We start from the raw sequence: 461,724 nt of genomic DNA on the forward strand, positions 1-461,724 counted from the left end.
ATACCACTGCCTAGCAAAGGTATATGTCCTTATGAGTTATGAGCTTGTAGCGGCATTCAGAGTTATGGTTGACACAGATCAGCTCAACATTCAATATCACAATTACAGTAAAAGCTGGTGTAATGTTTCTCATATGGATAGCAGCATAAACCTTAGACCCCTAGAGGAGCCCAAACACTGCAACATGGACATTCACTACATTACAGAGAGCAGGATGTTAATATTCATCAATCCAGTGGGCTGTATTTCAAATCCCAAGATGAAGCTTATTAATTATAATACAGATTCAATTAGGGGGGAATGATTAGTGTGTGTTTGAATGATAAAACATGATCATTTCATAAGCTTATATAAAATGTTTTATAATGTGTGGCCAATATGTGTTTTCACTGAAAACTACGTGGAGTTTTCCCACCGCACTGGAAGGTTTTGAGACAAAACAAAACTCACATTCCTCAACTTGGAGCTCATGTTTTACCGAGTTTACTTTTGAGAGAGAAATGTCTTCTTTTTCCCGTGGCGGGTAATGAGGTTGATTTTATTCAGTTTAATATTCATTCAAACTAAACACATGGTTTGTGTCAGTATGAATACATTTCTCTCCACTTGAACGTTGGATCCGCTTTCCAGCCAGACAAAAGAAAAAGCAAGCGAATGTAATTTTAAGGGCCCAGCATGCCGTTCGCCGCGACTGACATCTCTTTTTTTAATTGACCCCGGGTCAAATAGGGACTGGGATAATATTTTGTTAAATTATTCTCATTTCCCTGCGAATCACATTTCCATATATCTCCACTTCATGCCTTATTTATTACCTCCTTACAATTACCATGCAAACGACGTCTTAACTGTCACCCCTTTCTCCCTCTGAACAGTTTAGTAAATATCAAACCATATTTATTATTAATAAACCCACAGCTGAAAACCCCCTTTTTATTTATAAATTATTCACACACTCAAAAGCTTGGGGAGTATGGGCGCCCTCCATTCGATGCCACGGAGGCCAGCATAATTAAGACTATTGGCTCAAACCGATGCTAGTGCATGTATCATCTGTTTGGCCCTCATCTATTTGTCCATCTGTGTGAGCCATAGGAGATCATGCATTTCAATCACAGCATCATGCCTGGTGACAGTCTTTGCACAATGGTTGCTGATTTTATTATCACAGCACAACTGGGTGGAGGCACCCCACTGTTTTACTGCTCACCAGAGCCCCCGCCTTCAGTCACTGATGGTTTCACATGTGCACACTGTGGCCGACAAACACACACACACACACACACACACACGCTCAGAGAAAAACAAAAAGCAGAATCAATTCTCACTACTCTTTATCTCTCACATTCCAGCTCCATCGCACCCTGACATATGTAGAAACAACAAACGTCTATTCCTGCGCACAAACACACACACATTCAGACGCGCTCATTTGCCCATGTGCTCACTCACACTAACCTGGGTTGGCTTCCCAGCTGTGCAAGCTGTTTCTTCCATCAACATGTGTTTACTGGCAGGGGACCCTTATGTTTGCATTACAGGGAGGCAATAAACAGGAAGGCCGGCCCCGGGGTTTGAAAACTACTGTTTGGGTGGGGGGGGGGGACCCTCATGAGGAGTGAGCCCTAATCATTGTGTGCTTCAGCCTTTAATTAAATGCAGTGCGAAATGTCAAAAAGGAAAGACTCTCATTTTGCTGGATGATGTTTTCTGGAATCCGCACACACGCGCTGAAGTCCTCAGTGTCCAGATTTACACACTTTGATGAATTTTTCACAGTCTTGTGGAGCGCAAACCACCTGGTTGAGTTAACAGGGCGCATGTGTGCGTGTCTCTCACTGTTTGTGTGTGAAGGGGGGGATGTGTTAACATTAAATTAAATCGTCGCTTGCTACAATACACATACAAGTGAAAGACTGATTAACCGGATGACTGCAAGGCCTATTATTTTGGTTAATCAATAGATCCTTGAATAACTAATGAACAACATCAAAGAGCGAGCCTATAAACAGCCACAGGCAAGTGATAGACTGCACTGTTTTCATCTCTTTATAAAAGCCTTTCGCTTTTGTTGAAATATGATAATGACTCTGTTCTCTTCTGTTCATTTTAGCGCCCACTGTATGACAATGAACAATGGGCTCATTTTAGATCAAACTGCACCTGATAAAAGTATGTTTTGAGTCAACTTCAAAGAAAATAATTAGGAAAAAAAATCCCAACAAGCTTGTGAACTTTCTCTGGATAAACTATGAAGGTAGGCTTCTTCATAGTCATTTGTAAACTAAACTGAATTAGTGAGTCTGATTTAGGCTGAACAACATAAGTTGTTTGGGTAAACAAAAGACAACAAGTTGTAATTGTTGATTTATTCTTTCACAAGTGTCGAGGTTTTTACAATCAAGTCATCGTTTCACCATTTGGCAAAACATCTGGAGCTGATTCGGCTCTAATGTGACTACTTACACATTCATTTGCCTTAATTAGTTTCCAAATCTGTTGGCTGATGGAGGGAAGCGATTGAACCGGATACCAACTCTCAATAGTTAGATTTCCTTTTCGATCAAAAACTGACCCATGATCGAAGGTTTGGTTTCTCGAACCTCATTCAGAGGGCGGGAGAGTTTCTGTGTAATAATGCATACTGAGAAGTCTGTTAACACTATATATAGGTTAGTGACTCATTATCATTGACAACATTACTTCAGCTCATATTGTCGAGTCTCAGCATGATTAAATCACAGAGCTGTGCTTATAAAGAGAAAATGAAGAGCTTTGGGTTAAGGTTCAGACTTGATGAAAATTAATGTTTATATTGAGCTAGTTTGCCATGAGTGGGGTCGCAATGCAGATTTATATTTAAACGCATTTTTTTTTCTAGATCACAACAGAAAGTACATTTTCCTATAAATGAATAGCACGAATTAATAGAATTCAAGTCTCCGTGTGGGCTGCTCCACCCAAAAATGTTAAGGCAGTCATTTAACTCAGAATAAATGTCTTAAATACCCTCCCCGTGACGCACGATGAGCCAATAGCGGGGCCCCTGGGGGCGGGGGCCGCTGGGCCCCCCCTGGCAAGCATCTGAGGCAGAGGGGCTCCTCCGACTCAGCTCCTGCCAGATTCGGTGTACCCCCCCTACTAGCACCAGATGACTGTCGGTGCGCATTTCCTATTGGCAAGAGGGAGTGAGAAGTAAACAGAGGAGACCGACGGGAGAAGAGTGTGTGTGTGAGAGAGAGGGAGAGAAGGAGTGAGTGTGTTAGAACAGAGTGAGAGACTCCAGCGGAGGGGGCGAGAGGCAACTTCACCGGGGTTTATCACTGCGCACTGTCGAGGAGGAGAGATCGCTCTCGAGCTCAGCATGCTCACGCAGGTTAAAAAGTGGACCGTGGACGATCGCAGCGACTGAAACGCCAGATCCACTAATGGACTGTTAGAGAGCGCAGCGAGAGGGGAAAGCTGTGCCGGCGTGACGGGGAGCGGACCCTGGAAAAGAAGCTGACGCAGTGGGGAAAGTTACCAACTATGGAGACGCATTGTTAACTGAGAGTTTACAAACTGTTCGGACCTTTCAGAGTCGTTTCTTTCAACTGGATGCTATTCTAGACGAATCCCAGTGCGCTCGGCTTGTCCGTCCGGTGATATTCCGGTGCCGCGGTGGACCATAACCAGCTCTAGTCGCATAGACGGAGCGAGTGAATCCTTCCACGCAACACAATCAGCGGCCAGAGCGTCTAAAATGATGGCGTTATACCTCATCTTTTGCCTTATGGTCTCAGGTAAGACGTGCTTTTTTTCTCTCTCTCTTGTTTTGTCCTCATCCAGCACGCAGGTCTGTATCGGTGGAGAGAGGATGGACCGCGCTCCGTGCTGGCGCGCTGCGTCAAGCCATCCAGTGCGCTGTTAACAGGGGGGCAACCGAGATGCTGCAGTGCTACAGTTCACTGCTGTTAATTGCTGGTAAATGTTTAATTAGTTTTGAAAGAGTGATTACATCAGGAGGTTTCCACTGTCTGCAAGCCGACCCGGAGCACCGGAGGATTGTGGCACTGCGTAAATCAGAGGGGTCTGTTTTCTGTTCTGGTTCACATCTCGGATGTGTGAGAGAGACGCTGTCTGTTTTAGTGGTTAGGCACGAGTGTGTGGATGATGGCAAAGTTTAACTTATCAGATTTTTATTTTATTGTTTTCACCCGGGGGGATTTGTTGCTCCGGACTGCGTCCACTCACAGTAAATTCTCCTGGCTGAGATGCTTCAACTAAAAGCGCCGAGATATGAGACGGAGCCGTGCAGAGCTCCGCATCCCTTCTCCCCCCTGAAGTTAGTCAGTGGTCCCCAGATTGATTTCCATTAAAACACTAAAGCGAGAGCTCTGGCCTGATGGAACGACGTGGAAATTATGTCTCCTACTGGTCTGAAGTTTTTCTCTTTTGAGTCGTAATCGATCGTGGTCTCTGTGAACGGTGCGTAAACAGATAAAAGGGTGCACGGTCGAGCACAGTCTCTCGGGTATGTGCGTTTGTGATGGAGCGAGAGAGATGGAGAGAGGGAGAGTGAGGGAGGGAGGGGGGGGAGAAAGGGATAGAGAGAATGAGTGAGAGAGAGGCAGGAGAGGGGGAGCGTTTGTTTTTCGGGAGACAGGCGGAGAAATCACGCACCTGTCTGCCCCCCCACCCCACACACACACACACACACACACACACACACACACACACACTCACCCCCCTGCTGCTTCTTGTTTGCAGAAGTGAGTTGACTACAGGAGTTTGTTTATGAATCTTTATGACAAAAAACAAAACAAATCAAATACTCAGACTACCCAGGATCAATGTAAACCAGATTGTGAGTGTGTTTCATGGAGAAAAAAAAAAAGACACACATTTGAAAAGCAATTAGTGTTTAATCTGACGCACGTCAGGCTTATAAAGGTAGTTTTCACCATATCTGTCTTCTATCTGTCTGATGGCTGTGTAATCGAATTAGTGTGAGATGTGACAGAGGACAGAGGATCTCTGTTTTTTCAGTATAAATCTAATCTTTATGAACAGACCGACTCTCCGAGCAGCTGGTGAAATGTACTTCATTAATTTAGTGCTGTAAAAGAAGCTTTCAGCAATTAACACTGAGCAACTGTTGACTTATCAGCATTTTTCAGAGTTGATAAACTACTGCACGGCATTAACAATTTGAGGGGAAATAATTACATTTAAATGTAAGAGAATACACAACAGTATCGCGCTGACACAGATCTTCTCTGGGAGGGACAAAAGATGGAATAATCCTTTTAGGCTTCATTTTTTTTTATATCTCCATGCTGCCTTTGTAGCCTCCAGACTGAATCACTCGCAGTTTCCCCAGCTTTCCAGATCACAAATGGCAAAGCGTGCTTAGTGGCCATTTGTTGCGAGTGTACGTCTTTACCTTCGGCCCCGGTTCCGCATGGTTTTGTCATTATTCAGAGCTCGGGGGAGGGATATGACACCAGCAGACCTCTGCTCCCTGATAGACTAGCAACAGCTGGATGAGAAGGGGCGGTAGCCAGACAGTGGCATATTTTTCCTGACCCTAACCCTAACACACACACACATGCACACACAACTCCTCTCTCTCTCTCCCGCTCTCTCTCTCTCTCACACACACACACAAATAATGAAAATGGTAACAGCTGCCCTAATTAGAACCTAAGAGACCCTAGACCTCATTTATTGTGCCAGTCTTCCACAGGATAAAAATGTGGCCACAGCACATGGCTCCACTTTGAAATGTGAGTATGGCATATAGCATACATTTGTATGTATGTAGTCTTGTACAACACTGATAATTTACTCTCTCGGAAAGTCCCCTGGGCTCCCGGAGGAATTGGATTCCACACTGCATCAGTATTCTGAGTAATCTTCAGTGAGCTCTTCTTTGGAACCTTTTGCTTTGGGTCGCTTACGTCTCATCGGGCCAAGTTCAAAGGCTGTGAGCTGAGATTACAAGTTTCTCTCCCTTCCTCTTAAGTCGCGTTGCCTGTCATGTCCCACTATAGTGTAACGCTGTGGAAATTTTCCACCTTACTTCTTCTTCTCACAACTCCTTTGCCTGGTCGCAGAATGTGTGACTATGGGACAGGAGGACGCAAGAGCGTAACCGCTTAATGGGCCGGAGGCGGCCGGCAGACTTTCACCAAAGGTTGAAAGCCTGTTCGCGCACACGCACGCTTCTGCAGGGCACGCACGGACACACTAAGCCGAGAAAGTGATAAGCCCTGACCGAGCCCCCTCCTCCCCGCCCCGGCATCCTTCCCTTTCCCATTACCAGAGATTTGTCTGTTCCTCATGCAGTGCAGATGTGTTTGTGGACGCAGTGGCAATGTGGCCCAAGAGGTTGGTTTTGGGGAGCTGTGCATATTTTATGAACTGCCGTTCTGCTGCTCTTTGAATTCTTGTGGAGGGACTCCGGATGGGGAAACAGAGTTTAAGATGAGGAGGGGGAGGGAGGACAGAGGGGGGGGAGTCTGGTTACAGGGACAAGACTCACATGTGTCACCAGTCTCTTGATGATTAAGCTGACAAGTAGCAGGGAAACACTGAGGAAGACCGCTGAGCGTCGTTAACCTTTTCTCCATCTTGTTACACTTGTCTCCCTTCTCTGTCACACTAGCGCGCACACACACACACACACACAAGCTCACACAAACATACTCGTGCTCCCAAATCCCTCCTCCTAGTTTTCCATTTCTCTTCTCTCCCTTCTATCAATTCCGTTTCTTGTGCGCCTCTGATGCAAAGAGATTGAGGGTAAAGTAGGTAAGTGGCAGAAAGTTTGGCGGCAAGAACCCCAGCCAGCCGATGAGGAGAGTTAGATACGAGGTGCACAATAGTGCCGACGCAGCAGAATCCGAACACAGCTGAGTCTCGAACAGAAGTGTCTTGCATTATTTAGGAGACATAGTCATGGCAAAGATATAGATGAATTTTGGCCCACTTTGATTTCCTGTTTGCCTGAGCCCTGTGTAATGGTTTTGCTGGCAGGGGGTTATATTGAACACTGTATCTGATATTTGTAGATTCTCTAGTGGCCACAAATCAAATGTAAAGATCCACACATTTAGCTATATCTTACTTCTTTACATCCAATGTGTATTTTATTTCTCCACCAAACAACTAAAGTTATTGTTTGAAAGTTGTTGTTGAATGTTTGCCTCCAGATTTGAGGTCACGCACACGCACACACAAACAGACAGTAATGAATGATCAACATCTTAAACTATGTCCTGCTCCTTTCCTCATCCTGAAGACGTGTCATGCAAACATCCCATTGTCTTTCTGCCCCTCTTTATAAACAGATATCCTCCCGTTTCCCCCCCTCCCCGCACTTGCTACGTGTACGGAAGGAGAAACTGGAAGGTGAAAGAAAACAATGGCGCTTCATAATGTTGCCTTTCTCTAATCAGCTTTGCCATGCGGGTAAACACAGATAAAGAACTTGGCAGTGTGTCCTGAGGCTTTGTTATCAGCTGTTAGCAACTTAACTGGATGTGTACGCTGGTATGGCTCAACACAGGAAGCGTAAGTGGCCAGGTAGCAAACCGTGCATGGCACTTGGCCTCTTCCAGTATTATTTTTACCCCTTCCCGCCCATCCTCTTTTTGTCTTGGCTTTTCTCCTTGTGTCTGTCTCTGCACATCCTCACCTTGTCTTCCTCTGGGGCAGTCGGGGGATCCGGGGAGGAAATGACAAGGAATGGGACAATGGAGGGGCCGTGTCAGCTTCCTGCCACTGCCTGGAGTCTTCTTCCCCAGTCAGAGCACTTCAGGCTGTATCATCAGCACGCTGACTGGTGGGGACAGCGCAAACATGTTTACTCTTTTGTAATTCTGTATAAACATAGTTAATGTTAAGAATAGAGAAAGGGAGAAAGCGGGATTGTGTGCATGTCATTAAAACAGGCCCCCAAGGGAAACAGTCACGTTTATACAGTAGCAGCTATTTTAAGAAAGACTTGGATTGCATTTATCTCCCCCTAAAATGTAAGTGTCACCTCAGACTAGAGAGATGTATCACCATTTCAAAAGACCCCAAGCCCAACATACAACAGAAAAGAATCGCAGACATACCAGACCACACATTCATTTTTATTTTCCAATCAATTCCTGCCCTGCAAGACAAGAATTTCATATCTCCAGCCGAGACACAGAAACCAACAGCAAATTGAAATTTATCTTCTGCGTTGCAGCAATATCTGTTCCTGTGTTATCTCCAGCAGCCGTGTTCCTTAACCTTATATTAAAGATAGCTCTGTTGGAGACGGATTCTGGCAGCTGAGAAGGGGCTCAGGGAAGAGAAAAGTTCAGTTAGGAAATACCATCAGACATCGTTTATTTAACACAAGAGGCTGATTTATTTTAACTTCTCCTTATACGAAATGTAATTGTCAGTGGGACTCACTAAACAGAAGATCTGACATATTTCTCTGGGTGCACCAGGGCTTATGGCATGTGTGCATCATCCGGAAGTGACTCACGAGGAGCCCACAGACGCAGCACCCTTAACAAACACACATGCACACACATGCACAGAGGTCAAGGGCACACACTGGGGCAGAGGATGATAAGCTAAGATGAGTGTTTGGCATCTTCAGGGCTGTGTGCCCTTTCTGGAGCGATTAGTCAAAGTCCAACTGTCTAATTAATGATGCTCCAGCTCTCAGGACATGTCATCTCCTTAACCAACTCAGGCTAAAAACACATTCAAGGAAACGAGAGATTGCCTGCCTGCTGCTCACTTTATTAGCAATGGAAACAGTGTATACCCTTTTGGGAGCAAGTGCTCCAACTCCTCGTTCCTTGAAGTCCAGCCCCCCTCCCTCTCTCATTCTTCTTTTCATCTCCTCTTCCTGTCAGTTCAAACTGCCTGGAACACCAGGGCTAATACTGTGCTAGTGACTCAACCATTAACCAAAATAGTGGGCTTGCTGTGGTCTCTCTTTCCTCTGCACAATGAAAGCCCAGCTCTGTGTTGTTGTAGGAGGCCGGGTGAAGGGTTGGAGAAAGTGTAGCGGAGTCTTTTATTTCCATTTATTTTTCCCATTTCGGACAGGGCTGAGAAACTCGCCCTGGGGGGTCTGCGATAGAAGGCGGCCAATTTGCTATCAACTGAGGGGTGTCAGTCAAAGCTTATCGATCGGGCTTTTAACTGCGGCTCCCTCCACGGCAAAACATGTTAATGTTATTGAGCTGTGTGGAGACGTGAGGAACAATGTAGCGTGTGGGTGGCTGAGGCGGGCGGTGGGCGGTTGAACCGGTAGGAGGGTAAGGTGTGTCTCTCTCCTGCCGTCTGTTCGGCCAGAGAAAGCCGATGCAGTGGGCCCAGCGTGAGAACAGAGGGGGGAGGGAGAGGGAGAGAGAAAAGAAAGAAAGGGAAGGCAGAGGGGTCAAAGGGATTTACTGCCAGGAGCCTAGCATTTCAGGTAATGGATATGCTTGTATTGGTGTAAACCAAACCTGCTGTTTTTCTTCCAGCGTAGCAGAGGTGAAAAAACAACAAAGGTGTAACTGACTGCAAGTCTGAGGGGGATTAATAGAAAGTTGATATTTCAACACCTCGGGCTAAGCATTAGATCTCAGGTGTACACTTGGACACGCAGAAGGTGGTTGTGTGCGTGCATGCGTGTAGGTGTCGGTGTGTAAGCGTAGTAGAGTTGTGGATAGGGGGTATGTATGAGGTTGAGGTAAGGAAGGTGTATAGTGGGAGGCTTTTCTGCTTCTGCCACATTCCTGCAAAGCTGCAGCAAGGAGGGCATGAACACATGGCTAAGTGCTTCCCAAGCTGGCTGAGGTGAACCTAACACCCCTCCTTGGAGGAAGCAGCCCAACCATTGTTCCAGCACATTGCACCCGTCTGACTGAGGCATCCTAGCGCTGTGCAGATCCCAGGGGGCTGGAGAGAGAACGAAGCAGAGGAGGAGAGGGACTGATTGTTCCCTGCTCAGACTATCCACAGATGGGGCTACGGCACAGGATGCCGGGCTGTTTGCTTTAGAAAGTCCCAGGCGTTTGCTTTGCATTCGTGGTGTATAGAATGCTCTGGGGGATGAAGAGGAGAGGAGAGAGTGCCAGTGGAGACAACAGCAGGAGAAGGGGAAAAAAAAAAGAGAGAGTAGAGCAGAGAGAAAGATAGAAAAAGAGACCTTGCCTAATATGATGTCAGTGTGAATATAGTGTCAGTGCCAAGAAGGGAAGACAGATGATACAGCCATACAATGATAGGGTAGTTGGGCGAGAGCGTGCTCAAGTCCTCCCCTGTTTCCAAACAGAGACATATAGAGCTGGAGATAATGGAGAAGGGAGGGAGAGTAAAGAGAGTAAGCGAGGAAGGGAAAAAAGGAAGGGATGAGATGCAGGGAGCCCGGGCTGCATCCATCATGTGGTTTGGTGCAGAAGCCATTTGTACCTATTGTTCTCCATAATTTGTTTTCTCGGAGCCTGCGACGGGAGGGGTGAAGGGAAGAGACAAAGCTACGGCAGCCATTTATTTTTGCGCTAATTACATAAGTGAGACAGCATAATTAGACGTATAGCTAAATAGACAATAGGCCGAGAGAGAGATGCTCAGAGGCAGATAGACAGGGAGGTGTGGATGAATTCAAATAGATGAGAGGCATTGGATGGCCCTCTCTATTTCACATTCAAGAGTGCGAGGGAACACGTTAAAAGAAGTAAAGGGGATGGAGAGGGATAAAGGGAGAGGAAAAGGGAGAGTAAAGGAGACGGGGCGATAGAAGGGATAAAAGATAAGAGGGAAGGGGAGAAAAGCCCTCTTCACAGACTGCACTTTGAGGTGCGGCCCAATGCTGCTGGAATAGTCACCTCATTTAATACACCTGCTCAGCGGGAGCGGAAAGAGAGATATGAGGAGAAGTCGTAAAAGAAAGAGGAGGAAAGGGCAAAAGAGAAGAGAGGGAAGAGGAGACAGATCTCATCTCGGCTTCTTCAGATCAAAGGCAGAGAGTGGCTACAGAAAGCTGTTTGTTGTGGCTTGTTTGGGAGGGTCTGTGTCTGTGTGGGGTCACGGTTTGACCTGGCCCACGTTTTTTTCTTTTTTTTTTGTTCAGCCGCTATTACACTTCAGCACAGTCTCATGCCAAATCCTGGATGGTATGACAGCCTACAGGGCCTGGGACAGATTTCTCGAGAGAAGCGATGATGAAGCTGCTGGGAAAGCTGACGAGAGGAGAGCGATGGGGGTGAGAAGAGGAGGAAGTTTGCGAAAATCAGCACAGTTCAGAACAAAAAGAGGATTTTACATCTTTTCAACTAACCGAAAAGGACCATGTTCGTTCTAGTCGTGCTGTGTTGCTGAATGTTCTGCGTGTGCTAATGCAGTTGTGCATCTGCTCAGGTTCATGTGGAGGCGGTGCGTGGGTGTGTTGAGCACGTCACCAGTCTTTCAGGACTGTGATACAGGGGAAGATAAATAGGCCCTTAATGAAGCCACTCAATCACAAGCCAGTTAAAACAGCTGACCAAAGATTGAAGGGCAGTCAGGCCTGATTGGAGGCCTATTGAAGCTGGTCGGGGGAAGCTCTTGAGCCGTCACACTTTAGATTAGCCATTCACTGCACTATAGACCTCAGCCTAACTACCCTTCTTTCTCTAAACAGTCCTCTGACACACTATAGTAGCTCAAGTCAACTCCCTGATTGTGCTTGGGAGTTCTTTAAAAGCCAATTTAAACTCAGTCCTTTGTTTAACTCCCCAGGAACTCAAGCTGGGACATATTGTATTGGTTGTGTGTCCGTTTGTGTGTGTGTGTGTGTGTGTGTGTACTCTTTCATTGGGCTGAGGTTGAAGTTTTTTTGTGCGAGCTGTCTTTGAGCATGTGATGTTTTGTTAAAAAAGAACTGGGTGTATCTCAGAACTGGCACCGACTAGTTTTTTTGGGTGAAAGAGAGGGTGCATGAGAGAAATCAATGGCCCAATTCAACCTATTACAGCCATGACTGTTGCTGTAATGGTGTGGAAATGGGCAGCGGTCATGTGGATCCCTTCTATACCTCCGGGCTCAGATCACAACTGAAGCTCCGATTCATTTCCTCCCAGCTTTGATTAAAAAAAAAAAAAAGTACTCTGAGGATTTCAAAGAGCCTCACATGATGGTAACGAGGGAAGGGATCGGCCCGTTTTTGTAAACCGGATGAGACCTCCATTCTGCCAGATTCGCCGAAGGACAAACATAACACTGGGCTGCAATTTTCCTCGACAAATAATGACCCCTCTAGTCCTGTCTCCTTCCACCCTTTGCCTCTTTGATCCCAGGTAATGTGTTAACAAGCAACGGGTTCACGGAATACCCATAACATTACGATGTGTATCCGCGCTGAGGTGTGAGAGCATGTGTGTGTTTGCCCGCGTGTGGCTGTTTTCACACCAATTAATGAATTGCTTTATATGCCTGCTGAGGTGACGATGGCCTGTCTCTAGCAGGGCATTGCATTTTTTTTTTTTCCTGTGTCTTTCTCGACGCATGATGGCCAGGGTCCTCTTCCTCTCCCTCTGTCTCTCTCACGCTAACTCATTAATGAGACCAGTCTAATTAGTGCTTGTGGTTCCATACAGGGGACCCCAGCGACCGCAACGCCATTGTGAGTCGGCCTAATCAGGGGACCGCTCAAAAGACGGAGGGCCCACTGCACCAGTGAGAAAGTTCACACATACAGGGAGACCTGCTTGGATTCACACTCAAATTAGCGTTACGGGTTAATTGGCATAGGAGCACAAAAAAAAGAGAGAGAGAGGAAAGAGCGAGTTTTATTTTCAGATGTGCGACCAGCGAGGTTTAAGATCCCGTTTACCTCTCTCCCTCTGGTCGTGTTCCTCCCGAGGGCAATGCAGAAAAATGATCTTCGCTCTCCTTCATCCCTCTCCTTCACTCCAGATAATTCAATCTCTTCAATATCAAATAATCTCTCCCAATTTTTCAGCCTATTTTAACCTTATCGCTCAAACGGCTACCTCTGGGGGACAAGCCTCGTTCCACCTTGTTAAAAAAGGGGGGAGCAGAAAAGGGGAGAGGTGGCCCAGGAAAGAGGGATGGCAAATAGCTCTCCGAGGAGTGCTTTAAAAGCCTCTGCTTGCCGCTCTCATGGGCCATATGTGAAACAGCGAGCAAATAGATTGAAAGAGAGAAGAATAGCGAGGAGAGGGAGAATACCGAGGAAGACAGAGGGAGACAGAGACAATCTACAGGAGAAGGAGGTGATGCGGGGCGTGGTGTTTAAGGTCTGGGGCTCTAACTTGTGTCCCACAGCACTTAACATGCCCCCAGCCATCTCTCCTGGCAGTTAATTAGAATCCAATAAGGTTGCCGCCTGTTGGTCATTGTTCCTCCAGTGTGTTTACCCTTTGCAGAGGCTCCATTCGCTGCTTAATCTGCCGAGAAGCTGAATGTCAATAGGTCAGGCCAAGACTCCAGAGCCCTGAGAGAGAGGGAGAGACGGAGCAAAGGGGGAAGGAGAGAGGATCATGGGGATGAAGGGAAAGGGGTCATCTCTCTCTCTCCTCTCAATATTTTTCTCCGGCGTTCCTTTCTCGTTGTTGTTTTTTCTCTCCCCCCCTCTCGCGTCTCCTCTTCTCTTCTTTTCTTCTCACTTCTAATCCGTCCTCTTGATTGTTCTAAGCTGCTTTCAGCCAGCCCCTGGGGGGGTTGGGGGGGTTGGAGTCTGTTTTAATTAAGATTTAAAAGACGACTCCCTCAAGAAGGGAGATTTAAGTGCAGGATGGACTGTGCAAAGTAAATGAACGAAGGTAAGGACAGATTGTAAGAGAGGGGATCAGCAAATATCAGAAATCGGTTAAAGGAGAAAGTTAAAAAGCCATTATTTCACACACGCAGATCGCGCATCGCGTCGCACACACCCACACATTCACACAGCACGCAGCCAGACTCCGAGGCGTTCGAGTGGCTAAGCCAAATGGGATTTTTTTTCATTTGTAATCAAGCGGCACAATCTATATAGATCGAGCTCAACTTCCTGTGATTCATACCATATCCTGCGAGGGTGATATGGGATCAGCGGTAGCCAGCAGGCAAGCTGAGGGAGTTATCTCCACATTCTGTCTAATGATCGATCATCTCACTAGATGGGCTTAAGAGCATGTAACGCTCCACTTGTTTATCAGAGCCCCAAACTCATACTAATGAAACTTGAGTAAAAGTCTTAAAGTATCTGATATGAAATGTACTTAAGTATTAAAAGTACAAGTAAAAGGGTAAATTCAACATATATTTACATGTATGTATCACCTGTATACTTGCCGTTGACTTGGCGTTGGCGTTATCAGCGATAGATAAAATAAATTAATTTAGAAATGTGCTGCTTTGGCTCTGATGCAGTCTGCAAAGTCACTAAAGTTATCAAGAAAAAGTAGTGGAGTGAAAAGTACAATATTTGCCTCCAAATGTATTGCAGGTGGAAGTGCAAAGTAACAGAAAATTTAAATACTCAAGTAAACTTCAAGTACTGTTTACTGAATATTACAACATAAAGATATCTGAAATCACCCAGCCCCAGTTTGAAGTTTGCTTCTGTTGTCTTTGTCCTCTGACCAGACACGAGGACTGAAGCTGAACTCATTTCCCTGTGTAATGTGGTTCTATTCGGGTGGCAATGTCACCACAGTGGAAGCTCTAGACGTTCCTGTTAGACACTTAATTAACAGTCTTATCGCACCAGGACAAAAGAAGATTCCTCTGTAGAAGTCTGGCCATCAAAGATACACGCACTATTTACTCCCACCGTGCAAACAATGTGTTACAGACAAGTGTGTGTCCATTTGTGTGTGTGTGTGTGTGTGTGTGTGTGTGTGTGTGTCACTGCGGCCTGAGAAAAGGCGCGTGCTCCGTGTTTGGTAAAACAGTCACATAGCACACATCTGCCCCGACTGTGAACCGTACATTCTTCATCCAGAGTAAAACCCCTAAAGAAAACACACCCCGTGAAACAGACCGCACAATAAAGTGTTTAAGTTCATCAAGCCGCACAGCCACACGGTGCAGCCGGTAAGGTGTTAAAGGCCAGGCGAGGGTCAAGAGCCCAACCCACTGCATTCTCTGCCACGATACATCCCAACACACTGCCACCATATGTCCAGGGTTTCACAGTCAATGAGCCGACCCACCCAGCATGACAAAGACCTATTCACACCCAGTTGACTCTGAGGAAATCTGCAATGCCATGGTATGATTAGGAGAGAATGCGGCACTGGTCCAGCCAGTGGCCGTTAGCATAAAAAAAACAATAGACCAGAAGATGCAGAGACGTAAAAGGAGTGTTAGGGAAAGGAATACGCAGACAAAGAACTTTACAAAGCACTTTGAGCGGATAAACGTAAGCATGATCTTGCCCTCAGCTTGCTGCAGCTCCATCGCTTGCCTCCATCAAAGCCCCTTGAGATTCCCCCGGCACACTCCGCCTCTGTCACTCACAACTCTGTTAATAAGGCCAGCAGTAAACGCCAGGAAAGATATGCGGGGATGAAAGATCCTTCTCTCATGTTCCTTGCTTTGAGGATGTGTTTCCGGGTGTCGAGGGGAGGTGGGGGGGAAATGCAGCTTTATAGAGTAATGCTGCATTTTAATAGAAACAATAAACCCATCCGCTTATAAAATAATATTTTGTGTCCCATATCCTGTTGTGTAGCAGCTCTGGGGACTTTTGGCAGAGTTGGGAAAAAAAAAAAAGCCCCCACCTCCACAAGCACTAAGCTAAAGGTATAGAAGAAGCCAAAGAATAAAAGTGTGGGGAGCTCCGGGGGGAGGGATATATCACACATATATTCTTTCACCGCAGCGATTAATATCCGGGAAAAAAAGGTCAAACTTGACTTGAAACGGTCCAGTATATCACAGTTACATTGGGAGCCCGCATTTCATACATCAATCCCCGCTGTGATGTCTCATCAGCCTGGTCACACAGGAGAGACCCACACTGCACATTATCAAAGATTGATGGGGTGTCCTAGTTAAAGACAGGGGGAGGAGAGATGACGGGTTGAGAAGGGAACTTCTGCGTTACTCTTTCCCTTTCAAGAGGTGTTGACTGTGGGTCGCTTGGCCTTTCACAGCCCAATGCAAATATCACCGACTGTAGTTTGCAAATGTTATGCCGGGCTTCACTTTTGAGTGACCCGAAGCCCTGACCCCGAGATGCAGCGATTTCAGGTCAGTTCCCTCACACAAGACTCAGGAAGCTCGCGATGAGTGCTGAGCCTGCCATCCCCGCCCATCCGCCCTCTTCCTCGTCTTCCCCTGGAACGGAAGACAAAACAAACCGACAGAACAAACAGGCAGATTATCCTAAATCCTTTTTTCTCCAGCACACAACCTAACCATCTCTTATATCCACTGTTCACCGTCATCCTGCCCGTTTCTTGTTCAGAGTGCTTGCTTAATAATTAATTGATTAATTAGCTCGCTCATTAATCATTTATTCATTAATCATGGCCTGATTTTTCTAGAGGAAGCGGCGCAATCTGAAAAAACCCCTGACTTCACATTTCACTCTAATTATGCTCCTTTACTAATCAACGCTTAAGAAATGGAGTTTCAGGAAATTAGTTTTCCCCTTCCCTTCTTTTTCTCAACACAAAGCAGGATGTATTGAGGTCGGCAGGTAACGTTTTTTCCCCCCTCCCTTTCTTGTGTTCTCGAAGCTCTTAGTCATCAGTAATTTTAAAGGACTGATTCAAGTTACAGGCAATCTGATGAGCAGAATAAAAATTTGATGTTAAATTAAAACTCGCCTTTTCTCCACCTCGGGATGAAAAGGGAGCAGGAATTCTGGTCACAGACTAACCACAGACAGTGATTAATAAAATGGCAATTTGAAGGCCGTTTTGTAAGAACAGAGAGGCGGCAGCATTGTGAATCACACACTTATTGTTTCCACTGGATCCATGGCTCTCCTGGGAGAGGAGGTAATTTGTTTAACCACCAGGAGTTATGTTCTCTGGACAGAGAGATGGGGCGATAGGATGGTTCTGAAATACCTTCTGTAATGTGGAGCGAACATTAGAAAGAAAGTGAAGAGACACATTTTAAACAGGTTTAATTAGGAGTGTTTGTGTGCCTTTGTGTTCCTGTTGGATGCAGAGTTCACAACACAGCTCAGCTGCTTTCTCTGAAGGGGCTCTTGTCAGCTGCTGACAAAAAAGAATTATGCATCAAATTAAAGAGAGCTCCAGTGAAATGGAGGCAAGTCGGGCATTAACCTCTAAGCTTTAAAAAGCACACATATTAAGCAACACTAATGAGACTCTCATTGAGCGAGCTCTGTTTTATATTCAAACACGCACACAAAAGCGCAGCTTTGACTTCAATGTGCCATCGCTGCCTCTGAATGAGGTTGTATCTCTTATTCATCTCACCAGCAGCAAACACTGCAGAAGTGAACAATAGTGTAGATGGCCCTCTTACTCTAATGAGATGCATACATTTACAACATTACCACCCTCATTAAAAAATAATAATAATAAAGGGGAAAAAAATATTAATTATGAAACGCACTACTTCCTATCGTTAAGAGCCAAGGGGGTCTCCACCGGGCTCAATTAGGAAGAGTAGGCCGCAAATCCCTAGACTAAATTAATTGACACTCCAGGGCATTAGGCCCAGAGTCCCAGTACAGAATCTATGTAGAGAATTCCTTTGTTTTCATTTCCACCGCCTTTTAGAAAAAGCAAGAGATGGAGGCAGTTTTAACATGATCTCTTCATTGTTTTATGGATTTTGAATCAATTATTTATTTATATATTTATCTGTCTCGTTTACTTGTCACGACTGCGGCGGGGAATGAAAAGGTTTTCTTTTTTTTTTTTTTTCTCCTGTCCCATCTTTGAGAAGCCTTTCTGTCACATGTTGCGTACCATCGCTGTTTTATCCACCGTGTCAGCTGTTGTGCACACACTAAACCGGGGCTTTTGCAAACAGCACAAGAAGTTAATGATTTAAAAGCACAGTAAATTATACTGAAAGCCCTTCCATCCAAACACTGGTGGAAGGGGGGTAGCGGGATGGAGCCGGTGAGGTAAACTGGGATACAGACAGAAAAAGCGACAGAGAAAGAGAGAGACAGAAGCAGGGGGGGGGGACAGAAGAGGGCTGGAACTGTGACACAGATCCAGCCAGCAGCTGTCTTGCAGTGGAAACACCAGGGGGTAAGCAGGAATGACACGAAATGACAAGACTAGCTCAATCAACATCTTGTCAACACTGCTGGCTGATGGGTACAGACAATTTCATACCGCCACCACTGGCTCCCTCCCCTTTTTTTCCCTTTTTTATATGGCTTTTTATTTCCTGTCCTCCTGCCAGCCAGCCAGCCAGCCAGCCAGTCACTTGCTATCTGTCTGCACGGAGTCAGCTCTCAGCTCTTTGGCTCTTGGCTTCAGAGTGGGGGAGCTGTTTTAAAAGCTGCGCTAGAATTATACTCAGAGAGATGCTTCTGCCCACTAGAAACCCTAAAGATACGGGGCTGTGACAGTGAGTGTGCATCTATGTGTGAGAAGACAGTATAAGAATGGGTGTATTTATGGCACATTGTAGGGGCACTGCAGCACCATTCACATGCACTCACACACGCTGACTATGTCACATCAGCACTCTTGGTGCCCCCTCCTCCTGTTCTCCCTCCCTTCTTCCCCTCCTCGTATGCATACCACTTTATTACTCTATCCGCTGCATCTGCTGTAGCAGGTACCCAGGGAGAAACTCTGCCACTGCTCTCCCATGTGATCAGCCTCACTGCTGCCCTGATGTGTGCAGTGCCCTATTCCAGCGGAGAAAAAACCTCGTGGTGACAGCCTCGGAGACAGACTGATTACAGCGTTCCATCAATCCCCTCTCAGGCCCGGCTCCTTTGCAATCGGAAGCTGACAGGAGCCCACTTTTTCCATTTTTACCTTTCCTCAGTTTTTTCCGGTCGTTCTAACATGTAGTGGCTCCTTTTTTTTCCGGTTGTTCCCTCTGCCCTGCTTTCTTGAGTGTTGTGTTGACAAGCTGACACAAACCCCTGTGATTTTCACACCAGGGATGTAGAGAGCGAGAGAAAAGGGACAGGGGGATACGGGAGAGAGGGGAGATGGGAGAGAGAAAGTGCAAGGGAGAGAGGATGGCAAGAGATGACAGCTGACACGGAGTCTGGGAAAGTGGAGTGATGGCAGAAAGAGCCATGGAGAAAGCAAATCAACAATTAGTAACACCTTATATAACTCTCAGAGGGGGCCTGCTAGGCATTGATTTCAGGGATCATGGCTCACTGACTGTAGACGTATGAGTGATAAACAGAGGAATGAGGGGATGGATTGTAGAGGGATGCAGGAATGAGAGGGAATGCCCTGGGTGGCGGGGGTATCAGCAGAGCAGCAGGAGGGGGGGCTGGGTGGATGAGCGGGTCCACTCTCTAAAAAGGGTCTCGGTCTGAGCCAAGATTTTCACAATGGAATAAAGGCTGAAAGGGGAGGCTAGGAGGATTAAACTCCAGCAAAACAGCTCTTAAAAAGCTGTTAGACTGCAATTTGGGCACAAAAAAAACGCAGAATGGGAGAAAAGATAGCGAGAGCGGGCGGGTGGGAGTGCAGCTGGAATGCAACGTGGGAGAGAGAGGCCGGGACGCATTTAGGTGAGCGAGAGGAGGGCCATCTGCAGAGGCGCAAGCTGGAGCCGTTTGCCACGGTCCAAGTCCAAGAAAAACACAGAGGTGATCACACACGAAGAGCATGTGTTGGGTGCCACGCTGCCACAAGTTGGTGGGTGGTATCTGTCTGCTGCTCAGCCCCTTCAAGCCCTCAGAAGTTCTGTAGGAGTCGTGGTAATGAGCTTAGTAGCCAGATCAAACATGAGATGGGTGCAGCGTCCCCTTTGGGACATACTCTTTGGTTCAGCTACCTCAGCACTACTGTCTCTACTTTGTATATAGACACACACAGGAGCACACACACGCACACAGGAAGGGGAAGACAAAAGAGCCTGACTCAAAACAAAGGGATAATAATTCCATACAGAGAGAAATGGAGCTTGCATTTTCCAGCCCGATTTAGAAGCCTTATCTAGACAAGGCACAATGGATGGCATTTGGGGAGAGGGGTTGTTTATTCCAAGCTTGACACTTTTTTGCCAATTGCCTTGTTTTGTGCAGCGTTTTTTTTTTTTTCTCCCCTCCTCATTTTCTCCTCTCTGGCTCTTATTGTGGAAAACTCACACCAGCTGGGTGCAGGATTCTGCCTCCACCGGCATTGGGGCAAAAAAAATAAAATAAAATAAAAAAAATATGCAAGTAGCTATCGGGCGCTATTTTTTAACATTTTGAATTATTACTGCACAGAGCAAATTGTCCAGTCAGGTTGAGAGCACTTATATTTATAGACCCCACAGGACTGGATGTTGCACTCTTTGCTCTGGATGGGAATGAGGACATGGAATGAAATCAGGACTAAAATAGGGACTCTCTGCGAACGCGGCTCGGAGCCTCTTAGAGTGAATGAACATATGCAGTCAAGTGTCATTGTAAAAACACGGGGAAATGGACAGAGTGCATCGGCTGAGCCGCTGTGAACGAGAGAGTCTGATGTTATTTTACGTTTTATTTGAAGGAGCTGACTTTTTGAATGCCGGGTTAAATTGAGTTACAGCCGGGAAGAGTGTTTTTGTTTTTTTGTCAGATTACCAAAATGGCGTAACAGATTATGACTGTGGTGACTTGGGTAGCAAATGCACTGCACTGTGTGAGTTAGATCCACATTTTATCTAAAGGTCATCTGCAGTGCCATTATCTTTCTCAGTCTTTAGCATCATGGCTGGCGCTTACACATCCGCAGCGCACACACACAAACACACACACACACGCAGTGACTGGTTCAATCTAATTCTATCAAGGCAGATGTCCAGCGGTGGACAGATCACTGCTGACATCTGTCCATCTCATCCTGATCCTTCCTGATGTGAGTGTATCCCCATCAGTTCAGATGAAGGAGAGAGAGTGCAGGCAGCGGCGGGGTCGACGCAAAAGCTCTTTAATAGCTTGTGTCCAAGTCGGAGAGAGGCTGTTTTGCACTTAACTCCGACCATGTGACAGAAACAGCAAAGTCACTGTGTCGAAGTAACTGCTAAATGTGCCCTCCGGTGCCTGACAAGTTGCTTTGCCTATTAACACTGCCCCACCCTCCACACTCACATCCACTCACACACGCGCGGACATAAACATACATGGCATATTTTTAGACAACACGCACACACCGAGCTCACACAGGCGGGCAGAAATGCACACACACACACACACACACTCACAAACTTAGCCCTATGTGCATCCAGCGGCGTGAAATGATATTCCATTTTGAGAAATCCGGATTTAAATGTATCAGGCCAAATGTGTTTTGACCTTGTTACTGGGGGATGGAAAAGCAAACGCTCACACACACACGCACACACACACACGCGCTCCCACACACACAGCAAAGGTAAGAAATAGAGTAAATGTTGCATTTTTTTTGCGATGACGACTTGCAGATCTAAATTTTAACTGCCTTTAAAGTAACATTAAGCACGCCACATGCGGCACGACTAATCTGTACATATTTACCTGCGTAACATTCGACGCTACATGGTGGATAAACCGACATCTACTGCAGAGATGTTGGGATTTCAAGGGGATTCAAATCTTTCTTTCCGAATTTGATTCAATCGCAGCCAAAACACAAGCTCCTCATTTTTTGGAGTCTGGTGAAGACGCTGAGAGCTGCAGCATGGTTGGCATTGTGGTGTTTGCACGCACGTGTACGTGCCACTGCAGCACACCAAGAACAAGCTCCTTCACACCCACAGCCTCCCATACTTCTTCTGACTGCCTCTCCTCCACTGTTTCTTTGTCTGGTTCTGTTCCTCCCTCCCTCTCTCCTCGTCAGAAATGTATTCATGTAATTAAGCTGCTAATACACCGTCAAAGAATTGTCTAATTCAGCAAGGAGGAATTAAAGGAATCTGGCATGAGTCATTAGCCAGTCGAGATGTTCTGTTGAGCATTTTCAATAAGGGAGCTGGAGAGCAATGAATCACTCGTATGGTGTGAAGGCATTCGCCACAGCACATACTCTGTGCTCTATATTTGTACGCCGTGGCGTTAATTGCCATATGTGAGCGTGCAAAATTGTACGTGGGTGAGGTGAAGAGAAACAATTCAATGCATGTAATCCATCCGAACAATCATCCAATGCGCTGAATTGTTGCCCCATTGTAAACATTTTGATACTCTGGGCAAGATACTTAAAAATGTTTGCACTGTGGCGAGTACAAAGAGGAAAATCCCCATCTCACTCTGCAAGGGGAGGCATATGAAAACGCTCAACAGCTCATAAAGGCAGAATGTTAGGGACAGGCGGGCAGACTGTAAAAACTGCATTTTTGAAGGTATGATGGGAAAATGCCAGCCTTCGCTAAACGCCTAATAGCCTGAGCTAGGAGACGTTTCACTTCTCATTGACGCTCTTAAATTGGCCTCTTTTGATCCACAGTGCGTGACACACATACAGCCTACCTGTGTGCATCCACAGCTCGATAGGCTTTTCAAACACATTGGTAAAATGATGCACGGGGAGACATTATTGGTTGAGCTAACATGCATTGTTCTCTGTTTCTTTTCTGCTCAACTATCTATTAACTATGTACTTTGGCCCAGATGGAGAGAGAATGGGCGCATTTGAAAATGGCCTTTTTTCCAGGCGGTCGTTGAGAAGCCCCGCAAAAGCCTGAGCCGCGGAGAGCTCACGTTCCTGATGAACTCACTGTTTGGCGGCTTTAATTGTGCTGTTGGGAGACAGAGGCAGGAGGGCGCAAAAGGGAGAGAGGGGAGGCGAGGGGCAGGGTTCAGTCCACGGTGCACCCCGAGATGAAGTGGATAATTGAGTGCGGAATAAACACTGCCAACGAGCTCTGAAGCCCCCCTCTCTCAAAACAGAAAAGAAAAACTGGGGAGAATGGAGCGAGAGAACGAGGGGGAAGAGACGGGCAAAGAGAAAAGGGGTGAGAGAGAGGGAGAGAGAAAATCCCAGCTACCCTCTGGGGGGAAAAGCTGCTATTGAAAAGCTATTAAACTTGCATTTAGCAGGATTGATTGGAAATGAAGAGGCCTATTAAAAGAGAGGGACAAGGGGACAATAGCGCGTCTCTGGCCGCCGTATGTTGCCCTCCTTTCAGCGGCTTTCTTCGCCGGGAGGGGGGGGCAACCCTGTCTGTTTAAGCGCTCCCACCAAGAGAAGCAGTTCAGGGGGGGGCTTAGCACTGCCTGAATAGAACCCTCTTTATCTTCCTCTGTCCCCCTTCCCTTCCATTCTCCACTGAGCAACAAAGAAAGAGAGAAGAAGAATGAGGGAAGGCTTTTTTTTTTTTTAAGTCCTCTTCCCGACTCACACAGACACCCCACTTAGATAACCAACCAACTGCCTCTCCCTCTCCTCCTACCTTCCCCTACGGATTAGTTACCTCTGGAGTGTTGCCATCTTCTTCTGCCAGTAGGGTTTGTAATACTCAATCTTTAGCATAGTGGCACAAACAGTTGGAACCGCGGATCCACATTCACGCTGTGTTTCCTGCATGCGTGTGAAGGCAGGCCAGCCAATCCGGTGAGACTGTTTGCCGTACTTAAACACAGCAGCGGAACGGCGGCAGGTGTCTCTGCTGACTTTCAGCAGGCTCAAACGGATGGGTCCCCCGGGAACTTTAATGGAGTTTTGATTGTTTAACATCCATTTTTACAAAAAAGCGCTCTGAAAGAGTGGCAGATTTTTCTCCCCAGAAGTGTGTTTGCTTCATGTCAGCGAGCACATAACCATATGGCCTTGGGAAAGAGTTAAATAAGTTATGAAGCGCAGCTGACTCTTCCTCTTAGACCGCACATTTATAGAGGAGAAAAATAATATTTTCACACGTGTCAGCCTTGTCTCAGCAAGTGCCATGAAAACAAGAGAGTTAGCAGACCAGTTCATGGGAGTCTGTTCTCTTTCACACTTAACTTTTTACACCCCTTACAGCGCAGGTTTCACTTTCCTCACGCTGCATCTCTGCTGGCTCTGCAGAAACCGGCTGCCATTACAGTCTGCTCGCAGTATTCAGCATTCCTATATAATTTCTTTTTTTTTTGCTATTTTGTGAATTTCAGTCTGAAGTGTCCATCTACCATCATGAAAATCCCAAGAGATGTTATATTCATATCCTGCTCTCTCTCTTTTTCTTCCAGCCGCCACCCAAGCAGCCTACTTCTCCCAGCAGCCTCAGGACCAGGTGGTTGTAGCTGGCCAGTCAGTGACTCTACCCTGCGTCATTGTGGGTTATCGGGGAATGGTACAATGGACCAAAGATGGCCTTGCACTGGGCGGAGAGAGAGACCTTCCAGGTATTATCTCTGACCTCTCTCTTTCTATCCGTCTCTTTTCTCTGCTGCTTCCTGGGTGTTTATTGCTCTCTCTGGCTCAGTCTGTCTTGATGCGATCAATGCTAGGTCTCATTAGAAACCAAGTCTCTCTCTGTCAAACGTTGGAGTTTTACGCAAATGAATGTTTAGAGAACAATGCGCCGCAGACAGGCCGGCTACTGCTGCACATGCCGAACTTTAATTTGTTGCTTAGCATTTTAAGGGTCTTGTAGGAAGGTAGATAATCAATTGGCTTTTGTCACGCACTGACATTTAAATGTGTGGCAGACTAGAGAGAAGGTGGAGATGCTTCCTCTTGACCTTAGCCACCCCATCTTTATTATGTCTGTGTTTAAAGGACAGACTCCTCAGGCAGCAGCCCGCTCACGTGTTGCATTTTCCAGCCTCACGCTGCTCTGCTAACACAACGGCTCAATTCCTGGCCCAGTGAGGTGCTGCTTGCTTTCATTTGTGTCTTACAGAGCCTTGCCACGTTTCTCTCTCCTTTGTTCAAGGCACAAGTCTGTTCATTTTATAGTCCTTTCATTATGTGTTTGTTGTTGGTTGGTTTGTTTGTCTCTGACTCTATTCTCTGTGCTGGCTTCACGCAGGCTGGACGCGCTATTCCTTAATGGGCGACCCGCTATCAGGCGAGCACAGCTTGCTGATCGATTCGGCAGAGTTGGCGGATGACGCGGTGTATGAGTGTCAGGCTACACAGGCGGCACTGCGCTCCCACCGTGCCAAGCTCACTGTACTAGGTAAGATACACAGCTCACGCATGATCCTCACAGCCAGCCCTCGTGCCAAGGCCTGCCGGCTGGCAGCGCTTGGGAACAATCAGGGGAGTGTCTTCATCACAAAACACAGAAGACAAATAAACACATGTGCAATACAGAAAAGATAATTGCTCAAGTTATCATAGAGGGAAAAAAAGTACATCAAAACACTCTTCACCACTCAAAGATAACCCCGTTGTAAATTGCTGGTGAAAGATCATGTCAGGAAAAGTATAATTCAAACAAAGCAAGGCTTAGCCAAGAGATCAAGCTAGAAAAAAAAAAAAAAAAGGAAGCCCCTCTGCTTTCAGTGGCGGTAATCAAGACTGTGGACGTCTTGGATAATGTGATTGCTGCAGTCACAAATGACTTGCGTAGCCGCTTGAAAGTCAGGGTCTGCACAGTTAGCACATTTTACAGTGAGCCACAACATTTGTCAACCGCAAGGCGGTTTTTACATTAACATGATGTGAGTGATCTACTTCTTCACACAGACGTTCAGAGGTGGAGGGGGGGAGAGGGGGTGAGGGGGAGGAGGAGGAGGAGGAGGAGGAGGGCCAGGTCTTGTGGGAATTGGAATCGGCAAAGCACTGCTGTCATCTGGTGGCATGCAAGGGAATATCACTCATTAATTAGTCCTGTCAATTGTCCATACACTTTCAGCTAGTATTACACAGAAACTCAGAGGGAACAGTGATGCGCACATGATGCTGCAGCTTCTGCCACAACACAAAAACTTTCACTCCAGAGGCTGTTCTGTCCTTGAATCCATCCGTTGTCAGTCAGGTGTGTATCTTGAGTTCACTGAGGCGAGCAGTACAGAGAATGTTGCCATGGAAAGGCAAGCAGACTGAGATCACAAGCATAAGCACATTTCTACTAAATGAATAGATTCACAGAGCTCACCTGTGACCATCAGCCCACCTTTCTGCGTGTCGCTTGTCAAGGCAGCACAAAGCAGCTCGGTCATCACATGCCCACACACAGCCATAAAGATGCCCACGTGGAGGCAGCCGAGAAAGTTGGTGAAGCTGTCTTCCTACATTGAATGCACTCTGAAAGACCCAGGCAGGTGGTTCATGAACATTATGTGCATTTCATAAACATATAAATGAAATCAGGTGCGTCGCTCAGGAGCGTGCGGTTTATGTGTGGACATAAGGAGTGTTAAAGAGAGGAGGGGGCTCTTGCTGTGTATGGGTGTGCACATGCCTGTGTGTGTGTGTGTAAATCAATGTGGCCAGATGAGACCAAAGCAATCCTGCACAGTCAAAGGAGTCAACGGCGGGAGTGCAGTCAGGGGAATCGGCATGGAAATTAAAATCACCTAGCACTCGGATTCCATTAGTGTCCGTGCCGCGGCAGCGGAAGGACCTCTGACAATTCAGATACACACAGTGAAATTGGTTCGGTGGAGGGAGCGAGAAAGGCCAGCACAAACCCCATGTTTACGCCTTCTCTTATTGGTTGGGGAGATAGACGCCTTCATCAGGGGTGGCACGCTTGGCTTGCCAGTGGTGCGTGCGAAACCATGCAAATAAATGAACAAATAAGCAATTCAGTTGAAACATCACTCTGCAACAGTAAGAGCAAATAGAGTAATAATGCTAGTCCCAAGAAAGGAAATAAATAAGGTTGAGTCTGTTTTTTTTTTCTAAATGACAACAGTTCTTGGTCTTTCCTCCTGTCTGAAACTGCATCTTGTTAAACAGACACATGGCCATAAGGAGATACTGTTTGCTTCTTTTACTTGTGAGATATATTGATGCTGAGCGGAGAGCGAAAACAAGCTCAACACCAGATACTTCTCTGCGCTGGCCGGGAGCTGTAATGAGCTTTTTTGTTGTTTTGAGTGGTATGTTTGTTCTGCTTTACAGTTCCCCCGTCAGACCCTGTGGTGGAGGGCGGCCCTGTTGTACGTCTTAAGGCCCACACACGACACAACCTCACCTGCAGAGCCTCGGGAGCCAAACCTGCTGCTGAGATCACCTGGTACAGAGATGGAGAGGTCATGGAGTCTGCAGTTTATTCCAAGGTACATTAAGAAGAGATCTATGCCCAGCGTTATCATTCAATCACTAACACCCACACGATATTACAAAACATGACAGCGGGCAGAAATAAATGCAGAGCTATTCAAAACAGAAATATTTTCTCTGAGGGTATAATATTCCTCTTTTCTTTCAGTTTCTCTTTTTATTTTTCTCATCTTTCTTCCGTGGTCTCGCAGTTTTTTTTCCCCCTATCGCCACCCTTCTCTCGCTCACTCTCTGCAGTCCCCCTCCCATTTTCACCCAAGCCTGACCCCCCCCCCCCCCCTCCCAACCACCCCACCTCCTCTTCCACCCCCACCCCCTCTCGCTCGCAAACCCCCTCCACTCCCCCTTTTGCTCGCTAATGCAGCGACACTACAGCATAACTGGAGCATGCCAAAGCTCAGACAGGCATGAGTGTTTCATACAGTAGAGTTTCTGCAGAGAAGAAATCACCCACAACAATGCAGAAACACAATGGGGATGCGCCGGAGCGTAAGCCAGCCACGGCTGGGAAAGTGTCACATTTTTCATGCTCTCTGACCACGCTAAACGACGCTAAACGCCACATTTAAGGAGGCGAGAGCCTGCAGTGAGAAGGGAGGGCAGAGGATTGGAGGAGGGAGGGGGAAAGGGAGAGGAGAGGAGAGGAGAGGAGAGGAATACAGGGGGAGAGAAGAATATAGAGTTATCTGGTGAGATAGCTTTGTGAAAAACAGAGAGAATTTCCAACATTTAGAAGTGAGACCAGGGGGGGGAGAAAGCTTTGTCCGAGTGAGGGGTGGTGACAGGGAGTGATGTGATTTGATCCAGCATAAAAATGCTTTTTGTGTGTCTGGCCGAGGAAGTGAAAGCCTCCGTCCATTGATTTGGCTGCCCAGGGAAAAGGCTTGGCTCGCCCTTGCTCTTTTTCCAAAGATGTGTGACACTTCTTCCTCACTGTCACCACCAAAAAAAAAAAAAACGACACACAGCCACCTTGGCCATCACAGTTTTTTTTTTTCCTCTCTCGTGTGTGTGTGTGTGTGTGAGGGAGAAAGTGAGAGAGCTGTGAGCCATATCCTCAGAATCTACACCTTTCCTCACTTAGGCGTATTGATTTCTGTGAGCAGTAAATAGATTTAAAAGATGATGACAAACAAGGAGCGCTGACGGGGAACACTCTCAGAAATGTGGGAACAGCACAATATCCCCCTGCTGCATCATAAAATATATGATTTAACTGCCATGCCAAAGAACGGGATGGCAATTTTAATGCCTCACACATGAAAAAATAAGACCTGCAGTGTCATAGAGATATTCTATGAGTGGTGCGAGCACAAATAACAAGTGACTTGCTTGTGCAACATTGAGCTGATGTTCAGTTCTACTCAGTTGTAATGGAGTCTCTCTGTAAAAAGTTTGTAAGCCGCTGTTCAGGACTTTCAGCAGCGTCTAACAGCTACACTGTGCATTGTTGTGCAGACACTGATGGAGGATGGGAAGAGGGAGTTGGCTGTCAGTATGCTTCCAATCACCCCTGAGGACAGCGACACCGGGCGCACCTACACCTGCAGGGTTCTTAACCCAGCTGCCCCTGCTGGTCGCCAGACATCGGTCACCATCAACGTCCAGCGTGAGTGTCCCGGCATCTGCCTTCCTTTAAAGGCCGCCAAAATAAAGCACGCTATGTTCAGTAATCTGTAAAAGGACATTTAATCCTGTTGCACCGTTAAAAGGTGGCTGGTGCCAATAAGATTAGTAAATCTGATGAAGAGCTAAGTCGTACATTCGTGTCAGTAACATAAAGGTTTTCCTTTCACAGACCCTCCTTCAGTGACGCTGTCGGTCCAGCCTCAGACTGTGACGGAGGGAGCAAAGGTTCTCTTCATCTGCTCTGCTTCGGCCAATCCTGAAATCACCGGATACAGGTATCCATCCTTCGTTTTAATCTTTCGAAATCCTTGAAAATTTTTGGATTTGAGGGAAAAAGGCCTTGAGAGTTTTTTAAACTAGACATTAATAGATGTGGGTCATTGAAAGTTCTTGAATTTTCTTTATTTTATTATATTTTCTTTACTATTAGTTAGGCTTTGTTCTGCTGTCTGCATGTGTCGCAGTTGCCTTATTTTTGCTAGCGCCACTTGCCTAGAGAAAGTGTGATAGTTAGCCTTGATCTGGGTTTCAAATTATATAATGCTGGGTCCTTGAATATCAGGGAATTAGGCCTGGAAAGTCCTTGAAAAGTCATTGAGTTTGATGTGTAAGAAGATGTGGGAGCCCTGGATCCCAGCAGTCTAAGATGATGACACAATGCAATCACATAACTATTTCATGACATTATATGGTGTGAAAGAGGCAGAACAAGCATGCAAGTGTTTCGTAGATTCATTGGGTTAAATGGGCTGCTTGATTGGCAGCGTTTGATTGTGATTGGCACGAGCTGTGAATCAGCTAATAGCCACTTTGCTACGCATGGCTGACTACCTTCCCTGAACTAATGCGACTGTATAATGTGATTATTCATCTGTCCCAGGTGGTCGAAAGGAGGAGTCCCCATCTCCGAGGCAAACGGGGACAGCCTTGAGGTGACGGTGGACTACTCTTACTTCACAGACCCTGTCTCCTGCGAGGTGTCCAACTCTGTGGGCAGCACCAATGTCAGCACACTGGTCGATGTCCAATGTGAGTTTAACTTTGTGGCTGAGCTGTGTATTTTGAGATTTTAAAAGCAGCCTCTTATTGATTGTAACTGACTGTCTGTGTTGCTTCACCCTAGTTGGCCCCAGACTGCTGTCGGAGCCCAAGCCAATGACGGTGGATATCGGCATGGATGCAGCCTTTACTTGTGCGTGGACTGGAAACCCTCCTCTCACCCTGGCCTGGACGAAGCACGGCTCCAGCGTGGTAAGGCAACAAACACTTGTCATTGCTTTATCCTGGTGGTATGGTGAAGCTTCAACACCATCCCTCAACACCGACCCTCCAGAGAGGGATATTCACACATGGCCTTCAGGCATGAATCCCTCACACTTCCCCCCCCACACACACATTCTTTTTCAGGCTGTATCTTCAACACCTCCTCTCTCCATGCTCCCTGAGGGCTAAAGCCTCTGGCAAAAAAACGTCCGTCCACTGACAGATTCATGCAGCATCATTACTGTACATGACATGCTGTCATAATTCCAACTCAATCAATCGCTCCATCAATCAGCCAGTCAGCCAGTGAGCCAAGGTGTGGTTGAAACTAACAACATTACAACGCGGGCTGCAACTTTCAGAGCAGCGCCTGGTTCTTAGACATTAAAAAGGCCCGGCTGCACTTGAGTATCCATTTCCTCAAAGTCAATTTCGTAGGTGGAACAAATGGGACATTTCCACCTTCACTTTACATCATCCTGGTAAAAATCTTTCAGCGCATGCACACCATCAGCAGGGACATCCCATAGGAGCCTCTCTCCTGGCGACTAATATAATTTCTGAGGCGATGCAGGAGAAAACACCCTCAGTAAAGAATGCTGCAGGAGTGGCGTAAGCGATGCTGTCATCTCAAAGAGTGAGCGCTTTCAGCCCCTCTAAGGGAGGCATTTTTCTAATCCACCCACTGCTACTGTCCCTCACACAGCCAGGAGTAATGGATTAATTGGGTTACTCCATGAGTGTGTTGAAATAAAAAAAAATTGGAGAGAGTGAGAGGGGGGGAGGGGGGGGAGGACGGAGTGGGGGTAAATGGATTAATCACAGCTTGATGGAATGACAGGATCAATGAGCTAAGGACTGAGTGAGTGTAGCAGCTCCAAAGGCTAGGGCCCACTCACACCACAGTACGCTCTGATCTGTCCCCACTGTTTAATTACAACAATCTCCCCAGCAGCACGGTCACTCAGCGGTGGCTGGAGTGCTTTAATGCCGTGATTAAAGCTCTTCACAATGAAATTAAACTCAAACCACCAGCATTTGTTACAATGGTCAGCCCACCTCTGTGCTGCCTCCACAATGAGTGGGCCACTGATAAAGGTCCCGGTCTCCTTTGTCTGCCTTTTTCTCCCTACATCGGCCTCGCTTTCTCTTTCTTGCTCATTCTCTTTCTGACACGCTGCTCACTTGTTCTCTCTGGATTTCTCACTAGGTGCTCAGTAATGGTAACACCTTGCAGCTGAAGGCTGTTACCCAGGAGGATGCTGGAACATACACCTGCAAGGCCATCGTGCCCCGGATTGGAGTTGCAGAAAGAGATGTCACTCTCACTATTAATGGTGAGTGGCTTTTTTTTTCAGAGCTTTTTTTTCCAGAGTATAGATAGAGGAAGTCTTCCCTCTTCCGATGGACCACCACAGGACCTTATTTCAGAAAAAATATGTACAGTAGTTAATGGCAAGAGACAAATATTTTTAATGAGTCTCTTGCCATTTATGACCATAGTACCTGAAGGGGTGGGACTTCTTCTCTCTATACATGGTTGCTTGTTATGTTTGGTGTGATCTGCTGAATGAATAGCATCAAAATTTACTGATCTGATTCTTTGTTACTGGTCAGTATTTCAACCCATCCTTCTGTTTTTTTTCATTATCCACTCTGCTCTCTCTGTCCTTCTTTCTTCTTCACACCAGGCCCTCCTATCATCACAGCGGAAGCCACGCAGCATGCTGTCAAGCACTCCAAGGGCAAGCTGGAGTGTCGGGTGGGAAGCAGCCCGCCGCCTGATAAGATTGTAAGTGAGCCTCTTATTTGTGCTGTGTGTCATTCACTTATGTTTGAGAGCTTCCATACTCCGTGTTCCTCCTATAGCCACACCCACATGAGATAGATCACTCAGCGTAGTTTTATCCCTGACCTCACCTTCACACCTTTGCACCCGCACATCTCCACCTCGAGCGCTAACAAACACGCACACACATACACATATTCACAACTCTAATTGCACAGACGTTGACTGGAGAGAAAGTGGAGTTGTGGGGAGCTGTGGGAGACTGGCTTCCTGCAGGTTTCAGCCAAACCGCATTCAATTAGCGGCCCAAGAGGCATCACTCGGCTGACCCTGTTGAACTGCCGAAGGTACGCTGGGCTGAGAGAGGATAATTAGGGTGTGAGGAGGAGTGAGAGACAGGTGCCCTGCTGGCCCTGTGCTACAGACAGCAGAGAGGAGCCTTATTTCATAGTGCAGCTACCTAACCCTCCTTAGGCTTCACCTGCAGGGCAGACGTGGGAGGCAGCTTAAACATGAGCCTGTGCGCTGTGTCAGCCACGGAGCACCTTAGAGGTCGGCGGAGAGAAAGCAGAACAGAGAGAGAAACTGGTGTTCAGTCAGCGGCAGGCAGGGATCTAAGGATAAACAGCTGCATAGGCCCCTGCTATGTTCACCGGTGAGGAATTCTTCATAGAAAAGCGACTTACTCCCTGTTGCCTATTCTCTTGCTCCTCTCTGCAGGTGTGGACCTTTGGAGACATGAGCCTGTCCTCTGGTTCCTCTGGTCGTTACTCAGTGCAGACGGTAACCAGTGACCACGGGGTCCTTTCTTCTCTGGTGCTGTCCGAGACTCTGGCACAGGATTTCCAGCTGCGCTACAACTGCACTGCTTGGAACCGCTTCGGCACAGGCACAGCCCTGGTCACACTGAAGGAGCAAGGTACGCACTAAGCATGTGCACAATTAGTTGACGAGTGACTAAACGTTACTAACTTCACTAGTTGGTAGCAGAAGTAAAAATAATTAATTAATTAGCGTATACTTTAAGGTTGCTATATAAAAAATTAGCAGCTTTGTTGTTAAAGGAGCAATATGTAAGAATTTAAAACATTCAAAAACTAAAACAGGACTCCACCAAGGACCAACAGTCCCTTTGATTTATCCTCCATGTTGGTGTTGTGGAAATCTGTTGAGTAGTTTTTTTGTTATCCTGCTGACAAACCAACCAACCAACAAATAGACATGGGCCAAAACATAACCTCCTTAGGTAGTGAACTAAAATCATCGACAGAATGTAAAGAAATAACAGTTTTGACATTATGTTAAAGACGTCTATGTCTGAGGTTAGCATGCTAACCAGCTAGCCCCGACTCACATTATCTTGTAATACCACTTTGTACCTCAGAGGGCAACAGTGAGTCACTGTAGCGTCCAGTCTGCCCTGATGGATGACCACTGAGTGATGCCAAACCTACTCTGCTGATATGCTGCCCCCTGTTTGTCTGGAGTATAACTTCAACAGGTGGCCAATTATTACATATTGCACCTTTAACAACACTGATTAACTGTTGCATCTAGGATCCAATATACATGATATTTTTAGATTAAATTGTGCTCAGTTTTGACTGTTTACGGATGGTTTACTTACTTTTAGACTTGTGGACAAGTCTTATAATAAACTTCAGTCTAAACGTCCGGAAAATTAGCCATTCGTACCAACCCTAGCACACACTGACAGGAGTGATAATCCCCCACCAGACCCCTCTGCAGATGCTACAGTGATACTCTCAATCCTAGCTGTGAAAGGGGGCCAGATAAGGTGAAAGCAGTGCTCCTGTCTTGTGCTTATCTTAATTATACTCCCCTAATCGATATGATTTAATCAGCAGATGGTTCCTTTAATGAATATGTTTGCCCCATAACATAGATATTGATTGGGGGACAAAAGTCAATTAGAGGAAGTCACATGTGTTTGCGGTTGGACTCGTATTCTCCATCACTGTCTCGGAGCCAAGTTCAGGCTGAAGCCCCTTTAAGTGATCTTAGAATTAGGCAGTAGTACTACTACTGATGCTACTGGAAGCTTTTGTTGCAGCAGACACCAAAAATAAGGTCCTCTCCAGTAATTTACATCAACGTAGCAGAGTGGGGTCTCCAGAGAAATGGGCAGCGGTATCTCCTGGAATCTCTAATTAGATTACTGTCTGTTGCTTCATTGCATGTCAGGCCTTGTTACCCTTCTTTCAGAGAGATTAGAGACAATAGCCAGGCTGTGGGTTGCCGGATTGCCCGCACGAGCATACGCTGGCAGTGAGCAGGCCAGGGCTTACTGCAGATGAATTTATATAGGCGCTGACGTTTGTGGGATTAGCAAGACAAACGAATGGATCTCTTTTTTCTTTGGCTCTGATCTGAACATTCTCGACACTGACACTTATGCTCTTCCATCTCTCATTTCATCCCTCTCCTTCTTTTGACAACCTTCTACCCCCACCCCCTGTGCCACACTTCTCTTCCATTACTCTTCTTGTTACAGAAGCCCTGCCTATGTTGATAATTGTCGGCGGAGCAGTAGGTGGAGGCTGTGTCCTGCTCATCTGTGTCATCACTCTAGTCTCGCTGTGCTGCAGGCACACAGGCAAAGGTGAGCTCAACGGTCAGTATGGGCAAGAGGGTCTACAGCCAATTCTCCACATCAAACAGATTGAAGTCTTTTTTCATTTGTGAGCAGAAAATCGAGCAGTTTCTGTTCGATTTTTGTGCCGTTTCACCCTGTGTTTAAATAGAACTTCTGATGTAAATGTTACTTCTAGTAAATGTCAAGTTAAGCCCTTTTTATTCTCAATTCCCACAGGCAAAAGGTGCACTCGTCTTTCCAAGAGCGACATCAGAGTTCAGATCGTTCACAGCGATCACAACGCTACACGTGGCAACGATGATGAGGAGGATGTCAAAGAGCCCATGGTAAATTTCTTTGTTCACCGCCTCTGCGTGCCAGATATCTCTCTTGATGGTTAGGGAGCATTCACATCAACACTGTAATGTGATACTCCGATTTTGCTCTGTTCTCATTCAAGTGAGGTCTTGTTCGTCCTAGTAATTCTTCAAAAATGCTTGGTCTTCCCTCAGGCTCCGAACAGCAGCGAGTCTCCAGGGACATCGCGCACAGAACATAGCGACCTCCTGGAAGAGGAGGAGGATGAGAGATCGGACATCAAGGTAAAACTGAAAATACTCGCAGAAACACGCTCAAAATAGCAAGAGTGTATTATTGTCATCTATTATTCTGAACTTTGAAAAGTTCATGATGTAATATTCTCTCTCCCTCTCAAAGGATCCCACCAATGGATACTACAACGTCCGTGGCCACGAGGACCGCCACATCCGCAGCAGTGGATTCTCTGAATATGTCCCCAACACTCGGCCAGTCTACACTCCATCACAGCTGCCCTCCCCCAGCCCCATGTACGGTCAGCACGGCACCCAGCCTCGTGTCTATGACTTCTCCCACCGATACGCAACCACCACAGCGGGCAGAACCGCATACGAACAGCAGCAAGCTGCCCAGCAGCAGCCCGCCCAGTCGGCCAGCATTTATCCCACTGATCCCATCTACAGTGGCTCTGCTTACCTACCTGCTACCTATGGTCGCGCCTTCACCAGCTACGTCAAGCCTGCTTCCTACGAGAAGGTGGATGCGTATGACCAGTCAGATCAGGCCAGCAAGGTGTCGAGCTCGTCTCGTTTCTCTTATGCCTCCTCACAAGTGTCCTCCCAGCAGTCTGACTACGGCCGGCCCTCACAACGTATGCAGACGCACGTTTGATTGGACAAACAAGTTGGGGAAAAGAAGAGTATAGGAGCAGTGAGTAGATAACCATTGTCAGCGCCACATATGTGGCTGGACTAACATGAACAGAGACTTTATTTACTCGGACGGTCCTCCAAGGACGTGTCTGGACAGTGTTTGGAGGGAGTCGTGTGATTTAGGTTATGGGATAACCGACCTTTATTTGTTGTGATGGTTTGAGGGATCTGCAACGATGCTAACTGTGGAGCTCCTGAGCTGGAGAATTCAGCAGATTGTGATGTTCAAGTCAAACTTCTGATTACAGTGTGATACCTCACCAGGTTATCTCTACATGATGACCACCCAAACCTGTGGAGATATTCTGTCGGTGCAAGAGCCAACTAGAAAACAAATCAAACGCATCTCCTGAATTTGGGTGGCCAAAATGACTGGGGTAGCTGTTTACCTGCCTTCCAGAGTTTACTTTTTGTCAACGCTAAATGTCAAACACGACCTCTAAAACACTTCGAAAGACAAACTAAGACATATTTGAGGAAAAAAACAGATATGAACAACCTATCGTTGTCTGTCATTTGGTGTTTTGTTGGCATGCGAAAGGAATTCTAAGCACATTTGTGTCTCTATCATCAACAACCGACTGAGCTATCCACAGAGACAGACAAACTATTCTGCACAACAGGCTAGCTCTACTGACCAACAAGTGCTCCAGGCACTGTACTGTATGAAGAGTCTAATCAGCGGTGGAATACTTCTGGCCTGAGCTGTATTCCTGGAGCTTCTTCTGATAATAACCCTAACATGTTGGACTTATTGGTGGATAAAAAGACGGAGATACGAAGAGAATGTGTCTTGTAGCCTTCATTGTAATGGGGGACTGTATGTTAACTGTGTGTTGTACCAAGATGGACAAGGTAAGGCCATGAAAACCCAAAGACGGTGATAATTTTACAGGGGGGAAACGGGGACTGAGGCTGAGGCTACTTCTGTCCTACCCCTGCTACTGTTTTCTGATTGTAAAATCAAGAGTAGGCTATTACCAGAACAATCAAAAGTGGTGATTTGGAACGATGGCAATCTTGAACTTAAAATAAACTTGAATGCAGCGTCAATTTTTCGGCAGGCTCAGGTGGGGAAAGAAAGTCCTAACGCGGACCACACACTCAAGTTTTACAACTCAATCAAATTGTCTCAATATGTTTACAAGAAACAGTACTACCCTGAAACACTAAGTATCTGTACAAATGGCTGAGCCCATACTTTCTCTCTGTTGCATGCAAATGATGTGTCTAGTGAAATCTTCAGCGTTTATCTTCATGTCCATTTCATGTTTGAGACATTGGTTTTCTTCACTTGGCCCGGTTGCATTCCAACTCCTGGATGTTTCAGTATGGACGCCTGTACTGCCATTTGTCTACGAAGCTGTTACCAGGCAGCCTGACGAGAGAACAAAAGTCACTTAAAGTGAGGAGGCAAACATCATCGCTTGTCTTTATTTTTATATTTTATATAAGCCTTAATGTACAGCGTGTAAGCTGCTCTATTGTAAAGTATCTTTATATACATATGTATCTATCTTGGTTGATTTGTTTGGGTCCACAGATTTTTCTCGTCTATACGTTCGTTCATCAATCATTGAATGCAGTTACTATGCTTTTTTTTTTGGAACACAACTAATTGCCATTTGTTTGTTCATTCTTTTAATAATGTATTAAGAATTTTATTTGCTAAAAATGAGCTACCGTTGCTTGTACCTTTGTACACATATTTATATTTAAATAAAACCATTTCCGATAAAGAACTGGCTGGTGTGAATCTTGAGTTCTCCGCCTGGTGAGGGGAACGGCGACAAACAAAGCGTTCCATGTACCAACAATGATGAATACATAAATTAGCAGCACTGTCTATGTTGATTTTCCTATTCCCCCAGTGGTGCGCTGCTTTTAATGAAGACAGATGAGATGGTAGAACCCCCACTGTACATGTATCCACCTCCCGAAGTCGACATGCCCATCTCGTAGGGTAATAGGATAGAGCTGTGACAAAGGTAGGTATTATTTGACAAAATGAGTTTGTCTTGTCACCTCTGTTCCCCAGGTAGTCATGCTGCTCACGACGGGGAGGAGAATACATGCTCATTACTATTCTACTGTGAGAAGGGACAAGGTCTCACAAGACACGCATTTATTACGCACGACATAACACAAAACGAGACCTCATCAGAGACGAATAATGCAGGTGATGCAATTAGGTACTGAGGAATCAGATGTTTATTGTCATGACTCGTATAAAAACATATACAAACACAAACAGGGAAAGGTTATGAGGTTAGTGTATGAAAATATCTACCATTTAAAAGTTGTTGCCTCCACGCATAGTTATTCAACCTCTAAGACATTAATAACAACAGGTCAGCTGAGCATATCCTCAAAGTTTTCTTCTTAATTTTTCCCCCTTCAATAAATAATACTTCTGCAAATCTTTGGTTTGCTTATCCAGGATACGTTATCTTCAGGATAAGTCAGAAAAAAAAAGGGAAATAGAGTTAAAGAAACCATCCAGTCGAATTTTAGATGTGGTCGTAACCAAAGAGAGGAAACTCTTATGGGGATCAGAACTCATTGCATCGCTCTGACAACTTGTGAAAAACCCCCATTGGTTTACTTCGGCTCTCAGGTGAGTGTGACTGAGGACCCCTAACACCCGGAGCTTTACTTAGAAACCCGTGCAAAAGCCAGCTGGAAATAATCCTCATCCTCCGCTACGAATTTCACACTTTGGCACATCATTCACAGAGCAGGCCAGACCAATAAGCATCTGTAAATATGTAAGAGAAATACTGATCGAGGAGCCCCGTTCAGATCAACAACAACTTAAAACAACTTGAGCACCACTCCAGTCTCACATCAACATTCCTCAGGGATCATGATGGTTTTTTTTTTTTTTTTTTTGCTCGTTTCAGCCCACCAACTACAAATCTGGTATACTTAACATTACTGCTGGCCATTTTCCAAAGCAAACCGTGGGCTTTTAGAGACTGATTAATTCATTTTCTACCTTCCAGGCAGCTTCTGCTTTTCATTCATTTTAGCCGGATATGAAAATGCCCCTGCATAGATTTTAGCAGTCCTTTTTCTCTCTTTCTTTTGTGTTTTGTCTTCTAAACTTGTGTTATCCTCACATGGTAATGCGGATGTCTCTGCAAGTTGATGTTTACACTCAACTGATAAGAACTGAGACTAATGGCTGCCTGGCAGATAGGTAGATTAAATCCTTTAATCAATTTAAGAACCTTTTGCTGTGCTTCGGAAGCTGGTCAGCAGTAATCTATGAGTGTTTTGTGGCAAATGTACTGAAAATAGTGTTATGTTAATAAAACCTCAAATTTATAGCTATCTACAGCATGAGCCCGCTGGCATAGTGCAACATTCACTGCAGCCCAAGAGGATGAAGGCATCTCACTTATTTAGACTCAAAAACACATCTACTTTTCCAATTGTATACGAAAAACACACTTGTAAAACTGTAAAATGTCGGGAAAACAATCCCCAGTAATATGCACTAATCACAGAATATGCATATTTCATTTTGCGTACTCAAGGGAGACATGACATAATTGATCTGGGCGACACACACTGAGCTGATTTACACCTTAAAAAGTAGACAAAATATGAGTTTGTGTGTGTGTGAGCGAGTAAGGAGTGGCAAAGGGGGGGTTGGCAACCAAATAAAGTGCTCTAAGTCATTCATGTGAGTAGCCAGGTCCATGCAGCAGTCTCCTCAGTCTGCTGCTAAATAACTAAATCTTTGAGAGACTTGTCCCGAATCGGACTCAAATGTTCCGTCTCCATTATTTTTAGCACGTTGACGTTGTTCCTGAGTCTCCGTCCCTCCCCGTTCCTCACAGCATCATCAAACCCCGGTCTCCTTCCTGATCCACTCCCTCAGCTTGGTGACCCTGCTGTAGACACCGGGCTTGTTCCGACGAGCACAGCCCTCACCCCAGCTCACGATGCCGGCCTGGAACCACTTCCCACTCTCCTCGAAACACACCAGGGGACCTCCGGAGTCTCCCTGGTGAAGACAGGAGAAAGGTTATTAGATTGGGCTCAGATGTGAGACACGCGATGATTATATCAGACCTTTCGCTGCAGAACATGTCGCAAGGTCTCACCTGGCATGCGTCAACTCCTCCGGCCAGGAATCCACTGCAGAGCATCCTGGAGGTGACTTGGCCCTCCGTGACCGTGTTGCACACCGTGTCGTTGATGATTTTCACCGATGCCTTTTGCAGCACCTGCGCCTTTTGACCTGCAAGAGCAAGACAAAGGGGTCAGCGCTCCGTCACGTGACCTCCGTGTTCGTCACTAACATCAAAGGTGTTAATGGGCTGGATTAGTGTTAGCTAATGAAGGTTTAAGAGGCTTCCCAGGAGAGCCGACGTCTGTCTTGATATATGGATATGGAAGAAGGCTTAATGGAATAGAGCAGATTAGAAAAAGATGAGAGAAAAGGGAGGGAGGGTTGAGCGGAAGAGAAGTATGTCATGATGGGAGAGATAAAGAAATGGGTGGGACATTAAAGGAAAGGAAGAAGACAGGATGGAATGAGAGAGATGAAGGGAAGAAGAAGGAAGCAGGCAGGGATAGAAGATGAAGGACGGAGATGAATAGCTAATTGTGAGAAGGATGGGGGAGGAGTGGGATGTCTTAATTTTGATGTGAGCTGGATATGCAAAAAGGAAAAACACAATCGTAGAGTGGGTCAGCGTTAATTGAGGAATAACGGCAAAATTATTCAAAGCGAGTATAATAATCAGCTACAGTGAGAAACAAACAACAACAAAAAAAAGGCTACAGCTCTACACAAAATCACCAATTCCTGCATAATACCTCCTTCTCGGAGCGCGCCCCAGCCTGTGACCCAGCAGGACATGCCCGCAGGGAAGATGTGGGAGTGAGAGGGTAGGCAGATGGGTTGGATGGTGTTGGCGAACTCCAGCGGCTCGCTGAGCTCCAGCAGCGCAATGTCATAGTCAAAGGTCATCTGATTGTAATCCGGGTGGGAGATGATCCTCTTCAATGGGCGCCGCTGTACGCCATCCTGCTTGTACTGGTCCTGCATGCCGCTGTAGGTCTGCCAGTTGGATGCAATGTGGTTCCTGTGGTAGCATGTATAGCAACATGGAGCAAAGGTTATGTTTCTGTACACGCAAGAGCAGATCAGGAGACAAGTGTGCAAGCCAATACCACCGACACTATAGCCCCGCAACATATACTATATATACGGTTACTACATCTACTAAGTACACTTCTCCAACCTTCTTGACAAGAACAGACTGCTGTAAGCTACCGAGGTTGTATTTGCCACAACATGACTGTATTGGACTGCACTCAATTTTCATGATATTGTTGCCACCCCTGTACAAAAACATGCAAAATGACATACTATTATCATCATACCACTCATGATGATGTATGGCTGTGTAGAAAACATGTGTAGTGGCTTTATTAAGTATTCTGGAGAGTGCTTACAAATTAAATAACGGCGCTGTGTACAGCAAATATCAACACCAACTGTGAGTCTGTGAAAATGAACATATTCCCTGCTCGATAACAATAGAGGGTGGCTCGGGTCTAACAGCATGGTTAGTGCTCCACCTACAGGGCACTCCGATGACTACAGCTCCATTCGTTTCATGGATGAGATGTAAATTTTAGCCCCCCCAAGGTTTTTCTGAATTAACTGCATCATCAGGGGCTAATTTTCAGACTTTTGCAATTTGTATATAAATGGCCCTCTGTTGTGCACAGTTCTACTTCTTTTCCAGCAGAATGCGTATTATGAATATTGCATAATGAGATCCAGTAAAATGTTAAATAATGTGAGGAATAATAAAAAATTAAGGGACACAATAACACTAAAATATATGAGAGCGGATGTGTTTCATGTCCTGCACTGTACATGTGTGTGAGTGCTGTGGATGTTTGAGCTGTGACTCACGCTGGGTTGCTTGTGACAAAGCAGTGGGAAGCTGAAAGGAGCCACTTATTAGATATGATCGAGGCACCGCAGACGTGCCCGTAGGTCAGGAAGTGAAGGCTGACCTGCCAGGGCCACTCCCCCAGCTCAGCGTTCTGCCCTCCCACGATGCGGTTCAGCTTATAGGGCCTGGTCCCACAATCTGGCATTTAACAGAGTATATAATGTAAGGGGAGGGGCGTCAGATGGTTGAATGCAAAACACTAAGTGAGACTGAATCAGAAAAGTAGATTAAGTTGACTTGAAGCCATCATGACACCGGCCTTGGCTGCGAACGCAACTACGAGTCTTTGGAATCCTAATAAGGCACAGTGGCATATTAGCTGATCAAAAAAAGAGAAAGAAAGACAAAAACACAGACACGCCCTGAGGCTTAAATGGAGGAAAAAACTAAAACTTCAGAGATGACAAGAGATGCTTTCAAAGAAGAATGAAATAAATAAAGCAGTCAAGGCCTGAGGCTCTTTTCTAACAGACAGCCCAGCTCGCGGCTCAACGAGCTCTTCTATAATCTATTTGAATGACACTGAAGAGATTAAATCCACTTTCAGCTGTTTTAAAACATTTAAAAAAGCCGAGTCTTGTAAGGGGGAAGGAAAACATTTCTTACCACAGCCGGCCTCGTCCGAGTTATCAGTGCAGTCGTGGACTCGGTCACATTCGGCGTTCACCTTGTTGACGCAGTCGCCGCTCTTGCACTTGAAGCTGAAGTCGGAGCAGATACCCGGAGCTACAGTGGGGGTGGAGACGGGTCCCGAAATCAAAACACATAGCGTATTTCAATCACAGCATTTCTAAGTTTAACCAGTAAAATACTGTGCAATCAGTGAGGCTTCAAAGTGAGACTTGAATGCACAATACATAGTGATTGAGGAGCAGATTGCATTGATTGGGGGTATTGATTGGGGTTGAGGTCTAATATCGCTCTTTAACCACACAAGTGAAAATCAAAAGGAAATGCAAGTGTGCCTTCTGTGTGTGTGTGTGTGTGTGTGTGTGTGTGTGTGTGTGTGTGTGTGTGTGACCAAGTGATTGAGTGAAAGGGAAATTGATAAAGAGCGAAGTAGAGAGGAAATGAGAGAAAGAGCTAAAATAATGTGGACAGTGAAAAATACCTTGCATTAAGAACGCAGCATCTACATAAAACCTAAAACACTCCTCAGCTGTGGATGAAGCTTAATTGCTTAATGGTTTGTGTAACATGCTTCTAAATCACTCTGCTGAGGGTTTTTTTTTTTTTTTTTTAAATGCGAGTCTGGCTGGGAAGAGAATAAAGTGCTGCCACTTACAGGTTTTACAAGAGGCCTCGTCGCTTCCATCTTCGCAGTCCTTCTTCCTGTCACACACAACATCCTGAGGCAAACAAGCCCCGTCACCGCAGCGCCACTCATTCTCCTCGCAACCTGGAGGCGGTGAAACATGGCGATGATGGGGAAATTATAACAAAATAATGATGAAAACTTGAATGAGGAGATGACAGGAAAAGTTTCGGAAGGACATTAGCGATGGAGCCAGAGTGGACATTAGCATCTGTCTCCATTTTTCTTGTGTGTATTACACATGATTAAGTGTCTGCTGAGCAAATTGGGCTAGGCTTCAAACAAACTCCATTACTGATGAAATAATGACCACGCAGTCGGTGACCAGAGCATTAGCAGTGATGTGTCTTTAATGTTAGCACAATTAGCATAGCATTAGATAGGGTTTGTGTCCCCTAAAGAGCGCTTTCAGGCGGGAAAAACTTACTGCACGTTTTCTCATCGCTCCCGTCTCCGCAGTCGTTGACGCGATCGCACACCCAGAGTCTCGGCTTGCACAAACCATTCCCACATGCAAACTGGTCCTTCTCACACTCTGGGGTAACACAAATGGCATGTATTAAACAATGCAACAGAGGAAGGTGATCATATGATATTCAGTGATATGGGAAGTAATTGTTCACTAACACAAATATCACCAGTAGGTCAAACGTTAGACATTTTGGGAAATTTGCTTATTTGCTTTTTTTTTTTATCACTATCATTTCACCTGAAAGGATGGTGCATAGTGAATTTGTGAATTTCAAAGTAAAACAACAAATGTGTTAACCCATTAGCTAATGTTAGACATCAGCTAATGTTAGCATTCCGCCACTTCCTAGCTGACATTACTGTTTGTTTACACCTTTTCACTTTCTGGCTTAAATAAATGTTTATAGAATGAATTCATACATTAATTCAGTAATGTTAGAAGTGGTTGAATGCTAACATTAGCTGTTGTCTAACAGTAGCTAATGGGCTATCAAAATTATAGTTTTACCTTGAATCATGGCCTGTTGTCCCAACACATTTTCACTATCCATAATCTTTTCAGCTGCTGGTCAATCGGGAAACCGTAAAAATTATAAAAATTTGTCAGATTCCCTGTTTATGTTTATAGGAGTTTAAGCTTCCCGCCCTGAGTGTGATGTCAGAGGAAAATGGCTGCTGTGTGAATATGGTCTATCAGGGTGTAAGTTTTTTCTGCTCTCTCTCTACTTTTGTTTTTATTTTCATTGTAGAATTTGTGCTCTGGTCTGAAGGTAACAAAATCTGTCTTCCAACAACTCTACAACACATTATATCTATTTCACTCAATTCTTACAAGAAAGAGTAAAAATGTCAAGTTGTGGTTTTACGGGGGGGGTTGTGTGCAAGACTATTTTTTGGCCGCGGGCCGTCAGTAACTTTCTGGAGCGTGGCAACCTTATGATGAAGATAAGACTCCAGGAAATGACTGCTCCCAGCCAGGAAATAGTCACGTACATCATCCCCCCATAAAACCACAACTCTTCTTTTTTACTCTTCATAGTTTGTTACCTTCAAGCCAGGATAGCCTGGATCCCCCTGTTTCCAGTCTTAATGCTAAGCTAACTGGCTTCTGGCTGTAGCCTTATATTTAACGGGCAGTTATGAGAGTGGTATCGATCTTCACATCCACCTCTTGGCAAGAAGGCAGGTAAGAGTGTTTGCCAAAATGTCAAACTAGAGGAGCAGAGTGGAGGATATAGGAGGTGGGATGAGAAACGAGGAGGGGAGGAAAGACAGTGTAGTTGGGTCCAGGCGGGAACTTACGGCACTTCACCTCGTCGCTCATGTCCCCGCAGTCGTTCCAGCCATCACACTTCAGGTCTTTGTTGATGCAGATGCCACTGGAACAGGCAAACTTGTCGGGGCAAGCTGCTCACAAACCGGAGGAAAGAGGGAGGGAGCAGAGAAAAAAAAGGAGATATAGACGACGATGACAAATTGAGCGAGAGGGAGTGACAGTGTATGTTCGCTACATCCATCATGTTGCCAATGCTTGTCCCTGCTGATCAGAGCAATTATAAATCCATTTCGGTCAAACTGGGAGACAACATAAAGAGCGGAGAGTATTGAAAGTGGAGTGCTCCTGACTGACAGTGGCAAATAAAATGGACCCAATAAACAAGCTCTCTGGTGATTAGTCTAGCTCTTGAGTTTCACTGCCACAGTTTCTAAGCCTCTATCACTAAACAGCTCTATTTGACTGTCAGTCAGCCACTGTCTCGTAGTCTCTCAGTCTGCAGTTACTCCCAGTGTCTTGCTCTGTAATGGCAGGCTATGAGTGTCACTGTCACGTCGCAACATTTCACCCATCTCGCCAAATGTTGTGCAAATGTGGTAGCGAGAGTGACTTTAAACTCACGGTTTGCAGGATCGTAGGCGCTGTACTCTGCACTGAAGCCTTTGTCCGTGTAGGACTCATCGGAGTGGAAGATCACATCCATGGTATTGGTGCTGCTGGTCAGAGCCAAGGAGGACATTTCTCCACAATATCTGGCACACAAGGAAAATCCAGAATGATCACAACTTCTGACAAGTCTGAACGGTCCAGTGTGAAGGATTTAGTGGCAAATTGCGTGAGGTTGCAGATTGCAAGCAACCAAACACCCTTCATCTGACTCTGCTCTACGGTGGCCTCTAAAAATGCAAAAAACGTGAAAGGCCCTCTCTAGAGCCAGTGTTTAATTTGTCCGTTATGGGCTACTGTAGAAATATGGCGTTGCAACATGGCGACCAAGCCCCCAGGAAGAGCTCCAGGCTTTGAAGCCAACTTTTGTAGTGGCCAAACCGTGTAATTACATTGTCGAGTGATGCACTGGGGCCCAAAAAGACTTTTCCCATAAGCTTATATTGTGAAAGAAGCAGCTGTATATATTTTTTTAGCGTCACAAACTCCGCAAAATGACTCGTTTCTCTGTCATAATTTGAGCCATTCGGTCCAATAAAATTTGGAAAGTCTAGAAGAGGCGTAAGATTAAATCATTCTATCTCTATTCAAGTTAGCTGGGCGCTAAACAGGAAGTTAGCTGCCTCGGTCAGTGGAAGTCCTTAGTGCGCACGATCTTTGGGTCCCACAGCACAGAAGAGCCGGGTAGTTTTATACACGGGAAGTCGAGCTTTTCTGGCTTCATGCACCACTGAGCAGTCTTCATAGGAATGAACAAGTCGCCATCTCCAGATTTTAATTGTTGGATCTATGTGGGCTAAAAAAGGCTCATTCTAAGGTAACAAAAACACAAACGATTCTAAGTTACAGGTGATTAAACACTAATGAAAGCATGATTAAATGCTTCTAAATCACTTAAAATACACACTGGACCTTTAAATGAGTTATCTGTGAAGTAAAATCATCTAAAAGGAAAAAAAATTGAAAGGTTCTGAAAGTGAGAGAACCTTAATTGTGTGTAATTGCACAGGAAAACTGCAACAAACTGCAGGTACAGTGGGTCAAAGTTTAACCAAGAAGTCAGTAAATGATTGATGTTTGGTGACGGCCGTCTAGGGTGCCATTTAAATTCAAGTTCAAGTCTCACTTGGTGCCCATAACCTCCACATAGTCTTTGTGACACACACGGATGTCCACCCCAGGCTCCTTCATGCGGAACATGTTGAACCTCAGCCGCACCTTCTTCCCAGCAGGGACCTGCAGCACAGAGGAAGAGGTGATTGGTTCATAACAACCTTGTTTACCATGCATGTCACTCCTCCACCTACACAAAAAGACATGCATCTGTATCCCATGTAAATGCAGGCAGACAAGCTGCAACACGCCTAAACAGGCCGTGGGTGCGCACATGCACGTGTTTGTATACACACACACACACACACACACACACAACAACATACGCACCAGCAAACAAAACCAACACACAAAACACTGCAGCTCAGCTAGAGCTGCGGCAGCAACAGCAGTCTGACAGATGAAGATAGAAGAGGTACTGAACAGCTTGGCTTCTATAGTGCTGCCTCAGCATTCCTCTCATGGCAGGCTGAGGATGGAGGAGGAGGAGGAGGAGGAGAGGAGGAGGTGTGTAGAGGGGTTTCAGGTAGAGGAGGGGGGGCAGTGAGGGAAGCAGTGTTGCAAACCTTGATGGTCCACTTGCAGTCGACGGCAGGAGGATAAAAGCTGGGGTGGAGAGGGGAGGTGAGGGCTCCACTGCTTTGAGAGAGGACGCCACCACAGGCTTTCACTGAAAACATGTGTGCATTATCATTCGAGTACCATCAGAAATAAACAAATCTATGTGAGCTGTTGTAGATATAGTACAGAATGCAGAATGGATGATGTTAAGTGCCGTGAATGTCTTAATTACCGCTAGACTTGGGGACAGACTTATACTCCGCTTCAAATCCAGGCCTCTGGACATCAGTGTCGGTAATCAGGTTAACCAGCATGATGTTACCAGATGACACCACCATCAGAGGGTTGGAGGGTGGCCGCTGACCACACTTCCTGTGAGAGAGATGATCCACAAATCACGTACAATCATAGAATGAAAAAAAGGCGTCTGCAGCCATGAAGCATGAGATGAGTTTTGCTTTTTTCTATAGGATGTGCAACACTTTGGGAGCTCAAATAAAGCTGTAATTCTTTCTAGTCAAAAGCAGTAAAACATCAATTCAGCAAACAAGTTTAAAATGGTTCAAGAAAAAAATAATTTGAAAAGAAATCAATAGATAAGCAGAGAGAGATAGAGAAAGAGATAAATAAGGAGAGATGTGCCAGCGCGAGATAGAAATTGCCTAGGCGGACTTTCAAAGTCAAACATTAGGTACATTAGCAAAAAGTTTCAGCACCGCTGGCGGCCGAGGAATGGAGGTGTGAATGACGCTGCAAGAGCAGCAATACATCTACCTCCAGTAGAATAATGTCATTATAGAGTATTATATTATGGCTCTCATAAACCCCATGTCACCTTGGATAAAGCTGATCGCTCAATAGCTTTATAAAAATTTTATGCATCACTTGGTAACGCATATTTGTTTGGCAATGGTTTCTGAGTTTGAAATTGCCTGCAGCTACAACTGATGTTGCATTCAGGAGCCTGTAGTTTCCGAATCGTAGCCCTCCCCCGTAGAAAAAGTGCAATTACACACAGTGGTGTAGCAGGATTCAGGTTGGCACCCATCATAGATTTGAAAGGAGAGGTCTTTTTGAGCCAACTCAATCTCACTGAGGTCTCAAAAGTTAACAATAAAATGGGACATGCAGCACTAAAGGCTTCAGGGCCAAAAAAAAAAGAGAAAAAGTTGTAATCACAAATCCAGTGAAAGGAATGGAGTGGAAAATGTTTTCCACCCACATCAAAAACAGCTTTTACTCCTAAATCCCTCTGCAACATTTCACTCAAATACAAAGTGATTCCTAGTGCTTGTCCTCTGGGAATCATGTACAGCTGTGTTTCCCCTCTCTCTGATCGTAAAAGCTAAACAAATGAGACAAATGTTGATAGAGAACAAACCCTGGGAGTCAAGGTTCAAGGCAAAATGAGAATGTGATTTGTGTCACATGTCCTACTGTAGGAGCAGAAATGAGTCAATTTATAGGTTTTCTTTGAAATAAAATACCTCTCTGGGGGAGGCATTAGTGTGGGGAACACTGAAAGTAAATAATATGACAGTAAAACCATCCGAAAGATGCGAATATAAAAAGAGCACCGATGTGACCTTGTACAAGGTTTCCCAAACCCTCTAGACATTCACATCCCTTCGACTTACTCTGTGATGGCTTGAGAATCATCCGGGCTCAGAGAGTCATAGATGGCGACAAAGTCATCCGAGCAGTCATCCTCGATGTGGAAGAAGGGGAACTTGACAGATATAACATTGTTCTCTGAAGCTCGGATTTGCCACTGACACCGAGACCTGGGAGGGTAGCCTCTGGGGTAACCTGGTGATGAAAATGTCTTTGCCGTTCCTTCAGCCTCAAGACGGAAGAAACACTCTGCTGGGAATAGAAAGATTGGTTATATCCTCAGGTGAGTATGGGAAGATAACAGCATTTTAGCTTGTAAATTAAAATCAGATCATCATCATGTTCTGTATCTTCTGCTCATTTTCTAAAAACAAATATTGACGGTAATGACTCTATCTGCCTTGGAATCATTTTTGAATTCATGCAAAGCAATGACTTTGCATTACAAATTACACGTGTATATTCCCCCATACTTTATGATATAGCTGTATAAGCACAGATTAATGTAAGGATAGCACAGCTACTATGGTAATTTAATGTCATGTAATGTAGTCTAATCATCCCGAGGTTATAAATCACCAGAGAGTGTCAAAGAAAAGTGTCAGGCACAGTGAGTGACTCGCCCCGGCCTGATACAGGGTTCTCAATCTCTGACTAGAGCAGCACATGTACAGGACTGGCCAGGCCAGCCATTCGTTACAGACTGGCAGGAGGGGTGAGCATCTAGCCAGCTGGAAAATTACAACTGCGAGTGATTGAAATGGGACACGCTGTACTCACTGGCTGTGGGGTTCCTGGCCATACGAGGATCTGTGACTGGAGACAGAGAGGCGGGAGAGAGAGAGAGAGTGGCAGAGACACAAGAGGAAGAGGTAAGAATGGGCTAACGTTTGGAGCCTGATAGAATTTAATGCATGAGCCTAAAATATTTGGGTTGCACATTTTCTGTTCCATTTCCCTGCAGTTACGGGAACTGGTGATGGTGTGTAGCTCTTTCTGCTCCATCTCACCTTGCCCTACAGCAGCAGCCCATACATCTCTGTCTAACTATCTGGGACAGCAACATCAAATCATACCCACAGAAATCATTTTAAAGTGGACCAAAAACCACTGAGTCACAGGGCCAGCGCTTGGCTGGTGGCCAGGATGTGGACAAATGCAACGTGAATGCTGAGAAGACAGAAGGAAGAAAAATGGCTGTCTCAAGCCAGGCCAGGGCCCAGCTAATATCATTAGAGGATCCAAACAGCATAAAATGTGCAATCTCAGATGCAGCACAAGCAGAGAGGTCTGGCTTATCTGTTATCATCTTATCAGCACAACTCAGAGCGAGCTGCTACTATGCAAATAGAAGGCATACAAAATACCAACGCTGATAGGAGATGACAAGAAGCTTTTTCAGATCTGTATTCATAGTGCTTTATCTTTGCTGATTGTTAAATGTCATAATCTGGAGCCAGCTGTAGTAAACCCCTATTTGTCCTCATCTCTCTGCCTCCTGGTGTGACCCCCAACCTGACCCTGGAGGTACCTACCCGAGGCAGTGATTTCAACGATTTGGAAATCCTTGCGGCTCGCTGTGCTACGCATCGCCTTAATGCCATCCTCTAATACCTCCAGCACCCGCTCCTCTGAGAACTCCGGCACAATCTCCAGGTCTTCCACTGGGACGTCAAACTGGGACCAGTAGTAGGCTATCACACCCTCACTGTTGCAAGCAGAAACGAGAGAGCAATGGGGGAGAGGGAGACGATAAAGAGACCATTCTTTAGCAAGTTTCAATACTCAAGCAACATTTAAAAGGGTGACTTCACCATTTTTACACATTAAAGTGTGTTGTGGGTAATGTAGGCAACAGGTTGCGAAAAGCAGTCCATTGGTCTAGCATTGCGCTCCAATCACACTGTTGGACTTTTCAAAGCTTGGCATTACCCACAATGCACCCTAGCCACTGAGTGGCATCATTGGAGGCATTTTATCAGATCACATGCAGCTTCCTCTAGAGCCACAGAAAGCTTTATACTACTCTTTCACAGATGCATTAGCACTCCCCAAGACCCCAAAACACACTTTAGTGTGTAAAATTGGTGGAGTTACCCTTTAAGTACAGTAACAGTAATAACTTGTAAAGTTAATGTTCCCTTATCAGTGTTTTACTATTGTGTTTTTGGATTAATATTACAGCTGCATTAATGAGTATGTTTGATTTTTACTGTTGGCTGGTTTATTCTACAGCAATGCATCATACTCTAATGGATCATCATCGGACTTTGTCTCTCTAAACTCTCTTTAGCTTTGTGACAATTCATTTTCAAGCTAATCCAAGCGTGTTTTTAAAAAGTTTATTTAGCTTGAGAAGTTGGAGAATTCTCATAACATTTCGTCCCTTAGTTCATCAGAAACATTCAAATTTAAAATCAGCAGATTTAGAGTTACATGGTTTTCACTGGACGGGATCTGAAACGTAACTAGTAACTAAAGCTTTCCAACAAATGTAGTGGAGTAAAAAAGTACAATATTTGGCTCAGAGATGTAGTGGAGCAGAAGTATAAAGTAGAAGAAAATGTAGATACTCAAGGAAAATACAACACAAATTTGTATTTAAGTACAGTACTTGAGTAATCGTACTTGGTTACATCCCACCACTGTAAGTTACAAAAGCTAGATCTGACAGTAGCTCCATGCTCTGTCCGAGTTCGCCTCCACACAGGCAGTGAACTGTTGTGTTTTACTGCTGCTGCTCGTACAGAACTTCACACACAGAACTCAGAGCGGTCAGAAGTCAACAGACCACATCTAACTTTGATTTTGCTTGTTCTAAGAAATGCAACACAGTTGAAACTCTGAATCCACAGAGGTCAGTGCAACCAAACTTCCTTCATGCAATATTTAGCTTTCACAGTCTGTTCAGCAGCATAAAAAAATTAGAGGAGCTCTCAAAAGTACCTGAACGCCGTGACCATTGACTTAGTGTAGTATTTTGCCAGGAAGGGATCTCTCTTTAGGTTTTCCCCCAGCTGTGAAGAGAAAATGTATCTTTTAAGTGAAAAGAACACGAACAAGATTTCTGCTTGTCTGCCTAGAGACATAGTACAAATTAGCATGTTAACACAAAGACGGTCTTCCATGAATAGCACACTACAATGGGATTCTCAATTAACCGTCTTGCCTTCAGCTGCAGGGAGCTGCGAATTACGTCAGACGAGGCTGCCGTCGCGCTTGTTGTCTTACGTGCAGGTCACCGCCATATTTTATGCATGTACAGTGTTATCTAACTTAACAGCGACAGTTGTTGTGTAAAGGTTCACACCGAAAATGGAAAAAGAAGGAGCTGCGGAGGATGTATGGGTAAGCAGGAGATTATAGCAGGAGAAAGTGGTCGGTTATCCTAAAATAAAATATAAAGAGCGGTTTACAAATGGCTGAGTCAGCAACAGCAGATATGAACCCATTGGCATTTCACTTAGCCCATCTAGCAGACATGGAGGAGGATTAAATAAACGATTAGACTCCGCAGACAGGTGGTGCTAGACTGGCAACCGCTTAGACAAGATGCCTCCATCTCCGGCCTCGTTGACTACACTCCACCCGTCATGTAAACCTAGATCAGACCCTATCCCTCAAAAGTGGCCCTTTTTGTCGTATGCAAGTGCAAACCGAGTACATCAGACATCTCACCCCACCAATCATCCAGTCATCTAATATTCCAGTCGACCACTTCCACCCTCATCCCCACCTAACACCCTCACTCCTGTAGCTTTTCACTGAGAAAGTGTGCTCTTGATGGGGTTTGAGCGGGGCTTTTTTGTGCCATCAACACGCTGTTAAGTGGTGCTACAAACATATCTCCAATCATAGGAGATGCTGTTGAGGGAATTACTAAGGGAATTGTACAGCGTTTTATTCCGCCCACGCTAATGTGCCTTCAGCAGTTACTGTGCATTGGGAGGGGCTTTTTTTTTTTTTTTTTTAAAAAGAAGCATTTCAACGATGCCAAACAACATCCATAACTAATCCTTAGTGAAAGAAGGGAATCGAGTGTAATACTCTGCTCAAAAAAGCTCACACTACACAATGTAGATGATAGAAAAGAAGCAAAAAAAAAAGGAAAATCATCTTCTTTGGGTGTCAAACTCACAGTTGCCTCCAGTCTGGTTGCCATAGCCTTGAATTGAGGGCTCTCCGTGTTCTCCAGCTTCTGGTCATACTGCTCGCCAACCAACTTCATATGCCCGCTGAAGACAAGCGTTGATGGCCTTTCCTGCTTACTAAGGGTGCTTTTAGAATCAGCATCTTTAACTAGGAGCAGAGAGGCAGATGAGAGTTTAGTGTTTGATCAACAAAATGATATAAGATAGCGGCCTTTGATGAAAGAGGAGACTCAGGGTTTTAAACAGGCCTTGAAGCACTATTTTAAAGTTATACGGTGTGATCTCTTCCCGAGAAGACAGTTTGGCTCTCAGAGCAATTAAAACAGCCAGTTGAATCAAGAGGCTGTTTATCAAGACTTCAGAGGCCTTTTTATCAGACGCATGTGTAAATGACAAGGAAGCTGTGCCATGGACTCTGTGACATTTTTCTCCTTTGCATTATTAAAAAGGAGAAAGTCAGAGCTGTCAAATAGGCTAACACTAATGGGAAATTACAAAGTCCAAACAAGCCACTCTTACACTCTTATATCAAAGAGTTGTGCCTCAACAGCAAGTGGAAGTGATCCACTTTAGAGTTTCTGATGTTCTGCATGTTTTGGCAGTAACTGATGTCGGGAATGTAAATACCCACAATTTCTCATTTAATTATGTCAAGAGGAGGCTTGATTTATGTACAGAAATGTCCGGAGAGTGTCCAGCATCGACTTTAATTTATCCAAAAATCTAAAAGCAGGCTTCAAGTCTCTACTGCATGATATGGTAAAGGAAAGCTTTCAACTGGACTCACAGACAAACAGCCAAATGAGGAACGCTGCGACAGCTGCAAGGATGAGAAACGCCACAAGAACCCCGATCACGATGCCGATCGTCCGCTTTGATGACTTCTTCTCTTTGTTGGTTAGGAAGTCGACCCGCTCATGACGGCCGTTGCGGCCCTGATGCAGAAAGAGAGCGAAACATAGTCAGCAAGTTATAACATGTTTTAAATGGATAGAAATAGAATAGAAAGCTTGTATCCTCATTGTACTGGATACAACAACATGAGGAGCACTGAGGGTAGGAAGACGAAGAAGAAAATATATTAAAAGTCACAGTAAAGGAACATCTATAGCTGATTAATAGTTATATAGGAAATCTAGAATAAAGCTAGTTATCTAGAATGAGAAAGTTATATTCGTGCAGTGTGTATTCATTAAGATGAACACCAATTAAAAGAAGGAAAACTGTAACTTAAAATAGATTACCAAATTATCCTGCAAGGATTAGGTCATTAACAGCAGTTTTTGACCCAACGAGTCACATTTTCTCCTCAGCCCATGCAGAATGAGGAGAATAATGGAGGGTTGTTAGAAGAGCTGCGACTGACGATTATTTTCATTAGTCTGCTTATTATTTTCACAATAAATCATTCAGTATATAAAATGTCATCACAATTCCCCAGAGCCCAAGATGACATCTTGGAATTGATCTTTTGTCCAACCCCAACCCAGAGACTGTGTATTTGGTATCATAAATGACACAGAGAAGAAGCAAATCTTTACATTTAAGAAGCTGGAACCAGACGATTTAACAGACTAATCATTGCAGCTTTATCAGTCAGTTGGGACCTCACCTACAAAATAAATTTGTCTATAGTTAAACATAGATGAGATTTTCTATAGCTGCAATTTAAGAAACAACACTGTAAACATCCTGATGACAGAAAAGAAATGATAAATGCGTTCGCTTAGAATCTAATCAAAGTGTAGACTTTAACGAGCAAACATCTTCATGACATGACACGCTGCCATGAACAGGCTTCGGTGTAATCGAGGAAGTTTGTACTCGGGGCACAGATTCTGTTGCAAAATATACAACAATATTTTTACTTCTCAATATCTAAGCATTAAATAAGCTGCTGTCCCATGACACAAAAATGAGAAAGACAGAAAAAAGTGATGTGAAACGCCTCAAACTGCTGGCAAGTTCAAACAAGCGGCAACTCTATCTTTGCAAAACTGGCAAAACCGGTTCAGTACATGTGTCAGGGCTCCCACACTCAAACCTCCATGTGCACATACATGTAATAAGAAATTGCATAATAAGTGAGGGATAGAGATTATGGGCACTGAGCTTAAGGCTGTGTGTGTGTGTCTGTCGATACTGTATGTGTGTCTGTTGTTGAGCTCTCTCAAGTGGGCGGACTGAGACAAAAGGTTTCAGGCCGGTTAGTAATCAACACACAATGAATTCGGAGCCTGTAGCCCATGAGTGAAGAAGCCCGAGTGCCATTAGGGATGGAGAATCACTTTGGTATTAAATCAATTTGTCAGATGTGCTGCCCCTTAAGATGGGGGCTCAATTACATGAGTCTAGATGATAACTCATGGCAATTAAGGCCTATTCTTACCCGGCTCGGGCTTCCACACATGCTTTCTAATTGGAATCTCTAACAGCAATCATGGGCCAGAATGAGGGGAATCATTAGAGATGGGGTCAGCAAGTGCTCCAGGGTCTCCGTCACCCTGATCACAGCCTAATAAAACCATTACACGCTCTTCATCATATCCCATTCTTCACTCCGAGAAAGAAATACTATCCCATTTTTGAACTATGTGTAGCATTTTTTTTAAATACCAGCTCAGTGTGCTGTGCCATTATTAAACGGGAAGTAGTGTGGTCGGTCTTTCAACGCTGAAAAATTGCCACAACATCATGATTCAAGAAAAAAGAAGTGCTAATGTTTGTCAAGAAAACAATCTGGGCTGCACATCAGGCTCACAACAGCCTGTGAACATAATGGGTGAGGGATGAATTCTGCAGTCTGTTGCTTGCAACACAGTATTTCAGTAAGTAATCTAACCAGTTTGACAAGTGGAAAACAAGTTAACACTACTGTGAGGTGTGGTTTAAGAAAAAAAAGAAGCAGGTTACCCTCCAGCAGTGCCGCTACCATGTAATTTCAACAATGGTCCTTATTAACAATAATTCATTTTCATCAATTTAGATCTGTCAGTATACAAAGCAAAAAATGAATATACTGTAATGTCCCATGCTTCACTACACCTTTAAGGCACTGACACTGTGAGTGTCAGAGAGTCCCTTCATCCATTTTCAACATGTAAGAACTTCTTGTCAAGGTCTGATCGGTTCCATCCAACCAATCACTTGGGGTAAGAGCCACTTAAAGGACCCACCCAAAAAATAAAATTTAATCATTATCTACTCAACCGCATGCCAATGGAAAGACTGGGGAAGTTTTGTAGTCCACTTTTCTGGAGCTTCACTGCAAAACAGCATTGCAGCATTCTTTAAACAACTGAAGTAGATGGGGACTTGTTTTAAAACATAAAAAAATAACAAAATAAAAAATAAAATGTCCCCATACAGCTTGTCTGGTGTAATCCAAGTCTCCAGAAGCCCCAAGATATAAAAACTGATTTCAAAAGATGTTATTTACACTGTAGCTGCTGAGCTAAAAGCATTGGCACGCACCCTGTCTCAAGCGGGTGCACAAGCTCAACAGAGTGTCCTGGGTGTAAATGATGTCTTTCAAAATCAGTTTGGGATCTTGGGGCTTCCAGAGACTTTTGGTTGGATGTTTACATGTTTTAAAAATCTCCCCATCTACTTCAGCTGTTAAGGAGAATGCTGCAACGCTGTTTTGTCTTTCCATCAGCATGGGGGTGACTAGATAATGGCTGAATTTTCATTTTTGGATGAACTTATCCTTATTTGGCAAATGTGTTATTTACGTTCAAACATTATTTGAGTTTATACAATGGTCAATGTATACTTTGTATAGCAGACTATGCTAAGGCTATGCTACTATGTTTCTATGTCTATTATTCTGCTTTTAAATGTTAGAATACAGTTATATTGTTCTAGTTTACCACGAGTGATAATGCACTTGAGCAGAAAGGTTTGAAACCAAATGTTGCTAATAAAATGCTGAGGAATCAGCGGATGTGTGGATCGCTACAGGTTTTTGATGGATATGACATGAACAGATACAGTGCCTTTAGTATGAATAGAGCATCAAGTTGGTAAAGGAAATAAATGCTCATTTAAGTTTCCCTGCCTCCTTGAATCGTGAGTACATTGGGTTTTCACAAGAAGGTTGAATTCAGTGGAACACGAGTCAAAACGATATACTCTGCAGTAGGGCTGTAACGATTCATCGAGTTACTCGAGTTACTCGATTACAAAAATTGGTCGAGGCAAAAACTCTGCCTCGAAGCGTCGTTAAATTCCTATGACGCGCAGGGATCTTGAATGTTCCACACGGACCGTTGTGACTACGGAGAGCCGGAGAGCCTGACGGAGAGCCTCTCCGTACTCTCCGGGCGCGGAGTGTCCGTCACTCCGTCGAGGGGAAACGGAGACGGCAAGGGCTGTGATTGGTCCTCTAAACTCACGTCCTCGCGCTGGTTCTCCAGCAGCCCGGGGGAGATTGCATTGCGTATCCGCCACCACGACGGAGAACTGCGAAGGCTCGAGATGACATGCCAGAGCAGAGTCAGTTTGTGCGCGTTTAAAAAACGTAGATATGATATCTGCTTTCCAGACAGTTGAGACCGACGTGACATGTTCTCTCTCTCTGTCTGTTTGTAAGTGTGTGTGCACGTGTGTTTGTTTACGTCGGTCCGGAGCTCCTCCCTTCGTAAAACAGAGCGGCGGAGAATTGTAGATGCGCGACGATGAAGAAATTATTAATTAAATGAACACGGTCCGGACCGGTTCTATAGGAAAAGTGACCTTAAATGACTTCTGTTGTGATTTGGTGCTGTGTATAACATAACATTATATATAACACAGCATGCGTGCACACACATAGGTTGCTAGGTTACCATAGCAAATAGGCCTATCCCAGAGATTATATATTATTTGTTAGTAGGTGGTTAGAAGGTGCAATCCCTTTTTGTAATGTTGTATAAGACAACACTAAGGCAAAATGGCCGTTACTATTTAAGTTTGTATTGATTCATAGTGTTACATGTTATACATGTTTTACAGTAAGTTGAAACCGTATTGTTATTTAAGGAGGAGTTGGAGTTGTAAGAAATACCTCTGTTTTTTAAAGAAATAAAAGCCAAATGGTTGATCATTTTACAGCCACATCATTTTCGTCATGCATTATTTGTTTTGGTTGTTTAAAAATGCAAAATATATATATATACGATTAATCGATTAATCGATCGATAAAGTGCTAGATTAATCGATTCCAAAAAGAATCGATAGCTACAGCCCTACTCTGCAGACTAAGAGGCCGAAGAATTTTGAGCAGCAACACCGCCTTTGTTTCTCCAATCCCTGGGCTGCTATTCTTTCTCTGTCTAGACTAAACATATTGTGTTACCAGTTCAAGAAAATATCGATATATGTCATGGACACTGCTAAAACATTCAACTGCAGCTCGAACAATTACAAATGTTCAAGGAGAATGAGTGCTGCACTCTTTTATCCAGTTAGTTCTGCAGTGCATTGCTCGGGGCTGCACCTGTTCAAGTAGTTCGTCGACATACTTTGAACATTTTCCAGCAGCAGAGGAGTAAACACATGAGGCTGTCTGTGGTAAGAGCTTTAAAGAGTGCCCCACCTATTTAACACTGCACCCCACCAACACCGTCAGACCAGAGAAATCATCTCGTCGATTTCAGATTTCGTCTTCCTTGTCAAAACCTGGCACCTACATTACCCAGAATGCAACTCAGTCAGCTGAAGATGTGGGCTCTTAATGCTAGGAGCAGCTAATGTAGCCTCGAGACGCTCGCCTCAAGCAGAGATGAAGACAGAGGTCTGGGACACCAACATCTTTCGAACCCTACTTTTCCAGTTTTGTTTGACTTCAAACTTGCAGTCAACTGACGCTGCCTCAGGCGACATCACTTGAGGCAATTTGTCAGACTTCGTGCACCTCCCCCTGGACTCTGCAACAGAAGGCTTTATACACCTTTTTCACAGATGCAGAAGTACTCCCCAAGTCCTGTAAACAGACTTTGATGTGGAAAATCTGTGGAGTTGCCCCCCTCCTGCACGTTTCCAACACTGACCTGTCCTGCCAGCACAAACCACGCCAGTCAAATACGACAGCAATCAAAGCAATTTAGGCTTCAGTGCCCTCATATTTACTTTTAGTGAGCAAACACCTACACACATCTCACCTGACAGTAGCCCTGAGCAGACATTTAGCAGTTAGTCAGCAGCAGGCGGCTGTGTCTGTGGAAAAGCTGCGCTACAGCCTTGTGGCATACCACCACCTCGCTGATAAATGGCAAACAAAAGCTGTGTGAAACTAAACACAACTGAACATAGTTAGATGTTATTAAAGAGTGAACTTGTCCACAGTTTTGTCAGCTGTTCATTTCAGCGTATCATTCAGTTAGGTCAATAATAAAGAGGTGCGACACTAACACCACACTCAGCTTCACTTCAGCTGCTCAGTTTCAACATGGCTGCCCTTAGAAAGTGGCTCGAAAATGCAGCAGAAAAGCAGCAACGGCCTTGCACAAAGAATCATTTACTTCCTCGGCTGAGTCACCACAAAAACAGGGAACAAAGACTTTATTAATCATAGTTTTCCCATCTCATCCAGTATCTATGACTGACCTCATTGTCTGTGAGTAATCAAATATTAACAAAGGAAGAAACTGCTCATTTACCGACGGTGACACAATCTCTGCCAACATTGAGAATCTAAAGGACAGAGGTGTGGCATGACAAATTTGGTACTTAATCTCGATTTGTGTTAAAGTGTGCTGTATTTGGTAAGTGGTTTGAAAGCTATCAAGTTACATTTAAATGTTGTTTTTCTGTGTTTTTTATAACATAATAACATATCCGCCCACATCCTGTTCTATCCTGGATCATCAGTCGTTGAGTTTTTGAGTTAGGTCAGGTACTGTATCGCACGTCTACCATAGAAAAAATAAGAAATCTCAAAGCAATTCAACTTTTGTAGCATATTAAATAGAAACAGAAAGTGCCTTAGTGCACTTATCATGCAGCTGCAAATTCAGATTTGTTTACCTTCACCTCTGAGCCTTTCTTAGAGATTTGATATACAGTACACGACATATTTTAAACCTGAAACACTTACAATGTGTATCTACCGAGTCAGTTTTGTTGAGATATAGGCCTACTATTAGAGCTGCAACAACAGTCATTAGCGGATTAATTAATCCTGGTTCCAGCTTCTGAAATGTAAAGGATTTGCTGCTCATCTGTCATTCAGGACAGCAAATTAAATCTTTGGGTTTTGGACTTTTGACTGGACAAAAGAAGCAATTTGAAGACGTCATTTTAGGCTCTGGGAAACTGTAATGAGCATTTTTTACAACTTATTTTGTTGACATTTTATAGACTAAACAATTAATTGAAAAAATAATCAGCAGATTAATCAATAATGAAAATAATAGATAGTTACAGCACTACACACTACATGCAAAGGCCTACTTCTAACAACACAGAGCTGGAGAATATATTCATGTGCCTGCATGCATGTATAATTTTGCCACCTACAACAACACTTTCACTGGATCTTAATTCATGCCCGTATGCAGCGCTTCATTTCCTTGCCAAATCTCAACCTGCTGCTTGCTTTGTTGGTTCGTGTATTTGTAGTTGTCTTTTAGGAGGATGGGGGTCCAGTAAGAACAATGCCAGGCAATTCGATTGTGTCAAATACCTCAAGCTGTGGGCACCCCCTCACCTCTGACACTTTGATAACAGTCTGTGTCAGTGTCACATTATATTAAGAAAGAATCCTTGAATCCTGTTACTGTTTGCTCACATTCTTAGCACACGTACACACTCCGGTACAGTGCAGTGTGTATTTCCCCGGGGGGTTAGGACTGTTTTCATGAAGCTGTCAAATAAAGGTGGAAGAGAGCTGGTGGATTTCAGCAGCACTGACCGAAGCCTTGTAACCATTAATGAGTCTCTTTGCAGAGTGAAGTTCAACCTTTGGCCGCCTGACACTATTTTCTGCCCACATCCTCTGCTGGTGTTTCACTTGTCTCAAACAAGACTGAATTATGTAGTAACAAGAACTGTATGCTGGGTATTTACATAATGTATGCATGCTCCAGGAGAATTTGACCTATAGGTTAGGAAACATAAGCTTTCGAGAGCTTTTGCATCCTATTATCATCTAAAACACAAGTCTGCTTAAATATTAAACACCAAAAAGTATTGTTTTATTGTGCTTTTAAAGCAGTGAGGAGGCTGTCTTGGTTAATCTAAAATCAATGTTAATCACAATGTTGACTTGTTTATGGCCTTTAAAAGAACAAAATACACCACAATACTTGTTATTCAGTCAATCATAACTCAGTGCATTTCACCAAAAAATATACCAGCAGTTGTTGTTGAGACACACAATAACTACAGCCAGAGGGATTTAAAGGGTAACTCCACCAATTTTACACATCAAAGTGTGTTAACAGGTCCTGAGGAGCACTACTGCATGCATGAAAAAAGTAGTATAAAGCCATCTGTGGCTCCAAAGTTAATAAATATCCTCTAGTGATGTCACTCTGTGGATTAATTGCATTGTGGGTAATGTAGGAGCCAAGTTTTGAAAAGCCTCCTATAACATTGTTGGACTCGTTATGGACAGTTTAAAAACAAAACCTGGCTCCTACATTACCCACAATGCAATTTAGCCGCTGGAGGCAATTTAATAGATTACATGCATCTTAATCTGAAGCCACAAAGAGCTTTATACTAGTTGTTTTTTTTACATATGCATTAGTGCCCCTTAAGACCTGTAAACATACTTTAATGTATCAAATTGGTGGCGTTACCCTTTAAACGAGGCACCACTGCAGCAGATACACAAGCAGATCCTCAGAAATTAATCAGTTTGAGCGTGACTCAGTCGACTGAAGGTACACAGTTCCTCGGTTTGAGAAACTTTTCAATTAATATGATCGGAATTAAGCAAAGTAAATGTCATTTTAATTTTAAATTCAAAAGCGAAACGTAAACAGAATCAGCAATGTAAATACCAACTATTATTAGTGACACAGTACATCTGCCTGAGGTTTACAAGGCCTCTGTGCCTCCTTCTGCATGAGAGAACACAGATCATCTCAACAGTATCTAACCAGATCACAGCCTATGAGATGATGAGTAGCAGGCTGTAAAAATAGCTCACACAGATTTAAGATTTTTTTTCTCCGTATGTGAAGAAATCCAACTAATAAAAATTATCTTTTAAAAGATATACATCAATGTGAAGTCAGCAAATAGCATCAAAGTCTGATGATGTCTTTGGACTGCCTTTGTCACGACTGAGGCATGTAAAAGAGACGGAGCATAACTTGGAAATACAGAGTGAAAAAACATTTTGCAGCATGGAAAAATTATATCAGCCCCATTTAGGACAAACACTACTACTACTTATGTCCATTTCCTTTCTGATGGCAGTGGGCGCAAATAAACACTGTGTCACCATTACAACTTATTTTAACACTAATCAAGTGGTCCTAGTTTGATATTTCATGATTTCATTGAGGGAGGGAGGCCCAGAAACACCCTGATGATCAGATACAGAAACCCTGTCAGAGGTCGAAGGTATGAAGGTTTGAAATGTGTGTTCGTGGAGGCCTGCTCGTGTAAACACACACAACTCCTAAAGGAAACAGGCTGTCAGCGGATCCAGGCCCGAGGCGAACCGACTTTGAACGGGTAGTAAAAAACGGATGTCTTTATGAGGGAATAAACAACACACAGTGTTAACAGACGTGATATTAGACCAAACTTACGTCGTATTCATATCTGGCAGAATGCATCCTCCAAAACGCTCCAAAGGAAGTCCAAAGGACAACTCCTTGACTGTAACGCGTTACTTTTGTACTCCTCCTGTTGCAAAGTTAATTAAAATAAAATCCTGAATTTGTAAGACGTTCAGAGACGGTTTCTGAGAAGTATTTCAGCAGTCGTTAAAACTTCAATCCAAATGTCAGTTGCTCTTCCTTGACACGCAGAAACACACCCGAGACGACCTCTTCCTCACACACCTTTACTTTAAGCCACGCCCCAAATACCTGCTGCAGCTGCAGCGAGGAGTTCAGTGTGCAAAGGCATGCTCCTCCTCTTCATCAGCTGTCTTTCAGTAAAGTGTCCGACCATGACCATTAATTACACCCCCACCCCCGACCCCACCGACAGGTAAGAGGATCAGGGTTTCATTCAGCCACCTGCCGCAGCTCAGTTTGCTGTGGGGATGTATGAGGAAGTTGTATTTATTTTTATACCATGTGTTCCCCCTGCTGACGGTTTGTGGATGTTGCTGCCAAGAACACTGGAAAAAAAAAAAAAAATACACTTCCTACTCATGTCATGTGTCGTATTTTAGAGGGTGGCATTTAGGCAGCGTTTAAGGGAAATGCTTGAGCTAAAACCTCATCTTATTTGTGTAGAAAAATATATGTTTGAATTGTAAATACGTTCAAACTATAGATGACTTTATGAAAACAACACATTTTAACCAACTGAAGGATTTGACATCAAAAAATAATGAAGTGAATTTCCTGATGCTTTATGATACATTCACAGAGATGCTTTACAGAATTAATTACATCTCATATTTATATCGATTGATTGAGTTGTATAATTGTTTCTGAGTGCTCTTTTAAATGAGTCATGTTATGGGCATTGTCAATTTTATTTTCATAACTTTATATTTAGTATTTAGTTACCACTACAATAGGTTTACATGCTTTACTTATGTATAAAAAAGTAAAAGTGTATTCCTCCTCTGTCTGAGACGCTTTGCTTTAGCTCCTGTCTCTTTAAGGCCCCCCCCCACCCCACCCTTCCTGAATACCCAGTCTGCTCTGATTGGTCAGCTCACACACACCTGAGCTAGCACTGCTAAAAACAACAGAGCAGCTGTGCTAAATTAAATCATGTGCCAAACTAGCTGCTAGGCATAAATCATGCAAATGTTTGACATGGTCACGTAGTGTGATGTCACAAAGTCACAGAATTAAAGGCGCGACTACTGGCAAGACGTTTGAGGAGTTTCAGTAGGTGTGGAGTTTGACCTTTATCATCTCATCATGCATAAGAACATAATATAAACCAGTGAAGCAGAGGAAGAACATGAAAAAGCATAATAGGTCTCCACAAAATGAATCAGCACTTCTACATTTAATATGTCATATAAATATATATATATATATATATATATATATATGTATATATATGTATATATATATTATGTTATCCTGTTATTTATTTTTGAAACAATGCTTGTAAGACTTTTCCCTCATGTTTCTATTTATTTTCCTGTCTTTTCTTTTATTTATTGATGTTTCTTGAACTTTTAGTCTTCCATCTTATGTCTCTGTGCTGTTTAAAAACTCTGAAAAACGTTGTAAAAAAAAAGGAGAACAAGAGTTGCTAGTTTTCAGTCACTATAAATGTATTTGTTTATCTGCTATCCTAGTGGTTTTCAACATTTTCTCGCATGGGAGAACCATCTTCCATCCTCTTGAAACTCCTCATCACAGATTTATGATTTCTTACTGAGTTCAACTAAAATCTTAATTTTCCTTCTCCGATTGTTTCATTTGAAAGATTTTAAAAAGTCTGAAGTATCCAGCGTTTCACAGGAAGGGAACAAAAATGGGGAGAGAAGTCAAAAATGAATAAATACACACTCACACATAAAACTAATAAAGTCTCACACGACAACCCTGAGACGACTTCTACCTTCTTGAATGTTCAGTTTTTGTTGAAACTCTTATAGAAAAGTGTTGATTGAACTTTCACAATTTCTCTCTTCTCTGCTCTCATGTGAGTTTAACATTTGTACTCGAGTACACAGAGTGTCCATCCCCTCATCCCTACTGCCCTGCACTGTTTTTTTTAATTTATTATTTTTTTTCATTTATCAAGAAAATAAATAATGAAAAGAAGATAAAAATAAGAAATGCAGACATGCATCCAGCCAATACCCCACCACCCCACCCCACTGGGCCCTTTTGGCCCCCTCTGGCCAAGGCACATTTATTTGTACAGCACCTTTTGTGTGCAAGGCAATTCAAAGTGTTTTAAATATACAAACAATAACAATAAAGAACAAATGGTAAAAACAATAAGACCAAAAGTAGATGGCAAAAACAATAATAGCAAGCAAGCTGCCAAAATGACACAGAATAAAAACAAATAAACAAGACATACAAATTAAACCAAGAAATAAATGTGATTTAAGAGAAAATTAATTAAAAGTAATGTAATACAGCTGGGTCTTTAGCTTAGACTTAAAAGTAGACAGCATAGTCTCCAGCCTTGGCTCAGCTGGCACTTTGTTCCACCTTTGGGCAGCATCGAAGCCAAAAGCAGCTTCGCCGTGTTTGGTTTTGACTCTGGGAGCAGCCAGTACTCCAGAACCAGCCGACCTGAGAGGTCTGGAGGGTTCTGTACTGAGTCAGGAGATCTGACAAGTGTTTTGGACGTGCACCATTCACTGATTTATGGACAAGCAAGCAAATTCTAAAGTTGGTTCTGTGAGAAGTTGGCAATGCAGTGATCCGAGAACTGGAGTAATGTGCTGAGCTTTTTTTGGTCCTGGTTATCACCCTGGCAGCAGCATTCTGGATCAGCCGAAGCTGTCTGATCGCTGATTTAGACCTGTAAACAGCCCATCGCAGTGATCCATCATCCATCATCCGTCATCTGCGGCCCTGCTTGCAGTGCTTTTACACTGAGAATTGACTTCTCAGGATCATCTGAGGCATCTGATAGCCAGCAGTTAAACTTTCAGATGTTTGTACATTAATATATATCTCTATATAACACAATATTATTCATAGCAGGGCGTTTTATACATCTTTAACAGTTTTATCCTCTGTGGCGCAGCCCCAGGTTTTTTCTCCTAGATGACAAACACTTCAGACAGCTGTTCAGCTTGAGGACCAGTCCAAATGTTTTAAAGGGACCACGTGTTATTTTCTCTGGACTCTCCCTTTAAACTGTCGCAGAAACTCAACAAGCGAGCCCCGCCGTGCATTCTCAGCGCACCGCCGCCAGATGTCGCTCTTCCCCAAGCCGAGGCGAGCACGCCGTGAGTAAAGTCTGTGATAAATACCCGCAGAAACAGGGCTTGGTTCTGTCAGACTTCATCCACATAAAATCCCAGGCTGCCATTGGAGAGCCCGTCGGCAAGAGCGAGCAGGACGCAGACGCAGGAGATATCGCAGGAAGCCTCCGACGGACGCAGTGTCAATCACCTCAGCTGATGTAACCGGACAGCGATCGTTGGGAGTCAGTTCATTTTTACAACAGCAACTTCGCCACACACACGCAAAAAAAAGAGGGAGACAAAAGGAGGCGAGAAAATGGGACATACCGCAATACCTATATTGATGGCTGTGTTGTCCTGCTGCGTGCGGGGAAACGTCGAGGTAAGAGCGGCACGATCCGGATCATTTGGAGCGATGGCGCATTGTGATTTTTTTGTGTGTTTCCTTGTGAATCTTTGGGACAAAATGCTGTATTTTAATTCTCTGTGTAATTTTAGTTTGACTTCGTGACGACATTATCACACACGCCACGCACACAGTCGCCTCTATCTCCATATTGCTGACACGCACCCTTATCTGGGCCAGGTTTCATTTGCGAGATGCATCCTCGAGCACCGTCCCGTGTCAACAAGAGTGATGACACACGAGCGTCCGCGCAAAACGCAGTGATGGGGAAGGGATTTGAAATGCAAATGCGGCGATGGTCAGATGGAAGCTCACGCAAACACAGGGAGAGCTCCCGTGAAGATGTGGTTTCGGCTCGCTGCGTCAAGTCTGGGCCTGGAAAATGTTCTGTAGGCCCTTCTGCTCTGACAGCAAATCCCATCTCGTTGCATCCCATCTGGCCTTGTCAGAGGGAGAAATCAGCTTCCATCCATCCTTTTTTTTTTTTTTTTTTTTTTGTTAGAGGAGTGGTGCAGCTCTTAAGCTCTCATGCATATTCAATTGCTGCTCTGTGGCACATTTGGTCCCCATGAAGGAACACTGCACAGATAATAAAACAAGCAGAGAGAGTCACTGTCATTGTCAGATCTCACACAGAGCGTCTATTTCCAAACGCGAGGCCTTGTGATGAAGAAGCTGTTCATCCGAGAGGGCACGACTTTGTTCTATCATTGGACATGCGGCGCCTGAGTGTGATACAGAGTGTACTAATGAGAGACACAGGGTCATCTCTTATTGGCATGTGTCTCCGTCAATAGGTGAGAGAGGAGATGGTGGAAGCCTCTCGCAGAGAGCGACAGATCAATGGGCCACCAGCTGCTCCCCACCTTCCAGCCTCCAGCAGCAGACACACAGTTTGATGGACTCGACCTTTAGTTCTCAATACCTTTTCAGTCATCCATCATCTGCGTTAGAACCGAGGCAGGTTGGAGCAGAGTGGTGGTGGAGGTGCGTGTGAATGTGGAGGAGGAGGAGGAGGTGGGGGTGAGGGGGATGAGTCATGATGTCCCAGCTGGAGCTGTGGCTCAGGTCAAACGTCCTTCACTTCTCCACCTGGAAGCGATGAGCGACCGGGTACGGTATCAGTGCTTCAGGGTCTCCCCCGAGCTCCTAAGAGGATTTGTGAGATGTTTATTTATTAGCCATCTTCCACAGCGAGTCTCGAACAGTCACATAAAGCCTCTCCTTTCATTGTGAAATAATTTCACTTCTCTAAGAGCCTTAGTGGGATTACTGCTATGCTGAGGAACAGGCTTTAGCTTCATACAAGCAGACCTGCCCATGAAGGTTTAGGCTGAAGATTACGCTGTGAGAGGGTTGGCTGGCTGGATTACACTGTGGTATTAGTCTTAATAAAACTGTCAGCTTCCCTTAATTTACTCAACATCCATTCAGCCAAGATGTGCGAGTTGGACAAATTTGTTTTGATCTCTCTTTTGTGGCGTAATATTGAAATTTGTTAGTGCATCGGACTGTAATCACAGTTGTAAATTTAATTTTCCCCGACACTGTTCTGGATTAGTGAGGCCTCAGCGGTTTCTTTTTTTTAGCTGAAATACAAATTCAGCATCATCCCGTGTTGTTGCTGCGATTGGACGGACACATTGATGCCAGGTTGTCACGCATGTCAAGTAGAGGAACGGCTTCCCAGGTGTCTCGGCCTCGACAGCACTCACCTGTGGCAGCGCGCGAAGCGTTCAGCTAATTGACACGCCGAACAAAAGCGTCGTGCATGAGGAGGTGACGGAAGCAGCCACCTTCATGGTAGACTTACATCAGGTAGTCTGACATTCGTGGAGCAGAAAATGGATTCTTAATCTTTGACACTTATCATAACATATACTGTGAGATTTGTCAGCTGTTGAAGATTTTGACGTACAATTTATACTGACTCAGCGATCCATTGAACATATTTGTCCCTTGTAGGTCAGTCACAGTCTCCTTTACCTGGTAATTCTGAGGTTGTCGGTTTCCTGACTTTTTTAAAGTGAATTCAACTTTTAAAATGTACAGAGTGCCGAACAAATATGTTTTCTCACATCATGGAGAATAATTACTGTAGGTCAGGGCGTCTCTGCAGCACTACAGTATTTCATTATAATGCTGTGTTGTCACACATTTGACCTTTTTTAAGAAGAAATTGCAACTTCTTCCAATTCGACTGTTGCACTTAGCCATATTGCGATCTTGACCATTTTGCAATTACATGTGCAACCTTACACAACATACCTCACAGTAGTAGTGTTGTCACGAAACAGGATCGATACGATACCTTAAAAAATATAAATTTTCGATAACATGGGGAGAAACTGGAACAACATTCAGGGCATAAGAGTTTTTTTTATTTTTATTAACTCATTAGAAATGCATTCTAAAACCTACAGCTTTGTTTGAAAACACCTCCTAAAACCTGAGGGTTTTCTGAAAGACGCTCACTAAAACATTTATTTCTCAGCCTCTAATTGGAAATGATTGCCTTTGTTCTAATGTTCATTAACAAATTACAATGCATGTCTTGAGTCACGTCTTGAAAGTGAAAACATCGTCCATCAATCAAACATGCTCACGTCGCATCAGGCTCTAAAGGGAGAAACACGTTGTACTCGCTCTTAATGGGTTAAAAGATAAATATAATATGAATATAAACAAGTGTGTAAATATAACAAGGCTTGTGTATTGAATGTTAAGAACAACAGCATCTGAGTTAATTCACTTCTTGAGGAGGTGGGAACTACAGCGGTACAGATGTCCAGCTGAGAGAGGAGAGTGAATAAATACAGCTAGTACTGAAAAATAAGATCCTCCATCCTATCCAGAATGTTCATATTTGACCATTATTTTCTCGATTTGTTGTTTATAAAGTGTCAGGACATTGAAAAAATGCAGTTTCCTAAAGCTGAAGTTGACAACTTTAGTCCAGTTATCAAGTTTATTAACAAAAAAATGGTAAGAAAACTTCCAAATATTCACATTCTAGAAAGTACAACCAGTGAAAACACTTCAATGACTGTCTGATTATCAAAATGTTGCCATTTAGTTCTCTTTCAATCAACTAACTGCTCAACCAACTAATTGTTACAGAAATAAAAGTATATACATCTAATTATAGAGGTCATTGATTTGCAACATAGTCTCATGAAGCCAGAGATATTAAAGAAACCGAAACTGCTGCAGAAATGATCAGCACAATCTCATATCATCCTTTGGTATCTTGTCATGCTCTTTAAGGTCACACAGATATCTGGATACTGACTCACACAGAGCCAGACTGCAGCCATGAGCTCGGTTTTTGCCATAACAAAACCCACGGGAGAATCTGATTCAAGGAGAGCAACCACATGATTGCTGCGGTTGTGTGCAGCCATATTTGATAAAAGGATGACTAGGGACGACAGGTATGCTCAGCTTTAGTCGACCAGGTCTGTATTTATCAAGATAAATGACTGCAGTGTAAACCTGAGCACTATAGTCCCAATAAGCTGCAGGAGAACAGCCGTGGCACACCCAGAAACCAACGTACTCTATGTACAGGTTTCAGGAAGTACAGGATGTCTGGGCAGGCACGAAGCGTAAAGGGAGGAACGGGGAGGGAGAGAGTAGGGGAGGAAAGAGTAGAAAGCACATTTTAGTATGGCTGAAGATTAAATGAAAATGGTGAGTCACAAAGTCTCTGCGTAACCCCCACCCACCTCCACCACCCCACCCCACCCCACCTCCACCACCAACAGCAATTTCAGGCCTCGTGCTGGAACACAGCCATACAGATTCATGCACCTCCCACCCCCATCTGCCTCTCAATGCAGCAACACAAGAGGATTTGTTTTATAAAAAAATAAAACAAGAAAAAAAAAAGATGAGGACAACCAGATCTCTCTCACACACAAACACAAACACACACACACGTACGCACACACTGCTCCACACTCACTTAATTAATTTTAGAGCCAAGAGATAATCGGGTTCCTCTAATGGATGCCTGTGTGCTCGCTATTCTCTACTATATCCGTGTGCCAGTGGGCATAAAACGCACCGTTTTATTGTATCACATGTTTCCCCCCCTGTTCTCTGTATCTCGCTTCCTTTCCAAGGTTTTCAAGTGCAACACACACACACACACAGGACGTGGATTAAATCCTGCAAAGTCATTGTGAAACGAGAGCTGTACCGGAGGAAAACAGTGCTGTAAACGCGCCTGAGCGATTGAGCTAGAGGTGACAGGCTAATGAGTGATACTAATGCGCCCTTTCGGCCATTCTGCGCCCTGCGTGCCCCGTGTTGTTGTGCGATTCGCGGGGTTATTGAGTCGGGTTTCATTTCCTCTCTCGCTGCCAGTCGTTTCGAGTGTCTGGAGTGGAAATGAAGAAAATATACATTTGTGTTTGTGTCTCCGGCGGGCATGGAGTCTGTCCAGACTTTCTGCTGAAATTAAATTGACATTAATTGCACATTTGCGCGGCGTCCTCCCCATAGGTTCAGGGACGCTCTGTCAAAATGCTGGTTTAAGATGCTTCAATCTTGTCTTCTGGCCTCTCTGAAACACTGTGAGTGATGTGTCTCAGTTGGAAAGAGGAGTAATTCCCACATCAGAGTTTAATAATGTTTGCTTGCAGGGCTCATCACTTTATGTCCTCTCTATAGCCCGTCATGCATAACCCAGTGCACTACATTTGATGAGTTAATTTCTTTGACTTCCCTGACGGCTGTTTCTTAGGAATAACATTACTTCACCTTTCATCATCCGCTCGCTTGAGTGTCAGATACAACATATGTGCAGATTCATGGAGCTCTTGCGGATGAAATTTGATTGCTTGCGCCTGCCTGTAAAAGGCTCATATGGGACTGTGTGGTAGAGATGCGTGCACGCGTCTCCAGCGTGTGTTTGCACGTGTCATGTCCAGTGTCACCTAGAGGGCTCGAGGTACCAGAATAGCCGTCCTGATCGCATCCAGCTGTGGATCCTCTCCAGAGTCTTGCAGGCCAGAGATATCAGTAAGCCTAATGGGTTGGATTTCTGCAGGGAAAAGTTGAAGCATGATGTTTGGTCCTGCTGCAGCCAGTGGGAGGTTTCAGAGGAGCCCCCGCTCATGGAAAAAAAAAAACATCTGCAGTGTGGTGATAACACTTGTCGTCCATGTTCAGGAGGGAAAGAGAGAGAAAACAGATTGCTGGTGGAGGGAGAGAGAGAGAGGGAGCGGGGGATTGCCCTGGCACGGCGGACAATTTGAGAAAGGGCGAAGGAGGAGAGAGAGTGTAAGTGATGTAGAGCATGTAGGATGTTATGTGGGTTGCAGGGTGGAGTGCATGCTAATGGAGGGACCCAGCCCTATTGCTACTCAGCCCGAGCAGCTGGGAGAGCGCAGAGATCCATCTCTGTCATGTACATGTATTCACAGGTGGCCTTGAAATGAGACGGAGGGAGGGTGAGCAGAGGCAAAGAGAAACCCCGTGGCCAGAGCGGAGCGCTGACTTGTATGAAAGCAGGACTGCAAAATCTAATTTCCTTAACGGCCTTGGCTGCAGGGTTTGAGAGAGTGTGGGGTTGTCGGGTCCACTGAGACTGATCAGGCCCGTATTAACATTCTGCAGAAGAACATTGGGAGCTGTAATGGAGAGAAACGGATGTACTTTTTGGCACCTCCTTCATCAAAACACGCAGCTCGATCAGGAGGACTAAAAGCTCATTTCTAACACTTTAATCTAAAGGTGCGGCGGTACGGATTGATGGATGGAAATCACTCACAAACACACAATTAGGTCACATGCTTACGCTCGTAGATTACTCAGAAGTACACACACACACGCAGCACACACTTGCTGCTTTATAAAGATGGCACGCTGCAGAGGTTGCATCAATTATTGAAGGCCGTGGAAAGGTCTGGGCTCTCGCTTGTCGACAGGGCTTTGGCACTTGTCACGCACCCTCTCAACGCTCCGCCGCCAGTCCTCTCTCTCTTCATGCTACCTGGTTTTTATGTCTCCCCCCCCCCCCCACCCCACCCATCCTCTTCCTCCCTCCCCGCCCTCCAGGTCCACTCCACAGCCTCCCTCTTCAGAGCACAAAAGAAAATCCCCACGCCCGTCTCCTCCTTCGCCTCGGCCCCCCTCGTCCCTCCTCTCTGTCTCGGCCCCAGCCTCTTCTGTTCTCCCCCTGCCACATCCCAGAGGCACTCATTACCCCTCCCCTGCCCAGTCTCCCAGACGCTGCTCCTCCATCTGCCTCCGCTGCTTTCAGTGGCCAGTGACATCTTTTCACTTTCCTTGCAATTGTACCTGAATAATTCATGCTCCAAACTCGACCTTCATTGTGTTATTTTTTTATATCCTTTTTTTTATTTATTTTTTTCCATTCTTGATATTTTCAGACATCAGACTCTGCCTGTGTTTATTTGCATCTGCTGGCTCTCTTTTCTCAGTTCAGCTCACTGATGCACCCAAACAAATGTTTTAACATCAGATATTCTTCAGAGGCGGTGGAAAAAATACATTCCTAGACGCATTGTTGTTCTCTTTTATTAGATGTTGTCAGTAATCAAAAACGCAATTCTTGACTTTATGATCACCTGTAACAATTTTGTAGGAGCAGGTTGTACGTTCCTTAGGGCTGAATCAAATGAGTGGTGAAGCATAGCATACATAAACATGTGTCGTTACGGTACAAGGTTAGCTTTTTAGGTTACTTCTTGAGTTTTGGCAAGGATGGTGTGAGCAAAGATGATGATGAATCGGTTTATTTGATTATCGGTCATTACAAATGCAGGGTGTCTTAAAAGTAGCCAGAAGTCACACAGTGAGAAAAAATAATCATGTATAGAAATCTAAAATGTTCCTACGTCCAGACGTCCTCAATAAACATATATAATCTCTCTTTTTGTTTGGTACATTTCTCATTTTATGAGGCTCGTGTTGCGTAATTTGTCTGTTGGTTGTAGCCATTTTGTCTTAATGGATGCCATCAAATTATCTTTTAGGGATTTCCTACATTTCCCAGAATGCTTTTTGACGAATCCCAAGACAGATGGTGTGGTCCTGCTGCGTTCAGCTGTTTGTGTGCGCAGCAAAGTTATTTGATATTGAATGTCGGATATTCAGTGAGTGCTCTTTGGAAACATTTAATAAATTGTTTGGCATGACAAAGGAAGGCAGCGAGTCCTTGGATGTTTTTGTTAAAAACTGACTGAAATGATTAATCGATTACTAAAATAGAAGGCAATTAATTTTCTTTCAATCGTTGAAGCTCTAGTGTCAGAATGTTTCAGGATAGTATTGTATATTGAATGTACAGTTGCAGCAGAGGAGTCTCCAACATACTGTATCCTCCATTCCCCTGAGACAACATGTTCCCACAGCATTTGACTTGATGCTCTGTATTCAGAAACCCCAGTATAAAGTCTCCAAAGGCTGCATGCAGTTGAATCTGCTTCTATTTTATACAATAAATGTACACAGCTGGTGTGCCCGCTGTAAACAACCAGGTTGGTGGAGCTATAGATAACAAGTAGACTCGGGTGCTGCTGCGACCACTGTTAATCATAAACAATAAGATTCGGTGGGTGATGGGGAGAAACAAGTAGTTCTTCATTCTTTTCTCATCTTGGGCTCACCATGCTCGCCAAGGCCAAGCTGTGCTGGTTAACAGCCAATACTCAACCAAGCTCGGCTGACAAATAGGGCACTTCGCATGAGTCCAGCGGTGGCTTGGAAAAGGAACGTAATAAGAGCACAAAGCATAAATGGAGGTCCCAGGCCCCGGTGAGGGGTCTTTTGTACAGATTGTCTCAATGATTAAACCATTTTCCCTTCAGTTGGACAGTCTGTGGAGACTTTATGGCCTGAGGAAATGAGATAACGCTAATATTTAATCTACTGAGTGATTCTGCAGCACAGACTGGCAGCCTGCACAGCCAGCACACATTATCTCAGCAGAGTGGCCCGGTCTAGAATAACACTGAGACGGCTAAAGCAAGACAGGACATGTCAGCCTGACCTGATCTCAGTTATTATTTTTTCTCTGTGTATTTGCGGAAGTGTAAGTGTGCTTTCTAGTGCTGCTGGAAATGTAAAGGGATTGTGTTGAATCTGATGCATACAAACACGAGCTTTTGGATACGAAGGTCGATAAGAAATAACTTAAGGTTGTTAAAACGAAACATTGCAGTGCCTTTAAGATCAGCTTTTGTTAAAAACACAGACTAGAGCAGCAGTTTCACCACCTTGCTACCCAAGTTAACTGAAGGTGAGGTGATTTATCACATGCTTCGCGACTGACAAACAGATTATTCCGATTTGTACACATCCCCCTTTTGTAACTGTGCGTATGAGAGTACTTGAAGGAAGTGTTTGGATGACTGTTGAAGAAGATTTATAGCAAAACGGAAAGATGATCAGTTGTGTTGTAACATGCAGGCTGTTTGGCCCTGAAGCAGACGAATCAGTGGGACATGTGACGAATCGTTAAGTCAGCTACTGATTCACCACACTGAGATTTACCAAGGGCAGCTCCTGAGCAGGAGTGGGATCATTAAAAAGAAACAACATAATACTGTCGCTGACAGTGTAGTAATCAATTATATTAACTATATATACTTTTTTTTTGTTGCTGTTACTAACAACCTTTTTCTTATTTTTTTTTTTCATGTCACATTTTCTCAGATCCCGAATACTTTAAATTGTGGGACCATTTAAATCTGTATAATCATCCTTGTGATTTTGTCGGCCATGTCTGTCCATCCTAGGAGAGGGACTCTTCTCTGTGGCTCTTCCTCAGATTTCTTCCTCTTCTTCCCCCTCTGCTACAAGGTTTCTTTTTCTGGGGAGTTTTTACTTACTCAAATCAAGGCTCTTCGGACAGACTGTAAAGCCCACTGAGGCAATGTGATTGTGATTTTAGGCTACATGAATAAAATAGACTTGACTTGACCAGCAGTCCAAGATATTTGATTTTTAAGAAACATAGGAAAAATATTGCAAATCTTCGCAATTGAGGAGGTAAAATAATTAATTTTGTTTGATAAATCGCTTATAGTATTATTGGTGATCAAAATAGTTGACTAATCATTGAGTTATACTGTAATAATGTTGTTTTCATGTTTAATTTTTAGATCATATATTAGATTACATTTTTTTGTAGCACAAATACTAGTGCCAAGTGTTCGCCTGCTGGCCGAAGGTCAAATACCACCAGGATGTTGTTGTTATTGTTGTTGCCATTGCTGTTTATATTCAGATGATTATTAAATGTAATTGTTGTTTTGTTGTCAGATTTCTTCAATATAATGAGGGACATGTTTAAGTTTTTGCCCAACTCAGGAGGGCCCAGTAGAGCATCAGTGACTTAAGAAACTTGCGATTTTTGGCTGTTAAGCTTCCATGTCTTCTTTCAGACGAGTAAAAATGAAAACGTCCAAAATACACATTTAAGTGTTTATTTTATGTATGCAAATTAGCACATATTTAATTAGACAATGCATATTTTAAGCACAAAAACCACAGAAATAGTCGTCTTCATGGAGGCGATCAACAGAGAAGTTTCATGCAGATTAGTTTCTATTTCAGTTATTTCTAGTTGGGTTTTTTTGCCCTTTTCACCTGTAGTGTCTTGCATCCAACAGACTGCACGGAGGAAAGCTAACCAACCGTTAAGCCGGCGATCAGCGACTTGCCGGGGACAGAAAGTCGAACGAACATGTGGGGACTCTTTCATGTGAGAAAGAGAGAGAGTGAGGCGGACTGATAACAAGCAGGAGAGAGAGAGAGACACTGAGTGACATGCTTGAAATTCTGTGGGGAACCAGTTGCTACGGTAACAGGGAAGGTAGCCGGCTCCTGTGGGTGGTGTTACCATGGTAACCACCCTCGGTGGCCAAGTGATGCTGAGAGGGAGATCGTGGAGGAGAGGGCTTTAAAAAAAAAAATGTGTGTTTACGGGTTGGATGGGAGGAAGTGAGACGGATGAAGAGGACGAGGAGTGAGTGGAAGCTGATGTTAAATGTGAGAGAGCGACACTAGCCGCGCAGCGCACGGTTTCCTCGAGTGTGTCCGTAGCCAAACTTCAGGTTTTTGCGTTTGCTTTGTACGAGCGGCAGGCTGGTCCCAGTGGTCCTCCCAGCGTTAGCTGTTTATCCTGCTGTTCATTAACGCAGCACATGAACAGTAGGCCAAAGATGCTGTGCAGGGCACGATGAGAAACCTGGGAAGAGGTCGTCCCCTCAATATGTCTTTGCAGCTTGTTGGGCTGAAACTGTCCATGCTGGGCTCTTTTATCAGCGGTGGTGTACACTCTGACCTCTCACTGGGAGTTAAAGAGCAGCCTGCTCACACTGTGGTGATACCACATGCCTCTGAATTAAACATGTTGTGAAGTTAACTGTTGTATACCTCCCCTTATACTTAATGTGGTGTGTAATGTAGCTGGTACAGATCCGCCACTAATAAAAACATCAGATCACTTTTAGCTTTCTGGTTACACCCCCACCTCAACAAATATATAATAATGGTAATAATACACAACCACACAGCACTCAGCCCCTGCCTCATGTTCTCCTCGTGAGGCTCACACAACATATACATATATAACCTCAAAGCCTCATTTCCATAAGATGCATCTGCTAGACAGGCTCCCAGGAGGGCTGGCACAATGTGATCAGAATTGTATATGTGCATAAATAAGAGACAGGAGGAAAGAGATATATGAATCTTTTAACCCCCATCTCCCTCCACTACTTGATTTATCACTCTGCTGCTGCATGTGTATGTTCAGTTCAGCGCGGTTTTATTTATTGTACGTGCTTCGATCACAAAGAACAAGACAGCAGAAACAAGACAGAGGATGTCATTAGTTTATCAGTTGCCCATTTACATATTTGTGCTATTAAAGCGCAGAAAGCACCAGAGATCATACGTCATGTGGATGAAGTGAATCCATGCCCCAAAGGACTCGTCATTTCCTGACGAGAATATTAATTTGACAGATGATTTAAAATTTAACTTATAGTTTTCAGTTTCAAGCGATTCAGGATGCTGTTAGCTTCAAGAAAAGCACTGCAGACAGATCTGTAGAGGATTCCCGCACCAACTATCTGCAATATTCAAAAAGTGCACAAAGTGACAGGAAAGTAAAAACTAGAGCCGGGGAGGAGAGCAGTGACACGCGGATCCAAAAGAGAAAAGACTTCAGTGCAGATCGACTGCGAAGACAAAGGCAGCGCGAGGGGCTGGAGAGGCAGCAGAGGCCCGGGGTGCGAGATGAGAAGGAAGCGAGAGGAAGTGTCAGATCTTATTGATGCCGGCTGCCTGCTGTTTGTCGGTGGAGACCGTAGAGAGACAGTCTGTCCTTAAGTGGATCAATTATTACAGTCTTTTAACCTGTACATGCTCTCATTTAGGCCTTGAGATTGCCTTAATCTATTTAGAACATGCTCAAGGACATCGTGTTGTTGCCTTAACACCTCCAGTCTCGTCTCTGCACGCTCCCACTGTAATACAAAGTCATCATCTGTATATGTGTCTAAAATTGAAAATCTTGTTACTTCCTAATCTCCCTAACCTGCAGAAATCGGGATTTGTTTTCAGGGTGAATTGCCAGTTTCAGAGATTCATTTAGATGAGGATTGCTTTATTCATTACACTCAAAGCAGGCAAAAAAACATAGAATGCTGCTTGTATCTTATTGTGCTCTCAGGGTGATTATGATTTAATTGTGCATTTTCATTTCATTTCACTGAAATGTGCTGTTCAACTCATTATCACCAAGAGGTTTCGACCTACGTGGGAGAAAAAGGCAACAATAGCCTGCAGAAAATAATCTCAGTTGTGACGATGCACAAAACGCGCTTGCTAATAGAAATTTGAACCTTCGAGTGCCAGATATGACACCAGCCTTTTTGGATGTATTTACCATATAAATACAGACTTGGAGAGCTTGTTTGCGTTGTGTCAATCACAACCTGTCTGCAGAAAATCCCTGATTCAGTGGCAATTGTGTTGACATTAGGATGTTTCAGATGGACCTGCAGTACTCAAATCTCCGCTAAGCCTTTGATTCCTTAAATCCCCCGAGGTAGCTCTTCAGCTTGAAATCATATCTGCAGTCGCACAGAGTTTGGCATTAACATGTTGGCATTCCCATGTTGTGTTGCTTAACAGTCAAGGAGGTTCAGCGGTGTTACATAACAGGATAAATTCATCAACAGTGCGACCAGAAGACAAAATCATCTCAGTTTGAACACACAGAAGGAACTGGGAAGGAACAAGCAGGAGTCTGATGTTTTCAGACTCTGTTTTTCTGGCTGGCTTCATGAAACATTATTACACAGCTGTTTGTTTCCCACATATCTGCAGGAGGCGGTGGTGGAGTAGAGAGGATTGTGAAAATGACCAACCATGCTTGGTGTTTTTGTCTTTTCTTGACAGAAAATGTCATTATGCTGGGTGACTCAGATGAAGCATTTGTTGAAATGTGGGTGGAACAGAGAGGGCGACGTTCAGCCTACTCTGTGCAGCACAAGTATCACAATCACTCGTCTCATTCCGAATATTGCTTCATACAGCCTTTCCATAGAAATGGGAACACTACACATGAAATCAGTTTTACGTCCGTGGGAGTTTCCTGTTTTGTTCTCGTGATTGCGTTGGACAAGTTTTACCACGGATGCTGCTGAAAGGCAGGATGTTTTAAAAAAAAAAGAAAAGAAAAGAAAAGCTGACAGGAAACATGGCTGTAACAATATTGCCAGCACACTGGAAGTAAAATTCAGGTGTGTGCATTATTGAGTGTAATGCGAAGAGAGAACAGGATACGTGTGAACATGATATTGATGAGGAGTCATGGGAAAGGTGAAGACTCTCTTCCTGTCGCTTCTGTTGAGTCTAGGGCTGCAACCTATTACTTTCATTATCGATGAATCGGCCAATTAGTTTCTCAATTCGTTGATTAATCATTCAGCCTATGAGTACATCTGCAAATTGCTTCTTTTATCCTACTTTCAGTACAAATCCCAGAGCCTCATCATTTACTATCATAAATGACGAATAAAAGCAGCAAATCCTCACATTTCAGAAGCTGGAAGAGGCAAATATTTGACATTTTTGCTTGAAAAATGATGATTATCAGTTTTCAAAATAGTTGTCAATTAATTTTCTCTTTGAATGACTACTTGATTAATCTACTAAATGTTGCAGCTCTGCTCGAGTCTCATGGTTCTATCCTACATTAGGGAAATCCGTTTACAGCTAAGGTTACGCGATCCCAGGAGGAGATAGTGACCTTTTACAGAAGAGAGAAATCACTCTCTTTCCTATTCCCCTGCAGCTTCCTTTCAGAAGAGGCTTAAACCTTAAGAAAGGATATGCCACTCTGGTCTTCTATATACAGTCCCCAGTTGGCACAGCTCTGACTGACACTCCTAACTAACCACAATCACGAAATGGTTGGCACGGTCAGCCTCCAGATCTATGGAGTCTCTTGCAGTGATGCCATCTGACATGCTCTGTATTTTAAGCTATACTTGAAATTAAATCAAATATTGGGAGCTGGTTTTGGCTGCTGTTGCAGACCTAGATGAACCCTGGTGATTATGGGGCCATCTGCTCCCAGTGTGCCCAGCTGGAGGCTGGACCGCTGTAATCTGGACTGATGAGAGAGCCCGACTTAGGGAAGGTCGTGATGTTTGCAAATGCACAGCCAAAAGCCTCTGCCATAATGGTTGTCGAGCGAGTATTGAAACGAGGCATCAAGTTTAATATTCAATAAGTAACCCTATATGTGGTTTACAGTAGGAAGCTATAGAACAATACATAAAACACAATGCAGCATTTTCCGCTCTGGCCATCAGTCTCTGCTCAATAGAAAATTTATGGCTTCAATTAGCTGTTAGTCAGAGATGTATAATAATGAGCGTCAGTGTGCAGCGCTAACCTGCTCTATCCTCCTTTGTCCCCTCTGCATCATGAGAGCCTGGCAGACTAATGTTGCTACTCTCTAATAAGTACATGCCACACCAGGAAGAGGCCTGATGGAGCCTATGAATAATTAACCAACATGATTACAATGATGAATGCTCCCAAATCTATCTGGCCATTTAGCACTGGCCTGGGGAGGGAGGCCAAGCAGCAGAGTGTCGGGTATTGTGTGAAAGCTGTTAGAGAGGAAGAGGGAGACAACAACGCGAGGGATACCAAGGATAGGGTGGCTGGCTGGGGTGGATGGAGCTCAGCCTTGGGAGAAGGTGGAGGGAGGGGCCCCCGAGAGCAGGAAGACTCCCACTATTCAGCCATCTGTGCTGCAGAGAGGCACAAAGACAGGAACGCCTGTTTGTGTGCGCGTGTGTGTTTCAAACGTGCATGGGTTGTGCATCGATGAGGCCTATTTGTACGTGGGTGTGTTCTCTACATGAGTGATGGAAATTTGCCACTCCGCAATGTTAGAGCAGCCCTACTTAACCATGCAGGCTTTTCACACCAGACATGACAAAGCTTGTTGTTTGCACAGGATCGAGCAAGCTGCAGATAGCTTTATTACATGTTTCACCAACATAACCTAATGGGAATTCTGGGTATTTAATGACTTGATGTTTGTAAACTCTCGCAACCCTTGTGGTATTGTGGTATTGCAACCATACATTGTCCTATAAATAATAATTCAAGTGCCACTGATATAATGATAAAATAATAGCATAATCGTGTAAGTACACCGTTTCACTGAGCACTGAATTCTTAAAGGGGCAATATGTAAGAATTGGCGTCCTACCAAATTCAAAACAAATTGGTGGGAGCATATCCAGAATAACCACTAACTGCTGCTATCTGTAGCTAGCATTAGCTACATCATTAGCTCGTTAGCTAACTTAGCCGTGCATCTATCAGTCCAGGCTGGGAGCACAAATTATCAGGCATGTGTTAGTGTCCTAGCACAGGAGCTTTGGGCCGAGGCTAGCTGGTTAGCATGCCAACTTTCAGTCGATATGTCTGCAACACATTACATAGACGTCAACATTTCTTCATATTCTGTCAAAGATTTAACTAAATGTTTAATGTTTTCAAGCAAAATTATCACATATTGCACCTTTTAATATTCAGACATTGGAACTGAAATGTAACAAGTCTGTTAAGCCTTGGTTAACACACATGTAAACACAATGAGCAAACATGTTCAAGGTTGAAGGTATCTTTATTATCCCAAAAGGAACATTTGTTGGACAGCCAACAGTAATCACATTACAATCCGGCAACAATAAAGAAAAACACACAAAAAAAAATACAACAGTAAATACAAAGAAAACATAATCATCAAATCATATCATAACATATTAAGAAGGCCACTGAAAAGGCCAATGGCAGCACAGACAAATGAGTTCTTGAGTCTATTGGTCCTGCATCTTGGCCAAATGTATCTGTGGCCAGATGGAAGCAAACTCTTTGGACAGTGGGTGGCTGAGATCAGCCAAGACTTACTTGGCCTTCTTCAAAGTCCTCACCTTGTACCCTGCAGTCTTTATCTGTTTTTGAGGGTAAGTGATCTGCACCAGCAGAAAAGAGAGAATATGAGTACGGGTGTGACAAAACAAGAATAAAACATTTTCAGTATTGTCGACATTACAACTCCGAACCTTATTGAATAAACATGCGCTGATGTGCTGTCTCGTACACAGTGTCAACACGAAACTCAAGCTTGCTAGCTTGTCATCAGTTACATTGGCAAGATATTTGTACTGTTGCCCAAACAGCCTGCTCAACAGCCTGAACATTAATCATGAGCGATGTATCCTAAAGATGATGACATAAGATTTGTCCATACACCACGCAGAAGAAAGTAAACGTGCCTGCTGTAATTTCATAATTCTAATTCCTATTCTCTGACATATGTTACTCAACATTTTGTCAAGCCTCAGTATAATAGACAAAATTAGGATAAATTGTGGAATTTTACAAGTTGTTTTGTGTTTGTGATGTATGGTTGTTCAATTTGATCGTCACTACATGGTGTATTTTGGTTCGATTGGATATCCCAGATCCCTCTTGCTAAGAAGGGATTAGCTCCTCAGGGGTCTGTTGTCTCGAGTTAATTATCAGGTGTCAAGCAAGCTGCATGTAATAGACCTCTGGCCAGACAGCCTGTGTTTATGTGTTAGGCAGTGTATTTGCAGGTTTACAGGTGCAATATGTAAGAATTTGAGTTGAAAACCTTCACAAAATGTACTAAAATTATCTAACGAATGTGAAGCAATTTAGCGTTGCAGAGATATCTACAGAAGTTAGCATGCTAACCAGCTAGCCCTGGCCTATCCTGGTGTATCCAGCTCCTGTGCTAGCAGTGTGAACAGCAACACTCCGAGCTCCCAGTCCAAGCTAACTGAGCAAACTAGCTGACTGCAGCTACATTTAGCAGCAGTTAGCGGTTACTCTGGTGATACCACCACCCCCCCCCACACACACACACAATTTTTGACACCGACATATTGCACCTTTTTAAGTTGATTTATAGAGCACGACAAAATACGTACCCAAGGGCCTCACACAACATATTCACACATATACCTAACAAATACATTTGCACACATATACCACTATAGAACGGTTTTCATGGAGAAACATGAAATGCTAAAAAAAAAAAAAACAAAGAATCGCAACTGTGTGTGGGGGGAATAAAAAATGCAATCAAAAGCCCCTGTGTGACTGTTCATACATAACATGACATGTTGCTCCCTGCAGCATCTACTTGAAGCCTGTAATGTGTTTTATGGCGTGGCTCTCCACTGTACGGTCTGGCAGCTACTTGTAAAAGGTAACAAATGATGGGTGGGCTCCGCCTCTCCTGCTCTGGCTTGCCTGCCAGGGCCGGGAGATTGCATCATTACAGAGGATGAAGTCATCCTGCAACATAAGGGTGGAACAGGTGCTAAAAATTTAATTAGGACAGGGCTGAAGCTGCTGGAGGAACATGTAAATGTACTGCCCCGGCCCAAACTCAGCTCAACTGACAGAAGTATTTATGCTGCAAGATCATATCTGTTGCAGGCACTTATTTCGAGTGCTCCACTCTGCAGCATAATTTCCTCTACCAGACGGATATCTGTGAAAATATAATTAACCATTATTATATCTGCATCAGCTGTTCCACAACTTCTGCTCCAGTGCACATTGTGCTCTTGTCTCTGTGGGATCACTTAGTTTCCTTGTGATGCTCTCTGTAACGGTGACTCTGGAGGTACACGTGTGATCACAAAGAGACGCAGCACAGTCTGTATGCGGCGGATATGGAGAACTTAGCAGAGCAAAGAAAAATAGGATATCAAGGGAGCAAACGGAGGCAAAGAACCTGGTGAAGAGGCAGAAAGCCAATCGATGCTTAATATCACCAGGTCGTTATTAATGATGCAGCGCTCTCCGCAGTGGGCAGCTGCCAGGCTTCTGGGCTGTCTGCCTGTTCAGCCTCATCAGCACTAGGACATGATATGTGGGACTCAGGACGGTTGAGCAGCACCGTCTCACCCGCCCTCCCTGCCCCCCTCCATGTACTGTACAGAGATGCTTCAGTACACTACAGCATTTCCTCTCTGAGACATTGGTGGAGAGCAGATCTGCAGCCGTTCCTTTACTGGAGAAGAAGCATAATTGTTGACAGATTGTGAAACATTACTGTGAAGCCAACTGGACCAGTGATCATCCTAAGCTCCTGATGGGAATGGGAATGTTCAGAGAGACTTTCACTTCCCGGCACACACCACAGCAGTTTTTAGCAAGAAGTCCAATTGATGTCAAAATGGAAATTGCGCAACACAGAGACACTGAAAAGCTTTCACCGCATGTTTTTTAGTCTGAAGAGAATTACAGCTATAAATTGGAGGTACAAAACATTGGACAAAACAGCTTAATCACGGCATAAGAATGTGTCTCATTCACTGTAGCAGAAGCTATTTTTAGCTGTCAGTGAAAGCCTAATTCTTCCCTACAGAGGACTATTGTCTGTGTCTATTTAATCTGTATCTAGTGAATACAGCCATGTGTTTATGACCTCAGAGCATTGGGAGCATAGCATGTTTTACTGTGTAATTCTTTTTTGTAAACATTACCCGTTACGGTGTTATAATGAATACGTGTTGTAAACCTTCTATACTTACAGTTGAAATGTTGACCGTGTTCAGCATTTTACTTGTGTGTGTTATATCGGGCGGGAATCACAGAGTACCTTACAATACGTTGCACATGGTAACGATACTATCACAATACAGCAGTGATAATCCATACATTGCAAGACAATCATCAAGGCAAAATGCAGGAATTAGGCATTTATTCACCGCACTGTGGTGTCAGTTTCACAGAGTTTGACTGGAAATGAGATGAAACAATGGTAAAGAAGATTGACTGTTACTTGTCCCTTGTGTGCCATCATTCCAATATTAAACAGCCATAAACTACACTAAATTCTTTTTTATCACCTGTACATTAAGTTTACAGAGGTTTAAGGTCAACGTCATGGTGGCGTGGAGGTAAAGGTTAGTAGATCACAGTTAGTCGGTAAGCTTTATCCTGTAAATCCACCCTATATTAGTTTAATTTAGGCTGGACTAAGTGGTAATTGATACAGGGGATAATCTTAGTCTATATGGCACAAAGACAAGAAAATAAAGTCGATGTGTGCAGACATTGTAGTTTCCTTGTTATTGTAAACAACACCGAGCCCAGCAAACACATTAGCTTCCCTGCTCTGTTTCCCTCTCTCGTCCTCAACCTCTGCAGACCTGCTTTTCTAATTGACTGCTATCAGGTAGATTCTGCTCCTGGTCAACCGACCAATTTGTGGTTGAAACGCGATTAGCAACTTGGCAGATCCTCTCCGCCGTCCTGTTGCACAGACCTCCGCACATGGCGCATTAATATTTGTTGTGCAGCAGTTGTGTCCTGGCTGGGCTTTAAGTTGGATGTTGAAGTTGATTTGACAGAAATAGCACTGACACGTGATCCGGGGCCTAAGAATAATAGACATAATGCAATTGCCTCTTCATCGTAAAAGCTATATATTTTAGTGTAATACAGTTACTTATGTCGTGATTGAACATGATCAAATAAACAAAGCAAATTAAGACAGTAAGTTCTTGCAACAAGTACAGTCAACAGCAACATTCACTTGACTGAAATCCAGTTTCTATCGTCAAGACTGCGTTCAAGCACAGTCTTGCCAGATGTTTCCCCGACCCCCGAGTATTGCATTAACTGACTTGCCAAGTCTGTGTATATTTTTATGAAAAACAGGTCCACGATCTGACCAGTCCAACATGACGCACTTCTTAAATAAAGATGTCAGTACCACAGAATTCATTTCTATCCATCAACAGATGCTTCCTAAAAGGATTCTCACCATTTTGGGAAAGAATGAAAAGGACTGACGCATGCTGGCAACAGTTTCTGTTATTGCTGTGAGAGTACAATGAAACGCCTACAAAGACACTGAGTGGCATCCACACACCACTGTGAAGCCAACTGGACCAGTGATCATCCTCAGCTCCTGATGGGAATGGGAATGTTCAGAGACACTTTCACTTCCCGGCACACACCACAGCAGTTTTTAGCAAGAAGTCCAATTGATGTCAAAATGGAAATTGCGCAACACAGAGACACTGAAAAGCTTTCACCACATGTTTTTTAGTCTGAAGAGAATTACAGCTATAAATTGGAGGTACAAAACATGGACAAAACAGCTTAATCACGGCATAAGAATGTGTCTCATTCACTGTAGCAGAAGCTATTTTTAGCTGTCAGTGAAAGCCTAATTCTTCCCTACAGAGGACTATTGTCTGTGTCTATTTAATCTGTATCTAGTGAATACAGCCATGTGTTTATGACCTCAGAGCATTGGGAGCATAGCATGATTTACTGTGTAATTCTTTTTTGTAAACATTACCCGTTACGGTGTTATAATGAATACGTGTTGTAAACCTTCTATACTTACAGTTGAAATGTTGACCGTGTTCAGCATTTTACTTGTGTGTGTTATATCGGGCGGGAATCACAGAGTACCTTACAATACATTGCACATGGTAACGATACTATCACAATACAGCAGTGATAATCCATACATTGCAAGACAATCATCAAGGCAAAATGCAGGAATTAAGCATTTATTCACCGCACTGTGGTGTCAGTTTCACAGAGTTTGACTGGAAATGGGATGAAACAATGGTAAAGAAGATTGACTGTTACTTGTCCATATTCTTGTGTGCCATCATAAATAGCCATACACTACACTAAATTCTTTTTTATCACCTGTACATTAAGTTTACAGAGGTTTAAGGTCAACGTCATGGTGGCGTGGAGGTAAAGGTTAGTAGATCACAGTCAATCAGTGAGCCTCATCCTGTAAATCCACCCTATATTAGTTTAATTTAGGCTGGACTAAGTGGTAATTGATACAGGGGACAATCTTAGTCTATATGGCACAAAGACAAGAAAATAAAGTCGATGTGTGCAGACATTGTAGTTTCCTTGTTATTGTAAACAACACCGAGCCCAGCAAACACATTAGCTTCCCTGCTCTGTTTCCCTCTCTCGTCCTCAACCTCTGCAGACCTGCTTTTCTAATTGACTGCTATCAGGTAGATTCTGCTCCTGGTCAACCGACCAATTTGTGGTTGAAACGCGATTAGCAACTTGGCAGATCCTCTCCGCCGTCCTGTTGCACAGACCTCCGCACATGGCGCATTAATATTTGTTGTGCAGCAGTTGTGTCCTGGCTGGGCTTTAAGTTGGATGTTGAAGTTGATTTGACAGAAATAGCACTGACACGTGATCCGGGGCCTAAGAATAATAGACATAATGCAATTGCCTCTTCATCGTAAAAGCTATATATTTTAGTGTAATACAGTTACTTATGTCGTGATTGAACATGATCAAATAAACAAAGCAAATTAAGACAGTAAGTTCTTGCAACAAGTACAGTCAACAGCAACATTCACTTGACTGAAATCCAGCTTCTATCGTCAAGACTGCGTTCAAGCACAGTCTTGCCAGATGTTTCCCCGACCCCCGAGTATTGCATTAACTGACTGGCCAAGTCCGTGTATATTTTTATGAAAAACAGGTCCACGATCTGACCAGTCCAACATGACGCACTTCTTAAATAAAGATGTCAGTACCACAGAATTCATTTCTATCCATCAACAGATGCTTCCTAAAAGGATTCTCACCATTTTGGGAAAGAATGAAAAGGACTGACGCATGCTGGCAACAGTTTCTGTTATTGCTGTGAGAGTACAATGAAACGCCTACAAAGACACTGAGTGGCATCCACACACCAGAGCAGCGTGGATCCGTCTGACGTCAACCACTGACTAATGTTCATATGAAGAATCATGCACCAAACTGGGTCAAAAACAAGCAGGTGTCCTGCTGCCGTGGAGGAACAAACCAACACGACTGCACATGTTAAAACTGTATATCTTTATCAGGGGTTATCACTGAAGCGAGATCTAATCTGGTCTCAGATCAGCCTGGCCTTGCAGTGCTGGAGGTCAGGGCCTCAGGCTCCTGATGGACTACTATTGATTGGGGGGAACGTGGCGATACAGTTGCAGTCGCTCAGCATTGATTTTCTGCAAGTGCAGTAGTGGAGAGCAGGCAGAAAGAGAGAGCTGGACCAGGGGGAGCTGCCAGGTTATCTTCTCAAATATCCGGAAGTTTTTTTTTTCTTCCTTTTTTTTTTTCCTCGTGGCACTGACCTTCCCCGAGTCAAAGAGATATATCTATTTAGACATTAGCTCAGCAGCCACACCAGACAGACCGTTTCAGCAGCTTCAGCAGGGTTTCCTCGCGCTCATCCAACAACACGCTTAACCAATAAAAAGCTCCATTTCAACTCGGTCAATAACTAACACAGAGTTCAGTTCAGGAGTGGAACATTTCTTACCTATTGTGATTTGACAGATATAACAATTGCGATATGATTCTTGATTTGTGGTTATTTTTCCACCACAATTCTCATTTTCACTGAGAAAACTAATAAAATCATGATGATGTGACATTTGTTGGAGTCTGTAAAGAAAACAAACGTGTTTTCTTACATCTGGAGAACAAGATTTGGAGGCCAGGGTGTCTTTACAGCACTACAGCTCTTCAGTATAATGCTGTTTTTTCACACATTTTACCCTTCAGCAGCCTCAGCCATTTGGATATTGCACTTTGCATTTTGATAATATTTTGATTGATTGTGCTTACTTCAGATTATAAATCATAATAGGGTTATTTCTGGTAATTATTTTCTATTTTTGAATATGTTTTCCATACCTGCTAAGCAGCCATTGTCTCTATTTATCTGCCGGGTCGATCATTAACTTGCAGGGACTTGAAACTTGCCTGAGATGGGTTATCCATCACAGCAGAGATGTCAGCAGGTGACGACAGCAAAAACTTCAGAACTGGCTGCAAAACAGCAACGTGTTAAAGGGGAACTTTGTCAGGAAAGAAAACGCCAGAGACAAACAAGGAGAAGATATGCACAGCAAGGAAAGGGGAAAATATCCATTTTGTAGCGATTAAGAAAGAATTGTGTTAAAAGGAAACATTCTTTTTTTTTACTTTAATATTAGAAAACATGATTGAAGCTCCTTACTCCAAAAGTGGTTGAGACAAAAATAAAAGGTTCACTGTGATGATCACCTCTCTGGAGCTGCTGTTTTAAGCCTCTGCTAAATGATATTCAGACATTATTGAAATGATCCGGAAAACACTGCTGCCTATAAGGTAGAAAAATGCATTCATAAATCTAAAAACACTGCTCTGCTTTGGGAAATGGTCAGCAGTAATCAAAAGTAGATGTGTAATTTGTAAGAAATCTGCTAGGACACGCAGAAACACAAACTCCTCTTAGCATAATTATAATGCACAGACTGCTCAGGGCTTATTATATTTATTGTACGTTTACTCAAAGGGGTTTATATATTTATTTTATTCAGTATGAATTTTAATTAGGGACTTCAAACACTCGAGCTCCGGTCGGCCAAAGCAGGGCTTCCCTTTGATCAGGCGTCACTCGCTCAGATTTTTTTCTCCTCCGTTTCTTCCCTTTGGGCAACTTCCTTCTAATTGGCTCAGCGTCGCTCGTCTTGTCTGTTGTCAGTGGGTCCGTCTCTCTGTCTGTCAGCGCAGATGAAAGGATAGGAGCTATACATAGGTGGCTCCGGGGTTTGGGGTGCCTGTTTGATGAGTTTCGGGGTTGGACGGTACACATCATCGCATGTTCTGTACCATGAATGTTGCTGTCGCGTGGTGCTCTCAGATGCTCATCTTGTACTTGAACAAAGTGAGTCTGCCGGAGCAAACGAGTCACTGTTGCACCAGGGATGACTCAGACATCCACTGGAACATGGAATACTTTGGCACTTTGTCATGATGTTTTTGTTTGTCTGAAAAATGTGTAGATGAAGTCCTTCTCTGTGCTGTTTATAGAGCTTTCTAACCCCTCCTTTATTCCTCCCTGGGCTCGCTCTCTCTGCCTCTGTGCTGTGTGTTAATGTAGTGAAGTGGCCCATCGGTCAATGAGCTTGTATTAACACCTGACTCCGAGCCCTAGCTGCTGTTTGTTCCTCTGTGTGGGGTCCCCTGGGCCCTCCCCAAGGCAGAGGCAACATATCCCGGGATCAATAACAACATCCTAGAAGGCCGCTGGAGTGGGGAAAGGGGGGGCGGGGGGCAGTCTTTTACATACCCTTGCATATGTTTCCTGTACACCTTTCTCCTCATCCACCATCCATTCCTTCTTCTGTCAGCTGTCAGTGCTGTCAGCCAGCAGGGAGCATAGGCCACCAGTCGATAAGTCAGCTTTTTTATTGGCTCCTCATGGGGTTATTTCAACAGTCTTCTATGGAAGACGACTGCCGATATTCTCTTAAAGCTCACAGTTTGCACTCAATTCTCCTGTGCATTAGCTTCCTCTTCCTCCCTCGACATTCTTCTGTTTTTCGATCGTTCTCTCACTCTCAGCCCACCACCCTGGCTTACACTCTCGGTCTAACGTTGGAGAGTGCATTTAGGAATTATCTCTGGTCTGCCCGCCCTGGTTCAGCTTCAAACACGATATGATGTGCCACTGTGTTTGTATCGACTCCTCCTCACCGCTCATGTGTCTCTCTCCCTCCGCTCTCTCTAGGCCCTGTCCATGACCGAGGTGAACGGGCCCGGCCCCCAGGTGGCGGAGCCGCAGATCACCATGTTCTGCGGCCGTCAGCTCCTGCACATGAACCTACAGACGGGCCAGTGGGAGCCAGATCCTCAGGGCCGCCAGGGCTGCTTCAAAGAGCCCAGCGAAATCCTGTCCTACTGTCAGGAGGTAGGGTCCTGAGCCTAACAGAAACATGATGAACACTAGTCTGGATCTATTCAAATCAGAATTACGCTTAATGGCAATGCAGTCCAGAGCTGATTTTAATTTAATAAAGTCTGATACTCTTTTCTTTAATTTGGTTTGTCCAACACCTGTCCTATGCATCTATATATTTAACCATATATAGTGACGTGATGGAGGCCTGTTGGAATATCTCCATATTTCATTTGTGCCTCCATCCACTTTTCCTCCTCGTTGTTACCTGATATGTGTACTCGTTAACATTTACTGTAAGGTAATCAATGGTACACATACTCTCCACACACTCCCCCTTCAGGAATATTCATGTGAAGTAAAGGCAACCAAGCGCCATCTGGAGGTCAAAGTAGTCACACAGCAGCAGCCATGAGCCATGAGCGGACTGTAATGCGATTAGCTGACAGTAGTGTATCTGTTATACAAAAGCCGTCTTTTTATGCTTTGACATTTGTGAAGAAAGCACTTCAGTGTGCATTCAGACTCTACATTGCTGTCCACATTATGTCTTTGTGCTTCAAATTGCTGGCCAAGATTTTAAATTCAAGTCGTCTGATGGGAAAGTAGAAACATTATAGGAAGAATGTTCATTGAAATGAAAGAATGAACCTTCAGTATGCCGTGTCAAATGTCTGACATGGCTCTGTGTAAGTAGTTGGAGAATATGCTGCATGACTCTTTCCCTTGTTAGTCTTCTCCCGACTGACTGTGCTCTTCCCTGATCCCACCCCTCCCAACCGATCCTCAAACCCCCTCTCTAACCAATCGTTCCCTGTCTGCCGCTCCTCTTGTCTCCGATCCCCTCTGTTCTGCCCATCCATCTACCTGTTTCTGTGTCCCTGTCGTCTCTGCATGTACCCGTACGTCCAGATATACCCAGCACTTCCGATCTCACACATAGAGGAGTCGAAAAGACCCGTCACCATCCACAACTGGTGCAAGAAAGGCTGGGGCCACTGCCAGACACATCCCTTCATAGTCCTGCCCTACCGCTGTCTAGGTAAGACCAGCACACCTGACGACCGTGAGGTCAATTACACCACCAAGAATACATAGGTTTAGATTTCCTGTGTCCCTGCAGAGGAAGTACCTCTCCATGTTGTTGTTTCTTGATTTACTGTATACTTCATCTACGAGGGAAATGTGGGGAGACAGACAGTGGGATGACATGCACACAAAATGTCTTGCTTTCTCGCTGAGAGTAATATGAAAAGATTAGTACCATCATGTTATCTCATGTCTGTCTGGTAAACATGAGGCCAGTTAGCTTAGCTCAGCACAATGAGAGGGAATGGGGGGGGGACAGCTAGCCCAGTTCTGTCTAAGGGTAACCAAGTCCACCTGATAACTGCAGAAGGGAAAGAAAGTTCGCTAAAACAATTTTATCTTCCAGTATTTGGACAAATTAAACAATTCACAACACGTTACATATGGCCTGGTTTTATGGTTTCAATCTATTCTATTTAACTTTGAGCAAAATGCCAAAAAGCACGTTTCCCTAGATGCTGAAGTATTTCTTTCCTTGGTTTAGTCATACGTTTAAAGAGATACATTTTTTCTTTAAAGGTCAAACACTTTCATGAGCAACAATTATACTTTTATTGGTTTATCCTTAACAATTACCCTCGAAGTTGGTCATAATATATTGTTAAAAGGGTAGGCCTTATAAGCTGTAGCTTCACCCAACACCTTTCTCAGACTGTATATTCATATGTATATTTATACATATAAACTACTTCTATTCTTTTTCATTATAGACCAATATAAATCCTTCAGTGCAAACAACAGGGTCAGTTTTATGTCATCAACAACACGTCCTTTGGAGATGTTAGAGACTCCTTTAAAACACTACATGTCTGATATCCAAACTAAGCAGTTACATAACACACAGTACATTGAATAAAACAAACAGTGACATAAACCATGATTCTGTGTCAGAACAGAAAAATACATCAATTTGTTTTTCCCCTTTCAGTAAAAGCATTAGTGCCACATATGGCTTCACACTGATTTCATACTTGTACCACCCTTGTGAAAAAAATAGTGTACTTTATTGTATTAGCAGTATATTTTAAGCATAGAAAACTTATTAGAAGTATACTTTTATATTTATGTTCAAAGTACAGCAAAGTAAAACTGAAGTATGTTGATAATTAACTGCAAAGTGTCCTTTCATAGTAATTGTGATAAAGTATAACTGAGCATGCTGTTACTACAGTAAGAATATATTCATGGTGTATTGTTGTGTATCTGCCAGACGCTCACAATACATGTGTATGTACTTTTAACACAAATAAGTTAACTAACCAAGCATGTATATTAGTACATACACGGCGACATACTAAATACTAAGTGTACAAAGTATACTTTAAGCTGTTCCACTTTAGCCCATAAAAGCACACTAAAACACACTTCAAATTGTGCTTTTCTACTATTTAATTACAGCTAGTGCAAAATGAGTTGATCCAAAATAGCAAAGTTTAAGTTAACTCATGATTTACATACTGGAAGTGTACTGATGATTGGTCTGGCTAGAAGTATACTCAAGTATGCTTAGATTTAATATACATAACTCTCTTTGCATCGCTCTCATTATCACAGCTTTCTACTTGTGTTACTGTTAAACCTGCAGACAGGCACGGACACAAAGCAGGATGTGCAGTTTAACAGACACAAAGCAGCATGGACACTTGCAGTATTACAGAGAGGCCATGCCTGCTGAAGCCACTAGGGGGGCAGATAGACCAACAATGAATGAATGAATGAATGAATGAGTAATGAGCAGTGACTCACCTTTGAGTCGTGGAGCATTATTATTTTGCACAGCGCTGAAGAACTGGCTCCAGCTTGTTCGATTTCTACTGTACTGCCTGTTGTGTGGGTGTATGAGTCGCGAAAGAACAGTGTGTAATAACAGTACTGTATGGAGAACAGGTCGGAAATGATTACTACATGTACTGTATTATATGTACTATAAAACCTCTCTTCCATTTTAAGTATGGTTTATTGTTTATCTCTATGTCCTTGACTGTAGCTGCAGTTTGTCTGTACAAAGTGCTCGCACATTACTCATTTATGCTTTCTGTCAGTCTTAATTTATGCAGCCCATCCCCATGTAACCCCTCTCTTCACTATTATACTTGTGTTTCATGTATTTTATGTATGGTGCAGCTTGTATTCTCTTTTCTTCCATATAAAAGCACATTCACATTTAATGTCAAGGTTTAAACGCAGAACTGAGCTCTCAAGTTTGAAAAAATGCCGCTTTTCTTCCGTCCTGCTGCAGAGGGCGAGTACGTGAGCGAGGCCCTGCTGGTGCCCGACCGATGCCGCTTCCTCCACCAGGAGCATATGGATGCTTGTGAGAGCTACGTGTACTGGCACAACATCGCTAAGGAGGTAAGAAGGGCAGATACATGGCATTTGTACAATGTGAGTTTAAGGATTAAGGAAAAAAAGGCTTAAAGTCACGGAAAAGCAGAAGGTTGATTTTTTTTTTTTTTTTATGGGACTTTCCACTGATACATTTTGTAAATGTTTAACTTTTCATGCACCCAATAAACTTTCCAATGCAAAATTAAAACCGCTTTTGTAGCCAGGCCTAACAGAAAATAGCAGGCCAGATCAGACAAGTCTGCACGTTGGTGTGGTGTGCACACACCATACCTTATCAGTAACTGAGGTGTTATTTCCACAGCAGAAAGGTGTCAAGTTCAAGCTAAAGTTCAGTACTCCTTCATATCAGCATTCACATATTATATTCAGAAAGTAAAGTAGAAACTCTCCCGTTATATTTAGAATTTACCGTACTTTGTGCCTAATTAGACACTGTGTTTTAAACTTTGTTGATCTGATTGCCTGCCTCTCAGGAATGTGCTGCAGAAAACCTGGAGCTCCACAGCTATGGGATGCTGTTGCCATGTGGAGACCATTTCCGAGGAGTCGAGTATGTGTGCTGCCCAGGCCGAGGGGGCTCCAGCGGGAAAGGCGAGACAGAGGAAAGAGACGTCGCTGCCGGCGCTCAGACGCTCTCATCCCAGACCAGTGGAAAACTGAATTCTGTGTAAGATGATTCAGCTTGGCCAGATGTTGGAGGACAACACATTGCATGTTTGTAGACGTCAGAGCAATGACCTTTACCACTTTTCCACAGCACCAAAGTGACGGCCCCCACACCGAGCCCCTCTCCTGACACCGACGTGGACGAGGCCGATATGGAAGAGGAGGATGACGAGGTGGTGGAGGAAGAGGACGAGGAGGAGGAGGAAGAAGAGGAGGAAGTTGATGAGGAGGAGGCAGAAGAAGAGGAGGAGGAGGAGGCTATAGCTGTGAAGGATCCAGATGAGTATGAGTACCCGATTGACTCAGGTCCCTACCAGACGTCAGACTATCTGGACTCCCTCTACTACCCGAAAAGCCACAAGCCCACCACCTCTACTCCTCTGATCAAGGGAGACAGCTGTGAGTGTCCTTCCATTATGTGAAATAAGTGCCAGCACATACTGAATGTTTACACCCACCCATGCACCTCATGCACGTATGTGGTATATGCATTCGTCTGACAAGGTCTCAAAAGTGTCTCTTCCTACATGGTGGCTGTATTTGGTGTACACAGTAACCTCCAGGCGTCAGCAGAGTTTATTCTGGTGTGCACAGAAAATGGAACAGTCGACCACTTTACTTAATTTGACTAAGAACAAAATCAGGATGGTAAACCATGATGGTAAACCATGCTGATGCTCTCTGTCTGTGGGATTATTAGTAATCTAGGACAGCGATAACCAATATTTGGAACAGATATACATTTCCAGTAAAAATAAAAATCTTAATAGTTAATAGTTCCTTTGCAGAATCAGATTGCTCAGTGTTTATAAGCTATTACTTGTGATGTGTAACCAATCAGATAGTGTTGTGGGCGGGACATTGAGCGAGACCACAGTGTGATGACTGCAGACAGAGCGGAGCCAAAGTATTGCATTTATTTTCTCTGCAATCGGACACAAAAACCACTGATACAGATAATCAGAAGAGTTATTCCATCCCTAGTACTCACATTTTAAGTAATGTTTGAACGCATGTTTTCTAAACCACAAAGTGGTGCCATCACTTACACAGATGAAATGGGATCAGTAGTTTTCAGCACTTTTTCAATAATCTTCTTAATCTATTTTCCAATATTTATATAGATTAAAGCCCACGGATCAATAGTAATGATTAAACTTGTGTGTTACACAGAATGATGTTATTTTCCCTGGTACTCCATAAAGAATTATCATCACTTTCCACCTAAATTCTCTCCAGAACGAAGCAGATGTAGTTATCCATGGTCCTTTTTAAACATTTTTTAACCATTCCCCGAGTTGTTGTGTAAACTTACCTTCCGTCTCTCTTCCTATTTCCTCCGTGCACACCCTGAGACACACTTTGACCAGGGCTGTTCATTTAATTAGGATATAATTGCTCTCTGGCTCCTGTCACAGTAACAACCTCTGTTTTCTGTCTCTTCCCATCTAGTGACTACGCCTCGGCCCACAGATGGTGTCGATGTTTATTTTGAGAAGCCGGTGGATGACACTGAGCATGCCAACTTCCTGCGTGCCAAAACAGACCTGGAGGAGCGCAGAATGAAGCGCATCAATGAGGTGACTTTCACAGGGCTAAGAACAGGCTAATAGTTTTTTGGCTGTCAGGTCGGACAGTTGAGTCATTAATGTGGATTGAGACTCCCTAGTCTAATTCTCAGAACCACAGGGGCACCGGCCTCTGCATGTTTTACCTGCATTCAGGGAAGCAGAAGTTAGATAGAAATTTCACATTTGACCTGAAAGAAGTGAACTTTAAAACCTCAAATGTCAGTGGTATGATTGTTTATTGTTTATATTTGCACGTATAATCAACCCCCGCATAATTCAAATAGCATGTGATTTCAGTGCTTAGTTCCAGGAGTTAAAGTTATTTTCAACAATCTACCGGTATACTTTGCAGTGGTTGTGCAGGCATGTTTCGCACATGAGTTTATCACGCTGCCTGTCTGACTCCGCGTGTGTGTGTGTTCGTATCTTTGTTCACGATCTAAAAAACAGCTTCTGTAAAAAAAACAACTCTTCTCTGGGTTTCAGATGCGGTATCACACACCACAATTACTGTGTTTTCATCACTGCCATCAAGCCTTCTTGCTCAACAGTTTCGATGGTCACCATGTTGTTACAGATTCACAGTGATGATACGTTTAATGTTCTTTCAACTAGTCAGACAATGTCACAGGTTTTCTTTTGAAACCATACATTCCTCACAACTGCCAGTGTTTAGTTGCGGGCTGATGAAAGATAAACTAACGACAACTATTGTCCCATTTTTTAAGGAACAGTTGTTTGAAAATGTTTTCGAAGTGCACTTCATTGCTTTCTTGCTTGTTTTTCTGTGTTGTCGTCACTGTGATGTGGCCGCGCAACCAGCAGACTCTAGAGAGTCACTTCACCAACAATCTTTGCATTTGATTTAATTTCATGTTTACTTGAATTGCACAACAATTTTCCAGTGCACAGTATCAAGCGTCAACAGCTACTGCTAATGTCCATGGCCTATCCCTTAAAGGGCCTTTAAAGTCTCGACACCCTATCTTTACAGTTCACATTTTGTACAGATATATGTTAATTATGAGATCTAGAAGTGCTGAAGAGTAGGACTTAGTTCTCTTCAGACAGCCAGGCTACTGTTGATCTGAGTTGAGTGGGACCATATCAATCTTTTCATCTAGCTTTCAGCAAAACAGCAAACAAGTGAAATTTACTAAAATGTCAAACTATTGTTTGAAGACAAACATCCAAGTTTTTAAAAACCAAACAATGTAGGAATTTCGAGTGAAGGTGCACCAGTTGATATGCAAAGATAAACATATACACATTCTACAGTTTCAAGAAATTGTACAGTCACATCATGTCGATGCCTCCGTCAGTGTGCAGTTTATACAGGTTGTACTGGCGAACCCTGTTTTATATCGTATTTGTCTCTTTATTTCCTTAGATCATGAAGGAATGGGCAGAGGCAGACAACCAGTCAAAGAATCTGCCAAGGTCAGAGCGACAGGCCCTGAATGAGGTAAGTGTCAACCGTGGCTTTAATTCTGTAGTTTAAATTCTCCTGTGGCAATGTTGCACCACCTTCACTCATCCCTCGTCTTTCCACGTCTAGCACTTCCAATCTGTGCTGCAAACGCTGGAGGAGCAAGTGGCTGGAGAGAGGCAGAGGCTGGTGGAGACTCATCTTGCCAGAGTGGAGGCCATACTCAACAACAACCGCCGCCTGGCCCTGGAGAACTACCTGACTGCAGTACAGTCCGATCCCCCTCGGGTAAGTCCATCATGGAGCACAGAGGGGGAAGCGACATAAAAAGAAAGTTCAAATATATTTTATCTCACTGACTCTGGCCTCTCTCTTCCAACTTCTTCTTCCAGCCGGAGCGCGTGCTGCAGGCCCTGAAGCGATACATGGCCGCAGAGCAGAAGGACCGCAGACACACACTCAGGCATTACCAGCACATTGTGGCTGTCGACCCGCAGAAGGCTGAGCAAATGAAATTCCAGGTGTGTGAGATTTCTGCTTCTGAAATGCTTTCCGCGCACGCCTGTGCTTTTGAGACGCGAGGCTCCTTTTCTGCTGACCGAGAAACGTACAGAACATTGTGTGCTGAAGAGTTGGGACTGAACTCACAGAGGTGAAGCAGCTCCCAATCTTCTTTTCATTACACAGAGATCAAAGCCAGCCTTTGCTAACTTCAAAAGCTGCTTTCGACACAAGAATCCATGAAAAAAATCTATCTGGACTTTCATTTTTCATTAATTTAAGGAACCAAGTCACTGCTTCTCTTTTCACCACTTCAACACACACTCATTGTTTGAACTCTGGTGGCCCTTTCTTAGTAAAAGTTCCACTGTGCAAAAAAGACCAGAATTCAAAACATTAGGATTGGATAGTTTAGTTGATATACCCAATATCAGGTCAAATATGGATATAATACACTGTATGGGGACATATATTATACTAAGATATCAGATACATCTTATTTTTGTCATGTATGAGGCCCAAATATGACCTAATTTCTCCAAACATGTTGTCTTTGACTCTCGTGATCGGAGAGTATCACGATGGATACCATCATGTTTGGATTACATCTTGGAATAATCAGACAATAATATCCTGGATTCTTGTCAAACTTTGTTACAGCTCAACATCACAACACGTACATTAAAAACTGAATATTTGTCACATACAGTATATGCAATTTAAACAGTAGTGAGCAGCGTGAGCAAAATATAGAAAAATGGGGAGAAGTCAGGCAACAGATTAATGAAAACACATTTATATCGTGTCGTAAAAAGCATCCAAAAGTCATACGTTGGTAAAAGTTATTGAGAAAAAGTTAAGTGAAGAAGGCCTTGGCAAGAGAAGGCTCTACCACCTTCAAATGTTTTATTTACTGTATTTTTGGAGCCCGGCGTGACTAGAATGGATGTTTATGATTTGCAGGTGTACACACATCTCCATGTCATTGAGGAGAGGATGAACCAGAGTCTTGCACTGCTTTACAAGGATCCTTCCTTGGCCGAAGAGCTGTACAATGATATCCGTAAGCTCAGCTACTGCTACCCATCATATTATCAGCTTTCAAATCCGCAGACCGCTGTGCGTGAATTCTGGTCACCGCCAGGCTGACTTCTGTTTTTTTTATTTATTTTATGTGTCACCTGCAGAGGAGCTTGTCAAGGCAGAGAGGGGAGACATCAGCGAGCTCATGACCACCTCCTTCTCTGAGACCCGCACTACTGAGGAGCTCCTGCCGGCAGAGAGTGAGGAGGAAAAGGATGATGAAGAGGAAGAGGAGAGAGCCTTCCAGAACAGGCCTTATCCTCCCCGCATTGGTATACATCCACATCCTACTCGTACACACACACGCAAATTCAACATCCATAAGCCTGTCCTAATTATGTAAGTGGCTGCTGTTGTTAATGAGACTTTTCCCTCTTTTTTGCCTAAAGAACTGCAGTCTAATAAGAAAGGTGAGCTGCTGTTTTCATGTTTACAATGATTTCAGAGTTTTGTTTTTCCTACTTTTGCCCACAGCTTAATGTTTAATTCTGTGTCTCCATCTTAAGTGCCTGTAGTTGATGAATATGATTACACTACATCTGAGAGAGGCCCTACTTACGAATATGAAGAAAAGGTAAAATGACGATCGCGTAAAAGGCCGGTCATATTTCACACTCTGTGTCGTTACATTTCCCTGATTCTCACACCTTCCCTCCCTTCTCTTAGATCAACACCTCTGTGGAGCTCAAGCAGGTCGTCAACAAGCTTCCTGAGATTGAGAGAGATGAACTGGTACGAAATTATTTCAAAATCGGTTCCTTTTTCACTTTGTCGCTAAGTGTCTCCCTCATTTAACGTCTCACTGCACAATTCTGTCCACAGCAACCCAATGCATTGGAGACGTTTAACCGCGGCGCCATGGTGGGGCTGCTGGTGGTGGCTGTGGCCATTGCCATGGTGATGGTAATCAGCCTGCTGCTGGTGCGCAGGAAGCCATACGGCACTATCAGCCATGGCATCGTAGAGGTACGACCCCAGACGGGCCTTTTGTTTCAGCCAGTCTTGTCTTAAAGGACCACAGCAGTGCAATGAAAGAGAAAAAAAAAAAAAAAGTGAATATTGTATTAGAGCCTATAGTAACACTGACCAGGTCATAACAGAAACAAACCCATTTCGGTAACACTTCATAATAAGTACACACTATTAAGCATTAGTTCAGCATTATTAAATACTGAATTCTTCATTTATAACGTATGGAAACTCTTTAGTACGTAGTTTATAAACACAGTTAAAAATGATTTACTCATCATTAATAAGCACAGCAGTTATGGATTCGTAAACACTGAATTCATCATTCATAAAGCATGTTTCTGACGTAAATACTCATTAGTATGTGGTTTATAATCACAGTTATAAATGTTTTACTCTTCATTAATAAGCTCACCCACCAGTTATTTAGGATTTGTCAGTGGTTTGTAAGATAATTTAGAGAGTATATGTAAATGATGAACAATCTATTTAGATGTACACGTCTGCATGCTCTTACACGTCCACTATTCAGACATGTACTAATGGTTAGTGAGTATGTTAGTAGATGTTTTATAAAAACTCCATTTCCAATGGATGTCTAATAAACAATTATTAATGCAGGAATTCATGAATTCAGACAGTTACAAAGCACTTACTACTCGTTAATTAGGCATTTTGTGTGAGCTCATCTAAAGTGGGCACTATCTATGCCTTATAAAGCATTTACAAATGAGATTTAAAGGATGGCAATGCCTCAAGACTCACAAAAGTTTTCAGTTATCTTAATAGACCAAGGAGAGACACAACACAAAAGGCTATACAACATATTGCATTGATATTTATTGCAACTTCCCAACATATTGTAAGATAAAATAAATGTAGCACATGATAAAGTAACACAGCAGATTTTACAACATTACAAAAACAAAGTGCGCTGATTCCTTGGAATTAGTCTCAGCCATCTCCCACAGAAGGAGAAATTATTGCTAACAATGGTTACAGTGGCTGCGTATGACTACTTGTATTGTTTGTAAATGTCATGAATCAGTCTTCCAAATGCACCCTCACAGTGTTTCTTTGTGAGCCGTTCAATCCACTCAATCACTGAAAGGTTGTCGGAAAGCAAACTGTCAGTGGGATTTCCCCAAAGCCTCCAGATCTGCCTCTTTGTAGGATCTCCAGCCCCTTCCAAGATGCTGGGTATGGGCTCTAGTTACGGGATCTACATACCACCTGCTGTGGTTGACAGTGTGATGGTTGTACCCTAGTGCAGAGAGTACGCGATAGGCACGCCACTCATCACTGATAATTGTAGCTCCAAGCCTCACATGATGAGCAATCAAGGGGACTAGATGTTTTCCAGATCTTCTCTCCACAAGAGGTAGAATAGGCTTTCTTCGTCCTTGATGATGCCTCACAGCTAACATTTCAACCACCAGCCATTCTTCCTCTCCCATACTGATACAGAAACAAAACAACAAACACAGACATAAACAGATACATTACCAATAACTTGTTTGACTGTATTTGACACTTAATGAAAGTCACTATTATTATAACATACCTTTCTTTTGTGCCGAAAAGGGCTCTCATCGATCACAACAAACTCCCTTCTTCCACCAATCTGCTGGCCTGTACGCCTTCCCATCCTTTCAACTGCTGTGACACAGACCTCCCTTAATTTTTTTGCCATTTTAGTGAGAGTGGTTGAACTGGCTGCAATGGTGTCATCCATTGTATCAATCTGTCTTAATCGGTGAACATTCTAAGGAAGTGCTCCTCTTGCTTCACAACAACAAAGTTCTCAGTGTGGCCCTAGATTAAATAAATAGCTGTAGCAAAAACTTACACAATAGAAATATCCCATGTAGGATACACACAATGTAGGCTATTAGGCTATTTTTTCAGTTTGTGCCAGTACTGTTTTTGTAAATTCAATTTGATTTCACCAACTGTAAAATATGTAAATATATATCAATGTCTGATCCAAAAGAATTTAGATTAGATTGCATTTTATTGTTAACCAGTAGCCTAGATAACATTACTTACTACTTAAATTGCATTTAACCCAAACCTGCCGGCATCAACACAAAAGACAAATCAACACGTAACTGCAAATTAGTTTAAATTTACCTATATAATTATATATTTTTCACCAAGCATATACTATATCCACTGTTCGTCCTCTTTTTCAGTTTCATGTCCTGATGGCATGTTCTGCATTTGACTTTTCTTTTTAGCAGTTTCCTCTTCTGAAGCTACTTTATCAGCTTCAGGGCATTTCTTTTCGAGGTTTCGTCATTAATAAGCTTCTTCACTTGGGTGAAACCGCTCATTGTTTTCTGCCTTTAAAAAAAAATCTTATCTGCTTGGGACCACTTGGGAGTGGGACGTGTACGTTGAGCCTGCAATCCCGTTCTCAGCACGTCATCAACGTGATGTTGCCAGGTGGGAAATATAGGATTATCGTACAGGGGACATAAAATGAGTGTATTTTGAGGGAAATTATTGTGCTGCTGCGCTATAGTCACTCTAGTGTTTAACAGCGTCTAACAGGCACTCACGGCTTTGTGGTGTCAGTACGGAATGGATTCATGGCACCACATCAGCATCGGACCTGACTGGAGCGTCTCGTGGGGTGTCTCAGTTGTTGTCACTGCTCCAATCGCAGAGCTGTCCATTGCTGCCCCCAGTAAACATAAGGAACTCCTTAAAAGTTACAACAGTCAGGTGAAACTCAGTGGGTTTGCCACACAGTGTGCCACTTCAATTGAGGAGGATCCAGGAATAGTGAACACAGTTAAAGCCTTTAAGATTTCCAGAAAGTTGCTTCCCCTGAAAATAAAGTCGGCTATAATGTTAGATTAACACTGATACTGCCAAATTTTTGAAAGATGGAAGACAAAAAAGTTCAGTGTTGAATTGTGACACTGAAATATTTTCTGACTTATACAGAAAGATTTATTTTATTTTTTTCAAAGAAACATTTTATTTGCTGTGATTATAAACCACATACTAATGAGTATTTACGTCAGAAACATGCTTTATGAATGATGAATTCATTGTTTACGAATCCATAACTGCTGTGCTTATTAATGATGAGTAAAACATATTTAACTGTGTTTATAAACTTCGTACTAATGAGTATCCATACGTTATAAATGAAGAATTCAGTATTTATTAATGCTGAACTAATGCTTAACTAATGCTTAATAGTGTGTACTTATTATAAAGTGTTACCAATTGGGGTATACTTTATTAGCGGCAAAATTTGAAAGTAAGTTGACTTTGTAGGTGCTAAACATGTAAAAAAAAAACTGAGAGACCCCGAAGAGCAAAAAATTTGTAGTGCGTAACCCTACTCCCTCAACAAAATCATGGTTGGATGGATGGTGATGATGGTGTAGTCCTTGCTCATGAATTTTGTCTCTAGTGTGTAATAATCAAAGCTCTTTGTCTCGCAGCAGGTCGACCCCATGCTGACGCCAGAAGAACGACAGCTCAACAAAATGCAGAACCACGGCTATGAAAACCCTACCTACAAATTCTTTGAACAGATGAACTGAGGTACTGGGGCTGCCAACAAGTCATGCCTGACCACTTGTTTTGTCCCTCCCCCCACTCTTCCTTACAGTGGTGTCCCAGCTACACTCCCTATGACGGATTTAAGATGTGTTGCAAACATAAAGTAACTGAATAAGTACGGGGTACGTCCCAAACCCATTGTAAATGACCGACGACATCCTATCATCATTACCAGAATGTGAATATTGAGATATGATACGAACTCACATCACCTATTGTAACCTAATACTCCTCTCTGGGTTAGAGTCCGAGCATTGTTCTGTCCATTAGCGATGCCACAGCGTTTCATAATCCTGAAAACCTTCACGTCATAGACAGGAGAACCATCCCAGTGGCATGACTTGACCTATCGCCCCTCACTAGAAAGTTGAACGGTGCATAATGCTTTATAGGATTTATTTTTCAGTAGTAGTCTCTTTGTTCAAATTGTACCACAGTTAGATATAATGTATCTGTGTAGATGAGTGTGAGTGGCAGCCTAGTTATGGTGTAATAATTCTCAATTTAAAACCCACTCAGTGATGAAAGGACAATTAAGCTAATTGTCAAGCTAAACTTACCTCCAGGAGCTACTGTAACATTGGGCAATACCTCTAATATTAAGACATGGACATTAAGTGAGGATGTGGAGGTGTTTACGTTGAATGTGTGAGACTTTAATTTAAAACACGGAAGGCCAAAAAGACCACACTAGTCGATACAGAACTACTGTAAGAGAAAAAATCATGTTTTTGACTTCTGAGGATCAAATTATTTGGCAAAGCATACCAAATATTCCATTTAGCTAATTTAGTCGGTGAATGAGTTTATTTCTTTTGATCTGCTACCTGAAGAACTGTAAAAACAGAATAATCAGAAGTCCGTTCTTTTAATGAAAGCATGACAACTTGGTGTATGATGCTGCTGTACTTCTTTGTGTTGTTCTTGTCATTGCTTTTGAAAAAGTCGGAAATGTCACCGTTCAAACTGGACACTGTAAATAACGTAAGAAATACATGCTACTACTAGATGTAGACATTTCTATGATTAATTTGCATTGATGTAAACGGAATAATACATAAAAATAGTACGTTGTGCTGTTACGAGAAGGAGAAACATTTTCCTAACATGGCTGATTGAAAACGGACTGTTGTAAAAACCAGCACAAGACAACGACACAGTAACTTCTTTCTGAATGTATTTAAGGTAGACGTTGAGATTCCATCTTCTTTTCAGTAAAATGCATCACTCCCCTAGTAGACCGAGTAGTGACGCTCGACACATCCGACAGACACACTACACGCCTGATGCCCCTCTCATCACTTCCTGTAGCAGCCTGTTCATTTTCACAGTTGGCAGGTGTGTGTCAGAGTGGAGGAACTTAAAGCGTATTATACAGGAGGCCACAGCTATAGTAACGTGAAGTGTCAGTGTGTGTATTAAAAACAGACCACACTCGGGCATGATAGTAGTAGAAACATGCTGTATGTCTTTAAATCTGCCAGTTTGACAAATTTGAACTCAACAACATGGAATGTTAGTACTCTATAGATGCTATATTTAAGTTACTCTCTTCATAAAAAGCCTGTCACTGAATGACTCACTGTAGTTTGTCATATTTATGATCAACCTAATGCCCCGTATAGGTAGTTAAAAAAAAAAAGGGATTGCCCCTTGTTTTCTGGCTGATTGTTAACTGCTTAGTGCGTCAGGGTTGATTTCCATTACTTAATTCTATCAGACCATCTTGGTTGAGGAAGGTCACATTGTGGGATGTTGCTTTTCAATCATCAGTCTTAACCTATATGCTATAGTATAGATAATTCATACCAAAATCAGTTCATATTTTATTTATTTCTTACTGGTGGAAGTTTTTCTCTAAAAACCTGCATTTGTCCATTCAGAGGAAAAAGGTCTTTGTTTATAATTTCTTTTCTTCCTTTTTTTTTTTTTTCTTCGACTATCTGAGTTATGATTTAGGATCTAAATTCTAATTTAGGATTAGAATCTTCAGTTTCTCTCGTTAGGCAGGTTAATTGCAGGTTGCGGTTGAGTTATGACGGGTGAAGAGAAGTCATAGCCCTTGTATAATTTGTACAGCTACGTTAGTGAATGAAAACGTCGTATGTTCACAGTTTAAGTCAGTTGATCTTGTAATGATACTACTGAAACCATAGATGAGAATAAGCTTGCCTGTGTTTCCCAAACCACTGAAGGTTTCCTACCAGCATTTAGCAGACTTAGAATGGTGTATACTGTAGTTACTCCAATCACATTTGTACGTACGTCCTCCGTCAAATTCTAGACTTCTTTGTTGGTCTGTCCCCCTTACTTCCCGACAAAAATATAAACAATGTTATTGAGATTTTAATTGCTGCATTATTGCCTTTTACAATGCTGTGTTTTGGATGTAATTATTCTGTATTTTTTATTTATATGTAATAATCAGTTGGATCAAGGGTCATGCTTTTCACCTGTAATGTAATTTTAGAGGCTTGTATGAGAAAACATTGACAAGTTTATAACCGAAATGTGAAACAGAGGTAGACACGAGGCCTCTCTGCCTAATTGACAAGGAGTGGCACTAAGCACAAGTAGAACCAAATGACTCAATTTGTGTATTTGTGAGACACTGATTCTGTCTGCCTGACTTCAATTATACTGCATTGATTCTAGGGATGTTGATAGCATCATCGAGAGAGCTGTTCTTCATTTTCATTCAGACCTTTAACCAAAGACATGCTCCACAAATAAGCAGACAGATATTTCAATTTGGCAACAATGTTCTCTGTTGTGTAACTGTATTTGCAAGCAATCTGAGAAATTAAAACTGGTCAAGCTAATTAATAGTGTAATAAAAACGAATGACCCATAAAATACTGTGTCTGTGCTCATTGAATCACTTCTACACATAGGGATTTTCTCTCTCTGAGACACCGTGTTTACATCATTAGGAAAATTCATTCAGTCATCTCACATGCAGGAGACTGGAGATTGACCATGATGTAATCTGTGTAATGAGCCCTATGATGTCAAAGCCACAGAGGGGAAAAACATCTGTCTTACTCACACTGGAAAATTCTTCTGCTCCTGCATCCACACAGTTGCATTTCTTTGGAAAAAGAAACCTAAAGCACGCTTACAAGACAGTTGGTTTTTGTTAGATTGCAACATAATTGACAGTTGGGTTCATCAGTCAGTAGCCACGTAAGTTTACCTGAGTGCGTAAGATTTGAGTCATGAAAAATCATATTCATCCTGGTGTCAAACATTGACGTAATATATACTTGATAGTAAAACTTTCTACAAGATAAAAATCTTAACCAACATTTACAAACAGTGTCAGATAAGGTTTCCTCTCAGTTCTCAGTATGGAGTTTCAGTGACTCCTTCACCCACAGTGTCATTTCTGTGATGCCAAAATATGCAGTTACTACTTCCTTTGTCAGGAAAAGCAACATGCGATTCAGATCACCTCATTAACCTCAAAGAAACTGAAGACACACAGTACATGTTTCAATGAATTACAGGATACCGCCACCAATTTTACACATCAAAGTGTGCTTACAGGTCTTGGGGAGTGCTACTGCATATGTGAAAACATAGTATAAAGCCTTTTGTGGCTCCAGAGGAAGCTGCATTCAATCTGATAAATTGCCTCCAGTGATGTCACTCAGTGGTTGCATCGTGGGTAATGTAGGCAACAGGCTTTGAAAAGGAAGAACACAAAGGGTGATATCTCTGGTTCAGCAGTCCAACAGTGTTATAGGAGTGGGATGTCAGACCAGTGGACTGCTTTTTCAAAAATGCGGGTGAATTGAAGGGTACCACAGCCTGAGGAAAGAGGCTGCTCTGTAGTCTGGTGGTACAGTGCAGCATGAACAAAAGTTTGCTTTGTTTCATTGAGTCATCTTTTGTCCAAAGGGGCCGCCAGAAACAACACAATTGGAAGTTCTTTGTTATAGCTTTAAGTTGCATTTATTAGGTAGACAGGCTAAAGCATATAATATTCCTAAAGCAATGATACAGAGAAAACCGACCACCACCAGAGACAGGACAGTACTTCCATTTACCCATGATAATCTCTAAATCATTGTAACATTGTTCGTAACTGATGAGTGTTTCCCTTTCAACTTAATGCAGGGCGAGGAGTAATGATTGTATCAACTTCCGTTCATCTCTACATAAATGACTTTAATCAAATCCTGTACTTGATGTTGTGATAAGCATTAATAATTATTATTCAACAGACCCTCTCTAAAACCAACTGCTATTAACGCCTTGACACGATTCCCAAGCAGCAGTTCACAGTCACTTGCGTGGGTAGGCTTCACACTTCCGTCACCCACAAATTACAAAGAAGTATCAAGCCCCAGCCCCTCACTCTGTACAGGTTCACTTCTAAACCACAACCCTAACGGGTAGTCCTTACCCAGATTACTGTGAAAAGACTCTGTGGCTGTACAGTGACAGTTTGTCATTGATGCCTCCAGCGCACATCAGTCATCTTGTTAGCGGTTCCTCTGAAGTCGACTGCTCACGTACCGCCACTGTGGTAATGTAAGACGACTCATATTAACCCAGACTTCTATCACGTTGCAATCTGAGTGTGCGTTTTGTTTAGTTCGGTAACACTTTGATTCATTCAACAAAACAACAATATGAAACCCCTTAGTATGCAGGAATTAAACCCCCTGGTAGGAGGATCAAAGGTCTTATCACATGAGTTTGCTTACCTGAAGAATTAAAAGATCATTGTGAACATCATACGAGATGTGTGGGAGCTGAAGGTCACGCTAATGTAGAATGTGCGTTGACGAGCATGTACCTCAAATACCCCACACAGTTAGACACCTCAGTGAGTCAGCATTGATGCTGGGTAGGGTGTCAGAGGGTGTTCGCTAAACTGACGGTCGGGGGGATAGCAGGTGTTGTGGGGGGACTGACAGTCTTGATATTACTGGTAGGTGAAGCCCTGTGCATCACTTCGGGTTGTCTCCTTCCCATATAGCATAAGATGACATTTAAATGCTGGTATAATGTTAATTTCTCTGAGAGGAATAGATGAGATCAGACTGTCCAGTGGTGTGAGCAATACTTGACGATAACTGTTTGCACAAACAAAGTAGCCCCCAAATGTCAGCTTAAACCTCTGCATATACACACCCACACATACACACAGACTGAGTTATCATGTATGGTCAGCTGTACATTAGAAGACGTCTGTATAGCTGGTGGAAAAAGCCACTAACACATCCACTAAAGATCACTTTATACGAGAAGTGCCACTGTTTCCACCCTGCTAATGCATCAATACAACCAACCTGTGATCACAGCCAATACATGGGAAACCACATTGTGTTTAGCACGATATAAATGACCTATGACTATATAGGTGTCAAACAGTTGTGGAAAAAGTATTCACATCTTTAACCTTGTAAAAGTAGCAATACCACAGTGTGAAAATAAAAAGTCCTCCATTTAAAATCTTAAAAACAAAAGTTAAAACATGTGTTCATTACTTTAAAAGTTGGGGCCAATTTGATGATGTTATATTCTGCTGATTAGTTTGAAGGTACAATTTTCAAAATAGTTAATTGTTGAGTCTCATTACATATTTGTAACACTCTGGGTTTCCAGTCTTGTCAGATTTGGGTTGGTGGCCGGCCCGACCTGCTAACCCAAAGCGTCAGTATTTGACGAGTGGGGAATGTGACTCAACAATCAACTGTCTTTCAAATAGGACCTTAACCCTCCAATAATATCTCTGAATTTAATGTCATTTATATTTAGTATTCATAATCTAAATCTGCAAAGCAACAACTTAATCAAAGTTTTCAAATGAATATATTAATGTGAGGATTGGTGCCTCCTTCATGCGCGCTCTGCCTTTCAAAACCTGCTCTTGATCTGTAGCTTGGATGTCACTCACCACCAACTATGTCTGGGAAAGTGGATCATACTTTATGGAGAAAATGTTTTTTGCTTTTCCCTGATGTCCCTTGGCTGCTCAGCTTTACTTGTTGATAAGTAACTGCTAACTGATGCTAACTGTAGCTGCCATGAGCTAGTTAGCTTAGTTAGCCATGCAGTTTCCTGACTCTGCCCAGACCGGATAGGGAATTGTTCACACAGCTAGCACAGGAGCTTTGCCCTGCTGGAAGAAGGTTTTCAGGTGTTGAGTGACTGTCGGTGCTGAGTGGGGCCAGAGCGGGCACCAGAATAAGGGCCTGGCGAACATGATGCTACAGACGGGAACCCTTTGTGGCCATCATGACAGAGGTGAAGAGGCCAAAGCATACATGGACATAGGAAGCTAAAAAGAGTAGAAGGGAGAGTGACTGAGGCGGACGAGAGCAAATTGTTGGACTAGTAAGTAATATTAGCTGTTGCTCCATCTTGTGTGTAGCACTTTGTTGCACTTGTTGCACTGTTAGTTTTAGTACTTTACTGTCATCATAACAAATGCGCATGTACAGCTGTGAATGTTTAAGACAATAGTGTCTAAGTAAATTGCAGGGGTGCCAAATTGAAAAAAATATCGACTTTTGCATCGAGCCTAGACATATTTGAAAAATATCAAACAGGTCAAAAATGAAAGATGCTTATTACGACCCACATTAACATTTGTTATTAACACTGCAAATATGATAGATCATGAAAATCTAGAGGCACATTCGGCCATATTTCAAGGTAAAACAACAAATTTGATAACTCATTAGCTGATGTTAGCATTCAACAACTTCCTAGCTAACATTACTGTTTGATTCCATGTGTTTTCACAGGTTGCAGGTTAGATAAATGTCTCCAAGATGTGTTGTTATTTCTGAATTAATGAAGCCTTTCCTAATGGTATCATATCAAAACAGTATTGTATAAAACAGTAATTTTAGCTCGAATGTTGTTGATTGCTAACATTAGCTGTTGTCTATAATGGAAGTTAATTGGTTGTCAAACCTGTTGTTTTATCTCGAAATATGGTCCAACATCGCTCCGGATTAAACTATCCATTGTGTTTACAGTTTCTATTCAATCAGGCAGCAGTGAAAGTGCCTTTAGTGCCTAGCCTAGCCATACTACGAGTGTATGACAAAGGTCCGGTAGGCGTGTCGCTGTTACGCTGCAACCATCATGTTGTTTTAGGAACCCGATTCATATCATTTTGGGAGACGTTGATAATCGACCTATTTCAGTCGTTTCAATGTAATTAAATTGACAGTTTCAATCAAAGCATCAACTGAAATAAAACAATAATCAATAAAAATGTATCTAAACAATTAAAAATAACATTTTACCGCAGTAGCACTACTCTATCTTCCTTCTGCTGCTCCCCAATTCATACCAGATGTGACTTCAAAGGGCTTTTGCGATGTGATATGACATGGGCTTAAACTCCCTCGTATTAATCAGATTTCATTGCATCAGAAAATACTGCCATCTGCTCTCCAACTGCAATTTACCAGCAACAATCTATTCCAGCTGTTGAAAGGGAAAGTGCAGAGAGTAGTTTTGGCTAACTGTGTTTGTTGTTTAGTTTTTGTTTCAGTTTTAAACATTGTTTGTTCTCTCTAACCTCAAGGCTTGTGTATTGTGCTGAATATTAACTCTCTTTGAGGGTTTTATCATGTTTTGTTTAATCGTTTTTCCCTATCCAATGGAGCTTTCCATTTTCTTAAATGTTCCATAATTGCACGCTGTCTTTTTCCCCTATTGTTTCATAGTGGCAGAGGAGCTTCACAACAACCTGCATTACACAGACTCTGGGCAACAGTTGCAAAGCTTGCACACACAGCAAAAATACAAAATTAACTTGGAGTTGTGTTTCTGGAAACATGATGAATGTTAGTCCAACATTCAGTCTCTTTTCAGCTCCGTTTTGGTCTCCACCAACTCCTGAGACGAATGTCTGTCTCTTACCTGCTAAACGCCCTATTATGTTCATGGGCTACTTACTAACTTTACCTGTCAGCTGGATTAAAAAATTCTAATTTTCGTATCAATACACAAATATTACATCAAACTATGTTTTATGAATAACATTTTTGAGGATTTCATATTTAAAACAATACTTTTCTTTTAGAGTAAACATAGATTTACTCTAAGGGGTTAAGTTGTCCACCAATAAACCAACCTGAGAGGCTTGGGTCATTTCCTGATGGTGTTGCTTCAGACTTGACTTGAACATATGCCCTGTTTGCATGTCTGTCTGTACTGAACCACGGTCCAGCTGTAGAGTTGACAGTGCACAGCAAATTATGCATTTCAAAAACAGGAAAATATAGCAAATAAAGATAGAATGTAGACTACACAGCAACAGTTGTGTAAGAGACTTTGTCTTGTTTAACACTACAACCAATTAGCTAGCTCGCTAAACTGACAAACTCTCTTTTCACATGACTGCAGTTGTCAATATGACCCGATTTGTTGTGATTTTCACTTTTATAAACATGTTTTCAGTGCCGTGGCGACGGCCATGTCAGGTGGTGGAGGAGGTGTGACTTTCGACTCTCTACGGGTGCAATGGAACATATGACATAAGAGAAGTGAGGATGGAGAAACAGGTGAACTTTAGCAGATTTATTCAAAATGTCTAATCACATTTGTATGGTCAACTTTCAACCTATGTTAGTATTGACATACACTGTAAAATCCAATAAAGTGACTTTTCTTTAAAAAAAAAAAATGGAGGAAACCGATTACCTCAAAATGATCAAGTAGACTAACAGTAATAAGTTGTTAAAACTTTTTAGCTCGTACAACTTCAATATAATTGTGAGGTAATCGGTTTCCTGACTTTTTTAAAGTCAAGTTTTACAATTCACAGTGTATGAATTTATGTATCTGGCTGTTCGTTTGATACAAGAAATGTACGACATTAAACATGCTAAAGTTCACCCGTTTCCGTCCCCACCTCCAAAAAAAACAGTGAACATAATGCAGAGTTTTATAAATACAATACAACAATAGTTTTAAAGCTAGTTTAAACATACATAGTTCTCACTGCTTGATAATTAATAATCTAATGGCCAAAAAAAACTTTAAAGGCAAACAAAGGAATCATAATGTACTCAACCATCGGGGTCGGCTAAACTGACCAGCTCTCTACAGTTGGCCTATTTTTACAGCTTTTCACACCGAGGTCTGACACATCGAAAGGGTGAAGCAGATATTTCTATTTCAATTTCAAGAGAGCGGGTTTCAGCGAAGCCCAGCCCTACATATCGGTACCACCGTCCTTTTGTTTGTATGTTTCCTGTCACAGATCAGAGTCTTTGAAGTGGTTTTTGTTGAAGCGCAGAACAGCCTATTAATGTATTGACCAGTAAGTGATGCTGGAGGGGAGGAAATCTTGTACAGGTATACAGCATCAGTGTGGCACGCATATGTTCCTCTAACCACTGTCCCCGTTTCTCTCCCTCTTTCTCAATCACACACACAAACACACCCACACACATACTGTATGCACAAATAGTTTAATCATTCAGTCAAAGTCTACCTTTCTCAGTTTCAGAAAATGCATTACTGCTACTGCTGTTTCTGTTTAGTTTGTCAACTATATCATATCTATACTGCATGTTCAACAGTTGGAGGATGTTAAATAGTATAACAGCCTCCATGCTTTAAGCAAAAAATAAACAAAACAAAAATAATAAACAATAGCTGGTTTCTGTAAAGTAGAAAGTCACTATTTTATCACAAAAAAACAAACCTTTTAGCACCATAATCAATGAACCAATGAGGGATGGGCTGAAGAGGAGGGACGGTGAAAGACAAAAGAGGAAACCACCGTGTCCCTTACCAAAACCTATACCCAGACAGAGATGTCACTTCACAAGACACCTCACAGTCATGATGCGAGGTAGCTCATCATTCTCCAGGGAGAATATTCACTAAACACCAGGTAAGTGTCTCATTCACACAGCGTGCTGCTTCTTAAGTTTCCGAGACTTGAAACCACAAACAGATACCCTTCTACACTGCTCACCTTTGTTCTTTTTAGCTGTGTTTTCTGTGAACTACTGTAAACACCGACTAACGCGTCGCTATTGATCCTCTGTTGCCCATGGGGACTTTAAGTACAGGCTTCTCTCTTGTGACTCCAATCCTTTACATGTCAGCTGTGGGGAGGCAGACTCTAAGTTCATGTCCTGTCAAAGGATGTGTAAATCTGACATACGCATGCATGGTTTTCCCCCAGTGTAAGCATTGAGATAGCACCGCGACTGCAAGGAGCTCAAAGACCTGCTAACTATGTCACATCTCTGCAAGAGTGCATTGTAGATTTGAGCAGCATCTGGGGGAATTTGATTGTTGCACAAGCCAGTGTGTTACAAAATGAAATATATTTTAAAGATATAAAGGATATGGACAAGCTTGGGACTTAAAGTGTAATAATACAGAATACAATGCTATAGAAGTATTGATTCGTAGGCCAGCAGCCTCAGGAGAGCACACGTCTGTATGCTACAAAACTATATGGCAGACATGTCAGCTGCATTACATTAATGTGAGTAGCAATACTGAAAGTACGATCTAACAGTCATCAACTAAAGGTCATGAATTGGCCCCAGTCGCCAGTGACAGACGGCATCATTTCTGAACTGTCTTTATAAATGAAAAGATACCAATCCGAAGACAAAGGCTTGTATATAAAATGACAACACATCGCACAACCATCACGATTCTGCAAAATCTTCTTACTGACAAATTAAAGGTACACTACGTAGTTTTGGGAAATACATTTTAATCAGAAGCGAAATATCTTCATTGATTAATTTTCTTTTATGCCCAAACAAACTAAATAATCTCTCTTTGTTTTAATGGCTGGAAAAAAAGAAAAAAAAAAAAATGACTTCAAAGGGACAACACGGTTTCATACTGTTTTACTTTGTGTATATGTGGCGGACCCCACCACCTTTCTAGCTTCAGACAGTGTTCTGGGGACCATTTTTTCCTCTGAGAACAGCTTGTTTATTTTATTACAGAAAAGATAAATATTTCTGAGTTGTATTATTACCTCATTGATATTGTGAATATTAAAATTCTGAGTTTGAATTCCTTCTCCAAAACGACATAGTGCCCCTTTAACATGTTGTTAAATGAAGTTTAAATGTATCTTTCACAAAATGCATTGCTGAACGCCACGTGAATCCACCCGCTGAATTACTGTGGTCATAGGGCCACTACTACTGTGACACGATTACACCACTATATATGAATAACAGCTCAATAAAAATAATTTCAACAATAACTATTATTATTATAGTTATTTTTGTTATGTAAATGAAAACGCATACGAATTAAAATGACTACTGTGCAAAATGTATTATTGCACATTGCACAGAACTCATTCTAAGTGGGCATTAAAAAAAACAATTACGTCACTTACTCACTACATTAGTGACACTGGCATAAATTGTGTGATATATAATATAGGCATAATATAACAATTTTAATCAGGCAGCTCGTGGCTTTTGACTGCCGTAATTGTCGTAGTGACAAAAATGGTCAACGTACACGAATGATAGGCCTCGCTGAACTTATGCATGCTTGATTTGCATGATCATTTCCCTGCATGCTCTCAGCACCGTGTGCTCAACATTACGCATTTTGTAACTGCAAAGAGTTTTTAAAGAAATTAAGGAGAGACCTTCAGCTTGCTGTCTGACACTTTAAAATAGAGTAAAAGTGTCTTTCTGATTCCGAAGCCGCTCTGCTGCGGCTCTCACTCTCTTGATGGATAAAATTATTTTGAAATCATTTTGAATTTCTACACTTCGGTGCAAAATTTTCCATTAATTTAATTCAATTGAATTCATTTAATTGACAACGCACAGAGAGAGGGAGGTATACAGCGCGTGCAAATATGCAAGCACATTTAAAGCAAATTCCAGTAACAAGACAACTAAATGTCATTTCGTTTCACATTTACTTTCCATTTACAGTCACCATCAGAGGACCGAATGGGGTTGCGATTGTGCAAAAAAAAATGCAGTACTTGTGACCTCTGCTGCAGAAACCAACCACACACTGTATAATCATAAAACTTCATTATAGACTTCAGACTGTGTGAAGATGACAACGTCTCAGGCATCCGGTAGTTTCGACATACAGTCGCAGCGTTTTCATCCATGTATTCTCAATTTTAGTTGTGAAATTCCAAATATGTCTGTAACACTCGTACATACTTAATATTCCACCCCTGCGCACTCTTGCATTTGATGTTTATCGTGTACAAATACAGTCTTATTGTTGTTGATGTTCAAACTTCACTCATGTTTACTCCTGTGTACAGTCATTAGTCATGGTTTCATATACTGGTAGGGCTTTGTGGCTTCAGAGTGTGTATGAGAGCGACGAATATCAAAGCTTTCACAAAACTGAGCACATTTCCACACATCGAGCACACGTTCAGACACGATATCGGACACAGTTGTGATTGAGAAAAGTTTTTTGTGTATTTGCGAGTCCTAAAAAAAAGAAAGTGTGGGACTATTGTGAAGCTATAAATACTACTGCTTTAAAATGAAAATCATTTTAGAAACTGCTCTGCTACGTGGGCACACTTACTCGACACAATATAAACATATGATGAAATCACCTCCGATACGTTCTGCCCCCTCAACTCTCAGTACAGGTAATGCTGTCTGGAAAGGGTGGAAAAAAAACAGTACAAACCACACAGAACATATTATCTGTTAATCAGAAACCGATCCCTGCTGTTGATTTGAGTGTTTTTCCTACTTACTGTTTAGCATTTCTAGAAATGTCACATATCAGGTAACGACCTGATGGGATCTCTCTTTCTTTTTCTTTGTTCCTTTGACTTTCTCTTCTCAGGCTTTTTATTTCTACAAACTTCAGAAATGATCCGAATCAACAACACCCAATATTTCCACTTCCTGCAGCAGGCAGATGACTTACGTCGTTCAGGGTCACTCTGTGATGCCATAATCTCAGTAAAGAGCCAAACGTTCAGAGCTCATCGGCTGGTACTGGCTTGTGCTAGCAGAAGACTAGCAGAGCAGCTAGCTCTAGGAGATATAGACAGCCCAGTCCAGTGCAGACTAGAGTACTTCTCACCCCGCACCTTCCAGCAAGTTCTGGAGTTCACCTACACACAGACTCTGGAGGTGTCTGTGGACGACCTTCACCTGCTGCTGAGAGCTGCTCAGCTGTTGGAGATGCAGTTGCTGGAGGACCAGTGCCGGAAGCAGCTGGACAATCTCCGCTGCGGAGCCGGAGAAGAAGACGAGAAAAGAGACATCACAGAGGTCAAAGAAGAAAAAGATAGTGCAGAGCAGATAGACCAGAAGCAAAAAGGAAGTCCAGTTCGAGGGGTAAAGCTCGGAGAGACTTCTCCCCAAGTAGATGAGGCAAATGATAGCAATGTCTTGGAAAACATTTCACCCTCTGATCCTGCCAAGAACCACAACAGTCCTCCATCCCCGAGAAAGAAGCCCAGACTGCCCCCTGTGTCAGCACCACCCTACAATAGAGAAAGTGTTATCACCAGGCCTGCCAACAGCAGCTCCTCTTTCTCCTCTCCCTGGACTTTCCCTCCAAACATGTGGAGCTCTGTGAACGCCCTGAGGCGGATAGCAGCAGACTATTCAAACTTAGTTGCAGCTCGCCCCCTCCAGTCCACAAACCAGTCGCCTGTAGCCTACCCATTCTCCATCACCTCTCCACACATGTTCCCCCTATTTGGCTCCCATTTGCAAAGCTCTGTAATGGGCTACTCAGGCTTTCATCCACGTTACACACAAAACCTGTATGCCGGATCCACGGGGATGGGGAGCATAATCAAGCAAGGCCTGTTAAAAAGAAAAAAACCCAGCCAGAGAGAGTTTACTGGGGCCGCTCAGACAGGCGAGCCGAGGTAAGTCAACACTCGGACATGATTTTGGAAACTTCTGTTTTTCTTTTCAGTCACCATCTCCCTGTTTTTCCTCTCACAGACTCATTTAGAATCCCCTAATTTGCTCAGTTGTTCCCTTGCGACAGCTACAGCTACCTGACTCACTGCTGCTTGGGTAGATGCGTGTGATCGAACCTCCTGCACTTTCCAACTAGAGCAGTTTCACCTGTTAACCCTTCCCTGTCAGCCCTAGTCAGTCAAACTCTTTTGTTTTTCTTTTTTTTTTGACAAATCATAATCCTAGTTTTCAGACCAATCACAAAGGAGCAAAGAACATAGAAAACAATCAATAGTACAATGATTTTAAATATTAAATATTTTAATATTAAAACTTTTTATCAGATTAAAACAACAGATCATACTTTGTTCTGATTTTGAATGAATGTTCTACTGTTGTGATAAAAGGATAGTGTGAAACCCACTTGACTTTATTTTTTGGGTGATTTACCTCCTTTTTTCTTATCTATGCATATTGTACAGTGTTCCACACAGTCTAACCAAACAGTGTGTAAAGGGGAGCCCCCTACATTTCTCCCCTCCATTGCAGAATTCAAGATTTTCCACCCACTGAAATGCAGTTTCGGTGTTTAGACTGGCCTCGTCTGTACCACAAGAAATTGTTCAAACACTTCATTATGCTGCTCCTTTAATTCTAACATTAAATGGGAGTTAAATGAGCTTTTCCGCTGAGCAAGCGCTGTAAATACCTTGTGGTTGTGGATGAAGAGGAAGGAAAGGGTGTTCAGGATGTCATCTGTGATAACACATAATATATGCAGACATGTGAGACTTTGACTTGCTATATATTTCTCCAGTGAAGTATGAAAGGAGTTTATTCGTTTTTGTTAAAGGTACAATTTGTGTAATTTTTTTTTGCAACTGTTGCATCAGAAAATGTTTTTTTCCCCAGTTACAGTGACGTACCCAAAGCCGGCACAGAAAGAGTTAAAGACTGCCAACACTGCGGCAGAGGCCTCCTTGGTGATCCAGCGCTGCGGGAGTCAGCCTCCACACCATCAGGTAAGGAAATGATTAAAAGAAAAAGCAGAAAATGTACACTTTTTAATGATCACAGCACGTTGAACCGACTATTTTTACTATACAGTGAGATTAAGGCTATAGCAGTGGATATCCTGTGTGGAACTGATCAATTTCACATGATAGTAAGTTCTTGTCGTGACCCCTAACCTCGGCAGACTCCAGCTACGTAGCTACGCAATGGAAAGTGATTAAGAGAGTTGTGGTTTTGAAAGCATGGTGCAGCAGGAGCAGTGGTGTGGTTACTAGATACAGCTCGATACACGCAGTACAGTATGTACTGCATGTAACGGTGGTTTTTGTCCTATGTCAAAAGAAAACAATCATTATTATATAGTATATGAAATATAATTTGTATACAGTGAATAAAAGCCACTGTAGTAATACAAAAATAAAACAACACTTTGCGTGTGTGTGTGTGTGATATTTCACCTTCTACAATCAAGCTGATAAACATGGTTTATCTGATGTTTAATGTCTCTGCTCAGTGGAACATGATGTTCATGTTTCAAGAGATTAGGTTATCATGAAAGTACACTGCTGACAACTTAGGCAATGTACTGTTAGTACAGAATGATACTACTCACACACCTCTTGAGAATCTCTCTCTCTCTCTAATATATAATTACATGAAATGTGTAACAGCACAGTGACTTAATTAAGTCCCTGCCTTCAGTGGCTTACTCTTACTGAAATAACATCGCTGTCTGCTAATAAAGGCAATGGAAATGAAGACATGTATGTATGTTAGAAGGTCTTTTACAGTGAGAAGTGAAGAAAAAAAATGGACAGGAAATGTGCTAATGACAACCGGTCTCAGTAGGTTGTGTTTAGAGTGGTGAGTGTTCAATTGTTGTGGTTTTTTCTCATTCTCTTGATTTCCCCTACTACAGTCCCCCCTCCTCAAACACCTCTTATTTCAGCATCCTGTCTATACTATGAGGCCACACGGTTTTGACTTTAGAAACCCTAAAAAATATACGGTATTGAAAGGCTTCACGGTTGGTACCTTAACCTCAAAATCACACCTTTCTAATTTTTAAAAAAATCACCTAGATGTGAAGCTGCAGACAAGAGACATGTGCAGAGTGACAGGAAAGTAAGCTTGTAGAAACTGAGTTTATTGTCTTGAAACAGGATGCAGACCAAAAATAGACTTGTGCCTCAGACAGGCGATTAAAGTCAGGTATATCTGATGTGCTTTTGCAATGAAATGTGATGACTGGTGTTATGTCAAGTATTATAATCCTTATTAAAACTGCCCTGTATGATATTATTGATTAATCTGCTGATTAGTTTCTGATTGAAATGATTAATGATTCGTATTATAAAGTGAAGAGTGAAACATGCAGAGCTCAAGGTGACAAATGTCCTATTTCATCCAACAGACAACAGTCCAACAATTCAAGCCCAAACAATATTTAACTTTTACCAATAAAAAACTGAAAACCAGAAAAGCGTAACACTAAAGAAGGACCTAGGAATTAAATTATTAAGGGAGACACTTTAAGCTTTTTTTCCCTCCCTCGGTATGTTTTATAGGTTCCTGTGCATGTAAAAGATTTTGAAAGTAAAAAGCCTCTCTCCCACACAAAACACTGCTCCTGAAACGCCACGTCAGTCGCACCTTTAATTCTGTTGACATCACACTACATTACGGAGTCACAAATTTGCATAATCAGTGCTTATATTCACAGTAGAAGTGAAGCTAACTGGGGGCTAAAAACACGACAGAGCCGACCGGAGACGCAGTGAGCGGCGCTGGCTCAGGCGTGTGTGAGCTGAACAATCAGAGCTGCTAAAACAGAGCGTTTCAGACAGAGGGGGGACACAGTGCTGCATTAAAGCATGTAAACCTATTCTAGTAACCAAAATAAAATCATGGACCGGAAAATGTGCATAATACTCCTTTATCTCCTTTAATCAATCTTCAAATAATTTGCCTATTGGTTTTCTGTTGATCGCTCAACAAAATGATCACAATCCTACAAATGGAGAGAATACGGCCCCACAACACTGAAGCATCCTGTCAATTTTTGGGCGTATAGTCCATTTATTGACTTGACTATCTCAAAGATAAATAGTCATTAACTATACTCTACTCATGAGAGACTTTGCAACATCATGATAATGGCTTCCAAATAAGTAATACTGTATGTACAGAATGTCTGGCAGCTTGGGGTGGAGTAGCAGAGACAGAGACACCATTCAACACTGTACCATCAAAATGATTTTGAAGCTGTTACTTTAAGGTGAAAAAGTCACATATTGTTGCTTTATTGTGTTTGTCTATAAGGAATTAAGTATGAAAGTAAACACAACAAAAACATTTGACATAACGTGAGTGAAAGGAAAACTAGAAAGGCAGAAAACATTGAATGAACGCGACGGTTCTATATTTTTCTGGTTGTCACATGAATTGAGCCGCGGCACCTTTAACTTGTAAAGTAGTGTTTCTGTGAGCAGTCAGGCCCCTCTGCCCACCACAAATTCACACCTTCCCCTGTTTTCCACATCTTGTTTGTTTGCGCAGGTGAGACTTGTGCAGGGTGTCGGTTCTGTGGAAAAGGAGCCGTTTCACAGCATGAACCACAATCCCATCGACAAGAACACAGAGGGGAAAAACCCTACCAGTGCCAACATTGTCCCAAGAAGTTCAGTCTGAAACATCAACTGGATACGCACCACCGAGTTCACACCGGTAGGAAGAATATTTAATCGGCAGTGCAGGAAAAAATGTTTTTTGAGTCTATTCACTCAGATTGTAAATAGTTTGTCATAAATAATTGGAATTTTTTTGTATATAAGTTATTATCTGTTCTCACTCAAAGACGTTGCCATGTTGTCATTGGTTGGACGTCACACGTTAGGATCTGAGACTACCCACAATTGTGGCTAATAATCGTAGCTTTATATTGCGGGACATTAGAGCAAAAAACAAATAATCAGGCGTATTTCAATTTTCAAAAAGTGAATAATTTTGTCTTAAATGCAGTCACATGGTGAAGTCGGATAAACACGGCCATCGGGTAAAAAGAGCCAGATAAGTACAAAGCATTTTTAAAAAGCCAATAACATTAAACAGGGCAAAAGTCACAATAGTAGAATTGGTTGGAGGTGTACTTGTTTCTAAAGGCAGGCAGGTGTGAGCATAATATAGCAACGGAAGTGAATTATGACTAATTTTCATTTTACCATTTACAAGGAAGCACATACTTGCGTCGCTGCCGAACATTTCCAAAGCAGACTGTTGTGTTTTCGGCTTTTGACCATCTTCCAGGCAGGTGATGGTTTACACTCATTGTAATACTATGAACCTCACCTTACAGAAACTTGAAACTTGCACACTTGAAACTTCCGTGAGATAGAGACAGTAAACGTGTCTGCTTTTACTGCTTGTTAAGCTACATTATTTCTGCAGGGTCATGCAATGCAGAGCGTGCCATGACAGCTGTGTTACCATGCGTCAGTAACATTGAGCAAAATACTTACTGGAACTGCCTGTCAAGCAGTTTTCTCTGCAAATTGGATGTTACAGCATGTGTTTTAAAAATAAAAATGATTTGCAGCAGTATCAATCATACGAGCGTGTGTGTGTGTGTGTGTGTGTGTGTGTAGCTTAAGAAATTGCAACAAAAACATAATTATACTATCTTGTATTGCAAAATGGCAGTTAATCATGAATCTTATTTAACTTTTCAAACTTTCTCTCATTCAGAGATTTTCCAAAGCTGTTGTTTTAAACAATTGACTATTGAGTTTTAACATCTATATTTAATGTTTAATGTTTATCTCAAGGGTGTAGGTTTGTTTTTCAACATTGGGGGAGACACATATGAAGCAGGGAGCCTGGGTGTCGTCCCCCCTGGAAATCTTGAGCGTCACACACGTCATTTCTTGCATTCTGGTGAATTTTCATGCACCAATTTGTGCCTTTTCCCACATCAATTTATAGTAGAAATATTTTTTTCATGTAAAGGAAAACACAAAATTGTAACATAACAAAATACAATGGGACACAATGCAGTAAGGCTCTCAAATATTTATTCTCCTGTGGACCAACTTTTCTTATTTAATGTTAACCCTGCTGACTCAACTCACATGTAGGCATGCTTTACTCTCCCGTCCTCTTTCGTGTCTTTTGTTTCAATCAATCAATCAATCAATCAATCAACTTTATTTATATAGCACATTTTTAAAAACCACAAGGGTAGCCAAAGTGCTGTACATTGAGACATAAAATAATTTAAAAGTTAAGTTAGAAGCACAAAAGAGACGAACATGAAACATGAACATGAAAAAACACGTAAAAAAAAGCGGTTTGGAGCGGTAACCTCTTTAAAATGTGGCACCTATTCAATGATAATGACTTATTTTGAGTCATTTATAAACCCCTCTAATTTAAAGACTTATATGAGTTTCAGCAAGATTTCTGCTCATGTTTGAAACTTTCTGCGCCCCCAAAACATACCCGAGATATCTGTGATCTGGAGTGACTTTGAGAAATGATGTACATCTCAATTATGTAATGAAGCTGACTGAAAAACAAGAATACATTTTCGTCGTTAACATTATTCAAAAATATTACAGAATGAGACCTTTTTAAAGCCTCTAATGCCTCTGACTAGTTCTCGAAAACAACAACCTTCGGCTTCACACAAGCCATGACCTACTTTACCGGAGCTATTGTTGTGTCTATGAGTTGTGCTCTGGCAGTTTATCGAAATAGTCCTCTACTTCCCCCTATGCCTATGTTTTATCAAAGTAATGAATGTTTTTGTTACGTCAACATGCAACCAAAGAGAAGAGCTGACATGCAGGACGGACATGTGACTGTTTCAAGAGAGATCTGGCTGATTAAAGTACGAGACCCTCTCTCACAACTCTTTCTCCTCCTCCATTGTCTTCCTTCCTGTTCTCTCTACTTCAAGGAGAGAAGCCCTTCGAGTGTCGTCTCTGTGGTCAGCGCTCCCGGGACTACTCGGCCATGATCAAGCACCTGCGAACTCACAGCGGGGCAGCGCCTTACCAGTGCACGCTGTGCCTGGAGTTCTGCAACAGCCTCGTCGCCATGCAGAGACACATCAAGAGCCACCCAGTGCAGGATTTCCCCCCTAACTGGAGCATCAACAACACCTACCTGTACACCTCACACATCTGAGCCAGCCCTCAGACAGCTCCGTCCACACAAAGTTCTCATAGCTTTTGTTTGTGCCTCTCGTGTGTTATCATTACATTTGAGCAACAAAGGAAAGCATCTGTTTTTCCGAAGGACAAATTACGGATGATGTTTGATAAACACTTACCACTGTTTGGAAGTCATAATTACACATGAGAGGCACAAACTGGGGCTGTATGTTGCGATAGCTTCTATACAAACTGCTCTGTGATCACATTCAGAACTATGGAACAGCACTAATTTCCAATGAAATATGAGAAATGTGCACATTTGGTCATATACGTGCATTAAAGCCACAACACCAGCTCATCCCCATCGAATGACGCAGGTTTCTTCCCTCTCACTTTCACAATTATTGGATCACTTGTGTAAACTTTGTAAGTTTGACCAAGGTTTATAGCGCCCTCATGAGGGCAACCACTGTAACAATTATTCTTCTTTCCTGAAGCGGTGCTCACAAATGCACAACAATGTGTAGATGTGAGCGCTGGCTGAGATGTTGTGTTTGCAGCTGAACAAAAGTGGATTTTTTAAGTGCTGGTGCATATAAACAGTCTATATTTATTGATCCAGATTGAAAAGATTCTAAATCAGTGATGTCTTAAGTATCTATTTCATCCTTTAAAGAGTGACTTTGTCCTGATACTCTGTTATTTTACTCTCAAAACAAGAAGGAGTGGGAGAGTTTTCTCTGGTGTAAACGAAGATGTCCTTGAGCCTTGGCACTGCTTGTGAGACAAAAGGCAGCCAAATCCGATATGGTAACATCGGAAAAGTTTAGGGAGGACTGTGTTTACTTTACACTGAAAACAAGGAAGGTCATGGACGACCGGGCAGCTCATTAATCTGCCCTAGCTCACTGGGATGAGAGAGCTTTTGCAGACAGCTAGTGACAAACAACAGTCCTGTGTGTGCTTACATATTTTATTCCTCCATTAATGGATTTTATTGCACTGTAAGTCACTGGGGCCGGGCTGCCTAACTCTCTGTTTGAAGTTCAATGGCATGGTTATACTGAATAAATGTGGCCAAAAAGTAAACACCATGTAATATCTATAGCAACTGCCATACCTCTCTAAAAGCGCAGCACAAGTTATAAAACCGTGAAGTCATCATATGTATGTATGTCTGCTGTATTTAACCATTGCTTCCCAGATGGAGCTTTCAGACCGTTTTCACTGAAAGCTTTTTGTTGATTTGTACAGCATTATCTTAATATGAATAGTGTGGAAAATTCATAAAAATAAATGTTTTGCTCATTTTTCAATTGTAGGCTTTAACGGATCACTATATGTCATGTTTTAGTCTACTAATGCATCAAATAAACAAGCTTACACAACTACAGCTATCCTGGAAATTCTTTGTAATTTGTGTGGATAATAGAAGACATGGAGATGTAAATGTTAAAGGAAGTGATGGGGGAACGGGTTCAGCTGACCACAACCTTTATAATAACATAGTTTAATAATAATTGTATCATTGTTGAACACTTTCGGTCATCCCTTTCAAAACTATAGCTTTAGCTTAACTTCAAATAGAATAGGTTTGAGACAGATATGCAGCAGCTTAGTGGGATATGAGACGTAACAATTTCTGACTTCTTTTATATACTGTATGACTACACACGATACTATCAATGATCATAAAATAATGATTAACTCTGCAAAAGCAAAGAGGAAACTCTTTTGAGTTTAATCTTGTACGATCACTTATAGCACTGAACTGCTTGTTTGCGTGAGTTGACTGGAAGCAGTGTCTGGCATATCTACAGTGTAAAGTAATATGCTTGGCCCATACTAACAGTGACAATTGAGTGGCTCGTGCGTGTGTGCACTAAGATGATATACCCAGTAGTTTAACTGCACCCTTCAACAGACAGAACTGTATACCTTACTTATGACAATGTGAAGCAGATACGGTGCTAATGTGTTTTGCATTTTGTGCTTAATATTTCTTTCTTTCTTTCTTTCTTTCTTTCTTTCTTTGCACTGGCCCAGCAGTAAATGCAATATTGACAAAGCCTTGTGTCAACACATATATAGTACATGACATCTCACAGAGAGTGATAATCCACTTTGACAGATGACCCATTTAGTCAGTGATGCAGCACCTTTGATGATTTAATGGATCTGTTTCACAGCAGACATTTTGACTCGTCATTGTAGGAACCACACACTTGTCACTAACGAGGGCTCCGCACTGTGCACAAATACCAGAACCCTGAAACTGAAGCAGCTAAATGACATTTACCGTTAGCTTCACCCCTCACTGGAAAGTGGTTGTCCAGTCATAGCTTAGCAACATTTCTGTTGTGGGAGGTTTCAGATTCCTCCACGTGCTCAAAAAGTGTTTGTGGGGCTTTAGTAAGAGCGATACTTTTTGAGCCTTTCCAAAACCACAAACACGAGAGCAAAAGTGTAAGGAATGGATTTAACAGTGTTTTCAATCTGCTTTAATGTAAAATTCAATCTTAGCAACCTAAAGAAAATGTGTGTAATTATTATTAACTAACTACATAAATTGGTGGAGCAATAGGTTATGTTTAAAAAAACAAAAACAAAACAAAACAAAACACCATTCATGACTCACACTTTCATTGCGTAAATTTCTTGACTGTGTTGAAGCCGGTCCTGGATGTGTAGGCTAATGTTAGCAGCTTGGTGCTACACTCCAGTAATCCTGGCCAAAATCACCTGAAGTAATGCTACACTTGCCAAACTCATTGGTTAGCCCTCATCATTACAGCCTTCTCTCTAGTAACATTAAAAGTGAAAACATACTGAATATAATATTTATAGTATAAACATAGCAACATTTATCTTAGCAGCTAAACAGGGCTAATAACCTATATTTGAATGAAAGGTGGGCGATCTTACATTTTTCCTCACCTGTAGTAAAATACTAGGACTGCGTATCTCTACGCTGCACAACAAGAGCAACTCTGATTCTTTATTCTTATTTCTAGGCTACGAGGATCATCAACCACTGAGGAAGCTAACTTTTCACCCAGGACATGCAGCTTTAGCCACAGTCTTTGAGCACAATATCGTGTATGTAACCATCAAGTGCATATTTAAATAAATTCCCGTTAAACATGATTCCAATTATAAAACAGCTATCTGGAAAAACTTTAATATTCAGTCGGAGATTGCATTTTCAACCCACTCATGGAGCTAGCGTTGGCGCATTTAGCTAGCTGGAAATATTAAATCTGCCAGCGACGGTTGCCAGTTCAGCAGTGAAAACTGACTTGCTTGCCTGTTGGAACCTTGAAGTCTATGAAATGGACTTGTTTAAAAAATTACTAAGAATTAGTAGTGATAAATGTGCTTGCATTACCGTAAACAGCACGTGCTAGAGAGGTCAAGTCGGCCATCTTTAATTTTTTTTCACCTGTGCTTCTCCCACTGCGACTGTCAATATGTCTTCTGTGGAAATAAAGTCCATCCATATTCTCCGTGTTTATATTTGTACATACCCAAATAGACTATGTTTTAATGTTTTAATCCTTGTGAAGAATGTCTCGTCTCAGCTTTTCTCTGCACTTCCTTCACTTTCATTGCCCTCGGACGCTCCCTCCTCCAGAATGTTGTCAATAATGAATCCTCCATGAGACACTTTCTTGTCTTTGTCCTCCTCTGCCATTCCCTCTGCCCAGGTCCCCCAGTCTCTGCTGGCTCTGGAGTCTTGGAGTTTACAGTCTGCCAGAGCCATGAGCTGGTGCACCTGGCTGGCGCTGCAGTTGGGCAGCGGTACCTGGTAGGTGGTGTGGAACCGGCGCAGGTCCACTCTGAACGAGCCCTTCTCCAGAGTCATGCAGGGTTCGAAGCGGGCGCCCCACTCGATCTCTGTTTCAATATAGGATGTTTTGGCTTGGCACATCATGCCTGTGTATAAAATGATGGGAAGGAAGTGGCTGTTAGATTCTGTCAAACATGTTAAAAACATCAGTTTTAAAATTAAGTACACATCTTTTGCCACATGGTGTCGCTGTGTAGGCCTATGAATCTGAGCCAAGCAACCCGTCGGTGATGGGTGAGGTCTGATGATCTGTTCTTACACAAATACAAATTGACTTAAAGTATTTTATTCAGGTTTACATTTTCCATCTAACTCTATACATATATTTTATGTAAATTGTCAAATTTAATGCACAGTTTTTTGTATAAATTAGAACTAAATTACTATTAATTATAAATTATGTGTGTTTATTACAGCAGACAGAATAACCAACCATGTATAACACATGCAAAATAAATGCTTTAAAAACACATTATGTTTATTTATTATGTTGATACCTCTGTCTTTACTGTATACAGTATATATTTATATATTTTTATTCTGTTTTTTTTTTTTAACTATATATATGTGTATATTTTTACTATATATTTTATTTGGTATACTTTCCTTTTCTTACTTTGCACTATTTGTTTCTACTGACCTGAAGAGAAAGCCACTCACAATTTCATTGTACATGTGTATAGTGACAATAAAGGCATATTCTATTCTATTCTTAAAACTGCATTAATTTAATTTAGGTTATTTTATATTTTCACATTGACTCAACATGATAGAAAAACTTTGCATTAATTGTGATACTTTACATTGAACGTCTTCATGTGTAATTAAAACACTTGAAAGTATGGAACTTTTAGCCGTATGTACCAAGGCCAGTATTGTTGATACCGAACTGTATCTGTAAAACAGCCACTCCCACTCACTGTTTCATTACTTTTCCCAGAAGTGTCCCCTCTTGTAATACCAGACAACAATTATAGTTGCTTTCTAGAGAAAGTAGACCAACATAATTTATAAGAAATGTTGGGATGACATCATTTTGCTAAATGATTTTTCACTTTATTTTGGGGTTCTATCATCTGTCTGGCAGTCTTGTTAAAAGATTTGACTTTCCCTGCAGGGTTATTTCAATGGATACTTATTTCTCAGCTGTTCTATGTTTTCATTTCAACTCCTGTACACAACTACATTCTCATATTATGAGATAATGAGAGGGCTGCAGTTCAGCAGGGACAAGGCTGCGGCAGTCAGTTCAAATGGTTTTGTGGGTGTGGCGGCCGCATATCCTCTCATTGTCCCCTGCAATCTGTGTCAAAGCCCCACTTCTTTCTGATACGATAATAGTTACTGCATTCTGTCTTACAAAGCAACATAGTTTTGATGGAATTACTCGTGTCACTTCCATTTCCTGAAATTTGCTTCCTGGGTTACATTTTGTTTGTGAGCAGCTGCAATGACAACGTTAAGGACAGGATTTTTTTCAACCACAACGTAGGGGTACAGGAACCTTTTTTTCCCCCTCAGTAAGCTTTTTCCTAGTGATATGTTGCATACACACACACACACACACACACACACACACACACACACACACACACACACACAGGGTACTTCCTTATTTTACTGTTTGTCTCAAAATGTAAAAATCTAAAGTTTGTCAAAGCTCCTACCAAAAACTGTGACTCTTTCCAACACTTAGTACAAACTATGATGGTAAACTGCTGTCAAACAACACAAACATCTACTTTTTGAACTTTCTACCCACACATGAATTACACACAGCACTAAAGCATTCGTTTTACAAACAACTGTCAGAATGTGTGCGTGGACACTTTTTGGTGTTTTCATTCAACATTAGTCACTGGAAACTTAATGTTTCTTTTACAGCAAAGTCATGCTGACACAGAGCGCATAGGTGGTGACACTACAGCTGAAAACACATAAAATAGCCAAAATTGTAAGACTCATACTTAATGAGTAAATGTTAACTTGTCCAGAAAAAACAAAGAGGGTTACGGTGCTGCATCCTTTCTATAATTCCAACTGGCCATATCACTTCATCAGCATCACAGGCAAAATTGTTCCTCGCTTTTCAGATAAAAAAAGAAAAAAAAACCTTTAATCACTTATATCCTTAACATGAGTCATGATCGCGTTTAATTAGAAACCATCGGTGTTGCTGCTCCTCTTCTTCTCCCTCTTACTGTGCCGTGCTATTGTTGAGCCTCACAGCTGCAGCTGTATTTAATTCGTCTAGCTCCAGAGAACCAGAGACCCTGCTGACGCAGCCATAGCTCACACATACAGATGTTTTCTGTTTGGTATTGAATAGTCTCGTGCAAAAAAGAAGTGCAGTCTTCTTTTGGAAGCATTCACAACTGAAAGTTGAAAGACATTTTTTAGTGAAGTGTTTACTCTCAGAAAATAGTAGATAGTAAATAAATTTGCTCCCAGAAAATAGTAAATGACAAGTCATTTTCTTTTCCAGAATGTTGTGCTTTTTCACAAGTACTCTCGTCCTGTTTTATGAAAGGCTGTTCTGTTTTCCTTTCGCTTCCATGAATCGTTTTGGGGAAAATGCATATTTGCTTTGGCGCCAAGAGTTAGATGAGAAACTCTGACATCTGTACAGAAAATATGCAGCTAGACCGAGGAGAAGCCTAAAACTGATGCAGTATTTGTGAATGTTGTATGCAGCCTGAAAGGAATAGCTACAGACACAATTCAGGGCTGAAAAACACACCATCAACTTTTTTTTCTTTAAGAAAAAGAAATCTTAACACTTTATGAATATGGGTACATGAATTATCATGAATTCATACATTATGTTCAGCATGAAAAACATAAATTCATTCATATAGTACCTCATGAAGGAATCAGAAATGTAAAAGTATTAACGGAATCTCATGCATTCGTTAATACGGGGACAATACCTCCATTACTTTATCACGATAGTTAATGTACCCTTACCAAAAAATGTTATCAAAAGATAATATTATCTATGTTTTTATCCACACATAGTATTCTCCTTAAAAGTTACAAAATAAAAAATTAAAAAAATCTATAAAGTGTGTAATAAATATGTAATATGTAACATTTCTGCATTTAAATTTGTCAAAACTACTTGACCTTTATTGTATATTTGGTTGAGTTGCGTACTTATATTCTCCCAATAATGTTCCAACCCAGAGAAATGTGTAACTTTACTCAAGGTAACACTAAATTTGTCACTAAAACTTTAAGGAAAACATCAGATGAAACGTCAGAGAGTGAATAAACATAACGTGAACAAAAACTTGAATACATTACCTCGTACATGAACATTTCTGCCTGAGACAGCCAGATTTACATTAGCAATGGTGATTGTTTAACAATGAAGACACCAGCTCCCATGATCCCACGCTACTTGCACCCTTTTGTTTTGTTTTCATTGAGACCCCTAGTGTCAGGAATTACATAGGGGAGACCGGGGATGATAGTAACACTTTTTGTTTGAGCAAGTGTAACTCAGTGGTTGTTTGTGCTAGAGATCTCAAATTTTGACATGTGGTACCCATATTTGTCTGCTGTAAATGACATGCACTTGGACTTCTACTACACCATCACAGATTATGTAAATTAATGTCAAATACAAAGAGGTATGTTGTTGCATCCTACCCCAGTACCGGGGGGGAATTGTAACACTACTTGAGGATGGATGTAACAATTAAATTATTATACTTTAAAAAAGATCCACACTTAAAATGTATGCAAACACTTTAATGAATAATAAAGAAGGAACCATAAACTTGTCAGAATACAAAAAATATATATATAAAAAAATAATACAAAATACAATAAAAATAAATACAATAAAATAAATAAATATATATAACATAAAATAGATAAAATAAAGAATAATAAAGTATAAACTGGTGTGTGTTGTGTGTGTGTGTTTTGTAGCCTGAAACAGGTTAATGTGAAGTATGTGAAGTATTTGAACACTTGGAGATCTGTGGAACAAACCACTTTTGAACAGTGTGGTGCAAAGCTGCATTAAATACTTAGTAAGTACAACATAAGGGGAAGGTTGTAACACTTTTTTAGAACAGTTACAATCCTCCCCATGCCAGGCAGCCATTAAAAAGCTAACCATTTTTAGCATTTAGCTTCAAAGCTAGCACTAATGCAACACATCAAATTAAACTAGAGAAACTACTACTTGAGCTTATGTAAGTGAAACAACTGTATCTACAACACAATGGACACTATGCAAAAAATATTTGTGATGGAAATTTTTACTTTCTTACCTGAAAAATCATTTTTTGGCTCCAGAACAGACAGTTTTCAACTCAGAGACATGAGGCTTCACCAGTGAGCTCAATTTGTAAGTGGGCATGGATTGTATTGATGACATCACCACAGCTCGTTTCTGATTGGTCAAACTGAGAGTGTTACAACTATCCCTTTGTTACAACCATCCCCGGTCTCCCTACTGTACATTCAATAAAACTAAAAATGAATCTAAGCAGCAATACGGAGCTTTACAAAGTATTTCAATTTGCTTTGTTGTACTACGGTCATTATAGAAACGTATGAGAGAGTGGCAACATCGAACTCTTTGCAAGACCACTGTCAAACCACTCCTTTTGTTAAAGTTCCCCTCCAATCAAAAATGTGTCTGTCTTCTTGTTCCTACAGTTGAATGTTCACTGTGCAGAATGTGCAGAGGCTGTTTATATTCATGTTGAAAGTATAACATTTTTCTGTGCTCATTGAAAATCCCATTTTAAGAGGCGGGCCTATGAGCATCATTTGTGACATCACTAATGTCACTAAAGTTTGGGAGCCATTCCTCATCCGACATTCAGCATACACAAAATAGTTGCAAGTCTGTGGGAAAAAACTTCAATATGGCTTATTTCTACAGTACGTACCCAGCATATTGTACTGCCTTGACGTTAGCTATCCAGCATTAGTGCGGTTAATATTAGCTAGCGTTAGCAACATTAGCGTTAGCTAAAACAAACTGGCAACCGCTTGTGGAGGCAAATGATTTGAACAACAGTAGCGTTTTGATGTGAATACATTGGTAGGAGGGAGATGGAATGTCACACTTAGTGGCTAAACATTATCAACAACACTTTTAAACTCATGAAAGGAAAAATGTTGGCATATTTATATATTCTAGGGTTTTTAAGTAGAAAGAACGAGACATGCCAGTTTAAGGATGTAAATGCAGTAATTGCTTTGGTCGTGCAAAAACCATGTCAGACACATTTTAGAGAATTTTCTGTGTGCCTTAATGCATGTACGGAGGAGATTTTTAAAATGTTTTGTGTAATATTGTTGTGCTTTGTCCCTCAGGGCCACCCTTATCCATGGACTGTTCATTACAGTGAGTAACAAAACAGGATAAAGGGATTACTGCCAGCTGAGTGAAAGATTTAGATTTAATTTCCTGTTAGTAAAAAAAAAAGAAAAGTTTTCTGCCTTCAGCCTTTTGACATGTAGATAATTCATCATGACCACAGTTACCTTCTTGGTTAAAGCATTAAATATAACACTCTTTCTCTCTCTCCCATGGGGTACAGACTATCTTGGCTGTACTGATAGGCAGCAGATTTTCTTCTTTCAGCCATACACATGGTTTAGTTTAACTTTAACGGCAACTTCTTCTTTGTGGTAAATTTCATTTAAAATTTTCAACATGCGTATGCTTTTCTGATTTTTTTCTCTGTCTGAACCACAGACCTCAAAGTGAACTACAATGTACTGTGAACCAACTGCTGAAGAAAATTCCAACAGATTTTTCATTGCGCATTTTTCAATGGAAGCAATAAAAATGAAACCAGAACTATTTCTGTGGCTTTATGTCACTCGGGTGGGGTTGGGAGGATGGGACAGTGTGAAAATATGTTGAGGAACTCTATCTGCTTCTATATCTCTTTCTGACTACTACTATTGATTACTCACCTGTGGCCTCAACAATTCCTTCCAAGATGACAATTATCTCAAACTGTTGCCGTCTAAGCTGCTCCGGGCCCAGTTCCCAGAGTGGACTGCTGGAGTCAATATTGTGTTGAATGACTTGAGGCTCCACTAAGAAGAGCCGATCCGACCCAGTTTCATAACCAAGATCAATCTCGGTCTGCTCAAGTGGCAAGAACTCGCCCTCAGCCGTTTGGCGGGACTTGATTAACTTTGCGCGAACCTTGGCGTCCACCATGTGACTTTCTCTCAGGTCCCCCAGACGGAACATCAAACACAGTTGATCATCTCGGTTGGCAATAACGCAAGTGCGACTGAAGAGAAGAGTCTCAGCCCGCTTCTTAGGTCGGGATATTTTGACAAACATGCAACCCACCATGAGTGCATCTATCATGGAGCCAACAATACACTGCATCATTACCAGCAGCACACCCTCATGGCAGACAGGAGATACAGTCCGTGACCCATAACCAATGGTGCGCTGTGTCTCTACCGAGAAGAGTAGAGCTGAGATGAAGCCATCTACACCTAAATAGCAGGGCCTTTGGTCTACGTGTTGGTCTTCACTGGTCCCTAGTGGTGGATCTTGTCCTAGGTCACCTCTGAAGGAAGCATTCAAGAAGTAGAGTCCAGCAAACAGGAACCACGTGGTGATGTAGCACATCATGAAAACAAATAGGAACCAGCGGTACTGGAGGTCCACAAAAGAGGTAAAGATGTCAGACAGGAAGCGGCCCCTCTCAGAAATGTGACACAGATTGACGCGGCACTTCCCATCCTTGGAGACATACCGAAGTTGCCCTCTGGTTTCTGGAGTAATGGTGGGGGTTTGGTTGCACTCACTCTCCAGGAGTTTACTCCGAGCCTTAGCCAGCCTCTCCATCTCTCTAGCAGGGCTGGGCAAGCTGCTGTGTGCAGGCGAGAGGGGGGTGTTGTGTAGAGGGCTGTTGTTAATGGCATGCAGGGGGCTGGTGCTGCCCATGTTGGGCACACTGAGCGCATGGCGAGGGTAGTGTGAAACATTGTTGGTCTCTCTTAATGAGCAGCGGCGCAGCAAGGCTTGCTCTCTTTCTGTTTGACCGAGGGTGGAAGGTGGAGGTAAGCACATGTGGCCCCGGTAAGAGATATCTGTTGTACTCTTATGGCGTTTCTTGGCTGTTGCAAGCTCAGAAAAAGTCCCTGGCATGATGTCCGGAAGAGGAAAAGTTGACTCTTTGTCTGTCTGAAAAGAAACAGAGACAAGGCTGTTATTATCTCTTTCGGGACAAAGCTTTGCTGACCTGAATCTGAGTGCATTCTACAGTTCAGGGACACCAGATTATTTTTCCAAAGTTGTTTTCCACTACAAGTGAAAGTGTGTTATCATTAACAGTTTATTCAAGGTCAGGAATTTCCTTTGCATGTCACTTTAAGAAAAGAGATCTTTTTCCGTTTCAGTTTCCTTTTTATAGACCTCAGTTGCTTGGCAGGCTGCACAAATATTTTTGCAGAGAGAAAAAGGGCGTACAGCGGTCAACTATACAAAAACAATCTGCAAAAGAAAATTTTCTTGGAAATATTCAAACACTGCCTTACATTTATTACAAAGCTCTCACACTGAACGTCCTCTCCTGAAGCTGTGGAATGGACAACCATGATAGATTTTGGTTGACAGGGCATGGACGTTCGCCGCCCCCTTGTCCCATCCTGGGTGGTCCGTGGAGGCCCCATGGCCCCGATGCTCACTGTTGTCCTATAGGATCCAGGGGATCTTCCGGTCTCAAAGTTGTAGTCTCTTCTTGCACCAGGATACATTACAAGAACGCAAAGGCAACAGACCCTAGCAGCAGAGCATGGGGATGATCATTCAGGTTCAAAGGGTCTTCCATTGATTCAAGACCTAAGGACATTAAAGAAGACAGGATATATTACACCCAGCAGGAGGAGTACATCACTCATTAAGAAAAACTCAAGCTTGTCGAAAGTACTTTAAATTCTTTGCAACAAATAACCAGAAAGAGAATGCCACAGCCACAGACAGATTGCAAAAGCTGGTTCTAAGAAAAAAGCAGAACATCCAGATTAAATCTGAGTTGAACTAACCTGAGGGCGGTGCCAGTGCATACCATTATTCCATACCAGAGACAAGATGCTAAATACTTCCTTTTAAACAATATGTTAGTAGCCTGTATACTTGTAAAGTGACATTGGAGTGGTCAACACAACGGTAGAAAGCTTAGGGAGAGATCCACTCCAGCTGGAGCTTAGCCCCGACATCCTGCTGCCTCAGCAGTACTCCAACTGTATCCTGCAGCGTTGAGTACACACAGCTGCTCCACACAGGACAGGCTGCTTAAGGTAATGTATTGCTAAGGTGATGAATTGACCCCAGTTTAACACTTAACCTGTCACAAACGGCACTCAATCAAGACTATTCATAACAACTTAAATATGTAAAGGCTGTCAGCATGTTTGAGTACATTTACACATAATAAAAAGGAATGGTTAGAAATAGTCCACTGAGAGTTAGATTCGACTAATTTCTGTGTTGCATCACGTAGGAGAAACTCAACAAACTTTGTGAAACGGCTATTTGCATATATATATATATATATATATATATATATGTATATTGCAGCATGGTTGTGTTCACTGCACCTGCAGTTTATTTGCGCGTAAGTTTATATCCTGTGAACTATCAGTGACATACAGGGACGAGATGAGGTGAGAGATTCTAGAGAAAGATAGTTTGCTGTTGAGTCTCACTTCCAGATAACTCATATTTGATAACCAGGTCCTGAGACTCAACAAACAACTATTTTCCCACAGCACTGCTCACCACACCTTCAAGAAGCCTCTACTGAATAATCTAAGTGATCATTTGGGACAAAAATCGTCGTTTGCTTCAGGCAGGCCTTGAATTTCAGAGCACTGTCATCAGTCAGAGTCTAAATTTATGTAGTTAGTGCAAAAATGATCAAATCACAAACGATATGTTGTTTTACATGTAATACATTTGCTGGTAATATGAAAAGAACTGCTTTCGCAACACAGATGAAGCATTTATTTCCCAACTTTGTGTGGCCGGTTAGTCACATTTGTTGATGTCATCTAAGAACAGATAATGCTCAACTGTTCCCAGATGGTACTTTGTAACTGTTGTTACAGACACAGACGTAAGATGCTGAAATTGTGAGATGAATCAGAAAGGGAAAAAGGACATTTTGCCAATGGGTGTATTTTTTACAAAGAACTAAGAAATGTAATATTGGAACACTACACTCTGACAAGTTTGCTGTGCTCATGGTCAATATTTAGGGATCAATCCTTTTTTTTATTCTCTCTTCTTGTTGTTCCATGTACACTATAGCATGAACCATGTAACAGACAGTGGGAAACACTGACCATCAGCTTTGACTGTGTGAGCACCGAGCATCAATGTTATAACCACAGAGTCCATCTCTCACCCAGCTGTGCTGTGGTGTTGCGTGTTGGCTCAGAACACTTGAGTGCAACAGCTCGATCCGAGATGTAGTGGGAGAGTCACATTTTGTCCATCTCGTTTTCGTTATTCGAGCAGACTTTAAACCAAGCTGGATTAGCATAGCTCTTACTCTGACTGTCTTCCTCAATGGGGCGGTCAGGCAGGTCAGGCCGGATGGTTGAAAGAGGCCACAGGCTGTGATGGACTCAAAGTACAAAAATTTCAAAATTTAATCCAAAACACCTGCTTTCCTTCTCCTGTCGATGAAAGTATTTCTGTCGTATGCGTTGCATGTGTCAGCAATAAAGCCGAAGAATGACAGCTAACAAAAACAAGCAAACAAACAAACAAACAAACAAACAAAAGCAGCATAATTTGGTCTTAATGCAACTTCCTGCATCTTCATGCGCCGCCATTGTGTGAACTGTTCCTTTAACTGGTCACTGTATAATTAATGTAGTATTCAAGACATTAAGCATTGCAGTCACATGAAAGTGTGAGTAAAACATTGTAAAAAATGAATATCCTGGCAGTTCAGTTCTTAGTATGGGTCAAACTCCAATAACATTTCTCATAATGTTACTCAATGGCAGATTTTCCTGGACTGCATCACTAATGTCCTCTTCCTGGCCTACTTGCCAGGGGCTGTTCCTCATAAGAGAGCGGACAGTCGCCCACAGTAACCGGCTCTGTAGCAGCTGCATCTGGGCTTATCTCGGCGGATCGTCCCCAGTGCCGACCCGTACCGGCTGCCTTAAATTTGTTTGCATTCATTTCATTCGGTTTTTTTTGTTGCTCATTTACACTTCATGTCAATTATGGGGGGAGTGGGCGGCTGGGCGCCCTCTGTTTTGTAAAGGTGAGTCTGCTTGCTGCTGAGAAAGTCTCTTATACAGAGGTGGAAGAAGGGGAAAGGGAGAGGGGCGTTGGATAGGTTCATCTAGACCTCAGCTCTCCCTACTGGTAAGGGGGAGCTGTGAAGCAGGGAGTTCATCTTATAGTGCACAACTAATGCAGTTAGTATGCTAAAGTCAATCACATCACAAATTGCTTCCAAATAAAACACATTTCAGTCATAATAAGATAGATAGATAGATAGATAGATAGATAGATAGATAGATAGATAGATAGCTTTAATAATCCCTGAGGGGAAATTAGGTTATCAGAGCAGCGGGTACATTAAAATACAAATACAATCAAAATACAAGGGCAAATATGGAAACAATAAAGTACTATATAAAATATGTAAAAACAAATAAAATTCTTAAGTAGCTATAAAATAAAATAGGGGGCTGAAGGCGAGGTTCACCCAGGGCATCATGCAAGTAAGGACCGCCACTGCTACCTGTCAACCATCTGCAGTCTGCTATAAATAGCCCGGCCACGCACTTCAAACATGTCTAGTTCGCACCCGCCATGCTTTCCGGCGAAGTTCTGCCTCCATGACTCTGTCTCGCCACCTACCTGACCAGACCTGATGACTGATGACTGTCTGCCTGCTGCATTTGGAAGTTTTTTTTTTTGTTTGTTTATTTGTTGTTTCAGTGTGTGAACGTCTTGTATAGGCTACAGCACTTTTCAAAACACAGTCACAAAATGCACAAGGGCGTCATGGTTGACGCAGGATTTTGGATTAAAACAATTAAAGTAACACACAAACACAATGGACAGCAACAGTATGAACGCAACTAGAACGGAACTAAGAGGTGTTTTTTTGTGTGTTGGGACTTTTTTATATCTATATTTTCAGATCAGATCATCGAGCCCCTCGCAAATGCAATAAATAAGCATATATCCAGACATATGAGAGATTTTAGTGTTTTATTATGATTGTTCTGTCCGAATGTTTGGACAAGTTGTGTTTTGATGCTTTGGCAACATTGTTGTAAAACGTTCATGCCAATAAAGCTCCTTTGAATTGAATTGAATTGAATTGAATTGAATTGATAACTTTTTAACACTGGGCGAGCTCAGGGCTGTTTTATACCCAAGTGAAATGCGTAAGAACAGGGTGGAGTGGGTGGCGCTTTTTCTCCAGATTAGGTGCTCACAATTTTACGCAGGAGCTCAGTTTGAGGCACGATGGGCTACTCTCGAAAATGCACCGATCTTACAACCCGCTGGAAAATCTCAAAATGTGTGCCGTGTGATTTACAGCCAGGTAGGTCATTCATATTATTATTGTTATTATTATTCTTAAATTATATAAAGCCATGTGAAGTTATATTTTTATGTTATATTGTGTTATTTCCTTTTGCTTCAGGACATGAAGTAACCCCTAACTGTGGCTTTGATGATAACGGGGGACGACACGAGTCTCCATTCAGACCATGCACACCCGCCAATACGTTCAATACCGGCAGCTCGGCGCACTGTCAGCGCTGTAGCTCCTGTCAGCCCGGGTACATCACCGTGAGCCCCTGCAACACAACCACTGACACGCAGTGCCGAGAAGCAAGGTAAGGACGCGTGTTCATCACCCCAGGATCTGTCAGACAAGGTGGGCAAGTTTTGTTGCCAAGCATCGGTGAAACACGGAGAAAACTGAATCACCCGCTTCCTCTGCAGTGGAAGTTATAAGAACTAGGAAAAGGCTCTTTGTTTCAAGTAAACCGTTTGTGTTCCTACAGTGAAAGCCTGCACATTTCCCCCTCCTGTTTCTTTTTTATCATTATTATTATTTTTTATAGGAACCATACGACCCAAGTTCCAGACAATGTGAGTAGACCTTGTCCTGAGCTTTGTGTTACTGCTTTAATCATGTTTTTTTGAAACATGATCTAAGTTTTCTCACTCTCGCCAGGAAACAACAACAAAAACATCAACACCTCAGACTGTCTCAGAATTTTCAACGGTAACTGTCATCTAGATAAAGAGGGGAGATATTTCTGTGGCTCAACACAGGAAATGATCAGCCTATACGTCAGTGCTTATAAGGAAATGAACCCACATGCAAAAGTTCCCCAATTTCATGGTTTGACTCATTCTTATTTTTTTATTTTTAAAAAACCTTGTTGGCGTATTTCAAATAGTTGATTCATTAGTTTAAAAATATCCTGATGAAAAAAAATGAGATAACATAAGATAATCCTTTATTAGTCCCACATTGGGGAAATATGTAATATTACAGCAGCAAAGGGGATAGCAAAAATGGAGATCTTTAATTAGAAACAGTAGTAATAAATAAGTCAAAAATAGTACAAGAGCAGTAGAAACAATATAAACAATATAAATAAGAAACAAAAACTCCTAAAATACTTGCACATTGAGAAAATGTAATTCCTTCTCATCTGCTCATTGTTGCTCTACAAAAAAAAATAATTAAATTTTCTTTTTAGAAAATAATTGGTGTCATTTTGCATCTTAAAGGTGCACTATGTAGTTTTGGGGAAGTTTAAACAGAAACTGAATAAACGAACTGACCTTAAAGGACAACACAGTTTCAGACTGTTTTACTTTGTTTATATTTGGCGGACCCTGCCAACTTTTCTAGCTTCAAACAGTGTTCTGGGTACCTGATTTTCCTCTGAGAACAGCTTGTTCACATATGGAATGAGTTTGGATTATAAACGTATTATTCACTGGCCTGTTTGTTATCAGATGCCTAATTGGCTACAAAAATGCAGATGAAAGGTTTAGATATGAGTTGAAATTGTACCAACCACTCATTTATGATTTTATAGGTAGCTAAGTAGATGACATGGACTAATGTATACCTAACTATGATTAAAATTACAGACTTGAAAACATTTTCATAAAAGTACAAGTACCCCAAAAATGACTTAATTACAGTAATTTGATCAGATGTAATTAATAACTTGCTTTTGCCCTGCTTTTTGCCCATTGTCCAACAATAAATTTCATTTTCGACCCCCCGAGTGAAAAAGTTTAGGCACGCCTGTTACAGTATTGTGATAGCTCAAAGTGTTAAATCCGGCCTCAGCAGCACGCAGCCATGACAGTTCACTGTGTTGTCATTTCAGAGTCAGACAACCCGAGAATCCACTTCACCAAAAAAACACACTGAGGCCTCTTCCCCCCCCCCCCCTAACCATCTACAATGTAAGTATACACTTGATTATGCTGGCTTAATTCTCGACAGGCCCCTTGCCACACCTACGACTATTTATTCTACTATCTCAGATTAGCCATGTCGGTGTCCACCTTTAAATCATCACTTTAAACTTTCTTTTATTGTAGGGCATTCTCCTAACTGGTTTTTATTGTGGTTATTTTAACATCTTAATATACACGTCTTTTGTCTGCCTGTTTATCCCGTGTATTTTAATGTCTGCCTTTGAGGCACCTTGTACCTCTGGTTTTGAAAGGTGCTTTATAAATAAAGTTTATTATTATTTTATTATTATCTTCGTAGGCCCTCCTCGATCCTCTTTTCCCCCCTCAGTCTCACGCCTCTGCTTGATTATGGAACAAGAACACATTTCTTCGTAGTCTAAATTTACCCTTGACATTTTGTTACTTTTGCAGGGGCAGTACCACTGGTTATCCTTATTTCCATCACGCTGGTTGTGCTGTGTGCCGTTATAATCTACATGAAGCGGAAAAGAGGTTTGCATATTGAAAGCAACGGTTTAAACACTAATATAAGTGTGCATAAAGGTGAAGAAGGTCGACAACTCATAGACTGTGAAACTGCACTGATCAAGCATGTTATTTTCCTGGGATATAATTTGACAGCAGAGCGTATGGGGTAATTCTGATTTTGATTATATGTCTCTCGTGCATGGCTTCAACACAGGTCAGGGCAAAGTGTTGACTTATAACAGAAGATCATCATACATCAATGCGGGGTTCTCTTCTCTCTCTGCTCCACCTGATAACAGTGATCTGCTGGAGGATGTTCTGAGTGAGTGGAAATGAGATTGTTATTTCTAAATGAACTTTGCATAACCAAACGTTTGAGCTGTGATTTTAGTTTCTTTGCTTTATCAAGTCCTGTGTATTAACACCTCCTTTTTCATGCCAGAAAAGTTTTGTACCAGTTGGGTTTTTTTGGTGTGCTGTCAGTCCGTAATAAGTTATAAGTTATGACTAGTGTGACTCAGTCAGTGTTGATTGGCTGCAGGACGCATTGTTGTATTTCTTGGACCATTTACTGTGTCTCATCCGGTGCGCTTGACTGCAAACCCAAATAAACTAATAAAAAAAAAGACAAACAATGCATTTGTCTTTTCCTGCATGTTCCCTCTTTAGGTCCCCCCATCCTGTCAGCACCTATACAGACAGTGCTGGACAACCTGGATGTTCTGGAGGAGCTAGTCATTTTGTTGGATCCAGAAAGCCATGGGGTAAAGAACACCAAACATCTGGCCTCTCATTGCTCCTTCCCCTCCACCTGGATTACTTACAGCTACTCCATGAAGGACAGTAAGAGCCCTCTGAAAGCCGTGCTGGAGGGGGTCACCAGCCGGCACCCTGAGTGGACAGTAGGACACCTGGCTAAGATGCTCCGACTTATGGAGCGCAACGATGCCATTGCTGCTCTTGCCAAACTCAAATTGAATCAGATGGACGTATAGCATTCATCCAAAAGTCCCCTCGTCCAATGGTGCTGCAAATAGTACTTACAGGAATCCACGAACAAACGGCGGGAAAGGTGGCATACCAAACTGATCAGTAACAAAGAGAAAATGTGGGGAAAGTAGTTTGATGCAGAAAAGTTAAAACAAACTGTGGTTGTGTAAACAGCTTTGTGATGCCTTCTGTGGCTCTTTAAAGAAAAGATTCTGAAATCACTTATTTTATGGGCAGTAGATCAAGATTCGGAAGAAATTCATTTGCATCCTCAGTTCTCAAGTAATATTTTGGGAACAGTGGAGCTAGTGTTTTTGGAGCTCGGCCCTCTCGATTGGCCCAATTCCAATGTCAACACTGACAAACTCTGAGGCCCATTTCCTGGTAAATCCGTGAGGGTTTAAAGTCTGTCTCACTGTCCGAATATGAAAATCATAATCCAGATAATACTGCTCTTAAGTATCTGATTACTTCCTTTATTCTATACGCAGCATTTTTTTTAATCACAAATACATTTTCTAAATCAATACCTAACATCTGACATTTTCTCCAAGAACTGTTTCTATTCTTAAATCACACAGCTTATTAAACAACAAAAAAATGTATACGCTTTTCAAACATAATGGAACTTTAAACTTAAACAGAATGTTGTTTCTATTCATATGCGTATGTGTACTCCTGTTTTTTGATTATTACCTTCGACTAGGAGGTTATTGGTTAACTAAATACACAAAAGAAATTTTAAAAACACAGGTGCATATATAGACAAATACACACAATCAGACAAAAGTGTTAGGGGAAAATAATTCAGAATTGTTTGGAAAGAAACCCCTTTTTTTGTTTAATAAGCTGAGGGGTTTAAGAAACAAATGTAGTTGTACAAGTGGAGAAGTGAAGTGAAAATTTCTGTTTGTTCAACAGTGCCACCATCTGGGTTATCATAGTAACAGCAATACCTTTAAGGGGAAAGAAGAAGGTGACCGGTTACTCTGTGTAGCACAATGTTTGTGTCTGGGGAGTGATTCAAGTACCAGAGGCAATACAGGCACTCCAAACAAAAAATATCACCCATATATACATACAGCCTTTTATCATATCATATATATGTCGTAAGCATGTAAACTGTTGTGTCATCTCATCTCGTTTCATTATTTTCTATTTTCTAGGTAAGACCCAATGGCAATGATTGCCCTCTTCATGATTTAGCCTCTATAATAAATGCTCTTTAATATTTGTTTCCTTGTTTTGATATTTTCTTGTTTGGACTGGCTCTGGTTTTTGAATAGGTGACTGTGCCCATATTGTATCTTTGGAGATCCTGCAGCCAGAAGAGTCTACCCCAGGTTTTGGCATGCTATATTGGGTGGGCTGCTAGAAATAATAGGTGGGTAACTTGGGTGGTAGTCAGGGTTAGTGGAGTGAGAAAAGGTTATGGCAGATGGTTATATTTGGGGCAAATGCAAGTAAAATACTGTTGTGCCCTGGTGAGGACCAAACTCAGATAATCACAATGGTAAAGGGGCTTTACAACAATAACCACAACGGCAACTGAAATTTTATAAATAAATAAATTGTATTCAACATTATCTTTTATTGGTTTTGTACCTTAACAGTCCTTGGGCTGAAGCAACATACAGAAGCGTGATCACATAGATGCCAGATCAGCCCATCCCTCCCTCCAACACATTACTTCACCCTCCCCACACAGCTTTGAACATTGATTTTTCAAGTAAAAAGGCTAAACAGTACAAGGTAGTAAAAAAAAAAAAAAGAGAGAAAACATGAATCAGAATAGTTGCATAGAGGCTCTTGCATAGTGTGTAATTTAGCTGAAACAGCAGGACTGAAAGCATATCTGGCAAATACATGACAGTGTTGTGGACTCATGCATTGGAAAACCATTTTAAACTCTCAGAGCTTGCACCCTTGGGACTTGCTTTCAGTTGCAAACAATAATTATTGTGGTAATTACCAGGTTGGTGACAGAGTGAGTTGAACCTTGAACCTAATATTATAAACTATTACCTAATTGTATTAATTAACCGTAGGCCACCTTACTGTGGGTGTGCAATACAAATAAGAAATTAAGTTATTAAAGTATAATAAATATTTTTGGGAAAATCAGTATGATAGCAATGATAAACTCAATTATTAAGAGTAATAATAATACTATAATCCCTGATCATCATTATTAAGTAGTCATTATCAGTAGTTGTTGTTCTGTATGTGAGTTTGTTGTGGTGCAAGTCACAAATGTAAAGCTTGTTGTTTACCCCAGGAAGAATAGCTGTTATAGTGCAATGGGGATCCTAATAATCTAAACGAATTCATAGAATTCAAACTAATTCATAGAGTGGTGTAGTAATGAGTCCTATTACCCAGAAATCAGTTTGCACTCTTGGTCCCCTAGTCTCAAAGTCAATGTGTCTTTTGAATCAGTGCTCCTATTCCAGTTTTACATCTTGGGCAGAAATTTGAATACTGAGGCTTTATTCTGTGTAGCCGTCAGAGGTATAGTGTTTTCTATGAATGAGACTGTATTGTGTAATTTCATGTCTAGTGTTAAAAGAGAAATACTGACTACCAATACAGAGTGCGTCCCATTCCACTTCTTCACTCCGTGCACTCACAGCAGTATGATTTGATAAATCCTGGACTAAGTATAAGATATAAACCCTTTTACTCCCCGTTTTGTCACACACAAGTGCATCTCGAGGCAACTCTTGTAAAGTTTATAGACGGCCATTTTGTTCTTAGATGGCAAAGTGCCTAACCTGAAGGTAATCTGAAAAAATGGGTGCAGGTATTTTGGCAATATATTACTTTGCAATAAACCAGCTGATTAAGGACAAAGGTAAGTCATTCTAATCAACAAATCTCTTAAAAGACTCTTTTGGAAATCCACGAGGAGCTGGGGCTTTCATGGATTCTTTTTTTTTTTTTTCTTCTTTGACCATCAACTTTCTAGTCAGGTCACTTTCTGCAGGGGTGTCTGGGAACTCTGTTGTTTCAGTTCTCCCCCCGTCCTGAGCATCTTCCAGAGAGTCTCTGTGAGAATATGGAAACCTATTTGTGACAAACTAATACTATGCAACAACTTAAGACAGTATATGCATACTGCTAAGAAGGTAGGTAGTAGAGCCAGACAGTGTAATGACATTGTTAGTATCATCAGCGCAGTATTAATGATATTGTCTGATGTGACATTATGGCGATTGAGTGCAAAATTATGAGACGTTCAAAGCAAAGCATTGCTGTGCATAACATGATACAACACTCTGCACAGGCTTAAATAAATTAAACAGTAGTGCTAGTTTTTGATTGGATTAGGAAAAAATGACATCAGATCACCCTGAAAGTCAATAAACAAAAATACTGAATTGCTGTCCACAAATGTCCTAATAAAGCCAGCAGTACCAAAACCATGGTGTGAAAATACTTTAATACAAGTCCTGTTTTAAAAATCCTACTTCAAGGTGCAATGTGTAAGAATTTTAGTTTAAAACATTTAAAAAAAGAATAACGGAAATGATCAACGCAGTATAAAGAAATAACAGTTTCATTCAACATTATGTTGAAGACGTCTTTGTATTGTGTTGCTGGGATATCTATTGAGGTTAGCTTGCTAACCAGCTAGCCCTTAGCCAGTTTGTACCACACCACACCAACCCCTCCCTGGTGTTCTGAGCTCACAGTCCGGGCAGAGTCAGCTCATACAACCGCTAGCTGAATGGTTAACCGTTAACTTACTAGCTAATGCCAGCTACAGTTAGCAGCAGTTAGCGGTTACTCTGGTGACATGCTGCACCCTTTTTGTTTGGAGTATGAATTAGACAGATGGCCAATTCTTATATATTTCATCTTTAAGTAATATTCTATCTGATGTGATTTAGTGAATACCAATGCATCAAACGTGTGAGTAGCATTGTATTGTTGCAGCTCCTCTGGGCGGAGATAGTTTTAAATAAATACTCAAATATTCACAATATCTTTCTCAGGATATAACATCGTAAAACCTAAATAAAACATAATGTGATTTGATGTGGATAGGACGGTAATTATTTCAACCACAGATGGTCCCCTTCATACATACACTTGTATTTACTCGTGATGAAATGCCAAATCATCATCTCCTGATTAGACAACATATATACCAGGACAATATTCCCAGTCTGTATCTCTCATGAGTGACTACAAGATACAACATTATTATCTCTACGAACTACACCATTAAAGGATAACTACCGTTTTTTACAACCTGGACCTTTTTTCTAGCAAAATATATGGTCACATACTCACCCAGATAACTTTGGTGTCATTTGGCGTCGTTCGGACGAAATTAGATCCAGTGTAGCGCCGATATATCCATATAATGCGAGTAACGGGGCATCGACACACAGCCTCTATATAACACAGAATCTGCCACGAAACTAGTTCATTTCACCAATATTTTGTTACGATATGCTAGTGCTATTCCCCTCCGAGTCCGGGCTCGTCTATTGTCAATATCCGGGGTCTGTAGGTTGATCTACTACTTCTGACCTGGAAGATGTCGTCTCTGAGCTGCGCGCGCACCTGCGACAGCCCGGCTTGTTTACCTGTAGCTGCTACTGCTAGTTTGACCCCGGATGTTGATAACGGACGAGCCCGGACTCAGAGGGGAATAGCACGAGCATATCGTAACAAAATATTGGTGAAATGAACTAGTTTCGTGGCAGATAATGCGTTATATAGAGGCTGTGTGTCGATGCCCCGTTACTCGCATTATATGGATATATCGGCGCTACACTGGATCTTATTTCGTCCAAACGACGCCAAATGACACCAAATTTATCCGGGTGAGTAAATGACCATATATTTTGCTAGAAAAAAGGTCCAGGTTGTAAAAAACGGTAGTTATCCTTTAAGTGAAGATTGTTTTAGTTACATTCTTTTCTTGTTGTCTTCTATATTGTATTAGGATTTGGCAAATAAACCAGCAAACCGTGTCCATGCCCATAAAAGACTCTTTCTGTTGTTTCAAAATATAAATAGTGTCAAAATATCAGTGTCCTTAAAGTTTTGAATAATTCCGGTATGTCTCACGTCTCAGTTCACATTTGTGGTTGAAAATTTGTCATGCCTGTCTTTATATTACAGCAGAAAGTGCTGGTTCTGAAGATCAATGCACTGTGTGCATATTATTAAAGGTCATTCTTAAGACCGAGCGGTTATCTCTTTTTTCATTTCCTCTTTGGGTTTATTCAAATGAAACCATTTAAGAAGTTTAAAGAGGAAGCTGCACAAAACAGGATCAAACATAAATGTAAAAAAAGAGAAGAAAAAAACCTCAAAAACATAATAAAGCTGCAGTGTGTAGGATTTAAAAGGCATCTAGCAGTGAGGTTGCAGATTGCAAGCAACTAAATTCCCCTCGTTCACCCTCTAAAAAGTCCCTCTCTTGAGCCAAGGTTTCGGTTTGTCTGCTCTTAGCTCTAGGGGATTATAAGCGAATGTGAACACGATTAATAATTAATCTAATACTCCATTTCTGCCAATAGATCCCCCTTACTACTACGCAGTGGTAGAGCATTTGAGTGAATGTACTTAGTTACTTTTACCACTGAAAAAAATGCTGTTGAGTAAAAGCTTGCAACTTACGGATCTTTCCTTGTTTCACCAGGATAGAAACAGCAACAGCAGCAGCAATGCCAACAACACCACCGACACTGGCAGCGACAATGATCCAGACAGTCCTTGCAGCACCTGAAAGAATATCAGACAGAGTTGAGAGGGAAGGATGGGCTCAAAGGTGATGCAGTAATTTATCTATGGCTTTAGACCCATTTAGACTAATGATATGTCATTTCAGCATCGATATTGCGATGTGTAGGTGGGTAGGACGTGCAATGTCACGTAAAGCAAATGAACTCAAAGATGTTTTGCCACAGGGTTTTTGCTGCTTTAAATGAAAGGAAAACTCAAACAGTTCTTATTTTCCATGACTTATCTACCAGAGAAGTTTATCTCATGTAATTTTCTGATCTAAAAGCTGTTGTACACACTGTTTGTTGCTAGTGCGTGACATGCAGGCTCTACATGCACAGCGGGTGTGTCTCTGAACAGGGTTTTTTGGTCAGTGAAGGGCGAAGGAGAGCCACGCCAGCTTTATCCTCGACATCAGATGAGACTGCAGACGTGTTATTGTAGCCAGCTTGTGGTAAGAAAGAAGCCTTGTCTCTGAAGTCTATGTCAGGTGGAGGAATAATCTGGTGGATGTGTGTTTCGCACAGGAAAACAACTCATGAGATGGCCGTTGTAGGATCATTTCACATACATTTCCAGGAATGGTAACAGATGTAACATGCTGTCTGTGTCAGATTCAAGCAATAGAGCCTTGAGAGCGCACTAGTCTTTGTTATGTTTTATACTTCTTATCATGCTTGTGTATTACATTTCCATTATTTGTTTCCATTCTTCATTTTGTACTTAAAGAGCAATGGTTTTTAGTGAACGGTCATACCGAAGAACATGCACTACTCACTCTTACACCACTTTTACTCTCACTGGTTCAAGCACTATTGAACAGGGACGGAGGGAAATTATTAACAGTGTCCTCAACTTGAACACACGGCATGTTGTGCTTCTGTCACAGCTGATCGGAGCTGGAGCTGATAAACAGCTGTGTCTCCTGCAGAGGCATTTGATGTGAGGCAAAAAAAGTAACTTCATCATTTTATAAATCCATCTGTAGAGTATTAAACTCAGGATGCTTACCAACAGTGATGTTGATAATAAAACTGCAGTTGGGTTTTGGGAGATAGATTTTGTAGGGACCGCTGTCAGACTGCTTTACTGAGGAGATCCGCAGTGTCACGACCCCTCTGCTCAGGTCTTCATGGATGAGGGTTGTCCTGTTTCTGTACTGATCCATCTGATCATGGGGATGGTCATGTCTATGTCGATAGGCATGCACCACACCTTTGCGGCCCGTTCTCTTCACGTCCACGGTATAAGAAGATAGGTTGACCATGGGATGTGTGTGACACCGAAGAACAACGTCATCCCCTTCTCTTGCCTTGAGTGTCGGATGTGGGCAAATTAAACAATGCTCTCCTGTGGAAACAAGCCCTACATTTACAGTTTGAACACCTCTGAGGGTCACAATTCATGTGCTTTTCAATCGAGTGGCGAATCAGTTCCTAAAAATGGGCTGTCTTGGGTTGCAATTAATGCTTATTTTATTGTCAACTGATCTGTCAATTATTTTATTAGTTGTTTGGTCAATAAAATGTAAGAAAACAGTGAAAAAACATCGATCAGTTTATCCAAAAAGCCCACGATGATGCCCTAAAATGTCTGGGTTCGTCCACAACTCAAAGATATTCAGTTTTAGTTTTAGTTGACAAATAAAATAAATAAATTGTTGCATGTTGATGAAGGTTCTCAGTCATCCAGGTCATGGTAAATCTAGATGCTGTATCGTTGTTGTTTAAACCCTGTGTGGGAGTGTTCACAGAAAACTCCTCTGCAGTTAGTTAGAACTGAAGAAGCCTCTTGGATGAGAGGTGAGACTCCTACGAGAAAGTGAAAGCAGTCACTTGACGATGATACAGCAGAAAATCGTTCTGCTCTTGAATGGACCCGCTGCTCTGATAACCTAATTTCCCCTTGGGATTAATGAAGTTACTCAAAGAAATGCCGTCATTAAGGATTAAATTACATGTTCTACACGTGCCAGTACTTAACAGTGTCAATTAAGTCATGCAAACTTACCCACGATCATTTCAGCGACGACTGGTAAAATTACAAACGTTATTAGTGTCGACTTCATCCTACAGCAGCGAGCTCGCCAGTGTTAAAGGTGGGAAATATAGGATTATCTGACCGGAGACATACAATTATCGTATTTTGAGGGAAATTATCGTACACCCGTCATAACCAAAATAACAAGTCTATTGATGCGCTATAGTCAAATATGCTGATGCGATATAGTCACTCTAGTGTTGAATAGCGTCTAACAGGCACTCCGTATCACATCAGCACCGGACCCGACTGGGGGCGTCTCGTGGGGCGGGCGCAACGAACCATTCAGCCAATCATGCTCTACTTGTTCTGAGGCAAACGCATGGACGTCACGTAGCTCACATTTTGAAAAGCACGATTGGCTGGAAACTTGTATGAATGTAGTATATATGTTTGTTTATGTGTAGTAATAATAATAATAATAAAAACAAAAAAACAAAAAAAACAAAAACACGATTGGCTGGAAACTTGTCACATGGAAACAGATGCCTTCAGGGTTCACAAAAAAACTCCGGCAGACAGTTGCTGCAGGCTGATTACAATCACACATTCACGGAATGGTGTGTGTGTGTGTGTGTGTGTGCAGTTTTGAGTCCACGTTAAATCTGCTGTCACGTGTTGGCTGTCATGTTCATATGATGATGAGGATGAGTCATGTTAGCTTGTAACCGATACTGCTAGTAAAAAAAAACAAGATGCAATGTCTGTAATTGCAATGTTGTTATTATATATTTTTAGCATAACAAAATTAACCCACAAGATAAAGTGAAACTTCACAAACACCTGCAGAGGGACGAAATGGGCCTACAAATCAGGATTTCTCCTTCGAAGTTAGACCATTCTTTTGTTAAAGGTAGCCTACGGTAGAGAAACAACTAAAACTAAAATTACTAAATTATTTTATCTTATTAATTTATCAACAAAAAGTGAAGAAATAACACTTTTAATGTTATGTCAACGACATCAATGTGCAACTGTGTTGCAGATATCTACTGAAGTTAGCATGCTAACAAACTATCCCCGGCCCATTCTTTTCTCACAATAGCAGCTTGCAGTCCTCTGGCAGAGCAGGGCGTTGATCGGCGCCCAAAGTCTTGTTTTTGTTGCCTCCAGAGCGAGAGTCCTGGTCGTAGCAGCTGCATGAAGCTAACTAGCTAACTGCATTTACAGTTAACGGTTACACTGGTGGTATGCTGTGCCCCTACTTGTTTGGAGTAGCAATTTGACAGGTGGATGATTTCGACATATTGCAACTTTAATTTGTCTCTTGTGAGTCATGGAAATGTGCAAACATATGTAATTACTGGGATAACACACAAAAAAGATTCAACTGGCAGCTACTCTGGAACTGGGTACAAGCTTGGTGCTGTTCTGCAGGTGGAAAGAGGTTCATACGTCACACTGACAGAACAAGCGCAGCTGCCAGTAGACAACTTTTTCTGCCGTTAGTAGTCAACATTATAAGCTGATATTTTCTCACGTTTCTTCATTAAACTGCTCCTTTTCTTCCTTTTTTTGTCCAACTAAATATCCCACAGTTTAAATCTTTCTTGTTTCATTGTTGACATGATTTATGATCATAATGGTTCACAACTAATAATGAACAATTATTCAACAAACGTTCATTTTGTTTTAACATTCCAGTTAATTATTGCATCATATTTCCAGTTTATTTTCTACTGATGTTTCATAATAAAAAAAATGATTTGTTCAAACATCTTAACATCTTTATTAAGCAAATAACATTATAAATAAAAAAGTGCATAGAAAAATTAAACAGGTTTAGAAATATGTATACAAATATTTACAAACTCAAGGTTTATTTGTACATGGTAACAAAGACGTAAATTTAAAGATCACATATTTTCTCATTTGTATGTCTTTTACACTTACTTTAAAATAACCCTACTATATATTTATATATATATATTTATTTTTATATATGTGTATATATAACATACAGCTTTCTTAACAGATTCTGGGAGAGATGGTCATGATAACTTAAGGTTTTGACTAGTGCTTTGCATCCTTCATTGCAAACATACACACAACATGACACACACGCACGCACACACGCACGCACGCACGCACACACACCAGCTTTGCAGGACATTAAAACCAACCTACACTTAAATTATCATCCTCTCTTTTTGCATCAGTATTCCCAAACATCTGTATAAACAGCTGAGGTAGAATCCTTGCAAGGAGTTGGGAGTGACTCTGCTCTTGTTGTCAGATAGGTGATTGACACAAGTTAATCTGGGCTCCATCCCAGTGATTGGACATGCAAGAAGGAAAAGGGCAATAAAATCAGGACAAAACATGATGCAAATTTGCTCTAATAAGTCTGAAAAGAAAAAGGTTTGGGGGGAAAATAAACAGATGATCATGGGCTTGGGGAGGCAAACAGTGCTCACTTTACTCCTGTGGCTGATTCTAAGACGTCAGTTAATCTACCATAACAAAAAATAAAATAAAAATGATTCTTTAAAAATACCTGCTTTAGAACAATTTCTGTCATAAAGGCTTAAATGCATGACACAACTGCCCCAAAAGAAAATTCAAGTAAATTACTGAAACAAAAAGGACATCATTCGTAAACAAAACAAAAAAAAGAGATACAATTGGGGGAGGTCTCCTAATACACTAGACTGCCACCGTTTATACAAAGCACAACCTTTAACCATTAAAAATAGAAATCTAAACACGAATAAATAGAACTACCAATTTGAACAGTGTGTGAATTAGATAAGCCTCATCAATGACAGCGCTGAACATCGACTAAGAACAACATTAAACATTATTTTAAGGTGCTGAGTGCATTCTCAGCTCCACTTTAGACTCAATGTTCTCTGCAACAGCAACATCTACAAAGTCTCAACAAGCCTGGTGCAGGAGCTGAATACACACACACACTCAGTGGCTATGCTTTATACCAGTGCTCTCCCTGATTAAGAGATAAACTGTAACGAGTTTCACAATGATGACAATAGTTTGTATGTTTGATGGTTATTTATGTGCAACTGTAGGGCAGCAAAGTCTTATTGCAATAGGTATTGAGCATCTGCCATGAGAGTAATAAAATATATATTTAAAAAACTGATATTCACCACAACTCTTCACTTTTGGCTTGGGTAGTGTTTGCTACATACACTGTACATCAAGAAAAAAAAAAGCACGTCTTAAAAGACATGTTTCTGTCTTCATAAATATGACACTGACTGAAACCGTTACATGGCAATAACCTACTTTAAACTCAAAATGGAAAGAGCAGGTGAAAAACAGCAGATGTATGATCTAAAGTGTGAAACTTAGCAGACACTTTGTATTCCAATGACGATAAGAGTACTGCTTGAGTGCATAAATTTAAGAGAAATGGTCTCAGCAGGGTGAATCAACAGCTAAACGATTCCTGATTTGCAGGACACCTTAGTCCAACTAATGACTTTAAAGACCTTTGAAAGCTTAGCACCATGTTTGTTTTGTTATTCACAAAAAGAAAAAAGTCTAAAAAGAACAAATATTAACAACGTGTGAAGTGTTAAATGTAAGATAAAACACACAAATAAAGGTTTGGGTAAATGTATGGCTCAAGAACTGACTTCACCACTGCACGGATGGGGCTATTATGTACCCATCACTGGAGGATGGAGCATGATTACAAGTGTACTATAGACAGATATACCACCCACCCCACAAACATGATTCAAACAGATAAGGCTTGACGTGTGAAGAAATTCTGTTGGTGTCATCCATACTGATCCAGGAAACCCCTATGTTTTGAACATCCGGTTTAAAAGTCAGTTGTCTTGTACACCTAAACCACTTCCTCAACAATATGAACCGCTGTGCCAGCTGTACATCTGAACTCTTCACAGGCAGAAGTACCTTGTGAACTTATATCAGGCAAGAAACTTTTCAGAAAGTTAATGCATTTTCTGTGCAGGTTCTTCTTCTTCTACTCCAATCGATAAAATGTCCACATATCATTTCTGAGCCGCCAAATATTCCTGACCGGTCTCATAGTGGCTAATTCCCCTGCTGTGCGGACTGCCCGCGGCCTCCCCAAGCCCAATCCAGTGCCACCTTAAGTTAAGGCTTACTAGTAAACAGGATCCTCTCCTTTCTTTACGAGGGATGACTCAGTTGAGGAAACGGCGACAGCGCCGAGCCCCACAGTTACAATTGAGTTTGTTGCTGGCGTCTTCAATGGGGAACTTGTAGTCATAAGTCAGCTCCTCCCCTCTGTAGATCTTTCGAAGAGCAAAGATGACGATGTGCTTCCGGCCTTCCACGTTGATCACTCGCGAGTAGCAGTTGGGTTCACAGGAGTGGTTGATGAATCTTGCTGCGTTGCCGTGCATGGTTGCATCCACCACATCAAAGTCATCAATGCGGAACATGTAACAGCCAATACCCTGCAAAGGCAAACAATGAAAGCTATTGATACATCCTTTGACCTTTTTCAACTTTAGCCCTCAATAACTGACCTACATCCGAATGAAAACGATCACAGAAACAGAAACCCAACCTACCTTGCCGTCATAGTACTTCTCCCTTTTATCAGTGAGCACTGCGCGAATGACGATGCCTGCATACTCGATAACCATCTCCCCTGCTTCAATGTTCCTCTTGCAGAAAAGACCACGCCCATGGATGGCAGACCTGCAACAGAGACACCAAAAGTCAGTACTGGTTAGGTCAGACATGTTTATTTTTCTGGATGCTCAAGAGGTCAACAGTGATCATTTGATTATTAACTCGACTCATTCTAGCAAACGACAGCGGGGGAAAAAAAGGGATTCCATCATTGAATTAATAAAATCCCAAACAGTGGGCTAGCACACCAACAAATATATCATATCTAATAAATATAGTAAAAAAAATTGTTTGAGATGTTTTGATACTGGTCAAAAATGTTTCTGCCCAACTACAACCACCAGAACTGCAAACACAGTAGACTCTTTGTCCTTTTTCAAAGTTGTTTTATCTTTTTTCTGCAACCGCAAGTAATGGCACATGTGGGAAACAGCTGTTGTAAGTTAACTGCACCATCTGTACAATAGAAGTCTGTAGTCAATTAGAGATTCCAGAGGCATGTGAAAAAAACAAGGTAATCATGCTGCATTCATTAAACAAGGATGATGAAGAGCAATGGCTGTACACCATTTGTTTTTATACTACGCCTTGGTTCGATCATCTACAGTACATTTTTTTCCACTACTCCACCCACAGATTTCCCCCAAATTGCTTTGATGACACATTTGGATCGCTTCCAGAATGTTACTCATCAGCTCCTGCGGGAGTTGCACTTTTGTTATAAACTGCCATAAATCTTGAATGCACTGCAGTTGCAATTAAATTTAGATGACGTGCACTTGAATTCAATGGACAGAGCTCATATGTTATCGTCATGTGTTATCTGATGCTAAACCAGATTCAGATTAAAACATTCACATTCACACAGGTGCAGGTTTCGTTTAAAAAATCTTTGCATGTGAAATTCAGGTAAATTACTAGTATGTGAACAGAATACATTATATATTTTAAACTGTTTTTCTATTTTTCATAAATACCACTACCTTCCAAAATGTAGTCTTGGCTATGAATTGCATCTCTGTGGATTGTATTTTCATGCTGATTGGTCTGTAGACTTATTGATTAGAAACACCTGTCTTACACACTATGTAAGTCTGACAATTGCTGTCTTCCATTCTTAAGAAGGCAAGATGAGTCTTTGATTAAAACCGTTTTGCACTGAGGTGTTTTTGTCACCACAACGTTCCAAAAAGACGTGATTGCAACTTCTTGTTTGAGTCACTTTGGACACAACCGTCACAAAATGTCTGTTTAGAAAATTCAAATGTGTTTTATAGTTTAATTGTGCCCATCGAAGAAGTTACAAACCCAACATTGTTGTGCTAATAGTTTTTAAGCGTTACATATAATTTGCAAATGTAGTTCTGTGCTGACCTGTACACGCCAACAGCCTCCTTGGAAGTCCTTTCCAGATGTCTGAAGCGCATGGCCATGGGCAACTCCAAACTAGTGGCCCGTCTGAGAGAGAGAGCAGACAATGATTCACCAAAAACATCCAGAAAAGATTATTTTGCAACTTTTTTAAACAAAATGGCCTGAATGGTTTAAGTATTTAAAAAATATATATAGACAACTTTCAACCTTTCACCTTAAAGTTAACCATTCGAGTTTCAATACCAAAATTGCAGAAAAAAATGACTCAGAAGTAGGTTGTTAATTTAGTAAAACTGTTGAGAGAATTTTTCTTTTTAAGAATGAAACAGCAAAGAGCTTTTTGAAGTATTAAGACAACGTTTAACCCAGGAAACATCTACAACTGTGTGAAGCCTGACCTTGTGGACTTCAAAAGAACCTCATCTTCCTCATCATCGTAAGGCCCAATGTCAGGAAGCTGTCTATGCTGAGAAGCCAGGAAATTAAAGATGTCAAATGTGGACTTCCTGTTAGGAAAAAAGAGAAAATGGTATCAGGTCTAGATGGGTATGGACACATTAATCAACATTTAAAAAGTGAAAAACTAAAATCAAAAATTAGTTAAAACATCACAATTTATCATTTGCAATCCTCTATCACCTGTACTCAATTTTTTTTCCACCCAAATTTTGATTAGATAATAGATTCAGTAAAGACTCAAGATCCATAAGAAGAACTAGATAGAAGAAGAGAATGAAAATGTATCAAAATGATTTCTGTGCCCATCTCGACTGTCATTTCTGTGTTCTCATTAAGGATAATACGGATGTTGAAAACACTACAATTTACCACTAGACATGTTAACCAGAACAACTTGATATATTGAAGATTCATTAGTGTAACAGTAATTGGTCTACATACCTAAGGTACAGCTCGGAGCGCGCACAGCCACTGGGATTGACAGGAAGATCATCCTCCTGGCTGAACTGTTTGAAGAAACGGAAGGTGTGCCGTTGACAGCGATGGGCTCCTTGAAGTTGCTCCAACAAGAACAAAACAGCGTCATGGACCAGACCCAGCATACGGGCACCGGTGATTCTCTGAAAGGTCAGAGGTCTCAACCTTGCTATTGCTCGTGCCTCCTGCACCCCGTCTATCACTGCTTTCCAAGCCACTGAAGGGAGAATTGAGAATTAGGTGTCATAAAAAGAACGCACTGAACAAAAGTGGTGACAAAATTACAATATCATGAAACTAATTTCATTATTTTGAGAAATTTCATTGGTTCTGAGACTGTCAAGATTATTTAAGGGCATTTGTGAGAAATATTTTGTATGAAGTATTAGCCTTACCCTCAATACTGTCTGCCTCTACGCTGAAGCCATCATCACTGGTTATCTCAAATTTCAAGTGTGGCTGTTCTCTGCTTGTGTGACATTCCTCATCCTCGTCAGATGGTGGTGGTTCTTCATCTGAAGTAGAATCGGCGCCTAATGAAATACAATTTGTTGAGCGCAAATATTTTTCAATTCACAGCAATCATTAAATTAAGCAGTTTAAACTCAAGAATACCAGAGTATTTCTTCCAGTCAGTCAGGGTGCTGTGTCCCACTGGTTCCCAAGCATGTGGTTTGCCTTGTTCGCCCCGAGACATATAATCCCAAGGCTCTGATCTGAGAGAGATAAGAAACAGAAGTTTTTCTAAAATCAGATTTTTTTTTTTTTTTTTTTTTAAACACAAAATTAATTTTCTTCCATTGGTCACCAAATGCACTCAATGTTAATGCAATTAACTGTTTCCAGGAACCACAAAGTGAACACTGATGCTGCAATTGTCTCATAATCCCAAAATGTGAAATATGTAATTCATAAATCAAATGAAAGCTTTAACGAAATCGCGGAAAAAACAGCATAACTTGTCATTGGTGCAACAAACTCTTACAAGTGTGTACATTCACATTAACTCCAATTTTTTTTTACTTCTTGTGTTCCTTTTCAGCAGGTTACATCTCATAGTTAAGATTAAAGCTGCAACAACTAGTCAATTAGCCTATTACCTGATCGAAGTTAGTGATAATGGGTTAGGTAGTTAATATTTGGTTTTCCTGCCACTCAAACGTGCTAATTTGCTGCTTTTCTGTGTCAATTGAAGCAACATTGTTTAACTTTTTTACCTTAAAATGAAAGCTTCAAAATAATTTTGATGGTAATGTCTCTCATAATAAGGTGAATGGTGCATCTGTCTCAGTCACTCCGCCCCCCCCATCACTTGTTTCTGCACTATGTAACTTCAGTGAGGGGAGGATCACAGCGTTACAAAATGTTTACTTCAAGATACAAGTTCTCAACACATAACATTGTTATGAAGTAATGAGTTTTGTTTGTAGTTGGCAGCTACATCACGCCTGACAAAGTGTTACAGACCTGGGATTTGTCTTTACAACACTGGTGTTGCGTTTGGAAACGGTGTGCCAAATCAGACAAAATGCCATTTTCTACATAATGTTGCTTTGAAAAAAAGAAAAATGAATCATCAGTTGCAGCTCTATTTAAGACAAATTAAATCTTACCCTGAGCTATCAGTATCGCTTATATGCTCCTCCTTTAACTCGTCCAGGTTCAGCACTCCTTTCACTGTTGGGGTCTTTATGCGCACTCCGGACGCCCTGCTGGAGATGCTTGCAAAGGTAGGCCGGCGGCGCTCCTCCTCCTCGATGATGGGCTCCGGTTGTACGAAGTCAACTTTACACTTCTTTGTGACGATACGGTCTGAAAGCGAAGACACTCTCTTCATCCGGACATGGGTGCGAGGGCGTGGTGCAGGAGCCGGAGCTGCAGCCGGAGGGGGAGCTGGTGTTGGTGATGGAGAGCGAGGCAATGCTGGGGGTTCCGGTTCAATTAGTAGGCCAGGTGGCAAAACCAGTGAGGAAGGGCTTAGTGTTCGAAGCCCACTCCACTTGGGGGTGTAGTTACTCGCCATGGCTTGGTTGATAATTGCTTGCGCACTTTCAGCAGGAGTCATGGGAGGATTCTCAGCTGATGGAGCAGGCTGCCCTGAGGCCTTGGAGGACTTGGATTTTTTGGATGCACTTGACTCCTTCTTTTTCTTAGATTTTTTCGACTCTGGAACAGTTTCATCTTTTGATGTTTTTGCAGTCTTCCTTGGCTTCTTCACATTAACTGATGCCACTGCCCCATTGTTATTGTGAGTGAGCAGCTGTGTTATTGTGGTTGGATTCTGATTTGTGGGTGTAACCGTTGGAGGAGCTGCTGTTGCTATGCTGGCCACGGCGGGGGGAGCAGTCATATTACCAGCTGCTGCTAGTGTGGCTGACAGTGCATTGCTTTGCAAAAGGCTGGCGATCTGAGTGACACAGTTGTAAGAGGGGGAGGTAGGAGTGGGCAGCTGAAAAGTGTTACTTTCTGGGTTCTTCACAAAGATCTGCCCAAGACGGTTCACCAGCAGGACATGTGGTGTAGGATCCACATTTGGACCTCCAACCTCCTTCACAGTCAGAATGGCATGCCCAGGTAAAGCCTGGGGAACCACTGGGTGTTGGGGTTCTAAAGCTGGCCTGGGTGTAGAAAAGTTGATGGAGATTGTGTGGCCAGATGTAGCTTCCTTCTGCACGGATGAAGAGCTGTAACCATTTACGATCACAGGGGCTGAGGTGGTGTGGACTGTTGTTGGAGCAGCTGAACACTGTGTTGTCAGTCCAGAAAGAGATGATATTGGTGCAGAGGAAGAAACAATGGTAACAGCTGTTGAACCCGCTGGCTGTGTTTGTGTGGAGTAGATGGGTAGAGTGATTGTTCCACTAGTTCCTGCTGGGAGACAAGTGCCTGACGTAGCTGATAACACTGGATCGTTTTGAGGGGCCACGTTTAGCAGTGTTTGCGTCACATCTTCGACAGGACTGAGTGTGGTAAATTTAGTAGACAAAGGCTCCATGGAGGAGAAGGTTGTTGCGTCCTGTGAGGAGGTTACTGGCTGAAGTGTGATACTTGTTAGGGGAGGCTGACTGAAACCTGGTAAACAGGAGTACATCTGCAGGGAGTCTACAAGGCCTCGAGAGGAGTTCTGCACATCCGTAGACATTAAGGGGGAGGGCTGAAGAAGATCCAGCAGAGTACCCTGACTGTTATTAGCAGATTTTGCTAATGAGGGATCCATTGCATCGGCTGTTGCATGGTTCATCGACACAGTAGACCCCTCAATTGATGATACAAAGTGGCTGCTGTCAGGCTCTGAGTTCAGGGGTTTACGAGATTCAGACTGTGTGCCTTCCAGCAAAGGAACCATCTCAGTTAAATGTGGACTTGTGTCACATCTCTCAAGAACAAGAGGTGTTCCAGAGGCAAAACCTAAACTGGAACTCTGGAGTAAGTCCTCTGAATAAGAGATCTCAGGCACCTTTGTGAGTAAGTTAGGCAGAGCATCGTGAACTGGAGTAGGAAGCACGGTCTCCTGATTTAACAAAGGAGTGTCAGAGCTTTGCTCTTTTAGTGGAGAGTTTCTGGAAATGTGTGGAGAAACAGATCCCATATTGTCCTTCTTGGATGGGTTGGCATCACAGGATTTAGGCGGATCAGGAGTTGAACTATCTGTAGGTCTTCTGCTGGCAACTGAGAGGGTGACTGATGAGGAATCTGTGTGCTTATCCTTGGATGATGCTTCGGGGAACAGACTCTGAACCGCCTGTGTGTTGTTTGCAGTTTCAGATTCAGGGACATTTTTATTGTTTAGGTTTTTGGCTGGCATCTGAGCTCGACTAGAACCCTCAACTTTCTGACCATCGTTGTTCACTATACTTGCATCGCTCTCTGTACCGTCGTCTACACCATCGAGCTGAGCCATAGGCCGCGAGGAAGGGGAGGAGGGAGACTTGGAACGATCTTTTGATGAAGGACAGCTAACTATTGTCCGCGAGAAGTCAAAATAGTGCTCCATATCATCATCAGAGGAGGTGCTGCCCAAGTCATCCCTGGCTGAGGCTGCAGACCGTGGCAGGTTGGCAACAAGGGTCTTCCTCTTGTTTACCTCTTGGGTTCTTCCCCAAAATTCCTCCTGATCATCACCTTCCACCACTATTTGCCCCTCACAGTTCATTGCCACACCTTCATTCAGGAGTGTCTCTTCAATCTCCAGCTCTGCCCTCATCTCTTGGCCGAGACTCAAGCTGGGATCCTTGTGAAATGAACTATAGGGAAATTCTTCCTCACCCTTCCGTTGGTCTAAGTCCCCCTGTGGTGATGTACCATTTGCTGGAGAGACATCCTCAGGTTCTGGTGAGGCTAAGAAATTGTGCGGCACCTCGACTGAGTCTGACTGGCTGAGATCAAATGACAAGCGATGTCTGGGTAGATGTTGTACAGATGGAGAGAAAGACAGACTTGGAGAGGGAAAGCTGCCCGCACTATCCTGCCAGGTAGACTGGGGAAAGAAAGATGAAGTACAATGAGTCATTGTGTTTCCAGGGCATCGGACTGAGGAAGCACTTCTGCCTCCGACTGGGCGGGATGTTGGAGAATTTATCAGGTTGTCTGAAGCACCGAGTGGAAACAGTGGGGAAGTTGGAACGGATTTTCCGGCACGGAGGGTGATCGGTCCAGTCAGAGGGCCCAGAGGAGGGGGGGGCATGTGACTGCGGGGGCCTGTTGTCTGTGAGTGTGGGTTGTGGCGACGAACTCGTCGAGTGTCCTCCAGATCGCTTATGGTTAATATGTGGTGGGGTTTCAGCTGGGTTAGCCCTACGAAGAAATCAAAATGAATCCACAGCTTTAGACTTTTGTGCTTTTCATTTGATCAACATATTTTTTCATTAGTGAATTTAAATAATTGTATTCAAAATCCCCAAAATGTTATGATAAATAAATGTTATATATTTTACCTGGGGATGGCAGAGGTCGGGACATCCCTCCAGCTGGTCGCCTGGCTTGAGGATAGCTGGGAATCTTTGGCCTTGCACCGAGATCTGACTTAAGGGGAGGTCCAGGGACAAAGGTTTCGTCCATTGGGGGTTGAGGTTCTGTTATATCAGTCTCTTGGGCTTCAGACTCTAAAGATTTATAAAAACAGTTTGTGAAACCATTAGTGTCTATATTAACTCACTTCCTGTTGTACTGCTTTTTTACAGGAGTAAAATACGCACCAGGGAGTGGACAAGGGCTGTGAGCAATCGTGTGATTGTCTCCTTGGTTAGGCATCTCCTCCACAGGCTTCTCAGGGAGAACAGGTCGGACCTCCCGGACTGTACATGTGTATTTGCACCGGCGCAATGGATTTACTGTACTCCAGTACCAACGAGAGCACCTTAGGAAGGAAAAACAAAGTTTAAAAAGTCCTTCATCCATGTTGCAAACATGACTTATTTATTTAACATGTTTGAAAAGATAAACGCAACTTACTGAAAACCCACAGGATACAGTTGTCCTTTGCTGGCTGAAAGTTCTGTCAGCACACCCAGTCTGTCTATCTGTAAGGAACCTGTGTGGTGACAATGTGGATAACAATTATTAGTAAATCATAAGCTCATATTAGTAAATGTTAGAGTGATTAGGAAACTACCGAAAAGAAAGGAGCTTACCAATCATCACGTTGATTAATTCTGGTTCCAGTCCGGTCAAGAACTTTCTGCGGAGGCTAATGCCCTCAAAATCCACGTACACTCTGCGGTTTACTTCAAATTCTTGACCAGTTATCATCTGTAGAACAAAGGAAGATGAGTCATAATAAATCCCAGAATTACAAACCTTTAAACTGATACAGTAAGAGACAAGATGAATGAGCAGAACTTACAGTGCCACTGATGAGATGCCGGTGTTTGTAGCAGTAGACCTTCTTATCATCCTGGAACACACAGTGACGGGAGCGTGCACACATGAAGTGATAGTTGCTTTGACAAGATGTCAGGCAGCAGCCCACTGTGGCACCGGTCTGGTTGCAGCGTTCACACCGCTAAGAGGGGGTTAGAGATTGATGTGGGCAAAAGATGAAATGTGAAGAGTCAGTAATAAAGGAAAAGCAGTCAATTACAGGAATGTGTATTTGTTTACGATCTGTGGCTATTTGTTTCACTCTCGAAAAAATCAATATCTATTTAGTTTGACAGTGAGATTGTGTGGGACTACACAGTATTAAACTGACAGATAAATCCATTTAAAGATAGATTAACAACTAACCATCAGGCGGCCCCTTGTGACAGCACTGTGTACATGTAGTAGAGAGCCATTATCTTCCTCAAACACCTCAGCTGACCACAGACAGCAGTTGACATGTGCCCACTCATTTTGGCCCAAGAACAGCAACCTGCCTGCTTCCTATGGACCAACAACATAAAGTAATTTGTGAGGAACAATCATTGTCATATGCACAGTATTTACAATCAGTTTAGTTATTGGGTTGGGTATTCAAAATGTAATGTTTAATGCATTACTTACATTAGGTTTGAGGTCTCCATATTTTTGGCACAAAGAGCACTGTCTCTCATCATCCTTAGACCATCCGGTATCAAAATCAGCTTTTGAAAGCCGCCCCCTTTTCCCTATATATAAAAACATAGATAAAAGACTTTAACAATGCAAAAGATTTTTTTTTTTTAAAATAACATTTTTTATCATCTCCCCTGACAGCATTACCTTTGAATTTGAGCCTGACAGCCCTGCTGGTTTTGAAGTGGTTTCGGCTTGTTGGCTCCCCAGACATTGGAGAAACTGCCTCCTCTTCCTTTAAATCTAAGCTTTGTCCATTGTCCTCCTGCAGGAGCCCCAGCGGAGCCATGGACAAGAGCTCCTCTCTCTCCTGCCACTGGGCATAAACATGCTCCATTGTAGGAGGATGAACAGCACTGGACAGCATCCCCCTATTGAAGAAAGTTCAAGAGATTAAAAGCAAATCAATATTTCTTTAAAAACTCTACAGTGCTTGCAACTTTCATACATGTAAATAAGTAGTTATACACTACACCAAATTGATAATTATGATGAAGGACTAACCTGCCATATATGCACTGAGTAATAATCAAGTTGATTACCATTTGTATACAAAGCAGTAAATGGAAACCATTACTCACATGGGCAAGTCTTTGGTACAAGGGTTCCACACCTTTGGGTCTTGGCTGTTGAACCAATTAAATACTTCCTCGAGGAGCTAAAGAGAAAAATCACATCAGTCACTTATAAATGCTACCTCACCTGCATTCCTACAAATTATTACATAGCATCACTTTTACAGTAGGAAAAAATGTTTACAGACAATTCTCAGTAATCTGAGTGCTACTTTTTTTGTTTATACAGCACCTTTAAGTAGTAAGAGCGAGCCAGGGCAGTGGGTCTCTGCTCCTCTGGAAGATCCTCCTCTTGCTCAAGCCTCTTTCGTACCACCTGAACCACATCTTCATGGAACATTTTCTGTAAAACAACAAAAAATTAATTTCATATCGATTAGGCTGTATATCTTAGTTTCAACAACTCAGTTAATAATTTCAACTATGAAATGTCAAAAAATGTGTAAAAATGCTCATTAAAATACCTAGAGACCAAAGTGACTACTTTTGTCCAACCAACAGTCTAAAACCCAACACACAGAAAGGAGAGATTGTGTACTCACCAATGTGGTATAAAGGCCTTTGTCAAACTTCTTGCCTACAGCTCGGAGGTCACAGGCTGGTTGTCCTTCGATCCCGCTGTCGGGATCAACCGATTTCTCACACTGCAGCAGAAACCAAACCATAATTGACACCCCACATCAGTATTTACACAAAAGTTAGATTAATATAAATGAGCAGTAAAGCATTCTTCTAAAGGCATCTAATGAAATTTAAGTTTTGCAAGCACTCTAACATTAACACATCATGTAACTGTCTTATTTGTCACATCATTGTACATTTAATTCATTAAAAAGAAGGTTGAGTCTCCTACCTGTGAGCAGGTTACAAGATGCTGGGTGAGGGTGGAGGAAAGCAAGCAGGCCAACACCTTCTCCACCCCAGCCCTGAGCTCAATGTAGAGCAGCTCTCTCCAGGCACTGGGCTGGGTCACACTGCACGGCCGACAGGAATACACCACACTCTCGGGCAGGCTGGACAGGATCTCATACAGCTCATCTGAAATTAGTTTACAGGAATGGAGGTTTAGTGAAAAGCACTACATGTGCCCCTGCTACATGAAGCAGGGCTTTGTATGCACGCTTAGAAAATAATAGGAAGTAAGTATCCTTAGTACAACCTTTTTATTCCCTTTACTTTGTTTTAAGTTATGCAAATATACCTTAATACACCTGCGACCTTACACTTCATAATTTAATTAAGTTTGACACAGCTTTAGCGTTAATGGTTACTACTTACTACTTTCATCCTCAGAAAGATAGAGAATAAAAATCACCTGTTAGATCCTCACACTTGGCATGCACCCAGTGGTTACAGGTGCCACATTGCATCATCTGACTGTCATAGTCATTATCCTCATAGCACTTGAAGCAGATTGGACAGTAGTTACCTTATGAGAAGAAAAGAAGAGATTAGCCTCAACATAGATCAGTGATGTTGGTAGATTATAAAAGAGCTGTGAGATGAGCAAATGTACTGAAGGTAAATACTCACCAAGCTCATACAGTTTTGAACAATCTGGACAGAGTCCTTTGTCGTGGTTCCAGTCAGTGTCCCAACTCTTCCCCGGTGTGACACTACAACTTTTACACCTGATGCATGTCATACAGACCTGCACACAAACCATTGTATTAGGGCCAGCGCAGCAATCAATGTACTCAAACCTCACAATGCTTCATTGAACATACATGAGTTTTAAAGAAGCGTGAACCTACCCAAGCTTTCCTCTTCTTGTTTTGTTTTGGATAGTTGGGTCCCAGACAGGAAGCATGATAACAGTTCTGGCATCGTTCACACTCCAACAATGGCTGAGGGAGACATGAAAAGTGTAAAGCTTAAAGACTGAACTGCATTAACATGAAGAAGTAAAATGGAGTAAAGCCGCTGTACCTTTGACTGCTTGTTTTTTCTGCCGCACACATGGCAAAACTTGCAGCGGCGACAGCACCAGTTTTCCTTGTTTTCCTCAGAGGGGCGCTCCGCTGGATCAAGGCAAAACTGGTGGAAAGGCTCACAGCATACTTGGCAATACAGCATCTGGAAAAAGAAAATCACAAAAACATTTGAATTTCAAAATGAGATGATGATGATGATGAGATTTACTGTCGTTTTTATCTCCACTTGCTGATAAAACATTGTCAGTCACTAGCGACACACATGGATCATGTGATCATGGACTATTTCCATTAAACAGAGCAAAATCAAGTAGTTACCTCATGTTGCCCTTTACTGGCACAAAGGAAGCAGACATAGGGTGGCATGAGCGGTGCAGAGGTTAATATACTCAAACCACCCATATTCCAGACATTCTCCAAATTACAATCCTCCTGAAAACAAACACACCATGTACACAACAATATTAACAGCTGAGAAAAGACTGCTCACTGCAGTTACCAACAAAATACTAGAGTATGTCTGCTGACCAATAACATTAGGAAAACAAAACAGATACATATGTAATCCTTTACATCATGATCACAGTATTTACAGGCTGTACATCCATTTTGCAATAAAAATATCAACAGGGACCTCTAGTGGACAAAAATAACAACTACAATGGCAATAATTTATGATATGTGCAACTCTATTATGACACTATTGACATTAACCACTGATCATCATTCATCATATATAAGCTGTTTTTATATTCCAATCCATGTGATGTATTGTAACAAGTGACCTACCTTGAAGTCGACCCTGATTTTGTGAGTAGGTTTCGAGCACTCGACTTCTCTCTGCTCAAATCCATGGGCCAGGGCAGCCAGGACGCTGGGAGGAGTCTGCTCCAAAGGACCCTGGGAAACAACCAAAACATGAATGTGGGCAGTAATGGACACACTTGCTTTTAAATACAAACTCTCATACATGAGCAGTTGGGCCAGAATATCAGGACTCAAAGTTTTGCTGCTTTGTCTTTTGTGATCTCATTAAAAAAGTGTCACATTACATTGTGCAAAGCTGGAAGTTAAAAAGAAAGATATTTCCGTGTGGGCCAGGGATTACTCGGCACTAACCTGCTGCTTAGTGGATTTATTTATGTTTGATGCAAGGGGTTTAAAGTTCCACTGTGGATATCTACAGCATAGGTTTAGACTTATAGCTCACCTGTTGATAGCAGCACAGCAACACTAGACGGATGTATTGTTCTTGATCTGGCCATATTGTGCTTTAATAACATTTCAAACAGTAACCGTTTTTACATGCCTTCGCTCACTTTGTGGTACGCAGTGTTGTAGTAGTGTTGTCATGATACCAAAATTTAGATTACTTTGATACCATGCCTTGGAAAATATTGATATTCTATAACATGTTGTGGTACTGTGGCTTGTGTACTGTGTGATAAGCACAACAGCATTTGAGGGAAGTGCGTGTGAGGCGGCAGAACTATGTGGGCACTGCAGTGGTGTGTGTGCTAACTTGCTGTTGGAGCGGGTGGAGAGCGAGAAAGCACAGCTGGCATCAGCATCGATGTGGAAAATAAGTATTGAAATATTCAGTGCTGATATTTATCGATATTTCTATATTTTTACTAATATGAAATAACATTGGGCCATGACGTACTTCTAGAACTAAAGTTGCATCCAGTTAACATCTCTTTTCCTCTGTCTCATTACTGAATGTGTGATTACTGCTACATAATTGACATGTTTATGTTCAATCATATTATTTTGGTCTCAGTAATCATTGGATTTGCAGGGGAGATTTCCTTGCTAGATGTGTGTTACTCAAAAGAGTGTCTAGAGTCTTTCTTTAACTTCATGAAAAATCAAACTTTTAGGAGAAAACACAAGCAGCACATAATGACCAATCACAGCTCTTGTGGTCTCCATGTGGCACTGCTGTAACCGCTACAGCTATGACATGTACTTACATTTTTGAGGAAGTGCATGTTAGCCTATGGCGCAGATAGTGTGGCTCAGTAACTATGAAGAAACCCCTTAACACACCACCATAAATCAAGCTCAAGTTTAGCACATGTCCCATGTGAAAATGGATGTGAACACATTAGCCATAGTTGAGTACAGATTGTAGTAGACAATGTAGTTCGATTGAATGGATGTTGGAAAGGCACCACAGTGTTATACACCTTAGTTGAGGAGTGGTTGAACAAGAATTAGAACCAACAGCTACCAGTGCCTTATTTGGGAAAAAATAAAACTGCAGAAATGGACAGCATGTCCTGGATTTGCGTAAAGGAACAGGAAGGAATGAAGGAGCCAAAAACTGGCAGGATAACAGCGACACTGTATTTGGCATGTTCTCAGAGACAAAACTGGCAGGTTGGTGTCACAGGATTGTGACAATATGTAATAATTTGGATCAATCAACGCAGTGTGCCAGAGCTGGCCAGCAGACCTTGTTGAAAATGCTGCACAGCCTTATCAAACACTAAACAAAACGGCCACAAATACAAGCTGTGTTAATAAAATTCAGAATTACTTACCTTCTCAGGTTTACGTCGACTACTTGGTACACGATGTGAACTGGACTTTCGATGCCTGACTTCATCATCGGAAATGTCTCCAAGGAATCCATCCAGTGACACAAAGTCTTTAGACGACAGAAAAAAAAAACTTATAAAGATAACAAGGCACATCACAAAGACTACAGCTCTATATTATATGTCAGCAGATGCGTATCATCTGTGGTGTTGAAGATAAAAATATTCATAACGTATTGAGCATCTATCTTATCAGGTTCCTGAATGTTAATTTACCATCACTGAAACGGGGTCCAGCACCCCTTCTCCTGGCTGGCGAGGCAGAACTCTGGAAAGCTTTGTCATCTAGATCGGAGTCGTAGTCCACCAGATCGAAGTAGACGCGGGGTTTCACAACGCGCTTCGGCTGCTTCCTTACAGACGGACTGTGGCTGTCACCATGGAGACCAGATGGCGAGTCCGCAGCACCGTCGTTCCCTTCGTCATTGCTCGAATGACCCCCGCTGAGAGAGGACCGCCGTCGCTTAGAGGCACCTAAAAAGAAAGGAGTGGCATTTAACTGACATGTAACGAACGATTGAATGTCCGTACTGCAGCAACAGAAATTACCTTTTGGTGCAGTTCTTCCACTCAGTCTGCGTGCTTTTCTCTCTTCAATTTGATCACATCTCTTATACCTTGTGGTTAAAGGAAAAAAAACAGTCTCTTAATAATTTTTTAACACTGATGAGCTCCTCCTACGACTAAGAATCAAGTATCGGTCAACTTACACACAACACTGTCGTTTGGTATTGGGACCACCAAATTTGGGTTTGTCGAGGCAGTTCATGCATTTGCCGCAGTCGTCCTCGTGGTTGCAGCCTTTGCATACACCGCACCTTCGAGAGCGATAACCAAATGGCCCGAGTCCTTTCCGTTTCACAAAATTCGACGGCTTCTTGACCTTGGTGACCTTTGGATCTGACAGCCCAGGACTGTCTGATTCAGAGGGAGACCCGACATCTGAAGCAACAACACACATTCATCCGTAAGTCAGTTAAGTAGTTGATTATTCATGTTTCAGGATGCGGTCGCAGTAGCAGATAATTTGGTTGCAGAAATATGATTTGGACTCACACTCAGTAACTAATATATTGTCTATTAAAACTTTTCTAAGTATATATAATCAAATATTTGTTTTCCTTCCACAAATAAAGGGATAAAAATACGAGTTCAGAAACATCATAGATAAGCTGATGGACATATACTGACGGGTTAATCATAAATTACTCTGATTCAATGCTTCTGTCTGCAAAAAAAAAAATATATATATATATAATTTCTCCATCCTCTGCCAGGATAGAGAAGCTACAGCTGCTGCCATAAAGTCATCACTTTCAAGTTATTCGAAATTCAATGTCTAAAGAAAGCAAATCCAGATAATTCTGCCAGTCAGTTTACACTCACCTTTAGTGTTGTCTGAAGGGGAAATGCCAGTTCTTTCATGAAGAGGCAAGGCGCTAAGCCTGGGAATGTCATCTGGCACTAAAGCTCGAGGCTGCCCCAGCACCACTGAGGCAGCACGACACACATGCTTGATACGCGGACCTCCTGCTCTACGGAACTCCTGGCACAGCGGGGAGAAGAGCTGCGGCTGGACAAAAAAGTCCAATCAGGATAGAAGCAATGATGTACATGGGGCTGGAATTGAACATGGGCTTTTTTTTTCAGTTCTGAATAATTTGTCATATATTTTAGTGCAGTATAACAGAACAGAAGAAGTTTTCTTTTGCCCTGTTTCAACTACAGCAGAGGGTTAAATAAACAACAACTAAGACTGGTGAACCCAGAGACAGAAACAAGATTTTAAGTTAAAACCAATTTATGCCTTGGGCCTTTGGATTTGCGCACTTACTTGTCCTTGTGGTGGTTCGGTCTTGACTGGAACATCAGCATCAAGCTGAACCCTCTGCTTCCTCCTTCTCTTAGAGGTCACATCTCGAGACCTGGCGCCAGTTGGGCCAGATAACAGCTACAGGGGTAACAGGCAAAAACAAGATATCAATACAGTTTTTCTCATCTACGACAGCTGCTATTACATCATATTTATCTAATAATGACATAGAACTTGAGCTTGTGGTGATCGTGATCGTACCCCTGACGACTTAAGCTGTTTCTGCTGGTCGATCTTAATGAGCTGGACCTTGGCTTTCCTGAGGAGATTGAACATTCTTTTATTTGCACCAGTGAGGCGTGCTCTTTGTGAAGCTCCCTTCTCCACAGATCCAAGATAATCGCCTGAGTTCTGTTGTGGCTGCAGCTCTCCTGTGGATATAAAGTAATATATGACAATATTTGGTCCACAGTGAGTAGTAAAACAAATGTTGTTTGCTAAGTATTAAATAATGTGATGATTTTCAATCATTCTGCTTACCTGAGTGAAGTTGGGCCGTCTCTTGCCCTGCTAAGTCCTCCTCTTTACCGTGCTGAAATGCATGGGACTTGGAGTTTAAAGCCCTAACGCACACAGAAACTTTTCTCACCACTCCAGGAGAATCGAGGTCTTCAATCTTCAGCTTGGATTTGTCCTTCTCTGCTGTTGTATTCCGCTGCCTAAGGCTTATGCTCATGGCCTCATCATCGAGTCCTTCTGCTAAATCAACAGGAGGCTGAGGGGGTTTACTTATACAATCCATCTCTGCTGTGTTTTTGCTCTTGGGAAGTCCCATGTGTGCCTTCTTTAGCCTTTGATAAATCTTGAGGTGAGCTGCTTGTTTGTTAAACTTTGGGGAACTTTTCCTTTTCTGTGCATCCAGTAGGTCAGTAGACAGTTCTGTGGGCTTATCGACTGGTGTAGATAAAAACAGATCCTCACATTTGCTCTCTGGAGATTTGTCCAGTGTATACACTTCCTCGCTTGACTCTTCTGGCACAGGCCACTTGAAGTTAGAGTTCTTCAGAAGAGACTTCTTCTCAATTTTGCCACTTTTTCTCTCAGAGAATAAGCTTTCAGCTATATCGAGGTTCTCATCGAGGTCCTGAGCTGAAAACAGATCAACATCCAACTGAGCTTCACTCAGTATGTCCTCCTCATCAACTGGCAGGATAGGAGATATTGCTCTGCCTGTACCTTCATCTCGCCTCTTTCCTGGACGCACTGGCAAACCCAGTTGTAGGCCCTTCTTTGGAGAGTTTCTCCGAGGCAATACCGACATTCCAGCGTCATCCATAAACCTTTGCGGGGTCTTGATCACTCGTGAGGATCTGGCACTTACAACTGGCATAATGAAGTGCTTGATGTTTTTTACAAACTTTGATTTTCCAGGCTGGGCATCTACAACATCTGCTTGCGCCCCGTCGACCAGTGTGTCCGTTTCTTCCTGCTTCAAACTATCTTTCTCGAGCCCTATTTCTATGAGCTGGGAAATGATTTTAGCTTGCGGTTTTGGCCTTTTAGTCCCAAACAGTTGAAGACCTGCCTGTTTCTTTTTGTACTTTTTATGAATACCAATAAGTTTGGAGCTTGGGGCCAGTGTGGTAGCTGCCAATGGGGTGGAGATGTCACACTCCTCCTCAACGGGTTTTGGACTATTTTCAGAATATTTAAGTGGAGCAAACTTCCCATCTCTGCTCCTGTGCCTGTGTTTCGGACGCTGCCCAATCAAACTTTTACGCCTCTTTTTTATCTTTTTGAGAGATTTCTTTTGTAGGCACGGTGTTTTTGGATCACTGACTTGACTTTCTGACACTACCGATTGCTGACTATCTATCAACTGAATGTCCGTTTCCTCTTTTACCGGTGGCTGTATCTGCTCTTCTTCCACTGACACAGTGTCCTGTTTGGCCTCAGGCTGTGTGCAGTCTTTTGTTTCTGACTGAGCTACCTCTGTTACTAAAGGCTGAGTATCTTCCTTCAGCACAGCCTCTGTGATAGTAGCTTCAGCTGTAGCCAACTCTGTGTTGACAGCAGTTTCAGGAGAGACAACAGCCTTCTTCCTCTGAACGGACCTCTTTTTCCCCAATTTATTATTTCTACATCTTCTAGGTTTGGAAGGCACAGGCACTGGTTTGGCCTCGTCGATCTGTGGTTCGACCTCATTCTCCACCTCATTCTCCACCTTCTGCTGAGAAACTTCATCTGGCACCTGTAGGGGATCGCCAGCGATCTTTGAGGAATCCTTCTCTGGAACTTCAGAGGAGTTTACACTGATCGCCTGTGAGGGCTCCTCAGCCAAAACCTGACAGGAGTTTGTAGGAAGACCGTTTGAGCTGGAATCTTCAGTTGACGCCTGAGAAGAATCTTCAACATGCACCTGCAAAGTTTCTTCAACCTTGGGACTCGCTCTTAACCTCCGTTTCTGGGTGGTCGCTGGCTTCTGACTGACAGACTTTGTCTGTGGTGAATCTAAGCTTGATGTTCTCCTCCTTAGTCTCCTAGTTGGCGTGACTTCAGTATCCGGACATGATGACTTATCCTCAGTAACTTCAATGAGGTCTTTTGGAACATCATCTTTCTTTTCAGGCACAGGACTAACTTGCTGAATTAAAAAGGAGGGCTTTGAGCTTTTGTGTTTACCAGGAGAGGAGACCTTTTTGATCTGAAGAGGTGGGACTTTGCCACAATCCGTTTTTGTACTTTCTTGTGGAGGTGTTTCATTTATGTGCTGCACTTCAACTTCCACCTGTAAAGTGGACTTTTCCTCAAATGACTCTTCAGCCGTGTTTTGGGAATCTGTCTCATTTTGGTCCACGCTTGTACTCTCTTGTGGGGCTGAGTTATCCAGATTAGATTTTTTATCCACCCCCTTCAAACTCCTGTTGACACTGGTGTCACAAGAAGTGGACTGATCCACTTCTCTCAAAGTCTTCTCTATTACTTTGACAGTTTTTTCTGCACTCCGTGTCCGAGTCAATCCTTTCTCTAATGTTAAGGTCCAGACAAATTTTTTCACTTTCTTTTTTCGAGTGGACTTCTTCTCACTGGGTGGTGCATCATATTTTGGGTTTCTGACCTTTTTCAACTTTAAACTTGGGACCCTCATTTCCTCATTTTTCAAAGACAAATTGTCACTGCATTGTGCAGCCAAATTATCAGTCTCTGTGGGTGATGGACCGTGGTTTTCTGGTGCCGTGGTATCCTTATTCAGCCTCTTGCTCTGCCTTCGCCTGTCACTTCTCGCTGATGGATTTGCCTCCACTGTTTTCGAAACTTCTGGTTTTGACTCCTCCAAAAGGGCATCACTTTTACTCAGCGTTTCTTGTTCAGCTGCGCTGTCTGAGACTTTTTTAGAGAGTGGGCAAGTGACCCTGTTGCTCCTTCGTATCACTTGTTGACTAACTTCAGAACTTTGCTCTGTCACACTTTCCTTATGCTTTGACTTTTTTGCATTCATTTTTGGCTCTACCGTCCCGCTCTCCTTTACAGTGTTGAGTAGATCAGTTGATTTTCTATCTTTTGATTTTTGGTCATCAACCACAGCTTTGGCGCTCGTCTGGCAGACGGGCTCTGTCTTTGAAGCAGATCTTCCACGCCTTCTTGCAGGTACAGTCCCCCCTCCCTTGTCCTCTGTGCCATGTTTATCCTCATGTGGTTCAGTTTTTAATTTGACATGAGCACTTGAAATCTGGTCACCCTGAATGTCCTTGGCTTGAGGCTGATCCTGAATTCCTTTCATCTTCAACTTCTTCCCAGATTTTTTATTAGGCTCCTTGATGGTTTTTATTTTCTTTTTGGCCACCAACTTTATAGTAATCCTCGGTGCTGCTGATGAGGCTCCACTTTTAGTCGACTGTCGATCCATAGTGTTTTTTCCTTTCGATCCTTTCCTGCAATCCTTTGCAGGCTCTGTTTCAGGAGATAAGCTGTGTATTCCCTCCAAAGATTTGACATCTTTTACAGGATCAGGTGGGGTGATAGCTGCCTCCACTGCTGGCGTTTTGAGCGGTAGCTTCTCACTTTGTCGTTTAGACTTTGTGTTGACAGCATCACCTACAAAAATAAATGATTTCTTTAATTAAATTGTGCTGCATGCTTAATTCAAACTTTAATTTGTGATTTATTTAAAAAATTACATCAAATGTGTTTTGTGGTGCAGTAATATATTTGCCTTTACCTTTGGAAGGGTTTTGTCGTGAATATACACCTCCTTTGGAGCCTTTTCTCTCAGCTTCAAATCCTCTGAAGTCATCTCCCTGAAGAAATATAAAGGCAATTAACACTTGCAGCAACTAAACACCACTCTGCTGGAGGCTCCCAAACCATCAGCAAAAAACAAAAAAATGTAAGTATTAACTTTTAACTCCAGAGCATGACCTTAGTTACCACTGCACACACTAAGCAGATGGGGTACACTGAAGCTCTCTCTGAATGTCCCTTATGAGGAATGGATTTGTGTCCAGCACAATTAAGATTTTATCAATACGCCTAGCATAACAATGTAATGGTGTCTTAGCAAATATGATCAACATGTCAAATAATAAAAACAGGTTATCTGATTAAGACTTTACAGCAATAATATCAATGACAGACAATGGACAATTGCTTTCATTTTTTCCGCATTCAAACCAAATCTTTTCATTCACCTCATCTGAGTTGTAATGCCTTGAACATGACTGGGACCTGCATTACTAACAACGAAAAATGTATTTAGCTGTTCGAGGAAACTCTTCCTGAGCTTTTCATGGTGCAGCTGCATGTAATCTACATCATTTACCACCTCATACAAACTCGGATCACTACAACCTTTGTGCAAATCACTCCTAAGCAGCGAACACCTACACGACCTACAAGGATAACGTTAGCTGGGTCTGTAATTACGATTCCCTCCAAGTACTGTACTTCTTCCTCATGCTCGCAGCTGTGACCCACAAGCATGCGAACGCCTTCATTCTCGAGGCATTAAAGCCTACGTGTGTACTAGCAGTGTGTTTTTAGTTTTAACAACAAGGGTGCAACTGGCTTTGGCACACTTCTGCACCACCATTTAAACCTGTCGTGCTTGGTAACATTAGCTAGCAATTAGCCGAAAGCGTCACTTCTGTCTGCAGAGAAGCTACCGAGCTTAAATTAAAACTTGGCTATGTGAATGTATAAACGCATGCAGACAAATACAACCCTGTTATATATCTACGTGCTGTTTTATTAAAACTAATAGGGCAGACAACTGTGCCCGCATCTGGGCAGCTTCTGAAAACAGAGCAGTTAGCAGTTAGCCGATGTGTAGAGTACACAGGCGCTAGCCTTCCCGTTCTTTGTGTTCGCTACTATTAGCTAGCTGCTACTCTGGCCCGGTAACGAGCGGGCCATACATGAAATAATTGCGATCCCTGTTTACAAATTGGCGTACTCACTCACTGTCCTTTTAAATAAATATCCTCTACTCGTGTTTTTTTTAAAGCTTAAATATTTTAATTTACATGACAACAAGTGAGGGAACAGTGTTAATGTAACTTAAACTGCTTTACTGCTTTGTTGAAGTGGTATTTTGTGTTGCGACTGTTCATTAAATGTCATGGAAAGCTGCACTGCTAACATTCGTTAGCATGTACGGTTAGCTCACCAAGCTTGACGCTAAAGTTAACGTTAGCCTAGCGAAGGGATGTTGACATTTCTCCATGGCACTAACCAGTCACACTGCTGTGGACAGCACTCATTCGTACACATTCAACGATCACACAAAATGTGAAAAGATGAAATAAAGATACTAACTCCTGGTTCGGTTTGGGACCTCACCTCTTCACTCCCACTAGAGCTGTATCCAGCCTGGCCAAGGGTCTGGTGGCTCGCCTCTATCCCAAGCAAGCGTAAGTGGGACTGGTCTTCGTTTAACGATAGAACCAGGTTTGCGGGCCTTGGCCCTCCGTTAGTCACATCATCAGCTTCTAAGCCTGATCGTCCGAGTTGCCATCGCTTCTCGGAGCGCAAACGACTGCGTGACGACCAAGGCCGACCGGGGAAACGACCTCTGGCCGTAGCGGTTCCACCTTGGCCTCCTACGGCAGCCGCGGTTGCTGATCCGCATCCCGCTGCCGCCATCATTGCTTCAACAACAACACACACCGACGGCTAGCAGTTCGAGGAGAGACAAGAGGGAAGGCGCGAGATGGGAGGGGGGGAGGCGCAATGCTGCAAGGGAAAGTGAGTTTTTTCGGCGAGTCTCCAGAGGAAAGAGTGGGTCGACCTCTGGTGGTGATAGTACGTCAATTCTCCATTCAGAAATCTAGACGCATTACATCTCAGACTGCCACTGAGCCACACAGAGATCAGTCAGCTTTATTTTATGACTCTTAATCCCGCTGATGATGGCCAGTTTAAGTGTTTCTTATTATTGCATAAATTCATTATTATGAGGAAAAAACATAATTATAGGATAGAATATGAAATCATGAGGTAGGCTATAAAGTCATAATTATGAGATAAAAATCATAATTATGAGGTATAAAGTCATTATTATGAAATAAAAGTCATAATTATGAGGAAAAAACATAATTACAGGATAGAAGTTGAAATTATGAGGTATAAGGTCATAATTATGAGATTAAAAAGTCAAAATAATGAGATATAAGTCATAACTGTGAGATAAAAGTCATAATCATGAGGAGAAAAACAAAATGATATGAGAGAGGTTGAAATTATGAGGTATAAAGTCATGATTATGGGATAAAAAGTCAAAATGTATATCTTAATTTTGACGTTTTATCTAAAGCTTTCAAATGATTAATTTATTTAATTAACAACCTTCATGCAGATTGATGAGATTTATCAGATAAGATTTATATAATTCTTTCCCATAGCTAGAACAGTAAAACTTGGGAATAGGAGAGTTCAGAATGGGTAATTAGGTCATTTTTCTTGTTTATCTAAAATTGCTTCAGTGACAATAAACTGAAAAATGAAAAAGGTGGCTCTGAAATGAAATCACAATCAAATCAGATCAAGTGATATAGTCTATGGAAAAGAAGGTTGAATCATCAATCAAAGCAGTCGTACTAAACATCTAAAGGGAGATTATTATGCAATGGGGCCTACACTTGCAGCAGATGGCAGTATGCATCCTTATTGTTACCCAAAAAGAGACTATAGACTATAAGAAACTAAGCAAAATCTCTTCTTCAATGATAATTTGATGTTGACAGAAAATAAGAGGGTCTGTTTGGAATATTTTTCCTGGGCCTTAGTTTCAGACCCCTGAATCACCCCCCACAGCTCTGAAGATGAAATGGCAATTATGTTAAGTGTGATTACAGATTGGCAAAATTGGGCCACCTGATGAACACCTCTGTCAAATTAGACAAAAAGTGTGTAAAGAGTCCTGTGAGGACACAGAATGTAGAAAATAATCTGAACTAGAGCTTCATCAGTATTAAAGGATTGTTAAAGATAAAGACTGGAAGAAGGAAGACGCATGGGCTCAGTAACACAGTGATGACTCAGGGCCGCGTGTCATTCACGCCGCTACAGCAGGTGGCGGTATGTGGTGCAGGTTATCGCGTGCCTGCTATAACAAACAAAGGAACAGACGAAGAAGAATCCGATTTAGGAGAAGAAGAAGGAGGAAGTGTTGTGTGATTTCTTTCTATTAGGGTGTATTGGCGACTATTCTCTGACTTTTTTTGGCTTAAAATCATCAGGTAAATCATCACATGAATGTACATTATTATAGTCAATCAGAAACATTACAAAATGACTCCACACCGATCCTGGAGATCGATATTAGTTACTGCTACGACTGTTTTTAGCAGTCGGGCGTACACTGCTAACGTATCGAAATGCTAATGCTAGCCTGAGGTAAATTGCGAGTCATATGACCATTTTAACCAGGTCAACAAGCACTAGGAGGCGGCTTCAGTGCTCGGATATTATACACTTTATATTAGATGACTTTGCCTTAATCATGTCCAATCCAGTAGTGAATCGTGTCTTAAGCGTAGACGTAGCTAGCATCGCACTTTGTGACTGAAGTTTCATGTCTTTGGGTTGCTGTCTCCAGCTGCACTGTAACTTGTTTGTTTGTTTGTTTGTTTGTTTGTTTGTTTGTTTTGTAGCAAGATCCACAAGTGTTCACGATGAACCTGGAACGACTCCCAAACGAGGAGAAACTCAGCCTATGCAGAAAGTACTATTTAGGTGAGAGTAATTACTGTTACAGATACACTTTACAGATTGACATTAATATTTTTATTGTGTCTCCTCTCTTTTGATTTGTGAATTCTGGATACATGCCAGTACTATTAAGCCTCCATAAATTGTATATATATTCAAATAATTTGTGTCAGTCTCATTTAGGTGAGAGGGAGGAAAGGTTCATCTAGTTTTAGTAACTGGGGAGCTCTTGTGAAGCAAAGCATGAGCAATCTCGGGTATATTTGCTCAAAAGTAAATTCAGTAGTATTGTCACTTAATATGTTTTTAATTTTCATCTTTTTCCTAAGCTGGATTTGCATTTCTCCCATTCCTGTGGCTGGTCAATGTTGTTTGGTTTTTCCGGGAGGCCTTTCTAAAGCCAACCTACACTGAGCAGCTCCAGATAAAAGCTTGTAAGTGTCAGAACTGCCACTATAATACCAGAGATTTAACAAAACGTTACTGCATTTATTTTATAATAATAATGTGTATTTACAAAAGGTATGTTCAATTTAATTTACATTTAACCTTTATACTATTGCACTACAATCCGAATGCACACATTGAACAGAATGTGTTCATGTTTTTTTCTATTATTGTCAAACTGCTGTAATGAAGTTACAGCTCTTAATTTCTTAAATCCAACATTTCTTGTCAAAAAAAAATATTAGTAGCTTCTTAAGTAGGGTTGAGCAATGATTTAATGTAATTATTGTATCATGCATGAGATCTAAAATGCCATATAGTACAATACTTAAGTATATATTGTTGTCATATTTATATCAATACAATTCTGTAAGAATTAACACTAATTTAGTCCATATTGCCCATCTTCATGCCTAAGCCTATAGAGTAGGACAAAGTATACCTCACACATTTCTGGCTAGCTGAAATTTACAGACATTTACTTCAGCTTCCTTCAAATCAACAATTAAGTCAGTGAATGTCCTTATGGTTAGTATTTGCTATTAAAATATTTTCCCTCATAACTCTCCCTCCGTGTACTTTTGAAATGCTATCAAGCTACTTATTTGCAGTTTTATGAACTTGATGGGTTTTTTTAAGAGCTGTCGGCAAATCTAGAGCATAATATGATATCTGTGTTCTGACCATTGTTTTAATGCAAAGTAATTATCTGCCTTGTGTTTTTCCTCTAGATGTGAAGCGGTCAGGACTGGGGTTGCTGTTTTGGGTAGCATTGCTCACAACATGGATTACTATTTTCCAGCACTTCAGAGCTGAGTGGGGGGAGGTGGGAGATTATCTGTCTTTTACGATCCCACTGGGCATTCCTTGAGACATTTTTTGATGACAGCTCTTTTGAAAAATCAGTTGATCCACTACAATGGACCAAAGAATTTTCTTTCTTTAACTACAGTAAAAGACGGGGGTGACTGGAGCTAAATTCAATGACTGAATAAAGTTAACAGAGTAATCCCTTATGTCTTTAAAGGGTAACTGCTGTAGGATTCGAAAATTCATGTTTTTTTTAATGCTTGCTGAGGCATTTCAGAAAGTTCTTTGGTTTAAGAGTAGGCTAATTAATCTTGTATAGCAGGCAATGTTAACTGTCATGGCAGCATCTAACAGTAACTAATGATGAAGCTGGATGTGCTTTTGGGTTTGTTCAAGACATAAACAATAGAATCAACAAGCTTTTTTTTTTCTTCCTTGACTTAAAATGTTTATTGTTTGTGTGTGATTGTGCTCCCAAAACTATTTTTACTTGTGTATGAATGACGAATAAAAAAATTTCCACAGTGCTTCAATGTTTTTACTGCATTAACTGTATTTCCAAGTCAGACTGTCATACCTGTGTTGGAATATCCCTCAATATCCTAAACATCTGTATGCCTTTTATCTGTGGTGACTCATCTGTGAACTATCTTCCCCATATATACTCCTAGTGTTCTGCATTGTAACAGAAGTCTCCTAAAGTCTGGACAATCACTGGCGCCTGTTGTGAAACCCAATAACTTGATCCCTCCAAATGTCGCCACTTCCCTGTCCTCCTATATGAGTCATAACATAATCAGGGCCATTTTTAGTCACTCCAGTCAAAGCTTAAGTGACAGCTTCTACATTACTAACAGGGAGAACATGTGCCTGCATTTTAACTGCTGACTTCATGAGAGTGTGCCAAGAACAAGTCAGGAGTATCAGCACGTTCTGTGCTTTTCATAAATCAGGGAGTAACTTAATAAAACAAATTTATGGGGAGTAGTTATGGAGTAGATTACAAAGAATCCTTTTATGGACTTAGTACGTTATTTCTAAACCTTTTGGGTTTTACACTGTGTGTGTGGATACTTTGTATTTCACTTTAATCCAGAAGAAAATGTATTTTTTACTTGTTGACAGCCAGTGATACAATGTAACTAAGTACATTTACACAAATACTATAATGATGTACAATTTTGAGGTACTTGAGTACTTCCGTTTATTGCTATCTTTTATTTCCACTCCACTATATTTTGGAGGCAATAATTGTACTTTTTACTCCACTCCATTTATTTAATAGCAACTAGTTGCACTTACAGCGCATTTTTCAACTACAATAATGTAGTTTATTGGCAACAACTTGGGGAAAACAAACACAAATTCTGATAATTGTTCTGATTCTGATAAATGTTTTAAAGGGGCACTATGTAGCTTTGGTGAAAATCAAACTCCCAATTTTAATACTTACGATATTAATGAGGTACTAATGCAAACTCAGAAATATGTATTTTTTCCATAACTGAATACACAAACTTTTCTCAGAGGAAAATAAGGTTCCCAGAACACTGTTTGAAGCTAGGAAGGTGGCAGGGTCCGCCACATATAAACAAAGTAAAACAGTACGAAATTGTGTTGTCCTTTAAGGTCAGTTTTATTTAGTTATTCAGTCATGAAAACAAAGAGAGTTTTGTTTACTTTGTTAAAGCATAAATAATCAACAAAGTCAACAAAGATCTTTCTCTTCTGACTAAAATTTCTTCCCTAAAACTACATAGTGCACCTTTAACATTGAGGTAATGCTACTTTTACTCAAGTAAATGATGGGAATAGTTGTTCCACCAGTGGGAGAGTGCGTGATGGGGGGTGGGGGAGTGGCAACACACGTGCTCTGGCATGTGTACGGGACGTCCCTGCTGTCACTGTCTGTCCGGCATCTGCTCACGAGGGTCAACAACATCGTCTTTTGAACTTATTTTTGGATAGACCTTCCTTAACAACCGACCTTATACATATAACAGTTCTTATAACTTGTACAGTCTGTTCCTATTGGTGCCATCATCCCTTGGATTTAAACTGCAGGCTACAATAATTGGTAATAGCTCATAAACGCAGTAATTGCCAATAAGCCTGCAACAGCTGAGTCACTCCCCAAACAATACACTCTTATCCTATATGGCTCTGCCCGAGCACCCAAGGGTACGCATTAGTCCAGAACATAACAGAAGCAAGGTGCCCCACTATGAATTCCCCCCTCATTATGCAACTCCAGTATAAAACAGACACACCATGACACAGGCATGTCAAGCACTCAGGAGGAGAGGAACTTGGAGACAGACAGACGGGCGCACAGCTCATCAGCAGGAGGCTTCTCTCTCTGGGGAACACAAGCAGTCAAACAGGGGCTGGACTTTCCTGTGTGCACACTCATTTGGTCAGGGAATTTATAAAGAGGTAAGTTGTGTCCAGTGTGCTCTGTAGTCTCTCATGCTGTAGCCTCAACTGCTCTCAAGTCAGCTCTTCTTTTTGTTGCATTTTCTAATCAGATATGGATTTCATCCTGCCACCCACTCTGCCAGCTGGTGGTATCCCATGGGAGAAGGTCTTGCCACCTCTTATTCCTCGGCTGAATGGGACTTATGGACAATTCAAGTGGTCCCCAAAGTTGCTCATCCCAGAGACTGATAATACCAGCTCTGCAGAGGTAGGTCATTCCAGAATCAGAAATACTTTATTGATCCCTGAGGGGAAATTGGTACGTTACTGTTGCTCCTTCTGCAATAAAAATACTGCACTATACAGTGATTTTAATATGATTTAAAGGAAAGATAAGAAACATTTATAAGTAAAAGTAAAAAAGCCTTCACAAGTCACAAAATATAAAATAACTGTTTAAAAAAATGTATGTGTATTAAAGGGGCACTATGTAGTTTTGGAGAAGAAATTCCAACTCAGCATTGTAATATTTACAATATTAATGAGGTAATAATACAAACTCAGAAACATTTATTTTCCATGAGTGAATAAACGAGCTGTTCTCAGAGGTAAATAAGGTCCCCAGAACAGTGTTTGGAGCTAGAAGGGTGGCAGGGTCTGCCAAATATAAACAAAGTAAAACAGTATTAAACTGTGTTGTCCTTTCAGGTCAGTTTGTTTATTCAGTCAAGAAAACGAAGAGTTTGTTTATTTAGTTTGTTTAGGCATACTATATAAGGCTTTCTCTCCTGATTAAAATGTCCTCCCCAAATCCATAAGCCTTTTACAACCTGTTCAAAAGGCTAAAAATCTGCTCTGTCCTCTCTAGAGCTGCAACGATTAGTCGATTAGTTATCAACTATAAAAAATCGGCATCTATTGTGAGAATGGATTAACTAGTCATTTCTCAAAGAAAAAAGTGCAAAATTCTCTGATTCAAGCTTCTTAGGTGTAAATATCTTCTGGTTTCTTTACTCCCCTGTGACAGCAAACTGAATATCTTAAGGTTGTAAAGAAAAACATTTTGAGGACATCTTTTTGGGCTTTGATTAACATTTTTCACCATTTGCTGACTTTCCTTTTTTTTTTAAAACCAAACAACTTATCAGTCAATTTGAGAAGATAACTGTTTGGTGCAGCCCTGATCCTGTCACTTTATCTGAAAAAATATATATAACAACAAAAAACATTGACTTCAGGTCCACTAGCTTTTCCAGAGCTTCAGTAGATGAAAACACTGAGATGTTAAAAGCTCCAAAACAGCTAGTAAGAGTTTTTTCACACTAAAGTTTTCAAGATCAAGATGAACTTTGATACTCAAATGTTGTGAAGGATATTTACTATATTAAGTGCAGGGTAGAAAAAAGGTATTATCAAGTACTTTATTTTTATTTAATGACACACACTATTTCTTCTCATGTTGGCAGGTGAACTGTGATGACAGCGGCTTTACAGTTCAAGTTGATGTAAAGGACTTCAACCCGGAGGACCTCATGGTCAAGGTGATAGGAGACTTTGTGGAAGTGCAGGGAAAGCATGAAGAGAAGAAGGTTGGTGTTCTGTGAGGAGTACTGCTGTAGTTTTTGGTTTATTTACAATGTTGTCCTCTAAACTTGTATTCATCTCTATGTTTTGTTAGAAGGGTGGTCCAGGCTTTACAACGAGACAGTTTAACCGCCGCTACCGGATCCCAAAGGGAGTCCACACCATGGCTTTGGAGTCAGCGGTCTCTCCAGATGGCATCCTGATCATATCTGCACCGATGCTACAAACCGAGAACTCCAGACTCATGAACTGATCACATTTAACACCAAAACACTCAAATCTCTGCCATCTTCACCATGTATGAAAACAAATCCAACAGAACACACAGGCATGAACAGAAATAACTCCAGGCTCCTCCAGTCACACTCCACGTCTGCCAAAAGACACATTTGTTGTGCTCCTGGCTCTGTTCTAATATTCCCTGCTCCTTGAGGTTTGTATATACCGCCCTGTTATTACTCATCGATCTTACATAATGTTTCATGGAACCAGTCTTTGTAAATATTCTGCGTTCACAGCTAAAACTGCTGCTTGTTTTGTTTTTTTGTGCAACTTTTGTAAAATGCACTGTATTGTGATTGTGTTTAATGATGCACACAGACATATCTCCAAACTCTTTAATGTGGAATTATTTCTTCAAAAAAATAAACTTTATTTCTTTATAAAATAAAAAAAAGAGACTACGTCAAGTTGCTTCTTTCAAATGTTTAAGTTACTTGTTGCTCGTCCTGAAGATCGTTCAACATGGAGTCCACTTCACTGAAAAGGGAAAATACAGTAGATTACAAAGAGCTACATGTATTAAGATTAACAGCCTTCTGTGAACAACATCATTTAACATAAATGCTGACAGTCAATGTGGCTCGATGAGGAATTAAATGTATAGGTTATTATTTTACCTGATCTGCTCCTTTACCCACGTTCTCTGTTTGCGAAGGACTTGCAATAAAGGGTCATCTTCAAACTCTTTTCCATCTGAATCTGAAAAGGAACAAATAGTGTTATTGAAGGTAAATAAGAGAGGACCAAGACTGTAAGTTATTGTTCTACTATTTAAACCCCCAAAAGGCAGTATTGTGTGTAGTTACAACTACAGCAACTTCAACATGGATCACAAATGTTAGTCAGGTACAAATACCAAGCACGAAAAAGAAAGTTCGAGAGGGTTTTGACCTCAAGGGTTTCGGAATGTATGGAGTGCAAGCTATTCATGGGTCAGAATATATTCTCCACAGTTAACCGCAGGGTAAAGGTTGATGCTCTTTGCTGCATTAAGCTCACCCTCAGCCTCTTGCAGCAGCTGTGAAATGACCTCCTTGGAGTTCTGTGCGTCGCATGGAGGGACGGAGGATTGAGGAGCTGCAGAGGCGACGCAAGAAGGAGTTACCGATGGGACATGGCTCCTTTGTGCAGGAGATGAATCTGCCGTAGGGAACAGCACCTCTGAAACTACCTGTCAACAACAAGTCAACACCCTACTGGTTAATGCAGCTTTTAAAAAGGACATTGCACCTTAACATCAGTGATGGCAGCACAATTCAAAATCTGTGCTAAATGGGTCATAAACGAAGAATAAAACCAAAAAAATAAAAACTAATACTGAAACTAATAAAAGCTAAACTAAAATGAGCAAACACTAATATAAATAGAAACTAATAAAAGTACAAAGCTATGATAACTGGTTTAAACAAGTGTGAGTGGGTAGAAATCTTTGCAGCTTGTGCAAGTGCTGACCTGTCCTAAGGCGCTGTGGATTGGAGAAGTTGGTGGTGCATAATCGTCAGTATATCTCTTGGAAAACACCTGGGTCCTGTTCTGCTGCTGCTGCTGCTGCTGCTGCTGCTGCTGCTGCTGCTGCTGCTGCTCTGGCCCTGGCATGACCTTTTTGGGAATTTTGTGATGCGTAGAACTCTTGTTTGTAGACCCAGGGACATCAGCATGTTCCCTATCCACAGTATATCTGCAAGAAAAATGTTTATTAAGCATTCTGACTTTTTGAATTTTGCACATTGTGTGCATGTTTCAATACTTCACCTTGATTTATTCTGCTTTCTGGAGGGCAAGGCTGTCTTCCTCTCTGACTCTCTTTTCTGGGCTTTCCTCTCAGAGGTTTTGTGGTGACTAGGCCCCTCTCCTTCTACAGCTCCAGATGAAGCAGGCGGTGCGGATGTTATATGTTCACAAACAGGCTCATCAATAAAGCTACCCACTGAGTCTCTGGGGGCTTGTGTCTTTTTACGGACAACTTTGCCGTGGGATTCATCGATACTTTGAGAAATGTTTGGTTGCCTGCTAGCATGAGATGACTGTATGGGACAGGGCAAGACATCGCAGAGAAAATGCATGTGAGCAGGAACATGGGCGATGGCCTGGGGTTGAGACACTGAAGAGCCAGAGACAACAAAGGCAGGGAGAGGATGTGGACCTGACGCTGGGGGACATGGTGCATGGGCCTTGCTGGTTTCTGGAGTACTCTGCTGATGCAAAAAAAGAGGACATTTAAATTATTATTAAATTATTATATAATAATATTGAAAACAAAAAATATGGAGTAAATATCATACACTGACTCCAACCTTGTAAGGCTGTCCACTGGCTGAGGGATGGCTTAAGCTGGAGGCCTGCCAGCTAAATGCGGAACCATGAAGACTGGAGTGTTGCAGCGGCTGGGGCCACTCCCTGGCCTGCTCAATCTTTCTCCTTAAACGCCACTGGAACAAGATGTCCTCTTCTGGGCGTGCAGGGGGCACCAGAGAAGGAACATCAGAGGATTTCTGGTAGGACGGAGCATGAACTGAGTCCGACCTGGCCTTCGCTGTAAAAGTTAATAAACACATTGCACCATAGCACTTGACACAGCAGGAAGTTTAAAGACACACGCATGAAAAAAGAGGAATCATCTTCTATGAAATGTGCAAGGAGGATCAGCATTGAGGAAGTTTGAATTAGAAAACTAACAAAAAATCTTAAAAATGAGTGTTACACCACACTCTTGCCTCACCAGTAATAGATTTAATCATACTGGGAATCAAAGGTCTTCGCAGCGGCTCATCTACGCTGACTGGAGAAGAGAAATCGGAGCATCCAAGGCCCTCTGAGCTGACATGTCCATCACTCAGAGAATATTCACTGTCAGAAAGACAAAAAGTTACTTGCAACCCAAGGAATGAATTAATTCACCATTAATGCTACTTGCTGGTCATCATACTCTCTCAGCAGAAGTCTATTGGCCCTTTCTTGAAGCTGCAGTATCTCCGTGTCATCGAATTCACCCTGGGAGGTGTCTGACAGAATCTAAGACAAAACAGAACACAAACACTTATTAAGTCATCATTTAGGTTTTCTGTTGAAAACAAACAACTGAATCAGTCACATTATCTGGCCTTATATTGCTAACAAATATACGGGGGTGGGAGCAGGCTGAACAAGCCATAAAAGTATCAAACATGGTCGTAAAAGCCGATGGCTTCCCAGGCATTTGGTAAACACAGAAGTTTCCAAATGGACATGTGCTGTGGTGTTGAAATGAAAATATTTATATGCACTCTAAGTTGGAATAAGGTGTCTCTCCTGCAGACTGCTTCCAGGGCACTCATATAAAGCTGGCATAAACCAGGGCACAGTGCAGACCCAATAATCTATTATGACAGCATATGAAAATAATAAAAAGACGATGGAATAGTATTCAGTATGTTTCTTTTATATTTAGAGAAATAAATATCTATCAGTAGGTAAGTTTATCCTACAAGCAGTGCACCTATAATTGTATATTTATTCCCAGTAAGCTCGTAAGTGCACTCACGCTAAGGGATCCTCTGCATGGGGAAAGAGATCTGTCACGTTGACGCTGTCCAGCTGCACTGAAAAGAGCACGTCCATGGTCATCTTCCAGAGGCTGGATAACATCTGTTCAGATGAAGGGATTCCACAGAAGGATTGTACTCGCAAGTTTGCTTTCTACTTTGAACTTTAGGAGCTGGTAACAACTATTAACCCTTACATGAAAAAATAACACATTTACAATAAGTGTTAAGGTACCTTTGTCTGTTGTTTTGGTCGGTGTTGAAGTGGGAGGTAAAGATGAGGGTGACATCCACCAAAATGGCGGCTCCTTCTCTCCAGCGGCAGAATCAAATTGCAGGCGCTCTTCTCGACTCTGTGGTCGACCATGGCGAAAGCGTTCGATGTACCTGGGAGAGCAAAAGTCAGTGCTGATTATTAGTAGTGACTCAAGTAGTAACAGAAAGAAAGTGACTTTTCATTGCAAAAGAAAGGTTACAGTTCTGTTTAAGAAGATAACTCAGGGTATGGGCCTTGCCATGTGTAAGGGTATGGTTTGAATCTAAAGCGTACTTTGCCAGCACTGAATCCCGCTGAACTCCTGGCTCTGAGGAAACTGTGGATTTTCCTACTCTCGCAGAAGGTTTGGGCACCTCCATGTCAGATGAGGTTGAAGTGCTGGCAGGAGAAGATCCACATTCAGTGGAGGGCCAGGACTCTGCAAAGACAGGTTCTTCATCCGTGGCAGTTAAACGCCGGTGACTTTTCTCAGACCGCTGTTTGTGCTCTGGACTCAGAGTGTGTAACTGTGGACTGGGCCGCTGTTTTGAACGTACAGGACTCAAATTCTGCAGAAGTACAACAAAGTGACAGACGTGTTTGAGATGACTTAGGAAAGAAAAAAAAAAAGAGACTCATCAGATGTGTCTTGCAGTGTAAAGGTCACATACTGTTTTTTTCTCTTTCTTTGACAGGGACTGGTTGCGAGATGGGTGGTAGTGTGCCTTCCCCACCCTGGATGCTGGCTGGAAGGGATTCTGCCTTGTGAACACAGGTCCGCTGTAAAAACAACACTTATAAACAACTGTGACTATTGTTTAGGGTACTATAAAACTGTGATCTTTGGATCTTACCTGGATTTCATTACAGCTTGAGGACGTCACAGGTGATGGATAAGAGCACACAACACAGTCTGCACTTTAGTGTGGGTTTGATTTATGCCTGGTCCTGACTGACCTCTTTGACAATAACTTACAGGTGGATCAGCATGTCTGGCTGATTTGGTTATGAGGTCTTACTGTAACTTAAAAAGACGAATATCCACATTATCCACCGGCCTTCTGATCTGACTTGGCATGTTCACAAGAAAAGTTACCATGAAATCAACGCTAGTACGATACAACTTGTCCAGAAGATGGCGAATTAAGCTGCTACAGACGGTGTATTGTAGATACATTCATCCAACAAGTCCAACTTTTAACTGAAGACCAAACGACTTCGCTCTTTTGACATTTTCGATGAGACGAGAAGAAAGCGTCACTGTTTATGCCGATCGTTATTTACTACCAGACACACAGCCAATAGGCACCGAGTTTAATATGATGGACATACGCATTAACCAATCACGTAGAATGTCTTTGCTTCACAAGCGCCAATCAGATAATAGGAAACCGGCAGCGCGCGGAAGAGGAAAGTCTGTAAGGGCTATTCGTTTGTCAAAAACAAGCTAAGTTAGCAACGGTAATTTAAGCTAAAGCTACGGTCCGTCTTAGCTTAACAATAATACAACAGACAGTCTATATTATATTTTCACCGAATGTATGGAAACCGATGGGGTAGCTGTTAGTTCAACGTTAAAATAGATAAACTTGGATTAAGTTGTGCTCGTGAACTAGCTTTAACATTATCAAATGATCACTGCTAACGCAGAAGGTGGCTAACCAATTGTAAACGGTCTTAACCGCAGCTAGCTAGCTAGCTTACGTTAACGTTAGCAAATAAGCGTCCTGTGGCAAACCTACGTTATTACTGTCGGTTACACGTCGTTATCAGGTTAACTGTGCATGTCGGTTACCGACCGTGGACGACTGGTAGTACATCTCGTTTCCCCCCCCCAATTACAAATAATATAACCTACAGAGAAGTGGAGAAAATGCACCACGTAAAGATCAAGACTGAAAGGCCAGGTGAGAGTTTGCTTCCCTATGTTTTTCACGGACACATCCCATTATACATAAGACATTTTGATATTAAAGTCATCGTGACCTTGCCCATTGCATTTGGCAATATAGTAACTACTCCTATTCAGCGTTTAAGTGTGAGAATTTCACAGACATTCAATGTAAACTGGTCATTGTGGGTGTATTGTTTCAATAAAGCACGTACTATAAACAACTTGTATTATTACCCATGTAGATTCAGAGGGGACTGGTGCACGCAGCAGACTGGATGCTGTGCTACAGGGACTTGTAGAGAGGAGTGAAAACGAAAGGTTAGTAAAATTGTTAATTTTTAAAACTTATTTCATTATTGTAATCACTTTTCAATCAAACTAATCACCATCACTGTATGTTGAACAGGGAGCAAAATGAGGGTGATACTGGAAAAATATCAGCGGACTCATTAAGCAAGTATGGATTACAAATGTACTTGTAAACTTTTGTATGTATTTTGTATGATGTGCTGATGCTGAGAAGTTAATGAGTATCTGTTGGATTATTTCAACATTAAATATATAAAATGTAAAAGCTGTTTTTAAATTTCATGTTTCAATTTCTAGGGATTTGTCTCCATCATCTGCTGGAAAAAGGCAAGTGTTTTTTTGTTTGTTTTTAAGAAGAGCTGACAGTAACTCCGAAAGACATATATGTTTGACAGTTGTAGCTGGAAAAAAAACATCTCACTGTGGTCTTGTCCATGTCTGCATGTCTGCACACCATAATAGATTTATAAAACATCAACTGTTTGTGACTTTTCTGCACATGTTTTAAAGTCTCCATCCTTTGTTTTTTGTTTTTTTTTCCCAGGCCATCCGCTCGATTTCCACAGCACCGGAGGAAGAAGCGAAAAGAGATGGATGAGGGAATACCAGAGAGCAATCAGCATAAACAAAGTAAACAAAGCAAGACATCAAATCGTAATATTTGTCTTTTGTCCCTTAGTTACTGCCTTTTACTTCATTGTGCAGTATCTAACCTTTTCTTTACTTTCTTGCCATTTTCTGTTTTTCTCCATTTGCTAGATTCTTACATTATAAAGTTGTTTGATCGCAGTGTGGATCTGGCTCAATTCAACACCAGCACCCCACTGTATCCTATCTGTCGTGCCTGGATGAGAAACAATCCTTCTGTTCGGGAACCAGCTGCTTCCCCAAGCCCCTCACACAGCATGGTAGAAGAAGAGGTGAGGCTCCTATAGTTATCTTGGACAACTGGAATTTTCTTCAGAACACACAAACATCACCAAAAAGAACAAAATAAATCCTGTAGGGTATTAAGTGAGATTTCACTGAAAATTGTGAAACACTCATTGACTCTAGGCTGGATTGGTGACTTTCAAAATGATTTGGCTTCTTCCTTAGATGAGTAGGGACGCAGATATTGTTGGTGTCAAAAGTGATAGAGCGTTCATTATTGTTATCACTATATTGCATCAAACTTTGCAGTAGTACTATTTATAGAGCTTAATTGTGATAACACAACCTCATATTATTATGCAATGGATTTTATCAAGCCACACAAACACTGAACAGTGAACTGAGTCATGCAATAGCATTAATATATAATGCCATTAAAAACACCATGAATACGGGTGGGTTGGTTGAATTGTGTTGTGTTCACAGTGGGTTGTCATTGCCCTCTGAAAATGATGGTAGTCACAGGAATGATAATGGACATAGTCAACAGCATTGTCAAAGTCTCACAATCTGTATATTTCGCTACAGTACTGTACATAGTAAAACTAGTGTACCAGGATACTCCATTGCAGAGGATAGTAACTATAGCGTAACTATATAGTTACTATATATAACTTATTGCGTATATCTCTCTTTAGCCTGTGAGAAAGCATGCATGTTTGTTGTTTGAGGTAAGGTAGGTTCCTTTTGAGTATTTCATCTGTAGTTTTTCAGTGCTTTTCCCATCTTTGGAGTATGGGTGTTGTAGATATCTCAGCAGTAGTTATCTCAGAATTCCTGTAATTAAAACTGATTCTGCATTAGTGAATGACTAAACACCACCAGTGGTAAGTGACAGAACAATTCTTGCGTTTGGATTTTGTAATTTTAAAACTTAATTTAAAACTTTGGCTCTTAATCATCAGTATGATAAGTATTTTCTGTGAAACAGGGAAATGATCTCTAAAGCAAGTATTTAAAAGAGTACTTACAGTACGTACTAGAAAGTATTTGTAATGTTTTGCTCTGCTCTAAAGATAGCATTATGCCAAGGTCTTCAGGCATCACAACGCAAGGAATGATTTTTATGGTTGTAAAAACGACTGTTCCTCTGCTTTTCTTTCTTTTGCCAGGCTACTGACATGATCAATGGTAAAGGTCAGAATGTGTACAGGCTCCCTCCTCCAACCTCCTGTCCAATCAGCACATCTGGCGAACCCATCAATCTCAGGATCCCACAGACTGAAAAGCCCACCATTACCAAGGTTCTGTGTAAAAAACGCATGAGAATTATTGATGGTGTTTTACTTGCATATCGATGTTAAATGGCACACGTCTATTATTTCATCAAATTCATGACTTGTGAGGTTAACTTATAAACTGTTACTAACTAAATCTCAACATTCTGTCTTTACACAGTTAACAGAGTCAGTGCCTCTATCAGGTTCGCTCATATGTGACCACATGGAACGTTGGAAAAAGATACGGCAAAAGTATGTCCCAGGTGGAAAAGCAACTTTTGCTTTTGTAGAAAATGATTACTCACATTTTCGTCGACCAATTTCCTGTTTATAACCAACACAGTGCATCCGTCTTGTCAACATCTGTAACAGCTGACCAAAAAGCTTCAGTTGAAAACAAAATGATTTTCTAACTGGGCTTATCTGAACAGACAAGTAGTTGTTGTGGCACGCATTTTAGCATCTGCCACATAACCATGAACAATCCCATCCACTGTAATTCGTCTCTTCAGTGGTTGTCAAATCTAATTTGATTTCCTTGTACAAAAGAAATGGTTATTAAATTACTTTTGTGTGACACATACACGAGACGCATATAAGCTAGCCCATGTGGAAAATGTAATTTTACTAATTTCTCAAGAACGTAGAAGAGAGACTGAAATTCAAAATATTTGTCAGACATAAGTGAATAATGCCATGATCGTCATATATTACGTTTACATTCCATTACATTAAATACACCAATCTTTTTTGCTCCAAAATTTTTGCATGCTATATTTTAGCATGTTGGATAAAAATGACCATTCTCAAGGTTAAAAACTGAAAAACGGGTTTCAAAATTTGAACTAAAGGATTTACAACAATATACTTGAATTGTTATGAAGTCTAGTCATGGTGCACAATTTGTCTTAGTGTTTTTGAAACAATACTTAAACTGTAGCTAAGCCATATTGGTCTTTTTTTCAGATGGAAGGAGTGCTCTAACAAGAACCAGTTACGATACAGCGAGAGCATCAAGGTCCTCAAGGAGATGAAGGAGCTCTATGATCGCTAACTGTCTTGCAGCTCTCCACCACAGAATGGACTCTATGCAGTTGGAAAGGAGCCATGACGTAACAGTCAGTGTCTGAAAACACCTGCCATCTACTCGGTCAGACTCATAGGAAAGCATGAACACAACAACCCTGAGCCTTATAAAGACTATACGTCCTATGCATTGCAGGAAATAACATTTTGATGTTAAGTTTGTTGCAATTTTTGTTTGTGATACGGACTCTTTTTATTCATAAAAATTCTGCGTAGATGTCTGATTAAATTAACTTGTTTATCAGTAGTACTTTTCCAGACACTGTGACATCCTCAACATTAAAAAGACTGATTTAAGTCTGTTGTGTTTCTTCTACTTTCACATGTCCTCTCATAATTTAGCAGCTAAGATAGGTTTGTCTTACAGGATTTGATTATTCCATAAGAGTAGCATATAGATAACACTTGATATCCACCATGACTCATTCTTTTGACACAAAACTCCAGCTTGTTAGTTATTTATCAACCGTCTGTGCCAGAAAAGGAAAGCAACAACTGGAGATGAAATGAAACTTGACATGTTCTTTGTTTCTGTGGTGGAAAGTAACAGCATAGTGATGAAAAACAAGTAACTAATATGTTCAGCATAAAGACCCTGGGAATTGCAAGTTTGATTAGTTGCCAAACATTGGATCAGGAATATGAAATTGGAAAGGTACAAACAGCTTTGGAGCAAATGTTGGAGGAAGTATTCACATCCATTACTTAAATTAAAACATTAATACTGCACAGTAAAAATACTATGTTACAAGTAGAAGTCCTGCATTGAAAGCTGTATTCAAGTGTAAGCAACAGTACTCAGTGCAGAAAAGTGTCTCCTGTGCCAGTTTTTATGCATTACATCATTACATTTTTATAGTTGTGCTTTAATGTTAAGGTAGGATTTTACTGTTGTAGTTGGTTGCGGTAGAGCTCATTTTGAGCTACTTTATTTTATATGGGACTGCATCTAAAGATTATCTTAATTATAGATGAATCTTTTTACTTTCTCATCAATGTTTTTTGTAAACATTCTAAAAATAGTCAGAGATGCTGTCACAATTACCCAGAGCCCAAAATCACACCTTCACAAAGCTTTTTTCAAACCTCAAAGTTATCAAAATTATTAAAATGATCAAAAAAGAAATCACAATGCTTCATTTATGAAGCTGAAACCAAGAAGTGTTTTTACATGACAAATGATTTTCAAAATAGAATTCATTTTCTGTCAGACAGACAGACTAATGGATTAATCAACCAGATGTTGTTGTTACGCACTGTTTTTTGGACGCATATTTGCATCGTTATGTGAGGAAACGGGCTCAGAGCATAACCCCTTACTGTTCCATACAGAAGTCGATGGTTGTCGCACCGCAAAGTGCTGGCACGTGTGTGTGAGCTGCGGGAGGAACTAAAAGGGTTTAAAAAAAGGGTGAACTGATGAGTGATGCGATAACGCAGAGCTGTTTGCAAGTGGTGAGGGGTGTTCGAGGCTGTCATGCTTGACAAATATATTTCAGCATCTGAATGAATTGAACACACGAATGCAAGGCCGAAATGAAAACCTGCTCGCATGCACAGACAAAATAAATGGATTCCAGTCAAAGGTGCACCTCTGGCAATAACACCTGGAAAGTGCCAACCTTGACATGTTCCCCCTCACTCAGAAATGGCAAGGAGATGTCAACACTGCTGCACTGTGTGAGATAATAGGTAAACATTTGAAAACTCTCGAGGAGTAGTTGTCATTTTATTTCCCCTCAACCTTCAATGAATGCCTTGACCGGGTTAGGGGCCCATATAGCTCAGCAGCAGTTTTTTGAAAGAACGTGACTTTGCAGAAGCACGAGGCGTTAACTGAACTGAGACAAGACTGTGGTTTAAAGCTAAGCTTTGCTGATCTGCCTTTGGACAGTTTCTGGTTTTCTGGTTCCCCATTCTGGCAAACAGCTATTTCGACGTTGCTGCCATTTTCCACAACATATCTATGTGAGCTGAGCTTTTCAAGCAATATCTGCTATAAAAACTAAAAACAGAGAGAGACTGAGAGCTGTTGAGGAAGATATCGGCTTTGTGTTCATCTAAACAGGCCCAGGTTTCACATTGAGTATATGCTCTATTAGGCTACAATGTGTGTCATTCTGTAACATTTGTGGTTGGTGGCGTGCTGCGGGATTTTTTTAATGTAAAAAATGTGCCGTGGCCCAAAAAATAGTTTATTATTTTTATTTATAGCAAAATATATTTTAAAGTCATAGTTTTGTGTGTAAAAATATTAATTTGTAGAGTAACAAGTAACTATAGCTATTGGATAAATTTAGTGAAGTAACAAGAACAACTTTTCCCCCTGAGTTAGATTTGATGTGTTTAGAAAGGTGTATGACAAAAAAGACTCAAGTAAAGTACAAGTACTTCACATTTCAGTACTTGAATATATGTACTTAGTTACATTCCACCACTGTTTTTAGTTAAGAGTGCATAATGGAGGAAGTCAGTGCAGCTGTGATACTAAAACCTTTTAGGCCACTAACTGAGGAAGGCAACAACAAGATAGTAAGAGTAGAGTATGACATAGTGCAAAAACAGGCAAGTGTTTTGTGAGATAGAGAAGGAACTAACATGCCTCTAATAAGTGCAACAAAACTTTGATTTGTTGTTTGCTTTCAAGTCATCTCACAGTGGGTTAACTGAAAGAGAAGGCTATGGTCCATTTTGGAAACACAACAAGTCAATTGTTGATGAAGGTTCTCAGTCATCCAGGTCATAGTAAATCTAGGTGCTGTATCGTAGGCAACTGGACTTGATTCAGTTTCTTGTAGACGTTTCACCCTAGTTGCCTACGATATAGCACCTAGAGAAACAAGTCAATTGTTTTTCATTGTGGTATCCGCATCCGTCAGATAAAACACCTTCTGGTGGTGTGTACTCACATATGTCATGCAGAAAGAAGACCACAGCTTATCAACAGCATGTTTTTATTCACCATATTGAAATGCATACAGCACAGTTATTAAAGCTCGGTCTTATGTGACTGTATCATGGATGCTGCTATGGACAAATCACAATAACCTTGGGTTAATTACACGGAGCATTATGAGCTTAAAAGCATAAACATTAAACTGGTCTTTTTTTTTTTTCAAATGAATTACAGGCAATTTCATATCAGTGTAACACAACAGTTAGATGGTACAAAATAATTCATGACATTTTTCACATGCATTGTTATACAAAGAAACTTAAAGGCTATTTACATCTTAAAGCTGCATAATTCCCACACAGGTGTTTTCAATTATTCTGCCTGGTTAGACCTAGAACATATTGGGAGATATGTCATCAAACTATAGGTAAAGGTAAGAAATATATGGAAGTCATAACAGGTGCGACAAGTATCAGTTGGCGTTGTCTCGTCAGCTATAAGTGAAACACCTGTTTGTGAGTCGGCACTGTCACATAAAAAACATAATATTCTGGTATTTCATTATATGTATAGATGCACTGACCTGTCCATTTGTACAGTGCTTTTCTGACTGTTGCCGACAAGTTTGGTTTTAAAACACATGGACAGACTCTTAATCACTGTCTCTCCCAGTGAGGCCCATTTTGCATTCTGTGAAGGAAATGGCTGTGTCTTTCCTCTCCAGAGGTGCGGAAGACTCAGACTTCCGAGAAATCCGGGAAAGGTGTGAGGACAAGGAGCGAGAGGACATGAATGACAAGTGGTCCTCTGCCAGGGCACTCTCTAGGACATGGCATATGGACTGCCTGAGCTTCTTCTGGAATTCATCACACATGAAAACGTAGAGAATGGGGTTCAGGCAGCTGTTCATAAAGGCCAGGCCCCCACTCAGAGGACCTCCAATATGAACAACTTTCCAGAGATATTTGTCAGTGCCAGCTGTTAATTGTATAAAGTTAATCACATGGAAGGGCAACCAGCAGATGAAGAATGCCAGAATGATTGAGAAAATGATTCTGCGAGGTTTCTGTTTCCTGGTCCTTTGCAGGCGCCCTGCACGAACACCTATGGCCACATAACAGAAAAATATTACCAGGAATGGGATGACGAAGCCCACAACAAAGCGAAAAATGGCGAGAGTCAAATGTTGTTCAGCTGTCACTGATTCAGCGTAACCACAGTAAGTGCGGTCATCCCTCTCCAGAAGGTCACGAAAAGTGGCATATGGGGTGCTGCAGACCACAGCAGTCACCCAGATGACAGCACTTATGAGCTGAGCTTTGCGAGTGGTGCGCTTGTTTTGTGCCCACACCACCACCCAGATTGACAGGCAACGGTCCAGACTTATGGCTGTCAGAAGAAAGATACTGGCAAACATGTTGACAACGCCTAATAAACTGTTGAGCTTGCACATGATTTGTCCAAAAGGCCAATGGTGTCCTTTAGTGAAAGAAATGATCGTAAAAATCAGGAAGACCAGAAAGAGGAAGTCAGCCAGGGCCAAGTTGAGAAACCAAACTGAGTTGACTGTTCTCTTCATCCTGAAACCTGTCACGTAGATGACCAGACCGTTGCCCAGAATCCCAACAACAAAAGTCACACAGTAGATGACCAGGGTGACCCAATACAAGTAGTTGTGAGCCTCTTCCATCCTGACCTGCAGCAGAATTATTATCTAATGAAAAAAACGAGAGAGCTGTGTCACTACAGACATTAATAACCTCAACACATTCTGTAGGATACACAGAGAAAACAGAATTTACATGTAATTTTCACCATGTAAATGATCTTATGATTTTAATGAACTGTATGAGTTTTTGTAGTTTTTCACATAGTATTTAGGATGCTCCCCCCCGGCACATGTCCTATGCAATTAGCTCCTACTTTAGTACAAGACTGATGAGATGAAGTAGTCAGAATATTTTCTATGAAATCACAAGATGACTTTTTCCATTTCACTCAGTTTCTGTTATATGCTAGAAAATATTACCTTTGCATTCAAATGAAGCTTTATGCATATCTATTTAGGATCAGTTTAGCAAGAAATGATGGTAGACCGACTTTCTGTTAATGCAGTTTTAAAGCAATGCAATTATATGTTTAAAGTATCTTACCAGTGCTCAAATTTCTGGTGTAGGGAGAGTCTAAGTTGATCTCTATTAGGTTCTGCCTTTTCTCGTTCTCTGTCTAATTACTCCTCCTTCTCAGTTCATGCAGCTGCCAATGAGAGTGTACTTCTGCTGCCTTTATGAAAGCTTTGTGATATTAACATTTCTGCAGCTGAATCAATTGCAGGGCTCTTATGTTTATGTATATTCTAATGATATTGTATTATTATGTGATGACCTGATTTTTTCTACTACAAAATGGAATTTCCCTCAAACATGTCTCGATCTTTATCTAACAGTGGTTGATGTATGATGCACAGCTCACCCCATCCGCACAACCACACACAGCCGTCCTACACACAAACACTGCACCCTCACACTGTCACAATCCGGCCACTCATGAATGTAACAAAAAAAATTGCATCACACATGTTTTTGGGAGTTACGTTTTATGCTTGATTTCTCACAAATCCACCAAACACAGCAGCACACTGAGTGATTGCTACACATTCAGAGTCAAAAGAAATAGTACCCTCCTTGTGACAGCTGATATTGATGCTGAAGCGAATCAGTTGTTGATCACAGTGAGGAGCAGGGTGATGAAGTGTGGGGAGGGAAAAGCACATGCATATTGCAGATTTTGTGTGTTTGCGCATTAGTTGGAAGCAACAGTCTGGTCGATCCAGCTGCGCAGGTAGGACACACGGGCGTACACGGCAGGGGCTCGCACGTTGCAGTTAGACGTGCCCCAGGACACAATACCCGTGAGGTACCACGCTCCACTCCTCTCACAGACCAGAGGACCACCAGAGTCACCCTAAAATGAGACAAGTATGTTTTCTTATCGACTTTTAAGAACATGGCCCTTGATATACTTGATAGTGATGCTTCGAGGGGGCTTGGTGTTCTGTTCAGGCAGGATGTGGGCTGGTGATATGTGTTACTAGCTGTTTGTTTGCTTAATCAAAAATTAAATTACTTGGACAATAGCTGACTGTTTTTATGTTTCTGTATTTGGATATTATGTCTGTATATTATTTGATAATGTTCAAAACAACATTTGTTGATATACCCTTAACATTTTATGAATCTATTGTTACCAATAAATTGTAATTAACAAATATTTGTATATGATTGGTTAATCATTAACTAATCTCATATGTGAATGTATCAAATTGAATTATTCATCACGAACATTTAGTTGATCGCTGACTTTCAGCTGATCGTTGCTTTGAAGCATCACTTATTTTTCTTACAGATCTGTATTTCAGGCTTTAAAATGGTCATTACCTGACAGGAGGACACTCCAGAAGCACCAGCACAGATCATGGCATCGGTGATTCTGTTATAACCCCAGTACTGCTTGCACTGAGCCGGGCTGAGCAGGGGCAGGGCAGTCTGCTGGAGGAAGCGGGGGCTTGCTGTGAATGAGGAGGAAGTGGAGGTGAGCTGCACAAATAAATCTGTCCTTTTGAAGGTATCGTAGACAGTTATGGCACGTTTATATGTTTCCTTTGTGGAAATGGAAGTGTTTATTCCATTATTATTTCATTTATGTGGGTTTGTAAATGTACTCTGCATTAAAGGCTTAAAAAGCAGCCGCTCACTCACAGGTTTGGCCGGTCCTGCCCCACCCAGTGGTGACACATTTGGTTCCAGAGGGGATGCTGGTGCTGGAGGAGGCCAGGCACACAGGAGACACACGGCTGTTCATCTGCACTGGGGAAGACAGCTTCAGAAGGGTGATGTCATTGTTGAAGTTCTGGGAGTTGTAGTAGGGGTGAGAGATGGCCTGGAAGGAAAGGTGAATGTAAATAGTAAGAAAATACAATCCCATTATACCCAGGGAGTGACTTATTTAGGTAAAGGATGACATTTTATAATGTAAGGAAAGCCGTTCTGTGTTATGGTGTCGCTTACCCTGGAAATTGACTTGACCTGAATTTGCTCACTGTTGTACTGACGATCATGTTCTCCCAGGATAACACGGTGGTTACCAGCACTGGAGAGAATAAAACAGACAGGGGAGTGATTACAGAGATGGCAAAGTTAGGATTTTTCTCATGTGGATGTTTGACATATTAAAATGACTTACGACACACGGCAGTGAGCAGCAGTGACAACCCAGTACTGGTTGATCAGTGATCCTCCACAGAAGTGGAATCCACTATAATCCTAAGAGTGAGAAGATGTAGTAATGTAATTTTTTCATCTGAATTACTCAAGGAGTTGAGATTATTGCAAAACTCCAGTTGGTGTGGAGGGTGTATTACTTAGGCTACCTGAAGCGACACCTGCCAGGGCCAGGACCCAGACACAGCAGTCTCCCCATTAACAATCTTGTTGTATCCGCTCACTTGGGGCCTGATCGCAGGTGATCCGCACCCTGAGGCCCAAACACACAATCGAAAAATGATCTACCTGTCCCAAGCTTTGGCATACATACCAGGAAGTGTCGGCTACTGTGAATCACTGTTAACAATTGTTTTTCTTCAATCGTCAGTTAATTTCAGTCGCTACCACACTGTCACAGAAAACATTTAATACAGATAAATGTGTCATCTGCAGGTAAACCACCAGACACTCACCCAGCGCAGAGGCCACAAGGGCAAAACAGCTGACAAGCAAGAACATGGCCATGTCTCGATTGTGATTCACGTCCTCGAGTCTCAGCTGTGTGCGAAACCAGCTTTTATATGTGTATTCACAACACTTGCCCCTGAGTGCCATGTATAGCATCGATACAGCAGGTACCCGCACACACACACACACACACACACACACACACACACACACACACACACACACACACAAACACACACACACATTAATGGATGTGAAGGTCTGGGAAGAGAACATCTGGTGATAAGAAATCACTTTGGCTATGGCTTTTAGCAAACAAATTGTTGCGTAATTATTCCATTGGTAAGTAGCAACATCACTGCACTGCACTGCAAAGAAAAAAAACTGCACTGAGCAGTTTCACGTGTCAACCTGTTTCACACCTTACAAACCTCACACATTCGCAGAAATAAGAATGAGGAAATAATGTTGATGAAGTCTAATTTTTAAAGATAATATTCACCAGAAACCGAAGCAACCATTCTAACGTGGTTTTTTTTGACACCTTTTCCTGTGTGTAAGACGAGCATAACTACAGGAAAGAGATACAGATCAGAACCTTGTTTGTTGACAGGAACCAATTTTATCTACAAGTTTCAGTTACAAGTTGAGTGTGCAAAACTATTTAATGCACTAATGAATACACTGTGTATGAGAAATATACCATTATTAAAAAATATAAAACACAAGAAACACACAGTGCACGTGCAAATCAGAATCCCATCAGTGGTCTTTATTGGTCTAATGCTTTGAAATCACAGATATAAAGATACAACTTTTCATCCTTCATGCAAATCATCACTGGAGAGGTAAATAATGAAGGCGACAAAGAGACTTATGTTGGTGAATATTTTAACTGTGTGCTAGTGTCAGATTTAGTTGCTTAAATTTGTTAAATGTTGAAATGGTGAATTTTTTAGCAAACAGCATGAATTGAATAAGCCTGTGCTCTATTGTTTATTGGATTTGTAAAAGTTAATAGCTTTTAGAGAGTAAGTAAACACTATGTTGGGATAAACTGTCAGCAAATTGTTCAGTCGACCTCCTCGATAGTTGGCCCAGAGGAGGAGCCGCCTCCAGCCCCACCAGGCATTCCTCCAGGCATCCCTCCAGGCATCCCTCCAGGCATCCCTCCAGGCATACCACCCTGGTATAGCTTGGAGATGATGGGGTTGCACACCTTCTCTAGTTCCTTCTGCTGGTGCTCATACTCATCCTTCTCTGCCGTCTGGGTAAAAGAATGTACAAAGACTTCATTTTAACAGAGAAGTGGCAAAGTTGCTTCACATTGTTTGCATGATTTGAACATATGAGGGCTTCCTGTCTGATTTCACAATGAGCCAAAGGGGAACCTCTGTCTTTTATCAAAACTCATAGTTATGTCATTGGATCTTTACCTGGTTCCTGTCCAGCCAGGAAATGACTTCGTTGCACTTGTCTACGATGGCCTTTTTGTCCTCAGGGCTGATCTTGTCTTGGAGCTTCTCGTCCTCCACAGTGCTCTTCATGTTGAAGGCCAGAGACTCAAGGGAGTTCTTGGCTGTGACCTTGTCTCTCTGGGCCTCATCCTCAACTCTGAACTGCTCTGCCTCCTGCACCATCTTCTCAATGTCTTCCTTGCTCAAACGCCCTATGGGAGGATCAAATACAAAGCTGTGTACCTCCTGTGCAATATTTATTTGTTTGTTCTCTCTGTTCATGTACAGCATTCGTTCAGCTATTGAGTTACATTAGCCTTTGAATAATCCTGATTGAAGAAGTATTTGACATAGTCATCTACCTTTGTCATTGGTGATGGTGATCTTGTTCTCCTTTCCAGTGCTTTTGTCCACTGCAGATACGTTGAGAATGCCATTGGCATCAATGTCAAAGGTCACCTCGATCTGAGGGACACCTCTGGGAGCAGGTGGAATACCAGTCAGCTCAAACTTGCCCAGGATGTTATTGTCCTTGGTCATGGCTCTCTCACCTTCATAAACCTGAAAACAATTACTCAAATCAGTGAACACTTTCAGGAATAGTTGCAATACACAGGGACAATGGGGAGTGAACTGTTATCCGTGTAAAACTTTACTTGGAGGTTGCTTTACCTGAATGAGCACACCAGGTTGGTTGTCTGAATAGGTGGTAAAAGTCTGGGTTTGCTTGGTGGGAATGGTGGTGTTCCTTTTGATAAGGACAGTCATTACTCCTCCAGCAGTCTCTATTCCCAGGGACAGAGGCGTGACATCCAGCAGGAGCAGGTCCTGCACATTCTCAGACTTATCACCAGCCAAGATGGCTGCCTGCACAGCTGTGAAGGGTTTCCAAATGGTCAAACTAATGTCATGGCTACAAGAGACATTTTGAATTAACACACAGTCCTTTTTGAGCTCTTTAGCTTTTCTACTAAAACAGTAATATAACAAGGAAACAAGCAAAAACTTAAATACTGTAGAGATACCCACCTGCACCATAGGCCACAGCCTCATCAGGGTTGATGCTCTTGTTGAGGTCACGGCCATTGAAGAAGTCCTGCAGCAGCTTTTGAATCTTGGGGATACGTGTTGAACCACCCACCAGGACAATGTCATGGATCTGGGATTTGTCCATCTTGGCATCCCTCAGGGATTTCTCCACAGGCTCGAGGGTTCCACGGAACAGGTCCGCATTGAGCTCCTCAAAGCGGGCCCTGGTGATGGAAGTGTAGAAATCGGCTCCCTCATAGAGTGAATCGATCTCGATGCTTGCCTGGGTGCTGCTGGAGAGTGTGCGCTTGGCACGCTCGCAGGCTGTGCGCAGACGACGCACAGCACGCTTGTTGTTTGTGATTTCCTTTTTGAACTTGCGCTTGAACTCAGCAATGAAGTGGTTGACCATGCGGTTGTCGAAGTCTTCACCACCCAAGTGAGTGTCACCGGCTGTGGACTTGACTTCAAAGATGCCATCCTCAATAGTTAGGATCGACACGTCGAAAGTACCACCTCCAAGGTCAAAGATGAGGACGTTACGCTCACAGCCAACCTAAAATGAAAGTGTTACTAATGGAAAACATGAAATTTGGCTGAAGGTTTAATTTGTAAGAAAGTTAATTGTTGAGTCTCATTCTGGACTCGTCAAATAAACAACGCTTTGTGTTTCCAAGGTCATCGACTACATACACTCAAAGCATCAGTATTTGATGAGTTGGGAATGAAACTTAAAATCCACTATCTTACAAAGTGCATTTTGCATTTTCTTAGTTAGTAACCTTCTTGTCCAGGCCATAAGCAATGGCTGCAGCAGTAGGCTCGTTGATGATGCGCAGAACATTAAGCCCAGAAATGGTTCCAGCATCTTTGGTGGCTTGACGCTGGGAGTCATTGAAGTAAGCAGGAACTGTGACAACTGCATTGTTCACGGGCTGTAAGATAAGACCTCGAGTCAATACACAGCATTTGTGCGTTTTACATTGCAAAAATGAGAAACTGGTTAAAGCTGCAATACCCTTACAGAGACCTTGTCTTACAGTCTTTTGAGAAAGAAGAACAAGCTTACTTTGATTCTGATTGTGTTTAAATAGGGTTTAAAAGGTGGAGAAAATAGATACTTAAAATTGAACATTCTGTTACATTGCGAGCATCTTCTTATACTCTTCATAACATCTACCTTGCCAAGATAAGCCTCAGAGATCTCCTTCATCTTTGTGAGGACCATCGAGGAAATCTCCTCAGGGAAGAAAGTCTTGATCTCACCCTTGTATTCAACCTCCACCTTGGGTTTGGATGCGTCATTCACAACCCTGAAGGGCCAATGCTTCATGTCTGACTGCACCACAGCATCGTCAAACCTACGGCCAATCAGACGTTTAGCATCTGAAGGAGATTTAAGAGAAACGGTAAGGTGTAAATACAATTAAACAGTGTTGAGTTGTCCTCTTCAAAATGTTTTTGGATCACTGTTATTGAGCCTGTTGTATTCTGGGTGTTGTAGTCCTCACCAAATACAGTGTTGGATGGGTTCATGGCCACCTGGTTCTTGGCAGCATCTCCAATCAGTCTCTCACTGTCTGTGAAGGCCACATAGCTGGGCGTGGTCCTGTTTCCTTGGTCATTGGCAATGATCTCCACTTTGCCATGCTGGAAGATGCCCACACAGGAATATGTGGTGCCCAGATCAATGCCAACAGCTGGTCCTTTAGACATCTTAGGTACAAATAAAAATAAAAGTGACGTGTAACTGTAGCCCTTTTCTGGACAGTAATCTTAGATTGGTGCATGTATTCGTCAGCATAAAAGATTTATATTCATTCTAATGGTTTCGATTGGAATAGTTTTGCACTTACAATGTGTATGCACCTACATACTATATATATGTACACCCACCTATACCTACTGTGGTAGAGTCCAAATGCATGCATGGCCACGTGAGGCTCAGCCATTGGTTAAGTGGTATTCATGGCGTAGTGGTTTTAACCACCGTTTGATACATGAGACCAAATGACCGGGCGATGTCATAGTGCTCTTTAACTCCCTCTCCACACTGCTTCTCTCTCCACCACTCCCTCAGCAACATAACACTAAAGTGTCTCAGTCCGGCTGGTGAAATGTGATGTACTGATCCTGAAATAGTGATCAGTGTGTCTTTTTTTCCGACAGCTGTCTCCAAATAGTTTACAGTTACTATAATAGGTATGAGCCTATCTACATGGTAATGAATGGAAGGTGGCAAAAAATTTAGATATCATTTATCAATGACTAGTAGGCAAGCCTGTGTGGTTCGTATTCAAACAGAGGCCTTAAAAGAACCCAAAATGCACTGAAAACTACAGCTTAGAGGTGTAGGAACAAGGGTATTTGATTAGTGAAGAACTCAACAAAAGCCTTTTGTTGAATGGGGCTGTGGTCTGAAAAGAACAGCAGACTGAGGCAGAAAGAGGCATCACAAACACACAATTAAATACTACACCAAATAACAGAGCATAAAACTGCTTTAAGTTGAACGTTTTAAGATGATTTATTTTTCCCTGTTTGCCTACTGGGTGCAGGAATGTACCAGAAAAGCTTCAGCTGCAGACTATTGAATTATCACTTGTTATCCAGTTGTGTAACATGGAGCAGAAAATGCTGACACTGTGCTGTTGCTTCACTGCCTGTCCTCGGCCCACATCGGAAAACTGCCATGTGCAGTTCCAAAGAAATGAGTTGGAACGTGATTTTTGGACATGTGTCCTGTCATAGCCAAACCTTGTAGTTAATATAATTCACTAGTTTCCTGGAGGGGTGAGATTAAATCCAAATGATGCTGTTGTGACATGAAAATGTATCATTAAAATCATCCAAAGAGACATTTTGTTTGCTGGACTGTCGCTGAACTGTGGTTTTCTCGTAGGGATTCTGCCTCAGCTTGTCATGCCACAGTTTGACAGAAATCATGCAAGCCTCATTATGTGGGAATACCTCTCACATTTGGCAGTTAGGCTTTTAAAGCAGCAAGCAAGACAGACTTTGAAGCCAGGCTGAGTGCAATGCTCCTATAGAAGGGGTTACCTTGTGTCGTCAGATGTTCAAGCCTTGAGAGTTTACTGAGTTAAAGTTGTGCCTAGCACACAACACTCCTCTCCAGAACTCCTTTCCCTCTCCAGGCAGGCGGACTAAGAGGGCGAGTGTCTCTGCTCCCCAGTGTATATAGAGCACGCTGTGCAGGGAGAGCCCATCAGAGTGTCAGGTGACTCCGACAAGGAAAGTTCGAGACCCATTTCTGCTCACTGACTGGATTTCCTTGAAAGAAAGCTTGTTGTTACCTCTGCAGCCCTACAGTAAAATTTTAAATGTCATCTGATAGGCCGGTGACTTGGCACCTTAACCAAACATGGTTCATTATCATGTGAGCATTGCCCTGTTTGTACGTTAACATGGCTAATGTTGTTCACATGCTCTATTAACATACGCTGCTGCGACAAGAACACAGTATTAACAGGGGAACGTTCAACACACTTTTAACCATTTTGAAAATCTCTGGATGTCCTTCAACTTCAGGAATCATGTAGTCATAGACAGTAAGTGTGCACTTAAACACAGGGCTGGGCAATATGTTGATATTATATCGTTATTGTGATATGACACTATATATCATCTTAGATTTTGGATGTCGTTATACAGTGATGTCTTTTCCTGGTTTTAAAGGCTGCAATAAAGTATAGGAGCTGTAGCAGTGATGTGTTTTACAAGCTGGCTTGGGCTCAGGTTGTTCTATATTTGCAGGGTTGATCCCTCGCTCCACCTTTCCACATATCATCATATCATTGAGTGAGACTCTAAACCCCAAGTTGCTCCCGATGGGCGGCTGCGACACCATCGGTGTGTGAGTGTGTGGATGGGTGAATGACAGAAAACAGTAAAGCAGATATAAATGCAGTCAATGTGCCATTTAAACTGATGGTCTGTGCAGTATATCTGCTGTATGTATAAATGCATGTTACTATTGGGGGGTGGAAATAAACTGCACAAAGTTGTGTGCTGTTTTTGTGTTTTTTTGTGGGAACTGTATTTATGTGCATGCCTACATTTCACAAGGAATATTTCATTCAAAGCATGAACAAAACCTAAAAGTTAAAACTAAACATGAATATTACCAACGCCACGTCGTAAATAATCTTCAGTAGTTTTATTGAGGTATTCATTTTTATATTGCTTTTATCACATATGATTTTCATTCTCTGTTTGACTACACTGTGCAGTAGTTTTCCTTCCCCTTACTGCATGGTCCCTCTGCCAGAACTAAAAAACGTGGACATCTATTCCTGTTACATAGGCCTCTCTGACACATAGGCCATCTGGCATTAAATATCACCACAGTTTGTTACAGACACCACCTGTTGCGACACACCAGATCTCAGTATTGACGCACGCCTGTCAAGTTGTTGTTTCCTTCCAACGACTGAATATTGCATAACGCAGAACACAAAGCCTTTAAATCTTGTCTATTAAGGTTCTCATATGCATTAAGGTCAAGGAGAGCAACCAAAACTTTCATACAATAAATACTGTACATTTATAATTAATAGCAATAACTGATCAAACTTAAGGTAAGCAGCCATCATTTCACCAGTGTGTTTCCCTCAGAAATAAGATAAATAAAGAGAGGGATTATAAATCCCCTATTACAATTTACAGTTTCGTAAAAGTCTTTGACGTCACGTATTTAAATCGTAGCTATCACTTTAAAACAAGTAAACTGCGGAGTTGATAAAGAAAGTCCACTTCTTTGCTCTTGTGTTCTCTGCAGTGTCCGTTCATGTAGTCCCAGGCACAGCGTTTGCAGTAGTTGTACAGATGTAGCTCTGCTTTCTTCAGCGTGCTGTTCAGGTCCAGTGTTCCCTGAAGGCTGCACCAAAAGCATAAAAAGGTTTAACCAGCTCATTCATTATCAGACACAAAATCACTGTTTTTGTGATGACATTTTCACGTCTAAGCAACCAGACGAACCTGCTCGTAAACTGGATGAGTTGTACATCGTCTCTGCACCGCAGCAGAGCCTCTCTGTTCTCTAACAGGATGGCCGCACAGATGAAGAGCTCAAAGGTGAAGTCAGTGTTGATGGCCTGCAGCGTTGACTCCGAGGTGTCCTCTGCGAACATCACAAGGCAAAGACACTCAATTGAAGTCAGACATTCAACACACTCAGCCTTATTTATTCTGCCAACTTGAGGTCTGGGTTTCACCTGTGCTGTATTTTTGTGCCAGCCTCTCCTGATAACGGGCTCGGTCTACTTGTTGGGAGATAAGCTCCAGGTGGTCACAACTCAGGATCTCGAACAAACGTAATGCGTCACTGTGTTCAAACTCCCTCTGGAAACCCAGCAGCAGCCACCTTAAAGGAGCGACAACACACGCAAACATAATGGGCTTGTAGAATAGGAACCAGATATGGAGAACAGAAATACAGAATGGCACGATAGATCCAAGCAGATCAACCTGTGGCAGAAGGTGAAGCTCTCCATGCTGTCTGTGACCAAATGAGCATAAAGTTGAGGGTCCAGTTCCTTCAACAGGGCGGCCTCCAACTCTAAAGGACAATAAACACAACTCTTTTTATAAGCTTACACATCATAATTAAAACTAATTAACAGACCTTGCTTTCTTGCAATGGAGTCTGTCATGAAGCAGTATTACAAATAACTTAAAGCACTGTTTCTGTCCAGTTTTGGCCCAGTGTTGCCAGACCTCCTATGCACATTCTAAAACTACATAATGCTACAGTTGATGTAATTGTTGCTCTGGTTTTCAATACCATTTTTCCACCACCAGAGGTCCCAAATCTGTTTTGCAATTACATTTAGGAACAAAGCTCTTGGGAGACATGACATTTATTATGCATTAAGTTGCATTTATTTGTGCTAATCCCACCTATTTTTCTGTGCAGACCATCAGCCCTGAAGTCCTTGGAGAATTTCTCCATGTAGCAGGAGAAACTCCAGAAAGTGTCGACCTCAGAGTCAAGAACCTCCAGGAACCGGCTGCACAGGTCATTCATTCCTTGGGCGTAACTGACCTCTGGATCGACGGTCAGGACAAGAGGTGCACAGATAAACAGTTAGTGTGTTTAACAGCACAGCACTAAACCTCTAATGTTGTCTGATCAAATCAGTGTCGGTAAACCTGAGGAGGCCTCATTCTTGTTGATTACCTGGATGAAAAGCAGCATAAGTGATGAGGATGTCTCTCAACACCAACAGATTGCCTGAACCTTCACCCCTGCAGACAAATCAGTTATTAGTAAACAGAATAAGTTAAACACTTCAGCAGAAACTTAATTGGTGTGCGGAGGTTTTTGCTTCTGCACTCATGTTGTAATGGCAGGTAGCGATGAAATGTAGTTTTTTTCATTTGGAAAATGATCCAAATTTAATTGAACAAAGAATAATTTTAACTTAATGTGCATAAATGGTTTTGAATATACTTACAGCAGTTAGCAGTTTTAAGTAGTTATGATTGTGATACAAATTTGCAGATGTTTCTTTCAAGCTTTCGAACCATTTCAAATAAAGCTCCCTCTGTGTATTATTTTGGTATTGTTGCAACATGATTGTATTTGGGAGAGGCAGTCCTGCTGGTTCTGGAGCCCTGAGGTGCAGGAGACAAATAATTTAAGTGAGTGGCTCCAAATCAAGTTTGGTCTGTTTTTTTCCTCCTGTGTTTACTTAAATTCAGAGCCCATACCACTTTTTTAAAATTTTTCCTGAGCCGCTCACAGCTTACTACACTTAATAAGTGGGGGGGGGGGCGACGGCAGGGCTCATTCTAAGGTAATGACAACACTACAATGACTCTTAGTTTCAGGTTATTATTCACTAATGAAAACATAATTCTGAAGAGATTTCCCTAAATCCTCCACACTGGACCTTTAATGGAGGTACAGAAATCTTAAATACTCAAATATGTTTAATAGAAAAACAGAAGTACATATGAAATACAAAAGATCATGAAATTAAACTTTTCACAGTCTATTGTTTTTTGTTTTGTTTCAGGGTCAACTGTGGTGAGCAGCAAGTCAATGATGTCATGATTTGACTTTTTGGTTTAGTTATGTCCTGTTTTATTTTGTAGTGTCATGTTTTGCTTTTCACTTCTTCCCTTTTTGCTTTTCCCGCCTTTTTCCTGTTCACCTGTGTTTCATTTGTGAACTTGTCCCTGTCTAGTTAACCCTGTGTTTTTCCTCTTGCTCTCGGACAGTTTGTCTGGTCTGCTTCCACACGTTAGTCCTGTGTCTCCTTGTGTTCCCAGTGCTCCTTTGGTTTGTACTTGTTTTAGTTTTTGTATTTTTTGTACATCTTAATTGGATTTGCTCCTGCTTGCTTCCTCTGCCAGCTTTTTGTCAACTTCCTCTTGTAACTGCATTTTGGATTTTTGGATTTTGTGCTTGTACTTGTTCATCTACCTGCCTGCTTCTTGGTGTCTTGTTTTTGGATCTCTTTTTGTTTAACGTAACAAATGATCCCTTTTAGCAGCTTGGAGCTAAATTAATTAATTTTTTTACTCCCACAAACTCCTATTTTACGGCTCACAAATCACTCACTGGTAATAGATCAGGTCTCTGTTAGTCCGTGGAACATCCTTGTCAACGATTCGTGTGGCTTCCCGCAGCTCCCTTTGGTCAAATGTGACCCGCTCAAACAGTATCTGCAGGACCAGGACGGAAATGTGACAATGAGACAGACACATGTGTGATATCAGTGTTAACCGCTTTAGTGAAGTCTTTGTCATGCACTTTAAATGGGAATAATAATGGCTGTAAACAAGCGTCAGCAGTTTGTTGAGAGAATCATTCTGTTAAGTGTCACTATCTGCATGAAAACAATCTATAAGCTGTTCCTCAGTGCACAGTTATCTCCAGTCTCCAGACAGGATTGCTAAACACTTCAGTTAGCACAAAGAGGTGAAATGATACCATCTGTAAATACATGATTGACTGTTTGCTTAACGTCATTAGATCCTGTTGTGTAATTTCCTGAAACATGCCTCGCCCCTCCCACTTTAAGTTGACAGTTGACTTTTTGTCTTCTGCAAAACAAAGCCAAAGAAAATATATTTAAAGCTCCAGTGTGTAGGATTTAGAGGCGTGGTTGCAGTTTGTAAACAACTGTCTTCTCACCCTCCCCTACGGTAGTCACTAAACACACAGAAAACATGAAAGGTCCTCTTGAGAGCCACTGTTTGGTTTGTTCTTCTGGGTTACTGTGAAAACATGCCGGTGCAACATGTGATGCTTTTCCATACACATGCTGGCTCGGTTTGACTCTGTTTGGCTCAGCCTGTCAGCCCGGCCCTTGAAGGTTTGTCTTAACTGATGACGTGCTCGTCTTGTTCAGTGGTCAGCGGAGCGGCTGTGAATACTCCTTCTCCCTGCGGTACTGTCAAAGAATAGCCGCTAACAAAGCTCCACTAATTTCGGTAACAAACATGTTTAATTTCAAAAAAATTCTTCACGATAAAAGTCCTCCATTATTTGGTCATTATTTGATGCTGGCAACTACTAAGACTGTTGACTGCTGACGAGACACGGATACCACGTGATAATAACGGCGTTATACTGTTGGCTCACAAAACTTGTTAGAAGCTGGAACACTTTTAAAATGATTAACTCACAATCGTAATAAAGTTTTTTTAAGGAAAAGAGATCATTTTACTCCGCACCTTTCTACAAGCTCTGATAATATATTATTCTTAAAAAAGGATTTGACTACATTAAAATGTTATCAATATGACCTTTATTGACTTTTGAAGCAGCTGAAGGCAACCCGGTGAAACAGTAAAATACAGCAGATATCTGGAAGTACGAGCAGGGACGCTTGTACTTCTAACCTGCTGAGTTGGGACAATTTGATAAAATATGTAAATGCCTGTCTTATGTACAAGATTATACATGGTTCTACCTCCCCTCCGCTCAGACAGTTCGTCAACATAAGAACAACTGCATATGGGTTCAAGAGGTGCAGCAAGAGGAGACTGTATTATTTCACTTAGGAAAAGTTCTTTTAGTCAGTCTGCTTTCTCTGTTAGAGCTGCACTACAATGGAATTCCATCCCAGCAACTATTAGAGACCTGAATACCTACAGTTTATTCAGAGCTCATTTGAAGAGATGGTTAATTGGTGCTCAGCTCTGTCAGCACTAGCACTTGATTACACCTTCCTGTCCTCGGTCCGTCTGCGCTGAACCTGTAGCCATCTTGCTGTTGTCTGTCTGCCTTCATGTGTCGGCATGCATGTCTTATTGTGGTCTTGCTTTTATTGTGTATGCATGCATTTTGTGTTTGTGCTTCTGCTTTGCATGCTGTGGTGTGATGTGTCTTGCGTCATGGGTTTTTGTGCTGCATGTTTTGGGGATGTCTTGAATGATGTTTTCTGATTGATGTTATATATGTTTTTGTCATGTTGTTAACTGCTGTGCATGTTTTGCAGATTGCCTTGGCCAGTAACTTCGTAATTTTAATCTTATTTTTCATATTCTGTTCTGTTTTTAGGGTGACTTTAACATCCGTCTAGGGACTACAGATGAAAAATAGCCTCTTGGCTAATTCTGGCGCATTTACAGTAATGTTATTAATGTGCACTGTCCCTGTTTTCAAATAAACTTATTATTATTATTATTACTGGGTCTTCACCATCACAAAGATTTGTTAAGATGCTACAGAATTACTGAGAGCTGAACACAGAGACTTTAACGCCTTTCTCTCAGGTTTCCTGCATAGACATGAGTTGAGTCTCCCCATACACAGTTGTTTAAGGGGGAGTAGGGGGTTGTCACGGGTTGGAGGCAGGGTGTTTGTGCTTTGGCCTGGCTACAGAGAGGGTCGACCCTGTGCACCGTGGTAAAACTGGCAATGGAAATGCAAATCAGCATGGTTTGACTCTGTGCCAGTGGAAAAGCCCCAATGGTGGACTCCACTCCAGAACACTACAATGACTCTTAGTTTCAGGTTATTATTCACTAATGAAAACATAATTATGAATCTTATTCTTCCAAGAGATCGCCCTAAATGCTCCACACTGGACCTTTAATGGAAGTACAGAAATCTTAATTACTCAAATATGTTTGATTTGAATGTTTTAACTCATCTAACCTGTGCCTGAAGCTCCAAGAAAGCCAGTCTGTCTCTGACCTCCTCTGACTGATCCTGGGTTTGCTGCTGGGCCTGTGCCTGCCTCTGGTCAAAGTACCTGACTGCTGCCACCAACTCAGCTGGATCATGTGGTCATAAGATGTTTTACAGAGACAAAGCAGAGCAGTCAAAGCAGTGAAATGTGACTTCCTTCATTGTGACACAGTTGGTGCATGTTTGGGTTTTTACCATCAGTGCCGTTAAGGTGCATCCGCACAGCTGAGGGAAGAAACTGCTGCCACTTTCTCTTCATGACCCGGTAACGCACGATCAACTGCTCCTGCAGCAAAGAACGCTCTAAGGCTGTTGAGCTGCACGGGTACATGCCAAACAGGAAACGCCACACCAGGCCACGCTCAGAAGGAGACACACCACCTGGAAAGGGATTGAAAAAGTTTTGATCATTTACAGCAATCATTATAACTCACTCACCAGTCCGACTCACAAGAGCCTGAACAGACATGCAAGAAAAAAAGCTCTGCAGCTGAGAAAAGAGTGAATCTTAAGAAACAATCACTGATCCATAATTTTGTGAACTTTACCCTGCTTTCCCTGTAGGGGATCTGAGGCGGGGATTTGAGATGACTTACGTAATGTTTTGCTCTGCAGATTCTTTAATCTTTGGTCTCCATGTTTGTAGGGATGGAATGTGCATAAGGGTCAAAGGGCCGCGGAAAAGAACGGTGAGTTTCCACATTCCTGCTCACAAACGGAAGATTGAATGTGATGTTTTAACCTCAACTCCTCACTGTAGATTGTCCTGCTGAGAACTGTGTGTATGGAGCTGTTTGAACATATCAGTGTACTGGACCTACCTCCGATCTTTATTTCTAAAGTTCACACGCTTCACTGAATATTTCTTTCGGACTGTTGAGTCTCATGTGATTTCATTCTCTTACCAACTAAAATATATCTGTTGTTTAATCACAATAGTCATGCTGGAGTTCTTTGCTCGAGGGGGTCCCATGTGCAGTGAAATGATAGATTTTAGAGAATGGGTTGACTGTGGCTCATGTCCTGAAGAAAAGCATCACTTGACTTCATATTATGCTCCAGGATTCTTCAAAAGTCTTAAGTGCATCTGGACACATCTGATAATAAAAATCCTTCTTTAACATATTTTCAAACAAATAGAAATCGCCTTCTGTGATCCTTTCAGGCTTTCATAGAGCTGCAACAACAAATCGATTAGTGTAAACTACTGAACTCAAGTGGCACTCAGCAGAGTGTATACCTCCGCCAAGGCCTAACAGTCCCCCTTTATCTGCATCAAATTGTTCTCAATCAGATACCAGACAGCTATATATGCCTGTTTTTTTTCATCAAGATCCATGAATTATTACCGAACGAAAATGTCGAAAAGCGAAATTCCTCGATCCGTCCCTTTATTCAGATACGCTCTGAAAGTTGATGGGGTCTATTCTGGGCCGAGACCCATCCTCCATCCAGATTTCGTGTAAATTCATTCAGCAGTTTTTGTGTTATCTTGTTTACAAACCAACAAACGCAGGAGGTAATTAATCTGCAACTATTTTGATAATTGATTTATTGGTTTTGAGTGATTTCAAAGGTCACACTTCTCTGATTCCAGCTTCTTAAATGTGAATATTTTCTGATTTCGTGTATCTGACAAAACAACATTTGAGGCATTTTTCCATTGTATAGACCTATCAACTTACTGACAGATTAAACAACAATGAAAAATAGTCAGCATAGTAGCAACCCTGGTATTTTATGTTTGGTTTAGAATAACAAAGCTCGTTAGGACATAGTCAGTGTGAAAAACCGCTTACAGTACATCGTCACACACTAAACTGTTCAATCGGCCTACTGTATTATCACCAAAATGCACGAATAATCTTTCAAACATGAATTTCACTGGATTAGCAAAGACTTTTTATTCATAAAGTGGCATTATGGGATTTAAGGTTTGTGCTTGGCCTGTTGTGACCTCGTAATCATTAGTTGAAAACTGAGCTGAACATTGTTTCATGCATAATATTAAATGTGACACAATGATGCTGTGTGAAGTCAAGCTTTTTAAATTATATAACTTACATATTCAGTACAATCACTAAAAAAATGGCAAGTATGCAGGTGCAGAGCATGTGATTAGTAGCCTAATGTTCATCTAGAGTTATTAATTAAGATAGATAGATAGATAGATAGATAGATAGATAGATAGATACCGTTTTTGAATATGTGCATCCTCAGTCTTGACTCGTCGACCCTCCCCTCAGCGTCCATCACCCCAGGTAAGGTGAGGCGTGCGGCGGCCACAGCAGGAGAGCACACCGCCGCTACTCTCCTCTGGAAGCTGACATCCGATTGGTGGCCGCCCGCTGACTTCGCCTCTTCTCCCGCTGCCTGCCGTGGACTCCCGGTCTTCAGATCTTCCATCTGTGGTTGCAGTAGTGACGCTCACACGGCGCACAGGTGAAGGAGAGCTTCCACAGAGCTCCACCAGACAGACGACTGTCATCTTCCTACAGACGACCGCTCCCGTCGCTTCCCATCTCCCCGTGTGAGCGAGCTGGGGTGAAACAGGACGGCCACGGCCGGTTCCTCCCAACAGGGTCCAATCGATTACACACAGAACTTTTCATGAAGGTTTTAGGCAACCATTTGCAGCCTTGTTGCCTCTCATTCAGCCATCTGGGAGTCATATGACTGCACCTTGAGATCCGAGTTTGGCCCACATTCCAGGTGGAGTCCCGACTTCAGGGCTAAAGTTCACATTGGATATGTGAGCACGTCTCACTCCACCTAGTGGTTTCATTTTACAGCACCAGCCACCACAAGTTTCCCAGTGTGACCACTTCAGCGTGGGATGGAAACACATCCACCTGGCAGGGAGACACAATTTATAGTAATGGTGTAATTCTTTTTTAAATTAAACTCCAGAAACATGTTAATGCTAGACCTACTTCCTTCTTCTCCTTGCAGCTGACCCGAGAGTCTCATTTTCTTAGCCTACTATTAACTTTAAACATATTGTTTGTTACTGCAATAATCCAGATGATATATGTCATCAACTCCATGCAACATTTTTTATTCACAAACAGAACTTTTCCCCATCTCTTCCTATTTATTCACCTTTACGTTTAAAACTAAACTCACAACTTAAATCACATAATTCAATGAAAAACAAAAAAATGTAATTTAGTTTAGTTTTAGCATTTTGAAACCTCTGACCCTGAAATCTCTGTCTAATATTGTCTACATTGGTCTATATACCCCTCTGTCTGATTTTTTACTCTGTTCTATTTTTCTCTATTTAATTCTTTATGTTATTGTTCATAAATTTATTTGTATTATCCTCGTTTCATGTCCTTTCTTTTAAAAGTTTTTTAAAAATTCTTTCATCTAATCCACCCGTCTGTGTGGGCATGTTTAAATGAATAAATAAGGAAACCAAGAAAAATTGTGTGCAAAGCAAAAATATGTATATACACATATTGTCTGATACTTTATCACTACATTTCAGTTATTATTAATTTTAATTAATAATTAAATTGTAATTTGAATTATTTTATCTGCAATCTGATTTAAAATAGTAATGATTCCAATAATCAAAAAAACATGGCCGAATGTCAGATCTGATAATAGAGGCTGGTAATCAGTCGACCCATAGTATACAGTCTAGATACATGTAAATAAATGTATAATTTAAGTATATTTATTGCCAGAAACACTTTTGGTACTTATGCACAGTTAATATAAGCTACTTTAAGAATTTAACTCAACTACTATTCATATGGGTGACTTTCAATTTTACCAAAGTAATATTCAAACATCTTTAACTTTACTCAAGTATGACATTTGGGTTCTTTTTACAAACACTGTTGGCAGCACAGCCAAGCCTTTTGTTGAACTCTGGTCACAACTTCCTGAATGATAGATCATTTTGTCACTTCCTCCATCACACCACTAGTGTTTTTTTTCCAGCATTCACTGAAATGTTTAAGGGTCAAGTGCATGAGTAACTGATTTGCCTTCACTTCCCATTGAAGCAGAAACCCCAATAAGTGAGTGGAACTGAAGGCCTTCGCATTGTCATACTGACTGACAGCCTCACACACAGTGCAACTGTCTGAGCAGCTAGTTAGTTATCTTACTTAAATATCATATATAATTATAGAATAACATTACAACATCACATAGAAATATTCAAAATAATATTCCCAATACAACTCTGTCAACACATAACTAAGATTTAACAACACGGTTAAGCTTCCAACATTTTCAGGCAAGTAAACAATATAACTAAGACTTTCTTGTCTGTGCCTTTAAAGGGTGAACTATGATCTTTTGAGCTATGCTAATAGTACATGATTTGTTCTATTCGAAGGATCGTAGTGTCAGACTTTGATGCCGGTTCCTCTGTGTAGATGTAATTCTCAAATTAACTTAAACATGCAGTTCTCTCTTTGCGTATAGTGGATGCACAACACCTCAATCTATCTGTGTGAACTCTTACACATATTTGGCTTCCTTAATGTGACACTTACGTCTGTGTGATATTACAGAGAAACCCTGTGTGTCTGCACACTTCTGAGCTACTGCTATTTGTGTGAAGACCTGTCAGAAAGATGAAAAATACACTTAAGCTTTGAGTGAATATTACCTTTCATATCCTGCACAATTTCACTGTACAGTGAGTAAGGAACAGAACGAACAGGAGCGTGATGCATGCGTGCATGAAATTTGCCCTCAAAACTCAATAAGAAAGTTGTACCGTGGTCAGTGTTCACTTTTATGGCCCAACTTCCTTTTTTAAGTTCGCTGCCGAGCAACAGGAAACACACCCAAGAATTTCACATCAATGTTAAGATCTAGCACATATTGACTAAGCACAACAAAGATCTACAACCTCTTCTGGCTCCCTCTCACAGTGAGTATTTACGCTACACAGTAAATGGCAGAATGCAGGCAGAACTTTGTCGTATGTATGCTTCAAGATGTGATAGATACTGATGCAGAAGTGAATTCACTTAAGGATTATTACATTTAAGGATTATGTCTTTCTTGGGTCAGATGAAGCTACCGGCCCTCACTGGTCTCGGTCTTATATTGATCCTGGCCTCTCCTTCAAAAGGTGGGTGACTCACTGAGTCGATGAGTTTGCTTTGAATGTTGTCTCATGAACTTTAATACATTTAAATTCTGGTTTGGTTTTGAACACAGGTGAAAATTGGAGTGTCACTGTACCTAGTCACATTCCGGCAACATTGGGGAGTAATGTGACCATACCATGCACTTTTACCCGTGATTCCAATCACAAAACGGACAACCTTACAGTTTACTGGAAGAAAAAAGGGACTGGGAAGTCTCATGCTGATCCCAATGACAGGAAAGATTCAAATCCAAATATTTATCACCCGAATGTAGAATATGTGCTTGAGGGGTACAAAGGAAGGACCGAGTTCATTGGAGATACAAAAAATAACAACTGCACCCTCCTGATCCGAAACATCACGGGTAATGAGAATAATATCTATATGAGAATTGTTGGAACTGACCGGTACAGTTTCAAAACCAACATTGTCTCCATTTCTGTGGATGGTAAGAATTTTGGTAAACATTTCTAATTATGATTCTAATTATATTTATATGCTTGAGTGAAGGGAAATTTAATCAATACTTTACATGTTTCTCCCACATGGCCAGGGGTCAAAAACGTCACTCATAATCCAGGTATAACCTCTCACTTCTTATTATCTAATCCACATTTATGTTTTTATCATTTCCTTGATAGTTATAACAAGGAAAGTACCACAGGGTAAAATGGAAGTATAAGTATTGTCACAAACTCTTTGTTTTCCCTTTTAGATATTATAAGTCCATTACCAACCTCTGAAGCAACTCCTATCTCTGGAACAAGTACAAGTAAGTTTAACATTTACACAGTTTGTCTTTCAGGACAGTTTTCACATCCAAATCTGTAATTAATTGTATTGAAAAGATTTGCTGCTCACAGCAATTGTAATTCTCTTCACAGCGGATGTGACCCCGATGACATATGTGGCCATCTCTGTAGCAGTTGCTGCACTCATAATCATCATTATTCTTGGAATTGGAGGAATTGTCTTTTGGAAGAAACGCAAGAGGTAAGTTAACTACGGGGTTACATTGTAAATTGAGTGTGGGGCTTGCAAACGGCAAAAGTAGTTTTGTTTCATGATTGATTCTTGTGTTTTCCTTATGTGACACAAGTGCAGACACTTTTAAGCCATCCCCTATTCAACTATTTGTTGCTTCACTTGGATGTTTGAGCTTCACTGCGCAGAATGACACTTGAATGTTGTTTTAATATTTGTCTACTGAATGGAAATATGTTTCTGTCTTAAAGGAGACCTATTGTGCTTATTTTCTGGTTCATAATTATTTTGGGTTACAACTATAGGTTTACATGCTTCAATGCTCAAAAAACGCATCAGTTGTCTCATACTGTCCAGTGCTGCAGCTCTGTATTCCCCCTCTGTCTGAAACACTTTGTTTTAGCTCCTGTCTCTTTAAGGCCAGTCTGCTCTGATTGGTCAACTCGAACATGCTTGAGCCAGCAACGCTAGCAAAATCAGAGCAGCTGTGTTAAATCAATTCTTACATGCCAAACTAGCCACCAGGCATAAATTATGCAATGTGTGACATGGTGACATTTGACGTCACAAAGTCACAGAATTAAAGGCTGGACTACTGACGAGGCGTTTCAGGAGCGGTGGTTTCTGTGGGAGAGGGGAGCTTCTGATGGTGACCTTTTTAACTTTCCAGATATTTTACATGCACAAGAGCCTTTATAAAACAATAAGGGAAAGGGAAAAAACAAGAAGCATAATAGTCTCCTTTAAATTTGAGTCTACAACGTGTGTGTATGACTGTGAATTTGTTTCATCACAACTAGTTTGAAAGCCAATTATGTGACATGGAAAATGAGAAATAAATGTAATTAACATTTGATCATTAACCTATTTTCACAGGTCAAGGTCTTTAATCAACCAGCAATCCGGATATTATGTCAATTTCAGCAGAACATCATCAAACCAGGCCAAGGGGTTTGTTTCATGATATAATTTTTAAGTCAAATTAGAACAAAAATATTTAACCCAGTCGCCTGAGTAAATGTGTCTCTATGTTACAACTTCGCATGTCCTGATGTTTAATTTTCAATTTTGTGTTGCGTCAACACTGCTCTTATGGTCTGGTTGGGATTAGGTACCGAACTCAACTGGGAACGGGTTAGTTCCTGACCAAGTTGCCCCAACATCTTGTGAAAATTATTTTAATACCATGATTGTGGCAACTTTTGACACCAGAGAAAACAGTTATTCCACCAGATACAAGCATAAGAATCTCCTGTTTCTCAAATTAGAATCTTAACAGGTCTCTCTTGTCTTTTCAGAGATGCATCCTGTCAGAAACAAGACAAGGATCTTTCTGAACCGAAGGTCATTGATGAACCCATCTACCTAAACGTGGAGGTAACTGACTAACATAACTCTTACAACTAAAGCTAACCTTAAAGGTGCCCTGTGGAGTTTTCTTGTAAACAAGCAACACTCAGTGTTACTCACCAAAACACATTGCTTTTGGTTTAGAAAATGTTACAAATGGACTTTTATCTGAAAAAAACATTTGCATAGCCGAAAAGTTTGAACACTGTATTGTTTACATCCATGTTTACAGCAAAAACTCTTCTTCTCAGCCTATTCATTGCGTTGCCTTGCGTAACTGCCACTTGTAGACCAGTGCAATAGTGTGACACCATTGGCAGGAATATGTATCTTGTCAATATGTACCATTAATGTCACCCAATGTCTGTCTTTGCAGGCCCCTCCAGAGCAGATGGACGACGCGGACAACATATATGCAAACGTGGATTATACAAAATAGAACATCTCAATTCCTATCTCTTTGTACTTAAACTTCAAGTTAAACTCAAGTTCTGCATTCAGTTTTTTTTTTTTTTGGGCACATGTTCCTGTTTATGGGCGAACACGCATCATTGTGTGCAGGATGCATAACAGCATTATGTTATCATGAGAAAGAAAGGACAAGCAGCTCCCTCTAAGTGATTTTGTTCACAGACATTACACATCATTGCAAAACAAAGAACAGGTTTTTTTTTTCACTTGCTTGTGCTTGGAGAAATTGTGAGACTGCTTGAACGGCTTGATTCTTGATCATTGTTTTGAAACGTTTCAGACAGAAGTCCTGCCTGTTATCAGTCTGATATAAGACACATCTTTGTTTTAAACACTGTACATATCTTTTCATTTTTAAGAATAGTGGTACATTTTTATGTCATATTTATGATCTCTGACTGTACATATTTTCCTTTTGTTTTCTTTTACTATGTTAAATGTGGACATTAATATGCCAAAGCAACTTCCTTGTATGTGAAAACCTGCTCCAATGAACCTATTTTTGATCCTGATTCTGATTTGAACTCCAAATTTCACAAACAGTAGTCCTTTGCGCTGTGCGGCAGTCTAACTGACAGGTTTCATGTCATGCACACAGGTTAAGTCACCAGGTTGTTTGGACAATTTGGACTGTTTTAACCTTTATTTTTAGTTCAGTCCTCAAACAAAATGTTGCAATCCAGATAAAAACTTAATTTCTAAACAGGAGACTGAATCAGAAGTGGAAACAGAAGTTTCAACATATTAAGAAAGACGAGAAAAGTTTTATTTGACTAAACCCTGAAATGTGTCAACAGAAGTTTTAAAGCCTGTGACCACTCCCTTCCTGGTCTTTTGACTTGTTGAGAAAATCATATTAATATATTTCACAGAAAACAGAACTCCGGTCATGAGATGCAATGAAGCACTAGCACTGACAGACTTACAGGTTTGAGCCTCAGTGTTTATTGTACTGTAACATAGAGGATAAACAATAAAAAACAACCGTGATAGGCAATCAGATGACCCTATTCTGTGTGCGGCATTAGCCGTAGATGAAAATTCCAGTTTTTACAAGGTGCGTTATATTCAATAGGTTAATCTTCACTATTGACTATAATATTGTTATGCTCAGCAGCCACATGGGGACACTGCCAGATTGAGTTTAATGTGAGTGTTGGGGCAGACTGGACTGTCAAACCCCAGATTTCTTTCCTCATGTGCATGTTTTTATATTCTCGCAATATCTGCGGCATCACAGCAAAGCTTGGGAAAGACAATGGTTATGTTCAATAAACTGTACTTAAGGTATAGTTATTGTTAACTAAGCAAACTTAAATACTTGGTTAAGGTTAGGGAAAGACAATGGTTATGGTTAAAATCCACAGTCTCTGCCCACACAGGGTCACAATTTTAAAGTGCGGGGACACATTTGTAAAATAAGCCAAGGAGAAATCAGATATTAAGGTAGGCCCATGCCAACCCTGGTGACCCATCCATCACTGCCCATGCCCCCATTGGAGTCTCACAGTACGGTACATGCCAAATAGTAAAAGAAAAGAGAAAAAAACACTCTCCATTTAAGAAACATGCACAAGTTATTACTTAATAATGACTGATGTAATGTACAAATAAAGACTGATTTTAACAAGAAGTAGTTTTGCGTTTTCACTTCACATTATCATCTTGTCCAAAGAAATAGATAAAGTGTCATTCTCTAGAAGAACTGAATCCATACAGAGTGCAAACAGGTTTTGGAAGCTAATTTATGTGAAACAGTTAATGGTGACAAGATTTCATTGATGAGGGATAAGACTTTCTCGGCCTTGATTGTATTAGTGACCTGCATAATAGGCACTGGCTTATCATCACAGCTTAGAGTTTGTTGCACTCAAAGGGTTTGTCTCTCAGTGTGGTGCTAGTTTCCATGCATGTCTACACTGTATATTATTTTATGTGACAGACAAAACAAATGCTTAGTTCAGACTTTAAAAGCAACGTTAGACTACCTTCTACTACTCTGCATATACTTACCGAAAAATTGTTTTCATTTACCTGAATGTTACCTGAGTAGGTAACCTTTTCACCCGTGTTAATTAGTTTGTTGGTTGGTTTGCCAGCAGGATTAAAAAAAAAACTACCGAATGGATTTCCACGAAACTTGGATGGAAGATGTGCCTCAGCACAGAATAGACCCCATTAACTTTTGATGCGGATGTGTTAAAGGATGGATCCAGGATGTTTTAAAATTATTTTGGTTAATATCTCAGTGACTCATGCATGGATCGTATTTAGGTGGCTGGTATCTGTGAGTGAGCACAAAAGGGGACCGTTGGGCCCTGGTGGAGGTATGCACTCTGTCATGATTAAGTTTTTTGTTGTTCTTTTAGTTCCTATTTTATTTTGAAATTGTGCTCTCATGTGTCGCTTTTCAGTTCCTCTCTCTCCGATTTTCCCTCCTTCCTGTCTTTTTCCATTCCTTTCCCTCACCTGTCCTTTTCCCTCCTCACTCCACCTGTACCTCATCCTGTCATTATTGTGTGTGCGTATATATAGTCTTTGTTCTCCCTCATGTCTTTTTCAGTTCGTCCCGTCTTCCCCCATGATGCCACCCTGTATATCCCACCCACGTCATCTCCAGTATCTTCTCCAGTGTCTCCTTGTGTCTCCCCGTGTTTTCATTGATTTGTACTTTGCACTTTGTTTCAGCCCTTTTTGTTGCTACTTTGTCTTTTGTCCTTGTGACTCATTTTGGTTTATCTGGATTTCTTGATTTTTGTATCATTCAGCTTTGTTAAATAAAGCTCGCCTTTTGTTCCCCAATCCTGCACTCGTGTGTTGTCTGCATTTGGGTCCTCACCTTGTTCTCCAAACCATAACACACTCGACTGAATGTCATTTTAGTTATTAATTCTATTTTTATGTAAAGTAAATGTCTCGTAACAAACTCTAAACTTATTAGAGTTGCAACTAAAATATCAGTAATACATTCAACAGCTAAGCAACATCTCCTTGTAAGGGTTAATGTTCTTTTTACTGAGCGTCACATGACTTTTCATATGCCTGAACTTCAAAGCTGCAAAATGTATAAAAAGATTTCCTCCGATGTTGGTTTCCTCAAAAAAGAGATGTGGTTGACCGGTGAATTCCCCTTTAACAACGGATTGGTAAAAAGAACATTTGGTCACATTGTTATATTATCTTGGAGCTCATCTTTAATCTCCTTAAATGGATTTAGTTTAGAATAAAACATTTCTGCACTGAAGTCAAGAGATGGTGCCTCACAGCCCTTTGTTGACTCATGTTTTACATCTATCTGATGTTTTTTCCACCTGTAGTGAGACAAACTGTAGCTTCTGTGCATTGGTGGAACAAAGTGTTTTGTGAAATTTTTTCTGTGTTCATTTTTTTCTAGAAAAGTATGAGTACAGACATGAAAAGGAGAACGGCAGACAATCAGAGAGAGTCATCGGATATTGCACAATAGCAGTCTCCATGGCTTCTGTTGTATTTGAATAAAGATCAACTCATGCTATGAGCTCAACGCTTTTGTTGGTGGCAACACTAACAACTTTAAAGGGTGAAGCAAGACTATGAATGTGACACTGCACAACTCTCTCAAACACTAAGTAAAGGCATATTCATTCAGCCATTAAATAGATTCAGAGTTGAGTAAATTATTAGCAAGCATGCAAAGTATGGTTTTCATCGCCTCTGTGCTTGATTTTACAGCTGTGATGCAGCTGAAGTTAAAATGCTGTTGATTGAAAGATTTTATCTTCGTCTTACGCCCAATGATAAATCATTGTTTCTTTTTGTTTTCAGTCATCCACGATGTACAGTCCTCTCATGGCCAATGGACAACAAAGATACCAATGAGGATTCCTGCCCTGCATGGCTCCTGTGTGGTTATTCCCTGCACCTACACTTACCCCGAGCCCACCTCAACAAGGTCCTGAACAAATAAAGAGGACCGTGGAGGAAAGGGAGAAAGATCATCTCAAACAATCTCCCCAGATGGAAACTACCTCAGGAGTACAATAAATGAAAGCAATTTTGGGGAAATCTGCTAAATCAAAACTGCACTGGCTGCTGGATGGTGTACAAAAAACAGGGTACATTGATATATTGACGATTTAGTATATTGCATTTAGCACAATATTATTTTCATAGAATTTTTTATTCATTTTTAAGGCAAAACAGTAATATTTTATGAGTCATGTTGGTATCATATTTGACTCCACAGGGGATCTGCAGCTTCCATCTCCATCTGTGAAGGTTTAAGATGGAGTGACCTCCTGCTCCGTGACGCACACCTGCCCATCCATTCTCAAGTCACCTGGAGTCGCTCTGAAAAAGTCATGCTCCACTCAGAGAAGCTGAACGACTGGAAGTGGGAAACACGGTCAACCCTGACCTTTGACCCTCAATCTGCTGACTTCAAACAGCCTTTAAACTGCACAGTGCAGCACAGAAGAAGGGAGCAGGTGAAGAGCTCCACCATGCTCTGAGTATCACCTTTCAGCCTGCAGCTACATTAAGAAGTTTCAGATCTGTGGTTTTTAATGTCTGTCGGTTGAGAACCACAGAACATTTCACTGCACACTGTAATGTCATCCGTCACCAGGGCCACTTATGATCACTTATTTCCCACTTCAGATCTTGTGTGTTGTTGAAGGTCAGAGCAGATTTACTTTCAGAGATGCTTTACTGTTTAAGGCTTCTCTCAAGGTTTATAGCCCATATGTTTTATTATGTCTGATCAACACTGAATACTATTTGAATGCATGTTTATTTGTGTTTACTGTTTTTGATTATGATTATGATCTTTTTCAAAGGCCAAGTAATTCAAACACAACTTGCAAGACTCCTTCTTACTTCTATCTGTAGTTAAGTGTTGTTTTTTTTACATTCAGTGTCTTTGGTACACTTGGCTACAGCTACTAATAGAACAATCCTGCATTAACTTCATCAAAGTTATGTCAAGTCTTTGTCTGAACTGTTTTAAAAAGGTTGACACATGCTTGGTAATTGAGGTGTACTGTAATAATCAGTCAGGGGTTTGGCCGAGGCTAGAGTAGGTTGGTGTTTGGTGTGTTTGATTTCAGTTCTCTTATCAGCTAAGATGGTGACCAGCTTCCCCTATGATTTCCTGTTAATTTACCATCAACACACTGTCAAGCCACATAAGGGTTTTCCAATTGACCCACATGCAGATTATTTTCTCTTCATGAATGGATGAATAAACTCTGTGTACACAAACATTTACAGTACAAGTTTTTGAAACTCATGAAGTCAATTTAGATGGACTGAAAATGAATCTATTTGTAAAATGCTGTTACATTATGAACACAGATGCATATTTTCAATGCATCTGTGTCGCAGTCGTGTGATGAGACAGAGCACAGTGCACATAAACACTTCACTGGTATTCAGCAGGAAATAGGTACGACGGCTGTGCTCTCAACTTACTGCTCAGAAAAAGCGGAAGTTCAAAATCACACTGCTGTAAAATGTGCACTATGTGATGCTATTGACTGACTGATGTTGTATAAAAATGAAGAGTTGTTTGACATGTTTGCAAGTCTAATATAATTTATTATTTAATGGCTATGTTGCACAACACATATTGATCAGACAAGCGGTCAGAAAAAGATCTGGAAGAGAGAAACAACCTCTGCAAACTCAAATGCATTAATTAATGTTATTTGTAGACATGAACAACATTCCTCATATATGTAAATTACAGGAGACAAAACAATAATACTTTTGTAATATATAGAGAAAAATGGCATATTAACACTTTTTACAACTTTCTTTGCCCACATCATTTGTTCCTGCAGTGAATTCAGCGATGTTACACATTGGCATATATTGCGTCATCCCAGTCAGTCTGTATAGAAAGAAAACAAGATTCACCTATTTTGTTCTTTAATGCATGGAAATAATAAATGAATTAAGAAAACTTAACATACCTCCATGTTGCCATATATAGGATCATCGGGATACATGTCAGGGCACTGTACATCATCATAGTTCTTCTCAATTCTGTGTAAAGAATGCAGAAAACAAACTTATCAAATTTACCAAATAAACACACACAAGGATACTGCAATATTACCTTGCGACACTTTACAGCATGAGGAAACTTTAATTTAAACTGTGGTGAATAGCTAAAAACCTTTTTGTTGTAGCATACTCAGGGAGCTCCACATTTTTGTCTGCCATCATGGTGCTCATGTGAGATGTTGGTGCGTCTCCAGATCTCCCCCTACTGGCAGAAAAATGTTAATCAATTTAGGCCCAAAAGAGTTAACTATAGAAACTTTGCACAACCACTGAAACGCAACTGCAATAATGAACACAGGCTGTCATTACCTATAGGAATTTGCAAGCTGGCTTCCTGCTTCGGCAGCTGTTAAAATTATGTGTTTTTACTATTATTAGACATGTTTCCACTCTATGTTAACAAATACATCTACATGTGTGACTCACATGTACGTATGTTTTTCTGGTGTCTGTTTACCAATGTGTTTTTTTTAAATATGTACACACTTAAAATGTCTTTTAGGATTTAGATTTGAATTCTATATAGTTAAAAAAAACATAGCTAACAAGAGAGACTGAACACATCTCTTCTTACTTTCAATTCCAGGAAACAACTTACCATTTTTTAACAACTCCTACTGCGACTAAAAGGATCAACAGAGTCACGCCTGCTCCAACGGCGATGATAATATAAAGACTCTGCATCTTACCTGCACACACAGAAAACATGTCACAGTTTTCTTATTCTCAATATGCAATCCATGCTATATCTTTAGGCATCTGTCACGGATTCTTGACATTTTAAAGACTTTCTTACTATTGACAGGTAAATAGAAGCTGGCATTGCCCTGTGTGTTGTTAGCCAGACAGAGGACAGACTCATAAGATCCCAGCTCTGCCTGCAGAGTCCCGATGGTAAGAGAGCCATGTTTCTCTATCTTGGTGCTCGGCAGCACTCTGTCAGAAAGCACAAAATAGACTCTGCTGGGAGGCTTGGACTCCACAATGCACACACACTTTACCATGTCTGTCCCTGAGGAGCAGGATGACATGGTCTTCACCTCAGGAGCATCTGTGAGGACGATAAATCTAGTTAAGAATTACCCATACTTTTCCTTTATATGTTCAAATAAGTCTTTGCCTTATCATAACATTTCTTTCATGTTTACTTACACAACACATTGAGCTGCACAGAGCTTGATTTGCGTTGTCCTATTGTATTAGTAGCAGTACAGTACAGGGCTCCTGTGTGTTGTCTGGAGATATTTGGCAGCATGAAGATGTTCCCCTGATGCAGCTGAGTACCAGTTTCATTCTGCCACTCATAGTTGCTGGCAGGAGGATTGGCATCACTTGAGCATTTCAGACGCACAGCTTCTCCTTCCTTTACATCAGACTTGTACTCAACCTTCACATGGGGAGCGTCTACATGGAAACATACGATTCATTATAGTATTTACGGAGATAAAAATAGGTGTCATTTACACACTGGGGATGCTGGGGACATGTCCCTACTACCTTTTTAAATGGTAGATTTTGTCCCCATCACTTTTTGAAAGCCTGATTTGTTAAAAATGTTTAAAAAAATCTCACCAAGAAATGTTGATTAACAAATGAAAACAGCTGACTGACATGCACTGGCGCTTTCTACAGTAAGTGTGATATTGGCATTGTTCAATTGACATGGTGTTGAAGTCGTGGTGAAGCATATTGATGACTGTTATTTGGTCGGTCAACATTATTGTGTTGTGTGCTTTGTATTTTCGTCAATTTTGACTGTAATAAACTATGCCCTTTTGATGCACTGTCATAAAATTATTATTATTAATTATTGATTTAAAAAACGTCTCTTCATTCGAGGCATTACATCCCCACCACTTTTCAATAGTGGCGCACTTGATGGTGTATGTTCACATTTTGCACTCCCTTACAAAGTAATGTCAAAGCTGAGCTGATGTCAGAGCACATAAACAAGCAGGATAAGAGTCTACAGCCATGCTAGCAGCCATGCTAGCATCTCAAGCTGTTGTTGTAAAATACCTCTATCTCTTTATAGAATAATTTAGTAACAGATGTCAGAGCATAAAACCAGTGATCCATTGATCTTCATGAATCCAGATGCAATAGTTAACAATTGCATATCTATCAGTGCTGAAAAAAAAAAAAATTTAATTATTGGAGGATTGTGACAAAACAAAATGGCTTTTAGGTGCACATGGAAATTAAACAGAAGCAGACAGAATCTTCTGTCCATCATGCAGCCACCTAAGACAATATAAACGACAGTATGTGTTGGTAAAGAGCTTGAGTAAAAAAACACTAAATCCATTAGGTTACATATACTCTAAAATTTCTGCCAATTCTCCTACTTTTTGACCTCAGTGTGGTTTTGAAATGATTCTTCATTCTCTCTTTTGGCGCTTTCTTGTTCCAATTTTCATAAAATAAAATGCTTTTTGTCATCTTTTATTTACTTTGATCCATTTTGAAAAATACTGCATAACAGAATAACTTACTTACTCCCATATGTACTTACATTTTACTTTGAGGACCTTAGATGTTGTGTGGTGCCGCCCTCCCGGGTATGTTATGGTGCATTGTAGAGGCTTGTTATGATCCGCTCTGGCAGGGTGAAAGGTCAGAGTTGATGTAGCTCTCCACTGGCCATCTTCAAGCTGATGTGGTTGGACATTTACCTCTCCAGGGTGATTCCAGGTGAAGACAGGAGGAGAGGTGGAGCAGGAGTGAGACACAGAGCAGGACGCAGACACATTTTGACCCTCGATTATCTCCTCTTTCACAGAGAAGCTGATGGGACTTAGTTCACCTGTAACAACAAGAAAGGTCATGATAGGCGATAGCAAACCCCAGGAGGCTATTGCAAGTAAGGGGGAGAACTTTAGGTCGTCTTGGCTGCTCAAAACGATGATATGTCTTTTGAAACGCTGCACGCTGGCTTCAGTCGTTTCAACATTAAAGATTTTGGAAGCACTTTAGTTGACAAAAATTCAAAAAAGGGAGGCACAATATGATGGCACCATGGCATATAAAATTGAGTGGATATACAGTAATTAAATATCCTAAGTCAATTCAATAGTAACCTTGAGCCAAAACAACAAAAATACTAAGTAGATATAACTGAAATATTAGATACACCCTATAAAAATATATGTCCACAAAGAAAGGCTCAATATGATAGATAGATAGATAGATAGATAGATAGATAGATAGATAGATAGATAGATAGATGTTGCCACAAGGCAGATCTGAGGACTTACTAAATTTCTTAACTAAACTAAACTTATGTTATGTCTTAAAGTTATTGTTGATGTTGAAGAATACTGATTTGGAATAAATACTTATTGAAACTGATCAGGATAATTACTCTATTCTCAAATATTTCAATCAAAACTTACAAAAAATATTAAGTAAACATTGAGAATATGATTTGTTGTTGTTATGATTTGAAATATACTTAATAGATCTAAGTTGGATTTTTAGCAATTTATTTTGGTATGTCCAACATTGACTTGATATTCATAGATTTTATGAAGATAGTATGACTTTTTGTTGTTGTAATATTTACAGTCATTTCATTATTTCTAAAGTGTACTTTACTTGAGAATTTACATTTTCTGCATCTTCCACGACCATCACTCCACGATATTTAGGAAGCCAATATTGTACTTTTTACACACTGTTTATTTTACACATTTCATTGCTAGTTACTTTGCAGATTACATATCGCATCAGAGCCAAATAGATAATTTTATTGGCAAATAAATAAAAAGAATAATAAATTAGAAATTAGAAAAAAGACATTGAAAAATGTTCAAAAATTTAATAAGAAGGAGAATTAGAAAACTGCTGAATATCAGATCAGATAATCAGCAAGATGGCTAATTGGTCAACACATAGTGGAATATACATGTAAATATATGCATACTTTATTTAAGTATGACCTTTGAGTACTTTTTACAACACTGGGTAAAGGTATGGACAGAAGGATACTTCCTGTTTTATTTGGGTCGTGCTGCTAAACAACAACAACAAAAACAGTAAGAAACAAATCATGTTGGTTTATAAGTACAAGTTAAAATTTATAATGGTGGCATCAGTGGCCATCTAGTGAGCTAAAACCCTAACTCTGGGCAGAACATGGGTCAACATGTGAAGCAACAGCTTGTTTGCTAATAGACTAATATAGTTTAATATATTGACCTTATACTATGCTAACGGAGGCAGACGGACGTCATGCTAGAAGTTATCCACACAGACGTCATACAGGCAACCGTACGTTTACCACACGCAAAGTCACAGGTAAGCTCCATCGTTCGCTACGTCTGCGTGCACAGTGAGCGCACGTCTGGTACGTCACCGTGACGTATGACATCACTGTGACCACGCTTGTACTCTCCATCATCGCCATGGAATTTGTTGGCGAACGTATTGACGTATTCTCCACTCGGTAAGCTCCGGTGCACCCCTGTCCCGCCCTGCCAGGTTTTCCATTCATACAGACACCATCTCGCCTCTGCTGCAGCACTGTTACAATGGAGCCAGAACGGTGACTTTAAAATTTGGCATCCAAAAAAAAAATTGGCATTGAAAACAAAACCAGTACTGAAAAAGGAAACATTGGCATTGAAACATTTGTATTGAAAACAGTTGTATTGGCATTGAAACAAGTATTGGCACTGAATAAGGAAACTAATTAAAATAATTAAAATCTGAAAATCTTATTATTTTATTTTATTGGGATTTTTTGTATTTTTCAATGACAATCTTCAGATTTTTTCTTCATGTCACTTTTTTTTCAGTGATAAATGTTTTTACAATGTCAGTTTTTTTTCAGTGTCACTGATTTTCAGTTTCAACTTTCTGTCACTGTTTTGGCGTCGAGAGGGAGGGGTCTGAGGGGAGGGGCAAGTAGAGCGTGGTTTGCATATGATTTGCATATCGGCATCCTGAAGAAGTAGCAACCTGCCATCCGCTCGGAAGCCTCTGGCATAGTGGCATTACCAAAATGTCCTGTTCACCGGGAACTTTCAAACCGCAATTAAGTCTGTTTTTTTTCTCTGCTATTTACATGTTGGCCTGTTTGGTTAGCTTTTAACGGCCGTTATGCTGTTTTTGGTACACAATAACTCTTACAAGGGCCGCGAATTTGCTTCTGGTGACGATAAAAATGTTCCAGCGGACTCTATTTCCAGCGCGGTCATGGAGAGTCTGAGCAGCTAACTTACTGAGCTGTGACTACCAGCTCTGCTTTTCTCAGTTCACCTGCCACTGGCAGATGAGCCAGAAAGTTAAATGTGGACCCTGGGTAAATGGTAGCTAATGTTAAGTCTCCAGCCCTGTGATGTTTTGCAATTGTGTTTTTCACAAAGATCCTTGCCGAGTTAAAGTTAACTTTGAATGGCTGTTGTGCTGGTTTGGCAGCGGTCCACTGAAACAAATGCTAAGTTAATAGGTGTTGGCTAGCTAATCTGTGGTTTATGATAGTTAGCAGTTCAAAGTTAACTTTAACTCGGCCAGGGTCTTTGTGAAAAATACAAAAAATCCCAATAAAATAAAATAATAAGATTTTCAGATTTTAATTATTTTAATTAGTTTCCTTTTTCAGTGCCAATACTTGTTTCAATGCCAATACAACTGTTTTCAATACAAATGTTTCATTGCCAATGTTTCCTTTTTCAGTACTGGTTTTGTTTTCAATGCCAATTTTTTTTTTGGATGCCAAATTTTAAAGTCACCGTTCTGGCTCCATATGTTACTAGTATCGGCTCATGATTCCCACCTTGAAAGGGGACTGTGAATGGGGCTATAGTTGCATCGCAAAATTAAGGTTTTAGTCTAATTTCAAGTTTTGTGACAGATAAAAAACAAAAACTGCTGCACAGGATTTAACATATACGAATTCTTAAAATGGGTGGTACGTGTTTGACCAGAGAAATGAAACTGTTATGATCGAAGCTATTTTAAGAGCCAGTTAAATGCAAAAGAGGAACTGCAAACAGTTGTTGAAACCTGGGAACCTCTGTTAGCACTGTTAGTACTCAGCTGTACTGTCAGAGGACCTCATTTAGGGTGATGATTAAAAATGTACCTTTCAAAGTTAAAACAGGTGAAACAAAAACATATAGGTTAACGCTGCTATACAGTTTAAAGTGTCCTTCTTTTTTCAAGCCATGGCTGTCTGTACAATTATAATAACATTTCGTGAAATTTCTGAAGTAGCAAAAATAAACCAAATAAATTATTTTTCTGACTCCATATTCACTGATTGCTGATCAGGACAAATGATTGGTGTCAGGACCAACTTATAAACACATTTCTGAATAATGTTCTGAATATTAAAAGAAATTTATGGGAACAACACTGGAAATAAAGAAACTGTACTGTTAAAGATGTTTGTTGAAAGTTATTAATATATACTTACTGATCATTGCGATGGAGACTTTCTTCTCTTTGTAAGAATATTTATCATGGCCTGCCATTTCGATCCTGAAATGAAAAGGCCCGCGGTCACTTTCTTGAAGAGGATCAATCTTCAGTGAACAGCTCTTCTGACTGACGTCTCCAACCAGCTGTGTCCGACTACGATACTGCTCCATCGTTTTAGACTGCTCTGGGTGATAAATGAGCTCATTGTTATCGTTGAGCCACATCCCGGTGAACTGAGTGATCGTCTTCCCTGGATCTGGGTAGTTAAATGTGCAGGGGATCACCACACAGGATCCAGGGAGACCTTTGACTGAGGATGGCACCTTAACTGTCCAAGATGAGGCTTCAGTCTGAGGAACTGAAAATTTCAAATCAAATAGTACAAAGCACAGAATAAATCACAACTCAACCTGGAAAATACAAAAAAAAAGAAAACAATACAATAAAAAACAAAAAACTGTTTAATCATACTTCTTGTGATGCAGAGCATCGAGATTGTAACATACCTTTGAAGCAAAGGCCCCAGAAAACCAGAGTCCATTTTACAGGATCCATCTCGTCCTCTCAGGGTCAGACCTGCAAATAAAGTGACAAATATTTCCTGACTTGTGCTGCTGTGCTGTCATTTCCTCCTCGTGTGAAATGACTTGTCTAGTTTCCATTCCACTTTTAATCCACTGTGTTACACGCCAAATCAAACCTTTGTCTCATCAGACTTCTATTGGGGAATTATACCATACTAATCATCATTAATCTTTTTTTTATTTTTTTTACTTTTCATTCTTAGTATGTTTTGGGCTCTTAACTATTCTCACCTGTGTTGTATTTTTTCAGGATTTACTAGCATGAGCCAATACAAAAAAAGTATCTAATCATGTCTTATAATTACTATAATTTTAAAATTTTGTTTCAAATTGTGTCTCTGCTCTGCATTCCTGGGCTTTAGCACAATGTGTGCCATCCTGCTGCACTCACTTCCTTCTTCAGACATTCAGGAATTTGATTTATTTTAGTAACTACGACTTCTCCAATTTTATTTTTGCATGGCATGCTCAACACTTCATGAAACCTAGAGGTCATCACCACTGAGCAAACCAAAAAAAAACCTCACATACTTGTTGGTAACACTTTATTTGGATAGTCCGACTACAGGGAGTTTACATTGGTAATATTTCAACAGCTTATTAGTTGAGATTCAACAAGTCATCTTCTGTACAGATGTGACAATTCATCGACAAACATACACAATCTCAGAATAACTTTTTTTAAACTTTAATTATTCACTCATCCTATACAAATGATAGATACATACATTCTATACAAAATATCCAATAAACAATATGGAAACCAGTTTGATAATCTTTGTTGAACAGCTCAAGTAATGTTCATTTACTCATAACAAAATACAAATGTTCACCAGTACATTAGACAAATGTTCGACGTATGTTTGAACAAAGACTGTTGTTATTGTTATTTTATTGATGTTGACCATTTGTAAGCTTTCATGTAAAAGGGCACGTTTTGGAATTACAGGAGACAAAAAAATAATACTTTTGTAATATATAGAGAAAAATGGCATATTAACACTTTTTACAACTTTCTTTGCCCACATCATTTGTTCCTGCAGTGAATTCAGCGATGTTACACATTGGCGTATATTGCGTCATCCCAGTCAGTCTGTATAGAAAGAAAACAAGATTCACTTATTCTGTTCTGTCATGCATGGAAATAATAAATGAAATAAGAAAACTTAACATACCTCCATGTTGCCATATATAGGATCATCGGGATACATGTCAGGGCACTGTACATCATCATAGTTCTTCTCAATTCTGTGTAAAGAATGCAGAAAACAAACTTATCAAATTTACCAAATAAACACACACAAGGATACTGCAATATTACCTTACTTGTGACACTTGACAGCATGAGGAAACTTTAGTTTAAACTGTGGTGAATAGCTAAAAACCTTTTTGTTGTAGTATACTCAGGGAGCTCCACATTTTTATCTGCCATCATGGTGCGCATGTGAGATGTTGGTGCATCGTCAGATCTCCCCCTACTGGCAGAAAAATGTTAATCAATTTAGGCCCAAAAGAGTTAACTTTAGAAACTTTGCACAACCACTGAAACGCAACTGCAATAATGAACACAGGCTGTCATTACCTATAGGAATTTGCAAGCTGGTTTCCTGCTTCGGCAGTTGTTAAAATTGTGTGTTTTTACTATTATTAGTAATGTTTCCACTCTATGTTAACAAATACATCTACATGTGTGACTCACATGTACGTATGTTTTTCTGGTGTCTGTTTACCAATGTGTTTTTTTTTGTTACAGAAATGTCTTTTAGGATTTAGATTTGAATTCTATATAGTTAAAAAAAAACATAGCTAACAAGAGAGACTGAACACATCTCTTCTTACTTTCAATTCCAGGAAACAACTTACCATTTTTTAACAACTCCCACTGCTACTAAAAGGATCAACAGAGTCACGCCTGCTCCAACGGCGATGATAATATAAAGACTCTGCATCTTACCTGCACACACAGAAAAAATGTCACAGTTTTGTTATTCTCAATATGCAATCCATGCTATATCTTTAGGCATATGTCATACATTCTTGAAATTTTAAAGACTTTCTTACTATTGACAGGTAAATAGAAGCTGGCCTTGCCCTGTGTGTTGTTAGCCAGACAGAGGACAGACTCATAAGATCCCAGCTCTGCCTGCAGAGTCCCGATGGTAAGAGAGCCGTGTTTCTCTACCTTGGTGCTCGGCAGGACTCTGTCAGAAAGCACAAAATAGACTCTGCTGGGAGGCTTGGACTCCACAATGCACACACACTTTACCATGTCTGTCCCTGAGGAGCAGGATGACATGGTCTTCACCTCAGGAGCATCTGTAAGGACAATTAATCTAGTTATGAATTACCCATACTTTTCCTTTATATGTTCAAATAAGTCTTTGCCTTATCATGACATTTCTTTCATGTTTACTTACACAACACATTGAGCTGCACAGAGCTTGATTTGCGTTGTCCTATTGTATTAGTAGCAGTACAGTACAGGGCTCCTGTGTGGTGTCTGGAGATATTTGGCAGCATGAAGATGTTCCCCTGATGCAGCTGAGTACCAGTTTCATTCTGCCACTCATAGCTGCTGGCAGGAGGATTGGCATCACTTGAGCATTTCAGACGCACAGCTTCTCCTTCCTTTACATCAGACTTGTACTCAACCTTCACATGGGGAGCGTCTACATGGAAACATACAATTCATAATAGTATTTACAGAGATAAAAATAGGTGTCATTTACACACTGGGGATGCAGGGGACATGTCCCTGCTACCTTTTTAAATGGTAGATTTTGTCCCAATCACTTTTTGAAAACATGATTTGTTAAAAATGTTTCGAAAAATCGCACCAAGAAATGTTGATTAACAAATGGAAACAGCTGACTGACATGCACTGGTGCTTTCTACAGTAAATGTGATATACACCTTTTCTTAACCGCCCACGTAAAAAAAAAAGTGCCTTTGACCCACAGGTAATGTAACCAGTCAAATGTTTTCATTGTCACATTTGAACTTTTACACAAATAAAATCCGTCTCTTCAGAAAATAGATAACAAAACACAATGCCGTAAAAAAAATAACAAATGTACATGTATATGGCAATTATCTGCCTGCTAAAGGAACACCTAGAGTATGATGTCTCTGGTGGTGAAGTAATATGCTTGACATGCACGCATGACAGCATCTGTGAGGATGATAAATCCAGTTATGAATTACCCATACTTTTCTTTTATATGTTCAAATTAGTCTTTGCCTTATCATAACATTTCTTTTATTGTTTACTTACAAAACACATTGAGCTGCACAGAGCTTGATTTGCGTTGTCCTATTGTATTAGTAGCAGTACAGTACAGGCCTCCTGTGTGGTGTCTGGAGATATTTGGCAGCATGAAGATGTTCCCCTGATGCAGCCGAGCACCAGTTTCATTCTGCCACTCATAGCTGCTGGCAGGAGGATTGGCATCACTTGAGCATTTCAGATGCAAAGCTTCTCCTTCCTTTACATCAGACTTGTACTCAACCTTCACATGGGGAGCGTCTACATGGAAACATACAATTCATAATAGTATTTATGGAGATAAAAATAGGTGTCATTTACACACTGGGGATCCAGGGGACATGTCCCTACAACCTTTTTAAATGGTAGATTTTGTCCCCATCACTTTTTGAAAACATGATTTGTTAAAAATGTTTCGAAAAATCGCACCAAGAAACATTGATTAACATATGAAAACAGCTGACTGACATGCACTGGTGCTTTCTACAGTAAATGTGATATACGCCTTTTCTTAACCGCCCCAGTCAAAAAAAAGTGCCTTTGACCCACAGGTAATGTAACCAGTCAAATGTTTTCATTGTCACATTTGAACTTTTACACAAATAAAATCTGTCTCTTCAGAAAACAGATAACAAAACACAATGCAGGAAAAAAATAACAAATGCATATGGCAATTATCTGCCTGTTAAAGGAACACCTAGAGTATGATGTCTCTGGTGGTGAAGTAATATGCTTGACATGCACGCATGACAGCATCTGTGAGGACGATAAATCTAGTTATGAATTATCCATACTTTTCTTTTCTCTGTTCAAATTAGTCTTTGCCTTATCATAACATTTCTTTTATTGTTTACTTACAAAACACATTGAGCTGCACAGAGCTTGATTTGCGTTGTCCTATTGTATTAGTAGCAGTACAGTACAGGCCTCCTGTGTGGTGTCTGGAGATATTTGGCAGCATGAAGATGTTCCCCTGATGCAGCCGAGCACCAGTTTCATTCTGCCACTCATAGCTGCTGGCAGGAGGATTGGCATCACTTGAGCATTTCAGATGCAAAGCTTCTCCTTCCTTTACATCAGACTTGTACTCAACCTTCACATGGGGAGCGTCTACATGGAAACATACAATTCATAATAGTATTTATGGAGATAAAAATAGGTGTCATTTACACACTGGGGATCCAGGGGACATGTCCCTACAACCTTTTTAAATGGTAGATTTTGTCCCCATCACTTTTTGAAAACATGATTTGTTAAAAATGTTTCGAAAAATTGCACCAAGAAACATTGATTAACATATGAAAACAGCTGACTGACATGCACTGGTGCTTTCTACAGTAAATGTGATATACGCCTTTTCTTAACCGCCCCAGTCAAAAAAAAGTGCCTTTGACCCACAGGTAATGTAACCAGTCAAATGTTTTCATTGTCACATTTGAACTTTTACACAAATAAAATCTGTCTCTTCAGAAAACAGATAACAAAACACAATGCAGGAAAAAAATAACAAATGCATATGGCAATTATCTGCCTGTTAAAGGAACACCTAGAGTATGATATCTCTGGTGGTGAAGTAATATGCCTGACATGCACGCATGACAGCATCTGTGAGGACGATAAATCTAGTTATGAATTATCCATACTTTTCTTTTCTCTGTTCAAATTAGTCTTTGCCTTATCATAACATGTCTTTTATTGTTTACTTACTGTACAAAACACATTGAGCTGCACAGAGCTTGATTTGCGGCGTCCTATTGTATTAATAGCAGTACAGTACAGGGCTCCTGTGTGGTGTCTGGAGATATTTGGCAGCATGAAGATGTTTCCCTGATGCAGCCGAGCACCAGTTTCATTCTGCCACTCATAGCTGCTGGCAGGAGGATTGGCATCACTTGAGCATTTCAGATGCACAGCTTCTCCTTCATTTACATCAGATTTGTACTCAACCTTCACATTGGGAGCGTCTATATGGAAACATTCAATTCATAATAGTATTTACAGAGATACCGTAGACAGGTGTCATTGACACACTGGGGATGCTGGAGACATGTCCCTTCTACCTTTTTAAATGGTAGATTTTGACCGCCTTCACTTTTTGAAAGCCTGATTTGTTAAAAATGTTTCGAAAATTCGCACCAAGAAATGTTGATTAACAAATGAAAACAGCTGACTGATATGCATTGGTGCTTTCTACAGTAAGTGTGATATTTGCATTGTTCAATTGACATGGTGTTGAAGTCGTGGTGAAGCATATTTATGACTGGTATTTGGTCGGTCAACATTATTGTGTTGTGTGCTTTGTATTTTTGTCAATTTTGACTCTGTAATAAACTATGCCCTTTTGATGCGCTGTTATAAAATTATTATTATCATTAATTGATTTAAAAAGTCTCTTCATTTGAGCCATTATATCCCACCACTTCTCAATAGTGATGCCCTTGATGGTGTATGTTCACATTTTGCAATCTCTTACAAAGTAATGTCAAAGCTAAGCTGATGTCAGAGCACATAAACAAGCAGGATAAGAGTCTACAGCCATGCTAGCAGCCTTGCTAGCAGCAATGCTAGCATCTCTGTGAGGCTTTACTTAGGCACAGCAGTGCCATGGACTATTAAATGCTACCACTAGAACTGCAACATATGCTCTCAATGGCTACTCCCACATGCTAATCTTTAGCAGGTATAATGTTTACCATGTTCACCATGTTAGTTTAATATGTTAACATGCCAGCATTTGCTAATGACACCAATGACAAATAACAACCAAGGCTGGTGGGAATGTTGTTACTCTTGCAGGTATTTGGTCATAAATCCAAGTCAAGCTGATAGCTGATAGCATGCCTGAAGAGTGGGGGTGTCACAATAATGATTCAAAATCGAAAATTGATTGAAATGAGCTTTCAAATTCCATCATCAAATCAAAACCAGGATTGTCAATTTCTTTCCACAACCACCTACTTTGCACTCATCAAAAAAACAAACAAACAACAACGCTCCTATTATAACAAAGCTGGCTTACTGGTAGCCTGCAGCTGCACCTCAAGACTCTTATCTGGTGTGCTCGAAGAGTCTGACTGACTGGTACCAAAGGTAACTCAGACTGTGTTGAAGATCTTGAATTTATTTTCTTATTCAGTGATCCATTATTGATTTGTTTGGGAAGAGGGGTTACTTGGGGCAGATTTAAGAAACCCAACTTGGTAAGAAACTGCTTTTCTATCTTTTACTGGTAATTGCTGAATCCCCAAAGGCTGGTGTTTTGTTTTTTTTAAATTTGGAATCTTTGGTGAATATTATTTGAACCCCAACCTATGGGGCGCCGATTGTAAAGTTGTGCATGCTAAAATAAACAGCAACTTTTCCACACATTTAGCACCAAACCCCATTAAAAAAACGTAAGTGAATCTTTTTATATTGCTTTTGACCAGATTTACAGCAATATTTGTGAACTTTGTGATATTTACTTCTCTTGTAAAAATATAATGTCAATGTTAAATCTAAATGTTAAATCTAAATCTAAATGTTAAATCTAAATCTAAATGTTAAATATGAATCTAAATGTTAAATCTAAATCTAAATGTTAAATCTAAATGTTAAATATAAATCTAAATGTTAAATCTAAATCTAAATCTAAATGTTAAATCTAAATCTAAATATAAATGTCAAATCTAAATGTTAAATCTAAATCTGAATGTTAAATCTAAATCTAAATGTTAAATCTAAATCTAAATGTTACATCTAAATCTAAATGTTAAATCTAAATGTTAAATCTAAATCTAAATGTTAAATATAAATATAAATGTTAAATCTAAATCTAAATCTAAATGTCAAATCTAAATGTTAAATCTAAATCTAAATGTTAAATCTAAATGTTAAATCTAAATGCTAAATGTTAAATCTAAATGTCACGGGTGAAACTAAATATTTAGCTAATATCCAAATTCACACTGCCTGTCACCGGAAGTACCAAAATAAAAGCTACCGAGTGCTGTAGTGGCTCTACTGTGGTGTATGCTGTAGCTGTGCTAGCCCTTTTCAAACAGAGAAGCCGCATTATCGCCGGAGCGGCGGTTCGCTAATTCTCCGCTGTCGGTTGTTCACACAGAGCCAAGCAGCGCTGGCATAAAGACGAACCGCTGTGTAATTCACACAGAAGACACCGGCGCTGCGACTCCGAAAGAGGTACTGTACACGTCATGTTGATGACGTCTGTGTGTTTTTTCAAGGTGTTTCACCAGGGGTCCGTTTCACAAAGCAGGTTCAACGAGTCTAACCTTGAACTCTGAGTTGATCTACTCTGAGATAGAAAACTATGAGTTTTCGGTTCCAGAACAGCTGATTTGAGTTAGTTTGATCAACTCGGAGTAGTTTCACCCGGAGTTAAGCGCGTGCGCCACAAGTATAAAAAGACAGCATCAATGGAGCCTCGATTCGACGAGTCACCATGGCAACGGGGAAGAGGAGGGCTACGTTTTTCATCCCACTGGGCGTTTCATGGCGAGGCACACTTTTCTGACCGCTCTGCATACAGTTGCCTTGCTCAAGTGCTCTGCATCTCCGACGTTGTATAAAAAACTCCCTATTCAAAAAAAACAAAAAACGCAGCGCAACACACAATATCTGCTGGGATGTGAGAGCATGACTTCGGTTGGTAATGTTGGAAATGTAAGGACGGATTAGGTTGCGTATGTAAATGATGGACTGTGACGTGAAACGGTACCGCTCAAAAAGATAATTGTCTGGAAATGCAAGAACATCTATGCGCGGTCTGATAATCATCTTCCGACGAATATTTAATTCTCTGCGCAGTAATGCTGCACCTTCATCCACGGGATCATTATCAAAAGGACATGCCATGGTAGTGAAAATAGTCGCCACCTAATATAACTTCTAATGTTGGCCTACTGACTGATTTTTACAATGATTTTCTCAAAAAACAGACGGCAGAACTATATTACGCCAAAACTCGCCTGCTGACTGAATGAATGAGGAAATCAAATACCGTGTGTGGCTGAAAGAGGGCGGAGACAGAGAGAAACTCGAGGTTTGTTGAGAAAAACCTGGTCCCGACCAGGTTAGGTTCATAGAGTATGTTACCATGGTAAATGACCCAGAGCTTAAGTTACCTCTCTCTGTGAAACAGGCTAGAGTTACCCCTCCTTCTCTGGTTTGAGTTACCTCCCTTTGTGAAACGGAAAACTCAGAGTTTCCCTCATTTCAGGGTTAATAGACTCAGAGTTTTCACTAAACCTGCTTTGTGAAAGGGACCCCAGGTGTCCTCCATTGACAGGAGTCCTGTCAATCTAAACATGTACCCGCTGACTGTTTATAATCATGTGGATGCTGTTATAATGTGTTGGGATTGAGATCCTGACCCACCAAGCATCAAGCTGCTTGGCTCTGTGTGAACAAACAACGACGGAGAATTGGCGAACTCTGTGAAAAGGGCTACTGTCGCTGTCGTTGCGGACGCATTGCTGAACCTCTGTAGTGCTGCCAAAACGGCCAATGTTTCCAGCTAAGTCGCTGGACATGGTGGCAGGCAACATGAGAGCACGGTGAGGAGACGGGACTAAAGCTTGATTTATGCTTCTGCGACGTGGCGACGGCGTAGCTACGTCGTCGACGCAGACCCCTACGCCGACCCTGCGCCTCCAAAAAATCCTGACTACGCGTCGCATTGACGCATCGAGACACGAACGGCAAGGACTGTGATTGGTCCGCTCAGAACGTCATTTCCGGCAGTTGCTTTTCCGATCAACAGTATAACAACACCGGTTGGCAGAGAATTGCAGAACAACGCGTTCCCTCGATGCAGAACTTCGAATGCTCAATGACGGCGTAGGGTTGACGACGTAACTACGCCGTCGCCGCGACGCAGAAGCATAAACTAGGCTTAACAGTGCAGCGCAATCACTCGCCTGACTACCCGAGGAGATATTTATATTTATATTTAACATTTAACATTTCTATTTAACATTTAACATTTAGATTTAAATTTAACATTTAGATTTAGATTTAACATTTAGATTTAGATTTAACATTTAACATTTAGATTTAATATTTAACATTTAGATTTAGATTTAACATTTAGATTTAACATTGACATTTTATTTTTTACAAGAGAAGTAAATATCACAAAGTTCAAAAATATTGCTGTAAATCTGGTCAAAAGCAATACTAAAAAATTCACATATGTTTTTTTAATGGGGTTTGGTGCTAAATGTGTGGAAAAGTTGTTGTTTATTTTAGCATGCGTAACTTTACAATCGGCGCCCCATACCAACCTGCTAAAGTCAAGCTGTTGTTATAAAATACCTCTCTTTATAGAAGAATTTGACAATGTAAATAACAGATGTCAGAGCATAAAACCAGTGATCCATTGATCTTCATCTTCAAAATTATGGATATGTACTTACATTTTACTTTGAGGACCTTAGATGTTTTGTGGTGCCGCCCTCCCTGGTATGTTACGGTGCATTGTAAAGGCTTGTTATGATCCGCTCTGGTAGGGTGAAAGGTCAGAGTTGATGTAGCTCTCCACTGGCCATCTTCAAGCTGATGTGGTTGGACATTTGCCTCTCCAGGGTGATTCCAGGTGAAGACAGGAGGAGAGGTGGGGCAGGAGTGAGACACAGAGCAGGACGCAGACACATTTTGACCCTCGATTATCTCCTCTTTCACAGAGAAGCTGATGGGACTTAGTTCACCTGTAACAACAAGAAAGGTCATGATAGGCAATAGCAAACCCCAGGAGGCTATTGCAAGTAAGGGGGAGAACTTTTGGTCGTCTTGGCTGCCCAAATGATGATATGTCTTTTGAAACGCTGCACTCTGGCTTCAGTCGTTTCAACATTAAAGATTTTGGAAGCACTTTAGTTGACAAAAATTCAAAAAAGGAAGGCACAATATGATGGCATCATGGCATATAAAATTGAGTGGATATAATTAAATATCCTAAGTCAATTCAATAGTCACATTGAGCCAAAACAACAAAAAATATTAAGTAGATATAACTGAAATATTAGATACACCCTATGAAAATATATGTCCACAAAGAAAGGCACAATACGTTGCCACTTGCTGCAAAAGGCAGGTTTCCCGTGAGGACTGAAGACTTTCTCTCTGCTGTGACAGTCAATGGCGTCAACGTCATGATGTTTAGTGCAAAACTTACTACATTTCTGAACTAAACTAAACTAAACTAAATAACTAAAGTTATTGTTGATGTTGAAGAATATTGATTTGAAATAAATAGTTATTGAAACTGATCAGGATAATTACTCTATTCTCAAATATTTCAATCAAAACTTACAGAAAAAAATAAGTAAATATTTGGAATATGATTTGTTATGATTTGAAATATACTTAATAGATCTAAGTAGGATTTTTAGCAAATTATTTTGACATCTACTTCACTGATATTCATTGATTTTATGAAGATAGTATAACTTTTTGTTGTTATAATATTTACAAAGTCACTTCATTATTTCTAAAGTGTACTTTACTTGAGAATTTCCATTTTCTGCATCTTCCACGACCATCACTCCACGATATTTATGAAGCAAATATTGTACTTTTTACTCACTATATTTATTTGATACATTTCATTGCTAGTTACTTTGCGGATTACATGTCACATCAGAGCCACATTAATCATTTTATTGGCAATCAAATAAAAAAAAATCTAAATTAGAAAAAAGAAATTGAAAAATTTTAGAAACTTTAATTAGAAAGAGAAAGAATTAGAAAACTGCTGAATATCAGATCTGATAATCAGCGAGATGGCTAATTGGTCAACACATACAGTAGTAGCACATACCCTCCCGTCCGAGAAACTATGTGACGTCTGACATGTGATCTGCTATAAAGCCTATATTTAAGACAGGGGATAAATAGGCTAATGCTATAGCTCTGAATTTACAAAGTTTTACTAGAACATTGTTGTAAACATAACCAAACACAGTGTCAAAGACAAATATGAGGTCTAGAACAATATTGGAAAGCTTCCAGAGCGCAAATCACGTCTACACTGCGGTAGTTATGTACAGTGGCGGTCCTAGCTTGCATGACGCCCTGGGTGAACTAATGCACAAACCAGACCTCTCCCATGCAGTGGAAGATCTTGCAAACTCCACTGCAAAAGGCAAGTTCATGCTCTCATAAAAAATGAGTGCAGTAAGAATGATGATTTTACAAAAATCGAGCTGCACTGGACTACTTATTGGCCTCTCAAGGAGGAACTTGTGCTGTTATTGAAACTGAATGTCGTACGTTTGTACCTGACCACAATGCCACAGTACAGGAAATAACAAACCATTTGCATAACATTGACAAGACATTTCTTAAACCTAACACCCCTGACACAATTCTGATTCTGATTCTGAATCCTCTGCTTCACTGCTCCCCCGCACCAGTAAGAGAGCTGAGGCCAAGTGGGTGAACCTATCCTTTTCCGCTTGTGCCGCCCCCTCCACAAATGCTTCCCTGGGCGGCTGCCAAATTGCCCATATGAGGATTTTTATTTTTTTTTATTTTTATATTTATTTATTTTTCTAAAAAACAACAACAAAGAAAAAAACAATAAGAAACAAATCATATTGGTTTATAAGTACAACTTAAAATGTATAATGGTGATGTCAGTGGCCATCTAGTGAGCTAAAACCCTAACGCTGTGCAGAACATGAGTCAACATGGGAAGCAACAGCTTGTTTGCTAATAGACTAATATAGTTTAATATATTGACCTTATACTATGCTAACGGAGGCAGACGGACGTCATGCTAGACGTTATCCACACAGACGTCATACAGGCAACCGTACGTTTACCACACGCAAAGTCACAGGTAAGCTTCATGGTCCGCTACGTCTGCGTGCACAGTGAGCGTACGTCTGGTATGTCATGGTGACGTATGACATCACTGTGACCACGTTTGTACTCTCCATCATCGCCATGGAATTTGTTGGCGAACGTATTGACATTAGTTCTCCACTCGGGGGAACACAGACGCCATCTCGCCTCTGCTGCAGCACTGTTACTAGTATCGCATGATTCCCACCTTGAAAGGGGACTGTGAATGGGGCTATAGTTGCATCGCAAAATTAAGGTTTTAGTCTGATTTCAAGTTTTGTGACAGATAAAAAACAAAAACTGCTGCACAGGATTTAAAATATACAAATTCTTAAAATGGGTGGCACGTGTCTGTCCAGAGAAATGAAACTGTTATGATCGAAGCTATTTTAAGAGCCAGTTAAATGCAAAAGAGGAACTGCAGACGGTTGTTGAAACCTGGGAACCTCTGTTAGCACTGTTAGTACTGAGCTGTACTGTCAGAGGACCTCATTTAGGGTGATAATTAAAAATGTAACTTTCAAAGTTAAAACAGGTGAAACAAAAACATAGAGGTTAACGCTGCTATACAGTTTAAAGTGTCCTTCTTTTTTCAAGCTGTGGCTGTCTGTACAATTATAATAACATTTCGTGAAATTTCTGAAATAGCAAAAATAAACCAAATAAATTATTTTTCTGACTCCATATTCACTGATTGCTGATCAGGACAAATGATTGGTGTCAGGACCAACTTATAAACACATTTCTGTATAATGTTCTGAATATTAAAAGAAATTTATGGGAACAACACTGGAAATAAAGAGACTGTACTGTTAAAGATGTTTGTTGAAAGTTATTAATATATACTTACTGATCATTGCAATGGAGACTTTCGTCTCTCTGTAAGAATATTTATCATGGCCTGCCATTTCGATCCTGAAATGAAAAGGCCCGCGGTCACTTTCTTGAAGAGGATCAATCTTCAGTGAACAGCTCTTCTGACTGACGTCTCCAACCAGCTGTGTCCGACTCCGATACCGCTCCATCGTTTTAGACTGCTCTGGGTGATAAATGAACTCACTGGTATCGCTGAGCCACATCCCGGTGAACTGAGTGATCTTCTTCCCTGGATTTGGGTAGTTAAATGTGCAGGGGATCACCACACAGGATCCAAGGAGACCTCTGACTGAGGATGGCACCTTAACTGTCCAAGATGAGGCTTCAGTCTGAGGAACTGAAAATTTCAAATCAAATAGTACAAAGCACAGAATAAATCACAACTTTACCTGGAAAATACAAAAAAAAAGGCAACAATACAATAAAAAGACAAAAATCTGTTTAATCGTACTTCTTGTGATGCAGAGTATCGAGATTGTAACATACCTTTGAAGCAAAGGCCCCAAAAAACCAGAGTCCATTTTACAGGATCCATCTCGTCCTCTCAGGGTCAGACCTGCAAATAAAGTGACAAATATTTCCTGACTTGTGCTGCTGTGCTGTCATTTCCTCCTCGTGTGAAATGACTTGTCTAGTTTCCATTCCACTTTTAATCCACTGTGTTAGTGGCTTAGTATGTTTTGGGCTCTTAACTATTCTCACCTGTGTTGTATATTTTCAGGATTTACTAGCATGAACCAATACAAAATAAGTATCTAATCATCTCTTATAATTACTATAAGGTCATCACCACTTAGCAAACAAACAAAAAAACCTCACATACTTTTACATTAGTAATATTTTAACAGCTTATTAGTTGAGATTCAACAAGTCATCTTCTATACAGATGTGACAATTCATGGACAAACATACACAATCTCAGAATGACTTTTTTTTAACTTTAACTATTCACTCATCCTATACAAATGATCGATACATTCTATACAAAATATACAATAAACAATATGGAAACCAGTCTGATAATCTTTGTTGAACATTCTAAAGCTCAAGTAATGTTCATTTACTCATAACATAATACAAATGTTCAACAGTACATTAGACAAATATTCGACGTATGTTCGAACAAAGACTGTTGTTATTGTTATTTTTATTGATGTTGACCATTTGTAAGCTTTCATGTAAAGGGGCACGTTTTGGATTTTGGAATAAGACAAACTCAAAAAGGTATAATAATAAAGATATATTCCCATATAGGAATAAACAAGCTGTCCTCATAGTGTCATTCGGTCCACAGAACGCTGCTTGAAGTGAGAGAGGTCGATACATAGAAGGGTCCCGCAAATATAAACAAAATATATGAATTAAATTTTGTTGTTCTTTTGAATCGGGACTAAACTCTAATTAAAAGTTCTTCCCCAAAGCTACATAGTGAACACTTAAAAGTTTGCATTCTTTCGTATGAGCATTCTCAAAAATTGAAACAGTGGAGTTACAAGTTAATCTTCAAATTTAAAAAAAAAAAAGTGCCTTAAGTATGTAAGTTAAGTACGAGAGAGAAACAGTTGAACTGTTGAATCTCAACATATAAGCTGTTGAAATATTACAGACACTCTGATGCTGTTGCTATAGGTGGACTTTCAAAATAAAGTGTTACCCATTTTTTTCATGTAAAGTAAAAACCCCACTCACCACCTTTAATTATTCATGTGATCCCCGTGTCTTTGAAGCATTATAGCCTCATTAACTTGTAAGTACTTCAAATGCTGCAAATGGGCTGTTCTTTAGTACGAGCCCACTTTGAGTTGAATAAAAGAATAACCTTTACCCATGATTCAAACACTTTGGCTGCAAAATGGCTGGATTAAGCATGACAGTAACTTAATTGAGCTGCTAAACTATTTGTTAAAGATAAAATATTCTACTTTATTATTTGCACAGGCTGTGTGGGGATGTGTTCGCTCTCTAACCCGGAAGAAAGTAGAACAGGAACCAGCCAAACCAAAACTGGACCACAGATACTCAAAAAGTGAGAACCACAATCCAAAATCTGTTGAACTGAAAATAAATCAAGAGGCCACAACAGAATGAGCTGCACGGTTGAATGTATTTGTCCAGAAAGTTTTCTCTCATGTCAGTTACAAACTGTATATGTGTATACGATGTAATAAAATGATAGGCAGTAATCCATGTTATTAAAAAAGATTTTAACTACAGTGCTGATTGAAAGCAACAACATGTAAACGCATTGAAAAGTCCACAGAACAAGTAAGTAATTAATGACATTTACTCTACCTTAAACTGTGTCTATCACTGGTGCAGAGACAAGAAGACAGGATATCCTTTGGCTACTTGATGCCTGCAGCTAGTGAGGTCATGTGATGTGGTTACTGATGTGTGACATCTGTGTGGGTTGTTAAGATCTGAACAGTGTTTTGAGCTGGTACAAAAAAGGAAACATGTTTACTTTGTCTTCCATTTCCTAAAAAGGGACTGATCACATCTTAATGTGTTACTGGACCTCCCTTCCTGTTTAAAAGTTCACACCTTAAGTCATTTGGTCAGCGAGAAAATTGTCTCAGCAGAAGCCCATGTTGCAGTGGCTTCACAGAGGCTGTTTCCCCCTTCAGACACATGAGAGGATCATCTTGCTGAGTTCTGCTGTAGATTTAATTGCCCACTGTGAACTCAGTCATTCAGGGACCCTGATCTCCAACAAAAGCAGGGTTTATTATTGCTCCCCTTTTTGGATAAGAACTGTCACTGTCTTGGGCAGCTAGGTCAACATAACGGATGCTGCTGCTGCGGTGGATCTTTTTCACAGAGAAACTGTGCTTTCCTTTAACTTTCCAGCGATCCTCTTCACACTGTGTCATGAAGTCCTCCAGCTGGACTGTGTCCTCTTTCTGGCGGCCCCAGGACAGTTTCCTTGGAGTAGAAGTGATGAAACCAGTGGATGTCGAGTTGCCCATGACAGGAAATGTGCTGAAAATCTGTGAATCAAAAGACGGAAAATGAACCTACTAAATATCTGTTAGTAAATACACATAAACTATAAATTCAACACAAATGGTTTCTTACCTGGTCACTAAAACAGCTCACAGTGACGCAGCTCCTGGCCAATCCACAGCAGTTCCAACAGTGAATGAGAGGTGCTCAGGCTCCTCCATTTTAAAGACAGTCCTGCAGATACGCTGAGGGCTTGACCTCATCCGCCATCAAAGGAACAATTAATTGTATCTCTTGGGATGAGATTAATCACAGCAACAACAATACAAGTTTATCGCTGCTGATTAATGGATCCAATTGTCTGTTTGTATTGATCAGTCAGTTAATCAATCACTGGGAAATCCTTCAATCACAAACACAGAAAGAATTCATACATGTCATCATGTTAGAAGTTCTAATTGAAGGTATTTATTGTGAGTTAAGGTCTTCCTCACCGCTGTTTGATTTGTCTCATGTTTCGTCGCTCTACTGTTGCTACTAAGAATGATATAAAGTATATGTAGAAAAGGAAAGGTATCTTCTGAAGGTATCTGAAACTGTGATGAATGTCACTTATAAAAACCTTTTTTTTCAAAGTCCTTCAGACAGTGTGTCCTCCTCCTCCAAGTGGTGTTACAGTAAGTTCAAGAATTGATGACTGATTTGACTGAAATCAAGACTTTTCTGTCATAGGTCATGACCTGCCAAAAATGTATGTCTATTGTCTGTTAGTCCCAACTAAACTAAACTCAGCTTTGTTTACATAGCATTTTACACACAACTATGGAGACAAGTTCTTTGATTGACACTTAAAAGGCAATTATAATTGTAATTGCCTTTATATATAATATTTGAAATATGTTGGATGTTTTTCCAACAGGAAAATTATTTAACCAATGACTCAATCTATATTTGATGCAAAATCAGAGTAGGCTACATTAGGAGTTAAAAGAAATGGAAACAAAGTCAACACAACATGATGAACTGAATGTCAAAATAATGACTTCTTTTTAATTGTGGGCGCAACAAAATCCAACACACACTAAGGCCACTAAATGGCTGAAATGTAATAATATCAGTTAGTATAGAAGGCCTTTGTATATTTTTTAAATGACAATTATTCATTTTTTTTTTTAATTCTCAAGTATTTTGTATTTCATTTTGATATATTTATATTTTTTTAGAAGATACTTTTTGATGTATTTGTGTATCCATCTCGGAGTGTCGCTTAAAATATTTTTAATCAATTAAATTCTTAGAGCTTAATCACTTAATAATTAATAATTATGGGAAAATAAGGGCCTTATTTTTATTGATGTCTTAATTGATGGTGAAACCCTGAAGTCATTTAACCATTTACAGGAAAAATTTGGTTTGATATTCACAGATTTCTACAGGTTTTTGCAGTTGAGAAGTTATCTGACTTCACATAAAGAATGGCAGTCTCTTACATTACAGCCTTCTGATTTAGAACTATTCTTCATCAAGACCATGGGGATGGTAAAAAAAATTGTTTCACATTTATATAAATTACTACAGACAAATGTAACAGGGAGCTCTCTTAGAGTAAAGTAAAAGTGGGAATTAGAAATGAATGTTGTGATTAAAGACCAAATTTGGGAACAAGTGTGTGAGAATGGGCATAAACTGACCAGCAGCCCCACATAAAGAATTCATACGGAAAGTGAATCTCCGCTTTTTCAAAACTCCATTTATCATCTCAAACAAATTGGAGATCACACACATATTTTCTGGGATTGTCCTAAACTGAAAATGTATTGGGAGGGGATCCAGGCGGAACTTTCTAACATCTTACAAATTAGCATAAAGAATGACCCGCTGATCTTTGTTCTTGGAGTGCTTCCCTATGACTTTTTATGTAAAGAAAAAATGTACCTACTCAAAATCCTCATAATGGTGGCAAAAAAGATGGTAAGTCATTACCCCCGACCGTTGACCAATGGAAGGAGCGACTCATCAGGGTATACACAATGGAAAAAATTACGGCAAAGCTCAACCTCGACATGGCCTTATTCAAGAGGAGGTGGAACCCACCAATTACTTACTTTGGACTAACATTACAGGACACCTAGGTGATCCAGCATCATATAGGCACCTAAAGGCCTGGACCCTCTAAAGTAAAAGGGTGTGTTTTTGTTATGTCTTCATTTCAATCAATCACCATGGTAATTCTACTCAATCTTATTTACACATAATTATCAATAATATTACTCTTTATCCAATCATTTATTTTAACTTTCAGATCTCTGACACTGTCATAAGAATATGAAACCACCTTGCCGATAGGTTCTCTGTTCATGCTGTTTCTCTTTTTGCCTTTTTTTTCCTTTTTACTCAGATATGGAACAAAAGAATTTAAAGCTTTTAATAAGAAAAATTCTGTAAGTGTGTTTAAGTATGTAAAGCTTGAAACATCAATAAACACATTTGTTCAAAAAAAATAAATAATAATAATTACACAGAACAGTTGATCCAAAGCGCTTTACAGCACATAGAGAAAAAAAAATGAATTAAAAAATGAAATTGAGAAGGAAACAAACGCAAAGAAACAAAGGGAATTAAAGCAATGATCAAATAATCATAAAAATGATAACAGGAATTCTGAAATACCATTACTGTTGCTGTAGCAGCAGCAACAACAACAACATAATTATTGGTAATATATTGCCACTATTTTGTAACAGCAACAACAACAGTGTCAACAGTTCAAATAATAATTGTAGTGAACGCACAGAGCCACGTCGACAATAGTGAAACACAACCCTATAGAGGCTTCAGGGGAGTCAAAGGCTAATGGGTGAAAGTGTGTTTTACTCATTACACATTTGTTATAAGTAGATTCTTCTACCACTTCTACCACAAACAAAAAAAACCCCAACATAATAAAAAAAAAAAAAAAATAGATTAAATAATTTATCTGATTAAAATGAATTAGATTCTTCTCCCACATTTTAATTTCCAATGATCTGGTTCCACCTAAAAGTAAAGTAAAGCCGTAGAATTTGAGATAGTGTGCTCTAAATTAAACCTTTATGACTGATAATTTTCTCAAACCAAACAAGTGATGTGAAATTAGCTCCAAAACGACGCCAAACCAAACACAGAGTTTACACAGTTTTGCCATTGTTCTTTTTTTCAGCTTTCACTGTCACTTTCTATGATACATTTGACATTTTGTGGTTACATTTCTCTTCTATGCTTCTGCAGTTCTGCTTTCTGTTAAGATGCAGAAATAACTGAAGGTGGGAGTTACTGCAGGCAAAATAAAGCACCATCTGGAGTTCAATCAATAACCAAAACTGACATACGTATATTGAATGAAATAACTCATTTTGTTTTTTGGACACATTTTAAAATTAAGATGTATGGTCACTGCAGACTCAGAGGCAACTCATTGTTACTAAGTTGATACTGGTAAGTGAGTGTTGTGGAGATTCAATCATAATTTCCTCTCATGCTTAAAGATGCACAAACAACAGCACAGATATTTTTTGTTTCATTTCCACCTCAGTATGTATTTCAAGTTGACCTTTCAATTGTTTGATTGCTGAATTGCTGATTTGTTCTATTTTTCAGACTTGCCACCAAATTCAGTTTGTTTCATATCTTGTTTCACTTCAGCCCTTCAGTGACTTCAGCAACTCTTAAACAGTGTTAAAGTGCCACCATCTGGCCGACATGACTGAATGAGCGTCAAGAGTGGCTGTGCTTATAAAAAACATCCATGCCAGTAAGTTGTTAACAACCCGTTGTCCAAAAAAGGGGATTCTCTGACATGTCTGACGTAGGGAAAAGGAAGTGCCAAATATCTCAGACTGTTGAATATTTATGAATCTCAAGCATAGCCCCAAAAGTACACATAACGAAGAGCCCTGCTGTGTAGGATAAAGGCATTACCAATCAAGCAATGGTGAAGAAATCACCACAGACTGAGCACACTTTAAAATTTAATAGAGAAAGAAAAACTGTATCAGTGATACTGTCGTGTCTCGACTTCGTAATCTTTGTTTGAAAAGTGATAAAAGAGAAGTGTCACATAAAAAACAGGGGGAGGTCGAAAGGCATATGAAAGCCTTTAGTATGTGGAAAGAGGAAAGTGGATGCAGGGAGAGACGTAAATGTGCTACACCCAGCGCCGCCCCTCCATAAACGCAGAACACGCGCTGTGCGTAGGGCCCCATGATCCATGGGGGGCCCCATTTTGCGCAAGTGGACGCATTCTCTGCAAATGCGCAAAGGATGCGCATCGCTGCCGTGAGGCGCGCGTAGAGCACCGAGTCAGCCCGAGGCAGGAGAGAAAAAAAAAGAGACGAGTAATCTGACACCGCACACGTTGCCACAATGATTGACAGCACGCAGCATCTGACCAATCAGCGGTCAGATGCACCGACCGGCAGTTGGATGCAGGTGGAGAGATGGCCTCCAAACGGCAATATGAATTGGGAGAAAGCAAAAGAAAGACAAAGTCAAAACAAGAGGAGGCTCGTGCTTCACTTGAAGGTGGGTATGTTACACCCCAGCTGCTAGCATGCTAATCATGAGACAGAAGAGGGGATAATTCTGTCTAGATGTGGACATAAAATTAGAGATAAAATTTTCCAGCGGCCCTGATTATCATTTATTGAATGTCTCGTTAACTGCATCTACATTCACCTCTGTTGAAAAAGGAGCGGTTAATTGACCAGTTGGTGGTCTATGTTGGCTCAGGTTTATAGCCTATCAATCTATGCTATCAGTAGAAGTTTTGGGCTATTTTTATGGAGGTAAAATGTCGTCATCTTTTGGTGAATTTAATTCATAACAGTCATATCAGATTGGATAAAATAAGATAAATTAAGATAATCCTTTATTTGACCCACAATGGAGAAATTTAAAGCGTTGCAGCAGCAAACAGCAGTGTAGGAATATAGAACGTACTAAATGTAAAAATAAGTATCTAAAAATATTTAAATATAGAAATATCATCAACTCAAATCATAATGATTATTATTAGTTGTAGTCGTATTTGCATTAATTGCATTTTAATCTTTGTGAGGAGGCTAGTCCCATTGCAGTAACTCTCCCTGTTACAGTTGCCTTTGCTGAGCAAAAACTGAAGCTCATCAATGGCGCAAGAACGCTTGAGTGGCCTGGCTATCATAAGCATCAACTCAGAAGTGGCACAGCAGCTGTCATAAGATGACCTCATTGATGACTTTGCATCCAGAAAATGCAGACGTGTGCATCTGTAAAAGGCTTGTTCCATTGTTGAAAGAGTCATTTTGTAATGGGGAGGGGGGGCCTCAAAATAAAATTCTGCTTAGGGCTCCAATTTGGCCAGGGGCGGCCCTGGCTACACTGTAAATAATTTCTGTAAATTTACGGCAGAATTTCAACAGTAGTAAGGTGTTTTTTTTAATAAACAGTGCTTTACTGTTAATATTACAGAAAATCAGTGAAATTACAGCTCATTTACAGTTTTTTTTAATGGAACTCTAATGTATTCCTATTATACAGCACTTTACCGTTAACAGTATCATGCATTATTTCCGGTCTCCGCAATCTTTATGTCAGTTAAGGCTACACAATACACGTTGTAACATCGTTTATGTTATATAACATTATCCACCGCTTCATGGATTGATTTTTCGCCAGCTCCATTGTAAACAATAAACAAAACAGCAGAAAAGTGAGGGGGTGGGGGGGTGTAATTTACAAATTACCAGACGTCCCCAGGTAATTAATCCCGTGCGAATAGGGCTTTTGACAACACTTTAAAGACATGCTAATTATAGGGCAGATTCAAATAAAGGCACGATTTTTTTCAAGATAATTATTGGATCACAAATTTAATACTGAAGAATATTTTCCATCTAGCATTGTGCAATTGCCTGTTCATTTGTATTTGGATTGATTTTTTGACACATTTCTCTGATATTGCAGATGCAGTAGATGTTTTCACCACTGCCCAGTGATCATAGTAAGCAGCATACTCCCATATTCATCACATGACACAATTAATCAGTTAAATTTCCAGACATCAAACATTAAAATAAGAAACAATCAGGTTAACTGGCAAAAGGAGCCATTTTTGGGGGGGGTGTTTTCTTGCTTCACAGTTTTACAACTGTACTTTACTGTTTATTGAACCACAACAGTCAAATCTGTTCGGCTTGCAATGATGTTTTCTTGTCAGATCTGTGGACATCAGTCTAGTACATCAGTCTCTTACACCTTGTATTTGTTCTGTCATTCTTTATGTGTTGTTGTGTTCTGTTTCTGAAACTATATGAACTATTTGGATGTTTAAGGTTGGAATGTTATGGTTTGCCGAGGTGTTAGTTCATGGCTTGGGACATTTTTTTATCAGGATGGGGGAATGAGGGGCAGAAATGTTAATTTTGTATGCAAGAAGTTGCGAATATAAGTTATTTTGGAGCTGATCTCTCTCTCTCACACACACACACACAGGCACACACAGGCAAACACACACACACACACACACACACTTACACACAGAGAAACACACACACATGGCTACTTACAGGCTGGATTGAGAAACCTGGTGTCTTTGAGTGAGCCGTAACTCTCCTGCCGATGTTCTTGGACTTCCACACTAACAGTACTATATATGTTCGTAATACTGTTAATATATGTAATATATATATGTTCGTAAGACTGTTTTTAACATGTAATTTTAACATGTAATACTGTTTTTAACATGCAATTTGTTCAGCATGTGAAGTTTTGTAATCTTTACATTCAAATAAAAGTAAAGTGCAATAAGAAGCTGCTTTTTCTCTTACATTTTAATCACAGGATTGAAAAATCAGTAGGTTAATTTATTATGGTTTGCCTTCCGTGCTTGTGGCCAGGTTCAAACAGAGATTTTGTGAAACCTAAAGTCAGTGACATGTAACGTGTTTTTCTTAACAAAAGTGCCTTTAACTGTGTGCAATCATATTTAATAGATTATTGAAATGTGTAAATAATACAAACTAAATAGTCATTTAATTGTAAAATACAGTGAAAGTAATTTTAAATATCAGTTTACACTGTATTTTTCATTTACAGGACAAAACTGTAAATTGAGTAACAGTAAAAATATGTACATTTTACAGAAACATAATGGAAACCCAGCTGCCAGTTCTTTACTGTTTTTTTACAGGAACATTTCTAACAGTGTAGTCAAAATGAGAAGGAAAAGAAAAGCGCAAACGATGAGAAAAGAACAGAGTTGTCTTCTCAGAATCGGGTTTCTTCTCTGTATCCCCCACTTCCAGGTCCTATGCCTCAGTGTCTCAGAGTGGACTATGACCTCGACGGCGCCCCTCCTGTCCAACCCATAGCACCGCCGAGACCACCACCGCCACTGCAGTCTTCAGCACCACCGCCATACCTGGACGACCAGAAACCGTCAACGTCTGCTCCCCAACCAGATATGATGCGAAGCTCAGTGCCAACAAAGGACAGCAACCCCAAACCACATCTGTAGCAAACTTTGGAGAACATTCTCCTCTTACTCCTCGACCTTACACCAGAAGCAAGGCCAACAAGGAAGATAACACAGGAGCCACCGGCACCTATCCTATGGGAGGTGGCAGGAGCCCAGGGCGTCCAAATGGTTTTCCGCCCCTGGTCTGACGCTGATGTGAAAGAGGCCATGGCACACCTGCCACAGCCGAGTACATGTGGAAAGAAATTTGCTGAGGACTTAGAACTTTTCTGTCGAGAATTCAGCCCAGCTCTTCCTGAACTGAAACGCCTGCTAATCCTGAAAATGGGAGCAGCAGATTGGTAAAAGATTTCAGAAAAGTTTCCAAGTGGCGACACGCGCCGCTCACATAATGACTGGGATGACGTGGACAATGAGGACTATAGAAATGCTGTTACCGCGCTGTATACAGTAACTACAGCTGCCTTCCCACCTCGGATGGACTCTGCTAAGATCTCTGACTGCGTACAGGCGAAAGGTGAAACTGTGGCTGCATATCACGTTCGTCTCGCTGACATATTCAACATTTACAGTGGGCTCAACAACCAGCAACTCTTGGTGACACTGTCTCCACCTGGGAGGCTCACTTAAGAGACAGTTGCATGAAAAGGCTTGCGCCCTGACATCCGTGCAGCAACTAAGCTCAGCTGTGTAGGCTGGCAGAACCAGAGATTTGAGGAAGTCCGACGCCATGCTGTGCACGCTGAGAGGGTCATCGAAGAGGAGAAAGAGAAGAAGAAGGAAAAGACTGAGAAAGAGCGAAGGGGGGTGCGGCCGGATGGCTCATTCTCTACTCTGACTCACCCGACGCATCTGGAGACTGGTAACGCACCCACATCACACACTACAGATCACACCTTTGAATTGTTATGTGATGCAATAACCTTCCTTGAAACAAAATGTTCACCTCCAACTGTGTGAAATATGAAAACAATGCCTTTAAGAAAATGCCAACATATTCTCTATCCGTGAATGACAAAATGGTTTCTTTCCTTGTTGACTCTGGTGCCACACACTCAGTGATCAAAGGAAAGGAGTTTTTGAGCTCTCCTAAAATATCAGGCTGCTTTGTCAACTCTGCAAGTGCTTCTGGTATAGTAGTACGTGAACATTTTACTGTTCCTCTTAAATGTTCCGATGACAACAGCACAAACTTCAAACATGCATTTCTGTTGTCAGACTGCTGCCCTATACATTTATTGGGCAGAGATCTCATGTGCAAACTGGGAATAACTCTTATTTCCACACCGGATTGTGTTCAAGTCATAAAACCTCATGAAAATGCACAGTTGTTTTTAAATATTGCCCTGATCAGCTGTTGTATGCTTATCAGTGGAAGCTACCACAGAGCGATATCAGCAGTCTATTTTTGGAAGAGGCCAGAAAACACACACCCCTTCGCCCACCACACACACACACATGCAGTACATGCCAAATGACTCACTTCAGTGTACATCTTTTGTTTCAGTGGGTCCAGATAGCCAATATGAAAAGAAATGGTATGATGACAAATACAAAAATGAACGGTTGTGTATCACACATCTATGTTGGACAGAAAACAAGCATTGCATTGCATCCATGCAACTTACACCCACTCAAAAACAGCAGTAGTATGTAAACAACTCTGCATCGCACATTGCACTTGCAAAAGCAAGCACTGATACAGTAAATGGGAGGGAGTCTTTTTGCACGTGCATGCATTTAGAAAGGTTTTTTCTGCAACCACACACACACAACGAACCGTTCAGTTAGTTCCACTTATGACATCCTCACACATTTTTCTGTCAGAGACTGAGGCTGCAGCCATCCCAGCCCTCCAGGAAGTCCCTAAGACTGTGTGGGCTCAAGGAAAACATGACGTTGGTCTAATTAAAACAGCAGAATCAGTGGTGATCACCCCCAATTCTGATAACAGACCTTGTCAACATCAATATCCATTAAAACCTGAGGCTATTTAAGGAATAACTCCAGTTTTTGAGTCCCTGAAAAAGGGAGGAGTAATTGTGCCTTGTGACACTTCTCCTGTGAGGACTCCTATTTTTCCTGTGAAGAAAATAAGAGACAAAGGTCAACCAACTGAATGGCGTTTTGTACAAGACAAGTAGTAAATGATGCTGTACAGCCGAGAGCTCCTCAAGTTCATAATCCTTACACAATTTTGCCACCAGACTCTAAGTGGTTTTCGATGGTGGACCTGGCCAATGCATTTTTCAGTGTTCTTGTTCATCCAGGTAGTCAGTTCTGGTTTGCATTTTCATTCCAAATCTGGCTTTGGACGTTCACCCGCCTGTGCCAAGGCTATTGCGAGTCCCCTACTGTTTACAACGACGCGTTGCAGAAAAGTCTAGAGTCTTTGGCTCTCTATGAAGGTTCTACACTTTTGCAGTATGTGGATGACCTTAAGAACAATGCGAACACGATACGATCCAACTCCTAAAACATCTGGCCAGCGAGGGTCACAAGGCGAGCTTGTCAAAATTACAATTTGTCCGACAAAAGGTCACATTTCTGGGTCATGAGATTTCCAGTGACGAGAAATCCCTTTCACCCAATCGTGTTGAGGCAATTCAGAACATTCCCAGGCCTAAAACCAAAAAACAAGTTCTTTCGTTCCTGGGGATGTGTTCATATTGCCGAACGTTCATCCCTAGCTATGCAGTGTTAGAAGCACCACTTGGTGCCACGGTGCATGGTAAAAGCCTACAATCAAATGACTTAGTGACATGGACTCCTGAGGCTGAAAAGGCCTTCACTGACCTGAAACTAGCTCTACAGACCACACCTACTTTAGGGCTACCTGACCCGACCAGACCATTCACACAGACTGTTGATGAGAGGAATGCATGTATGACATCAGTGCTGCTCCAAGATCACTGGGGGAGACTTAGACCTGTGGCTTATTTCTCTGCTAAACTTGACCCTGTAGCTGCTGGGTTGCCATGTTGTCTCCGGGCTGTAGCAGCAGCTGAGAAAGCTGTTATGGCTTCAAGGGATATTGTAGGTTATTCAGATCTGACTCTCCTTGTTCCTCATGCTGTTTCTCTAATTTTGCTTGAACAGAAAACCTCACATCTCTCCACAGCACAATACAATACTGTTTTGCTTGACATGCCTAACATCAAGATCAAAAGATGTACTGTTCTTAACCCTGCTACATTGCTTCCCATTCAGGGGGAGGGTGAAAATCACAACTGTGTTTCTGTGTTGAACGAGGTGTGCACTCCTCGCACCGATTTGTCTGAAACTCCACTGATTAATCCTGACTTTGTTTTGTTTGTTGATGGCTCAACGTCCCGTAACCCAGAAACTGGTAAAAACCAGGTTGGTTATGCTGTAGTCTCACTGCATGAGACTTTGAAATCAGGTTCTTTGACGCCTCACTACTCTGCTCAAGCTGCAGAGTTAGTCGCTCTCACAGAGGCCTGTAAACTAGCAAAAGATAAATCAGTAACGATCTGGACTGATAGTCGTTATGCTTTTAGCGTTTTGCATGATTTTGGTGCTCTATGGAAGCACAGGGAATTCATAAAATCTGATGGAAAGCCTATTTTGAATGGTGACAAAGTTTCTGCATTATTGGATGCTGCGTTATTGCCCAGAGCCATTGCTGTGTGTAAATGTCAGGCTCACACTAACAACAGTGATTCAGTTTCTACAGGAAATGCACGAGCAGACGCAGCTGCTAAAGCTGCTGCCGGAAAAAAGGAGGTGAAACACACCCTGCTTCACTCTGACCCTGAAAAACACACAGACACTAGTGCTTCTCTCACAGCCATGCAACAACTTTCTACTGCTGATGAAAAACAAATCTGGCGATCATACGACTGCACATACACTAACGGCATCTGGCACGGACCAGACGGTAAACTATGTTTACCAAAACACTTTTTTCCACATTTTGCCAAATTGACACGTGGTCAAGACCACGTGTCAAAAGGGGGAATGTTTGATCTGATAAAACAACATTGGTTTACAAAAGGCTTTACGGCCTATGCTCAAAAATTTTGTCAATCCTGTCACATCTGCACTACACATAATGCAGGTAAAACTACACGACAGCCACAAGCAGCACATCCACAACCAGATGGACCTTTTGAACATGTCATGATGGATTTCATTGAACTAACCCCAAGTGAAGGCAAGAAATATTGCCTTGTGATGGTTGACATGTTTTCCAAATGGGTTGAGGTGTTTCCCACCTCAAAGCAGGACAGCGCTGCTGTGGCCAAGGCCCTGATGACATGTGTGATACCACGATGGGGTATCCCCAGGAAAATAAGCAGTGATAATGGTACACCATTTGTGAGTGTCGCCATTAAACAGCTAGGAGGTTTTCTTGGGATTGACTTGAGACAACACTGCTCCTACCATCCAGTGAGTTGGGGTGCAGTGGAAAGAGAAAATGGCACTTTGAAATCAAAAACTTGAAAAGTTATGATATTTAGTAACAAGTTCACTAATCATTTTTCTCAAATGTTTACAGCTATACTTTTATGAATATTGTTTATTCATTTCTAGTCAACTCAGGGATTTGCAGCAGAAGACGACATCATACTACCTTGTGATCGTGCTAGTAACCTCTCCAAGGTAGCGCCCCCCTCTGCGCTTGCAAAACGCAGGGGCTGAAGAGGAGCGAGCCTGCGTCCCTGCATCTATTTTAGCATGATACATTGAATAATATTCTTTAAGACACGTAGATGATTAAGATGTGTTGATCTATTTTATTAGTTGGTGTTTGCTTAAGAATCAAATATATGCAGTGTTCTATATTTTTGTTGAAAATAATCACATGATATAATCAGTAATTTACATGTGTTTTGCCTCCTCCCAGCTTTCAATGAATACAGCTATTATTGCTTTTCAACTATACAATATGCGATAACTTAAATTGAATCCTGAGGGAATTTTTTAATTTTGATGTCTTGTGTGTAGTTTGTATATATTTAAAGTGATCAATAAATGATCAAAAGGGAGGAGTGTAATGGAAAATTGTATTACTATATCATTCTTATATCATTATTATGTCTTACATTGTCTTCACTATGTTCTACCCACATCCTTGAATGTTTGTACTCTCTGCACAAAGAGAGATATGTGCTTCTTGTTATGGGAACGGAACCTGGTACAGACATGAGAAGGACACAGGCCACTCCTTTCTTTTAACAGAAAGAAAAAAAAAACTGTCTCATCTTGTTACTGTCTGCAGACCGCATGCCACTCTGTTGATTGTTGAACCTTCTTTATAAAGAATAAAATCCTTAAGACAATTGGTATTTCTTACGAGTTTATTTCAGATATCTCACAAATAAGACAAATTTCCGCAACAAAAGACAATGTAGCAGTCATCAATAGACAACAGACTCTGAATGAACAAATATGTATGTATGAACCAACCACTTTTTGAAGCTTTCATAATGAAATATGAACTTCAAGTAAAGTGTGACATTCAAGGCCATTCTAGACCAAGAAGTTTAGGCATTTAGCCATTAAAGGACTCATAATTTAAGTGAAGAATTACACCCCATTTTATATTTGGCATTTAAATGTTATGTACATCTGTCTCTTCTCTGGATGGTGAAAAAAACACATGTCAGTGCAAGGTGTGAATGCACGCAGGCTGCACTGCGATCAGAATGCATTTTGCTCAAATCGTGATCAGATCTCGGCCAGGAGTGAAACCAATCTGTACAGTGTCACCATATTTTTTAAAGAAACAAGCTAACAGGACACCTTATTCAACCTCTTTTTGCAATCTCATATATGCCAGAAAAAAGCTACAGACAAGCCCTCCTTCGTCTTTAAGATGACTTTCCACCAGTCTTGCTACCGGCCCTGAGCTACAGCCTTGTCAACCAGATGGATGATGTGGTTGCCGCGGCCCATGGCCCGCCCATTCAGGTGGACGAGTTATAACCTGTTGATAGTGTCATTGGGCCTCTATGTCAACTAGAACTGGCCCCTTTCACGTACTGATCAGAAAATGCTGTTAGCATTGAAACACGGTGTAGAACAACATGTTTGAAGGGAGTATCGTGGCTTTATGTAGCACTTTTCTACCTTAAGTTTAACAATTATGGTTTGAGTCATAGCATATTCATGTGTGTACTGTCATCTTATTATTGTAAATTATTGCTTTCTTCTCAAAAGTTACACAGGAAGGCTTGCTGTGAAATGCTGTGGTGACATATCGATATCTATGCAAGTCATATTTGGAGGACAAGCAGCAATATAACTTAGCAGCATTCAGTAGCCTAAATAAACAGTTGCCATTGTTAGCGTAATAATGTTAAGCAAGGTAGAACAAAAAAGCAGCCTACAGAAGAGGAAGGTTAAAAGAGAGCAGTTGGAGAGTACTGCTAAACTAACAAAATTAGATTAGGTTATTTATATGCTTCATCCAATGCTAACGTTAGCAATGTTGGTGAACTTGACAAACAGCTGGAGGCTAACCGCTGTGAAGGATCTGGCCAAGATACGCATCGTGGACCACAGCTCAATGGCAGCAACATGTAGTGAGATTTGCACAGCATTGCATTTATATATTATATTCTCCAAGCTCAAGTTGATAAAGTCCGATTTAAGGAACAACATGGGACAAGAGCAACTGAGTGGATTAGCAGTACTCTCCATAGAGAACTGCAGAGCCAGGAATTTGGACTTGAGCAGTGTTGTGAATGACTGTGCTGAGCAGAGGGCCCGTAGGGTGAACTTCTAATGGGTGAGCAGCCTACAGGTTTCTCTTTGTTATGGAATAGGAACAGGGATTTGTGCACCTACTGTAACCTGCGCCTGTGATAACATTTGGCCACTGTGTCATTGAATTGTGAATTTTATAAAGGCTGTGCTTTTCTTATCACGTACTGTGTCTGTATCTTTGTGTTGACTCGTTAGTGCAGGCTGGCTATAGCTGTTTTGGATATTTGATTATTGGTTTGTGGTTTGAGTCCAGGGCAGGCTGTTTATAAGTGTTGGTAAACCCAGGGGCGTTCCCCAGAATCAGCACACCAGAGATGAAGTTTACGTCAAAAGGCCCCTCTAGTACTTCCTGTTCCCCATTCTGCTCACTGCTCATTGCATGTGTTTAAGATGAAGTCCTTCAAATTTTTTTTTATTGTCTGTTATTATTGTACTTGTTTTTACTGTAAAGTGTATTGAGACCATGTAGCGTGGTGATTTTGCACTTTAAATAATAATTGTGGCTATCTAATCCAATCTTTTTTTTTATTTGTCTGTTTTTAATTCATATCTTTCAAAACTTGACTTCAGAATATCACACAAAGGGAAAGTCTATAACTCTCACATCACACACTTAAATAAGAGACCACTTCTTTCTTTCTACACCATTAACTGTACTGCTACTGCCTCTGCTACATCAAAAGCAGATTCTGCTTTTACCTCACCCACATCCAGAAACAAAAAGACAGAGATTTCAAATTGACTTTTCTTCACTTGCCTGAGAGATCGTATGTCAACTTAACTGCGGAATAGCGCACCACATGAGGTTCTCAAGGAGGTTCTTTCAGTAGAAACAGACGGCTCTGATCAGCCAGACTTCATCAGGTAAGTTTCCAATACGTTATACTTGATCATGCCAGTTAATATACACTTTCTTTCATTTCACATTTTTCAGACGTTAATGTGTGTGTGTGTGTGTGTGTGAGGACACCGAAACTGACCGTGCTATTAATCCTTCTGCCAGATGTCCGAAATAAACGGCAAGATTGCCAACCGTGATGGTCTTCTTCTTCTGTAAAAATACACAACGCAAAGAGAGAGAGAGTACAACGCAGCTACACATACAAAGATTAGTGTTGCTTGGAGAAGATCCTCTTTTACAACTTTTTGCTTCTTATTTAGTTTCATTTCATTTAAACATCCCACAGTGTGTAACATCAACAAAACCTCAGAGGGATATGGACAAAGAGAGAAAGATGATGATTTTCCTTCTGCTGGTGGCAGGTAACACAATTAGACACTTCAATATGATTCCCACATGCACTCCACTTAAAGGTGCACTATGCAGTTTTGGGGAATAATTCTTAATCAGAAGAGAAAAACCTGCTTTTATTGATTTTCACGACTGAACAAACAAAGGACACTTTCATTCAATTAGTTTTTTATATTTGTAGCCACCTTTCCAGCTTCAAACAGCATTCTGGGGACCTAATCACACTCTGAGGACAGCTTGTTTATTAATTTCTGGAAATAAATCGAATAAGTATATTTCAGTGTTTTTATTATTACCTGGTTAATATTGTAAAAATTACTTTTCTGAGTTTGAATTTCTTTTCAAAACTACATAGTGCCCCTTTAAACAAAACAATCAGACAAAACTTCCTAGAGGTAATAACTTTCTCAGTCACTTCCATGTTCTCTTTCAGCCATCAGCAGCCATGTGTTTGGTGAGGAGTGGAAGGCCAATGTTGTAAAAAACCTTAACGCCCTGGTTTCATCCTGTGTCGTGATACCCTGCTCGTTCACCCCTCCTAAAGAACACCAGAACTCCGAGCGCACTGGGATCTGGCATCTTTCAAATCAGCGACATGAGATAATCTTTTCCGATGATGAAGATGACATTTTGGAAAAGTATAGGGGCCGCACACAGTTGTTGGGACGTTTGAATCAGAACAACTGCACCTTAGAAATCACTAAGGTTAAAGATTATGACACTGGCCCTTTCTGCTTCCGGATTAAATTAACTTCCACCTCTAAGGACTTCTCCTTTGCTGAGGATTGTGTCGAGTTGAAAACGCTCTGTATGTCACCAACTTTCCAAAATTTCATAAATCAATGCCTGTTCTATGCCACAATGATTGGCTCCTACTTAATCTCTACCTCTTTTTTTATTATAGTTGATCCTCCAGATCCTTCCCTGACTCACCCAAAGACATTCATTCAAGATCATCCACACTCTGTCACCTGTTCTGTCACCTACACCTGCACCTCCCATCGACCTACACTCACATGGAGTAGGGGCGCTAAAGATGAGATCTCTGAGGCCCACAAAGAAATTCATCCTGGCACGTGGGAGGTGATGTCCGAGATCAGTGTGGTCGTCCTCCCTGATCTCACCTGCACAGCAACCTTCCATGGCAAGAAGATGTCCTCGAAAACACTGACGCTTCATGTAAAACGTGAGATCTTTTCACTCTGTTGTTGAATTTTCAGAATGTCCTTTATTTTTAAATGTATATATTGGTTATAATTGTGCAATATAAAGTAAGAATGCCTTTTATTCTGTCTGATAGGTAGAGAAAACTATAACCACATCATCATACCCACAGTAGTGGGCATCGGTACTGCTGTGATCTTTGGATTCTTCTGCATTTTCATGGTGAAAAAATACAAGTGAGTAATGCAGGACACTGACTTCAAGTGAGAGACAGAGCACATCAGAGAGGTAGCACAGTTTTTATGAGCCTAAGAAAATGATACATTTTTCTTTTTGCTAAAGGAGACGCATCACTCAACTCCAAAGTCAGGATGGCAGGTAAAAATTTTGTGAAGCAGATTCATTTCATAGTGTTTCACTAATTTCACATGATTTCAGTTATTTTGCTTCATTATCATGATATAACTTTTAATGTGTGGAACCGACTGTCCAGGCTGTCTAGGAGGTGATAAAAAAAGTGTTTTTGAAAATCTTTTTTCTGTCTCATCCACAAGACTTAGAAAGAATACTGTTGTCTTGCAGCTTTTAATTTTAATGATGTATAATGTAATCTATGAAATTTTCAGGATTCGCTCTGGTGGCCCCGGACCATCTTGATCTGATCAAAGGCAAGAGGCATTTCACGGGTCTTTAGCGCTCTGCTAAACATAACTTTAGTGACCTATCCCTTCGGTGGTTTTGTGTAGACTGCCTACTGTGATCTTACACCTCTGTGCAGAACCTTCTTTGGTTGTTTTTGATAAGATGTTTGCTTTATTTATATGCCACGTATAGTATATTCTAGTACAGCAGTGTCTAGTTTCATTCTTTTTCTCTTGTCTTCTTGTTATTGCCTTTGCTGTGAATGGGCCTCAGCCAGCAGAAATCCTGCCATTACAAAGAGGTATTATTAAATCGCTCATGATTTATTCTCCAGAATTAGATACAGTAACGTGACACTGTCAACATCTATGACCATAATCTCTCACAGGACGACCTTGATGATGGTGACGACTACATAAACACCTTCATAAACACCTCAACGTCTACGGAAACCTCTGAGACAAAATCTTCCAAAGAGAGCTGGGATCAACGCAAACAAACCCATCCACGCTCATCATCATGTATCATATGTATTCAGCGCTTCTGGTGATTGCAGTCTTGTAATACGTGTCTACTGCGTTCATCTCTCCTGTCAAGCAACATAAATATTTCTGTCCTTGATTATTTCATCATATTGTTTCGGAAAAATAAAATGCATTTTAACTTAAAACTATCACTGGTTTCATGAAATTTATTTCTGAATGTCTACAATTGTAATGACTTCTGCATAGCAGTATGTGTGTGAAGATTTTGTTCCAAAGGTAACAAAATCTTCCAACTACCACCTCACTTATTAACAACAAGTGATAATATCATGTTTATTAGCAAGCTGTTGCCAAGCTAACCATCTGCTATAGCTCAGACATGAGAGTGGAATCAATCTCCTCATTTCACTATTAAAAGGCAAATAATTCATTTCTCAAAATGTTAAACGATTTCTTTAACAAATTTATGCCGAGGTATAAACTCATATACAGTATTTGATATTTTAACAGTCATTCCCAAAAGTGACTTAACACGGATGTGGGACACACAGTATTGTTCACAGAAAGAGAGCTACTATGGCTTCATGATGAATGGAAAAACTGTAGTAATGGATAACAAAATACATGATGAAAGAATCATCATTTGGTTTTCATATCAAATCAGGTCAAGTCCTTGACTGCAAGCAGGATCTGCAGCCATCTTGTGATTGGTAAATTGTACTCTCCACCCACATTTCATGGGGAGGTTTCTTAAAATTAAGTGTGGGTGTTCGGGACTTTTGATAAAGGTGGTAAAATCTCTCCATGACCGTTCAGCTCTCGAGGTAAGTCATTTTAATCCTTAATGAGAACAGGTCATAAACGAACCTTTCTTTTCCCGACATTTCACACATAGGCTAGTATTAGTTTGTAAGATGAAAAAAAGTTATTATAGCTTCTTTAAAGTTTTACCTGGTAAATAGTAACACAGATGTTGTTTATTTAATGAGAAGTCTGAGACAGTTTAGACATTATTTAAGTATGAAGCAGCTCCTGCATGCTTCTCAAGTATATATCTCTGTTTTGCAATTTCAAATCAAATATAAATTCTAATTCAATCTGTTTTAATTCCCCTTGGGAAATAATCCAACATATGACGACAACAGGCAGAAATGTAATTATTTAGGCTGAGGTAATTTTACTGTGAGCACAAGGAATGATCTCAGTCCGTTGACAAAATCTCTATCTGTTGTAGATTAAATAAAATAATGTTTGTTTTTAAGCTTTCCCTCTGTGATTTAATATGTATCTCATAATATAATTTGCATGTATCCTATGTATTCTTGTTCTGCAACGCTGACATTGCTGTTTATTCTTCTGGTTCAGTTTTGATCGTGTGTTGTTTGAGCTTCACTGTGTAGGATGATGTATGTGCCGAGTTTGACACTAGAAGGCTGTTTTCACATCACTGCTGAAAGTGTAAATGGTTCTGTGATCTAGACTTTTAGAGGCGGGTCTACAGCATGATTTGTAACTTCACAAATATTTTGAAAGCCAATCGTGATCCTTTATTTAATGTAAGTCCATGTCGACGCCTCCAGTGAACAAACACTGTGAATGATCTTTACAGTAGTAGAACACAACTCCTGTGAAGTAGTTATAGCAGCATTATGTGGAAATTGTCATGTTTTGTGATTTGGCGCCCCCCACAGTTTCTCAGTGCAACACCACTGCCATGAATACAAATCCCAGGTCTGTAACAGTTTGTCAGATGTAATGTGGGTGCTGACTGCGAACAAAACTCATGACTCCACATCAAAACAATGTTATGTATTGAAAACTTGTGTCTTGATGTAAACATGTAACGCTGTGATCCTACCCTGTCACTGAAGTTACGTAGTGCAGAAATACCATTCACCCCATTAAAAGACACTGTACCATTAAAAGATTGTGAGGCTGTTTTAAAGGTGCAATATGTAAGAATTTTAGTTGAAAACATAAAAAATACCAAAATATTAAAAAATAAATAAAATTATGAATGTGAAGAAAAAATGGTTTGCCGTTCTGGCTCCTATATATTGTGTTGCAGAGATATCTACAGTAGGTAGAATTATTTAATTTAGCAACTTTCTCAACAGTTCACGTCGTTCATAATGTATTCAGTGATGTCAAATGTTACTGACACATTATCGTTGTGAACTATTAGCAATATTATATGAAGAAAAAAAACAAGTACAAGTCCCACCTTTCCCGTTTGACAAAATTCTGATTTGTTCCCTGGTTGATGTCGTTTTTGGAATTTGCAATTGTGTTTTCGGACTAGCCGTCGTGTTGTCTGACTTGCTGTTGTGATTTGCACCCGTCGGCCACCGGAAGACACACATCCTCTATGTCCTGTACATTGTGTACAGTTGGATGACAAAAAAGTTTTATCTCTTACAATACTAAGATGTTCATTTTACACGTTTTAGATATCTGCTACCATCTACACGATGTCTGGATTCAGCCATTGTCTCCTGAGCTTCTGTATCTTAGGTACTGCTATTTTGTGCAATTCAGCTTTTGTTCATAACATAAATATTGACCTATTGTTTTGTTTTGTTTTGTTTTGTTTTTGATAACTTTCTTTTTGCATTTTGGTCTTCTTGCAGGATGCATTTGCTGCAGTTCCAGGGCTTGGCATGTTCAGATGCCAAGAAATATCAAAGCAACGTTGGGCTCCTGCCTCGTCATCCCATGCACTTATGACTACTATCGGTATCCACCCAAAAATCCATCTCGTGTGGTTTGGTACCAGTATCATAACCATAATTATCCTGTGGTTTATGAAGACCGGTACCCAAACCAAGTCATTGGCACATTTAGAGGAAGAACATTTAGAGTTTCTACTTCACACGAAAAGCAATGCAGTCTTCAAATCTACCCAGTGCAATGGTCTGATCACAGACAGAAGATTTACCCCTGGGTAGATCCAGAGAATGTCGGGAAAAGCACCTATCGATTCTTTGATACGACTGTGACAATTGAAGTAGTTGGTAAGTTATAATGTTGAGTGTAGAAAAAGATGCACTTGGATGTATTTTAATTTTTATCAATAATTCTCCACATTTCTTTCAAGGCCAGGCAGAGAAACCAGATATTACGTTCACTGGCAACATGAAGGTTGGACAGTCTGTAACAGTGATGTGCACTGTTTCTCACACCTGTCCCACCTATCCACCCACCCTGGGTCTCAACATCCCACTGACAGGGAACAGACTAACTCATCGGTCACTGGCTGATGGCACGTACAAAACCACCTTGACGACCACATTGAACATAAAGAGTGACTTCCAACAAGTGGAGTGCACCGTCCAACATACAGGCGGTCTCACTGCAAAGGCCACGGAAATCTTAGAGGCACAATGTATGTGATGGGTACGCAAGATTAAAAACATTTTTTCTTTTATGCAGATTTTTTTTTTTTACATTTACTATTTTTGTATCTCAGGCTCCTTTTCACCCTTGACCGTCCAAACTACATCCGAAGAATTTCTTGAGGGCCAAGCAAGCGAAGTAACCTGCACTGCCGTGTACACATGCCCGAAACATCTGCCAACAATCACATGGAGCTATGAGGGCATGCCAGCCTCCACTACTACCAAAAAAACTGGGACTGCTCAGTGGAAGACTGTCTCCACGCTGACATTGACAGCATCAGCTAACGATAACAGAAGATATCTGAAATGCAGTGCACAATTCAGTCACAGCGAGAAGAGGGAAGGAGGCATCTTCCTGCGGGTAAAGAGTGAGTAGAACTAATGATGAAATGAAATGTAGAACTGAAATGTATTTCTTTCTTTCGTTCTTTCTTTCTTTCTTTCTTTCTTTCTTTCTTTCTTTCTTTCTTTCTGTCACGGTAAAATTAGCTTCTTTTTTTCTAAATTATTATTACAAGACACTGTAAAAAATGTTTCCTCTTTGTTTTCTTTTTTACAGGAAACATGCTCTCCCGCGGTTGGTCCTTCACCACCCCTGGCAGCATCACAGGCATGAGAGGCTCATGTATCATCATTCCTTGCAGTTTCACCTACAGTGCCGATCGTCCCAGTGACCTCCGAGTTATATGGTACTTGTTAGAGAGCAATGGATACCCATCTGTATTTGACGAAGGACAGAGTGTTGTTGGTAAATTCAGTGGCATAACCAGCTTGATTGGATCTGTGGGGACGGGGAATTGTAGTCTTAAGATTGAGAGGCTGGACATGTCGCACAACAAGGACAGACTTTACCCCTGGGTAGACAAGAACCCTATTACCTCTTATCACACTGTGGGTCACACATTTTACAAAAAAACCACTCAACTTATTGTTTCAGGTGAGTATTTGGATACATTCCTTCTCGCCTTTAGTTAAAATATGAAACTCTGTAAATGACTATCCTTGCTTTGATTTCGTAGACCGTGCACAGGAACCACAGCTTAGCACGGTTGATATTCTCATGGTGGGAGATCGGAGCCAAGTGTCCTGCAATGTGCGCCATACGTGTATCACTGATCCCCCCATCCTGACCCTGAGTGGTATAACTGGAGCAGACAGCACGATGGACAATTTGGTATCTGATGGGATCTGGGAAAGGAAAGTGGTGCGAACCTGGACTGTTCAGGAGGACGACCAGAGAGTGAAGTGTACCGCTCGCTTCAGTGGTAGTCAGGAAGCCACAAGTGAGCTCAGGCTGCATGTTGAATGTGAGTACAGTGTGAGACCATGTGTAATTGGATTTAAAATGAAAATACTCCTGTAAGCCTCACTATCACATTTCTGCTTAGGCCCGTATGAAACAATCACAATGGTTGAGCGGCCAGGAAATACAACGGAGGGTGTAGCGAAGAGTGTAACTTGTACTGTTGCCTACAAGTGCAAGAAAAATACACCCACCATTGTATGGAACTACAAAGACATGCATAGTTCGTTTGACATCAAAAAGATCTCCGGCAACACCTACCATGCCGTGTCAAACCTAACCTTCATTGGCTCTCTTGAGGATGACGGAAAATCTTTGACCTGCGCTGCTAAGTTTTACAGTGGGGAGACCTCGGACTCTGCAACCATTCATGTAGAAAGTAAGTTCCCACCTGTCACACAGTAGCCACTTGAAGGAAACTTCCTTACTTCCTTTCTAGCAGAAAGTTAGATGAGAAGAAAAACACGGTCATATCCATACCTTAAAGCAACATTATGTAGTCATTTGTATTTTGTGAGATTTGGCGCACAAATCCCCCAGGTTTCTGCAACGACTTGTCAGATGTAATTTACTGCAAACTACAAACAAAACGTGACATGTCTTGTCGCAACAATACAAGATGTATAACTTAGCAAGCCAGCTAATATTACTTATTAGTTTGGTAGGTAATAAAAAAGTTGTCTCTACAGCTCACTAGTTAACAACAAAACAACAATTCACCGTTCTACAGGGGCACTGGACTATTTATTGGCCACAGCCAACTTCTTACATCTCCGCAGGTTGCTCAGAGCCAAGAAAAAGCCATGACCACCAGTAAAATTGCGATTTGTTGTTTTTTCACTTTGGTTTATACAGATTAAGGCAGATTTTATTGCTGTGTCAGGCTAGCTGTTTTCTCCCATTTCAAGTTTTTGTGTTAGCTAATCTAAGCTAACAGGCTGCTGGCTGTAGTTTTCCTTACAACAGACAGATATGAGAATAGTATCAATCTTCTCACAATACTTTCTGCCAGAAAGCAAATAAGGATATTTCAAAATGTTAAACCTTTGCCCAATGACAAGTGAATACTTGAATAAGGTTTAATTCATAACTTCTTGCTGTCATTTTTTCCAGAATATGAGAAACAAGTTGAAGAAATAGATCCACATGAAAATGACAGTGGGTGTACTTCGGCATTCTCTCAAACTCATTTTGCTCTCATCTTATGCTATGAGTAAATACAGTCTACAGTCATCCCATCATGGCTTGTTTGTCTCTTTACAGCGCTCCACGTTCTGGCTGCTGACGTTCCTTTCAGATTTACCGCCCTGACCGGCTCCTGTGTGGTGATTCCCTGCACCTTCCAATATCAGGGGCAGGAGCCTCTCACGCGTGGCATGTGGTCCAAGAAAACTGGAGGCTTTATCTTCCATAAAGCCCGGAGCCGTGTGCTTGACCATTTCAAGGACCGCACCAAAATATTAGGAGATCTGACTGAGGGGAACTGCACATTAGAGATTGACGACATCAACTCCTTTGACAATGGACCCTTCTGTTTCCATGCAGAGAGAGGAAATGACAAATACAGATTCAACAATAGCTGCGTATTTATTGTCATGAAAGGTCTTGAATCAATACTTATTCTTCATCTTATTTAAATGTGCCAAACTATTAATCTGTTTGCTCTCTGAATGACATAAGTACTCTGCTTTGTGTTTCGCATGCTCAGCTTCCCCAGTAAGACCAGTGATGACCCAGGTCCCAGCAGAAGTCGATGCTGGCTCAACGATTACTGTCTCGTGTTCTGTGACGCACACGTGTTCATCACATCCTCCCGAGTTCTCATGGAGCGTCTCTAACCTCACCAGTGAGGTCACGCATACCTGGACGCCAGAGTTCATCTGGGAGACGACCTCCACCATCACTTTCATGGTTACCGGAGGAGACGGGGTCCAAAGTCTAACCTGTACTGCCATCTTTCGGGGTGACAAGCAGCAAGCCAGCACAGTCGAGCTGACCGTGAAGGGTCAGAGCACAAAATTCATCTTTATACTGTATGTCTTGTTGTTCTATCATACATGGAGGTGCGTATTTTCTAAAATGTGCCTGCATCACCAGGATCGATGATGTACCAGTTCAGAAGCTCACTCCCAGTAACCATGCCCGTCTCAGCTCTAGTCCTGATTGTAATCATCTTAGCTGCAGTGTTTGGAGTGGTCATCTGCCGGAAAAGGTAGAGTTAATACGAGTCAATTCAGACTGTGCCAATATGGCTAATCTAAATGTTATTGATGCTACCAGTTGTACGTTGATTTATTAATGAATGTTTTTCTGGCATTTATCTTTCTTACAGGAAGCGCTCTGACGACTCACTGAGACCACCTCGACCGGAGAAAAGGTGTGTAGATAAACCTCAATGCGTAAGGAATGATTACATAATTGATGACTAGGTTTTAGTCAAGAACACTTACTGTACATTAAGAAATTTTCATTTATAAATCAAATGGCCACTGTATACCCCCGTACAATGGCAGTTCTGACGATCAGAATTAGATCCATACTGCCCGATAACATTTGGAAAATCTTGAAGAGCTGCACAATCAAATCATTTTATTCTCATTCAAGTTACTGGAGGGATGAACTGGAAATTAGACACTCGGGCGGCAGAAGATCCGAACCATTGTGTTGGAGCTATTCACACATTGTATACCGAGGAAGTAGAACTTTTTTGCTTCATGAGCCTCTTAGGGGCGGCTGTAGCTCGAGGTTCGAACCTCGGCTCCCCTGGGCAGAACTGAGCCGCATGCCGAAGCATCCTTGAGCAAGATGCTGAACCCCAAAATTGCTCCTGATGCGCAGTTGGCACCTTGCGAGGCTGTCTCTGCCATCAGAGGGCCTTGCGATGAGCTGGCCTTCGCCCATTGAGAACTGAATTAGGCCCCAGTAGCCCCACAACCCCCCGAAAGGGGAGATAAAGTGGCAACGCCCCTCGACCCGAACAGGAAAAGCAGACATGAAAATGAGATGAGATGAGATGAGCTTCTTAGCAGCTTACATAGGAATGAATGGGGCTCTGACTCCAATCTTGTATCCAGATTTCGCTAATTCGTTCTCTGAAGAGGACTCGCATAATATTGTACTGTATATAACATAATCCATAAGTATGAAGCATATGAATAGTATTTTTTATATTATTATTATCATCATATTATATTTCACCAAAAAATACACCTAAATCCTACTCACTGGAACTTTAACAAATACAAACGAACATTAGACCTTAGTTAGATCAACAGTAACAAAAGAGAGGCAGCAGAATGATCATATGAAAAGTCAGATTTGAAAACACGCTTCTTAATGACAAATGTTTCATTTAGCTGTACATTTATTATCCTCCTACTCCTATATGTCTGTCTGATCTAGAAACCGGAGACCTCCCCGCTCTGCCAAGCCTGAGGTTAGTAGTGCTGTGGTGAGTGGGAATGTCCAAATGTGATGTTAAAAAGTAGGTTATCAATAAACACATTCCAACTGAAGGAATGCTACTTTTAGCATCGGACGTGCTCTTCTCCTCTGACACATTCAAAGGATTACAACATCCTCCTAAACACATGATGGACTACCAAACAATTTACCAGGTTAATAATACATAAGCAAGCAGTGTAAAAAATATTCTTGTAATTTTACAGGAAATTACTAGTTAATTATTGCAGTAATAAAGAGGAATATCCCAGTAATGTATTGTGTTTTTAGTAACCGAGACACAATATTACTGTGAAAATATGATAAAATTACAATATGATACTGTAATAGTCATCTGTAGTTATCACTAAACTACTGTATAGCGATGTTCAATAACAGTATTTCCTTGTCATTTACTATTTTTCCTGTATAATTACTACAACTGAGTAGCCAGTAAACTCCTGTAAATTTACAGAATATATACTACATTAAAATACTTTATATATTATATTTATTGTGAGAATTTGCTGTGAAGACCTGGTGATTGTTAACAGTGAATGTGTGACTAATATACCAGGCTGCTGTAAAAAAAAACTACTTGTGCCTGGTTTCCTTTGTTTAGGAAACATAAGGTGTACGAGTACGAGTGGCTTTTTCTGAACGCTTGTTAAAGGAATAGTTCACTCTAAAACAAAATTCAGTCATTATCGACTCACCCACATGCTGATGAGAAGTCCGGTGTAGTTTCTTATTCCTCAAAGTGCAGCTGGAGACCCGCGGGGCAAGATGAACGAGACTCTGGCGCAGCTTCTGTAGTGCTGTGAGGGAGACTCACGTGAACGCGGGGCGTGCCTCCGTGTAAACATAGCATAGTGACTGTTTAGGCTAGAAAAATGTACTAAATGACTTCGTTTCGAGTCAACTCTGGATGTCGCCACTTCAGGACACTTGGATTGCAGCGACGAGCAGTATGGAGGAATATTACGTAACTTATTAATTAAGTTTTTGTGTAGTTTTATGGACATTTTCTCCCGGGCGCCATTTACGATTGTTATATAGATTATTGTTGCCGGAGAGTACCCCCGCGGGTCTCCAGCTGCACTTTGAGGAATAAGAAACTACACCGGACTTTTCATCAGCATGTGGGTAAGTCGATAATGACTGAATTTTGTTTTAGAGTGAACTATTCCTTTAAATACACTGTGGTCACATGATGTTTTCTTTTTCATGGCTTGAGAAGGATTGCTTCAGTGCACTTATACACTGCCTGCCAGTATACCATGTATTTCCTTTTGTTTCTGAAACATAAACTAGAAAGCTTCAGATTTTGTGACTGATTCCAATGTGTTCTCACATGTGTTGCAGGATTGCATGTATGGCAACATTTGAGTTCTTCAACATACCTTAGAAACATCATAAGCTCCCAGGACCATGTTGCTGTTCTCATTTTACACACATTATTTACAATACATGTTTGTTTGTTTGTTTGTCTGGCATTGAAATTTAATTTTCTTCATTTAAAGAATGTACTATATCAGCTGTCACTTATCTGAATGTGTGCACCTGTTAAATAAACATAATAATACTGTAACTCTTTTGCCTGAGTTGTTTGAACTTGGTTTGGTGCGTACATACAAGCTCCAAAGTGGTTTGATTATTTTCTTCTAAACACTTGAGAGGGAGGTAGCTGTCAACAAAGCTACGAGTCCACAACTAATCGTCAGTTATTGTCTTACATTAAATGTGAAAACCATGAATGACACAGACATCAGACTTCAAGGATTCAGAAAATGTATTTTTATACACACTATCAAACTATGAGGGGTGATTCAGGTTTTAGTCTAGAAGAGGTGAATGTGTCGTGAATTACTGAAAAGCAAATATTAATCCAGTCTTTAAATTGTTGTACTAAGCCGCACTCAAAGAATCAACAGACACATGTCCTCATTTTCTATAACGTTCATGTTCCTGCTGCCGGACAAAGGGGCGAACTGGAAGATGCAACATCACCTAATGAAGTCTTGAAGAGTGTATACCTGTTGTATAAATGTGTCCACTGGATGGGAGACAGTGCTCATAGATACTTATATCCCTCTCCTCTCCTCTCCTCATATCTCCTCAAGTACCTACTCTATCTGCTAGAGGTGGGAATTGTGGAGTCATCAAGTCATCTCCATGCCATGTATTTGTTCTGTTCATGCACTAAACCAGCTGAGTCCAATCAGCACAGCTCTTCAGCCAGGAAGGTGAGCTAATTAGTGAATGCACCTGGTTCAGTGACTGAGCAGAAGAAATACATGGCATGGAGATGACTTGATGACTCCACAATTCCCACCTCATCTGCTGACTCACGGTAGATACAAGACAGTAGACAGTAGTCCGCAAGACTGTAGCTGGATGCTTTGTAGAACATAACCAGGCCCTCTCCGACCTCACTGACTTGCTGCATCACCACCTCTGCAGCCTCCGCTCATCTGATGCCAACCTCCACCACTCAGGATTAGGCACCGGACCTGGAGTCACTTATCCGGGTCATTAAGTCATGAAATTAAAAAAATATTTTATGGCTGAGGGTTGAGGATGAATTGAGGTAGAGTTTAATCTTTAATCTTTGATAGATTAAAAACCGTAACACTTTACTGAGGCCTTCAACCATAAAGGTTTTTAAAAATTTTTTATTTTTTTGATAAGTAAAATGTGTCACAACATAACATAATAAATGACTGATCACTGTGGTGCTACAGAGATGATGAATCATTTTCTCCAGACTTGGGGGAACATGCTTGTTTGGAACAACCCCAACAAAAAATAACCATAAAATCATCATCACTTTTGGATTTTTTCTGTAAAAATAAAAACCAAATTTCCAACTAAAATCCTGACACATATTCCAATCACAAAGTCAAATAACAGTTGATTGAACAAATTATTTATTTATTTATTTTTTAATGTTAAGCCAGTTGCTATTATCTTTAGAGGCAACATGCAAAAACAGGAAATAAGCAGGGTAGAAACTGTATTAGGCAGGAGTCAAGGTGCAATCATAACTTTACTAAATTATATTTTTAGTTTTAGTTTGTATACTGAAAAAAAGTGAATTTAAAATTAATTTATCAAAAAAGACTGGTATTGGTATTGATATTAGAGCCTCGTCAAAGTTGTTTATGGTAAATAGTAACAGACATCGTTTATTTTATGAGAAGTCTGAGACAGTTTAGACATTATTCAAGTAGGAACAGCTCGTGCATGCTTTTCAAGTATATATCTCTGTTTTGCAATTTCGAATCAAATATAAATTCTAATTCAATCTGTTTTAATTCCTGTTGGGAAATAATCCAACATATTACGACAACAGGCAGAAATGTTATTATTTATCATGAGCTAATTTTACTGCGAACACAAGGAATGATCTCAGTCCGTTACATAATGTTGCATTAAACTTTTGAAATGACACATATTTGCATAATCGCAGGGTTAACTGTAGTGCAATGTTGAACTCTTAGTTCTGGTGCTGAAAGCACAACTTCATAACCTGTTTTCCTAGCCTGTGTAAATACAAACCTGGGACTAGTGAGGAGGGCATGTATTTGATGGGACGTGTGCAGGATGGTTGAGTGACCCATAGTTACTGTTGAGGCTTTCTGAAAAGAAAACACTGCTGCTGCAAGTCCCTGATAACAGGGAGGCAGGCCAGCCTCAATGTTGTCTAATTTGGTGCTGTAATATGCTAATGGTTGCTTACAAGTTGGAGTGTCCTGCATCAAAACTCCACATGCAAACCCAGCCCTCTCTGCAACATACAAATGAAAAGGTTTACCATAGTCAGGGTTACCAAGTGCAGGAGCTGACTGCATATCTGATTTCAGAGCCTGAAAAGCACCTTCTGCTTCTGCTGTCCACTGTAATTCAGTGGAGGATTTTGTTTGACCTGTTGCGTGGATTAAACCTCGTAAAGGAGCTGCTTTGATAGCATAATTGCAAATCCACGGCCGGCAGTACCCCGCCATCCCCAGGGAAGACAACATTTGTCCAACTGTTTGTGGTCTAGGAGCTTTGATTATAGCCCTCAATGATATTCTCATATATTGTTTGTTAGCAGTGATGTAAATGTTGATGTTCTGTGTTGGTAGCCATTGCTGCATCTGTAATGCTGACTGCATCATGGGTCTGAGGTCATGTGATCCATGTCCTTCTGCTATCATGAGAGTGGCATGTGGGGCGGAGCCTGGGACCTGGAATCATAGTTGCAGTTCAGTCGGAAGAGTCACTGCCGCTGCCGCTGCTGCTCCTTGCGGTCCTATGTACCTGTTCAGGCTATGTACCTGTTCAGGCTGACCATATACAATGTTTTTTGTTTTTTCCTGATCAGTTCTTCCCAGCACTTTTTATAGTGTGTGTATTTGGGCCTCATCATGCATAATGGTGCTGCATAGTGGCAACTGTGGATCGTCTGTCGCTCCACTCATCTCTCCGTCCAGTTTTTTCCAAGGTTCCCACTTCTGTCTCACCTCCAATGCCTGAAGGCCATTGTGTCCGATATTGATATTGGCTTTTAGTTGGCATAAAATGTCTCTTCCTTTGAGCTATTTGCCCACCTGTGTCTTTGTCTCCATGGCTCCCTCTGGTGCTGGCTTTGCTTCTTCCTGATATTCTGCTGCCAGTGCATATGCTAGAGCCATCTTCTTCTCTTGGGCTGATCAATTCTTGTTCACTGTTATCTTCTGTTTCTCCTGATTTTGAATTCCAATTTATTTTTATTTTACCCACCATCTCTCCCTCCACAGGTCCCTGGGCTCCTCTGACTGGAAATAGTCCTGTTGGAGCTTCAGTGGTATTGCACCCTCCAGTTGTGTTTGGTGTACTGTATATTGGGTGGAGCTGGCCACTGTGGGGCAGTAGGTGTGGCTTGTGGGCTATCGTTAGCCTCTTGAGTCTCATTGCTCGGCAGTGCTGGCATTTGTCTGATATTCAGCACACGTCTGTGCAGCCTGTCTAAACGAGCTCAGAACCTCCCTCTCGCTGGCTCATTTGCCCTCTCTCTCTCTCTCTCTCTCTCTCTCTCGTGTCTTCAGCATTGTAGTGTTTGATGTTCGCAACACTTCCTCGTTACAACAAGCTGCTTCAAATGTTCCTTCCACCGGCCACTGTAAGTTTCCTGATGTGCGTTTATGCCTTTTTTTTATGCAGAGTCTAATCTGCTTTGTGTAATCTGGCTGCATTCTTACTACCAATGCCAGCGGAGTTAACACCCCTTCCCCCTTTGTCATTCTAGCCCCCACATATCCCTGATTTGCTTCTCCCTTTTCTCTAGACATCTCTGGATATCTTTTTCCTCTTTTGTTCTTATCCACACCACTATATTACTAACTATTACACCTGGTTTAAGTCTTTTTTACGGAAGCGTATTGCATTCACTTGAGTAATTATTTCTTTGGTCTGTTTTTCTGAGTAATTTTTATTTATTTAATTTTTTTTCTGTTTTTCTGACTAATTATTTTTCCTGATTTTCTGAGTAATTCTTTTCCTGTTTTTCGGAGTAATTTTTTTTGCTGTTTTTCGGAGTAATTTTTTTGCTGAATTATCGCAATACTTCGAACTCCCGTGAGAACCTCCAACCTGCAAGTGACTCCCATGGACCTATAGTGACTCCTGCACACACATGCCCCATCTTCAACCTAGCCAGCCTGAATGCATTTCAAATGCATCATCTTGTATCTGTGGAGCATGCCATATCTGTCCAACTGATTCTGGGGAAACATTGCTATGTTTAGCAAATCTGAATGGGCTTTCCTTCTGAACAACCGCCAAGTCCTCAGGTGCCTGCGTAAAGTTGACAAACTAATGGTAATACCATCTATATGACTTAAAGAGAGGACTATCTCCCAGTGTCTTAAACCCAGATCAAAGTAAAACTTGATTAAACTAAACAAGTCGGTCATGTTTGTTTCCATTATCGAGCTTTCAATAAAGGAATGAATGCGTCTATTGTTTCAAATGCTCTCTAAACTCAGAAAAAAAATTATTCAGAAAATCAGAAAAAAAATTACTCAGAAAAACAGACCAAAAAATACATTACTCAGAAAAACAGACCAAAAAAAATTACTCAGAAAAACAGACCAAAAAATACATTACTCAGAAAAACAGACCAAAAAAAAATTACTCAGAAAAACAGAAGTAATTACTCAGAAAAACAAACCAAAAAAAAAAAAATTACTCAAGTGAATGCAATACGCTTCTGTACTTCCTTCTACTTTCCTTTTTCATTGTATTTATTTATTTATTTCTTCTCAGTTAGATTATACTTTAAATCTTGAGCCAACTGTCTTCTGTGACTTCTTTAATAATGCTACCAAATTTGCCTGTTTCCCACTCTTCTTTCCCGGAAGACAACAGCACTGTCCAGCCGCAGATCTACCGCCCCTCTCTTTCTCCCTGCAAGAGTTAACCCCTTCAGGGCTCCCTAAAATGGGATTTAATGGAATAGTAGCTTTAGTTAGTGGATTTTTGCAAAAATGTTCCAATATTGATGATAATATTCGAGGAGTCCACAATCCCCTTAACACCTCTCTCCATGCTACTACAGGAAACTCTATTTCAGTTTGCTCTAAATCGACAACTTTAGCTAAATGCCACAATTTCTGGCTAATTTCTTGTTCAGTTTGCCAATGTTCAATTCCCTCCTCATCAATATATGTCCGTTCAAGCAAAAAATGAGTTCTGACACCCTGTGTTTCCCTGTCTCCTTCTGCAGTATAATAATTATCAGTTATGATCTCATCTTCACTGCTATCTCCTTCTTCCATATGTGTCTTATATAATATATAATATTTTATCATCCACTTATTTTATCATCATCAACTTAGTGTACTATTATAATAATATAATATCATTTTATTCTATTTAGTTTATAATTATTAGCTTGTTATTATTGTTCTATTATATTCTTTTTGCACTTAATTATTTTTTATAACATTCGTCTAATATTCAAACATTAAACACACAGCACATTATCCTTTAAGCCTTAATCACACAGCAAACACGCTAACACAAAAGTGCCTAGGACTTTAATTCTTTTGTTTCAATTTGTTCTGTCCCTACAACTTGGCCTTCTGTGAATGTAGGTTTTTATCTTATCTTGAGCTCACTCCCCTTTCCCCTTGCCAGTCTCCCTGTTGCATGCAATTCTCTCTATACTGTCGCTATTGTTCTCAGCGATCTCAGTGCACTATAGTCACTCTCTAGTGACAGCGCTTCTCTGGCGCTTTTTATTAAGCCAACTGCCCGTGCAGACCTCATGCTTCAGCTGGCCTCTTTGACCTCGAAGTCGAGAGCGGTAGCCGCAGTGCTTTTATCTCTTTTTCTCCCTAATCTACAACTTCACAAACATCATACAACATACAACAACTGTGCCTTGCTTGCACTGATATATCACAATAACTATGCCCTCTTGATTCCTTATGATGCACACTCTTTCCATTAGGTCCCAATCTTGAGAACTCTTTTTTAACAATGAGCTTCAAATTTTTAAAGTTGCAACATCAACTTCAACACAGCTATAAATACACTTTTTCAGCATCAGTACCACATCAGGGATTTGTACACTGTCTATTTCACTGTACTCCACTACAATAGGTTGCTCTGCTTTGTTTTGCCAGCTCGGTTTTGCCCGGTCAGGGGGGCATGTGTTTTTGCAGTTTTTGTTCAGTCTGTGGTGATTTCTTCACCATTGCTTGATTGGTAAAAACTGTTTAAGAGTTGCTGAAGTCACTGAAGGGTGGAAGTGAAACAAGATTTGAAACAAACTGCAAGTGTGAAAAATAGTAAATTGAATTGCTGATTTGTTCTATTTTTTTATATCTTGTTTCACTTCCACCCTTCAGTAACTTCGGCAACTCTTAAACAGTGTTAAAGTGCCACCATCTAGCCGACATGACTGAATGAGTGTCAAGAGTGGCTGTGCTTATAAAAAACATCCATGCCAGAAAGTTGTTCACAACCCGTTGTCCAAAAAAGGGGTTTCTCTGACATGTCTGACGTAGGGAAAAGGAAGTGCCAAATATCTCAGACTGTTGAACATTTATGAATCTCAAGCATAGCCCCAAAAGTACACATAACTTTTATGTGAAGAAATCACCACAGACTGAGCACATATCAAAATTTAGTAGAGAAAGAAAAACTGTATAAATCAATGATACATTATACAAAGAAGTTGAGATCAAAACACTTCTGGGCTGGGTGCTATTTAAGTTTTAATACAAACACCAGAAATCACACGTTCACACAAGACAGCACAGCGTGTCACTGCTGGCTGTAAATAACTACACAGAAAACAAAACACCACACACAACACCCTTTAGTATCACATGCATGGTTAATCAAGCTTTTTTTTCCCAAGAAGATGAGTCAATCACACTTCTATACTGACTTTTTAAACAGCTTACAGTACAAAGCATAGCTTTCAGGGAACCAGGCTGCTTAGAGAAAGACATTATATGTAGCTATGTTAATGTTGCTATAATCTAATTCCTCTGAAGCTTGTACTGTATGCTAATGATAGGAAAGCAAGCTTGTCAAACAACTATATTCGACCGTCCGGCAAAAGAAAGAAAGAAAGAAAGAAAGAAAGAAAGAAAGAAAGAAAGAAAGAAAAGACCTCCCACAGTGTGTTAGCACAAAAAAGACAATGTGGCAGTCAGCAATAGACAACAGACTCTGAATGAACAAATAAAGTTTTCATAATGAAATATGAACTTCAAGTAAAGTGTGACATTCAAGGCCATTCTAGACCAAGAAGTTCAGGCATTTATCCATTAAAGGACTCATAAATTCCTCAGGTGTAAGTGAAGAATTACACCCCATTTTATATTTGGCATTAAATTGTGATCTACATCTGTCTCTTGTCTGGATGGGGGAAAAAAAGCATATGTCAATGCAAGGTGTGAATGCACGCAGGCTGCACTGCGATCAGAATGCATTTTGCTCAAATCGTGATCAGATCTCAGCCAGGAGTGAATGCAAGCTGTACAGTGTCAGCATATTTAAAAAAAAAAAAAAAAAAAAAGCTAACAGGACACCTTATTCAATCTCATGTAAGCCAGAAAAAAGCTACAGACAAGCCCTCCTTCTTCTTTAAGTTGACTTTCCACCGGTCTTGCTACCGGCCCTGAGCGACAGCCTTGTCAACCAGATAGATGATGTGGTTGCCATGGCCCATGGCCCGCCCATTCAGGTGGACGAATTATAACTTGTTGATAGTGTCATTGGGCCTGTTGGGTTTTTATATTTTTAAGAAACAGCCAAAAAACATGCTATGTGTTATTAATCAGTATTTGCTCACTGTCAATGAAGTGTGATTAAATTATTAAAAGAACTGTTCTCCAGAACAAGCTGTTCTGTATGCTATAATAGGATGTCTATTCGCTGACCATTAAAAACACCCAGACATAGGGGTAGTCCATAGGGCACAAAAACATGTTTTTGTGAAGATAAAACAGAAGTGCATATAGGAACCAATCCCTAAATTGATAGCTCTACGACAGTACAGGGAGGAATTGATCCCTAAGTATGTAATTTCCTAAGCACACTACTGTTTTTTACATCCTGGACCTTATTTCTAGCATAAAATAAGATCATTTACTCACCCAGACAACTTTAGTGTCATTTGGAGTCGTTCGGACAAAATTAGATCCAGTGGAGTGCCGCGTATATCTATATAATGCGAGAGATCGGGGCACTGAATCGCAGCCTCTATATAACGCATTATCTGCCACGAAACTAGTTCATTTCACCAATGTTTTGTTATGATACGCTAGTGTTATTCCCCTCTGAGTCCGGGGTCGCCTGTTATCAACATCCGGGGTCTGTAGGTTGACCTACTAACCTCTGACCTGGGTGATGTCATCTCTGAAAGCCGCACCCACGACAGCCGGCTTGTTTACCTGTAGTTTGCTACTGCTAGTTTTTTGCAACATGGCTGAATATTTTTCCGATTCTGAGGTGGTGGACGATGACTTTGTTTATGATGGACGTCCTTACCGTTTTGAGCCAGAGTACACGGATGAGGAGCTCGTTTAAAGGAGGATGTGGAGGCAGAGAGAGGAACAGCTGGCCAAAGAACAACAAACGGCTGCGGCTAGGCTAAACAGCTAGGTCAACCTACAGACCCCGGATGATGATAACACACAACTCAGAGGGGACTAGCACTAGCGTATCACAACAAAATATTGGTGAAATGAACTAGTTTTGCGGTAGATAATGCGTTATAGAGGTTGCGCTTCAGTGCCCCGATCACTCACATTATATGGATATACGCGGCGCTCCACTGGATCTAATTTCATCCGAATGACTCCAAATCACACCAAAGTTATCTGGGTGAGTAAATGATCGTATTTTATGCTAGAAATAAGGTCCAGGTTGTAAAAAACGGTAGTTCCCCTTTAAAGGTCATGACACATATGAAGAAGTGCAGCCGACACATGTACAAAACGTGAAAGAGTAGGGTCTTCCTCCTCTTCAGGGTGATGTCTCCTGTGACTGGTGGATTAGTGTGCCGAGAGGCTGGGGCTTAGCCTGTGCACCAACGAAGGGAGAGCTAAGTTTAAACCATGGCACCTCCCCATCAGTTTGGACTAATCAGATAGATGCGTAATTTTCTATATTATTCTGTGTAATGCTAAGATAAGGTATTCTCTTTTGGGACATTGGCTGCAGCAACTGTTGACAGACAGTTGTCTTCAGACTGAAAACAGAAGAGAGATCCATGTACATGCCTTTTGATTCTCCAATGCTTAAATAAATAATTGTACTAAAAAGAAACTGATTTCTCTGGATTCTCTTGAAGCAAATAAACGAATGCGCCAACAGGCCTCTATGTCAACTAGAACTGGCCCCTTTCACGTACTGATCAGAAAATGCTGTCAGCATTGAAACACGGTGTAGAACAACATGTTTGAAGGGAGTATCGTGGCTTTATGTAGCACTTTTCTACCTTAGGTTTAACAATTATGGTTTGAGTCATAGCATATTCATGTGTGTACTGTCATCTTATTATTGTAAATTATTGCTTTCTTCTCAAAAGCTACACAGGAAGGCTTGCTGTGAAATGCTGTGGTGACATATCGATATGTATGCAAGTCATCATTTGGAGGACAAGCAGCAATATAAATTAGCGGCATTCAGTAGCCTAAATAAACAGTTGCCATTGTTAGCGTAATAATGTTAAGCGAGGTAAAACAAAAAAGCGGCCCACAGAAGAGGAAGGTTTAAAGAGAGCAGTTGGAGAGTACTGCTAAACTAACAAAATTAGATTAGGTTATTTATATGCTTCATCCAATGCTAACGTTAGCAATGTTGGTGAACTTGACAAACAGCTGGAGGCTAACCGCTGTGAAGGATCTGCAGCAACATGTAGTGAGATTTGCACAGCATTGCATTTATATATTATATTCTCCAAGCTCAAGTTGATAAAGTCCGATTTAAGGAACAACATGAGACAAGAGCAACTGAGTGGATTAGCAGTACTCTCCATAGAGAACTGCAGAGCCAGGAATTTGGACTTGAGCAGTGTTGTGAATGACTGTGCTGAGCAGAGGGCCCGTAGGGTGAACATCTAATGGGTGAGCAGCCTACAGGTTTCTCTTTGTTATGGAATAGGAACAGGGATTTAAATCTATAGCGACTTAATTGTTACCTGTCGTGTGTTGAAAATGTGCACCTACTGTAACCTGCGCCTGTGATAACATTTGGCCACTGTGTCATTGAATTGTGAATTTTATGAAGGCTGTGCTTTTCTTGATGGCTACTTGTTCTATGCTTATCACTACTGTATCTTTGTGTTGACTCGTTAGTGCAGGCTGGCTATAGCTGTTTTGGATATTTGATTATTGGCTTTTGGTTTGAGTCCAGGGCAGGCTGTTATTATGTTGGTAAACCCAGGGGCGTTTACCCAGAATCAACACACCAGAGAGATGAAGTTTACGTCAAAAAGCCCCTCTAGTACTTCCTGTTCCCCATTCTGTTCACTGCTCATTGCATGTGTTTAAGATAAAGTCCTTCAAAGTTAAGATGAAAGTCAGCTCTTTATAATCAGAGTTTCCTTCCAAATCCAATCCTCTGGAGTCTGGAGCCATTCCAACAAAATATGTCACAGTTGTCATACTTTCTGACATCACTGTAAGATCACTTATAATTTCAAATACTGCATGCTCATTGTGGCTATCTAATCCAATCTTTTTTTTAATTTGTCTGTTTTTAATTCGTATCTTTGAAAACTTGACTTCAGAATATCACACAAAGGGAGAATTATTCCATGCAAAAATGGAATAAGTCTATAACTCTCACATCACACACTTAAATAAGAGACCACTTCCTTCTTTCTACACCATTAACTGTACTGCTACTGCCTCTGCTACATCAAAAGCAGATTCTGCTTTTACCTCACCCACATTCAGAAACAAAAAGACAGAGATTTCAAATTGACTTTTCTTCACTTGCCTGAGAGATCGTATGTCAACTTAACTGCGGAATAGCGCACCACATGAGGTTCTCAAGGAGGTTCTTTCAGTAGAAACAGACGGCTCTGATCAGCCAGACTTCATCAGGTAAGTTTCCAATACGTTATACTTGATCATGCCAGTTAATATACTGCTGGATTTAGGATTAATGCAGCTTTACACTGTTATTTATCATCATTGTTGGTCTTATATAGAAGTCTATTTCTTCAAACTGTGGAAGACTTTTTGTAATCGTCACAAGAATGTATTTTTACGTTTGGTGAGAACATTTGAATGGATGGCTGGTGTGTGATGATCTGTTTCAGACGTGTGTATCCCAATCGAGGGCATTAACAATGCCATTATATGCTCTATAAAGGAATGGCTCTTGCATACAAAGATAAGTGTTGCTTGGAGAAGATCCTCTTTTACAACTCTTTGCTTCTTATTTAGTTTCATTTCATTTAAACATCCCACAGTGTGTAACATCAACAAAGCCTCAGAGGGATATGGACAAAGAGAGAAAGATGATGATTTTCCTTCTGCTGGTGGCAGGTAACACAATTAGACACTTCAATATGATTCCCACATGCACTCCACTTAAAGGTGCACTATGCAGTTTTGGGGAATAATTCTTAATCAGAAGAGAAAAACCTGCTTTTATTGATTTTCACGACTGAACAAACAAAGGACACTTTCATTCAGTTAGTTTGTTTCCTTTCCAGCTTCAAACAGCATTCTGGGGACCTAATCACACTCTGAGCAGCTTGTTTATTCATTTCTGGAAATAAATCGAATAAGTATATTTCAGTGTTTTTGTTATTACCTGGTTAATATTGTAAAAATTACTTTTCTGAGTTTGAATTTCTTTTCAAAACTACATAGTGCCCCTTTAAACAAAACAATCAGACAAAACTTCCTAGAGGTAATAACTTTCTCAGTCACTTCCATGTTCTCTTTCAGCCATCAGCAGCCATGTGTTTGGTGAGGAGTGGAAGGCCAATGTTGTAAAAAACCTTAACGCCCTGGTTTCATCCTGTGTCGTGATACCCTGCTCGTTCACCCCTCCTAAAGAACACCAGAACTCCAAGCGCACTGGGATCTGGCATCTTTCAAATAAGCGAGATGAGATAATCTTTTCCGATGATGAAGATGACATTTTGGATAAGTATAGGGGCCGCACACAGTTGTTGGGACGTTTGAATCAGAACAACTGCACCTTAGAAATCACTAAGGTTAAAGATTATGACACTGGCCCTTTCTGCTTCCGGATTAAATTAACTTCCACCTCTGAGGACTTCTCCTTTGCTGAGGATTGTGTCGAGTTGAAAATGCTCCGTATGTCACCAACTTTCCAAAATTTCATAAATCAATGCCTGTTCTATGCCACAATGATTGGCTCTTACTTAATCTCTACCTTTTTTTTTATTATAGTTGATCCTCCAGATCCTTCCCTGACTCACCCAAAGACATTCATTCAAGATCATGCACACTCTGTCACCTGTTCTGTCACCTACACCTGCACCTCCCATCGACCTACACTCACATGGAGTAGGGGCGCTAAAGATGAAATCTCTGAGACCCACAAAGAAATTCATCCTGGCACGTGGGAGGTGATGTCCGTCCTGACGTTCACTCCTAGAGAGCAGGACGACCACACTGATCTCACCTGCACAGCAATCTTCCATGGCAAGAAGACGTCCTCGAAAACACTGACACTTTATGTAAAACGTGAGATCTTTTCACTCTGCTGCTGAATTTTCAGAATGTCCTTTATTTTGAAATGTATATATTGGTTATGATTGTGCAATATAAAGTAAGAATGCCTTTTATTCTGTCTGTTAGGTAGAGAAAACTATAACCACATCATCATACCCACAGTAGTGGGCATCGGTACTGCTGTGATCTTTGGATTCTTCTGCATTTTCATGGTGAAAAAATACAAGTGAGTAATGCAGGACACTGACTTCAAGTGAGAGACAGAGCACATCAGAGAGGTAGTAAAGTTTTTATGAGCCTAAGAAAATGATACATTTTTCTTTTTGCTAAAGGAGACGCATCACTCAACTCCAAAGTCAGGATGGCAGGTAAAAATTTTGTAAAGCAGATTAATTTCATAGTGTTTCACTAATTTCACATGATTTCAGTTATTTTGCTTCATTATCATGATGCATTTTTCTTTAACATTTAGTGTGTGGAACCGACTGTCCAGGCTGTCTAGGAGGTGATAAAAAAAGTGTTTTTGAAAATCTTTTTTCTGTCTCATCCACAAGACTTAGAAAGAATACTGTTGTCTTGCAGCTTTTCATTTTAATGATGTATAATGTAATCTGTGAAATTTTCAGGATTCGTTCTGGTGGCCCCGGACCATCTCGATCTGATCAAAGGCAAGAGGCATTTCACGGGTCTTTAGCGCTCTGCTAAACATAACTTTAGTGACCTATCCCTTCGGTGGTTTTGTGTAGACCGCCTACTGTGATCTTACACCTCTGTGCAGAACCTTCTTTGGTTGTTTTTGATAAGATGGTTGCTTTATTTATATGCCACATAACATTTGCATAGTTTCTGTTCCTCCTTTTTTCTGTGCAGATGGTCTGCGTGAGGCACATCATCAGTATTTGGTTGTTTTTCCAGGTCAAACTTGGTTTTGACAGTTAAATCAAATTTAACCTTTCAGAATGCACTTTTTCTTATAGTGAAACTGGCACATCTGGCATGCTTATAATTTATCTTACATTATCTGTGTTTTTTCTACAACAGGAGGCCTACGAGGGACACGTACACAGGTCATGAGTAAGTGTGTTAATAGTATCAAAGTTAACTGTTTGTGTTAACTGTATAGTGACACAAATTTCAATCCACAGACCCAATAATGCAAATTCAAAATCCGGTGCCGAGCAGAAATTCTCCAAACCTCGTTTCCCGTCCCCCAAAAGGTACTTGGCTTACTCCGCTTGAACCTGACAACTTAATGAAATATAGATATAGTATATTTTAGTACAGCAGAGTCCAGTTTCATTCTTTTTCTCTTGTCTTCTTGTTATTGCTTTTGCTGTGAATGGGCCTCAGCCAGCAGAAATCCTGCCATTACAAAGAGGTATTATTAATTCGCTCATGATTTATTCTCCAGAATTAGGTACAGTAAAGTGACACTGTCAGCATCTATGACCATAATCTCTCACAGGATGACCTTGATGATGGTGACGACTACATAAACACTGCGGACCTCAACGTCTACGGAAACCTCTGAGACAAAATCTTCCAAAGAGAGCTGGGATCAACGCAAACAAACCCATCCACGCTCATCATCATGTATCATATGTATTCAGCGCTTCTGGTGATTGCAGTCTTGTAATACGTGTCTACTGCGTTCATCTCTCCTGTCAAGCAACATAAATATTTCTGTCCTTGATTGTTTCATCATATTGTTTCGGAAAAATAAAATGCATTTTAACTTAAAACTATCACTGGTTTCATGAAATTTGTTTCTGAATGTCTACAATTGTAATGACTTCTGCATAGCAGTATGTGTGTGAAGATTTTGTTCCAAAGGTAACAAAATCTTCCAACTACCACCTCACTTATTAACAACAAGTGATAATATCATGTTTATTAGCAAGCTGTTGCCAAGCTAACCATCTGCTATAGCTCAGACATGAGAGTGGAATCAATCTCCTCATTTCACTCTTAAAAGGCAAATAATTTATTTCTCAAAATGTTAAACGATTTCTTTAACAAATTTATGCCGAGGTATAAACTCATATACAGTATTTGATATTTTAACAGTCATTCCCAAAAGTGACTTAACACGGATGTGGGACACACAGTATAGTTCACAGAAAGAGAGCTACTATGGCTTCATGATGAATGGAAAAACTGTAGTAATGGATAACAAAATACATGATGAAAGAATCATCATTTGGTTTTCATACCAAGTCAGGTCAAGTCCTTGACTGCAAGCAGGATCTGCAGCCAACTTGTGATTGGTAAATTGTACTCTCCACCCACATTTCAGGGGGAGGTTTCTTAAAATCAAGTGTGGGTGTTCGGGACTTTTGATAAAGGTGGTAAAATCTCTTCATGACCGTTCAGCTCTGGAGGTAAGTCATTTTAATCCTTAATGAGAACAGGTCATAAACGAACCTTTCTTTTCCCCACATTTCACACATAGGTTAGTATTAGTTTGTAAGATGAAAAAAAGTTATTATAGCTTCTTTAAAGTTTTACCTGGTAAATAGTAACACAGATGTTGTTTATTTGGACACCGTGTATCATGGTGCCTTAAGGTTTGTCACTGGATGTAAAGCCCTCACTCACCATTGCACTTTATATGCCCGAGTTGAGTGGCCATCTCTGGCAGCACGCCGCCTTATACATTGGCATATTTTTATTTATAAAGCCATCTTGGGTCTTCTCCCCCAATATTTATGTAATTATGTCTCTAAATCTCAAAGCAATTACCGCTTGCGTTCTAACGAGTTTTATGTATTAAATGTGCCCAAAGTTAACTCTGAATTTGGTAAGCACTGCTTTAAGTACGCTGCACCTGCTGCTTGGAACGCACTGCAGAGAACACTAAAGTTAAAGGGGCTCATCAACCTTGGGTCTTTGAAAACTCGTGTGAGAGAAATTGGAGCAGCTTCATACCGCACTTGTTCTTGTTTTAATGTGAATCTGGAGCTTTAGTCCTGTTGCTTCTATTTGTAATGTATTTTATCTCTGTTGCTGTGTGATTTTTGTGTGTCTTGTAATTGTTGCAACTTTTCTATGCTGCTGTCTTGGCCAGGCTTCCCTTGAAAAAGAGACCATTGTGTCTCAACGGGACCGACCTGGTTAAATAAAGGCAAATAAAAAATAATAATAATTTAATGAGAAGTCTGAGACAGTTTAGCCATTATTTAAGTATGAAGCAGCTCCTGCATGCTTCTCAAGTATATATCTCTGTTTTGCAATTTCAAATCAAATATAAATTCTAATTCAATCTGTTTTAATTCCTCTTGGGAAATAATCCAACATATGACGACAACAGGCAGAAATGTAATTATTTAGGCTGAGGTAATTTTACTGTGAGCACAAGGAATGATCTGAGTCCGTTGACAAAATCTCTATCTGTTGTAGATTAAATAAAATAATGTTTGTTTTTAAGCTTTCCCTCTGTGATTTAATATGTATCTCATAATATAATTTGCATGTATCCTATGTATTCTTGTTCTGCAACGCTGACATTGCTGTATATTCTTCCGGTTCAGTTTTGATCGTGTGTTGTTTGAGCTTCACTGTGTAGGATGATGTATGTGCCGAGTTTGACACTAGACACTTGACTGTTTTCACATCACTGCTGAAAGTGTAAATGGTTCTGTGATCTAGACTTTTAGAGGCGGGTCTACAGCATGATTTGTAACTTCACAAATATTTTGAAAGCCAATCGTGATCCTGTATTTAATGTAAGTCCATGTCGACGCCTCCAGTGAACAAATACTGTGAATGATCTTTTCAGTAGTAGAACACAACTCCTGTGAAGTAGTTATAGCAGCATTATGTGGAAATTGTCATGTTTTGTGATTTGGCGCCCCCCACAGTTTCTCAGTGCAACACCACTGCCATAAATCCAAATCCCAGGTCTGTAACAGTTTGTCAGTAATGTGGGTGCTGACGAACAAAACTCATGACTGCACATCAAAACAATGTTATGTATTGAAAACTTGTGTCTTGATGTAAACATGTAACGCTGTGATCCTACCCTGTCACTGAAGTTACGTAGTGCAGAAATACCATTCACCCCATTAAAAGACACTGTACCATTAAATGATTGTGAGGCTGTTTTAAAGGTGCAATATGTAAGAATTTTAGTTGAAAACATGAAAAATACTCAAATATTAAAAAATAAATACAATTATGAATGTGAAGAAAAAATGGTTTGACGTTCTGGCTCTTATATATTGTGTTGCAGAGATATCTACAGTAGGTAGAATTATTTAATTCATCAACTTTCTCAACAGTTCACGTCGTTCATAATGTAGTGATCAGTGATGTCAAATGTTACTGACACATTATCGTTGTGAACTATTAGCAATATTATATGAAGAAAAAAAACAAGTACACAAGTCCCACCTTTCCCGTTTGACAAAATTCTGATTTGTTTCCTGGTTGATGTCGTTTTTGGAATTTGCAATCGTGTTTTCGGACTTGCTGTTTTGTTTTCAGACTTGCTGTTGTGATTTGCACCTGTCGGCCACCGGAAGACACACATCCTCTATGTCCTGTACATTGTGTACAGTTGGATGACAAAAAAGTTTTATCTCTTACAATACTAAGATGTTCATTTTACACGTTTTAGGTATCTGCTACCATCTACACGATGTCTGGATTCAGCCATTGTCTCCTGAGCTTCTGTATCTTAGGTACTGCTATTTTGTGCAATTCAGCTTTTGTTCATAACATAAATATTGACCTATTGTTTTGTTTTGTTTTGTTTTGTTTTGTTTTGTTTTTGATAACTTTCTTTTTGCATTTTGGTCTTCTTGCAGGATGCATTTGCTGCAGTTCCAGGGCTTGGCATGTTCGGATGCCAAGAAATATCAAAGCAACGTATGACTCCTGCCTTGTCATCCCATGCACTTTTGACTACTATCGGTATCCACCCAAAAATCCATCTCGTGTGGTTTGGTACCAGTATCATAACCATAATTATCCTGTGGTTTATGAAGACCGGTACCCAAACCAAGTCATTGGCACATTTAGAAGAAGAACATTTAGAGTTTCTACTTCACACGAAAAGCAATGCAGTCTTCTAATCTACCCAGTGCGATGGTCTGATCACAGACAGAAGATTTACCCCTGGGTAGATCCAGAGAATGTCGGGAAAAGCACCTATCGATTCTTTGATACGACTGTGACAATTGAAGTAGTTGGTAAGTTATAATGTTGAGTGTAGAAAAAGATGCACTTTCACTTTGCACTTTTAATTCTCCACATTTCTTTCAAGGCCAGGCAGAGAAACCAGATATTACGTTCACTGGCAACATGAAGGTTGGACAGTCTGTAACAGTGATGTGCACTGTTTCTCACACCTGTCCCACCTATCCACCCACCCTGAGTCTCAACATCCCACCGACAGGGAACAGACTAACTCATCGGTCACTGGGTGATGGCACGTACAACACGACCTTGACGACCACATTGAACATAAAGAGTGACTTCCAACAAGTGGAGTGCACCGTCCAACATACAGGCGGTCTCACTGCAAAGGCCACGGAAATCTTAGAGGCACAATGTATGTGATGGGTACGCAAGATTAAAAACATTTTTTCTTTTATGCAGATTTTTTTTTTTTACATTTACTATTTTTGTATCTCAGGCTCCTTTTCACCCTTGACCGTCCAAACTACATCCGAAGAATTTCTTGAGGGCCAAGCAAGCGAAGTAACCTGCACTGCCGTGTACACATGCCCGAAACATCTGCCAACAATCACATGGAGCTATGAGGGCATGCCAGCCTCCACTACTACCAAAAAAACTGGGACTGCTCAGTGGAAGACTGTCTCCACACTGACATTGACAGCATCAGCTAACGATAACAGAAGATATCTGAAATGCAGTGCACAATTCAGTCGCAGCGAGAAGAGGGAAGGAGGCATCTTCCTGCGGGTAAAGAGTGAGTAGAACTAATGATGAAATGAAATGTAGAACTGAAATGTATTTCTTTCTTTCTTTCGTTCTTTCTTTCTTTCTTTCTTTCTTTCTTTCATTCTTTCTTTCTGTCACGGTAAAACTAGCTTCTTTTTTTCTAAATTTTTATTACAAGACGATGTAAAAAATGTTTCCTCTTTGTTTTCTTTTTTACAGGAAACATGCTCTCCCGCGGTTGGTCCTTCACCACCCCTGGCAGCATCACAGGCATGAGAGGCTCATGTATCATCATTCCTTGCAGTTTCACCTACAGTGCCGATCGTCCCAGTGACCTCCGAGTTATATGGTACTTGTTAGAGAGCAATGGATACCCATCTGTATTTGACGAAGGACAGAGTGTTGTTGGTAAATTCAGTGGCATAACCAGCTTGATTGGATCTGTGGGGACAGGGAATTGTAGTCTTAAGATTGAGAAGCTGGACATGACGCACAACAAGGACAGACTTTACCCCTGGGTAGACAAGAACCCTATTACCTCTTATCGCACCGTGGGTCACACATTTTACGACAAAACCACTCAACTTATTGTTTCAGGTGAGTATTTGGATACATTCCTTCTCACCTTTAGTTAAAATATGAAACTCTCTAAATGACTATCCTTGCTTTGATTTCGTAGACCGTGCACAGGAACCACAGCTTAGCACGATTGAGATTCTCATGGTGGGAGATCAGAGCCAAGTGTCCTGCAATGTGCGCCATACATGTATCACTGATCCCCCCATCCTGACCCTGAGTGGTATAACTGGAGCAGACAGCACGGTGGACAATTTGGTATCTGATGGGATCTGGGAAAGGAAAGTGGAGCGAACCTGGACTGTTCAGGAGGACGACCAGAGAGTGAAGTGTACCGCTCGCTTCAGTGGTGGTCAGGAAGCCACAAGTGAGCTCAGGCTGCATGTTGAATGTGAGTACAGTGTGAGACCATGTGTAATTGGATTTAAAATGAAAATACTCCTGTAAGCCTCACTATCACATTTCTGCTTAGGCCCGTATGAAACAATCACGATGGTTGAGCGGCCAGGAAATACAACGGAGGGTGTAGCGAAGAGTGTAACTTGTACTGTTGCCTACAAGTGCAAGAAAAATACACCCACCATTGTATGGAACTACAAAGACATGCATAGTTCGTTTGACATCAAAAAGATCTCCGGCAACACCTACCATGCCGTGTCAAATCTAACCTTCATTGGCTCTCTTGAGGATGACGGAAAATCTTTGACCTGCACTGCTAAGTTTTACAGTGGGGAGACCTCGGACTCTGCAACCATTCATGTAGAAAGTAAGTTCCCACCTGTCACACAGTGGCCACTTGAAGGAAACTTCCTTACTTCCTTTCTAGCAGAAAGTTAGATGAGAAGAAAAACACGGTCATATCCATACCTTAAAGCAACATTATGTAGTCATTTGTATTTTGTGCGATTTGGCGCACAAATCCCCCAGGTTTCTGTAACGACTTGTCAGATGTAATTTACTGCAAACTACAAACAAAACGTGACATGTCTTGTCGCAACAATACAAGACGTATAACTTAGCAAGCCAGCTAATATTACTTATTAGTTTGGTAGGTAATAAAAAAGTCGTCTCTACAGCTCACTAGTTAACAACAAAACAACAATTCACCGTTCTACAGGGGCACTGGACTATTTATTGGCCACAGCCAACTTCTTACATCTCCGCAGGTTGCTCAGAGCCAAGAAAAAGCCATGACCACCAGTAAAATTGTGAATTGTTGTTTTTTCACTTTGGTTTATACAGATTAAGGCAGATTTTATTGCTGTGTCAGGCTAGCTGTTTTCTCCCATTTCAAGTTTTTGTGTTAGCTAATCTAAGCTAACAGGCTGCTGGCTGTAGTTTTCCTTTTAACAGACATATATGAGAATAGTATCAATCTTCTCACAATACTTTCTGCCAGAAAGCAAATAAGGATATGTCTCAAAATGTTAAACCTTTGCCCAATGATAAGAGAATACTTGAATAAGGTTTAATTCATAACTTCTTGCTGTCATTTTTTCCAGAATATGAGAAACAAGTTGAAGAAATAGATCCACATGAAAATGACAGTGGGTGTACTTCGGCATTCTCTCAAACTCATTTTGCTCTCATCTTATGCTATGAGTAAATACAGTCTACAGTCATCCCATCATGGCTTGTTTGTCTCTTTACAGCGCTCCACGTTCTGGCTGCTGACGTTCCTTTCAGATTTACCGCCCTGACCGGCTCCTGTGTGGTGATTCCCTGCACCTTCCAATATCAGGGGCAGGAGCCTCTCACGCGTGGCATGTGGTCCAAGAAAACTGGAGGCTTTATCTTCCATAAAGCCCGGAGCCGTGTGCTTGACCATTTCAAGGACCGCACCAAAATATTAGGAGATCTGACTGAGGGGAACTGCACATTAGAGATTGACGACATCAACTCCTTTGACAATGGACCCTTCTGTTTCCATGCAGAGAGAGGAAATGACAAATACAGATTCAACAATAGCTGCGTATTTATTGTCATGAAAGGTCTTGAATCAATACTTATTCTTCATCTTATTTAAATGTGCCAAACTATTAATCTGTTTGCTCTCTGAATGACATAAGTACTCTGCTTTGTGTTTCGCATGCTCAGCTTCCCCAGTAAGACCAGTGATGACCCAGGTCCCAGCAGAAGTCGATGCTGGCTCAACGATTACTGTCTCGTGTTCTGTGACGCACACGTGTTCATCACATCCTCCCGAGTTCTCATGGAGCGTCTCTAACCTCACCAGTGAGGTCACGCATACCTGGACGCCAGAGTTCATCTGGGAGACGACCTCCACCATCACTTTCATGGTTACCGGAGGAGACGGGGTCCAAAGTCTAACCTGTACTGCCATCTTTCGGGGTGACAAGCAGCAAGCCAGCACAGTCGAGCTGACCGTGAAGGGTCAGAGCACAAAATTCATCTTTATATGTCTTGTTGTTCTATCATACATGGAGGTGTGTATTTCCTAAAATGTGCCTGCATCACCAGGATCGATGATGTACCAGTTCAGAAGCTCACTCCCAGTAACCATGCCCGTCTCAGCTCTAGTCCTGATTGTAATCATCTTAGCTGCAGTGTTTGGAGTGGTCATCTGCCGGAAAAGGTAGAGTAAATACGAGTCAATTCAGACTGTGCTAATATGGGTAATATAAATGTTATTGATGCTGCCAGTTGTACGTTGATTTATTAATGAATGTTTTTCTGGCATTTATCTTTCTTACAGGAAGCGCTCTGACGACTCACTGAGACCACCTCGACCGGAGAAAAGGTGTGTAGATAAACTTCAATGCGTAATAAGGAATGATTACATAATTGACGACTAGGTTTTAGTCGAGAACACTTGCATTAAGAAATTTTCATTTATAAATCAAATGGCCACTGTATACCCCCGTACAATGGCAGTTCTGACGATTCAGGACTCACATAATATTGTATGTAACACAAAACATAAGTATGAATAGTATTTTTTATATTATTATTATCATCATATTATATTTCACCAAAAAATACACCTTAATCCTACTCACTGGAACTTTAACAAATACAAACAAATATTAGACCTTAGTTAGATCAACAGTAACAAAAGAGAGGCAGCAGAATGATCATATGAAAAGTTAGACTTGAAAACACACAGCTGCTGTATGGGACAATGATTGTGAAGCTTAGCTGAGACAGCTGATGCCAATCAGTATATTATTTGTCAGTGAAAACATACATCCTTCATTTCTACCAAAAATAAATGTAAATCTGTCTCTGCGATTCAAACTTTCACAGGAGATCACTCTGGGATAGATTATCCAGGTAAGGTTTTCTTAAAGACTGCCTCAGGATCAACTTGTGAACAGCATGTTTACCCCGTCTTACTTAAAATAATGTCTCTTGATCAAAATGTCCAGGAGATACCCTGAAGGCAGCGAGAGACTGCCAAGGCCTGAAAAAAGGTTTGTCTACAGACTGCTTGTTTGACAAACTGGACAAATACAATAGAGCTATACTGACAAATAGTAACACTTTTCTGCTTTCCATGCAGGAGGTCCATTTGGAGCCGATTTTCCCGGTAAGAACAGCCAAGAGTAAAAATGTACTTTAAGTCCCTAGATGGAGTGCCTCATGTGATACATTTCTGTCCTTTTCAGTAGAGAGGAGGATGAGCGCATCGGGTGGCAAAAGTCCAGGTAGGTGTTGTTCAGTGCTGTTGACCATTCTTACTGTTTAAGTGTCTAATAGTTTAACATTTAATTGACGCTCTTCTTATAGGAGGTCGATCTGGAACAGATTTTCAAGGTACCAATTTCAACCTTCTGTTTTATGCTGAAAAAATACCTGATATGAGTAAAAAAATATCTATTATTCAAACTGTAATATTTCTAACCTTTGCAGACGTCAAGACAAAATTGTAAACCTCAGTGTTGGCTATGTGTAAGTGTTGATCAGCGTTCCTCTTCTACATCACACAGCCATTATTGTCAAGCACATGAAACTGATATTGTGTGATTCCTTCCTCCTTCTACAGGAGCAACACTGAAAACTGCCACCTTCAAACCTCCAAACCACGCTTCCCATCTCCGAAGGGGTGAGTCTTACTAACGCAGCTGCTTTATAATGACAAACCACTGTGTTTCATTTAGCTGTACGTTAATTATCCTCCTCCTCTTATACGTCTGTCTGATCTAGAAACCGGAGACCTCCCCGCCCTGCCAAGCCTGAGGTTAGTAGTGCTGAATGTCCAAATGTGATGTTAAAAAGTAGGTTATCAATAAACACATTCCAACTGAAGGAATGTTACTTTTAACATCGGACGTGCTCTTCTCTTCTGACACATTCAAAGGATTACAACATCCTCCTAAACACATGATGGACTACCAAACAATTTACCAGGTTAATAATGCATAAGCAAGCAGTGTAAAACATATTCTTGTAATTTTACATGAAATTACTAGTTAATTATTGCAGTAATAAAGAGGAATATCCCAGTAATCTATTGTGTTTTTACAGTAACCGCGACACAATATTACTGTGAAAATATGATATTTTGATGTAAAATTACAACATGGTACTGTAATAGTCATCTGTAGTTATCGCTAAATTACTGTATAGTGATGTACAATCACAGTATTTCCTTGTCATTTACTATTTTTACTGTATAATTACTACAACTGAGTAGCCAGTAAATTCCTGTAAATGTACAGAATATATACTACATTAAAATACTTTATATATTATATCTATTGTGAGAATTTGCTGTGAAAACCTGGTGATTGTTAACAGTGAATGTGTGACTAATATACCAGGCTGCTGTAAAAAAAACAAAAAAAAAACTACTTGTGCCTGGTTTCCTTTATTTAGGACACACAAGGTGTACGAGTACGAGTGGCTTTTTCTGACCGCTTGTTAAATACACTGTGGTCGCATGATGTTTTCTTTTTTATGGCTTGGGAAGGATTGCTTCAGTGCACTTATACACTGCCTGCCAGTATACAATGTATTTTCTTTTGTTTCTGAAACATAAACTAGAAAGCTTCAGATTTTGTGACTGATTCCAATGTGTTCTCACATGTGTTGCAGGATTGCATGTATGGCAACATTTGAGTTCTTCAACATACCTTAGAAACATCATAAGCTCCCAGGACCATGTTGCTGTTGTCATTTTACACACATTATTTACAATACATGTTTGTTTGTTTGTCTGGCATTGAAATTTAATTTTCTTCATTTAAAGAATGTACTATATCAGCTGTCACTTAAATGAGTGTGTGCACCTGTTAAATAAACATAATAATACTGTAACTCTTTTGCCTGAGTTGTTTGAACTTGGTTTGGTGCGTACATACAAACCCCAAAGTGGTTTGATTATTTTCTTCTAAACACTTGAGAGGGAGGTAGCTGTCAACAAAGCTACAAGTCCACAACTAATCGACAGTTATTGTCTTACAGTAAATGTGAAAACCATGAATGACACAGACATCAGACTTCAAGGATTCAGAAAATGTATTTTTATACACACTATCAAACTATGAGGGGTGATTCAGGTTTTAGTCTAGAAGAGGTGAATGTGTCTTGCATTACTGAAAAGCAAATATAAATACCTTCAAAAAAAGGCATGAAACAATCGTGTGATGTCAAGAAGTAAAAACTGACTGATGAGGCGCTTTGGGAGCAGAGTTTTCTGTGGGACAGAGGAGCTTCTGTTGGTGCAGACTCTGGGCTTTTTAACTTCCGGTGCCTACAGTTTACAACACAGAGAAGGGAAGGAAAAAACAAGAAAGCATAATAAGTGTTATTCAAAATTCAATTCTACCATCCAAACAAAAATGTATATTATGATCACATCCATTCTTTAAATTGTTGTACTAAGCTGCACTCAAAGAATCAACAGACACATGTCCTCATTTTCTATAACGTTCATGTTCCTGCTGCCGGACAAAGGGGCGAACTGGAAGATGCAACATCACCTAATGAATTCTTGAAGAGTGTATACCTGTTGTATAAATGTGTCCACTGGATGGGAGACAGTGCTCATAGATACTTATGTCCCTCTCCTCTCCTCATATCTCCTCAAGTACCTACTCTATCATGCTGACTCACGGTAGATACAAGGCAGTAGACAGTAGTCCGCAAGACTGTAGCTGGATGCTTTGTAGAACATAACCAGGCCCTCTCCGACCTCACTGACCTCCTGCATCACCACCTCTGCAGCCTCCACTCATCTGATGCCAACCTCCACCACTCAGGATAAGGCACCGGACCTGGAGTCACTTATCCGGGTCATTAAGTCATGAAATTAAAACAATGTTTTATGGCTGAGGGCTGAGGATGAATTGAGGTAGAGCTTAATCTTTAATCTTTGATAGATTAAAAACCGTAATATTTTACTGAGGCCTTCAACTTTTTCCAAAATTCATGACTGATTTTTTATTCCTGAACAAACTAAATAAACAAACTCTTCGTTTTCATGACTGAATTAATACAGTCTACATAGTGCCCCTTTAAATCAGTGTCTGGGATCAGCAAAAACAGACTGCAGGCCTAAATCAGACCTGGACCTCCGTGACTCTCTTTCACAGTGTTTGATCTCCAGCTTTGAAAACTGAATGACTTCATTATGAGACAAATGTCAAAAGTAGGTTTTTGCGTTTGCAACATTTAAATGAGACAGAAAAGTGTTTAACACACTCAAATAAAACACACAATTACACTCTAGCACAATTGTATTTATTCAGCATCTGTACATTTCATATTTCTGATCATTCCAATAAAAAAATTGGGGCTGAACAAGTAATCCAAATGTAATCAAAATCACAATACAGCCAGGTGTCCAATATCAGAAATGCAGAAGCTGCCTTTTTTTTTTTTTTTTGGTAGATAAAATTTGTCACAACATAACATAATACATGACTGATCACTGTGGTGTTACAGAGATGCCTGACTGACAAATCATTTTCTCCAGACTTGGGGGAACATGCTTGTTTGGAAAAACCCCAACAAAAAATAACCATAAAATCATCATCACTTTTGGATTTTTTCTGTGAAAATAAAAAACAAAAACTTCCCACTAAAATCCTGACTCATATTCCAATCACAAAGTCAAATAAATATTGGTTTATTTAAACATTTTTTGCAAAATGTTAAGCCTTAGTTTAGGGTTAATAGCACGTTTGTATATTTCCTTTTTTGTTTACTTCAGAAAGTCTTGTTCTACGCAGGACAGTTGCTATTATCTTTCGAGGCAACATGCAAAAACAGGAAATAAGCAGGTTAGAAACTGTATTAGGCAGGAGTCAAGGTGCAATCATAACTTCACTAAATGATATTTTAAATGCGCTGCTTGCTTAACTACTTCTACTTTCTCACATTTTTGTTGAAAAGATAAGGAAAGGGGTGTGAGCACTGTGCAGATAAGAAGCCGAACTGAAGCTGCTGTCTCCACCAGTTAAGAGAACATGAGCAAAGATACCAGCGGAGTCACCAGGAGCAGGAGGCCAGCACTTGTGCTGCTGGCACTGTTGCAGAAGTCTCCCTGACAGCAAGTCATTTCTCCACCGATGGCTGCTTTTATCTGTGCATTTTCCGTATGTGAGCACATCTGCTTGGAGGCGCAGCCCTTCGAGATCTTGGTTTTATCTCCGGCAGTCACTGAGAGAATGGAAATAATGTCAGTGTGTGAGCTTAAAGTTTCCTCTGTGCTGAGGAAATGTGAAACAGAGTTAGATGTTTTGTTACCTCTTTTTGTGATGCAGTGGTCCTCATTCCCCGCGCAGTTAAGAGTAAGGGAGCACCTGTCGCCCTCGCAATGGTAGCACCTGCGACCATTGGGTTCGTGTCTCTCGGCCTCTGTAACAAAGGACATATTTTGGGGGGAGGATGATGAATCTGCAGGTCACTCTCTTCTTTAGTGCCCTTTGTCAAAGGTTTCTTGAACAGAAGGCTATGGACATTACTGAACACGTTGAAATAACAGCTATGAAACTAACAAATTTACAAAATGTAAAGATTTTGCCATTTGTTTGTTTGTTGTCGGATTAAGAACATGATACCTGCAGCTGCACTGTGGCAGTTCTGATGGGGGTATAATTCCCATGGGCTCCCCAACAACAGATGATGATAGAGGGTTCAGTAATTTCCCTCCTTTGGGCTCGTAAGATAGTCTTGTTCGTGCCCAGGACAAGCATTCTTCAAAGGGCCCCCCAGCACATTATTTTAAATGCTTTATTCTAACACCTGAAACATGACAAATGCAACCAGCCCTAACGTTTAAGGCTGTCATGTGGGGAGAGCAGTTTTAAAATCCTTCACTGGTTTTGTTGCTCATGCAACTAAACGGCAATTTAAACAAAGAAGAATCTAAAGACCAACAGTCACGTGTACGTGAGTTACCAGGGGCTTGTTGGGTGTTGCAGAGGTCGGTGGTGCAACAACTGCTGGTAACTACAATCCTGGAAATTCCAAAGTTGACTGAGCCCTCAGTGCACTCGTCGTCCTGAACACAAGTTTTCAGGTGGACATCAGACAGTTTTGCATTACCTGCAACGAAAGAGCAACCTTAGGAAACTGGGCCAGTCGAAATGTTTGACAATTAAAAAAACATTGCACCACAAAATACCACACCTGCATAAGAAGAGATTCTCCGTGAAGCACACTGATAACCTTGTGAAAGGCAGGTCTTTTGTGTGGTGACGCAGGCTTGCGAGCTAACCGGAAGACACCTGTGACAATTCAGGGTGTAGGCTGATAGGACACACAAAACTCAGGTAAGTAATAGAAAAGAAAATAACAAGTTTTATTTTCTATCATGGACGAACAAAATAATTTACCATCTTAACTCAGAACAAATAACAGCAAATTATCATGAAGAACGATGTAATTGGACATGTACCCTTAAATGACCCATGTGGCAGCATTTGTAAAGTCAAATGTGATGACTGAAAAATACAATCCCTCTTTTCCTTCGTATTAAGCAGTTAGTAAACAGATAACAGAACAAGAACTTGCCTTCAGGGAGAAGCACAATCCCAAAGATCAGTGTGTGGAGATGCATTTTGTGATGGTGGGACGCAACTGAGTTTTCCTTCTAACGCTTGCAGCTATAAGTAGTTCTCCAGAGAGGGAGTTGTCCTCACCCTCTGACCACTGACCAATGTGAAGCTTGAAAAAGTCATGTAAATTCAGATAGATCTGGCAGTCTACAAAGCCTAATACTTTCTGAAACATCTTATCAGTCGATTGCAGCATATTTCCGTTTCTGGAGCATTTTCAATTTACTTATCAAGTGACTGCACGGTGGCGGATACTGACTGTGTTTGCCACTCATGGGGGCGGCAAACACAGTCAGCCTCCATGCATGGTGAAATGACAAGCATGGCCTTTATTTTAAAATAGATGAAGTAAATTTAAACAATCTAATGAAATGAAATCCTCTGAAATACCAATTTTGGCTGATGTTGAGAGACTGCATTGGTTTTGCAACTGCCATGCACTAAATAATAAGGAACTTCTGAGCTTGTTGCAACACGCAAACACACTTACACACACGTCATCACCATCAAGATGTTCCTGAATGATAATTTCTGCAAGTTAATTCACTGAGCACTCACCCTGCAATAGTTTTTACCCAACACCCAGTATTTACACTTGTACCCTACATGTACAGCTTTTGCTTAATAGAAAGTGCCTAAGAGCTGTACAAAATCCTGAAAATCAATATAGAGAGATGAGATCAACATCACAAACTGATTCTCGAAGACATTTAGCCTCTTATCCAAAAACATTTCTTCAGTGCTGAATGAAGATGTCAGTATGATTGATCTGAAACCCCCTCCTCTGCATGTCCAGCAGGAGACTGCATGCATTAATCCAACTCACACATTCTGCACTGAATTTCTGCACCTGTTAAATAAACATGGCAAAAACTTTCATCGTGCCTTAGCTGTTTGGATTTGGTTGGGTGCACACACACAAAGTTATACGATTATTTTCTTCTAAACAGCGCAAGACTCTACAACCATTGTCTGTCAGTCAGTGTGAAAACCAGGAATGTCGAAGACATCAGACATCAAGGATTCAGAAAATGAGGTTTTACACACACCATCACACTATGATGGGTGACTTTAGGTATTATACTAGAAGAGTGTCTTTTTAAAGAAAGCTCCTTCACTGCTCAACACATGCGTACACTCAAATAAACAGTGCGATAATCATGTGTGAAAAATGTATAATCTTATCACAGTCAGTCTTTAGATTAAGAAATGCGTTTCTAAAAAACATTGAGAAGTGTATAAACTGCCTGTTGTATAAAATGTGTCCACTGGATGGTGGTACACTGCTCATAGTTTTTTTCCCCCACAAAATGTCTTCTACTGTTCTCACATTTGCTGTTACACACATGTAACTGAAAAACTACACAGTTATGATAGGTGGGGACGGGCTGAACAGTCGACGCAGAATCATGATCTAACTATGAGGACATACATCATCAGCACTGCCTTCATCTACTACAAAAAATGTGTTGAAAAAGCTGTCATGTAATTCACCTGCCAAATTAACTGAAATGGTTGATTTAATCTGTTGTATCACTGCGTCATATCAGAGTTGGTTATTGCTTAGTGTCAATCTTTTAATTGTATGGCCAAATTCTGGCCTATTGGGAATGCATATTTCAACACTGAGTACGGCCCCAGTTACCATCACTTAGTCATTCAATTTCTGACTGAGTTTTAAAGGGTCACTATGCAGTTTTAGAGGAACAAATCAAACTCATAACTGAAAGATTTATAATATTGATGAGGTAATAATACAAACTCAGAAATATGTATTTTTTGCCATAACTGAGCAATCAAGCTGTTCTCAGAGGAAAATAAGGTCCCAGAACACTGTTTAGGTGGCAGGGTCCGCCAAATATAAACAAAGTAAAACAGTATGAAATTGTGTTGTCCTTTAACGTCAGTCTGTTTATTCAAATAATTCCATCACGAAAACCAAGAGAGTTTGTTCATTTAGTTTGTTTGGTCATGAAAAAGTCAGTCAATGAAGATTTTTCTCTTCTGATTAAAATTTCTTCCCCAAAACTACACAGTGCACCTTTGAGGAAAAATGTTTTTTTAAGCATAGGTGTATGCTCCAAACATACCTCAAAAAGAGTCTGTGGTGTTGAAGTCTAGCAACTTTGCAGAACTCAAGCAGGTTGTACATATCTGCAGCCTCTGTGTGGGCTCTCAAAAACCACAAGTAAGCTATCTGAGGGCATGCAAACAGGAACACATGCAGCAAATTTGCAGCATGTCAGAGAAATCTAATGGTAATTGAACATGGCATATAAGTGCACTCATCATTAAAAAGGGTGATAAATAAATTTAATGTAAGCTGACAACAAAGCAAAAATGTTTATGAACAATATTCTGATGAGTCTTTCAAATAAGAACATCCAAATTCTAAAAGGGGAATTTAGATTTTTGTGAGAAAGTCTTTTTTAGGTCACGGGCCATTTTACTTTAACCAGCTACAGTAGCTAAACGGGGCCACAACCACATACATTTTTACACAAACGTTTCAAAGAATTTGAAGGTGCAAAACAGGTTCAAGCTTCCATTGGTGTGATTTTTTGACAAAAATGTTTGACAGATGTTTAACACAAGCATGCACTTAGACACACATAAGTACACAAAGTCCAACAAAGACACACACACACACAGACACAAACCTAACGAGATCATCTAATTTTTAAATGTATTTTTCATTGACTTTTTTAATTTTAAACTGTTTAAATTCTAAAAATCTATATAATTAGATCTCATGGATTAACGGACTAATTTCATGGTCTTTGTAATCATTTACCAAAAAGTGGCCCATTTTAGCTGACTCCACCCTATATATTGATATGTCAGGAAAAGGGTTTGAAGTGCTGCATCTTTGACACTGTACAACTCATCGTGATTCATGATGCCCTTATATACTTATTGTGAGTCCGTGTACCAACTTTAAAACTTCGTGGCCTCACTGTTTTTTTGTTGTTTTTTTTTACCAAAATGTCTGAAGTACCATTCAGATTTTTAACGTTTAAATGAGACTGAAAAGGATTAAAAACACTGAAATAAAACACAGGGATACACTTAAGGAAATTTTTAAGAAATGTATTTCTGTGGTTCACCAGTAACATCAAAATATTTATGATAAGCACAACTAGATCAACATGTTTTAACATTCTGCTTGTTTTACTCCAGATAAAAAGCCATGAGCTGATGCTTACAATTACTCAATGCAAGACAGTTGCATAGGCAACACGCAAAAAAGGGAAATAAGCAGATTACAGATAGCTGTATGAGGCAGGAGACAAAGGGAATTCATAACTTCTCTAAATTATATTTTTAATACACTGCTTGCTAAATATTCTATTATCGCACACAGGATATGAAAGGATGAGGAAACCGGTTTGACCACTTTGAGGAAATGTGAAATGGAAAGAAGGACTGAGCAGTTCTGCGGTCCTCATCGGCTAAGACAACATGAGCAAAGATACCAGTGGTGTCACCAGGAGCAGGAGGCCAGCACTTGTGCTGCTGGCACTGTTGCAGTAGTTGCCCTGACAGCAGCTCATTTCCGCTCCAGTGATTCCTTGAATCTGTGCAGTTTCCACACCTGAGCACATCATCTTGGAGGCGCAGCCCTTCACGTTCGTCTTTTTATCTCCAACAGCCACTGAGAGAATGAAATGAATGTTAGTGTCTCCTAAAATCAGTAAACATGCCTCTGAGCTGAGGAAATATGTGAAACAGAGAGAGCTGTTTAATAACCTGTTGCTGAGATGCAGTGGTCCTCAGTCCCCTCGCAGTTCAGAGTTCCAGTGCACGTGTTCCCATTGCAGAAAAAACACTTCATACCATTGGGATTGCTTTTGCCAGGCTCTGTGACACAGAGCAGACAGCAGAGGGGGATGAGGAGTTAGCAGTAAGTTGCAATAAAAATTATCAAGTTAGAAGACATGCAGAAATGTAAAGATTTATATTTTATTTGTTTATTTTCTGATTAGAATTTGATGATTTGGAAAATTAATGCGAGCATGATTGGCCTGTTGGCAATAAAACAAGATTAATCTGAACCTAGATTTTCCCCTTCTCTCTCTCTCTCACACACACACACACACGCACACATACACACACACACATTGCTTTGTGCAGATCCACAGTTATGCCCTTGGGCCGCTCTGTAATGGGCAGAGTTGAAGGTTAGAGTAATTTCCCTTATACTGGCTTGTCTTGGAATTTGCGTCTTGTTTCTTTAACAGTAGCAGTTCCAAACATATTGTTCAGGTTCTGATACACTGGCACCATTATTTTTTTTAAAAGCTGCATTCATGATCATGGCACAAGACATGAATATACCACTTACTGTAAATGTAAGTTTAAAAGAATTCATTGTATAATTTCGTCAGTAAAATCTTGTTTAGATATCTGAAACATGTTATATGCAACCAACGCTAAAGCAGAATGGGGGGAGAGTAGTTTTTATTTTATCTGTTTTGGCTCAGGCAACTCAATGATAATTTTCCCCAAAAAGGCTCTCAGTGCAAAGAAGCATCAATAAACAATTCAAGAAAGTTACCAGTGGCAGGTTTGGTGTTGCAAAGCTCAGAGGTGCAACACTTGGTGGCAATTACAGTTTTGGAAATTCCGAAGTTGAGTGAGCCCTCAACACACTGGTCTGGCAGAGCACAACTTTTCATGTGCATATCAAGCACTTTTGCACCACCTGCAACAAAGGAGTAACCTTAGTAAACTGGGTCAATGCAAAACTGGTTTTCAACAAGAACAAATCATCACAAAATACCCAAACCTGCATATGAAGTTACACTCATCGCACCACACTGATGACCCGCAGAAGGGCACTCTTTTTGAGTGTCCGTGCAGGTCCCCATACTATCCGGCATACACTCATAACATTTCAGGGTTTGAGCTGAGAAAACACAAAAGTCAGTTCAGTAAAAGAAGAAAAAAAATCAACTTTTCTTTTTTGCAAGAGGTGGGAAAAATAAGAGTAAACCCTAAGAAGAGTAACCCACAGCATTTTAACACACAGGGATGTATTTTCATTTGACATATAACCTTAAATGACCCACGTCTGTTCTATTTATGAAGGCAAATGTGAGAATTCAAAATTATCCCTCTTTTCTTAAAGATTTAAATAAATTTAAAAAATATATAAAAAGGTAACAGAACAAGAACTTGCCTTTAGGGAGAAGCACTATCCCAAAGATCAGAGTAAGGAGATACATTTTGTGATGATGGGCTACGACAGTGTTGTAGTTTGATCTGTCTCCGCTCTAAGTACCTCTGCTGAGGGGGAGTTGTCCATATCCTCTGACCACACCTTCACTATTCTTTCCGGAGTGACAAAATGTGAAACCTAAAAAATGCCTTGAGAAGTTAGATTGATAAACCTAGATGTTGATAGACTGTATTGGTTGCTAAACTGCTATTGTCTAAATGTTAATGACTTTTATTTGCACAACCTCTGTGGCAAAACAGTGGCAGATTTTTCTTTGTTGAAATTGTTTCCTAATGTCTTTATACCACTCAATGATGCTGTAAATTATAGAGGCTCCAATAAATACAAAAGTCATAAACATATGGAAATGGAGATTTTTCCAAAGGACTAATCTCTGCAGGCTCCTGGGGGAGCGAGCAGTCACAGATACAAATACTTGTACAATTCTTACCTCTCTGCATTGATGAAACAATACTGCGGTGTAAAAGAAAATGTGTTACCTATTCATTTTCTTTTTAATGTGTAACCTATCAAAGGAAGTTAAGCTCTGTGCTGAAGCAAACCAGTTTATATCCATTAACTTGTGTGTGTGTGAATTCTTTGAGCTAACCATTAAAGAAGATTTTGAGATGCTTTCTTGAATTTACATGTTAATTACATTTACCAGACAACCCTTAATGCAGAGCCATTACATTAGCCCAGGTGTTGGAGGGATTAGGGCAGATTGAATCAGACTGTAATGTTAGGTAGCCTGTCTGGTGTTTGCTGAGTGCTTTTCACCTCTGTTGACACTTGACTAGCTCAGCCCACAACCCTAGTCTTGATGCATTACTATAAAAGCTTGTTCTGATTGTTGTAAATCTGTCTCCAATGTGTATTGAAATGCTCAGCATAACCACCTGTAGCCAAATCGTTTGACGTTTTAGGGTCAAAAATACATATTTTTCCTCTTACTTACTATTTATCCAGACAGATCGTTTGTGTGAGTTGCCGAATTTCTGAGATATTAGCCACAAAGATGTCTGCTTGTTTCACAAATATAATGGCACTCAACTTGCTCACTGCTCAAAGCGCCAAAAATATGCAACTGAAAAGCACAACAATTCTTTCCATAAATCATGACCTGCTTCCTAAGGTAGTCCATAGACCGTGTTGTGAGCAGCTTCATGTAAGTTTAAGTCTGTTTTTAATTTTTTTACCAACCAACTGAATCACCATGCAGAAAGAAGTGTGCATCTACTGGAAGACAGGCTCATGCTCAAGACAGCGTGGGATGTAAACTTCACCCCTCCATTCTGCTCACATGCGCCGCACATTGCGTGTACACTAAAAATATTTCACAGAAAATTACACACTGACGGCATTGTACTATTGGCTGACAAACCTTGTTAGAAGCTGGAACCTTTCATCAGGATTCTTACAGACTTCTTAAACAAAACAATCATTTTGGACCAGACAAAAATGTTTTAATTATTCATTTACAATCATGTTTTTAAGGAAAATAGATACTTTTATTCAACACATTTCTACAAGCTGTGGGTGTATAATTTTTTTTAAATGATGTCTACTAAAAATGTTATATGACATTTAATGTGAAGTTTCTTCTTTGCATTTGCATTTGCAAATATTTTTTAGTCATGCATGGGTTGTGTTCCACTGTTTCCACTGACCACAAAAATGTGGTCACACCAGTTAAGCTAACGGAAGCTAAAAAGCTGAACAGAAACCTTGAAATAGTACAAGACTACCTTAACATATGCAGTATTATAGTACCTCTGTCTGTCTGGCTATTAAAGTAGTTAAATGTCTGAATTTGTTACTAAGTTACTATGAATTTGCATAAAATTTTGTTTGACAATTTTGTCATAGAAACTTATTGCAACACTTGCACTGTGTGGAGTTTATCATCTGCTGGCTGTCGTGGTAAGTTTATGTGGGGTTGCATTCAACACTAAGTTTCATTTCATAGTCTGTGCCTTTTATAAGGAAAGTCAAAGCATTGCAGGTTTGAACAAGTAACGATGCTGACCTTCTACACTTTCACTGTAAACGAAAGCTACACAGTACACCAATGTGCTGACGTCTATTTCAGTTCATGGTTAACTATTGAAGATTTGGGTCTCATGTTGACTGCTATGCTCTAATTTGTGAAAGGATAAAGTATAACACAGTACACCAGTGGAGATTGATAATATCCTTTGCCTGTAAAGAGAAGAGTGCAAAAAACCTGTGCAATGAAAAACATTTTAAGAACTTCACACAAGATCTTTTCACTGGTTTCTTTTGATTTCTGAGTTATTGGCAGTTACGCTTTTTATTAATATTTTAAAGAAAATAAAGATAATTTACAGAAGGGTTTATTTTCCTCTCAGTAAACATTTGCACCATCAGTAAAACAGAACTGCTTTTACAACGTCTTATGTCTTTACAAAATCACAATCTCTCTTTCCCACCACTACCGTTCAGGGCGCAGCTGTGTTCGTTGAAAATTAACAACCTGAGGGCAGGGATAGGCTACTTTCTGACATGGAGCAGCAAGGCTCCGCAGGTTTTATTCCCACCAAAATCTTCAGACAGAAGGCAGTGTCATCCTGCAACATATGTGACCGCACTTCCATTTTCAATCGCCCCTCCTGTAGAGTGCAAACGATGGTCCCCACGTTCAGAGCCACATCCCCCTTTTGTGGCCCGTTTATGGGACAAAAGAGCTCGCACAGCTGTAGCACATAACAGCAACTCAGCCAAGGTGTTAACAGAGCAGGCGGCTGTATTCGGAGAGGGCTGAGGACTTTTTCACGCCATCCCAGATACGAGCTGCGTAGTGAAACCTGTAAAAACACAACAAATTTATAGCGACCAGAAATTTGATTCACCTTCCTGATATTTTAGCAGTTTGCATTTAACAGATGTTCCCAGTAGAGAGGCAAACAAGAACTGTGTGGCCTCTTGCTCAACATCCTGTTCGTTAGTTTTAGGACTCAATGGCACGAGATTCTTTTTTATTTGTTTAGTTTTGTTCACCCCCCACCTACCAGATTCATATTTAGCCTCGGGGCAACACTGTGCTACGACAGTTCTGAAACACAAAGGTTTTCTGTAGTACATATGATAAGTGGAATAAGGAAAACAAGCATTTCACATTTCATATATGCATTAGAAAAAGTATAAATTATGACAAACATCAACCACAAATAGTTCCCATTAAACAATCAAATAAGCAAACAACTCCTACTTATAAATAAAGACTCAGGTAAAGATGTTTCACACATTTAACCTAAACTTGGTTCCTCTTCTGCTTTGAAATAAAAATATATAATTTCAGAAGCACACATTTGTGTCCTTTACCCGTCATCTTATACTGACCTGCATGCAAAATCACACAAACACACACCCATAGGTTTGCAGAACTTTACTTGTTCAAACTTTACTTTGACTTGACCACATCCTTGTGTACATCCTAGACCAAACCCTTAGCCTAATCCTAACCGCAATTCACACCGTACCTCTAGCCTTAACTCAGACATCGGAAAAAAATCAGGTTTGGTGCATTCTTTGTTCTCCATGAGGACTATTGGTCCTGACATGGTCTGAGTTTATGCCAAAAACATGTTCACACATACTTGACTCTCGTAAAGCTCAATGTCTTCACTTGACTTGCTTGAGGTTCGTGACGACTCATCTGAAAGGCTTCTTAATTTCTCATGGACTGGTAGAAAGTTCTTGGCAATTTAACCTCTGTGGACACCTTGAGTGTCATTGAGATCTCATGTGAGTTGTTGACACACCCAGCCATCATGTGAGTCTTTAACCAAAACCCATAATCATGTGAGTCATGAGGGTTACATAAATCAAGATGTGGCCAGGTGCTAAGCTACCTGAGGAGAGATGCCAGTACTGCTCCCATTTGTCTTCCCCGGCCAAAAAGTGTCTTGTCTTTTAGTTGTAGGTGGACTGCTCAGTCCTGACCTTAGATCTTTTGTCTCGTGTGTTGTGCTATGCTGTTTTGAAGCAATTGGTTGGCTAGGGTGGACAAGCTTCTTCCTCCTTTCCTTGGCGGAAATTTTAGGCTGTTAAATGAGTTTGTCAGGACGTGCAGACATTCAGTTTTTTAAGACAGAAACTGCATATCATGTTTTACCAGGGTGTCTGCAACTTTCATCAGCTTAGACTTAAGATCATTGTAAGGTCAATCAGAATGGAAAAAAGATCACTTTAATTAGTTATGCAGAGAGTTGACCTTTCAGAAGTCTGCATGACCTATTTAATTTCTCATCAGAAGAATATTACTGTTCCCTTTAAACCGAATCTAAAAAACACAAATGTAATTCTGGATGAGACATTTTCTCTTGAGTTTTTCAAATGTAAATTTTTGGCGCACTGAGCACCAGAAGCTGAGTGTCATCTAGTTCCATTATATTCAACAGAAGGCAGACATTTCTACGTTAAGAGGAACAATATAACTTAATGTAAAGAAGTATATTTAACTGTTTTCAAACATACATATTGTAACACGTGCATAAAATATACTGCTGGTAAAATGACTTATCTTTTTCTTCAAAATGCTAAAGCTGATCTCTTATTTTGCAGTCGCATGCTGCCTATTCATCCATCCGCCATTACGTTTCATGCACTTCCACTTTCATGCTGTTTTGAAGCAATTGGTTTGCTAGGGTGGACAAGCTTCGGCCTCATTTCCTTGCTGGGGACTCTTCATGTCAATTGCCACTCCCCACCAGTCAATTAGAACTGAAGTAGCCTTTTGAATGATAGACTAAGCTTCTAAGCAAGTCCAGTTGCCTTTGTTTAGCACTTGGATATAGAGTATCATGACCTGGATCAGTGAGAACCTTTACCATGGACCCACACCTTGAAGTGCAGCTCTGTAGGGTTATTGTACGAAAATTAATGGAAGGCAACTACAAGGGCATAGATTTGGATTCAGGGGTGGGGACAGGGACACAATCAACAATTTAATTAGTATTTTTTTGTTACATTAAAAGATAAAATATGTAACATTTCCACATTAAAATGTCTAAAATCGACTACAACTTCTATATATTTTGTTAGTTGTTTATTTACATTATTATTATCCCATTTGTTTCCAGTAAGGTCCAAACCCAGAGAAATCCGTAATATTATATAAGGTAACAGCGCATTTCATTTGGTCGCCTGACGCTATAACTTCCAAGTAAATGCCAGATGATACGTGAGAGAGTAAAAAAGGAAGTTGCCACACCCCACTGAACATGACGGTGCATAGAAACGATATATTGAAGTTGTATTTGCAACTTCACTACAGTTCTTACCTTTGATTGATGTTCAACTAAAGTGTCTGATAGGAGAATATTACCTGTAACTAAAATACAGATTCAAGGGTTTTTTATCTACAAAAAATGCAGAGAAAGTGGGGGTACTTTATCTGCCACAAGTAGTGTTTGTAGATATGTTTCAGGCTGAACGCAGCCCCAAACAAACACCATTAACTACGGAGGGGCAACCTGTATGTAGTGTGAAAGTAGGAACAAAAATAGTTTGCAAGGCGTCAATCTCTGCTGCTCGTCAAGATCTTGTGCTTTGAGCACATCTGACGGCGACTCAAATGAGTGCATCAATATTCTTTAAAACTCAGGTATTCTCTCACCTGGACTATATATAAAACCCAGTGACAGTTATAGGCACTTGGGTAATGAATGGAAACTGTAAAAGTGAACAGAATTTTGAGGGGCTGCCTGGAAGACAAATGACTACTGTGGTGCAGACTACTGTGGCGCAAACCACAGGGACCCCCCCCATCCCTTTCTTAGTTTCCTGTCTCTCTCTACAATCAAATAAAAGCAAACATTCCCCCATCTGCTATGGAAATAAATGTAAAGTGGGCAGAGAGAAATGTGATGCTTACCAGTTCTTCTCAGTGAGGATGGTGTGTGACAGCTGACAGCGAGGCATGGCTAGAATTTGGCTCCTGAGTTTTGAAACCATGGTGGAGAAGGCCGGGTGTCCTCTGTAGCCCGGAAGCAGGGAGAACAGCGGGTATGTCCCCGACCCTAAAAAAATGGCACAAAGATGAATTCCTATCTAGGACAATATTCAGGAGAACAACAGAGTTTTGCTTGCTGTGAAGATAAATTCTCTATAACCTGCTTTAGTCAGATTATCCTCTCCGTCATTCTCCTGCACAGGAAGGAGAAACATGTTGACTTCCGTTGTCAGATAGTCCTGCCCCAAGCCAGGGAAGATATTGCAGTCCAGCATGGATAATGTCCCTAAAAACAAACCACATGTTATGGGCGCAGGTGTGGCATGTGACTATTTTGATAATCAAATCTAACCAAACACTGATGATTCCAAACCATTTACATTGGTTTGTCTTTAACTACACCCAGTTTTAGAAACTAAACTGGATTTAAAAACAGCCATAGAATAAACAGGGCATATTTATCTGTGAAGAGAATACTGTTGTAGTTGTGAACCTTTGTATTTGAGATGAGAGTGGGCCATTAGTTTGTCCACAACCATGTGCATGTTTTTCAAATTCCTTGGGCAGAAATCATCCCGTCTGGCCTTGTTCTGGAGGAACACTGCATGAGGGAGGAATTTAAAGAAAAGACACTTTAATTTTGACATCATTAAACCTTGCTAGCGTGTTTCTGTATTGAAAAGTCACCTATGTGAGGATAGTACTCTGCTCCATCGTCATTGCCCGAAGAGCCAGTGCTGTCATGGCTTGCAGATGGCGTGGAGGGTTTCAGCATCTCAGCAGTCTGAAGAAACCTATCCCCAAACATGACATGAGATTTTTACCGGGGACTACAGCCAGAAATTAGCCGTAAAGGCTAAAGCTGCTCCTTTGACTGTAAAGTTTATTAAAAGGAGACTGTTCACGTCATCATAAACAAATAAACTAAACTTAACTAAACTAAACTAATCTGATTCTGCTTGGTCAGTCAAATCAAGCAAGGAATCTTTCAAAGTCTTTGGTTCAAAATTAATGTTTGTGTTTTTCTGGACAGTATTTCCAATTGAAGACGATGCTTTTATCAGGTGTCCATGCCCTTTCCAGATCAGTGCATCCTACTCTATAGAAACCACCAAGCTCATTATAGCAATTCTGTGGAAGTCAAATTGGTATAAAGTTAAATATACACATGGACACTTGCACATTTATTCATGTAAGCACATGTTAGACTGACACAAAGCCAGTCATGTCTAACGTCTGGTTTCGCTCCTATTTGTTTACAACAAGACCAACTGACTGAATAACATTATTGACCTTATGAAAAAGCAGAAGACAAATATCCTCTCAAGATACAAGATGAAATGCCTAACATTCCTGCCACAGGAGGGGACGTTCTAGTTACCCTCACAGCCGTCCTGAAAGCTACCCTCTTATTTCATTCTGTGAACCCGGGCAGTAAGTATAACACAGAGCCACTGCAAATAAGCAGGCACCTACCTGTAGAGGTTTAAGTCCGTGAACCAGTCTTGAACCACAATGACAACATGGCACACCGTAAACAGGAAGGCGGCGATCTGAAGAGACTGTTTAACAGATTGTAAAGAGAGTGGTCACATGAGTGTGTACAGAATAATTAAAATAAACAAACTGCCATTAGACAATGGATCAAAGGACTTAATGTACATATTGGCTCCTCAGTCAATGCATCTGTACTCATATAAACAACTGGTGTTTTCACATAGTGTCCTCTGCAGGCCAGCCACTGACCTGCATCTCCACATATGTGTGAGGGAGGTTGTACTCGGGAGGCAGCTTCCGATCATTGTTGATGAGGTGGTCAAGAATAGACGGGCTGAGCATTGGCTGAAGAAACATAAAAGGCATGTTGCAGTCTAACCATAACTTCTCTCTATTCCACTGTGACACTTCAATTATTCAGTTTATGACTGGCTTACACTCTTACAGCAAATTGAAAATACTGTCACTGTATCCAGAATACTTCATTCTCACCTGTGTATCCAAGAAGATGACCCTCTCCTGTGTGATGAAGAAATCAATGCCTGTGCTCTGGTTTCCTCCTCTTTCCTTGATTTCCTGAGTCTGTGCTCTGAATACATAAGCCCTGTGCAAGCAAAATGCATGCTTAATCCACACTGAGGACACAACCTGACCTCCATCACTTATTCTTCTAATTAGCCTCTCAGTGAGAGTGCAAGTCATACATGTTTTGAGAACCTAAAACCTGGTTTCCCAAGTAAGCTAAAAGAAATATTACGACTGCAATTAACAAATGCATGAAAAGGGTGTATAGGCCTACATCTTTTAATTAGTGGTTCTAATTCTCTCTAAATAAATAGTATTTGATAATATGGTTTTCCTTGGACATTGTACAGTGTCACACACTGACCTGATTTTAAATGTTTTCTAAGATGTGGGATTATCTGAAACACTCTGCAGAACCAGATGGGTTTACAATATCGCCCTCTTGTGTTCAGAAAGAGTATCATCACTTTAAAAGTGAAACTTAAAGAAAGAAAACTTTGAAGGTAAGAATGAACTTTTTTAAAAATATTTGTCTAATATTTGTCTAATATTTGTCTAATCTGTTTGTTTGATTTTTATTTTGAAGCAGAAAGACACATTGGGCCTTAGAGGACACTCTTAACTTTTGTATTTGTTTTTGAAATTTGCCATTTGTATAAAACCAAACACATGTTTACCTTTCTATAATAACTTACAATAAAACGTGATGTGTTGTTGACAAAAATTTCAATAATTAATTTACTTTTATGGTGCCGTCACTGGTCTAACAACGTTACTAGCCCCATTCACACAGCCCTTTCAGTGTGTAAATCATGCACCGCTACTCTGCCTCCCCATCTGTGTGAAAGATACAGATGTGGAGAGGCGGGACAGTTTCGCTGAGGCTCTGATCCACCTCCGTAGGCAGTATCAGAGCCACAGCAGAGGCGAGACAGCGTCTGGGTAAATGGAAAAGCCGGAAGCGCGGATCAGGGGTGTGTCGGTCTGATGGTGTTCACATTCTGACAACTAAACAGATCCTTCACTCATCAGATAAAAGAGAAATGTCCCACACTTCAACCCACAAAGTAATGTTACAGGACCAAACAACAGTAATGTGGTAACTGGTAGTGTCTTTGGCAACTTGTATGAGGAAAATCATACTGCATCCTCACGTGGAAAAATCTGTGTTCATCCTGTCTGTCCTACCGACTCTTTGTCACATTTCTGCCCGAAGAACAGCGTCTGTCCCCCGCAGCAGAGCCAGGTGGCTCCCGCAGTTGAATGGCAATGATTACGTGACATGACACATTTAGAGCAAAGAACTTGAACTCGCCATGTCTTTGTCACGTCCCGCTTTTGCGTTGTTGTAGTTACTGTCTCTGGCAACTTGTATTGTCTTCAGTTAACTTTCCCCCAAAACAGCATCCCTCCCTCCTCCTCCTTAGTACTGTATTAACAGTTCTGTAAATCTGAGACACTTTTGCTGCCAGATTTTTTCAAAACTTAAAGTTCAGTCCTTCTAGGTTTAGACTTAATGGGAACGCCTCCTCCTCGTCAGTGCTTTTTAACTGTGCACTTCTTAATGGTTCAACTTCAGCCTTAGCCTCTACTCTGTCTTTTTCTCCCTTAAACGTCCTCTGACGAGTATTTTTTCTTAAAACACTTTGAAGAAGTGTTATTATTTTATTAATAAAGGAATTTAATATATCATCCACACATAACTGAGCAGTTTATCGTTGATGTTACAACCGACCTTACCTTTGATCTTCCTCAGGAGTGTTGGCAGATAACAGTGACATGATCGTAGATTTCCCAGCTCCCTGCAGACCAATGACTCCCACCACCAGCATATCCGTCTGGTCCCTCAGATACTGCAACACACCACACGGTATATTGGAAACATTATGAAAACCTTTAGTTCGATGGCTCCGCAATCAACAAATTCACTGAACATGAACTCACCTCCATGGCGCTGTCACACCAATTCATCTGATCATCCACTAGCTTGATGCTGTGCTTCATCTTCTCAGGAGGGAGGAGTTTAGACTGGCCAACCATGGCTGGAGGTCATATAAAAAGATTTATTTTACATTTTCTATTCACACAGAATTTTAAGTATTGAATTTTTCTGTACATCACTGTAACAGCCATTTCCAGTGGGAAAAAAATGCTCTTTTTGTGTGATCTGCAATAACTCACGGTCCACAGCACTGCTCGATGCAGAAGCACCCATTCCTCTGTTTTGGATCTGGTATACAGGCTGCGTAGGTCGCTGCCCTTCCTTCTCCATCTTGGAGGGTCCAGGACCAGAGGGCTGAGCTGCCACCTCAGGAGGAGTCCCTGGCTTCCCTCCATCATCCCTAGCTTTCATCAACATGATGGGCTTCTCTAGGACTGGAGCTCCACCGGCAGGTGCATTCTGTGATGGCTTGGCCTTGAAAAGGATCCAACAACAACACAAGTCTATAGATAACGTGAACTGTAGAGGAGCTTAAAAGATACAAGCTTTACTTTCTGTGATGATCACTTGTGAACTGTGACTCAGTTGATTTGGAAATGTTGTCCTAAACTCCTGAAAAAATTATGTGAATTTACAAATAGCTTCTATTGCCTTTGAAATAAGTGTCTGCCAAATTAACTAACTGAAATGTAACTGCTGCCAAACAACTATGGTGTTGATTTCACATACTGCAGTCACACTAATATTTTTACTTTGTAATACTGCCTAGATACACCGAAATGTTCTGATGTCATTATGACTGTGTCTATTTTTGCTTGTGTTCAATGAGGAGAACCACAAAAAGACCTCAGTATCTGACTAACTCACCCTTTCTCCAGGGGGTTTTGCAAGAATGATGGGGGTCTTCTGAATGAGTGGCCCTGGTGGATCCTCGCTCCCATCCTGAACAGATAAATGAAAAATGAGTTACTATTCAGGAGTAAAATAGTTAAACCAGCAGTGAAGACAACATAGACTGCATCAATGTGAGTGACGTTATGTGTGTGTACCCTTCGTTCTCTCGGTTGGTATTCTCGATCCCGACTGGGTCCGGACAGATTTTGGCCCGGAGGTCCAGCATCTCTGTCTCCCCGGCGTCGCCTCCGCCTGCGGCCCTGCCCGTACATCCCGGGCTGACTGTGGCCGGACTCTGACATATATCTGCTCACCTGATTCACTTCAACAGCAAAACTGATGTCAACAGACCGCTAAACGTTAGCTAACGATGGGAGCCGAGTCAAAGCTAAGGCGAGGTAAATATAGCCTAATATTACTTTCACTGAAATGTCCTCGAAACGACTAATCTGCTCTCACCCACCTATACTGTGAGCATTACTTTCGGTAACGTCAAACGTTATTTAGTGCGGACTTCGTTACATATAAACCCAATTCGCTTGTCTATAGGCATAAATAACGTTAGCTTTAGCTTTCCGCTAGTGCGCTTGGTTCAGAGCCAGCGTTTACCGTTACAGTACGTCGGATGGGCGGTTGCCAAATCAACAACGCGTTGGAAGAAACTCCACCCGCCTGAAATTCTGTGTGCTCCCAATCAAACGCAACTTGTTCGTCTGGTAAATGGAGTCGTGATGAAACATCGCAATGATATGGATAGTTCTGCCACTTCATCATTTTATTGAAAACTTTGATATTCTGTATATTTTACTACATAAAGGAATATAGGATATAATAGAGGAGGATATAATACGACGCATTCTTCTTTAACCTCGTGCTGCTGCTTTTTGTTTGATTTCTTTGAAAGTAAATTAATAATAACCACATCCTGACATAGGTTTCTTAAAGGCATAGTTCAAATATTATAAGTGTTTACAATATAAGCGTTGTTCGAGTGAAGAGAACAAATCCTTTAGATACTTTCAAATTAATAAAGCATAGTCGATCATTCAAGGCCAACTGTGTTATGTTTTTGGTCCAAAATAATTTTGATTTAAAAACCTCGTAAAATTCTGACTGAATTAAATTATTCTCCTGAATAAAATTTCAACAGTGTACTTTTGAAGTTTTTCCCCGAAGTTTGGGGGAATATTAAACTTGACCTCTGGTGCATTCTGGGAGATGCAGGCGTCTCTCTTCCGGTTTAGAGCGGATATGGAGGAGCCATGGGAGGAGCTCGGTGTGTGGACGCCATCAACAAAATGACAGTGGCTTCAAATGTGAAATTTGAACGGTTTTTATTTTTGTAACGTGCTGAATCGTATCCGTATAATCGCCACCTCTACCGATGGATGTGTTTCGGACACAAATCTGGAATAGAGGCTGTATTATTCACCGAAAGCCCCTCATTGCATACAAGTTAATATTAACGCTATCAATTTGTTTTTTTGAAGTAACGCACAGTAACTAACGTTAACGGTTAACTGATTTGTAGAAACCATCACCTTCTAGTTTGGAGTAATCGGATTATTTCATCTTCGATCGGTACTTCAGGCATTAGTTTCCTGGTCCAGTAACTACTTGTGGACAGAGGTAAGTAAGTTAAGAGTTTCGTTTTCTGGTGAAAATGTAATATATTGAGATGTCTTGTTAGATGGTTCAAACACAGACGTCTCAACAGAAGTGAGCTGTAAGCTAGCCCAAAGTGAGGAAACTCTTTTTTTAGGGAAAGTACAGTGTTAGCTAATGGCTTGTGGTGCTGATGAGACACACGTGAAGACACAAAAGGTTAACCACACTTGAGCTGCAACTCATAATTACTTTAATTAACTGTCTGCTTTTCGATTAACTGATTGATAGGTCGTCTATAAACCGTCAGAAAATCGCTAACCTGTCATAGTTTCCTAAAACCTGTGGTGACTTCCTCAAAGGGCTTATTTTGCCTCAAACTAGCTAACTAAAATGTATAGACTTAAAATGATTCAACAGTGATGAAAGTCAGAAACAACAACAACTTCGACACTAGAAGAGCCTTCAGCCATGCTAGCAACTCTGTGAACGTGAGGAAAACACATTTTCTAACATGCTTCTGTTAAGTAAGTACATCATACAGTCACCCTCTTAGGTTAGCGTGTTAGCATGCTAACGGGGGGGGGGGGAATTGAAATCTGTACCCAGTGTTTGTGCTACAGTATGAGACAAGAGGTCACCAAAGTTATAATTCATCCTGGGGGGCAGTAATGTCTGTAGCTACATCTAATGTCAATCCATGTAATAGTTGTTGAGATATGGGGCCACTGGAGGAAGAGTCTGGATCAACAAGTGTGTTGGCTTCATCCTCTGGGGACCATTAATTTATGTACACAAATAAAAACTAAGATGGAGAATTAGCAGGAATACAATCATCTATTCTATGTTTTGTAGAAAAAGGCTGTTTTCATGTCAGTCTTGGACCATGGTGATGTCATTTATCTTCAACTCTCAAACTTTTGGACTCTATCACTCTGAGGTTTCTCCCAAGTAATGTTTATGATACACATCACTGTATTTTAGGTCGGGTGGTCTTCCCTCAAAGAAATACGTGATACTCTCTGAGATCTTTGTATCGTCAAAGTCCTAACTGAAAAGCTAGCTTTATCAGACCCTTGCGTCTGACTGGCTTGTGCTACATGTCCTACAAGTAAGGTCCAAATAACATACAGCACCAAATTAAAATCAGTTCTCTACCCTTTAGCCATTTCAGAAATTGGATCTTAAACCTCCCAGCCATCGGTTGTTATTGTTTTAAATTATTGTATTTTATTACCATTCACATTATCTTAATAATTTGACATGACTGTATTGTTATTTTACTTCCAATTATTATATTTTTCTATTAAATTATGTGGTATAACTGCAGTATTTCAGGGGGGTTGTATAACTGAAGGGTATTTTACATTATTTAGATTTTTTTTAATCAAATTATCCATTATCATTATCGTTTAATTATTGTTTTTTAATGGCTATGGCTTCTTTTTTTTACAAGCCTATTGTGGAATCTATTGCCTATTGTCTCCTTGTTATTGTAGCTTTAAACTACACATGTAATTACTGTGGATTGGCTTCATCTTAAGACTATCTACTGAGTTGCTTGTGCTGTGAAGCTTATATAAAACCTGTATTTAAGTGATTCTGACAAATCTTATTTAAATTGCAGATCACCCAGAGTTTGCCCTGACCAGCTCCCTATGTCTGAAGACTCCAGCAGCGATGATGATTGGTGCGCGCCCACACAAAGACAATGTTGGGAATGTGGCAAAAGATTCAGCAACATAACAACCTTGATGTCGCACTACAAAAGCCACGATATCCAAGCCACCTGCAACATCTGCAACATTACTTTCCGACGCCTGACATCACTCTCCACGCACCTGGACAATGTACACTCGCCGCCCCTCTGCAGAAAGTGCCCTCAGGCCTTCAGTAATGTGTGGGAGCTGAACAAGCATGCGGAGACGCATTGCATGGTTCCAGCGCCAATCCAAGGAGACCCCTCTTTGATTTCTGCTGTCATACACCAGAGTCAGAACAGCGGCAACTTTTCCAATCAGCTCACGGCACAACACGGTACAAACCTAGCACTGCGTAACTCAGAATTGAGACCTCAACAAAGAATTGAGATGAAGCCTGAGAGACCTGAGACGTCTGTAAACAGTGTAGAGTATATAGTGGGTGAAGATGATAAAGATCTCAACATGGACAGTGATTGTGACGGGGCAGATGATTCAACAAGCTCCGACTCTGATGACGAAGATCAGACACGCTCTAAATTTGACGATCCAGAATCAGATGGTGGCTCAAGTTCAACTGATGATTCCAGTGACTCTGCTAATAATCCAAACTCTAAAAACCCTGTTGTAGCCCTTCCTATTGATAATACTACAATGTGTGCTTCATGTGGTAATGGGCCATATCGGTCTATGAAGCTCCATTTGCTGCACTGTAGTGGCGTACGAGTGAAATACCAGTGTTCACGGTGCAAGAACCTCTTTAAAACTGAGGCGTCTCTTAATGAACATTACATGCCTTTGTATTCCTGCGAGGTGTGCGGGCAGGTTTTCTCTCACCAGAACGCATTCCAGCAGCACCCGTGTCCCAAAATAAGCCGATCACCTTTGAACCTCTTTTGTTCCGAATCAATGCCACACGCATGTAACATATGCAAATCGTTTTTCACCTGTGAGAAAACTCTGTTCGACCACGTCACCAGGGTTCACACGTCAGTGGTCAGCACCAAGGTGTGCATCATTACCAATCCATCAATGCTGACAGATAATAAGATTTCACCAGGTTTCCGTGCCACAGCAGCCCAGTCTGCCATTGGTAGTCCAAATGTGGTAAACCAGGTCATTAATGGAAAGCTTAATGTTGGCCAGAGCTATGCAGGGCCGCTGTCCACTGTTGTGAAATCCAGCCCTTCCCCTGTCTCGCCAGTCACCTCCCGTCGAGGCAGACCTCCTACCTCGGTACGTATGGCCGGCTCACTAGTTCAACCAAACAACCAGCCTTTAAGCAGTCTCTCTGCCCCCGGTGCCACTGAAACAACTCCAACCACTGCAGCACCTGACCCTGCCTCCCCACCAACTATTCTGGCTATGTTTGAGAATGACAGCCAGGATGTGGCTCTAAAGAAACGTATGAACACAGGCTGGCGCTCCAAGGCCCCTCACCCTTGCAGGCAATGTGGCGCCGTCTTGCGGCAGCCCTCTCTCATCATCAGCCACCGCTACCTTCACCGAGGCCGCCGCTTACACCGTTGCCAGTGCGGCCGTGCTTTTAAGCACCGGCTGCACCTCCTGCGTCACTGCGTTCAGCATGCGGAGGCCATTAGCTACATCTGCGTCAGCTGTGGGGAGACTTTCACAGGAGCAAAAGTCTTGGCCGAGCACATAAAGGGCAAGTCGAGGAAAAAATCGTGTTCTGGACGGAAACGGAAACGTAAAGTTAAGACAAAATGCAGAATGCCCTTTACTTGTGACTGTGGACAGCTCTTTTTTAGGCCGTCGGCTTACATATGGCACCAACTTCAAAACAGGACAAAAACAAAACGATTGAAGAAGCCCTTGAAATGACTAAGCACCAACATATCTCCTGGTTCATCCATGGTTTGTGCACCTCACTGAGAAACAAGGTGTTAAATCAAAAGGGATGTTACACACACGTCATCCGATTGTCACTGTTATGTTTAATTTGTGTATTGCCAAGTGAGAAACTCACACACACATTCATTTTTAATGGCTTTTAATTATAAGTACGTCCTGGATGGTTGTTAACATGATTTCACCATGTGCAAATGATACATAGTAAACAGGGTTAAAACAAGTCCCTCAGACAACATACCAGAGTACAAAATTAACCCACAAGGAACCTTTTTTCAGTGTTGGATTAAGTTAAAACACGTGAAAACTCCAGTTTATCCTCCAGAGAAAGAGTCAGTCCAGTTTTGCTTATTTTTTCTCACAAAGTGCATTCTTAACAGTGAGGTTTGTATGGGAGCTTCTGAGTCCTCTTGTTACTTGTTTTTACTCCAGCTGATTCAAACATAATGTTCCTGTGAGATATTGTAGAGTTCTTGGGAATTCAAGTTGAAAATAGCATATGACTTTTTTTTTTTTTTAATGGTTGTTATATAATCTTTAAAATTTTAATGTTAAGGGTCCTCAAGATGTGGTTAATTTTATTCATTGTCCACTAGATGGAGCTGTTGTGTTGCTAAAACATGAGTTTACAAGGAAAGTTATACTCGCTGTTCTCAGAACAGGTGTAAAATGATGATTACGACCCCTAATGTGGACATTCATCTATGAGTTTCAGTTGACATCCCTTAAAATCCTACAAACTTAAACTTTGAAATAAAGGTTTCTTCCAGCAATACTTGATTTGAAGTTTAGTTTGTTTTCTCGGTTGGGCATCGAAACACATTTCATTAAACGTACTACAAGGAACTTTTAACTGGTTATGAAACTCAATTTCAAACTAGACCATCAGTGAGAAGATTGTCAATTTCTACATAATTATTAATTATAAGTTATTCCTAATGTCTGGCACTGGGTAGGACTCTGACTTATCCAGGTTGGATAGATCAAATTTAAATTAAATTTTAAGAATCTCAAAGCTTGAGTAAAGTCTGCTTTGTGTTCTGGTGGTACGCCACTAAAACGTTTACTTTTGTCAAAGAGGCTGCCAGAATCAACAAAAATTGAAAGCTCCTTGTAGTAGCTTTAACAGTTCACTTGGTGGGTTAGAGAAAGTCATAACAATGATGAGTTGTTAAATATTGAATTCTATATAACAAGCCAGTTTTGCTAACAACAACCAGCTTGGTAACTATTAAACTGTCTGCTGATGAAGGAGAGTTTTTTTTTTTTTTTTACAAAACTGATTAGGCTTACACTGAAACATTGCAAGGAATTCAAAATAAAGTTAAGATGTAAAAATATAATCTTATTCCACAGGAATAAGGCAGTGACGGAGTCCATCAATGAAACCTTACAAATGGCAGTTAAATTACTAAAGCAAGCCTTGGACTGGCCTTTTGGCGGTGTGGATTACAAGGCTCTCCACACTCCCTGTTTGACATTAATTCAGTTCTTTGTGCATCATCACAAATACAGCTGCTGAAAACACAACAGATTCATCAGAACGCACTGTGATTCCCCCACAGTGAATGGAAGTCTCATTTTATCTGTATAGTTTTACAGCTATGAGTCATTGTGCAGTGCACTCAGTCATCACAGGGCCAGAAGATGAGATCTTTAGTAGGTATGCCAGTCCTCCAAGTGGTTCAGCATGTTAAGAGTCTGGAGCAGCTCCGGGTGGAGAGGATTTGCTGTCTCACTTTCATGGATACTGTAGATGAAAATGCTGAAGACAATTTGTGTATGTAGCCATGTCACCTGCAACAATAAACAAAGAAATGAGTTATTCTCCTTAGCAGGCGTGCTCCAGCTCGGCTTACATACCACATCCTGCACTGTGCTGTCAGCAGTTTTGCGCACTGGGAGCTGTAAGTGTTGTTTACCTGATCTCCGGGTTGCGGTGACGCAGGACATGAGACAGCAGCTCAGACGTTTGTTGGAAGCAGCGACTCAGCTCGTCCAGCTTCTGCTCCATGGAGAAGATGCGCTGCTCCAGCTCGCGATAGGAGTTATTCCAATTGGCACTGAGGTCGCACATGATCATCTGCATCTGTTGGATGTATGTAAGAATTGGCCACATGTCAAATTCACACAAATAGGGGCAGCATATCTCCAGAGTGACTGCGAACTGCTGCCAATTGTATTCTGTTTATACGTCCATGAACGCAGCTACGGTTAGCTCAGTTAGCCAGGCAGGTAGCCAGACTACTGGGGGAGTTTTGGTGTTTACACCGCTAGCACAGGAGCTTTGGACCGCTGGGAGACGGAGGTTTTCAGGCTTGGGGCTAGCTGGTTAGCATGCTTACTCTATGTCTCTGCTGTACAATACACAGCCGTCTTTGACATGACTTCAAAAACTGTTATTTCATCACATTCTGTTTATAATTGGAGTTGTTTTTTTTAAATGAATGCAGCAGATATAAAGTGAGGCTTTTTTTGTGGAGTCCAGTCTCTTACTAACTGACAGAACTATATATTGTGCATGTTAGACAGTTTTAAGTCAACTTTGTGGGGCAGAGTCAAAACCACCCCAGTGTTCCCAACACAGAAACTGTGCCAATACATTTTGCAACCCCTTTAGCAACTTCATTTCTTTTTAAAAGATGCCAATAGCAACAAATCTTTGTGCTCACTGTGGCTGGGGTTCAGTAAGAGAGAGCTGCATGTTCGGTCTGCAGACTGTAACTAACTAACTACACAGTGACGCTGACATGGTTTACCTTTCTTCATCCAACCAAGCACCTACACTTGTAGTCTGGAAAAACGGAGCTTGTTTTCCATATAAATTGATCAGGAAAGTGCGTTCTAAAGTGCACAAACCACACGTTCGTGCCTGTCGCTGGGTAATGTGTTTATATCTTGGGTTTATTCCACATGGAAAACCTACCTGGGCCTACGAATTCCTGACACAAATGAATCCTCAGACATTTTATGGAGATTTTTTAACAAGCATTTAATGTGTCTGAACACCTAGCGATAAACAGCAGCCTGTAAAATACTGCGTAATAGTCTATGTAAGTAGTGAGCGTTTTTAAGGAGATCTTTGTAATCTTTCCAATGGAATATATACAAAACCTTCTAGCAACAGCTGTCTTTTTACCTTGGGGAGGTCCACCATCTCACTGACGTAATCTCTCAGCTTCCTTTGTTTGAGACGTAAATGCCGAAATCTGCAGGAAGAAAACTGTATTTTAATTACATTACAGCAAATGTTGCACTGAGACATGGAGAGGGAAGGTTCAGACCATTTATTTAAATAAGGTAACATGATGTGTAAAATTCAAGAGTTTTAAATCGGCTATCTACAAACGAAGCATCCTATTTTTGGACACATGGAACAGTCCTGGCACAATACATAACCCTGATCTGTGGAGGAATATGCTGACAAGTTAACTGAGTATTCCACTACTCAACATGCAGGAGCCATGCTGTGTTTGTTAAATAGCTATAAAACATTGCTTGAAGGTCTTTGACGTATAAAGGTGGAAAAGGCTCTAAATTTAGTATCTTGAAAGCACCAAAAGAGACATCTGGAAACCAATATCTCAATCAAGCAGCCAGCAGTGATGGAGTGATGGTCTCATTACAGCGTGCTGTTCTTAATCCCAAGGTGTGGAGGACCCTCCCGCTCGGACTTTCCACACTGTATTTATTTATAGTGGCTGTGGTCGGCGTAGAGCAGGAAGTACAACCCTTCCACCCAGGCTAACACACACTCACACACATAATCCTGTTGTCAGGATAATGAAGCGTACAATCACACTTCTGGACTTCCTGTCTTGTGCAATCTGGTCGTTCTTATAAGAGAAGCTAGGACTCGATAATATGACTCAACTCAAATGGAAAAAGTCAGGGTTTCCATGTTCTTTTTCTTCATGAACGTCTCAGAAAAAGATAAGACAGTTTGTGTAAAGTTATTTGCCACCCTGTCTCAGAACTTCGCCTTGAATTCTGTATAATAAAAGGGTGGACCCTTGCTCACACATGCCCTGCCCACATAAAACAGGCCACAGTCTAATTAGTAATCTAAATTGCCCATTAAAAACTGTGACTCTGTGGTTAAGCATGTTGACACTAAGTTAACAACCTGTAAAATACACATGTAAGGCAAGCAAACCAACACCCACTCAACATCCCTCGCCCAGACCCAACACACACAGACGTCCTGCCTGAAGGTATCATTTGTTGCGATAGGCTAACTCACACTCTGATGGCTTCCAGAAGGCACCTCTGGTGTCTTCGGTGCTCACCGCCGTTGCTCTTCGTCAGGTTTGCGCGGTGCAGGAGCCAGCATTCCCTTAGCACGTTAGCAGCAGCGTGGCGGATCTGGTGAAGAGACCGAAAGTTCAGAATCGATTGAGCAAACGTGGCGGTTCCAGGAGCTGAAATGTGGTCAGGATAAAGTCGCTCAAACTTGCGAAACATACAGCGCTTATCTGGTGATTGATCATGTTAGTACAGGAACTAAAGCATGAGCCTTCCAAGCCGGCTGATTAAATCCAGATAGTCTTTCCTGTTCAAACCTCTTGCTCTGTGATGCTAATTTCAGATAAAACAGAACTCTGAAGGTCATATTTTGCTGAAGGACAGGCCGTTCACACTCGAACCTGATGTTTACACACTGCAGGATTTCTCCAGTATCACCTTTTTGCACTTTTCTCTTTGATTCTATTCGTGTCTGTTTGTCTTCCTGCACAAATCACTGTAAGTGCCCCGTGATGATGTCACTCTGGCCCTGTTGTGAGGGTTATTAATAGAGGCTGTCAGTGTCCGCATCCAGATGTCTTCCCCTGTTCCCATCAGTGTAAATTTGCTCAGAAGATTGCACGCACAGAAACACACACACACGGGCACACACACCAAGCATGAGTGAGGCACAAAGATTCACCTAGCGACAGGATGCAGCCACCGGGAGAAAGGAAATGGTTGTATCCTCCAAAGCGGTGCACCTACCGCAGTCAGACTTCACTTTACAGTTTGGTGAGCAGCTTTCGCACTGCATGCGGGTACAAACTGAGCTCCATCAATCATTCCACTTAATGCAGGCTATATTACTGAGACACTTCTCTGGCTTTACGACAACCTCTCCGTGTCAGCTTTTATTTATCCGACACCTTCTTCTTCCCATCAATAAACAAACACCTGAATCCTGGCCAACTCTACAAACAGAGCAAGTCCCCTGCAAGTCACTTCCACACACACACTCACAAACACACAAACACACACGCGCATAAGCTCAACCAGTTTCCTGCCCGTCGCTGCACCGTCCTGAACTGACACAAGTTTCTTTCCTGACAGAGGTCAGATGATTTCCTCTGTTTGACGCCTTGAAAATGCTATAAAGAGGTTGGCAAGGCCTCATCTCCCTCCTCTTTTCCCACACTATCCCGTCCCTCTGGTGTCTCTTATTTAAGGAAAAAAATAATTATAATAAGACTCCAAAAACCAAAACATGCATGCGACATGGAAAGTAGTGACGCTTCCATCCTGACAGCTCCATCCGCTTTGTCATCTCTCTTATTTGTCCTGCTACACGGCAGTAACCTCGGGAGGAAGGGGGGCAGATGACTGTTTACTAAATGTTCATAGAGGGAATTTTATTCGATTGTTTGATAAATACTGTCACAAAAATGAGAGCCCATTAGACTTCAAGAGAGTAAAAATCACACCTAGAACACACACTTATTACACGTAATATATTGAATATTTTTAAAGTAGATCTCAGGGTTGACACAAGTAAGCCTGTGATGATGATCATTTTGTCGCATGACACCTAACATGCAGTTAAGAGTGAATGATCTGACCGCGTGATTTTCAACCACTGTTCCAGAGATCATCTGGTGTGCCGTGGGAAATTGTCCAATTATCTCTCAGATAACACAATTGCCAGACGTATTGATGACATGTCTGCAGACAACGAAAGCGTTGTTTTGGAAAAGATACGCATCAGTGGGAAATTTGCATTGCAACTTGATGACTCTACGGACATTAGTGGACATGTTTAACTCCCGGCCAATGTGCGTTTTGTGGATGGAGACGCCATCAGAGAAAACTTGACAGAATGACTGTCGAAGAGATCGTCGTTGGATTGAGGAACAGCTCTTGATCCATTGGAAAGGTGGTAAGGTTTTCAAATTGACGGATGTCAGAACTTGAGACGAACGGGAGAGAAATGGTTAGGCTTGCCTATATAGGTTTCACAGGTGGTCAGGTGAATCAGGGCGACATGGGTGGTTGAGTTAATGAGGTCGAGGTGGTTAGGTTGATGAGACACAGGTGGTGTAATTGGATGGGCCTGGGTGGCAGATCAGCGAGGTGGAGTGGCATGGTCCAGTTCCTGACCTTTTAGGCTACAGTGTATCATTTTGTAACATTTTTGGTTGGTGGTTTGCCACAGGATTTTTTTTTATGTAAAAAGTGTGCCATGGCTCAAAAAAGGTGTTTAATGTGTTAAAAGGACCGAAAACAACAAACAAAAAATCTAAAATTCATTTTTTTCTGTTAACTTTAGTTAGAGGTGCGATAACGCAGAGCTGCTTTCAAGTGATGAGAGATGTGCAAGGCTGGCATACTTGACAGATATATTTCAGCATCTGAATGAACCGAACACACGAATGCAAGGCCGAAATGAAAACCTGCTCACGTGCACAGACAAAATAAATGGATTCCAGTCAAAGGTGCACCTCTGGCAATAACATCTGGAAAGTGCCAACCTTGACATGTTCCCCCTCACTCAGAAATGGCAAGGAGATGTCAACACTGCTGCACTGTGTGAGATAATAGGTAAACATTTGAAGATTTCTTGAGGAGAAGTTTTTGGAAAGGATGTGACTTTGTACGAGCAGGAAGAGTTAACCGAATTGAGACAAGACCGTGGTTTAAAGATAAGCTTTGCTGATCTACCTTTGGATGATTTCTGATCTGACCTATATTGAGCTGTTAATGTGTTAAAGGGACAATATATATATGTATACAGTACAGACCAAAAGTTTGGACACACCTTCTCATTCAATGAGTTTCCTTTCTTTTCATGACTATTGACATTGTAGATTCACACTGAAGGCATCAAAACTATGAATTAACACATGTGGAAATATGAAATTAACAAAAAAGTGTAAAACAACTGAAAATACGCCTTATATTCTAGTTTCTTCAAAGTAGCCACCTTTTGCTCTGATTACTGCTTTGCACACACTCTGCATTCTCTTGATGAGCTTAGAGAGGTAGTCACCTGAAATGGTTTTCACTTCACAGGTGTGCCCTGTCAGGTTTAATAAGTGGGATTTCTTGCCTTATAAATGGGGTTGGGACCATCAGTTGTGTTGTGCAGAAGTCAGGTGGATACACAGCTGATAGTCCTACTGAATAGACTGTTAGAATTTGTATTATGGCAAGAAAAAAGCAGCTAAGTAAAGAAAAACGAGTGGCCATCATTACTTTAAGAAATGAAGGTCAGTCAGTCCGAAAAATTGGGAAAACTTTGAAAGTGTCCCCAAGTGCAGTCGCAAAAACCATCAAGCGCAACAAAAAAAATGGCTCACATGAGGACCGCCCCAGGAAAGGAAGACCAAGAGTCACCTCTGCTGCGGAGGATAAGTTAATCCGAGTCACCAGCCTCAGAAATCGCAGGTTAACAGCAGCTCAGATTAGAGACCAGGTCAATGCCACACAGAGTTCTAGCAGCAGACACATCTCTAGAACAACTGTTAAGAGGAGACTGTGTGAATCAGGCCTTCATGGTAGAATAGCTGCTAGGAAACCACTGCTAAGGACAGGCAACAAGCAGAAGAGACTTGTTTGGGCTAAAGAACACAAGGAATGGACATTAGACCAGTGGAAATCTGTGCTTTGGTCTGATGAGTCCAAATTTGAGATCTTTGGTTCCAACCACCGTGTCTTTGTGCGACGCAGAAAAGGTGAACGGATGGACTCTACATGCCTGGTTCCCACCGTGAAGCATGGAGGAGGAGGTGTGATGGTGTGGGGGTGCTTTGCTGGTGACACTGTTGGGGATTTATTCAAAATTGAAGGCATACTGAACCAGCATGGCTACCACAGCATCTTGCAGCAGCATGCTATTCCATCCGGTTTGCGTTTAGTTGGACCATCATTTATTTTTCAACAGGACAATGACCCCAAACACACCTCCAGGCTGTGTAAGGGCTATTTGACCAAGAAGGAGAGTGATGGGCTGCTGCGCCAGATGACCTGGCCTCCACAGTCACCGGACCTGAACCCAATCGAGATGGTTTGGGGTGAGCTGGACCGCAGAGTGAAGGCAAAAGGGCCAACAAGTGCTAAGCATCTCTGGGAACTCCTTCAAGACTGTTGGAAGACCATTTCAGGTGACTACCTCTTGAAGCTCATCAAGAGAATGCCAAGAGAGCAGTAATCAAAGCAAAAGGTGGCTACTTTGAAGAACCTAGAATATAAGACATATTTTCAGTTGTTTCACACTTTTTTGTTAAGTATATACTGTAATTCCACATGTGGTAATTCATAGTTTTGATGCCTTCAGTGTGAATCTACAATTTTCATAGTCATGAAAATAAAGAAAACTCTTTGAATGAGAAGGTGTGTCCAAACTTTTGGTCTGTACTGTATATATATATAATGGAACTAGATGGCACTTGGCTTGTGGTGCTCAAAGCCAAAAAACTAGATTTAAAAAGCTTAACAGCAATGTCTCTTTCCAGAAATTATGAAACAGTACCTCACGATAATCCACAGACATTGTTGTGAGCAGTTTCATGTAGGAACTATTTTCTTTCTAACCTGCCTCCAGTGATATCATTCAGTGGCTATGTTGCAAATGTTTCAAACCTGGTGCCTACATTACCCACAATGCAACTAAGATGCTGAGTGACATCACTGGAGGCAATTTATCAGATTACAAACAGCTTCCTGGCTTTATACTTCTTTTTCCACATATGCAGTAGTACTCCCCAAGGCTTGTAGACACACTTTTATGTGTAAAGTTGTTGGAGTTACCCTTTAAACCCTCCACTGAAAATTGCTAAATTCTGCTTTATGGAGGTTTTCTTTTAAACAACCAGAATTTTACATCTTTTGGCCTTTTCAATACAAACATATTTTAAATAACTGCCTTTTCCAAAGCATTTTCCAAAGCAGACCAAAGTGCTTTAGATCTTTTATTGAGTTATGTTATTATCGTCTGCCAATGCAGTGCAGGCTTTTCAAATCCTTCTGCACTTACGGCTGCACTACCACGCAATGTTCCAGCGACTGTGACAACAATAAACACAGACATGCTGTTCATTGTGATGGATTACCTAACTTAAACAAGCCTCAAGTTTCATACAGAAATGAGAGGGAAGGTACATTTAAGAAATCTACAACATTACAGCACATATTTAAACAAGAGTTAGCTAAAAATAGTGAACTATACTGTATTAAAAATATAATTTAGGTATAGAAGCCTTATAACTAGTATACTTTTAGTTATTGTGCTTAATTTAAAGTATATTTAAAATGTACTTTTAATGTCCTTAAGTTCAACTTCAGTGTACTAAAAATAAATATACTAATTCAACAATACTACAGGTATTTCAGTGTACTTCTAAAAAGTGTAATTTGTTGTAAGTATATTGTAAATTGTACTAAACTGCAAATACTTGCAATGTTAGTGTGCTTTCTTGAAGTTCATTTTTTTCATTAAGTCTTGCAAAGTAAACAGTGGGTTATCGTAAATGGGCCAAAACATGCAAAAAATATATCCCCTTTGGTGTGACACTTATCAGATGAAGCCTGTCAGAGTGATGCAAAGGATAAGAAACAGCAAAATCACAAGCGGAAATGTCCATGCACGCACACCCAAAAGTAATGTTTCTGGTGATGGAAATTGTTGCAAAGAATAATTCACAAATCAGTAATTTTCTATGTTTTCCCTACACACATAGAACATTGTTTTCATAAGTCAAACTATACAATTATAATGTACTTTTGCTGAATAACAAGTTTTGCTCTTACCCTCTTAGAGATCTGGATGTCGAGCATGAAGAAGTGCACATGTTTCTCTCCCTTGTTCAACGCCAGTGTCTTGGTAACGACTGCCACCAGCATGGCAGTGCAGGCTACACCCTTGAACCAAACACACACACAGAAGTTGGCATGGTTACGAAAATATTTACCATTTTCTCAATAATCCTATAAACGCTGGAGAGTGATCCTGAAATCAAAGCAGAACTGATGTTAACCTTTACAGCCTGAATTTGTCTTAAGTGTTTTGCTCCACCATTCCCCTCAAGGGAAGGCACTTATTCAGAAAACTGAATGTTGATCTTCATACCTCATATGGTCTCGTCCAATAAATCAAAGTTATATTTACACAGAGGGTTCAATGGTTAAACACAGGCCTCTGTGGCACTGCTATAGTGCTGGTTTCCTCTGAGAATAGCTTTTTGCTATTGCTGGACACTGAAATGCAGAAGGATGGTGAAGATTCAGAGGGCCCGCAGAGCGAATCACATCCGCAGAAAGGGACGAAACACAAACAAAACACTGCACTGATTTCACATTCACCACGGATAATGATATAAGATGACCAGTATTTACCTGTTTTCCTCTCTTCAGCTTGCATTAGAAACACAGAGAAATAAGAGGAGATGAAACCAGAGATTTGAATTTACGTTTCACTTCAACAGCCACAAAATATCTATCATTACACCGTCTGAGAAACCTGGGAGGTACTCTTTCCTTGGATCCATCCACACTCAGTGATGGCATGAAAACAGTGTTGTCAACCCCTGAACACAGCTGCAAATTGAGTTACGGCTGGAGTGAAGCAGAAGTGCTTTCAGCCATATTACAGGTGTGAGAGAGACCCAGTGACTGGCTCCCAGAGCTGCCCTGATGGGAGAAGGAAATTTATTTTTTTCCAAATCACTGGCACAGGTTGGCACACCCTCCTGTTGTAGTGGTGCCAAAGGCAATAAACCACCTAAAAATGGATATGGTGGAAAGTTTTCCCTTATAAGGGGGGGAAGCTTATAAAAACAAGGCAGATGGAGAAAGAGAGAGGGGAAAAGATTGTTTTCCACTCTGTCACAGAGGTGTCTGAACCGGACTCGTGCCCACATCCAGAAACACTGCGGGAACTCTTATCTACTCGTACCAGAATTTAACGCAGCAGAGGTGAGACAGTCAACCAGTTCAAACACACTGCCACTCCTCGCTCTCAGTGAATTATTATTGATCTTATTTTACTGTGACTTTTTGTGTTTTATCTCAAATTTCACTTCCCTGTCCCTTTAACGCTCCATCTCTTATCTCGAAACACACTCGAAACAGCAGCATAAGCAGGCCTACAATCACAATCAGTGTGTTTACAGAAAGGATGCAATACCAGAACGCGTCTCTTTCTCTGCAGAGCATGTGTGACTGACAGTGGACAGGAGGGGAAGAGCGTGGGCAGATTGTCACAAGTTAATCGACGAAAGAAAAAAAAAAGTATAAAACATTAAAATGAGCTTGCACAAGTAAAGTATATGTGTGGGAAACACTGTATTCAACAGGCTACATGTAGGCCTATAAGGAGACAGGCTAAGGTTTAAGGCAACTCATATGCTCGCTGAAAGCGGCCATTGGCCCGTGGGCACCATGTTGCCCTCTAGCCAGGTCTAAACCTTGTCACTTCTTTGCAATACTTCAAAAACTGCAATAATGTCTGACTATAATAGGGGTGAAAAATCTGACAATTCTTTACTTTTTCTTTTCTTTCTTTAATTTCTTTCTTTCATTCTATGATGAAATAAACAAATAAGTCAAATTGAACATCTAGTGTGAGATATTTTACATCATCTCCACAAGGTGTGACTAGGAGAAAAACAATGTCGTCACTCAGCAGAGACATCACGCTCCATACAGATGTTTCGTGTGGATGCTGACAGTTCCCTCCCTCAATCTTTTCATGTGAGTGCCTGGTACTGCCAAGGTCCTTAATTTACAGCTGTGATCTAAATCACACACACGAGGGAATGAAGGCCCTCATGTCCGTCAGCGCCGCTAGGGTGTGCCGACAGGCAAAAGGAGTCTAATGTGTCAGAATAGTGCCGAATAAGCTTCAATAGAAAGCAAACAGGAGACAAGTGAACCAAACTGAACTGACCCGGTATGAAATGGGAAAAACTAAATAGGAAAAATGGGGGAAAGAGTTGCTGCAATGGAACAGAACAGAAAGGAAAGGGAATGAAACAAACCAGAGAGGATGATGTGGAACAATACAGAGCAGAACAATATGAAGCAGAGCAGAAGGCAATAAAATGGAACAAAGCAGAACAGCATAGAAATTAATATGGAGACTAAAATGAGAGTGGAAAAGAACAGAAGACAGAGGAGGAAAGGAGCAGAAAGGAACAGAGCAGAAATTTAATAAAAGTATAGATATTGGAAAGACTGACCAGTACAGGAACAACACAGCAAAACAAAATTAAATGAAAATGAAAAAAAGCAACAGAACATTTTGTTTTGGTGCCTTATCAAGCCTGCAGAGGACTGTCAGGTGGTTTGGTTAAGAACAAATACAGAAGTGAAACAAAGATAAGACGTGTCCTTTCTTTGTGTTTATCAAACTGAGCATTAAATGTCTTTGTGTTCCAACCACAACCAAAGTATTTTTCTGTTGCCAAAGTCGCCAAAACAAACACTTGAAATGAAATAACATGAATGCCTCAACAAGTATTGTGTGTTTTATATTCTTCATTATGTAACCAGTTGCATGCAAGTTCTTCAGTGGCTGCACAAAATTGTTTTGAAACCTATGAATTTCAAAAGAGCATGCGATCTTCAGCTTCTTTAGAATTACATTTTCTCAACAAGCAACCACATCTAGTTACCATGACTCCAGTGAAGAGACACACAGCCTTGCCACAGGTGGATTTAGGCGACACGTCTCCATAGCCCACTGTGAGGAAGGTGATGGCTATGAGCCAGAGGGCTGTGCCCATTTGGTCGGTCCTTTCCGGGGTCACCTGGACCTTCCTGCAGGGAGGGAGAGCAGGACTGAGACTGTTGCAACATAAAATGTTAAATGCGTTTGGATCCCACTGTAGTTATGAGCAAAGCCAAGAGTCTATAAACAAAACCAACCAAATTTTAAATAACCTTAACCATCTTAGATCTATACATGGTCATGATCAACTTAATAATCAGATGCCTGTAACATTTTATTTTAGGGGTCTGGAATTTCCTTGTAATGTCCTGAGACATTTCCTAGAAATAACTATATAATTCAGTATTTATTACAGAGTTAAACAGAGTCAATGCTCTGTGACAGCTATTTAAGTTAAGTTTGTTGTGTAAAGTTTATAAGGAGAATTTCCAGAGGCATCACTGTGAAAAAACTGCTATATTTAAGCCACATTAAAGGCCCAAACATGATTCAGGAGGACCAACAGACCATATTCACATGGCGGTCATTTTCCTCAGAATAGGAAGCTCAAAAGTGGTACTGCTGTGTTCCAGGTTGCAAGTTGTATAAAAAATTTGGAAATCTGACAAACTATTATAATTTCACCTGCTTCCTGACTGATCAGCAACTGAAAAGATGATAAATAAAAAATCCAGATGGACATCGAGCCGTATTTCAAGGTCAAACAACATATTTGGGAGTGAAACAAACTGGAGGTAATCAAGCAGTAATGTTAGCTAGGAAGCGGTTGAATGCTAATGTAATGCTCACCTAATGGGTGATCAAATATGTTGTTATACCTTGAAATATTGTCCAATGCCCCTCCAGATATTCACTGTCATCTTCTCAGCTGCTGATAAATTAAAGGGTTTTTGTCGGCCACCATAACTTCTCTAACATGCTTGGAAGGGGAGGGTAAGGTGAGGGGTATTCAGTTGGTGGCAATCTGCAACCTCACCTCTAGATGCCAGTACCTTTAGATACAATAATATCTATCTATTATTTAATGGATGGCAAATTTAAATAATTTCCTTGTTGATACCATGCCATCATCATACCCTTCACATTTCAAATTTTCAGATGTTCAGCTGACCCACTGTGCACTTGCTTAAAGACTCCTTAGATAACACTGGCCATTAATTGGAATGAAGTAATTGGAAGCGTATTGATTCATTCTTGCTCCCGACAATCCGTTTCACTATAATTAGTACTAAATTGCACGGTCCTTTCCAGGAACCTTCATATGATTCCAGTTATATATCAGTTCCTTTGGGACCTGCAACATACAGTAAAGCGTTTACCTGATGCCTAAACCCAACCCATTGATCTGCAGTCTGAGTTTGACAAAGGTGTTGTCTGTTACTCAGCTGATGCTTACAGTAGAGAGAAAGAAAGGAAGCGAGTATGGGTGTACACTTGTAAAACATTATATAGCAGGAGTCTGTGTACACATGGCAGAAACCACACAAAGAGGTCATACAGTCTGTGAGTGTTTGTTTCCTGGATGTGGTAACCGATATAGAAAAAGGCTGGGGTAACAGTTCAGTGTTAAAAGGTTTGGTAGGCTTATCAGCCATCAATCATGAGCTCTTTTTATTATCTTTGACAAATCAAAACATACAAGACAGACGCATGTGGAACTGAAGGCAAAACCTCCCATCGGGGTTCAAATGTACAAATGACCTCACGCTGTTCAAACAGACTGCGGAGGATAAGGCTGACATTTAGTTGGCTCACGTGAAAGAGCAATTTGTTAGATTAACAAAACAGAATATCACGATTATCAAATCAGTTACTAGAAATCCACTCCGAGCAGCAAAGTCAAATTGACCATCAAGGTTTGAGGAGGAAAGTGAAACAACCGAGCATTATGTTTTTTTACTGTGTGTGACGAGGAGTGGGGGAAGATAGTAGCAGACAGATCTGCAATGTGTGTGTGTGTGTGTGTGTGTAGGCGTCTATGAAGATAAAATATTGAGTTTTAGAGTGTATTAAATAATTGTTTATTGCATCAGTATTACAGAATACGAGAAACTGTTTTGTTTATTTTTTTTATTTTTTTTTTTTTTTTTTATGTTTATTTTTTCAGATGTTAAGATTTTAAAAGCTCTATTGACTATTTTGACAGCAGTCACTGAATTCCTGACAAAGTCTTCCATTGAAGAAAGTGAAAACTGAGTGTGCTCACCTCATTTACTTAATTCTAATTTTATTCATTGGAAAAATGTGCTTTGGGCCACAGGTGGACTTGGGCTGAGGGAGTCCATCAGTGGCCCAAAGCCCTCATATTTGAAATAACGCAGCAAAAGTGCACATGGTAAAGTGCCCTCTCGGGTGCCCTTCCAGATCCCTTTCTGTGTGCTGGTGCCCCACCACATACAGCTGGTGCCCTTGTAATCTTTTTCGCCCCTGCCTCTCAAACATCCTGAGTCCACCACTGCTTTCGGCAGTCACTTATTTGCGCAATCCATGATCGATGACCTGAGTTTAGTTAATCTTCACTTTCATAAAGAATACAGAGAATATTATCTTTAAAAGTTATATAACCATAATGATTAGCGAGAAAAGCAAACATCTGGCATTCTTCTGCTGCTACTTTTCTATGTGTTGAGTCCAGTCAATATTCACTGAGCAGGAACAGCTCGCTCATAAAACTAGAAAGTTGAGAAAATATACTCTGAATATAGTCTTGGACAGTGTCACGATGGCTGTTTGTGCCTGCATCCAGTCCTTATGCTAAGCTAAGCTAATCATTTGCTGGAGTAGCTTTTAGCATACAAAAATAAGAGCGAGTGAATCCTGTCATCCAACTCTCTCTGTTTTATTCTTTGTTTTATTCTAATCAAATGGCTGCAAGTTATAAGTAGTTATTTAAAGTATATTTCAGAGTAGATTGTTCACTGTTGGCTTTTGCATTCCTGTTGTTGAAGGGTGTCTCTTAAAATACTAACTAAAATGTTTATGCACATAGAATATACATCATTGATTACACACATGCACACACTTCCCTACCTCTCACACAGAGTAAGCATCCAAGACGCTGTGAGCCAGAAGCAGAGGATGAAGACCAGCAGCGTGCGCCCTGGGTATTTGTTCATCAGTACCTTGAGAACAAAGCGGAAGGTGAAGTTGATGTTGTTGAGCGAGCCGATGCTCCTGTAGGAGGCGCTCAGCAGCACTTTGCTGTGCAGCAGGATGGTTCTGTGCACCAAGTACAAGCGGAGGAACATCAGCATCGATAACAGCAGCTCTATGTCCACCATCAGGGCCTCGCCGTGGTGGTAGGAAACACAGGGTTGCACTGATGAGGAGGAGTTGACATGGAGGCCCACCTCCCAGTATGCGCCAACAGGATGGATGACACAGACTAACAACTCCAAGGTAATCACAAGAACCCTGTGGCTGGTCATGGCTATACGCCAGTCCACCTGGTTGTGGTCAATGATGAAGAGCTGAAAGATGGAGGACAGTAAAATCAGAGAGTCAGAGGAGGAACCATGTTAAAATGTCTGATGGAAACATGTGAAAATACAGTCACATCTTAATGTTAATATGTTAAAGGAGACAAATGATGCTCATTTTTAGGTTCATAATTTTAATTTGGGTCACTACTAGAATAGGTTTACATGCTTTAATGCTCAACAAACACATCAGTTTTCTCATAATGTCCAATGCTGCAGCACTTTATTCCCCTGAAACGCTCTGTTTTAGCTCCTATCTTTTTAAGGCCCCCCTCCTGAATACACAGTCTGCTCGGTGAGCCACGGGACAAACGCAAACACCTATTGTGTTATAAGGTTAAGGTGCAAAATGGTACTAGGATTGACTAACTTTTGTGAAAAGTGTCATTCCGCCTGATGCGCTCAGATTATGAAAAAATGATTTATACTTAAAGGTGCCATACATAAGAATTTTAGTTTAAAAACATTAAAGGATAACTACCGTTTTTTACAACCTGGACCTTATTTCTAGCTTAAAATATTATCATTTACTCACCCAGATAACTTTGGTGTCATTTGAAGTCGTTCGGACGAAATTAGATCCAGTGTAGCGCCGATATATCCATATAGTGCGAGTGACGGGGCACTGAAACACAGCCTCTATATAACACATTATCTGCCACGAAACTAGTTTATTTCACCAATATTTTGTCATGATACGCTAGTGCTATTCCCCTCTGAGTCCGGGCTTGTCCGTTATCAACATCCAGGGTCAAACTAGCAGTAGCAGCTACAGGTAAACAAGCCGGGCTGTCGCGGGTGCGCGCGCAGCTAGGAGATGACATCTTCCAGGTCAGAGGTAGTAGGTCAACCTACAGACCCCGGATGTTGACAATAGACGAGCCCGGACTCAGAGAGGAATAACACTAGCATATCGTGACAAAATATTGGTGAAATGAACTAGTTTCGTGGCAGATAATGCTCATAGAGGCTGCGCTTCGGTGCCCGGATCACTCGCATTATATGGATATACGCTGCGCTACACTGGACCTAATTTCGTCCGAACTACTCCAAATGACACCAAAGTTATCTGGGTGAGTAAATGATCGTATTTTATGCTAGAAATAAGGTCCAGGTTGTTAAAAACGGAAGTTATCCTTTAAAAAAATACTAAACTTAGCAATAGAAAGTGATTAAATAACAGTTCTGATGTCCTTGTAATATGTTGAAAAGATTTATACTAAAGTTAGCATGCTAACCAGCTAGTCCTGGTCCAAAGCTCCTGTGGTAGAAGTGGAAACCTCTCCCAGTGCTCCAAGCTCCCTGTCCGGACTGCTAGCTGCACAGCTAACTGTGCTAACTAGCAAACGGTAGCTACAATTAGCAGCAGTTGGTTATTCTGGTAATGTACTGCCCCCTGAGTATAAACTCAACAGGATACCAATTCACAAGTATTGCCCCACGTGGGGCAGCCCTGTTCTGAGGATTAAGGGATAAATCCTCTTTGATTTGGTCATCTTTTAAACTTGCATACAAAAAACACTTGATATTCTCTTACTGGTTCCAATTTGACTTTTTATTTTTTCAAAGATATCAATTAATGTCTGTTGCACCTGTTGATGTGTGTGATGAGAATTTTGTATTACATGTAGAGGAAGGTGAATTGATGTTACACAGCCCCCTTGTGAGGGACTGTTAAATGTGAACTGTGTCCTGTGACTTGTGACCTTTTGATATGGCCTTGTTTTGTGACTTGTCTTATGACCTAAGTAAGGTACTGACACTAATGGTAAACATCCTCCTCTCTGTAGGAAGGTTTGAATCAGCATTTGTTACAGTAATAACACACCCAGAGAGAGAGAGATAAATACCCCGATTCCCTCCTTAGAAAGTCAGTCTTCACTTTGTAACTGATCTGCCTGTTGCTCTGTGAATACTCCTCTTGTACAAGATTAAAACCCTTGTTTGAACTTTGAGCTGACTCCGATCTCCTTCCTCCAGTTCTAAATAAAGGCAGAATTATTTTAACAATGTGCTATCTTTATGATTTGACTGTTTTCATTGAACATCGGAGAAAACAGATTTAATCATTCTGTCTGTGATGTAACATCAGAGGAGAATGTAATCAAACTGAGCAAAAACTAGACCCTATTAAGTGGCATGCTAGCCGATGCATTTGGTGTCTATGTTTGTTTTGAGCAAAAATCAAGAAAAGATCAAATAAAATGCAAACATATCATGTTATTTATGGTACACCGTGTTTGATAAAGGGCTGTGATGGTGATGGCTGGTTTGTATGATAAGTTCACTTTTAAGGAAGCGAGAATATGTCCATCCCCTCAATATATGGCTTTATTATGACTTAGTTTGTTGGAGAAAATAAGTGAAATTGATCATTATCCGCAGAACGTTCTATTTGCTCCATTGATTGTCTCCACCCTAAACCTCCTGTCTCTTATCTCCTATACACACTTGCACGGACTCCTCTTGTATCAGACACACATGACTTGCAACGAAAATGAAAACCAAGCTGGTGAGAACATAACCCCAACAGAACAACTTAAAACCTGAAGAGGAGTTCAGTATTCATCACTTTCGTGCACATACACAGTACACTCTGCACTTGTCCGCGCAGCTCTTTATTGAATACGCATGCTGTGAGTGTGTACAAGGCTAAATGAAAGAATGTTTACTCTGTTTAATTTCAACCAAATCCCTTCATGTATATTGACTTCACACACAACGGCAGCAGGCCATGTGGATAGAAAAAATATGGCAGCTGTAGCACTGTGCATGCCTGTGTGGGCTGAGGTTTTCATCCAGGGTTTTGTACGCATACAGCAAATATAACACAGATAATCAATGTTGAGGCTACCATCAGTGGACCGAGAGCTCCTTCTAAAACGACTGCCCTCAAGTACCTCTAACAAAGCATCTTTCTGACCACGCTAATTTGGAACAAACATGTCTGGTATAAAAAGTGATGCACAAAATATGGCAAGTCGAGCTCTGAAGATCAACAACGCACCTATGCATGCAAACACAGGCCCTCGCTCGGCACATCATAATAAGGGCGTCCAAACTGTTGGAAACAAAGGGGGAAAAGGGAAACTCACCCTGATGTCCTTATAATGGAAAGCTATAATGAGGACCAGGAGACACCCAGTGGACAGGCTGATGGAACAGTTGAGCATTAAGGCAATGTTTGAGCCCTGGGAAGGAAAGAGAGACAAGGGAGATAAGGCATGAAAGGACGGCTTTTCTGCAACAGCTGAGATTTGATTTCTTTCCATTAATTTTCTCCATTATCAAGTTTTTTTGTTTTTTTAAATTGCTCATGAAATGACGGTTGCTATGTCTACAGTGGTAATAGCAGTGGAAAGAGTAGCAGGATATCCAGATAAAGTAAAAGGGTTTATAAGAGAGGTAAGATTACCTTCGAGGAAAGATACCAAAATAAAAGCTTTAAACAGACAGTGATATTTTGTCCCTGCAGGCCAGTGTGGCCTCCTGACTGTTAGGCAGGGTGGAATTGTACATTTGCAGTTTCCTATTTAGGTCAATTGTGTACTTACATATTATATTCTTAGTTATTTTGTTGGTTATTTGGTTAGTTTTGTGTCATGCCAAACATTTGATCCATTAAGTTAAAAAAACAAGAACAATACCAGTCATAGCATTATATATATACATATACTTACATCATTTCAGGCATTTCATGTCTTTATGTGTGAAATTTCAAATACAATATGCTCTGAATATCAAAAGGAAGAAGAGAGAAGAAGAAGAAATAAATAGGTCTAAAGGGCTCTGTCCTCCTCTTCCAGCCTCTCTTCAAGAAACTAGCTAACTCATGCATAATCAGCTGAGGCTTTGCACATTGTCAATGTTTAAAATCAATTTCTGTTTTTATGCGTGGTTTCCAGTAAAAACTACTGGAAACCATGCGTAGAAAAACAAGAGATTATTATCATTTCAATATGTCCCCTAAAGCTTTGTACGCCAAGTGTCCAAATTCTCCTATAAACAATGAAAAAAACATTATTGTTCTTTTTTCTCACAATTCAGAATGGGAATTTTACCCAATACCGTGCAGACAGACGAACAATAGTCAGACTGCAAGAAGGACTTGATCCCTCTCCAGCTTCCCACCCAAGAACAACTGTGCTGCAAACTGTGCAAAGACTTAAACGTGGGTCCCTTCAGTGGTGGACAACATAAAATGACTTGAGTAATGTACATTTATTTCAGAATGAACGATAAAATATCAAAACGACATTGTAGTGCTGAGACAATTAGTTGTTTAAAATGATTAGTCGATCAACAGAACTGACATTGTTCATACTTGATTCATTTTCAGAAGTTATTAAAGGTGCAATATGTAAGAATTTTAGTCTAAAACATTCAAAAATGTATTTAAATTATCAACAGGATGAAGAAATATGAGTTTTGACATTTTATCAAAGAGGTAAAGAGATATTTACTGAAGTTAGCATGCTAACCAGCTAGCTCTGGCCCTTTTTCATAATACCACTCCCTGCTCCCAGTCCGGACAGCTAGCTGCACGTCTAACTGAGCTATCTATCCAACAGAAGCTACAGTTAGCAGCAGTTAGTGGTTACTCTGGTGATACGCTGCCCCCTTTTTGTTTGGAGTATGAAATTGAGAGGTGGCCAATTCTTACATATTGCACCTTTAAGCAAAAAGAAACACCAGTCACTGTTTTCCCAAATGTAGGGACCTCCAGCTTGTTATAGTTTTTGTAAATGAAATGTTCTTGGGATTTGGTCTGCTAGTCATATTTTTAACAATGCATTTTGTAGACCAAACAGCTGTCAGCCAAATGAAAAAGATTAATCAATAATGAAAATTACTTGCAGCCTGTACTACCTTATACCTGTATGAAAGATCAAATTGTTTTCATCAAGGATTCATTACATGCACATTATATTACACATCTATGAAAAATTTACTTTTCAGTGATCACTACTCCTGTACTTGTGTGCTCTTTCTCCGCTCACAAGAGTGTAAACCATCTTTTCTTTTCCAATTAAGGTTTTATCAGAGATTTGCCTTCCCTAAAAGATTATTAAAAACTAATTTAAATGTAATATCCTGCTGATTGTGCGTATAACAGCATACCTGTGGGCTACTTTGTCATTCTAGCCTTTCCAAAAGGAGCTTCATTAGGATTTTACAGTATTCAGTACGCCCTAATGAAAGCGGAATTACTGATTCTGTAATGTACTCCAAATAAAGTACATAAAAGCCACTCAATTACTGTAACGAGAGCGCTTGTAATTAAATACTTTCCATTCTAGGGAACTGACAGCTGGAGACAAAGACACACACACGCACCATTTGATGGTTTGCCTCTCACTGTCTATGTTTTCAACTGTAGAATTAAGAACTACCCACAAGCCTCTGCCATACAACTCTGGTGTCAGCAGGTTAAAGAGCACCTATTAACTTCATCCGTGCACCCTCAGAACAACTGATGCAACGTCAATGGAAGTTTTTAACAGGGACGTGCAGTTTAATGTGGTTTACAGTTAAAAAGATAATTACAAACTTTCAAACTCGAGGAAACTTGAGCGTGTAGGTGGTATGGTGTGACGTCCGTTGGCAAGGTACGCCGTTTTCCACAGTTTCTCCTGTAGCATCCACATCATGTCTGTATTTCGTCCAGGGCTAATTAGAAGACCCCACAAAAGCTCAACATTTCACCACACTCCATAACAGAGAGTTCAACAACATGTTTCTTGCCGAGTTTCTAAAATTGTTTTTGTAACGTTCTCCTGGTGGAAACAGTCATTTCAGGCCCGGTGAATCTAATTTGGGTTAACCTTAACACGGATTGTTTCTCATAGTCTTGGAAGGACATAGAGCCACCTTCACCAGGACGGGCCACCCAGGGCAGAGAAAAAAATAAATAAAAATAAAACACCGTATCCTGCTGCAAAAGAAGGTGGTCTGGTTTGTATGTACTCTAATACATAAATACTTGAAAAGAAATAATACATGCATCTGACTTTAGTTTTCTGCTTTGGTTTGTCGGTCAGTGTGGTTTCATTAGTTTTTCATGGAATAAACGGTATGCTACAGTCAACTTAAAGGGTAACTACACCAATTTAACACATTTAAGTGTGTTTACAGTTGTTAAAGCATATGTGAAAAACTAGTATAAAGCCTTTTGTGGCTGCATTGTGGGTAATGTAGGCACCATATTGTTTGAAAAGCAGTCCACTGTTCTAAAATTGCATTCCTATAACACTGTTGGACTCATTATGGGCAGTTTAAAAACAAAAGGTCCAAAGTTGAGCAGAACCAGAGATATCACCTTTTTAATTGCACAAATTCAATCTTCCTGGTGTCTACATTACCCACAATGCAACTTAGCCACTGCTTGGCATCACTGGGGGCAATTTGTCAGCCACAAAATGCTTGGGACGGTCACAGGAAAGGCAAAACAAGTACGTAAGTAAGACTGACCCATCGAGCCAGTTAAACACTGCATCAGATAATGTTTTTGTTTTCTCAGTTGAATGTGTGCTGATGAGTGAAATCATGGGAGCGAGGTTTAAGGAGCTGCACCTGATGTCAGGCAGACACTGTACAGGACAGGTGTGGCTTACCACAGGTGAGCACACCACTTCAGTGCACCTTGCAGTGACTCATCAGCCCCCCATAACTGACTGGAGTTGAGAATCATTAACCTACAGTAATTAAATAGTATATAGAAATATTATATACATTTTTGTTCCATTGAGTTTTGGCTTGTTTTTTTTGGCCACAGTTGGCCCATCTGTACATCTGTTCCACCTTTATGCTTATATAATAAACAGGATGTTGGTTTGGAGGTGAGCAGATGTGTCACATGTTGTGTCACATAGTGGGAAGGCTCTGCTGACACAGAACACAGTTTGTAGGTGACTTTTGTAGGTTTACATGTGGGCCATATACTGTATGAAAAGCCAAGTTTCAGTGTGTGGGTGAGTAGCAACCACATTGCAGCATCCTGGCTTGTTTTACAAAATATGTGGGCCGATACATTTGAAATAGTTTCATATCAATGTTCAGCACTTTTTAGTTCCACTAATAATATGACTACTTTGCTGTGTGCCTGTAGATGCTCTGAAGTTATAGCTGCTACTTTATCATGATCACATGTTAAAATTCCATGTTAACAGTTTAAAAAATGAATGAAACTTAATATACTTATTAGGTCCGCTGTATCATTTTGCAGAGACTTAAAGGAACAGTTCACCAAAAAAATTAGCCCACGAAACAGCAAAACTTCCCCCCAAGTAGATGGGGAAAATGACGGAAAAAGACTTAAATGGCTTCATACAGCTTGTCCAGTTTAGTCATAATTTTGGATCTTCTGGAGACTTTGATTATGCCAGACGAGCACGATGGAGCCATTTTCTGTTTTTTTCAGTTATTTTCTTAACGTTTTAAAACAAGTCCCCATCCCCTTCATTTATTTAAGGAGAACACTACAGCGCTGTTTTGCTGTGAATCTCCAGAAATGTTTTGCAGACTACAACTTCACCCGACTTTCCATCAGCATGAGAAGGGTGAGTAGATACTGACTGAATGTTCATTTCTGGGTGAACTGTTCCTTTAAGTCCGGGAATAACACATTTACAACTCATAGGTGTGCATTCAGCACAAGCAATTAAAATTGATGAGTCATAACTGCCATCGGCTACACAACGACACACGGTACTTTCAAACAGCAAAGCAAACAAAATGTAAAAGAGGATTCAGACATGAAGTCTCTGAAAGGAGGATAAAAACCTGAAAGGAGAAAAGCAAAGATGTGCAGCGTCACAAATCTACAACACAAGCAATTAATACAAAATAAATGCATGTTAATCGCAACAGTTAAAACATGTCCTAATGAGGTTAAAAGTGACAACTTTCAGGACAGCCACAAGTGAAGGATGAGGGACACAATACAGACAACAGACAAGGCAATACAAGCATGCAGTGATTATGTGACGGCAGGTCAGATTAGTTGGACTATTCCAAGTTTTAAGATTATGTGCAAGGGATGGCAAGAGTTGTGTTGTATATTTCTTGGAACAATGTTTCAAAACTTTAAATTCTTTCAGACCAAAAGATGTTTTCCCACTGTGGACAACAAAGTCCCCCCCTAAGCTTGATCTCACTAAGCTCTCCCCAACATTTCTCTATGTGCTCAGTGAGGAATCCATTAAAAGTTTGGTTTTTTACACAAATATCATGCCATTTAAGATTTTTCCAGCAAAAGAGACCATATCTAGGAAGTATATTTCAATAATTGCAGCCTGTATGTTTTTGTTGATGTTGTTCTTTTACAAATACTAAACATCGTGCTCATTTTTTCACTGTCGGCGTGGATATTGTTTTGGATTGTGAAGTCAGTCCCGGAAAGTCGTCAAAGAGCTGCAGAAGAGGACACAAGGTTGCATCCAGGTCAAAGGGCACAATCCTGGCTCTTGCACAGCCCAAGTCAAGACATAGAGACTCTCAGACTGGCCATGCAAACACTCTAATTATACACTAAATGATGTGGAAAGATAGCCTGAAGTACTGTGGGCAGTCTCGCTGTAGGGGAAGAGGTGAAATGTGGAAAAACGTTCCATAAATAGCCCTGTTTTTCGTGCATAACCATGAAAAGGTAATCTTAAAATATAACTTTTGTAGACTGAGGCACGCAAGTTAGGCGGCTCCAAAATATCCTGCAGCACACTTAAAAATGGCTTTTTTAAAGAAAACAATAAAAAAATAAATGCGCTATGTGAGCAGAAGTCATGTAAGTCCACAGGGGAGGACGATGTCACAGCTCATGCTCATGACTGGGACATCGCATGAAGTTATAAGATGAGTGCAGAAGATGGTTATGTAAGCTCTGGTGAAATCAGCAATGCAGCCTCTCCAAAATAATATGCTTTAACTGCGGCAGGGAACACTTTTCCAGTTGCATCAGCATTTCCATGGTACCGGAGCTGATGCCTGTTGTGAGGAATGGACAGACAACACCTGTTCTTGGTTCGTATTTGTAAACTGGAATAGCAATGTGCCAAATAATATTCGTGCCAGCGCCGTTAATTTCACGACCACTTTTCTCCGGGTCCAACTCTCTGAACGCATCAGGCATATTTCCATAGGTTTCTCTCAAAGAGATTGTAGCTGATGTGAGCTGAGAAATGTGGGGCTCTTTGACACTGTAATCAATCACTGGCTTCACAGCATGGAGGTGGTCTGATGTTTTGCAGCATGAGAACTTTTTTCCACATGTGGAACTGGCGTGTGCTGTAGGAAGTCAGGGGGAGTTAATAATTTGTTGATTGTGCGGCCTGGCATTGTTATCCACTGAGATCTGCATGTTAATGTCATGAGGCCGCGCTACCAAATAGTGTGTCTGGGAATGGAAGAACTAATCAGGAGGTCAGCGAGGTTCAAAGCCCAGGTGCAGGGTCTGCTGTTGGGCTGCGCGGGGCTGTCAAGGAAGCTGTTATGACAACAAGTAGAGCCAGTTGTGTAAGAGTGGTTTCCATTCACCAGTTATGATGTTACTGAAATATGTAATAATGAAAGATAATCTGTTTTATCATAAATGTATTAATTTATTTGTATCCCTTCTACTTTGTTTAACTATGGTTGAGCTCTTGCAGCTGCTGCAGAGGTAAAGAGGACACTGCATGCTGCTGAAGGCATGACTGTCATGATTTTGTGGATTACTTTAATAATTCGATGATGAGTTCAAGTACCATCTGACAAAAAAGTGATATAAAACTTTAGAAGGGATGTGGCTGTTTTACTGAGCATGTACCGCTGTGTACATGTTCCAACTCTGCATTAAAAGTTACAACCCTTTCATTCGGTGCGAAAGCGCCACATTTTACGTCAGCAAGTTTTGAAGTGATTTGTGAATATGACATTTCTCAGCAGGAGACATCATAACGAGAGTTACACTGGAAACAGAGATGGGTACAGCTTTAAAACCAGAGAGTCACATTTCAGACATTCCCTAATTATTTCACTTGGCACTCAAGCTTAGACAGTAGTTAATTTCTTAAACCTACCGGTTTATAAATGAAGGGACACGTCTCGGCGTGGATTATCATGAGCAGTATCCCGAGCACAGCGGTGGCCAAAGCCAACGCGCAGAGCCGCTTTTTATCCTCCAATAAAAACTTTCTGTCTCGCAGTCTGTAGAGGTTTTCTCCCTCCATGGGAGCTGTCCGCTGTGACAGCGGCACCGATATTTCTGCCGAGTCACCGCCGTTTCGATTGATCACGCCATCGCAGTTCACACAGTCCACTTTGGAGTCGCTTTGTAGGCTGTAGTTGGTCATCTCCATCTCCAGAGCGCACACGAGGCGTCCGCCCGTTCCTCTCTCTGCGTCGCCGCTCTCCACTGGCGCTGCTCCGTCCTCGGCCTGTCCGCTCTCCCCTTTGCTTTCCTCCCGGGCTGGGGTAGGCATAGTCTGATGGGCGCACTGTCTACCAAGCCCGTCACTCGTTTGCAGCTCATCGAAGTAGCGGGTTTACCAAAACACTTGGCCTCTAAATACACCCTCACCTTATCACTCCTACCAACCGGCGCGGCGTGGTTACGCGCACTGATGCTATTTGCACACGGCAGCAGCTCTGCTCTCCTATTTGCATGAGTTAGTATTTTAAGTGTGTGTGTGTGTGTGTGTGTGTCAGCCTGCCACAAATGAACTCTTTGTGTGCTGTGTGTGCATGTTTTCTTTGTTTTTTTTTGTTGTTTTCCCAGATTCTTGTGTCTGTTTTGTATTTTAATTATCAGTGAACACGCCACACGAGTACCTGCTTTTCTTTTCTGAGCAGAAATAAGCAAAACCATAAAAACAAAAGATAAGGAACCTCATGTTACATGTTTTTGTTTACTGGTAGTCTGACAACAGTGGCGAGCAGGAGTTCAACAGCTACAGAGTGACATCTCGTGGCTGAGTGTGCTTCGATGACTTGTTGCGCTCACTTGAGTTCGTTTTTAAACAGGATTTTAAGGTGTTGCCTTCACAGACTCATTATAAATATGCCTTATTGCTTTATAATCTTGTGGCGTACTTCCCATTCCTGTCAGCTGCTAAACTCTTTCCATTTTCTCTGTAATTGTCTGTATTCTAACGCTTTTTTAATCACTTGACTTGCCAACACGTCCTTTCACTTCCTGCAAGTCCTCCACAGGCCAAACACAACGTGACACAAACTCTCCCCTTGCCCTCTTCACTAGGCCTTCCAGAGGAGGAACAGCGTCATGACCTTGGGCTAAATGACGCACCCAGTCCGCATCAGTCCTTCCGCTGCAGCATCCTGCTGCTTCTGCTGGAGGTAATGACCTTTAATGATCCAGTGTTCAGACTGACAGGTGGTTTTCTAGGTCAGGTCAAAAATGTTTTCATTAGAAAACAAGGCCAAACTCAGCACTTGTTGATTATAGGAATAAATAATAGAGGATGACTTGAATAATCAGGTGTGAGATGATTTAATTGGTTGCAATAAGAAGGAGGTAAATAGGGAATGCAAAACAAATGCTTAAAGCACACAAAGTTCCAATAAATATGCATGAATATAATTAAATAATACAACACGCACACACAGTATATAAGGATCAGACTGATGTTCAGGATTTATACAGCCAGAGTAGATTTCATTGCAAGTTATTTACAATAAAAAGGTAAAAAAAAAACAAAAAAAACCCACAGCTTTACTTTAAGGCCGCCATAAAACAGATACACTTGAATAAGAAACATTAGGAATTTAACTGACAGCAGAGAGTTTCAAACCATGTTTGTGTTCAGTGAGGTTACATGTGCAATATTGAGCAGCCAGTTAATAAAAAAAAGAATATACACGTCCATGTATGAGCTGTGACTTGAGCGCCATCTGGTGGTGGCCAAATAAATTACAACAATAACACAGTGAGGTTAGAAAGTGTGCGTCTAAGTTCTGTATTATTTACAAGCAGTTTAGTAAAAATATTCTTCTTAATATACAGATATGGTAACTTTAGCTACAATAGATTAAAACTCTGAATCTCATTTTACATTAATTTGCTGTGAAGTATACACTGTGTACACAATATTTGGTGAGAGAAATAGCAAAGAGATTGACAAAACAACAAAAATAATGCAGAGAAAGACAATTATTTGGCATTTTAAGGATATTGCTGAGAGTTCCTGAGTTAGTCCTAGCACCCAGTGACTGAAGTCATTCTTCACGTGTACAGTACGTAAGAAAGAATAAGCAGTGCAGACCTGACAGATTAAAAAAAACAAAGTTTTCACTCAAGTTTAGTGGTATCTGTGCTGAGAACAAGACATTAATTACAAGTCACCAGAAATAAAAAGGAAAAGAGGAATTATTAGAGGTTGCACAAGGAATAACTTTCAGCCATACAGTTAAAAATGTTCTTTTGTGGCCCACATTTTGCTGGACTCGGAGACCTGACACGACATGGCTCAGTTGAAGGAGCTTGGAAAGACACTTCCTGGACGGTCTAACCCTTCACAGCTCCCCACGGCTGCAGAGTGGCCTGAGGCAGGATGAACTGCGGAGACGGCTGCGGCAAGATGTAGTAGCCAAATACCTGCTGGGGCGGAGGAGGCGGCGCTGGAGGCACGCACACTGTGTTCAGGAACACTGGAGCGCCTTTCTTGTACTGAGGCCAAACTGGTGTAGGGTGGTAGAAGTACTGGAGGCTGGCAGGGATCTGAACAGGAAGGAGTGCAAGAGATTAGAAGGATGTAAAACACTCTTTGTCCATATGGGAGGAAACAAAGGTACTTTCCTTTCTAGAACATGCAACACTGAAACTTAGTCACAATGTCAACAAATCCCATGAAAAAACCAAACCAACAATCCCTTAGTCCGTCTCTCAGTTCCTGTCAGAGTACTCTACCCTTCTGTCCCTACAGGAGACATATTTAAAGGTGCAGACGGGCCGGGGCTAGCTGGTTAGCATGCTACCTTCTGTAACACAATACAGTGACATCATTATGTCAAAGCTGTTATTTCTTCTTATCCTGTTGATAATTTTAATTAATTTTTGAATGTTTTCAACTAAATTTCTGACATTTTGTACCTTTAAAAGCTGGCCAAAGTGTCATTGCTCTGAAAAGACTCAGTAATCTCTTAAAACAGCTGGGAACTGTAGTTTTAAGATAGCGTTACTCATATAAGCATAATTGTTGCATTTATTGGGGACTATTTCCAGCTGCGGATTAACACATTTGATGCTCTGGCTCTGACAGCAGCAGGATGTCGTATGAGGGACTGACTCACACCACAGTGCCCATGTTTATGGTAATGAAGGAACATGTCTCGGACCGTACTGCTTCTTTTAAGGATTTCAAATGAAGCTTGAACGTCTGTCATCATATTTTACGATGCCATCACCGTAAAATGTGATTCATTGAATGAAATTGAGCTGCAAGTGAATGCAGATACATAAAATTATGTTTTTTGGTACAGACTTAAGTATTTTTACTATAATAGTGATAGAGCTAAATTATATATTTTTTTCTTTTATTGTGGTTGTATAAATGTAATTTATGGTGCTGTTGGATTGCTGCTAGACTTCGCTGTTAAAGGTGAGCAAAGTCTTGATTAAGATTGATTGATTGACTTTGACTGCACAGACAAAGTGTTTTCAGTTTCTTTGATTTGTTTTTTCCTGGGATTTCTTGGCAGTAAGAAAAATATAGAATATCACCAACAGATGGTCCTAAATAAGAAATAATTACCATATTTCTGACGTATTTGACTTTATTTGGTCCTTCTCCGCGCTTCTTCCGAATCCTGGGCACCATCAATACGGTGTAGGTGTCGCCTTCTGCCGCTTCCTTCTTCGCAACCTCCTTCTCATCGTCTTTTGCCTCCTCCTCTGTGTCGCTCGACGCAGTGGAACCACAATCTGAAGAGGTAGCCGAGTGGTAATCTGATGTGTCCAGGTTTACAGAGTCCACAGACGAGTCATGCTGTTCTCCCTTCGCACCCTCCTCCTCATCTTCCTCTTTGAAACAGCTTATTGTGAAGGGCCTGCTGTTCTCCCCAGCTCTGTGAAGAAAAGGCGGGTTATTTTAAACCACACACGTCATTCTCAGTTTAACTGTCGCTTACTTTTATATAAGCGCCTATATTCGTACTTTTCACTTCCCACGTGTTATTCATCATTTCGCAGTATGCATCATGGCTTAAATCTCACTCTCATAAATCTTGGCTAGACTGAGAAACGCCTCCTTGTTGTTAAAGCTCGTCTGTCGGTGTCATTCTTTGCCTCTGCCTCAACAGGCCAGCCGGTGACTCACCTTGCACACACCTCCAGTGGGTCGATCCACAGAGTGAGCTCAGACGGGAGGCCAAGCTCACTGGGTGTGAGCTCACTTTCCTCACATGCCTTCAGGACCGCATCATCACAGAGCACCCCATTATTTATCCGGATACATCTGTAGAGTAAGCGTGAATGATTATATGGATCTCGCTGATAAAAGAGATATAATTCTATGTTCTTTTAAGAGAAAAAAATACACTGAATCATCGTGTAAAATGTGTCCGTTTTTTAAAGGAGCACTGTGTAGTTTTGTAGAAGAAATTTAAACTAAGACTTTTAATATTTACAATATTAATGAGGTAATAATACAAACTCAAACATAACTGAATAAACGAGCTGTTCTTGAGAGAAAAAAGAAGGTCCCCAGAACAGAGTTTGAAGCTAGAAAGGTGGCAGGGTCCGCCAAATATAAACAAAGTAAAACAGTATGAAATGATGTTGTTCTTCGAGGTCAGTTTGTTTATTCAGTCATGAAAAAAAACATAGTTTGTTTATGTAGTTTAAGCATAACAATATCAGTCAATGAAGATCTTTCTCTTCAGATTAAAATTTCTTCCCCAAACCTACACAGTGCACCTTTAATATTAGTAATTACCTGTATGCCTGGCCCTTGCTGGGGCTGTCAGGGTACCAGTGGTCCTCGTATTTGTCACATAATAGTTTCTGTAGCTTCTCATCAAACAATTCTGCTTTGGCTTCATCCAGTTTGCCACGCGCCACAATCAGGCGTTTGAGGAAGTTGACTCCAGCCTTCACCTCTCTTTTCATGGTGTCTGTAGAAAAACAGAGGAAGAAAGGGAAAAAAAATCACTTGAGGCCGTCAACATATCCATCTTGGTGTCTCTGTGTTTATGAGAATGACTGTGTAGCTCTGTAATAACACACCACGCTGACATTTTAGTACAGGAAGAAGTGTGATTTTAGTTTTTTGGTAACAGACCGTGACTTCCCTTCAATAATGTTGGTGAGGAGGAACTTCAGTTGCAGCGATAACAGCACTTCCCTGTGCAGTTGCCCCTCAGCCTTCTATTTTTATTACCTTCAGGGGAGCTCTGTGTGTACGAGTGCCTGGCATTTTACAGCTACGGACATGGCGACGTGTTGAGAGTCGAGTTTGTATTCAGGCAAACAAGATGCAAAGTAGCGCTGCCGTGTTGACATGCAAGTATTCTGAAATGCAAATCCAATGAGCTCACTGTGCTGTTTATCCTCTGATAGCGTGTCTGTTTGGGTTTGGTGCCAATGTCAGCCTGACCAAAGAGAAGAGTGTGTTCAACAAAAGGCCAAGGCAAATCTAACTTTGCAGCAGAGCTGGCTCAGAGTGCTGACATCCTGCTGATGGCCCTGACGAGAAAGTCGTGCCTTGAACTTTGAGGTGCAGAGAGTCATTTGTTATTGTGGCTTGAAACACACGACTGTTGCTTCAGCGTGTGTAATGTGTTGTGAGAGAAAATTATTATTTGCCCCGGCAGACGTGGCCACAACCTGGTGTGACACAACAAGCAAGAGTAGTTGTAACTTCAAATCCCCAACAAATATGTTTTTACATTACTCGGACTATGAGAGCCATATGTTTAGATGTTAAACAGCAGCCTTTAAATTGCAGTCAGTCATTAGTTTGCGAGGTAAACAGGTTTAAATAGCATGTATTCTTCAGTTTCTTGTTTTTCTGGGTTACATCTCCATTTTGATTTCCATCACTCAGCAACTGAAAATTCATTCACACAACATTCTCCAAAAGCAAAAGGTTATCCATCAAAACAACCTGTCGCTTTGTCCGACACACACAAACATTAACACAGGTTTTTCTGGTCCGTTGCTGTTTAAAAATTTCTGCTACAACTTTAAAGAATGTTAAAGCCGCCTCAAACTTGAATTCCTCAGCCTGAAACCTCGGGAATTCAAAACACTGAAGGTGTGTTCGCTGACTGAGCTTTGACCGGACGTCAGTAACGTAAAGCAGAGATGAAACATACATTTGGCTTTGAATGTTTCAGAAAACAAGATGTGAAGATTGTTTAAGAAATACTACATTGTATGTTATAGTGTCCTGCCATTGTGATATCAATTAATATTAGTATTTGAGTTGTTTGATGCAGGAGTTTCTCGTTTTTTTTATCATTATTACTCTGATTCTTGATTAACTGATTAATTGTTTGGTTAATAAAATGTTAGAATACAGAGAAAATTACCATCACAATGTCTCAAAGTCATTGTATGAGTGCATCAAATTGTCTAACAGTGACAAGACTTTGGTTATATATTTTGTTGAGTTGTGTTCTTACATTATCCCAAATATTCCCAACGATGTTCAAAACAAAATCAGAAGTTATTCTGCGCATTCAATCCCAAATTTGAGCTTATTTTGTTCAACAAACAATGAAAAAGCCAAAGATACTCCATTTGATATCAAAGAGGACAAACAAATACAGTAAATATTCATATTTGAGAAGGTGAAACCAGTGTTTTTGTGTGTTTATGCTTAAATGATGAATTGATTATCAAAATTGCAGCTGATTCAATTTCTATCAGTCAGTGTCAGCTCTACTGAAGGATTAACTGTTCCGATATGGCTTGAGAAATTTCTCTGTTTCACAAACTAATAAACAATTTAAAAACCTGTTGGATTATCTAAGAAATACAGTGGTGGTTACAACATGTAGCAGTGTTAAAATCATTTCTTGTGATTTATTATTTTTGGCCCTTATACAAGTTTCAGCTGACAACATGCAAAACCCCCACGCATCACTCTCAATTCAGCATTGTATTCTGTTAAAGCAGGCCCAGACTGAGTCATGTTTACAACTAACTTGCATCATACCAAGTTAAAGAGAAATGTTTGGAGATAACAAGGAAACTGTGCTTCTTTTCTCTGATTACTTCACCTACGTGTGTCACTTCTTTGATTAAATCAGAGGTTCAGTGACGCCCTAAAAGAGAAAAAGGCTCCCAGCCATGACGAGCAGAGATGGCCACTCAATCTGCAAACCATGTTTACTCTGTCTGTTTACTGAACAGTGACATGCTGCCATTATCACAAAGTCTGCTGATACTGTTTTGATTTTACGTGTGAAAAACTTGACCCATTTGCAGACTGCCCGCTGTGACTGTGAGACCGTGTTTTTAATGTTGGAGGAGAGGCTGGATCATTTCTTTTGTTGCCATTTGACAGCTTTAAAGTTGCACTATGTAGCTTAAGGTAAGACATTTTAATCAGACAAGAACGATCTAAATTGACTAATTTTTTATGCCTCCAAACAGCATGTGCAGGAATGCAGAGAGAAATTGCGATAATTATCATTAACAATAAATTATGAAAAATACATTTAGCAACATCTTTTATTGTGTGAGAAAAAACCCAACACAAGTATGAGCTGTAGTGTTTTTGTTCTTTGTTTTGATTTAACTAATTAAAAAGGTGCACTATGTAGTTTTGGGGAAGACATTTTAATCAGAAAGAGAAAGATCTTCATTGACTGATATTTTTTTTTATGCCTAAACAAACTAAATAAACAAATTATCTTCATTTAATGACGGAGTAAACTGACTTTAAAGGACAACACAATTTCATACTGTTTTACTAGGTAGGTAATTACTAATATTAAAGGTGCACTATGTAGTTTTAGAAAAGAAATTTGAATCCAAAGAGACAGACCTTGATTGACTGATACTGTTATGCCTAAACAAACTCTCTTTGTTTTCATGACTGAATAAACAAACTGACCCTGAAGAGCAACATCATTTCATGCTGTTTTACTTTGAAGCTAGAACGGTGGCAGGGTCCGCCACATATAAACAAAACAGTGTTCTGGGGACCTTATTTTCCAGAGAACATCTTGTTTATTCAGTTGTGGAAACGATACATATTTCTGAGTTTGGGTTATTAAGTCATTAATATTGCAAATATCAAAATTCCGAGTTTGGGTTTCTTCTCCAAAACTACATAGTGCACCTTTAAGGCGTCCTCAAGGTAACAGGTGTTTGACCCATTTGTGGTCGTCTAAGACCAGTCGAGGTCTGGTTTCGTCGATATTCACTTCAGGTGACCACGAAACTTGTGTTCGCGTCTGCGTGAAACAAAGGGAGACACAACAAAGCGATTCAGACACAACTGTGAGTCTGTGTGGTTCAAGTTAGGGACACGTGTCTGTGTGCGTGTAGCTGCTCGTGGCTGTGTATCACAACCAGAAAGTTGTTTTTTTTAAAAGTAAAGATGAAACGACAGCTGAATTCACTCTCGGGACTTGAGTTTCTAGTCTCACTACTGCGAAAAAGGAAACTTCAAGCGACGAGCTGGAAATAACACTTGCGGGTTTCTGACAGCGCGGAAACCCCCCAGTGGAAATGAGTGAAACAGGCCTGCTGTGAGGTGTGAAGGTACAACTTCAACTTAACGCAACTCTTAAAATGTTATTCTGAGTTAATGTGAAGCCGAATTGTTGTGTGGAAATGTTAGACGTGAGGTAGTTTTTAAAAGTTTATCGCTTAAACGCCTTCGTAATAAACTAGTAAAAAAACAATATTCGCTGATAATAAACATAACGACGCACAAAAGCAAGAGGCGGACTTAAAAATGATAACAATATAATAAACGCGACGGCAACAAATTAAACATTTACAACGCAAGAGGTTTTAAAACAGTGGAGTGAGAGCCAGAGAGCGGTACTCACGATGCAAAGTGTCCGGCAGCGGGTGAGTGTCCTCGGGCTCCTTGTGCTTGTTGTCTCGTGGCTGGCTGCTGCTGCTGTGTTGGAGTTATTATGGTCAGCACATGTTGCTTCCTTGTTCTCGGCTCTGTTCTCGTCGCTGCTGCAACAGAGACGTAACATTACCGTCAGGGGTGACTCACTTCCTTTACTCAGCGCGAGCGTGAGCAAGAGCTGACTGGGCGACACCCCGCCCGGACCAAATATGGGCAGTCAAGGTAAACAGCTGAGTGGGGGGATTTCTCTCTGATACAGGACGTTTGTTCTGCTCCTTACAATAAGACTCATTTTACTTTACGACGGTGATATTTGATGTTTATCCCTCGAGCAGAGTTGACGGCGCGTGGCAGATGATATTATGGTCACATCATTGTTCAAGATGCTCATTTTGGTTCCACTTTCTAACAACGCACCCTTTGTTAAAGATTTAGGCTACAGGCTGTGTTTTTAACTAACTACTTCATCAGTGGCTGGTAAGCTGTTCAACGAAGACATCTTTATGGTTGCCAGGTTTGGGAAAACATCATTGACTCAAGTAAAAGTAGCAATGCCACAAAGTAAAGTGGCAAAGTGGCAAAATAGAAAGTACTACTGCTGTATAGGCTACTATATGTACTAATTATCATTGTGGATGCCATATAAGCAGCCTCGTAATCTATTATAATGTATCAAAATTTAGTTTTTTGTTTATGAATCAGCAAAGTTCCCTGTAACAGAGCTGTGAAATAGTATAAAGTACCATATTTCCCTTAGAAATGTGATGGAATAGAAAAGGAAAGTAGCAGAAGGAAAGTACCTCAAAATTTAAGTGAATCTACTTAGTTACATGGGGAACTGGGGAAAACTCCTTTGACAAGATAGTTTTTATTTAATCTGTCATAAACAACATTCACACGACAAAAAAAACAGTTGAAAAACAAAACAAACAACACAAATTCAATCCACAGTTACACCTGGACGTGAAGGGACAGAAAAAATAAGAATGGTGAACAGACTTGCATTTCTATTGCGCTTTTCTAGTCTACTGACCATTTTTCGAACCAGCAACCTTCTGATAACTAGGCGACCCACTCTACCTCCCCATGGAAAGAAGTTTGCATTAAATTGACACATGACAAAATGAAAAAATCAAAAGTTATTATAACTTGTGGTCATTAGACGTACGAGCTCCTTAAGTAAAAGTAGTAAAAATGCTAGTAATACCACAATAAAATCTACTCTGTTACAGGTAAAAAATACTGTATTCAGAAGTAGAAGTGCTAAATCATCATCAACATGTACTGACGGCTTCAAACTGAAGCACTCAATATATGCAGGATGACACCTTTCAGAGTATATAATATTACTGATAGCAATAAAATATGAGCACCATTTCGATATTGCAACTATTTAAAGTGGAGTTTTAACTACTCTATATATTGTTCAGTAGTTTATCAACGTGTCAGTTTTATTAGTTGATTATGTGATAATCAACTAATAAATTGATTATGTGAAAGTAATATGAAATAATATAACAAAACTATTCTACAAAGTAAGAAAAACCATAGATGTTAAATAAGTTTTGCAAAGTAAAAACATTTTCTTCTTATGTGGTGTAGAAGTAACTGAAGAAGCCTAAACTGGAAATACTCAAGTGCTTCAAAAAATTACTTAAGGACAAAACCTGAATAAATGAGTTAGTGATGATGTTGTTTATAAATACTCTTGCTTTCTAATAACCATTACATCTGCTGTCACTAATCATTAATAAATACATTTTTAAAAACAATCCATGATGTCAGCATCTTTAGATGTCAATCGGTTATTAACAAGTAGCTTTAGGTTCAGAATTAAATTATTTTCCAGATCGTAATTGTACAAACTTCACTGTACCAAAAAATTAAGGGAACACTTAATCGTCACAGTATAACACCAAGTCAGTTAAACTTCAGGGATATCAATCTGTCCATTTAGGAAGCACAAGTGCTCGTGAATCAGTTTTACCTGCTTTGGTGCAAATGAAAGTGACAACAGCTGCAATGGAGAGGCAAAAGCAAGACAACCCCCACAAAGGGAATGGTTTTGCATGTGGTGGCCACAGACGATTGCTCTCTCCGCATGAGGCGGTACCCGCCGTCCAATCAGGTAGCACAGGTAGTCCAGCTCCTCCAGGATGGCACATCCATATTTGCGGTTGTAAGAAGGTTTGCTGTGTCTCCCAGCACAGTCTCAAGAGCACGGAGGAGATACCAGGAGACCGGCCGTTACACGAGGAGAGCTGGACAGGGCTGTAGAGGGACATCAACCAAGCAGCAGGACTAGCATCTGCTCCTTTGAGCGAGGAGGAACCTGAGGAGCACTGCCAGAGCCCTACAAGCAGGCTACTGGTGTGCATGTTTCTGACCAAACTTTCAGAAACAGACTCCATGAGGGTGGCATGAGGGCCCCACGACCTCTAGTGGGACCTGTGCTCACAGCCCTGCACCATACAGCTCGACTGGCATTTGCGAGAGAACACCAGAATTGGCAGGTTCTCTTCACAGATGAGAACAGATTCACACTGAGCACACGTGACAGGCGTGAAAGAGTCTGGAGATGCCGTGGTGAACGTTATGCTGCCTGTAACATCATCCAGCATGACCAGTTTGGCGGTGGGTCAGTGATGGTCTAGGGAGACATATCCTTGGAGGGTCGCACAGACCTCCACGTCATAGCCAACAGTACCCTGACTGCTGTTAGGTACCGGGATGAAATCCTCAGAGTGGCTGTCAGACTTTATGCTGGTGCAGTGGGCCCTGGGTTCCTCCTGGTGCAGGACAATGTCAGGCCTCATTTGGCCATGAGTGAGTTGGCAGTTCATGGATGACGAAGGCATTGATGCCATTGACTGTCCCTCTTGTTCCCCTGACTATATCCAATTGCGCATGACGTTATTAATACATTATGTATTGGTGCATCCGACGACGCCAAGTATGGCTACAGACTGTGCAGGAGCTCACTAATGCCCTGATCCAGGTCTAGATGGAGATCCCCCAGGATACCAGCAGCTGACTCATCAGGAGCATGCCCAGACGTTGTCGGGAGTGCATACAGGTACGCGGGAGCCAAACACACTACTGAGTCACATTATGAGCTGCCGTGATAAAATTCACGCAGGTTGGATCAGCCTGTGATTTCAATTATTTACTTTGATTTTCAGTGTGATTTTGAATCCAGCCCTCAGGGGGTTCATGATTTTGGTTTCCACTGACCGTTGTTACATCATTTTGTTTCAACAAATTATACAACCCACATCAGTGAAGACTTTCAACTTGAATAATTTGTTCATCAAGATCTGATGTGTGTTTAAAGTGTTCCCTTAATTTTTTTTGAGCAGTGTAGTAAATCATTTATTAACCACTAGTAAAGCTATTGCTTTAACATTTGTGAAGGTCCTTATTAGAAGACGGTACAGATTTTATATTTTACCATCTTACCATATTTCAAGTCAAATCCAAGTTATGATAACCACATTTGATTTTCAACCAGAATACTCACCAATGTTTACTAAAACAAGGTTCAGGTTGGTTGTTATGTTGTTTTTGAGTTTGGGTTTTACCTTTTAAAAGTGAACACGCTGGAATTCATAAATGTAAATCATTACTGATTTTACTGTCCTTCTCACGTCTTAAGTGTGTTTTTGGGGTTACTGCAGCTCTTTTGTTTCACCATGCACTCATTTAGATTTATCTGGGCTTATTTTCAACAAACTGTCCCATATAATTTAGCTCAAACTCGTTGCTCTTATGACCACACAGAGCTACGACCATTACAAGCTGTGAGTTGGTATGTTTAAGATCAATAAAGCATCCATAAATACCACCAGTTCACAGCAACACAGACTGAAACACTCACATAAATCACAGAGTAAAGGCTCATATAATATTAACAAGATAGTACTATAGAAGAGTATTTTTTCTTTATGATCTCTAAAGGTCAAACTCATCATTAATAAGTGTAAAAAAAAATGTTGCAGCTAATTAATTGTTGCCTAGTTTGCGATGCATCACATTTTACAAGCCAACTATATGTTTTGTATGTAAAACCTGGATTACAGAGTCACTACAGCTGTGAAGTAAATGTAAAAAGTCTTGTTGTTCCCTCTATAGTGAAGAGAAACATCATTTTAAAGTGTCATAAAAGGGGAATATTCAAGTAAAGTGCAAGAACCTTGAAACAGTCAAGTACAGTGCTTGAGTACTTTTTTACTTCCCACCACAGCTTTTTAGATAATATTGATCAGCGTGTTGCACTCCACTCCTGACCAGACTGTTTGTTTCTCTTTGTGACCACTAGAGGGCAGGCTGGTTTCTCGTCTCAAATTTCACCCAGTGGCTGCATCTTTTTCAAGCACATTGCACTGAACAAGGCAGAAACTACTTCTCACTGCTCTTTCTCTGTCTTTATTCCTGCATTTAGGTATCAACTCTCCTTTTCTCCCTCGATAACTGCATTTGTCAGCTTTATGCAAACTCAACCATCATCCCATCATTTGTATTTCTTTTAGTCTGATATCAGGCCTTAACTTTATTTGAAATACTGCATTCTTGCATGACATTTGCAGGAATTTAGGGCTTTTAACGGTTGCCATATGCAGAGAATGAAAACAAACAAGTCAACATTTAATGCTACCTCTCATTTTTCCTGTCCTCTTTCAATCTGTTCTACCTTTTTTTCTACACACACCTTTATGTCCCTTTTCCTTCTTTCTTACACTCAGTTACCCATTAATCCCTTTGTTTCTTGGTCTATTTCTGTTTTAACCTTTTTTTCCTTTCCTGTCTTTCTCCTAACAGCGGTGTGTGTTTGTGTAATTGCAGGTGCTCTGAGGACAGTGTGTCAGATCTGTGTGGATTTTTTCTTCTCTCCTTCCTCTACTGGGTCACACTGCCTGTCCCAGTTGCCAACTCAAGGGAAAAAAATTGCAGCGAGTGTGTATGTGAGAGATGGAAATAGATAGATAGAGACATGAGAGAGGTAGAAAATGTTGAAGAGTGGGTGTGTTGGTATTGATTAGCATTGTTTTGAGGGGCTGATGGAAATTAAATTGCCTTCTCTGTCTTTGTTTACCGACTGTCTCTCTTTCTCACTCTTTTTGCTGGTGTTGACCTCCTTCCCACTCCATCTTCGTGTGGTGAACCTCTGTAGGCAATTTCTGCTGTTAACTATAAGACTGATTGCATTAAACAAGCAATTAATTTTCTCAAAGAGTCACAGGTCGTTCTGCTCGGTTCTTCCTGTCTTTCTAATCCTCATGCAGCCTCTCAGACCTCACAGCTTCTGCACTACTTTCTTCAAACTATTGATTTTCCCTGCCAGTTTGTCATTTGTGCTCCTCAAACACTGGCTGGTATTCTGCTGTGATAATGGGAACTCAAACCAGGACACGTCATACAAACACACACACACACTTTCAATGTACGTATTTCTCACAAGTGCTCAGATTTTTGTAGATAAGTATTGGAAATGAAAGCACTTGACCTCGAAATGTGATCGTTCTTTTTCAGGAACAGCTTCTCTCTGAACACGTCTGGCGGTATCAATGAAGCCCACACGCATACACCACATGCAGCCTGCTTCGCCTTTAAAAACATATTGATTTCTCTCTTTCGCAGGGAGCTTAATGCGATCGATCGGCCAGGCCCTTTCAAGATCAGCGCCAGTATAAGCATCTCTTCCCCTAACACACATGCTGCCTCTTTCCCCTCAGGTAATGACTGTCCTTGGGCTGGGGGGAATAGTTTGTCTGCATTAAGAGAGAGAAGTGTTTCTCGTGGCATCCAGTCCCTCTTCGTCCTCGCTGCTCCTCAGTAATGTGGTTAAGTATGGAGCGTGTATTCGTCCTCTTTGACAAAAGGTATGAGCGCATGCAGCACACACCTTCTCTGACCTTTATCATCTGCCCATCCCCCTCCCTCCCTCCCTCCCTCCCTCCTCTTCTCCACCTCTCAGTGGGTCGATACCTATTTGTATTTGCAATGCATTAGACCAGTGCCCTCTTTTTAGATTGAAAAAGTTGGCTTTACTCACTTTGGCGCCTTGCTGGCAAATTGCACATGTGGACAGATGCTTTTTTTATAGGCATTTTAAGATCATGGCACTGTGTCTGGTTGGCTCTTAAAAAAGTAAGAAATAAGATTTATTTCTTTATTCAGTCAAAGATGTTGAGGCCCTCAGTCCCAGCTGCCTCAAATGGTCGACATGTTTATTATAGTACCGTTAAAAACAGCCATTCACCTGCTGCATGAGCACTGGCAAAGATTTTCATTTAATGAGAGAAAAGAAAGAAAAGACATTTTTACTCAGAGATGGAAAAGTTCAATCTTGACCTTAAAGGGCAATATGTAAGAACTGGCCAAGTGCTAAATTCATACTCCAAACAAATAGGGGGCAGCATATCAACAGAGTAACCTCTAACTGCTGCTAACTGTAGTTGCCTTTAGCTAGTTAGCTTAGTTAGCAGTGTAGCTAGCAGTCCAGACTGCGAGCTTGGAGCACTGGAGGAGACATAAACATTAAGTTGAGATGGCGAACAATTTAAGCACACAGTTGCATATATGCAGTAGATACACAGCAACATTATCATTCATTAGGAGCCTGATAAATGTAAGTACAATGTCTTTTTGCTCTGTTTTTGGTCTCTCTGGAGGGTATGGGCATGGGAAGTAATTAAAGTGTGGGTGGAACATTAATTAACAGTTAGCTAACTAAACGAGCGAGGTTGCTGTCAGTCATTATAAAGAGTTCATAACAAAAACACAAAGGCTATAGGCAACAGGTAAACAAAAATACATAATTTCCTGAACATTTTGTAGTGATAGTGTGTGACCCGCCTTGACTCAGTTTTCTGCATTAATAACGAGCTAACGTAAGCAGCGAGTTTGTGTGTACGTGTGTGAGCTATGTGAGAATCTGCCTGGGTGCAAGGTAGCAGTGAAAACTTCTTATCTTGGATTTGATTTCTGCACATTTGGATAATGAAGCACTGATACATGGATAGACAGATGCATTTTTATCATAGTAAAAGTGGGGGGGTCACAACTTGTAACTTTAAAAAAACATGCTCATATAATAGCTGTGCCTGAGGGAAATATCTGGCTCTTCAGCAGCTAAATGCTTCATGTGTTCACAAGCTAGTTGCTAAGTTTTCTGCCTCTGATTGGGTGCTGAGAGGTAGTGGTAGTGGTAGTGGTTTGAGAGGTTTATCACCTTTTCACAAACTAGTAGTTTCTTGATCAGTTACTAAAATAAAAAATATTAAATATTGTTTATAGCTGCTAAAAAAGAATGAAAAATATACATTTACAGTACAACTCCAAGACCATCATGCAAACTTTATGTGGTGACATGTTCCTGTTTTTATCTGTGAAACTGGAGATGTCCACCTTTATAAGAGTCTAAACTGACTAACAAATTAAGTAATCCAAACATTTAATCCAATATTTCCAGTATTTCAGACAGAAAAGTCTCCCAGCCTTACTTCAACTTTGCAGATGGCCCTTTTCTGTTCGGGTTCAAGTGCTGTATGTGAATGTCATGTTGACATTTTCCCTCCACTTACTTTTTCTCTGTAGATAAGACAGCCTCTCGTCCACCCTTATATCTTGTTGATCTAAGGCTTTGACGGGATTAAATCAGCTTGAAAGTCATTTTTCACTAGATTTAATTTAGTTCTTGACTTTTTAATTGGCTATATTTCAGTCCCTCTCTTTGGTTCACATGGCTGCAGTCTAAACACAGCATACATTACAGTGCTGACCATCTTCTAAGTGCATTAGGAATAAACAACACAATACAGAAAAGGATAAAGAATACTTTAAGTAATTATAATGAATCGCTTAAAGCTGGTACCGGTCTAATGTATGCCTATTTCACCCTGGGAGATCTGATTACAAGCACTGAATACATCAATAATTGTTGAATAAATATTAATTCAACAAACTTCAAGTACCTTTCAAGTGATTTCCTGCTTGTACCAAACTTCTGCCTTCTATTCGAAGAGCAAATTGCATTTCCTGATTTTTAAAAATACTCACTGCTGAGATTTGAAACTAAAATGTGAATGTAAAAGTCCCGTTTCAAAATATGAGTGAGAGAAAATGCTGGAGAACTATCTTGTGTATTTTATGTCGTTGTATAACTCAGTTTTTTTTCCAGGCCTATAGTTTACTCATAACTTCCTGTCATAATGTTATTAAGTATTATTGAGAGAAAAATAGGATAAAAGGAATTACCCGAACAAATTGCAAGAATTAATGTTGGCAAAGTATGTTTCTGCAAAACACTGACATGTTAAAACTTCACGTTTGATATGTTGAAATGGGAATGCTTCTTGAGAAGTGGTTTGTCGTTAAAGAAAAACCCAGTGGTTTGGTGCTTATAAATGTTAAAATGCCAAATTGAACAGTGCTCTCTTGATTGGCAGCTGCATCCTGAAGTCTTGTCAAACGTATCCGGTAGTTTCACGTTTGCAAATGTATGAAGGTGTCGTGAAAAAGTGGTTTCATGACACCAGACAATGTCCCTACGGTTTGTCTCATTTAAAGTATCCGGTGGTTTTGCTTACAAAATGTTGAAACGGTCTCGAGCAGGGGTTTCTCACCTGCCCCTCCTCCTCCTTACATGAAAGTCAGCTCATATATATGTGATCTGAACCTGATCTGACACATGTTGCAGAAATGTTGATATGATACATACGGAATGAACAAATGTGTTGTATCTGTTGTTTGCAAAGATTTTATAGTCTGTATAATTAAAGACTGTCCAGGTTGCGCTAGTAACTAACAGGAAAACGTTAATTGAACTCTCTTTGTTTCTATTTTTGTGTGATTGCTGTGATTAATAAGACCCTGCACAGTTCCAGGAAATTTATCGGAAAATATTCAAAAACTATGGACCCATATCTCATAAAGCATTACCTATAACTTTATGAAGTCACAGCTATGAATGCTTAAGAGCCTGTTGGGTTTTTCTTTTCTTTCTCTCTACTACTCTATTTTTTATTTTTTTTGTTGTTGTTGTTGTTGTTAAAATCTTTTGCTTTAAAGTTATAAAATGCCCTCCAGTTACATGACACTTTACGTGACATGAGACGTGTTTCTGAACCCCAGGTCCACTGTGCAGACTCTGGCACCGCATACAGAAACGCTCAGGGACTACTTGTATAATGTAGAACAATTTAACATATGCAAGTCTGTGCTTCGAGAGGCGTCGGGTGGTTCAGTTTACCGCGTGCCCCCGCTGGCCTGCGATCGAATCCTGCCAGAGCTCCTGACTCCCCTCTGTCTCCCCCTCTGCTGTCTCAACAATTAAATCAGTCAAGGTGAGTGGACTGCCCACTCTCTTTCTTTTTCATACAGAAAAAAATAGAGCAACAGATAAAAGCATAAGTTGGTATAAAAGTCCACTTTGTGACCCACAACACAAACGAGTTGTCTTATTATGAAACATTTCACCTGTATGTCAGCAGTTGCCATGGAGATTTGGTGCAGATATGCGAGGCTCTGCTTAATGGTCTGACCTTAACCTTGCACTTTTCTCGACTGCACGCTTTCATGATGTTACAAACACACGGGCATAATTTATACAGCAAATCAATATTTCACCACCGGCCTATTCTCCCACCTTTCCAACAGACGTTTCAAACACATTCCTTTAATATTCAGTATATTCAGTCCTGAAAGACTTGCGCTCGGATTAAAATATTTTTACATGTTTCGACGTCGTACATCTTCTGCATTTCTTGAACTGATTTTCAAGTCGTCCAAAGCCTTGAGCCACCATTTACAAACCTTTCCCATCCCCCATCTGCATTTCTCTCTCTGCCCCTTTTTGCCCCTCTGTCCTCTCTCTCTCTCTCTCTCTCTTTCGCTCGCTCGCTCTCTCTCCTGCAAGCTGTGTCTCTTTCCTGTGTGCTGGGGGGCCAGCGGAGGGGAAGTACACAGAGAAGGAAAAGCACTCTCAGAGTTCAAGTGCACGGGCTTAAAGACACAGCTGGCTTCAACAAAGGGGAATATGACAAGGGGAAAACAGTCGTGGAAAGGCAGAATAATGACCTATTGACAAGGCGGTTGTGTACACGGAGACACTAGAGGGATCATTTCACACAAAAATGGGGAGGAGGAGGGGGGTGTTTAAAAAAATGTGAACAGGAAAACGGAGAAAAAATGTCTCCTCCCCTTTTCCTCTCTCCACGTATACTCCTATTCCCTCCCACCTTCCTTTCTTTCAATCTCTGTCCCTCCCTCTCTCCTCTCCTTCATTCCTACCCTGCATGCATGCACACTCACACACACACGCACACACACACAGATACACACACACGATGACTGATGCCTTCTCCCTTCTCCCTCCTTCTCTTGCACTCTTGCATTCTCCGTTTTCTCAGCTCTCTGCACAGCGTACAGTGGAACCGGTTCTGCACAGCTCTAGCACAACGCCGTGAGCGAAAAACAAAAAGTACTAATCCCGTACTTTTCCTCACGGCGTTCATATCCTTTGTCCACGAGGGCATGTTTCCCTTCAAAGTCTCTTGCGTGGAGGGGTGAAGATAAGAGCAATGGTGTCTGAGGAAGAGGAGATGAGGCAACAGCGGATAAAAATGTGACGAGACTGGAGTGAAATAGAGATGCGAGGCTGCAAGTCAAGAGGGAAGGCACTAACTCGAGAGTGAGGAAGAGGGGACAGAGGAGGAATCAACTTGGAATCGGGGAAAGAAACGCGGGAAAAGGTAAAAAAAAAGGGGGCTGACCTTTCCAGCTTAAGCTTTATACTCTTATATTAAGAAAGAAATGTTATCATGTCACACATTATTCCAGTCTTTTCTTGTTTTCGCTGTCTATCTCTTCCTGATTTCTGTGTTTCAGCTCGCTATGGTTTCTGTTAGTTTGTGTACCTAAAGTCATTTTCCTTCCTCCCACTCCCACTGGAACATTTCTGCCTGTCTCCACTCTTCTCCCACAATCCAGCCATGCTTTTTATCTCCTGTACAAATGTATACTGAAAGAAGTCTTGCCCAGAATCGAGCTCAGAGTCGGTCAAAGACTCGGGCTGGTTTTGGGGCCCAGTTGTGAGGACGAAGGAGAAGGAAGAACGGGGTCGGGGCACTCACTTTCGTGCCATTATTGTCGATCACTGTCTTTGTAGATCTTTACTTACGTGTATTCTGTTAAAGAACGAATGTTTTCGACCTAGTTTTAGCTCTTAGTTTCAGCCGGTATGAAACTGTTCAAAAGATGACACAAAGTATTTGAATTATTTGGCCATCATCCTCCCTGCTCTGGAATTGACACGTCCCACCCTCGACTTCCCCTAACTGTTTGTTTGTCCTCTCAGTATGTGTCCCTGTTACACATGACCAAAGCTCATCTGTGTGTCTCTCAGTATCCACTAACACCTAACTTACTGCTCTGGATGCCTTTGTGCCCATGCAGCTCTCAACTCATCCTCGCCGTCCTGTTTGCTCTCAGCCTCGCCTCCATTGTTTAATATCGACAAGTTACTGTTGTCTCCCGCCTGTGTGCTCGAGGACCTGTCCCCACATGTCCTTTCCAAATCTATCCATGCTCTTAAAACCCTATCCATCTCCATGGAGAATGGTACAAGCTCTCGGTGTCTGTACCCCTAACTGGAACCAACTCACAATGACACCCCAGTTGTCTCTCTGCCAGGGTGCGCCATTTGGAAGAGGGCAGAAAAACGATTTCCCTGATCGGTGGATCAGTGGTGTCTGCGGGAATGATGGTAGTCTTGATAGTTGCAGGTTTAACTTGAGGCTTAATACTGGAAGCGAAGTCTGAGGCTGCCGACCTTGATGGGTGGTGGATGGTTTGCACCCATAGACGGGGTTTAGCAAAGGCCGGCTAGCTGAGAGGGACAGTTGAGCAAGTATAATTGTTTTCAGTGGAACGAGGAAGAAAGAAAGAACGTGTTTTTTCAAATTTTATTCCAGATGGAGTGATAGTATCCATGGTCATATAGAAGTCGCTCATTGGGCTCATTTTAACTTCTGCATAGAGTTGAAAGATGAACGTATAATGAAGTCCCCTTGACCTGTGAAATTCAAGTACTTCAGCTATTCAGGAGGAGATTATTCTCCTCAGTCCCAATGGAGTGAAATATATGAAATAGCAAATGAAGTACAAGTACCGAATATACTCTATATATATATTTTCAAGGTCTTGGCCAAAAGAAGCAAATTTAACAGTTTCCACCACAGCTAATATGGTGCTTTGACTGTTTTTATTATACACTGATTCACCAAGTATTACCCACACCAAGGTTATGTTTTCACCCTTGTCTGCTTGTTGGCTTGTGAGCAGGATTACCACAAAAACTATCGAACAGATTTCCACGAAACGTGTATGGAGGATGGGTCTCTGCCCAAAATAGACCCCATTAACTTTTGGTCTGGATCCAGGATTTTTTTCTGACTTTCTTTAACATTGCGAGATAGGACATTTTTAACATTTTCGTTTACCTCTCAGGGAGTAATGAATGGATCGTGATGAAAAAAACAGGCGTATTTAGGTGGCAGGTATCTATGAGGGGCAGTTTGATGCAGATCCAGATAAAAATCCTAAACTAGTGGATTCATATTTGTTTTCATCTCATATTGGACTATTTTGGGCTTTTGCCGAGGTATGCGCCCAACTGAGTGCCATTCTTGTTTTCTCAATCAATCAATCGATTGATTAATTTGCACATAGCTCTGACCACTCATTATTTGGATTATTTAGTCTGTGGTTTGTGCACATTTCGTGAATCAAATCTTGAGCTTCTTTGTTTTTGCTCAGTTATCACAGACTAAAAAACCTGTAATAATGAAGCTGTTTGAATTGTGTTGTGGCATTAAGACTGTCCATCGTATCATAACATTTAAATTATATGAGCAGTTGAGGCAATTACTGCATCTCCAAAGCGCCGCCTCTTTATGACATTGCTGAACACTTTGGCAGAAATAATTGATTACCTTGGTTTATTGTACTGACAATGAATGTGCTAGTTATTTAAAACCTCTTTCACTTGAGGCCACCACTTACTGATACCAGCACATCTAAACTTTAGAGTGCAGAGAAAGCCATTGATGTACGTATTTCACTTCATAAAAACATAACTCGGCCTTCGCTATCAATTATGTAGCTCTGGTGTGAAAGGGATGGGAAGAGGGCCACACACAACAGGCAGCAGGGCCCGGCGTGGAGAGAGAGAGCGCTGCACCATGTGACCGCTGTGGATGTACTAACGCTCTCTCACGGTCTGAGTGAGAGCTATTCCCCCCGGACTCAGTGTTCCAGTTGCATCAGTGTTTGTCTGCTTTCTCTAGAACATGGGGCTGAAATGGGGCTGGAGCTGAGAGAGCTCCATCTGGATACCCATAGGGCTCTCCTATTTTATAAGCGCAGTGCTGATAATGTTTCACCAGTTTAAATCGCCGACTGACGTGAAGTTCTTGTGTTTTGTTCCAGTTGCAGCAGGTGCCGGTCTTGGTTTATCGTCAGTTGTTGGGCGATGTTGTCTTCATAGCGCGAGATAGTTGATTACTGCAGATGTTTCTGTCTCTGTTGAGGTAGAAAATGTTATACATTTTGAAATGTTGTACTTTGTACTCCACTAGATTTATCTGACAGCTTAACTTACTAATTATCTTGTCAGGTATAAGGCGTTCTTATAGATTAAACTACCAGATCAGATAACGTTAACTCCTTACATGCTTATATATGAATAATAATAATAATTCAATATCATACAATGTATAATAATATAACACTTGGATAAGTGCGTACTTTTACTATTGATATTTAAAGGATATCCTTCCATTCTGGCATAACTTTTTATTGCAGTACTTTTAATTGTAAATAAAAGTATTTTTTAAAGTGGGGTTTTGCAACTTATACTTACGTAGATGATTTAAATACTTCTTCCATCACTGATAAATATTATCTTTTTGCTGCTATTTTTAGAGCCCGATAATCAATTTTTGGGTATTGATATTAGGAGTAAAAAAAATCCAATATGGATACATCGGCCAACATCAACACATTGTTTGCAAAGATCCTTTAAATGTGATTATCAAACACTTGTGATAAGGATACTCAGTGAAGCAGGATATTTTACAGTTTATCAATAAACTTTCCTGCATGATTACATCTATTAAAAAAAAGCATGTTTACCAATACTGATATATCTGTCGGTCAATATCAGCAAACCAATATATCAGTAAAAAAAATGTGTCATTTCACTCTTAAAAAACAATGAAATGTTTCACAAACAATTTATTAAGCAATTGTAAAGGTTTATAAACAACAGTTGCAACTTTATAATAAACGAATAAACAATTGCTTAATAAGTGGTTTACAAAGCATTTCATATTTGCATATGTTTGCCATTTCTGTATTGCTACTAGATACCAATTCATAATAACCATCATTAATAAATGTAAATTTACTTAATAGTTATTTCACTCTGAACAAACAATGACATGCTTTATCAAACATCTATTTAGCAATTGTTTCTAGCAAAGTTGCAACTGATGTTAATAATACTTTGAAAGTCGTTAATGAATATTGTGTAGTTTGTCTATAAACATTATTTGGATGGCCATTATAAATTTGCAACTGATGTTTATAAATCTAATTGCTTGATAAATGATTTCTAAACAACAGTGAAAACTCAAATGTTATAACTTAAGTCAATATAACTATTAACTGAAGTTTAATTAACAATTAATATACCATTTATTAATGATGATTATAAAGTGTTAGCAATACAATAATGGCAAAGATTTGCTCGAGGTAGTTTAGAAACAGTGTTACCATTACGTAGTTTGTTCTCCAGAGATTACTGATTAGTTTTTCAAGTGTCAGCGCACATCTTGATAAAAATTGTTTAAAACATGTAAAATGACTTTGAGCCAAACTTAACTTTATATCTGTATCTGCCCCAAAAAAGCCAGTGTCAAGGCAAACATGGTGGCCTCAGGACTAAGACATATACCACATAAACTGTCCCTGGTTCAAATCTGGTCAAGAACCTTTGTTGCAAGTCATCCCCCTCTCACTTTCCATACCCTGTGACCAAAATTGATTTAATTTCATGTACTATTTAGGACAACACACATAAATCAACAGTGCTGTAGATATGCCAGTGTTAGCATATACAGTCAAATACTATTATAAAGGCAATGAAATGCCTCCAAATTAATCTAAAAACATAATAAATAAATAATAAATCTCAGTTAGGCTGTTATTTCTAAAAAAACAGGTTTCTTACTGGTCTTCAAACATTTACACTATTTTTACACTTAATATTAATGTCAGATTTCTCTCAGATCACATACTTTTAGCTCCTTTCACAGCCTACAGCTACAGTAACTATATTTTTTATGTAAACATCTGAATTTGAGTCTATATCTCATGCAGTTCAGGTCCATCTACAATAGACCCATAAATTCTCCCTATTTGCCTCCACAATCAACTGATGAAGAAGATATAGAAACAAGTCCCAATTTTTTCCCAAACAGAAGAAAGAGAGCACTTACAGTAGTTCAGACAGAGCTCTATTTACATCTACTTGGATATTTTGCTATTCTTTATCCTCTGGTATTGTTCAAGATAAAGAAATGGTCGGACTGTGCTGAGGTTTGCTTACATGTTGCTACATGATTTCTGGGTATGGGACTACAAATTACCCCTCGTTAGCATTTGGTGATGACCATGTGTGGTGTGTAGCTTTCCCACGTTCAATGTCCTCCTGTTATTTTCTGTTTTTCCTTTTTTCCACTGCACTGTTCGAATCTCTTCCAGTAACCGAGTTAATATCAATGAATAGTTTCCTCATGCAGGAGCCAGGTGGCTGCCTTGTGCATTCAGATGGAGGCAGAGGTGGTGAGGTGGGGGTTAATATTTGCAGGCTGTAGGAATGTGTTTGGAGTCAGCAGTGAGAATTCCTTAGTTCTGCATTAGTAGGTCTCAGCGTTGCCTCGTACCTCGCCAAACTATCTCAATCCCGTCTTTTCTCCTCTTCCCTTATGCCTGTCTCTTCCAGCTACCACATCCGTATTTGATCTCCATCTTTGTCACCACGTTCCTACCTCTATCTCGTTTCTTTTTCTTCCATGTTCAGTCTCAAGGTTTGATCCTCACCATCTCCCCTCTCTTCTCGGGCTCTTTAGATGTCTCACAGACATCTAAAGAGCCGCAGGAGTTGGGGGTTGGGTAAAAAGCAAGAGATACTGTAGTGAAACTGTGTGTGTGAGTGCGATAATTCGAGCACAGTGCTTCCTACCGCTGGCCTCGTGTCCTCTTCAGTACGTCAGTCATGTATGATTTATGGAGCAGGTTCCCAAGGAATGGGCTTTGTTGATGTCATCAGGCATTGTCTATTCATATCCTCTCATGAGGTGGTTCAACTGCAGACCAGGAACTAGTCACTACCAACCCACACAGCGTCAAATCAGGTAAAATCAGGACAAGAATCACAGAGACAGAAAACCCAACCTCTTGAAAATGTATTTTAAATGTGAAGCTGAAGAAAAATGAATGGAGGGCTGCAGGGATGACGTATTTTTGTAGAGTAACACATAAGTTAGCATGGTTCCCTCAACAAAAAGCCTATGTTATATTTTTCAATTGGATTTTGGATTATTGCAGAAAAAAAGCTCTGTGTGAAAATAGGGTTATGATACTTAAACGTTTTGTTCAGCAAGATAATCTTCATAGATGAGTAGAAGTAAAAAGCTAATGTTAAAGCTGTAAATGAACTACATAGTGCTCGCATGACTTAAACGTCCCCACCACTAAGCTTCTTACTACTTACTTACCTACTTACTTAGTTAGAGTTAGAATAGTTTGCAACTAAAGTCCTTCTGTAAAGATGGACATAGTGAGAAGATGAGTCTCGGTGTTCGGTGTGATGACGTTTAAAGTCCTCGACAACTTCTGTAGTCTTATTTAGCCACCTGCTAGCAACCGCCCTTTTTAAGACAGGTAAACGTTTTTTAATTCAAACGTGGGGTATTCGAATTCACTGACGTATTTTATGTTGTAGAACAAAACATAAATTATCTAAAGCTAAACCCATTCAAAAAACCCACTGCTGGAAGGGAACCAAGAGTAAGGAAAAATGCTAACGTATTACTGGGTTTTAGGAAGCAGCTGTTAAAGTTATACGTCAACATTTTGTGAAATACACTAATTTGCTTTCTTTCTGAGAGTTAGATGTGAAGATACCACTCTTGTACTTTACCGTTTAATATGGCACTAGAGCCAATAGGCACTTAGCTTAGCAAGAAACAAAATCTGTCAACCAGTACTCTTTTTTTTTTTTACAGATTAAACTAATACGTGTTCATTAGTGAGCTTCGAATGTGCTGGTAGGTTAATTTTGTTATCTTGAAGGTAGTTTGTGCTAAGCTAATTGCTAGGTGCAGCCTCATTTCTAGCCTAAAGACATGAGAGTGGTGGTGATTTTCTCATTGAAGTCTCATTTAAGCAAGAAAGCGAATACGGAGGTGCAATTTTCTGCAACAGATTAAAGGTCCAGTGTGTAGGATTAAGGAGGGTTGATCGGAAGAAATAAAGTATAATATTCGTAATTATCTTTTCATTAGTGTATGGTCACCTGAATAAGAATCGTTGTGTTTTTTGGTACATTTGATTGAGCCTTCTTTTATCTACAGAGGAAGCAGCTCCTCTTCCACAAAGTTTGCCATGTTGAATCTCCATATTTCTACAGTAGCACAGAACGGACAACAAAACACGGGCTCTAGAGACGGCCTTTCATGTTTTTAGCAGCCCTCGTAGGGGAGGGTGAACGAGGGATGTTCAGTTGGTTGTACATGCAACCTCACTGTAAGATGCCACTAAATCCTGCACACTGGTCCTTATATTCAAATGATCGTGATCATGAATCATTCATCAAGTGCATTTTCCAAATATTTGCGGGTGTCAACCTCTGAAAATTGAGTTTTTTCTTTTGTGTTATTGCAAATTGAATTGGCTCTTGTACTGTTTGTCAGAAAAAACAAGTAACTTGAAAATGCTCTGTGAATTAATAATTGGCATTTTTTTTTAAAAAAGCTTTTGTCATTAATTTGTTAACTGAATAAATAATGAGATTAATTATTAGTTGCAGCCTCAAAATAGTATGTAATTTTGAAAATCAGGTGGTTTGAAGTGTCACTACGTCTCCTCTGGCAGCATATTGGTGGCATTCACAAGGCTCTCCATTATGCTTTGCGGTGATACACATGCTCTGCAGTGGCGTCGGAGGTGTCAGCTGCCCGCGTCACACAACGACACCCTCGAGTGTGCCAGCTCTCTGGTGCCAGACAGAGAGGAGGAGAGTCGGGTATGGTGTGAAGACAGAGGGGGAAAGAAAAGATGAAGGCATAAAGAAACAGGCCGTCTGTGAGGTAGAGACACGTGGGTGAGAAAGCGACAGAGAGAGCGTCTGAGGGAGGAGAGGAAGAAAGAGGAAGATGAAGGGGAGGAGGAGGAATCGTTTGTGTTCATTGTCTGTCTGCTCAGTGAATCATTAGAACTGAGCCTCGTGGTTCAGGGCACCAACAGTCACCTCAACATCTCCTAACTAATAAATATGAGTCAGTTTAATGGCAAGTGTAACTAGTTTTAAGTTAAGTAATGGTCTGTAAACTTTACACATCAGTACGTAAAAGCAACCTTTTACAAGTCAAACACTCTGAAGTCAGTAGTGGATGTAAAACCTGCCGTTGCCGGCTGTTCTTTGGTCAGCGTGGGTCGTCAGGGTCACATCTGTAAGATGAAAGGAGAGGCTGCGGTTGGTTGCTTCCACAGAGGGATGGAAAGGTCAGGAAGTGGCCCCAGCACAAACACCAGACTCATTGTTCAAGTTCAAGGTAACACACTGAATGGGGGTTTCATTCAGTTAGCTCAGCCCTCCGTCCTCTGACAAGTTGCTGTTTTTAAAAGGGTCGCAATTAGAGGAAAACACCGCCTTCGGCAACGTCTGACATTGGTGTCATGCTGTTATAATTGTTAACTAATTATGTCAATTTTATTTATTTAATAATGGGGTTTGGTGTGGATCAGGCAGAGTATAGTGGGCTGTTTGGTGGGAGATCTTTTAAAAAGATATTGTATGTACGTGTGTGTGTAAGTGTGTGTGTGTGTGTGTGGGGTGCTCACACGTGGGCAGTGTGCTCAGGTGTGTCCACTCTCTAACCTCTCAGACAATGAACAAGGTCACAGCCAGAGGGTCAGATGTCGGGGCAGCGTTTCCCCTCCTCCACCTCTCGCAGCCTCCCTCCCTCCCTCCTTCTCTGTTGTGTCTGTTCAGTCGTCAGCTCCTCATTAACTCCTCACAGGGGATTTCCTGTTCGCCTCCTTCGCTTCCCTGTTCCTGTTCAAAATGGAACGGCATATTAGCTCTTTTTACAAAACATGAATAATTAAACCCTTCACGGTTATTGTGCTGAATATGCAAACCAACTGCCTAAAAGTTGTAGCTACACGCTTGGAATGAACAAAGTAGTCAGAGCACGACTAAACCAGCCACAGTGCCAAACCTTTGGGAAGTGTAGGGCTGTAATTGATGACTTTGTGCTCCCAATGAGCACCGTACAACACACACACACACACACACACACACACACACACACGTATGCGCACAAACACATAATTCAGAGTCTGACTCACCCCCTTTAACAGAAAGTCAATAACAATACAGGAATGATTAATCAGTCCCTCTGTGGCCCCTCCCTCTCTACTCACCACCTTCCACTCTCTCCTCTCAACCCCGCTCACCCGCTCTCAGCTTAGTATTGATCTGAATGCATTTGCTTCCCATTTATCCGTTAGCCCCCCTCCCCCCATCACGTAAACACTGCCACTGCATCGAGCGGTCACAAAGAACCTCTTACACAGGAGTGTCTCACCAACAACACACACTCGCAAGCGCGCCCACGTGCAGGCAGCAACAGCAAACACACGTCAGCGTGCGCGCCATCCGATACTCTGATAGGTACTACACTTAACTGCATTGTGCGCGGGGATTTGGCTTGATTATTCTGGAGTGCAAATTAGGAGGCTCCTTTTCATAGTGCAGGTGCATTATGTGTGTGTGTGTATTTGTGGTTGCATGTTGAACGCGCATTAGCCCAAACACAAGGCAGCATTCTTAAAGCTTTAACTGACAGCTCATTGGACCCCCCTGCTTCCCCCCTTACCATTCTGGTTGGTGGCACACAGGTTGCCATGACACCAGACTGTTTTGTCTGCCCTTTGACCTCTTTAAGGGGTGCTGTGGTCAATCAGGCATTACATGTGAGGGGCAAACAGAAGGGAGGAGAGGGAGGGGGGATGCATTTCCTCTGTAAAAAATGAGGTCCAAAAGGTTCCTCTATACATCCGCTTTGTACAGAGCAGAAGGTGGGGAGCCTCCGAGAGGCTCGCCGTGAAACAAAGACACATGTGCACATACAGACATGGCAGCGCTTTGCAAGGGTAAATGAACTAGGCTGGAGCTCCCAGGGGGTGGGGAGTTATTATGCTCATTGTGCAGTCGGCCAGCTAAAGCTGTTTGGCTGCTTCTTTTGAAGTTATATTTATCAAACCGGAGCAGGAGGCTTAGCACTCCAAGCTGGTGCATTGCTTTGTCCACACTGCAGAACGCATGTGTGCGTTGAGATTGCTTTCAGATATCAAGATTTAAACAGCCTCAAATGTGAATCAGACAGAAAAAATAAGCCATGAACAGATTTTATGTTACAGTAATGTCCTTCCCTGATACCGCCGAGCCGTAAAACACTCAAATAAGAGCGTCTAAACGAGTTACGATCCTCGTAGTAAACAGCAAGTGTTCACAATAAGCTTCATGTTGATCATGTTGGGATAATGAGGTAAATATCAACATTTATTAGTGGCAGCATCCATTTAAACATTTAGGCAGTGAGTGCAGCTTTTTAAATGAGGCTAATTATCCTGTAATTTACTCTGCAGTGTGTCCTTCTGTTCTGTATGTCAAAATCATTACAAAAGTTAGACATTGATTCATCTCTTATGTTGTTTTTCTAACATGATGATAATTAATCGTCTAATTTGCACAGCCGCTGTTTGATTCTTTCAGTTTATGTATTTAATAGAGGCAACGGCGCATACTTTTATGACATATTTCACATTTCTTATAACTAAATACTGACATTTAACATTCATTAAGGCGCCCACATCAAGAGCGGAAATCCTGCCCTCTGTCCTGTGTGTGTGAATAATTTGACTTTGTAGATTAGACGCTGCCTCGGTGACTCTAAGATTTAAAGATTAAAACACAGCAGGATTATTAAACACAATTCTTTTCCAGTTATTACAAAATTACTCCAAAGTGACCGCGCGCATGTGTGTGTGTGTGTGTGTGTGTGTTAACATTTGCAGCTGATACAGTTCAACAGAGCAGCTCATGGGTAAGTCGGTAGTCTTGTCCGGTGACACTTCAGCTGTTGCAGAGATTGAACCTGTGACCTCTTGGTTAAACAGTCTTTCTATTCACGAGGCCAGCCTGTCTCCCTCTGACCTCTGTGTGTTCATGTGTGTGTGTGTCTTTTCTGTGTGTGTTTCAGTGGGCCTCTGCTTCACGTCTGAGGAACACCTGGCACACTTTGACGAGGGAGTGATCTCAAGGTAATGATATCTTTTACGTTATACATTTCACTTATTCGTACGTGTTACATCCGTGACTTCTTCTTCCTATCCACAAATTAAATATTGACCCATAATCCAATGATTAAAACTCTACCAATAATAGATGTTGCAGAATGTCACGAGGGGAAAAATCCACACTAATGAATTATCTTTACATTTATAGATCAGTCATACAGGACACTATCACACTGAGAAGGATCTTCGTTTTATGATCAAGTACATTTTGAACAGTTCAATATCCAAAACGCAGTTCAGAAATAGAAGCAAAGATCGTGTCCAAGACTTCTGCTCGATGTTGCAATACTGAGCCTTTATGAAGTGTTATGTTTGAGAAAGCACCACTTCAGCACAAATGAATCGACATGTTATTTTTAGTCTTCCAACATTTATTTGGCAGTCTGTGAAAACAAAAAAATGTGTCCAAACATGAATCAACAATCCATCGGTGGTTTTTAAACATTCCTTTTCTTGTTAAACACTTAGTTTTACTGTTAGAGCGAAAGGTAAAGTATCTGAAAGCTTGAGTCTGTTATAATAACAGTCAGAAGTGCTTTTTTCTTCATTTTTGCAGTTAGTAAGTCAGTGAAGTAGCTCAGTTGTCTTCGCTCATAAATTCATTCATTATTTCTGTATCTCAAGTGACTTTTAGAAAGGCTGTAAGCCAAGACTAGCCCACCCCCCCCCCCCAAACACACACACACACACACACACACACACAAATATCTGTTGTCTAATTTAAGCCCTCGAGTGTAATAGATTGGGATAACTATAAGAAGCTTAGGCCTTTTATCTAAAGTGGATTATTGAATTATTTGGCAGAAAATATCTCAGGAGGTAATTAAAAGTTATCAAATTATGTTTATTGAAGGATCTGAATGGTGCGCACACAGTTTGTAGATAGGAAATAATTATCAAGCTAGTGTGATACCCCAGCTGTCCGGATGCTGTAGAAAACTAAGATCCCAAACTAATTTATGTCTAAAATTAGATGCATTTCGAAGTAGGATGCCACTGCTTCTGTGCAGTTTTATTTGGCGATATAACATGCCAACCTGTTTTTTTCTTACCCACACCAACACACACACACACACACACACCTCCACCTAAGATAAATTCCTTCTTCGTGAATTTGATTGGAAACTTTGTAAGGGAGGAGCTTCGCCACACACCAATCCCAGTAGATTGACAGCTGTGCCATAGCAACAGTTTGGCTAGTTGCCAGGCTGTTGGGGTTGCCAGGCAAAAGGTTCCCATGGCAACATTCATTTTGCCGTCGTGGTATACAAGGCCGGCGTTAACCGAGGCAGATTAGTGTGGGACAGACAGAGAGTTGCTCTCACCTGGGAAACAAAAAAAAAAACACACACACACGCATATTTTAGCGGATCGGAGTGTTACTCTTCAAAATCACAAATGCTGCAACATCCAGAGATGTTGTACGCACTGCTCTAACGAGAGGCTGTGGCAGAGGTGATGCACAGATAATTGAATGGAAACTGGAGAGCATTTGGCACAAAACCATCATCCATTCCGTTTCCTCTGAGTTGCATCATGTTCGTTTTATCACGCGCAGTAAAAAAAGGATTTAAAAGTGAATTATGTGAGTACTTTGCGTGCCTTTGAGTCCTCAAGCCCTTGAATGATATCCCAAACTGTGTCACTGTATGTGGATGATGCTCGAGTATGAGAGGAATGTTAAACTTGAAGTGAGATTTATGAATCAGCCCAGACGTTTTTTATAGTGGAGTAGTCTTTCACCGCTCAGACACTCAGACAGGCCCGCTTAAGGGTGGAGTGAGCAAGAGAGACAGAGAGAGCGAGTGAGCGAGAAGGATAGCTGACATTGGCACAATTACACTGCATTTCTGCGTGATTTGACTGTGAAAATATTGCAGACGCGGGGTATAAAGTAGAGGAGGTTGTGGCGGGGATGAAAAAAGGGCCGGCCGGCATGTGCGGATAGAGGAGGCAGGAGGGGGGTATGAAGACAGAGGGTGGTTAAAAGGGTAAGAGGCGGGAAATGGGGACCCATGAGGGCTGAAGCAGAGAAAAGGTTGAGTGAGTGAAGAGAGGGAGGAGAAGAGGTGGAGGAGGAGGGGGTGCAATTTGGGACAGGAGAGTGAAAAGGGACTGGGAGCGGCAGACAGAGAAGGATTAGGACTCCAAACACATACCAAAAAAGAAAGGAGGAGGAGGAGGAGAAAATAGGAAACAAATTCACCTGGCAACATTTTTACAGTCACGGCAGCATGGTTCCTGATTGGCTAACGGGGCTCGGAGACCAGCTATCTAGTTTCTTCTTCTCTGTGTCTGGGTTTCCTCACAGACATTGTTAATCCACGCACAGTTCAACACGAGGTCTGCTGAAAAAGATAGGTGCGGTCTGTAACTCCTTTTCTGCTTCTTTGTTGGAAGATGGATTCCCACATGAAATCCCACATGCCAAGCAGTGTTTTCATGCAGAGCTCCCACATATTGCTCTCTTTTGTCAGTGCTGCAGACCCAGAAGATGTTTTTTTTATCATCTCTATGTTGATTTGTGAATCTATATTTATGTTTTCTCTCTTTAAGCCGCGTTTACGTAGCATGTCATCTTGCCCCAGTTACGTCTGAATGTGCGCTCGGAGTAACGTAACACTCCTGCCTCGTAGCTGTTGGAATGCAACATTGTGCCAGCAGACGTGGTGCTGCAGCATGCAACATTTACGACTCCGACGAAGAGGATTCACAGATCGAAAAAAGTTTTTTTAGTTTTTTTTGGTCTGTGTGACGTGAAGGAAATTCCATTTCGACTGTGGAGCAGAAGTCACCCAGATTTAGATATCACAGCTGACAGCAGACTTAATGGTGATGACACTGTTATGGCAGACGGCATTAAACTCCCGTGAAAAGCTGCCAGCTCGAGTAGAATCAGACAGCTGATTTGGATGAAATGCTGCAGTGTGTTAATATCAACAATAAGCTTTAACAATGAGTCGCACTCGATAATAGCCGCTGATTGTTGAATGTTTAGGAGCGGAAAATATATGAATTTAAGTCGTTACTCTCCAGGGCAAGTGTGTGTGTGACGATGCTAGAACAGCCAAACCTCGACTGTTCATACACGGCATGTTGAGAGTTTTCAATGCAGCTCTATTGCAGTCTGGTGGCAGTGAGAGAACAGAATAGAGAAGTGTGAGGGGGTTCACACAGTCACCAGTAGAGGGCAACAACTCCTAACAAATGAATGGAAATACTATGAATGAACACTGGAAATGAAACCTTTGTAGTACTCACACCTGCATGAGACGTGTGGAAATGGATTTCAGAGCAACAGTTTTGTCATATACACAACGTTTGTCTCATATTTTGTCTTAAGCCTTCCTATCAGCTGCCTCGTCTTTGTCCTCCACTGGCATCTATCTGCACCACTGATCCACCCTTAAACCTGAGCTCCTCCACTGCTGCAGCCAGTCCTGTGGCATCATGGCCACTGTAGCACTTAGTAAAGGTGCATCTCCGGGACGCCTAATTGTAGAGCAATGGTATCATGCATCTTTTCAGGCAAAACCATATCATTCAAACCCTTCGTTTCCTCCAAACTGATCAAAAAATTATATCCCATCCGCATTCACAAATTGACACACACCACCAACTCAGCTCAGTGGAAAAGGGCGATATTTTGTCGCGTCAGAGAATCAGAATTTCTTTGCCCGGATGCGAGACTAAAGAGAAAAACAGCATGAAATCATTCTTGAGGAACAACAAAGTACGCACACAGGAAAACAAAAGGGGTGAACTCCGTTTGAGTCTCGCTCTTGAAACTCGAGAAAAGAAGTGAGGTAGAAGGTAATTGGCTGCCTGGCAGACAGGAGCCAGGCAGGTGTGTATACGTACAGTAGAGTATGTACATAGACACCTCCGTCTTGCTGGTGAAGATCCTGTCTGGAGAGCAGCTCTACAGTCTGTGCTCTGCAGCGTGAGGTAGTTGGTTGTATGGTTTCGCATAATAAACAGCACGGAGATAACTGTACAACCTTCTAGCTTTCCCTGCGGAGTCACTTCTTGCCACGTCTAATGTGCCCCCAGCAGAGAAGGTAAGTATGTTGTTACTCCGACGTAGGATCTCCTAGTGGTTAATGACATGACTCGTCCTTTTCAGCTGCGATGCCTCTTAGCTGTTCTGCCCTTCGGGCAAAGTCCTGACTGCCCCCGCGTGAGCTTGTGTGTCATTTCGTGTGCAATATTTGTAGCGCCGGGACATATTTGTCAGGAGGAACACCTGCTGTTTGACAGGTTGTTGGTCGTAGACTGGCAATCAGTAGTTTCTACTGCAGTGGAGAGGATGCTGAACCTCCATCCCTCTCCAAGATCATACTTAGAGGTCAGTTAAGGGACTGTACAAAAGTTGTTACTCTTGAAAGTGGTATGGATTTATTATTGAATATCTCCTTTTTTAAATTAAAGCTGCTGTAAGTTATATATTTTTATTAAGTGTTAAATACTCTATATTCCACATGTGAACGCTCAGAGAGCAGGATCCTACTGTTTGCTGCTTAATATGAGACAATGCTTTGATTTTTTTAATTCAAAATTCTTGCCGCTCCATATTTTTTAGAAAAATTACATAACAATGGACTGTATTTATGAAGTGTTAGTAAAGGTGGTACTACCACCTTATAAGGCACGTACTAGCATTTTAAAGATGCAATATGAAAAAAATTTAGTTGATAACATAAAAAAAATTAACAACGGAATGTGAAAAGACAGTTTTGACATTATCATTTATTTTTATTCTGTTGTAGCGATATCTACTGAAGTTAGCATGCTAACCAGCTGGCCTCGGTTCATCCTGGTCCAAAGCTCCTGTGCTAGCAGTGTTAAACAGCAACAGTGCCCCGGTACTCTGAGCTCCCAGACATTGAGTAGAAATTTAACAGTATGCCAGTTCTTACATAGTGCACCTTCAAGATCATGATTCATGTACAGCTATAACAATTCCTTACTTACAATCAATCAGCAGTAATTAGGAGGTTATTTAGGGGAAACTCTCAGTTAATGACCTAGTAGTTGCAGAATAAGTTCATGCAGAATAAGAGACAGGATTGAATTCCTCTACATTCAGCCAAACAGAAAAAGTTGAAAGATCCTCCCCTGCACTCCAGAAACATTTGAGACTATACCATCCATTCAGCAGAAAGAAAAATTAGATAACTTTCACCTTTTTTAACCTCTCATTCACCCTCCTAATTTTCATGCGACCCCCCTAATGAAACGCCGTACAACATATCATACACGCAAATTACACGAGTCACATACATTATACACAGCCTCGCTGTGGAAATCGTGGACTCCCTGCTGTGCTTGGCAGTAATTCATGAGATTCGTGTGTTACTGTGCAACAACAGGTAGAGGAGCGTTATTTGCCTGACGTACTTTCACACACGTGCCGCTCATACTTATATGTTTGTGCGCTGCTCTGCATCCACACCATCACAATCATTTCTCCAGATTCATTACCCCCACAACCTCCTCCCTCCTCCCTCCTCCCCCGCCTCCCTTCCCCTCAGTATGTCAGAGCGGTGGGTTTGAGACAGCAGCCATCTGCAGTGCGTTATAGCCGCCTCTCCTCCCCTCCTGGAAGAAAAAAGTAGGGGGCATACATCAGAATTGTGCTGATTCGGCACTGTCAGTCGGGGCGTTCTTTATCATCCGCCGCACGACGCTGCTCTCCTGCCAGGAGAGACAGCCGAACGTCTGACAGTTGCAAGGTGTGCAGGGCAAGGATGGTGTACAATGAGCAATCTCCCCCTCACAGTATAGATTGTTTATACCAGTGACCAGTTGGCTGGCTCATTCTTTAACGGTGGCAGATGCTGCACACTGTGCATATGTGTGAGCAGATTTTTTACACGCACACATCCTCACACGCATATGTTGCTCTTAAACATGTCTTTCGGGGTTGGACCTACAAGTAAAACCTCTCCCTATCTATAGCATCATGGGCTCCTCGAAGCAACATAAAAATTTGTTTGTGAACATAAACTACTTTCGAAAAACAGGTGTGATGAGGAGGAGTGTGATGCCAAAAAAGATGCTGTCTCCGATCTCTCGGGATGCAACGGAGAACTAGAGCATCCCGATCCTGAGACAGACAAGGCAGACACCATCCCAGACTGGTGATGTCATCCCTGCGAAGCACTCCCAGTGCTTTGTCTCTCAGTGGCACTGCAGAGTGCAGCCACAGGCACACACACACACACACACACACAGACACACACACACACACACACACACACACCTGTCTGTGACAGTCTGCATTTGTCACTCAGGTTCGGACACTGCGAGAGAGAGCTGCTTTTTCTCGGTTTCTTAAAGCCAAATTGGCGTCCAGATAGCCACTGCGTTGGAAGCCGTGCTCTAATTCTTAGTGTTTTTTTCTGGCGAGAAGAGAACAAACAGCGACTCCTTCACGCTATAATAAGTTCACAATCAGAATCTACGTGTCCTAAACGCACAGGAATTCGTCTCGGCGACATTAATGCGGGATCAGATAGGATATATGTGCTGCGCAAGCACACATCGCACAGGAACCCACAACGAGTGCAAAGGGACGGTGCCGAACACGCAGTATCACAGAGGATAGTGTAAACACATTCAGCATGTTGTTTCTATGCAAATTTAGGTGGCATGGCATTACAGTATGATTGCAGATACGGAGGAGGATGTGAAGAGCCTGTAGAGCATGCGAGCTGTGCATAAGACAGTTATAGAGAATGGGATCAAAGCAGGAAATAAATTCAGCTGTGCGGAGAATGTCTCTCGAATACCTGCTGCTCAAGTGACACAGACCCGTCTATAGGCAGTGTGGGTACGTGATGAATATTCATGAGGTGTTATGAATGTATAGTGTAGTGTTTTTTATTCTAACCTACATTTTCCGAAAGGTTGGATGCTCGTCTTGCATATTTATGAAACAGAGGCTTCATCTGAAAGGCTTTTGTAGGAAGGTGAAGACAAGTGTGTCTCACTCGATTCCCGCCATACTGTATGGAGCTTGTCAGCCCTTTCTTGCTTATTTGTCCTTGCGTTTTCTCAATTAGCCGCATTGTTAAGTAGCTATCCATCAGAAAGGTGTTATCACAGGCCTCTGCTCCCTCCCGTGGGCCAAACGTAATGTACTTTCTTCGTCACTTCACCCTCATTTGCTCTTAATGTGCGACACGTCGGTGATACTCTCTGTCCTACAACGCGGTCAGAACACTTTAGGGCCATTAACGACGCTTACACATCAAGTGTGGTGTTTATGCTCCGTCTCGCTGAACAGACAGCCAATCAGTGGGCCCAAATTAGATTTACTTTCATTTCTGAATTTCCCTCAGGGCCGTGTGATCCTGTTATCCAACAAACACAACTGCAAACTCTCTGTCCTCGCGGAGAGTCGCGCAAATATGAGAATCAAGCTGCCTTTAGACACTGAAATATTAAAACAAAATACCGGAGGAATGAAAGTGTCGCAGGATATTAAGCACGCAAAAACTGTTGCCGTTTCTTTGTTTACGCGTGCAACACAAAGCGCTGCGTTTTCTCATTATTTCATTGTGTTTAAACAGACGCCATTTCTGCATCGTCTGATGTCACGCTGTATAATCGAGACACCTTCTTTTAATTGGCGAAGGTTTATTTACTGTGTCTCCCGTCACTCCGGCTGCAATTTACAGTTGTGTTGGAGCAACACCATAAATCCTGTAATCAATTTGATGACGGTATGATTGCTGTACACGTAGGAGGAGGCGGTAATGTCAGCCCCTCAGGTTCATGAGACTCCTGGGCTTCATATTTTCTCTCCATTCTCATCCTATTAGAGATTCTGACCCTCCCCCTCCATCCCCACTTTTCTGCTAGCCTCTCCGCCACCCCCTACCTCCCTACCTCCCTCACTCCCTCACTCCCTCCCCGCCACCCTCACCGTCTCCCTCCTCTCTCACACACACACTCTTCCTCTCTTTCGTAGACACACACACACACACCCATGCACTCGCTGCACTCTTACTCTCTCCCTCTCTTTCCATCTCTCACACGTTCACACACAGACTGGAGTGTGTATGTGTATGTGTGTGTGTGTGCGTGCGGGTCGTGCGAGGGGGTTACTGAGCTAGTGGAGACGTGAGGCTCGGAAAAAACGTGAGAGGGAAAAGGGGGAGATGGAAGGATGACGGCTGGAGAGTGTAAAAGAGGGAGAGACTTTGAGGTGGAATGAAAGCAAAGCGAGACGATTAGAGACCATGAATGCAGCACAGAGGGTAAATGAGTATGAGTGTGTGTGTGTGTCGTCTGTAGGTGTTGGATAGCATGTGCACCCGGGAGGTTTGGTGTGTAAGCAGGCACGTGAACGCACAAGTAAGCAAGCTTTTTTTCTCTCTCTCTCTCACTCTCTCTCTTTCTTTATTTTTCTCTTGTTTGCAGCTGTGTGCGCTTGGCGACGGCAGCCCTGCAGAGACAAAAGGTGAGGAGCTGTGTGGATGTTAGTCAGGCAGGCAGGCAGGTAGGCAGAATAATGGAATCAATACTATTGTCTGTAACCTACCTGCCGCTGGGCTCTCTGTCTGGCCCCGGCACAGACCATCAGAGAGAGAGAGAGAGAGAGAGGGGGAGAGAGGGGGAGCTGAGAGGAAACAGAGACTCACTCTGACCGGGAAAGAAGAGAAAAGAAGAGGCTGGCCGTGAGGTAATTGTCTTTATTCGCTTCATTCACAAGATGATGTAGATTTAGGATTTGTATGTTTATTTTTCATGCAGAGCTAGCGTGAAAATTTGTATCTGAAACTTTTCCATCACCGATTCCAGTCGTGTTTATGTACATGCGTGTATGTGTGCACGCTCGTGGCTGTATATATGTATCTGTAGCATGAACGTGACATTCTGTCTGCGTTTGCACGAGCTGTAAAGCCTCACACTTAGTGTCTGGGCTGTGTGCTGTCGACAGGTCATGTCTGCGTTGCATGTTTGATTTGCGCCTTGTTTTAATTCTCACTTTCCTTCGACACCTCGTTTGTGAACCTCGGATGAAAAAGGCACGTCTGAAATTTACCTCATTACCATCTTTTTTTGTGTGCATCGGCCAGGTGAATTATTTAACTTAGCGGCTGTCGAGGAATTTAAATATTGTGACTGGCAGCGCTGTACAATATGCATTTGCTGCAATTATCATGAAGGTGTTTCAACACAGAAATTTCCATAGCTGTCATCATTAATTCAGTTTTTATTGACGCCGGCGTGAATGACAGTCTTTTAAACAAACCTGAAAAGAAACTGCTGCAGACAAATCCATAATTCATTCCCAGGTGAAGTTGTGACAAACATCTGCTATTCCCTCTGGTCATGTCTGTCACATGCAGTTTTAGCTGAGATGAGATCTCAACATCACAACTCTGTATTCCAAAAATCTTGAGGCCTGTAGCTCATGTAGTCAACCTGTGGTTTAAAACATAATGTGCATTAATGCAGTTCAGTGTGATGCAGGTGGTGACGCAGGCACTTTGCACCTTTTTTCACATTGACACTGAGGTGTTTCACCTGATTAAAACAAGCTCCCCCTGGCATGAAATGTGCAAATTTCTGCTTTTCCACGGCATATGAACATTTTCAGTCTTCCCCCAGTCAGTGCGTGTCATTCTGTCTGTCTACCAGTGGGTGGCATCGGCTTTTTATATTTCTACGCAATGAATTTTCTTTCTGTCAGAAGATTTTTACATTAATATGTACGGATTTATAACAAAGACAGTTTGATATTGTTACAGTGTGACGGACTCTAAAATGTAATTATTTTACTTCATTTACAGGTGGATTCACGCCTCATACGCCCTCCTCGTCCTGTCTTCAGATCATCGAAAAGTAGTTTCATCTTTCCAGGTAAGTCAGAAGACACAATGTTGGAGTGATAAAATGATAATAATAAACATTTGGACTGTGTATCCCTGTAAATTCATCGAGACGTGTACTGACGTTTATTTTCTTATACGTTAAAGAGTCATTCCTCAGCAAATAGCAAGAAGATAAATGTTCCTTTCTGTGGCACTTAAGTTATGATTTAAATTAGAGAGTCGGCTATTTATGTATCCTACATGTATCCTACACCGAGTAGGAGAGGTCGGGTGAGGAGCGTAAGATAAATCTTCCTTTCTTTGACGTGTAACTTATGTTCCAGACTATAATTCTGCACACTCATGAAGCAGATTTTTAAAGCCCTCTCAGCTCACTGAGCTCCGAACAGCTATTAGGCTCTGTAATTTGTCGGTGCCAGCTCAATAAATCATGTTCAAAATGCCCATGACATTTAACAACAGTCTGAAATGAATTGTTTCTCCTAAATTAATTGTCTCCTCCACCTCCAACTGCTGCAGTGCTGAGATTATTTGAGCCTTGCTGTGAAAAATGTTACCTTGCTTCTCTCACTGCTGCACTGCGTAGTTAAAGATTAGTGTGGATGAAATGTCGAGAAATGTGTGATGATGAAAACGTGTTAATTGAACTGATCGGTTTTGCTTCTGTTCTGCAGCAAACCGGGAGAGCGGCCGGTGCCGCAGAATCCAAATGTCAGATGAGGTCATGTCTTTGTCTCGGTGCAGCGACTCTGCGGTTTTTCCTTGTAAAACGTTTCTTCTCAGCGTTTTTCTTCTGTACTTGTAATTACTGATTTTTTTGTTGGTTAAATAGAAGTCATTGCTGAGCATTTACACCCTCCCTGTGTATTTTAATTTCACAGTATGCCCCTCTGTCCCTGAGACCCTTAACCTGTGAGGTCAAAGCAGGTCACAGGTGAGGTCCTCGGGAACAGGGCTGCATTCAGTTTCAACGTCCTAGAACAACAGGAGCATTTTGTGGGAAGAAATATTACATAATGAACATTTTACTCCCAAGAAAGTCAAACTGTGATGTTTTGCTAGGCTCACCATTCTTTTCAACGCAAGAAAACTCTCAGATGATTCAATGTCACGTCGAATGTATCTCAGTCTCCAGCTGGCTGTTTACCTGTCATGTCATGATCAAGACCTGTCAGGTTGGACAAGAAGAAGAAGAAGAAGACCCCTCCTCCTGCAGCACACACACTCTCAGGGGGCCAACCCTATTGGCTGGCTTTGTGTTATAGTCCTCTATGGGGGGCCAATAGGAAGACAGCCGAGGGTTGTGACCCCGTCATTTATGTCACCTTCAAAAACCAGTTGTTTGTATATCACATACACGTTTCTCTATTTTGTACTGGAAAAGTTGCTGTTTTCTTAACCTCTGTATGTTAATAAAACATGGGGAAAAAAGTTGTTGTAATGTGTGAATTTATGATTGAATACGTCTTTGTGTCTGACGCCTAAAAAGCTCCACAGATATTACTTTTGCGAGCTCTCAGTTTTGCTTTGACTTTTCCAAACCGAGTCAAGTGTCTGTATTTTACTAAGAAGCACCGGTGGTTGAATATAAAGAGACAACATCTCATGAAGAGAATTCCTTTTTCTCAGAGTCTAGACATTTTATAGAGCTGTGAATGAGCGTTATTTAAACTCTGGATGTACGAGAGAAGATTTTATCAAAGCGCCTTGTCGCAGCTCATGCTCTAAACAAACAAACATAATTAAATGCACTCACACACACACACACACACACACACACACACATACATATTTGGGATTCTCCGTGTCCGACCGCCTGCCTAGCTCTCTGACTTTGGCAGTCCTGGAGCAGACTCTTGCCTAATATTGATTGGCTTGTCTGTGTGGAGACAGATGAATGCATTAGTACCCAGCTCACCCTGCCACTGAAAATATATTAAGTTCATGTATTAGGCACCCTGTCTGGTTGCCATGGAGATGCACCGGGAGTGGGGGACCAGGGAGGAGAGGAGAGGGGGGTGGTGGGGGGGTGAGGAGGATGGGAGACGAGTGGGGGATACAGGATGTGATGAGGCGGTCGACTTGATTTGTAGTCCCGCTCCCTCTTCCTCCTTCTCCGCCTCGCTCTGTCACTTGTGTCCTCTTTTACCTCTCCTCTTTGTTTCCCCTCACCTCATTTCTCTCTTTTCTCGCCACTTTTGGAATTTTCTTAACTCCACCAGCGAGAATACACACTTTCTCTTTCTCGTCACTCACTATTTTAATGATTTTGTTGACCCTTTTGTTCCTTTTTTTTTTTTTTTTCTGGTCTTTCATTCTGCGTCTCGCCACCGGTTACACTTTTATTCTTTCTTTATTCCTCTTGGGTTTTCTCACCGCCACGCTTTCCACTTTATCCCTCCACGTACACGAGCATTTAACTCCCTCTTCATCTGCCCCTCTTCCGCCACCCCCACCCCCAACCCCGCCCCTGCCGCCGCCGCCGCCTCCCTCCTTGGCTCGCTCCATCTCTGTGCTCTGCAGTAAAACTGGTGCATTGAGGCAGCAGGAAATGGGGACTAGAGACAATAGAATGGAGGGAAATGTAGAGGGGAGTCTGTGATTCTCGCCTCTCAAACCCGAGCATGGTGAGGAAACATGAGCAGGATACTTTAAAATCTTACTTTTAATTTCACGCTCGTAAAATCGTTGATATTCAAGCTTGTCCTGGAATGTGAGACCTTGGAATCTGTGGTCACTAGAGACCAAGATTTAAATAAAAACACCTCACACAGATACCTTTGTTTTTTTTGAGCGCTGAAAAAATGTGCACAACTGCTTTGTGGCTCGTGTGTGTTAGCTTGCTGTTCGGCACCTCTCTGAGCTGCTATCAGTGCTTTGTTGATGTGCAAGACAGCGGCCGTCTGTGTTTGGGTCACATTTTGACTGAACACAATGTTAGAAATGTTGACGCCTGCTTCAGGAAGCTGGATCACATATTCAACAACAACAAGAGAGTAATCGAGGCAGGGAGAGTAGGTGTGGAAAATGCTTTTTTTTACTCATTTCTAAACTGTTTTCATCGTTTTTTATTGTATAAAATAGTAAATAAGCTCTAAACAAGAATTAATGACAGCATGTGTGGGCGAGGAAGTTGGTTTACACGTGTATGGTATGTCCTTTTTCAAGGTAAAGGCTATGAGAAGCAGCTGAAAGAGATTCTGAATGCAGAGATCCTGCCCATAGTGGAAGAGTTCGACAACAAGCTGAATAAAGGTAGCTAAGCGCCTGCTCTCACACACAGAAATGAGCTTTTAGAGCGTCAGAATTGTTAAGTAAGGTTAGAAACGGAGGGGAGTTACAAATGAGAAATTTCAAAATGATGCCCTGAGGCACACAATTCACCAGGATGTGTTGAGCCAAATATTTCTGTCTTCCTCCCTCTCCTCCTCCTCCTCCTCCTTCTCCTCCTCTCCATCCATCAGACACAGTGTATGTGGAGAGGTTGCAGACAGCAGCAGACAATTTCATCGGAGCTGCCTCCAAACTGCCTAGAGGTGAGACATGGTCTCTTCCCCCTTTTCCTTCATCTTTTCATCTACAGTCAGGCCCACATTAGGTCATTACAGCTCCCTCTGATCTCTGCTCTCTCTCTCTCTCTCTCTCTGTGTAATAAGCTACTTACGTTATTACAGCCTCAAACATTGTGGAGAATAAAGGAAGCAGTCAGGTCGAACTCACTCATTTTTCCACCTGATAGAAATAAAAATGTGCTTATCTAAATCGACTCTGTTTGTTCTCACAGCATCCCGATGTTTCCCTCCATGTGGTTAGTCACCTTTGTTGTCTCTGTAATATCATATATTCTGTTTTTAGAAGCAAAATATCAGCGTTAGTCTCATGCACCCGTCAGGTTTCCAGAGTTTAGATGCAGAGTACAACTGTGTCACCTGCCGGTACGACTCCTGTGAATTCCCTCTCGACTGTCCTGGTGAGTATTAATAATCTGTCCAACACATTGGATTACTGATACTGTTACATCACAATTTTCCAAATAGGCTGCTAATCCAGACTTGACACATCCTTACATAACTGTATTTTCACCTTCATAAGCATCCACTCCTGATCCTTGAAATGCTCCGCGTTTGATCCTTGAAATGCTCTTAGCAGAAAGTCGGGATTTGAAAAGGAGACCGAGGCGAGGTTTTATTTCCACACATTATATCTTTTGCACAGAGCCCCCAAGGTACTCTTTAAGTCCTTGGCTTCTTTATGCAAGGTGACAGTTGACTCCCACACACGATGGTATTCGTATCAACCCCGTACAGCACAGCCACTGTTTAGCATATCATCACTTTTACTCCACTCCTCAGAGACTGGGCTTAAGTATTATCATTAAGGAGGGCTCAGACTGCAAGAGCTGCCCCCCTGTGAATGTTATCTGTGCATACGTGTGTGCGTGTGTGTGTGTGTGTGTGTGTGTGTGTGTGTGTGTGTCCGCCTGTGTGCATGTGGGTGGCTATATGTTTATTTCAGTTAAAGAAATTAAAGTAGGAGAGAACAGCAGGAGCAGGATGTGGTGCGACGTGCCGTTTCCTTTACCAAACGATATCGAGGTGATCTGGAGGTTTGCAGAGCAGGTATGTTTGGCAGAGTGTTGACCATCCAGGGTCACTGCAATACCTTTAAAGGGATAGTTCAACATTTTGGGAAATAAGCATATAGGCTTTCAGGCCGAGGGGAGATGAGAAGACATATTTGTACATTTATATTACTGAATTTTTATAATTCTATTGTATTTGTAGTCTCCTCTTTGTTTTTGTTCTCTACTTTTGATGTTTTTAAAAGCCTCCCTTGAACAGGTTTTGTGAATTATCATCTTGCTGTAAACAATGTTTATGTCCACGTCAAATAAATAAACTAAACTACACTAAAGGATTACACCCCTCTGTTACAAATGAAGCTAGAGCTCGGAGACAGTTAGCTTAACTTACTTAGCTTAGCATTGATTTGGATGCAGGAGGTTTGGTTTGGATAAGTTTGGATGCATGAGGAAACAGCTAGCCAGGTTTTGTCCTGAAGTAAATAAAAGAAAAATCTACCTACTGCTAACAGGGTTTTTATAGCTATAATGCTGTTCTATCTGCCATGTATTCATTTATGTAGGTTCAGCGCTCTGCACTAATATAGCAGATTTATGTCGAAATGTGGTGTGACTTATTGAGATGCAACGACAAAGCATGGCGATTGGATGCAATAAATTTTATCAACACGTTCTCGTACCTAAACAACTGAACAGGCCGATTGCCTGACTTCCAAATGACACATATGGCAATAAGCCAGTACCAGTGAAAGTCACAGCAAACTTCCATCCTCCTGAGCCTTCATCTTACTCGACCTTCATCGTCTCATGGTTAACGTTGTGAAAGGGTTTGGTTTGGTTCGGTTTAGGCACCAAAGCTCCTTGAAGGTTCAGTAAAATATCATGTTTGATTCAAACTAAGTACGTTAGTTATGTTCTTGACACAAGTTAAGTTTATTACTTAAGTTAAAATGTACTTTTGGTTTCAATGAACAACGAGCAGCGGTCTTCTGAAAGTCTTTGACACATCCATCCAGCCCAACGTCCTCCCCATGTGGACTTTTTTGCTAACTAGGGCCAACCAGTACAGCTGGTGTCAATCTTCAATCTTCTCATCTAACTTTCAAGTAAGAAAGTTAATAAGATGTGTTTCTCAGTGGTATTATTACAGTTGGCACCACCGTTGCAAAGACAACTGGATCATTTCTGTTTTCCTCAGAGTCGCATATACTGTAACAACACAGGACAAAACATGAGATTTATTCATTTATTTATTTGTCATTTACTCCAGAAATAGATCACCAGTCAACTGTCCTTTTGCCCGGGGGCAGACATATTGTATGTGATAGTGAGGTTTATAGAAACCTGATGTAAACGCAGATATCCATTACACTGTGCAATCAATACTTTAGCTCATAATGATTCGTTGAAGCAGAAAACTTTTCTAGTCACATTAAATCTGTCTTTGCATCTGTGCAGATTAGCATAAATGATTCCTGCCTACAGTATTTGCAAGAGTATATTCCTGTGCAGGTGAAAACAGAGCAGGTGGATCAGTTTAAAGAAGTGACTGCGGGGGTGGACAGGCTCTATTCCATCCCTTCAACCAGAGAGCAGCATCAGGGCACATACCAGTGTGAGATCTACTCAGGCCGACGCTCCATTGTCAGACTGTACTACCATCTCACAGGTAATGAGACACGCCGATTTTAAGAGCAAGGATTGGACATTGTGACTCCTTCACACTGAAAGACAGAATATGTTTAGGTGTGAGATGTGATATTACATTTTTATTTGTGCCTGTTCCTTCACCATTATCTTTTACTCTATATTTCCTTATTGTTATTAGTTCAATTCTTTCCCCCCATCTCTCTCTGTCAGTGACCCCCCGGGTTGTGGCAGGCCACACAGAGCTGCAGGAGATATTCGACCTGTCTCTGCTCCCAGGAGGGCGGTTGCTCCCTGCGCCTGGTGGTCCTCCCCACTCCCCCCTCCTCCTCCCCTCACCGATGCTTCTCACCGCCTGTTTAACTGCTCTGTTTCTGCTGCTCTTCCTCTCCCTGGGGTAAAACAAAGCCATTATTTGCACAATACGAGACGTAAACAGCGACGTAACTTATAAATGCGCTCATATCCTGTGAATTCAAGATGCCCCCAGCTAAGGCATATATATCAGTTGGCATCATATCTACTACTTTTTCTTTGGCTGTTGCAGGGCTCTGTGTTGGTTATCAATAGCAGAAACAAGTCATGCTGAACAAGCAGATGGAGATGAAGATTTAGGATCCTCAGAGTTGGGATGATACATGGGGTGCAATAAAGGCATTACATCAATTCTCTGGCTCTCTACAGCGTTACGTCATAGCTTACAGTGAGCCTGTGTGTGACTGCTTCCACCACTGGAGGGCAGGATGCACATCATTGTCAGCCCAGTCTACAGCGTGCTGTATTTAACAGCCATTCATTCTCATCTGTGCCACACAGTAATGCAAACTGTCTTGGTTTACTCACTGAAACAACAATTTTGAGTTTGTTTACTGAGTATTTACATTTTTAACTACTTTTTTCTTCCATTCCAGAGAGAAATAATGAACCGTTTACTTCACTACATTCAAATGACAGCTATAGTTAGCAGCTTTTTTAATCTGCATATTTAGATTTTAAATAAAAAAATATTGTCTTGTAAAATATGATGCAGGGTGATTTTACTAAAGTAATCTGATATTAGCTCCAACTCAACCATCTACAACAAAACACCCTGCATTAAAATCCAGTTAATGCAGACATAAGTATATGATACGATACAGTTGTCTAAATACATTAAACTGTCTAAAAGGGATACTGATTTCTTTAACTTTTAGGCTTTTGTACTTTCTATAAATCAACTTTTGAATGCAGAATGTTTTATTGCAATAGATTTATAGTTTTTTTAAGTGTGTTAGAATGATGCCACTTTCAAAATAAAACTCTACAAAATAGGAGTCAATGTTGCATTCAGTTGTGGCACAGTAACTGGAAAAATTTCATTATTGTCCATTTACCATTACATTTTAAAATCCTAACAACACAAATTTACTTGCACTTTAGTGGGGCGATGTGTGATTTCTTGTTGGAAACGCTAAAGAAATTAACTAAAATGATAAAAAGAATGTAAACGATAGCAGTAAATAGGACACAGAATAGTTCGGTGACTACTCTGGCAGGTGTATGAGGCTAAAGTGAGCTGATCTGGTGGGGCATTAATATTGATGATGATGATGATGATGATGATGATGATGGGGTTATATAAGATGCTATAAGGCTCTAGTGAAGGCTAAAATTGGAGAGCACAACCAAGATTGCTCTGTATACAGGCAGGATTTTGTGAGGAGGGGTGTGAAAATATCATCAGGACTCTATAACTAGTAGTTGAGGGAGAAGAGGACAGGGAGTCTAACATCAAGTCCTCAGTCAGAGGGGAAGCAGAGCTCTGATGAAACAGGAGGATGAGGTCAGTTGTATTAGGTTGTGGCCAGAGGTGGGAAGTAACAAAGTACAAATATTAATAGATTTTTCAGGTATCTGTATTTTACCTGAGTACTCATTTTTCTGACAAATTTTTGTTTTCACTCCCTACATTTGAACACAAATATCTGTACTTTCTACTTGTTGTATTTTCAAAGCAGGCTTGTTACTTTAGTTTTAATACATTTGAGGGGAATTATCGATTATTTTTATTTTGGGTCATATTGCCAACGTCACAAGACTGATTTCAATCTATCAGTGCATATCGCGCACGGCAGACGTAGCAAGAGGAGACGACTTGCTGGGGACGCTTTACCAACCCAAAATGGCCGTATTTGATGCTCTCGGAATGAGACTCAACAGTCAGTTATCTTTCTGGTGCGTTTACGAACAGCTCCGACAAATCCTACTGTTTTTATAGTATGTGAATTATATTAATATGATGTGAGGTTCAGCTAGCTTTGCACAGAATTGTACTTCCACTTGAGTAAAAAGTGTATGTATGGACTTTTGCCACCTTTGGCTGTGGCCTTGGCTGCACTTATCATGGCTGAGAAAGATCTGGGTGAATACTTCTGTGTGATGGACCCAGTGACATCCAGACAGCTGTAAGGTTGTACAACAGAAATATTAGTAATTAAAAGTAAGTGCGCACCAAAGTCAAACTGCAAAGAAGATTTACATTAAAAAAAAAAACGTTGTCGGGTGAGAATCAGAGAAGCCTTCAGGTGACCACAGGGAGGCAGCAACATACAGACTCCACCTCATGCCAGACAGCACAGGCAGAAGAAGGCATCCTGCACCTATTAGAGGAGCTAAAATTAACATTGAACTTTGCTATTACATTGATAGTGTGTCTCATCAGGGCTGTGGTCCGCAAAATGTTTGGTTGCTAAAAGCAAAGACACGTCCCCAAAAACAAATATGAATCATATGTGAGGATGAGGAAGTGCTTCTGTTGCAAAATTGATTTTTACTCAAGTGTGACACTGAAGTCATGCTGCACATTTGCCAACATGTTAATTGTTAGAGTGAACCCTTGAAGCCTCGCCCAAAGCCATCAGTTGTCATTGCATAACATACTTATGTACTCTGACCTGACCTATGCATTAAAACACGTCATGGAACACTGAAGCTACGATTTCTTTTCTGAACTGATCAACCCAATAAAGCAATAAAATACTTCTTTTAATGATTTATAGACTTTGCCTCTCCTCCGTGAAAGAAGCGGGATGCTACACCTGGGTGCTTCGGGTCAGTGTATCTTACACTCAAAACTTTGCACGCATAAACACGAAAGTACAAATTATAACATTCACAATGTCTTTCTCTCTAATACACACTTAGGGAGTCCTGGAAGTGACAAATGCCACTTTCACTTATTAAAAAATAGATACATCCGTTTCCTTTTCTTTTTAATGATGATTAAAGATTACTCTAATACATCATTTTTTATTTTCATTGTTGCATTTACCAATGTCGGGGTGGCAAAACAAACTTACCATGGCTGCTGTGAATGGAGAAGGCCAGAAACAAGGAGGAAAGAAACAAATTCTTTAAAAGATAATACTCGTTTTCATCAACAACAGTCTGATCAACCTGTGGATGATGACATGTTACAGATATGGCGAATGTTTTCTGACTTTCTGTGTGGATATATACTAAAAATATATATATAGCCCCTCACTGTGAACCAAAGTTACACTCATCAGGCAGATCCAGCAAACAGAGATACACATAAACAATTAAAAAAGACTGAGGAAATAGGAAGTCTGAGAAAGTGCAAACATAAAATATGCATCGAAATATTTTCTATGCAATCTTATATATTTATATTTATATTACATGTATTTAAAAAAAGCTGTTGTAAGCCTTGTAGTCATCAACTGACTTCCTGTCTGTTTTGCAGCAGTTGTGCCCTACATCCTCTCTACGTCACCACACACTCGTCTTTCTTTCCTTCAAGTGTTTTTCATCACTTGCCCTGTTTGGTAGTATAGGCCAATGGCTAGAATCGGTAGCTTAACCCGTTCCACCATTGCTGATGTACCAGAACAGGACGACCCTGCTCTCTGTTCATGAGCAGACAGACCGCCTCTTTATGGAAATCTCTGTCCTGATTGGATAAAGTTGGCAGTGATACTAGAACATTTCTGTCCTCTTTTACTGCATGATCGGGGGGAGGAGAGACATGGGTTACTGGCCAAACAGTCTGAACGGCTATTTAACATTAACTTTAATAGAAAATAAGTTTTGCATACCCTGTGAAAACAGTCGTCCGTGTGTTTTGTGACTCTGGCTGAGCTCTGTCATCAGGGGATATCTCGTCTAATGAAGAGTTGCCGTAGAGCTGAACTACAGGAAACAAGGAGGCTTTAAAGCTTGAGGTTGTCTGCATCTCTGCGGCTCAATTTTCACCTTCTTTCTTTTGATTCTGTCTCTTGGAAGTCCTCATGGAAGAGCAATGCGTGATCGCCACATTAAGTCCACGTGGTACTCCATGGGTTTTTAATTACACCTTTAACTCAGCAGTTGGTTCGAGCTATTTGTTAATTCTCGTGAATCAGTCTGAATAATGGTTTTAAATTAGTTGACAGTACTGGGAGTAGGGCTACTGTTTCTAGTAAACATGCTCTAAAAACAGCACCTTTTACTATCTCTCTTTTAATCAACCTTCAATTGAAGCCTCGTATAGATAGCATGCAGAGATAAGGTGTACTCATAAAACCGAAGATAAACTTTTCATCACGTCACTACAGATTCCTGCAATAGATAGTTTATTACTATCTGGAGATGGGCGATAGTGCTCAGCCTGTCATTGTCTTTGGTACTTATCAATTTAATACGTATTTGACCTACTCTGCCACAGGTGTTGCTGGCAGTGATTTGTTATCCAAACAGTGCCGTTGCTAAACGACACTTTATCTTTGCAACTGCAAGGTAAAATTTTGTTTCACTTTGCCATTTGATTGAGATCAGGCAACAGTCAGTACGCCCTCGAAGAGGGGAGGAAACAGTGTGTTTAAAGCTTGTACACTTTAATACAGTAAATTAGAAAAACTTTAGCAAACAATCTTGTTATTGACGAATGCTCTGCTACAAAGAGTTTTACTCCTTTCTTAATTACAGTGACATAGCTACTAAGAACCTCCTGTTTTGTTCTGATAACTGTGGGGCAACAGACTGTAACTGTGGTTGGTGGTTCCAGGTACAAGAAGGAGATATAGGGCAACTCAGGCACAGTCAGTTCACTTGGGCACCATCCAACACCAATACTGAAACCTCTTCACCAATTCTTGAGTTGAAAGAAGGATTCATACAACATCAAATATTTTGACTGCAAAACCATGTGATGAAAAAGCCAAGGCAATATCTGGGAATTTAAACAAAATCTGAAGTCATAAGTCTGGGTCCCCAACCAACGCGGACGGATTGGATGGATATTCATGGTTGACAGTAGTGGGCTGCTAGAATTTGCAGCTAACTTCGTAGTAAGTAAGTAAACGGAGATGACGCGACTCTCTCTACTGAAGGGCTCTGAGGAGATGGTAATATCAGTCTGTCAGTCTGTTTGGTCTAGACTGAAATATCCCAACAGCTACTAGATGAATTGCCACTACATTTTATAGTCTACAAGCATTCATGGCCCCTCGAGGATGACTCCGAATGGCTTAAGTGATCCCCTGACTTTTCCTGTATCCCCACCAGTGGGTCAAAATGTTCACGTAACTTGTGAAATATTATAATATCTTCTTCATGGAATGGCATTAAAATTCTCTACAGACATTCAAAGTTCCCAGGTGATGTATAATTTTCATCTAGCGCCATCATCGGGACAAAATTGAGTTGTCCGTTAAATTAGTTGTACACACACTGGGGAGGGTCAACACGGACCACACAAATGCAGTGATCAAATTCAAAGGACATGAGGTGAAAATGTTCGTAGGTACATTGGAATGTCGGCTCCCCCAGGGAAGCTTAATATGAAAACCCCAAATTCCCGGAAAAAACACAGAGGGAATAGCTTCAGTGTCGTCAGTGGCAGCTGCATCTGCTGAGCCAAAATATTACTTGTGCGCTCCTTTTTCCTCCTTTTTCACAGTTTGTACCATCATTTTCAAATCAAAGCAACAAAACTGTACATATACCTAAAAATATACATTATATGACACAGTTTGTATCCACTGTTTCGACTCATGCCCCACGTCTCCTTTCACATTATTATCTTGGCATACGTGTATCTGAAGCACAAGCTAATGAGGGCAAAAGTTGATAGACACTACAGTACTCACTGCGTTGACCTCGACAACTGTACTGATTATCACGCCAATACTTTATCAGTGTGTGCGTGTGTTTTAGGTTCCACCACATAGATGGAGTAAATAATAATATATTACAAAAAGACATTACTGGTAACAACTTAAGCCAATATGTTCATTCTTTGTGTTTTCTTTAATTATTTCCTTTTGGGAGTTGGTATTGTTTTCTATAATTCAAATGTATGCACCAACAGTTTCTATCTAATCTAATTTATTCTCTAAATATTTGAATGAAAGTTTTAAACTTTTAACAGAAAACAATTATATCTTGAGTTCTTCCTTTAATTCTGACTGAAGTCTTTACTTCCTTTCTAGTTCTCAATAAAGGAGTTTTATTTTTTGAGAACTTTCTAGGACTATTGAATGAAATGCAGACTAAATGAAGAGTGGGACATTTTAACATTGTATAAATCTGTTTCTAAATAAATAAAATACTTTCACAGTTCATCTGACTGTTTGTGAAACCTGCTTTACTTCTCCTGAAATGACTTGATGTCTTAATGGTGGGGAAAACACAGTGTGAGGACTCACTGGGATCTGCGAGTCTTATAAAGCCCTTTGGAGTATCTAAATATAGTCAGACATGACTCAACACTCATCTTGTCATTTAATGGGCAGATTGCTTGTATATTTTCCAGTGAGTTCCTGAGTTGCTGGGGCAACCAATGATGCATTGTGACAAGCCTTACAGCAGAAAATGTAAACTGTACGGATGTGAGTTTCTGAATTATTTTAGTGGTTTCTTCTGGCCCCATGCCAAAGTCTCACAAGTTTTCTCTCTTATGGACCCCTACTCACTCTCCCTCACCTATCTTACGAGGTAATAGCTAACAGAGAGGAGTGCCCGTAAAGTGAAAAGCATCGTTAAGGTTCCACGTCAACAATGCTCCTTCAGCGTCTCTCATATTGACAGAGCCATAAATCTTTCCTTTCTTCAGAATTGTGTGTGTGTAAAAGGTGTCATTGCTTTTCTCAGCCTGTAACATTTAACTGTTGGAGGCTTTCATTACGGTACTGTACACCCATCACAATTCATGGGAATCTATTCTCGCCTACTTGAAAACACCTTTGAACATTATAAATAAGCTATTCTCTTGTTATTATGTAATTTTACCGCAACAGTTTATTTTCACTCGAATTGACCTTTGGCAAAGAAGTGCAATATAATCCTAATCGTTATCGTTACGCGGTTGGGTTCCTGTGCCTTCGCTGTATCCCAAGTAGAGTTTGCCTTGGATATTTCATTTATGAATACAGGATGAGGAAAAACAGCATTCACCTATTTTGTTCCTTATATAATAATAAATAAGTTTCAGGACTCAATTAAGTTAACAAAATTTTCAGCAACCCATCAACCTCAATCTGTCTATCTTTATTTGTCTGTCTGTCTGTCTGTTTGTTTGTTTGTTTGTTTGTTAGACTGTGTTAGAGTTTCATATTATAATTAAGGGTGCAGTGATCATGAAATTCTGGGCCATTACCGATGTTTTGTTTTGTTTTTTGTTGGTTTTTTTATTCCTCCTTTTGTGCCAGGGAAACAGCAAAATCTTCATTTTTAAGAAGGATAAGTGAAATGTTTTAAAGCCATTCAGCCCTTCATTACAAATATCTGAAGAGCACAAATTATAGGAAACCTATGATGCTTTTTAATTATTTATTTTTCCTTCCCTTCAGTGTTGTATATATGTTTTTGTGCATGTAAAAGATAAAGATTAATTTAAACATTTTTATAATTAGAATTTAATTTAGAATTAATTTAGCACAGCTGCTCTGTTGATGTTAACGGTGCTTGTTCAGACATGTGTGAGCTGACCAATCAGAGCAGACTCGATATTTTGGGAGGGGGGGCTTAAGGACACGGGAGCTAAAACAGAGAGTTTCAGACAGAGCGGGAATACAGCGCTGCAGCACCAGACAATATGAGAAAACTGTGTTTTTTAGCATTAAAGCATGTAAACTTATTCTAGTATTAATCCAAAATAATGTTTAGAACCAGAAAATTTGCATAATATGTCTCCTTTAAATCATTAAAATGAATGATGCAACCTTCAAGCCGCTTTATAACAGCTTACTCAATGATAAGAATTTTTCACCACTATCAAGGCCTTACAAACTGATGGCAAGGATGTCACATGTTCATGAATGTGCGCAATATTAGTGTCACAAAAAAGGATAAGCATGAGTTACTGTTGTTGGTGAAAGACAAATATCGGCCCATACTGACGTGTAGAAAATAAATCTGTTCCTTCCTAGTAACAGTGTTTCATCCCAAAGGAGGCAAACTTCAAAATGTCCTCCCTCATTAACATTAAATATTCAAGCACTGAAACAATTTTGACAAATTTCGGGAAATCATTGTCGTGACATGGCAGCATAAAAAATGACTCTGACAAATCCAGGGGGAAGAGGGAAGTACAGTTTCAGCCCAAAAACAATGTGACATTTTTGTCACTGATTGCTTCAGACAAACTTTGGGCAAAGTTGTGGCCTCTGATTGGTGTCCCCTGGTATGCAGCGTCAAACTTTGTGTTTAGGCGCAAGTTCCAGTAAATGACGGCTGCTCCACCAGTATGAGTGTGCACGCTGCCACTGACCCTGAGGTCATCAGATGAAAGCCGTCTCTGCAGACTGGGTGAACACCCTCGACTTCATTTGTCCAAACACCGTGTGCCAAAAATAACTGAATGATCTAACTGAAGTGTTCTGTATGTTGGTTCATTGTCTCATCTCTACCGCATTTGGGTTTCTTTTCGCAGAAAGGAATAAAAGGAAACTGATAAATTGTAGACCATAAATCTAAAGTGGAAAATACTGAATTGGTGAGAGCAACCACAAGCCACTCAACAACAACAAAAAAAAATGAAAACAAGGTTGTAGGATGTTGTTTTGTTGTATTGGTGTAGAGTAAAAACATGTAATTATTATAATGATATATTGAAAGCATTGTAACAACCCTGACAGTGCTCATTTCCTCTCATCTACCACATTGTTGACAATCTTGTACCTATCATCTGGTATTAATTATGACGTATTAAGTCATAAACTTAATCATAAACAGCACGCTCGTATCACGTGTTTCCGCAGTTTTAAGAAAAGTAAATGAATTTTCTCAGAGACGACGTTCACAGCTCAGAGGGGATGACACCGAAAAGAGTTGAGTTCTGAGGGTGACACAACACTTTGTGGTTGGTACTTCCCATTTGTAACAGATCAAACGTGCACCCCGACATGTGTGCCAGCTGAAACCCTTCCTCCTTCCTGATGTCAGTGAGGGAGGGCCAGACAGGGTGGGGGAGGACCGGCTAATTGAAAACAGGCATGAGGGGAAGTGATGTTTGGCTTCGTCAGACTCTTGATTTGCTCTCAAAGTTTTTTTTTTGGCAGTCTCTCTTTTCCCTGACTCATTACGGCTCTCTTACTGTACAGAAAATGTTTTCTGTAGTAAATCACATCAGAGCTTTGAGATCCACTGATTACAGCTGTGATAGAGTATCCTTGGTATGTTGCTATTGGAGACCAAAGACGGGGTATTACAATAAAATCTGATGAGTAATGTCGAACACGCACTTGAGAAAATCAGACACTTTTACTCATGTGAGAAACTACCCTCGCCTACCAAATCACAGTTGTTTTAAGCGCCGTCAGAAGCCTTGACTCACTGACTATCTGGCAGAAATTCAGGCAGATACTGTCTGTTACGACGTGTGGGAGGTTTTCCTGATGATGCCCGTGGTCTTGTGGTCATCTAGTCAACGTCTACTCTTACTGCGCAACAGCAGCTGAGTGGAAGTGGAGGTTAGAGATTATCATATTTAAAGGATGAGCGGATAAGAAGGCCTCGACTTTTTTACTCTGACTCCGATGTGTTGCACTGAAAAGACACAACTCTTCTTAGAGCCTCACTTAAAATTAATGAGGAGATACAGGATTGATGCAGGAGAATGACTTGCAGTGGTGGAAGAAATCTTTGTTCTTTACTCTTTATTCCTCCAGTTGCTATTTCAAACACAATATCTCACCTTGAGGGAATTTCTTCAGATGAGTCAGAGATGTCCATTTGGACTCAAGGATGAACTAATTAGAGTTTGGTAGTTACAGGTCAAGGTTAGTGGGACCTCAGAAAACACATTTTTGGCCATAACCTTGAATTTCACACAAATAGAGAGCTGTAGGGATGACGTATTTTGTAGGCTGACCCGGAAGTTAGCATCTTTGAGATTTTCAAGTGTAAATGAAATGGCTAGTTGTGAAAAACCAATGTTAGACTACAAACTGACTACATTGCAGTTGCATGACTTAAACTTCACCACTAAGCATCTTATGACTACACAACTATTATACACATTTTCTATAAATTGATCGATCTCTAAGTTGTAAAGTTAGAGTTACAGTATAGTTTTTAACCGAAGTCTGCCTGTAAAGACGGACTTTTGAGTAGATGAGTCTCCGTGTTCGGCATGATGACGTTTAATGTCTGTGGCAACTTCTGTAGTCTCTTTTAGGCTTTTTTTTTTTACCTTGATTTATTCAGTTTTCTGAGAGTGATGTTCTCCTTTCCAGGAAATAATTATGTAAGATTTAGTGATGTATTTTATGCCGTAGAACAACACACGTTAATATCTCAAGCCTGTGGTCGTCACTGACAGGCATTTCACTGAAAAATTTATAAAACCCATTAACTTTAAGACAAGGGAACCAGAAGTGCAACAATGCCCAGAAACAAGGTCTGTGGTTACCACAAGCTTAAGAGATTTTCATGTTTTGTTCTACAACATAAAATATGTCAGTTAATACCCCATGTTTGAAATATAAAGCGCTTACGTGTCTTAAAAAAGGTGGTCGCTAACTAGCGGCTAAAAGAGACGACGCTTAGTGTTGGTTGATGTTGAAGTCATGCGAGTGTAGGCTGGTTTGTTTATTGCCTCTCGTTAGCTTTTTACTTCTGACATCATTCATGCTTCAAAAATCATAAAAATAGTGTTCATCTGTGAAGATTATCTTAATGAACAAGAGGTGCAAGTATCACTAACTTGTATTTGCCACAGATCTTTTTTTCTGCAATAATCCAAAATCCCATAGGCTTTTTGTAGAGGGAAACAGGGCGATGCAAACATCTGGGCTAGCCTACAAAAATACATTAACCTTGGGTGCCCGACTGCCCAACTGTGGTGATGTGCAATTAAATGTTTGGTTTATATTGTCCAATCTAAAACTGGTTGGCAGAATTTCTAGTAGCTCAACACTGCCAGAACAAAAGTTCTCAATTCTGGTTCTGCCTCTCGTCTTAAGAAATGTGGACCATCATTAAAAAAACAGCTGAAGACCCAACTGTTTAGCCTTTCTGTAATCTTTATCTATTAATATTTATGCTGATGTTACTCTACGTTCATTCTCATTTCTTTCTTTTCTTTCTTTACTTTATTTTTATTTAAATGTACTTTATTTTCTATCCCAACTGAATATTATTTTACTTTCTTTCCCTTTTTAAATGAATCGATAAGTTGAAAGTCTGCTCTTCTTCTTGTAAAGCAGCATTTTTGTGTACTAAAGATCAGTGAAAAACACAAGTTCAATCTCCTTCTGGGAGTGAGACTTTATTGCTGTGTGATATTATATCAGAGATCATTCAAGCACATTTCCTCTCAGTGTTTATGTAATCCTTATTTTGAGTTGCAATCCCATATAACTGTGAGTGTTAGCAAACAACACCTCATTCACGCCTTACATCAGAATGTGTAGATCCATTATCCTCAACCCAGAAATATAAAGATGACTGTCAAAGGTGCACTTGACATTTGAAAAAAATATCTTTAGGTGTTGATCTATACCGTCAAGAGCCACTTTGGAGTTTGTGCAACCAGGAACACCTTATTTGTGACATTGTTCTTACACTGAACATAAATGTTTGCCTGTACAGTATATTTAGCCCTGCTTCCTATTGATATCAGTGGGATTGCGGCAGCGCTGCTCCTCCTCTAACAACCGACTGACAGCTCCACAATCGTTTTGTTAGTATTATAAACAGGGTGTCACTCCCTACAAACTTTAATTGGTTTTTAAAAAGCTTTAAGCAACAGTTCCTCCACCCTACATGTTACGTAAAAATGTTTCCATTTAAAACAAAGATCATAGTTCCTCAAAATGTCCTATCACTTACTTGGAGGTGATTAAAAAGCTGCCGTCCCACCCACGTCATATAACTGTGAAGTTGGCTGACTTGTTCAAAGATGCTGCTTATACAATCAGTGTGACACTGATTAAACTACATTTACATGAAATACATTTTATTTAACATATGAACTTATGAACTTATGAACTTATTATGGCAGTTTTCCACGTGCATGTGAACTGCAGTATATCCTGTATATTATTTAAAATTCACATTAGATGACAGGTAAACCCAGATATAACCACTTCTTTTGTGAGTATGCGCATCACAGTCACATACCTTTATAGGGCATATTAATCATTGATATTCACTTCTGCAATATTATTATGTTTTGTTAAAATCAATGATCCTGTTGCCAACCACATTTCCATCTCAGTGGCAGTAACAGCGTCATCATGAAGTCACGAAAGGACAGATCCGTGCTATGTGTTGGGGTGTTTCCTTCAGCTTTACCAGCCTGAATGTACTTTGCACCCCTGTGACTCTTTGTGCTAGCCAATCCTTGTCACTATAGCCTGACCCCCTGACTTCAGGCATTTTAACATGTTCCTTATCAGTCTTGTCAAGATTATGACACGTTGTTATAATTATGTACAACATGAACATTCAAATTTAAATAAGCTTTATTGACATGAATGTTGATGTTGAATGAATGATTACATTTTACAAAGGAAAACTAAACAGATGATCACAGGATAAGAAATACATTTTAAAGATGCACACTCTTAATCAATTAAAAACATTTAGTGTCGAGCTTTTTCAATAGTCAGTGTATTTTGCAGCTAACACTACACACTGATTTTTCTCTGACATAGATAAGGCACTTTCTGAGGATGGAAAGATGGAGAAACCCAGGATATATGTTATTTATTTCTTCAAAGAAAATGTCTCTTTTAATTCTCAGAGTATATTAACAAGGGAGATTCTGTCACAACCTCTCTTTGATGACAAAGTGTCCACTCTGTAGTGAACACTTTGTTCATGTTAAGCGTTTTCCTTGGTTTTATATTAGTCATGGTGGTCAGGTCCTCTACATTCCAACACTTGATATAACTTTTTGAGATTATACGATACGATACGATACGATACGATTCAATACGATACACTTTATTGTCCCCGTAGGGAAATCTGTGTTGGACTTATTTGTTTGGGCCGGATTTTTAAATGTGTTATTGATTACATGCAGTCACTAAATGTGGCATTTCATCCCTTCCCTTCAATAGACCATATTCACACCACGGCCATTTTCTTCCAACATCACGCTCAGGGCGGGAAACTTGAATGCTACGATAATGTAGTGCTGCTGTGTTCCAGGTTGCAAGTGGTACAAACGCAAGTAATCTGACAAGTTGTTGCAATTTTACAGCTTCCCAATTCCAATTCACTATGGATAGTGAAAATCTGGAGGTACATTTGGCCATATTTCAAGGTCAAACATCATATATAAGAACTCGTTAGCTAACATTAGCCTTCAACAACTTCCTTGCTAACATTACCATTTGATTATATCCTGTGTATTTCATTTCCAGGTTTAGACAAATGTCTCCAAGATGGGCATTGATATTTTGGAGTTAATTTACGCCTTTCCAAATTGTATTGTATCAAACAGTAACGTTAGAAAGAATATGGATGAATGCTAACATTAGCTGTTGTTCGGGGGTGTAGTGATATTTGTTTAAGTACCGGAGCACACCTAAGACGCGCTCACGCATGTGTACACACTCGAGCAGGTGATGGCCGCTGGCATGCACGCACACCTTTACGTTATATTTATCAATTTACAATTCATTCACAAAATATCTTATGTATCTTTTATATCTTATCCTTGTCTTTGACGCATGCAGAGCTGTTCAGCTTTGCTGATGAGAAGAGGCCAACCTTTGTTCAAAACATGCCATACAACTAAGTTATTTTAGCAGTTCATCACTTTAATATTTTGACATTAACCCGAATGATGCAAATTTAACATTATATTTCCTCACTTTGGAGAAAAAAACTGGCGAAGCAGCATTCTGTTTTACCTTTAAATATGGTCCAGTGTCCCTCCAGGTTAAACTATCCTTTGTATTTACAGTTGCTAATCAATCAGGAAGCAGTGAAATGATAACAGTTGGTCAGATTGCAGACAGTGCGTCATTTGAGCTTCCCACCCCTGAATATGATGTCAGAGGAAAATGGCCGCCGCCTGAGTATGTCTCTTGCGCTCACGCTGCAACACCGCTGTTGTTCGACTCGGCTACCCTGTCAAGTGGTTGCCAGTTTGTTCCCCACGCTTTTCCATAAACTGGCAACCACCAAGACTCTTGATCACTGACGAAACACCGGTACCACGTCATACCAACAGCTTTATATTATTGACTCTTAAACCTTGTTAGAAGCTGGAACCAATTGTCAAAATTCTTACACAGACATAAACAAATCAATCATTTTGCACCCAACAAACATTTTAAAATTATTAATTCACAATCATAATAATGTTTTTTCAGGAAAAGGAGAACTTTCTACAAGCACTGTAGATATTATTTTTAATCTTATGACCTCTAAGTGTGTGTCCTGAAGCTTTGGTGTGTGTGGGCAGAGCCTCGGGATCAGCTGGTAGAAAGGGCTCTTGTCTTTGTTCAGCTGGCACTGAAAAGCTTTGTAATGGTAAGAGTGGGGGTCACTTTATAAAAGATGTTTATGAAATGTGATGACAAGCTTTTGAATTTTCATTTTTAGAGGATATAGGCCAAGTTCTGTCCTGCATGCATTATTGGTTGTGCATCTGTGAACTCTTTTTTTATAATTCTGCATGCAGGGTTTCCTGTTTTAGCCATTTTGGGAGTTTGTAAGTGGTCCCCACACTTCAATGCCACAGGTATATGATAATATTCGGTCTATTACTGTGTTTACATTTTTTTTTCCATGTTTCCATAATTCAGTGTGCCATTTGTGTTAGCAGCTATGCTTATGCTAACATAGTAGAAGGGTTGATGTTTAGGATGCTGCTGTGTAGCGTGAAGCCTAGTTACAGGTCATGTTGGACTTTTCATTGTAATTCAATTCAATTTCATTGACTTCTTTTATGATAGCATTGATTTACCAAGTCAATTGTCCAAAGTTCTCTGTAAATAATGTGATTTTGATTCAACGACACACAAAACTGTACATGTTAGAAAAATAATTTATTTTCAAATGTCTGTACAAGTCCCCAAAAACCTTCAGTTTTTTCACATTTTCAGACAAATTCCAGCCATTACAACAAGTGTTTTGTTCAGAAAATAATATTAAAATGTGCAATGTTTTTTGTCAATTTTCCTATGTAATGACAAATTCAACAAAGTGCATCTTACACAACACGCCCAGAGTAAACAGAGTATATATACAGCAACAAAGAAACATCAGTCCCCATTGTTTCAGTGAGTGACTCCATGTTTTGGTCCTAAGCCACAGCGTTGTTATCATTGTTTAGTTTCCAGTTTTCTCACAGAGGTACAGTTTACTTCTTTCCGCTTGCACATATTTTCCACTGTATAATACTCTAACTACCATTTTCTGTATTTTCAAGTAGGTCTGCCATGCTGCAGTCCAGGATCCAGTGCAATAACAACGACAGTGGTAAAGTAATGGTCACTTAAAATGGTAAAGCATCCGCAACTGTGAATCTTTGTGTTGTTAAAGTAATCTATGTACACATAACCCAAGACCCATTGCCCAAACCCTTAAATACATTTTTTTTTATATCTAAATAGCTCTTTTCCAATCTTTAGGTATCACAAATAAATATCTGATGGAAGGCCATCTCTGCCATCATTGTCTGACACCTGAGAAGTGCGTGGGCCCAAAGGCCCTCAGTACAGTTTCATATAAATGTGTAGCAACATCTCCATATGAATCAAACATTTGTCCTCATATATATTAGTGATATTTTTTACTTTTTAAAAATCCTCTGGTAATATGTACAATATCCCTTTCATTTATATTACCAATATTTAAATTTCCTTTTTTTTCTTATCTTTTTTGTCAGTTGCCAGAGTAAAATGTTTGTTAACATTTATTCTGGCAGTTTGGTTGGTGTAGTAGCTGCATGAAAAGCTCATGTCCTTCGGTTATTAAAGTGGAAACAAAATAAATAAATGAAATAGACTGAATAAAATAATGCAGTTGGTTAAATTCTAATAAATTATCGTCCTTCACTAGTTCTATACGTTCAGTTTGTAACTATGTGCACGTCTTCTACATATCTTGCGGAACCACAGCCAGTAGAGGCACATCATAAACAGCCAGTAGGACACGTAGGCCACACAGCCAAAAACAAGAAACTCTGTCTCCATTATCTTGGCTTCAGTTGACCAGTCCAACTGACTCTCCTTGTAGATTGTGTAGCCAAGCCCACCTAACAAAATGGCCACCCACACTGACAGAGGGAGGAGAGGCATGTAGTTCCCTACAATCTTACGCCTGCCTGATGTCCCCCAGCTGCTTTTGTTCATGGTGAGAATGGCAAAGTACTTTGCAGGCAGCAGGCTGGTCATGTACAGCGCCGAGTACAGGGACATGAACACCATCACCATGTCTCTGCGCAGGATGCAGGCGTAAGCTGCTTTCACCAGCCCGATCAGCTGGATGCAGCACAGGATCCAGAGGAGGTCCCACAACGTGCCTGTCCAAAACAGCTGGATGATGGTGGCGGTGACGAAGAAGGGGAAGATACCTGAGACGATGGACTCGTAGGTCATCCAGAGGTGGTGCTTGTGCCACCACATCGCGTTGTAGAGCCACTCACGGAAGTAAGATTTTGTCCAGCGAGTCTGCTGGTTGAGCCAGCGCAGAAACTGACCAGGTGTCTCCGTGTAGCATTTGGAGCGGGCTGTGTATCTGAAGGAAATGGAAAAAATAAGATCTATGAAACAACCAGCATAGATTACAACATCAAGATAATTGTCTATTGTCATATCTGTGCGCAATATTGTTCTGCTTCTTACTTTGTAGCAAAGCCCATGCTCAGCATTCGGTTGGTAAGATGTCTGTCGTCGCCAAATGTGCAGTGACTTCCCAAAAACTTCTGGTTGTACCACGACTCGAGAAACTGCTGGAGGAGATCGTTTCTGTACAGACCTTCACGGAGCAATTGAAGAAACCACAAACACAAAAGAAATATTAGTTACAAGGTGCATTATCAAAGGCTGTTAATTGTTGAGTCTTATCTTATGGTTGTCAAATATTAACGCCCAAGCATCTAAATTTAATGACCTCAACAATAAACTATCTGTCTCCAGAACTGCTTATTGCACCAATTAAGCCATAACTGCTAATGCTTTATTGTTTCCTTATAACTTTGATCCACATGACAGGAAAAACTACATTTTCTTACCCAGAGGACCACTGATGCAGGACACACAGTCGAAGAAGGACTGGCAGGCCCTCTCGATGTTGAAAGCCATCCAGTACCTCAGACTGCTCATGAAGCTGATGTAAGACTCTTTCAGGTTGAGGATCATCACATCTCCTCCCACAGCGCCGTACTTGGGGTCGCTCTCCAACACTTTGACCAGCTCCACAGTGGCCAGGCAGTCCAGCTTGGTGTCCGAATCACACACCTGGTGAAGGGGAAAGCGAGTCGTGTCATAAAAAGTGTGCAACACTGTCATTTTCCTTTCATAAAACTATCTTCAATGACAAAAATAGATACCTGTATGTAGTCAACTGAAGACCCGAGAGCTTTAAACGCTGTGTACATCACTTCCCGCTTGCCGCCCCACTGCTGCATGATGCACACGCAGTTCTTGCTTTGGATCAGGCGCTCTACCTCTTTTCTCTCTGGATCCTCTCCTATAATATAATCAGCATCCCCTCCCGGGCCCATCCCTGTCGCCATCTCCACATCCTGCTGGGCCTGGGTGGGGTCCCATGTATGGTAGTTGTTGCTCCACACAAAACAGCCAGGGTCCTGGTCAGCAAAAATCTCTTTGAACATCTCCATCATGTATCGGTCATCGTCTTTGTTCCCGTCTATCACCATGATGATGCGCAGCAGCTCAGGTGGATACTTGAGGGCCCTAATGGAGTTGAGACACTCTCGGAGATAGGTGGGGTCCTCCTGGTAAGCCGATATAGTGAAGCCAATGGTTTTGGTGTAGGTGCACGACTCTGTGCGGGCTTTCATTCGCCGGTGTTCAATGAAGGCGAATAAGCTCTGGATCAACACGTGCACCGAGAGGAGAAGTCCATAAAAGCCAAAGGAGATGATTCCATATGCGGAGGTGACCAGTTGGAAACCCTGTACGTAGGCCCACACCATCACACCCAAGACCAGCAGAGCAAAGAGGAAGGTGAAGATGGCACGGGTCGTCGAGCCCAGCTTCTTCAATATAGGTTTCAGCTCCATTGTGTTTCTTTACCTAACAGACACAGAGGAGACGCCACATGTTAGTATGGGTGGTAAAGGATGGATTCCTACTGGATTTGTACACAGACACTCACAGCAGTTTGGAAAAAAGGGCGTAAATTACTTGTTTTATGTGGACTGTTGCAAGACACATTAACAAGCTGGAAAATAGAGTAGCTACCCGACATACAAGAAGCTTTCAGCTCCAGTGTTTTCTATTAAAATCCTGTGTACCAGCGCTGAACAAGAACAAGTGAGCCTTTTGTGTACAAATACATGTAACAATAATAATATACAAGCTACAGCAGTAAAAGTAAATAGATAGCGTGTTAAATTATAACTTTGGTACTAACTTAGAACTATATGAATAATATTTGAGTAAAGTATCTGATATTAAATGCACTTAAATATGAAAAGAACAAGTAAAAGTGAATTATACGTATATTAATATACATGTAAATTTTACAAATAACTAAAATTAATTTAAAAAATGCAGTACTTTGGCTCTAATGCAGCATGTAATCTGCAAAGTAACTAGTAACTAAAATGATTAAATACATGTAGAGGATTAAAAGTAGATTAAAATTTGCCCCCAAAATGTAGTGGAGTGGAAGTATAAAGAAACAAAATTAAGTAAATACAAGTACCTCAAAGTACTTGAGTAAATTTACTACTACTTTTAAAAAATGTATATTCAATGTCATCTTATTTATATTATATTTAATATATTTAAGAATATTAAAAAAAACCTTGAATCAATGTGTAAATTTAAAATACTGCAGGTTAGCGACAAGATATAGACACATGCACATTACATAATGATAGATAACTAGCTGACAGAGGCAATAACGCAAAATGAAATACCTTTTCTTATCAATTGACTAGACTTACTATTAAAACATAACTAATTAAAGCCTGAATGTCACATGTAAAAGCATCAGCCATCTTACCGCAATCAGAAATTCAGAAATCTGTTTTCATTGACGCATTTTTTAAAATCATATCATCGCTAATGAGTCTACAGAAACTATTTTGTTTTTATTTAAATGGCAGCCTGCTTCTAACCATTTAAAAACTAACTATACTGTATTTATGAGTTAAATAATTAGCCAAACAGGAGTTAATTAAAGCCACTAAACACACAATAAAGTTATTAATTAGAATCATACCTGATGTCAAGTTTCCCCGGCGAGACATCCACTCGGTGTTTCTCGTGTCTGGCGACCTGGCGTCGAGCTTCTGGTCTTTATAAGCTCGCAGGTTGAGGCTGTGGGGCCGTGTGCGCGCGCTTTATATATCTTGGGAATTGTCAATTACGCGCGACCCCGCTGACTCAGCCGTGCGTCAGGAGCAAGGCGGTGGTCCCCACTTCAGTGTGCGGGCTGCATACGGCTGCTTTGTTTTCTTTTTTGCCATAGAGATCCTTAAAACTGTGACACCCGAGAAGACTGAAAGAGAGGCTCCCAAACAGTCCAGACGGACGCAGTGGAGAACATTGTTGCGGACATCTTTTATACTTCGTCTCCTTGTTCAGCCGAAATTTCTACCATTCCTCACTTCTGTTTGGAAACTCTAGGGAAACTTCTTGTTTTATTCTCTCTCTAGTTTGCTCCGTTTTGCCTCTTAAAGCCAACATAAACCTATTTCCAGACTAACACAAACCAAAACATTTTTTGATAACACAATTTTATTTTATTCAATCGTCATTTAATTTGTACTTGTATGTATTATTATTATTATTATTATTATTATTAATAATAATAATAATAATAATTGCGTATTAATAATAATAACAATATTGATATCATTAAGATTATTAATATTATTAATATTATTGTTATATTATTCTTATCAGAAATGTACAGCTATCTGTGCAGAAACATTGTATAAATTGCAGTGTAGTAAGAGTCCATTGAACAGAATGTGGAGGTATTCAATTATAACCATGAGAGAGAAGATGTGTAAGACCAGAAGCTGCAGTCGAGCTTGTACACTAGTTGGATGTTGCCCTCTGCTGGCGCCTTTCTAAACTGCAGATGTCAATAAAGCCAAAGCAAGAGTAAAGTAGGCATGAGGGGTGGAATGGGTCTTCTCAGTTAAGTGTAATAGGAGGGGGTAGTCAAAGCTGTAAAAGGAAGTCTTGTCTTTTTTCTATGCGACTAATCTCTGACTTCAGAGGACTAAAGCCGCCCATTCTGCTTCACTGAGTCGCTGCCACTGTTCTAACTTAACCATGATTACATCCCTGGAGAGTTTCTTTACAGGGAAAATCTGTTGACCGCTCCTGAGGGTCCCCACCCTTAGCCGCAGGAGCTGGCCTGAGCCGTCAACACGCTTCATGTAGGACTCAAATAGAAGCCACCAGGCAGCTGATGTCATGTACAGAGGCTGTGCCAGTCGACATGTGTAGGGACACGGAAACAGGCGCAATTTACTGGACGTGTTATTATATGTGGGGATTCTCCATGAGAGCTGTATGTTTTTATTAGTGTGATTTACAACAATGTGCTGTAGATGATCTTGTTTTGCAGAGGCAGCCACACGTTTCATATGGTGGTTCGCCTGCCAGACATAGCCAAGGTTCGCCCCGCTCTTTCCACGGCAGATGCTGATGCACTTGTTCATGCATTTATCTCTTCTAGGTTTGACTACCATAATACACTTTTCTCTTACCTAAATCAACTGTACAGCTTGTGCAAACACTGCCGATAGAATACCAACCAAAACTTGAAAATCTGATCACAGTAAAGGAAGTTCACTCAAGTTTCGTAGTCCACCTAACATTTCTGGAGCTTCACAGCAAAACAGGGTAGCACTGTTCTCCTGAAAAACTAAAGTAGATGGGGAAGTCATAAAAAAGAAATCATAAAATGGCCATAGAGTTCATCCTCTGTAATTCAAGTCAAGCCCAGGGATCCCAAATTGATTTGAAAAGACAACATTTACAGCCTTGTTCCAGGCAAAATCTTCACTGGAGCTGCTAAGCTAAAAGCGTTAGCACACACCCCACCACATGCCACACTAAGAGGGTGTAAATAACCTCTTTTCAAACCAATTTGGGATCTTGGGTTTTCCAGAGACTTGGTTTGCACCGGACAAGCTGTATTGAGCCATTATATGTTGTATTTTTCCAGAGGAGAATGCTGCAACTCTGTTTTGCTGTGAAGCTCCAGTTCACCTGACTTTCCATCAACACGAGGGTGAGTAGATAATCACTGAATTTTCATTTTGAGTGAACTTATCCTTTAACCCTGTCCTTAGTTAGGTCCCCTGACCCTGACATATGTATATATATATATATATATATATATATATATATATATATATATATTCCTGGTAAATCATAATTATGAGATTAAAAAGTAATAATAATTATTATGATGCATATTTCATAATTTCAATATGTTTTATCTAATAATTGTGATTTTTATATCATCATTTTGAATTTCTATTTTGGATTTAGGATTTATCACTATCTTTAGCATAGTTAATGTTAACTGCAGCACTGTGCAGTAATTCAAAGGCAACTCTATATATGGAAAATTTATTCAATGTCAAACATGATGTTTTAAGTAATCATCTCCAAAATGCTCTCTTTGTCCATCAGATATTCTATGCATGCCTGTGTGGGGTATTTGATTGAATCTTTTCACAAACTATTATCATTAAATTATTACATAATCAATTAGCATATTGTCCTTTGCTTCTTTTTCCTTTTTATAGTTCCATTTTTATGAGGGTCAATGTCAAGCTGCTGGTTTCGCTCTTCTTTGACAAGTACTTGGTTAATCATTGCTGAAGCAGAAACTGCATTCGTCTGTGGCCACATCAAGAACATGTACTGTAAAGGACACTTCAGAAGCAGAGGGAGTCTTTTACCAAGCTGCCATAACTTCTAAGTAGCTGGTAAATATGGTTTGTGGAATTCTGTAGCATTGAAAACACGGACATCTGTGTTGCCAGAATCAACATCCTGTCCAAAACCATGTTTTAAAAAAAAGTGTAGCATCCAGCGTGCTTCACAGAGCTGAGAGCTATTTATTGTACACAGCGTATGAGTCTTAGAAACCTCGTTAGGTCTTTATTCGGTGGTCAAGTAAATGCCTTGTGACTCACTGCTCTGCTCTGTGCCACACCCAAGAAACCAAAATCCACTTAAATCATTTGGGGATTTCGTGATGCAGTACTCTCATATGTGCACCTGATGCTGCTTGATTGCAAGTTTGTGCCCGTCCACAATGGGGTTACAGAGCGGTTTCACTGGCAGGGAATCAGTAACTCCTACAGGTGCTCAAAACTGCTTAATAACGTCCACCTGCGTTTAAATTTCAATTCAAAACACAAACAGCATTAAAGTCCAGTTGTAATCTCATATAGTTTTGATGAACTGCAGCTAAAAAGGAGATACTCAACTGTCTAAGTGCCACATTTGTATGAAGCAGTGCTCCATAATCAGAGATTATGGAGTGTGGCCAGAGTGTGCAACATGTTTTATAGTTTGAACCCACAGAGAGCAGTGTAGCAGCATTTTTTGCATCTGGTGATTTACTGTCTGCTGACTGTAAATGTCAGGTTTGTTCCTCAACTGTTCTGCGCTCTACTGAGGCATCCTCGAGTCAGAAACATGTCTGCCCTTTCATTGCAAAGTCGTTCTTAGTCAGAGCTCGGATACAGCCAAATACTGTGACAGCATGGGAGGCAGCTACATCTGTCACACGCTCTTTGATACTTTCCGTTTTGATTTACAGTCACGCTCACCAAAGCTATGAATTATGGTCATGAGGACAAGTAGCTTTTCAAACGCACATACTAAAAACACACTGGTTCGAAACACCTGTCCGTCAATTTACAGTAACGTAAAGTCTGGGTGAGAGTTGTACTCTTGTGTTTGTGTGAGGGAAGACGTGAGGAGAAAGGCAGATGTGTTTCCCTTCACAGAGGATGTTATATTCTTAGATACTTGCTGACATAGACCTGTACAAACCACACAGTATACAGCACATCATACAGTTGACTTTAATTTCTTTGCTGCTCAGCCAGACGCCATGGTGTTCTTGATCCAGGAGATGTAATTGCAAACTTTTGTGTACACCCCGGGCTTGTTTCTTAGGGCGCAGCCGTGCCCCCAAGACACGACTCCCTGGAGTTGCCCGTCACACATCATCGGACCCCCGGAGTCACCCTGAAGAGAAAAAAGATGGGGTTATCTTCACTGATACATTCTATATACATCAAGAGGCAGAAACATACCCCCGATCTCTGTATTACCTGACAGGAGTCCTTCCCTCCCTCCAGATAGCCAGCACAGATCATGTTTTCAGTGATTTGGAAAGGATATGCATTAAAGCATGTGTCATCGCTCAGGAGAGGGGCGTCCAGGCACTGCAACTGATGAGGGTACCTCGCTGGAAAACATAGAAAAAGAGTATGCACCACAAGAAATTCACAATCCTTCTGTTCATATACTTTTTTTGGTGTCGCTTTTTTTTTTTTTTTTATCTTAAGCTGTGAAAATGCCCTCTTGGATGCCCCTGTGGTAGATAAAACATGATAAAGTAACCTCTAGGGTCCCTTCCAGTGCCCTTTCTGCATGCTGGTGCCCCACCACACACAGCTGGTGCCCTTTTTATTTTTTCACCCCTGCCCCTCAAACATCCAAAAGAGCATTCTCTCACTGTCAGATCGTTTCTCTAGTTATCGAGTGCTTGACAGCGTGTAACTCACAGCCTTCATCGCTGGGTCGAAGACTGCCCCATCCAGAGATCTGACACTTTGTCCCGTCGCTGGCACACTTTGAAGGAAGAGTAGCTGGCCGTACGAAGCTGTTCAGAGTGGCAGGTCGACTCAGTTTGATCAGCATGATATCACTGTCCTGAGTGCGGGAGTTGTAGTCAGGGTGGCGGATAAACTTGGCAGACATGATGTGCTGCTCAGTCCCGTCAGTTTCCCAGAGGTCATGCTCTCCCAGTCGAACTTCAACATCTGACCTGGAAGAAATAAATATGTATTTAAGGTGACGTCGCACTCTTGCTGCTTCCACCCCCAAAACTAGCTTAACAGTACCATGTGTAATGAGAGTTTCAAAAATGTGCAAAGACAAACTAAGACAGTTTTGGTGAGTTTTATTTTGTCTCTTTCGAGTTTTAATGTTTTAGGTTGAGTTACATTTTTATGTAAACAAAACTTAAAAAGAATTTTTAACTTTTCATGAAAAACATTATTCCGATTGTAAATTAATAATTTGACAATGTTCACCAGGTTTACACGTGAATGCAACGAGGGGGAGACGTAATCCCACATTTACTTGATACATGTTATCAGTAACACCTTTAACAGAGCAATTCAGCTCGTCTTTCCCGTGGTTATTGAGATTGTATTGTATTTTCTGCTTAATATGGAAAATAGTTACAAACAAATAGTTACAAATAGTTTTTTGACATTTTGTGACATTTTTATTTTGTTTATCTATTCGACTAAAAAAGCTAAAAGAGCTTGTATAACAGCAAACTCGCCACTCGCATACACCTCCCAGCTGAAACTATGGAGGGCTGCACTGTCGAACTGTCAACTCTTGAGGTACAAAGTGATATTACCAGACAGGACAGGCTGGAGCTCGCTGGTGAGCATGCTAACTTTAGTAGATATCGCTGCAACATAATACATAGATATCTTCAACAATGCCAAAACTTATTTTCTACTAAAATCCTGGCCATATCTTACATATTGCACCTTTAAGGGACAATCACAATGAAAAAGCTTTTTAAGAAAAAAAAAGGTTTTAAGTTTTCAAACACTATAGATACTCTCTTACTTTGTTTTGCAGTGTGCAGCAGAGAGCACCCACTCCTCAGACAGGAGAGTCCCACCACAGAAGTTGTACCCGGTCCAGAGAGACACTTGGTAGGGCACAGAGTTCTTTGGACACTCATACCCTCCAACAATCTTCTCATCTCCCTCCAGGGCAACTGCAATGATAAAGACAAAAAAAAGAAGTGACAAAAACAGAGAAAATGATCATTTCAGAGTATCTGAACATGTTAATATCACTTCTGTATTATACCTGCCCCTCCAAGGAGAGCCAGAAGAAGGAAAAGTTTCATGACTTCTATCAGGCGGTTGTCCTAATGTGTCCTCACCTCTTAGTTTCAGGTATTTTAGTCCTCTTATCTCCTGTCTCTCAAGGTCCCCTAGGTACAACTCAAACATGTGTTACATTTCCCCAGAACACCATAATGTACAGTATACAGTAACAGACAGAAAAACAAGATTACAAGTCAATACTGAGAAAAACAGCTTGGATGAAGAAACAATCTGAATTGCAAATACTGACATTTGGAATTCCCCTTCAGTCAGCACATACTGCATGTGTTTATTTCTTGCTGTGGTTATGTATGTGTGTTTTGTGTGTATGTGTGTGTGTGTGTGTGTTTGTGTGTGTGTGTGTGTGTGTGTGTGTGTGTGTGTGTGTGTGTGTGTGTGTGTGTGTGTGTGTGTGTGATTTCCATTAATTGTTGAGTAATATCTCTCTACATTTAAGCTCGCAGTTCTTTGTGAATCAGATCTCATGGTGGCATCAGTACATTTTTTTTAAAACTCTGTCAATATGAAAAATGTTTTCTCACGCTGATTTATTTCAGAACAATACTGGATTTGGCATGTTTACTGCCGTCAAGTGAGCCACAAAGTGCCATTGGTCTTAGTGGATGTTGAGTAAGACTTGTGGGTGGCCAAAACAATATTGTGCCATTACAAGTGTGCCAGTTTTTTAAATCCATAATGCCAAGAGAACAAATCACAACTTGAGGGTCCAGTGTGTTGGATTTAGGGGCAGAAATGGAATTTAATATTCATAATTATGTTTTCATTGGTATCACCCGAAACTAAGAATCCTTTTTTGTTAACTTGATGAGTCTTTATCTACACAAGGAGCCGGCCGTCTTCCACCAACGTGATGCGCTGCCATGTTTTGAGAGAAGCCCAGGACGACACGGACCACCGGCTCTAGAGAGGACCTTTTGTGTTTTTTTGCGTTTTTTAGTGGCCACAGTAGAGGAGGGTGAGACGAGGGGTGTTCAGGTGGGTATCAGTCTGCAACATCTCCGCTAGATGACACTAATCCCTACACACTAGACCTACCTAAGAAGTAGTAGTGTTGTGATTACTTATATAAGATAGGCGGTCTGCTTATCAGGAAGCTGCTGCCTGGAAAAAATGCAGTATGTTCCCTGTGTTGCAATGCATGATGTGTGATGTGTTCATATTCTCACATGTTGGAAAGCTGACGTAAAATGATCATCCCAATATAGAACATACTCAGAAAATGTAATACAGTGTCCTGTATGTTAAGTGTCAGTTTTTCTTCATTAATTTTAGTTACTGCATTTGAAACAGGATTTATATTGACATTATTATTATTATCTTCTATATACACAATTTAAATGAGCTACAAAAAAATAAATGGCCTGTTTCAGATACCCAATGTGGATCATGTCCCTACAGTGTAGAAGTGTAGCCAATAGTTCAAGTGAGACTGGACCACAGGACAAGAGAAAAAAGTTTTAAAAGTTGGTGAGAAGTTTTTAAACATTTTTATGATGTTACTTTGCATGACAAACAGTTACTACAGAACAGCTAGGAGGAGACTGGACAGATATTAAATGTTATTTTCGAGGGTTGGTGAGGGAACCATAGCTTCACATCCATACCAACATGTAGGACGCATGAAAGCATACAGGCACTGACCTCAATTTTATTAATATTTTATTAAGAGTATCCTGTTTAATATTTTATTAAGAGTATCCTGTGTTATTGAATTGTATGCTGGTATGGGCATTCTGAAATCATTCGAGACAAATTAGGAAAAGTTGTGAAGAACTGTGGGATTTTTATGGGATCATGATCTTTACTACCTCTGACCAAGGCTGACTCAGAAGGCTGACGATTACAAGGGCACAACTCATCCACTCTCAGTGCCAGCCACTCCCTTCTGGTCAGAGGTATAGATACCTCAAGATCAGAACCAGCCAAGCAAAAAACTCATTTATTCCCATGCATGATCTGTAGGAGTCTAGGGAAATACATGGACCGGGGGTGTGAAATAAATGGATACACAGGGGATGTGCAGTGTACTCACTATTCATTTTATGACGATAATTGCTGACATGCCCTTTAAATGTCTGCCTGGACTGTGATGACATTGATGATGGCTGCTACAGATGATATAGGCCGTTGTTGTTTTTGACTATCTAAAGTGTTTTGAGTGTGTCTGTATGTTCTGTGCTGCAGCATAAATCACCTCTCAGCGAGCATAAAAGGTTTTCTAAGTCTCATTTCTAAAGCAGAACTGTGTATGACAGTTTCATTTTACGGTCCTGTATTGAAATTCAATCTGGTCAACAGCTTGAGAAACCAGTGTATAGTTTTCCTCTACGTCCTTGGCTTGGCTACCACATAAAGGAAACCATAGCTCTTACTGTTTCGACAGTGCAAAAGTCACTGCTGAGTCAATGTTTCAGCATGGAGACGAACCAAGAGGAACGAGGCTCCGTTACTCATGTATGAGTATAGGTGTTTATCAGCAGCAGACAGGAAAACATTTAAATGTGAGGGTGCATTTAACCAAACCCTATGATTATACACTTAAGGTTAAAATATAACGCATTCCCATCTAGCACAGGCAAGTTCACCCCCCCCCTCATTACTGTGTGGCACACACACTGTCTGCCTCATTCCTTTTGCAACCTGCGCATCATTGCTTGTAGTCTTTGATTGCAAACAAGTGTGACAAGTTGGCACATTCTGCCGGGAAACACGCTCTCTGTGAAGATGAAAACAACTCAGGTTGCATGTGTGTTCCCTACTGTTTGTACACTTGTGGTGTCTACATTTCACTAGACCTATACCATAGTGATACATTTCCATTAAAGCTTCAATAGTAAACAGGCCACAGAACATTTCAGTGGCATTTATTAGAGAAAACTAAATTGCCAAAATCGTTAAAATGCAGAAAGACCCTGAGCTAATTGCTCAGAAATGTCTTTGAAAGTCTCACATATGACACCCAGATGCTTGTTTCACTTCTGCAAAATTGCATTCGGGATGTGATCAGCTGGATGATTTTAAACAAAAGATAAGCACTTTGCAGCTGTCTCTGCGATCTTAAACTGACATTGACTTTCAAAACTTACGAGCACCACATAAAAAGTCCAGTATTTGCCACCCTGATCTTTAGTTAGAATATACAGAAAGGATGAAAACTCCCATTGATTTCACCATCAGGCGTTCTTGTTTAACCATCAGGCGGTCTTGGTTTTTTTGTTCCGGTTCTCCTAATCCCATTCCACTGTACCTCAAAATACACTCGGACAGACAGAGAGAACACTGTGTCAAAGAACTGCATTACTTATGCATTGGCAGGCTTGTTTGCTGTCTGACAGAGCCCAGGCTGATTATTCATATCCCTTCGCTCTGCTGAGGGGCCCAGGCGCTGTGGTTGAAAGTAGGGATGAACGTAAGGAAGTGGTTTAGGTTATTGAGGTTCAGCTTTTTTTCCCCGTGTGTGGTGTATTTCGTGGAAAAAAACTGTCACCGAGCCATAGGGGCGAAAGGACGTTGGCACTGGTTTTGACTTGAAAAACAAAATTCCTGACCTCTCCACACCCGTGAGACAAGGGTTTTGATTTCCAGTCAGCGCCGCAACAAGATCAACAAACCTTTGAGGTTTCAAGTGCACAGCAGATTCTCACTATTTGTGTCTTTATGACAGGAGTGTAGAAGTTTCAACACAAACAGTAAGTGTACCAGCGTTTCACAAAAGGATTTAGAAACACTGTGAGCTCACAGTGTTTTGCACTCAACAGCACCGAAAAATACTGGGTGTATAACGGTGTCGCTGCGAGATGGAGCATGTCATTAGTACCTCACTGTCCCACACGCAGACTTACACAGACTAACAGACATTTTAGTTGTCCCTTTCAGGTTGCTGCCCACCTTCCCAGCTGTTTTAGCAAATAATAAACCCCCAAAGTCCAACTGCATATATCACCCTCTGCTCAAACTAAATTCCCTTTAAACCTCCACTAGTTGTTTTACACACCCAAATTGGTATTTGTGCGGCACACACATAATTGCACGTTTGGTTGGTAAATCAAGAACTCTGGCAAGCCCTCAGCTCTGAAGGCTTCCCTCAAACTATAGCCTTGGGATAGCTATTAATATCCCCTACAGACACCAGCAAAATGCTCTGCCCTTCAGTTCTGTTGCAAAGCTACACAGCAAGAAACTCGAAAGGACACATTTTATCACAGAAATCACAGGTATTGCTCAACAGGAACATAACCAAAGTAGTCATATTGTCTAGACTTTAGCCAAAACAGTGGAGTAATTTAGTGTTATAAATGGAGCTGTTCACTGTAGTTCTGAAGCCAGTGATGAATTTAACTGGGTCAGCTTATTTTAAACTGTTTCCTGTACTTAGAATGAATTGTTTTTGGACCTGGTGTAAAATATCTCTCCATGGGGTTTGATGCTGAATATTTATGTATCCAGAAAAAAAGGCAATGATAACACAGCCATGAGTCCTCCTACACACTCCAATAAGGGTGTTGCAGTGAACTCATGCCGAGACTGAGAGCTTGTACACGGACACATCCACAGACATGTAGTGTCTCTCACTCTTTCACTCTTTCTCTCTTTCCTTACTTCCTCCCCCTCACATCTGGACTATTGGCAGGACACAGTTCCTGTGTGGTGTGTGTGTACATTAGCAGGGGACTCAGTTTTAAGGTTGGGCAGGTTCTAGCAGCCAACACGATCTCATTTAAACTGATCAGTTCAAGATTGTGTTTCACCGTGTGAACCACTGTTGTAGTTTGGATCCTTAAAGCCATCGCAGAGATGCTTGTTTAAGTTGTAAATATCATAACCTCAGATGCAGACAAGATGTAGAATTTCAGCTTTTTTCAGTGAGTATTACGAGCTAAAACTTCTGTAAATATAAGTTCTAATAAACCAGCTGTTTTTCTGAAAGAAGTGCTTTCCAACATCTGTTTAATTTCTGTTGATTAACTTTGCTTAAGATGCTTTTCAAGAATGTCAAATTGAGCCACATCAGCTTTAGTTTAATTTGGTTTGAATTCCATACCTATGGTGTAGCCTGACGTGCACCTCCCCAGAAATGTCACTACACATCGCAGCGACGTGGACCGCAACAACTGTGAATGGTCCCGCTTCGTCGAATCACATTTTCTGGCTTCTCCTCCAGGGCTTTGCAGCTTTGCTGGTACTGGGGATCGTGACCTGTAGCTTCCCCAGGAAACACACCGCCCTCTTGGGTTGTTGCAGTCCCTCCTGATTGGTCAGCTGCTGCTCTTCTTGGGTTATGCTTCTGGGTTATGTGTCTCTTGGCTGGAGAGAACGGAAAGGCTGGATGTCTGAAGGGCGGTAGCAAACCTCGCCTTGCTGAGGGGCGGCCTTCACTGCAGCCACTCACCTGTCCACTCTGCACAGCCCAGAAATACAGCTGTTAGCACCAAAAAGTTGGTGTGTTTAAAGGGGAAAGTCAGCTGACAATCCGCTCACTGCCGCCAGCAACCCAGACACACCAGCGCACATGTATAAATGCTCTCCACAGTGTAGGCTACTTGCATAGGTTACAATATAGGATCAGCAAAGAGTCTTCGTGCAGCCATAAATCAGCTTTTATAGCAGCTGCAAGGAAGTTTTGTTGGTCATGGCGGCCCCTGTGGACAAAAGCAGTATGAGCACCACTGCCTCCTGTGGTAAAGATCTTAACCTGGACGGCACATTTATTTGCTTTAATAGCAAGTGAAAGAAAGAAGCAACATATTGTTAATTCCATATTAATATCATATTGTTAGTGTTGTTTATGACTTACTGTATCCAACTTGGACAAGTGAGAATCGACCCTGCGACAGGCATTAAGAATAACAATAGGCTAATAATTATAGCCAATCTTCCAGCTGATGGTTTTGTTTGCTTATGTAGTTCATATAAAGCAATCTGTTGTAAATTTAAACATACTGTAATCAATCTTGAACACTTTTTCTTGTTCCCGTGAAGAAACACGGGTTACTGGGGATTGACCAAACAGTCCATTCATCATATTTTGTCATTTTTCATACAAAAACTCCTCACATCCATGTCATGCAGATGTACAAATGTGTGGGCAGTGGGGCAGCAGCAGGCGTAAAGAGGAAACATGTGGGAGGAAATATGAGCATGAAGTCAAACTCAGATGAAAAAGTTTTTCCCCACTCAAAGGTAGGGCTATACTCATGGGACATGAGAAGGATTTACAGTCTCTCCAGCCAAAACTCCCCCATGTCCATGCTTCCATCTTGCTCCTATTAGTGTATTTTCACAGTTTTCATCAATACTTCCACATGTGATTATTTATAAAGGAAATCTGGAGTTTTAATTAAATTTTATGCTTTGCCTGGTTTATCTAGCTAATCTGTAGGTCCTTGTAGATCCATGTTATTGCAAGGTCTCTGCATAGATTTCAGTTCCAATTTCTAAAGACTCTGACAACTTGAGTGTGATATATCTGAGGTGAGACAGCAGCAGGAATGTGCCAGGCAGGTTTGAAAGATGAAATTGTGGGGAATTACGGCTCAGAATTGCTTCAGGGTGTGTGTATATATGAATTCTCTTTTGTTTTAAGATTGCAATCAGGTCTGCGGTTGTTTGCCAGTCCCATTCTGTGGTGATTCCTACACTTATGCACCTTTTGGCACTCACTGTAAATGTCAAATGTTTCAGGAATGCATGGCTCAGTGTAATGAGTATTCCCGAGTGGCCAAAAACATCCTATCATATCCCCCAAAAGTTCCTTTTTTTAACTTTAAAGTTCATGCTACAGTTTTGCTTCAAGGGACTAGAGAAAATGACTAAGCTGCAAAAGCCATGGTGCATATTTACTGTCTGAGTGCTTTGTAGTGGTGTATTCACTTGCTCCCATTGTAACTTGTTCCATGATTTATTAGTGTGCTTCTCTAACATATTGAATATAGCTGTTGCACTTCAGATGAGTTTAACAATTTCAGAAACAGATGTGATTAATAGTCCATAAGACGACGCTGGCAAATAGGAGCACTGGTGCCCCCATGTTTGAAAAAATTTCCCAAAAGTGCCCTCTTGGACGCCCTTCCAGTGGACTAAACGTGGTGAAGTGCACTCTGGGTGCCCTTTCAGTGACCTTTTTGTTCACTTACGCCCCACTGCATAGAGTTGGTGCCCTTTAATTTTTTTCGCCCCTGCCCATCACACATCCTGACTCTGCCACTGAGTAGAAACATACTGCAACAGGTAACACAGAACTTTTAAATTGCCTCCAATACTGATCCAGATTCCAATAATGTGATACAAAATTGTCATTTTTAGTCCTGATCCATTTTGTTTGCAAGTTTGATTCTGCAGAAGCGGCCAGCTTCAGATGGACAGTGGCACAGTGGGAGTAGCCTGCTATTTCATGAGACAACCCAAAATTATCGACCGACGCTTCTGTGACTTTCTTATACTGCAGGGTGAAGAGGCCGGGCATTAAATATGCTGCGTGTCCAGATGTCGATTCACACAGTCAACACAGGCATATTCCACTTAACCTCAAACAAACATGAGCTCAACCCGCATGGAGAAAAACATATTACGCAGCAGGATCACTGGTGCACATGAGAAGTCACGGCTCCACTCTTTCTCAGGTAGTCATCTGCAGCAACCCACAATTTATGCATTTAGTTGTTTGGTTACTTGGTGTTTTTCGCTTGTGGACTTTCCCGAGCGACAAAGGCTCCATCGTGCAGCGTTTGGAGGAGACATGTCTTGGCAAGATTCTCGAGTCATTAGCAGCACACAAAAGCTACTATTACTGCAGCAGACAGCAGCATGTCACACTTTGTCAGTGAATTATATACACATGTGCTGCATCTTCAGACCGTGCGCACATGTGTAACCCACCTATCAGTTATGATAAAGTCACTTTGGAAAATCTGGGAATATATGTTTTGAACTTGAGTCTTATAGTAGAAGAAGTTTAGTGGTCTAGTGTGACCATCCTGAGGTCCCGCCTCGATGGGAGCGATGACGTCACATATTTAAGGATTCAGGGATCAGACCTCCGCAGACGAGTCAGACGTGAGCGGTGTTTCCTCTGGAGCGGGCGCATCCTCATCGGACCGGCGCTGAGAGAAAGGTACAGTGCCTCTGTTACTTTAACCCCGTGTTTCACAGATAGTGAGAAGAAGAGGCAGACAACTAAAGCGTGTGAGGAGGGCTGTAGGCTCAGTGAGCTCTGGGGAAACATCTGTCTGTAATTTCAACCGCTTCGTTTCAGAGAGAAAGAAAGAGAAAAGTCTTTACCAGCAATTAACAGCGCAAATACAGTCCGACTGTTAATTAAGCCTGTGTGGGCCTGTTTTTATTTATTTTGTGTTTGTTTGTTTTTTTTTTAGTTTTTTGCAGTGTGTGGGAACACTTATGGGTTCATTTAGGCTTTTCTGATCCTCACTTTGGAAAAAACATTTGCTCATCAAATTCTGTTCACAGCAGCCCTGATGTGAATTTCATTCAGCCGAACAGTTTGTGCATGTTTGGTGAGACTCAAGGATTACTATCATGGATCTGCCAGTTACTTTCACAATTAGTCGATTCATCGTTTAGCCTATTTAGTGCAAAAAAAAAAAAAGAAAAGAAAAGCAGCAAGTCCTCATATTTAACCAGCTGCAACCAGTTATTGTTTGACTTTTTTTTTTGCTTGAAAAATGACAAAAACCATTAATCAGTTATGTAGATTGGCAACTCATTTCCTTGTAATCAACTAGTTGCTGCAGCTCTAACTCACAATACAGTGTTTCAAGTTTGTTTGCTTATGATTCAGCCGCTGACTGCCATAGAAAGTTGGGGAACTTTCCTCAAAATGTCATGGAGATTTGTCTAAATTTCTACTGTGGTTCACTGAAAAGTCAGTGAATCGCGGTTGAGACTGTTGCACCACAATTCAAACCAAATGTCTATGTGAACAGGATCTTTTACAGGCCTTTCTGGCATACATGAGAGTGGACTGAATATCCTAACTTTAAATGGAAAAAAAATATTTGTGTTCTATGTAAGATATTAAAAGGTTAACATTTATAATTATTTTTATTACAGGTGTCAAGACAATGATGGCGCTATTGACCGCTACCCCTTTCTATCACATCAATGCAACAGACGGCGCTGAAAAAAATGGCACTTTGTACGCCACCGAGGACGACTATGATTATACAGACGATCCTGACTACACGGACGAGCATGCTGAGCTGAGACAGTCTCTCAACATCATGTCTCTCATCGTTTACTCCCTGGCCTTCGTTCTTGGTGTGCTCGGGAACGGGGTGGTCATCTGGGTGACCGGCTTCAAGATGAAGAAAACTGTTAACACAGTTTGGTTCCTCAACCTTGCTGTGGCCGACTTCCTCTTCACAGCTTTCCTGCCTCTGAGTGTGACATACACAGCTTTGGATTTCCACTGGCCTTTCGGCAAGTTCATGTGCAAGCTGAACAGCTCAATAAGCTTTCTAAACATGTTTGCCAGTGTCTACATTCTGGTGGTGATCAGCGTGGACAGATGTGTGTCTGTGGTGTGGCCAGTCTGGGCCCAGAACCACCGAAGTGTACGTAAGGCATCTTGTGTGAGTCTGGGTGTTTGGGTACTGGCTCTGAATCTCAGTGCTCCATACTTCGTCTTCAGGGACACTGCTCCATCATATGAAAATCAAGACATCATCAACTGTTTCAACAACTTTGCTTTTTCTGATGATAACGACACACTATCTGTGAAACAGCTGCGACAGATTCGTCACCAGGCCATGAGCATCACTCGCTTCCTCCTGGGTTTTGTTGTCCCCTTCACTGTCATTGTCTCCTGTTATGCTGTGATAATCCATCGTCTCAGGAGGAACCGCACCCTGGCCAGCCAGTCAAGTCGCCCCTTTAAGATCATCGCTGCCGTTATCACCACCTTCTTCCTGTGCTGGGCTCCTTATCACATCATGGCTCTTATTGAGTTGGTAAACCACATGACTAATCTTGAAAGTGAAATATTGGACCATGTCATCACTATCGGAGTCCCTATAGCAACCAGCCTGGCCTTTCTCAACAGCTGCCTGAATCCTCTGCTGTACGTATTCATGGGTCAAGATTTCAAAGATAAAGTCCGCAAATCCATCCTGAATGTGCTGGAGAACGCCTTCCAGGAGGAGGTGTCTCGCTCTTATACCTACACAAACTCAATGGTCACCAGTCGGAGCAAAGAAAAGTCCTTTTCTGATGCTGAGGTGTAAGCTTGTCCATGACAACTAATACTGTAACTGTACATAGAAAATGTAATTGTATATAACCCTTTTTTTTTTTTTTTTTTAGTTTTTTGTTGTTTTATTCACGCAACCTTGAGGTGATCTGTAGAGGGGACTACCTTATCACTCGGTATTTTGCCTGGATGGGTGTGGTTTTGCAGGATGTACCAGAAAAAGTTCTGTGACCGTCTCAGCCCGTGGTCTGAGTGCTCGTTGTTTTTCAGTAATTTGTGTATTGAATCTTATCTATGTGCCTGGAAATGAATAATTTGCCTAGTAAGACTGTTTAGGTGGTTTTATGAGAAGTTTTCTGGGGGCGCCGGCCCTTTGCTGCAAGTCATCCCCCCTCTCTCTCATCCCATTTCCCTGTCATATCTCAAGCCTTCCTTTCAAATACAGGCATAAAAAAGGAAAAAAGAAAAATGCTCGATTAATAAAAAATTAGAATGTTGTGCGAGCCAAGCAGACTTTTGTTTTGGCGACCAGAGTTCACATCCCGCAGGGAATTAGTTTTGTTTTATGGCCTTTAACTATTAGACATAGTCTAACCCTAACCCATGAATTTATTGTTTTCAGGTATCTAAAATAATTTTTGACTTTCAATTGCAAGTTTAGGCAGTAAAACTACTTGGTTACGTTAAGGTGGGAAAACTACTTGGTTAGGTAAAGGCAGGAAAACTACTTGGTTAGCTTTAAGCAGGAAAACTACTTGGTTAGATTAGGGCAGGAAAACTACTTGGTTAGGTTTAAGCAGGAAAACTACTTGGTTAGGTTAGGGCAGGAAAACTACTTGGTTAGGTTAGGGCAGGAAAACTACTTGGTTAGCTTTAAGCAGGAAAACTACTTGGTTAGGTTAGGGCAGGAAAACTACTTGGTTAGGTTTAAGCAGGAAAACTACTTGGTTAGATTAGGGCAGGAAAACTACTTGGTTAGGTTTAAGCAGGAAAACTACTTGGTTTGGTTAGGGCAGGAAAACTACTTGGTTAGGTTAAGGCAGGAAAACTACTTGGTTAGCTTTAAGCAGGAAAACTACTTGGTTAGGTTAGGGCAGGAAAACTACCTGGTTAGGTTAAGGTGGGAAAACTACTTGGTCAGGTTTAAGCAGGAAAACTACTTGGTTAGGTTAGGGCAACAAAACTTCTTTGTTAGGTTAAGGCAGGAAGAATACTTGGTTAGATTTAAGCAATAAAAATACTTGGTTCGGTTTTGGGAAAGATCATAGTCTGAATTAATAAATCAGGATTCACTTTTGGTGTCACAAGGGACAGGAGCAGCAATGGTCACCAAAAATAAAAATCATCTCTGTTTGATGTTAAGAGTGAAGTGGCACCCAGCGCGAGCCGACAAGAACGTGCATCAGGCATACAACCCTCTGTGTGACAGAGGAAATACTGAGTTTTTAGGGAGTCCCATCTGAAAACATAATCTCTGATGGGGTGTGGATAAGAGTTGTGCCTCCTAACTTCACCTGCAGTACTTTCAACATGGTAGAGCAGACAGATGATAACATTATACAGTAAACTGTAGTTGTATTTGTGATGCATTTGTGGGATAAGGCATTGTGAAATGATGGAAAGCTGAAATGTGTTCTTTTTTTTGTAAGATTGTTTTTTTTATTTTTAAATGTATTTATGTACACTGTAAATTTTAAAAGTTGACTTTCCTCTAAAACAGTCAGGAAACGGATTACCTCAGAATTATCAAGTAGACTATTACATTTAAGTTTAACAAGCTAAAAAGTTTGAACAATTTATTAATTATTAGTCTAATTTTGAGGTAATCTGTAATCTGATTTTTTGATAATAAGATCACTTTGTCAGATTGTACAATGGAGGCCATATCAAGCAGCCTCTTTCAGTTTTACTTGATAAACTTTGTTTTTTTCCACTACATACACTCCAGATCTTGATTAAATTGTGTCAGCAAAGAAAACAAGCAACTCAACAAGTCCCAGTTGTTTATTGGCTGTAATTGTAGACTGATATTAATAATTAGAAAGACTGGGACACCCTAATAACATAGAAATAAGGTTAATTTGACAAACAACACCATGCCTTTCTTGCCTTATAATGTATAATAATAATAGAATATATCATGCTAGAAGAGATTTACCTGAATTAATAATCTACAGTGTGAAATAGTGTTGCTGAACAGACTTATATCAAGTTAATTTCCCAATTTCCCTTGAACACCTTGCTCAAATCAATCACTGATCCCATTATATGTCGTTTATGATCACCTGACAGTGGCCACAAAGGCGATCTTCGGGTATATACAAACGGAAAGTGAAGAGGTCAGCTACACTACTAAACTAGTGGTCTATTTAGTCATTTTTGTCTTTTTCTTATATCGCCTGCTGTCTGGCAACACCGTAAAAAGTTGATTGAACTGACTGCTACATGTCTACTGCATGCTACATGTTATTTACATTAGTTATGCCAGGTTAATGTAAGCCTAATACATATGATAGTGACTATGAGATTATAATGCTTTAAGTAGCAGTTGCAATGTATACTTGGCTTTGTGTGATCTTTGCTCATTGTTAGTTGTTTTTGGGGGGGATTTGTCTGTGATTATACCCTGAGTAAATGCATATTGTACTATAATCAGATAATTGTTATGTATCATTTATTTCCCTGTTTTTCTGTTTATTTCAAGACTAAAATTAAGAATTATTTTCATTATCAATTAATCAGGCAGTTTTTTTCTCAATTTGCTCAGAATTTATTGAACAGTCAATTAAAATAGATTGTGAAAATTGTTTAGGGGGGACATCTTCATGTGTGTTGTTTTGTCCAGCCAATAGTTAAACACCCAAAGATATTCAGTTTTCTTTTTAAAAAACAAAGAAAAAACACAAAATATTTACATGTTAGCAGCTGGAACCACTAACTTTTTGACCGGAGCAATAATTTAAGGGATCAACCAGTTCTCAAAATGTTTGCTGTTGATCAATCAATCGAGTGGAAAAAGAAATTGATGGAATAATTATTCTATTCTATGTACTGGTATATGTGGTATATGTGATGTAGCATTAACCTAGCTATAAAAGCTTTATTCTATGTGTAAACAATGTAAATGATAATTTGATTGATTTGTTGTTGTTGTTGTTGTTGTTGTTGTTGTTGTTGTAGCTGTACTTAGAGTCCATAAATGATGATAATAATGATGATGGTTATTGTGGTTCTTGTTGTTGACATTATTTACATCATAACAATATTATTTTGGACTTTGGACTGGATCATTTGGACTATTTTGTATACTCTTAATGTACATCTCATAACGACCACATAACTTCACAAAACACACTGAAAAACACTGATCTAAAAAGTGAAGTGAATAATTTATTTTCACTATAATTCCATACATATAAAACACAATGAGAGAATGTATATCAATTTTTGTCATATATCAAACATCTAAAAAGTTCCTATCAGATGAGGGACCCTGGGACATAATCTTAACAATTGGGGGTCTGATTAGTGTCAGTTTAAGGGTCCTTGATGGGCACAAGTTAGTGAACCACTTATCTAGTATCTAAACAGAAAGGTAGAAATGTATCTATCTATCACCTTCACATCCCTTCTGATATAACACCTGATAATATTGAATCATTACTAAGATGTAGACAATCACAGGATGTTTTTATAGTTATTTTGTTCTTATTTCATAAACTTGGCCAGTAGAGGGAGCTGTTTTACACACCAGGTGCCTCTCATATCTGAATGTATGTTCTGAATGTTATCTGAATGTATGTTGGTGATGTCTTTTATGACGACAGTGAGGAAGGCCACAAGCTGAAACACATTGGTGTGACAATAATTTATATTTATATATATACTATTATACCACAAATGTTGCTGGAGTGTTGACCTCCACTGATTTTTCTCTTCTCCGTGGTTATAGGAAGTAGGTGAAGTTTTCTCTCCTCTGCTTCTCAAAACAAGGACAGCAAACTTCAGAGGAAAAGCCACAGGAGCAGACTGATTGATTTACAGCCTTTAATAGTGCAAACAGTGCTATCAATCTGTTTGCACTAATAATAACAATTAAATCAGCATGTTCCAGACCTTTTAGGGCATTCCAGTCAAGTCAGGAAGTCGTTTGTTATTATATATACATATTATGAGGGGGCTTTTTGTGCCAAAGACAGTTATTATCGGCAGCTTTTACACCGTGTCTATTATTACAATAACTCAAACTCAACTGGGTTACATTTATGATGTTTTTTTGTTTTTTTTAGAAAAACCACAACCACAAAAAAATGTATCTAAAAAATTAAGACGAGCTTTACTGCCTCATTAACTTATCATAAATCATACTTACTGACTAAAATACTTAGTTTGTCTTTCCACAATCACCTCTGATTTGGTCATCAATGTTTTTCAAGGTGTTGTATTGAGGTTACCATGACAAAAGTTGCCAGCACTCTTTGTGGAAACTTTTTGTGCTTGCTCAAATGTGTTGCTTAACTGAATGAGTAATCGCCAACTGCAATGGCATAGCAGTGGTCTTTCCAAATTTAAGACACACACAGATTTAAATTACAAAACAGGAATCGGAAAAGAGGAACATGAAGACAACTTAGAGTTCTGCAATTACTCTCACGCTAATACTGACTAAAGTAATGTCACAAAATGATCTCTTCTCACTTCAGATCCCTTTTGCTTGCTTGTGGAGTTGGCAGACAGTGATTTGCCAGCTATTTTACAAAACTGTTTGGAAACCTTCAATTGTTGTTGACAAATGCTGTTGATACTTTCTGGTAACATGATGCAGGGTGAAGAGAGGAGACACTGAAATATAGAACCTACCTGGACATGGGGAAGTGCGTGTGGATCCTCCTTAATTTGGACGGTGACATCACTACTACCCCATGTTAGTCCATATAAATCAGTCAGATGGATTACTTCTGCAACAGATTGATCCTCAACTGACTGGAGAGCTTTGAGAAAGGTATGTTACCTCTGTTCATTCTCCTAATTTGGGAACAAGACTCCTGTTTGCATGTGCGTGCTATGCTATGAGTTATGTATAGATTTGTAAGGCTTGAAAAAACATACAGCCTTCTTGAAACTGCAATTTTTACAGCAGATTGATAATTATGATGAGACTTGCAGAGTGAGAAACATGTTTTCAAACACATAAGATATATAAATATTGATATTATAAGATGTTATTTCTATTGCAGGTCTCAAGACAATAATGGAGTTTAATGCTACGCCTTCCAATCACACCAATACAACAGATGTGAATGAGGACTATGAGTATCCCAATGAGTATCTTGAGCTGAGAAAGTCCCTCCACATCATGTCTCTCATCATTTACTCCCTGACCTTCTTTCTTGGTGTGCTCGGGAACGGAGTGGTCATCTGGGTGACTGGCTTCAAGATGAAGAAAACAGTTAACACGGTTTGGTTCCTCAACCTTGCTGTGGCCGACTTCCTCTTCACAGCTCTCCTGCCTCTGAGTGTGACGTACCTGGCTTTGGATTTCCACTGGCCTTTTGGCGAGTTCATGTGCAAGCTGAGCAGCGCAATGAACACCCTGAACATGTTTGTCAGTGTCTACATTCTGGTGATGATCAGTGTGGACAGATGTGTGTCTGTGGTGTGGCCCGTCTGGGCCCAGAACCACCGAAATGTACGCAAGGCTTCCTTTATCTGTTTGGGTGTTTGGGTTCTTTCTCTGATTATCAACACTCCAACCTTAGTCTTCAGGGACACTGCTCCATCATTTGTTAGTGAAGACATCATCACCTGCTTCACCAACTACGCTCAAATTGATTATTGGGTTGATTATGATACGACGGCTGTGGAGCACCTGCGAAAACTTCGTCATAGGGCCATCAGCATCACCCACTTCCTCCTGGGATTTGTTGTCCCCTTCACTGTTATTCTCTCCTGTTATTCTGTAATAATCTATCGCCTGAGGAGAAACAGCACCCTTGCCAGCCAGTCAGGCCGGGCATTTAAGATCATCGCTGCTGTTATCATCACTTTTTTCCTTTGCTGGGTTCCTTATCACATCATGGCTCTAATTGACATGGCGAATTACACGGCTGCTATTCAAAGCCCAACATTACACCATGTCACCATTGCCGGGATCCCTATAACCAGCAGCCTGGCCGTCATCAACAGTTGCCTGAACCCTCTGCTGTATGTTTTCATGGGCCAAGATTTCAAGGATAAAGTCCGCAAATCCATCCTGAATGTGCTGGAGACCGCCTTCCAGGAAGACTCCTGTGGATCCCAAGCTGATACAAAGTCAACGGAAGCCAGTCAGAGCAGGGACAAGTCAACTCTTAGTACTGGGGTGTCAGACTGTCCATGAGAGGACTAAACAAATACTGTTTAATTTAAATGGACAATTTAGTGAAGTGGTCACATTTAATCCTTCAGAGCAAACACTGCTCTAGATCTATGCAGTCCTAGAGTTATAGACTTATTCAAATGTAAAGCGCCATGTTCTGGGCAAAAGAACCCGGCATTTTCACATGGTAGAACATCATAAAATATTTATTTGATCGACATTGGTCTGCATGTGGCACCACCATACAAAAAATATTTAACTGAATTTAGATTCCTACATATCTACAACATTCTTCGATCAACATCCGTGGTATATTTTTACTGTAAGGAAAGGCAAATAAATACATACAGTAGTTCTTATGTAAGAAAAAGCTGCATTTACTTGGCTTAGTTTGAAATTTTGGTCCTTCTTTGTTTTGTACTTGTTTATAGACTTCCGTCATTATATTCCTGTACCAGCAGAGGGAACTGTTTCATTAAGTACACTTAAGTGAGGATGTGGGAACATGTAGATATATTTATAGAACTATCAGTAACTTTTACAGCATTGTGTGTCATTGTCATTATTTGTGATGAATTTGAAAAGTTTATTAGTGGAATAGTTTAGATGTAAATGTAAATATGATCCTTTACTTTTACAAGATAATATTAATGATGTATGCAAGATATTATAATCCTCTGTCTTTTTAAAAAAGTTATAATGTTTGATACAATCTTACAATAAAGACATATTTCTGGAATTGCAATTGAATTGTAGGAACGTTTCATCTAAAACCAAATTGCAAAGTAAAGCAATACTGCAGATTAATATACAACAATAAGCCTACAGAAAATGCCCATCTTTCAAGAACCCTCTGCACTGAACTAGTTATAAGTTATAAGATTAGATTATGCTGCAAGTTGCTTGCTTGGTTAGTCAAACTCTAGTGCAGATGTTTGTCTTTAAGATCCACACCCAATTATGAAGAAATTGGTTGTGTTTGTGTAATCCTGCTGACAAACCAACCAACAAATGGACAGGGGTGAAGACAACCTCTTTTGCAAAGGTAATTTTGTATCTTCCTGTTGATAAAGGGGAAGAAGAAGCAATAATTAAAAAAGGACAAATGATAAAGGAGGCAGGAATGATGGGAGGTGGATAATAAAATGCAATCATATTTCAAAGGCCAGAAATCTATAAATGCACAGAGGGTTAGGAGGGGTAAGAGGAGGGACAATGTCATGCGAACTAGGTTAAGGTTGAATGATACAGGTCCCAACAAGACCCTGTTCATGGGGAATTATGTGTGAAGAAAACAATACAAAAAGTTTGAACTCAGGGAATGCAAAATGTAAGCTACAAGGAAGAAAGTGAACGGCTCCTACGACATTAGGAGGACATAGAGAATTGAATCTAGATGGATTAACAACTAGATGCCCAGAAAACTGTAGGCTAAATGCATTTTTGAAGGTTACATGGTTATATGATGGATTTAGCAGAGTCTATATCCATTTAGTCAATAAAGTTATCTAGTTTACAAAGATGTGTACTAGAGTCATCGTGACTTGGACCTGAGTCAAGCCATGTGACTGTTTCAATTACAGAGTCCAGAGTGGACAGAAGTGGACAGAAAACAAATGACTCAACTTGGACTTGGATGTTAAAGACTTGTGACATGACTTGAGACATGATGACTTAAATGACTTATCTGTTTTTATTTCTGACTGTCGGTATTTCAAACTGGGATTTTTGATTGAGAAGAAATTAAGAAATGAACCGTCTTTTATACAATATTTATTGATTGTTTGATTATGAATGTTTCACTGAATATCAGTTAACACTACACATAAATATTAAATTATTTGTCCTAATATTTGAACAGGTTAAATAAATCAGCCAATAACATCCTCGTGATGCAGGTAATACCTTGTGTTTTCTTTTCATAAAGACAGAATACTGCAGGTAAGACTGAAGTAGCTTGGATGGGGAAAAAGTGACTTGTCTCTTGCTTGAGACTTGCTTACTTGAAAGACTTGACTCACACGTCTGCTAGTTTGTTTGCTTGGTAGGTGTGAAAACCACTAGTGCCCGCTCCCGTACAGTAGGTGGCGGTACACACCTCCAGAGTCATTGATTGCAATCCGCCATAAGGCGAAAAGAAGAGGTGAAGGGAAACAGCCCAGCCGCGGCCGCGAAAGGAGCCTGCTGCAGCTAGCAGGTAGCCACCTACCACAGTGTGGCACTTACAAGACGCTGCACATTAAATTCACTGTATCTGAGATGTGCTAGATTGTGTGGTAAGTTCTGCCTTAATTGACTACTCGAGCCAACTAGTTGAATCGTAAATGTCCGGTTAGCCTAGATAGAAATCGCAAGTGCTTTTCTCCCTTTTGCTAATTGGCGTTAGCTAGCAGCAGCCAATGCTAGCTATCGTCTGACCACAATACTAGCCCACAGCTTCTTATTTAGCTGAAACAGTTTATTGGGCTGCTCTCACTGAGCGCCTGTTTGTAGCTTTATCTCATTCAATGAGCCTTCACTATGCGTATTTGTTTCTCTCTCTTTGTTTTCAATAAAAGCTAGCTTTCAACGTAGGCTAGCGTTCAGAGCCGCCTAGCTATCATAGATGTGTGTTACGGAAGGGTTCAGTCGCCCCCTGGCTGAATACATCTGTTCATCGCTGCTCATGATGATAACGGAAATCCTGAACACATACACATGCTTTTTTTTTTTACATATAGATAATGGGTAACGTCTGGGATAGTCTGACAAATCAGAACAGTTAAGATATATTCACATGTGCATACCTGCAGCTTTGTAAATATTTTGATTTGGAAAATGAGACGTCCCCAAAACGGATGTGCTCTATTTTTAAAAGTCAGCTGGTTATTTATATTGTTTAGACTTTATTTGCAGCCCTTACAGCATCTAATAACTTTGTTTTTTTACTTTCGTAATACAGTTGACATACCTCGACTACACCAAGCCACTGACATTAATAAGTCTATTTTGACGTGTAAGACTGTTGAAAAGCTCTGCATCAGCAAAATACCTGCATCAAAGGTATTTCTTTGATGGGAAATCATCAATATGCTGTGTGGTGCGCTCTTGTGTTTTGCATGATCTACGGAGAGAGCATCAGGCTGGATCATTTGTAGGGCTTTAGGCAGCTTTTCTTTATTGATAAATAGCCTGCTAAGGTTGGAGGTGGTTTTTAAACAAATGCGCACAAGGAAGTGTGCCTTTTCTGCAAAATCCCGATAAAATAGATACGAAATACTGCAAAAAGGAAAAAAACAACAAAAGAACAAAACTGGGCAGTCATACCATTGATTGAAACATGCCAACCATTGTTCTGCAATGTATGTTTATGATTAAACTGTTTTTACAGACTGCTGTGGTTGATAGCCTGTGGGACCCACAAATTAAGTGTAAAAGAAAACATTGATCGGGCTTTTATAGCTATTCTATTCTATTTCAATTTATTGTTACACTGGCTTTGTTTTTGTTTTTTTCACACTCCACTAAAAAAACAGCAGCTTCATGCCAGCCCAGTGTGATTTTTAGATAGCATGCTGCTGTTCTCCAAGCAAAAGAGGCATGACTTGTAACACAACAGCTTCGCCGTCTGGTGTGCCATTTTGTGTAGCTGTCGGTCGGTGCTTTCTAAACAGTGGCATAACATGGCCATTTTATAAGGGGTAACGGGCTCTTGGGCCTCGTTGTCTCCTTAAATTGCAGACATTTCGGTTGCTGTTCTTGTTTGACTTAGCTGCTTGATTGGTCTTTTGGTTCCGGGTCACATGCATAACAATACATCAAAACATCACATCACTGTCCTGTCCTGCTGGCTCACTGGTTTTACACAGACGTTGATTCAGCTCTGTTACCTTACCACCCTTGATGTCGGCTCAGAGGCGGAACCACAATCACAACCCAACCTCCCATCTTCGTACCTTTTACATACGCAATGACAAGGCAGAACAACAGCTCAACATTCCCGCCTTGAACAGGCTGTGCAAAAAGGGATATTGGTTTGGGACATGGCTATAAGGGCCTCCCTATCTTGTATGTTCACTGTTGGGGCATGTTTCGCCAACTGTAGCTAATGTAATATGCAAGGCTAAGTAGATAATTGACTATTAACAGTACATAGGTGTGTCATTTCCTGCACAAATACCTACGGGCCCAAGAGTACAACAAAAGATTAAAATTGGCACAGGGTTAGTTTTTGAAAGCTGGACAGTCTTTGGCATTTGGTATCTTTCTCTTGTGCTGCTGAAATTTTGAAAATGTGCATCTTTTAATCCTACCACTCCTTTAGTAGATTGCATTGTTGGATTTGTGTGTTTTGCAAGGAACATTATATGAATTTAAATGCAACAGCATATTCAGTCTATCAGAATTTGATTGCTTTGATATATGAGGCTGCATTCTTCAGGCAAACTGTGTTGTGTTGATAACTGTTTGTTGTGTCTTGTCTTTATGTAAGAATTTGGCTTTAGCAACAGACGTGGTTCTTTGAAATACACTGAGAAATGGTTGGTTCTTTCTGCATATGTAGTCCACTGTTAGACTGAAAGCTGCATATTATGTCAGCATTACCTTTAAAGACAAGTGACTGGTATCCAGTAACCCAATTATTTTAAGTGAGTACTTGTTGACCAGGGGCATCAGAGAGCTAAGCAACAGCTGGAGAAGAGATAAAGATGTTTATTGAAAAAGTATGGTGCTAAAAGAACAACGTGTATAATCCTGTAGACCAAATAATTTGCATGCAATTTTGGAAATTTTGCCTCAAAAAGCAAAGCTTGCTTTGGTTGTGAATTTGGTTGCAGGGAAGGCCCGGAAAGTGCTTGGAACCAGCTCTTTAGGTTATATGCACAGTTCTAAGTTCTTTCACTGGTGTATTCAGAGCCTGGCCGATACTATCATCCGATATTGGCCCATCATATCAGTATTGCTGTATATATTGTCCAATATGTGCCGGTGTGAAAACCTTTTTCTTGTGAAGATTGTAATGTGAAAAATATGCTTCAGTAATTTTTAATAATTCATTTCCAGGTGTTGTTTACGGTTTCAGTGCGCTGATGTCATTTTAGACAACAACGTTAATTGTTGCTGTAAAAGCTGTAAAATGGTCTGCCGTGTGTTTGATAACCAGATTTCAGTGAATGTGTGTTTATCTGCCAATATATCAAAATCATAATTTTTTACTTACTCTCATCAGTATCTGCATTTGCCTCAAAATCAAGTAGTAGTCAGGCTCTAGTGTATTCGTTTAAAGTGGCTATTATAAAATAAAATAACAGCTTTACTGTCTTGCTTAACTCTCAGTGCTCTCAGAATCATTTCCAGCCACAGCACACTGTTTTTCAGCAAAAAAAAAGCTTTAAAGGCCCTCTGTATGCTACCTGCTCAACACCAAACAGCTTCAAGAGAGTGAATATTGGTCTTGCATTCACCAGGTTGTAAGAAACACAACTCCAAATGAGTGATAATGTTGCTCCATAACTGCTGGATGTGTATTTAAGCAACTATTTGCAAGTTCACAACTAGTCCTGGATGAAAGCCACAAGGCAAAACGCATCAGTCTCCCAGTGAAGTTGGTCTTTGCAGGTGTTGCTGGAGTTTAGACCTCCCAAGACTGTTTTCCTTATCCATACAACTTGGAAGAAGGTGAAATCCCTACTCTACCCAGCACAGATGGCACTCAGAAAATACTATTACTAAGGCAGCTCTGAAATGGGAAAGAGCATGAGTATTCAAGTACTCGATTTGGACGTCAGTATCTGTTTAAGGTATAGGGTAGTTTGATGTCTTCATACACCGATCAGCCACATCATTAAAACCGCTAACGGGTGATGTAACATTGATCATCTCGTTACAATGTGATGTTCTGCTGGGAAATCTTGGGTCCTGGCATTAATGTGGACACCACTTGACATGCAAGTACATCCCCTCATGGCAACGGCACTCCCCAATGGCAGTGCCCCTGAGCAGTGCTCTCTTTTTCAGGAACTCTCTGATCACATTTACACAGTTACACTTTCAAAACTGGATTCTTCTCAGTCCAAACACAGTCTGACAGTCTTGGATAATCTTTGCTCAGAGACACAAAGTATTACTGTCTGTATTGTTAACCGCAAAGTAATTGATTGTGTATGCGCCTCATGGCTTTTTCTTTCTCAAGCCGTAGTGCTGTGAGTGTTGACGCAGCTTGGCAGCAGCTGTGTTCTGCAGTGTTTCCAGCTCAGCCACGGTACCCAGTATCTCCTTCAGAGCTAAGAGAGGCCACCACCTCCTGTACTTCTGGTTTTCTCTCCTGGGCAATCTCCAGGACAGCCTGTCCTCGAATTTCTTGTCTCAAAACCTAGAGGTAATCCAGGCGCTCCAGTTACAAGAAAATGTGTCTCTGAGTTGCACATTCTGTCACCTGTTCGTACCCATGCTTGTGTAATAGTTGGTTAACATGTTTGAAATGTCATATTCCTCTCACAGAAATGCCTACTTACTTAAGACAGGCAGGTTACAAACTTGCTGCATAGTGCTTCTCTCAAGCACCTTTCACTACTAATAGCAGTTGTGAGTGGAATTTACCGAGGTGAATTGGACTGTAAAAGCAGCAGCATTGTGTGGGTGTTGTATAGTTTAATGTGAAAAAGCAAAGCTGACATAATAATGTGGTTTCATTGCAGCAGTTTCATCTTGAATCTTTTTAGGTCTTGTGGACAGAATTATGCCTATTTTGTTAGGGGTTTGGGTTTTGTATCCTCTGAGCACATGGCATGGCTCAGAGGATACAAACTGCAACCATTCAAGACGTGGTGGCACAGCATGAATGGTTTTTCACTGGACAGCAATGCAGAGTTAAAAAAGTTGGTTGCCTTGATGAATTGTTCGAGGGGTGCTTGTTTGTACTGTAATATGAGCCTGCAATGTGGCCTCCAGGTAATCACATAACCAGCTGACTTTGGCTGTTGGCTGAAGTTTAAAAAAATCATACAGTATGATTTGTCCTCGACCTCTTGATGGATTGTTTAGATTCTGTTTATTGTGAGAAAACGGGTAGAGCTCCAAGCACTCCCTAAATTCTTATTTTCCACATTACTTCTGTTGCCAGTGTCCATGTTCACTGCTACACTGCTCAGACCATCTTTGGTTCTATGCACTGATTGTGGGTGCTATTAGAAGCCCCACACAGCCGTTTCGAGGCAGGAATATTGCGCCATTATTCTGCCTTGCCGTTCTGTATAAAAGATACAAATGCGTAATAGCAGGGTATTATTGTTCCGCCTTTAAGCTGACAGCAGAGTTCGTAAGAGAGCCAAATTAACGTCTGTGTAAAAAGGCTGAGATGGCAGCACAAACAAGCTGTTGTTATACATCATTTCTCCTTGCTCATGGAATTCTGCCATGCTATCTAATAGGGGTGGGTAAAAAAAAGATTCATATAAGAATTGAGAATTTTATCTCCCACAATTCAGAATCGCACAGATGTCAAAAATTGATTATCTGAATATCAATTAGAGGCGTGATGTTGTCGGAGAAAAAAGGTAGAAATAAACTTGGGGGGTGGATTGATAAGGTTAATAACTTTTTATCAATTAAATTATCAATTTTGAATCAAGAATTGTTTTAAATCGAAAATCGTTTCTGAATCCAGTTGGACACCTGAGAATCGGAAGTCAAAACAAATCGTGAGATTGCCACAAACTCTCACCCCTTCTATCTAAAATCACACACAGGGCAGCATTGTGTGGGTGTTGTATAGTTTAGTGTGAAAAAGCAAAGCTGACATAATAATGTGGTTTCATTGCAGCAGTATTGCGGAATCTCTGCACTTAAATGGAGCCAAGATGGGGGAGTGGGATCAAAACCTGAATCCAGTTTTAAACAACAGCCAGGACCGATGTGCACCAACAGTCGAACTCTGCAGTGCACAAATCTGGTCAGTTAAGCCTCTTCCCGGTGGGCTTTCTCATTGATGGTGATCAACACCACAACCAAATCATCAGAAGACATACATGCTCTTAGGACAGTGGTGGGTAAGCAATTCCAAAATGAATTAAAGTCATCAATATTGTCCAATGAAACTCAGAATCGTCAATCCAGATTTGTATAGGGACAGAAGCAGCGTTCAAGGCCTTCTGCTAATGTATAAATGGGTTTAGATGCCATGACCTGTCTGACAGTGTGTAGTGGGATGATGAATAGCTCCTGGACATTAGTTAGTTAGTTAGACATGTGAGTCCCCTCACATTGCTGAGATCTGGCGTCCCTAGGGCCTATTCAAATAGAAAAATAAAGGGCCACTCGGAGGCTGCATACCTCCGCCAAGGCCAACAGTCCACGCTTGCCTGCAAGCGCAACCATTATATGTCTGGATATCTCCAAACAAGGGCTGCATAACATTGAAAAAAAAATTATATTGCTATATTTTTCTTTGCCACAATATGAAAAAATGCAGGAAGTAGCGGACATCTTGCAATGGGGTCACACCATTGTCTACTCAGTCATTATTCATTACTCGTGGGTCAGACCATGCGGGTCCATCCGTAACCCACGGGACTTGGGAATGCACCTGTGGGTCAGGTGGGTTTGGGTCAGCCTTACCAAAAAATATCACGGGTGCCAGATGAAATACAGCGTTACTTGCAGAGACATTTCACCATGCACGAGTGCAAGGAGGACATTCTTGCCTTTTGGAGGGATCACCATTGGGCCATACCCTCTCCTCTCCACGCTGGCCTGAGCGCTGCTGTGCATTCCAGCAACAAGCGCATCCAGTGAGCATGCCTTTAGTTCCGCTGGTTGTGTACTGGAAGCACGTCGAAACAGGTTAAATCCTGGGACTGTGGACTCTTTTGCACTTTCACTTTTTTGCACAGTGCAGCCAAACACTTGGACTTAACACTGAATAGTCCGACACATAAGGTTACTACATTGTAACAGTTCACCGTTAAGATGTGACAAATGCTTTGTTCATGTGTGAGAGAGTAAAAAAAGGCGAAGTTCATGTTCAAAGTTTAAACTTGCAGGAATGTTCAGACTTTCACTGATTTAATCAACAATAGATACCAACGTTTGGAATAATTCATTTATTCTTTTAATTATTCATTTACTTTATTTATACTAGACCCCCCCCCCCCCCCTCTTCTGTGAGCGGGTCACAAAGAAGAAAGAGAGACAGCTCTGCTCTGGTCTTCTCTGCTCCCAGTAGCAGAATCAACACTACAGACAGAGACTGCTCTCGCTCTGGCCGTCCTCTGTCTCATTTATCAGTCTAGTGCTCATATGGTGCATCATGTTTTTTGCGGGTTAGGCTGGGCACGGGTCGCATATTGTAACAGATTGGGCGGGGTGGGTTGGCTCTCATAACGGATTGGGTGGGTGCGGGTTCGAACCCATCTTTGAACTCTGGATCATCCACAGTTAAGTTGCCATCACGTTGACAAAATTCTGTTCACACATGCACAGACAGACATATAAGCACATGGCAGAATACTCAAGACACACTTACTGTGCATGCAGAGCCTGAATGCCTCTCACTAACCCCATTCACATTGCCCTTTGAGTGCGGGGATCCTGCGGCAATTCTCCGCATCCTCCTCTATGTGACAGTTTCAGATGTGGCAAGGGGTGAAATTTCGCCTGAGCTCTGATGCGCCTCTGAAGGTAGTATCAGAGGCGAACCGACGTCTGTGTCAATGTCAAACTGATGGTGTTCACAGCCTGATAACTAAGCAGATCCTTCACTCAACAAAATAAAGAGAAACAGTGACGTAGTGTAACTGTAACTGGTAGTGTCTTTGGCAACTTGTATGAGAAAAAAAAATACCGCAGTTATACGTGGAGAAGTGTATGTCATCCTCTCTGTCATCCTGTCTGTCCTACCAACTCTTTTTCACATTTCTGCCCGAAAAACAGTGTATCTCCCTGGCCAAAAACTTTAATTCACCAAGTGTTCGTCTCCTTCCACTATTGTGTTGATGTAGTTACTGTCTTGAAAAAATTTTTTGAGACGGTCAGCCCTCCCGACCAAGACTTCAGTAAACTTTCCCCCAGAAAACGTGTGTGAACCTCCACTGTGGAGATAATGTAACGTCTCTGTGTGAAAAGGGCTACTGCAAACAAACACGCAGTATCCAAAACCCCTTAAATCAGAGTAGAGAATCCCTATGGAGAATCACTGATGACAGAGCACCATGCCATTCAAGGTGCTCTGTCTTTGGGGTTCAGTATCGTGCTCAAGGATACTTTGAAGTGCAGCCGGGGGACTAGTAACTAATCAAACCAGCAACCTTCCAAGTAATGACAGCAGGTCTACCCCCTGAGCTAGAAGTATTAGAATTATGTCAGAATATAGTTGCATATAGCTGAAGCATCAGCATCACCTCTCGATCATCACTTGTGACCCATCAGAAGTTTGTGGCAGTATCTGCAAAGGTACTGCCTGTGCCTGTATTTTATTTTTCTTATTAATTAGCTGTGTTGGGGACATGTCTGGGTGTCAGCCTTTGGGTAGTGAGCTTGTAACCCCCAGCCAATAAAGTGGTCAAGGTGTGAGATCAGACTATAGAAGAAAACTGTAGCAACCAGGTTACATTGTTGTCTTTGTCTCTCCTCTGTCTCTGCCATGGATGTATAAAGAGATGCCGACCTGTGTATCTGTTTGATGTGTGCTTCGTATGAATTCAAAAAATGCTGGTAGTGTGGCATCCTTGTGCACAGTTGTGGGCATGTTGAGGCCTGTTTTTGCTTTAGAACGCAACCACCGTGAAACATTGAAAAATATTAAAATTGTAGTTCCCTGATTCCCCGCTTTGTTGTCGCTATTGCCGCTCCCTCTCTTCATTCAATGTCTAGTTTGCTCGACCACCGCACCTCTCTTGGGCTGGGGAGGAGGGGCCAACCCGTGAAAAATATTATCCACCCTGTGATCTGGATCCATTTCCATTTTTCCTTGGCGCATGCTACACCCTTCTGCCACGTTTCATGACAATTTGGCCAGTAGTTTTTTCTGAAATCCTGCTGACAAACAGACAAACAAACCAACAAACTGTACCAAAAACATAACTTCCTTGGCAAAGGTAATGAATATTGCCCTATCACAGTGGCTGATTCTGTCCTATCACTAAAGCTTGCAGTAATGTTGCTAGGTTTTTATGTATAGGGAGTCCCCAGAACCAACAGGTGGTCATTTGAGTGGGTTCCTGGGAAATTCAGTGGGTCACAATAAAATTTTGATTTCTGATAAATCATGGTAATAAAATCCCGAATCTCAGAAATTTGATGGGCCAGTCAGTCAGAGAATGATTTTCTCCGTTACAGGCTGGGCACACTGGATGACTGTATACCGAGTGGTGGCTGCGTTACTGTGCTGCTGCTGCTCACTGGCGTGTTTGAACTGGCAAAAAGATGGAATAGTTGAATCTTTTTATTGATCAGTCAAATCTGATTCAACTGGCAACATCCTAAATTGGGTAGGCCTACAGCCCTATTGCATCATCCTGATAGACTTGTCTACAAAATTCAAATAAAACAAATGGTGGTTTACTTTCAACACGGAGCAACTCCTGAAGGGTACAGCATCATCCATCATCATCTACACAAGAGTATTCAGAATTGATCAGAGCTGATCATTCTTGACAGTGACCCAGTTAGTTTATTCACCAATACCAAGTTAGTTGCTTTGATTGTTGAAATTGGTGTGTCGAGGATCTATCTTTGTTGCAACAGAAAGTATCATGTCGCAAGAATTGAGATATGTATACAGTTTGCAGATGGTCGTCCTTTTTAGATTTGAATGCGTCAGAGACAAAGGACGCATACCTAGCAACATCACTGAGCTTGCCTTTGAAGCAATTTATGTAGACTTTTACAGGCCAGATCTTGTCACTTAAGTATTCCATGGTCAGTAGCAAGGATCAAACTTTTTCTCTCCTGATTCGGATACCTCAGCTCAAGTTATCTGCTGATACAGAGTATCATTCTGTGTGCTCTTTTTTTCCCACCCAAATTAAAAATATTTTAACATCGCTGCATACTGGTACTGATGTCACTTTAGTACATCAGATCAGCGGTACCCAGTGGTCAGGCTTGGTACTATGGTCCAACACAAGGAGGACTGGAAATTGGTCAATACAATTCTTCAAGACGTGTGAATGAGTAGAAGAGTGAGTGGGGAAACGCTGATCCAGGCAACCCCTCAAATGTTTAAATCTGTTAAGGTAAAGCGAGAGAAACATTTCTCAACAGTTGTTGTCACTGGTGTACTGATATTAAAAGACAAGAGATTTCAAAATGTTATAAATGTTTTTGAAATGTCGTTATACAAACTAGGGCTTCAGTAGTTTAATAATTCTTTCTTTTATCTTCCCAGGTGCTGATACAACCTGGAAAACCTTAGAAGAGGAGTGAACATTCAGCTCGAAAGGACGTCTTTTCAGGATCAGTATGTTGAGAGAGTGGACATATCAATTCCCCCATGGAAACCAACTTTAAAGGGTGCCTGGATAGAGTTTTTAATCATACTTACAGATTGAAAAGTGATGCCATCAGCACATGGACAAAATTTCATCATGGAGAAGCAGAAATCAGTGAATACTGATTCAGCACAATTGGGTGGAGAATCAAGTACCTTTATCTGCACTGAGTGTGGTGATGGGTTTAGCCAGTACTCTAATGTATTGGCTCACATGGCCATTCATGGACCTTTGGAGTCATTCTCCTTTGATGGCTCATCCAATGGATTTGAAGTCCCTCGAGAATATGTGCTTCAAGAAAATGGTACACTGACCGTTGTGAATGGCTTGGTGCCGTCACATTCTTCTGCAAAACCAGTATCTCCTGGAGTCCTGCCATCACATTTCCCATCCCCTGTCAAACCAGTCTCTCCAACACTAAGGCCACAGCCGTCTCCTTACAGAGACGTCTTCAGGCAAAGGCCATCAGACATGAACTTGGACAAGTCTCGTCAGGGCCATTACCGTTGTGAAATATGTAGCAGATCCTTTAACAGCCTGCAGAGTTTACATCGTCACCAACAGTATCGAAACACAGAGCGAGGTTACAAGTGTACTTTGTGCTGTAAGATCTTTGAAGGTAGACAGGACCTTACAAAACACCTTCAAGACCATGCCAATGAAAGCTTTCACTGCTGTGGTCATTGTGGTAAGCGATTCCTTAAAGTGGATGCTCTGAATGCTCATCAGAAAGAAAACCACCTCTCCACCAAGGCTACAACCGTGAGTAAATCTGAGAAGAAGCAGGAAAAAAAGTGCGAGAAAACATATCCCTGTAGGAAGTGCAAGTTGAATTTTTTCTGGATGTCAGATTTTCAGACACATTCACTGTACCATTGCAAAGGAATAGAGCTTGACGTTACTTATGAAACTGAAATTGAAATTGCAGTGAACTCTAAGAACATAGAATACATACCAGATGAAAACTGCTATAGCAATGGCACATCTGCTGGTATTAAAAATGGGGATAGTAAAATCTTTAGGCAGAGTAGTCGTGGGACTATTGCTGATCACTCTATGACACCATACAGATGTGGTTTATGTGGGGAATGTTTCCAAAGGTTAACAGATCTGAAGGAGCATCATCGTACGCATCAAACTCAGGAGGAAATAGATCAGCTGAATCAAGAATCACAAAAAACTTTTAAGCGAAGAATATCGCCTAAAGGCAGACGTACTAGAAGAGGTAATCCAAATGGCAAGCTGCATCCGTGCAAGCACTGTCACCGTGTCTTTAATCATTCCAGTAGTTTATCTCGGCACATGAGATACCATAAGGGTACTATGCACACATGTGTATTTTGTGGTCGACATTTTCCCCAACGCTGTGATTTGAGAAGGCATGTAGCCATGTACCACAAAGCTGAATTAGAAAAGAAGCCAGGTTTGAAACACTTGTACACAGCTTCACCTAATGGGCCTGCCCCCGATTCCCTTAATGGCGAGAATACCACATTCTCTCCTGACGAGAAAAACAAGAGCACCTCTGACAATGAACAAACGGCCTCACCAGAGGATAATCAAAAGGGGAAACAATCGGGGAAAGCAGGCAGAGTTAACTATAGGTGTCAGGAATGTGGAAAGAGATTTGGCCTGTTATGCGTGTACCAACGCCACTTGCGCTATCACAAAAAGGAACCTAATAAGTGCCCCAGGTGTCCAGCTCAATTCAAGAATTCTTCATCCCTTGAGCTTCACCTTCAAAATCACCCAGGCACTGATGAAACGGGTGGTGATGGACAAATATGTCACGGCACTGGTTCCAATGGGGATGAAACTGCCCTAGAAAAGGGTAATGCAGAGGACATAGAGGATGACTATATGGAACAAACTCAAAATGATCAAGGTAATTCCTCAGAGGTTCTTTATGAATGCACTGAGTGCACAGAGACATTCTCATGCTTGGAGACGTTTCTTCAGCACCAGACTTCCCATGGCTCAGAAAACAATGGGTAACTATAATGTTGGACCCATTAGTTATAACTATTGCCAACAATCACGTTCTCACAAGTGTTTTTGGTGCTTTTGAATGCAAATATTTGAATTACTGTATAGGTTGTGAATTGATGTAAAGTTTGTTACTAATGATTATTTTATACACTTTTTCTTTGGCATGAGGAGAAAAATCTGTTTATTGGTGAACTTTATAAAAAAAAAAAGTATGGTTTAGATTGGAAGCATACCAAATAACTTGAATTAAAAAGACAGAAAAAAAGATAGAAACATGAACACAATTTCCACATATATCTGACATGCATAAAATGCAAGTTTAAATCTAGTGTTCTCCAAATTCCAATGTCTGACTAGCTAGCTTTGTATTTTCTGTGGTGACCCATTCTGTTAATCGATGATGTTGATGCATTATTCCTATGTTTTACTTGAGAATATGTCATTTTGACATTTTCATCAATATGTGGTATGTGTACTGTATATCTTACTTTTGCAAGGATAGTGTTGTCACTAAATAGCTTTTAAATTGTGCCATTAAAAAATGTACAGAGATATTACTTCATGTGCTATCAGTTTTGCTTTGACTCCCTTTTTGCTGCTAGTAGATTAAATGGTCACTAATTATGGTTTAAAGCAAATGTATTGGCTATTCAATTTGAGGGCAACTTGACAAGTTATAGTAACTTGTGATTTGTGACACCTGGGTACAGTTTGTAAGAAATCATACCTGATATTGGTTAAAAATTAGTTCCTGGGGTGACTCCTAGTGGTAGTATAAAACACACTCATTCTATTAATGAGATTCCATAATGTTGTGTGAAAATAAAATTTCCTATTAATCGGATTGTAGAAGGCTTTTTAGATAGTGTATCCAGTGACATGTAAGGTGAAACATAAGAACTGGGGGAAAAGGTGGGTGTGCATAAGTTGTAAATGTTATTACTAGCATGTAGCTTCCCTTGAAAAGTGCCCTTTTCACTTTAAAACGCTCAAGTGCTAAAACATTATGGTTGTTGAATAAAGTATTACGTTTCAAGACATCTCCATTATACTGCACTTGCCACGTTATGATGAAATGTCAGGTCGTTACCAGAATCATTGGTAAACATGCTCTGGCAACAATGGCCATTCCAAACTTTATGGCAATTTGGCTAGGGGACGGACTGACTGAGCAACTTCTGCAACGGAGGCAAGTGAACGCTTATCAGCCAGTACCTTCTCTAAAAAGAAAAGCAGTTCAGAACTTGATTCTCTCCCTTTCCTCACAGTCACCACAATGCTGTTCAGACAAGAAAATGGTTGCTGTAACACTTCTAGAACCAACCTGCATGTAGAAATACTGGTTCTTTTTTTGTGCAATGCAATTGACCCAGTGTGCCACAGTTCTCAGGAAAGGGTCAATTGTAAATTCTACTTTATATTTTCCAAATGTTTTGCTTGGGTAGACTTTACCAGCTGTCTACAGATAAGGGGACCTGCGTTGGGCATACTAGTGGCAGTGAGCAATACATTTATTTTGAGCCAAAAACGTTTCATAGTGGGTACGGTTGCAGGTCCGCACCAAAATTTTCCAGATCATCTTCTGTATTAAGTTGGCAATTCTTCTATTACTGCTTACCTGGTGCATAAGCCAAAAATAGTTTCTAGATTTTGGGTTGTGGGATAAAAAAAAAAATCATAATAGAAAGTCACAATTCGTCCGAGTTGTCCTGTCAACATTTCCATGGGGAAAATGCTTTTTGGGCCACAAGGGATTTTTTTTTACTGCAATACCACAAGTGGCCACTGCACAAAAGTTGGAATCGAGGCTGAGCAGCACTGCTGTATCCATTCATGGCTGAAATACCTTGTTAACATGTATCCTTTCCTTCCTGGCTGAAAAGCCTACATTACATCTCCTGCCCTGTTACACCTAACATTCCCACTAGGGGAAAAAGAGAATACATTTTAATCAAAAGTGGAGAGAAACAACAATAAATCACTTAAGTCTCTCTGCGGCACAACCATCTGGTCCCTATGGTAACATGCACTGTGGTCACATAGGTCTCCCTTTACTGATTACACGCAGTAGTCTCCAGTGCCTTTCTGTTTGCTCCTTATTGTGTTTACCAACTACTACTTCCCAGGGGACACCATTTCCTCCAGAGGTAGAGCTAGTAGGATTTTCTCAGCTTTCTTGCTCTTTTAATTCCTGGTCCCACCCACTTAGACATCTGTGTAATTAACTGTTGCAAAGCGGTTGTTCTACTTTATGAAGCACAGTTGACAGTGTTCAAAATACTCTGAAATGATCTATGATGACCCTACATCTGATAGAAGGAATAATATGCACACACCCCTGTCTTACCTGGCCAACCACAAGCACTGGCATGAATTGCCTTAGGCTTAAATATGAAATTCAACTGGTTGCTCGGTTACTTAGTTATCCAGCCAAGAAACAAAGCTCACTAACCTTTATATGTTCTCCTTCATAAGACAGGTTTCAAAGCATGACTCACATAGTGGGTGAGTGTGTCCTTGGTCATAGTTGTGCTGTCATTGATCCCTGCAGGGTTGCTTTTTATATTATTGGACCTTGTTGTCATCTGCTCTCTCAAAATAATGTTGTCTTGTCAATCATTTCTTTGACAGCGTGGTCAACAATGACCAACTGGCTAAGTGTGAGCATATATACATGAGATTTTATGACTGGTTGGCAACACTGATAAGATGAGGAGACCAAGACCCAACTATTAATAGAGGTCATTTGGATTTGATCTCTGGGGATGAAGATCTTGAGCAGGGATGTCGTACGTAATTTTGTCATCAATAAAAGGCAACAGAACCACCATAAGGATGGTGTTAAGTGTTAAGGGCTATAAAAAAAAAAAAAAGCTTCGCTTGGACCATCATGATCGCCTGTTTTTATTGTCCTGCCTTGAAGAATAAATTAAAAGGTCTCTAATCAAGACATGCAATTTCCAACAGATGTTGTACTTTGTCCCTTCACATTATTCATTTGGGCATTTACAACATGCTTTGGACTTTTAAAATACAGATAATGTTTCCTGCATTACACCATGGTCAGGAAAAATACACACCTTAGATTGGCCGACAGCAGTTTGTTATCATCATTAAAACTGCCCAACACCTCAGACAGAGTTCAGGTCAATAAATCTTCCAAAGGTCCTCATATACTCCAAAGCACAGCGACAGTGGATGTACAGGCAGTTCTGTATGCTGCACAGGCAGACGTGATCAAATGCACAGTCAGCGTGGTTGGGAAGCATGCAGACTCATATTCAGACTGACCATTGGGAGCACTGAGATAAGTCCCAGTGGGCCAGTCACTCTGTGCTTTAGCAGCCTATTATAAAAAACAAGAGCGAGAGAGATGCGTTGTCAGCCCACTTTGATTATGCAGCACACATCTTCCTCCTCAACCACCCTCCTTCCTCCCAATCCCAGCAGTACGTTCTATGTGGAGTTTGGCTTATCACAATCAGCTGATCTGGGTAAAAACATCCAGGGCAATTTGTTTGTCCCATTTCAACACTTCACAGACTTACGCAAGACACCAAGTGTCTAAGTGTTGAGCCTCATTAGCCCCATTTCCACTCCGCCTCTGTGTGAAAGTTACAGATGTGGAGAGGGGGACAGTTTC

General features: G+C 40.9%; 33 protein-coding genes and 2 long non-coding RNA genes across 48 annotated transcripts; 17 read left to right on the top strand and 18 right to left on the bottom strand.

The window, feature by feature from the left end:
* The first annotated feature begins 3,139 nt into the window (after positions 1 to 3,139).
* On the top strand, positions 3,140 to 37,532 carry kirrel3l (kirre like nephrin family adhesion molecule 3, like). Of its 2 annotated transcripts, none has more exons than XM_084357943.1 (15): positions 3,140 to 3,782; positions 24,272 to 24,427; positions 25,057 to 25,206; positions 27,102 to 27,259; positions 28,722 to 28,872; positions 29,062 to 29,167; positions 29,773 to 29,921; positions 30,016 to 30,143; positions 31,366 to 31,492; positions 31,847 to 31,947; positions 32,665 to 32,863; positions 34,460 to 34,579; positions 34,778 to 34,887; positions 35,053 to 35,142; positions 35,258 to 37,532. In XM_084357943.1, exons 1-15 carry the CDS (start codon positions 3,743 to 3,745, stop codon positions 35,747 to 35,749), a joined length of 2,277 nt encoding a protein of 758 aa, XP_084214069.1. In that variant the 5' UTR covers positions 3,140 to 3,742; the 3' UTR covers positions 35,750 to 37,532. The 2 variants fall into 2 exon arrangements, with proteins under 2 accessions (XP_084214069.1, XP_084214070.1); XM_084357944.1 differs by having other exon boundaries at positions 34,460 to 34,567.
* A 451-nt stretch (positions 37,533 to 37,983) lies between these two features.
* On the bottom strand, positions 37,984 to 62,934 carry st14 (ST14 transmembrane serine protease matriptase). Of its 2 annotated transcripts, none has more exons than XM_084357767.1 (19): positions 62,694 to 62,934; positions 53,732 to 53,879; positions 52,932 to 53,092; positions 51,740 to 51,810; positions 50,329 to 50,501; positions 49,574 to 49,609; positions 48,817 to 49,042; positions 47,412 to 47,551; positions 47,185 to 47,288; positions 46,632 to 46,741; positions 45,461 to 45,591; positions 44,866 to 44,970; positions 43,520 to 43,627; positions 43,063 to 43,176; positions 42,384 to 42,503; positions 41,735 to 41,915; positions 40,624 to 40,892; positions 39,906 to 40,042; positions 37,984 to 39,805 (listed from the first exon to the last, which is right to left on the bottom strand). In XM_084357767.1, the coding sequence occupies exons 1-19, from the start codon at positions 62,718 to 62,720 to the stop codon at positions 39,644 to 39,646; spliced, it is 2,523 nt and encodes an 840-aa protein (XP_084213893.1). In that variant the 5' UTR covers positions 62,721 to 62,934; the 3' UTR covers positions 37,984 to 39,643. The 2 variants fall into 2 exon arrangements, with proteins under 2 accessions (XP_084213893.1, XP_084213892.1); XM_084357766.1 differs by having other exon boundaries at positions 48,817 to 49,045.
* Positions 62,935 to 66,040: 3,106 nt separating this feature from the next.
* Positions 66,041 to 106,803, top strand: aplp1 (amyloid beta (A4) precursor-like protein 1). 2 transcript variants are annotated; one of them, XM_084357713.1, is made up of 17 exons: positions 66,041 to 66,341; positions 90,538 to 90,717; positions 91,618 to 91,747; positions 94,034 to 94,146; positions 94,617 to 94,810; positions 94,901 to 95,208; positions 96,262 to 96,389; positions 97,771 to 97,845; positions 97,939 to 98,097; positions 98,202 to 98,330; positions 99,274 to 99,373; positions 99,498 to 99,665; positions 99,783 to 99,803; positions 99,900 to 99,967; positions 100,060 to 100,125; positions 100,216 to 100,359; positions 103,827 to 106,803. In XM_084357713.1, exons 1-17 carry the CDS (start codon positions 66,276 to 66,278, stop codon positions 103,926 to 103,928), a joined length of 2,151 nt encoding a protein of 716 aa, XP_084213839.1. In that variant the 5' UTR covers positions 66,041 to 66,275; the 3' UTR covers positions 103,929 to 106,803. The 2 variants fall into 2 exon arrangements, with proteins under 2 accessions (XP_084213839.1, XP_084213840.1); XM_084357714.1 differs by having other exon boundaries at positions 103,830 to 106,803.
* Positions 106,804 to 113,765: 6,962 nt separating this feature from the next.
* On the top strand, positions 113,766 to 125,408 carry zbtb32 (zinc finger and BTB domain containing 32). The gene is made up of 5 exons (XM_084356447.1): positions 113,766 to 113,827; positions 116,767 to 117,808; positions 118,758 to 118,867; positions 121,419 to 121,586; positions 123,817 to 125,408. The coding sequence occupies exons 2-5, from the start codon at positions 116,793 to 116,795 to the stop codon at positions 124,044 to 124,046; spliced, it is 1,524 nt and encodes a 507-aa protein (XP_084212573.1). The 5' UTR covers positions 113,766 to 113,827; positions 116,767 to 116,792; the 3' UTR covers positions 124,047 to 125,408.
* Positions 125,409 to 126,184: 776 nt separating this feature from the next.
* kcnj20 (potassium inwardly rectifying channel subfamily J member 20) lies at positions 126,185 to 135,542 on the bottom strand (the record flags this gene model as incomplete). Its single annotated transcript, XM_084357015.1, has 3 exons — positions 126,185 to 127,951; positions 133,818 to 135,054; positions 135,408 to 135,542. 3 exons carry the CDS (start codon positions 135,540 to 135,542, stop codon positions 127,593 to 127,595), a joined length of 1,731 nt encoding a protein of 576 aa, XP_084213141.1. The 3' UTR covers positions 126,185 to 127,592.
* A 3,620-nt stretch (positions 135,543 to 139,162) lies between these two features.
* Positions 139,163 to 144,063, top strand: igflr1 (IGF-like family receptor 1). Of its 2 annotated transcripts, XM_084357411.1 has the most exons (8): positions 139,163 to 139,456; positions 139,559 to 139,754; positions 139,986 to 140,013; positions 140,099 to 140,149; positions 141,279 to 141,357; positions 141,784 to 141,864; positions 142,055 to 142,162; positions 142,510 to 144,063. In XM_084357411.1, exons 1-8 carry the CDS (start codon positions 139,378 to 139,380, stop codon positions 142,833 to 142,835), a joined length of 948 nt encoding a protein of 315 aa, XP_084213537.1. In that variant the 5' UTR covers positions 139,163 to 139,377; the 3' UTR covers positions 142,836 to 144,063. The 2 variants fall into 2 exon arrangements, with proteins under 2 accessions (XP_084213537.1, XP_084213538.1); XM_084357412.1 differs by lacking the exon at positions 140,099 to 140,149 and having other exon boundaries at positions 139,165 to 139,456.
* A 913-nt stretch (positions 144,064 to 144,976) lies between these two features.
* Positions 144,977 to 150,821, bottom strand: LOC311259727 (myelin-oligodendrocyte glycoprotein-like). The gene is made up of 4 exons (XM_084357017.1): positions 150,586 to 150,821; positions 149,587 to 149,925; positions 148,471 to 148,575; positions 144,977 to 145,878 (listed from the first exon to the last, which is right to left on the bottom strand). The coding sequence occupies exons 1-4, from the start codon at positions 150,641 to 150,643 to the stop codon at positions 145,799 to 145,801; spliced, it is 582 nt and encodes a 193-aa protein (XP_084213143.1). The 5' UTR covers positions 150,644 to 150,821; the 3' UTR covers positions 144,977 to 145,798.
* A 1,537-nt stretch (positions 150,822 to 152,358) lies between these two features.
* On the bottom strand, positions 152,359 to 177,161 carry kmt2bb (lysine (K)-specific methyltransferase 2Bb). Of its 2 annotated transcripts, none has more exons than XM_084358620.1 (36): positions 176,825 to 177,161; positions 175,206 to 175,284; positions 171,527 to 175,081; positions 171,248 to 171,417; positions 171,008 to 171,124; positions 170,560 to 170,746; positions 169,884 to 170,115; positions 169,723 to 169,790; positions 169,390 to 169,647; positions 169,117 to 169,223; positions 167,357 to 167,467; positions 166,886 to 166,999; positions 166,563 to 166,709; positions 166,388 to 166,480; positions 166,167 to 166,284; positions 165,949 to 166,062; positions 165,487 to 165,671; positions 165,176 to 165,277; positions 164,866 to 164,976; positions 164,640 to 164,716; positions 164,206 to 164,429; positions 164,008 to 164,111; positions 163,750 to 163,887; positions 163,367 to 163,525; positions 163,155 to 163,272; positions 162,976 to 163,054; positions 162,720 to 162,880; positions 162,459 to 162,626; positions 159,138 to 162,318; positions 158,140 to 158,240; positions 157,920 to 158,057; positions 157,489 to 157,741; positions 156,987 to 157,094; positions 156,589 to 156,672; positions 155,151 to 155,280; positions 152,359 to 155,033 (listed from the first exon to the last, which is right to left on the bottom strand). In XM_084358620.1, exons 1-36 carry the CDS (start codon positions 177,128 to 177,130, stop codon positions 154,758 to 154,760), a joined length of 11,673 nt encoding a protein of 3,890 aa, XP_084214746.1. In that variant the 5' UTR covers positions 177,131 to 177,161; the 3' UTR covers positions 152,359 to 154,757. The 2 variants fall into 2 exon arrangements, with proteins under 2 accessions (XP_084214746.1, XP_084214745.1); XM_084358619.1 differs by having other exon boundaries at positions 176,801 to 177,161.
* A 1,435-nt stretch (positions 177,162 to 178,596) lies between these two features.
* Positions 178,597 to 180,978, top strand: psenen (presenilin enhancer, gamma-secretase subunit). The gene is made up of 4 exons (XM_084356967.1): positions 178,597 to 178,722; positions 179,137 to 179,218; positions 179,524 to 179,628; positions 180,373 to 180,978. Exons 2-4 carry the CDS (start codon positions 179,158 to 179,160, stop codon positions 180,510 to 180,512), a joined length of 306 nt encoding a protein of 101 aa, XP_084213093.1. The 5' UTR covers positions 178,597 to 178,722; positions 179,137 to 179,157; the 3' UTR covers positions 180,513 to 180,978.
* Positions 180,979 to 182,731: 1,753 nt separating this feature from the next.
* Positions 182,732 to 185,136, top strand: hspb6 (heat shock protein, alpha-crystallin-related, b6). 2 transcript variants are annotated; one of them, XM_084357507.1, is made up of 4 exons: positions 182,732 to 182,887; positions 182,980 to 183,137; positions 184,336 to 184,458; positions 184,548 to 185,136. In XM_084357507.1, the coding sequence occupies exons 2-4, from the start codon at positions 182,982 to 182,984 to the stop codon at positions 184,704 to 184,706; spliced, it is 438 nt and encodes a 145-aa protein (XP_084213633.1). In that variant the 5' UTR covers positions 182,732 to 182,887; positions 182,980 to 182,981; the 3' UTR covers positions 184,707 to 185,136. The 2 variants fall into 2 exon arrangements, with proteins under 2 accessions (XP_084213633.1, XP_084213634.1); XM_084357508.1 differs by lacking the exon at positions 182,732 to 182,887 and having other exon boundaries at positions 182,904 to 183,137.
* proser3 (proline and serine rich 3) lies at positions 185,057 to 189,789 on the bottom strand. 2 transcript variants are annotated; one of them, XM_084357504.1, is made up of 13 exons: positions 189,367 to 189,789; positions 189,184 to 189,292; positions 188,807 to 189,081; positions 188,492 to 188,643; positions 188,256 to 188,359; positions 187,662 to 187,747; positions 187,455 to 187,582; positions 187,030 to 187,268; positions 186,488 to 186,930; positions 186,188 to 186,413; positions 185,735 to 185,906; positions 185,353 to 185,434; positions 185,057 to 185,212 (listed from the first exon to the last, which is right to left on the bottom strand). In XM_084357504.1, exons 1-13 carry the CDS (start codon positions 189,375 to 189,377, stop codon positions 185,161 to 185,163), a joined length of 2,079 nt encoding a protein of 692 aa, XP_084213630.1. In that variant the 5' UTR covers positions 189,378 to 189,789; the 3' UTR covers positions 185,057 to 185,160. The 2 variants fall into 2 exon arrangements, with proteins under 2 accessions (XP_084213630.1, XP_084213631.1); XM_084357505.1 differs by having other exon boundaries at positions 186,488 to 186,927; positions 189,367 to 189,788.
* Positions 189,790 to 189,971: 182 nt separating this feature from the next.
* On the top strand, positions 189,972 to 194,251 carry lin37 (lin-37 DREAM MuvB core complex component). Its single transcript, XM_084357506.1, has 9 exons — positions 189,972 to 190,419; positions 190,649 to 190,724; positions 190,813 to 190,863; positions 191,013 to 191,042; positions 191,260 to 191,345; positions 191,475 to 191,635; positions 192,761 to 192,892; positions 193,047 to 193,120; positions 193,835 to 194,251. The coding sequence occupies exons 1-9, from the start codon at positions 190,386 to 190,388 to the stop codon at positions 193,920 to 193,922; spliced, it is 732 nt and encodes a 243-aa protein (XP_084213632.1). The 5' UTR covers positions 189,972 to 190,385; the 3' UTR covers positions 193,923 to 194,251.
* Positions 194,252 to 196,897: 2,646 nt separating this feature from the next.
* On the bottom strand, positions 196,898 to 199,054 carry LOC311259447 (chemerin-like receptor 1). Its single transcript, XM_084356591.1, has 2 exons — positions 199,004 to 199,054; positions 196,898 to 198,564 (listed from the first exon to the last, which is right to left on the bottom strand). The coding sequence occupies exon 2, from the start codon at positions 198,538 to 198,540 to the stop codon at positions 197,503 to 197,505; it is 1,038 nt and encodes a 345-aa protein (XP_084212717.1). The 5' UTR covers positions 198,541 to 198,564; positions 199,004 to 199,054; the 3' UTR covers positions 196,898 to 197,502.
* Positions 199,055 to 199,548: 494 nt separating this feature from the next.
* LOC311259322 (chymotrypsin-like protease CTRL-1) lies at positions 199,549 to 201,643 on the bottom strand. Its single transcript, XM_084356388.1, has 7 exons — positions 201,586 to 201,643; positions 201,280 to 201,383; positions 201,093 to 201,172; positions 200,918 to 200,999; positions 200,609 to 200,789; positions 200,288 to 200,418; positions 199,549 to 199,814 (listed from the first exon to the last, which is right to left on the bottom strand). Exons 1-7 carry the CDS (start codon positions 201,635 to 201,637, stop codon positions 199,653 to 199,655), a joined length of 792 nt encoding a protein of 263 aa, XP_084212514.1. The 5' UTR covers positions 201,638 to 201,643; the 3' UTR covers positions 199,549 to 199,652.
* A 688-nt stretch (positions 201,644 to 202,331) lies between these two features.
* Positions 202,332 to 207,286, bottom strand: hsc70 (heat shock cognate 70). The gene is made up of 9 exons (XM_084356369.1): positions 207,127 to 207,286; positions 205,578 to 205,782; positions 205,247 to 205,452; positions 204,849 to 205,001; positions 204,067 to 204,622; positions 203,710 to 203,912; positions 203,400 to 203,598; positions 203,017 to 203,249; positions 202,332 to 202,847 (listed from the first exon to the last, which is right to left on the bottom strand). The coding sequence occupies exons 2-9, from the start codon at positions 205,780 to 205,782 to the stop codon at positions 202,653 to 202,655; spliced, it is 1,950 nt and encodes a 649-aa protein (XP_084212495.1). The 5' UTR covers positions 207,127 to 207,286; the 3' UTR covers positions 202,332 to 202,652.
* Positions 207,287 to 208,228: 942 nt separating this feature from the next.
* On the bottom strand, positions 208,229 to 216,918 carry LOC311259317 (uncharacterized protein). The gene is made up of 10 exons (XM_084356382.1): positions 216,430 to 216,918; positions 214,430 to 214,615; positions 214,202 to 214,320; positions 211,655 to 211,758; positions 210,266 to 210,333; positions 209,986 to 210,132; positions 209,554 to 209,644; positions 209,301 to 209,449; positions 209,065 to 209,206; positions 208,229 to 208,963 (listed from the first exon to the last, which is right to left on the bottom strand). The coding sequence occupies exons 1-10, from the start codon at positions 216,638 to 216,640 to the stop codon at positions 208,795 to 208,797; spliced, it is 1,386 nt and encodes a 461-aa protein (XP_084212508.1). The 5' UTR covers positions 216,641 to 216,918; the 3' UTR covers positions 208,229 to 208,794.
* A 2,150-nt stretch (positions 216,919 to 219,068) lies between these two features.
* Positions 219,069 to 223,777, top strand: LOC311259320 (myelin-associated glycoprotein-like). Its single transcript, XM_084356386.1, has 9 exons — positions 219,069 to 219,134; positions 219,278 to 219,338; positions 219,428 to 219,805; positions 219,911 to 219,937; positions 220,073 to 220,129; positions 220,242 to 220,350; positions 221,218 to 221,292; positions 221,640 to 221,718; positions 222,068 to 223,777. The coding sequence occupies exons 2-9, from the start codon at positions 219,278 to 219,280 to the stop codon at positions 222,128 to 222,130; spliced, it is 849 nt and encodes a 282-aa protein (XP_084212512.1). The 5' UTR covers positions 219,069 to 219,134; the 3' UTR covers positions 222,131 to 223,777.
* Positions 223,778 to 227,770: 3,993 nt separating this feature from the next.
* Positions 227,771 to 235,210, bottom strand: LOC311259316 (B-cell receptor CD22-like). The gene is made up of 9 exons (XM_084356381.1): positions 235,143 to 235,210; positions 234,632 to 234,994; positions 230,726 to 231,016; positions 229,363 to 229,614; positions 229,007 to 229,261; positions 228,809 to 228,899; positions 228,323 to 228,415; positions 228,117 to 228,189; positions 227,771 to 228,034 (listed from the first exon to the last, which is right to left on the bottom strand). The coding sequence occupies exons 1-9, from the start codon at positions 235,189 to 235,191 to the stop codon at positions 227,999 to 228,001; spliced, it is 1,503 nt and encodes a 500-aa protein (XP_084212507.1). The 5' UTR covers positions 235,192 to 235,210; the 3' UTR covers positions 227,771 to 227,998.
* A 565-nt stretch (positions 235,211 to 235,775) lies between these two features.
* Positions 235,776 to 250,587, bottom strand: LOC311259308 (myelin-associated glycoprotein). The gene is made up of 12 exons (XM_084356368.1): positions 250,504 to 250,587; positions 248,698 to 248,767; positions 248,186 to 248,548; positions 244,905 to 245,195; positions 239,344 to 239,595; positions 238,495 to 238,746; positions 237,638 to 237,889; positions 237,282 to 237,536; positions 237,084 to 237,174; positions 236,606 to 236,698; positions 236,396 to 236,468; positions 235,776 to 236,313 (listed from the first exon to the last, which is right to left on the bottom strand). The coding sequence occupies exons 2-12, from the start codon at positions 248,744 to 248,746 to the stop codon at positions 236,278 to 236,280; spliced, it is 2,007 nt and encodes a 668-aa protein (XP_084212494.1). The 5' UTR covers positions 248,747 to 248,767; positions 250,504 to 250,587; the 3' UTR covers positions 235,776 to 236,277.
* Positions 250,588 to 266,061: 15,474 nt separating this feature from the next.
* On the top strand, positions 266,062 to 267,433 carry LOC311259327. The gene is made up of 3 exons (XR_014622851.1): positions 266,062 to 266,251; positions 266,391 to 266,650; positions 267,073 to 267,433. It is a non-coding gene; the product is annotated as an uncharacterized lncRNA (long non-coding RNA).
* A 512-nt stretch (positions 267,434 to 267,945) lies between these two features.
* LOC311259326 lies at positions 267,946 to 269,053 on the top strand. The gene is made up of 4 exons (XR_014622850.1): positions 267,946 to 268,039; positions 268,146 to 268,471; positions 268,719 to 268,746; positions 268,834 to 269,053. It is a non-coding gene; the product is annotated as an uncharacterized lncRNA (long non-coding RNA).
* A 2,331-nt stretch (positions 269,054 to 271,384) lies between these two features.
* Positions 271,385 to 278,652, top strand: LOC311259307 (uncharacterized protein). Its single transcript, XM_084356367.1, has 14 exons — positions 271,385 to 271,444; positions 271,561 to 271,944; positions 272,028 to 272,315; positions 272,400 to 272,696; positions 272,888 to 273,265; positions 273,348 to 273,635; positions 273,717 to 274,010; positions 274,745 to 274,789; positions 274,895 to 275,233; positions 275,340 to 275,636; positions 275,729 to 275,843; positions 275,964 to 276,008; positions 277,034 to 277,067; positions 278,438 to 278,652. Exons 1-14 carry the CDS (start codon positions 271,402 to 271,404, stop codon positions 278,459 to 278,461), a joined length of 2,871 nt encoding a protein of 956 aa, XP_084212493.1. The 5' UTR covers positions 271,385 to 271,401; the 3' UTR covers positions 278,462 to 278,652.
* Positions 278,653 to 288,645: 9,993 nt separating this feature from the next.
* On the top strand, positions 288,646 to 292,997 carry LOC311259318 (myeloid cell surface antigen CD33). Of its 2 annotated transcripts, XM_084356384.1 has the most exons (13): positions 288,646 to 288,687; positions 289,491 to 289,671; positions 290,043 to 290,118; positions 290,527 to 290,901; positions 290,998 to 291,294; positions 291,409 to 291,508; positions 291,615 to 291,650; positions 291,755 to 291,787; positions 291,909 to 291,950; positions 292,324 to 292,356; positions 292,428 to 292,499; positions 292,633 to 292,660; positions 292,748 to 292,997. In XM_084356384.1, the coding sequence occupies exons 3-13, from the start codon at positions 290,073 to 290,075 to the stop codon at positions 292,811 to 292,813; spliced, it is 1,128 nt and encodes a 375-aa protein (XP_084212510.1). In that variant the 5' UTR covers positions 288,646 to 288,687; positions 289,491 to 289,671; positions 290,043 to 290,072; the 3' UTR covers positions 292,814 to 292,997. The 2 variants fall into 2 exon arrangements, with proteins under 2 accessions (XP_084212510.1, XP_084212509.1); XM_084356383.1 differs by lacking the exon at positions 288,646 to 288,687 and having other exon boundaries at positions 289,478 to 289,671.
* Positions 292,998 to 293,648: 651 nt separating this feature from the next.
* Positions 293,649 to 303,045, top strand: LOC311259305 (uncharacterized protein). Of its 2 annotated transcripts, none has more exons than XM_084356362.1 (22): positions 293,649 to 293,663; positions 295,901 to 295,964; positions 296,091 to 296,474; positions 296,549 to 296,836; positions 296,921 to 297,217; positions 297,409 to 297,786; positions 297,869 to 298,156; positions 298,238 to 298,531; positions 299,268 to 299,312; positions 299,418 to 299,756; positions 299,863 to 300,159; positions 300,247 to 300,361; positions 300,482 to 300,526; positions 301,033 to 301,059; positions 301,155 to 301,199; positions 301,289 to 301,315; positions 301,395 to 301,433; positions 301,516 to 301,542; positions 301,639 to 301,677; positions 301,772 to 301,831; positions 301,933 to 301,966; positions 302,824 to 303,045. In XM_084356362.1, the coding sequence occupies exons 2-22, from the start codon at positions 295,922 to 295,924 to the stop codon at positions 302,845 to 302,847; spliced, it is 3,135 nt and encodes a 1,044-aa protein (XP_084212488.1). In that variant the 5' UTR covers positions 293,649 to 293,663; positions 295,901 to 295,921; the 3' UTR covers positions 302,848 to 303,045. The 2 variants fall into 2 exon arrangements, with proteins under 2 accessions (XP_084212488.1, XP_084212489.1); XM_084356363.1 differs by having other exon boundaries at positions 301,398 to 301,433.
* A 234-nt stretch (positions 303,046 to 303,279) lies between these two features.
* LOC311259323 (urokinase plasminogen activator surface receptor-like) lies at positions 303,280 to 306,864 on the bottom strand. Its single transcript, XM_084356389.1, has 6 exons — positions 306,748 to 306,864; positions 306,364 to 306,483; positions 306,133 to 306,279; positions 305,479 to 305,589; positions 305,213 to 305,391; positions 303,280 to 303,481 (listed from the first exon to the last, which is right to left on the bottom strand). The coding sequence occupies exons 1-6, from the start codon at positions 306,791 to 306,793 to the stop codon at positions 303,347 to 303,349; spliced, it is 738 nt and encodes a 245-aa protein (XP_084212515.1). The 5' UTR covers positions 306,794 to 306,864; the 3' UTR covers positions 303,280 to 303,346.
* A 3,001-nt stretch (positions 306,865 to 309,865) lies between these two features.
* Positions 309,866 to 312,034, bottom strand: LOC311259324 (urokinase plasminogen activator surface receptor-like). Its single transcript, XM_084356390.1, has 5 exons — positions 311,974 to 312,034; positions 311,581 to 311,700; positions 311,350 to 311,496; positions 310,542 to 310,652; positions 309,866 to 310,446 (listed from the first exon to the last, which is right to left on the bottom strand). The coding sequence occupies exons 1-5, from the start codon at positions 312,017 to 312,019 to the stop codon at positions 310,244 to 310,246; spliced, it is 627 nt and encodes a 208-aa protein (XP_084212516.1). The 5' UTR covers positions 312,020 to 312,034; the 3' UTR covers positions 309,866 to 310,243.
* Positions 312,035 to 314,289: 2,255 nt separating this feature from the next.
* smg9 (SMG9 nonsense mediated mRNA decay factor) lies at positions 314,290 to 323,149 on the bottom strand (the record flags this gene model as incomplete). The annotated part of the gene is made up of 13 exons (XM_084356380.1): positions 314,290 to 314,840; positions 317,912 to 318,056; positions 318,150 to 318,275; positions 318,483 to 318,590; positions 318,677 to 318,783; positions 319,466 to 319,551; positions 319,736 to 319,831; positions 319,979 to 320,090; positions 321,752 to 321,864; positions 321,956 to 322,053; positions 322,193 to 322,427; positions 322,821 to 322,895; positions 323,003 to 323,149. 13 exons carry the CDS (start codon positions 323,147 to 323,149, stop codon positions 314,762 to 314,764), a joined length of 1,527 nt encoding a protein of 508 aa, XP_084212506.1. The 3' UTR covers positions 314,290 to 314,761.
* Positions 323,150 to 323,159: 10 nt separating this feature from the next.
* LOC311259311 (uncharacterized protein) lies at positions 323,160 to 328,796 on the top strand. 2 transcript variants are annotated; one of them, XM_084356373.1, is made up of 2 exons: positions 323,160 to 323,245; positions 326,080 to 328,796. In XM_084356373.1, the coding sequence occupies exon 2, from the start codon at positions 326,111 to 326,113 to the stop codon at positions 327,992 to 327,994; it is 1,884 nt and encodes a 627-aa protein (XP_084212499.1). In that variant the 5' UTR covers positions 323,160 to 323,245; positions 326,080 to 326,110; the 3' UTR covers positions 327,995 to 328,796. The 2 variants fall into 2 exon arrangements, with proteins under 2 accessions (XP_084212499.1, XP_084212498.1); XM_084356372.1 differs by lacking the exon at positions 323,160 to 323,245 and adding an exon at positions 324,089 to 324,476.
* A 127-nt stretch (positions 328,797 to 328,923) lies between these two features.
* On the bottom strand, positions 328,924 to 355,044 carry kcnn4 (potassium intermediate/small conductance calcium-activated channel, subfamily N, member 4). 2 transcript variants are annotated; one of them, XM_084356376.1, is made up of 10 exons: positions 354,505 to 355,044; positions 347,545 to 347,640; positions 344,001 to 344,440; positions 340,915 to 341,059; positions 338,636 to 338,653; positions 338,051 to 338,161; positions 332,265 to 332,386; positions 331,161 to 331,230; positions 329,944 to 330,110; positions 328,924 to 329,818 (listed from the first exon to the last, which is right to left on the bottom strand). In XM_084356376.1, the coding sequence occupies exons 1-10, from the start codon at positions 354,904 to 354,906 to the stop codon at positions 329,815 to 329,817; spliced, it is 1,575 nt and encodes a 524-aa protein (XP_084212502.1). In that variant the 5' UTR covers positions 354,907 to 355,044; the 3' UTR covers positions 328,924 to 329,814. The 2 variants fall into 2 exon arrangements, with proteins under 2 accessions (XP_084212502.1, XP_084212503.1); XM_084356377.1 differs by lacking the exon at positions 338,636 to 338,653.
* Positions 355,045 to 355,918: 874 nt separating this feature from the next.
* Positions 355,919 to 363,591, bottom strand: LOC311259321 (protein BTG3). The gene is made up of 5 exons (XM_084356387.1): positions 363,452 to 363,591; positions 359,377 to 359,554; positions 358,759 to 358,896; positions 358,195 to 358,507; positions 355,919 to 357,161 (listed from the first exon to the last, which is right to left on the bottom strand). Exons 2-5 carry the CDS (start codon positions 359,547 to 359,549, stop codon positions 356,949 to 356,951), a joined length of 837 nt encoding a protein of 278 aa, XP_084212513.1. The 5' UTR covers positions 359,550 to 359,554; positions 363,452 to 363,591; the 3' UTR covers positions 355,919 to 356,948.
* Positions 363,592 to 397,833: 34,242 nt separating this feature from the next.
* Positions 397,834 to 401,937, top strand: spaca6 (sperm acrosome associated 6). The gene is made up of 9 exons (XM_084356385.1): positions 397,834 to 398,060; positions 398,211 to 398,297; positions 398,507 to 398,578; positions 398,827 to 398,850; positions 398,935 to 399,012; positions 399,558 to 399,661; positions 401,137 to 401,293; positions 401,485 to 401,668; positions 401,819 to 401,937. Exons 1-9 carry the CDS (start codon positions 397,847 to 397,849, stop codon positions 401,904 to 401,906), a joined length of 1,008 nt encoding a protein of 335 aa, XP_084212511.1. The 5' UTR covers positions 397,834 to 397,846; the 3' UTR covers positions 401,907 to 401,937.
* Positions 401,938 to 416,740: 14,803 nt separating this feature from the next.
* Positions 416,741 to 421,255, bottom strand: has1 (hyaluronan synthase 1). 2 transcript variants are annotated; one of them, XM_084356374.1, is made up of 5 exons: positions 421,132 to 421,255; positions 419,267 to 419,975; positions 418,949 to 419,174; positions 418,560 to 418,692; positions 416,741 to 418,452 (listed from the first exon to the last, which is right to left on the bottom strand). In XM_084356374.1, the coding sequence occupies exons 2-5, from the start codon at positions 419,960 to 419,962 to the stop codon at positions 417,777 to 417,779; spliced, it is 1,731 nt and encodes a 576-aa protein (XP_084212500.1). In that variant the 5' UTR covers positions 419,963 to 419,975; positions 421,132 to 421,255; the 3' UTR covers positions 416,741 to 417,776. The 2 variants fall into 2 exon arrangements, with proteins under 2 accessions (XP_084212500.1, XP_084212501.1); XM_084356375.1 differs by lacking the exon at positions 421,132 to 421,255 and adding an exon at positions 420,913 to 420,956.
* Positions 421,256 to 424,993: 3,738 nt separating this feature from the next.
* LOC311260133 (trypsin-3-like) lies at positions 424,994 to 427,168 on the bottom strand (the record flags this gene model as incomplete). The annotated part of the gene is made up of 5 exons (XM_084357648.1): positions 424,994 to 425,144; positions 425,231 to 425,367; positions 425,687 to 425,949; positions 426,774 to 426,927; positions 427,099 to 427,168. 5 exons carry the CDS (start codon positions 427,166 to 427,168, stop codon positions 424,995 to 424,997), a joined length of 774 nt encoding a protein of 257 aa, XP_084213774.1. The 3' UTR covers position 424,994.
* Positions 427,169 to 435,121: 7,953 nt separating this feature from the next.
* fpr1 (formyl peptide receptor 1) lies at positions 435,122 to 444,295 on the top strand. Its single transcript, XM_084357649.1, has 4 exons — positions 435,122 to 435,173; positions 436,130 to 437,297; positions 437,475 to 437,536; positions 442,505 to 444,295. Exons 2-4 carry the CDS (start codon positions 436,141 to 436,143, stop codon positions 443,644 to 443,646), a joined length of 2,361 nt encoding a protein of 786 aa, XP_084213775.1. The 5' UTR covers positions 435,122 to 435,173; positions 436,130 to 436,140; the 3' UTR covers positions 443,647 to 444,295.
* A 1,484-nt stretch (positions 444,296 to 445,779) lies between these two features.
* On the top strand, positions 445,780 to 458,638 carry LOC311259310 (uncharacterized protein). Of its 2 annotated transcripts, XM_084356371.1 has the most exons (3): positions 445,780 to 445,901; positions 451,427 to 451,652; positions 455,990 to 458,638. In XM_084356371.1, exon 3 carries the CDS (start codon positions 456,159 to 456,161, stop codon positions 458,085 to 458,087), a length of 1,929 nt encoding a protein of 642 aa, XP_084212497.1. In that variant the 5' UTR covers positions 445,780 to 445,901; positions 451,427 to 451,652; positions 455,990 to 456,158; the 3' UTR covers positions 458,088 to 458,638. The 2 variants fall into 2 exon arrangements, with proteins under 2 accessions (XP_084212497.1, XP_084212496.1); XM_084356370.1 differs by lacking the exon at positions 451,427 to 451,652.
* Positions 458,639 to 461,724: the final 3,086 nt, after the last annotated feature.

Source organism: Pagrus pagrus (genome assembly GCF_965226575.1).
Source record: "Pagrus pagrus genome assembly, chromosome: 7".
In the NCBI taxonomy this organism is placed as follows: Eukaryota; Metazoa; Chordata; class Actinopteri; order Spariformes; family Sparidae; genus Pagrus; species Pagrus pagrus.

Bases quoted from the DNA above. Each gene is read 5' to 3' on its own strand.
- kmt2bb (XM_084358619.1), bottom strand. From the start codon at position 177,130: ATGATGGCGGCAGCGGGATGCGGATCAGCAACCGCGGCTGCCGTAGGA. The intron at 164,112-164,205 runs GTAATGCTGTCA...TTTTATATATAG, and splicing joins TGTCAGGCTCAAATTCAAAG to GGAAAAGGGGGCGGCTTTCA. The intron at 155,034-155,150 runs GTAGGTTGGGTT...TTGCCTTTGCAG, and splicing joins AGAAGTACTATGACGGCAAG to GGTATTGGCTGTTACATGTT.
- LOC311259310 (XM_084356371.1), top strand. From the start codon at position 456,159: ATGCCATCAGCACATGGACAAAATTTCATCATGGAGAAGCAGAAATCA.
- fpr1 (XM_084357649.1), top strand. From the start codon at position 436,141: ATGATGGCGCTATTGACCGCTACCCCTTTCTATCACATCAATGCAACA. The intron at 437,298-437,474 runs GTAAGCTTGTCC...GTGGTTTTGCAG, and splicing joins TCCTTTTCTGATGCTGAGGT to GATGTACCAGAAAAAGTTCT. The intron at 437,537-442,504 runs GTAATTTGTGTA...TTTCTATTGCAG, and splicing joins TGAGTGCTCGTTGTTTTTCA to GTCTCAAGACAATAATGGAG.
- st14 (XM_084357766.1), bottom strand. From the start codon at position 62,720: ATGCATTCTGCCAGATATGAATACGAC. The intron at 45,592-46,631 runs GTGAGACTTGAA...CTTGTGTGCCAG, and splicing joins GTGGAGGTTATGGGCACCAA to ATATTGTGGAGAAATGTCCT. The intron at 41,916-42,383 runs GTAAGAAATGTT...GTTAAATGCCAG, and splicing joins CTCGGACGAGGCCGGCTGTG to ATTGTGGGACCAGGCCCTAT.
- aplp1 (XM_084357713.1), top strand. From the start codon at position 66,276: ATGGGACATACCGCAATACCTATATTGATGGCTGTGTTGTCCTGCTGC. The intron at 66,342-90,537 runs GTAAGAGCGGCA...CGCTCTCTCTAG, and splicing joins GCGTGCGGGGAAACGTCGAG to GCCCTGTCCATGACCGAGGT. The intron at 99,374-99,497 runs GTAAGCTCAGCT...TGTCACCTGCAG, and splicing joins AGAGCTGTACAATGATATCC to AGGAGCTTGTCAAGGCAGAG.
- LOC311259321 (XM_084356387.1), bottom strand. From the start codon at position 359,549: ATGAAAAGAGAGGTGAAGGCTGGAGTCAACTTCCTCAAACGCCTGATT. The intron at 358,508-358,758 runs GTGAGTCACCGG...TTTTCTTCACAG, and splicing joins CCACTGGAGGTGTGTGCAAG to AGCTGGGGAGAACAGCAGGC. The intron at 357,162-358,194 runs GTAATTATTTCT...CTTCCTGTTCAG, and splicing joins TCAAATACGTCAGAAATATG to ATCCCTGCCAGCCTCCAGTA.
- LOC311259311 (XM_084356373.1), top strand. From the start codon at position 326,111: ATGTCTGAAGACTCCAGCAGCGATGATGATTGGTGCGCGCCCACACAA.
- LOC311259317 (XM_084356382.1), bottom strand. From the start codon at position 216,640: ATGGAAGATCTGAAGACCGGGAGTCCACGGCAGGCAGCGGGAGAAGAG. The intron at 210,334-211,654 runs GTGAGTGATTTG...ATTTGTCTGCAG, and splicing joins AGAGACCTGATCTATTACCA to GGGTGAAGGTTCAGGCAATC. The intron at 209,450-209,553 runs GTTGATCTGCTT...CGCTCCTTTAAG, and splicing joins AGCTTCACCTTCTGCCACAG to GTGGCTGCTGCTGGGTTTCC.
- LOC311259322 (XM_084356388.1), bottom strand. From the start codon at position 201,637: ATGGCCATGTTCTTGCTTGTCAGCTGTTTTGCCCTTGTGGCCTCTGCG. The intron at 201,000-201,092 runs GTAAGTCATTTT...TATTCTCTCCAG, and splicing joins GCTGCTCACTGCCGTGTGTC to TGCTGGTAACCACCGTGTTA. The intron at 200,790-200,917 runs GTAAGCGACACC...CTTTCCTTCCAG, and splicing joins AGGTCAAGTCAATTTCCAGG to GCCATCTCTCACCCCTACTA.
- hspb6 (XM_084357507.1), top strand. From the start codon at position 182,982: ATGGATTTCATCCTGCCACCCACTCTGCCAGCTGGTGGTATCCCATGG. The intron at 183,138-184,335 runs GTAGGTCATTCC...TCATGTTGGCAG, and splicing joins ATAATACCAGCTCTGCAGAG to GTGAACTGTGATGACAGCGG. The intron at 184,459-184,547 runs GTTGGTGTTCTG...ATGTTTTGTTAG, and splicing joins GAAAGCATGAAGAGAAGAAG to AAGGGTGGTCCAGGCTTTAC.
- LOC311259307 (XM_084356367.1), top strand. From the start codon at position 271,402: ATGTCTGGATTCAGCCATTGTCTCCTGAGCTTCTGTATCTTAG. The intron at 271,445-271,560 runs GTACTGCTATTT...GTCTTCTTGCAG, and splicing joins CCTGAGCTTCTGTATCTTAG to GATGCATTTGCTGCAGTTCC. The intron at 271,945-272,027 runs GTAAGTTATAAT...ATTTCTTTCAAG, and splicing joins TGTGACAATTGAAGTAGTTG to GCCAGGCAGAGAAACCAGAT.
- kirrel3l (XM_084357943.1), top strand. From the start codon at position 3,743: ATGATGGCGTTATACCTCATCTTTTGCCTTATGGTCTCAG. The intron at 3,783-24,271 runs GTAAGACGTGCT...TTTTTCTTCCAG, and splicing joins CTTTTGCCTTATGGTCTCAG to CCGCCACCCAAGCAGCCTAC. The intron at 34,580-34,777 runs GTCAGTATGGGC...CAATTCCCACAG, and splicing joins AGGCAAAGGTGAGCTCAACG to GCAAAAGGTGCACTCGTCTT.
- has1 (XM_084356374.1), bottom strand. From the start codon at position 419,962: ATGGAGCTGAAACCTATATTGAAGAAGCTGGGCTCGACGACCCGTGCC. The intron at 419,175-419,266 runs GTATCTATTTTT...CCCCTTCACCAG, and splicing joins CTTCAGTTGACTACATACAG to GTGTGTGATTCGGACACCAA. The intron at 418,453-418,559 runs GTAAGAAGCAGA...CATTTCCTTCAG, and splicing joins AGCATGGGCTTTGCTACAAA to ATACACAGCCCGCTCCAAAT.
- LOC311259305 (XM_084356362.1), top strand. From the start codon at position 295,922: ATGTCTGGATTCAGCCATTGTCTCCTGAGCTTCTGTATCTTAG. The intron at 297,218-297,408 runs GTGAGTAGAACT...TCTTTTTTACAG, and splicing joins CATCTTCCTGCGGGTAAAGA to GAAACATGCTCTCCCGCGGT. The intron at 300,362-300,481 runs GTAGAGTAAATA...TCTTTCTTACAG, and splicing joins GTGGTCATCTGCCGGAAAAG to GAAGCGCTCTGACGACTCAC.
- LOC311259324 (XM_084356390.1), bottom strand. From the start codon at position 312,019: ATGTATCTCCTTACTCTGATCTTTGGGATAGTGCTTCTCCCTAAAG. The intron at 310,653-311,349 runs GTAACTTTCTTG...TCTGTGTCACAG, and splicing joins CAACACCAAACCTGCCACTG to AGCCTGGCAAAAGCAATCCC. The intron at 310,447-310,541 runs GTTATTAAACAG...TCATTCTCTCAG, and splicing joins CCACTGCATCTCAGCAACAG to TGGCTGTTGGAGATAAAAAG.
- LOC311259308 (XM_084356368.1), bottom strand. From the start codon at position 248,746: ATGGATCCTGTAAAATGGACTCTGGTTTTTTGGGGCCTTTGCTTCAAA. The intron at 237,890-238,494 runs GTAAGTAAACAA...GTTTCCATGTAG, and splicing joins TGTGCAGCTCAATGTGTTTT to ACGCTCCCCATGTGAAGGTT. The intron at 236,314-236,395 runs GTATGTTAAGTT...CTTTCTATACAG, and splicing joins CTATATATGGCAACATGGAG to ACTGACTGGGATGACGCAAT.
- LOC311259727 (XM_084357017.1), bottom strand. From the start codon at position 150,643: ATGAAGTCGACACTAATAACGTTTGTAATTTTACCAGTCGTCGCTGAA. The intron at 149,926-150,585 runs GTAAGTTTGCAT...TTGTTTCCACAG, and splicing joins CGTCGCTGAAATGATCGTGG to GAGAGCATTGTTTAATTTGC. The intron at 145,879-148,470 runs GTAAGTTGCAAG...ATATTCTCACAG, and splicing joins GGTGAAACAAGGAAAGATCC to AGACTCTCTGGAAGATGCTC.
- LOC311259318 (XM_084356384.1), top strand. From the start codon at position 290,073: ATGGACAAAGAGAGAAAGATGATGATTTTCCTTCTGCTGGTGGCAG. The intron at 291,509-291,614 runs GTGAGTAATGCA...TTTTTGCTAAAG, and splicing joins TTCATGGTGAAAAAATACAA to GAGACGCATCACTCAACTCC. The intron at 291,951-292,323 runs GCAAGAGGCATT...TTTCTACAACAG, and splicing joins CCATCTCGATCTGATCAAAG to GAGGCCTACGAGGGACACGT.
- LOC311259316 (XM_084356381.1), bottom strand. From the start codon at position 235,191: ATGGATCCTGTAAAATGGACTCTGGTTTTCTGGGGCCTTTGCTTCAAA. The intron at 229,262-229,362 runs GTAAGTAAACAT...TCGTCCTCACAG, and splicing joins TGTGCAGCTCAATGTGTTGT to ATGCTCCTGAGGTGAAGACC. The intron at 228,190-228,322 runs GTTTTTAGCTAT...TTCTTTACACAG, and splicing joins GAGTATGCTACAACAAAAAG to AATTGAGAAGAACTATGATG.
- psenen (XM_084356967.1), top strand. From the start codon at position 179,158: ATGAACCTGGAACGACTCCCAAACGAGGAGAAACTCAGCCTATGCAGA. The intron at 179,219-179,523 runs GTGAGAGTAATT...CTTTTTCCTAAG, and splicing joins ATGCAGAAAGTACTATTTAG to CTGGATTTGCATTTCTCCCA. The intron at 179,629-180,372 runs GTAAGTGTCAGA...TTTTTCCTCTAG, and splicing joins GCAGCTCCAGATAAAAGCTT to ATGTGAAGCGGTCAGGACTG.
- kcnn4 (XM_084356376.1), bottom strand. From the start codon at position 354,906: ATGCCTACCCCAGCCCGGGAGGAAAGCAAAGGGGAGAGCGGACAGGCC. The intron at 344,441-347,544 runs GTGAGTTTCCCT...TCCATCTTTCAG, and splicing joins TCCATTATAAGGACATCAGG to CTCTTCATCATTGACCACAA. The intron at 332,387-338,050 runs GTAAGAGCAAAA...TCTCTTCACCAG, and splicing joins ACATCCAGATCTCTAAGAGG to ATCCGCCACGCTGCTGCTAA.
- igflr1 (XM_084357411.1), top strand. From the start codon at position 139,378: ATGGGCTACTCTCGAAAATGCACCGATCTTACAACCCGCTGGAAAATC. The intron at 139,755-139,985 runs GTAAGGACGCGT...TATTTTTTATAG, and splicing joins ACGCAGTGCCGAGAAGCAAG to GAACCATACGACCCAAGTTC. The intron at 141,358-141,783 runs GTAAGTATACAC...TTACTTTTGCAG, and splicing joins CCCCCCTAACCATCTACAAT to GGGCAGTACCACTGGTTATC.
- LOC311259447 (XM_084356591.1), bottom strand. From the start codon at position 198,540: ATGGAAGAGGCTCACAACTACTTGTATTGGGTCACCCTGGTCATCTAC.
- LOC311259323 (XM_084356389.1), bottom strand. From the start codon at position 306,793: ATGCATCTCCACACACTGATCTTTGGGATTGTGCTTCTCCCTGAAG. The intron at 305,590-306,132 runs GTAACTCACGTA...CCTTTGTTACAG, and splicing joins CAACACCCAACAAGCCCCTG to AGGCCGAGAGACACGAACCC. The intron at 305,392-305,478 runs GTAACAAAACAT...CCATTCTCTCAG, and splicing joins CCACTGCATCACAAAAAGAG to TGACTGCCGGAGATAAAACC.
- spaca6 (XM_084356385.1), top strand. From the start codon at position 397,847: ATGTGCACAACTGCTTTGTGGCTCGTGTGTGTTAGCTTGCTGTTCGGC. The intron at 399,662-401,136 runs GTATGTTTGGCA...ATTCCTGTGCAG, and splicing joins TCTGGAGGTTTGCAGAGCAG to GTGAAAACAGAGCAGGTGGA. The intron at 401,294-401,484 runs GTAATGAGACAC...TCTCTCTGTCAG, and splicing joins ACTGTACTACCATCTCACAG to TGACCCCCCGGGTTGTGGCA.
- zbtb32 (XM_084356447.1), top strand. From the start codon at position 116,793: ATGATCCGAATCAACAACACCCAATATTTCCACTTCCTGCAGCAGGCA. The intron at 117,809-118,757 runs GTAAGTCAACAC...TTTTTTCCCCAG, and splicing joins GCTCAGACAGGCGAGCCGAG to TTACAGTGACGTACCCAAAG. The intron at 118,868-121,418 runs GTAAGGAAATGA...TTGTTTGCGCAG, and splicing joins GTCAGCCTCCACACCATCAG to GTGAGACTTGTGCAGGGTGT.
- proser3 (XM_084357504.1), bottom strand. The intron at 188,360-188,491 runs GTACCTTAACAC...TCATCTGAACAG, and splicing joins GACCAAAACAACAGACAAAG to ATGTTATCCAGCCTCTGGAA. The intron at 186,931-187,029 runs GTTGGAGTCAGT...TTTTTGCATCAG, and splicing joins CCAGTGGACAGCCTTACAAG to CAGAGTACTCCAGAAACCAG.
- hsc70 (XM_084356369.1), bottom strand. From the start codon at position 205,782: ATGTCTAAAGGACCAGCTGTTGGCATTGATCTGGGCACCACATATTCC. The intron at 203,913-204,066 runs GTGGGTATCTCT...AACCCTTCACAG, and splicing joins GGCTGTGGCCTATGGTGCAG to CTGTGCAGGCAGCCATCTTG. The intron at 203,250-203,399 runs GTAGATGACTAT...ATCCTCCCATAG, and splicing joins CACCATCACCAATGACAAAG to GGCGTTTGAGCAAGGAAGAC.
- lin37 (XM_084357506.1), top strand. From the start codon at position 190,386: ATGCACCACGTAAAGATCAAGACTGAAAGGCCAG. The intron at 190,725-190,812 runs GTTAGTAAAATT...TATGTTGAACAG, and splicing joins GAGAGGAGTGAAAACGAAAG to GGAGCAAAATGAGGGTGATA. The intron at 192,893-193,046 runs GTTCTGTGTAAA...GTCTTTACACAG, and splicing joins AAAAGCCCACCATTACCAAG to TTAACAGAGTCAGTGCCTCT.
- LOC311259320 (XM_084356386.1), top strand. From the start codon at position 219,278: ATGAAGCTACCGGCCCTCACTGGTCTCGGTCTTATATTGATCCTGGCC. The intron at 219,938-220,072 runs GTATAACCTCTC...TTTCCCTTTTAG, and splicing joins AAACGTCACTCATAATCCAG to ATATTATAAGTCCATTACCA. The intron at 221,293-221,639 runs GTTTGTTTCATG...TTGTCTTTTCAG, and splicing joins TCATCAAACCAGGCCAAGGG to AGATGCATCCTGTCAGAAAC.